The sequence below is a fragment of the Antedon mediterranea genome, chromosome 11 (genome assembly GCF_964355755.1).
Source record: "Antedon mediterranea chromosome 11, ecAntMedi1.1, whole genome shotgun sequence".
In the NCBI taxonomy this organism is placed as follows: Eukaryota; Metazoa; Echinodermata; class Crinoidea; order Comatulida; family Antedonidae; genus Antedon; species Antedon mediterranea.
In genome coordinates, this window is record NC_092680.1 from 15,113,585 (window position 1) to 15,582,235 (window position 468,651).

At 33.2% G+C, this 468,651-nt stretch overlaps 30 protein-coding genes, 1 long non-coding RNA gene and 50 other non-coding genes across 85 annotated transcripts; 15 read left to right on the top strand and 66 right to left on the bottom strand.

Moving 5' to 3' along the window:
* Positions 1-29,346: 29,346 nt before the first annotated feature.
* Positions 29,347-43,610, bottom strand: LOC140062007 (treslin-like). Its single transcript, XM_072108047.1, has 17 exons — positions 42,531-43,610; positions 41,913-42,234; positions 41,366-41,423; positions 40,697-40,967; positions 40,131-40,365; positions 39,459-39,591; positions 39,089-39,246; positions 37,854-38,048; positions 37,299-37,372; positions 36,172-36,555; positions 35,110-35,192; positions 34,839-35,012; positions 34,383-34,504; positions 33,865-33,988; positions 33,359-33,478; positions 32,581-32,666; positions 29,347-32,254 (listed from the first exon to the last, which is right to left on the bottom strand). The coding sequence occupies exons 1-17, from the start codon at positions 43,326-43,328 to the stop codon at positions 30,474-30,476; spliced, it is 5,118 nt and encodes a 1,705-aa protein (XP_071964148.1). The 5' UTR covers positions 43,329-43,610; the 3' UTR covers positions 29,347-30,473.
* A 62-nt stretch (positions 43,611-43,672) lies between these two features.
* LOC140062008 (decapping and exoribonuclease protein-like) lies at positions 43,673-49,105 on the bottom strand. Its single transcript, XM_072108048.1, has 6 exons — positions 48,961-49,105; positions 48,415-48,638; positions 47,826-48,045; positions 47,234-47,369; positions 46,643-46,734; positions 43,673-46,244 (listed from the first exon to the last, which is right to left on the bottom strand). Exons 1-6 carry the CDS (start codon positions 49,095-49,097, stop codon positions 46,133-46,135), a joined length of 921 nt encoding a protein of 306 aa, XP_071964149.1. The 5' UTR covers positions 49,098-49,105; the 3' UTR covers positions 43,673-46,132.
* A 3,550-nt stretch (positions 49,106-52,655) lies between these two features.
* On the top strand, positions 52,656-56,060 carry LOC140062922 (uncharacterized). Its single transcript, XR_011847552.1, has 3 exons — positions 52,656-52,676; positions 54,494-54,595; positions 54,879-56,060. It is a non-coding gene; the product is annotated as an uncharacterized lncRNA (long non-coding RNA).
* Positions 56,061-59,169: 3,109 nt separating this feature from the next.
* Positions 59,170-69,675, top strand: LOC140062849 (SURP and G-patch domain-containing protein 1-like). The gene is made up of 12 exons (XM_072109221.1): positions 59,170-59,252; positions 59,841-60,037; positions 60,752-60,996; positions 61,730-61,903; positions 62,478-62,601; positions 62,867-62,964; positions 63,351-63,583; positions 64,229-64,394; positions 67,019-67,186; positions 67,708-67,792; positions 68,452-68,587; positions 68,787-69,675. Exons 2-12 carry the CDS (start codon positions 59,859-59,861, stop codon positions 68,811-68,813), a joined length of 1,635 nt encoding a protein of 544 aa, XP_071965322.1. The 5' UTR covers positions 59,170-59,252; positions 59,841-59,858; the 3' UTR covers positions 68,814-69,675.
* A 397-nt stretch (positions 69,676-70,072) lies between these two features.
* On the bottom strand, positions 70,073-70,144 carry Trnai-aau (transfer RNA isoleucine (anticodon AAU)). Its single transcript has one exon. It is a non-coding gene; the product is annotated as a tRNA-Ile (tRNA).
* Positions 70,145-70,219: 75 nt separating this feature from the next.
* Trnam-cau (transfer RNA methionine (anticodon CAU)) lies at positions 70,220-70,291 on the bottom strand. Its single transcript has one exon. It is a non-coding gene; the product is annotated as a tRNA-Met (tRNA).
* A 1,410-nt stretch (positions 70,292-71,701) lies between these two features.
* On the bottom strand, positions 71,702-71,773 carry Trnam-cau (transfer RNA methionine (anticodon CAU)). Its single transcript has one exon. It is a non-coding gene; the product is annotated as a tRNA-Met (tRNA).
* Positions 71,774-71,848: 75 nt separating this feature from the next.
* Trnam-cau (transfer RNA methionine (anticodon CAU)) lies at positions 71,849-71,920 on the bottom strand. The gene has a single exon. It is a non-coding gene; the product is annotated as a tRNA-Met (tRNA).
* A 222-nt stretch (positions 71,921-72,142) lies between these two features.
* Trnam-cau (transfer RNA methionine (anticodon CAU)) lies at positions 72,143-72,214 on the bottom strand. The gene has a single exon. It is a non-coding gene; the product is annotated as a tRNA-Met (tRNA).
* A 447-nt stretch (positions 72,215-72,661) lies between these two features.
* Trnam-cau (transfer RNA methionine (anticodon CAU)) lies at positions 72,662-72,733 on the bottom strand. The gene has a single exon. It is a non-coding gene; the product is annotated as a tRNA-Met (tRNA).
* Positions 72,734-72,808: 75 nt separating this feature from the next.
* On the bottom strand, positions 72,809-72,880 carry Trnam-cau (transfer RNA methionine (anticodon CAU)). Its single transcript has one exon. It is a non-coding gene; the product is annotated as a tRNA-Met (tRNA).
* A 75-nt stretch (positions 72,881-72,955) lies between these two features.
* On the bottom strand, positions 72,956-73,027 carry Trnam-cau (transfer RNA methionine (anticodon CAU)). The gene has a single exon. It is a non-coding gene; the product is annotated as a tRNA-Met (tRNA).
* An 810-nt stretch (positions 73,028-73,837) lies between these two features.
* Trnam-cau (transfer RNA methionine (anticodon CAU)) lies at positions 73,838-73,909 on the bottom strand. Its single transcript has one exon. It is a non-coding gene; the product is annotated as a tRNA-Met (tRNA).
* A 224-nt stretch (positions 73,910-74,133) lies between these two features.
* Positions 74,134-74,205, bottom strand: Trnam-cau (transfer RNA methionine (anticodon CAU)). The gene has a single exon. It is a non-coding gene; the product is annotated as a tRNA-Met (tRNA).
* Positions 74,206-74,431: 226 nt separating this feature from the next.
* On the bottom strand, positions 74,432-74,503 carry Trnam-cau (transfer RNA methionine (anticodon CAU)). Its single transcript has one exon. It is a non-coding gene; the product is annotated as a tRNA-Met (tRNA).
* Positions 74,504-74,578: 75 nt separating this feature from the next.
* Trnam-cau (transfer RNA methionine (anticodon CAU)) lies at positions 74,579-74,650 on the bottom strand. The gene has a single exon. It is a non-coding gene; the product is annotated as a tRNA-Met (tRNA).
* A 75-nt stretch (positions 74,651-74,725) lies between these two features.
* Trnam-cau (transfer RNA methionine (anticodon CAU)) lies at positions 74,726-74,797 on the bottom strand. Its single transcript has one exon. It is a non-coding gene; the product is annotated as a tRNA-Met (tRNA).
* Positions 74,798-75,021: 224 nt separating this feature from the next.
* On the bottom strand, positions 75,022-75,093 carry Trnam-cau (transfer RNA methionine (anticodon CAU)). Its single transcript has one exon. It is a non-coding gene; the product is annotated as a tRNA-Met (tRNA).
* Positions 75,094-75,609: 516 nt separating this feature from the next.
* Trnam-cau (transfer RNA methionine (anticodon CAU)) lies at positions 75,610-75,681 on the bottom strand. The gene has a single exon. It is a non-coding gene; the product is annotated as a tRNA-Met (tRNA).
* A 373-nt stretch (positions 75,682-76,054) lies between these two features.
* On the bottom strand, positions 76,055-76,126 carry Trnam-cau (transfer RNA methionine (anticodon CAU)). The gene has a single exon. It is a non-coding gene; the product is annotated as a tRNA-Met (tRNA).
* A 224-nt stretch (positions 76,127-76,350) lies between these two features.
* Trnam-cau (transfer RNA methionine (anticodon CAU)) lies at positions 76,351-76,422 on the bottom strand. Its single transcript has one exon. It is a non-coding gene; the product is annotated as a tRNA-Met (tRNA).
* A 516-nt stretch (positions 76,423-76,938) lies between these two features.
* On the bottom strand, positions 76,939-77,010 carry Trnam-cau (transfer RNA methionine (anticodon CAU)). Its single transcript has one exon. It is a non-coding gene; the product is annotated as a tRNA-Met (tRNA).
* A 373-nt stretch (positions 77,011-77,383) lies between these two features.
* Positions 77,384-77,455, bottom strand: Trnam-cau (transfer RNA methionine (anticodon CAU)). The gene has a single exon. It is a non-coding gene; the product is annotated as a tRNA-Met (tRNA).
* Positions 77,456-77,679: 224 nt separating this feature from the next.
* On the bottom strand, positions 77,680-77,751 carry Trnam-cau (transfer RNA methionine (anticodon CAU)). Its single transcript has one exon. It is a non-coding gene; the product is annotated as a tRNA-Met (tRNA).
* A 512-nt stretch (positions 77,752-78,263) lies between these two features.
* Positions 78,264-78,335, bottom strand: Trnam-cau (transfer RNA methionine (anticodon CAU)). The gene has a single exon. It is a non-coding gene; the product is annotated as a tRNA-Met (tRNA).
* A 75-nt stretch (positions 78,336-78,410) lies between these two features.
* Positions 78,411-78,482, bottom strand: Trnam-cau (transfer RNA methionine (anticodon CAU)). The gene has a single exon. It is a non-coding gene; the product is annotated as a tRNA-Met (tRNA).
* A 218-nt stretch (positions 78,483-78,700) lies between these two features.
* Positions 78,701-78,772, bottom strand: Trnam-cau (transfer RNA methionine (anticodon CAU)). Its single transcript has one exon. It is a non-coding gene; the product is annotated as a tRNA-Met (tRNA).
* Positions 78,773-79,731: 959 nt separating this feature from the next.
* Positions 79,732-79,803, bottom strand: Trnam-cau (transfer RNA methionine (anticodon CAU)). The gene has a single exon. It is a non-coding gene; the product is annotated as a tRNA-Met (tRNA).
* A 673-nt stretch (positions 79,804-80,476) lies between these two features.
* On the bottom strand, positions 80,477-80,548 carry Trnai-aau (transfer RNA isoleucine (anticodon AAU)). Its single transcript has one exon. It is a non-coding gene; the product is annotated as a tRNA-Ile (tRNA).
* A 222-nt stretch (positions 80,549-80,770) lies between these two features.
* Trnai-aau (transfer RNA isoleucine (anticodon AAU)) lies at positions 80,771-80,842 on the bottom strand. The gene has a single exon. It is a non-coding gene; the product is annotated as a tRNA-Ile (tRNA).
* A 369-nt stretch (positions 80,843-81,211) lies between these two features.
* Positions 81,212-81,283, bottom strand: Trnam-cau (transfer RNA methionine (anticodon CAU)). Its single transcript has one exon. It is a non-coding gene; the product is annotated as a tRNA-Met (tRNA).
* Positions 81,284-81,801: 518 nt separating this feature from the next.
* Trnam-cau (transfer RNA methionine (anticodon CAU)) lies at positions 81,802-81,873 on the bottom strand. The gene has a single exon. It is a non-coding gene; the product is annotated as a tRNA-Met (tRNA).
* A 77-nt stretch (positions 81,874-81,950) lies between these two features.
* On the bottom strand, positions 81,951-82,022 carry Trnam-cau (transfer RNA methionine (anticodon CAU)). Its single transcript has one exon. It is a non-coding gene; the product is annotated as a tRNA-Met (tRNA).
* Positions 82,023-82,534: 512 nt separating this feature from the next.
* On the bottom strand, positions 82,535-82,606 carry Trnam-cau (transfer RNA methionine (anticodon CAU)). Its single transcript has one exon. It is a non-coding gene; the product is annotated as a tRNA-Met (tRNA).
* Positions 82,607-82,681: 75 nt separating this feature from the next.
* Trnai-aau (transfer RNA isoleucine (anticodon AAU)) lies at positions 82,682-82,753 on the bottom strand. The gene has a single exon. It is a non-coding gene; the product is annotated as a tRNA-Ile (tRNA).
* Positions 82,754-82,828: 75 nt separating this feature from the next.
* Trnam-cau (transfer RNA methionine (anticodon CAU)) lies at positions 82,829-82,900 on the bottom strand. The gene has a single exon. It is a non-coding gene; the product is annotated as a tRNA-Met (tRNA).
* Positions 82,901-83,122: 222 nt separating this feature from the next.
* On the bottom strand, positions 83,123-83,194 carry Trnam-cau (transfer RNA methionine (anticodon CAU)). The gene has a single exon. It is a non-coding gene; the product is annotated as a tRNA-Met (tRNA).
* Positions 83,195-83,419: 225 nt separating this feature from the next.
* On the bottom strand, positions 83,420-83,491 carry Trnam-cau (transfer RNA methionine (anticodon CAU)). The gene has a single exon. It is a non-coding gene; the product is annotated as a tRNA-Met (tRNA).
* Positions 83,492-83,824: 333 nt separating this feature from the next.
* Positions 83,825-83,896, bottom strand: Trnam-cau (transfer RNA methionine (anticodon CAU)). Its single transcript has one exon. It is a non-coding gene; the product is annotated as a tRNA-Met (tRNA).
* Positions 83,897-83,973: 77 nt separating this feature from the next.
* Positions 83,974-84,045, bottom strand: Trnam-cau (transfer RNA methionine (anticodon CAU)). Its single transcript has one exon. It is a non-coding gene; the product is annotated as a tRNA-Met (tRNA).
* Positions 84,046-84,575: 530 nt separating this feature from the next.
* Positions 84,576-84,647, bottom strand: Trnai-aau (transfer RNA isoleucine (anticodon AAU)). Its single transcript has one exon. It is a non-coding gene; the product is annotated as a tRNA-Ile (tRNA).
* A 75-nt stretch (positions 84,648-84,722) lies between these two features.
* Trnam-cau (transfer RNA methionine (anticodon CAU)) lies at positions 84,723-84,794 on the bottom strand. The gene has a single exon. It is a non-coding gene; the product is annotated as a tRNA-Met (tRNA).
* Positions 84,795-84,869: 75 nt separating this feature from the next.
* On the bottom strand, positions 84,870-84,941 carry Trnai-aau (transfer RNA isoleucine (anticodon AAU)). Its single transcript has one exon. It is a non-coding gene; the product is annotated as a tRNA-Ile (tRNA).
* A 224-nt stretch (positions 84,942-85,165) lies between these two features.
* On the bottom strand, positions 85,166-85,237 carry Trnam-cau (transfer RNA methionine (anticodon CAU)). Its single transcript has one exon. It is a non-coding gene; the product is annotated as a tRNA-Met (tRNA).
* Positions 85,238-85,459: 222 nt separating this feature from the next.
* Positions 85,460-85,531, bottom strand: Trnam-cau (transfer RNA methionine (anticodon CAU)). The gene has a single exon. It is a non-coding gene; the product is annotated as a tRNA-Met (tRNA).
* A 222-nt stretch (positions 85,532-85,753) lies between these two features.
* Trnam-cau (transfer RNA methionine (anticodon CAU)) lies at positions 85,754-85,825 on the bottom strand. Its single transcript has one exon. It is a non-coding gene; the product is annotated as a tRNA-Met (tRNA).
* Positions 85,826-86,050: 225 nt separating this feature from the next.
* Trnam-cau (transfer RNA methionine (anticodon CAU)) lies at positions 86,051-86,122 on the bottom strand. Its single transcript has one exon. It is a non-coding gene; the product is annotated as a tRNA-Met (tRNA).
* Positions 86,123-86,455: 333 nt separating this feature from the next.
* On the bottom strand, positions 86,456-86,527 carry Trnam-cau (transfer RNA methionine (anticodon CAU)). Its single transcript has one exon. It is a non-coding gene; the product is annotated as a tRNA-Met (tRNA).
* A 77-nt stretch (positions 86,528-86,604) lies between these two features.
* On the bottom strand, positions 86,605-86,676 carry Trnam-cau (transfer RNA methionine (anticodon CAU)). Its single transcript has one exon. It is a non-coding gene; the product is annotated as a tRNA-Met (tRNA).
* Positions 86,677-86,906: 230 nt separating this feature from the next.
* Trnam-cau (transfer RNA methionine (anticodon CAU)) lies at positions 86,907-86,978 on the bottom strand. The gene has a single exon. It is a non-coding gene; the product is annotated as a tRNA-Met (tRNA).
* Positions 86,979-89,604: 2,626 nt separating this feature from the next.
* On the bottom strand, positions 89,605-89,676 carry Trnai-aau (transfer RNA isoleucine (anticodon AAU)). The gene has a single exon. It is a non-coding gene; the product is annotated as a tRNA-Ile (tRNA).
* A 2,332-nt stretch (positions 89,677-92,008) lies between these two features.
* On the bottom strand, positions 92,009-92,080 carry Trnai-aau (transfer RNA isoleucine (anticodon AAU)). The gene has a single exon. It is a non-coding gene; the product is annotated as a tRNA-Ile (tRNA).
* Positions 92,081-96,676: 4,596 nt separating this feature from the next.
* On the bottom strand, positions 96,677-96,748 carry Trnai-aau (transfer RNA isoleucine (anticodon AAU)). The gene has a single exon. It is a non-coding gene; the product is annotated as a tRNA-Ile (tRNA).
* A 1,720-nt stretch (positions 96,749-98,468) lies between these two features.
* On the bottom strand, positions 98,469-98,540 carry Trnai-aau (transfer RNA isoleucine (anticodon AAU)). Its single transcript has one exon. It is a non-coding gene; the product is annotated as a tRNA-Ile (tRNA).
* A 5,524-nt stretch (positions 98,541-104,064) lies between these two features.
* On the top strand, positions 104,065-115,605 carry LOC140062940 (peptidyl-prolyl cis-trans isomerase 5-like). The gene is made up of 5 exons (XM_072109332.1): positions 104,065-104,271; positions 111,354-111,467; positions 111,974-112,067; positions 112,532-112,716; positions 113,718-115,605. Exons 1-5 carry the CDS (start codon positions 104,131-104,133, stop codon positions 113,847-113,849), a joined length of 666 nt encoding a protein of 221 aa, XP_071965433.1. The 5' UTR covers positions 104,065-104,130; the 3' UTR covers positions 113,850-115,605.
* On the top strand, positions 106,763-109,583 carry LOC140062990 (uncharacterized). The gene is made up of 4 exons (XM_072109418.1): positions 106,763-106,898; positions 108,271-108,416; positions 108,604-108,762; positions 109,119-109,583. Exons 1-4 carry the CDS (start codon positions 106,763-106,765, stop codon positions 109,572-109,574), a joined length of 897 nt encoding a protein of 298 aa, XP_071965519.1. The 3' UTR covers positions 109,575-109,583.
* Positions 115,606-115,692: 87 nt separating the features above from the next.
* LOC140062938 (ras GTPase-activating protein 1-like) lies at positions 115,693-145,959 on the bottom strand. The gene is made up of 23 exons (XM_072109330.1): positions 145,742-145,959; positions 140,935-141,084; positions 135,944-136,079; positions 135,150-135,220; positions 134,457-134,574; positions 132,041-132,072; positions 131,112-131,164; positions 130,048-130,195; positions 129,445-129,523; positions 128,777-128,912; positions 127,743-127,825; positions 127,005-127,163; positions 126,412-126,641; positions 125,680-125,929; positions 125,308-125,467; positions 124,500-124,642; positions 123,696-123,811; positions 123,281-123,367; positions 123,127-123,194; positions 122,330-122,424; positions 121,707-121,910; positions 120,585-121,155; positions 115,693-120,425 (listed from the first exon to the last, which is right to left on the bottom strand). Exons 1-22 carry the CDS (start codon positions 145,942-145,944, stop codon positions 121,039-121,041), a joined length of 2,838 nt encoding a protein of 945 aa, XP_071965431.1. The 5' UTR covers positions 145,945-145,959; the 3' UTR covers positions 115,693-120,425; positions 120,585-121,038.
* Positions 145,960-146,058: 99 nt separating this feature from the next.
* On the top strand, positions 146,059-153,616 carry LOC140062259 (uncharacterized). Its single transcript, XM_072108391.1, has 6 exons — positions 146,059-146,198; positions 148,617-148,850; positions 149,658-149,733; positions 149,927-150,383; positions 151,140-151,354; positions 152,487-153,616. Exons 1-6 carry the CDS (start codon positions 146,172-146,174, stop codon positions 152,699-152,701), a joined length of 1,224 nt encoding a protein of 407 aa, XP_071964492.1. The 5' UTR covers positions 146,059-146,171; the 3' UTR covers positions 152,702-153,616.
* Positions 153,617-155,764: 2,148 nt separating this feature from the next.
* On the bottom strand, positions 155,765-177,575 carry LOC140062258 (dual specificity mitogen-activated protein kinase kinase 5-like). The gene is made up of 20 exons (XM_072108390.1): positions 177,372-177,575; positions 176,816-176,864; positions 175,100-175,167; positions 174,553-174,622; positions 170,031-170,068; positions 169,415-169,482; positions 168,479-168,524; positions 167,571-167,635; positions 167,103-167,142; positions 166,361-166,432; positions 162,499-162,580; positions 162,120-162,181; positions 161,735-161,783; positions 161,321-161,445; positions 160,821-160,892; positions 159,809-159,835; positions 159,608-159,634; positions 159,224-159,256; positions 158,722-158,783; positions 155,765-157,390 (listed from the first exon to the last, which is right to left on the bottom strand). The coding sequence occupies exons 1-20, from the start codon at positions 177,468-177,470 to the stop codon at positions 157,231-157,233; spliced, it is 1,314 nt and encodes a 437-aa protein (XP_071964491.1). The 5' UTR covers positions 177,471-177,575; the 3' UTR covers positions 155,765-157,230.
* LOC140062881 (uncharacterized) lies at positions 163,619-165,887 on the top strand. The gene is made up of 3 exons (XM_072109265.1): positions 163,619-163,738; positions 164,308-164,520; positions 164,871-165,887. Exons 2-3 carry the CDS (start codon positions 164,310-164,312, stop codon positions 165,509-165,511), a joined length of 852 nt encoding a protein of 283 aa, XP_071965366.1. The 5' UTR covers positions 163,619-163,738; positions 164,308-164,309; the 3' UTR covers positions 165,512-165,887.
* Positions 177,576-177,689: 114 nt separating the features above from the next.
* Positions 177,690-194,492, top strand: LOC140062466 (uncharacterized). 2 transcript variants are annotated; one of them, XM_072108696.1, is made up of 8 exons: positions 177,690-177,742; positions 178,387-178,770; positions 178,873-180,435; positions 181,035-181,188; positions 183,662-183,761; positions 189,368-189,514; positions 191,703-191,758; positions 193,614-194,492. In XM_072108696.1, the coding sequence occupies exons 2-8, from the start codon at positions 178,401-178,403 to the stop codon at positions 193,690-193,692; spliced, it is 2,469 nt and encodes an 822-aa protein (XP_071964797.1). In that variant the 5' UTR covers positions 177,690-177,742; positions 178,387-178,400; the 3' UTR covers positions 193,693-194,492. The 2 variants fall into 2 exon arrangements, with proteins under 2 accessions (XP_071964797.1, XP_071964798.1); XM_072108697.1 differs by having other exon boundaries at positions 181,047-181,188.
* Positions 194,493-196,952: 2,460 nt separating this feature from the next.
* LOC140062745 (glutamate receptor 3-like) lies at positions 196,953-204,874 on the top strand. 2 transcript variants are annotated; one of them, XM_072109072.1, is made up of 10 exons: positions 196,953-197,217; positions 198,995-199,162; positions 199,444-199,701; positions 199,864-200,042; positions 200,419-200,472; positions 200,548-200,985; positions 201,132-201,263; positions 201,518-201,781; positions 202,072-203,142; positions 203,748-204,874. In XM_072109072.1, exons 1-10 carry the CDS (start codon positions 197,136-197,138, stop codon positions 203,754-203,756), a joined length of 2,655 nt encoding a protein of 884 aa, XP_071965173.1. In that variant the 5' UTR covers positions 196,953-197,135; the 3' UTR covers positions 203,757-204,874. The 2 variants fall into 2 exon arrangements, with proteins under 2 accessions (XP_071965173.1, XP_071965172.1); XM_072109071.1 differs by having other exon boundaries at positions 203,924-204,874.
* Positions 204,875-207,578: 2,704 nt separating this feature from the next.
* On the top strand, positions 207,579-216,747 carry LOC140062689 (glutamate receptor 2-like). Its single transcript, XM_072108993.1, has 10 exons — positions 207,579-207,887; positions 209,842-210,009; positions 210,579-210,836; positions 211,057-211,232; positions 211,620-211,673; positions 211,789-212,115; positions 212,367-212,474; positions 213,304-213,435; positions 213,906-214,121; positions 214,646-216,747. Exons 1-10 carry the CDS (start codon positions 207,797-207,799, stop codon positions 215,831-215,833), a joined length of 2,718 nt encoding a protein of 905 aa, XP_071965094.1. The 5' UTR covers positions 207,579-207,796; the 3' UTR covers positions 215,834-216,747.
* Positions 216,748-220,082: 3,335 nt separating this feature from the next.
* LOC140063187 (glutamate receptor 1-like) lies at positions 220,083-233,240 on the top strand. The gene is made up of 9 exons (XM_072109668.1): positions 220,083-220,204; positions 222,950-223,144; positions 223,627-223,884; positions 224,000-224,229; positions 225,583-225,912; positions 226,336-226,443; positions 227,060-227,191; positions 227,878-228,123; positions 229,416-233,240. Exons 1-9 carry the CDS (start codon positions 220,129-220,131, stop codon positions 230,601-230,603), a joined length of 2,763 nt encoding a protein of 920 aa, XP_071965769.1. The 5' UTR covers positions 220,083-220,128; the 3' UTR covers positions 230,604-233,240.
* On the top strand, positions 232,007-241,877 carry LOC140063188 (glutamate receptor 3-like). The gene is made up of 9 exons (XM_072109669.1): positions 232,007-232,125; positions 236,478-236,654; positions 237,021-237,269; positions 237,771-238,000; positions 238,161-238,493; positions 238,917-239,024; positions 239,257-239,388; positions 239,506-239,721; positions 239,860-241,877. The coding sequence occupies exons 1-9, from the start codon at positions 232,038-232,040 to the stop codon at positions 241,012-241,014; spliced, it is 2,688 nt and encodes an 895-aa protein (XP_071965770.1). The 5' UTR covers positions 232,007-232,037; the 3' UTR covers positions 241,015-241,877.
* Positions 241,878-245,121: 3,244 nt separating this feature from the next.
* On the bottom strand, positions 245,122-255,632 carry LOC140062166 (glutamate receptor 2-like). The gene is made up of 11 exons (XM_072108247.1): positions 255,260-255,632; positions 251,270-251,437; positions 250,660-250,911; positions 250,042-250,226; positions 249,454-249,507; positions 248,816-249,006; positions 248,535-248,658; positions 248,162-248,269; positions 247,918-248,058; positions 247,249-247,530; positions 245,122-247,136 (listed from the first exon to the last, which is right to left on the bottom strand). The coding sequence occupies exons 1-11, from the start codon at positions 255,336-255,338 to the stop codon at positions 245,973-245,975; spliced, it is 2,748 nt and encodes a 915-aa protein (XP_071964348.1). The 5' UTR covers positions 255,339-255,632; the 3' UTR covers positions 245,122-245,972.
* Positions 255,633-256,607: 975 nt separating this feature from the next.
* LOC140062009 (glutamate receptor 4-like) lies at positions 256,608-263,853 on the bottom strand. The gene is made up of 10 exons (XM_072108049.1): positions 263,832-263,853; positions 263,027-263,185; positions 262,593-262,841; positions 261,620-261,789; positions 260,970-261,217; positions 260,299-260,428; positions 259,913-260,020; positions 259,388-259,519; positions 258,722-258,934; positions 256,608-258,336 (listed from the first exon to the last, which is right to left on the bottom strand). The coding sequence occupies exons 1-10, from the start codon at positions 263,851-263,853 to the stop codon at positions 257,140-257,142; spliced, it is 2,628 nt and encodes an 875-aa protein (XP_071964150.1). The 3' UTR covers positions 256,608-257,139.
* Positions 263,854-273,359: 9,506 nt separating this feature from the next.
* On the bottom strand, positions 273,360-281,195 carry LOC140062438 (E3 ubiquitin-protein ligase Midline-1-like). Its single transcript, XM_072108658.1, has 7 exons — positions 280,400-281,195; positions 278,682-278,777; positions 278,041-278,274; positions 277,252-277,274; positions 276,488-276,615; positions 275,864-276,145; positions 273,360-274,975 (listed from the first exon to the last, which is right to left on the bottom strand). The coding sequence occupies exons 1-7, from the start codon at positions 281,033-281,035 to the stop codon at positions 274,398-274,400; spliced, it is 1,977 nt and encodes a 658-aa protein (XP_071964759.1). The 5' UTR covers positions 281,036-281,195; the 3' UTR covers positions 273,360-274,397.
* Positions 281,196-282,107: 912 nt separating this feature from the next.
* LOC140062886 (uncharacterized) lies at positions 282,108-284,448 on the bottom strand. The gene is made up of 5 exons (XM_072109273.1): positions 284,375-284,448; positions 284,149-284,271; positions 283,197-283,349; positions 282,958-283,041; positions 282,108-282,763 (listed from the first exon to the last, which is right to left on the bottom strand). Exons 1-5 carry the CDS (start codon positions 284,423-284,425, stop codon positions 282,494-282,496), a joined length of 681 nt encoding a protein of 226 aa, XP_071965374.1. The 5' UTR covers positions 284,426-284,448; the 3' UTR covers positions 282,108-282,493.
* A 4,675-nt stretch (positions 284,449-289,123) lies between these two features.
* LOC140062616 (angiopoietin-1 receptor-like) lies at positions 289,124-299,461 on the bottom strand. The gene is made up of 10 exons (XM_072108906.1): positions 299,420-299,461; positions 298,944-298,994; positions 295,184-295,465; positions 294,392-294,643; positions 294,075-294,209; positions 293,544-293,693; positions 293,038-293,178; positions 292,378-292,497; positions 291,344-291,454; positions 289,124-291,254 (listed from the first exon to the last, which is right to left on the bottom strand). Exons 2-10 carry the CDS (start codon positions 298,987-298,989, stop codon positions 291,217-291,219), a joined length of 1,275 nt encoding a protein of 424 aa, XP_071965007.1. The 5' UTR covers positions 298,990-298,994; positions 299,420-299,461; the 3' UTR covers positions 289,124-291,216.
* A 1,301-nt stretch (positions 299,462-300,762) lies between these two features.
* LOC140062782 (neurexin-4-like) lies at positions 300,763-305,105 on the bottom strand. Its single transcript, XM_072109107.1, has 5 exons — positions 304,972-305,105; positions 304,388-304,542; positions 302,398-302,515; positions 301,937-302,113; positions 300,763-301,701 (listed from the first exon to the last, which is right to left on the bottom strand). The coding sequence occupies exons 1-5, from the start codon at positions 305,057-305,059 to the stop codon at positions 301,439-301,441; spliced, it is 801 nt and encodes a 266-aa protein (XP_071965208.1). The 5' UTR covers positions 305,060-305,105; the 3' UTR covers positions 300,763-301,438.
* A 2,749-nt stretch (positions 305,106-307,854) lies between these two features.
* Positions 307,855-312,742, bottom strand: LOC140062410 (uncharacterized). The gene is made up of 5 exons (XM_072108621.1): positions 312,458-312,742; positions 311,702-311,812; positions 310,897-311,052; positions 310,656-310,739; positions 307,855-310,130 (listed from the first exon to the last, which is right to left on the bottom strand). The coding sequence occupies exons 1-5, from the start codon at positions 312,521-312,523 to the stop codon at positions 309,894-309,896; spliced, it is 654 nt and encodes a 217-aa protein (XP_071964722.1). The 5' UTR covers positions 312,524-312,742; the 3' UTR covers positions 307,855-309,893.
* A 13,487-nt stretch (positions 312,743-326,229) lies between these two features.
* Positions 326,230-331,021, bottom strand: LOC140062880 (uncharacterized). The gene is made up of 5 exons (XM_072109264.1): positions 330,893-331,021; positions 330,647-330,763; positions 330,270-330,416; positions 327,010-327,093; positions 326,230-326,666 (listed from the first exon to the last, which is right to left on the bottom strand). The coding sequence occupies exons 1-5, from the start codon at positions 330,956-330,958 to the stop codon at positions 326,430-326,432; spliced, it is 651 nt and encodes a 216-aa protein (XP_071965365.1). The 5' UTR covers positions 330,959-331,021; the 3' UTR covers positions 326,230-326,429.
* Positions 331,022-333,836: 2,815 nt separating this feature from the next.
* Positions 333,837-348,655, top strand: LOC140062340 (serine/threonine-protein kinase TBK1-like). 2 transcript variants are annotated; one of them, XM_072108514.1, is made up of 17 exons: positions 333,837-333,880; positions 334,302-334,407; positions 335,020-335,290; positions 336,761-336,945; positions 337,619-337,776; positions 338,172-338,285; positions 338,614-338,993; positions 339,756-339,814; positions 339,962-340,053; positions 340,828-341,053; positions 343,490-343,593; positions 344,120-344,236; positions 344,666-344,767; positions 344,919-345,015; positions 345,270-345,401; positions 346,006-346,097; positions 346,186-348,655. In XM_072108514.1, exons 2-17 carry the CDS (start codon positions 334,303-334,305, stop codon positions 346,301-346,303), a joined length of 2,352 nt encoding a protein of 783 aa, XP_071964615.1. In that variant the 5' UTR covers positions 333,837-333,880; position 334,302; the 3' UTR covers positions 346,304-348,655. The 2 variants fall into 2 exon arrangements, with proteins under 2 accessions (XP_071964615.1, XP_071964616.1); XM_072108515.1 differs by lacking the exon at positions 333,837-333,880 and having other exon boundaries at positions 334,255-334,407.
* Positions 348,656-365,971: 17,316 nt separating this feature from the next.
* On the bottom strand, positions 365,972-368,845 carry LOC140062703 (uncharacterized). The gene is made up of 5 exons (XM_072109013.1): positions 368,698-368,845; positions 368,088-368,222; positions 367,765-367,911; positions 367,539-367,622; positions 365,972-367,314 (listed from the first exon to the last, which is right to left on the bottom strand). The coding sequence occupies exons 1-5, from the start codon at positions 368,761-368,763 to the stop codon at positions 367,063-367,065; spliced, it is 684 nt and encodes a 227-aa protein (XP_071965114.1). The 5' UTR covers positions 368,764-368,845; the 3' UTR covers positions 365,972-367,062.
* Positions 368,846-375,067: 6,222 nt separating this feature from the next.
* LOC140062711 (uncharacterized) lies at positions 375,068-378,133 on the top strand. Of its 2 annotated transcripts, XM_072109022.1 has the most exons (6): positions 375,068-375,173; positions 375,938-375,998; positions 376,089-376,135; positions 376,379-376,448; positions 376,860-377,012; positions 377,276-378,133. In XM_072109022.1, exons 1-6 carry the CDS (start codon positions 375,079-375,081, stop codon positions 377,309-377,311), a joined length of 462 nt encoding a protein of 153 aa, XP_071965123.1. In that variant the 5' UTR covers positions 375,068-375,078; the 3' UTR covers positions 377,312-378,133. The 2 variants fall into 2 exon arrangements, with proteins under 2 accessions (XP_071965123.1, XP_071965124.1); XM_072109023.1 differs by lacking the exon at positions 376,860-377,012 and having other exon boundaries at positions 377,753-378,133.
* A 404-nt stretch (positions 378,134-378,537) lies between these two features.
* LOC140062401 (uncharacterized) lies at positions 378,538-383,954 on the bottom strand. The gene is made up of 6 exons (XM_072108606.1): positions 383,886-383,954; positions 380,393-380,561; positions 380,064-380,198; positions 379,737-379,883; positions 379,574-379,657; positions 378,538-379,223 (listed from the first exon to the last, which is right to left on the bottom strand). Exons 2-6 carry the CDS (start codon positions 380,456-380,458, stop codon positions 378,966-378,968), a joined length of 690 nt encoding a protein of 229 aa, XP_071964707.1. The 5' UTR covers positions 380,459-380,561; positions 383,886-383,954; the 3' UTR covers positions 378,538-378,965.
* Positions 382,986-387,702, top strand: LOC140062400 (ribonuclease Oy-like). Its single transcript, XM_072108605.1, has 8 exons — positions 382,986-383,119; positions 383,487-383,547; positions 383,638-383,684; positions 383,932-384,001; positions 385,301-385,368; positions 385,677-385,793; positions 386,785-386,893; positions 387,216-387,702. The coding sequence occupies exons 1-8, from the start codon at positions 383,025-383,027 to the stop codon at positions 387,378-387,380; spliced, it is 732 nt and encodes a 243-aa protein (XP_071964706.1). The 5' UTR covers positions 382,986-383,024; the 3' UTR covers positions 387,381-387,702.
* An 8,576-nt stretch (positions 387,703-396,278) lies between these two features.
* LOC140062227 (serine/threonine-protein kinase ULK3-like) lies at positions 396,279-439,022 on the top strand. Its single transcript, XM_072108338.1, has 14 exons — positions 396,279-396,404; positions 397,460-397,580; positions 398,223-398,327; positions 400,955-401,098; positions 402,413-402,495; positions 402,920-403,075; positions 403,675-403,780; positions 404,002-404,042; positions 404,286-404,391; positions 404,912-404,979; positions 405,587-405,662; positions 405,923-406,011; positions 407,645-407,720; positions 438,754-439,022. Exons 2-14 carry the CDS (start codon positions 397,487-397,489, stop codon positions 438,768-438,770), a joined length of 1,161 nt encoding a protein of 386 aa, XP_071964439.1. The 5' UTR covers positions 396,279-396,404; positions 397,460-397,486; the 3' UTR covers positions 438,771-439,022.
* A 12,453-nt stretch (positions 439,023-451,475) lies between these two features.
* Positions 451,476-454,324, bottom strand: LOC140062344 (uncharacterized). The gene is made up of 4 exons (XM_072108518.1): positions 454,141-454,324; positions 453,158-453,301; positions 452,457-452,637; positions 451,476-452,214 (listed from the first exon to the last, which is right to left on the bottom strand). Exons 1-3 carry the CDS (start codon positions 454,234-454,236, stop codon positions 452,461-452,463), a joined length of 417 nt encoding a protein of 138 aa, XP_071964619.1. The 5' UTR covers positions 454,237-454,324; the 3' UTR covers positions 451,476-452,214; positions 452,457-452,460.
* A 2,080-nt stretch (positions 454,325-456,404) lies between these two features.
* Positions 456,405-458,763, bottom strand: LOC140062893 (juvenile hormone acid O-methyltransferase-like). The gene is made up of 4 exons (XM_072109280.1): positions 458,548-458,763; positions 457,771-458,099; positions 457,358-457,499; positions 456,405-456,708 (listed from the first exon to the last, which is right to left on the bottom strand). The coding sequence occupies exons 1-4, from the start codon at positions 458,720-458,722 to the stop codon at positions 456,524-456,526; spliced, it is 831 nt and encodes a 276-aa protein (XP_071965381.1). The 5' UTR covers positions 458,723-458,763; the 3' UTR covers positions 456,405-456,523.
* Between the last annotated feature and the right edge of the window lie 9,888 nt (positions 458,764-468,651).

Below are 468,651 nucleotides of genomic sequence, written 5' to 3' on the forward strand. Positions count from 1 at the left end.
CCTTACAAAAATGTTCTATAGAACTCTATAGAATTCTATAGAAGTTTTAATAGAATTCTATGTTACTCTATAGAAACAGATAATTTCTATAGAAAATGTTTTATAGAATTTATAGATTCTATGTATCTCTATAGAGTTCTATAGAAGAATTCTATGTTACTCTATAGAAACAGATAAATGTTTTATAGAATTTATAGATTCTATGTATCTCTATAGAGTTCTATAGAAGAATTCTATGTTACTCTATAGAAACAGATAAATGTTTTATAGAATTTATAGATTCTATGAAACTACTTCTATAGAATTCTATATAACATTTAATATAGAATTATATTGAGTTCTATAGAAATTTATAACATTTTCTATAGAATTCTATATTGAGTTCTATAGAAATCTATAACATTTTCTATAGAATTCTATATTGAGTTCTATAGAAATCTATAACATTTTCTATAGAATTCTATATTGAGTTCTATAGAAATCTATAACATTTTCTATAGAATTCTATATTGAGTTCTATAGAAATCTATAACATTTTCTATAGAATTCTATATTGAGTTCTATAGAAATCTATAACATTTTCTATAGAATTCTATATTGAGTTCTATAGAAATCTATAACATTTTCTATAGAATTCTATATTGAGTTCTATAGAAATCTATAACATTTTCTATAGAATTCTATATTGAGTTCTATAGAATACTATAACATTCTATGGTAAAAGTATACCCATAAACTTTATTTTCTATAGAAAATATTTTAAATTTTATATAAGATTCTATAAAAAAATATTACATTTTTCTATAGAATTCTATGAATTTTTATAGAATATTGATAGAAAAGTGGCCCACTTTTCTATAGAAATTCTATGAAATCTCTATAGAATATTGATAGAGGTTTTATAGAATCGTTCTATAGAAATTCTATAAACCAATTCTATAGAATATCTTATAGAAATTCTATAAATTTTTTTTTATAGAATTCTATAGAACATTTTTGTAAGGGGTATTTATAGTAATATTATTATTATTATTATCAGAATGAACTATATGATGTATTATTTAAGATGTATAGCCCTAAGGCTTGGTTCCCACTAGGAAAAGGTAAAGGTATTTATACTGATCCTTAAGCTTACTGGAAACTGGGGAAATTCGGATTGGGCCCTCTACGAACCCACTGCAGTCAGCAGTGCAGCGCCTACCAGATCAGCACACCGGGAGACGATCCCCTACTTCTTTCGCGTGCAATATTATGTACACGGAACCAAGACCTTTACAGTTTGTGATTTATAATATATCAAAAGCCTACTTCTTAACTTAATAATTGAAAAACAAAAGTACAAAACTTATTAAATATACGAATTAATTAATTATCTATCTGATTAAAACCTGCGTCTAGTATTGTGCATAAAAGTGTACGAAATATTGCCATATTTCTCTTTTCGGTATAGCCTAAAACTAGACATTTAGTTTGTCATGAAATAACAACGATGGATATAGAGATTTTAGGATTTGCAAGTTTAAGTTGTCATTTTATTTGATAAGTATAAAGCTTTGAATCACTAATGAATGAACGAGATCAGCTAATCCAGTTAATACTCAACAAATCAAAAAGTAAATCTACAAAAATCTTTAAAATAATAGTAAACTCGGATATATGCATTAATGTGGGTGATATCACAGAAAATCTACACAATAATACAATTATGATTAATCATAGTCTGCTTTAGTACTTGTTTACATGACGTTATCTTCCTATATTTACTTCTTTTGAAATTTTAGACTAAATCGAATTTATGTCCAAATAAGGACTTTAAAACTACAATTCCAATAATATTAAGTAAAATGGTAACTGAAAATTGATAAAAAAGGAGATTAAAAATATCTTACTGAATGATTGTTGGAGACGCGAGAGCAGCGTGGTCCAAGAGGATTGTACCACGCCCTCTCAGTTCTCAAAATAGAATCGTGTTAAACTTTGTTTTCACATAATTCTTGCTTACGTATGTGTATGTGTTTTTGTGTATTTTATATAAATGATCAAGAAATAAATAGTGAAAAATGAAAACGATGTTAAGATTCTTATTTTATGTTAATATTATAAAAATGTTTTTATTGGCAATATCTAATATGTAAGCGAGTTAAGCGTGTCCTCAAATGCACCATCCTAAAATGTTTGCATTAACATGATAACTTGACAGGCATACTGTACTTCTCTGAGACTCTTGTATCCCTGAATAGTCTCTCCTGTCATAATGAAATATAAAAGTCTGCCCTTATCTAAAAAGAGTTAAAATACTTTTTTTTGACTTATTTTCTTCAACTTACTTTCTGTCCAACTATATTTACCAGAAAGTCTTTCTTTATGGAAACTCTAACTAAAAGTAACAGACCGCCCTTTCTTTGATTCAAACCGGACCAATGTTTTTGGTAGTTTACCTAGAATGCCATTATATTTGAGATATTTACTTTTTTGAATTTTGGTGAAATATGAATAGGCCCATGTCCATGACTTATGACTTGTGGGTATATGTTAATTATATTACAGTTGAACTTAATCATACTGAGGGAGAAGTTGTAAGACATCTGTTTTGAAAACCGTGAAACAAAAATTAAAGTTTATTATACTACTGCTTCCGTCAGCAAAAAAAAGGACAAAAATAGCGAATAGAAGAGATTCCCGCACTGGGCAAAAACTGGTTGAATTAACGTTAATTCAACGTTATCTGCAAACGTTGAAATGACGTCGTTAAAGTGTTGAAAATGAAAGTTTGCATCAACGAAAATGTCAACGTTGATTCACATAGAAATTATCAACGTCGAAACAACGTAAAAATAAGTAACGTTAAAATAACATCGGAAAATTGTTGAAAATGAAAGTTTGCATCAATATAAATGTCAACGTTAATTCAACGTTGAAATGATCAACATTGAAATGTTGAAATTATTAATTTTGAAACAACGTAATGATTTAGTTACCAACGCATTTACTGTTTGTGATTTATAATATATCAAAAGCCTACTTCTTAACTTAAATATTGAAAAACAAAAGTACAAACATTATTAAATATACGACTTAATTAATCTATCTGATTAAAAACCTGCGTCTAGTGTGTGCATAAAAGTGTACGAAATATTGCCATATCTCTTTATAAGAGTATAAACTCGGTATAAACTAGACATTTAGTTTGTCATGAAATAACAACGATGGATATAGAGATTTTAGGATTTGCAAGTTTAAGTTGTCATTTTATTTGATAAGTATAAAGCTTTGAATCACTAATGAATGAACGAGATCAGCTAATCCAGTTAATACTCAACAAATCAAAAAGTAAATCTACAAAAATCTTTAAGATAATAGTAAACTCGGATATATGCATTAATGTGGGTGATATCACAGAAAGATCTACACAATAATACAATTATGATTAATCATATTCTGCTGTAGTACTTGTTTACATGACGTTATCTTCCTATATTTACTTTTGTTGAAGTTTAGACTAAATCGAATTTATGTCCAAATAAGGACTTTAAAACTACAATTCCAATTATATTAGATAAAATGGTAACTGAGAATTGATAAAAAAGGAGATTAAAAATATCTTACTGAATGATTGTTGGAGACGCGAGAGCAGCGTGGTCCAAGAGGATTGTACCACGCCCTCTCAGTTCTCAAAATAGAATCGTGTTAAACTTTGTTTTCACATAATTCTTGCTTACGTATTGTAATATAATGTTGCGTTGTTGAGGTACTAAAGAAGGACTCTATTATAAACTAAATGGTCATTAAAACATCTGGACAAACTCTCCTTTGGACTTTCTGCGTCAAGTTTGTGAACCTATTTGAATTCCGATACAAAGGTCAATTTCTTAAATATAAAAGTATATCGTTATATCACATCCCTCTGTTTCCCTTTTTTTTTTCTTCTAATCTATTTAAAATATAAAAATGGTTATAATAGTGGCATGCAAAATTAAAGTTACTAGATGGCACGCTCGCTTCGCTCGCGTACCATCTAGGGGTGCTCACAGATGGTTCTCGAATACAGTAGAATCCACGGACGGGGACTTTTTTGGGACACTAAACAAAAACGGAAGTGTCCCCCTAATTGGGGTATTCAGAAATAGAGACAACAAAACCAATACTGGATTCCATAAAGGACAATTAATTTATGTGGATTAAAGAAATTAGGGAGAAATGGAAATGTATGTACGGGAATTGGGCGGCAGCACGTGGTGGTGGTGATGGAACCGCAGTAATAAAGTTGATTGTATTTATATATTATAAGAACCAAACTAAATAAATAGACCTAGACATTCTGCGAAATGGAAATCGGAAATTCAAGCTCCTATTCAGTGAAAAATTAAACTGTAGTCTACCTAAATATTTAGCGCAAATCATCGGTTGTGGTGTTGAACTTCCTGTAAACATTTGTGTGAACCAAACTGGGTCGAATTTCTGTCATGAGTACTGATTTGTTGGCCGGTGATTTATGACGCCTAAGGGATCTATCTAGACTTATTTTTTAGAATAATGTACGTACCTGTCAGATACAATTGTCTTGTGTCGTATAATAAATAAGTACTGTAATAGTTACTGAAGTTACTATTACAATCTCGTCAATGAAAACACGAAAATGTATATGCACTTACTTATGAAAACGTATACAGTATTATACTCAGTTATTGAAACAGTAGGTTTAAAAAAGTTTCGTTTGTCTGTAAAATGATGTAATCAAGCTGTTTACATGAGTCTTAATTTATAAGCACATCAATAATAAAATAGTTTATCTATCCTGTAATTGCCGAGATTATGGTCGCTGTTGAATGAAATAAAGCCAATCGGTATCATATTTGTACAGAAACGTTTTCGCGGCCGAAGGGTGTAACCTAAATTCGTTGTATTATTATTATCGTCAAGAACTAACTGTAACTACATAGAAAGTAGGGTATCATAAATTTGGCCTTAGCACTCGGGGGAGTGGCTAAGATGAAGTCCGTGGGACTACTAAATATAAATTGTAATGAACCTCGAGGGACATAAATAGGAATATTTCATGTTTCATTATCAATGTATAATAAATGGAAACTGTTTACCGATTCAAATAATAGAAATTGGTTTTTAACATTTTCCGAACCTATTGCAAGTTTATTCTCAAAGGGCCCATATATTTACCTACCGTATGTGTTAAACCAAGGGCTCATAAATTTACCTACAGTACTTGTGTTAAACCAAACTACTGGATGTTCCATTCATCGCAAATCAATACATTTGTATAATCGTATATTAAATCTATCAAAATAGTATTTTTTAAAGAAAATCGGCCTGTCTTCAACATTATGATGGTGTACTCTAGCAATCTATCAAAATAGTATTTTTTTAAAGAAAATCGGCCTGTCTTCAACATTATGATGGTGTACTCTAGCTGTTCAACCGGTTTTCAGCTATTAAAAACAATTATCGTAGGAGGAGATAGGAAAATGCGAAGCCTCCTCGCTATGTAACATTAGGGTTGAGGGATGGGAAAGCGGATAGGTACAAAGAGGAACAATTTTTAAATATATTCTTTATCCACTGAGTAACGAAATATTTTGTTCATGTTTTATAGGCCTATAAATAATATACCTCTAAATACAGTAGGCCTAAAACATTTGCGATTTAATACTTTGTTAAAATTGTCACTGTCATAATCGATTGAAATATTAAAGTACATGTCACGATACACCACTACGACGTTTATATTTTTGGTAATTATTAATTAATACAAACGTTGAGAAGGAACTGTCAGTATAAAGTTTATTTGTATATCTAACAGTAGAGCCTATCCACAGTCTCAGTAATAAAGTTTATTTGTATATATTTTTATATTACATCTAACAGTACGAACATTCACAGTAAGAAATGTTCGATTCAAATGAAAAATAGTTAATAGGTATTTACAGTATTGTCAAAGTATTGCAAGTTTATTCTCAAAGGGCCCATATATTTACCTACCGTATGTGTTAAACCAAGGGCTCATAAATTTACCTACAGTACTTGTGTTAAACCAAACTACTGGATGTTCCATTCATCGCAAATCAATACATTTGTATAATCGTATATTAAATCTATCAAAATAGTATTTTTTAAAGAAAATCGGCCTGTCTTCAACATTATGATGGTGTACTCTAGCAATCTATCAAAATAGTATTTTTTTAAAGAAAATCGGCCTGTCTTCAACATTATGATGGTGTACTCTAGCTGTTCAACCGGTTTTCAGCTATTAAAAACAATTATCGTAGGAGGAGATAGGAAAATGCGAAGCCTCCTCGCTATGTAACATTAGGGTTGAGGGATGGGAAAGCGGATAGGTACAAAGAGGAACAATTTTTAAATATATTCTTTATCCACTGAGTAACGAAATATTTTGTTCATGTTTTATAGGCCTATAAATAATATACCTCTAAATACAGTAGGCCTAAAACATTTGCGATTTAATACTTTGTTAAAATTGTCACTGTCATAATCGATTGAAATATTAAAGTACATGTCACGATACACCACTACGACGTTTATATTTTTGGTAATTATTAATTAATACAAACGTTGAGAAGGAACTGTCAGTATAAAGTTTATTTGTATATCTAACAGTAGAGCCTATCCACAGTCTCAGTAATAAAGTTTATTTGTATATATTTTTATATTACATCTAACAGTACGAACATTCACAGTAAGAAATGTTCGATTCAAATGAAAAATAGTTAATAGGTATTTACAGTATTGTCAAAGTATTGCAAGTTTATTCTCAAAGGGCCCATATATTTACCTACCGTATGTGTTAAACCAAGGGCTCATAAATTTACCTACAGTACTTGTGTTAAACCAACTCTGGCAGACTGAGAGATTGGGATGTTCCATTCATCGCAAATCAATACATTTGTATAATCGTATATTAAATCTATCAAAATAGTATTTTTTAAAGAAAATCGGCCTGTCTTCAACATTATGATGGTGTACTCTAGCTGTTCAACCGGTTTTCAGCTATTAAAAACAATTATCGTAGGAGGAGATAGAAAAATGCGAAGCCTCCTCGCATTTTTTTGGCGGGTATTTTTCAAGATGGACATCCATTAGACAGTGTATACCACGATCGGAAAACACCCCTATTTGGGGCAAATCTTTGAACCTAAATTCGTTTTAATCGTCAATAACTAATTATCTAACTCAATTTAATTAGTAAACAGGGTTACATCAGGCGGTTAAAATAAGTACCGAAAGTACGAACCAACTTTACATACCATCGAGTGAAAATTCTAGAAGTAAGGCGCGATTTACCGAATTTTGCCCTTACGTAAATTTATATATAGATATAAAAAAAAAAAACATTATTATACATATATGCAAAATTGAGTTAGCCAAAACCACTGACTCTGAAGTGTAACCTTATCACTTTCACTCTCTCTCTTCTCTCTCTTAAAAAAATGAAATTAAAAATGAATTTGGTATAAAATTCGCGTAAATCAAACATAAATCAGTTAAAAATAAAATTACAAAACTTAAAAATAGTATGTTACATTGAACATACGTCAAATTGTGCGACAACTCATCGCGTTCTAATGGTCTTCAAACATAAATCATCAAATTAAAACATAAAACTCAAGAAACTGTGGCTGATTAGCCTAAAATCAAAATATCAAACTCAATCACTTAAAACTTTAAAGAAACAAATGTGTGTGTCCCGTTGACACAAACTTATCCACAATATATCATTATCGTCACAACTTTATCGATTTAAGCATTTATATTCACAGGTAATTACGATTTCAATCAATCGACAAATTCGACTTTTGTACTCAATTTAAAAAATATTAAAATTAAAAGTACTAAGAAAATCTCCTGTTATTGTATATCAATTAATTAATGCTTGAGATTAACGACTCAAAGGTTAAACAAAATATTTGTTACAAAATGATTGTCGTTCTTTTCAATATCTCAATATATCGATCATCAAAATTCAAATTTAATCTTTATCAAAAAACTCGTTACAAAATCAATACTTAAACATAAATTCAATTCTCTTTTAACTGAAATCACATCATTACTAAACAAATCTCATCAAATACGTAGACTATGCTATCATTAATTTAGCAAATGTCGTAATTTAAAATAATCTTGCAAAAAAATTAAATCAGTAACTTGTTGCATTATACAAACGTTTTATGAATCGTTTTGGCGATCCACTTATCGGTATCTGTTTATCTTTAATGATCTCTTTAATCAATTTATCTGTATCGTTATATCTGTCAATATTCCACCAAAATTTGCGATCATTAGATTCGTGTTTTGTTTTATCGGTGTTGCGTTTGGCTGAAGTCGGTTTAGAATACGAAACAAAAACTTGGAAATGTCCTGCTTTAAATCTACCTCAGTTTAATGTCATACTTGAATCATTAGGTGCCGTCATAATTAGATTAGTTTGTTCCTTTATTTGTTCTTCTTTCATATGGAATGGGGCTGCTAATCCCATGTTATTCTCTACACAGTCAATGTAAGGTTGCAAGTTAAGGGGTTCTATCTTAGTTGGATGTGTAAGGGTATCTGATTGCAATTGGGCTGGTGTCCTATCATGTTCGTCTACAAATTCAACATTGATTTCGTCATTTACTACATTAATGGTGTTTTGGATTTTATCGTTATTATCATCAGTTGGTTCATTCAACAATTGTTTAAGTTTTTGTAGATGTGTAAAATTTTTGCGTTCTTTAGGCGTTCTCATAAAACAGGGTTTCAGTCTGTTATAATTGAATACGTCGCGAAGTATTTCTCCTTTAATCGTCGCTAGGATGTAGTGTGTTCTGTCTAGTACTTCATGAATCACTAATGGTCCGACCCATTCTGCGGCGATTTTCTTTGAATTTGCTGTTAGTGATGATGATGTTGGCTTGTATAAATATACGAGTTGTCCTACTGAGTAAATTGGACTTTTTTCTAAGCGTTGGGAAATCTTTGAGTTTTGGACGTTTTGTTGTGTTCGCTGTAATTGTAGCATTGTCTGTGAAATGTTTTGAAATTTCTTCTTGAGATGTTCAAAGTATTCTTCATAGGAATGAGACAATCCTGAAATAGGGTTAAATGCTAATGAGGTCAAACTTGGAGGTTGGCGGCCAAAAACTAATTCGTAAGGGGAGTGGTTTCCTAGATGTGGGGATGAAAACGAGTTATAAGCATAACATGTTGTTGATACAAATCTAACCCAATCTGTTCCGAATTGGTTAAGGTTGACCTTTAACAGGTCCGATACGGTGCGGATATGACGTTCAACTTGTAAACTACCGTGATTGTGGACGCTGATGATTTTCCTATCAATATTAAGGTTGTTACATAATAGTGTTAATAATTTTCCTGTAAGGGAGGTTGCTGCATCTGAAATAAGACGAGATGGGGGTCCAAAAATACTGATGACCTTTTGAATTAGTGCTTCGCAAATTGTTTCGGCATCAATGGATTTCAAAGGTACACAAATCAAAAATCTAGTTATCTCATCACATACTACCATAATATAGCTAATTGCAATACAAATTCTCCACCTTTATCTTGGAAAAATAAACGGAATAGTAAACCGTTGCACAATATGTACTGCTCTGACTTATTCTGAACTGCACGAGCTGCTTTCTTATCAGCTGGAAGGATATCATGAACTAAATAATCGTAAACTGGCTTAAAAAATGGTGAAGTTTCTTGTTCAACACGTAATTGTTTAACATCTACTGGGAGGTTATAATCTCTAATTATCTAAGTCTTGTTGTTTTGGGATGTGTGCTGACTTAAATTCAGTTATGTTTGGTACTAGTGGTTTGGGCGATGTATACAATTCAACTGGTACGTTTCGATGTGTAGTATCTTTGCTTTGCTTATTTTTGTCTACTAGTCGTTCCTCTAGAGGTTGTCGAATGTTTACATTACGTATTGGGGGTGGTGTTACGATAGGTGGCGTTATGATAGGCGGTGATCGATGTGCGTTTGTTTGTTGTCTCGTGATTATCTGTGGTGTAGTGGTAGGTTGAGGTGTAGGTCGCGTGTTTGTTGTCACTGGATTTTGATTAATGACGGGCGTTTGTACTGGTTTGGGTTTATGTAGGTCAGGTATATTTATTCCCATTTTCTTGGCGTATGACCTTGTTACTGGTCTGCTAGTAAATGTGTTTGTAATCGGGTTAAGAGATTCAGTCTCTGTAATATTAAATGCAATGGGTACAACTTGATCAATTTCGGAATCGTCATCACGAGGGGCTCGGGAGAGGAAATCTGCTAAAACTAATTCAGTTCCTTTCTTATAACCAATTTGGAAAATGTATCCGGACAATCGTAATATTAGTTTCTGTAAACGGGGTGTACATGGCTGATCTTTTGAATTCCAAATTTGTACAATTGCTGAGTGGTCTACGAATGCATCAAATTCGCAACCCTTTAGTAAATGTCGAAATGCTGAAACGTTAATGTAAAGTCCAAATAACTCTAATTCTGTGACGCTATATCGTTGACAGGCTTGTGGTAAGATTTTGGAATAATAACCTATTATGTGTTCTTTACCGTTTACTGTTTGTGTTAAATATGAACCTGTTGCGGTTCTTGAAGTGTCGCTATATAGCGTAAATCTACCTTCTTTTCTAGGCATTTGAAGAGTTGGTGGTTTAACCATTAATTGTTTAATTTCGTCAAATGCTTTCTGGTGGTCAGTAGACCAAACAAATTTTCGGCGTTTGCTTGCGAGTGTGTGTAACGGACGTAAAAATGGGATACATAATTTACTGCACCAATGAATCGTTTAGTTTCTTTATGGGTTCGTGGGACTGGCAAATTTCGGATAGCTGCACACCTGTCGCCTAATGGTGTGATACATGCGTGTCCTGAAGAATTAATCAGGATGGTGTGTCCCATATATTGCACTTTATTCTTGAATAACTTACATTTCTTTGGACAAATTCTAAAACCATTTAATTGTAGGGCTTGTAAAACGGAAACAAGGTGCTGCTTATGAGCAAATTTGTCTTGGCTAAATAAAATGATATCATCATGATGGGCGATACAGAATTCTCTAGAATTTGGGATTTCATTTAAAATTTCGTCAATCTTTGCTTGAAATATACCTGGCGAAACGTTTAGTCCTTGTGCTAATCTCTTATAATAATAATGCTTTCCACCATGATATGAAGCTATACCTGTGTATTGTTGGGCATGTTCGGCTAATGGTACACAGTGGAACGCTGATTTCAAATCAATTACGCTAAGAATCTGTGCATTAGCGTTACCTATTGTTTTCAAAGTTTCGGCCAATAATGGGAATGGGTGATTAATACGTTTTATCCTGGAATTGAGATAGCGGAAGTCTGTGACAACTCTTTTATCTTTTGAATTTTTCTTTGAAACAAGAAGGATAGGGGAAGTATACGATTGGTGTCCTACTGCTAAGATTCCTAATTTGACTAATTTGTTCAATTCGGCCTCAATAACATGTTTGTCTTTGTCTGTCGCGAAGTATGGGCGAATAAAAAATGGTTCATCGTTAGAGAGGTGTATGTCAGCTTTGAAGTTTGGGCAGCTAGATAGTTCACCATAAAGTGAAAATGCGTTTCTGTTTTGTTGTAAGGTTTTATACAAATCTTCTTTTTCTCTATGTGTTAAAACGCTGTCTGTTAAATCAACTTGTTTTCTAATTATTTCTTCCTCGGTTAAAGATAGCAATGGGTCTGTACGTTCTAAATGTGGGTACTTGTTTGCGTTGTCATTGGTCAACTTTATTCTATCAATTGGTAGGTCGTTAGTAACTGTTACAAGGTTGGTTAAGTGAAGGCTCGCGATAGGTTGATGTGTATTTAGAGATACGTTTCTGTTTGTGTTGTTAGTGATATCAATGTTGGTTTCTCCTCTATGTAATTTTACTAACATATCTGATGGACAAAGTTTTGAAATATGGGTGGTTGCATGTAGAACAACATCAGAATTGCGTACAAAGGCGGGAACCCTTCCTTTTAATTTAACTGTTTTAGTATCACCGGGTTTAAGAAAAATCTTGTGTACTGGACGAAAGCTAAAAATTTTTGGTCTAATGCGAAATGTGTTTTCCTTAAAATTTAAAGTACCGTCGAGTTCAGACAATGTTTCGGTTCCAAGTATCAGGTCAATACCTGTCAAATTTTTAACGATTAATGCTGAAATTTTAAATTTGTGTCCTTGGATAAATAATTCGAATTGCACTAAGTGGTTGGCATATAAGAAGTCACCGTTACCTAATCGAAATTTAGTTGTGTTCACTTTAACTGGCTTTAAACGCGATAAATAAAGTGAGGAATTAACGTACGATTGTGAGATTATAGTTCTAGTTGAACCACTGTCAAATAAAGTTAAAACATTTCTACCATCTGGTAAATTTCCTTTAACGTAATTTCTGTCGTTAAGTAACAAATCAATATTATCTGAATTCCCTAAGTATTTTGCCTTAAAATTGTCGTATTTAGTATGGGGGGCCAGATTATAGGCGGCATCTAGTCCCCTTTTTAAAAATCCTGCTGGTGGCTAGGGTAGTAATTGTTTGACTGTTGGTATGGGTATGGCGGGGGATAGTTTCCGTATGAACGGTTTTGTTGTCGGCAGTGCCTTGCTATGTGGCCTGGTTTCCCGCAGTAATAACAGGTTGGGGGAGGTGGGGTCTGGAATCGGGGTTTGTATGGGCTTGGGCTTTGGTTTCGTCTTGGGATATAATTTCGGGTGGGGGAACGTGAGCGTCGAGTATCATCATTAAGGGATCGTTTTGTTGTGGCCATGTCTAACTTGAGAGAATTTATCTCATGTTGGAGCGATTCGAGACTATTAGGCCTATCTGTTTCCTTATTGATATTGAATGAAACTTCCCGTGTGGCATCATCTACGGAAAGGTCAAGGTAATTTTGTGTGCTATTTACGATATTTTCAATAGTAGCATCGATTGGGGTGGACATGGCTACAGCTGCTCTACATTTTGGTGGAAGGGTCGAAATAAATTTATTCTTTATCTGCTGGTCAGCGTATCCAATTCTGTCTGCGGCTTGTTTGATTTTGGTTAAATGCTTTTCGGCGTTGTCGCCAGTGGTGTATGTAATTGAATCGTATTCTCTTATGTGCGCATAGATTGATTTGTTTTTACTAAACCTGTTGATGAATTGGGTTTTTAAGGATTCCAGTGAATCGAACTGCTTTCCCTCAATCCAGAGTCTAGCTTGGCCCTGAAGGCTACGTTTAAAAATACTTATTACATTAATTAATTGGGCATTGTTTACAGGGTTTTCTAACGTGTGGGCCTCAAGGTAGTCGGTAAACGATAAGTAATGTGCACTACATTGGTCGTGATCGGTTATGGAACCGTCATATCTTTTGGGAAGGAAATCGGTTTGTCTTAGGTGGGGCACGGGGTGAGGATTGACGGGCTCATTTAAAATTACTTCGTTATCAACAATGTCGACCATACTTTATAATATTAATTAATCAAAATATCAAAAACAATTTAGTGTATATGTAAACTCTCACTTTTTCAATCAAGGTTACAAATCAAAATCAAAATGGCTTTGACTTACCCCAAATGCTTCGGGTCCAATTAAAAATGAATTAAAGGAATGCAAAAAGTGTTCAAAAATGTTTAAATGTTCAAACAACGAATTAAAGAAATGTTAAAGGTGCTCATCAATGTTCAAATTTTCAAACAACGAATTAAAAAAATGCGAAAGGTGTTCATCAATGTTCAAAAAAGTAAATGTTAAAAAAAACGATCGAAAAAAAACGGCGTGAAGTTGAAAGTCTCTAAACGAAACAGTTCTTGTCCGCTTGCTTCTGTTTTGATTCTTCTTGGGTCTTCCTCGATTATCTTCTTTGTCCTTATCCAATGGTTATAATTTCATAAAATTTCTGCTTGTCTCGATTTCATTCAAATATAATTTCAGCTTGTCTTTTGTGTCTTCCTCGATTATCTTCTTTGTCTTCATCCAATGGTAATAATTTGATAAAATTTCTGCTTGTCTCGATCTCATTCAAATATAATTTCAGCTTGTCTTTTGAGTCAAAGTAAATTTCTCTCCTTTCAAACAAATATGGTTATTTTTGTCTTTGTCTTCGTCTTCGTGTCTTGTTAAGTGTTTATTTCTTGTTTTCTCACCCCGTTCCTTATGAAATTTGGGTCTTCCACCATGTAATATAATGTTGCGTTGTTGAGGTACTAAAGAAGGACTCTATTATAAACTAAATGGTCATTAAAACATCTGGACAAACTCTCCTTTGGACTTTCTGGGTCAAGTTTGTGAACCTATTTGAATTCCGATACAAAGGTCAATTTCTTAAATATAAAAGTATATCGTTATATCACAGTATGTGTATGTGTTTTTGTGTATTTTATATAAATGATCAAGAAATAAATAGTGAAAAATGAAAACGATGTTAAGATTCTTATTTTATGTTAATATTATAAAAATGTTTTTATTGGCAATATCTAATATGTAAGCGAGTTAAGCGTGTCCTCAAATGCACCATCCTAAAATGTTTGCATTAACATGATAACTTGACAGGCATACTGTACTTCTCTGAGACTCTTGTATCCCTGAATAGTCTCTCCTGTCATAATGAAATATAAAAGTCTGCCCTTATCTAAAAAGAGTTAAAATACTTTTTTTTTACTTATTTTCTTCAACTTACTTTCTGTCCAACTATATTTACCAGAAAGTCTTTCTTTATGGAAACTCTAACTAAAAGTAACAGACCGCCCTTTCTTTGATTCAAACCGGACCAATGTTTTTGGTAGTTTACCTAGAATGCCATTATATTTGAGATATTTACTTTTTTGAATTTTGGTGAAATATGAATAGGCCCATGTCCATGACTTATGACTTGTGGGTATATGTTAATTATATTACAGTTGAACTTAATCATACTGAGGGAGAAGTTGTAAGACATCTGTTTTGAAAACCGTGAAACAAAAATTAAAGTTTATTATACTACTGCTTCCGTCAGCAAAAAAAAGGACAAAAATAGCGAATAGAAGAGATTCCCGCACTGGGCAAAAACTGGTTGAATTAACGTTAATTCAACGTGTTCTGCAAACGTTGAAATGACGTCGTTAAAGTGTTGAAAATGAAAGTTTGCATCAACGAAAATGTCAACGTTGATTCACATAGAAATTATCAACGTCGAAACAACGTAAAAATAAGTAACGTTAAAATAACATCGGAAAATTGTTGAAAATGAAAGTTTGCATCAATATAAATGTCAACGTTAATTCAACGTTGAAATGATCAACATTGAAATGTTGAAATTATTAATTTTGAAACAACGTAATGATTTAGTTACCAACGCATTTACTGTTTGTGATTTATAATATATCAAAAGCCTACTTCTTAACTTAAATATTGAAAAACAAAAGTACAAACATTATTAAATATACGACTTAATTAATCTATCTGATTAAAAACCTGCGTCTAGTATGTGCATAAAAGTGTACGAAATATTGCCATATCTCTTTATAAGAGTATAAACTCGGTATAAACTAGACATTTAGTTTGTCATGAAATAACAACGATGGATATAGAGATTTTAGGATTTGCAAGTTTAAGTTGTCATATTATTTGGTAAGAATAAAGCTTTGAATTACTAATGAATGAACGAGATCAGCTAATCCAGTTAATACTCAACAAATCAAAAAGTAAATCTACAAAAATCTTTAAAATAATAGTGAACTCGGATATATGCATTAATGTGGGTGATATCACAGAAAGATCTACACAATAATACAATTATGATTAATCATATTCTGCTGTAGTACTTGTTTACATGACGTTATCTTCCTATATTTACTTTTGTTGAAGTTTAGACTAAATCGAATTTATGTCCAAATAAGGACTTTAAAACTACAATTCCAACTAGATTTAATTCGTCACTATGACGAATTATAGGTTATATGCATTGATTTTAATAAAGATAATTGATTTTTAAAAGATATTTTGATTCATTGATTTTCTCAGATTCTATAATTATTTATAATATATGATAGGACCTTGCTAACGCGAATACAATAGCCGGTATCACAATCCGATCAAAGATCCCTCTGCGTATAATGTCATAAACCACATTTGCTGTTACATAATAATAAAGACATAAGTTATTTTTTATCTAGATTTCATTATAAATCATGTGTATAATATATACACTAAGAAATAAATTTGAACAAACAATACGGATAATAAAAAAAAAAATCTTATTTCGTTTCCCAAGGTGAGACTCGATCTCGGTACCTTGAGTGCCATAGACACGAGCACACACCACCGAGCCATACACAACTGTCTAAAAATTGTAGAAAAATTCCTCCGTGTATTTACTATGCAGTAACCACTTTGGTGCAGATAGATTATTAAATACCGCAATGAATTATAATTTTTTACTATGATGACATCTCTAAAAATGTACAAAAATGATGCACTGTCAAACTATATACTTTTAACTTTAATATATGAACTTTTGGAGGAAGAAAGTTAATGTTAAGTTTGTTATTTTGGCCTAAGAAAATGTCATAATTTGTTTGATTGTCGAAATGAATTTTTTTTAATTTAATATGCAATCAATTATGGCTTAATCAACTTTTGTTCCCTTAGTTTAATAATAAATCATACATAAGATACATACACTTCAAGAAAATGAAATAAAAAATATGTGTTCCCGAGCATTTTGACGATCTATATTAATTTTAAAATTTAGCATATTTTCACCATTTTGTTAACTTACACGTGCGTAGCCTGTCACTTTTGACGTGCTCGTATAAGGCAATTACGCGTTGAAAAGTGAATAAAATATGATGATATTATTAAAGAAAGGTTGTACAACCGAAATCGGACAAAAAGAGTGCGCATTAACGTATAACGCGCAGTGCGCGTGCAAAAATCTGCGCACTCATGGCAATTTTTTAAACGCTTAAAATTGCCTGAAACGTACTCTAATTTCATCGAAAATAAATTTTGACAATTTTGAACATTTTAAGCGCGCGTACGCAAGCGTTATATGCGCTACGCACGTAATTGTATTGCCATATGATGAAATATGACCTGAAATTTATGAGTACCAAATTTTGTTTAATTGTGATTCATGCTTGTGAAGATATGATTACAAACGTGATTTCGTAAAATCGCGCGTAGACCGCGTAATTTTTGATTACGCATCGTGAAAATATAACCACATCGATTCCTGGCCATAAGGAATATACTCTGAAAAATTGACTTAGATAGATGAAACTGATATCAAGATAATTCACGGACAAAATAGTGCTAAGGAAAGAATAAATAAATAAATAAATAAATAAATAAAGATTTTGACAGAATCAAGAGGTTATATGCATATCATGCATATAACCTAATTATATTAGATAAAATGGTAACTGAGAATTGATAAAAAAGGAGATTAAAAATATCTTACTGAATGATTGTTGGAGACGCGAGAGCAGCGTGGTCCAAGAGGATTGCACCACGCCCTCTCAGTTCTCAAAATAGAATCGTGTTAAACTTTGTTTTCACATAATTCTTGCTTATTATCTGTATGTGTATGTGTTTTTGTGTATTTTATATAAATGATTAAGAAATAAATAGTGAAAAATGAAAACGATGTTAAGATTCTTATTTTATGTTAATATTATAAAAATGTTTTTATTGGCAATATCTAATATGTAAGCGAGTTAAGCGTGTCCTCAAATGCACCATCCTAAAATGTTTGCATTAACATGATAACTTGACAGGCATACTGTACTTCTCTGAGACTCTTGTATCCCTGAATAGTCTCTCCTGTCATAATGAAATATAAAAGTCTGCCCTTATCTAAAAAGAGTTAAAATACTTTTTTTTGACTTATTTTCTTCAACTTACTTTCTGTCCAACTATATTTACCAGAAAGTCTTTCTTTATGGAAACTCTAACTAAAAGTAACAGACCGCCCTTTCTTTGATTCAAACCGGACCAATGTTTTTGGTAGTTTACCTAGAATGCCATTATATTTGAGATATTTACTTTTTTGAATTTTGGTGAAATATGAATAGGCCCATGTCCATGACTTATGACTTGTGGGTATATGTTAATTATATTACAGTTGAACTTAATCATACTGAGGGAGAAGTTGTAAGACATCTGTTTTGAAAACCGTGAAACAAAAATTAAAGTTTATTATACTACTGCTTCCGTCAGCAAAAAAAAGGACAAAAATAGCGAATAGAAGAGATTCCCGCACTGGGCAAACACTGGTTGAATTAACGTTAATTCAACGTTATCTGCAAACGTTGAAATGACGTCGTTAAAGTGTTGAAAATGAAAGTTTGCAACAACGAAAATGTCAACGTTGATTCACATAGAAATTATCAACGTCGAAACAACGTAAAAATAAGTAACGTTAAAATAACATCGGAAAATTGTTGAAAATGAAAGTTTGCATCAACATAAATGTCACCGTTAATTCAACGTTGAAATGATCAACATTGAAATGTTGAAATTATTAACTTTGAAACAACGTAATGATTTAGTTACCAACGCATTTACAGTTTGTGATTTATAATATATCAAAAGCCTACTTCTTAACTTAAATATTGAAAAACAAAAGTACAAACATTATTAAATATACGACTTAATTAATCTATCTGATTAAAAACCTGCGTCTAGTATGTGCATAAAAGTGTACGAAATACTGCCATATCTCTTTATAAGAGTATATACTCGGTATAAACTAGACATTTAGTTTGTCATGAAATAACAACGATGGATATAGAGATTTTAGGATTTGCAAGTTTAAGTTGTCATTTTATTTATAAAGCTTTGAATCACTAATGGATGAACGAGATCAGCTAATCCAGTTAATACTCAACAAATCAAAAAGTAAAAATCTTTAAAATAATAGTAAACTCGAACATATGCATTAATGTGGGTGATATCACAGAAAGATCTACACAATAATACAATGAAGATTAATCATAGTCTGCTGTAGTAGGCCTACCTGTTTACATGACGTTATCTTCCTATATTTACTTTTGTTGAAGTTTTAGACTAAATCAAATTTATGTCTGTTATATACCTCCAGTACCTTTGTACAGTAGTAATGTATTGTAATGTATTGTAAAGCTGACTCAAAGAAACATGTATTCACTTCGACTACTTTTTAACAACTCTTTTATTCACAATTCTACTATTTATATGACTCATACAAATTGGTATAGGTACAGGTGGTATTTGTAAACCAACTGATAATAGAGGAAGCAGTGTACTGATGTATCATCTTGCCTACTGGCACCATAGCTAGACATAACAATGTCCAAATAAGGACTTTAAAACTACAATTCCAATAATATTAGGTAACTATAAAAATGAATATATTATTTTTTGAATGTTTGTGTTTTTTTTGTATTTTATATAAATGATTAAGAAATAAATCGGTAGTTTTAATAGTCACCTTCAATGATGAAAATTCAACACTCAGAAAGGTATTGTTTTATTCAGAGAGGTGGGGAGGAGGGGGAGGGGTGTGGTTGAAGGTGGGTAACTCTACCCGACGGGGGCCCTGGCTGGTGCCACCACTGTGCCGCGGTGGAATAATTAGATTAGATAGTAAACCTTTCTCACCCTGATTGTGACACAGTGAAACAACACTGCCTTTGATTCGAAACATGGTAGGAAATTCTAATTTGTGTCCTAAATAGCGAGAGAGAATTTCATAAATATGTTAGTATAAAACAAACACGTATCAAATGAATACATTTTTAATTCCTTTTATATACATATATATAGTTTTATAACATTTTATCGTACAAGTTGTTTCATATTTTAATGCAATTTTATATTGTAATATTTACTTGTGTTTTATCTTATTTATTTAAACAATGTTTACTTTGTTGCAATAAATGGATTTGATTTGATTTGAAAACAATATGATCTTTTACAACAACTTTCATTCGAAATTGACAAAAAATCATTTTCAAGAAAATTACATCATATTGAATAAATTCCTGTTCAAACAACTGGATGAAAAAAGTATGATGTTGTAACTATTTACTAACAATCACGATAATAGAATTGCACAAAAAATACAACATAGTTACTGTTTTAGGACCGGAACAGATTTTACTGTTTCACAATTTTTTTTCTTAAATACATTATACTATTGCTTCCGTTGGCAAGAAAAGACAAAAATAGCGAACAGAGGAGATTACCATAACAAATTGAAGCACTTCCTTCAATGACATATAAACTTGACCTGATGATATGCTATATAAAGGATCTGGTAGAGTGGAGTAAAATCAAACAGGATTCACTGTTGATCTGTCTCTCCGCAAAGATAATATAGGCCTCAGTGTGTGGTTTATGCTGAAACAAGTGTAAGTACTTTTACTAACAGTAGTACTGTATCTGACTTTATTACTGCAGTAATGCATTTCTTTGATTCAATATTGTATATTATGTTTGATTGTTATTGGTACCACAAGTGACTTCTACGGGAGTATCGTACTATTGTAGTACCACCCACAATGTGCGCGCAATTTTTGTGTGTGTGTGTTAACTGACGAAATATTTGGTTAAAGGGTAGGCCCTATTTTAAATTAGGTAGGCTTATTAGGCCTATTATAATTTATTCTGTTTATCAATGATTTGTTTACAAAAGCGTTTACCAATTGCAGCGCCCATGTGGCGGCTCTATATTGCTCTGTGCATAACAACTTCGTATCTGTTTGCAGATGGGTTTTTTCATCAAATAAGTTTTACTGGATGCTGGAATAGCAAATTGAGCACCATATATTCACAAATTTCTTATATGGAAATAATCGTATCTTGGAGTAAATCGCAGTTGTTTTTCTTGTTGTTTCCTGAAGTTCAGCTAGGCCCTGCTTGTGCCTTTATTGTTTTAATTCAAACTCATCACTGCCGAAGAACAATGGTCTACTAGCATCAGTGGGAAGCTAGCCCTGTACTTTCAATCTGACTGTGCATATTGTTATGTAAATGACCTTGTACACCTCATGCTTGAAGATCTGCTGTTGTCATGCTAATTAGCTATAGCTCTGAGTTTCTTCATGGTTTACAGGGCTGTGTAACCAACAACAATAACAGTTGTGAACTTCTTGAAGAATCTTGCTTAATTATACAATCTTTTAAGTTGAACTCCAGTAGCTGTAGTATCCACCTATTACCAAGGAGGCCAAAAAGAAAAACCAGGCGTGGTACAAGAGCTGGGCGTGACAAACACACTAAAAACAATCTATCATTTCTAGACTTATCATCAAACTCTCTCTTATCTAAAAACAATATTAAATTTTGCAGTATTAATACAAGATCCGTTCGGAACAAAACAACAGAATTTGTGGATTTCGTTATCGAACATAATCTGGATGTTGTTGCCCTTTCGGAAACGTGGCTTAAACCAGAAGACACATCAGTTATAGGAAATATTACACCCAACGGATACTCTCTCAAACATGCTCCCCGTGCTGGTACTAAAAGAGGTGGTGGAGTTGCACTTCTTTACAAGGAAAGCATAGCGGTTAAATGTTATGACACGGGATTATTACCAAAATCATTTGAACTGCTAAATGTGGAAATAGTCAGCAATGCATCCTCAGTTTTCCTCGTAGCAGTATATCGTCCTCAAAGCAAATCAACGGGTTGCAGTCTAAATGTTTTCACTGAAGAATTCTCAACTTTGGTTGATCACTATGTATTGAAGCCGGCTCCCATACTATTCGTTGGAGACTTTAACATCCATGTGGATATGCCAAATGATGCAGATGCAATTCATTTTCGGAATCTACTTGTAGCAAGCAGTCTTCAACAGCATGTGTCTACACCTACACACCGACATGGTCATACATTAGACTTGCTGATCACTCGTTCATCTGATCCTCCTGTTTTCTCAAACCTTAATGTCATTGATGGTATATCAGATCACTATGCAATCACGTGTAATCTCCTTATCAAGAAGCCACCCGTAATCACTAAATCCATCGAAACTCGTCATTGGAATGCTATAAATTTTGAGACATTAAGTAAAGATATCACACAGTCTGATCTCGGAACTTCGCTCTCAAATCTTGATTTATCAAGTAAAGTACGACTATATGTCACCACTTTGAGTGAACTTCTTGACAAACACGCACCACCGAAAAAGAGAACAGTAAAGGTCCGACCAAACACTAGTTGGTATAACAGTGACATCTATGCTGAGAAAAGAACAAAGCGTAAGCTTGAAAAGAAATGGAGAATCTCTCATCTGGAAATAGATCGTCAAGCTTACATTGCACAGAAGAGGAATGTAAATTCCATGGTAAGAAAGGCAAAGGCCAACTACTACATTGGCTTGTGTGAAGAACATGCAGCAGATCAGAAAGGACTTTTTAAAATTGTTAACCAACTCCTTCATCATCGCCAGGTATCACCTCTCCCAGATAGTCTTTCTGACTTAGATCTTGCGAACAGGTTCTGTCAGTTTTTCACAGACAAGATCAAGATCATCAGAGACGACTTCAAGATTGATGACATGTCATTTAATGAGCCTGTGACAGCTGTTCATCAGCATCTCACAACATTTACACCAGCATCTCAAGATGAGATCCGCAACATTCTGATGAAATCACCAACAAAATCATGCAGGTTAGATCCAGTTCCTACTTCTATACTGAAGAAGTGTATAGACGCAGTCGTTCCAATAATAACGGAAATCATTAACCATTCTCTTAATACCGGCATAGTGCCAGATGAACTGAAAATTGCTCACGTTCGTCCTTTAATAAAAAAGCAAAACTTGGATCATAACACGCTGAAAAATTACCGCCCGGTGTCGAATCTTTCTTTTCTTGGAAAGACTCTGGAGCGTGTAGTGACATCACGCATTACTCCATATCTTCAAAAGCATAATTTAAATGAGAATTACCAGTCGGCATATCGTGCATGTCATAGCACGGAGAGTTCCCTTTTAAAGGTACAGAATGATTTGTTACAAGGAATGAATGATGGGAAAATAACGCTATTGGTGTTGTTGGATTTGTCAGCAGCGTTTGATACAGTTGATCACCAAAGACTGATAACCCGTCTGAGAAATCGCATTGGCATAAATGGTGTTGCTCTTAACTGGTTCCAGTCATATCTTACAGGAAGACGTCAGCTAGTCTGTATCAATGATGCATTCTCAGATGAAGCTTGCCTGAAATATGGTGTACCACAGGGGTCAGTAATTGGGCCTGGCCAGTTTTCCATTTATACGCTTCCCCTTGGTGACATTATTCGCAAACACAGTCTACATTTCCATTTCTATGCAGATGATACACAGATTTATGTGTCAGTAAATCCAGTGCAAAGGGATGTTGCTGCAGCAATCAGTAAGATGGAAGCCTGTATAGAAGATGTTCGCAATTGGATGACAACAAATTACCTAAAGTTGAATGATGGAAAGACAGAGTTTATTATCGTCGGGTCTAAATGTAACATCTCCAAAATCAACATCACACATATCAGAATCGGAAACTCTAACATCGCTCCCTCATCGGTGGTCCGGAATCTGGGAATCATGCTGGATAGTAATCTCACTATGGAAGCACAAATAACAACTGTATCCAAAGCAGCATGCATATCGATTAGGAACCTTGGTCGTATTCGCGGTAATCTTAACAAGAAAACAGCTGAATTGATTGTACACTCATTTGTCACTTCTAAAATTGACATTGGTAATGCCTTGTTGTTTGGCATACCAAAATCTCAAATACAACGTTTGCAGCGCTTGCAAAATATGGCAGCTAGAATTGTTATACAAAATCAAACGCTCACATAACTCCTGTCCTGATGGATTTGCATTGGTTGCCTGTTCAACAACGTATTAAGTACAAACTTGCGTTGTTTGTATTCAAGATCCTAAATGACAGTGCTCCTGCTTATTTATCTGACCTTGTGGATCGTTACGAATCATCCCGCAGAGGCCTACGATCATTGTCACAAAACCTTCTTCAAGAGCGTAGAGCGAAAAATCAGTGGGGTCGGAGATCTTTTTACGTTGCGGCCGCAAGTGTATGGAACAGCTTACCAGCAACAGTTAAATGCTCAACTAGTCTAAACAGTTTCAAGACCAACCTAAAGACGTCGCTATTCGCTGATGTCCTCGCACGTTGTTAATGCACAAAGCGCCATGAGCGCCACATGGGTGGAGGATACCGGCGCTATATAAGTTTTCATTTATTATTATATTACAAGATGGTAGATGAATCCATGCATTTAAAAGTAGCCTACACAATCCAGTACATTTCCATGGCGTATTTTATACTATAGTGGATTTATTGATTTAGGTTCATGCAATTTTATTTATTATTTATATATTATTATTTTATTTACTTTGATTGTTTCATATTGTGAAACTATACGAAGATTATAACATTATAAATAACTATACTATGGTATAACATTTTAATAACAAAATTCCTATAATTTTAATTAATATTTGTCTAGTTTTTGTCTGTTTTTGTATATATTGTAAAATGTTCCTACAGTGTAGACTATTTAAATCGTTTCAGTGATGAGAGACCATATTAGACACACACGCACACATTTACAAAATAGTACAGTAAAATAGTGATTAAGATTAAGATAACAATAGAAATATAAAGATAAAGCTCTGTATACACTATTAAACTATAGTTTGACAAAAAAAGTGTGATATGCACACATATGGTAGTGATATGGTGAAATATGGTAGTGATATGACGTCATCATGTCCATATATGTACAGATACAGTATAGACAAAGCTTAACGAAGAAAACTCTGTCGTAGGGTAGGAGAAAATGTCGTAGGGGATAATGTTGGCGGAGAATGTGTCTGGGGAAAAAATGTCACGATGAAAATATGTTTCAAGTGGGAAACCCCGACAACGTATGAATAACGCTTACTTACGTGCATCATTTGTTCTATTTAAAAAGCAGGGCAATGTACGCTTATGTTATTATGTCTTGTGATTATCAAGGTAATAATTAATCTCTTACTAAGTACATTAAAAGATAAGGAATGTGAAGAACCTGTTTCAATGAACGGATAACAATACAATGAAAATATTAAATTTCAAGGTTAAAATAGATACAATGCTATAGACTGAATAATCTTAGATTGTGTGTTTACGTGTCATACGCTATAGGCTATCGAAAAATAAAACTGTGGCCGGTGAAGATTGTATTTAGACTTGTTTCTGTGATCTCTGTCAATTATATAATACAACCAAACCCCCAATTGTGCTTAATTATCAAGAACAATAATACATTGTCCTGTAAGTGATAATAGTTTTTTAGCAACAAAAGTTGATACCACTTTATACTTGAGTTTATTTCCTTTACTTTATTATCTTAGAAAAATTACGAATTTACTAAACCACTATTGAAATTAAACAGATATCATAAAACTTTCATACAGTAGTTTATATGAAACTTGTATCTTCTTCTTCTTCTTCTTCTTCTTCGTATTAGGAGCCAACTTCATATGTGAAGACTCTGCTCCTCCAACTCTGTTTTGCTAGCTCTACTGTATTTGGTTGTGTATTATTGTTCTATTTAGTCATTCTTTTACAGAGAGAAACTGACTCCCTTATTTATTTATAATTATTATTATTAATTATCATTATTATTATTATTATTATTTTTTTTTTTCCTCTTTTTTTCCCCTTACTTCTCCTTTCACTTTTCTTTCTCTCTTTTCTTCCCTTTCCCTTATCTCTTTTTTTAAAGTTTTACTTATATAAATATATATACATGTTAGTATGAATATATATAATTATTTGATCTATCCTATCTATTATATAATTGTATTGTATTCAGACACCTTGTAAAGAGTAAAATAGAGTAAACTGTACCCAACATTAAACACTATGGAAGTCTACCATCCGTGCCAACCGCTATCACTTTCCTGGGCCGCTACCTAGGAGGCAGAATAAAGTAGCTGGATACCCATTTACCCCGCCTCAGCCATCCAGTTGCCCAGCGAGCATTTTTGTATTTTACTATTCATTTTAACAAACAAAATGACTCAATCAAAGCAAAATTGTTTAATAATTAACGAGAGGAGGAGCTATTTGTTTACTTAAAAGTATCCTTTTATACCCTGTTTTTCTGTTTAGTTGTAATTTTACTCATTTTCTCTTGGGAATGGTTCCATGATGACTCCGAAACGTCGATCTTTTTGTCATTAAATTTGATTTTTTTAACGTTATATAGTAAATGTCTCTTAATTCATAATTTGATATTTTCACAACAAATTCTTATCCTTTTCATTGATCCATTTTGTAAGAATTGTTTATAGGATGCCATGTGTAGGCCTATCATTTCCATTTTAGTAGAAATTGGTAATAGAAATTAACACTCGTGTTACTATGAATATATAATGAGACCTTGCACCGAATGTTGAAAATTAATTAGGGTGACATTATACTGAAATATATCTAAATATTGCAAAATCACAAGAAGTTAGGGTCTAGCCCTATAGTGCGGAATTTAGCCATATAATCGACGGGAAATCAAATAATCATGTTTGTTAGGACCAATAAGGTTCGAACATGTGTATTCAGAATCCGGGTTTTGCTGATGACGGTCATTGAATTTAAAAGTACAAAAGCTTAACGCCAGACTGTTATCGTGTGAAGGAGAGGTCAGATAAATGGCCATTTTACAAATAACACAAAAACATTTTACTATTTGCACAAACCGTATAAGATTAAGTTAAGTTCCTAACATTAATTCCCTCTTTTCAAAATCTAAGAAATCTAAAGTTATAATTAACACTTTCAACTAAAAAAGCATTTAATAATAGGCCTAACTAACGATTATCTGCTATTCTGGACTCGTTTCAAGTTAAATCTTCGTATAATAACTATTCAATATTGTGGATTTTTGAGGAAATCAAACATATGTTGTCAAGCTGTCACGCGAGTATTTACTTATCACGAACACTTCCAGTTGTTTGTTTATTTATTGGTATTAATATTGGTCAACTTTACTTTGTTTATTTTTAGTCTACAGCTCACTATGTCGGTCGGTAGGTAAACACTAACTCAAATTTGCGCACGCGACTGCTGCAACCATGTATATGGCCTTGTTAATGTGAGTGTACATACAAAAACAACAGCGGATCATTTTACTTATACATTTATTTTTATGACAACTTACTAATCTCTAATACTGTCCATTTTCACAGATTACTTTCACATGATCCAATATTAAACTCGGACAACTTCTGATAGGTGTACAGTACTTCCAAGACACCCAACCTTATACGGAAGAAGAACGTCGTATTTTACAAACTCTAAAAATTAAATTCTCAAGCCTAATTATGCTCTACAAACAAATCATATCGCTGGTAGTTGGACTAGTAATGATGGTAAGGGCTGGAATTGGAATTCCTGTGTACAACCCACAAATAGACCATACACTATATCTGCCAAAAGGAAATCCGTCGTTTAGCTAGCTCCTCAATAATCGAACGTTTGTCATCACGCTATTGGGCAAAACCTACCCGAACCCCTAACTGCCCAAATCAAGATGGTCTGAAACAACAGCAAGATGGAATTCCATTGGAAAATTCTGATGAGCCGAGTACGCAATCAAAAACAGTGTTTGCTAGACATGATATTACCGGACTGCTGGAAAACACTGCGGAGGATCTCTCTGCTCAGCCAACAATTATGACACTCACTGAAGATCAAAAACTACAAGTTCTTAGCACTTATGGAAGTTACTTCAGAGCAAGTCCGGTGATTACAGAGATCGAATCAGATATTGTTCCAGAAATTCCAGACATTGGACATTTCATTCCACCAGATATAGGCCTACCTCAATCAGCTCCGAGTACTCGGGTCGAAGTTTGTCCCCGAGTTGAAAACTGGGAAACACTTTTCTTGGCGGAAAACAAAGAAGGAAAATTGGTCCAAATTGTACAGGTGAGTTCACTTTAAAATAAGAATAAGTATTCTACAGCAGTTGTCGATCCTATAATAGTGGAACGTATGATTTGTGACTACCTAGGGCTATAATGTACCTCCTACACGCGTCGTTGGTTGTTGTCACGTTTAGACCTAGTACGCCAAAACAGCGAGGAATCAAGGGGATGGATGCGTTGAAATGTATACACATGCGCCTAATGAATTGACATGTACCGTAGTGGTATAGGTCCTAGCAAAGAATATATATTCTTTGGTCCTTGCTAGGTCTAATCAGGATTATTGTATTTTACAGTGCAAGATGTTTACTTTATATAAAAGTATAAACTGTGAAATTTTTAAATGTTATCTCATGAATTCAACTATGATACCCAAACACAAAACCTACGTTATGCTAAAATTTAAAACAAATAAGGTTTCGTTTAATATGAAAGGTTATAATTTTAAACAGAAACTCACAAGGTAAAGTATATTTGTATACTATATAATTATATGTTTTTTCTCACGTAGTTTCCAGACGACGGAATGGAACAATGGTTTTTAAATGAAGAGTGTTCTTCGAGTGTTTCAAGAGTAGTCAACAACGTGAGCTGTGACGTCAGGAGCCGTTTAGTCAGAGCAATTGTTGTAGATCAAGCTAGTAGCCGTATAACTCAACAAGAGATACGAGTCAACAGCTGTTCTGCTCACACTTTCTTATAGGCCTAACACTATCTTTATTACTGATATAACATTATCATTACTATTTGGACTTTAAATAATGAAAACAATAAACGATAACAAACTGGTTTAGTTGAGAGACTACCGCTCTCGTTACTAAAGTATTTCTGAAATCTCAGCTTCAACTACTCCGCTTACTTTCTTAATGAAGGTTCTTCCAGTTGTCCACTTGCAATTTCTTTAGTTAAATCAGTTGCTAATTATTGCGATTTAGTTTAGTGACTCGTAGATAAATTCGACATAATCCACACAGCAGAAGCATCTTTAAATGTTACAAAGTTAGGCGTCAGTCGTAACGGTTAGTCAGGCCTAATAGTAGCCAGCGATGTAACGTACCTTGCCAAATACATGACTAACCCATACAAATAGAAAATGTACTGCAAGATTAAGTACCGTAGGCCAACACTAGGCCTAGGCCTACTGACATATTCATATATTTAGCAGCAATTGTATTGCAACCACGTTTAAGATAAATAATACAAATGTCATTATTGCGGTTACGACAAAACTGTGTTCAAAGAAACCGTTAATGAATGCGTATAATATTGTAGAACCTATTGTGGTGTCGTAAAAAAAAACTTTATAGAAAACGGTGTATTTATTAAAATGAGACAAGTTATTTATTATACCAAATGTACTTTAGAAAATAATTTATTTCGCAATCTACACAACACCTTAATTATAATACAGTGGTAACCATACCGCAATCGCGATACCATGGAAGTGGATTATATAATAGTGTTAGCCTGGTGGTATTGATGTGTTATGTATCTATACTAGATATTTTATTTAATCGTATGTGTCTACAAATGTATTTAGATTGCAAGATTATAATAAATGTAGTAGTGGGTAAACTGGTTTCTTTTCTGAATACAGAGAAGTTTCTCTTTGATTTATGACCGTCGTACCGATTGTTGAATCTAAATAATAGGAAAGTAGAAGATCCAACTTAAAGGTTGTGCGAAACAAAACATACTTTCAAAGAGGACGTAAAACTAAAATAAAAAAAAACCCCACAAAAACATACTATTAGGTTATATAATATAATGGGGTAGATCCATCATCGACAAGATTTGTGAATGTGCGGTTGGTCGGTCGCTTCGATCATCGAAGTTCAGTTCATATATACGAAAAACAATTAAATTAAGACAAGTGGTGGAATTACGATATATGGTAGTTTTATTTTATGCCGTCATTTATAGAAAATATATACATCGGCACACTATGATTCAGAAAGAAAAAAAAACAACCACTGGTTTAATTATCAATGATCAAAACTACACAAATTTGAAATATTTTGATAAACAATTGGGAAACACTAGTATTATTGCACAGTTAATCATTTACGAAAAATAAAAATTGAAATAAACAACATTGAATTCAAGTCAAGATTATGTTTCAGAATCTTAAAGTGAGCACCTGTGATTTTATTTGAAAAAACTTTTCTTTCCTTCAACTTTTTTGTATTACCCACTCCCAGGATGGAGAGTGTAATCATTGAGGATTATTAGTCTCTAAATATACATTGGCAATAATGACTCGCATTGGTATTCATAGTTAATTTTCCTAATGCTTGGTTCCCACTAGAACGTAACGCAAGCGAGTTGACCAATGACATTAGACAGTTCAAATAATTCATTGCTTGTGATTGGTCAAATTAGTGGAAATCAAGATTAAAGGAAACAACAACGGAACTGCCCAATTACAAACAATACTGTAGCTAGGCAGTAATTTCACTCTTCCCTGAGCTAGGCACTTATATATACGACTAAAATTGAACAAAACAGCTTTATTTTGAACTAAAATTAGAGTCCTTTCTTCTGGATAATCTGCGTTCACCAGCAAACGATTTCTTTTGCGATGGCGAAACTAAAGGAGAACTCAATAGCTGGCTCAGACCTCTGACAGACAATGGAGTATGTTTATGATTCGGAGTTCCTCTTGGACTTTTATAGCTTTTTGGAGTCTCATGGGAGAGGTGTTCTTCTGTAAAAACGTCATCCACATCGACGGAAGAAATGTTACTGATTTCAGAACAGCTCAAGTCAACACCGCAACTGGAGAATGCTGATCTGCCTGAGGATGTTGATGGCATGTTTTGTGTCTTTCTCCTTGAAGGCTTTCTGAAAGGTAATATATCATTGTGCTGCATTCCTGTGCCAGGAATTTGTAATGTATTAACAGGTATTCGTGATTCTTTGGTTTCCGGTTGTGACTGGTAAATGTCAAATGAACTACCCGCATTTCGAAAATCTGGAGTTTTCTTTCTTGAAATCTTCTGAGGCTTTTCTGAAGAATTCTCTTCCAGAGAACGCTTTCTTCTTAAGCTATAAGTGGGTGTTAACAATGACTGAGATTTTACTTTTTGTACTTCACAATTTTTTGGAAAATCAATCTCTGGGTCTGAATCTGAATCTAAACCTTCAGCAGATATCAAGGCAACCACATCAGGATTTTTTCTATCTACATCTGTAAATAAATCATCAACAAATGGGATCAAATCTTCCTCATCTTCTGCAGAACTGGAAAAACTACAATGAATATTCTCTGAATTATTTCTGGATATTGGTAATCTTCGTCTCGACTTTGGTGGTGTCTTATTCTTTTCCTGTACTTCATTGGCTTTCCGTTTTGAATTACTTCTAGTTAATCTTGTACTCTTTGAGCTACATTCTTTAACCTTGCTGGCGGAACCAGTAGATCTTGGTGTAACTCTCTCAAAGGTTGGAGATTGTTTATGCGTTTCTATCCAGACAGAACCTGTGTTGGTTGAAGGTTTAGCCTTACATGATGGAGATGGGGTTTTGTAATCAATTGGGGATGGTGTGCCTGATCGCACCTTTTTTCTTGGCCAATTATCAAAAGTTTCTAATTTCAATCTTGGTGATACTCCAACTTTCAATTCAGTAGAAGGAGAATCAAGTTTATTTAAAATTTCAGATGTATGTGATGATTCTTTTTTGTTTGCACATAGTTTATTTGTTTCTTCAGTGTTAATTTCATGTTTTACCGAATCAGACTGTTTTGCCTTTTCTGCTGAACCATGACTATGCAATGAATTTCTGGTTTTCCTGGGCGTTCTCAAGGGTGTTCCAATCGGGCTTTTAAATGGAGAAACTTCTGACTTGATATCACTTTGCACGCTTGTCAATAAGTCTTTTCTTGTTGGACTAAATGTGAGGCACTTTTTGAATTCGGTTGCGTCTTGTTTATTGGGCGTTAACGTAACTTTTTGTCTTGTGTTATTACTAGGTGAATCCAAGCCTTGTAGAGCAACTTTCCGAATACCTTGTAATTTTTCAGGGCTGAAGATTTCACTTAAAAGAAACTTGGATGGACTTTCTTGAACAATTTCAGAATCTTTAGGCTTATTAATATCCTTGAAGTTGGACACATTTTCTGAGAGCCTAGTAATATGAGGTGTAATTTTTGCTTCGTCTCCTCGAATACGAGCACCTAATGTTAAAGCCTTAGCCAAGTTGCGTGAGTCTTTCTTATTTGTCTTTGAATAAAATGACCTGGTGCGTTGTCGAGTGTTTGAGGCCTTAATACGAGGACTTGATCGAACACCTTTAAATAAAAATTACAATAAATTTTAAGTTTGGAAGCAATTGTTTTGTGAACAATACAAAATTATAGTTTTCCAACATTTTACTATGGGTGAGTCCACAACAAAAAAAAGTTTATCTTTGTTTTAAAAGAAAACAAAAGATGATGTTGAAAAATACTCTGGCAATATTTTTCTATATAAAAAATTGATTTTTATAGGAAAATGATTTACGGTTTTTCAAATCTAACTAGGCTTAGTTATGTTAACCTATATTTAAGACCTGCAAAATGTTGATTACATATGAGATTAAATGCTGATGGGATCTACAGCATTTTCTCTTCATTACCTTTGACATGCGTTTCTTGCATTGATTTCACAGGCGATTCTTCTATTACTTGAATGAGTGTGTCTGCTTTGTCTTTCTGTCTTTGTCTTAAAACATAACATTTTACATAGATGTTACACATTTACCATTTAAACATAAATTATTTAGAAAAAGGCAGAAGAGTTTTAGTATAATAATATTTCTAGAAAACAACAAAGTAAAAAAATGTTGGCTAGATGAACCTAGGCTCGCACAGTACATTACAGTACAAAGTTATAAATTCCTAAACCAAATATTGTCTTTATGTCACATAATATTATCAGAGGAATCATGTTAACCACTGTGATAAAAATCGTAGTAGTTTTTTTTTTCAATTTGCAGCTATTCAAGTACTGTGTAAATGCAGATTAGTGACACGGAAAATCGACGAAAACCATGAAACAATCTTTTTTCTCCAATGATTCCACTTGTATAGCGGTTTCACATAACGTGATAACAATTTTACAATAGATTTTTTGACATTAATTAGTAAATATTGCTCTCCAAAATTGTTAATTCAAATAGAGTAGGCCTACTGTTTTGAATGTTATTGTTTATAAAATGCAATGGCAAGCAAAACATAGGCGGTGCTACTGCATTTTCGCCAGAGGACGTAGGTACATTATAATCATTAGGTATCTCTTTTGTGTTAGGTAGAACTAATACTGAACGACATGTGATGAGTAATTAACCAATAAAATGGCAAGTATACACTCGGGGGTTATAATAAAAAATAGCTAATGACATAAAATAGAACCACCTTGCTCTTTCCATCTTCTCAAGCATAGCAGAGATAACCTGTCTTTTGCCAGGTGTTTCCTTTACTATCTTTGTTTTCAAGACAGCTCCTGCTCTAGAACAACCTCTTCTTGGGCTTTTCCTTAAGAAAGCACATAATAACATTTCAGATTTTTTAAACAAAGTGCAATTCCATAAACAGGATATTATTTGATAGTAATTTTCATTGCAAGAATTTATTTAAAAAATGTTATTTAAATAATTTTTATTTCATCTCGCATTTCACATTTTAATGAAGAATCCATCTTGAAAAGAAGCCCACTCAAAGAGTTTAAAAAAAGAAGCCCATGGGCTTCTTTTCAAGGTTTTACGGTATTTTATTATCTTAAAAGACAATCTTTAGCCTATTACAAGATCAATCTGAGGAAACCTATAGACTATGGGCTCAAACACGGACCCCCCCCCCCCTGGGGATTTTTCGGGACCAAATAATAATAATAAATGAAATAAATAATAGAGGACATTTACCAAGTTGTGGTCTGCATAACTGCTACTGATTTTCTGCGAGTAAGCCCAGGTTTATTTTCAACTTTGTGTTCTTGACTTTCACCTATAAATAAATTCCTCCGTACTTTCTTTGTTTCATCCACAACTATAAAAACAATTGTTTTGATTATTCTAGTTATTAAAAATGTTATGCCTCCCAAAAACATTAAATAAAGATTAATAAAATCACACTATAAATAGGCCATTTTGCAGTTTTAATTAACTTTATACATAAAACAAATGAAAAATATAATAATTTTAACTTATAAAAAGATAAAATAAACCGTTACATTTAATGAAAACCCCATAAGTTTTTTCTTGAATAACCGTTTTTTTCAGGTTAATAAGTCCAACTAAAATGGACATTCAGCAAAAAAAAGGAAGGCCCTCTTTATCTTTAATAAACAAATACATTATTACAAAAGATGTAAGAGTTTTCGTTAGAATGTTATGTGTGCGTATACAAAGTTTTCTGATAAAGTAACTTCTAACAAACATACCTGGTTTTTTCTTTCTCCTTTCTTTAGATTCCTTTGGCTTACTTTCATTTTTCTTTAAATCAACTGATATTGTCCTTGTAGGTATGTTGGCAATGCTTGGTAAGCGCTTCAGTCCTCTTGGCCTATTTTAGACATTTTTGAAAAAATAAAACGAGAAAATAAAATAAATGTGATATGCCCATATGGACACGATGTCATATCATCACTATACCATATTTTGGAACATTACACCTTTTTTGTCAAACTAGTTTGATAGTGTAGACAGAATTATAAAGCTCTCTCCACACTATCAAACTTTATGTGACATAAAAATGGGAGTCGAGTGCCCATATACAGACATAATGATGTCATATCACTATTTGAGCATATCACTACAGTATTTGACACATCACGCTAGTTTGATAATGTAGACAGAGCTTTAGATAACTTAACAATTATAATGAAACATAATTGTACCTGTTGGGCACAGAGCCAGTAGTTTCCAGGGAACTAACAGACCCATACGATGATGACGGTGGAGGTTGGATGCTCATCAGGTCTTCAATAGTTGGAGAACAGAGAACACTGGGAACAGGCTGCATCAATCCTTCATAGATTCCAACCAGCATGTATGGCACCGTATCTGTGTAACTAAGAAACAAAATATTACATTCAAAATGTTATGGCATCCTCTATAGTTTGGACATGCTTTCTCTAGACAAATGCATTGACATCTGTTTACACTTACTTTGGTAACATTTTTTCTTTTAAGAACACCGTCAATTTGTTGTGATCAGCAAGGAAAGGGATAGTTTGTAACATTGCAACCATCTAAAAATAAAGAAAGATTAAAAAGAAATAAATTATGAGTTGACAGTTTCAATTAGTAATTTCAATGGATCAACTATAAATGAAATGTGTATGTTGTCTAGTTAAAAGGCATCTTCACCCTGAATGAACACAAAATACACATTCTGGAAATTAACATCTCATGCTAAACCTAGTATTGAAAGCATATTCAACAAACTTCACAACATATCTCTTTTATTAATAGTCACATATATTTAAATTCACACTGTGTCTCGTCATATAACCACTGGTAAAATTTGAATAGGGGACCACTTGCCAATATTGGGTGTATGTATAAACCTTTCTTATGGTAATATAGAAATGCGAGGCACCTTTCTGTGTCATATTGATTGTATCCTTAGACAAGATACTTTCCTCATCTTACACGAGATGTAAAGTTATTGGTTGTATATTAAAGACACTAGACCTATGTTTTTTTGGACCTAATTTAAGGTAACACACTATATTTTATGTAAAAATAAATACTACTGTATGAACCTATTGCGATATTTTTTCGTCTTTAAACCGTTAAAAGTGTAGGTTAGGCCTGTATCTAGCGTACAATGTTCATACATTACCACTCTTTACCAGCTAGGACTACACGAAACTAAGCCTAACTAAGCTAGGCCTAAAAACTTCTACCAGAGAACTTTCGACTCGAGCTACTTAGGTAGTGCATCGTTTTTCTCTTTTTATCATAATTAACCTTAGAACGTAACTTTAAGACAAGAAATGACCTGGTTTCATGTTTTAGAGTCATATATATGCATTATTTTTACAAAATGTCAAAAATTGCAGGTCTAGTGTCTTTAAAAGAAGAATTAAAGTATACTTTTCGAAAAGATATAGGATCGTTACCCAGTATGCTAATCTGCCTATTTGGTGTGGGTCTGTAGAAGGCCTAATTCTCAGTTTCAAGTTTTACCTGATTACGATCATAATTATTTTTACTGTACGTTACCTCATCAACAACTTTCTGAAGCGCCTCTGGTAAATCACTTTCCTTTTCACTATCGCTAGACACATCATCTTCATTGGTGGTATTCAATCCTTTATTAATCAAACCATCTCTACCCATCCGGTTGAGAATGTCAGTAGGTGACAGAGCTTCCATTTCAAGCTGCAAGACAACCTGGAGAATAACCTCACAGATTCTCTCTTCTACAGACGCCTGTTTATGTTCATCTTTTTGATACTTTTCTCTTAGTTGTTTGCTGGACAACACTAGGGAATCTTTTATGAGTTTCTTTGTTTCTTCGATTGTATCTTTGTTACTTTGATTGACTTTCATGTAATGGTTTGAAATGGATACAATAGTCTGGGCAAACAAACATGGACAGGAATCCTGTAAAGAACAAAACCAAAAGTCTGTATTATTAGTATCCTATAGTTTTATTATACAGTAGCAACAATATAAATCTATGATCGCACATCACAGAATGGTTTTCGTACATCTAAAAGCTCTAGTTTGTTGAAGATTGTCTTGGCCTGTATGACAGACGAATTTGTGGTGATTTGATTGAAACATTCAAACTTAGAGGGTGTAGCCAAGGAGGACTTCTTCCATATAAATACATGAGGACATCAGCTTAAACTTTTCAAACCTACAGTTTAGTCCTTTGTGAAAAGAGATTCACTTTTTCACGGGTAATTACATATTGGAAGAGTTTGCCAACGAAGTCGTTATTTCTAAAACCACCAACAGATTTAAAAAGCGATTAGACAGATTCATTGTAGACATGCGTTTTAAAAGGCACAAACTGCATAAATTTACCAATTACATCTAAATTAAACTGACAAAAAAGTGTGACGTGCCTAAATAAGGTAGTGATATGACATCATCATGTTCATATATGGGTACATCAAATTTGTTTTGTTACATAAATGTTGATAGTGTAGACAGAGCTTTAAAGTCACCAGCTTTACAAAACTTAACTCAAAATTTTAAATAGCTAAACATACAATATAACCATTTGATAGAACAATTGAATAGAACGGTGCAAAAGAACAATCAGATATTAAAAATAAACTTAAAGAATTCATTATAATCCTAACATTGTCATCTTTCAATTTCACTTCTCTACTAACCTGTTGTAGCTGCTTTTCATAGCTGTCCTTCAAGTGTTTTACAAGATCATCTGAACTGGTAAACTCAGCTAATTCTAAGAAATAAAAAAAATAAACTGACTATAGTGATTTTCTGAGTTTTAATCACTGGTTTCACAAAAAAGGCACAAATTATAAGGCATAGTTTACAATTAGCAAATGTTAGTCAGGACAGATACAGATCCTATGGGACAAGCTACAGGGTTTTCCCGCTTTCCATTCAGTGTCAATTGGCCTTTAAGCTGGGAAAGTTTTTGACAAACTATATTCATGAGTTTCTGAGTTTCTAAAGCTCTTTCCACACTATCAAACTTTATGTGACAAAAAAATCATATCACTACCATATTTGGACACATTACACATTTTTTTTACTGTTTGACAGTGTAGACAAGAGCTTAACAGTCTTTAATCCTGCATATTACCATAGATTTAAGATTTACTCGTTTAAACCATGCATATACAATGATGAGAAAGGAACATGAGTTATATTGTGGAAGTTTGTTCATCACAAATAGGCTCAAAATAAAATTCACTAACCACTTAAATTAAGAGCAGGTTTGTCTTTTCGGCTGTTTTTATCTTTCCTTTCTTCTTCTTCTTTGTTTTCTAATTCATTACTTTTATTTTTCTGCATTTTTTTACTATTTTCTAGTATTTTGTCTGTCCTGCTAGTGTTTATTCCTCCAAAACTCTTTGCTCTAATAAATGTCTTTTTCTTATTTTGTACCTGATCTGTAAAAAACCGAAAATTAGGTTAAGTTTTGTTTTATTTTAAAGTAATTATTTATAAAAATTATACTATACAAAATATTTGTTAATTAATTAAAGGATGCTATTTTCTAAAAATCAAATAAATTAATAAATTACTGTAATCTTACAGGTTTAGTCATTTTATAATAACATCCACTTGGCGACTTGCAAAGAAAATTTATCTTGTCAAGTCGATATAAATATGAATGTCGACATAAAACCGGTCCATTATATTTTTGTTGTCATGACGATGGATATCCTGTGTTTGCTAGATTGTAAAATCATAAACAGTCGACATAGCATTTTGATTAGTTATGCACCCTTGCACGAAGACGATCGGCCAGAGAGACAACCATGCCTACTACTAGGCTATATTAGGTCTAGCCTAGGTAAGGTGGCCTACCTAGATACTAATGGCAGTACTTACGGCCTAGTTAGAACAATTTGAATTTGAACTGTTTATTTATGGTTATATGTAGATTATTTCTTATTTTTTCTCCGTAAATAACAAATAATGAGCAATCGAAATTGATACAATGGAAATGGAAATAATGGAATAGTCTTACTTTCAATACATGCCGAAAACTTCCTATATCCAGGTGAAGTCGGCAAGATAATCTATTTACATGTCGACACATATTTATTAGTAAGTCAACTCAGCAAAATAAACTACCTCGTCATGCAATTTTTGTGTAGTCAAGATGACATGTCGACATAATATTCATATTTATGTCGACTTGACAAGACAAATTATCTTGACAAGTCACCAAGTGGATGGCACTTAGACGCTTCAGTAGTTTTACATTTACGCTATAAATGGTTTGTTACAAAAAAGACCTTAACTCTACAAACCAAATATGTATGTAAGAAATAGGCATATGCAATTTTTACTTACAAAATAGAATTTAAAGTACTGTATTTATAATATTACTACTGTAGTTACTGCACTATGATGCGTTGTGCAAATTGAAATTTTTGTTCGCCACAAATATAAAATTAACTTATAAATCCCATTTACTTACTAGATACCACAGTCTTTGTTTTTTCCTGAGGGTTATTAAATGAAGCAGGAAGTGTGCTTTTACCCAGAACAGCAGGGTCTTTGCAGTAAGAATCTCTTAGGTTCATCATTACATCACTAAGTCCTGTTGCCATGCCATTACTGTTGTCTCCTTGAATGCTATAGTAATAAAAAAAAAAACAACTAATGCATTAATTACTTAAATTATAACACTTTCAGAGTCAACTTTTCACAACTTTTCTTGACTGCTAGGCCAAAAACATGTAACATTTGACAGTCAGATTCTAATCGGGAAAATGTATGAGTCTGAGAGCAATTGAGTTATACACAGTCATACACTTTATTATCAATTAGTTATCTGTTAACAGTACCTTGTAAGTTGAGTAATATACTGCGAGTTGACCCCAGAAGAAGGGGCAGACTTGTACCATGACTCCAACATGTAAGGCCGAAATGACCTGACATTTAACTGCTGTACACCAACTAAAGAGTCTGTTGTTTTCTCTAACATAAACATAAAACGGTAAGTAAATACATGTGCAACAATCAAGATTTCAATGCAAAATACAAGAAATTTAGAGTAATAAACTAATTTTAGGTAAAAATTTGAAGTACACAAGTAACAATGCATCTCGGTAGAAAACATACTTGTCTACGGATACCAGATTCTGGGTTCAATCTTTGTATAATACCAATTCTACTGGGCCCAAACAGTACAAGACAAGACTTAATTTTAGAATAAATTTGTTTTTTATCTTGTACAATTTGTCAAAATCGGATGAAGCTACTCTGTATAAGTAATTTAAGTTTTGTATCTAGGCATGGTCTACTGTGGGTGTAAATTAGTCTTCTTCTATCAGTAGTGCCATTGTTTTATGGTCGACTTTTGATGATAGAAAATTTTACAATACACCCTAGGCGCACATTCAACTGTGATGATAGAAAGTTATGAAACATCACATGGTTGACTGTTTCGATAGCAACCTCCAAATTCAAATCATTTTTTTATAAATAAAATATATTTTAACAAAACCAATTCCTACCAGTTGTTTGACTGGTCTTCACATTCTCCTCCATTGTTACACTACTTTCCACTAAGTGTGAAAGTGGGTTATATTGCGACCTAGTCTTTGTGAAAGTGATACCTGTACCAAGAATAGTTTGCTTGTTGAGGGCGTTATCTGGCCTGATAAGCCTTAGCGATGCCGACGATACTGTGAATGGTTCTAGTATACCTATGATACTAGATATCCATTCTGAGTGACAGACATCTACAACCTACAAGGAAAGAAAGAATTATGTAGATTAAGGAGGGGATATAGACGGATATATTTTAGGTTTTATTTTTATTTTTACATAGTAATTAATATAGGCAAGTAATTGTTTTCATCATTGTTTTCAAATTGATTTACATAGATGAAAATGAAGTGTGTACAGTACAATCATGTGAATATAAGAAGCATCTCAATTGATAAACAGACTAGAATACAGTTTACACTTTAGTATACAAATATTATACTATTGTACGTCATGTGACCCATAATTGTCTAATCAAATGACAGGAATTGATTTAGGCGTTATATAATAACCTTTAATACACTATACTTACCAGCACTTTTTTATTTGTTGCTAACTGCTTCATTAGAGCTGAGAATCTACTTGATAGTTGGACTTCATCTCCTTCATTCTTCGCTGGAATAGAATCTATCCCTAAACATGAATAGACGGATTTTGAACGTAGAAAACGTAATGGTATTCCATTCCGTACCAGTAATCCTTGGATATTTAAAACAATTCCATCTTTTAATCCTGTAAAAGATTCTTTCTTGTTTGATGTTCTAACTAGTCCACTTCTAGTTTCTCTGGGACTGTTTTGTTCACTAGAAAAAAAAAATTAACCAAAAAATACTATCATCATCCTTATGTGAAGTATCATTGTCATTTTAATTGGATAATTTCCCATCATGTGCCATTCAGTAATAGTAGTTCTATTGCATTTGAAAGTTCTGTTTAATGGTTCTATTGCACGGCAGAATTTCGAAACTATTGTTTGGATGTTGTGCCATGCACATTTGAGAATCAAACTGTAGTTGCACAAAATTGAAAATCTCCCTTTTTTAATGGTGTAGTAAACTAATATTATTGATTAAAGACTCAAGCAGCGGATCAATTGGATAAAGTTTATTTATTGAAATTGTAGACTATTTAAAAAAAAAGTTCTCCTTGATTAACAATACTGTCAGTGTCAATAATGTCTATGTTTATCTTGACACAATACCTTGAAAACTGATTTGCTGCCAATGGTGTGATCTTTAAACAGCAGAGAACATCACAACCTGAAAAGATTCAATGTGTTAAGCTTAGTACAGGTATTTGATTCTATACAAGTAAATAATAATTTTATTTTATATTGAATGAAGTAAAATTATGAATAAATGTTGAATCATGGATCATTTATAGGTTCATCCATGACATGAATAATCTTTCTTTTATTTGTATTTTTATTTTAATTGTTTAGTTTAACAATGCTTTACTGTACTGTGTTACACTGTATACAGTATGGTGTGTAAATTTCTGTAAAAAGTAAAAGTATAAAATTAATTACTGTATACATGTATAGATTTCTAGAGCAACAAACAAAAAAACAGGCCAAATTGTCTCAAGATACAACTGTGCATGGACATGATTCACAATATTCTGCAAAAACACTAAATATCTCAACTATTCTAACGTGTTGGATTCACAAACTGTACAGGAAATGTTTGTAATGCAAATCAATAGTTTATAGTTTAATAAACAAATTAATTATATTCCATGACCTTTACCTTTAGTTAAAAACAATTTTGCATTAATCAGAGATTCTTGAATAATGCTACGCTTCAACAAGTTTGCCTTACAACATGTATAATCCATTATAGATGATGCAATCATACAATTAGACACTGTCTTCAAGTGTTCAAATCTTTTTACATCATTGCTTTTCGGTATTTCTGTTGATAGCTTGTCCTTTGATTGGTTTAGGATACTTCTGATAGACGAGGTGACCTTTGAACCTGTGCTTAAGATGGCATTCAAGGGAATGAGGTGACCGTTGATAGCCGACATCATGCCTTGTACAATTTCAAAAACATGTTTGTTCCATTTGCACTAAAAGTAATACAAAATCATTAGCATAATTATACAGTACCTTTGAAGTGCTTTACATGGACCTGATCACTAGAATGTGTGTGTGTCATTTACTTCCGCCTAGAACAATTACATCCTTGATTATTTATCTTTTATTTTTTATTACAGCAAAATTTAAATTAAGTGCAATTATTTTGTTTGAAGAAGCACATTCAAAATGTTTAATATACAGTGTAAACAAAATGGGAAAGTGGATTTAAAAGAAATGCGGTAGGCTTCTATATACATTTTAATTTGATAACAATAATTAAACAAACCATTTTATAATTTGTGCTGATGACTCTGGTATCAAACCAGATTAACTTGACGTGATGCTTCTCAAGAAAATCTGTTCGCACATCTTCATGAACAACCACATCCAATAGATCATTAGTATTTATTTCGTTGGATCTCATTTTCACAAACTCTTTTAAGTCTTCGATATTCCAAGGGCAAGCCATGAATAAAAAAGTTAAATTGGTTTTTTCTATCATCGCAAAGCTTGAATTATTGGAATCTTTTTCCGACCGCCTGCGACTACTGCGGGACGGCGACATAATATCTGGTGCCTGCCATTGGAAGTCTTGGGCAACTTCACATAGAGCAACTGCTAGATGATCTGCCGGTGCATAATCTTGGCTCCAAATCTTTAAACCTGGCAGTGGCGTGTTGGGTTGATGTTTTTTAGTAGTTTGATCATTATTGGAAGAACTTTCATTTTGTTTATTAATAATATTAAAGTTTTTAAATTTGTTTTTTAACTCTTCTTCAAACTTCTCAAAGTTAGTTAAATTAAAATCATGAAAGTCTCTGAGACGGTATCCAGAACAAGGCTTCAGAGAGTCAAAGAATTTATAGCCCCAACGAATCGACTTCACTTGCCCTCCACTTGTTCCTGTCAACCCTCCTCCTTCGAGGCTAACGAGACTTTGTAACATTTTAAGCGCAGACAAACTTAACGTTTTACTTAGGTCAATTGCCTTATTATCGGGTACAAAGTTATTATCTTTGTTGTTATAGGTACGGGTATCAATGAGAAATACAACCTGAAGATGTTCCCCATCATTTCCGGGCATGTTTCTCAACTTGTATGTATCAATAACAGCAGGAGGAGCACAGGAACTTTAAATCAAAAAGACCACCTTCGCCATTGAACTCTTCCCGTCATGCATCAAACAAACTGTTTGTTGTGTACTGTCTGTCTCTCTCCTCCTCTGTTACACCGCGAGAAACAAAATTGATGGCGCTGTTCTAAATTCGCCCTCAGCGGTTTAACTCTCTAATTGTGCGACGGCGGCCAGTAAAATAAAATAATAAAATCGATAGCAAAATCTCATGTTTTAAACAAAATTAATCAAATCACATTCTAGAAGTATAATTCTCTTCAATATTCCACAGAACAAATTATCATTTTCTCCTGCCATTTATTACTGTATTATCAATATACAAAATAGACTATAACTGTAGGCCTACACAAAGCCTACTTTGCATGTTCCTACAAAAATCGCATTACAGCCTGTTATTCAATATACCCAGTTTATCATTAATTGATATTTGATTATTCACAGAGTAGTCAATTTTTAATGTTATCAGTTAAAAAAGAACAAATTAATTATAATAGTATTTGTAATTTACCATCTTAATAGTAAAACTATATCGACAACAAACCATTAAATATCTATCAGTATAATAAATAATAGTGCCCATGATGGGTCTAACATATTAATAAATATTCATGTTTTTTTCTTCTTGTCTGACCAATATAATAGCCTACATTGGGATTAAATCGGAGCACATTTTGCTCTTGCAACCAATGCAACAAAATGTATTAATGTGCACGTGATTTGTTACGCTTTACCAACAAAGAAACATGATTAATTTGTATTGATACACGTTATGGATATAAGAGAACATGTTTTTGCTTTTACAACCACTGCCAATACAAAGTAGTTTCAGATTGGTTCGCAAAAAAAACAACTAATAAATTCCCAAATATCAATTACCAATAAATACCGGAACGATAGATACTATTATATATTATAATTATATTTCTTTATTGCCATAAAGGATATGCATTGAAAAACACTACATGTTCGATGGTTGAACATTAGTAGTAAACAAATATGTTAATTTTTGATTAAGAAAAAATGTCTAGAACCATCCCGGAAGAGTAAAACAAAGTGTTAAACATAATAATTTTAACATAATTATAGAACGATTGGTCCATAACACGGAGTTTTGTCTTAATTAGTAAAACTAGATGCTACGCTCGCTTCGCTCGCGTACCATCTAGGTCGTGCCCATCGGATGGTTCTCGAATACACAGTAATTTCAGGGTAAAAAATCTGGCGATTTCAAATGCACGTACCGCAGGACTATAATACATTGTCGTTTACAGAAACGAATAAGTAGACACAATGATTTATGTAGTCAACCAAAATTAGCACCCTGGGTATTACTTCCGAAAGAGAAACTTACCACAAAATGAGTCCAAATTGTTTATTTAAAGAAACCCAATTAGGGTTGAGGGATGGGAAAGAGGATAGGTACAAAGAGGAACCATTTTTAAATATATTCTTTATCCACGTCAGTAACGAAATATTGTTTTCATTTTTTATAGGCCTATAAATAATATACCACTAACGGTGACTAAATATAGTAAAACATTTGCGATTTAATACTTTGTTAAAACTGTCACTGTCATAGTCGATTGAAATAGTAAAGTACATGTAACGATACACCACTACGACGTTTATATTTTTTGTAATTATTAATTAATGCAAACATTGAGAAGCAACTGTCAGTAATAAAGTTTATTTGTATATTACGTGTTTATATATCTAACAGTAGAGCCTACCCATAATCACAGTAATAAAGTTTATTTGTATATATTTTTTACATCTAACAGTATTCACAGTAAGAAATGTTTGTATATATTTTTTTTACATCTATTCACAGTAAGAAATGTTCGATTCAAATGACGACCAAAAATGGTTAATAGGTATTTGCAGTACTGTATTGTCAAAGTATTGCAAGTTTATTCTCCAAGGGCTCATAAATTTACCTACTTGTGTTAAACCAAACTGGCAGACTGAGAGATTGGAATGTTCCATTCATCGCAAATCAATACATTTGTAAAAACGTAAATTAAATCTATCAAAATAGTATTTTTTAAAGAAAATCGGCCTGTCTTCAACATTATGATGCTGTACTCGAGCAGTTCAACCGGTTTTCAGCTATTAAAAACAATTATCGTAGGAGGAGATAGGAAAATGCGAAGCGTCCTCGTATTATTGTGTGCGGGTATTTTTCAAGTTGGACATCCATTAGACAGTGTATACCACGATCGGAAAACACCCCTATTTGGGGCAAATCGTTGAACCTAAATTCGTTTTAATCGTCAATAACTAATTTTCTAACTCAATTTAATTAGTAAACAGGGTTACATCAGGTGGTTAAAATCAGTACCGAAAGTACGAACCAACTTTATATACCATCGAGTAAAAATTCTAGTAAGTAAGCCGCGATTTACCGAATTTTGCCCTTACGTAAATTTATATATAGAAGAAAAATATTTTTGCACATAATATAACGTTTCATACGTATGCTACCTGAGCTTAGATACTCCGTCTGGCCTCTGGCACACACGGACAATTAAGTCACGTGGTTTGACACCAAATGTAAACAAATGGACCTACGTGTTTACTGTCCCGTCTTTTTATAATAGATCTTACCTTAACCGCCTGCTATAATTTATATTTGTGTGAATCTGATTATATAAAATATAATATGTGTATACGTAAAATGATGTATAAATATACATATAGGTTACATAATAATGTTGTAAAAAACTGATATAATAATAATAATAATAATCAAATTAAACAAATTCCCTTGTATACCACTCTTGTACAAATTTATGAGATGAATTTTCCTCCAAGGTGCATGTTATCCCATTCTGATCATTAAGACGTTTAAATAAATAAACAACACTAAAAGAAAAAAAGAAAAAACCAAATAATATAACATAAAATTCAGAGGCTTTATTGATCATGTATCATCAGGGAGTTGTTAGAAACGGAGAGAGTTGGAAATAAGATATACTGTTAGTAAAACTTTAGTATAATAATATTGCTAAGCACTTGTCGCTTCAGGAAATCTGCAAATTGTATTATTTTAGGGTATTTCATGATTATTATATTTCTCGTATAGGTCTATTTTTACAGAACATGATACACACAACTAGACTACAAAGATAATATTGGTAAGTTATTTGGCAAACTCTGACATGGATTGATAAGTAGGCCTAATATACAGAAAACCGTAAAGTTTATTGCTGAAAAACTAAACCCACCAATCATAACTAAACATGGAGATTTACCGTACTAACCATGGATCGTCTTTTATCACTAACTTCTTTACATGCTTTAAAAAACTGTCGCAGAAATGCATACACACTTCCGGACACCAAATTTTGTTTTGCTATTTTATAAAATAAGACAGGCGTTTTTTAGTATTACAGTCAGTTGAGTTGCTTTGCGTCAGTGTGTTGAGTAATTGGTAATTAAGATGTTTGCCCTACTCTGCCATAATTTGTACTTTACTATATACATTGAGAATACTAAAACAATTTTCGGGTGGGACTCGAACTCACGACCTCCATCACTAGCCTGGCGGTCATAGTTGGGCTCGACTCTAATCTCTAGTCAACAGTGCGCAAGCTCGGTGGTTCAGATGTATGAACACCAGGCTGTACTTAGTATAAAGTATAAATTACGTCAGAGTAGGGCAAAACATCTGACTAATTAGTGTTATTATCATCATTGTCATCGTCATATCGTCGTCATCATCGTCATCACCCTCTTCATCGTCATCATCATCATTGAAATCATTGAAAACAATCATGTTAGGACAATGTAACAACTATAAGTAAACCAAAATAATATCCAATCTTTTTAATTATACCTCCTCCTTATCTTACCTTAGCTTTTTCAGGTAATTCTATAGTTGGGTATCTCTCCACATTTTGAACAATACCTTTTTCATTTCGAAACCCAACCATTATTGTGGGAATACCTAGGAGATAGGACTGCGCCCACCACCTCGATAATTTATACCTAAAAACACAAACAATTTGTGGGTAATTGTAATAATTTATCACAAATGTATGTTTGATGAAGTGAAGTTACAAAACTTTCAGCTACTCCTTCGGAGCACAACTTAACATTTATTAACTATTTCAGTGCAGTAACAACGACGATGGAGAAAAAAGAGAATAGAATACATACCAAAAGTAACGAGTAGAAATTAAATACAACCATTCATTCAATAGTCATGTAGCTCTCTCTTTTAAGACAACTTACATTATCTTAAAGCAAATTAATCAACAATTTTGTTAAATATCCTTAAATAAAAATATATAAATAAACATAACAAGTGATATAGTTTCAATTTTTAGATATTAGAAAAAAAGGACAAGAGCGGTTCCAGAATTTCAGAAACGGTGGGGAGCGCTAAATTGTCTGAAGCTAAAATTTAGAAATTGAATTATAGCTCCAGCTGGCCGACCTTACCTTTTAAATTTGTTATTTTCCTTTTCATCGGTTGGGTCAAAAACTTTGTACGTTTTTAATTCCACATAATTAGATGGAGGTTGAAGCTGAACATCGGTACAGCAATCGACCTCTCCACTATACATCAGTGAGTGATCATTTATGTCACTCTGAACAACGCTGAAGTAAGCTTCATTGTTATTTAAAGCTTCATTTGTATTCGGCGGCTCTTTACCATCAACTGTATAAATTATATATAAATAATTTTATATGAATTTATATTTAAAAACGTAAAATACATCTATATACTACTCAATTTTGGTTGCTTGTTTGACAGTGTTTGTCTTTCTTCATTTCTGCAAGAGAAAACTTTCTGAATTCTCTTCCTCGTTGACTCTAATTTCCAAATCTGTAAAGTTGTAAAACTGTTTCAAATAGTAGTCATTATTACGGTCACCAAGCAAGAATGTAGACGTGGAACGACTCAGCAAGAAGCTTAAAAAGACAGACGAAAATATGAAAACGAAACGAGAAGGTAGATCACTTTCATAGACAGATGGAATAGGAAATGATATTAAATATTACAGATATACATTTTAACAAAACATACCACTTGTCATATACTGCTCAAACTTATATCCCCAGTACGCAATTTCTTTTTCTTCACCCGACATTTTTTTCAGATAATCTTTCTTTTCCTCTGTTGCCACTTGATTTATGTAGTAAGTGCCACGGTATAACGTGACAGCCATAATCCATTCTTCTTTATTCAAATACGGTGTACACATGATTTTCGTGAAATGTCCTCGGCAACCAACAAAATCCTTATCTAAACTATTTTAAACAAGAATACAAACTAAAATCAAGAACGTGAATGAATGATCAAAAGGACAGCCTTCTTCGCTTGCCATTTGCAATGTATGTTATAATTGGCATCATCGTGTGCCATTGATGTACAGTGTAATGGTAGTGTACACCCACCGTACGAGAAATTGTAATTTAAAGTTAATATTTTTACATTGCATTTGGCAAAAGAATTATTGTTTTGAGCGATTTATAATTAAACAAAGATAAATAACTTTTGTAGTCTATATTCCTGCACATTTTAACATCAGCAGTACATAATATTGGATGGAACGTAGATCAATGTCCATACCTTTTTATTTTACTATTCGTCGGCTCTAACTTAAAAAGATCCCTCTTTTTTAAAATCCACTTCATGATGTTATCGAGTCCTTCGTTCAAATCATGTTCCTCAAACTGTTTGTACCCACGCCGCAAATCATAATTCATATCCTTAGTCTCGGGCGTATATAGATACATTAACATGGATTTATCATCTATCAAGAATTCACGTTTGCAATTCATTGAAAAATGTCCTATTTCTGTTGGTTTATAATCATCAATAGGGAATGGTTCATTGAACTGTGAAATTGGATGTATATTTAGTACGTCCGCACCTCCATCTGTAGATGAATCCCGGGCAGCAGTGGCCATTTTCTATGTTCCTAACAAAACAACAGCAGTTTTATCTGGTAGGTATACTGTAAAACCTTTTATTTTTTAAAACTCTTGTTTTCAAGATGGGCGACTTCTCGAAATGAATGCTGTAAATATTATGAATTGCTACTACAATATTAGGAGTTCGGGAGCCTCCCTGTCAATTTTTTAAATATTTTCCAATGAAGCAGACAAGAAGAAACAAGATGCAATCAACGTACCATTTGGAAATCAATAAACAGTAAATAAATGTATGGGGCTTGGTTGCTGATGATTGCAATGTCATTAATATATTGATAAATGATGATAAAGACGATCATATTATCATCAGTCAGTAACACGTATCTGGCATTAAATCACCCAATTAACCATGTATTTGTATTGTCTATTTCTATTTTTATTCCCATACTATCTTGTAACGTGTGCTTGATTTCGAGATGGATTTCTTTTTTTAGTTTTACGGAATTTATTTTTTTTATATTTATTTATTCAATTTCTGCCATAAACATAAGAAGACAAAACAATTATAAAAAGAGGCACGGAAAGACAGGTGCTAAACACCTATGCTAATTGGTCAACCCAGAACAGAGAAAAATAAATAAATTACGTTCTACAATAAAAGCATCGACAAGAAAGCGACAAACTACACACATTTTCAATATCAAAATTATTTGAAAAATAATATTGAGATAATTAAGTAATTTGGTTTTAAAAGAACTAACAGAAATATTTATGTTGCGGATTTCACTGGGTAAGTTATTCCAAATTCTGGTAACACGTGGGATATATGATTGAAAAGAAGATTCAGTTCTGAAGCGACGAATATCAAAAAGAGTACCAACAGAAGAAGAGCTACGAGTAACACGTTGTGGATTACGAATATTAAATAAATTGTCGGTATTAAATATATTAGAATTGACAATCTTAAAGAGAAAAACGATATCAGTAAAGTGACGCCTATAACATAATGGTAGTAAATTGCATGTTTGAAGTCTGCATTTGTAATCAGCTTCAAAATTATTTAAAATAAATTTAGTTGCTCTACGCTGAACTCCCTCAAGTTGTCTTATATAAGTTTTGTAATTGGGAGACCAGACAGTAGAGCAGTATTCAAGGTAACTACGAACAATACTTAAATAAAGAGACCGTTTTACATGTGAATTACAATGGAAACTAACACGTTTAACCAGGCCTACATCATTTCTCAAGCCCATACGTCGTTTTTACCCCTCTATTCAAATTGAGCTAGATAATTTTGTAAATAATTTTAAATGAGCTTATTTTAACAAACCTTTTAAGTTTTCTTCTTGACGAAGTAAATAGGCAAAATATAATGGTAGTACAGTAGGCCTAGTCCAAACAAAAAATGAATGCGGTTACCAATGATGATGCAAACAATTTATATTCGGTTTGTTAAAAGATGCATACATAATTGTACCTTTGGAAAATATTTTCGATTTAAAATAACAATCAAACGAGAAATATACCACACAGGAGAGGAGAAAAATCCTTGAACCTATAGGCATTTAATGATTTTTGATTAGCACACGGTTCGATATGTTTTTACAATAGTGTTATTATTAGATGTTATTGTAATCTGGTATTTATTGTCTATCTCCTGGTTCTTTCTCTGCAGTCTCTCCTGAGTGAGAGTCAAAGTGAGAGTGTTTAAAGTGGAGCTCCACCCAGAAAATTACTATTTTTCATACATTTCAACTATTATTTAAAAATATCATCCCTTATACTTCATATTTTTTTGAAATTTTTTTCAATGAGTACGATTTTCTTGAAAATCACGCCTTTTTGCGTTTTGGGGGGATACCTTGTAATTTCCTATTCTTTTACATGCAAAAGGGGGGTATATTTGAATAATCCTAAAAAATTCATTTCTTCACCAAAAAAAAAATGTAAAATGTATATTTATGTAATTTTTCCAGATCTTTCTATTTCTGGTATTTTTATCACGTATACATTGCGCAATTTTGCGTAAATAGACACTTTCCCCCGTTCGGGTCCAATTGGGTTTTTTATTTTGCTAGTACAATCACGTGACATTTTTCACAATCACACTAACTGCAGCTGGCGATCTGTTATTTTGTCGCGATGTTATTTTTGACGGGCGAAAAGTATATTAAAACATTCTGAATTGGACCCTATTATGTTTCACAGTGTAATAATGTGATTATGAGACTATTACTAAAATGTCAAATTTAACGAGATTTGAGAAAGACCTGGCTATATATTCAATAAAGCTAGGCCTAGGCCTACTAGAGTGTAGGTATGTACCGATGCTGCGTGGCCTCTAGCTAGGCTAGGCTGACAGCAGTGAAGTTTGTTTTGCTGGCACCCGACCTTGGCCTACCCATGGGCCATTATAGGGTTCCTGAATAGTTGCTTTTCAGTCAGGTCTAAGCTTGCACATCGCTTTACTACTCTTGTTCTGTATACTATAGGATTTTGTGTTTCACAATTCTTAATGTGCGAGAAAACCCAGGAACGATAAATGGGGCGAAACGACCATGCCTATGAATACATAGGCCTCCAGACAAAAATGTAAGGCTAGCTAGGCTGAGCAGACGGCTGAGCTAGGCCTAGCCCTAGCTTAAAGTTAAAAGCAATCTGATAAGATTATTATGCTGTTGTTGTACAGTGAAAATCATGAGGTTACATGTAAATTATACTGACATTCTTATCGGAAATATTACTTAGGCCTAAACAAATCGTATTAATTGTGTGTTGTGTGTATAAAATTTATTCCCCATTTTTCACATAATTTACCAAAACAAAGGGGAGACATTTCAAAAATGCGTTGACCGGCGACTAAAACGCGTCAGTCGCTAAATGTAACGCGTTTTGCGACGTATTGTAAACTAATAACCCCTAAGTTACTGAAAAACTGTAATGTGTTAAAAAACACTATTTTCTGACCGATTTTTTAGAAATGAGTTTTTGGAAAATATTTCCGTATTTTTCCTGGTTTTTTTTATGTAATCACTTTCAATTAAGCATACTTAAACATAATATAAGCTGAGAAAGTCTGAGTGTAGCTCCACTTTAACAATTATTATACTAGACTATTATAGTAACAAGCCACTGTCTGGGTCCCAACTATACGCGGGTAAACACCATCCAGGGCAGTCAGCCAGACAAGAATATGTCAAAACAAGTCATCCAGGGGTGTTGTTCAGACATGTATGTTACAGTATTATATTAGGTGTTTTCAATAACATGACAATATAGGGGTTGGTTCATTTCATGGGAAAGTGTGCCCTTATGGTGTCTTCTGTTCCAAACAAGAGGTTTAGGTGGACAATTATGTATCTGTTTTGTTTACTTTGTCCCGAATGATCATTATCAAAGGAGAAGATAATGGTAAACAACTAAATCTTTAATTTTCAGAAACTCATCAGAACCATGATTTATGTAGCAGGCCAAAAATGTCATTTTGAACATCTCTGTCAAGCATAACAAGTAGTAGTGGTTGGTGAATTCAGCAAAATTTGTTACACTTTTAAGTCTTATCTGCCGTTCTCTATATATGAAACCAGAACGCCTGATCGATATTCGATCACGTTTACCACTAAGCATATAGATTTCACCAATTGTATTATGTACACAAATTCAAACAAGAATGTTAAAGTGATTGACTGATGAAAATAGAACGGTTCATGTTTTTTTAATAGTTGGAGAGAGATTATTTAGAGGGCTAGGTTTAGTATTTTTTAGGAAGTAGATCAGCTATGCAATTCTTTATAATAGAAAATAATTAAGCTAATGAATTATACATAATTTCTGCCCGAACCTCATAAGACAAAAAATGCGACCCGGCAGCATTATTGATTATTGAATTTTAGCTATAAATCTATATAATCAGCCCATCAAACCTTTTGTGGCTTTGCACATGATTAAATTCTCTGGGCGCTCGGTCTATTATGGTAATGATATGCTTAAATGGTAGTGATATAACATCATCGTGTCCATGGGCACATCACATTTTTTTTTCACATCAAGTTTGATAGTGTAGGCTTAGATCTCTCAAATGGTTAAGGCCCGTAAAATAAAATTAAAAAAAATCGATACCAACATCTTATATTTAAAAAAAAATAATGCTATGGGATTCCACAGATAGTACAGAAATTATCATTTTGTAAAATGTTCTCCTGCCATTTACTGTATGTAATCCTACTCATAGTCTATTAGTATATCACAATAAATGTGATTTATGTTATTGGAAATGTAAATTACATTCACAAACGTGATTCTACAGTCATAAGATCAAGAAAAAAAATTAACAATGTAGGCCTACATATAGGCCTGCTACAAATAAGTACGGTATGTTAGTAAATGTCATCCATGTGGAGCTACGTAGGTGATTTAAAGATGTATCACCCCCGCTAAAAAAAAACATGAAAAAATGAAGATTAATAAAATCAGATTTTGAATATGCCATTTTGTAGGTTTAATAAATTTAATCACTTCTGCAGAAAAAAAAATGAAACAAAATAATGTTTTCCTTTATAAAAAGACAAATAAATGGTTAAATTAAACTAAAAACCCATTGGCTGGCAGCCAATTTGACTATTTAGGCCTATTTGCTTTAAAATACTGATTTTTTTCAGGTAAATAATTTGCTTTGTGATCCAATTTTTGGTCAAAGTGATAACTATTAATTATGGAACATTAAAAACAAAGTCAACAACCAAATTTGGAACAATTGCTTCTTTCAGGGGGACAATATTATTTGTTGGTATCTTAAATATATTAATATGATGCGTTAAGAGTTTAATTCGCATAGTTTCTTTCTAGACTCCATTATATTTACTATAACTATACAAAACATTTTTAAACTTTGTTTTCATTAGATACATAAACATTTATCAGTATAATATTATTTAGTCTCCATTTTTTAAATAATTTTTTTTTTCATATACGTTTTTTTTCTTTCACTATATCTTAGTTAAAACATGACAATATCACCTAACTATCACAAAAAGAACAGATTAATAGTATTGTTATTTAACATCTCAGTAGCAAAACTATACCAAGACAATTACATCTAATCAGAAATATCTATAATTAATAGTGCGATGATGGTTACAACATAACCATTTATTTTTTGTACTATTTTTCTTCTTCTGTTATTCTGTTTTCCTCTTTTTTCCTTCATTTTTTCCTTCGCTTTATAATAGGGACAGAACGTACCATTCTTTATGAGGACCCATCCATCCATCAGACAAGATAATATTTTTCTTTGAAAACAAAATTTTGTTAACGAGTTCAGTTTAAAAACGGTAATATTCGTTAATCAATCAATAATACATTAGTATCATATCAATTATTCCAAATATTTGTTTAATGGTGAATATAGCGTAATTACCGTGTATACATTAGATAAACCAATACATTGTTATGTTCTTTCTGAGGTTGTGCATGCATACATTTTGTTAATAAACACATAAGAGATCATTGTTTTAGTTACCGACCGACATTATTCTCATCGGTTTCATCCACGTGACAGATGTTATTAATAAACAAACGTGATGTTATAACATTTACTCTGCTTGTTTTAAATAGTCTCACTTTGGCACTGGAATGTTGTCGTTGTCGTCGTCGTCGTCGAATGTTATGGTGAAATGTCGTCGTCGTTGTTGCAGTGTTGTTCAAATGTGGATGCCGGCTCATTTACAAATCTTGACGTCAAACATAGCATACACTTAACGCAACACCACATTTTAAATAGATTATGTTTAAAATGTTCTCCAATGAATGTGTACAACACCGGATTTATTACACCATGAGAGATGAGCATGCCAACAGCCACTACAGTATTAACATCTGTAAAGGTTGTAATAATATAAAATGGCGAAAACAATATTACGAATGATAAAGTTATAGAAATAGCGAGAATGAGCGAATGCTTTGATGATCTTCTCGTTGGGTTGTTTTCGACCTGCTGTGTTGAAGCCATGGTACACACAATCATAAAATAACAGAAGACAATTGTAATCAACGGTATTGCATAGTTCATGACAAATATATAGAACTTAAATTTTTCGAAAAGTTGGATTTGACAGTAATTAATGCCGTTCAATCGTAAAATGTATGTAAGTATCCACAGTGGTATGGAAACTAATCCTGAAACTATGAAAGTTATAAAACAAACACATTTTGCGGCTTTTTGTGTACGGTAAGTGTTCGATGAAATGCAAGGTACGATGGCGAAACATCTATCAAGGCTTAACACAACAATGATATAAACAGTGTTCAAATTTTTCCAAAATTGTACGCCTTGATAAATCACACAAAATGTGTAAGAAGGGTTAAAAATACAAGCAAATAATCTCCACCAAAGTGTACTACCAAAAACAAATACACCACTTATAAAGTCCAGAACAGCCAGGTTGAAAATGAACACATTTTGAATATTTTGCAAATTTTTAAACATTAAAATTATTACAATGATTAGCAGGTTGAACGATATTCCAACAATAGATGCTGCATATTTGAAAATTGGAGTATCAACCTCAAAAGAAGAACAACTTTTCGAATTATTATCAGTCATTGTAATACTGGGGATACAGACAGCGCAATAACTTCGATTGATTCTGTTAACAAGCAATTCGTAATTATGATTATGGCTATATACAAACACACCTTAAACACGAGTTGTCATTGCCAATGCGAAATATTATAATTGTCTCAACCAATAAGAAATATCCATTTCTGAACTATAACCTAAAAAAAGAACAACAAAAAGCCCAAGCTTTGTTACAGTATAACAAATGAGTTAAGATAATTACATTATAAAAAAGTATCTTAAGATAAACACATGTTAAAATATCAATACATGTACTATTTCATTTGATAACATTAGGCTAAGTAGTTGACCAATGTAAATGTTCTTTAATTAAAAATTACTTCACTTTTTTATTTTATTTTTTTAAATTTTCATTATACATCTAACATCCAATGGCTAATTACGGAACACATAACATAAAATTCCCAAAGTACAGTAAAATAACGATTGGGTACGCCCACGTTAAAACTAGGGGAAACTGGGGAAATGCAAATTGTCTCGCTGGTCTGTTTTCTTCTCTGTCGTGTGCTATTATAATTTAGTTGCCTACCTATTTTTTAATTCTATCATCTTTGTGACGAACGATTTTTTTCGACACCGCGTTTTAAGCCATGCGAATCTAATATAAGTATAATTCAGTGTTATGATCAACATTCTTGGATATATTTTGCAATACTCCCGATGTGTGTTATTCCGACTCTACAGCTCACAATGTCCGTCGGTTGGTCGGTTGGTCCGGGTTGGTCGGTCGGTCGGTAAACACTCAAATTTGAGCACGCCTATAGGGCCTTGTTCTCCTTTAGTGCTCCGATAGCAGCTGCCATGTCAATATTTTTATTTGTAGATGACCTTTAGCTTGGGTGGTGAAGCTGTAGCTTGGTGGTTAAGTGGTGCTTGCCATCCAATCCCAAGGTCCAAGGTTCAATCCTAGTGCCACAGTTTAAATTCACGACTATTTAAACTCCATTCCCTAAGCCTAACATAAGTAGGAGTGGAGTTGTGGCCTGGTGGTTATGATGCTTGGCTGCCAATCCAAGGGTCCTGGGTTCAAGTCCTGTCATATGTCAGGATTTTTTCTAATGACAATTTACAACTCCACTCCCAAAGACTTGTAATATAGACTTTGTTGATGTAAAGCATTGTGTGTACATTGTGTTTGTCTCGTGAATGGATTGCCACCTTTAAGAAGGATAGTGATTGAATTTGCTTATGGTTATCCTTGGCAATTTGCCTAAATATATAAAATAAAAATAAATAAAAATAGTACGGTATTATAAAATAGTTTATCCATCCTGTAATTGTCGAATTACTCGCTGTTAGGTGCATATGAAATAAAACAAAACATTATAATAAACATAAACGCGTCGAGTTCGATATTATACACATAATATGATTTGAATGAACAGTATTTTTAAACGACGAGACCTTCCTAGAATTTGTCTTGTCAGCCATTTTGAATTTGAGTAAAACATATACGACATTACTATCCTGCATATCATGATTACTATGAATTAGTAATTAATGTTCTCCAAGGGCAGATGAGTCAGTCAATTTATATTCAGCTTATAAGCATTATGAGGAGACAATTTCTACTACGCACAGTATATATCCTTATTATCTAAGCCATATAGGCCTACCGTCCGTTTGCTTTTTCCCTTAAGAAGATTTGGCCAATTTTGACCAATAGGCCTATAAGATAGGCCTACAGTTACAGGCCTAATTGACATTGAGTATACCAATAACTAAATTTCAGGTACATTTGTAGAGGACGTAGGGGGATCAGAACTAAGCTATTATTATTATTATAAATATTAAATAAAAGTTAGAATAGTATATAGAAATATATCAAGAAGTAAAATAAACGGAAATAATAGTATAGACAATACGCAAAATAAATCATAAAACGTGTAAGCTGATTGGGACAGACAATGATTTTTCAAACAGATTTAAATGGTTGAGTGATTGTTTCACATGGTTGGACCGGAATTGACTTTGTGTACGTTTTACAAACGGGAAATGTTATTATATGAATGTAATACTAAAACAGCAATGATATTGATTTGGCAAATTGTTCATATATTGAAACATAATGTAAATGATTTAGTTAATGGAGGTTGGCAATTTTTAGATTGTTAGTTCTGGCAACTCTGAAATGTTAAGATGTTATAATTGGAACAGACCGTTTTGTAAAATAATTTTTTGTAGATTAGAGACACCGAAAGCCCAAACTTTGTTACAGTATAAGAACTGAGGTAAGATAAATACATTAAAAAAAAGTATTTTAAGGAAAACACATGTTAAAATATTTTCTATTTTATTTGATAACATTAAGTAGTTGACCAATATAAATGTTCTTAATTAAAAATTATTAATTCACTTTTTTATTTTATTTATTTTTATTTTATTTATACATCCAAAATCCAATGGCGAATTACAGAATACATAACAATAATGCAATTCACAAAGTACAGTAAAATAACGATTGGGTATGCCCACGTTACAACTATAACAACCACATAGGCCTACATACAGTATACAATAAAGATAAAAGTGTTTACAATATTAATAATTATGTGACTGAATGTTAGGGCGTTTGTTGAATGAGTGAATGTATCTAGTGGGTAAAAATCTGTGATAATACCATATATGACTCTGTTGATATATATATATATATATATTGCAATAGACCACGATGTCAAATGGAACGACAAAACTCGCAAAGACAAAGAAAACCACTGGGAATTACTACTTAAAACCACAAAACCTTTTGGACTTAACATTAGGAACATACTTCCAGATTGGTAAAATTATTCCATTGACTACCAAAATTTAAGTTTCAATATTAACCACCATTTAAGCTGTTTTTTAGTCTCATTCCAAAATTGTTTATATCTCTACCAAGCTACCTTCTTTGTTTTCTACTCTTATTCAGACTCCACCCTGGCTCCCTTTGTTATATTTCTTTTATTCCCTGTCCACCCAGGCAGCACTTGCCAGCTTTATACTATGACGTTATCCAAATTCCTTCACTTGCACTGATAAGGGCTAGTGTTGCACGAAAGCTCTGCTAACTTTTCTGGCTGTTTACTTTATCGATTTGATTTAGCTTTTCGCTTTTTATTTTTGTATCTCCATTGAGATCCAGCCACTGATACCCACAGCATTGTAATTTTTTTCAGTAATTTGCCTTTGGATTTTTAGTTGAGTATTGCTGCTGCAGCTGCTGAGCTCTGTCTGATAACAAAGGTGGCGCTATTTATTAATTTATTAACAAAATTATAAATAAACGAACGAGAGAGGAGAGAGTACAGAGAATAAAGTTCAACTACTACAATTCAAGGCCTAAATCTTGCTAGTTAGGATTTTAAACGGTGATAATTTGGCTTGTTAACGTTTATATCGTTATTTATTTATTTAAAACTACTAGGGCCTAGGCCTATTAGGGAAGGCCTCTAGCTACTAGGCTAGGCCTACACCTAGCTAGGCTAGGCTAGGCCTAGAGACTAGGCCTAGCCTAGGCCCCTAGGCCTAACTAGCTAGGCTATTTATAGAGTAGGAGCCGAAGAATAGCAGCAGCACGGATGATCACCGAAATGTCTATAATATGGCCTAGGCATAGGGCCTAGACGCGTATATTCCTCTAGCCTCTAATTTTAGTTACTAATTTTGATACCTGCATGGTCCATGGATGGCTACTTCTCTATTAGGCCTAGAACTTAGAAGCCTAGCCTAACCTAAGTATTATTATTTATTTTATTAAAGAAAAAGGGGCCTAGCCTAGGCCTACTAACTCTTGTCTAAGAGTCAAGAGGCCTAGCCTAGAGTAGGCTATATACGCTAGGCGAATATATACCTAGCCCTACTACATAGAGTAGGCCTACTGCTGGCTTCTAGATTGATTCGAGACATTAGTAGTAGTTTCATTAATAAACAATGTTTTTTATTTTATTTCTTCAAAGCTGAAAAAAATAAAAAAGATGGCATATCGTGCAAACAGAGGAAGAGGTGGTTTCCAAAGTAATAAATTGCAAACAATTAATCAGCAAGAAAAGATGCTTGCTGCAAAAAAGAAAGAAATTCTACTAAAACTGGAAGAGAAAAAGAAAAAAAAGTTGGCAGAAGAGGAGGCAAAACTTGCTTCACTGGCAACTTCAAGGTAGATATAGTTTTTTCGGCTGAACACGTAAAGGTGAACGATAGAGTGACGACAATAAAATAAACATACATTTTTCTTATGTCAGAAAACAAAAGAATAATAATTTGGAAAAATTTCATCCTGGAACTATAGGATAACCATTTATGTTGTCTAAATAATATTTTTTTAAATAGAATCAAATGATGTTATGTCAATAATCAATAATATGAATCGTCATTCGTCACAGCACTTATCGTCGATCGTTATCGTGCTAGTATAAATTGACCTAAGTATATTTAATGGATGAAGTTAACATTTTATTAATTTGCGTAACAGTAGAGGTTAACGATATCCGTTTGATGATGGAAATGGTATCCAAGAAAATCATTAAAGAACTAGATTTGTTTTGGCCTCTTACATTGCACTTGCTTGCATTTGTTTTTTATTGTTTCTCTTAAATAACTTTTAAAGTTACCATTTTGTTTTTTTATTATTCTGTGCAAATAATGATTTATTCCTTTAATGTAATACTCTTTCCAGTTAACATTTTGCGTTGCACGTTTGGAAATAACGATATGTAAATAAAGTTAATTATGGCCCAAAACATTTAACATGGTGAACCTGTATTTTGTGCATTCATAGGTACCTTAATTTACCTTTTTGAACTTAGTGTGAGATATCCCATTTTTTAATGAATTGACATTGATTACTTTTAGTTTTTATTTTTCTGAACAGCATCCCATTGCCAGTATTGCCAGCAGCACCAGCTCCATCACTCAAGAAAAATGAGACGCCATCTCCATCTAAGCCTCAAAGTCAGCCTCCAAGTCAGCCTCCAAGTGCTGGTCAGAATACATTCAGTAATGATGGCAGCTTCTTGGAGCAATTTCGAAAGATGCAAGAAGCAGCTGCTAATAAGGAAGAGAAATCTCTCATCTCAATTGCAAACACAAATCCGCCACCACCTCCTCCTCCATTAGGTAAGACTGTATTGATGAAATAATGACTGAGTTTATTCTTGCTCTCATGTATTTCCTTTTGATTCGGATAGGTCATCCATGTAACAATACATACAGAACTAAAGAAAAACAAATCAGACATCTTCCATAATCACATCTAAAAAATGAATTTGCACCAACGCTGGTGAAGGTTGGATTGTGGAAGTACATTGCATGTTTTTAATAATTAAACAATTACCACTGTCATTTAATTAATTCGCTTTTTGAATGAATGCAGTTCCTCCAGTATTCATAAAATAAGGGAATGTTTTCTGAGTATCAGTATACTAAGTATTTGTATGCAAAAGGTCCTAGCAATGTACCCATGTAAATACATATTTAATCATCATGAGTTCAAACGGACAAGCTCCTCCATAGCAGCCACAGTTCAGCGTCTACCATAGTAAACTATGATCAACACACCGGGAGACAATAACATACTCTTTTTTAATAGTGTTCTTTATTGTGCACATATTCATTGATGTAGAGTGTACAAACATCTTTACGTACCATCCAAAGGATGAGGCCATGGGAGTATATTGCCTATCAATAGATATATGACACAGATAGGCTACTCCGTATACACCATTACGTATCGTTCTCACCACGGTTGGTTAATACACCCTGGCTAAGTTATTGTTATACTGTGTTATTAACTAGGATTTTGTTTTATAAACTTACTACACTATTAATTAATTTGTTATTGTTGATACAGATTTACGGGTAGAGCCTCCAGCCCCCTTACCTGTCACTCACTACCCACCTCCTCCAATTCCAAATACATACATCAAATCAGCGGCACCAGTAGCGCCACCGTCTATGATGTTCTCAAAACCAGCAGTATTTCAGGATTCTGATAGTGACGAGGAACAAGACTCGTCAGGAAAAAGTAAGTATATCTATCAAGACAAACAAATCTCCATTTTTTTATGTTCAGAGAGATTGAAAATTTGTATTTAACTTTCCATGAATACCCTGGTTTGCCAGTGGCGTAACACAGAGGTTTAGGCTCTATCAAGTATTTTGGGGTTTAGCCAGTGGGTGCTCATAGTCGTTACACCACTGTGGTTTGTGTGTTCCCTTAAAGCTGGTTTACATTGTAGAAAAGTAGTCCACTTTTTGTAGTTTTACCTTGAAAACAATATGCATTCAAATCAAGTAATAATTATACATTACTACCATTCAAATCAGATTCTATAGATAATATTTTGTATAAATTCTCAGCAAATATTTCACCAATTTACATGAATATTATAATTTAAATATTGAGTGATTTAGTTGAAAGCGGGAAAAGAAAATACCAACTTATAATTAATATTAATGAAAAAACATTTTCAATTTAAAAACCTTTTATTTACAAATTCTACTAAAAATTAAAATTGAGAAAGCCTTGGGTAGCTTTTCTCTTCTCTGCTTTCACCCCCTCTGGGGTTCATGTGCTGATACTCATAGGAGGCTTTAAGTCTTACCGCCAGAGGATCCTGACTTGAGAAAACTTATTGAGACATTTGCAAAAAGTGTAGCAGAGGGAGGAACGGTGATTGAAGACATAGCAACCAAAAACCACAGAGGAAACCCAAAGTATCGGTAAGGCTTGATGAAATCTGTATTCACACTACCAATGGAAATTACGTTAATTTTCTTGATTAATACTCGTCTCGGTTGGGGCAACTTTTTCTCATTCTCACAGATTTCCTCATCTTTATCGTTTAAAATTAATTAATTAAATTTCAGTATATCACCGGGCAGTTTAGAATTAATGTTCTTTGCCTGATGTGTTTATATATCCAGTATTAATATAATAAATGGTTTTTGTGAAGATTATGTCTCTAAAAACAAGTTTTTTATTTAGTTTTCTTACGGATACAAGCTGTAAACTGCATGATTACTACCGGCAAAAAGTAGGTGAATACAGAATTAAGAAACAACAGGTGTTTGCAGACAAAACAGGTACATATAAATCAGCCTTGTAATAAGTGGCGTAACAGAGGGTACAAAGGTGCCTGGTTTAGCACTTCCAATGCTGGATAGTTGCATTGGGCTGCTCATGCTTTGGGGCCCCTGGGTTTAGCCAATGCGTGCTCATAGCCACCCAGTACGCCACTGCTTGTAATTAACAATTCAGAGGAATAATAAATAAAATTTGATGTGTTAATTAATATTAATTTTAACTAACCTGACAGTATTTGACTGAATTTTTATCAACACAATATCAAGCCAACACAATATAAGCTTTACAATTTTAATCATAAATCTTGGTTCACACTATGATGCAACAATGTTGGGAACCTGTATAAAAATATGATATTCATCTAAAAAACTGTTTTGGTTTTTAGTTGCATGGTTAGCTAATAAAGACAATCCATCATCTAGTCAACCTTCAAACGACGACTCATTCCAAGGAAAGAGGAAGCGCAAGAGCCGTTGGGGTGAAACTAATTCTGACATAACGCCCCCTAAAATAGCTGTTGGTACTTTAAGCGTTGCCTCAGTTATGAATCCTGTGGGAATGGTGGGCACGTCGGAACTTAGTGACGAACAGAAGAAGCAATTCATTGAACAAAAACAAGTTTGTGTCTTTAATACATGTTGCCATTTTAACAGTCCTAATAAATACCACACATAATACACACACGCCTAGGTTAGAATTAAGTCATTTATGCATGCTAGATCATTTTGGAGTATTGTTGATCTTTTCCGTTTCATATGATAATGGTAGTCTTGGCACCTACTACAATGTTTAATTCTAGCGCTTTACAAACAAAATGATCCATAAGATATCTTAAGATAACAAAAAAATAAAAGCAGGGAAACAATTTACACCGCTGCATTCTCCAGCACTTTGAAGCTCCCATATGAGAGAGCTCACCAAAACAGTATATTAGTGAAAAAGCTATATATCTATCCTATCCTATCCTACCAAAATAAGAAGAAAATAGATGCTTAATTAAGATTTTTTTTAAAACAACGACTGAAATTATTGCCTCTTTGTTTTAACAGGTAGCTTTTGTTCTTTGTAACTACAGTATTTTTAATTGTGTGTACATAACACAATGCATAGGTTATAGATTGAAAGCTGCTTGTGGTGAATCCATGGTAACTGTTCTTGATAGTCTTAATTCAAAATGCTACAGAATCCTATTAGATTTACTCTTGTGAAACTTTGCTCTATTTGTCTATTTGTGGATGATTAACATTATATGTATACATTCAGATGCAAGCAATGTATGATGCAGTGATATCAAGACAGAAAGAACTGATGCAGCAACAGCAACATCATGAAGAGTTGAAACGTCAATATGAATATGACAGCGATGAAGACACAGAGGGCGGTACATGGGAACACAAACTGAGATCGAAGGAGATGAAAAAAACTCAAGGTTCATTAATTATTTCATGTTAGAGTTCGTGTAAAAAAAAGAAAAAATTAAATAAAACAATATATTTATTCAAAGTTGGTTCCCACCCTGACGTATTATTTTTTTCTTATTATGTTAAGGCAGAAATCATGAATAATGCATGACCCTAATTTTTTTCTATGATAAGAATTACTTCCTAAATATAACCTCACCCTCTTGATAATCTATTTCCACTATTACAATATTAACACGAATGATGTTGACGAGCATTAAACCCAGGGCACCAGTAAAGCCTATACCTCTTGACCGGTTCTAGGACACCTACCCCCTAGACAGTTACCCCCCGGATGTTTACCACCCGGACAACTACCCCCTTAGGACATCTACCCCCCCGGACAACTACCCCCTTAGGATAACAAGCCCCCGGACAACTCTCCCCCGGACAACCACCCCTTTAGGACAACTACCCCCTTAGGATAACTACCTCCCGGTCAACTACCTCCCGGTCAACTACCCCCGGTCAACTAACCCCCCCCCCCCAATCCAAAAGTAGACATAAAAATGAAATCATCTGTTTTTAACGGGTGTTTCGAAACTAGAGACCCGAGACCAGAGACCTGACACGAGACCCAATACGAAAAGGGAGACCTATATTTGGGTCTCCCTTTTCGTATATTAGGGTCTCCCTTTTCGTATAGTGTGGTCTCTCTTTTCGTATAGTGGGGTCTCCCTTTTCTTATAGTGGGGTCTCCCTTTTCTTATAGTGGGTCTCCTTTTTCGTATATTTGGGTCTCCCATTTTGTATAATTGGGTCTCCCTTTTCGTATATTTAGGTCTCCCTTTTCGTATATTTAGGTCTCCCTTTTCGTATATTAGGGTCTCCCTTTTCGTCGTATAGTGGGGTCTCCCTTTTCGTATAGTAGGGTCTCCCTTTTCGTACGTGGGTCTCCCTTTTCGTATTGGGTCTCGGGTCTCTGGTCTCGGGTCTCTAGTTTGAAACACCCGTTTTTAACCGATTATTCTGTTTAACAGCACGCTAGAACCTAGATGTGCTAGATTTAAAGTACCGTATTTATTGAAAAAACGGCCTGGGCTGTTTATTGTTTAGATGGTTTTTAGGTAGACATTTATTGGAAGAAAGTTGTTTATTCAATGGGAGGGGGTATAATCTAATGAAAATAGACGCCGATTATTCCATATGATGTTTCATGGGAGTGACATGGTCACCGTTTATTTGAGGGGAATTTATTTAAAGATCGCCGTTTATTCGGTGAGTGAACATTGAGGTCAAATATCAAAAGTGATATTATTCTTCAAGTGTACAAAAATACATATATGACAAATTTGAGACAAAAATTAATTCTTTTAAGACCAGTGGTTATCGAAGCATTGTCCTGACGCAAAAATTATTATTATTATTCCCAGTCTTTACAGTAAATACAGGGAGTACTATATAATACGTTCGACTATCCTATGATCATGTGTGACAATCTTCAGTTTATACCAGGCTATATTTATGTTCAATCTTTTACTTTTGTTTACAATAATGAATAGTAATTCGTCAAAGTAACGAATTAAAATATAGTTATTAATTCCTATTATACACTGTTGCAGAGTCAGGTTGTTGAATGGTCTGGGTGGTAGTTGTCCGTCCGGGGGGTAGTTGTTCTAAAGGGATAGTTTTCTGGGTGGTAGTTGTCCAGGGGTTAGTTGTCCTACGGAGGTAGTTGTCCTAAAAGATTATTTGCCCTCGGAGTATTGTCCAGGTAGGAGGTAGTTGTCCTACGGGGAGTATTGTGTCAGAGGTAGTTGTCCGCGGGGTAATTACCCGGGGGGGGGGGGTGGTAATTCTCTGGGGGTAATTGTTCTTAGGGGGTAATTGTCCGGGGGATAGTTGTCCAGGGGTTAGTTGTCCAGGGGTTAGTTGTCCTACGGAGGTAGTTGTCCTAAAACCTAAAAGATTATTTGCCCTCGGAGTATTGTCCAGGAAGTAGTTGTCCTACTTATTATTATGTCAGAGGTAGTTGTCCACGGGGTAATTACCGGGGGGGGGGGGGGTAATTGTTCCCAGGGGGTAATTGTTCCCAGGGGGTAATTGTTCCCAAGGGGTAATTGTCCCCAGGGGTAATTGTCCGGGGGTAGTTTTCCAGGGGGTAGTTGTCCTAAGGGGGTTGTTGTCCTAAGGGGTATTTGTCCGGGGGTATTTGTCCGGGGGTAGTTGTCCGGGGGTAGTTGTCCTAAGGGGGTAGTTGTCCTAAGGGGGTAGTTGTCCTAAGGGGGTAGTTGTCCTAAGGGGGTAGTTGTCCTAAGGGGGTAGTGGTCCAGGTGGTGGTTGTCCGGGGGGGGTAGTTTTCCGGGGGATAGTTTTCCGGGGGTAGTTTTCCAGGGGGTAAATGTCCAGGGGGTGAATATCCAGATATGCTCTTGACCAACTGTTTACATGAGGTATTTGATCTCTGTCCATGCTTTACAGTATATAGCGATCCCTATAATTTCATAATTAATCTCATGAATTATTCATGATTTCTGCCTTAGTCTCATAGGAGAAACATTAATGCTACCTGGATGCCTATATTAGTGATATAGCTAGCATTGGACAAAAGGGGAAAAGGTTATAAAAAATAATTTTTTTTTTCGTTGTGCAGAGTATGCTGAGAAGTTAACAACCTTTGGCAGAGGCAAGCATCATCTTGGAGATTTTCTACCGCCAGAAGAACTTAACAAATTTATGGAAACACTGAATTCTTTGAAAGAAGGTCGAACACCTGACTACTCGGACTATAAGGAGTTTAAATTACAGGCTGATAACATAGGTAAAGAAATATTTTTGGTATAAAGGTGAGGATACCAAAAAAAAAACCCATCTCAAAAGGAATCCCCCTTCCCCCACCCTCTGTGGTTTGAGTAACCTCGAAAAGAAGTCTATCTCGTTAAGATAATTATATGGCCGGCTTCTTTTTAAGATATTATGTGGGCTTCTTTTTGAGGTAGACCGTATTTGAATGTCAAAGGAAATGTATGATCAATATTTTAATTACCTTAAACTCTTAATTATCTCAACAATCAAGCCTCATATATTTATTCTACAATTTCCTGTTTTCCAAATGGTAATTTTATTGCATCTCTTCTTGTCTGTTGCTTCTGCTGCTTGGCAAATATGTAAAATTTGCTGGGGATGTCTCAAAAGTCCTATTATTAGTAGCAATTATTAGTAATATTTAATGCATTCATTTCGATAAATAAAATGAAGTATATGGCAGAAATAAGCCAGGCCCACAGCTTTCTACTATTTGTTTGAAATTATACATTTTAAGTTTTTATTTTCTTTGTGTAGGTTTCCAAATGTTACAGAAGCTAGGCTGGAAAGATGGAGAAGGACTTGGGTCAGAGGCTCAGGGAATAACCGCTCCAGTTAACAGGTGCGTCCTATACTAAATATTTAATATTTATTAGTGGCAATATAGTGCATATTAATTAGTATCTGTATTCAAATAAAAACATCAATATATCAAAATTATGATAAACAATGATATTAAACAGACTAAAATCCAAGAACGTGATTAGTCAAAAGGGCATCACATGACTATGGTTAGTGAAGCAATTCATTGAGTAAAAACAAGTTTGTGTCTTTAATAAATATTTCTTTTTTAACATTCTCACTAAATACCACACAATGCTATAAATAATAGTACTACTAGTAGGTTTAGCGTTAATGCACTCATTGCAGTGAATTTCGCAACAAAAGACTCTCAGTTAACAACATTTGTTTTGAATTCATTTGTAATGTATTTAGTGAATATTGTAAGAACAAGGAATCATTTTGTAGTATTTTTTGCTAGAGCAAATCATGAATTGTAAGCCATATATTAAACAGGCAATGTCTGGCTATCTTGCCTGTGGTGGTCAAATGGTGTGACTTACTGTAGGCTAGAAATGTCATTCTCTGCACATGTTATACCCATCATTTATTGGTAAAGATGGAAGTGAAATTCACACACTTGTGTTTGATAGCAAAGTATAAATTAGCTAAAAAAAAAGTCTGGAATGGAGTTTTACAACTTTCACATTTGAAATATAGGGCAGCACAAAGGTCAGACAACCAAGGCTTGGGTATTGAGAGGCCAGCTGACTTAACCAAGGAGGATGCTGATAATGAGTATGATGCTTACCGTAAACGAATGATGTTAGCCTACAGGTTTAGGCCTAACCCTCTGGTGAGTATTTACATTTTGTTTAAAATTATAATACATTATATCATGGTTTGTTTTGTATAATAATAAATATATAATAATAAATGCCTTTAAATTTACTTATTTTTACAAAAATTAAAAAACATAATTATTTGTTTTAGCTTGTTTACACAGTTACTCCTGATAAAAATAATAAAATGACATTTCCATTTTTTTTTTTCAGAATAATCCAAGGCGTCCTTATTACTAGAAAGATTGACAAGAATTGAACAGTTTTTTTTATTAATGTAGATATTTAATGAAATCAAAGTGAACAAACATTTAAATAATAATAATACAGTACACATATGAACAGAGACTTTGATTAGCGTTATATTTATAACACACCTACAGTGTAAGTAGATTCTTGATTGGACAAGTGTGAGTCACATAATTTAAAGTAAATTTACTGTAGAATTCTCGCGAGTGCAGTATTGAGTACTGTAATTTTGTTTTGCGTATATAGCATACGGATGATATATGCATACTGGCATACAGCTTGTGTTTTAGCACACAATCATATACAATTTTGTTTAGATTGAATTTTACATGGATATAATCTAACCTAGTTTGTATTCAAAATAACTGTGGCATTAACTTTTCCAAAAACTAGACTAAATGGTTTTCACAATGTAATTTAAAGATGCATTTATGGGTTCATTGAAATTCTGATTTCGAGAAAGTTCTACTTCGAATTTTCTCCAATTGATCAATATATGGATATAGTTGTTGTTCTCACACAAACATTGTGAATTTACTATCCTTTAATATTGTAAATAATAGCGCTGTTTTATCAATGAAGGCCCTTCCTTTCCCTCTGAAAGATTACTGGAAATTAGTGACAATAGTCAACACTTCCAATCGATCGCTTACCATTAAACTGACCCCTTGCTTGTTTTACAACAAATTCTGGCCGCAGAATGAATTTTAAATAGTATAAAGAAATCTACAGATATCCAGGAATTTGGGATATTCCAGAAGTCTTTGTATTTGTTGGTTGTAATCTATGTTGATTTTGATATACTAATGTACAAGAACAAGTTTATTATTATGTTATTAATTAAATGAATGATGATGATTAAAATGTTTTTTGCGTTGTTGTTGAGTATTCGAAAGAGTTAAAGAGAAATAATTTATGGAAAATTCGAAGTATGTGTGAATTAAAAACACAAATTAGAAGAGCGAGGTTTCGATCCTCGGACCTCTGGGTTATGGGCCCAGCACGCTTCCGCTGCGCCACTATGCTGGATGATTAAAAGAAAGGGTTAAAGAGAAATAATTTACGGAAAATTCGAAATATACGTGTGAATTAAAAGCAAAACTTAGCAGAGCGAGGTTTCGATCCTCGGACCTTTGGGTTATGGGCCCAGCACGCTTTCGCTGCGCCACTCTGCTGGTTGAGTATTCGAAAGAGTTAAAGAGAAATAATTCATGGAAAATGCGAAATACGTGTGAATTAAAAACACAAATTAGCAGAGCGAGGTTTCGATCCTCGGACCTCTGGGTTATTGGCCCAGCACGCTTCCGCTGCGCCACTCTGCTGGATGAGTATAAGAAAGAGTTAAAGAGAAATAATTTATGGAAAATTCGAAGTATGTGTGAATTATAAACACAAATTAGCAGAGCGAGGTTTCGATCCTCGGACCTCTGGGTTATGGGCCCAGCACGCTTCCGCTGCGCCACTCTGCTGGTTGAGTATTAGAAAGAGTTAAAGAGAAATAATTTATGGAAAATTCGAAATACGTGTGAATTAAAAACACAAATTAGCAGAGCGAGGTTTCGATCCTCGGACCTCTGGGTTATGGGCCCAGCACGCTTCCGCTGGGCCACTCTGCTGGATGATTATAAGAAAGGGTTAAAGAGAAATAATTTATGGAAAATTCGAAATATACGTGTGAATTAAAAATAAAACTTAGCAGAGCGAGGTTTCGATCCTCAGACCTCTGGGTTATGGGCCCAGCACGCTTCCGCTGCGCCACTCTGCTGGCTGAGAGTATAAGAAAGAGTTGAAGAGAAATAATTTATGGAAAATTCGAAGTACGTGTGAATTAAAAACACAAATTAGCAGAGCGAGGTTTCGATCCTTGGACCTCTGGGTTATGGGCCCAGCACGCTTCCGCTGCGCCACTCTGCTGGCTGAGTATTCGAAAGAGTTAAAGAGAAATAATTTATGGAAAATTCGAAATACGTGTGAATTAAAAACACAAATTAGCAGAGCGAGGTTTCGATCCTCGGACCTCTGGTGGGTTATGGGCCCAGCACGCTTCCGCTGCGCCACTCTGCTAGTGAGTATTCGAAAGAGTTAAAGAGAAATAATTTATGGAAACTTCGAAATACGTGTGAATTAAAAACAAAATGTAGCAGAGAGCGAGGTTTCGATCCTCGGACCTCTGGGTTATGGGCCCAGCACGCTTCCGCTGCGCCACTCTGCTGGATGAGAGTATAAGAAAGAGTTAAAGAGAAATAATTTTTGGAAAATTCGAAGTACGTGTGAATTAAAAACACAAATTAGCAGAGCGAGGTTTCGATCCTCGGACCTCTGGGTTATGGGCCCAGCAGGCTTCCGCTGCGCCACTCTGCTGGATGAGTATAAGAAAGGGTTAAAGAGAAATAATTTATGGAAAATTCGAAATATACGCGTGAATTAAAAACAAAACTTAGCAGAGCGAGGTTTCGATCCTCGGACCTCTGGGTTGTGGGCCCAGCAAGCTTCCGCTGCGCCACTCTGCTGGTTGAGTATTCGAAAGAGTTAAAGAGAAATAATTTATGGAAAATTCGAAGTACGTGTGAATTAAAAACACAAATTAGCAGAGCGAGGTTTCGATCCTCGGACCTCTGGGTTATGGGCACAGCACGCTTCCGCTGCGCCACTCTGCTGGATGAGTATAAGAAAGAGTTAAAGAGAAATAATTTATGGAAAATTCGAAGTACGCGTGAATTAAAAACACAAATTAGCAGAGTGAGGTTTCGATCCTCGGACCTCTGGGTTATGGGCCAAGCACGCTTCCGCTGCGCCACTCTGCTGGATGAGTATAAGAAAGAGTTAAAGAGAAATAATTTATGGAAAATTCGAAGTACGTGTGAATTAAAAACAGAAATTAGCAGAGCGAGGTTTCGATCCTCGGACCTCTGGGTTATGGGCCCAGCACGCTTCCGCTGCGCCACTCTGCTGGATGAGTATAAGAAAGAGTTAAAGAGAAATAATTTATGGAAAATTCGAAGTACGTGTGAATTAAAAACACAAATTAGCAGAGCGAGGTTTCGATCCTCGGACCTCTGGGTTATGGGCCCAGCACGCTTCCGCTGCGCCACTCTGCTGGATGAGTATAAGAAAGAGTTAAAGAGAAATAATTTATGGAAAATTCGAAGTACGTGTGAATTAAAAACACAAATTAGCAGAGCGAGGTTTCGATCCTCGGACCTCTGGGTTGTGGGCCCAGCAAGCTTCCGCTGCGCCACTCTGCTGGTTCAGTATTCGAAAGAGTTAAAGAGAAATAATTTATGGAAAATTCGAAGTACGTGTGAATTAAAAACACAAATTAGCAGAGCGAGGTTTCGATCCTCGGACCTCTGGGTTATGGGCCCAGCACGCTTCCGCTGCGCCACTCTGCTGGATGAGTATAAGAAAGGATTAAAGAGAAATAATTTATGGAAAATTCGAAATATACGTGTGAATTAAAAGCAAAATTTAGCAGAGCGAGGTTTCGATCCACGGACCTCTGGGTTATGGGCCCAGCACGCTTCCGTTGCGCCACTTTGCTGGATGAGTATAAGAAAGGGTTAAGTTTATTCCATTCTGTAAGGGGCGGGTTTCCCGCTGTTGAATGAGTTTGAATAAAATAAATAAAATAAAATAAAATAAAGAGAATTTATGGAAAATTCGAAATATACGTGTGAATTAAAAACAAAACTTAGCAGAGCGAGGTTTCGATCCTCGGACCTCTGGGTTGTGGGCCCAGCAAGCTTCCGCTGCGCCACTCTGCTGGTTGAGTATTCGAAAGAGTTAAAGAGAAATAATTTATGGAAAATTCGAAGTACGTGTGAATTAAAAACACAAATTAGCAGAGCGAGGTTTCGATCCTCGGACCTCTGGGTTATGGGCCCAGCACGCTTCCGCTGCGCCACTCTGCTGGATGAGTATAAGAAAGAGTTAAAGAGAAATAATTTATGGAAAATTCGAAGTACGTGTGAATTAAAAACACAAATTAGCAGAGCGAGGTTTCGATCCTCGGACCTCTGGGTTATGGGCCCAGCACGCTTCCGCTGCGCCACTCTGCTGGATGAGTATAAGAAAGAGTTAAAGAGAAATAATTTATGGAAAATTCGAAGTACGTGTGAATTAAAAACACAAATTAGCAGAGCGAGGTTTCGATCCTCGGACCTCTGGGTTATGGGCCCAGCACGCTTCCGCTGCGCCACTCTGCTGGATGAGTATAAGAAAGAGTTAAAGAGAAATAATTTATTGAAAATTCGAAGTACGTGTGAATTAAAAACACAAATTAGCAGAGCGAGGTTTCGATTCTCGGACCTCTGGGTTATGGGCCCAGCACGCTTCCGCTGCGCCACTCTGCTGGATGAGTATTCGAAAGAGTTAAAGAGAAATAATTCATGGAAAATGCGAAATACGTGTGAATTAAAAATAAAATTTAGCAGAGGGCGAGGTTTCGATCCTCGGACCTCTGGGTTATGGGCCCAGCACGCTTTCAATGCTCCATTCTGCTGGTTGAGTATTAGAAAGAGTTAAAGAGAAATAATTTATGGAAAATTCGAAGTACGTGTGAATTAAAAACACAAATTAGCAGAGCGAGGTTTCGATCCTCGGACCTCTGGGTTATGGGCCCAGCACGTTTCCGCTGCGCCACTCTGCTGGATGAGTATAAGAAAGGATTAAAGAGAAATAATTTATGGAAAATTCGAAATATACGTGTGAATTAAAAATAAAATTTAGCAGAGGGCGAGGTTTCGATCCTCGGACCTCTGGGCCCACACGATTCCGCTGCGCCACTCTGCTGGATGAGAGTATAAGAAAGAGTTAAAGAGAAATAATTTTTGGAAAATTCGAAGTACGTGTGAATTAAAAACACAAATTATCAGAGCGAGGTTTCGATCCTCGGACCTCTGGGTTATGGGCCCAGCACGCTTCCGCTGCGCCACTCTGCTGGATGAGTATAAGAAAGGGTTAAAGAGAAATAATTTTTGGAAAATTCGAAGTACGTGTGAATTAAAAACACAAATTAGCAGAGCGAGGTTTCGATCCTCGGACCTCTGGGTTATGGGCCCAGCACGCTTCCGCTGCGCCACTCTGCTGGATGAGTATAAGAAAGGGTTAAAGAGAAATAATTTATGGAAAATTCGAAATATACGTGTGAATTAAAAACAAAACTTAGCAGAGCGAGGTTTCGATCCTCGGACCTCTGGGTTGTGGGCCCAGCAAGCTTCCGCTGCGCCACTCTGCTGGTTGAGTATTCGAAAGAGTTAAAGAGAAATAATTTATGGAAAATTCGAAGTACGTGTGAATTAAAAACACAAATTAGCAGAGCGAGGTTTCGATCCTCGGACCTCTGGGTTATGGGCCCAGCACGCTTCCGCTGCGCCACTCTGCTGGATGAGTATAAGAAAGGATTAAAGAGAAATAATTTATAGAAAATTCGAAATATACGTGTGAATTAAAAGCAAAATTTAGCAGAGCGAGGTTTAGATCCACGGACCTCTGGGTTATGGGCCCAGCCCGCTTCCGTTGCGCCACTTTGCTGGATGAGTATAAGAAAGGGTTAAAGAGAAATAATTTATGGAAAATTCGAAATATACGTGTGAATTAAAAACAAAACTTAGCAGAGCGAGGTTTCGATCCTCGGACCTCTGGGTTATGGGCCCAGCACGCTTCCGCTGCGCCACTCTGCTGGATGAGTATAAGAAAGAGTTAAAGAGAAATAATTTATGGAAAATTCGAAGTACGTGTGAATTAAAAACACAAATTAGCAGAGCGAGGTTTCGATCCTCGGACCTCTGGGTTATGGGCCCAGCACGCTTCCGCTGCGCCACTCTGCTGGATGAGTATAAGAAAGAGTTAAAGAGAAATAATTTATGGAAAATTCGAAGTACGTGTGAATTAAAAACACAAATTAGCAGAGCGAGGTTTCGATCCTCGGACCTCTGGGTTATGGGCCCAGCACGCTTCCGCTGCGCCACTCTGCTGGATGAGTATTCGAAAGAGTTAAAGAGAAATAATTCATGGAAAATGCGAAATACGTGTGAATTAAAAATAAAATTTAGCAGAGGGCGAGGTTTCGATCCTCGGACCTCTGGGTTATGGGCCCAGCACGCTTTCAATGCTCCATTCTGCTGGTTGAGTATTAGAAAGAGTTAAAGATAAATAATTTATGGAAAATTCGAAGTACGTGTGAATTAAAAACACAAATTAGCAGAGCGAGGTTTCGATCCTCGGACCTCTGGGTTATGGGCCCAGCACGCTTCCGCTGCGCCACTCTGCTGGATGAGTATAAGAAAGGATTAAAGAGAAATAATTTATGGAAAATTCGAAATATACGTGTGAATTAAAAATAAAATTTAGCAGAGGGCGAGGTTTCGATCCTCGGACCTCTGGGCCCACACGATTCCGCTGCGCCACTCTGCTGGATGAGAGTATAAGAAAGAGTTAAAGAGAAATAATTTTTGGAAAATTCGAAGTACGTGTGAATTAAAAACACAAATTATCAGAGCGAGGTTTCGATCCTCGGACCTCTGGGTTATGGGCCCAGCACGCTTCCGCTGCGCCACTCTGCTGGATGAGTATAAGAAAGGGTTAAAGAGAAATAATTTATGGAAAATTGGAAATATACGTGTGAATTAAAAACAAAACTTAGCAGAGCGAGGTTTCGATCCTCGGACCTCTGGGTTGTGGGCCCAGCAAGCTTCCGCTGCGCCACTCTGCTGGTTGAATATTCGAAAGAGTTAAAGAGAAATAATTTATGGAAAATTCGAAGTACGTGTGAATTAAAAACACAAATTAGCAGAGCGAGGTTTCGATCCTCGGACCTCTGGGTTATGGGCCCAGCACGCTTCCGCTGCGCCACTCTGCTGGATGAGTATAAGAAAGGATTAAAGAGAAATAATTTATGGAAAATTCGAAATATACGTGTGAATTAAAAGCAAAATTTAGCAGAGCGAGGTTTCGATCCACGGACCTCTGGGTTATGGGCCCAGCACGCTTCCGCTGCGCCACTTTGCTGGATGAGTATAAGAAAGGGTTAAAGAGAAATAATTTATGGAAAATTCAAAATATACGTGTGAATTAAAAACAAAACTTAGCAGAGCGAGGTTTCGATCCTCGGACCTCTGGGTTGTGGGCCCAGCAAGCTTCCGCTGCGCCACTCTGCTGGTTGAGTATTCGAAAGAGTTAAAGAGAAATAATTTATGGAAAATTCGAAATACGTGTGAATTAAAAACACAAATTAGCAGAGCGAGGTTTCGATCCTCGGACCTCTGGGTTATGGGCCCAGCACGCTTCCGCTGCGCCACTCTGCTAGATGATTATAAGAAAGGGTTAAAGAGAAATAATTCATGGAAAATGCGAAATACGTGTGAATTAAAAATAAAATTTAGCAGAGGGCGAGGTTTCGATCCTCGGACCTCTGGGTTATGGGCCCAGCACGCTTTCAATGCTCCATTCTGCTGGTTGAGTATTAGAAAAAGTTAAAGAGAAATAATTCATGGAAAATGCGAAATACGTGTGAATTAAAAACACAAATTAGCAGAGCGAGGTTTCGATCCTCGGACCTCTGGGTTATGGGCCCAGCACGCTTCCGCTGCGCCACTCTGCTGGATGAGTATAAGAAAGGATTAAAGAGAAATAATTTATGGAAAATTCGAAATATACGTGTGAATTAAAAATAAAATTTAGCAGAGGGCGAGGTTTCGATCCTCGGACCTCTGGGCCCACACGATTCCGCTGCGCCACTCTGCTGGATGAGAGTATAAGAAAGAGTTAAAGAGAAATAATTTTTGGAAAATTCGAAGTACGTGTGAATTAAAGACACAAATTATCAGAGCGAGGTTTCGATCCTCGGACCTCTGGGTTATGGGCCCAGCACGCTTCCGCTGCGCCACTCTGCTGGATGAGTATAAGAAAGGGTTAAAGAGAAATAATTTATGGAAAATTGGAAATATACGTGTGAATTAAAGACAAAACTTAGCAGAGCGAGGTTTCGATCCTCGGACCTCTGGGTTGTGGGCCCAGCAAGCTTCCGCTGCGCCACTCTGCTGGTTGAATATTCGAAAGAGTTAAAGAGAAATAATTTATGGAAAATTCGAAGTACGTGTGAATTAAAAACACAAATTAGCAGAGCGAGGTTTCGATCCTCGGACCTCTGGGTTATGGGCCCAGCACGCTTCCGCTGCGCCACTCTGCTGGATGAGTATAAGAAAGGATTAAAGAGAAATAATTTATGGAAAATTCGAAATATACGTGTGAATTAAAAGCAAAATTTAGCAGAGCGAGGTTTCGATCCACGGACCTCTGGGTTATGGGCCCAGCACGCTTCCGCTGCGCCACTTTGCTGGATGAGTATAAGAAAGGGTTAAAGAGAAATAATTTATGGAAAATTCAAAATATACGTGTGAATTAAAAACAAAACTTAGCAGAGCGAGGTTTCGATCCTCGGACCTCTGGGTTGTGGGCCCAGCAAGCTTCCGCTGCGCCACTCTGCTGGTTGAGTATTCGAAAGAGTTAAAGAGAAATAATTTATGGAAAATTCGAAATACGTGTGAATTAAAAACACAAATTAGCAGAGCGAGGTTTCGATCCTCGGACCTCTGGGTTATGGGCCCAGCACGCTTCCGCTGCGCCACTCTGCTAGATGATTATAAGAAAGGGTTAAAGAGAAATAATTCATGGAAAATGCGAAATACGTGTGAATTAAAAATAAAATTTAGCAGAGGGCGAGGTTTCGATCCTCGGACCTCTGGGTTATGGGCCCAGCACGCTTTCAATGCTCCATTCTGCTGGTTGAGTATTAGAAAAAGTTAAAGAGAAATAATTCATGGAAAATGCGAAATACGTGTGAATTAAAAACACAAATTAGCAGAGCGAGGTTTCGATCCTCGGACCTCTGGGTTATGGGCCCAGCACGCTTCCGCTGCGCCACTCTGCTGGTTGCTGAGTATTAGAAAGAGTTAAAGAGAAATAATTTATGGAAAATTCGAAATACGTGTGAATTAAAAACACAAATTAGGAGAGCGAGTTTTCGATCCTCGGACCTCTGGACCCATACGCTTCCGCTGCGCCACTCTGCTGGATGAGTATTAGAAAGAGTTGAAGAGAAATAATTTATGGAAAATTTGACATACGTGTGAATTAAAAAAAAAATTAGCAGAGCGAGGTTTCGATCCTCGGACGTCTGGGTTATGGGCCCAGCACGCTTCCGCTGCGCCACTATGCTGGATGAGAGTATAAGAAATAGTTAAAGAGAAATAATTTATGGAAAATTCGAAGTACGCGTGAATTAAAAACACAAATTAGCAGAGCGAGGTTTCGATCCTCGGACTTCTGGGTTATGGGCCCAGCACGCTTCCGCTGCGCCACTCTGCTGGCTGAGTATACGAAAGAGTTAAAGAGAAATAATTCATGTAAAATTCGAAATACGTGTGAATTAAAACCACAAGTTAGCAGAGCGAGGTTTCGATCCTCGGACCTCTGGGTTATGGGCCCAGCACGCTTCCGCTGCGCCACTCTGCTGGATGAGTATAAGAAAGAGTTAAAGAGAAATAATTTATGGAAAATTCGAAGTACGTGTGAATTAAAAACACAAATTAGCAGAGCGAGGTTTCGATCCTCGGACCTCTGGGTTATGGGCCCAGCACGCTTCCGCTGCGCCACTCTGCTGGATGAGTATTCGAAAGAGTTAAAGAGAAATAATTGATGGAAAATGCGAAATACGTGTGAATTAAAAATAAAATTTAGCAGAGAGCGAGGTTTCGATCCTCGGACCTCTGGACCCACACGCTTCCGCTGCGCCACTCTGCTGGATGAGAGTATAAGAAAGAGTTAAAGAGAAATAATTTTTGCAAAATTCGAAGTACGTGTGAATTAAAAACACAAATTAGCAGAGCGAGGTTTCGATCCTCGGACCTCTGGGTTATGGGCCCAGCACGCTTCCGCTGCGCCACTCTGCTGGATGAGTATAAGAAAGGGTTAAAGAGAAATAATATATGGAAAATTCGAAATATACGTATGTGTGAATTAAAAGCAAAACTTAGCAGAGCGAGGTTTCGATCCACGGACCTCTGGGTTATGGGCCCAGCACGCTTCCGCTGCGCCACTCTGCTGGTTGAGTATTCCAAAGAGTTAAAGAGAAATAATTTATGGAAAATGCGAAATACGTGTGAATTAAATAAAATTTGGCAGAGAGCGAGGTTTCGATCCTCGGACCTCTGGGCCCACACGCTTCCGCTGCGCCACTCTGCTGGATGAGTATAAGAAAGAGTTAAAGAGAAATAATTTACGGAAAATTCGAAGTATGTGTGAATTAAAAACACAAATTAGCAAAGCGAGGTTTCGATCCTCGGACCTCTGGGTTATGGGCCCAGCACGCTTCCGCTGCGCCACTCTGCTGGATGAGTATTAGAAAGAGTTAAAGATAAATAATTTATGGAAAATTCGAAGTACGTGTGAATTAAAAACACAAATTAGCAAAGCGAGGTTTCGATCCTCGGACCTCTGGGTTATGGGCCCAGCACGCTTCCGCTGCGCCACTCTGCTGGCTGAGTATTCGAAAGAGTTAAAGAGAAATAATTTATGGAAAATTCGAAATACGTGTGAATTAAAAACACAAATTAGCAGAGCGAGGTTTCGATCCTCGGACCTCTGGGTTATGGGCCCAGCACGCTTCCGTTGCGCCACTCTGCTGGGTGAGAGTATAAGAAAGAGTTAAAGAGAAATAATTTATGGAAAATTCGAAGTACGTGTGAAATAAAAACACAAATTAGCAAAGCGAGGTTTCGGTCCTCGGACCTCTGGGTTATGGGCCCAGCACGCTTCCGCTGCGCCACTCTGCCGGATGAGAGTATAAGAAAGAGTTAAAGAGAAATAATTTATGGAAAATTCGAAGTACGTGTGAATTAAAAACACAAATTAGCAGAGCGAGGTTTCGATCCTCGGACCTCTGGGTTATGGGCCCAGCACGCTTCCGCTGCGCCACTCTGCTGGCTGCGTATTAGAAAGAGTTAAAGAGAAATAATTTATGAAAAATTCAAAATACGTGTGAATTAAAAACAAAATTTAGCAGAGAGCGAGGTTTCGATCCTCGGACCTCTGGGGTATGGGCCCAGCACGCTTCCGCTGCGCCACTCTGCTGGATGAGTATAAGAAAGGGTTAAAGAGAAATAATTTATGGAAAATTCGAAATATACGTGTGAATTAAAAACAAAACTTAGCAGAGCGAGGTTTCGATCCTCGATCGGACCTCTGGGTTGTGGGCCCAGCACGCCTCCGCTGCGCCACTCTGCTGGTTGAGTATTCGAAAGAGTTAAAGAGAAATAATTTATGGAAAATTCGAAGTATGTGTGAATTAAAAACACAAATTAGAAGAGCGAGGTTTCGATCCTCGGACCTCTGGGTTATGGGCCCAGCACGCTTCCGCTGCGCCACTATGCTGGATGATTAAAAAAAAGGGTTAAAGAGAAATAATTTACGGAAAATTCGAAATATACGTGTGAATTAAAAGCAAAACTTAGCAGAGCGAGGTTTCGATCCTCGGACCTCTGGGTTATGGGCCCAGCACGCTTTCGCTGCGCCACTCTGCTGGTTGAGTATTCGAAAGAGTTAAAGAGAAATAATTCATGGAAAATGCGAAATACGTGTGAATTAAAAATACAAATTAGCAGAGCGAGGTTTCGATCCTCGGACCTCTGGGTTATTGGCCCAGCACGCTTCCGCTGCGCCACTCTGCTGGATGAGTATAAGAAAGAGTTAAAGAGAAATAATTTATGGAAAATTCGAAGTATGTGTGAATTATAAACACAAATTAGCAGAGCGAGGTTCCGATCCTCGGACCTCTGGGTTATGGGCCCAGCACGCTTCCGCTGCGCCACTCTGCTGGTTGAGTATTAGAAAGAGTTAAAGAGAAATAATTTATGGAAAATTCGAAATACGTGTGAATTAAAAACACAAATTAGCAGAGCGAGGTTTCGATCCTCGGACCTCTGGGTTATTGGCCCAGCACGCTTCCGCTGCGCCACTCTGCTGGTTGAGTATTCCAAAGAGTTAAAGAGAAATAATTGATGGAAAATTTGAAATACTTGTGAATTAAAAACACAAATTAGCAGAGCGAGCTTTCGATCCTCGGACCTCTGGGTTATGGGCCCAGCACGCTTCCGCTGCGCCACTCTGCTGGATGAGTATTAAAAAGAGTTAAAGAGAAATAATTTATGAAAAATTCGAAATACGTGTGAATTAAAAACACAAATTAACAGAGCGAGGTTTCGATCCTCGGACCTCTGGGTTATGGGACCAGCACGTTTCCGCTGCGCCACTCTGCTGGTTGAGTATTAGAAAGAGTTAAAGAGAAATAATTTATTGAAAATTCGAAATACGTGTGAATTAAAAACACAAATTAGCAGAGCGAGGTTTCGATCCTCGGACCTCTGGGTTATGGGCCCAGCACGCTTCCGCTGCGCCACTCTGCTGGTTGAGTATTAGAAAGAGTTAAAGAGAAATAATTTATGGAAAATTCGAAATACGTGTGAATTAAAAACACAAATTAGCAGAGCGAGGTTTCGATCCTCGGACCTCTGGGTTATGGGACCAGCACGCTTCCGCTGCGCCACTCTGCTGGATGAGTATTAGAAAGAGTTAAAGAGAAACAATTTATGGAAAATTCGAAATACGTGTGAATTAAAAACACAAATTAGGAGAGCGAGGTTTTGATCCTCGGACCTCTGGGTTATGGGCCCAGCACGCTTCCGCTGCGCCACTCTGCTGGATGAGTATTAGAAAGAGTTAAAGAGAAATTATGTATTGAAAATTCGAAATACGTGTGAATTAAAAACACAAATTAGCAGAGCGAGGTTTCGATCCTCGGACCTCTGGGTTATGGGCCCAGCACGCTTTCGCTGCGCCACTCTGCTGGATGAGTATTAGAAAGAGTTAAAGAGAAATAATTTATGGAAAATTCGAAATATACGTGTGAATTAAAAGTAAAACTTAGCAGAGCGAGGTTTCGATCCTCGGACCTCTGGGTTATGGGCCCAGCACGCTTCCGCTGCGCCACTCTGCTGGATGAGTATAAGAAAGGGTTAAAGAGAAATAATTTATGGAAAATTCGAAATATACGTGTGAATTAAAAGGAAAACTTAGCAGAGCGAGGTTTCGATCCTCGGACCTCTGGGTTATGGGCCCAGCACGCTTCCGCTGCGCCACTCTGCTGGTTGAGTATTAGAAAGAGTTAAAGAGAAATAATTCATGGAAAATTCGAAATACGTGTGAATTAAAAACAAAATTTAGCAGAGAGCGAGGTTTCGATCCTCGGACCTCTGGGCCCACACGCTTCCGCTGCGCCACTTTGCTGGATGAGTATTCGAAAGAGTTAAAAAGAAATAATGTATTGAAAATTCGAAATACGTGTGAATTAAAAACACAAATTAGCAGAGTGAGGTTTCGATCCTCGGACCTCTGGGTTATGGGCCCAGCACGCTTTCGCTGCGCCACTCTGCTGGATGAGTATTAGAAAGAGTTAAAGAGAAATAATTTATGGGAAATTCGAAATACGTGTGAATTAAAAACACAAATTAGCAGAGCGAGGTCTCGATCCTCGGACTTCTGGGTTATGGGTCCAGCACGCTTCCGCTGCGCCACTCTGCTGGATGAGTATCAGAAAGGGTTAAAGAGAAATAATTTATGGACAATTCGAAATATACGTGTGAATTAAAAGCAAAACTTAGCAGAGCGAGGTTTCGATCCTCGGACCTCTGGGTTATGGGCCCAGCACGCTTCCGCTGCGCCACTCTGCTGGTTGAGTATTCGAAAGAGTTAAAGAGAAATAATTCATGGAAAATGCGAAATACGTGTGAATTAAAAACACAAATTAGCAGAGCGAGGTTTCGATCCTCGGACCTCTGGGTTATTGGCCCAGCACGCTTCCGCTGCGCCACTCTGCTGGATGAGTATAAGAAAGAGTTAAAGAGAAATAATTTATGGAAAATTCGAAGTATGTGTGAATTATAAACACAAATTAGCAGAGCGAGGTTTCGATCCTCGGACCTCTGGGTTATGGGCCCAGCACGCTTCCGCTGCGCCACTCTGCTGGTTGAGTATTAGAAAGAGTTAAAGAGAAATAATTTATAGAAAATTCGAAATACGTGTGAATTAAAAACACAAATTAGCAGAGCGAGGTTTCGATCCTCGGACCTCTGGGTTATTGGCCCAGCACGCTTCCGCTGCGCCACTCTGCGGGTTGAGTATTCCAAAGAGTTAAAGAGAAATAATTTATGGAAAATTTGAAATACTTGTGAATTAAAAACACAAATTAGCAGAGCGAGGTTTCGATCCTCGGACCTCTGGGTTATGGGCCCAGCACGCTTCCGCTGCGCCACTCTGCTGGATGAGTATTAAAAAGAGTTAAAGAGAAATAATTTATGGAAAATTCGAAATACGTGTGAATTAAAAACACAAATTAACAGAGCGAGGTTTCGATCCTCGGACCTCTGGGTTATGGGAACAGCACGTTTCCGCTGCGCCACTCTGCTGGTTGAGTATTAGAAAGAGTTAAAGAGAAATAATTATTTATTGAAAATTCGAAATACGTGTGAATTAAAAACACAAATTAGCAGAGCGAGGTTTCGATCCTCGGACCTCTGGGTTATGGGCCCAGCACGCTTCCGCTGCGCCACTCTGCTGGTTGAGTATTAGAAAGAGTTAAAGAGAAATAATTTATGGAAAATTCGAAATACGTGTGAATTAAAAACACAAATTAGCAGAGCGAGGCTTCCGCTGCGCCACTCTGCTGGATGAGTATTAGAAAGAGTTAAAGAGAAATAATGTATTGAAAATTCGAAATACGTGTGAATTAAAAACACAAATTAGCAGAGCGAGGTTTCGATCCTCGGACCTCTGGGTTATGGGCCCAGCACGCTTTCGCTGCGCCACTCTGCTGGATGAGTATTAGAAAGAGTTAAAGAGAAATAATTTATGGAAAATTCGAAATATACGTGTGAATTAAAAGTAAAACTTAGCAGAGCGAGGTTTCGATCCTCGGACCTCTGGGTTATGGGCCCAGCACGCTTCCGCTGCGCCACTCTGCTGGATGAGTATAAGAAAGGGTTAAAGAGAAATAATTTATGGAAAATTCGAAATATATGTGTGAATTAAAAGGAAAACTTAGCAGAGCGAGGTTTCGATCCTCGGACCTCTGGGTTATGGGCCCAGCACGCTTCCGCTGCGCCACTCTGCTGGTTGAGTATTAGAAAGAGTTAAAGAGAAATAATTCATGGAAAATTCAAAATATACGTGTGAATTAAAAACAAAACTTAGCAGAGCGAGGTTTCGATCCTCGATCGGACCTCTGGGTTGTGGGCCCAGCACGCCTCCGCTGCGCCACTCTGCTGGTTGAGTATTCGAAAGAGTTAAAGAGAAATAATTTATGGAAAATTCGAAATATACGTGTGAATTAAAAACAAAACTTAGCAGAGCGAGGTTTCGATCCTCGATCGGACCTCTGGGTTATGGGCCCAGCACGCTTCCGCTGCGCCACTCTGCTGGATGATTAAAAGAAAGGGTTAAAGAGAAATAATTTACGGAAAATTTGAAATATACGTGTGAATTAAAAGCAAAACTTAGCAGAGCGAGGTTTCGATCCTCGGACCTCTGGGTTATGGGCCCAGCACGCTTCCGCTGCGCCACTCCGCTGGTTGAGTATTCGAAAGAGTTAAAGAGAAATAATTCATGGAAAATGCGAAATACGTGTGAATTAAAAACACAAATTAGCAGAGCGAGGTTTCGATCCTCGGACCTCTGGGTTATTGGCCCAGCACGCTTCCGCTGCGCCACTCTGCTGGATGAGTATAAGAAAGAGTTAAAGAGAAATAATTTATGGAAAATTCGAAGTATGTGTGAATTATAAACACAAATTAGCAGAGCGAGGTTTCGATCCTCGGACCTCTGGGTTATGGGCCCAGCACGCTTCCGCTGCGCCACTCTGCTGGTTGAGTATTAGAAAGAGTTAAAGAGAAATAATTTATGGAAAATTCGAAATACGTGTGAATTAAAAACACAAATTAGCAGAGCGAGGTTTCGATCCTCGGACCTCTGGGTTATTGGCCCAGCACGCTTCCGCTGCGCCACTCTGCTGGTTGAGTATTCTAAAGAGTTAAAGAGAAACAATTTATGGGAAATTCGAAATACGTGTGAATTAAAAACACAAATTAGCAGAGCGAGGTCTCGATCCTCGGACTTCTGGGTTATGGGTCCAGCACGCTTCCGCTGCGCCACTCTGCTGGATGAGTATCAGAAAGGGTTAAAGAGAAATAATTTATGGACAATTCGAAATATACGTGTGAATTAAAAGCAAAACTTAGCAGAGCGAGGTTTCGATCCTCGGACCTCTGGGTTATGGGCCCAGCACGCTTCCGCTGCGCCACTCTGCTGGTTGAGTATTCGAAAGAGTTAAAGAGAAATAATTCATGGAAAATGCGAAATACGTGTGAATTAAAAACACAAATTAGCAGAGCGAGGTTCCGATCCTCGGACCTCTGGGTTATTGGCCCAGCACGCTTCCGCTGCGCCACTCTGCTGGATGAGTATAAGAAAGAGTTAAAGAGAAATAATTTATGGAAAATTCGAAGTATGTGTGAATTATAAACACAAATTAGCAGAGCGAGGTTTCGATCCTCGGACCTCTGGGTTATGGGCCCAGCACGCTTCCGCTGCGCCACTCTGCTGGTTGAGTATTAGAAAGAGTTAAAGAGAAATAATTTATAGAAAATTCGAAATACGTGTGAATTAAAAACACAAATTAGCAGAGCGAGGTTTCGATCCTCGGACCTCTGGGTTATTGGCCCAGCACGCTTCCGCTGCGCCACTCTGCGGGTTGAGTAATCCAAAGAGTTAAAGAGAAATAATTTATGGAAAATTTGAAATACTTGTGAATTAAAAACACAAATTAGCAGAGCGAGGTTTCGATCCTCGGACCTCTGGGTTATGGGCCCAGCACGCTTCCGCTGCGCCACTCTGCTGGATGAGTATTAAAAAGAGTTAAAGAGAAATAATTTATGGAAAATTCGAAATACGTGTGAATTAAAAACACAAATTAACAGAGCGAGGTTTCGATCCTCGGACCTCTGGGTTATGGGACCAGCACGTTTCCGCTGCGCCACTCTGCTGGTTGAGTATTAGAAAGAGTTAAAGAGAAATAATTATTTATTGAAAATTCGAAATACGTGTGAATTAAAAACACAAATTAGCAGAGCGAGGTTTCGATCCTCGGACCTCTGGGTTATGGGCCCAGCACGCTTCCGCTGCGCCACTCTGCTGGTTGAGTATTAGAAAGAGTTAAAGAGAAATAATTTATGGAAAATTCGAAATACGTGTGAATTAAAAACACAAATTAGCAGAGCGAGGCTTCCGCTGCGCCACTCTGCTGGATGAGTATTAGAAAGAGTTAAAGAGAAATAATGTATTGAAAATTCGAAATACGTGTGAATTAAAAACACAAATTAGCAGAGCGAGGTTTCGATCCTCGGACCTCTGGGTTTTGGGCCCAGCACGCTTTCGCTGCGCCACTCTGCTGGATGAGTATTAGAAAGAGTTAAAGAGAAATAATTTATGGAAAATTCGAAATATACGTGTGAATTAAAAGTAAAACTTAGCAGAGCGAGGTTTCGATCCTCGGACCTCTGGGTTATGGGCCCAGCACGCTTCCGCTGCGCCACTCTGCTGGATGAGTATAAGAAAGGGTTAAAGAGAAATAATTTATGGAAAATTCGAAATATATGTGTGAATTAAAAGGAAAACTTAGCAGAGCGAGGTTTCGATCCTCGGACCTCTGGGTTATGGGCCCAGCACGCTTCCGCTGCGCCACTCTGCTGGTTGAGTATTCGAAAGAGTTAAAGAGAAATAATTTATGGAAAATTCGAAATATACGTGTGAATTAAAAACAAAACTTAGCAGAGCGAGGTTTCGATCCTCGATCGGACCTCTGGGTTATGGGCCCAGCACGCTTCCGCTGCGCCACTCTGCTGGATGATTAAAAGAAAGGGTTAAAGAGAAATAATTTACGGAAAATTCGAAATATACGTGTGAATTAAAAGCAAAACTTAGCAGAGCGAGGTTTCGATCCTCGGACCTCTGGGTTATGGGCCCAGCACGCTTCCGCTGCGCCACTCTGCTGGTTAAGTATTCGAAAGAGTTAAAGAGAAATAATTCATGGAAAATGCGAAATACGTGTGAATTAAAAACACAAATTAGCAGAGCGAGGTTCCGATCCTCGGACCTCTGGGTTATTGGCCCAGCACGCTTCCGCTGCGCCACTCTGCTGGATGAGTATAAGAAAGAGTTAAAGAGAAATAATTTATGGAAAATTCGAAGTATGTGTGAATTATAAAAACAAATTAGCAGAGTGAGGTTTCGATCCTCGGACCTCTGGGTTATGGGCCCAGCACGCTTCCGCTGCGCCACTCTGCTGGTTGAGTATTAGAAAGAGTTAAAGAGAAATAATTTATGGAAAATTCGAAATACGTGTGAATTAAAAACACAAATTAGCAGAGCGAGGTTTCGATCCTCGGACCTCTGGGTCATGGGCCCAGCACGCTTCCGCTGCGCCACTCTGCTGGTTGAGTATTAGAAAGAGTTAAAGAGAAATAATTTATGGAAAATTCGAAATACGTGTGAATTAAAAACACAAATTAGCAGAGAGCGAGGTTTCGATCCTCGGACCTCTGGGTTATGGGCCCAGCACGCTTCCGCTGCGCCACTCTGCTGGTTGAGTATTAGAAAGAGTTAAAGAGAAATAATTTATGGAAAATTCGAAATACGTGTGAATTAAAAACACAAATTAGCAGAGCGAGGTTTCGATCCTCGGACCTCTGGGTTATGGGCCCAGCACGCTTCCGCTGCGCCACTCTGCTGGATGAGTATTAGAAAGAGTTAAAGAGAAATAATTTATGGAAAATTCGAAATACGTGTGAATTAAAAACACAAATTAGCAGAGAGCGAGATTTCGATCCTCGGACCTCTGGGTTATGGGCCCAGCACGCTTCCGCTGCGTCACTCTGCTGGTTGAGTATTATAAGTAAGAGTTAAAGGGAAATAATTTATGGAAAATTCGAAATACGTGTGAATTAAAAACACGTGAATTAAAAACACAAATTAGCAGAGCGAGGTTTCGATCCTCGGACCTCTGGGTTATGGGTCCAGCACGCTTCCGCTGCGCCACTCTGCTGGTTGAGTATTAGAAAGAGTTAAAGAGAAATAATTTATGGAAAATTCGAAATACGTGTGAATTAAAAACACAAATTAGCAGAGCGAGGTTTCGATCCTCGGACCTCTGGGTTATGGGCCTAGCACGCTTCCGCTGCGCCACTCTGCTGGATGAGTATTAGAAAGAGTTAAAGAGAAATAATTTATGGAAAATGCGAAATACGTGTTAATTAAAAACAAAAATTAGCAGAGCGAGGTTTCGATCCTCGGACCTCTGGGTTATGGGCCCAGCACGCTTCCGCTGCGCCACTCTGCTGGATGAGTATTAGAAAGGGTTAAAGAGAAATAATTCATGGAAAATGCGAAATACGTGTGAATTAAAAACACAAATTAGCAGAGAGGGAGGTTTCGATCCTCGGACCTCTGGGTTATGGGCCCAGCACGCTTCCGCTGCGCCACTCTGCTGGTTGAGTATTTTAGAAAGAGTTAAAGAGAAATAATTTATGGAAAATTCGAAATACGTGTGAATTAAAAACACAAATTAGCAGAGAGCGAGGTTTCGATCCTCGGACCTCTAGGTTATGGGCCCAGCACGCTTCTGCTGCGCCACTCTGCTGGTTGAGTATTTTAGAAAGAGTTAAAGAGAAATAATTTATGGAATATTCGAAATACGTGTGAATTAAAAACACAAATTAGCAGAGCGAGGTTTCGATCCTCGGACCTCTGGGTTATGGGCCCAGCACGCTTCCGCTGCGCCACTCTGCTGGATGAGTATAAGAAAGAGTTAAAGAGAAATAATTTATGGAAAATTCGAAGTATGTGTGAATTATAAACACAAATTAGCAGAGCGAGGTTTCGATCCTCGGACCTCTGGGTTATGGGCCCAGCACGCTTCTGCTGCGCCACTCTGCTGGTTGAGTATTAGAAAGAGTTAAAGAGAAATAATTTATGGAAAATTCGAAATACGTGTGAATTAAAAACACAAATTAGCAGAGCGAGGTTTCGATCCTCGGACCTCTGGGTCATGGGCCCAGCACGCTTCCGCTGCGCCACTCTGCTGGTTGAGTATTAGAAAGAGTTAAAGAGAAATAATTTATGGAAAATTCGAAATACGTGTGAATTAAAAACACAAATTAGCAGAGAGCGAGGTTTCGATCCTCGGACCTCTGGGTTATGGGCCCAGCACGCTTCCGCTGCGCCACTCTGCTGGTTGAGTATTAGAAAGAGTTAAAGAGAAATAATTTATGGAAAATTCGAAATACGTGTGAATTAAAAACACAAATTAGCAGAGCGAGGTTTCGATCCTCGGACCTCTGGGTTATGGGCCCAGCACGCTTCCGCTGCGCCACTCTGCTGGATGAGTATTAGAAAGAGTTAAAGAGAAATAATTTATGGAAAATTCGAAATACGTGTGAATTAAAAACACAAATTAGCAGAGAGCGAGGTTTCGATCCTCGGACCTCTGGGTTATGGGCCCAGCACGCTTCCGCTGCGTCACTCTGCTGGTTGAGTATTATAAGAAAGAGTTAAAGAGAAATAATTTATGGAAAATTCGAAATACGTGTGAATTAAAAACACGTGAATTAAAAACACAAATTAGCAGAGCGAGGTTTCGATCCTCGGACCTCTGGGTTATTGGCCCAGCACGCTTCCGCTGCGCCACTCTGCTGGATGAGTATAAGAAAGAGTTAAAGAGAAATAATTTATGGAAAATTCGAAGTATGTGTGAATTATAAACACAAATTAGCAGAGCGAGGTTTCGATCCTCGGACCTCTGGGTTATGGGCCCAGCACGCTTCCGCTGCGCCACTCTGCTGGTTGAGTATTAGAAAGAGTTAAAGAGAAATAATTTATGGAAAATTCGAAATACGTGTGAATTAAAAACATAAATTAGCAGAGCGAGGTTTCGATCCTCGGACCTCTGGGTCATGGGCCCAGCACGCTTCCGCTGCGCCACTCTGCTGGTTGAGTATTAGAAAGAGTTAAAGAGAAATAATTTATGGAAAATTCGAAATACGTGTGAATTAAAAACACAAATTAGCAGAGAGCGAGGTTTCGATCCTCGGACCTCTGGGTTATGGGCCCAGCACGCTTCCGCTGCGCCACTCTGCTGGATGAGTATTAGAAAGAGTTAAAGAGAAATAATTTATGGAAAATTCGAAATACGTGTGAATTAAAAACACAAATTAGCAGAGAGCGAGGTTTCGATCCTCGGACCTCTGGGTTATGGGCCCAGCACACTTCCGCTGCGTCACTCTGCTGGTTGAGTATTATAAGTAAGAGTTAAAGGGAAATAATTTATGGAAAATTCGAAATACGTGTGAATTAAAAACACGTGAATTAAAAACACAAATTAGCAGAGCGAGGTTTCGATCCTCGGACCTCTGGGTTATGGGTCCAGCACGCTTCCGCTGCGCCACTCTGCTGGTTGAGTATTAGAAAGAGTTAAAGAGAAATAATTTATGGAAAATTCGAAATACGTGTGAATTAAAAACACAAATTAGCAGAGCGAGGTTTCGATCCTCGGACCTCTGGGTTATGGGCCTAGCACGCTTCCGCTGCGCCACTCTGCTGGATGAGTATTAGAAAGAGTTAAAGAGAAATAATTTATGGAAAATGCGAAATACGTGTTAATTAAAAACAAAAATTAGCAGAGCGAGGTTTCGATCCTCGGACCTCTGGGTTATGGGCCCAGCACGCTTCCGCTGCGCCACTCTGCTGGATGAGTATTAGAAAGGGTTAAAGAGAAATAATTCATGGAAAATGCGAAATACGTGTGAATTAAAAACACAAATTAGCAGAGAGGGAGGTTTTGATCCTCGGACCTCTGGGTTATGGGCCCAGCACGCTTCCGCTGCGCCACTCTGCTGGTTGAGTATTTTAGAAAGAGTTAAAGAGAAATAATTTATGGAAAATTCGAAATACGTGTGAATTAAAAACACAAATTAGCAGAGAGCGAGGTTTCGATCCTCGGACCTCTAGGTTATGGGCCCAGCACGCTTCTGCTGCGCCACTCTGCTGGTTGAGTATTTTAGAAAGAGTTAAAGAGAAATAATTTATGGAAAATTCGAAATACGTGTGAATTAAAAACACAAATTAGCAGAGCGAGGTTTCGATCCTCGGACCTCTGGGTTATGGGCCCAGCACGCTTCCGCTGCGCAACTCTGCTGGATGAGTATAAGAAAGAGTTAAAGAGAAATAATTTATGGAAAATTCGAAGTATGTGTGAATTATAAACACAAATTAGCAGAGCGAGGTTTCGATCCTCGGACCTCTGGGTTATGGGCCCAGCACGCTTCTGCTGCGCCACTCTGCTGGTTGAGTATTAGAAAGAGTTAAAGAGAAATAATTTATGGAAAATTCGAAATACGTGTGAATTAAAAACACAAATTAGCAGAGCGAGGTTTCGATCCTCGGACCTCTGGGTCATGGGCCCAGCACGCTTCCGCTGCGCCACTCTGCTGGTTGAGTATTAGAAAGAGTTAAAGAGAAATAATTTATGGAAAATTCGAAATACGTGTGAATTAAAAACACAAATTAGCAGAGAGCGAGGTTTCGATCCTCGGACCTCTGGGTTATGGGCCCAGCACGCTTCCGCTGCGCCACTCTGCTGGTTGAGTATTAGAAAGAGTTAAAGAGAAATAATTTATGGAAAATTCGAAATACGTGTGAATTAAAAACACAAATTAGCAGAGCGAGGTTTCGATCCTCGGACCTCTGGGTTATGGGCCCAGCACGCTTCCGCTGCGCCACTCTGCTGGATGAGTATTAGAAAGAGTTAAAGAGAAATAATTTATGGAAAATTCGAAATACGTATGAATTAAAAACACAAATTAGCAGAGAGCGAGGTTTCGATCCTCGGACCTCTGGGTTATGGGCCCAGCACGCTTCCGCTGCGTCACTCTGCTGGTTGAGTATTATAAGAAAGAGTTAAAGAGAAATAATTTATGGAAAATTCGAAATACGTGTGAATTAAAAACACGTGAATTAAAAACACAAATTAGCAGAGCGAGGTTTCGATCCTCGGACCTCTGGGTTATTGGCCCAGCACGCTTCCGCTGCGCCACTCTGCTGGATGAGTATAAGAAAGAGTTAAAGAGAAATAATTTATGGAAAATTCGAAGTATGTTTGAATTATAAACACAAATTAGCAGAGCGAGGTTTCGATCCTCGGACCTCTGGGTCATGGGCCCAGCACGCTTCCGCTGCGCCACTCTGCTGGTTGAGTATTAGAAAGAGTTAAAGAGAAATAATTTATGGAAAATTCGAAATACGTGTGAATTAAAAACACAAATTAGCAGAGCGAGGTTTCGATCCTCGGACCTCTGGGTCATGGGCCCAGCACGCTTCCGCTGCGCCACTCTGCATGCTGGTTGAGTATTAGAAAGAGTTAAAGAGAAATAATTTATGGAAAATTCGAAATACGTGTGAATTAAAAACACAAATTAGCAGAGAGCGAGGTTTCGATCCTCGGACCTCTGGGTTATGGGCCCAGCACGCTTACGCTGCGCCACTCTGCTGGATGAGTATTAGAAAGAGTTAAAGAGAAATAATTTATGGAAAATTCGAAATACGTGTGAATTAAAAACACAAATTAGCAGAGAGCGAGGTTTCGATCCTCGGACCTCTGGGTTATGGGCCCAGCACGCTTCCGCTGCGTCACTCTGCTGGTTGAGTATTATAAGTAAGAGTTAAAGGGAAATAATTTATGGAAAATTCGAAATACGTGTGAATTAAAAACACGTGAATTAAAAACACAAATTAGCAGAGCGAGGTTTCGATCCTCGGACCTCTGGGTTATGGGTCCAGCACGCTTCCGCTGCGCCACTCTGCTGGTTGAGTATTAGAAAGAGTTAAAGAGAAATAATTCATGGAAAATTCGAAATACGTGTGAATTAAAAACACAAATTAGCAGAGCGAGGTTTCGATCCTCGGACCTCTGGGTTATGGGCCTAGCACGCTTCCGCTGCGCCACTCTGCTGGATGAGTATTAGAAAGAGTTAAAGAGAAATAATTTATGGAAAATGCGAAATACGTGTTAATTAAAAACAAAAATTAGCAGAGCGAGGTTTCGATCCTCGGACCTCTGGGTTATGGGCCCAGCACGCTTCCGCTGCGCCACTCTGCTGGATGAGTATTAGAAAGGGTTAAAGAAAAATAATTCATGGAAAATGCGAAATACGTGTGAATTAAAAACACAAATTAGCAGAGAGGGAGGTTTCGATCCTCGGACCTCTGGGTTATGGGCCCAGCACGCTTCCGCTGCGCCACTCTGCTGGTTGAGTATTTTAGAAAGAGTTAAAGAGAAATAATTTATGGAAAATTCGAAATACGTGTGAATTAAAAACACAAATTAGCAGAGAGCGAGGTTTCGATCCTCGGACCTCTAGGTTATGGGCCCAGCACGCTTCTGCTGCGCCACTCTGCTGGTTGAGTATTATAAGTAAGAGTTAAAGGGAAATAATTTATGGAAAATTCGAAATACGTGTGAATTAAAAACACGTGAATTAAAAACACAAATTAGCAGAGCGAGGTTTCGATCCTCGGACCTCTGGGTTATGGGTCCAGCACGCTTCCGCTGCGCCACTCTGCTGGTTGAGTATTAGAAAGAGTTAAAGAGAAATAATTCATGGAAAATTCGAAATACGTGTGAATTAAAAACACAAATTAGCAGAGCGAGGTTTCGATCCTCGGACCTCTGGGTTATGGGCCTAGCACGCTTCCGCTGCGCCACTCTGCTGGATGAGTATTAGAAAGAGTTAAAGAGAAATAATTTATGGAAAATGCGAAATACGTGTTAATTAAAAACAAAAATTAGCAGAGCGAGGTTTCGATCCTCGGACCTCTGGGTTATGGGCCCAGCACGCTTCCGCTGCGCCACTCTGCTGGATGAGTATTAGAAAGGGTTAAAGAAAAATAATTCATGGAAAATGCAAAATACGTGTGAATTAAAAACACAAATTAGCAGAGAGGGAGGTTTCGATCCTCGGACCTCTGGGTTATGGGCCCAGCACGCTTCCGCTGCGCCACTCTGCTGGTTGAGTATTTTAGAAAGAGTTAAAGAGAAATAATTTATGGAAAATTCGAAATACGTGTGAATTAAAAACACAAATTAGCAGAGAGCGAGGTTTCGATCCTCGGACCTCTAGGTTATGGGCCCAGCACGCTTCTGCTGCGCCACTCTGCTGGTTGAGTATTTTAGAAAGAGTTAAAGAGAAATAATTTATGGAAAATTCGAAATACGTGTGAATTAAAAACACAAATTAGCAGAGCGAGGTTTCGATCCTCGGACCTCTGGGTTATGGGCCCAGCACGCTTCCGCTGCGCCACTCTGCTGGATGAGTATAAGAAAGAGTTAAAGAGAAATAATTTATGGAAAATTCGAAGTATGTGTGAATTATAAACACAAATTAGCAGAGCGAGGTTTCGATCCTCGGACCTCTGGGTTATGGGCCCAGCACGCTTCCGCTGCGCCACTCTGCTGGTTGAGTATTAGAAAGAGTTAAAGAGAAATAGTTTTATGGAAAATTCGAAATACGTGTGAATTAAAAACACAAATTAGCAGAGCGAGGTTTCGATCCTCGGACCTCTGGGTGATGAGCCCAGCACGCTTCCGCTGCGCCACTCTGCTGGTTGAGTATTAGAAAGAGTTAAAGAGAAATAATTTATGGAAAATTCGAAATACGTGTGAATTAAAACCACAAATTAGCAGAGAGCGAGGTTTCGATCCTCGGACCTCTGGGTTATGGGCCCAGCACGCTTCCGCTGCGCCACTCTGCTGGATGAGTATTAGAAAGAGTTAAAGAGAAATAATTTATGGAAAATTCGAAATACGTGTGAATTAAAAACACAAATTAGCAGAGAGCGAGGTTTCGATCCTCGGACCTCTGGGTTATGGGCCCAGCACGCTTCCGCTGCGTCACTCTGCTGGTTGAGTATTATAAGTAAGAGTTAAAGGGAAATAATTTATGGAAAATTCGAAATACGTGTGAATTAAAAACACGTGAATTAAAAACACAAATTAGCAGAGCGAGGTTTCGATCCTCGGACCTCTGGGTTATGGGTCCAGCACGCTTCCGCTGCGCCACTCTGCTGGTTGAGTATTAGAAAGAGTTAAAGAGAAATAATTTATGGAAAATTCGAAATACGTGTGAATTAAAAACACAAATTAGCAGAGCGAGGTTTCGATCCTCGGACCTCTGGGTTATGGGCCTAGCACGCTTCCGCTGCGCCACTCTGCTGGATGAGTATTAGAAAGAGTTAAAGAGAAATAATTTATGGAAAATGCGAAATACGTGTTAATTAAAAACAAAAATTAGCAGAGCGAGGTTTCGATCCTCGGACCTCTGGGTTATGGGCCCAGCACGCTTCCGCTGCGCCACTCTGCTGGATGAGTATTAGAAAGGGTTAAAGAGAAATAATTCATGGAAAATGCGAAATACGTGTGAATTAAAAACACAAATTAGCAGAGAGGGAGGTTTCGATCCTCGGACCTCTGGGTTATGGGCCCAGCACGCTTCCGCTGCGCCACTCTGCTGGTTGAGTATTTTAGAAAGAGTTAAAGAGAAATAATTTATGGAAAATTCGAAATACGTGTGAATTAAAAACACAAATTAGCAGAGAGCGAGGTTTCGATCCTCGGACCTCTAGGTTATGGGCCCAGCACGCTTCTGCTGCGCGACTCTGCTGGTTGAGTATTTTAGAAGGAGTTAAAGAGAAATAATTTATGGAAAATTCGAAATACGTGTGAATTAAAAACACAAATTAGCAGAGCGAGGTTTCGATCTTCGGACCTCTGGGTTATGGGCCCAGCACGCTTCCGCTGCGCCACTCTGCTGGATGAGTATAAGAAAGAGTTAAAGAGAAATAATTTATGGAAAATTCGAAGTATGTGTGAATTATAAACACAAATTAGCAGAGCGAGGTTTCGATCCTCGGACCTCTGGGTTATGGGCCCAGCACGCTTCCGCTGCGCCACTCTGCTGGTTGAGTATTAGAAAGAGTTAAAGAGAAATAATTTATGGAAAATTCGAAATACGTGTGAATTAAAAACACAAATTAGCAGAGCGAGGTTTCGATCCTCGGACCTCTGGGTCATGGGCCCAGCACGCTTCCGCTGCGCCACTCTGCTGGTTGAGTATTAGAAAGAGTTAAAGAGAAATAATTTATGGAAAATTCGAAATACGTGTGAATTAAAAACACAAATTAGCAGAGAGCGAGGTTTCGATCCTCGGACCTCTGGGTTATGGGCCCAGCACGCTTCCGCTGCGCCACTCTGCTGGTTGAGTATTAGAAAGAGTTAAAGAGAAATAATTTATGGAAAATTCGAAATACGTGTGAATTAAAAACACAAATTAGCAGAGCGAGGTTTCGATCCTCGGACCTCTGGGTTATGGGCCCAGCACGCTTCCGCTGCGCCACTCTGCTGGATGAGTATTAGAAAGAGTTAAAGAGAAATAATTTATGGAAAATTCGAAATACGTGTGAATTAAAAACACAAATTAGCAGAGAGCCAGGTTTCGATCCTCGGACCTCTGGGTTATGGGCCCAGCACGCTTCCGCTGCGTCACTCTGCTGGTTGAGTATTATAAGAAAGAGTTAAAGAGAAATAATTTATGGAAAATTCGAAATACGTGTGAATTAAAAACACGTGAATTAAAAACACAAATTAGCAGAGCGAGGTTTCGATCCTCGGACCTCTGGGTTATTGGCCCAGCACGCTTCCGCTGCGCCACTCTGCTGGATGAGTATAAGAAAGAGTTAAAGAGAAATAATTTATGGAAAATTCGAAGTATGTGTGAATTATAAACACAAATTAGCAGAGCGAGGTTTCGATCCTCGGACCTCTGGGTTATGGGCCCAGCACGCTTCCGCTGCGCCACTCTGCTGGTTGAGTATTAGAAAGAGTTAAAGAGAAATAATTTATGGAAAATTCAAAATACGTGTGAATTAAAAACACAAATTAGCAGAGCGAGGTTTCGATCCTCGGACCTCTGGGTCATGGGCCCAGCACGCTTCCGCTGCGCCACTCTGCTGGTTGAGTATTAGAAAGAGTTAAAGAGAAATAATTTATTGAAAATTCGAAATACGTGTGAATTAAAAACACAAATTAGCAGAGCGAGGTTTCGATCCTCGGACCTCTGGGTTATGGGCCCAGCACGCTTCCGCTGCGCCACTCTGCTGGTTGAGTATTAGAAAGAGTTAAAGAGAAATAATTTATGGAAAATTCGAAATACGTGTGAATTAAAAACACAAATTAGCAGAGCGAGGTTTCGATCCTCGGACCTCTGGGTTATGGGCCCAGCACGCTTCCGCTGCGCCACTCTGCTGGTTGAGTATTTTAGAAAGAGTTAAAGAGAAATAATTTATGGAAAATTCGAAATACGTGTGAATTAAAAACACAAATTAGCAGAGAGCGAGGTTTCGATCCTCGGACCTCTAGGTTATGGGCCCAGCACGCTTCTGCTGCGCGACTCTGCTGGTTGAGTATTTTAGAAGGAGTTAAAGAGAAATAATTTATGGAAAATTCGAAATACGTGTGAATTAAAAACACAAGTTAGCAGAGCGAGGTTTCGATTCTCGGACCTCTGGGTTATGGGCCCAGCACGCTTCCGCTGCGCCACTCTGCTGGATGAGTATAAGAAAGAGTTAAAGAGAAATAATTTATGGAAAATTCGAAGTATGTGTGAATTATAAACACAAATTAGCAGAGCGAGGTTTCGATCCTCGGACCTCTGGGTTATGGGCCCAGCACGCTTCCGCTGCGCCACTCTGCTGGTTGAGTATTAGAAAGAGTTAAAGAGAAATAATTTATGGAAAATTCGAAATACGTGTGAATTAAAAACACAAATTAGCAGAGCGAGGTTTCGATCCTCGGACCTCTGGGTCATGGGCCCAGCACGCTTCCGCTGCGCCACTCTGCTGGTTGAGTATTAGAAAGAGTTAAAGAGAAATAATTTATGGAAAATTCGAAATACGTGTGAATTAAAAACACAAATTAGCAGAGAGCGAGGTATCGATCCTCGGACCTCTGGGTTATGGGCCCAGCACGCTTCCGCTGCGCCACTCTGCTGGTTGAGTATTAGAAAGAGTTAAAGAGAAATAATTTATGGAAAATTCGAAATACGTGTGAATTAAAAACACAAATTAGCAGAGCGAGGTTTCGATCCTCGGACCTCTGGGTTATGGGCCCAGCACGCTTCCGCTGCGCCACTCTGCTGGATGAGTATTAGAAAGAGTTAAAGAGAAATAATTTATGGAAAATTCGAAATACGTGTGAATTAAAAACACAAATTAGCAGAGAGCGAGGTTTCGATCCTCGGACCTCTGGGTTATGGGCCCAGCACGCTTCCGCTGCGTCACTCTGCTGGTTGAGTATTATAAGAAAGAGTTAAAGAGAAATAATTTATGGAAAATTCGAAATACGTGTGAATTAAAAACACGTGAATTAAAAACACAAATTAGCAGAGCGAGGTTTCGATCCTCGGACCTCTGGGTTATTGGCCCAGCACGCTTCCGCTGCGCCACTCTGCTGGATGAGTATAAGAAAGAGTTAAAGAGAAATAATTTATGGAAAATTCGAAGTATGTGTGAATTATAAACACAAATTAGCAGAGCGAGGTTTCGATCCTCGGACCTCTGGGTTATGGGCCCAGCACGCTTCCGCTGCGCCACTCTGCTGGTTGAGTATTAGAAAGAGTTAAAGAGAAATAATTTATGGAAAATTCGAAATACGTGTGAATTAAAAACACAAATTAGCAGAGCGAGGTTTCGATCCTTGGACCTCTGGGTCATGGGCCCAGCACGCTTCCGCTGCGCCACTCTGCTGGTTGAGTATTAGAAAGAGTTAAAGAGAAATAATTTATTGAAAATTCGAAATACGTGTGAATTAAAAACACAAATTAGCAGAGCGAGGTTTCGATCCTCGGACCTCTGGGTTATGGGCCCAGCACGCTTCCGCTGCGCCACTCTGCTGGTTGAGTATTAGAAAGAGTTAAAGAGAAATAATTTATGGAAAATTCGAAATACGTGTGAATTAAAAACACAAATTAGCAGAGAGCGAGGTTTCGATCCTCGGACCTCTGGGTTATGGGCCCAGCACGTTTCCGCTGCGCCACTCTGCTGGTTGAGTATTATAAGAAAGAGTTAAAGAGAAATAATTTATGGAAAATTCGAAATACGTGTGAATTAAAAACACGTGAATTAAAAACACAAATTAGCAGAGCGAGGTTTCGATCCTCGGACCTCTTGGTTATGGGTCCAGTACGCTTCCGCTGCGCCACTCTGCTGGTTGAGTATTCCAAAGAGTTAAAGAGAAATAATTTATTGAATTTCGAAATACGTGTGAATTAAAAACACAAATTAGGAGAGCGAGGTTTCGGTCCTCGGACCTCTCGGTTATGGGCCCAGCACGCTTCCACTGCGCCACTCTGCTGGTTGAGTATTAGAAAGAGTTAACGACAAATAATTTATGGAAAATTCGAAATACGTGTGAATTAAAAACACAAATTAGCAGAGCGAGGTTTCGATCCTCGGACTTCTGGGTTATGGGCCCAGTACGCTTCCGCTGCGCCACTCTGCTGGTTGAGTATAAGAAAGAGTTAAAGAGGAATAATTTATGGAAAATTCGAAATATACATGTGAATTAAAAGCAAAACTTAGCAGAGCGAGGTTTCGATCCTCGGACTTCTGGGTTATGGGCCCAGCACGCTTCCGCTGCGCCACTCTGCTGGTTGAGTATTAGAAAGAGTTAAAGTGGAATAATTTATGAAAAATTCGAAATACGTGTGAATTAAAAACACAAATTAGGAGAGCGAGGTTTCGATCCTCGGACCTCTGGGTTATGGGCCCAGCACGCTTCCGCTGCGCCACTCTGCTGGATGAGTATTAGAAAGAGTTAAAGAGAAATAATTTTTTGAAAATGCGAAATACGTGTGAATTAAAAACACAAATTAGCAGAGCGAGTTCTCGATCCTCGGACCTGTGGGTTATGAGCCCAGCACGCTTCCGCTGCGCCACTCTGCTGGTTGAGTATTAGAAAGAGTTAAAGAGAAATAATTTATGGAAAATTCGAAATACGTGTGAATTAAAAACACAAATTAGCAGAGCGAGGTTTCGATCCTCGGACCTCTGGGTTATGGGCCCAGCACGCTTCCGCTGCGCCACTCTGCTGGATGAGTATTCCAAAGAGTTAAAGAGAAATAATTTATGGAAAATTCGAAACACGTGTGAATTAAAAACACAAATTAGGAGAGCGAGGTTTCGATCCTCGGACCTCTGGGTTATGGGCCCAGCACGCTTCCGCTGCGCCACTCTGCTGGTTGAGTATTAGAAAGAGTTAAAGTGGAATAATTTATGGAAAATTCGAAATACGTGTGAATTAAAAACACAAATTAGGAGAGCGAGGTTTCGATCCTCGGACCTCTGGGTTATGGGCCCATCACGCTTCCGCTGCGCCACTCTGCTGGATGAGTATTAGAAAGAGTTAAAGAGAAATAATTTATTGAAAATGCGAAATACGTGTGAATTAAAAACACAAATTAGCAGAGCGAGTTTTCGATCCTCGGACCTGTGGGTTATGAGCCCAGCACGCTTCCGCTGCGCCACTCTGCTGGTTGAGTATTAGAAAGAGTTAAAGAGAAATAATTTATGGAAAATTCGAAATACGTGTGAATTAAAAACACTAATTAGCAGAGCGAGGTTTCGATCCTCGGACCTCTGGGTTATGGGCCCAGCACGCTTCCGCTGCGCCACTCTGCTGGATGAGTATTCCAAAGAGTTAAAGAGAAATAATTCATGGAAAATTCGAAACACGTGTGAATTAGAAACACAAATTAGGAGAGCGAGGTTTCGATCCTCGGACCTCTGGGTTATGGGCCCAGCACGCTTCCGCTGCGCCACTCTGCTGGTTGAGTATTAGAAAGAGTTAAAGTGGAATAATTTATGGAAAATTCGAAATACGTGTGAATTAAAAACACACATTAGGAGAGCGAGGTTTCGATCCTCGGACCTCTGGGTTATGGGCCCAGCACGCTTCCGCTGCGCCACTCTGCTGGTTGAGTATAAGAAAGAGTTAAAGAGGAATAATTTATGGAAAATTCGAAATATACGTGTGAATTAAAAGCAAAACTTAGCAGAGCGAGGTTTCGATCCTCGGACCTGTGGGTTATGAGCCCAGCACGCTTCCGCTGCGCCACTCTGCTGGTTGAGTATAAGAAAGAGTTTTTTTTTCTCTTTTGTGATTAACCACCACCTTTATTCATTCAATATTTCATACATATTTCGTTGACATTTAATTTTCATACATTAAATTTCCGTTTTCTACTTTTTTCGTTATTTTCTTATTTTTACTCTTTTAACCTTTATACATATAGTGTTTTGATTATATGCATACACAAACCTTAAAAACCTACACTTCATTTTGTACATGATATAATACTGTACATTTTAAAATACAAATATGGATGCCACTTATAAGTTACAACATGCCTAGTGTATTCATATCTTTTATAATATATTTAAACTGAATCCAAGGATTCCGGCATACAGGTTTTTGAAGTTCAGTTTTAATTTTAATTATGTATATTACGTACACAGCTATTGAATACAATTGATTTTTTAAATTGACATTTACTTCCTAACAGGAGTTCTTTGAACGAGCTACTGCCGTTATCTAGCTTTTTAAATATATTGTCATTTTTTTCCACAGTACTGTATTTGATTACGTCTACAATAATAAAACATATGTTTTTCGTCTTCAATGACTCCACAATTGTTACATATGTTATTATTTTTCAGTTTCCAGTTATACAGTTTTAGATTTGTAGGTACAATTCTATTTAGTAATCTATAATTCAATTGGGCAAATTTCTTAATTTTTTCGTTTTTCACTTTTCTTTTCCAGACATCACACCAATTTGATATCTTCATTAAATATGTTATTCCATTTAAGTATGCTTTTCGGAGGAATAAAAACATTATTAACAAAGTTAGAATAAACATCTTTTGTTGTCATCTTAATTATATTGTTGATATTGTATTCTAGATTCACATTCATATATTGGTTCATATTTGGCATATTATGTTTAATTATACTTAACCACTCTTTTGGAATAGCTCTAGTTAAAGAAACATATTCAGCTATCCAGTTTTTCTTAGTACGAAGTTGTTTAATTATTTCTATAGGTTTCATTAGACGATTGAAAATAATTATATCTCCAATTTGATTAAAACCTGCATCTATCCAGTTCTTAAAGAATAGTGGTTTGTTTCTATATTTAATAAAATTATTACCCCATAGGTTTTGCTTTATCACTTCTTCATACTTGTTAATTGTACCTTCAGTATTCATATTATTAAATTCAACAACACTTTAGAACATTATAATAAAAAGATGATATATCATCTAAGCCCATGTTATTTTTAAAATTGATATTTGACATACTTAAAATTAGTTGTTTGGTTCCAAATTTGTTAAAATAGAATAGTGGTAAGATTTTCCATCTTACGTGTTTTCTACACAGTAATTTTCTTGCCCATATCATTTTCAGAGAGTTTATGTGTAATGCGAAATCAGGCATACATATGCCCCCTTTAATCATTTTACCGATTAAAGTTTTTTTCTTTATTTTTTCAGTTTTTCCATTCCATAAAAAGTTATATATCAATTTATTTATTTTAAAAATAACATCATCTGGTACATCAATTATACATGCATTGTATGTTAGTTTAGACAAAGCTAAACTTTTTAAAATGGTAACATTGCCAAAAAAGGTTAGGTTTCTTCCTTTCCATGTATTGAGTAGCATTTCTAAGTTTGCCACCTTACTATTCCAATTTAATTCACTGCATTTGTTCTCATTATATCCCACATAAATACCCAAAATCTTAATTGGTTCATTAACCCAATTTAGACTGCATGGTTTTTCAATTTTGTTTATATTTTTGCCAATCCATATAGCGTTGTTTTTTTTATTATTTAAATTCATACCAGACACTTTACCAAACTTATTAACAATGTTTAAACCAATCTCTATACTTTTTTCATTTCCAACAAAGAGTACAGTGTCATCTGCCAGATGCGCAATGCGAACTTCCTCACCATTATCATTGTTAGGTAAAGATATTCCTTTATAGCATTTATCTTTTCTTATATTACACGCCATAATTTCTACTACTAAAATAAAGAGTAACGCCGACAATGGGCAACCCTATCTTATTCCGCATTCCATTTCCAAACTTTCTGATATCCAACCATTATTAACAATAACACATTCAGTTTCACTATAAATTGTATTTACCCATTTTAAAAAGGAGTCTCCAAAATTAAATTTTTTTAGTACCTTAAACATAAAATCTCTATTTACAGAATCAAAGGCTTTTCTAAAATCAAGGGATAGAATAGCTCCTTCGATTTGTTCTTCTGTTGTATAATACAGAATATCATTAATTAGACGGACGTTTTCTCCAGCGAATCGTCCCTTTTGGTCGTTGTCAACTACATTTCCAATTACTTTATGAAGTCTCATACATAGAATTTGAGTTAAAATTGTGTAGTCTGTATTTAATAAAGTGATAGGACGCCAGTTTTCAAGCAATTTTTTATCACCTTTTTTTGTATAATAGGCTTATAATACCACGTTTCTGTGTTGAACTCATTTCATTGTTAAAATAACATGCATTTAGAGCGTCACAAACAATGTGTTTAATGTCATCCCAGAAATGTAAATAAAACTCAACGGTCAAGCCATCACATCCGGGAGTTTTATTTAATTTCATTTTTTTAATTGCATTGGTACATTCATTTAGTGTGACAATACCTTCACATATCCCCTTTTCTTCTTCAGTTAAACTCGTTACATTTGATTTATCTAAGTAAGTGTTTTTTTTTAACGGGATATACCCTTATTTGCATATAGATGCCTATAAAATCTAAAATCTTCATGGGCTCCCGGATTATATCTTTGGTTTTCATAAAGTTTTAGAAAACTCTACTCTCTTGGTGGCAGCATTTCCTGAATACCGCCCTCAATACTAACCACTGACTTTGTCACACAATCAATCGATCCAGAAAGAACAATAAGTTTGTACACCACCTATTCGCGACCCAGATACCATTTATTACATGTGGCACTTTCTAGCAAGAAACATGAAGGCTATCCTTGTTCTGTCTATCTTACTTGCTTCTCTGATATATCTGCTTCTGCCGACTGCAGCTGATAAGTCAAAGAAGGGATCGTCTGGTGGACCAAAAGTTACAGATGTAGTAAGTATATTGTCTATTGTTAAGGTTAAGCTCTGTTTTGCCACATCATGAACATGACTTTCTGCCTGCTGCTATCTATGCTGCAGCAGCACAGTTCAGTGTGCATGCCCTCTCTGCTGAGTTACTTCCGCTAGTTTGCAGCAGCGGCATTAACCAACCAGCATAAGCCACCTGCTTTGAATTGATTATAAACATATTAAAAATTAAATAGATTCTACAGTATTGCTGCTATAAATGTTGTGGATCAACTGCCGTTTTGGCTCCGGAGTTTTTTTTAGGGTTATTCCATTATTAAAGTGGGGGTGTGTGGTTATGTATATTGTGTGCAGGTACGTCAATAGAAATGACATTGAGAGCCCTCTTCTGTCAGTTGACTGGTTCCCGGTCTACCGCCTTGTGATTGACTTAATCATGATCGAATTCCAACAACTTAAGAATATACTAAATGTTTACATAATTATATAACAATGTAGACCTATCTAACAATGTTTTTATTTTTTTGCAGATAAAAAAGGATCATCAATAAAATAAAATGATAAAAATTCCAGGCATTTAATAATATACGGTTTACTGATAAAATATAATGTACCAATGAAATAAACCTGGTGTTCTGAAACATATTTTAATAACTTTTGCCGGCCTAGCGCCTATGTGTATCTAAATCTATCTAAATAACTAAGTTAGTACAGTATTAACAAATAAAGGGTTAGGGTTATGTATAATAAAATGATAGAAATGAGGCATTATCTAATAATGTTTTTATTAATTTTTTTTTCAAATTTTTGTAGTTTTAAAATTCAAGTACCATTTTTATAGCGTTATGTATCCTGTAAATGCTAACCTAAAAACGTTATCTGAATGTTTCTTTTGACGTTATAGAAATGTAATAAAATAACAGTTATTAGTGAACCTAAACATTAACCAAACACTAACATTAGAAAACCACTATGTGATTGCTGGACTGCCACAATGGAACAATAGACCTAGGTATGTTAAACAAAGAAATCACGTCAAAGCAGGGTGGAGACGGAATTTTAAGACAAAGGCGTTCTTTACAAATGCAAATCTAGTGGTGGAATACAACATGATCAATGCTGACAGAAATTCACGTAAACTCTGCAGTAAAAAAAATGTAGAAACATTATTTGCGTATTAAATCACTATATATAATATCTTTTTTAACCTGTTTTGAACGTCTTTTTTATCTACTACTTTTTTTTAGATATGTTATAAGTGAATGTTTTAAGGTTTTTTATTCATGTATGTTTTTAATTTTATGGTACGATATCTAATTTTAATAAGATGTTTCTATTTTTATAGCAATTTTAACTAATTTTTAGTCATTTGTAATAAAATTCATTTCAGTCCTTGACTGTCGTTTTGTAATATATTTCTATATACCGAATAAATAAATAAAATAAATTAAAAAAAAATAATTTCGCCAGTGTGGCATAGCAAAAAGCTATACAAAACAACCTTATTGCTACACATTTCGAAAATTGTGTAGCAAAAAATACAATACAAAACTATGTTTCTCGACTCAAAAATCAGTTTGATTAGCAATTTTGCTAAAATTTTGAAATGAAATTTTTCACTGTACTACAGACTCTCACTTGTAATTTTAATGCTAGTCGATATATGATTTTTATACTGTACTTACCGGTACTGTTCATTACAGCTCATACATAGTTGCTATTCTCTTGAGGCTCAAGACGACCAAATAGACAGTTTGATATCCAAGTACAACTTGTAATTATGAATATAAAATTCCTGATTCCAGACGACGTCACACTTGTGTTTATTCAGTCCTTAAAAAACCTACTATTCGATTTCCTTTACCAAAAGTATTATATATTGTACCGTTACTACTGTATTATTACAACACGTAATTGCTATTCTCTCTCTCTCTCTTTTATTTTTAGGCGTTTTTTAAAGATAAATCAGTCGTTAAAAACCTAGCTATTTCGATTTGAAGTAATCATAACCTATTGTACCGTTACGTTGATTTGTTAAACAGTACAGTACATAGCATTTCATTAAATTCAATCTTCAATTTGAATGAAAAAGCTAAACGGTAGTGTTTCAAATTTTGAGTTTAAAAAAAAATGGTTGGGAAGAAATAAATATTAATAAAATATGTAATCAGGTTAAGAAACAAAAATCGCCGCACAAAGGTGTCTCATTGATGTTCCGATTACATTGTTCATCAGAGAAATGCGCCGCATGCGCACACACAAACAGGCCGCCGGCCGGCCACGCGCCGCAAAAATGCGTTAAGCTTACAATAAATATATTACATAATAAAGCATATAACAATATCACTCATGCCGACATGGAGCTATGTATACAAACTAAAATATGGCACATGTATATAAACCAAGTTCAGTTGTCTTCAAATCACTCATTTTTCGAAAGACTTTCAACTATATTATACAACTCCGATATTTTACTGCGTCTCGATTTGATTTTACTGCGATTTAAACCAAGGACCATGCTGCCGAAGATAGGACCACATTTGTTTAATGGATTTGATGACTACCTGGACTTTTTCCAACGAAGGGGTCTTTATCCAACTGCCAAGGATTGCTCGTACTGTAATGTACCAATGTACATGTCTACTCGTAACCGTAAGTGTTCTCATCATTAATTATTATAATTAAATATTTATAACCTGTACCATTATATGTATACTTATGTCCTTATTATAACCTGCATTTTATGTGCAATTATTTAGTAATTTTAAGTACCATTTATTCAGTCACTTATAGATAGACCCTTTTCTCATCTAATGTATACTTATGTCCTTATTATAACTTGCATTTTATGTGCAATTATTTAGTAATTTTAAGTACCATTTATTCAGTCACTTATAGATAGACCCTTTTCTCATCTAATTTATACTTATGTCTTTATTATAACCTGCATTTTATGTGCAATTATTTAGTAATTTTAAGTACTATTTATTCAGTTACTTATAGATAGACCCTTTTCTCATCTAATGTATACTTATGTCCTTATTATAACCTGCATTTTATGTGCAATTATTTAGTAATTTTAAGTACCATTTATTCAGTCACTTATAGATAGACCCTTTTCTCATCTAATTTATACTTATGTCTTTATTATAACCTGCATTTTATGTGAAATTATTTAGTAATTTTAAGTACCATTTATTCAGTTACTTATAGATAGACCCTTTTCTCATCTAATGTATACTTATGTCCTTATTATAACCTGCATTTTATGTGCAATTATTTAGTAATTTTAAGTACCATTTATTCAGTCACTTATAGATAGACCCTTTTCTCATCTAATTTATACTTATGTCCTTATTATAACCTGCATTTTATGTGCAATTATTTAGTAATTTTAAGTACCATTTATTCAGTTACTTATAGATAGACCCTTTTCTCATCTAATGTATACTTATGTCTTTATTATAACCTGCATTTTATGTGCAATTATTTAGTAATTTTAAGTACTATTTATTCAGTTACTTATAGATAGACCCTTTTCTCATCTAATGTATACTTATGTCCTTATTATAACCTGCATTTTATGTGCAATTATTTAGTAATTTTAAGTACCATTTATTCAGTCACTTATAGATAGACCCTTTTCTCATCTAATTTATACTTATGTCTTTATTATAACCTGCATTTTATGTGAAATTATTTAGTAATTTTAAGTACCATTTATTCAGTTACTTATAGATAGACCCTTTTCTCATCTAATGTATACTTATGTCCTTATTATAACCTGCATTTTATGTGCAATTATTTAGTAATTTTAAGTACCATTTATTCAGTCACTTATAGATAGACCCTTTTCTCATCTAATTTATACTTATGTCCTTATTATAACCTGCATTTTATGTGCAATTATTTAGTAATTTTAAGTACCATTTATTCAGTTACTTATAGATAGACCCTTTTCTCATCTAATGTATACTCATGTCTTTATTATAACTTATTTGCATTTGTTTTCCATTCATATTAGGTTCTGATGGATTGGTTTGGCGCTGTCATCGTTGCCGTCGAACAATTGCTATGAGGACGGGTACCTTTCTTGCTGGACAGAAGATAGCTATGGATGATTGGTTAAACCTTGTATACTACTGGGCAACAGAAACGTCTGTCAAACATGTAAGTAAACGTCTTGTTTGCCCAATTAGCCTGCAATTAAGTTACTGGTTTAACGTTATCTTGTTGAATTATGTTTATGCTGCAATTGACACACATCTACCACAAAAAAATCCTGACGCAGTGAACAAATTAAATTCGTCTATTTCATTTCAATAACAATTACGTTTTTATTGTACTCTTTTTTCAGGCAATTGTGCACACTGGCCTTAAACCGAAGGTGGTTATCCAGCAGTATCGATTCTTGCGAGACATTTGCTCCCAGAAGCTCCTGCAAACCCCAACTTTACTTGGAGGTCCTGGTGTTGTGGTGCAGATTGACGAGAGCTGTTTTAGTCACAGTAGGAAGGTATAGATTCACTTATACTATTTTCTACCCTCATAAACGTAGTCGAAAAAACCCCTTACATTTTCTTTTCTTTCTTTCTCTCTTTCCCAGGGTACGTCTTCTCCCTTTTAAAAATCATCCACCCTCAGCATGCATAGTCTAAAAAACTACAGTAACTTTTTGTTCTCCTTTCCCGGGGTACGTCTTCTCCCTATTATGTTTATTTCGTCTTCTCCCTTTTAAAAATCATCCTCCCTCAGCATGCATAGTCTAAAAAACTACAGTAACTTTTTGTTCTCCTTTCCCGGGGTACAACCAGATCGTCTCCTCCTCCTCCTCCTCATTATAATGTTTTATTTCTTGTTTTTTCTTTATAGAATGGACGTGGACGTGCACCAGAACGCGAAATGTGGGTTTTTGGTCTAGTCGACACAACAACAAAACCAGCTCGAGGATACCTTCAGTTTGTAGAAGACAGATCAGCGGCAACGCTTCTTCCGATCATCGAAGATAAAACCAGACCAGGCACCATCATACATTCTGACATGTGGGCGGCCTACAGACAAGTCGTTGCTATTCCAGGAATCGCCGAACACCGCACAGTTAATCATTCGAGACACTTTGTGAATCCCATCGATGGAACACATACACAGAACGTGGAATCGTACTGGAACAAGGCAAAATCAAAACTCAAGGCCATGAAGGGGGTTAAGAGAGAGTGGCTGAGTGAATACTTGGATGAGTTTATGTGGAGGGAAGAGTTTGGCAAAGATTTACTTGTCGGATTTGAAAATATAATTGATCACATTGCTGAAATTTACCCACAAGCTTAGTAACTTAACTTTAGTGTAATAAATAGTTATTTAATAATAATAATAATAATGTAAGTTAAGTAATTAATTAATTGTAAGTAAATAATGATGTAATTTAATAAAAAATATTTATATTATTGAAATGAATTTCTAAATAAAAATACATTGTCAATTTAATTTTGGTTTGGTTTATTTTTTGCTATCCTATGTATTATGATAATTTTGCTATTCTATGTATTAGAATATTTACATATAACAGCACCATATCGAAATCTTTTAATAAAGAAACTAAACAAAATTTGCATTTGTATAGAACGCCTTTGTCTTAAAATTCCGTCTCCACCCTGCTTTGATGTGATTTCTTTGTTTAACATACCTAGGTCTTTTGTTCCATTGTGGCAGTCCAGCAAACACATAGTGGTTTTCTAACGTTAGTGTTTGGTTAATGTTTAGGTTTGCTAATAACCGTTATTTTATTACATTTCTATAACGTAAAAAGAAACATTCAGATAACGTTTTTAGGTTAGCATTTACAGGATACATAACGCTATAAAAATTTCACTTGAATTTTAAAACTATAAAAAACATTATTAGATAATGCCTCATTTCTATCATTTTATTATACATAACCCTAACCCTTTATTTGTTAATACTGTACTAACTTAATTATTCAGATAGATTTAGATATACAAAGGCGCTAGGCCGGCAAAAGTTATTAAAATATGTTTCAGAACACCAGGTTTATTTCATTGGTACATTATATTTTATCAGTAAACCGTATATTATTAAATGCCTGGAATTTTTATCATTTTATTTTATTGATGATCCTTTTTTATCTGCAAAAAAATAAAAACATTGTTAGATAGGTCTACATTGTTATATAATTATGTAAACATTTAGTATATTCTTAAGTTGTTGGAATTCGATCATGATTAAGTCAATCACAAGGCGGTAGACCGGGAACCAGTCAACTGACAGAAGAGGGCTCTCAATGTCATTTCTATTGACGTACCTGCACACAATATACATAACCACACACCCCCACTTTAATAATGGAATAACCCTAAAAAAAACTCCGGAGCCAAAACGGCAGTTGATCCAATGTTGTATTGTTGGAGTTTTGTCCCCAATATATAAAAATAAATTAAACCTTTTTATTCACTTTTCGAGGAAAAATAAAAAGATATATAGGCCTATAGTTACTTCAGACCAAGGGAACTTAGGCTAACTAGCTTAGGCCTAAAGTATAGGCGAATACTATACTAACTAGGGCCTAGACTAGATGAGTGCAGAGACTGAATAATAAGGTTTAATTACAAATAGCTTCCACAATGGATGATGGAAGGGTTTCGGAGCAAACGTCACAATTTGTTGTTTGTATGTACGCGTTGTAAAGTTTACTCCAAAATCCTTCCCACCATGCATCGTGCACGATATTTACGATGAACCTTATGATTCTTTGTTTCTTCTCTACTATCTATTCTTTGTGATCTATATTTTATAGACACATGATGACATACAGATAGGGCTGATGGTTGAAATATCAACAACCTTCTTTACCATAGGCCTATATCCTAGCCTAGTGGATTTAAAAAGAACAAAGAAATGCCTCCGCTTTGAATAAACTCAATCCCTCCCTTTGAATAAACACCCTCCTCGTAAATAAATTCCCCTCAAATAATAAATGCTTCGCCTCATAAAATAAAGAAAATATAGTCGTTCACTTCATGACATTATTTGTACCATTGCACTAAAAAACAAAACTATTCAATGTTCAATTTTATTGTTCCTATTTTACAGGTTTTCTTTGACATAGAAATAGGCGGTGAACTCCAAGGCAGAGTGGAGATTGGATTGTTTGGAAAAACAGTTCCAAAGACCGTAAAGAACTTCGTAGAACTGGCACAAAGAGAGGTGACTTGTATTTTATAATAGCAAGAGAGGGTGCTATAACAGGCATCTACATTTATAGTATTAAACCATGGAGTAAAGAATAATAATATTCTTTACTCCATGATTAAACAACATGTAGAAATGTAAACAAGTCCGTAGTGAGAGGTTAAAAACGGATGAGGCAAAAATGCTTTAAATATAATTAATATAAAATATGATGATCTCTGCTAGAGAATTGGGGTGGGTAGTGAAAATTGAAAATTTCAGACAAGGCGAGCAACTTGTCTGCCTGATGCTGGCCATGGCCCTGGTAAACATAGCAAAAGCAGAAAATGTAGCCTGGTAGAGCCTATAATGTTTACATATTGGGAACTACTAATAGGAAAGTTATAATAGCCCCAGCTTGTGCTGTCAATCATGTGCATATTTCCACCACAGGAACCATGTACTGTATCTATCCCTATAAGAAGCAATGAACTTAGTGTAATGTGTAGATAAAGCTTATTACATTTTAAACACTTGTTTAGGGTAAAGAAGGCTACAAAGGCAGTAAATTCCACAGGGTTATTAAGGACTTCATGATCCAAGGTGGTGACTTCACTAGAGGAGATGGTACCGGAGGTAAGACTATTCATTCACTGAAAAAAAAAATGCTAATGTGCTTGATTTAAATGGTGTAGTAATTAGTAATGACTAGCTACCAATCCAAGGATAAAAATTGTTATACATTTGAAATATAACATTTCTGACGTCACTCTCTATATTTTCCCCCGAAGAACTATCCCAAAAAAAAAAACAATATATTTCACCATTCTCTAGATGACGGAATATAAAATATTACTGTGAAATTAAAACTCGGCATCAGGGATATAGTAGTGACAAAATATTTGATGAGTGTCAAAAAGTTATGGGTGGATGTGAACAAATAAACCACCCAAAATTCTCTTGTGAGGGTTCTGTGTTAAAGTGTGCTGGCTAGAAGGCCTTGAATTAAGCTTTAAGCTGGGTGTACTTAAAAACCATTATACTATTATGTTCTGTTCTGTTGTTCTTAATATGCACATAATTAACATTGTTCTGCACAGGCAAAAGTATTTATGGAGAACGATTTAATGACGAAAACTTTAAACTGAAGCACTATGGCGCAGGATGGCTTAGTATGGCTAATGCTGGTAAAAATACAAATGGTTCCCAATTCTTTATCACTACTATAAAAACCACGTGGCTTGATGGAAAACATGTTGTATTTGGAAAAGTTGTCAAAGGAATGGTAAGCTATCTTTAATGAGAATATATAGGTATTTATTCATAAAAACACATAAATAGTACAAACAGAAGGCAGCCCAACGGCTGAAAAATTCTGCAAACAACGTACAAAGTAAAAATTTAAAAGACTCTAACAACAATATAATATATACAAGTATACAGAATAAAAACAGATAAAAACAAAACAAAAAAAACAATCATTTTGTATGGTACCACCAGGGATAGCCCTCTAAATTCCCAAATGGGATTTACATTGTTTACATTGCTAAGCTACAAATTATTAATGCACGTGAGGTGGTTTCCCGATTAATCGTACGATCAAAACGGTACTGGGTATGATCAACTAGCGTTCGTGTTCCCACCGAATCATCCATTCATAGAAGTACTGATGAAGATATCAATCTGTGGCGACAATAGAATGGACCCGAGACCTGGCTATCTTCGACTTTTAAATAATAGAAAGTTTAGAAAAATGTTTTTGTTAAAATAGAAATGTACGTTGTATGTATATAGAAAAAAATGGTTGTAGTTTTCAAAATTACGTTGTATAAGTTGCGATGTGAAAAAACTGTTATTTGATCGTTAGTTGTCGTGTACATAAAGCAAAAAATATAAATAGCCTATAATAAAATAAAATAAAAATCGTTAGTAAAACTTTTAAAAAGAGTAAAGATATAAGGAAGAAAAGCAAAGAGATCATGGAGCGGCTGTACCAGAATATACAACACTAAGTATTGTAAAGTTAAAAACTAAAAATTTAGGCGATCTTGTCAAAGGTCAAGCGCCTTCAGCCTGCCACGTTTCGATATTCAATATCAATATAGTAGAGATATAGAACTAGGAAAAAAATGCTTAGTAAAAACAAAAGTTGAAAATGGCCTACAGTAAATGCAATCCCCAATTACACATGAAATTCGTGCCTCTGAAGCAAAGAACATGCATTCTGACTGGCATTTTATTTAATTTAATAACCCCTTCAAATTTGATTTGATTTTTTTTTTTCAGGATATTGTAAGAAAAGTAGAGGATACAGCTGTGGATGGCTCTACACCAAAGCAAGCAGTTATCATTGCTGATAGTGGTATAGTCAAAATTGACAAACTATTTAATGTAGAAAAGGCTCCAGCTACAGAATAAATAATAGCATATTGTTGTTTTTTAGATGATGAATTTATTTTTCATAAATGATCGGTTGAGCTCAGAGTTCAACTCATAAGAATTTACTTTTGTTTGTTCATTTTCTGTGGTCGTCACCTGAGTTCTTTATAACATTTATACATCAAGCACATATTTTTAACTAAAGGACCGATTTATAGTGAAGAATAAGTTTATCATCTATTAATTAACAAGCTGTAATGAATTTGTTGTAATTGTTTTTTTTAATTTAAACTCTTTAATAACCTTTCCTTAGTCTTTTACATATGCATTTAATTTTACACTGAAATTAATGATTATTGAAAGTTTTATTTAATTTAGACTTCCAATATTTATTAAAATAAATGAGTTTTTGTATTTGATAATTGAATATCCTTAATCGATCTATATTGGACAGCCATACTTTTTTAAATACTTTATCTGTATGTCATACGTGTCATGTCTGCTGCCAACAAGCAATAACATCAGTGTTCAATGTTTAATTTGTGAAGAAGTGTGATCATGTGTAATCTCGATGGTTTCATAATTATATATTTTTTTTGCAGTTCTGCTAATGTATACTAGGTACTATTTAATATAATACCATATATATTTATATGGCCTGTCATTGGTAAAGTAAAGATGGGTGCAAACAACTATTTTTTTGCGGTATACAATCTTTTTAAGATGAGAATAGCATAATACCTAGTATTTACAATCTCAAATATCTTTATGCAAAGATCAATGTATTCAATATGGTCTTCTTCCCTAATGATAAGAATCTTACTGTTATAATGTATACATGTTACAGTTTAGCAGTATTGTAATCTTATGTTTCCTTCTGAAATAAACTGACTTCTTTCTGGTAAAAAGTTGTTTTTTGTTAGATTACTGTCTCAATAAAATTTTATTTTTTACAAAAGCTAATTGTGAAATTGCAGACTTGTAATAAGACCTGTTTCTGCTGAATAGTCCGTTTATTTCAAAATGAATTTAAAATATAATTTTTATATAGATAGTCGACGGAAACCTATGGGATATGGACGTGCCCAGTTAGTTAATTCAAATGTTATTGCAGTGTAGTTGACTCGAGGTCAGCGGCTGTTAATCACATGACCGTTATTTTGCATTGCAGCTAAAAGTTGCACAGTAATATCTGGCGTTCAGTTCTAACACTGAATCCATTGGATGTTTTTAACCATTATTGTTAGGCTGCCATTTAAGCGTTTACTTATAATTTGTCCTGTTTCTTCTCCCAGGAAATTGGAGTAATTTATTCAGAGTTATAATAACCAGTTATTTTTTGGCAGCAGAAACAGGACATAGTTGAAATGTGAAAAAATAATGCATGGCAGATAATACAAAATTAAGGATACACTTTTATGACTACCAATACATACCAATATATTGAGCCCAATCATGCTTAATTATTTACCAAGGTAACTTGGTTTCAATGGCATAGTTACTGCTAACGTTGGTCGGTAGTAACTTACCCAGGTAAATGACTGAGCATAAATGCCAATTTACACAGATGAGCAGTAATAGTAATAATAATGTAGAATCTACGTTATTCCTTATGACCATTTACACACACACACCACTCAGGATAGATACAGACTGTAGGTGGACAAGCTATGCGGTTTTCTGCTTACTGTTACAACTCGTCTGTGTAAATTGGCCTTAAGAGGTTCTTGTCTATTTACAGATCATAACCTTCTGATTGTCTAAAATACAGTATTCATGTTACTACAACCTATAAGAACGATTGTTTTTGCTATTTTAACTTGAAAAAAACACACAACAAATGTTTTTTCTACACTTTTATTTCTTCACTTCCTCTCGCTATATTTGGTATCTGATCTTTTCATACACACATCATTTTGAACCATATTAATTGTTCACTTTCTACATAAACACATCCGGTCTAACACCTGACCAGTGCAGTTATAAGTTGATAATTTTCAGTTCTCAAAAACCAAGACAGACTTCATAAATGTGTAACAATACAGAATTCACTACTACTTACTCACTATCAAGATTGTCTAGTGGAAAAGGGGGTACAGAGGAAAAAACATTTTTTACCTATCTTGCTCAAAATCCTGTCATTGAAGAAATGTAACATAGGATATACGCAATAAAGAGTAGTATTAATATAATGTAGTACGCGGTATATTTTCCCATGGTGCAGTCCACGTTTTACTGAGTCTGTATATTCACACGGTTAAAATAAACATTGCTTATCTTTTCAAAATTAATAATTAGCAGGATAAAACTAAATCTATAAAACCATATGTCAATTACAAGAGAACTTTGAAATATGGTTTGTTATATTTTATGTAAGCCTTTGAAATGAAATTATTAAAAATTCCATACACCAGATGGGGACAAAATGCTACACAATCCAATTCCAAATTGTACAAGCATTCTCATGTATTTGGTACATTTCATGACTGTTTGGGAACTATTTCTTACCAAGTAGACTTTCCCCAATCATGAATTTGAATCATTCATGAAATTTTTTTAACCAATATTGATGCTGTAACACTCTTATTAGGAACGACCTCCGCAAAGGATGACGGAATTCTAAATTGTAATTCTAAACAGGTAATTGCACATTCCCACGAATTTGTATCCCTCTTTTCATGGAATGGTCAAATCAATTGGCAAATATTTCAATATTAAACTAAATATCGTAAATGGGCAAACACAGGAATTACATATGATGTTGAACTAAATGATTTTATAATGAAATATAGTATAAAAACAGTACTGAAAACAACTAAATAAATGATCATACAGTCACTATTAAATCTAAACAGAATATAAAATAGCAAATCAATTCTGATATTTAAAGAATACAACAATTATTATATTGAATTCAATTTAAATAATAAAAAAAAAGATTATTGTATACAAAATTGTATTGTATTAATTAATTAATTGGGTAATGTTGTTTTCATTATTTACAACATATTTATACAAGTTTATTAATAATATATGGAGTCAAAATTACTATAAATTAACCATTTTGAAATAATTAATACCATCATTAAGTTATACCCAACATATAACATAGGCCTACATCTAATATTGTAAGTTCAAATATCAATGAACAGAATCTAAAAAGGATTGAATTTTATATTACCCATTGTTGTTTCACAAGAATGACCCTCTTAGTGTCTGCAATTGAGGAATTCTACTGCAGCACACCCTTTTTAGCCTACTAGTACTAATTGTACTTGGGTTTAATGAAACAGTATGTACCTTTGATTTCTTTCCTAGATTTTTATGCTAAATTATTTAATTTTCTATAGTATTTTATTATCAAAATGACCAAATTCTCTGACTATCCATGCAAGTAAAGGTCTTTTAAACTATACTGGGAATAAGTCTTAAAAAATGAAAATAGTAACACTGTTTTAAATAATTAAATATGCATATAAAATATAACTGATAACATGAACATTAGTTGATAAAGTATAACCAATCCAGTTTGTCATAACCCTTGTATCATTACCCACAAAGTTAAACCCGTTTCACATGGCCTAGAAAATGTGATTTTACACACACCAGGGGCGCACACATACATGTGTTTTGAACACCCTGCTGTATGGTAACACCCCATGTGGGTTGAAAACCAGAGTTTTGTTAGTCGATACGAAAGAGCCATCAGATTGTAATTTGTAGCACCTACAACCACAATTCAATTCAATAGATCATGCACATGTGTACAAAGCAACCAGAGTTGTGATAACTTCAACAATTAACCTCAATTTCTCCACAATTATGCCGATTGGTAGTAACATGTAGTATGAAAATGATTACGAGATTGGAAAATGTCTCAGTCAATCCAGATGATATTAATCATATAGATATCATAAACCACTAGAAACATAGGATCAAAATGTGTGTCAACATGGCAAGGAACCATCAAATATGTCTGCATCAATCGGCCAATCACATACCAGTTTTGAACCGTTTTTATTCTATAAAAGATTCTCAAAAATATGTAAACATTTATATTTTTGAAGACTTATGAACAAGAAATTATTATATTGCCATTAAACAATAGTTAATTTTAATTTAAAACATTTCACGATTGATGTGGTTCTTAGAAAATGTATATAATTATTATCTTTATGTTTTGACCAGATATGATGGCCATGTTTTAGTTTCGTTCTCCTAATCACCTTAACTCAATCACCTTCTAGTGGTTTATAATACCTGTTTGGTTCTAATTTTTTTTATTGTGTACTGCAATGAATGAAATTAAACAAGGCTGATTAGTTGCACAATTCAATGACTTAGCAAAATACTTTCTCTTAAAATTATTCACAATGACAACATCACGTCAAGTAATTACAAATTGTTTTTAAACTGTGTTTACTCTACGAAGAAAATTTCAAATTTAAAATACTGATATTTTTATACACACCAAACAATGTTGAAATCACATGATTATTACATACCTTATTAACAAATCAAAATTACTATCATTGGTATTGCTTGAAATGTTAAAAGGTGAAAGGTCAATAGGTTAAACTTAGTGCAGGTTCTGTGTGCTTTCTACTCATATGGTTTTATAACTATGCATAGAAAAGTGTGGATACAAGCAAAAATTTGAGAATCATTAGTGTTAAGCAGAATACAAGAGCCTGTTAACATGCAAACTATAGGCAATCAGACTCCTAACATGATTTCATAAATATAATACGCAGTCTGTAGCGATAATTACCAATTTACACAATTGCTTTGACTACTGTAGCTGATACACTATATGGACATCAGGAATGGGTTTGACATAGAGGCTAAAAGTTAAAAAGTGTTCACCCAGGCTATACAATGTTTTCACTAGATAAGTTCTACAAACATATCACCTTTTTCCAGTGGACATGGACCTAACTAGCCTAACAGGACCAAAGACAACAAACAATTCACAGGCATGTATTAGCATCGCTTTCTTCCAGAAGACATGGACATACATGGCCTAATACGGCCCAACTCTTTACAGGCCTGTTCTAGCATGATCATTTGCATTAGTCAACTTTATACACTTTTCAGAAGTCCATTGCATTTCAATTTCTTATCAACTGGAACCCAATCCCATTGGTATTGACACATGACAGTGGTGTACAAAAGGTCACCAATAAATAATTGATATTGCAACCACTACTTGTTATTTTTAATCTTTATTTCTAGAAAAAACCTGTTGGCACTTACACATGTGAACTGTCCCCCCATGGTGAAACAAAACTATAGTACAACATACTGTTATTGTCTTTTCCCTTGTCCTGATGGAAAACAGATGATAGAACAAATAATCAAATAACACACACTATTTGTAAACAAACACTATGCTGTTTGAATGGATATGGATATTCAAATTTAAAATTAAAGCTGTTTAAATATGATTACTAGACATTATTATTTCGTTAAATAAAACATGAAGCACCAAAGATAAATGGTAAAGCTTTCTGGTAGTATAGTAGTGGTACACGTATTTTACATAATTCTACTGACATGCATTACATTTTGAGCCTTACTACATTTTTAAAGTGTTAACTTAAAGATGTATTGTCCCTCTGAACAATAATTTTTGTTGTTGAATATGTCATTTTAATGTCACATAATAGTTATTGACTTCGAGCAAAATTTGGATTGAAAAACAATTTATTTACCTGAAAAAACTGGAATTTTAAGCAAAAAATGGCCAAATTGGCTGCCAACCAAAGGATTATTCGTTGAATTTAACCATTTATCATGTTATTTATTATTATCAAGTGAAACATTATTTTTTTCCGTTTTTTTTTCTACGGAAGTGATTCACTTTATTAAAACTACAAAATAACTTATCCAAATTTGATTTAATTAATCTTCATTTTTCATGTTTTTGGGGGACAATACATCTTTAAGCATAGAAATAAGTTAAAAATTGTACTACCCGATTGTATGTCTCTCTTGATATTAACATTTACAATTTTGTTTTACCAACAATTTTTATATGCTATTGAAAAAATTCTGATCTGATAATTATAGTGATATGCTATAGACTTTTAAAAATATTATTGAATCTATCAAAAATGTTATGTTTGTGCTTCCTTGTGTGTGCAAGACATTTTAAAAAGGCAAATCTTTATAAAAATTCCTGGACTTTTGCCAACGAAATATTTCATTAGATTTTGTTTTGGATCAGGTTGCTTATTACTTATTAATTATTATTAACAATAAAAACATTTTCTCTAATATGAGTATTACGTATTTATTATTTGCTATTGGTAACCTTTTGTTCTACAGACAGAAACAGATTGACAACAAAAGTTATACTCTGCAGACATCCAAATTGGAAAGATTAAAGTATGCGTGGATGTACAGTATGTCTCTCTATGTTGTTTAGGTTTTAAAGTATTACAATAGAAATAAATATATACAAAACTTGATGGTCTTCTCTGATACTTATACAATTCTGTATTTCATTCAGGACATATTTTATGCTTTTTTTATGGATTCAAAATGATATGTGAGTATCAATAACTTAGTGATATGATTCTGTTTGATGATATTCTTGATTCATCTTTAAGCCTGGTTCCCACTAGGACGTAGCGCAAGGACATAGACGCAATGCAAGCGAGTTGACCAATCACACACGACTGTTCAAATAATCCATCGCTTGAGATTGGTCAAATCACTTTGCTTTGCGTTACGTCCTTACGTTGCGTCCTAGTGGGAACCAAGCTTTACCTGTATATATACAATTATAAATGTAAATATGTATATGTTCGTATGATGTAGTATTGGCAGCAATAGAGAAATTGAATTGAATTGAATTGAATAACAATGTGAATTCTCTCCATCTTGGAAGCATTTATTTTTAAAAAGTAAACAAAAATCAGTTTATTTCAATATAACCATTCTAAAAAAATGTTGGTAGTTAAAATTGAATATTGATTGAACAATTAAAAACATATAATACACAAAAGCTGTATTGAATATTACCTTTCAAGAGACATAAATGCAAGCATACAAAAAACAAATATTTTATATAATTTGGTTCAATATATAACCACAAACTTATAAGAAAAGAAAAATAAATTAGCACTTAAAATAAAATTGCATCATTCCTACTGAGTTGTTCCTTGGTTGTTTTTTTGTCCACAATATTTTGGTTTCCATTTTGGTTATGATTGCACCCTGATCATGACACAGTATTGTACGTTTCTTTGCCAGCCTGCTTAGCTTGCGCTCTCCCCATGTACTGGTTCTTCTTATTTGTCAGCTGCTCTGTCACTGCTAGTAACTTCTTTAAACTTGGCTAAAAGAGTTAACAGACAGAAAATGTTTAAAATTTTTCGTTTTTTTTAAATTGCTCCAGTTTTTAAAACAGATATTAGATGATCGAGACCAGAATCAATGAGTTCTTAAAATCATATTTTAAAATAAGTTTATTTTTCTTTTAATTTGGATCCGTTTCTGCTAAATAACGTTCTTTTAAAATACAGTATTTTAAACCCCGTAGTCTATTGCTAATCAGAGACAGGCCCAACCTCTATTGAAGTTGTGAGTTACAATCATGGCACCATAAAAAATCAAGATCAAGTAGATGCTTTGACCAAAGCAGTCCTTTGATCTTATGTCTGGCTGTGACAAATACCAACAGTACTGTACTATGTACATATTCTCAGTATTTGTTAAGGAGCAGGGACTGATCATGTCGCAGCCACAGATAAACCCTTTGTTCTCCGGAGCTCGGCATTCTGTTAGATTGCCTTCTTTTTGACCAATAAACAACATACATGGTTGCAATGATCTCTGGCATACTATTACATATATTTTAATTATTTGACCAATGTTTAAGTACTATACCTGTGATTGACTTAATTTTTGTAAGTCTTTGATGTGGAATACACAGATCTGGTGAAGAGCAGCTAGCTGACGGGCTAAATCAATGGTGTTGTTATCGGGTGGTGCAGGACATTTCTTTACACTTTGTGCTAACTCGTTTAGAAAATGTACCATACGACCTTTGTTAAGGACTATGAAAGGATTTAATGCTTCCATATAAGGTTCCTGGAAATTAATCATTTATTAATTATTAATTAATATTATCTACATTGTGTTAACTTCAATTGTTCGTTATTTTCATGTTTAATTACATAAATGAATAATTCAGCAATATGGAGCTTTCGATTTGTAATGACCAACAACCAAACTACATTATGTTAATTCATTGTGCATATTCATTGATATTGGGATGTGATTCCTCCCCACCACGACACAGTTGTGATGGTTTTTAGGTCTAGACACATTTTTTTACTTGACCTATTAGTTGTCGGTCAACATAATTTGAAAGCTCCGTAATAATAAGAAAATATTACCAATAGTGACTAAAATGATAAGCATTGGAGTAAGGTTGTTTTGTTGCTATCAAGTTCTATATTAGTTGAAATAATAATTTAAGCATTTTAACAACAACTTTCTAAACTTACTTTGTAGTTTGCACCAAACTCCACCTGATTGGCCAAGTTTTGTATCGCCTTAGCAACTATTGTTAATGTTCGACTTGCCATTGGTGATGGAGCATCTATTGAACCAAAGCAAAAACATGCTTTAAAAAATACTTATATAACTCAACATTGTTAATGGCAAACCTCAACTAAATCTTGAATCAAAATTGCTATACAACATTCTCATAATGGACCACTCATTTATCAACATTCACTAAGTGAGTGGCCGAGCGGTTAAGACAGTGGAACCGTAATTACGTAGCCATAACACCGGCAAGGGTTCGAGGCTCACTTGCTCCATGGTGCTGGTGGTAGAACGAGTCTTCTCGGATAAGGACTATAAACCGTAGGTCCAGTGTAAACAAAGCTCATGCGCACTTTAAAGAACCTAGTACATCTTTCGAGACGAGTAGGGGGTTACCCCGGTGTACTAGTCCACACAAACACAGCCACTGTCACACACAGCCACTGTGCAAATTGGGACTGAACTATTTTAGAGGTGTTTACCACCTGTTGGTCCAGATCCTTTACTAACTGAGTTAGTGAGAAGTCGAATAAATAAAAAAAAAATAAAAAAAATAAATAAATAAAAAATAAACCGCAAAGAATAAAGTATAACTTTTGATTTAATTTATTTCGATACCATTCGAGTTAAAATACAGATAAAAAGAACAGCAAACGTAATCATGTATGGTACCAGGGATAGCCATCTAAATCCCCAAAAAGGATTTACAACATTAGTCTTGAAAGAAATACAACTGGAAATATGTTATACTTACCAGAAACAATGTTAAATAATTTTGGATTTAGGATTGCAGGACAAATTAACCTCAGGAAAATAAATCCACTGAAAAATAAAAGAAAATACTTATTTAGTGTTCCTGATACATGTGAATGAATTGGAATTGTTGCAAGTCATATAGTCTATCTCACCTTACAACCCTAGCATGTACTATTTCATCACTTGGCCATTTTGATTTGACATCGCGTTGCAAACAACCACACAAATACCTCAATGCTCTGAATAAAAAAAAAAATTAAGGCTGTTGATTTAAAAAAAAAAAAAAAAAAAAAAAACAGTGTGTATTACTAAAACATTCATAGTTATAAAAAAACTATTTCGAATTATTAAATCAACGTATATAATATGCAATTTTTTAAACTAATGATGATGAGATGGTAAAGAAAACAACCCTTAATAAGATTCTTGGCAGAACTGTTCAAGCGTGTCTTGACCTTTGATCTGTATTATTTTCTGTTTGCTTGTTTTTTGTTTTTTTTTGCTAAAAGGAATAAAATAAAAAATAAAATAAATAAGGAGGTAAGAACATAAGAAATTGATACTTACGGAGGACAGAAGTTTGTTGATTTAAAAATTGATTCTGTGATTTCCGTTAAAAACCCTACAAGATGTTCAAGATTCACAGATACATCTGCTCCTTTCTCCAACTTTGCTGGATTCAACTGAAATGGATAAAAATGAGAATAAATTTCACCTGAGTATGCTAAACTGTAGTTATAGTAATATATCTGTCTCTTCATTGTCAAAAAGTCTGCTAGAAAAATGAAATTATTTAGTGTATTATGGTATCATCATTTGAATTATTCAGGCTTCATTACAATGTACGGATGATCCTGATATGATTTGATACTGGTCAATATTGCATACTTTTGTCTTTTTTTAATATATACTTTTATTTTGTAATAAAAATAATAAATAAAATTGAATTGAATTACCAAGATAGTCCCATGGTTTAAAATGTTGTTAAAATTAAGGAATGGTATTATACTATACAAAAATGTTGTATCTGAATTTAGCCTAAGTTAGTGAGGTGGGATTACACAGTATTAAATTATACAGCTTCATTATTTATACATTTCTTTTTTTCATGTTTAAAAAAAAAAAATCCTTTAAAGGGCAATTAGTCAACCTTAGCTTAGTGTTTTTCAACATTAAAATGTTGTAAACATCGATTAGAATTCATCTGGATTAGTCAGCATGATCTTGATTTAGTTGCGGTTTTAGTTTAAAGCATTTATACAGGTTATAATAAAGTTTAAGACTAAAGTAGGTTTTAGGAAAATGGTCATAAAGTCTTTTAATTTTTGTATGTATTTGTGTAAAGCAAATTCATTATTGATGCTTTCTTACCTCACAGGACTGTTTGGCATCCATAATTTTCTTAACAACTTCTCTCAAAGCTCTGTGAATAAACGATTGGGCAGATGTTCGCATATACCTGTCCATTAATGTTGTCGCTAGTGTGTTGGCCCGAAACAGGGTTGTCTGGCCCTCTGAAAATACAAAAATAATACATGGCACAACATTATAGTAACATTACAATATAATGAAAAAGGATTTTAATATATACATATCATTATGTATAAGAAATCTATTCAAAGAAGGCTTCATTGGCAAAATTCATTCTTGAGATAAAATGTCACTACTTGTCATCAAATTTAAATTTCATCATGTAGTCGTCCAACTTTACAAGTTTTTCTTTTTATTTGATTGTAGAGACAGCAATTTGTATAAAAAAAATGGCCACTATTTTCATACAATAGTGCTGTATCTTCGTAAGAATATAATACAAAACACAATTTGAAACCCAATTTTCTGCAGTTTCTCCACTTTTTAAAATGTTATTCTCGATCAAATTCAATTTAATTTTCACTAGTAAATACAATAGATATTTGATCTCATCTCCCCTAAAGCCCTGTCAAACTTTTTTGACAAAAAAAGTGTGATGTGTCCAAATGTGGTAGTAATATGACATCATCATGTCCATGTATGGGCACATCACATAATTTTGTCACATATAGTTTGATAGTGTGGACAGAGCTGTACTTGCTTAATATGACATCATCTGACAATATATGACATAATTTTGTCACAAAAAGTTTGATGGTGTGGACAGAGCTTTACAAATACACTTGTTCATAGACAATCAATGAAATACCTTCATGTTCTATTTCCCTTCTATTTAGTGCTTCTAACAGTCCAATTTCTTGACCCTCTCGTCTAAAGATATCTAAAATTACCCCAGCCAGCTGTGGTCTGTCTTTAACACATGCCTCTTCTAGAGCATATATAATGTGATGATCTTCAGCTAAAATCAGCTATTTGAGAGAAAAGTAAAACTAAATTTAGTTTGCTGTTTTGTACAGTATATATACCTCCCATGCTAAATCACCAGATAATATTATTTATAAATTATTTCAGACACACAAAAGCATTTAACATTTAAGTTAACAAGGCCTACAGATAAAAATGGATTCATTTTAAATATTTATTTGATATAACTTTTACCATAAATTGTTTTAAAAATTACCTCTTTCAGTCCCTTATATTCTTCAAGTGGCATCAGTAGTTCCTGTACAAACTGAATCTTTGCTCTAATTGAGCCCATCTCTCCTTTGCTCTGCGATGCAACAGATATAAGTGGGTACCAATCGTCCACAGACTGACCACTTGGTAACTTCTCAAGCAGAACGGTTGTCCGACACACAGGAATGGCCTTTGCTTTCTTGCTACCATTACATACATCAATAGTAAATGAATCAATGTCATCTGGAAAATCACTGAGATAAAAACACATACTTTGTTAGGTACAGTGAAAGACTGAATAAAAATAGTAAACATTTTTATAAAATAAGTCTACTAAAATATGTTACATATACCGTATATCATCTGGTATAATTCCACCCGCCTAGAAAACAAAATTGAGCCGACTTTCGGGTGAGACTTTTTCATGAAAAAAATGATTGGTAAGCATTTTTTGTAAAAACTCATCTGAACTTCCTAGAGAAGGGCCTACATCCAGACAAAAGTCAACACTGGGACTATACCTGGGGATATGGTTGTTTGTGAAATCAGACATAAAGTAGGGGGTGGGATTAGACCTGAAGTGGGATTATAGCCGAGGATATACGGTATACATATGGTACATGATTATTTTGTGTTTTCTTGGGAGTGACTAGACTGATTTATGAATCCCTCAGAACATGAATTTTGCATTGAAAACAAAACTTACAATGCCCCCATATGGTAAATAATCACTTACTCATAAATGAATTCTTCATTCCATATAGGTCTATTGCCCTCTTGTACTTGAGTTCTAGCCACCTTAACATCATTCAGTGATATCACACAGTAGGGGTGTGGAAGTTGTTTGGCAGGCATTTTATGAGCTTCAAGGACTGTCAATGCAAGGCTCTTCAGCTGCTTTAGACCAGACTTGTTTGCCGGCCTAGCTACTCTAGAACAGTACGACCTGATAGCTTGTATCCAAGCCTAGAAAAACAATTTATAATGTACAACATATAATCATTAATAACAAGCAATAAACATCACTTGTACTCTGCATAATAGTTGCCTTCATTATGTGAAAATAACGCATACAATCAAATATTGTATTTAACAATAGACTACAACTTGGTATTACTAGATTACAACTAAACACATTAAAACTAAGTGCTTTGAAGTGGTGTTATTTTGGCTATGATAAAAATACTCATACTTGGCAGAGTAAAGGCTTTGAACCAGAACCATTGGATTAGTTGAAAATCATAACCCCTAGCCATACTGCCATTAAATTATTTATTGTTACATAGTATTATTACATAACTGTATAACTATGTTACTTTTTTTACATACCTGTGTAAGTTCTGTGGTTTCTGCATTCAAAAAGAAATTAGTTACGTCGTTCATAGCCCGTACAACAATCTGGAAGCAATTAGGGCGCCCAAACAGACTCTCATGTACAGTGTACACTGAACTGTAGCTCAGATCAATCAAGCCCTTTGGCCGTGTTTTCTAGAAAATGTATGCAAAACAGAATATTTTATATTTTTCTTTTTTATTACAAGCACATCAAACAGCAAGTAAATTCACAAGTTAATTAAGATTGTATTGTTCAGATTATTAAAATCCTCTGGATGGTATGATGTACATGATGGGTTTCATTGTTTAAAGTTGATTGGTGGTTTTTTTTTTTTTTACCATATTTAATGAGGGTGATCCATCCAGCAATTGCTGATCATTAGGGATCAGCAGAGGTTCACAAGACAAACATATACACAAGATGCTCTACATAAACAAAGTCTTATTACAAGTCTTTGGGAGTGGAGTTGTAATTTTGTCCTTAGTAAAAATCCTGACATGTGACGGGACTTGAACCCAGGACCCTTGAAGTGGTAGCCAAGCATCATAACCACCAAGCCACAACTCCACTCCAGTGGTTAGGTTGTAAATCATTTAAGCATATAGGGTACATCATTTGTTTTAACAGTACAGACTCAGACACCCACACAGAGACACTCACACAGCAGACTGTATGAATACAGGCGTGAAATAATACAGTTGAACACTGTACATTTATCTGAAATACTATACCTTATCATTCTCAAAGAAGAGTAGATGTTGTTCTTGTGCGTTGAGTATGAAGTAATACTCCTTCCATTTCTTGTGTTTACTGCCTAAAAAAGAAGATAATCTACAAATTAACAAATAGGTAATGTTATGTGGAGAGGTGTAGCTTAAGCCTTGATTTAAATACACATTAACAAATAGGTAATGTTATGTGTGGAGGTGTAGCTAAAGTCTTGATTTAAATACACATTAACAAATAGGTAATGTTATGTGTGGAGGTGTAGCTTGAGTCTTGATTTAAATACACATTAACAAATAGGTAATGTTATTTGTGGAGGTGTAGCTTTAGCCTTGATTTAAATACACATTAACAAATAGGTAATGTTATTTGTGGAGGTGTAGCTTTAGCCTTGATTTAAATACACATTAACAAATAGGTAATGTTATGTGTGGAGGTGTAGCTTGCCTTGGAACATTTTCGCCAGTGTAGCGTAGCAAAAAGCTATACAAAACAACCTTATTGCTACACATTTTGAAAATTGTGTAGCAAAAAATACAATACAAAACTATGTTTCTCGACTTAAAAATCAGTTTGATTAGCAATATTGCTAAACAAAATTTTTAAATGAAAATTTAAAATACACATTAACAAATAGGTAATGTTATGTGTGGAGGTGTAGCTTAAGTCTTGATTTAAATACACATTAACAAATAGGTAATGTTATGTGTGGAGGTGTAGCTTTAGCCTTGATTTAAATCCTGTATCATGAGACTAATGCTTGGTTCCCACTAAGCGGCAACTCGTAAATTCGACCAATCACAAGCGATGGATTATTCCATTTTATTACTGTTGTGTTCAAGTGAGATCCAAGCTTAAAGCTTGGATCTCACTTGGATGCAACGGATGTAGGTTTAACACGAGTAATTTGACCAGTCACAAGCGATGGATTATTTGAATTGGTTGGTTGGTCAACTCACTTGCGTTGCATGTACGTACTTGGATTGTATCCTAGTGGAAACCAAGCTTAGTGTGATGCAACTATTTTCATTTAACTTACTTTTCTTGCTGAGATGTCCCTGCATAACCGATTTATCCCCACTCATGAGATACAGACCGCTACTTCTGCGTTTGCGTATTTCCTCCATGTTTACATTTGGTCGGTCCTCAGCCTCTTGCATTAGCATTTCCGTCCTCTACAAAAATAAAAACATTTTGTTTAACTGTAAACAAGAGTAAATAACTATTCTCTGATATACAGCTCTTTTAAATGTAGTACAGCACAGCAAAACACATCTGCTGAAAAATGTATAGAACTGGTATATTTACACAAAAATAATAATTTAATCTGAATCAGAATATTATAGGAGTAAATTTTCTTTGTTGTTGATCCAATTCGGTACGATAGGTAAGTACAAAACGACAAGAGGGAAACAACAAAGGCAGTAAAACACAGCGCCCTCAACAACACTGAGGTGTCCAGGTTGTAACTAACAACAGCCTACTTGAACAAGTATTTTTTCATTTTGTACTATTGTACTCTATTGGATTAACGAAAATGTACTCTTATTTGTACTATCCTTCAGGTTTAGTAATATGGTTACTTTTAGTATATAGAGAGCATTTAATTCAGGTTCAGGCTACTTTAACTATTAATATATAATTAAAATTCTACCCTTCAGTTTGACTAAATTGCAGTACATTCTAGTAATAACAAATTTATCTCACCATTGGTCTTACAGGCTCTGTCAAAGTATGACCATCAACAATTTCTTCTTTCATATAATGCTCTACAATTTCATCAAGGCTAAAATATGTAACATAAACATTATGAAAAAAAAAAAATAAATACAAAAAAAAAATTAAGATTATCAATTTAAATTTGTAAACAGTAATTTGTAAACTGGAGCTTTATTACTATCAGAGTCCTTTTAAGGGCGCCATAGCCATAGTTGAAAATTTAATATGCAACTAATTTGCAGAATGGCTATGTAACATGTAATTGATGTATACTTGAAGGAAGGAAGGATAAAATTACTTGTTTATTTTATGTCTTTATTGTATGTATTGTCCAATCAGTAATACCCCTGATACAGGGGCTATTTTGTGAACCAGTTCATCAGGTTAACCCCCTACTGATAATTGGGTTCCTGTGCACATGGGTAAACTGTGTACACTGGACCAATGATTCATAGTCCTTATCCAAAGACTTGTTCCACTACCAGAACTAGAAGTGAATTGGTCTCAAACCCATGCCGATTATTATTGGTCTGCCTTGACCGCTTTGCTGGCCTAAATATAAACCATGCTTAATGTAATACTGTACAGTACCTGTTGTAGTACCGGCCACCCATCATGTACTGCTCCTGTAACTTCTGAATGCGAAATCTCTGTATAACATCTTGACCACGAAAAGACAGTGAATAATCACCAGGGTTCTTGTCACTATTACGAATAATGAAACTCCCAATATCTCCATCTACAGGGATAAAAAAGTACTATGGTTATGGCATGAACCTATATGTCCTTGGTTATTGTAAATCCCATACTTCAAAGAATGGAATATGTCATTAATTATAATGATAATAATTATCATGATCTTCCCAAAGATAATAATCTTGTATTTAACCTTAAAGAAAAACATGAAAAATGAAGATTAAAAAAATAAGATTTTAAATAGGCCATTTTGCAATTTTAACAAAGTTAATCACTTCTGTAGAAAAAAAACCCTGAAAAAATAATGTTTTCACTTATAAAATGACATTTAAATAAATGGTTAAATTCAACCAAAAACACAGTGGCTGGCAGCTTTTATATAAATATAATTTTTGGTAGAAGTGAATAACTATCTAGTATTATGTGACATTAAAATGGCATATTAAAAAATTGTTCTTTAGGACAATGTATATAAATCGAAAGAACAATCAATTTTACATAGCACCATTTCTATTACTAGTTAACAACTGTAGGTCATCGGAAATAAAGTGAAATCATAATCACAATAATTAAAAATAATAACTACTACAGTAGTAATGACTATAATGTTTATGTGTTTAAATTTTAAATGTAAATATGTATAATTATGTTTGTATGATGTAGTACTGTATGTTAAAGCAGATATTAGCCCTTGATGGCATTTGCAGCAATAAAGCAATTGAATTGAATTGAATTATTGTCAATGCTATTGCAATGGTCTCTATTCTATAATATACATTTTAAACCCAGAGTTACCCTTTAACTAGTTCTGCAGTGGAATAAGAAATGTAATGTAATATTTATTGCCATCCATAAAAAAAATTAAACAGATAATCCTTTAATTAAGCTCAAGAGCTTGTTTCAGAAGGGGTCAACATAAAAAAAAATTATACTACTTATTATTTTATTTTAAATATTACCTTTGAGAAGTAACTCAGCTGCTTCTTCCTTTGTAATTCCGCCATGAAACCACCTAGCAATATTAATACAAAATCAAAAACACATCACATCTCGTAAATTGCAAATGGTTTAAAACACACAGCAAATAGGAGGGTGGAACACTGGTGCAAAGAATGAAAATTAATAATTAAGGAGCACAATATAAAAAGGCATAAGAATACAAGCAAAAAACTTTGTTTTCTACTTTCTACTAAATTGTTTATTCGCATTTAAAAACTAGAATAATATAAATTCAATCTATCTTAGATTTTCTATGAACAATACAAATTAAACAATAAATAACACAAATGCAATCTCTTTTGATGGAACGTCCCAGTAGGAAAATCCCTTTTGAAAATTCCCTTTCAGCCAGCAGTTCAATCGGACGTCCCCGCCATCAGTTTAATCGGACGTCCCCGCCATCAGTTTAATCGGACGTCCCAGCCAGAATTAGATGGGACGTCCCAGCCAGAATTAGATGGGACGTCCCAGCCAGAATTAGATGGGACGTCCCAGCCAGAATTAGATGGGACGTCCCAGCCAGAATTAGATGGGACGTCCCAGCCAGAATTAGATGGGACGTCATAGCCAGAATTAGATGGGACGTCCCAGCCAGAATTAGATGGGACGTCCCAGCCAGAATTAGATGGGACGTCCCAGCCAGAATTAGATGGGACGTCCCAGCCAGAATTAGATGGGACGTCCCAGCCAGAATTAGATGGGACGTCCCAGCCAGAATTAGATGGGACGTCCCAGCCAGAACTAGTTGACAATGCAATGTGTCTTGGTCAAATTGTTACATTTCACATTTTTATGTTGATTATTTTAGAACACAGTAAGCATGCTTGACATGTGTGGGTGGAAAGCTTTTAGATTTAAAAAAAAAAAGAATAATAATACTACTACTTACTCTTTTCCTTCATGTGGATCTACATTGGCATCCTGGAAAACAAACAAAACAAATGTATTATTGCATCAATTATTACATATTTATTTAAAATAAATAGCGACCTAATAATCTAAAATTGAATAATGAAATACCACCACCAGGGATTAAAAATATTTAGTTATTTATTTTCATCTAATTTTATCTTAAAAAGAGGGGTTTATCAAATAAAAAGATGAAAAGGAAACCAGTTAGATGAATAATGCATTGTTATTCATATTAATTTAAAAAAAACCAAACAAACAAACTTGAATTGAACCTTGTGTTTGTTAATAATAATAAATTAGAAAAGTAAAATAAATGAAAGAGTACTAGTTAATGACCGGATTCTCAAAAATCTATTTTGTTTAATTCTTAAAATTTAAAAGTAAACTTTTATATGTAGTTAGGTAGTAAGGCACATCAATCAAAATAACCAATTCAAATAAAAAATTGAAATAAAAACAAACTTCAAAAGTCAAAGTAACATATTTTTTATAAAAATTACCAAAGTTTTCTTAAATTTTCTGGATATTGTCTGGCTTCTCCACTAAGGAATAAAGACACGTTATTGTACAGTACACAGTTATAGTTAGATTTACAGGTAACATTGATTTTCCCAATATTGGACTCTATGAAAACCGACACCTATTCTACAAACAGACCTTTCTTGTCGTTCAAAAGTACTTTTTTTTAAACCAATATACCTGAATTCTGGACAAACACACATCAAAACAGCCAAAGGGTCTCAAGTATTGGGAGAGCTAACTCTATCAGAGAAATGCCTTAAACAAATTCTACTACAAGTTCATGTTAGGATTAAGAAATCTAAAGTGATAGATACTAATGTAAAATTGTAATGTAATCACTGCCCACTCAAAGATTAGAATCCTACACACGCCCCATTCTTTCGCCTTCCCCTCGATAATCTTTTTGTTATCCTACAGTACCCCATAGTTTATTGAATTGACTGTCAAATGTTTTTTCATATAATTTGAACCATATGAAGGTCCAAATGGTCTAATGGTATGATTTCTGCATATCAAGCAGGTGATTCCAGGTGTGTATAATTGGGTGTCTATTTCTTATACTCACAGATTTCTCAGTTTGAAAATAGACCTTGGCCTTTAGCTACTGTTTGATGTTCATACCTTATTGCTAGGCCTACAAAACTAAGTCTATAGCTAGTGTAGGCCTAAAATCATCCACGAGAGGACAATCGAAACAAGTAACTTAGATAGTGCATTGTTTTTATCATAAAACGTACATTTAATATAAAGCATGACCTGGTTTAATAATTACTAAAAAAATATATATATGCAGTTTTACAAACTGTCAACAATTGCTGTGAAAGTGTATTTAATTTTCAGTACTGTATATCACTTTAGAGTTTCTCCTTGCGTATTATTAAATATACAAAATGTTTATACTTATATCCTCTCTCTTTAACCTAATTGACATTTCTAGATTCATTCCTGACATTATAAAAGTACATACACATTAACATCACATTTCAAGTAATGTATATGACTCATCAAAATCACAATTATTATCAAGAGTGGTATTGCAACTATTAAAAGATTCAGGTAATTTTTAATAAATTAAACATGAGAATAAAATGTTAGTAATTGTTGAATAACACACTCATATTGATTGTGAATTTATTATTATCCTCTTATGAATACAGCTAGTATATCTAACCATGGAGCTATAAAATTCTAATTTTATAGCTCCATGATCTAACCTATTCCAAACTAATGAACTACAGTACTGTATAGTCAAATATTCATCTCTAAAGCTCTGTCTATACTATCAAACTTGTTTTTACAAAAAATGTAATGTGCCCATATGGACATGATGATGTCATATCACTACAATATTTAGGTAAACATGTTTAGGCACATCACAGTTTGATGATAAGTTGATGATTTCGGGATGCGTTTACTTCAAATAAAATTATAGCCCAATATAATAAACATATAAAATTTGATTGGTTTAGTTTTCTTTTAATTCGGAGTGAAAACAATTAATAACAGCAATTAATAATAGCATTTAATAATAGCAATTAATAATAGCAAATTTAATCACTACAATAAAGATAAACTTACTTTACTATGAATAATCGGGTGAACAATAGTGTATTGTCACTTAAGACAAAAGAAGATTCTAACAAAACATCCATTGTATGTAAAACAGTACATGGCATGTTTCTGCGGCATATCACCAATATTATACTGTATAAATACCGTAATAATATACGCTGTATATCATTTTTGTGAAATCTGACATAAAGTGGGATTAGACCTGAAGTGGGATTATACCCGAGGATTATACGGTATTTGAATTTTTTATTATAAATAAGAATTTTTTACAGTACAGAATTGTTAGCCCTGATACTTACCAAGTATTTAACAAGGTCTTTAACAACTATACCACTCTCACTTGTTCTTTGTGAAGTGACCCATAGCCAACCACCTTCTAACTCATTGTGAACGACAAAGATTTCTCCTTCAAGAAAACTGTAAAAAAAAAGAAAATATTTTGAAACGAAAGTCAGACAATAATGAGGACAATAATAAACAATTTTATAATAAACAAAATGCTATTTTAATATAAAAAAAGTATCCACAATCGAATTAAATGGGAATGGAGCACTGGCTAACCACTGTATTCACATCCAGCAACACAGCCCCCGTGTAATATTATCTAAATTAAAAAATAGATTAGACTGCAGCATTTAAACTTTAAAAATGAGTTCAACTATAAAAATGTAAACACAAACAAATTATAATTTTAAAATCATCAGGTAAGTACTAGTAAATGAAAGATGAATGATATGGAATCAGAAGTGATGCAAAGACTTGAGATTATTGGTCTGTTTGTATTAGTCTTGCTTGTTTTAGGATGGGATGCTAAGCTGTTAGTCCTGTGTACATATAAAGTCATGATGAAGTACCACTCCGGGTATATTGATAATGGTAGGCACTACACCAGGGTTTCCATTGGTTCGTCCACAGAAGACATGATCTAGATTTCTAGTTAATAACTGAGGAATGTACACATTTATTACAATATTTTAACCATGAAATCCTACCTTAACTCGTCTGTGTCAGGAACTTTGGTGTAGGGGAGTATCGCCATTACCCGTTTCCGATCATCAACAGGCTAAATATGCATTAAAAAAAACCCTTATAAATTATATTACAGTAACAAATGCGATATCTCATAACATAATTGACTTGTTGCAAGGGCATATCCAGGACTCTTGAAATGAAGGTGTGCAATGATTGTTAAAAATGCTCACCATTGTGTACCGGTGAATAACCCGTTGTTTATATTCATCAGGGAATAATTTCGCCAGTGTAGCATAGCAAAAAGCTATACAAAACAACCTTCTTGTTTCACATTTCTACAATTGTGTAGCAAAAAATACGATAGAAAACTATGTTTCTTTACTCAAAAATCAGTTTGATTAGCAATATTGCTAAACAAAATTTTAAAATGAAATTTTTCCCTGTTCATACCTCGTTTTAACCCCCCAATTATTGAGAACATGCGGACACTTCTCTATTATTTGTATATGTGTATGTACTGTATCCTCCAGTACGTAATCTACGTAATCTATCTAAATGATAATATGAATAATAAACAATCGTGGTTTTACAATTCAATGTGTACCTGTAGGCCTAATAAACTTTTCTGTAAAAAAAATCAGGATTTGTCTCTGTGAATTAGTAACTTTAAATTAAAATTGTGTCAGATAATGATGATTATTAACTTTACATAACAATTTGTATTTTATGGTAATGTTGTCTCCCAATAGGAAATCCTTGTATAAAACAAGCTGAATTTTAGAAACATTTTTAAAGTCAATGTTCTTTTAATTACCTCAGGTGGAGCCACTGGATACTGTAGTCGTTCACTTTTCAGAATGTAGGAAATATTTGTGTAGTAACCAATAAGATCACTCATAGATTCGAACTGACGACCTCCAACATAGAAATCTCCACAAACTGCTGTGATTCTGTAAAACATAAAACATATTACTATAATACTGTAGTTTACTGTACACTTTAAATGTATGGAAAAGTATGGAAACATGGTATACTGTGCCATCTGTGAATTTGTGTATTTTGAAAGATGAAATGAAAGTATTGTAGTCTGGTAAGAAAACTGTGGAATCTGTACAGTATAGGAATAACAATATAACACACCTTTGACATATATTATATCAAAAAATAAAACAAAGATTTTTATATTAAAAAATAGAATCATTGAAAAATTAGATGGCGTTAACATTGAGACTTATCGCAGCACATGCATTCATGTGTGCAATTTAAAGTTTACTATAGGCACAGTGTAGCCCTATTATAGAAACTTAGTAATGATTAGGTTTGGCACCAGGCAGCCAAGGTTAGGGTTAGGTCTACTATGCCGATACAAAAGTTAACATGGTGGAATCTGTCAAGATAGTATTATAATTGACAATCCCTTTGCATACATGGCAACATATGAAGTTGAAAAAATGGGAGGTGTTTTTTTAGGTCAACAGCACCCTCTATCTGTTATTGAGAGGTAAGGGGTGCAGTGTGTGACGTCACAAGCGGTATTGCATGGTGGCTATGCGAGAGGAATCCTCTTTCTTTCCGTTGAGAAAAAAATCAAAACAATTACGATCGCAGACTGGTCGTACAATGGCTTAAATATTGTACATTTTTTTTACATTATTTTTTTTGATAATGCAAAAAACCATCAAAATTCAGAAAATGTGGAAAACTGAAAGCACCGGAAAACCGGCCAAAGTGTTGGCATGTACTGTATGACTTCAGCACGGTTGATAATCACATCTATTAACAGACATGTTTAATGTTACCGTCCTCTACACTGTATAACTAAATAAATAAAAAAAAACAACAAAATGCGACTAGATAATTAATATAGATTCACTCTTAATAGCACTACAGTACAGTACCAATCAAACATAATGGTTATTAATAAACTATCCCCCGCCGGACACCATTCCGGTATTTCTTAGTCGAGGTTTCGGGGATGTTATATGACCAAATAAGAATAAAATAAGCTACAGGCATGGAGGTATACCTCCATGCTACAGGTAGGCCTTTCATTTTTTATTTTAAAAAAGCAGTATAATGAATTGAAAATTCACCAACATGCTTTTTATGAATAGCATAGCCCAGTTACTCTCGACACTAGTGACATTGACAATGACAAATGAAAATTTGCGATAAGCAAATTATTCCAAACACATTGCTTGAACAGTCATTTAAAAACAAGCAAGTCTGGACAAGTCTCAAAATCACTGGACCATATTATTATAATTAAACTGTTTTGTTAGCTACTGTATAGTCAATATGAGACAAAACAGTCTTGAAAACAATAATATCTTTTAAACAGACAAAAATAAAAAAATTCCATTATGATTATCAATCACTCTAATTTTAAATTTACTATTTTTTTTACAATAGAATTTTGTGATTTAAAAAGTTAAAATCCACCATTTTTTATTTTCATAGAATTTTAGAAGAATTATTAAACAAAACGATAATTGTTATACTTAATGTTATACTATTAATGCTTATTAGGATAAAATGGTATTAAAGTCTAGACTAAATATAATTCATGTACATCCAAAGAAGAGATCAAAGGGCTAAAAACAGCTGAGTGCCCATACTGTACATCAAGGTCATTAATAAGCTAATGATTTTTATCAATATTTAACGCAGGGGTTGTTTAGGGCAAAAATGTGTTTTAAAACCATAATTATTCTCCTAGAGTGTTACATTATTCATTTCTTTATGATTAATGAGAGAATTCAAGAGGTGAATTTAAAATAAAGAGTAGTTGTCGAAAAATGTTAATAATATATTTTTAATACAACCATGTCATTGCCGACTGGAGGCATTTCAATAATTTTAGTATACCATATTATCACAAATAGGAATTATTTATGATACCATAAACGTCAATTGATATTGTCCCCTTGCTTTCAATAGAAGAATGTCAACCTTTAATGTGTCCACACTATAAATAATAACTAACTATTATATAATAATACAATAGTGCTTAAATTGTTGTTTATTAATTATTCGTTTATTGGTCACTGACAACTGACTAATAACCATTAAATCAGCTTCTGTGTGTGCATGAAGAATGTAATGATAAAATATGTTGTACACAGATGTGGGTTAGAAGTCAATACGGGTGTTAAAAAAGGGACTTTTTTATAGGATTTTTACTTCATCATAAGTTAAGTACAAAATAGATCAGAAAATAAAATTGTTTAAAGTATATTTTATTTCTTAAAGAAGTTTATTCTGAAATAGCATATAACCTCCACAGAGAGAGATGGGAAATTGAATTGTGTCAACGTCTTTTAGCTTGAGGCCTAATGGTTGGCGCCTGTGTGAAACATATTAGACTCCTAGATCAATACAACGGCTGTAATGCCTTCGATTATCACTGCTTTTCATTACGAATATCTGTCTATACAGTACAGTAGGCTGGTAAAATACTACTGAAGTTTACTACAGTATATGGTTCGTAACATTACAACTAAACATCATTATAAATAAACTGTGTTATCAATATTTTAAACAAAATTGTTTTAAAAAATCTTTGTAATTTGTATATCAATTTTATACAGTACACTGACTGGTTCTGGCTGTCTTATTTTTTATTTAGCCTCAAAATGCTCAGGTTATGTTAAATATGTTTGAATTTATAAGTTTGTCCATCGGGACAGCCCTTTTTAAGTCAAATACTGTACTTTTCCAGTGTGAATACTTGGTTGGCGTGGGACCTCAGGCAACTGATTATGCAAGCACTGCCTCCATAGAAGTAGCTCATCCAGGCTGGCAATTGGCTACAGAATCCCATCACTTGACATGGTGATTATGAGTATGAAACTACATAATTTATGGCATGTAATCATTAGGCTTCATTCCATACTAATGATGTAAACATTTAAACTACAGTATTTACTGCTCACTTTCTAGTGTAATTCATGAATGTCAGTGAGTGAATTAATATCATGTGAAAAACACCAATATATAATTGGATTCATTAAAATAATTATTTCAAGGACATTCATCATAGTACATTTAAGTTTAGTATGTTAATTTTTACCCAGACAATATTCTAAAGAAAAACCACAAATATCTGTTTTGTTATGAATTTTATCATTACACTACAGATATTATTTTATATAATTTTTAACTAGTATCTTGGACTAAACCAGCATAGCAACTACAAAGTGCAATAATAATTCAACATACTGTTACACTCCAACACACGGTGCTCCTTTACAGAATTAAATTACAACAGTATAAATTCATTTATTTTAAAGCTTAAAATATCAAAAAACAAAATTAATTAAAAGAAGATTTCATAATTATTCAATCATATTTTGTTGCATACACATCTTTAAAGGTTTTTTAAATTTGTCTAATTTTATGCAATTGTACAAAAGAAAACATAAATGTATTATATTTTTTACTATAATAAATTATTACAATATTAAAATTGATTTGCTTGTTTTATAAGAATGGTAAGCTAGTTATTTTGATTTTATCATGTCAGGAAACAGGTGGTTTAAACATGTAATGATGGGGTCACAATAGAGTGTACAGGGTATTTTATGAATTCTGAAAACACATAAATTTAACACTTGAAGCAACAAAAAAACAGATGCAAATGAAATTGATTCTCTTTCATATATCTTTTGCACTGAATTAATGATTTTAAAATATTGCCAGTACATAATTAAAATGTTGATATATCATTGTATCAAGTAGACAGTTTAAAGATTGAGTATCAGTTGTATAGTAATGAAGACAAATATCTCTTACACTTACAGTACACATTGCCATGTATGATCATGTGAAAAATAAGGATCATTGTTAATGTATGTTACCTGTTGTGATTGGGTACTACTGTACTGTACCATCATACTAATACAGAGTACAGGTACTGTACAGTATACTGTACTTTATCACCAAATCGGATTAATTAATTTGTTAAGCTTGGTTCCCACTAGAACGTAACGTAACGCACGGACGTAAACGCAACGCAAGCGTTTTAACCAATGACAAGGGAAGTTATAGACAGTTAGCAATCACAAGCGAATAAGCCATCGCTTGTGATTGGTCAATTCACTTGCGTTGCGTTACATCCTTGTGTTGCGTCGCTAGTGGGAACCACGCTTTAGTGATGCCATGATGCAACATAAACACTGTAGTGTTTTGCTAACAAAAAAAACCATTTAAAAAAAATATTTGTTTGCTACGTTTGAAAATTCAGCTTTTAAAATTACAATCTTATCAATAGAAATGGCAAAATACAAGAGAGTACTGGAAACAGATCTAGCGCGACATAGTTTTGATGACGCATGGCCCACCTATGACAATCTATCAAACGCAAGCCTTCTCATTGGATGACAAAAACCTCCCCCGGACTATGCAGTGTACAATCGCCTGTAAAAATGGTTTTCACCCACAGAGCGAAAGCTGTAAACTTTCTCTAGGTTGTCTCTGGCTAACATTTTGTAGACAAGTCATGACTTTTTGCGCCTAACAAGCAAAAAGCGTGACGAGAAATCAAATTGCTGTGCAGAATATGAATAGCTGCCAGTGCTAAGCAGCAATTAATCAGTATGTTAAGGTTAATCAGTATGTTAAGGTTAAACATTTAGTGATGGCCCTTCATGACAAAATATATTTCACATGTGTACACTAGTTACTGTTTTATTTCACTGACGTGAACTAATATGATTTGAATGTGTTTAAAAATCAATAAATAATCACAATCACCATGATGAAAGAAATGATAATTAAATTAGTAAACTTAGTATCCTAACTTACCTAAAATGATTAATTCCTTTCACTCCAAGGTAGGAGAGAACATAAGAACCGGGCTTCCTCTCACTCTCACGAACCAGATAAGCACCCATCTTGCCGCTATTCTGTAGCCGCATTTCAGCGGTAGCCCGATCAAGGCGTCCATGATACCATCTACAGAACAAAAATGTAAGTTTAGAAAAAATGATATCAAATTTTACTTTGTAAATCAGGAGAGTGCTAACTGCTACCCTTAATTGTGTCACTATGGAAAGAGGAAGTTGTAATGACTATTTATAGTAAAAAAGATCAAAATTAAATATACTTTGACAACAGTTATAAATTTGCTCCAAATAGAGGTATCTTGTCCTTAATAACTGTATATAATACTTCAGGGTATGTACACTTTAAATAATTAACCTTTCTGTGTGTCATCCTTTAGCTATTCTTCCGACATCAATGTGATAAATGCCATTAAAAACAAGCAAATTGTCAAAATGAATTACTGTTATTTTTTCTAGATTTTTAAAATGTACCGTTGGTTACCTATATGTAGGTAACTTAAAGCCCCATTCCCTACGTTTTTTAGATCTAATTTAAGATCACAAACTATATTTAATGTAAAAATAATACTATATGGTCCTATTGCGATAACTTTTTTCGTCTTTAAACGGTTAAAAATGTGAAAAATAAGTCGATTCTAATAATTATAGCGGCCCGCTATAAATCCCAAAATGCATTGCGCGCGGATGGATATTTTTGTTTTTCACCTGTAATTCGCCCACTTTTCGATCGATCGTGAGGCCAAAACAAATGGAAGACTCCTAACTTTTCAGCGAAAATACCGGGTTTTCCCCAATTTGTATCAACGGAGTCTGGCAAAAATAGAAAGACAATTAATGCAGCAACTATACAACGTCAGGCTAGGTATATAGGTAGCGTACGATGTTCGTACGTTACCGATGTTTACCAGCTAGGCCTACAAAACTAAGCCTAGCTAGGCTAGGCCTAAGACCGTCCACGAGAGGTCGATCGCCGCGAGCTACTTAGGTAGTGCATTGTTTCTCACTTTTTATCATAATTTACCATAAAACGTACATTTAAGACAAGGAATGACATGGTTTAATGTTTTTAAAGTGATATATATGTATTATTTTCCAAAAAACGTCCAAAATTGCAGGGAAGGGGTCTTTAAATAAAACTGGCTGTGGGCAAATCCACTATTAGCTAAACATCAATCAAACTATAATTTAATCATCACAATAAAAACATTGTTATTTTAGATCAATAAAACAGTAAGTCTAACTCCAGAAATGGCTCATTTTGGTTTATTCAGTGTACTATATATAGTATAACGCGCTAAGTGTATTGATTGGGTAAACTATATTTACAATTAGGCTAAAGGGAAACTCAACATTTCTCTGATCTAAAGTGAATCCTTAATATTGACTTAAGTGAAGCAGTATTTAATTTAAGTGAAAATCTTGATTAAAATCGTGATTGGTATAATCAGTTGTTACATTCCCACTTAATACAGTGGGGAAGGGAAAGAAAATGTAAAATCTTATCTACTAAGCAGAAAAAATCCTTAAATATTTATTTAAAAGGGAAATATATAATATTACAGATGCATTGTCCCCCAAAATCATGAAAAATAAAGATATAAAATCAGACTTTTACTTTTGTAAAAGATACCTAAAAAGAGCATGGAAATTTCGAAATGATTCACTGAATTCCATGACTCAATAACTATGTTATTACATTGCTCTACATTAAGTAAATTGAAAAGGGGTGGGGGAGGGGGTTGGTGTGTTTCGTAATAACCTGTGTTTAGTCAGGTGATTTTATTTTATACACTTTTACTATATTTTGTTTTGTTTTGTATTCATTTGTGTTATATTGTTATTGTGAAGGATGCAGCTTTGTACTAAGTTTGCCACCGATCTAAAGGTGTAATTCCAAATAAATAAATAAATAAAAGGTCATTTTGCAGTTCAGTTCACGTATATAAAGACAAAATAAACCATTAAATTTAATCAAAACCCCATTGTCTGACAGACAATTTGACTATTTTTGCTTTAAATTTCAGATTTGTCTGGTAAATAATTTTATGCCGATCCAATTTTTGGTCAAAGCGAATAACTATTATGTGACATAAAAATGGCATATTCAACAACAAAAATATTAAAAAAAATATTTTTTTCGGGGGGACAATTATATCTTTAATTTTAAATATGATTGGAAAATACAGCCACTACCTGTATTAATGAACATTTAAAGTATTTCAGAGACATGTTTATGACTAAGATTCCGATTGTATGACCTTAGCTAACACATTGGGCAGGGAAAAATTTCATTTTAAAATTTTGTTTAGCAATATTGCTAATCAAACTGATTTTTGAGTTGAGAAACATAGTTTTCTATCAAAATTTTTGCTACACAATTGTAGATATGTGTAGCAAGAAGGCTGTTTTGTATAGCTTTTTGCTATGCTACACTGGCGAAATTATTCCCTGTTGGGGTTTCTTTAAAAGACACAAACGACATATGAGTTCATCTTATTGAAAAACGATTAAAACAAATTACAGTTCTACAGTAGTTTCTTTCCACAAGAAATTGATTTAAAGAATATTCTGTGTGGATGAGTCAGCCAGAGACATACAGTAAAAAACAAAAACAACAAATTGACACAAAGCTGAGAAACCAATTTTAAATTAAATTTTGAATGGAATCTTTAATAGATGTTTTCAGTGTTATTGTCAATTGATTGACCTAATAAATTTAAATAATCTCTAATTAATAAACCATCTAATAATGATAAAATAAGACATTGGATTGATTTCCATAATTATTCGCAAACTCTCCTTTACTATACAATCGGAAAGGGAGCGTTTGATGGTCTACAACTGTACTGGGACATGCCAATTTATATACTTTTGTAATAATAAATAATAATAAACAGTATTTATATAGCGCCTAATGGATCACTGACCCCTCTAGGTGCTTTACATAGGACTTTAACTAATGGTAATAAACTATCCCCCGCCGGACACCATTCAAGTATTTCTTAGTCGAGGTTTCGGGGATGGAGACAATAATGTGAAAAAAAAAAAATGTAACTAAGCTTAACTATGCTTAACTAAGGTAAAACTATCCCCCGGCGGACACCATCCCGGTATTTCTGAGTCAAGGTTTCGGGGCAAGAATTAAGAATAGAGAGTAAATGTACAATATTTTTGTATCATACAATCTTGCTCTACAGGCCTTCAAGAACTTCAGGGCTTTTAATACAAACATTATCAGCAGTGAATACAGACTTAGTTTCTCTTTGGCACGAATAATAATGACTATTGATTTCAAGGCAAGAATGACCTCAAAATTAATCTTTAAGCTGCAATAGGCTGTAAGTGTAATAATTTAAAAAACAAAATCATAGTGTTTGTAAAAATCCCAACTAATGCATTAATTTAAATATGTTTTTTTGCTATTGTTGTTCAACATCAATGTCCACAAAGTTTGTAGTGTCATAGTGGTCAAAATCTAAACTTCTTTTTTCTCTTTTTATCATAATTAACCATCATAGAATATACAGTAAAACAACAAAAATAATATTTAAATGTATTATTTTTACATGATATGTTATTTTATTGGATGATAAATTAAAATAAATTATTTTATAAGAACACTTATTAATTAGTGTTTCTTAAACAACATTAAAATCATTATTTAAAGAAGTTTTATTTAAAAAGTTTTCAAATTTAAAATTTTGTAAAAAAAAATATTGTATTGTACTTTCTTTGTGTAAAATTGTGAATTACAAACAGGAAGAGGAATTCTATTCAATAAATATCCGCATTAATGACATGTTTTATCAAAACACAATAATTGACACTTCAATGGAATGTGTACAATACAGTAGTGTACTTTATAATGAAAAAAAAAAGATATCATATTATCCTCTTTTGTTAAAATTTATATTCAAAATTCATACTGTATAATTATAATAATATTTAAAAACTCGATGAGAAAAGATACCCTGTAATAATTACAGTAATTGTTGAAATATTAATATACTTGATAAACGACTGAGAATATCCAAGTCAGAAAAAAACACCCATGCCAAAAATATTATATTCTCATTATAAATTAGTTTACTGACTTTAAACTTTAATATTCAAAATCAGCCCATCGTGATTTTACTACATACATTTCTAACTGAAAATCATTTAAATGGTTAGGTTTAAAATTAAGTTCAGGTAACCTGTAAAGGCTTTAATAGTACAACCAAGGCAATCTAACAACAGGACACTGAGCTTGCCTTGCCTTGCCAAGATATGAACTTGTAACAGTCCTTTGATCATATATGGCTGCGACTACATATTCTCCATGGCGCGCAGTGTCTCGTTGACGTTAGGGGAATGGAACTGATCGTGTTGCAGCCACAGATAATAAACGCTTTGATCTCAGCATCATTGTTAGATTGCTGTAGTACAAATAGGGAAAAAAAGGCTTGCATGATTATAATAAGCACATCATTCAATATATTCTTGTTTAAAGTAAGTTCGTAGACATAAACACAGCAGCAGTCCAGACATGTGATGTTCTGGAGTTAATTGTTTTTATTAGCATGCATCATAATATATTGTAATTAGACATACACAACGCAATACAACTACAATTATAGCTAAACTGGGAATCTTTATTAGGCCTACACCACCAACAAAGATGTTGACTTGGGTATTATTATAACCTAGGCCCATGTGTGGTATTGTTTTGGAAGTTTACCCCCCGACAATATTGGAGCGTAGGAGGTGAAGATGATAATACTCACTCGTTCTCGGGAGGAGCTTGCAGATTCGCATCAACATATTCGTCCGGTTGATCATTGTTCCCATCAAATGGATCAAATTCTTCTTGTTGGATTCCTACTAGCTGGTCAATATCTTCAATACTGCTACCACTGGTGGCCAACAGCCGACTCCGCGCATCGTCATTGCTCTGCGGAGCTAGCGTCGCTGCCATCGTCGCAGCCATACTTTCTGAAATTAACTTCGCCCCACCTTCCTCCTCCTAGTAGTGTGAATGGATCATGGGAATAGCCTCTTGACCTGACCTGAGAGTTCACACGCTGTGTGTTTGTGACACATGTGTTGTGTTGTTGTGTCGGCGGCGCTCGTTGTAATCGAAAAATACATTAATTTCTGTAAACATTCTGTGCTATAAATTTACTACATTAGTGTTAAATTTCTCAAAACAAAACAATGCAAAGGGCTAAAGTAAAAAATGAGGTATTTTTATACTTTTATTATCCGTTTAATAATTAACAACAACGATACGAAATTGTTGTCTACTGTACTAGCCATTATGCCTAGGCCTAGCCTAGCTAGGCTAGGCTTAGTTAGGCTAGTTTAGGCTAGTACAGTCAGGGGCCAGCTAGGGGACTACTACTGTACTAACCTAGGCCTAGTACGCCTCCTAGGGGCTAGCTAGAGTAGGGCTAGGCCTAGGCATTTTTAAACTATTAGGCCTACCTACTCTGCTAGGGCTAGTATAGTAGGCTACCACGGCTATATTTACTTTACCACTTACGGTTTAAAGGGCGGTTTGTAGTAGTAGTAGGCTGAGCCTTTTAAACCCTTTATCATGCCAACGTTTATCATCAAGTCGTTTTTGAAAATTAATAATTCCTAATACTATTTTATTAACTTTCAAAAACGACTTTTAGTTGATGCGCTGACCACACTAGTTGGAAGAGCTTTCCAATAATTGATTGTTCTTTGATAAAAAAAGTCTATAAGCGGCATATACTTGATTTTGTTATTTCATATAGGCCTAGTAGTACCAAACGTCTTGCTCGCATTGTGCGGGGATGGTCCCGCATTTCAAAATGATTTTTCGTACACAAAAAAAAGTACTTTTACATGTGACCTACAATTGTCCAATCAAATGAAAGGATTTTATTTAGGTGTTATATAATCACGATTACAAAAAAAAGATAAAATTAAACTTAATCGAATAGGAAATAGAGCAATTAGACTAGTAGGAGAGCACTTACCTGATGTTGAATCCTTGTATAAAGAAAATGTGTTAAAAAAAGTAAAAAGTATCATTGATGATGAAACACATCCTCTTCACAAACAATTTGCTCTCATGAATTCTGGCATAAGACTACGTGCACTTAATACCAAAACAAAACGGTTTAGGTGCTCGTTTGTACCTAATGCTATACACTTATATAACTCGAGAGTACAAAGGTAAAATGTAACCGATAATTTTTATCTAATTTTAAATTTTTAGCCTCTTAACTTTTTGTGTGTGTTTTTGTGAATTGTATTTTATATTTTTGTATTTTGCCAGTTTTCAAATCACATTTCTGTTTTTTAAATGGACAATAAAGTATATATGACTATGACTATGACTATGAATTACTAAATGTCAAATTATACGGTGGACTCACACAATACAGTTGTTGTGTGTGTGCGTTTATACAGTAAAATGGGAAACCCTGGGGTGCACTGAATTTCCTTGCGTCAGTTCCAAAACAAGAATCAGCATGAAAATAATGTTGGATGATAATAACAGATTAACAAATAAAAGACTAAAAATACAATTATATTTCATAGTTTACCGTACTAGAATACCTTATTATCGGGGACTTCCCCGTTCACATTAAACGATCGTTTTGCTAATTCCTAGCGCACATAGGAGTGTCATTTCTGGCAAACACTAGAGGTGTCATTTATCATGACTTTTACGTGAGAGAGTACCATTTCCAGTGCCGGTGAACAAAATTTGCCTCGCCACAGGCCCACCCACAAATACTTTGTGTCCGAACCTTATTATTACTTATTTATATCTAAACTAAACACACAGTACTATACTTAAAGCCCCATTCCCTACGTTTTTTAGATCTAATTTAAGATCACAAACTATATTTAATGTAAAAATAATACTATATGGTCCTATTGCGATAACTTTTTTCGTCTTTAAACGGTTAAAAATGTGAAAAATAAATCGATTCTAATAATTATAGCGGCCCGCTATAAATCCCAAAATGCATTGCGCGCGGATTGATATTTTTGTTTTTCACCTGTAATTCGCCCACTTTTCGATCGATCGTGAAGCCAAAACAAATGGAAGACTCCTAACTTTTCAGCGAAAATACCGGGTTTTCCCAAATTTGTATCAACAGAGTCTGGCAAAAATAGAAAGACAATTAATGCAGCAACTACAACGTCAGGCTAGGTATATAGCTAGCGTACGATGTTCGTACGTTATCGATGTTTACCAGCTGGGCCTACAAAACGAAGCCTAACTAGGCTAGGCCTAAGACCGTCCACGAGAGGTCGATCGCCGCGAGCTACTTAGGTAGTGCATTGTTTCTCACTTTTTATCATAATTTACCATAAAACGTACATTTAAGACAAGGTTTAATGTTTTTAAAGTGATATATATGTATTATTTTCCAAAAAACGTCCAAAATTGCAGGGAAGGGGTCTTTAATATGCACACAGTATATACTGTAGATAAACATCAAACAGTGTAACATTAGTACGCCCCAAACAAATTAAATGTATAACCTAGTATAGTATTAATTAAAAGTATTCATTTTTAATAAAATTCATATACAGTAGGATAACTTAAATTATAATAACAATTATTAATAATAACATACATTATGCTTTCTTATTAATTTCATCTTTTAGATTGTTCTAATGAGAAAACTTGTGAAGAGGGTAAAAGTGCAGGTAATCAGACAGATGTCTCGTCAGGTCAAACAATTGCGAGGAAAGAAGGGTACAGAACAACAAATAGGGAAAAATTTGCGACGTGTAGAACGACTTCTTGAGGAACTTGAGTGTATAAAAGATTTAGTTGCAGATGATATCTCACGGCAAGCATTCTTTGGCAAGCTATCCTTTGATATTCAATCTCAGGAGGTAATTAATGAATAGTGTTGTGACATAGATCTTACTGTCCTATCACAGTAAACTAATATTGTTGTTTATATAACACCTAAATACATTTTAAATTGTACGATTGTGGGTCACATGGGGTTGAAATTGTCGTCTTGAAAGATGTACTAGGTTCCTTAAAGTGCACACGAGCTAGATGTGTACACTGGACCTACGGTTTATAGTCCTTATCCGAGAAGACTCGTTCTACCACCAGAACCATGGAGTGAGTGAGCCTCGAACCCCTGCCGATATTACTGTATGGCTACGTAATTACGGTTACATTGTCTTAACCGCTCGGCCACTCACTCACTTACAATAGTACTATTAGATTTAGATGTTATAAAAGGATTAATGTTTTTATATTAGTGCGATAGTACAATACAAATAATTTCATTCATAAATATATTTGTACCATCGCACTTATTATAAACATTCATTATTTGTACACTTTATTTATACTTTATCATGTTACAATTTTCACCTTCCTTCTTTTACTTTCAAACAAATACATAAATGGTGAAATTAGGCTAACTATTTATATTCTTAGCTAATCAAGTCTTTAAAACAACACATCAAAAGTTATTCAAGATTGTGTAGAGTTTAAACCTAAAGAACACAACAACACAACCATTCTTATGGCTCAATTAGTTTCGATACTATCAATCAATAAATAATGATTACAAAATGTTTAATAACATGCTCATATTTTGTAACAACTCAGACTTTAAGATTTAAATAATTTTGCCTTGTATCATTTTTTTTTATTATCAATATTTTTAATTATTAAAGGATGATGCATTGAAAAGAGCAACAACTAAAATCGTTCAACATAAAATTATACAAGAAAGAGTCAAATCACTCAGAGGTAAAGTAACATTGCTAAATGGTTATATTTCTGTAGCATATTTTAATTGTATTGTAACTTCTATGGAATAGATTGTGTCAGGGGTTAAGTCATATGTCAGAGGTTAAGTCATCGTTCATGGTTACAGTACGACTTAAGTACAACTCTGTTCAGTACATTACGTTACAGATGATTTTTGTCTTGTTTTTTTTAGAGCAAGGTATACTGACTAGTAATTTAAATTTAAAAGAACTTGACAGGAAAAAAAGAAGAAAAAAGAAACCAACACATTTGGATTTGGGAATTGAAAAATCTAATGTTGAATCTATGGATATTAAAGATGATACTAATGTAAAGGATGATAGCAAAGAAAGTGGCAGTGATGATAATAATGATGATGATCAGGGTGATCACAGTGATAGTAGTAATGATGATACAAATGATTCTGATGTCAGTGAAGATGCCACAAATGATCAAGCCATTCTAAGACAACAGAAAAGTCAGTTAAAACGGACATTAGACAAGTCGGTTGAAGGAAGTAAAGCATCAGATTTCTTTATAAGAGGCTCGTCAGATGATAACAGTGATATTGAAAAGGATGACTCCAAATCAGATGCAGTTTTACCTCAGCCAAGTTCATCCAAGATAAATAGAAAAACTGTAAAAAAAAAGTAAGAAATTATTACATTTTTTAAAGACAATGTAATTACCATTATAGTAAGTTACCTCTACAACACAGTAGGTTGTATAACAATGTGAAAAGCTACAACATTTCAGAATTTACAGTACTTCAGTACAGGGATGTATTTGGTCAAGCATATAAATACCTCATTAAAAACTTTAATAATGCATTTACTATGTTTTGATAACATGGAATAAAGGAACTCGGAGGAGTCATGATTAAATATAAATGTTATGTGATCATAATCAGGATTGCCAATAATGGCATAGGTAAATATTTTGATAACATGGAATAAAGGAACTCGGAGGAGTCATGATTAAATATAAATGTTATGTGATCATAATCAGGATTGCCAATAATGGCATAGGTAAACATTTATAACAAGAAATGTATGCAAATAACAATATGATGATAAACCAAAACAAAAGGCTGGTAAACAAAAGTTTGATGCTCACAAGCAAAGATTAAAGATTGTTTATTGTGGTGATTGGCTAGTCTAATTTCTAACAATGATTTAGCTTAATAATCATAAAGAAAAACATTTTGTCACATGATTTGACTGCAATATATCTGCTTGCAATTACCGCCACAAAGCAAAACGCACGCTGGTTGGCACCCAGTGATTGGTCAAAGTAGAAAATCTCCTTAATGCCAAATTTAATCTACCAATTATGGGAACTACCAATTATTTTTGTTATGGTAGATCATAAGAAAATGTTGTGTATGGTGTTTTTGTTATTTACAGTAGGCAAGGAGAGAACAGATTAAAGGGTATGCGAGGTAGGAGGGAACAACTTGAAGAAAACACAAGATCTGCATTTAAGAAAAGAGCAGCGGAAGCTAAAGCAGCGATTGTTGATAGACCCAATAGTACAACTACACCAATGAATACAGAGAAAAACATTCTTGGAATCTCAGAACTGCCACCGGACCTTGAGACAAAGGATTTTAGTATTAAAGGTACTGTATGAGAAATCATTAATTTCAATCATTTAGTATGCAAATGATATGTAGCATAATATATGAAATATTTTTAGGATATGAAGATGTTGACTGCCCATTCATCTTTCATCAGTAATTGTGCTGGAATGAAATACAACAGGAGGATGTGTCAGAACTGACACATCGCATGCTTTCTTTTGTGTTAATAAATTGATTGTAGAGGCTGTAACATTCTTAAGCCTGGTCTACTGGTAAAACTTTATGTGACAAAAAAATTGTATGTGCCCATATATGGAAATATCACTACCATATTTGGGCATATCACTACCATTATTTGGGCAATATCACACTTTTTTGGTCAAACTAGTTTGATAGTGTAGACAGAGCTTTAGAAGTAAAGCTTGGTTTCCACTTGGATGAAATGCAAGTTAGTTGACCAATCACACAAAGCAAATGTTTGGTTTGGGTGATCCATCGCAATGTGATTAGTCAAATGACGTGTAGTGAGCTTACGTCCTGCATCTGGAACCAAGCTTAAAGATGTATTGTCCCTTTGAGTAATCAAAAAAAAATAATTTTTTTTTAATATTTCGAAAAAAAGTGGGTCATTTTGAAGTATCATGATAGTTATTAACTTTCATCAAAAATTAGTAAAAAAAAAAAAATTAACCGAAATACGGATGTTTTTTTGTTAAAAAAATAACTTTGACTTCCAGTCAAAGTTTTCGATCAAAACATATTCATAATGCAACGGCTTGTTTGGCTACTCTGTATGCATAATCATTAAACTTCCTCGCGATCACCTTTTCAACTGCGACGAGTTGTAAACAATCCTAATTAGCATCATGCATAATGTATACTCGTGGTTTGAAATCTTTGTTTACTTTCGCTCATGACGATTTTAATCAAATTAATGTAATCAACAAACTTTTTGTTTTTGCCTTAAAGTGAACAACTTTAATATTACTTTGATTTAACCAATTTAAATTTAGAATTTTTTTGGGTCATTTTTTGTGTTTCAAGGGACAATACATCTTTAAGGCAACTTAAAATGATTTTTTTGTATAGTGTTCTTCAAGTAGAATTGAAAATGTTTATCTTTATTTTAAGTGTAAAATAAATAAACAGAAATCTTTCATTTTATTTACAGAGGGAATGAACAGATTTGTAAAGCAAAATTCCAGCTCATCACCCATGTCAGGTCAAAGGACCATGTCAGGTCAAAAGACCATGTCAAACAGGAAACCGCAAAAGAACCTCCCAGTTGAAAAATTACATCCATCATGGGAGGCAAAACGAAAACAAAAAGAACAGTCAGCCAAGATTTTGCCTTTTCAAGGAAAGAAAATTACATTTGATGATTAAAAATTGTATAGATAAAATGTTTTTTAACTATTGGGTGTAATACTGCTCACGTCGGAGTTGCATTAATACACAATCTGTTTTAGGTCTTGGCGATTCATTCATAAATTAATAAGTTAGTAAAATAAAGCTGACCTAATTTGTCACGTTTTGTTTCTAAACATGAAAAAGGTTGACCAGTTTAATACAGTTTTTATACAGTCTTACCGAGATACACGCAATTAACAAATGAAAATAAATTATATACTAGTACAAGTTGTTTGAAATAATATCTTTTATTTTGTTTACAGTTTAACATACTATTCTGTAGTAAATTTCCATTGCAACAACCTACACATAATATTGCATTACATCTAAAAATAAAAACAAATATATACTTTATTAGCCTACATTAAGTAATAAAAAAAGTGTTTCATTTTATCTCGGAGGTTAATCACTCCCATTATGTACCTGTGTTCATATAATATAGCATGATTATGCCTTGACTAAAACCTGTCTACACTATCAAACTTTATGTGACAACAAAATGGTAATGTGTTCATATATGGACATGATGATGTAATATCACTACCATATTTAGCATATCACCTTTTTGTCAAACTGGTTTGATAGTATAGACAAAGCTTAACACAAACATCCAGTAGGACCTGTATTTTGTTTTATAAACATTTTACCAACATTGGTATCAAACAGTGTAAATGTAATCATAGTCAATATTATGTTGTAATGGAAAAGCCGTAATCGGACAACTTGATCCAAGGTAGTACTAGGCAACCAGCAGATATGACTACAATAGGATCACTATGAGGTTAGTTACTGTTACGCGACTGTTATAATAAAGGCACATATGGCCACTCATATGAGGCCAAAGGTTGACCATGCTGTATGTAATAAAGGAGTGTTAATATTAAAATAGAATACATGAACGTCCTTGCTGTGCATCATTTCTATTAATGAGTGTCAATAAACATGATACAGTTATCCGTACTATCCATTTTAAACACTATTGAATAAACTAAAACTTATGAATTGAATTTGTTAACATTTTTTATAGAATATAGATTTAAGTGCGGAAATATTTTTTTATTATCACAAAGCCTTTGAAAAGTCGGTACAGTGAATATTATATGACAGTAATAAATAATATTAATTACTGTGTATCGTTCATTATGAACTTTATGCTGAGAATATTAAGACATTTTTATTTAGGAAAACCAATCAACTATATGATTCTTCAATATAAAAACATGCATTTTATGTACAAATCTAGCATCATAAATTTAGCTAATAAAAATATAAATTGTTTTTATATCAAAAACACCAATAACATGCAAACCACAGAAATAATAAATAATTATAATAAACTACTCACAGTATAATTGTACGCAATATAACTTGTTTATGATAGTGATGAGTTTACTTTAGCATGGGACCACAATTCTTTACTGCAATAACTACATTGTTGTACTCAAAACCAGTTTATGCAATTTATTTAAAGTTTGCGGTACACCATGTGTATATAGTTCTGAAAAGAACTGTTGAGTTTCTCGACATTTTGATCAATAATTTGATTGTCCTCAACAAATTCATTTAAACAATATCATACCATGGAGGTAACCATTACTGCAGTAAAACAAATTAGTTACTGCTGTAACTTAAGTAAAAAAATTACTCAGTTTAGAGAGGTTACATGGTGTAACTTATAAACCACTTTACGGCTACATTATAAAAACAATTAAACACAGTTTAAACTGTCAATATTTACACTTATCTATTTATTAGTGGGATTTATACTTTAAGAAAAGTACATTATATTACAATATAATACTAATAAAGTATTAAAATCATTTTTTAAACTCGGAATTTTATTTTAATCTAAGTAGACATTAGAGTATCAATTTTGAATAAATACTAAATCTATTATTGTTGAAATATTACAATACTTTGTACTTAATTTATTATTAACATATTTTAATGTAAATTAAAAATAATTTTATTTTATAGTTGTTTTTATAATTTTATTTAGCATTTACGTATATAAACTATAGGCTTAATATAATTAAGTTATTCTTTTAAGATATTAAATTTATCATCATCTATATTATATATATTATTTGTAATAATTAGTCACTGGTTGGAGGTACACACCTAATTGGTGACAGTGGCTTAGGCTGCTTTTGTGCTTTCCTGGCAGCTAGTGACTATGATTTTATACTTTCTTTTGCGTTGTGTTTGTTTAATTTGTTGATTTGTATTATATTTTGTAAAATGTATCTTTTGCCTGAATAAATAATAATAATAATAAATAATAATAATAATAAATATTAATAATAATAATAGAGTAGAACCCATATAGTGTTATAACATAGATTGAACATTACACATCCATTCTGTTCACAGGAAAGGGGCATCTTTTTAATAGTTCAAGTTCACAATTGTTCAAATGATGTCTCTGTATACAACAGGAGTGAAGTTGTGGCTTGGTGGTTATGATGCTTGGCTACCACTCTAAGGGTCCTGGGTTCAAGTCCTGTCACATGTCAGGATTTTTTCTAAGGACCAAATTACTCCACTCCCAAAGACTTGTAATAAGACTTTGTTTATGTAGAGCATCTTGTGTATATGTTTGTCTTGTGAACCTCTGAGGGTCCCTAATGATCAGCAATAGCTGGATGGATCACTCATTAAATATGGTTAAAAAAAAAAAAAAAAAAAAAAAAAACACAACTTGACTATTAAAATAATAAAGTTAATTGAAGATTAATTCATTTAATGTATAAGTATACACTAACCTCAATTTTAAGTATGATACCTGTTTTATATACTATTGTTACATCAAACTAACATTATTCATAATATGCAACTAAACTGTACACATATTATAACTTTCTTAAGCTCTGTCTGCACTATCAAACTAGTGTGATGTGCCCAAATATGGTAGTGATATGACATCACTGTGTCCATATATGGGCACATCACATTCTTTTGTCTCATAAAGTCAGAGCCTATCTTTTGATCTCATTATGCAAAATATTAAAATTTTTTAATATATTAGGAATTTGATATCATTGAAAAGGCAAAAAATGGTTACTTTTGAAGTCAGAAAATACCATTAAGTTAATGAAGATAGCACACATGATTCATTAAAATGTAATTAAAAATAAAGTGGTCAATTTTTTATTTTCCCTACCTAAAACTAACTACATGTACCTAAGAGTAAATATATTATGTTATTGTATTTAAAAAAATTCCAAGTAATAAATTTATTATCTCATCGACTTCTTGTAAACATTGAACATATGAAGTTTCAACAAGTGGACCATTTTAAGATTTAATAATTTGTAATTAGTACAGTTCATTTTAGTTTTCAAAAGTATGAAATTGAATGCAAAAAATGATCTATTATATTATATTTTTACACAATTAATAGCATTGTACATTCTGTGTGAACATGTGTTATAAACCCCTTGTTTGTCTTTACAGCTTCAACTGTTGCACATTGTGTGTGAACATGTGTTATAAACCCCTTGTTTGTCTTTACAGCTTTAACTGTTGCACATTGTGTGTGAACATGCGTTATAAACCCCTTGTTTGTCTTTACAGCTTCAACTGTTGCACATTCTGTGTGAACATGTGTTATAAACCCCTTGTTTGTCTTTACAGCTTTAACTGTTGCACATTGTGTGTGAACATGCGTTATAAACCCCTTGTTTGTCTTTACAGCTTTAACTGTTGCACATTGTGTGTGAACATGCGTTATAAACCCCTTGTTTGTCTTTACAGCTTTAACTGTTGCACATTGTGTGTGAACATGTGTTGTAAACCCTTGTTTGTCTTTACAGCTTTAACTGTTGCACATTCCGTGTGAACATGTGTTATAAACCCCTTGTTTGTCTTTACAGCTTTAACTGTTGCACATTGTGTGTGAACATGTGTTATAAACCCCTTGTTTGTCCCTGTAGCTTTAACTGTTGCACATTCTGTGTGAACATGTGTTATAAACCCCTTGTTTGTCCCTGTAGCTTTAACTGTTGCACATTCCATGTGAACATGTGTTGTAAACCCTTGTTTGTCTTTACAGCTTTAACTGTTGCACATTGTGTGTGAACATGTGTTATAAACCCCTTGTTTGTCCCTGTAGCTTTAACTGTTGCACATTCTGTGTGAACATGTGTTATAAACCCCTTGTTTGTCCCTGTAGCTTTAACTGTTGCACATTCCATGTGAACATGTGTTGTAAACCCTTGTTTGTCTTTGCAGCTTGAACTGTTGCACATTCCGTGTGAACATGTGTTATAAACCCCTTGTTTGTTCTTGTAGCTTTAACTGTTGCACATTGTGTGTGAACATGTGTTATAAACCCCTTGTTTGTCCTTGTAGCTTTAACTGTTGCACATTGTGTGTGAACATGTGTTATAAACCCCTTGTTTGTCTTTACAGCTTTAACTGTTGCACATTGTGTGTGAACATGTGTTATAAACCCTTGCTTGTCTTTGCAGCTTTAACTGTTGCACATTCCGTGTGAACATGTGTTATAAACCCCTTGTTTGTCCCTGTAGCTTTAACTGTTGCAATTTCATACATATAAATGTTGCAATTTCTTGTTGTCTTAGAGCACCGTCGTTCATGCGTAGAAAGGTATGCTGTAGTAAATCAATTAGTGGCGGCCTAGCATTTGGATCCTTTTGCATGCTGAAAAAAAAAGAAAAAGTATATACATATGTAAAAAATTTGTATTAACTGTTGCTAAATTAATTTGAAAATTGTTTGATGTTAATAAGTGATAAAGCAATTTTGGGGTATCCACATTGTCTGAATTTCATATCCTAGTCTGATGTTCCTTACTGTTGCGCCATATCGCTATCATTATGGTTATTTCCCCTCAGTAATAGAGAGGTTTCGCAATCTTACGAATACGATAACGGATACTTCACGCACACGTATTCGTTTTCGTAAGCCATAAAAAAATCTGTTTCGCATGGCAACGAAATATTGATGCGCGTCCAAAATATGACTGCGGTAAATTTGAGCGAAGCGCAGGTACGTGTTGCTTGGTGCTTGGCTGCCCAGGCCTAGCCATGGAGTAACATCAAAGCGAGTGAGGACTTTAAAAACTGTTATTTATCAAAATTGACTTGGCATTTTAGTAAATTACTTTCAATAAATCCATAATTATATTATAATCATGAATCATTCCCGATTCAAATGCAAAATGTACAAAATAGATCAAAAACTATACTCGTTTTGTAGTTACGAATATATGGTGATATTCGTCAACACGATTTACGAATATGAAATGGGGATCAGCTCAAAAGTTTCACAAATGTATGACTATTTATTTCCGTTATCGTATTTGTAAGGTTGCGAAACCTCCCTAATTGCTTATAAATTTTAAATGCAATGTGGTGAATGTATTGCGTGTACAGTATTACTTCTGATTATGCTGCCTCACCATTACATTATACAAATTAAAAATGGACTGTGCTAAAAGATTGTATTACTCATACCGCCTGAGGATTGCATTATAGAAATTAAAAAGAAAGTACTTATATGAGTATGCACCAGTTCATACAAATTAAAACAGAATTCATTTATAACAGTAGTGAAATAATAATAAGAATAATGAATGTTTATGAGTTGAAAAAAGAGAATATTTCATTGGTTGAAAGATTGAAATAAAAGCAGTTAATCTTTTAACTCATAAAATATTCTCACCTTTCAACGAATACAGAAAATTCATTATTGTTTTAGAACACAGCTACTGTACTGTTCTCAAATAATCTTTTATTCAATAAATCCATCTTGAATCATCCATCAAATTGCGGATCAGTACCTTGCATATGGCATGAAAAATGTACAAAATCTGGCTGATCGTATATATAGTGCAAAATAATGAACAGTATGTGATGCATAATTATTAAGCAATAAAACGGCAAGTGTACACTAAGGTGTGTTATAACTATGAACATGCATCAGTAATAGATTAAGAAGATCATTTTATTTCCAATGTTTTGTATACTTACCATTGTGAAACAAAATCGGAAAATGACTGTGAATATTTATCAAGTGAAAGAGTCGGTGGGTTCTGTAAAAAAACAAAAACTTGCATAAAAAATAACCAATGTTGAGTTAATTCATATAATTCTTTCTTTTTAAAATTGTCTATGAATTTCTAATACTAGCACACTTGTTTAAATGCATGTTTTTCATTTAAAAAATAATATATTGTACTTAAAACATTATGAAGTACTGTGGAATGTAGTATTGTGTTTTGATAATCTGTATAAATGATGGGCATATACAGACAATTATGTTTATAAAGGTTTAACCCTAGGCATTGTGATCTGTGTATAGCACTAGGCCCAGAAACAAGTAAGGTTGAAATTCTTCATGGTTTATACATTGTTTAATACTTATATCATTGTTTTGTAATTTCTCCCCAACGAAAAGAAGATACACTGCTTTCCAGTAGAACCCTAATTATTGCTTTTCTAAAATATACCTATAGCTTAGCTAAATGCTTACCTCATGTACTATACACTGTAGAAGATCTATTGGCTAAAACAAGAAAAAAAAAGTGGTTATCTAAAGCTATATTCACACTATCAAACTAGTTTGACAAACAAAGTGTGATGTGCCCAAATATGGTAGTGATATGACATCATCATGTCCATATATGAGCACATCACATTTTTTGTCACATAAAGTTTGATAGTATAAATAGGACTTTAATCTATTTATTAAAATCATTTTCGTTTGGATATTTCACACCAGATTAAGACGTCTACGTGTAGACAGAGCTTAACATGGTGTGTAACTACTTGTAACAAGTGCATGCCGGCCAAAATGTAGGTGTCAATGGGCATTTGTTGCCATTTTGTATGAAAAGAAATGTATTATTTGTCTTACTGATAATGCCTGTTGTCTTGGGGTAACCTAATAAAAAATAAAATATATAATCATTATAATATAAAAATGACTAGTTAATTTGAAAATAAACAAATGTAGCGATCAGTATTGATCAGTATTATTTGATACACATTGACCTCATACATGGATTATAAACGTTACTCTACTCTTTAAAGAACAAACAAAAACTGTAATACTTACAGGGTAAGGAAACCTTCCGGTTGCCATCTGAAATTAGTAAAAAAAATAGTTATTATTAATAATAAAGCTCATAGTACCGTATATTTCGGTGTATAAGTCGCACTTTTGACACGCAAATTTGACCTCTAAATTAAGGGTGCGTCTTATACACCGAACATAAATGCCTCACCACACAGATTGTACATATAGGCCTAGGCCTAGACCTCGATATCGTCACCTCGTTTGCTAGGCCTAGCCTAGCTACAGTAACTAACTAACGTAACAGCAACCTGCTTCTGCCTAGTTTTCAAGGCATTTTAGCATGATGTTATACTAAATATGATGAAAAGATTTGTTCATTATGGAGCTGTTTTAGGCGCTCCGATAAAATTTCATTAGTAAACGTTTACATACGATTGGAATAGTATTTATTTATACAGTAGTTATACGCACGATCGATCGCCGACCGCCGTACCCCCAGCGCAAGCCCTTCCCTTGGCGGCCACATGGTGTACGGTATTCGACTAGTATATTCTCCAGGTGATTATAGCATGGACCTAGCGTACACACTTCTCGGATACATAGATACTAATCGAATACGATTGTCCGTGAAAACGTGCGCCCTCTCGAAATGATCGAGCTAGCCCACACACGTACGTGTTACACACACGGTCATGCACTCGATGTTGCGGGTGCGAAACTCATGAATAACAAGTTAGAAAGAACTTGTTGAGGCTGGGCGCGGCTGAGCCTAGGTAAGGAAAAACCTAAATAAAGGACGCCGTTGTAGATTTAACAAAATATATTATTACAATAATATTGATTAAAATTTAAAAAAACATTGTTTTGATGAAATATAAGGTGCGTCTTATACATCGACGATATAAAAAATACCGATATTTTACTCTCAGTTAGGGGGTGCGTCTTATACACAGGTGCGACTTTAATACACCGAAATATACGGTAATCATATGTTAAGGATGATACTATCTCAAAATCTCGAATAAAATTAACCTACTCCTAAACAGCTTACCTCTAAAAGAAAGATTCCTAATGTCCATACTTCTGATGGTATTCCATATTCATGGCCTAAAACACGCTCAGGCTGGAAATAAATATGATTATTAAAGTATGAAATGACATTAAAATAGCAAGTTAGTTTTATTTACATTATAGTATGGTTAAATACCATTTGTTTAAACTTTAATTTAATAGTAGTAATTTAAATGTTTTTGAAACAAAGCAAAATACAGCATCACAGAAACTGCATGTACTACTGTAGTATGCTGTTTATATAATTCCAGGGACTTAGTCATGGATTAAAAAAAAATTTCATTTACTTGTTCGACAAAAATGTCTGGGACTAAAGAGCCACTGAACCTCGATGGCTTGCAAGCAAGTAGTCACCTTTCATATTTTATTATTCAATTTAATATTGTCAAGCTAATATGTCAAGAACAAACAACATCAAACATTTGTTGTTCAGTATGTTTAATGTTGAGGTGAGAAAACAGTATTAGTATTACAACTTACACTCATATATGCATTGGTTCCAATGTATGTCTCAGCAATTGATCGATCAAGTTGAGCACTCACCCCAAAATCACAGAGCTTAACTTCACCTTGCGTGTTCACCAGGATATTAGAAGGTTTTAAATCTGTATATTTAAAAAAAGATTTAAAATCAACATTAAAGATCAATTAATATCAATTGAAAATTTGAAGACAACTTAATATAAAATATCATTTTACAAGACACCACAAAAATAACATGTAAACTTAATAATTGACCTGGAACTGAAAGCAACACAACTCATCTCAAATGAAAGGAACTAGTTGCGCAAGAGTACTTATGTCAACTGAAAGGAAATAGTTTGGGAGAGCTTATGTCAGTTGAGTTGTGTTGAGTTTCATGTCTTTAGCTGTGACAAGCTATAACATACAAACCTCTATGTAATATCTTGAGGCTCCATAAATAGTTTAGTCCCTGAACAATCTGAAATGTAAACAAATCATTTATTCATTCATTTTGTAATATAGTAGGATCCCTATCAAAGAGACCCTGTCACCTTAATAAAAAGACCCTCCACACCCTATCCGGCATGGTTCCGAACATGCAAATCAAATAGAATATCAGTGTTTCGGTTTCACAGGGTCACATACTTTTAGATTGCCGCATGGCCATGTGGAACATCATAAAAAACTTTGTCCTCTAAATGGCAGTAAAATAATAAGTGTAAATAAACACTATTTAACATTATATCAATTTCTGCATTTCATTTAACCAGGATCACTGTACCTTTCACAAAAGTAATAAAATAAATAAACTTACTGAAATTGTCATTTTTCCTAGAATGGTCTCTGGTATACATTTATACATTTCTAATGATCCTCCTGAAAAAAAGGTAAAAAAAAAACATAACAGAGAGTTGTAACCTCCGCCAGGGGTAAAGAGAGAAAACGGACCAAGAATTAAAAAATCTAGTCTACATTTACATACCACGTGCACATACATGCGCACACACCTGGATGTATACAATGCTTAAAATAATCTGAACGCGCCCTAAGTTAGTACAAAATTGTATCATGTATACAAGTATTATACAGTATATGCACTAAAGATTTGTTTCAATTCATTCTTGTAAAACATATGGTCTATCTTTGGTGGAAATTTGGTAAAATCCTGCAGAGGTAGTAATTGCTGTACATACCATCCATAAATTCTGTACAAAAGGAGATCCTATCTTCATTAAAGAAAGCACTATAAAAACCAATTATTACTGGTGAATCACACTGCAGAAATAAAAAAAAATTATGTTGGATTAAAATACAATTTTGAAACAAATACATAATTCATAGAGAAACCAAAAAAAACCCCATTTAATATTCAGGTAAGTCCTGTATTCATTTCTAGAAAAAAAAAGAAGAGCTGTTAGGAACTAATTATGCATTATGTGCTAGGGTGGCCAGTTCCTTTCCATGCCACCTTATCCTCCCTAGTATTTTCAACCAGGTATTCATTTACAGCTGAGTAGACTGGGAGTGGTCAGAAATTGAACCCTCTCTGTATGACAGTCAAGTGTCCTAATCACTTGACTACACAACTCCATTAATATTACACAATCTCTATAAAAAGACAAGATGGAGACAAAAGTATTGAATTTAAAATACTCGTTTAAAAATATTGATGAGTGTTTGCATAGGAACGTATTATTAATAGTTGGTAATTATGTAAAATGGTGGTCATATAGATATATTATAGAGAAAAGAGAATGGTTTAGTTGTGTTTAATATGCAGTGTATACCGCTCATTGATTTTGGTTCACTTGGGAAATAAATACTTGTAAACAAGTATTGTATCCCAACCCACAATAATCAATGACACCATATCAAGCCCACTGGTTATTGTCAATTAATCGCTCAGTCTTAATTAATTAGCGGAAGACAAGAATAGTATGAAAGATGAGAACTTGGCATTTCAAACAATGATATTTTCATCTACTATTTCAGTTTTAATTAAAAAAGTAAAAGTTATAACTGTTATCTTTTTTAAAATTGTTAGTACAATAAAATATCGATGAGTTTAACATCCAGGAATGTACTATTTAGTTGTGTAATTTGTTGTTTAGACAATGGATCGTAATTGAAAACAATCAATGGGAATAAAATAAATTATTGATGATAATATCAACCCAGTGTATGTAAAACAAATGGTATATAACCTGATTGTGTTTTATCAGTCATTGAAACCAATTAGTATTATGTAGCACACTGTGATGATTGATTTCATACAAGGCTTGAAGTAGTTAAATTATATTTTAGCATCTTTGTTATTCGTGTGGTCTAACTGGTCTGTGAACACAACCATTCTCTGCTTAGTCTTAAGATCATAAAAGACAAATGAAGTATATCTGAAGTTTTAATAGCATTACCGAACACATTTGATATTTGGTAAGAGTTTATATTTAATTTTAATTTATTATTTTTTAATAGACTAAAAATGTTTAAAGTTTAAATGATTTTATCTTAGAAGTAAGCATGATTCTGTAAATTGTATGATCATATTTTAAATTTAAACAAACAATTTGATTTATTTTGATTAATAATAAAACTAATACATTCATACTGTATGTAACCAGTTTTCCTGTTGTTTGTTTGTTTTTTAAGGGGGGGGGGGGGGTGGTTGCCAAACAGAAGGTTTTGTTTTGTTGGTCATGGTTGGTCTTTTAAAAAGTTGATTGAATTTATCTTTATATCATTTTTTTTTCTATTATTAATTTTATCAAAGATACAGTAATTAACATTACACAATGAAATGTAAATTTATTGCCTTAATTTGGCCATATGATTGAGGTGTTTTTTCTCCACCTTGCTTTTTTTCCCCTAATTTTTGAGCTTTTTTTGTTTTATAAATGTATTATATGAAAATTATTATTATATTATGTATGAAAATTTTAATAGAATTCAATAATAATATTTATAGTTAATGAAAAAATAAATGATAATGTTCAAATTCATAGAAATGAATACAATCACAACGGTAATGTTGCTCTTCGCTGTCTTTGGAACGTTGTGCCAGAAAACGGATGAAAGCGAAAGCATCATTGGGAAAAAACGAGACAAGAAAAAAGATCGCCAGGAAGATTACTGCGGAAAATGTTGTGAACGAGGGCCACCTGGATTAAATGGAAACCCGGGAGCACCTGGAATGCCAGGAACTACTGGACTTCCAGGTACATAGTACTAAATATCCTTCATCTGCTCTCCTATTCAAACAACATTTTTTTAATATATTATGTTTTATTCTAAACGTTAATGTCCAGTCTTTCGTGCATTTTCTTATTTTTAAGTTGTAACATAATCATCCAATCTTGACAGCATCTTTTTAAATATGAATGAAATTAATAAATAATAATAATCAAATTTGAACTGTTAAATATACTATACTGTTTATATAATATTATAAATACTAATTTTAAATATGTTATCTGTAATTGATTCTAATTTTGGTTCCGGTTAATAGTTTTTTAGTTTTTAATGTTATAAGACAAAAAATACAAACAATCATTACAACCTTTTTCAGGACGTGATGGCCTTCCAGGTCTGCAAGGAGTACCCGGAATACAAGGCTTGAGGGGCCAAAGAGGTGATGCTGGCCCTCCTGGAGCACGGGGACCCACAGGTGTGGGCATACAAGGCCTACCAGGTCAACATGGCGAGCCTGGACCAGTAGGTGCAACTGGTCAACCAGGCACACCTGGTCCACCAGGCCCTCAAAGCGAACCAGTTTTAATGGAGATACCTTCTTTTGATAGCAGTGGTTTTATAAATCCTCAGATTTCTGCATTCACAGCTGTCCGTACTAGAGACATGGCTGGTAGTTCAGGTGTTGAGAAAGTTATATACTTTGATACCATTATAACCAACATTGGTAATGATTTCAACTCAACTCATTTCATTTGTACATTAAATGGAGTCTATTTCTTCACGTTTCACATAACACACAACCGGGATGCTAGAGTTGAACTAGTTATGAACAATCAGCGTATTGTGTCGATACACGGAGACTCGGCTAACCGTCATCAACAGTCGTATAGTAACAGCGTGGTCTTGGACTTAAGACGAGGGGATTCAATATGGCTTAGACTGGCAACTGATCATTCGATTTCTGGGGATTCTCTAAACCTCACCACATTCTCTGGCTACTTAATCAGTGCAACATAATTACCATCTTGTATTAGCAAACATATATCCTCCACATTAATTATGCTATTAGTTTTAATGTTTATGATATTGATAGTCATAGATAAATATACAAATATTTATTTTACTGTAATTAACAAATGTACACTTTACTTTATTACCAAGTTTTATGAGTATAATATGTTCCAAATGGAAATCTACCCTGCTGTGGACGGAGGGGAGAGCACCTTAATTGGCTGCAATGAAAGGGGTGAAGCATTTAGTTAAAAAGTGTATCATTTAAGTCCACAAGAATAAGTTCATGTAATAAATTTAATTCCATTTTGTATCCATGTACACTATATTGAATATAAAAAAAACAAGTTTGTTGAACTGTACTATTTGAACACCTTGATAAAATAAGACAAAAACAACTACAACTAAACACTACTAACACAATAAATAATTATTTAAAAAATTGTTATTATTAGATACTTTGTAGTGACTTTGTTTACAGATGGCTGTTGATAACACCTTTTTATTTTTCCATTAACCATATTGTACATACTGTCTGATATACATTTCTCAATATTTAAAAATTAAATCCTAGATGTTAGTTGACATCTTTTATTCAGATTTTCTCTTAGATCAAGATAAATAATTTGATTATTCTAAACAACTTAACAAATTATTTACGGGAATTAATGATTTATGTTGCAATCTTCATTACATATTTTATACCACTTTAAAAAGCTCATGCAGTACCGACAATAACACAATAAAATTGCAGGCCATTCATTACATATAATATTATATTGTACAATTTTTATTAGAGCATTTTTCACTTACCATTAAACAGTATGAATAATTAAATGAAGAAATAAATCTTACCTTATATAAAATTTGAAGTTCAGATGCAATTTGTTTTTGTACCCCTTCTTTTGATATATCTAAATGCATAACCTAAATTACAAGAAAATTATAATTTAATGAGAAAAAGAAACAGAAAATAAAATCAAATGTAGATAAATACAATATACAAATCAATTAATTACAATTTATTTTGATAGAATTAGTTACAGCAAGCTAGCTAGGCCTACAGCATGGAGAGATAATAGTACTCCACGGTTAATGGATGAAATAGTATGAACATTTATCTAAAAAATCAGAAGTTGCATATTTTAGGGAGATGAAGTAAACTAAGGCTCTATTGAAAATTGAATCAAGACTAGTTAACTAACATCCAATGTCAAATAGTGATGTCACAATTTGTGGATTACAGGTATTATTATTATTATTATTATTTATTTTTTATACTGGGTAGCCTAAAAAACTGTTTAAGCCCAGTTATGAAGAGTGGCTGTGAGTGACAGTGGCTTTGTGTGTACTAGTACCGTGGTAACATCCTTGTCTATAAAGATGTACTAGGTTCTTTAAAGTGAGCTAGATATGCACACTGGACCTACAGTTTATAGTCCATATCCGAGAAGACTCGTTCTACCACCAGATGCGGGTGAGGCTTGAATCATTGGCTATGTATTACAGGTCCACTGTTTTGATTTAATGCAATTCCTTATTGTATAATAAACATCAAATGATCTTACAATGCATACCAAGCATAGACCATCCTTACCTTAACAGCTATTACATTATTTGAAGGTTTGTGTAGAGCTCTGTGAAGCATAAAAAACAGATTGTCATCATTTACAATGTAAGAAATAAACAGTATACATTTTTATAAACAATGAAAGAACAATACACCATTGATAAATCTAATAACAGAGTAATACACAAATGCATTATTATGATTCATTGACCTTTAAAACACACTATTATTCATAATGGACTAAATTGCATGAGTATACAAAATATGTACCTATTATGTAAAGGTTTCCTAGGATAGTTAAGCCCATTTACCATCACTGCTGGTTTCTAGTTTGTTGGGCACAAACGGGAATGCTTCAAACATTTAAAACCCCTTTTGCATGATCAAGTTTGTATTGTCTGGACCACCTTTAGTTTGCTGTTTGGTACCAATTTGCATCTTATGGTTTCTTAATTAGTGCTGTGAGCAGTGTAAAGGAACAGCGAGACCACTTACTTATAAACTGTACCGCTATGGCCACACCCTAGCACTTCAAGGTATTGTATTTCAGCTTCTGCCATCTGAAACAAAAACATTAATTTTAAATGAATTATACTTGTATCAACAATGCTAATATAAAGACATTAAGATGGTGTATTTTTACTTATAATTTATTTATTTATTCAAATTCTCACAAAAATGTACATACAAAGCAAGAAAAAGACAAAACATATAAAAAGAACAGAGTACATTCAGTAAAGGATGGGACCAACAGGTGGTAAACACCTCTAGGACGGTCCAATCCCAAATTTCACAATGAGTAAAAAAGTTTATAACATTATAATAAATTTAAATATAATAGTAATTTATAAATTTGTATTATTTAAGATTAAACTAACATTCAAAGTCTTCTTTTTGTATGTATACTTTGTTAGACTATAGACAAAACATTATATTTTTTAGTTTGTATTTAGTGCTTTACTAGTTTCAACAGTTAGCAAGTTTACAGTACACCATGTGAAAAAAGTAAAGTAAGGTTGAGAAAGTTTCAACATTTCGGTTGTTGTGCTACAATTGTCTTAACAATATTGCATTTTTCATTTGTGATATAGAGTAAAGCTCTGTCTACACTATCAAACTTTATGTGGCAAAAAAATGTTATGCGCCCATACATGACATATCACAATGATATATCACTACCATTTTTGGCCATATCACTACATATTTGTGCACGTCACACTTTTTTTTTGTCGAATTAGTTTGATAGTGCAGACAGAGCTTAAGATGAAGATCTATAAAGATTACTGTACTAATATTAGGGGAAAATTCCTCAAACAACATTGTAAAGTAAGGGTGTACAAACTTAATTTAACTGGACTTTGCATTGTTTATTTAAATGTTTATTGATAAAAACTGAAACTTACTGTTCCATTTGCGAGTATTTCTCTAAGTTCAGCATCATGTCGATGTCTAAAAGAAATTAAAATTAAGGTTGAAACATTATAATAACAGTTTTGCATGATTTATAGTGGAGCATAGAAAGATGGTTTTGTTAAAATTATAATTACTATCTTTTTAGGGACCACATTGGAATTAAGTTGTTTTACTTTAAACGACTTTATGTGTTTTCCTGTGCATCGTCAGACTTCATTAATCCCGCCATTTTTATTTGCTTTTTTGATGTATTTCAATATTTAAGGTGATAATATATTTTATTGATGTATTTTTAATGTTATGTATTGAGATGCCAAATAAATGAAAAAAAGAAAGAAAGAAAAATTATTCTTGGAGACAAACATGACTTTTATAATCCTAACATAATTGTATATTAAAACAAATTTGGTATGTCTTTAGGCACATTTGGCCAAGTAATACCAATAGTAAATTAATCACTGTCCTATCAGATAGGTGATAATCCCCCTTATTATACAGGGGCTATTTCGTGAACCAGTTTATCCCCTACTCATCTTAAATGAAGAACTGGGTCCTTTAAAGTTCACACAGGTTGTACTGTGTACACTGGACCTACAGTTTATAGTCCTTATCTGAGAAGAACTAGGAGCGAGTTAGCCTCGAACCCATGCCGATTGTTAGCTCTTTAGGTATGGTAAGTGGCGCCCCATGCCTTAACCGCTCGACCATTTGACTCATATTGAACACTTTGCATTAAAAATATGCTTTAATTCCTCGACTATAAATAGAAACTACAACTTCCAGATCACAAACTTGGTACTCATAACTCTAGACCACCGGGTTTGCGTTAATGGCTAGGGTTTAGATTCAAGTAAGCAGGTACTACTACTACTACACAAACATAATTATTTTAATTACTACTAAGATTATGTAGTAATTGAGTTTACCCTGTTCCTAGAACAACGCCACTGTCCGCTTTTTGTACAAGAGATGATTCCACAGGCCTTGTGTTTATCTAAAAAAAAACCCAAAACATATGTAAATAAAATAACTTTAGCTCTGCAACACATGACTCTACAATCAAAATCATTTAATTTCAAAATCAAACAAGAAATCAAATGCATTAAGAGCCCAGAAACTCAGGGAATTACTTTGCAAAATGCAGAGACCAACAGAGGGTGCGTTATTGAATATTGCACCCCATATTGAAGATACAAATAACTTGTTAAATGTTTAAACTAGTGATTATCACCAGCTTCAATTTAAACTGAAGATGAACCAGCTGTTGAAAGGGATATGACAAGTAGAATGCAAGGAAGTATGAATAGTGCTGATAGTAAATAAACTATGTCACTATACACTAATTAGCATTAGTACTGCTTTTATAATTATTCGATGTCACTATACTCTAATTTGTAATAGTGATACCTTCATCTTCATCAGCAAGTTCACTTCCTGCTTTATAGGTAACGTTCTTTGTTGTCAAATTGAAACTAAAAATCTAAAAATAATTCTAAACTTTGTTTTATTTTAAACTGATAAATTGAGTTGTAATAATCTTACCGTTAAACCATGAAAATTTCTTTTTCCAGCATTGTTAACTAAAAATGAAAAAACGAAAAAAATCTTTAATTACCGTATTTATCAAGAAACGGGAGGCGATTATTTTTTTGGGTGTAATCAGGTAACATATATATTCAAATAAATACTTCCTAGACATGAAAAAAATACAACACAATTAATAGTAAATAGTGAAAGTGATAAAAATCAAAATGCTTGTAGATCATGTGAATCAATGAATTCTACTAAAAATAGAAATGTGTTGTAATATATTGTGTATGCATGTGGTTGGGCGTTTATTCAAGGAAATAAAAATAAGGCCTGGGGAACTTATTCAGAGGGAGGTGTTCAAAGCGGGTCATTTACTCAAATAAATATGGTAAATATATCCCTGCCTGCTGACTATTGGATGTTAGTAAAAGAATGATTAGTTAACATATATTGTAAGAAAATTTGATGTCGTTTCTGTGCATCTGGATTTAATTAAAGCCTGTTTTCCTGTCGATGTTAGTCGACGCTATCATCGTTGATCGTTAACAGTTCAACGACGATCGTTTGAAAACGATCAAGTTGAAATGATAAAGATAGCGAGTACCTTTTCCTGTAAATCGTTAACATTTCAATGTTTACGTAGAAGATCGCCGATTATTGTTAACGATAGCGTCGAATAACGTCAACAGGAAAACAGGCTTAAGACAAATTATTATAGTATTTTATTTTATTATATTTATTATCCATAACAAAAATCCACTATGAATATAAAAGGATAGTCAACAAACCATCCATGAGTAAGAATAAACTATATGACAGATTGGTCTTGTATAGATATTATATTGAACTATAATATCTCTATGGATAGATTCATTACTGTCAAGGTCATTCTCATTGTCCAGCTACTACTAAACAAAACTGATTACAAAGCAAAGTGGTTAAAAACAAAACAACTTATGTTGGCATAATCATCCTATAATATTATTCACTCTCATACCAACATTTGTTTTTTTAGCCAGGAAAAAGTGGAAGAATGTTTAGCTCAACTTTTTCAATATTCTATTTTATGTAAACTTTTCTTTTTGTAAGGATCTTAATAATTAATATGTATGCACTACATACAGTATTATGTCAGAGTCATCTTCCCATTTTATATGTTTTAAAAAATCTAATAAAATTGTTCTGTACACCTTAATTAAAGATGTATTGTCCCCTAAAACATGAAAAATAAAGATTATTTTGTAGTTTTAATCAAGTTAATCACCTCTGTAGAAAAAAAAACATGGAAAAAACGAAAAAATAAATGGTTTAAATTCAACCAAAAACCCATTGGCTGGCAGCCAATTTTATTATTTTTTTTTTTAAACTACAGTTTTTTAGGTAAATAAATAGTTTTTTGATCCAATTATTGGTCAAAGTGGATAACTATTAGGTGACATTAAAACGATGTATTCCAAAAAAAAATAATTAAGAAATATTTTTTCAGGGGGACAATATATCTTTAAGGAAGTACAGTATCATGAAATAAAAGTATATAATATTTACATAAAGATCTTGATAATTAATAAACTAGTATATCAGTGGCATTAAATAAAGTTATAACCTTTATGCTGTGAAAGATACAGCAGACAAACTCTATTAAGGGGACACCTTCAGGACACCTGTTTCTCTCTCTCTCTGATTTTATTTCTTTTTATCCTTCTTTCATTGTTGGCACACTGTATTTTTGTATATATATATATATGGGTCATTCCATGTCAAATCACCCAAAAAAAACCAAAATTTACACCTCACCATCTCAGATTTTGATCAAATTTAAAATATATGGTAATCACTATGAAAAATTCCAAAATTTCAAATTTTATTCAAATCGGACAAACCGTTAAAAAGTTACGGGCAATTTAAAATGGCCGAAAATCGGTAAAAAGAGCAAAATATCGCGAGACCGTCGATTTTAAAACGTGAATATTTTCAAAACTACTAGTCCGATTTTAATGAAACAAGTAACAAATTAATGGCCATTTAAGGAGGATTCCAAATCTGCAATCAGAATTAACTCTTATAAATTTCCCTTAAAATGTTCTATTGACCTATAATTTGACCTTTGCCATGACCCTGTGGAACAAAAATTATAATGTTAAAATATTAATTTTTATATTTTCACACTTCTTGCCTGTAAAATGTTAGATAAAGCTAAGATGTCTTTTGTACCAGTTCTATTTTATAGGCTTTCAAAATTGCACATCAAACAAATTCTATGTGAAAAGCAGTGTTTAACATGTTTAATCAGTTATATTTTACATTGCCTCTATAAATGTTTTATTGAAAGATATCATTCCTGTTGAAAGTAGTCAATATTGCATCTTCTTCTTGTTTTGATATACTGTAAATTCCTACTTGATGATGATGTTAGTGATGGTGCATCAATAAGACATAGGTCACTTGATTCTTCAATCCATCAGCTTTATCTGGCCAATGGACATTTTTTGAAGGACCAGGAGGATGCATAAATGATTTAAAGTACTGTTTAGTCACCAAATTCAGCTGACATGACATCCAGCACCATCCCAATCCACCACACACCATCATACAAACACGCCACAAAATGATTTTGAGAAATTGCATATTGTGGAACTTCTCGTGCAAATGTAGTAGATGTTGATGGGCAGCTTGTTACGTTTACTTTCCTTGGTTCATCTTGTTGTGCACTTGTATACCATAAGAGAACCATCTTGTTGCGGTACAAATCTGTGCAGTTGAAGGGTGCCTTTGATGGTTTTGGCTTCAGAAAATCGAGATTTCAGTCGAGCTACAGATTCTTTAATTTCTTCGGATGAAATTTCAATTTATTCCACATTTATTTAGTCATCAATTACAACATAATTGCAATACAACTGATAACAAGGATCCTGCATAAAAAAGCTGTAGCTTTGTTTTTTTGTAGGACCCTTTTACATAGAACAATATAAGTAAATAGAAAGGTAAAATAGTCATTTCCCATAAATGAAAAAAAATGATACCAGGAATGTTTTCAACACAGAAATTAAACATGTCTATTGATGTTAGTAGTTGATTATGATATGGACGTTTTAGACTCTTTTTGGTTACCAGTCGTTGTAATGTCCCCCCAATTCCATCGCATTCACTTTTCCCATGTGATGTGGCGAAAAAGTTCCACTCGGCATTGAAATCAAAATCATGTTTGTGATTGCATAGATTGATAAAATTGGACTTATTTTTATATTGACCTGCGCATCCATCGGTAAAGTAGTGAACCTTCTTTATTTCGTAAAATTTACCCTTCAAATGATTTAAAACAACTTTTTGGAAAATCCACACTGTTGTTGTTGAGTGTATTGCAATTAGATAAATTTCCATCCACCTCACATCTGTATATGCTACAAATGGATGCAGTGTTGCCTGTTTGTTTTTCCAGTGAAAGCTTTTTATTTCATCTTGGATGACAAAAGCGTAATTTTCAGCAAAATCATCTTTGAGTTACTATCTCCTGCAAAGGATAAATGACCCCTGAGCTTCAGCAACAGTAACTGGTGCCTTGTTAGCTTCATTTGGTCAGCTAGCTCATCACCGCATTCTTCAATACTTTTTCACTGTTATTAATGTTGTGCGGTCTGTTGTTACCCATTGCTTGTTGTACAGTATTCTACTTCATCAATATCCTCCTGGTATATCAATTAACACATAGATTGATACAAAACACAAACCCAGACAACATGATATAACTATATCTTCTAAATGAGGTAAAAGACATCTTAGAATTTTACATATGTTATAAATACCACTTTATAGTTTTAAAAAAAAGTAATGACATTAAAAAAATATACGTTCCACAAGGTCAAACCGGGGGTCATTTTATATATCAAAAGGTCAAATATATTTTAAGACATTCTACTACAATTCTGATAACAAATTTGGAATATTTGGGGCATTTCCTTTCCCATACTGTTTATTTTTTTTTAATTGGACTTGTAGTTCTTGTTTTATGGTCTTTTGAAAATTGGCGGCCGCACCCATTTTTACGTTTTTTTGCGTTTTTTCCACAATTTGTCCAGCCCGTAACTTTTAATCCGTTTTTCTGAATTACGTAAAATTTTATATTTAAGCTTTTTTTAGGCTAATAACCACCTGTACCAATTTTCATTAAAATCCGAGACAGTAGGGTGTTTACCATTGGGTGATCTGACATGGAATGACCCATATATATATATATATATATATTTTATATCTTTGTTAATTTTGTGTTTTTATAGTTTATTTTGTATTTACTGTTTGTATTGTTTGAGGGTCCCTAATGATCAGCTGATGCTGGATGGACCACCCTCATAAAATATTGTTGAAATAAAAATAAAATAAAAATATCCTTTTAATAGGGGTGTCGTCTGTATAAGGTTTGGCCATCATTCGGTCCACAAGAAAATGTCTCTGTAATAGGGGTCTCAGTTTTTTTAGTATTTAACACTAAACAGTGATACACACATGGCCTATGAATAAATACAAATTTACAATTACTTACCCCTTGGATAAAGCGTTAAAGGTGGTGCCATCTTGCCACTGTTTGAGCATTCTTCCATTATACTCATGTACTATTAAAAAAAATCACAACACTTGAAATCATACTTTTTGTATATTGGAGTATTAGTTTGCATTAAAGATCATTTAATAATTAAAGTACACTATTCCCATTTCATTTGACATTTATTTAGTAATTTATGTTTACAACTCAAGTATATTTTTCTGTTGTTATTGAGTATCACTAAACATATTAAAGATAATAAAAAACAAGAATAATCGACACTTTTTTGTATGTCTATGGATTTTGATATTTAATTGAAATATAAGTGATATATGTGTATACAGTATAAAAGGGTATTGTAGCATCTGCAAACATAAAGTCTACTGTTTAGAAATAAGGAATAGAGATGATGTCAATTTTGTTTGCTCTATTCCTAACATTATTTTGTGAAAATTGGCAAAATCAGAACTTTTTTTCTGCACACACTTTTATTTCAACAGTAAAACTTGACATATGAAAAAAATATATACAGTAGAAAAATACTCACAAATGACATCATGGCTTGCATCTCTGCTTCACTACTCACAATGATGCGATCACCATCATCATCCTCATCTAAATAAAACATTAAAATTAGTTAATAAAGCCAATTTTAAATAAAAAAATGTATTTCACTTATTAATTATTTTAGGAAATGAACTTTTCATCTTAAGCAGCTAATTATTGAGTATTGTTAATTCAAAGCAAAGTTCTTATAGTGCACATACCTGGCTATATTGTGATGTTAAAGACCCCTTCCCTGCAATTTTGGACGTTTTTTGGAAAATAATACATATATATCACTTTAAAAACATTAAACCATGTCATTCCTTGTCTTAAATGTACGTTTTATGGTAAATTATGATAAAAAGTGAGAAACAATGCACTACCTAAGTAGCTCGCGGCGATCGACCTCTCGTGGACGGTCTTAGGCCTAGCCTAGCTAGGCTTAGTTTTGTAGGCCTAGCTGGTAAACATCGGTAACGTACGAACATCGTACGCGAGCTATATACCTAGCCTGACGTTTTATAGTTGCTGCATTAATTGTCTTTCTATTTTTGCCAGACTCCGTTGATACAAATTGGGGAAAACCCGGTATTTTCGCTGAAAAGTTAGGAGTCTTCCATTTGTTTTGGCCTCACGATCGATCGAAAAGTGGGCGAATTACAGGTGAAAAACAAAAATATCAATCCGCGCGCAATGCATTTTGGGATTTATAGCGGGCCGCTATAATTATTAGAATCGACTTATTTTTCACATTTTTAACCGTTTAAAGACCAAAAAAGTTATCGCAATAGGACCATATAGTATTATTTTTACATTAAATATAGTTTGTGATCTTAAATTAGATCTAAAAAACGTAGGGAAGGGGGCTTTAAGTTATTGTACAAAGGAATGATGGGTTTTTACCTTAAAGCTCTGTCTACATTATCAAACTAGTTTGACAAAAAAAGTGTCATGTGATGTGCCCAAATATGGTAGTGATAATGCTTGCCCCAAATATAGTATTAACATATTAAAGTTTGATAGTGTAGACAGAGCTTTGGAGTGGATGTTCCAAACTTTCTATAGTTAACATTCTGGTAACAATAACATTTTATTTATTTTAAATATGTTTTGCTAACTTAAAAATAAGATGAAAGTTTTGCAATTGACCTACTGTACAATAAGCAGGTGAAATACATATTAGACAGTTTGGTTAGAATATTAAGTTGTTTTTGTGGAAGATGTTAATTTAGTGGTGAAACTTTGTCTGTTTTGTTTTGTATGCTTTGTATATGGATGAACTATGCGAAATAAAGAAAAATGAATGAACTGCAAGATTTACTAATGTGGTCTTTACATTAATTTTATATTTATTTCTTTCTACATGAGTACTGTACACCTTTATTGTACTTTATACACTTTTCAATTGTATGACCCAGTATACTACTATCCCCGAGAAGAGATACCGTGATGCACCACTGTGTCAAAAAAGTGAATTACCTTTTCATAACCACGACACACACATTCAGACGAACAATTACCATGCTGTTCATGACATGTGGGTGGTAAAGTGATGGATATTGACACACCATTGTTTATTGACGTTACGCACCATTTAGATTTTTTAACACATCCCTCCGTCAATAATTATTTGTAAATTTACGTAACCATGATGCACCTCTCCCGGGGATCGTATAGGGTGTCACAATTAACAAGTGCATTATAGCATACAACTTACATTCAAATGTATTGCTGACGTTATTCTGTAATGCCTGTGCTATAACTTCCTGCAATACAAATGTTAAATAACTACTTTAATACGCTACCTACTAAATTAAGCTACTGTACACACGTTCAGCCCTGATGTGATTACATATTCCACAAGGCAAGGTTGATGCATTGTGAATGGTTCTAATTGATATGCTGCCCCCTGAAAGCTAGATAGGCTTACAGTATATACAGTATGTGTAACAGATACTAAATACATTGTAGTGAGTTTGAACAAACAAAACCTTTTAAATTAAAAAAAATGTTGTTACTATTTTAATTAGGCCTAGGCTATGAACTTATTATGCACGTTGAAAAAAATAATTATCAGGAAATCTTTTCTTAATCTGCTAAACCTCTTCTCTGGACGTACAGCCATACTAGCATTTCTATCTTTGTAAAAACGGCTCAATTCTGAATGACACAATGACAGTGATTTAATCTAGGCCTAGGCATAGCAAAATTTTAGATATTGGAGAAGGGAAAAAATCAGTTTCTCCCCACGATCCATACTTCCGTAAACCTACCAGAACGTCACTGTATGTCAACCTTGGTGCTTGAACAGTCCAATCCACATCTTCCCCTTGCTGTGTTTTAATTCGTATAATAAAGGGCTGTAAAGACATTATTGCACTATGGTATATTTACAATAAAGATCAAATCTAACTTCATAGCTAGCTGTACTTTCAGTAACAATTCGATGGATAGACTTCGGATGACTTGCTCATGCTAGGCCCACTACTTTATTATTTTTGTGTGTGACTTCTGTCAATTGGTGGCGCTATGTCAACATGAACAGAGGGCGGTATATTTCAAAAAGAAAAGACTTTCTTGTAAAAAAAAGCGAAACTGATCAGTTTTATTAATTTAATACACAATTTACAATGCATAAGTAAAGGTACTAGGCCTATAATACGATAAGTGTATTACGTTTTAGTAATTTTCGTATTCTAAACTTTTTAAATAATCTAGGCCTAGCTAGCTAGGCCGGCCCTAGCTAGGGCATTGGCCTAGCCTAGCCTACTAGCTAGGTTAGGCCTACCTGGTACTAGTAACTAGTAGGCTAGCCTAGCCCTCCTCTCTCTCTCTAGTCTAGCCTCTGACTATCTAGGCCTATAACCTAGCCCTAGAGAGTCTATATAGCTAGACTAGTACTAGTAGTAGGGCCTGCCACTGGGCTTGGTTGATGGCTAGTACAGTAGGCCTAGAGTAGTAGTAGGCCTAGGCCTACTACGAATTGAGGAGGCCCTATCCTACTATATAGTATTACTATTAGTATTATGAAGTATCTAAATAAGCCTAGACTAGGCCCTATTATTATATTAATTATTACTATTTTTATAATATAAATAGGGCTGGCCTAGTCTACTCTAGGCTAGCCAGGTAATTTGACTAGCCTACGTACACGCAAAACGCAAATTATTTAATAAATGTACCGGTACTACTGTAAAATAATTGTATGCTAGGCTACAGTAGGCTTGTTTTTATTTTAAAATAATCTATCTAAATTCATCAATTCTATATTGCTTACATTTCTTCTAGTGATTTTACAAATAATGCATGATAATACAGAGGACTCTTTCCTGAGAAGAAATTTCAGTAAAACACTGAAAGATTCTCTACATAGCACACAAAGTATTTCTGGTCGGGCATCAATACTTACATATGCCAACAGACAGTATCCATCTGCCACCGATGCTCTACATGCCTACATCTCAGATTTTGATAATACGCAGTCATCCAGTCCATACAAACGTACTGTCGAAGATTTACTCTCTCCTAAGTCTGTACTGTTGCAGACTGTGGAACGAAGCCTAGCTACCGGGGTACGTGATACTCGAGCAGAAAGTCACAGACATGCAATTAAGAAACTCATTGACCAGTCTTATGAAGAATTATTGAGGGCAGATTTGGAACGAGAAAAAGGTAATTATGTTTATGGATCTTATATTCTTACAGTTGCATAACATTATTCAACAGTCATAGTATATTTTAATCAGGGATTCTAAAACATTTATATTTTCACAGCAAAACATCCGATACAGACAATCTCATCAAGTGACCTATCAAGCCTAACACCAGACAGGAGCCTTCAATATCCTAGTCTAACCAGCTTATCTACAGATGTCTTGCTTTCCCAAGCATCACAGAGTGTTCATAACCACAATGTTGGCTTCACAAGTGATGCCCAGAATTATTTAAATTTATCTCACTCCTCTAAAACATTATCACCATTGCAGGAGAGCTACAGAGCGAATGCTATCCAATTAAAATCATTACAGAGTAATGTCGGAAAGAGCTCAGGGATTCTAAAAAAGCGACCTAGTCCCGACAGAAAGAAGACTCATAGAGAAGTGAGTTTCACCAGAAGTACCAACTCTAGGTATCTTAGAGAATTACAAAATCAAGATGGTTTATTTAAAAGTACAATTAGGACTTCAACGACTTCACCTGAATATAAAGAAGCCATGATAAGTGTTCCAAACAGAAAAACTTCTTTTGATAGACATTTCAAGACTAGAAGAAAGGCAGATTCAGTTTTATCAGGTGGCAGAAAAGTACCAAGTTGGATAGAGGATGTGGATATGTCACTCACTCTCGATCCCCACATTAACAAATCTAACCAAAAGGCTAAAATTACTTCCAAAATAATTGATAGTAACACCAAGTCAAATGCATCAGAAATTTCAGGACAGAGAAATGTACCTAGCTGGATTGAAGACATTAGTATGTCAGAGGTCCAGAGTACTGGTGAGGGTAGGTCACAAATTGGCAGAGCTCCACCCAGCTGGATCAATGGTATGAATGGCTCTGAAGTAAGCTCTGTCATACCAGCAGCCAGACAGTTGCCATTTTATGACTTGAATGTTACAAAAGGTAGCAATGCTAACACTGATCGCCAGTCGACTAATAAATTATCACAACCAGGGTTAACCTACCAAGATCTAAGAAGCCCTGACAAGGAAAACCATCCAAATCCAACTAATCACAATACTGGTAGAGCTAAGATGAAAAGCAGTGCAGAAATTAATAGACAGGTCAGAAACTCAATGGCAAAACAAAGTGTAAGAAAAGTCCTGCCATCATCACCAGTATTAAAACAAAGAATCAGCTCAGATATGATGAGTATGACAACAGACGATCTCATCTTAGCGCCCTCTACGGGCAGAGGACTGCCAGAATCGAGGAGTATGGAAGACCTTAGAATAACTCTAAAACAAATGGACGCATCACCTACAAGAACGCTTGATAGAGGCACAACAAGAAGTAATAAAACAAGGTTACGGGACACTCAAAGAAGGGCATCAGAAGAAGTTTGGCAGAGGTCAGCAGCAAAGTCAGCAGTACAGATCAATGATCCTGATAGGAGCAGACTATATGTTTCTGACCTTTATTTAAGCCCAAGAAAATATGCTCCTCAAAGTAATTTTGCTGTTCATAAACAAGATTTGTATCCACCACACTTTAAAGGTGATTCTCCTAAAGCCAACTGGATGTCAAATGATAGACCACCTAGCTCACAAAGATATTCCAGGGTTCCAAATTGGCGAACAGATATGCATCATACTGGCAGATTCACAAAAACTAGAGGTATCATTGATTTGGGTTTGAAAATGTTTAGGTTTGAACTACACCATAACCTCATACACAAATATAATGGAAATTATTAATATGAATTCGTTTTAGAAAACATCACTACAGCCTTAATACTAGTACTACATAACTATATAATGATTTTATTGAAAAATTATTAGCAAGCACACTATTAAAAATCATGTTAATGTTTTGAAATAAATTGATTAATTATTGATAAACTGATTAATAGCCATTTAATAACCAATTTCTTTGCAGCAGTAACAGCACAAATTTTCAATGATTGATTAAATGGCAGCCTCAAATTAAAGATTTGCTGACTTTGAGTCAACTACTGTATCATCTTAAATTTTTGACCACCAGAGCCCATTGCATTTTGGGTTCACGTTTTTCTTCAAATCCCCTAATTTAAACGGTTATTTTGGAGCACAAATTTAACAAAAATCCAATACAAAAATTATTGTTTCTAAATAAATCGTTTATTTGGCGCTATTCGGCAGAAAAAGATCCTTATACCTAAACTTTATGTCAATTAAACTTCTCCAGTACAAGATTTTTTAATTTTTATTTAAAAAAATCATATTTCAATTGTAAAGGATCATCTGAAGAATTTGAGCAGAGAGTGATTGATAGAGCCGAGAAAATACTGGGCTCACCTTTGACACATCCTCTACGAAGTTTACAGACACAAAGCCCTAACACTGAAGATATTTTAGATGGTGACAGATCGTGGGAAAAGACCTTACCATAGTAAGTATTATATTTTGTGTGATCCTTGCATTATTATGACTTGCCATATTTATTTTAATAAACGCGCCATGCCTCAGTTTACAGTAGTATAAAATAGATAATGTGTTTTTTTTTAAATGGGTTAAATGAGTGAATATAACAATCAATCTTTCAAATCATGAAAATATTCTCCCATTCAATTCACACATTCATTATTGTACGAATACGAATAAAACTTTATTGAGATTATAACATATATATTAGGACATCTGCATATCAAGCAGGCGGTCCGAGTTCGAGTCTCGGTTGAGGCGACTTTTTCTCATTCTCACAGATTTCCTCATCTTAATCGTTTCAAATTAATTAATTAAATTTCAGTATATCACCGGGCGGTTTAGAATTAATGTTCTTTGCCTGATTTGTTTATATATATAAATATAAAAACATTTAAAGACATTTTACAGATCCGTATAAAAATATCCAAAAAGAAAATTAACAATAAAAAAACACACGTACATCAACAGTTTTATTGACATGTCTGTAAACTTAAAACATATTTAGATTGGTATAAAACAATATTCAATTGATCGATTTAAACATTGACATTTACAAAAGGTACAGAAGTTGCAAAAAGAGCAGAGACTACCATTTTTTGGAAAAGTCTGATTAATAACGAATAATTAAATTGAAAGATTAGTTTTAAACTCAAATAATACCGGAGTTAAAGTGTAATATAAGTGAGAATCTACATAGACGAATCCTATTTACTTGTTTTGATACCCATTTGGTTCATGACTGCATGACAAATTATTTAGTAATGTAGAGGGCAGTAGTACCTTTATGTCGCGATGGGTGTTTAAGCTTCACAACATAAATGCTGATAGAATCGTCAATACAGTTGATGACCCTGCATTAAATATCCAGTAGAGTTTAATGTCAATATTTTATGATTGATGCATTTCTTGGTTAAACAGTTTTAACAATAGAAATGCACAATCACTGTGCCTATATGTAAATGTGGTCCTGTTCTAAATTTAAGTTCGTTATTTTACAAAGCGCCATACTTTATTTATTGAGACAAGTGGTCTTTAAATGTCTATGTGTGTTTGGTTTAGAGATAATAAAAAAAATCTGAAGAAGATGATGGGATGTAATAAAAGGACAAACAAATGAAAATAATATTTGCACAAAAAAATTCTTTTTAATGTAATTTTTGTTTTTATGTTTGATCTTCTAGAAGAGAGGCATAACTATTTTGAAATCATGATGTAATGGGCCTATTTTTTGGTACAATGAAACAACCTGATAATTGTTTTTTAGACACACTAGATACTGTATATAAATAATAATGATAATAAAATAATGATTGAATGCACAATCCCGCTCGGACAATTGGAGAAATGTATCAAGATCAAGAATAGTTAGCGATTTTATATAGTCATATATACTTTATTGTCCATTTTAAAAAACAGAAATGTGATTTGAAAACTCGCAGAATACAAAAATATAAATATAAAATACTATTTACAAAAACACACACAAAAAGTTAAGAGGCTAAAAATTGTTAAAATTAGATAAATATTATTATTATTTAATTGTATTATATGATTTATTATTATATTGCACTAACGATGATTTAAAGTTTATATAAAAGCATATCCGATTCCTTAAGCCTGTTTTCTAGTTGCGGCGAGTTGAATTGACCAGATTCAAGGATTTTACAGAAACGGGGTAAAAATCAACGTTTAAAATCGTTAAAACTGACCAATCAAATGGTTCACAAATTACGTCATCATAGTTTTTGAAAAATATGTATGCGCTGACAATTCTTGAATTTTAACAACGCGACTATATTTTTCACCATTTTTGAACACTAAACTATATAAAAACAATTAAATTTAATCTTTGTCTTTAGCGTAAGCCTAGATAAAGAGACCTAGGCTGTGGGTTGAAGCATTAAAACCTGTAACTTTTTCAATGTTCACGCGAACCTGACTGCACATGGTCAGCCTTGGTTTTGCAATACTTCATGTCCTCATGTCCCAGCAATGCTCAAGAGAACCAAGAAACTATGAATGATCACGTAAAAATGTGCAAATATTAGCGATCCGACTTGATCATCGTTATCATTATTTATTATCGTTTGAAAATTCAACGCAACTCGCTGTAACGTTACGTCAACTGGGGAAAAGGTTTTAATAGCCAATCAACAAGGCAGCCGACTTATTGCAACATTATTAGGCCTGATATTATTAATATATTTTTTTGACAATGTATCTGTAACACTTTGTGATCAGCCTTCTTAATTCATTGTACCGCATCTGTATTTTTGTTTAATATTTTATTTTTGTTCTTTTGGGTTTGCCAATCATAAGCTTTTTGCATTTTTTTTCTTCTGCGCTCTTTTATTGTTGACCCACCTCCTTGATGTTGAAGTTACCTACAATTGCTATACACATGAGTTATTTACTGTATGTTGTATTACTTTGTATAGCAAGCCACTGAGACCTGTGTATACTGGAGATGAGGATGAGCACAGACGAACACAGATTATAGATAGATTCCTAGAGGACTGCCTCAACTCAAATAGCACAGTGAGTAATTTGAATTAACAATTGTTATGTTGTTTTATTAGCTGATTTTGTGTTTTAATCGTTAGGGAAATAAATAAGTACGGTATAAGTATTAGTCCTATTAGTACTAGAGCCAACGTGACTTCACGGTGGTACAAGTGAGAAAATTCTTCCCAGTCTGTTGATTCGCGTCAACCAATCAAAGGGCAAGAATCCAAAATCGTTTAACTGTGAGCCCTCATAGACTCTCTTTTCCCAGACATTTTGTGGGGTCCAGCAGCTGGGATCTATAAATTGTAGTCGAGTTTACAAAGTCGCAAAACAGTCGGCCTTAGATACTATAATAACTGCTGCTTGCTTTAGCTTCTGAATGAGTAGTCCTAGCTGGCTAGAGCAGCAGCGTGAAAACATAGTATCTTGGGCCAAAATGAGAATAAAACAAAATAGAGGGCATTATACTCATGCGTCTATATTTCTAGAAAATATTTAGGGCTTTCACTCTGTCTTGTCGACAAACAAATGTTTATTTGAGATTTTGATGTGGTGTCAAATTTTTACATGATTTTGTTTTTCAACATCATTCTTCATGGAATCAGGTTTTTACATACAATTTTGATGTCGATTGAGATCATAAGCCGATGTAAATGATTTTGTAATTGGTTATTTTCGTTTTGGTACTACAGTATACCAGATAATCGAGACTTTTTTCTTTTCATCCTCATATTTTTAGTCCAACCTACTCCATATTCAACATACAAATAGCCATTGTTACTACATATTTTGGGTGGTTTCATGCTATCTCCCTCCCAGCATGGTGTCTATTTGTAGAGTTGAACTTCATCTTCATACCATGTTTTTGGTTGGTACCAGATAAGTTTGAGCTGATCCCTTAGCATCTCCTTAGTGGGTAGTGTCCTAGTAATTAGAGGTTCTTATTGCCTGGAGGTGTGTCCTGCTGAGTGTAAACAGTTGCACAAGATAAATGAATTTGACCTGAGATGAGCAACATGTCAAACCAGCTCATTACCTCATCTATTGTATACTTTCTGGACAGTCTGTAATAAGGTACAGTAGTAACAGTCCAGTGTATTTTTCTATGGTACTAATTACTGTACAAACTTGTTGAATGAATGAATTTCCATAATCATAATTTTAAATGAATTCCTATAAAATTAGGATAATACTAACAACTACAAAGTTGCTGTGAATGAGTAATTGTTTTTCCCCTTCTTAACAAATACAAAAATAAGCCTTGTGTCGGCTTGAACCCATGACTTCCATAACACTAGCCTGTCACTCACCAAGCTTGCCCTGGTGAATAAAGGATGTGTATAAAAGGTACAATTGCAGGGTGAAATTTGAAAAAAAAATATTGTCAAATTACATTACCAAAACTTAACACTATACAGTAGTATTACAGTATTTTCAAAAACAAACAATTTTGACCTGTATCTGCTGAAAAAAATCAAAATTTTAAGAAATCAGTTTTATTAATTTGTTACAATAAAGATCACGCTGTAGCATATTTTTTACTCAATTTTTGTTTATTTTTGTACTCAATTTTTGGTTTTTTTGTTGCTTTTGAATGACATTGAATAAATCATTATTATCTACAAAATCAAGTGTTTTCGTGAGTGATGTCAAATTGAGACTGAAAATAAAAAATATTGCTCAACGAAAACCATTTTATAAACTGGTTTTTACGATTGATTTTTTACGAGACTGTAATCAATCAATTTGGTTTTTAAAGCCATTTTTTTTTAGTGCCACAGAAACAAAATATAAAGTTTGCGGTACACCACGTGTATTAGTTCTGAAAAGAACTGTTGAGTTTCTCAACGTTTCAATCAATATGTTTTGATCTTCCTCATGAGTGAGAATGGGAATGTTTTTTTTATCAGCACAAACAAGCCTTACTATATTGTACCGTAATAGATTCTTTTTAATGCTAATGTACTGTATACTTTAATCAATAATAAATCTTTTTTTTTTGGAATTGAAAGAATAACATGCTATTATCTTCCTTAACACCAAAACATTACATCATTGTTATTCAACAGTGAATGTCAAGTTTAAGAATGATGTCTCGTCAAGGCTTGCTAGGTTTTTTTTCATGCTTCAGTGTCTCCCCTGATCTTGAGCTAACTGAAGGATAAGCCCTAATTACTTTGGAATGTGGCATGAAGGCTTTTATCTTGTCACCACACTGTATGAAACAACAGCATTTTCCTTTTAATAATAGTTTTTCCTTTTTTGTTTATTTCAACTGATTACCTTTATTTTAATAACTTACATATTTCATCAATGCTGTACTATTTGGTTTTGTGTGCTTGACTTGATATAAAAATGTTTTATCTACGCGAAGTAGCTAATTGAACCATACCATTAAAAAGGCTACTATACTATTAATTAATTGTTTTGGAAAGTGCTGCAAAATTAATCTTTTTAGCTTACTGAGTTTTTAATTTCTCAAGTTAATGAAGATACACATTACACATAACTTTAAATGTAGGTCATTTTGTATTGATATTGTTTAATGTTGCATTCAAAGTTTCTATTACTGTAGTTATTAATATATGAAAAAAGTACAAACATGGGCCCTCTTCTGGTGGGTTAGAGACCCTCAATTAACACCCACTTGTATTGTTATGACTGCTGTTTAATGTACTTAAAGTAGCTAGTCAGTTACACTTCCCATAACCTTGCCATTGAATTGAAAGTTATTTAGCAGAAAGATAAAACCAAGAGTACAGAAAGGTCATTGACCTGATGTTGGCATTGCCATACACCTTGACATTTTCCACCTTGAATAAATGTTTGTCAAAATGTTGATACAATTGTATTTCAAGGTATTTCATTTCAACAACATTCTAAACATTTGGTCCAAAAATGATAACTTCATTCATCAAACTCTATCATAACTTTGCATACACTTTATCACTTCTTTTTACAATTTTTATCCCCCAATCCTAGATCTGTCATTGCAAACTAAAGTAATGATCACTGATAATAAATCTTACGCTTATGTTTGCTCTACATTTATTTATTTAAACACAATTTACACTATGTAATACCATAATATTTTTTTAATAATTGTGTCTAATGGGAATTTCTGAAATTAGGCCAACTGGGAAATCTTAAATTTCAGATCAAACATGAATTTGACCCTAATTTGTAACCCCATGGGCTTTCCATCCAGAATGCAGAAAATGGGTGGAGGTCAGGTTTAGGCCACTGGGCAATTTGACCTATTTACTGTAGTACAGTAGTACTGTACTCTAGTAAGGACAGATGAAAATTGCAAAATTTGAATTTTTTGAAAATTTTTAGAAATATCATAATTAAATGGAAGACTGCATGGTTGTGCAGTATGAGAATAAGTATATATTTTATTTTAAAAACCAAAAACAACAGCAGAAAACAATCCAGCAGTTATAGCTTGGTTTGAACAGAAACAAAGACAACAACTCAGAAACAGACAGAGGAAGATTGGAATTGAAAATGTCAATATGGGGATGGGCCTGGCAGTGGAACTATAAATTATTATAAAGATAAGCTTAATCTATAGTACTGTAGACATTTTTAATTAATATAACTCTACTAAAGGGAACACAGAGGAGATTGTTGATAAAGATGAGTAATAACGAGTTTATAAAAATTAATCAATAAAATATTAATCTAATATCTTATTTTATTGACATTAATATTCTGGTCTACTTTTTTTATCCTCATTACTTTAACGATCGACAATAAATAAATAAATAATGGGTATTTCAAAACTAGAGACCCAAGATCATAGACCTGAGACCTAATACAAAAAGCGAGACAATAGGAAACAGGAGACCCTGTTTACGGAAATGAATACCCTAAAATACGAAATGGGAAAGCCAAATAGTGTGCAGTAAGTAAAGTACAGTACATGATGCAACAGGTTTTTTTTAGGTTTGTTTTGAAGGATGATGACAACATAATGTGATAAGACATCTATACTGAAGAGAAAAAAAGAGACAGACTTTTTGTAATAAAAGGCGTATAAAATTAGTCTACTTTTTCTTGTTGTACAGTTATTTAATATTTCAGGTTCTTGTATTTCATTTTCTGGTTTTTGGTCTCTAGTTTTGACACACTCATGTAATCATCTTCAGCATGGCACCTCCATTGAATCCAATCTTGTGAATCGAAAAAATAAAAGTAAATATTCATATTTTAATATGGTGATCTTTTAAACAATTCTTGATTTTATACCTTAATATACACTACTGTACATCTTGTTAGCAAAGTGTATTATGTTTTTTCCACGCCACTTCTTTAGGCAGTTATATTCTAGAGAATGGAATCATAAGCAAACAATTACCATCAGGTAGCTTAGGTTTACTAGCAGCTGAAAAAATGAGTATTTGGAAACTTGAACTGGGCATTCTCAAGCCCCAAAACACATCCTGATAAGAGAGTTTGTAAGACCTGTCAATAAAAAATGTTTTCATTTGGCTGTCAATGTAGGCATTTATCATTGAATAATGGTCATTTTCCTTTTCTACATGGTAAATAGTTTTGGTGAATGGTGTATCCTGGTGTGTATAGATCAAGAATTGCTTGATTATTAATTAATACAATACAGTACATTTGTTTGCAGCTGTACTATATCCTACACTGTGTTTACTAGGCCTACTGATAAATCATTAAAAAAATTATTAAATAGAATGTTAAATTTTTTTTTTAATTTAATGACGAGTTCAACAATATGTTATGCCAACAAATCGTGCTCCATTTTTCAAGAAATATTTCTTGTTTAAATATTGAATCATATTACTAAACCCAATACCTGCATGTATCTGAATGTGTATATCATGTGTAGTGAGCACAATGGCAATACAATGCTAATGTCTCTTGATTGAGAGCTCTTCTCTTTGCACTTTCTGCTACTAGATATTTTTAAATACTAAAATTAGTGTCTGTCTTTTAATTTAATTAAGGAACTTTTAACAGCAATCATATTTTGTCAGAACATTAAGCAAAGGCCTTGAACTGTAACAACATAGACCATTTCAAAAGTGACTTTTAAATTTCCCTATATTCAATTTGAGAGGTTATTTTAAAAAAATGCGGTCACAGAAAAAGCTGAATTATTACAATTATATTCCATGACAGTGTGTTATGTTCATAAAATATTATCTGTTGAAGTACTGATAAGAAACATTAATAAATCAGTTTTATACAAATTAAGTGAATAGTTAGAAATAGATTCGTTATGAGAAAGCAATGTTTTCTCCTAATAATAGTAATATAGAAATCAAATACGGCAAATTAAGTGGAGTACTGAATTATTGTTATAAAAATATAATATATGACTATTAAATACAAACATAGTACAGTATGTACTTTATTCATCCAATTGACAAAATATAGTCTTCGATTGCTCATGGTCTATGTTGTTAATGGCTTTAAGCCTAACTACCACTACTAGATACAAGTTTATTTTATGTATAATTTTCTTGCACCATTTTTAATACTGGTTGGAGTCAATTTAATCCGGAAATCGAGAACACTGGTTAAAGAAATTATGGAACATTTATTTTTAACTGAAAAAAAAAATTGACCTTAAACTCAACTTATTATTTTCTTTACAGAGTCCCCGATTGACATTTGGTGATCAACCAGGTACTGTAGAAGCCCTCAAGAACATGCTCTTTACAATACAATCTGTTGCCGTGGCAAATGATTTAACAGAGGATGATGACACGAGAACAGTAGAAGATGAGGATTTCACACCAAGAGTGAGTTAACATATTTTCCTCCTAATATAGTTTAATATTTTACCCATTCTCAATTCTAACATGTTACGAATAAAACAGTGTGTTTGTATAATTAATCTGTATACAGAATGACAATTTTGGGAATTTCTTTTTTCTTCAATATTTTTTCGTCTGCCTATGATATGCAAGATTTTCAACAAAAGAATGTACATAAGAAAATAATGGTACTGGTAGAGTTCATTCTTTTCAAAATAAAAATGATTATTATGATATATCTAGGCAGAATTACTACTACTATTTATTTTATCCATTACACAGTAAAATAAAACCTTCAAATTTGTTTTGTGTACATTTTAATGCTCTTTCTATACTATCAAACTAGTTTGACAAAAAAGGGTGATGTATCAATTATTTTACCATTTCAAATTCATAAAGGATAGATAACAAATGCTAGTGTAGATGACCTTAAATTGATGGTAATGATATGATGTCATCGTGTCCATATATGGACATATCACATTTTTTTGGTAACATAACATATATTATTTTTTTGGTGGTTTTGTCTTCTAAAATTGTCTTGATTAATTGTACATTATTATATTTATTTGTAACTAAATGTTTGTTTCTCATACAGATAGTTTTGCTGTTTGATACAGTACATATTAAATTTTATTCAGATTAGATTTTAGCCATAGTGTTCTTATGTAAAGTTCAGCTAAATTCTAATATAAAACATACAGTAGACTAGGTTATCTGTTTGTTTTATTGATTTAACTTCTAAGTAAAGATGAAAACATGCTTTGGCCACCTGCTGGTAAAATGTGTTCACATCTTGACTGCATGTTCATGGGGGAATTAGCATAGACAGGAAGAATGTTGGTAATATTATCAACTTTGTTAAAGAAATTAAAAAAATATTAATTAATACATACAGTACTAAGTATAATATAAAGGCCCTTAACCTTGTTTAAAAATATTCTGTAAATATTCTGTAAATATTCTCCTTGTTTTAAAATATTCTGTAATAAAAAGTGCCGAGATGCTTTTTAGGCATGTTTATTTTGTTTGTTTGTGCATGTGTAACTTCTTTGAACTGGAACTATTATTTGAGTATTAACATATCAATGTGTAATTTTTCCAATATGTAACATTTTTCCACACATAGTTCCTTCTTGATACTAGTACAGATTTGAAAGAACAGTAAGAACAAGGCAATCTAATAACAGGACAGTGAGCTCGTCTTGCCAAGATAAGAACTTGTAATAGTCCTTTGATCTTATGTCTGGCTGCGACAAATACCAACAGTGCTGTACTAGTACATATTCTCCATGCAGCACAGTATCTGATAAGGGGCATGGAAATGATCATGTTGCAGCCACAGATAAACCCTTTAATCTCCGGAGCTCAGCATCCTGTTGTTAGATTGCCTTGGTAAAGAGTATGTTAGTACACACAACTTAATTAAAACATATAAATTGTAAAATCTGATAATTCCATCAATGTGAATAAAATTTGTAATGTAATACGTTAATTTTTTTTAAATGTTTGTTAATTACTTTCCATCAAACTTTATTTAAATACTTTACTTTTGTGTGAATTTGCTAGAGATTAATAACATCTTTACTTTTCTCTCTCAATTTCTCCATAATAATGTACTGTATTACCATGGAGAAATGTCCATAGTGGTTGGTTTTACATTTAAACAATATATTTTTTTTTTAATACATATTTCCTATATTAATAATATTCAGCATTTTGATTGTTGTTATACATAAGATGTTTTTCTTATCTTTCTAAATGCTAAAATAAATAAATAAATAAAATAAATGTACTTGTATAATAAATATTTTGGATAGTACATCCATATACAAAACATGCAGAATAAAATATTCACCAGGAAATTAACAATAGCATCTTCCACAAAAATATCCTAAAATATCATTTTCCACTAACGCTGATGCAGGTTGGATTGGGAAAGTATATTGACTATGGTTTTAATTAAACTATTACAACTGTCATGAAACTGTTCTCAAATCTATGAATGAAGTTCCTCCAATATTCATAATAAGAGAACGTTATTATATTAGATTATTTAATAATTACTTTGCATGTTTTATTAATATTAGTTTATTATTATATTATAGTAATACTTTTGTTTAGTGGATTTTATTAATTAATTACTGACATTAATTGACAATTCTCTCAACAGGCTGAATCAGAAGACACTATTGGAACTGAAGAGGAGGGAAGCAAATCATTAAAAAGGTACCACAGTAGCCATTTTCATGTTTTACAGGATATTTTGTCCTGTTTCTGCTGCAAACATATAACCGGTTACTAACCGTGTAAAGAAATTAACCTTCATTTCTTGAGACCAGAAACAGGGCAAATTTTCAATAACCAGTTAAATGGCAGCCTGAAAATAACGGTTAAAAACACACAATCGATTCGGTGTTATAACACCATTTAACAGGTTATTGCTATGTGTGTGACTTTTATCTTTGATTGATAGCTGGTGACCTTGACTCAACTACACTGCAGTAACATTTTAATTGACCGCCAGTGCCCATTGCATTTTCGGTACTGCTAACGAATTCCGTAGCAAAATAATAAAACAGTACCGTACGATCGAATAAACAAATTTTTTTGAACTCTAACTTTATTTTATAAACTCAAAAACACTCAATCCTCCCCACTCCCGAGATCAACATGCATTATCTCCTTATTTTCAAAATACGGCTGTCATAAACGACCAGTCTTCATAATGTCATTTTGTCAATAGTTTTTGTGACTCTAATAGTATAGATTGACTTATAAGGTGGGTTACTATTAGAATGGGGTTACTATTAGAGTGTAGGTTACTATTAGAAGATTTATGGTACGCATTATTTTAACAAAACATAACAAATTGCAGGTCTGGTGTCTTTAATAGCCACTTTGATCAAAAATTTGATTTAAAAAAAGTGCAATTACCTGAAAAAATATTTAATACTTTAACCCTTTATTTTGTCTTTTTGTTAGTGAAAACATTTTTTGGTTGTTTTTTATTAACTTTATTAAAACAAAATAGCCTATAGTATACAAAGTTTGATTTAATTAATCTTTATTTTTCTTTTTTGGGGGACAAAAAACATCTAGTATTAAAATTTCTGTGATAATATCATAACAGTAGTGAAATATTAAAAATACAGTTTTAAAAGTATTTTTTTCTCTAGTAGAAACATGTCTTATGATAACACACACCTGGTACACTGTGTTGGCAGCTGATCTATTTTGCACCAGTTTTATGCAAAGCAAAACACATATTTAACTGTTCTAAATTGATGTTAAAACTAGGCCACCTTCTTTCATCCTCTATAAAATATAATGTCAACACACTTTCTATAACTTGTCCCTATTAGCTTAGATGCTATAAACACCCTACACCTTTTAGCATCATTTAATTTGCACTTTATACAATTTGGTGAGTTGTATTGTAGAAGTACAACTTAAAAACATGTGTTTTTTAAAATAAAAATTTGGTTATGAGATGTGACATAACATATGATGACAACCTTCAAAATAAAATTTAAAGAATATTTTAATAATGAACAGCTTGGAATATCTGTTTAATTAAGTTATTTTTTAATATTGTTTTTTGATGTTATCTTGTCTTATATGTATTTTCTTGTTTTTCCATTTTTACTGCGTCCAACTTAATGATATATTGTACTAGGCCCAACCACTCACTTGTTCAGTTAATACGGATTAGACCCCATTGGATATAAGTTTACTTTTTATTCGTCAACTTAATGGGTTATCCTGTATTCTTTTTGTACATTGTATATTTTAACTTTTGTGTATGAATATCGAATAAAATCAATCAATCAATCGACATGGTCTTAAACCAGTTTCAAAGAAAAAAATACCAGTAAAAATACACTTGACTTTGAATTTAAACTTATACATAGACGAACCTTTTAGATCATTTAATTTGCACTTTATACACAATTTGATGAGTAGGTCTAGTAGAACAATTTAGTGAACTGATAACCCATACAATAGTATTGTGTATTTACTTTATTATATGTTACAATGTATTTACTTTATATGTATGTATATTGATTTTAATTTCTTCTAGAGCAATGGAACATCTATCAAGATTGAAGTATCTGGTACAGTCTGATAGTGAACACACTCTTCAGCAAGACACAGATTGAGATAAAATTGCAACTATAACTGCATTAAAATACCTGAAGCCAATGTTCTATAATTGTTTCATGTCTGTTTACACTATCAAACTAGTTTGACAGAAAAAGTGTGATGTGTCCAAATATGGTAATGATTTGAAGTCATCATGTCCATGAACACATCACACTTTTTTGTCACAGAAAGTTTGATAGTGTAGACAGAGCTTAAGAATTTATCTGAATGTGATTCAAAATGGTGTTCATTCATGACATGCAATCTTTTCACATAAAGCTATGAAATCACCTGGGTCACTCCATTTGAATTAAAATAATATTTCAGTTCAACTTCGGCTTGGAATTTATAGTGGGCATGTGCCAGGTCATAAACATTGGGGTAGGGAGTTATTTTTTAAGAAATGGGGACTAATATTATTATATCACATTTTCAACACCATTTTGTATGAAAGATAACATCTTTAAATTACAGTAATATCTGTATATAGTGAAACTTTATGTGGATGACACCTACAACCTATACTCAGTTTCCTTTGAAATAAAAGAATATTATTTTAGTGATTGTACATATGTTGCCCAAATATAGAAACTAATATTTCTATAGTATTTGATTGGAATTTCATTTAGTACTGTACTATAAAAGATTATTACTCGCCTTTAGTCGATTGCACTTTGGCACACATGAGATAGAGGTTAACAATATAGATGTTTGCTGAAGATGCATGCACAGTTACAGTTTGTTTGAATTGGTGAATTAGTATTGTTTATTGTGGTGCTATTTTGAAACATTGTACTATGCATACTATTATTTATACAGGGCAAACGAATAAATTATCAGATTTATATTTTTATTTGTATAGTGATAGTATTTTTATGATCTTTAGTTTTTAAGAAAGGTAATGTATAGTGATGAAATTAGAAGTAAAATACAGTGACAGGATCATCGACTTACACTGCAGTAGATATAATAATGTACAGGCATATATAATATATATTTAAGGATTGAAATTGCATCACTTACGTTCAGGTTTTATAATGAAGTTCATTTTGAACGAATTTTTAACCCATTCTTTAAAGGCCAGCGTTTATACTACCGACGATAAATAAATAAATGCCGTATTTATTCGAATAAACGCCCCGCTTTGAAAAATCAATAATAAATGCCCCGGAGCCTTTATTTATTTCCTCGAATAAACGCCCCTCCACATTCATGCATGTACATGAGTACATTATGTATTACAACACATTTCTATTTGTAATAGAATTCATTTATTGATATGACCTACAATTTACCAAGCATTTTGATACAATCTTTGTTGTATTTTATCACTTCTCGATATTATTTGTGTTGTATTTTTTTTTCAAATCTATAGGGTATTTATATGATTTATATGATTATAGGCATGTTACCATATTACATCCAAAAATAAAAATATAATACACGCCTACCTCCAAAAAACACCTTTGAAAAAAAACCTGAACAATAAACGGCCCCGGTATACATTTGTACTACAGAAAAAAGTGTGTGTCCTAGGATAACCATTCGTACTGTATTCGGTGAAAGTATTACACAAGTTTGATCAAATTACGTCATGATCAATCGTTTTCTTACTCTTCATGACGTCATTTGATTGGATTTTAGAAAATATTATTTTCACTGAATAATGTTTTTCACCCCTATGTAGTTCTAAGATTAATTTTTTGTAGAAAAAAAGGTGTATTTGTCCATGGTTTGGGCCTAGATTTATTAATACATTTATATTAAAGAACACATCGCCGAAATAGGTGGTCAGACATTTTGATTGAGATTCAAAAGTTGTTATAAATTGCCGCATTAGGCTTATAATTTGTTTTAATTAATGTGAACAAATATGTTGAAAAAATCACGAGTGAAAAAAATGTTTTCATAAAGTTTGTAAAATGTAGACACTATTAAAATAGTGCAGGCTACATTGTACAAATATGAACCTACAGATTATTTTATTTAAAAACTAAACTAGAAGTTGCTGCGTGTTGGTTCAATTACCACCTTTGTTCTCAATTAGGCCTATTGTTTCATTCACTTGGTAATTATTATTGTATTCTTGTGATCCGATTCCGTCGTGTTGTATTGTCTTGATTGCAATATTTCCTCCGTGATTGCGTCCAACCACAATCATCAATCTCTCATCTCTCTACTAGCTAACTCTGTCAACTTGTTTACTTGCCAATCAATACTTGATTTCGCTGATCGCTGAGTGTCACAAAACATACGCGATAAACGTCGCTGATAGTACGTATTTATTAATTACAGTATAAAGATATTAAACCATATGTTGTGAAAATGTAAAAACATAAACTTGGAATGTGTGCGAATCGGCCCACTTCATTTCAGTGTATTTTTTATATTTTCATTTCGTACAATTCAATTCCATACATATTTAACACTAAACCTAATTTTTTTCTCCATCAATTTCCCCCCTTTTTATATATTTTTTTCACTCATGCATATTTCACTCGATACATATGTTGTTACACTTTTACATATATGTTCACTCGTCAGTCCTAGGCTACAACCATGCATATACTCCGTACATACTTTTGACCAATCCTACATATTATTTAGTTCATTCCATACGTAACCCGTTTTTTTATATTGAGTCATCAAATCCGAATCAATCGATTTTTTTTAATTTGTAAAGTGTAAATTCAGTATTTAAAGTATATTTCTTCTTCTGTGATTTATTATTCCGACGATTAAAATAGGGCTACTCCGATTTTCTATTTTAAACAAAACAAAATCAAATCCACTTTAGAAATATTTTTTTTGTATTATATAAGTACCCAGTATGTAGGCCTATGCTGATTATATAAACCTCTCTATTTTGGAAAGTATATGATAAATGAGATGATGATGAGTAAATCTTCAGGAATGTTATATTCGAAATAAATGCCTTTTTTATATCGTAAAATACTGGTACCAATTGTACTAAGGACATAACGACTTCATTTGCTGGAAGAACAAACACGTTTACACTGCATCTTAATCCCCCACCGAATAAACAGACGCCTAGCACTCTAAACAATTGATTCAAACTATGTGTACTTAATTATTTGATTATTCAAACGAAACTCTAACACAAAATATGAACATCCGATGATTATAATTCAAAAGTTACAGTTACTCATTGATATGGACATCCCTACGGAAAAAGTATGATCGTCCAGTTTTGAAGAACCAAAATGAATATTCAAATCGCGAAACATCGCTTGGCTCGTTTACCGTTTGTATGATGTCGGCCTATTAACTGGTGCCATAGTAGAAAAGACCAGAAAAGTCGCATTTTGGCGTTTGGATAAACAGTTAATTAACTAAAATTGTGTTATTTGTAGATTGGGTCTAAAAGTATTGGTATTTATTATAGGAGTAACATAAATTGGATCGAACGTCGGTAGAAAGCCGGGAAAGGCGATAAATTATGACCGGGCGGTGGATATTTCTGGGCACCTTGTTTGTGGTGTTATGCATAAAACAGACTTTTGCCGCTCAAGTGAGCATTGGTGAGTACAGATTCATTTGATTAATTATTTTGCTTTATCTTTAGTTTCAAAAGTAGGCAAGCTATAATTAATGGTTACAGTTTTAGTTATTTGTGAATGAACCATTTATAGCTTTAAGTCAAACCACCATTAGACAATTAACTTCGATATATTAATACAGAAACTGTATCGAACTAATACTAATGGTTAATATTGAATTGTACAATTAAAATATGTATAGGCCTACAGATGATGTCCAACTTCGTATGTAAGAATAAACTAGGGTCTAGGTCTGACTTCTATCCCATTGGTGCCATCTTGAGACGGTGCCATCTTGAATGGTTTTTGGAATGTACATTAAGCAATGGTTCTACTATTCATTATATGCAAATTAGCAAACCATTATTAGAGAGAGTGTTATGGCGGTATCACAACAGATTGTAAGCCGATATATGACATCTACCAACTGTGATATTCTAAGATATTTGCCCACAAGCAGTCGTCAGTGGAGATTTTCAAATTCAAATTTCGTCTTCCCGCTGTGTTCTTCGTAAAAGTTGGCGTACCCTGAAGCGTGATGCTGAGCTCGCTAACATTAATAACATCTCATATTTTCGACAATGAACTCACATTATTTTATTCCTACACTCAAAATAAGTTGGCAACTATTCAGTTCAAGAATTTACAATAAACAACTTATATTTTTGTTTAGTTTAGGTTAATATTTATAATAACGTATTCAATTGTGATGAAATAAAATATTATCAAATATGAGCTATTAGGTCTACCAGAGATGTTCCGTGTTAAAATGTAATTATGTGATGTGTAAAAGAAGGAGGTCTATAAATCAAACCAATGCAAACTGAATGGTCTCAGATATTTAAAGTTCTAATGTAATAGATAAAATTTGTATTCATAATGATGCACCATTATTTCTTCATTGCGACATTTTTTTTTTTGGTTGCATTTATTTACAGGTATTTATCAAAATTGAAATATTCATATTATTTTCCGTTTTAAATTATCATTTAATATTCTCATACATACTGTACATTCTTTCGATTTATTTAGACATAGGTTCAAATTGATTATCGCTTTCACTTTAAGTAAGCCTTCGTACCTCTCTCATTGAGTGATTGAGATAAAATTCAGTGTAGAATCTGACCTACACACCTGGTAAATATTAGCACACTTTTTAGGATTCCCATCAAGTTACTGATCTACCGGAGATACAAATCTAATACAGTAGTAGAAATTCAAAGAGTTGACAACTTTTACCAATCTGAGCTGTGAATATTGCTAAAAAAGAATCAAAAGTACCAGTAGCATGTAATGTTAACTTTATTATTTTAAAGATGTATTGTCCCCCAAAAACATGAAAAATGAAGATTAATTAAATTAGACTTTTAATAGGTTATTTTGTAGCTTTAATCACTTCAGTAGAAAAAAATGGGAAAAACAATGTAATTTAACAAATATAAGTGGTTAAATCCAACTAAAAATCTATTTTTCTTTAAATTAGGCCTACAGTTTTTCAGATAAATAATTTTGTTTCCGATCCAATTTTTGGTAAAAATGGATAACTATTACCGGTATGTGACATTAAATTGGCATATTCAACCAAACATTTTTGAAAAAACATATTTTAAGGGGGACAAAACATCTTTAACAAATTTATTTAGTAACGAATTTATTTTAGCTGTAGGCCTATGTTTGTTTAAATAAATTCGCATTTATTTGGTAGTATTATTGATTTCGACTCTTGTGTATAAAAAGTGTTTTTGTATTTTAATTTTAGGAGCTATGTTTGGAGAAGAAACTGGTGACGGAGACCGATACAAAAACATTATTAGAGATGCTATTCAATCTATCAATCAGAATGTTAGCTATCTCTCGGATTTGCATCTTGCTACAATTAGTGAACTGAAACTGACAACAGAATATACGTATTCTGCCATTCAAGATAGTGAGTAATAATAATAACTTTATTGTTTCTCTTTTATAACTAGAGGTACAATTCTCAAGATATGTGCAACAAAATAAAATAAATATGGACTTATCTTAATACACAATCAAATAACATTAGACTCCAGTATTAGTTTATCATTTGCTCTTTATAAAGCGCCACATTTAACTCGTCAGACATCGTGCGACATGGCCAATCATCATTTACCTGCCATATGGTAACACCATCGGCATCACCATTTCACCGCTAATACAGTATTTTTCCTAAACTAATACTTCTAGTCTGCAATACTATGGTACGCGAGAGACGTCTTACTGCAATGATCGTTCCAGAGGATATTTGTAAAACTTGTCGAGATGTTGCTGGTGTTGCAAGTCACGCATCAATGCCTATATTTGGTCTCGATCAGGGTTCCCTAAACTCCGGCTCTGTGGCGTTTAAGATGTATCCATCCCCAGAAGACGTTGGCCAGTTTCTGATAGAGATTTTGGATTATTTTAAGTGGCGTGATTTTATCGTCATTTATGATTACGAAGAAAGTAAGTACGATTATTTTGTGACAAATCTAAACGTTGCTGTATTTCAGTATTCTGTCACGACAGTGATGGAAGATGGTAATTTTACTTTAAATGCTACTGCTATTAATTAGGAAAAAAAAGTAATTTGTGATATTCAAATTTTGTTGGAAAATTTCTTTGAAGTATTTCGAAATTTGGAACCAGTTATAAGTGCCGGTAATATGTATGATTGGAACATCACGTCACGTCAACTAACAAACGACAACTTTCCGTTCCTTGCTGAACAATTACGAGAAGGACGTGTAAAGAACATTCTTCTTTATACACAGGCAGAGTCGACCACATACAACATACTTCAACAGGTAAGGATGCCATTGTTTTGTCACATTATTAGAATTCTGTTCTCATCATCTTTTCATTAGTTATCTTTTTCACCATTGTCCCGCCTTACTTTATCTAAGGCGCAACGCAAGCACGCACGCAAACGCAAATAATTATGACAAATAGATCAACCAAACATCTCTCTCGCGATTGATCCAAAGCGTTACCCATCTCTGTTGAATGACTGTATATTCCTCTTTTATAATGGTCGCTTAATTTCATTAACGACTAGAAAGCTATAGAAAGCTTACAATAGTGTTCTACATCGTAAACGGTTTTTTTTTCTGTTTTATTTACTCTCGACTAAAAGATAGACAAAAATAAATAAAATGTGACTTTTGTTTATTTATCGTATAGGCCATGAAACTTGGTGTGATGAGTAGCGGTTATCATTGGGTTCTTGCAAATATTGTAAGTATTCTATATTCAAGAAAACATTGAAATTAAATGAAACACAGTTATTATGCTTTCATCTTTTTTTGGCAGGGCGTCTTCATCGATCGTACTTTTCTGGAGCGAATCAGCTTAAATCAGGTCTATCTGACCCGGTTTACACTTAACTATACCCAAGAGTTGAACTATGCAGTGCCAACGACCATTAACGTTCCTCTTCGAGATTGGCCTTTCAGAGAGCGGTTAGCATTTGATTCCGTTATTGCCATCGGTCATGGCGTCAGACGCTACAGAGAGCGAGTAATGCAGCAAGATCCTGGACTCCCAGAATTCACTATTCTTCCTGGTAATACTATCATGCGGGAGTGCCCTTCAGATAGATCAACTCCACCAGAAAGTCCTTTATCTAATGATCTCCAGTACTATAACTTTGAAGGTCTTTCTGGAAACGTTGCTTTCGGTGAAAATGGTAATCGTGTCAATTACTCAATTATGGTTGTCAGTGGTCAAGGAGAGACAATCGAACAAATTGTAAGAATTTCTTTTTTCATAAAACTTCCTGTAGTCGTGGTTGAACGTACAATAGGAAATCTAAGTTTTTAATACTGTAGCTAATACACAAAATATATATGTAGATTATTCCACTTACCCTATTGTTTTACTTTATTTACTCTTAGAGAGGTGAATGGGCTCAGAATATAGAATTTTGGGAAGACCGATGGAAAAGCCAATGGAGAAGTAATACTAGAATGAGTGTGGATGCCTACAGACAGGCATCTGAGAGAATCCTTAAGATCGTATCAATCGAGGTACTGTTAAGCCTATTCACAGGAGAATTTGTTGACGCGAATCGAAAGCTGAAGCTTATTCGCATGCGTATTCATGTTTCCATCTTTCAATTCCCTATCTACGCATGCGTATAAGGCTTTCGATTCGCGCGAACAAATTCGTCTAGTTGAGAATCGACTTAACACACGTCAATATTATTTTATTAAGACAATTATTATTTTGTTTGCTACTGATTATCGAACTGATGTGAATATGTATTTCTATTTAAATATAGCAACCTCCATTTCTTCGACTCACCCAGTATGACACAGATGATGACGACAGACCCGTTATTATCGATAATCCTGATCGAAACCGAAACCCAATTGGTAATGAGCGTTTCGAGGGTTATATTATGGATCTTCTGAAAGAAATACAAAACGTCATTCCTGCTGATAAGTTTGAATATGAAGTAGACTTGGTATCGGACAACAAGTATGGTTCAAGAAATCTCTTTAGTAATGAATGGACTGGAATGATTGGCGAAATTATTAGAGGGGTATGTACACATTTGCTTACTGTACTTTTAATAATAATAGTAATGGTAGTGCCTAATACAATGTTTCTAAGCGCTTTACAAACACAATTATTCATAAAATATCATTAGATGAAAAATGAAGAAGAAGCAGAGGAACCATTTACACTGCTCCGTTATCCAGCACTTTTAAGTTCCCATGAGAGCTCGCAGGAACAGAATTCATAGGAGCTCGAGTTGTACGTGTATACTGTAATAGCATGCGCCTAATTGTGAGTAAGTCTTCTGAAAAATGTTCCTTTTTTTTATTATAGAGAGCTGATATCGCAGCAGGACCATTGACAATTACAGAGGATCGTGACAGCTTTGTAGACTTCTCTATTCCTTTTATGCGTAGTGGGATACAGGTTCTTATCAAACATCCAAGTTTCGTACATGAATACCCATTCAGCATGATGTATCCATTTGGTGTGGAAGTTTGGTTCCTCAATGCGTTTGCAATGGCGATGTTCACCCTTATTTTATATTGTGTTAATAAAATGAATCCATCAGAATGGAGAGCACTAGCTGAAAATGGTGACGTCTATGAAGAAAATGCTGATAATTTTAACTTACGCAATTCTTCGTGGTTCTCTATGTCTACTATGTTCCTGCAAAGTTATGACGCTTCACCGAGATCACACGCAGGACGTGTCCTCACTGGTTTCTGGTGGGTCTTCTGTCTCATTATGGTTTTCCTGTACGGGTTGAATCTAAGTCCGTATATGACGGCAGCAAAGAAGGCCGCGTTTATCAGAACTGCTAAAGATCTTCTTGAACAGATCCAGGTTAACTATGGCTGCGTCAAAGAAGGTTCGACGTATGATTTCTTCAAAAACTCCACGGATCCAGATTACCAACGAGTTTGGGGATACATTTCTACAGCATATCCAGATCCACTGGTTGACTTTGTCAGTGATGGTGTCCGTCGTGTAAGGGAGAGCAACGGAGATTACGCGTTCCTTGCTGAATCTGCAATACTGAAGTACGAAGCTTATCGTAAACCATGTGATCTTCTGATTACTGATGGCTTTATCACCAGAAGCATGTATGGCTTCGCAGTTCAAGCTGGATCACCACTTCGCGATCAGTTATCCTACGCAATTGAGAAGCTCTACGAAGATGGAACAATGGATAAATTAGAACAGCGATGGTTTGATTATAACTCTGATTGTGAAAGGGAGACGTTATGGGAGAGACAAGGTCTTTATTCGTTAACAGCTGTAGATCTACAAGGCGTGTACTACTTGATGTTGATTGGTGTTGGGTGTGCTTTAATGGTTTATTTTATTGAATTGTTGGCATTCATGTTGATGCCACCATCTTCAACTAGACGTGGTAAACAGGTGAGTGACGTCAGAAGTAAAAACGTAACCCAATCTGAACCGATTTTAAAACCTCAAGCAAAATGGCTTTAAAATATGAATTTTGGGTTTATCAATACCGTAAACTATAATCAAGTAAATTCATGCTGATTATTATTATTTAATTCATATTCAAACATACAGTTAGTTTTATAGTTATTTGGCTTTCATATACCGTACCTCATTTATATATTGCATTTCATTTTAGTTGTTACTAATAATTTAACCTCTTTTGCTTGATATTATATTTGTTGGTTCATTAATTATTCATCAATCCATTCATTCTAATAATATTTATTCTTAATGAGTTTGAATAATTACTTTCTCTCTAACTACCTCATTTATGAAAATTCAATTCGTTAAATTCATGTGAAATGTTAAAAATTGCTCGGAAATCGATGTAAATGTTTTTTTCTTAGGTGAATTCCGTTGATAGAAATGTGTCTCGCAAACTTTTCGATGACTTCACCGATACTCATGTAGATCAGTTACGAATTGCTAACCCTCATGTTTCATCGCAAACACGAAAACAGCTCTCATAATTGAACTCATATTTGTACTACCGTCATTTTTCTTTATCTCTCTAGAATTTCTAAAAGCTTATCACTCATCTGTTCATCATCTAATGGATATCATATCATCATCATTGAATGTTTTCATCATGTGTATTTTACTTTTCATCATTCTGCTTCTCTGGGTGTGATTTAAAATGCAGCTTAAATTTTACCAGGTGCTGTGGTTATTTCCCATTTAACTGTTTCAGACTTCAAGAGAGAGATTTCCAGCAGACAAGAATGAGTACTACTTATATGGATCATCAGACGACGGTCAAACGTACGCCTAAACGTACGCCTAAACGTACGCCTAAACGTATGCCTAAACGTACGCCTAAACCATCCGTATCCAGACATTCCAGCCTTTAATCCGCTTTAAAACCAAAGATCCACCCAATAAAGTGCCAAACATCAGTTATTAGTACTCCTAGCTCATTGACCTAAATTGCTTTAATAATGAATGGTTCATTTTAATTTACTATTAAATCATACTGGTTTAACTAATGACATTATATATAATGATGACTCATGCATGAATAACATTGTTGTGTGCCTAATTGCATGGTTTATTACTACTATAGGTGTCCCCTAAACAGAGATCACCTCGGGGTTAATAAAGTTTGAGAGTTCAACAAAAATAATTTCAACTTGTATGCCTAGATTGTACACAAGGTGTAAATACATTGTTTAATCGCAGTAGGTTTAAATTTAAATGTCCCCCTCCCGTGATTCTCTTCTACGTATAAAACAAACAAACATGTAATAAATGTTATAGATTATATAGTTACTATGCACTAGATGTATATTTTAGTAATAAATAGTTTTATTGTGTGTTTCAAGTAATTTTAAGATCGTTGACAAAAAATCTAGATTCGCCATTTTACCCACAAACCATCAGATTGGGTTCATAATGCGATCTACTAGAGGCCTTCTAATACAACAGATGCCCAACAATAGGTTGGTTAGGCCTAGGCCTATCTTTAAAAATGTATCTCAAATAGACCTTGAAATAATGGTTTTATATGTTACACACAGTCTAACTGTTGTAGGCCTAGATAGTTAAAATGGTCAATATTTAACAATTACAGACCTACAATTTTGTACGGTCTGCTGTTGTAAATTTTAATCATATTTCTTAATAAATACTTTTGTAATATAAATATGATTGTCTGTTTCCTTTGTACAAACTACACGCTAACATCTCGAAGAATTCATGACCGTTGAATCTCGATATTTGCTCTATTTTTAACGGGAAAACAAAACTATATCTCTACCGTATATTTGCTGAATTCATACACTTTTATAGGCCAACAAGTCTTGCGTTATTATTAATCTTGTTGGAGAAATATATCCCATGAAGTCGAGTAGCAGTTACCATAGCTAACACAAAGAAATCCATATCTTTAAATCTGATAAAAAAGAAAATAGAAAGGTTAAAAAAAGATGTAAAATAAAATTAGTTTTTGCCGATTCATATTTATATATAGGGCTATTAATTCACACAATACAAAATAAATGTACAGCATTATTAAAGGAAAATTGTGAATTAAACATTATTCTGTCTGGGAGAATACAAACAAGCCACGTTTGCTAGGTTTTAATCCGCCAAAAACAAAAACCATAAAAGGAATTTTTGAAGCGCGTGTTTCTTTCGTCAAAGTTAATTTTGGTCGTTCAGTAATTACTAATTGTGAAAGCGTTTCTCATTTTTCATTCCGTGCAGGCCTACTGATGGGTTGTGACGGACAGCAAAGTAAACTCTACAACAGACAACAGAAAGGAGAGAGACAATACATCATTAAAAAAAATGAATGGTTTTGATTACGAATTGATATAATTTCCTGCCATCTATGTATAGGCTTTATTATTCATTTATTTATTTAAAAACTTATTTTATAAAGGATAAAAAACATACAGGTACATATGGTGCCGTTTTTTGTAGAGCAATTGATTAAAAAACATTGATAAAAAGACAAGAAGATTAATAAAACTGAAAAAAAACCCACAATACAGAGGGATATTTAGCCTACAGTGTTTTAAAAAAGGAGTGAATATATATATATATATATATATATATATATATATATATATATATATATATATATATATATACTGTACATTGTTAAACAAATGTCTACAAATAAAAGTAGTAATAAAATACGGTAGTCTAAAATAGAAAAATCCTAAAAATTAATACAATTTATAAAATAAAGCTGGATTTAATCAAAATGGTGAAATAGCGAGAAGGATTTACTTTTAAAAGATTTTGTTAATATATAATTTAATTTAAAATTAAAATAAATTGAAAATTGTTAGCCTACATTTATTTTTTTTTACATTTGGCTTAGTATTAAGTGTTTCAGATTGCCTGTATTATAACCATAATTGGCATTGTATTGATAATTTTTTGCTTAAACCTTAAATTTGAGCTGCAAAAATCGTGAAAATATCTGTTCATAAAAATAGCTCACCGAATGCATATACCGCCTAGATCAGCGTGAGCAAATAGACATTACTGAAGTGCCTACAATCAAATATTAACAATAAAGTGAAGGAGTGATGAGAGAGATCAGTAATGTTGATTCACACGTTTGTAGAATGAAAGTCAACAGGTTAAATACAAAGAGACGCTGGGTGGTGTTTGCACAGTATAAGACCCTGTAATATATTTATTTTAAAATGATAACACCATGCAGTAGGCTTAGCATATTAATTAATATTGCCTTATCAAAGTGAAAATCCATCATCTACCATTCTTGTAATTTTAAGAGTATTATTCACTTGATGTACGGATCCGACCGGTCATTTTTTTTATGACAATGGTTTTGGTCAGCAACACGTAGCCTATTGTATAAATACTTTTCCAGGATTCCTAAATTTCGTCTTGATGAAATCAAAACTTATATGTATAATTTACATAGGCTTTAGTTTCCATAAACGTAAGCCTACATCAAACATGTGACAGTATTTTTATTGAAGAAAGAATCCTTTCGTTTTGTCCCTGGAACTTGCAATATGATTATAATTGAGGTTAATTACCATCTTTGAAAAGGTTGGAGCAATACTGTAATAAAATGTAATAATTATATAATGCAATATAATGAACATTACTTACCAGTCCTAGTAGAATAAAATATAAAACAAAGCAGTGTTAATTGCTCACCTTGGAAGAAAAATCATAAACCGAAGAAACAGACTAAATAAACAATTGTTTACTTTAGCAAAATAAAAACATAAACGACAGAAAATCTACGGTACTATAAAATTTCAATTTTTAAATAATTATAACAAATTAATATTTGTGAATATGTCATTATGTATTGAACATTATTGTTCGATTTAATGACTAGTTGTCTGGCTGTCTTGACTACTGATTTTCATTACAGTAGGCCCGCTTGAAATATCCAGTAGGCCCACTTGAAAAATAATGTTGATATAAATGTACGGTGGTTTTTGTTTAAACGCTATCACTACAACATCGCCAACGAATAGCAAATATTATTATATTATTATATTAGAAAAAATCCAGATATGAAACAGTTTTGTTTTATTCGGACTCAATTCCTAACTATTAAAAGAAAAAATTATATTAACAATTATAGGCCTATTATTATTATTATTAAATTGAAAGTAATAATTTCGGTTATATTCAATGTATGCTTTAGTCTACAATATAATTTAGTAATGAATGTCTAAGCGATGCACACAGCCATTTTGTGACGCAAATGCCAGTTTTATGAGGTAAAGTTCAATAAATACGTGCAACATACACACCCCTATGTAAAATATGATGCAGTCCTGACCGTTTTAAATTAATGAATAATTCATAAGCTTCAGTCGTAGAAATTTATAGCCGATGTATTCGCGTACATACCGACTGGTGTGAGGGTGTAAAATTGTTTCAAATATCACTGGAAACGTTCACAACCGCCATTTTAACGGCATATATACTAACACCGAATTGTTTGGAGCATATTTAAAAGAAGAGTAGTCGTAATATATAACTATCCAGGAGAGGGAGTAAGTAAGAGATATAGACCGATTGCGGTTGAGGAAGTTGGTGTACAGGAAAAGCTAGAAAGATGAAGCTGTCTCAAACAGCGAAATTCGTTTGGATTTTCTTATTGGTTGAAGTCTACATTCACACATCAGAACAAAATATAGTTAATATAGGTAAGTAGACATTTCAAATAATCTGAAATAAATAACTGCCGGATGGTAGTTGTTGATTATAATTTGGCTTACACTTTCTTTGAATACATTCGCAGACAATCGGATCGGAATGTTGCCAGGTCACAGGTGGTAAACCCCAAACCCCCAAACTACCTCTCTCTGAAGAATGTTTATAAATTATTGGTTTAATATAATATAAAAAAATCTATAAATGAGTATATAATGATATGATAATTATTATCTGGTGTAAAGCCTAACCAAACTATTTAGGAAATTCTCAGAACTCTATTATATTCTTTAATATGAAGAAAAATATTCATACTGTTAATAAAATACGCTTTATCTGCTTGTAGGCGAAATTGTTATGTTATGGTATACAAATTTAGTACTAAAGTTAATTTATATTTTATCACTATAGTGTATAATGTATAAATTTGATGAATTTGAAACACAATTGATCTGCGTCTTTGTACAGCATGTTTTGCTTGATATGCTGAGAAAACTTGACCCCAATTTGTTTTCCTATAAATCAAGTCAAGTTGTAAAACAACTGAAGACAATCAATGTGACATGCTTGTAGAGTTTGTGTAATAAATCATTATAGGCAGTTACATGGTATACTGCCTGTACCCACTGCAGTTCAGCACTTTACAGAGAAGGGATAGAAAGATAGTACTTCTAAAACTTCTTGAATATTCAGTACCATACTAACTGTAAATAAGTGGGCCCCGCATCCGGCGCAAGTCCCACCAAGTAAAGTATGGAATTTGCCTACTATTCACATTCTATAATGATTCTGTATACAATAGTATCGATTGGTATTGTTTATATATATTTTATTTAAGCTCCCACATCCCCCTTACTGGGTGTATGCGACATTTGTATTGGATTCATTCATTGGTGTGACTGTATTGTCTTTTTTTGAACAATATTTCAGGACAAATTAATCAATAATGAGTTTGACTCATGATCGACTTATTATGTTTAATTAGTTTCAGAACATTTTTATTAAAAGTACCATTACTAGTTACAGGGAGACTTTCTGTTTACAGTTTCCACCTCGATTTATGTGCCCTTTATCGTATTATCGTTTAGATTTATTCTGATGACTAAATTTGTCAAATGGTCCAATTTAAATTTAAACATTATTTATTTATTAGCCAGATATTGTTCTTATTTTATTATTCATCAGTTCTAGTACTATTCAGTGAACTGTTTTATTTGAGTGGTTTAATTCGATTTAAAACAAATGTATGTGCTATATGTACATATGATTTTTTCCCCTAAAATTCATAGGAACAAATGTGGTGAAACGCTTTTTGTTTTTATAAAAATACGTTTGGTTTACTTACAAGTTCCCTTAGATTTTACTGTCGATAAAATATAAACAATCAAGAAGGTGCCAATTATCCTCTTTAATATATAAAAACATTAAAACAACAGACCATCTATCAAAATAAAACTAGGATATTCTGCAGTATTTACTATTTCTGGAAATGTTGACAATAATATTTGTGCTTTATGGAAATCATTGATCATGTTACCACTATGCTACGCTGGAGTTCAGTCAACAATGGCTGAAGTAAACAAACAACAAAACTACTGACTTTTCTCTTTCTTTTTTACTGTTAACAAGTCAGTAGAATTGTGCTGCTTGATATTATGTAATTGTGAACCATTATTAACTTTTTGTACCTGTATATATATATTGTAATAACTGTATGAATTTATTTTGTAAACATTTTGTATGGGTCGAACCTCTTGTTACGAGAGTGTTCCTCCGTTTTAAAGGAGAGTAACCAATAAATATTATTATATTATTAAGAGAGGGCGCTACTACATTTTACACCAGAATATTAAACTACTTATACCTTCACAAATGAATGCAGTAATAATAGCTACAATATAATGTAATAACTGAAAAGAATAATTTAAATAATTTGCTTATTTACAGGTGTGATATTAGGACACGAAACGGATGACAATGACTTGTACAAGAATATATTTAAGGACGCTGTAAACATTGTCAACAGGAATTCTACATTCCTTTCTGGCCAGCATCAAATGTTACTCATCGACCATGTTTTATATGCCAACTATGTTTATCCAGCATTACAAGCAGGTATGACATCATCCTATTTATTATCACTAACACTCATTTATTTGTCATGATACTTTAATTCTTTGTATTCGTCATTGATATTGTTTATATTTGCATTATTTATACGTGTCAGCCACGTGTCAGTCGCACACCATATTCACATATCTTCACTTGTCCTCATTCTTTTTTTATTTATCCTAATTTTCCATTTTCTTTCTTTATTCCCCTCTTTCTCTTCTTCGTTCCTCTCTTTCTCTTCTTCGTTCCTCTCTTTCTCTTCTTCGTTCCTCTCTTTCTCTTCTTCGTTCCTCTCTTTCTCTTCTTCCAATTCATCTTCTTCAGTGTTCATCTTAATTCTCCTCCTCTTTCTGTTTTCCGTACTCTTTTTATCCTTTCCGCTTCATTTCACACTCTTTATTTCATCCTCTTCCTCTAGCTTTTCATAACAATACCATTCTTTTTTCCCTCTTCCTCTTTTCTCTCTAATGCTATTCATCTTCTTACTTTTCCTCCCTTTTACCCTCTTCATTTTTCATCCTTATCTTTCTTCTATAATTTCTTATAAATATTGAAATTACATTTATCAACAGTTTGCAATACCATGGTGCAAACACAGCGAGTGTCGTCACTGATACTGCCAGAAGATATTTGTCCCATGTGTGGCGATGTCGCAGCTATGGCTAGCCATGCGACAAGTCCAGTGTTCAGTCTAGATCCGGGTAGTTTGAAGTCTGGTTCAGTGGCTTTCAAGATGCACCCTTCTCCAGAGGATATGAGCGAATTTTTTCTCGACATGCTCGTCTATTTCAACTGGAGAAATTTTATGATTATTTATGACACCGACCAAAGTAAGTTAGATAGATTTAAGATATCTAGTTTATACTAGGCATAAATTAAATACACACGGAACTGGCCTTAAGTACAACACTTAAAGTCAGCAAAAATACCAATATGGTATGCGAGCTCTTTCAATAATTTCTTTCAGAGTTATTAGATTAGTTAACTGAGCTGAATTCTACAGTTCAGAACGACAACTGTAACTATTATACTTGCAATACTTTTTCACAGTTTACGCTAATCTGGAGGACGTCATAAGTGCTGGAAACATTTATAAGTGGAACATAACTCTGCGAAAGTACGATAATAACTTCGATCGTATCGTAGAATTCATCAAGATTGAGGAAATTCGGAACATATTTCTGTATACGTCGACAGAAAAGACTACCCGGAGAATAATGGAAATGGTACGGTAATGTGACTATTATTTAAACAATAATCACAATAAACACGGTTGATGTTGTTGTTGCATGGTGTCCTTTAATGTATGTAGTATACAATTTCTTTTAAATGCTAAAGTGGGCGTCTACTGAATAAATATCTATGTGCATATAACCTGTAACTACTTGAACACTACCGTCATTCTCGCTTACAATAATAACATTAATTATTATTATGCCAGTTATCGGGTTTGTATATTACATAACGGTAACATTAGGCATACACATTTTCTGTAAAAAAAGAAGATGACATAACCAATGAACCAATCAACATTTAAACGGTATTAAGGGCTTAGTTTGAGAATCAGTGCGTTTAAGTATTATGCCTACATATTATTCATTTCATATTCGTAGGGGCTTGACGAAGGCGTGGTTAGTGACCAACACCATTGGATTGTGGGAAATCTGGTAAGTATTGTACTGTAAATGTAGAACTACGTATATTAATTGTCGATAATGATTATCTGATTAACTTTTTTCTTCTTTTTACTTGAAAATACATCCGTCTCTTGTTTTATTTTAGGACGTCTATTTAGATCGTAGTTTTATGGAAGAATTAGAAGTAAACCGTGCGTACATGACAAGATTTAAAATGAACTATACGACACAGTGGCAGTACTCTTATCCGAGCTCTCCCGATCGCCGTCTGATAGATTGGCCTTTACGTGAGCGTCTTAGCTTTGACGCAGTGCTTACAATTGCGCACGGAATGCGCAGATACAGAGAACGCGTGCGTGAAGAGGGTCGCATTGAAGACATCAATATATTACCAGGTGATACTATGATGAATTCATGTCCAATCAACAGTGATACTCCAACCCGTGCTCTTTGGAATGACGACTTGACTTACGTAAGTAATTGTTGTAGATGTTGTAAAATATCATGATTTTAACCAAATGAAATATGTAGGCATTTTTTCCGTAAATAAACGTAGGCCTACGGTATTATTCGTTTTTTATTGTTTAGGTAATGACTACAATTATAATACCTTTAATAAAATTAAACAACAAATAGTGCAAGGACAGCAGTTCCAGTTGCTGCTTTTGCATATTGACAGTAAATGAACTGTAAAGCAATTTCTTATGAATAACTTTTTTTCAGTACAATTTTGAGGGACTCACTGGTAACGTAGCGTTCAACCCAAATGGAGATCGTGTGAATTACACAATAATGATATACAGCGGACAGGGCGAAACCTTTGACACAGTTGTAAGTCAGTAACGTATTAGAACAAAATATGTATGCGGAGTGTAGAAACAAAATTGTTTTGTACATAATAGATTTTTATGTATCGTACTAAAGATTGGTTGCCACTGGAGATGAAACGCAAGGATGTAAAGGCAACGTAAGCGAGTTGACCAATCAGAAGCTTTGGATTATTCAAACTTTCGATTTACATTGGTCAACACGCTTGCGTTGCGTCATTGCGCCCTTGTCCAATGTAAACCAATCTTAATCCTAATAAACTAGTTTAAAGGTAAAGGTAAAGGTATTCATATTTGTCCTCAAGCTTAACTGGAAACTGAGGAAATTCGGATTAGGCCCTCCACGGACCCACGGCAGCCAGCAGTGCAGCGCCTACCAGATCAGCACACTGGGAGACGATCCCCTACTCTTTTCGAATAGTGTACCAAGTTCTTTAACGTGCACTGTTAAGTACACGGGACCAACGGCTTTACATCCCATCCGAAGGACGAGGCAATGAGAGTAAAGCGCCTTGCCTAAGGATGCAATTAGTATGGTAACCTCGAACCCATGTCTATCACATGCTAGTCCGATATTACCATTACACCATCACTCTCCAGTATATACAGCACCCGCCGCGATTTCTAGACGATCTCCCATCCAGAACGCAACCAGGCCCAACGTTGCTTAACTTCGGTGATCTGACGAGAACCGGTGTTTCAACGCAGTAAAAAATAGTCGTACTTCTAATTACCGTGTTTTTAACGTCATTTGTTTTAACTGATATTGTAAGGATGGTTATTACTCATGAAATAAATCTTTGTGTTTATGTATTTCAAAACACTTTTTTTAGCGTGGTGAGTGGTCGCAAAATCCACTACATTGGGAAAGCCGATACAACATCGAGTGGCGCAATGAGGGACGTTTAAACGTAACCAAGTACGTACTTGGGCTAGAGAGACGTCTTAAAGTGGTTTCAATTCTGGTAAGTCTAATAATAATTACTTTGTCTATCACAAGAAGCTCGCAGTGGAATCTGAGACAAGTCGCGATGTTGTTTGTACTGGCTTGTTCTATATCCTATATACTGCATATCAATATATTGTTTCGTGTTAATAGAATTTAGCATTTATGATGGTGATACTGTAACATGTACTCTAGTAATTGTGATGCCGAAGAAAACTTATTGAGATTTTCAGTATAGATATACATAGCGTATTTTTCAGCATCTTTACATGGATACACTGACTCACCCACTCGCTTTTTCATCAAATACTCAGGAACTGTACTAAAATAACAATTACTTTTGGAATATTGATCGTATAACATTTTATAAGACTATGGTAATTATATTGTCTCTAGAACAGACTCTAGTCAACTAGTTATTCTTGTTATTTTTAATAACATTGACAATGACGTATTAATATTGACGTATTAATATTGTCTATTTTTCAGCAAGCTCCGTTCTTGATGTACAGAGATAAAGTTGATCGTTATCGAGGTAATGCCCGATTTAGAGGCTACATCATGGATCTGCTGGAGGAGATTGCCCGTGTCGTAAAGGGTATCAATTTTGAGTACGAGGTTGAGTTGGTTGCAGATGGAAAATACGGTCGAAGAGATGAGTACAGCAATGAATGGGACGGACTGATTGGAGAGCTTGTTCGTAGAGTAAGTCAGAAATGGATTTCAAGTGATTCCCATTTACTTGTTTCATAGGCCTACTAAATATTTAATTAGTTGTGTCATAACTTAACATAACATAAGTTTGCGAAACTGTATATTATACAATAACAAATTGAATATAACGATCGATTCTTCATTTTGTAGTGGTAAAAGACAAATAAAAATAGGTTTTGTAAATATCAGAGACAGATACAAAAGTATTGTATCGTTCTATCTCAGAATTAAGTTTAATACAATGTAAAAAAGTGTGCACTCAATTTTATTGCCAGCATTGTTTGTAAAAAAAAAACTGTCTCGTTTGTAGGCGCGCCTAAATGTCGTGGCGTTATGTTTACTATTAATCACAGAAGATTTACTATTCTTGTAAATTTGATTTCATTTACTTTTGTATGACCCGTCGACAAGTTTACTAGTGAGGGACCTTCTTTTGCAATCATATTTATTGTTATATAGGCCTATTGTAATTTTTTTTGGGAAATATTTTATATAATATTTGATTGTTCTTGCAGAAGGCTGATATTGCAGCTGGACCGGTTTCAATAACGTCAGAACGTGACGCAGCCGTAGACTTCAGTTATCCATTCATGCATAGCGGTCTTCAGATTCTCATCAAACACCCGAATCATGTGCTGGATGACCCCTTTGCGTTCATGTATCCTTTTGGAATTGAAGTCTGGTTCTTGAATGCCATATGTTTCTTGATGGTAAGCGCTCTTTTATGGGTCATCAATTCGTTTAATCCATATGAATGGAAGGCATCAGTTGAACGACACGAAACCTTCGGCGAAAACATTGACAACTTCAGTTTCAAAAATTCTCTCTGGTTCTCTGCTTCTACGCTTGTGTTCCAAAGTTACGATGCATCACCAAGATCAACGGCTGGCAGAGTCATAGCAGGATTCTGGTGGGTGTTTGTGGTCATTATGGTGTTCTTGTATTTGACAAACCTGACATTTTGGCTGACAGCGTCTAAGCGTCTTGCAACGATTCGTTCTGCAGAAGATCTACTAGATCAATATGAAATTAAATATGGCGTCGTTGATGAAGGTTCTGTGTATTACTTCTTGAAGAACTCATCAAACCCTGATTTTCAACAAATGTACAGCACTGTTGAAAACACTATTCCGAAGCCAACCGTGGCTAACGTTAGTGAAGGTGTTAAAAAGGTTCGCGAATCAAATGGAGACTTTGCGTTCATTGACGAAACTGGAATTCTAAGATATCAAGCCGATCAGGCCGAACCTTGTGATTTATACGTTACAGGTGGGTTTATTTCAAGGAACAGTTACGGCCTAGCTGTTCAGAAAGACTCGCCTCTTCGTGACCAACTGTCGTTTGCTATTGAAACCCTGCGTGACACGCGTTCACTGGAGCATCTCGAACGTCAGTGGTGGCAGTGGGATAGTAAGTGTGGTAATTTGACAACGTGGGAGAAACAAGGTATTTACTCTCTTACTAGTGTTGATCTTATGGGAGTTTATATTCTCTTGATAATCGGATGTATTGCAGCAGGAGTAGTCTTCTTAATAGAATGTATATGTACCGGTAAGGATGTAGATCAAAGAAGGGAAAGAGCTCCTGCGCGTAGGGATGCGCGTAGGGATGATAACAGAGGACCGACTTCGACTACTGCTGTTGGCGGAGGAACCCCTATTCAGCCGCTTCCAGGTCAGACCCATCACCAACAGTGGATTTAGTAGGCTTACATGCAGAATCATTCCACCTTACTTTAATAATTGTAACTGATCAGATTTTGTTTTGCTCATAATAATATACATTCTCTGGGAATTTGGTTAAAACATAATGTAGTTTTCGTTTATTAAGGTATTTGAACAATCGCGTAGATATGCTAGTAGTCCTGATAATAAGTTGACTTGCTGAAAACTACGCCAAATCTTTTGATTAAGGAAATGATTATACGTAAGCAGATATTGTATACATAAGAAAAAACAGTTTCTTGGATTTTATCATTGCAACAGAATTGTGTGTTTGTTGTTTGTTTATTGCATAAAGTGATATTTTATATCTAGCTATATTTCAACACATCTTAGACATATTTCATTGTATTTAATCACGTTCTTACTTATGTTTTCCTGATTTAAACAATATGATTAATTTTTAAAAAGTATAGTCTAATCCAAGGTTGGTTTCAGACACGGAGAGAGTAACACATCGTAGGCCTATGCAGGGTAATAATGTTAAATATGCGAATAACCGTACCGCAGCATAATGTCGAGAACTCGTTCGAAAATACTAACCCTCGTAACACATTGTGGCTGAGCTTAACCTGCTGAGATAATTGTGATTCATATATGATGGTGTGAGGATTAACTTTTTTTGTCTTGTTGTACTTATTTGATGTTTATAATTGACACAGAACAGACGTCAGTAGTTTCGTCTTAAACTAATTGTAAATTACCATGTCAATATAATTTAGTTTTGATAATATTTAGGCCTGGGCTTAAATTTATTTTAGTATGATAAATTTAAATACAGATAATCTTCGTGGATCCTGGTAATATTGCTTTGAGTTATTACTTTTTTTATAAGTAAAATATGCAAACACAAAGTAACTGTAAGAGTTTAGACGTTGAGAAAAAATAAATACATTTTCTACAAAAGTGTGTGTCTTTCTTCATTTTATATTTTAAGTTATACAACACAACAATATTATATATTATAGCTATTGTTGTATTGAAGAAAAATATATTTTTCTAAACATTTTATTTTCAGATTGAGAATAACTCAAGTTTAATAGCTGATTTTATTATAATAATAATTATTGTAATATTCTCAATAAGTACAATATAATAGGCGTAGGCCTATAATCAAAATATAGAAAAGGCATCACTCGATACACTGATGTCAAAAATTTAAGATTTGATCAAGGAACATCTAAGTCTACTTCTATTTCACCATAATCGAAACTTACAATCAATTTTTTTTAAGTGTGTTTCGTTTTTATATTATAGTATATTTTAAAAAGGATTAGTATCAAGAGGTGAGTTTCTGTAAATCATACGGAACAGAATCAATGGGCAGAAAAGAAACTAAATTATGTTAAGGTTCGCAATACATCGTTGCACCTTCATGGTTCACGAAGTGTTTCCAAAAAGAACAAATATAGTAAAGTTTAGCATGTTTAAACGTTTCAATTGTTTCATAATAGACATATTCGCAACTTTAATTTATTTGATCTAGGTTACTGTTTATTTTTCATGCAATAGTATTTTTAACTTCATTGTAATAGTTTGCTACTGATTATCTTTCTTATTCATTGTTAAGCAGACTAGTGTTAGAATTAAAGACACAATTCAGGATACCAAACACTACAATACAAGCAATAGTGGTTATGGGGCACTAGCAATTATAATTCGCTTTCCAGGAGATTAGTGGGGGACTGGCTCTTTGTTAAGCTCCACCACCCTATTATAGGACTGCGTTCCTTTATACATGCCACGTTCTTCCCATATTTTGTTTCTTTTCTTCAGCACAGCCGGCCTTGAATGGTACATCAATGTTTCCATTCTGGATGACCACCTGGACGTTTAGTTTGGTGTAAGGAGCAACATTCGGCGGCAAAGTAACATTAAATTCTTCAGACTTGGTATTCTCCAAACCTTGATTTTCGCCAACAGAGAACGTGTTTTCAACGCTCATTGTGATTTCACCATTAGCAATAATCGGCACACCTGTCGAGTACGTAGATGATACAGTTTGTGAAAGGACATTGTCCCAATGCCACTCGTAGGTTTTAGGTTTGGATACAGAAAGAGATCGTTCGCCTGTAGGTGTCTGGACACTGGAGCTGATTGACTTGTTGATTACAACTTGGTCAAACATGCTTTCAGGGGTCGATTGTATAGTAAAGCAGCAGGTATGTCAAATTCCATGCTGATGATCTCTGTATGGAATTTCGGCTAAAAAAGAAGACAAGTAACATTTGCTGTAGGCAATACTGACAATTATGACAAATATATGAATTTTGAAATAAATAGAAGCTATAGTTATAACTTTAACATATAAATCCAAAGGCAAATTACTGAAAATGACAATGCTGCGGGTATCTGTGGCTGGATCTCAATGGAGATACAAGAAAAAGCGAAAAGCTAAATCAAAACGATAAAGTAAAAACAGCCTGAAGAGCTTCCGGGCAACAGTGGTCCTTCATCAGTGCAAGTTTTCAGATTTCAATTTATTTAATTGACGTGTTAAATACAAGGAACTAGACAAAACTCGATATAGGAAGTATAAATTGAGGTTTACGTATGAAACGCCATGTGTTTAAAAAAATGTACCATTTTACCAATATCAAGTCGAATCTCCGACACCAGAATCAGTTATGCTTACCTCCAACACTGGTCGTAGTGAACTAAATCGTTAGGGGTGGTCACTTTCGAGAGGTCATTTTGATGGCAGATGGTCGATTATGAGAAGCGGTCCTTTAATAGAGAGACAAGGGGGTTGTGGTCCCTTAAAAGAGGTGGTCACTTACGAGAGGTGTGGTCGTTAAGAGAAGTGGTCGCTTACGAGAGGTGATCGATTATGAGAAGCGGTCCCTTATGAGACGAGGTGATCCCTTACGAGAGGTGGTCGACTATGAGAAGCGGTCCCTTACAGAGATGGTTGCTTACGATGTGTGGTCGTTTTAGAAAGTTGGTTGCTTACGAGAGGTGGAAAGACTGATAGCTAAGTAAAGATCTATTTAGACATTTTTGTTAAAGTATACAACATTTTCTACAATAGCTGGCGATAGTAACTACATAAGCTAAGCTGGGAGGCAAATTTTGTTACTTACATAGGCTAGATCGTTTCTATATTAAATACCTGGTGTTTTAAGCTGACAAGTGGCCCACGTCAACATTTGACAGGCGTCAACTCTTAAAACGAGCGCGTGGAACTGTGACGTGACGTATCGAAAATGGCCAGTCAGGGAGTAATTAGTTGTAATTACTAGTCCCTGGGCCAGCCAGTCCCAGATCATGGACCGCGGTTTGGATTCGATTAGGCCCGGTTATTGTGATGTGACGTATGGTTAGGGTTACCGCACTAGCCAATTACTAGGCAATACAATATAAATACAATACATAGATAAATTAGACGTTTCTTGAAAAACCCGATGTCTAGCCATGTATTTAAAACAATATTATTGCACTGCACACCACTGTACATGGTACACATACATACTCAAGTGAATTATTTCATAATCTATATTAACTTAACTTCTAGACATTTCCAGAACAATTTATAATTCAAATATAAAAATTGCAGAATTTTACTAATATTATAAAATACTTTAAACTACGCTCGCAAGAAAATGAACTTGTCCGATGTTGATGTAATTAATCCTATCAGACTACGCATACGATTTATACATGGGTTGATCCTGATTTAAAATATTATCAGTTGATTCGCAACTTTCTATAGATGACCGTGGCAAGAGACACGGTGTTAAAAAAGGTGTCTTTAGCATTATGTAATCGTCTGATCACACCGTCTCTGAAAATTGTTGTTGTTGTTTTGTCCATAATTCGATGGATAACAGGGTTAAAATGATAAGTGCTTTAACCAAAATATGATCATTTGTGGTATAAACTTTTAAAATACGAAATTTACAAAACCTTCAGGCATGTTTTTCAAAAAGCAATGTTAAACAAGCAGTTTGTACATGATATTACAATAATATTGAGAACATTAAGTATTGTACCACATTGTAAAATTTACATATCACTGCAAAGTCGTTCTGGTCCACCTGTTTCGATTTGTGCATTGGTCCTTTCAACACTTATATAATATGATAGCTTTCAAGTTTCGCATAGTACGGTGGCGCTTTTGCAATCTTCTTGAGTTGATTAAACGATAAATTATTAAACATGTAGGCGTGTCGTATGTTGCAAGTATTTGCCAAGATTAACCCTCTTGACACAAGCTACGGAGACCAACAGGAACGACGTCCAGCGAAATATCGTCGACGAATTCAATTCTGTTGATAATGGCTTCATTTCGACTTTTTATTTTTATTATATCCATCCTGTTCACATTTTCAAATGCGAAGGACGTTTTGTTTGGTAAGTATGTTTTTAATCATAATACAATTGCTGTTTAAAAATTATACTTTGTTGGCCTACCAGCATTTTAAAGTTCAATTACTTTCGATAAGGACACATTGAAATGATGCAAAGTAAATTATTTTACTTTGAACGGTTAGTTTGTTTAGTATCGTTTTAATATATACATAAACTAAATTGCTACACTACAATTATACAGACGTAAACGATTAAATTTAACAAATGTTTAAAACTGCCTGATAAAATACTTCAGGAGTAGATTTTGTTTTTAAAACTAAATAAGTGCAATATTAAATATACATAACTTAAAATGAAGTATAAAGAAATCTTATATAAAATTTTCTCTACCAACAAGTGCTAATATGATTCCTCTCTTAAAGTAATTGAAAACAAATATTTCTGTTGTAGGTTTGCAATAAACACTAGTGAAGTTAGGTTTGCGTTACAAAATGTATTTCTAAATTGAAATAAAGAAAGATAGAGAATGTATCGACTTTATAAATATTGTCATGTTACAGCCGTCTCCTGGAGAAAGGCAATTTACACAGACGTGCGCAACGGTAAACGGAACACAGTGTAGCTTATCCTACACAGAATCTGTATCTAACCTGAGTCGAAAACGCCCGTCCGCTCCGTATTCTGTGTAAATTGTCATAAAAAATAACTTAATTCTATTTATTTATACACAACACCACATAAACACAGTAATACAATAGTTAACATTTATTATGTATTTGATACAACTGTCGTAATTACCTTACCCTCAATAATGAAATTCTTTAATTATTATTTGGCTTATTTATAGAAATTTGATACCACTACTGTGGTCCGTCTTACCTTAAATAATAACATTCTTAATTATTTCGAGGGCTACTCATTTCATACTAGTTCGCTGTGTTGGGGATATTTCGTGAGACCTGAGACCCAGGAGAATTCCACTGGGTGTCAGTAGGGTATATTTCCCAAATTTGCTTTACCATTATCGCTTGTGTGTGTAAATTGGTCTTATCGTTCTCTCTTTCCCTCAACATTTGTCAGCATTTTTCGTAATGTAGTTTATAATGTTGGGCCTTGACCGACTAATCTAATTCAGAAAATTATTTTTAAATATCCTTACGACACCATATAACTTGAGCACCGATGTAATTTTCAAAAATATTTTTTTTAAATGTCTTTAAAACTGTCTTATCTGAGCTTCAGGACCACTATATAAAAATAAAGGGGAATTGTTTTACTACGGAATAACATAGTGTTTAAATATTTTGTATGCTGAAAAATAAAACATTTTATATAAATAAAAACACGCTAAAAATTATTGATTGAATACAGCACATAGATGCTTACATGGCCCTCAACTGTATTCGTTTACCAATGCAGTGCTTCTCTGAATAGTGACAGTGTTAAACTTATAATAATTAGCGTTAAAAATTATTCTATTTTAAGGAATAGTCGAATTGGCAAAGGCAGATTAGATTCTTTCTTATCAAAGCTACAAAGGGTGTGTTTTAACGTTCTTGGTCAATTTAAGTAGACCACTTTTATTCCCCATGTGTATATTAATATTTATGTGAAAACTAGATTGAATTAGAGTAAAAAAAAGATAGGATCAGGATTGTTCTATTAACTCGAACGTTGCCACCCTAGGGGCAATCGGTTTCTGTAAGTTATTAAAATGTCTAAACAGTAAATTATTTTTTCTATAACGTTTATAAAACATGACGATGAAAAAGTATGGTGATGCTACTATTAGAATAGGATAAGAAAATGTTTAGGCCTAATGTAAAAAAAATAAGGTAAAATACGTGCGAATCACCTTTATTATTAGAAATACAGTAAGTCAAGTCTGATCCGCCACATCAAACTGCTTAGGCTATGTTATATTATACTTTACATCAAATTTGATACAGTATGACAATCTTCTATCAGTTTCAAAAACGGTTTTTAGTTGCTGTTCTGACAGATAACTTCAGTATTTACTGGTACTGTACTATTAAGGTTATGTCAAGGTTTAATGACCACTGTTCAATCAAGAATAATTCTTTAAAAATGTAATTGTTTCTATGGTTCAAGAATTGTTAATATTACTACATGTATACAGTACATTTGTATAGTATTTCAATTAAGTAGTTGTGTTAATTTTATCATACATTTCTTTACTTTAGGATTTTTTTATTTCCTGTTTTTTCTTTTAACACTATGCTTTGTTACTGTTCTTGTGGCCGTCTTCTCCCGAAGACACATGGCCGTCATTGACGGATTTCACTGCTGGTATACTCGAGATCTACGTTTATATACAATGCGTATGCCTACACTTTATTTCAATGTTTATGTTGTGTTGATATAACATTGCGATTACGTTATTTATTGAAATATTTATATGTTGATGTGCTGTTATTTTCTTCTTGTGCTTTTGTTATGGTCTGTGTTGCTGAAATAAATAATTAATATCAAAGACTTTTTATTACTTTTTTTCTAATCTATTTTTTTTCTAATCTTTTTCTTGTTTTTATTTTATATTCTATTTTTTAATGCAACCTTAAAATATGTAATTTTCCTTTCCTTTATTTAAAATTATTAAAATATTAAAAAAAAAACGATTTAAATCCATCTAATTTAATTTAGAATAAAAAAATATCCCTATTCTAAAACCAAAATCTAAGCCTATTAAAACATCAAGGGAAAAGACCACAATTGAATACTCAATCCAATCGTTCATTTTGAAGAACAACTTATGTTTATTATTAGGTGCTATTCTCGGAAAAGATAGTTCTTCGACGACGGCGTACAGCTTGCCGAGTGGTTTCATCAATCTAGAACAGGTCATTGAAGACGCTACAAGGGTGGTTACTAGTAACTACAGTTTCTTAACAAGTACTCATCAGCTGAAAGCCACGTTCGAAAGAGATTATAAAGATTCATTATTTGAAGTAATGCATTTAGGTAGGTCCATGAATAAATATTATGTGTTTAATAAGTAATCAAGTATTTCATTTTAACATAATGTTGAAGTTAATCAATTTGATTAATTAATATATTATGTTATCCTAGTTTGGTAATGTAGTTTGCAAATAAGTCAATAAATAATAAATATATAATGTATATAGAATAACGAATACTATGTTGATATAAAGTTTGCGGTAATTAGTTCTGAAAAGAACTTTTGAGTTTCTCGACATTTCGATGAATATACTTAGGGAAACTCAACAGTTTTTTTTAACTAAATAAACGTGATGTAAGCAAAATGTATGTCAACATATAATAAATCTTCATCAAAAAAAGTTTTTTCTCACTAATGTGTTTACTGTCGCATACACATCGATAGGCTAAATGTTAGGTCACGTCTAGTAATAAATAATGTTGTACACAGTATGACATGGTATAATATCATCCTTCCTTTTCTTCCATTTTTCCAAATTGTAAAGCTTGTGATACAATTCGGACAAACAGACCTACTTACCTCATCGTTCTGGAAGATGTATGTCCTGGTTGCAGTGATTTGGCATCGTACGTTAGTAAGACAACGGAGGGACCTATTATTTCTATAGATCCTGGTCAAGTAGGCACAGGTTCCCGGGCATTGAAGATGTACCCACCTCAAAGTGACATGATCAACTTTTACATGGATATTTTGAAATATTATAAATGGAGAAAATGGACTTTCGTTTACGATCACGGTGAAAGTGAGTAAATATGAGTTGTTTTAGTTGGCCTATCGGTTATATGTAATGTGAATTCTAAATTCGTTTTGCTATTTTTTAAGTTAATCAGAATTATTTTTGTAATTTTAATTTTCAGTGTTCAACAACTTTCTACCTATCAAAGCTTGGGCTGATACACAACAGTTTAACGTTACATTTGAGCCTTTTGAAGGTAACTTAGACATGTTGGCTCAACGAATTCGTAAACGCGATGATGCGAACATATTCTTGCTAACAGCAACGGAGAAGGCAAGCCTCGATATCATTCTTGGTGGAATTGATCGAGGAATAATATCCAGAAAGTATCATTGGATAGTTGGGCATCTTGTAAGTTTACCATTAGTGTTTACCGACCTATTGTATTATGATTTATTCTATTATGATTTAGGCCTAGTCTTTATTGACAAACGGGAGATAAGAGTCCAACAAAATATATTCAATGAAGCATAAAGTCTTAATATGTACCGTATCAAATTTAGATACTATTTTAAACTAATTTTAATTAAAACAAGGCCAACAGCCATAAGTCGCGTGCTAAAACGCTTAGTGATACCGGACCAACAGACAGACCGACAGACCGACAGACCGACCGACCGACATAGTGAACTATAGAGTCGCGTCCACGCGACTAAAAACAAAATTTAACAATAATAAATGTTCAATTAATAATCTGACACTGTACATTACGATTTTGACGTAGGCCTAAGTATCAGTAAAAGGAAAACATAAGGAAGGAAGACATAACGCGTACATTACGTTTCTCCTATGCAAATCAAATTCCATTACCTTACTACTGGACAGGCAATTAAGACAATTTCTTGTGTTGTTTTTGAGTGCTTTTGGTTTTTATCCCTTAAAAAGATTTTCTCTTTCCATTCTTTTGGAATTGCGTTTAATACAATTTGCCATTCAGCAATCCAGTTTGATTTATACCTAAGCATATCTAGTAATTCATTTGCGTTAATGAACCTTTTCTCAATTACAATATCCTTAATATTTCGCACACCTGACCTTATCCAGTTTCTAAAAAATATTGACATGTCATTGTATAAAATCATTTTGTTATACCAGAGTTGTTGATGCAATATATCATCATAACATAATTGACGTTTAGTCATACCACTATTAAGTTTGACTAAAATACATAGTATAGATTTATAGAAATCTGGTATGGCTTTAAAAATAGCATTTTTCTTATCAATATATGATATGTTTTCAATAATATCGTTTGGGCCTATTCTATTAAAATATGTGTTTGGCAGACATTTCCACTTTGAATCCTCATTGTTATACAATCTTTTAAGCCAAGATATTTTTAAAGATTTAACCTGTGACCTGAAATCAGGCGCTTTAACACCACCACTTTCATATTCGTTTATAAGAACTACTCTTTTAACCTTTTCTCTTTTTCCATCCCACAAAAAGTCAAAAATTATGTTATCACCACGTTTTAGAACACTTTCAGGCGTGTTTATAATACTTGCAACATAAACAAGTTTTGACAGGCCAAGCGTCTTTAAGATAATTATTATTGTCTGTGTATAGTTAGTGAGCATTTTACCAGTATTGTATAATAAAAAAGGTGTCCTTTTCTAACCCATTTATTTTTAATGAAATGCTTTATAGATAATTTTGCATTTAATTAAAATATATGTATATTTGTGTGTTTTATTTACTTAGGATGTAGTACTGCAAAGCAATGTTAGAGAACGACTGGAGAGTACAGGAGTATACATGACTCGTTTTAAGATGAATTATACAATGGAGTGGCAATATACTTTCCCCTCATTTTCCGATCACCAAGCAATTTTACACGAATGGCCGCTACAATACAGGCTAGCATTCGATGCCGTTCTGGCTAGCGGATACGGACTCATGAAATATCGTCTGGAGCAATTGCATGTAGATCCTAATAATTATTATACAGATGCTACAGTAATAGACAATTGTCCTACCGGTAGTTACAATCGCAAACCTACCATGAGCAAAATTTACAATTATACAAAATATGTAAGTTATACTTCTTTCATTTAGATTGTTTTACCATTAATCATTTCAGCGTCAACAAATATAATTTATTTTGTTTCATTCACAGGTATAAACAAAAATGTACAAAAATAGTCAAATGCTAAAAACATTGTCATTATTTACAAAGGTTAAAAAACAAAAAATGTGTTTTTACTACATCTCCTTATTTAATTATACATTTTCTGACGTTAGAAAAAACAAAGCTAATTACTGATAACTTATATCTAAGTATAAATTATCCCTTTATACGTTTGCAGTTAGTATAATTATGAAAATGATATTATTAATAATTTATCTACCTTTAAAATTGTTTTTGCAATCAATTTGTTCAAACTTAATTTATAAAAAAGTGACGCTATACGGTAGATTTTCTTTTATATATTACACTACAACATTACTTTTCAGTATAACTTTGAAGGGCTGACAGGAAATATTGCCTTTAATGACGTTGGTGATAGAGTAAACTATTCGATCATGGTGCACGCTGGTATCGGGCGGACGTTGGATCAACTGGCAAGTACTCTTTTTAAATTTATTTTTTAAACCTGTTTTCCACTAGGAAAATTTGTTTGCGCGAATCCAACGTTTTGCAGAGAAAAACAAATCGAGTCACAGGTCTGCTGAGCTTTTCTATTTGCAAGAGTGGTCATAAACGTGTTTCCAGCTCAGTTCCCGAGCTCACATTGGTTGCACAATGTTTCGCTTTGTTTCGCGTTTTAACTGGTATCGTAATTTCGCTGAAGCAACTAGAATTCGTCGTAGAGAGGGATTTGGAAGATGAAAACATAAATATGCATGCGTATAAAGCTGACGCTTTCGATTGGCGCGAATAGACTCAGCTAGTGAATAGGCTTTACGCATTTAATGTAGGTCGGAGCATTATTTGATTTTGTTATTGATTTTATTTTTTGCAATAAACTATTTAATTTCTTTATTAAACATTGTAACACTGTGACTTTCGCACATAGTTTAAAATGTCGGTTAATTAGACATTTAAAAAAATCATTGATGTAACTTAATGCCACGTAGTTGACCCTTGACCCTGTCGCTAGTGACCATAACGATCACCTTTGAATGATAAATTGATAATAAGCTAACTTGTCTTTAACTATGTATTTTTTTATATCAGGTTGGAGAATGGGCAGAAAATCCTAATCACTGGGAAGATAGGTATAAACTGAAATGGGAAAGCCATGGACGATTTAATACGACCCGGTATGAACAAGGTGGAAGACGAAAGTTGAAAGTTGTATCGATCAAAGTATGTTGATAATTATACCTTGTTACGTAATTCAGTCATGCTGTACCCATCCAGAGGCTACACTAAACTAAATATAAATTTCCTTTATGGTATGTTGCCACTTACGCTCGTCGTTATCTCCAGCTCAGTTGAATAACAATAAGTGGCCTCCGCCGGTGGTTTATATGTGTAAGACTTGTTACTTAGCATGTTATCCTTACTTACTATTGAGATTGCTCTGTTTTAAACAACTATTTATATAACACATAAATAAATTCTTGTCAATTGATTGGACGATTAATGATCACATGACGTGCAATAGTACGTCCTATTTAACACAATGGTCTAATAATAGTTTTTTATACTTTTTTTTTCGCCCCGTGAAAATAGAATTTCATCTATCACCTCATACATTATTTGTACTATCTCACTCATAAATATTCATTATTTTTTTATAATATATCAATTTTTTTAGTATAACAAGTAGGCCTATTTTATGTAAAAATAATATGATTATGCCTATGAATGAGCAGGCCTAGTTATCTATTTCAGATTTAACGTCACGAAATCAATGCAGTTTCTGATTACATACGCTGTGTTTACCACTTTCATCCTAATATTATATAATAACTAACAATGTTCCTGTTTTTGTAGGTCTTTCATGTTTTTAATTACGGCATTTAATATCTTTTCTTATATGTGTTAAGGTTCCACCGTTTTTAATGGACAAAGATGATGTACTTTACAGAACAAAACGAGACACTAATTACGTAGATGAATACGATCGTGATCGCTACAAAGGATTCATTGTTGACCTACTAGAAGAAATAAAAAATACGGCAAAAGGCATTGATTTTGATTACGATATCGAGCTGGTGCCGGACGGAAAATTCGGTACAAGAAAACCATTTAGTAAAACATGGAACGGAATGATTGGCGAAGTATACAGAGGAGTAAGACCTTTTGTTTTTTTAAAAACCAAAGATAGGTTTAGCTAGTTTTAAAGATATGTATTCATGAAAAATGAAGTTTAATAAAAACAGATTTTGAATTGGTAATTTTGCAGTTTGCAAGTTAATCACTTCCGTAGAAAAAAAACCAAAAAAAACCCCAATAATTTCACTTTTTCAAAAGATAAAAAAAATGTTAAATTCAACCATTTACTTCCAGCCAGTTTGACTATTTGTTTGCGTTAAATCACTGTTTCTTCAGGTAAATCATTTTTTTCCGATCCAATTTTTGGTCAAAGTGAATAACTATTACGTGACATTAAACTTATAATATATAACAATATATCTTTAAATGACAATATTTTGCTTCTTATGACTTACTGGTATACCTATTAACAAACATTCTATTCAGAATTTAAAACTATTTAAGACATAATTCGGAACATGATTATTTAATTATAGTTGAAGTAAAATAGCTCACTTATGCCACATAAAATATCAGTTTCTGCTAATGAAGGACGGCTATTCTGAATATTAACTAATGTATTAAATAAAGATACAATCCTTTTCAAAAATCAACAACCATATCGCTGGTATTCATAACGGAATACAACAGTAATTCAATTACTTTCCACACTGTAATATATTTATCGAATCATGGAATCATGTTTCTGTAAATATCTGAGCATTTTTTTGTTATCTCAAGAGATCGATAAAATAAGTTAAATTCAGTATAATTTACGTACCGAAAATTCGAGCACTTAAGTACCTCTGTGAGATTTGTAGGCTACTTTTGAAGATCTTCTGGTGAAATAAAAAACCATTTTGAAAAATCATATTCACAGGTGTTATTAAAATATGACATCGATTCATGTTACTGCAGAGTGCATGTATTTATTTTATATTACTTTAGTTCCTATTATAATAGAAGTTTCTGCCCTATGAATATTCATTTATTCTGTTACTTTCTTATTTGCATTCTCATTTACATATTATTTGCCAAGTGTGCACAGTGTGCTGTTTCTCCTTTGTTTTCCTTTGTCATAATTTTCTTTTGGAAGGAATCAGCAGCAGCTGACCTAATTGGTAGATCCAATTAAAATTCATGTTTTTCAGAAGTTTCTGATTTTTCAATTCAAAAGCCACAACATCTTTCAAGCGTCATTACTACGTGATATTGTTTTAAGCCTATAGTCTGTTTTGCACTTATCCTTTTAATATTATGTTATTATAAATGAGTAATGTAAGGCATATTGATCAGCAATGACTTATTTAATTATATTTTGTTTACGCAGAAAGCAGACATCGCAGCTGGCCCTTTGACTATTCGACCAGACAGAGTCCAGGATGTAGATTTTACCAGTGCATTTATGCAGGCTGATTTAGCTGCTCTTGTTCACCACCCTAGCTACACCACCGGGGACGTACTAAGCTTTTTGTACCCATTCTCTCTTTGGGTATGGCTTTTAAACATCGTTGTATTTGTGGTGGTTAGTCTTATCATCTACGGAATCAATTATTTTGACCCATACGAGTGGCGCTTGACTGCTTTGCGCGGGGACGCGTATGAGGAAAACATGGACAATTTCAATTTATCTAACACAATGTGGTTCCTTACATCTACCATGCTTTTTCAAAGTTTCGATACATCTCCAAGATCAAACGCAGGCCGTGTGATGGCGATATTTTGGTGGGCTTTTGTCGTCATCATGGTCTTCCTTTATATCTCGAACTTACCATTTTTTCTTCAGTCTACGAAACGACTAACAGGCATAAGATCAATGGATGAAATGCTTGACCGTTACGACGTACAACCGGGTATTGTAGCAAGTGGTTCCACATTCCACCTTTTGAAAAAATCGAAAGATCAAACACTGAACCGGTTTTTTAAATTTGTGGAATATGCCAATCCAAGTGTTTTAGTGTCAAGTACAGAACAAGGCATTGATCTGGTGCGTGATAAAAGCAGACGTTTTGCTTTAGTTGGCGAATCTCCAGTTTTAGCATTCCATGCCTCAAAGGATCCGTGTGATCTTCATGTGACTATTGGGAAGATTTACAGACAGAGTTACGGACTTGCTATTCGGAAAGACTCGCCGTTAAAGGAACCGTTGTCTCACGCCATAGAACTACTCATAAAAAATGAACAGCTACATCGTCTTGAGTTAAATTGGTGGCAGAGGAATAACAGATGTGGAAACATGACAACCTGGGAGAAACAAGGCATTTATTCATTTACGTCAGTCGATCTCTATGGTATATACATCTTACTCGCGCTAAGTATGATCGCCAGTATTGTGATCTTTATGGTGGAATTTCTTTGTTGTGATTCAAGTAAACATCAGAAAAAGAGCAAGAAAAGGAACAAGCCTAGCAGTAAAAGGAAGGAAAATGAGCAATTTACCCTCTCTGTTATAAATGGTGATCGCACACCAGAGCCACCTATGATACTATCTACAGAAAAAGAAAAACAATGGCTTTAACATTTATGAGTCAAACAATTTGTTGCTAAAATTGATGATTATTTCTTTCAGTTCATCGCGCCATAGTTGGACCCGGGAGCGTATTTTGCAAAAACTTTTCTAAAAGAGAGAGGGCGCCCGTACTTAAATATAGCTATCTGATAGGAAGCCAGTCGCCGAGAGAAGGTTAGGTTTAGGTATTTAGACAATTTCAGCTTTGTAACCCTCGAAAATTCAAAAAAGGCTTTGAAGAAACGGCTGAAATGATGAAAACTCACTTCCACAATGTATAGTTCAATTTTAACATTCCGCAGAGCAATAAATATAGACATTCCGTTCACGGATTTTAGAAAAGCACACATGTCGACACTGCCGGCCATTTTTGTGTCCAACTATTCCTATGTAGAGTATGAAGGTGTATATCGTTCACAAATCTTTAACTATAGAATTTAATATCAAAATAATCCATTTGTTTTGTATAATAACGAAATTATTAAGTTACCGAACATGATTTTAAACAACAAAGTGTAACAATAATGTCTCGTAGAAAATATATTGTTTGAATTTGCATGGCGAAATCAAATGGTGATATGAAGTTTGCGGTACACCACGTATATTAGTTCTGAAAAGAACTGTTTAGTTTTTCAACGTTTGTAGAGAATAACCATACAAACTAAACGCGCATGCGTAAGAGATATTCTTTGATAACACAACAAAATGACCTCTCCATTCAATGTTGTAACTCTTTCAATGGCTCTGACATTCTGTATTAGTGTACATGCACCCTCTACGACCACTTTTAAAAATACTAATAGACTCTCTATCCAGTGAGGTATAAATAATAACACCACCCTGCTTTATCGTTTCTGTAATACAGTATCACATGTGTCTAAGATTATTATGTTATTCCATGAATGAAGCAATGATGTAATTTAAATTACGTAAGGGTTTTTCCATAATTATTGTCATTATTGTCAATCATTATATAACGTGAAGGTCAATATTTGTGGGATTGATTTAATTGTGTATACTAATGTGTTTGTACAGTATTAGAAATGATGGATAATATTGCACAAGTTACTAAGCTTATTACAGTATATCTATTGTCTAACAATTTTTACCGTAAATTATTTAATTCTAATTCACATGCCAATCAATTAGTACTTATGGATTCGTTCCATATTTTACACACACCGTGATAGCTTTTCTATAATTAAAGTAATTACTTCACGGTGAGGGCGCTTGTGTACTGTAAAAGAACCGGCTTTACGGTCTGCGTCACTGATTGTAAACGAATAATGCATAATACCTATTTACCTCTAGAGCATCGCACAAAGCTGGTTCTTCTCCGGCAGCAATTTCAGCGGCCATTTTAGACGATAAATGATACATAGTCTGTATTCTTTATAAAGTGCACGTATAAAATATTCCTCGATTGTAATATCGACGGAAGAAATGGCTCACGCTGTGGTAAATGTTTTGGTTTGTGTTTTGCTTTTTCACGCAAATGTTCACATTGCTAATGGAGAAGGTGTTACATTTGGTAAGTTTTATACCTGTTGATTTTTTTAAATAAATGTAATTAAATTATGCACGATACAGTATTAATAACACGATTCCTATGCTTTTTTGTAAATATGTATGATTTTATCAGATCTATTAGAAAATAGGCTCAGTAAAAGCATTTTCGCATCAACTAAGCTGAAACCGACCATCATCTCATGTTATGTTGTTTACTTACTACCTGCCTATATAGAATAAAATAGAACTGAAAGCACCAATTAATATTGCCGGTATCCGGATGTTGGTTTCAGCATTTCTTTATAAAAATAACGGATTGTATTTTAATTTATTCATCATAAAACAATTCCTACCATCTTAAATTACAAGACTTGTATAATAATACTATTTTTATTTCCTTATAAATGTGATTTTTCAAGTAGCAGTCTACCTCCCTGTTTTTAATTCGTATCTGTATTTGTGTTTAAAAATACTTATTTTAAATGCTTGTGTCTTTGTCTAAATATATTTGTTCTAAAATTAAAAAGGGGTAAATACATAGTGAATATCCTGATCAATATAAATGCTTAAATATAATATTTAAATTATGAATTTAAATAATGGTGTGTCATCCGTGATGATCCACCTTTGACTTCCTTGCATTGGATGAAATGTAATGACTAATATTTTGAAATCCTACATTAACAATATTAATCAACGTTTTAAACACCGACTGTAAAACAAAGTAACATAGTCGGGCTGTAACCGAGAGTATGAATCAGAAAGGTGATTAACGCATTATTTTCCCTGGTGCCTACCTATGTTTTAGCTGGGTAACAACGCCCTAGTTTAGGTACCACATTATGATTGACATTTATTGACCAATCGCAATTGTATGGTGTTTTACCATATTCCATGAAAAGTTAATCAGAATGTGGTACCTTTACTCCCTTGTTAATATGAAAATCAAATCAAATTATGCAAACCTGTACAGTATCATTCAGTTCACACCTCTTTACCCATGCGCGTGTTACGTCACCTATCAAGTGAACAATATTGCTATAGTTCGCAGCACTTTCTTGTCAACCTAAACTATCAATCTTCTGACGCTGTAGTGTTAGGTAAACAATTCAATAAAAGAAGCACTTGATGAACTTTCACATTTTTTACGTGTTACGCATTTTATGACTTTCGAAATTGATGCTTCTACTCGAATATATTTATTCTAATATATCCTCAAAGATAAAATACGTTTTGTCCAGAATTTGTTACGCATTGTAGGTTTAATTTTACATTCTTTTTATTATTGACCAAGACAATGGCAGTATCATAATATAAATAGGTGGTGGAATCTGTGGGACTAGAACAATGACTAAAAACCGCATTACTATTTGTTATATTTCTCATGTGTGCGCTTTGCTGCTGAATTTTATTTTAAAAACCTAATAAAATACCTATCTGATTGAGGGAGATGTTGACAAAATAAACCGCAAGGTGCAATGCAATAAAGTATACCAATTTAGGAAACGTCATGGAGTTGGCCTTCACCCTAGTTGTTGAGGACGTTCGTATACATCCTAAATTGATCTTTTATTATTTATTGATTATTCAATAGCCAGCATAGCCCAACTATGCTTTTTGATGCACTGTAAAGGTAGATTTTCAACGTGTTATGTTTTACTTAGCTTTGCTATGACTTTTTTACAGACTTGGCCTACAATACACTGTAATAAAATTAATACAACCCGACCCGCATAATGTCAAACATTTCCCCATCCAATTTTCCGAGTTATCTACCCTCAATTGTGGCCTCTACCCAATAACAGTATAATTATGACTACTAGTAAGGTATTTGGGTAATTTTCCAGTCAAATTCTTTGACCCGTAATGATCATGGCTCAAGTAAAGTTTATATAGCAGGTTTCAAAATACATTTTCCACTTTGTTGTTCTAAATAGTTGATAGCAAGCTCCGCGGCAAAATAGAACCGTTAAATTTCTTTAGGGCCTTTGGCGCTAAAATTAAGTTCACAAGCAATTTAAGAGGTCACAATTAAAAGAGATCTAGTTGGATAGCAATCGTGTTGTTAACAAAACAATTGTTCGTTCTATTGTTTGCATCCATAAAAGCTTCTGAATTGACGCTTGATTACACTTCAGTTGCTTTCTAATTCCAATTTCTAAGGATGTTTTCAATACCGTGGCTTATAAATCCCTTTGTATAATTTTAAGTATGCTGACTAACCGATGATGAACAGTTTGTTATAATAGTTTCGTCATTGGTGAACAATTTACCCCTGGCAATACCGTTCTCTATTGTATTTTGTCTATTCTAAACGACACAATGAAGGCTTTTTTACTATTGAATTTAGCTTTGAGTTTAGGTAGTACCTTTTAAATGAAAAGTAAGACTTTACAAACAGCATTTAGAAAATTATTTACATTTCAATGTAAGTGATATCGGTCGGCAAGCAAACACATTTGGAACAACATCCAGACCTAATAATAATTTTAAGTATGTTGACTAAACCGATGATGAACAGTTTATATATAATAGTTTCGTCATTGGTGAACAATTCAACCCCTAGTTCCTATGGCATTGATAAACTAGAAACTTTAGTAAAACAAATTATAAAGTTATAATATACTAGGCCTCCAAGACCGAATTCGGGCTAAAAACCTTATTTTTGTTTTAATATTCAGTATAATTAATTATTCGTACATCCCCTTTAACAAAAAGGCCGACTGAACTATGCAGGTACTTATTTTATAGATAGTATAGATAGACACACAAAAATGATAGACGTCTTGTTTATCATGAAATCTAACTTTAAACGTGTTTCATCAACATCATCCTTCTAACCTACATTTCGTTGGCATGGTTTGTTTATATGAACTGTCAAGCTATTTACATATCGTAGCATGTAAATATGAATAAACGTTAGTAGGCTGAAACTTTATTAATCAGAAATCATAAGAAAAGATTATCTTAGCTCCCTCTGGAATCAAGGAAAATACTAAACACAGAATGGAAGCATCGATACCAGAGAATGGTTTTCAATTAAAGTTACCCTTTTTGCTTCAAATTTAAAAAAGAAATGTGGGATTCATTCTTTGAAGTAATATTGAACTAATTGCCTTTAGTTTTAAAATGAATAAATAATGATTGATAATATCACCAAAAACGAGTTCAGTAAAACAAACCATCCAAGCCACGAAATGTCAAGGAAAGTCAACAAAAACAGGTGTACTTTAAACAAAATTCGACTGGGACTCATAACAAGAGTAATTTCTACTTTCTATTTCGGGCACCCATCAAAACAGGTCATTCCTACTACCAGCTGATTGGAAGAGACCTGTCATGATGAAGTTATCAACATTATACTCTTCAAATCGATTAACATGCTTGGCGCGTGCAAAATGCAGTAGACATCGTAGTATCTGAATATAAAATGAAAGCTTGTCAGAGCCATAAAGGAAAATAAGTTTAGGGTTTTAAATGTCTTACCAATTATTACACTTTATATTTTCTTATACAGGTACTTTGTTAGAAACTTTCTCCAAACGAAAGCGGAAATGAATATTTTCCCAATTCTGATACATTTCACATATCATGTTCCGCAGGTTTTTTGGTATACAAATTCCTGACCTCACTAATTACTACGGTACTCGAGAATATTTTGTAGTGAATGTCGTTGCGTTTTATATTAATACCATTGAACTCTCTCATTTATCATTGTTAGCTGGTTTCAGTATAATTATTTTCCTGTTTTTTTATTCTGGCATTCTTATTTTTATACAATAGCAATTAAGCTAACAAAACCGTGAGTCATCGGGCGTATACTTCGTGGTAACAGTAAAATAATAATTATTGATTTACACTGGTAACAAGAGCGCGTCGTATATGCATATTGAAAGAACACGGATTTTGTATTTGTAGGCCTATACGTTATTTTGGTTTAGTATGCTTTAAACTACACACAGTTAACGTATACATGACTTCATAAACGTGTAGCTGTTTGTTTTTCTGAAAAATAAATTCCACTAATGTTTTCAAGTCAAAAATCATTATAATCAATTTTATTACCCTATAAACTACTATATATATTTAATATTTAAAATATTAAACTCCTGTGTTTGTATGCGTAAGCAATCTTCATTAATACATTCGTCGGTAAGATATATCAATAATTTTAAATAAATATTAATTAATATAGTAATGGATGTGTTATATGACCTTAAAATAGATTTTTTTTCACAGCAAAGGGAAAGTGCAAAATTCGTGAATAACAAATAATAACGAAAACATTTTGTTGTTGTGATATTTGTGTGATAGCAAGGCGAATATTATGTTTTTCTTTGACCGTGTTGTCAATATTATTTTATTTTAATACAGGTGCCATACTAGGAGAAGAAACTGGACGGGTCGGCAGCGTTTACTATGAAATACTTGACCACGCCATGGCTGTGATTCGATCAAATAGTACATTCTTAACACAATTTCACAAAGATGTATCAGAAGTTGTTGTCGTACAACAGAGCAATGACGACTTATATCCAGCATTAAAAGAAGGTAAGAAATATCATTTAAAACAAATTTAAAATAGGGTTTTTCTGTACCGTACATCAACAGCAATAGAACTAATCGTGGCGTAGGCCTATTGATATGTTTAAATTGAATAACTGTAGCATCATGAATTAATAAGGGAAATAAATACTTGCTTTTGACTGGACTTCAATAAAAAATAATGAGGTTAGGGTTATCCAAAATAAAAACTTAGAAATAATGTTTTTATGGTTACTTATATTATTTTTCCATTTCAATGATATATACTGTGTTATTGGTCTGTGATTTAGTTTAGTTTCTTATTTTGTATTATCATATTGAATATCGTAATACAATACGACGATACATTTATGAACAATCGTTCTTTTATAGTCTGCGATTTTATCCAACAAGAAGTACCATCCACATTAATTATCACAGAGGACGTATGTGGTGATGACGTAGGTACATTTATCAGTTATGGATTACCTGGACCAGTATTCACTGTCGACCCTGGTCAGTTTGGTTCCGGATCCAGAGCCATCAAGATGTACCCTATCCCGGAAGATATGAGCATATTTCTTCTTGACATGCTTGATTATTTTAAGTGGCGTAAATGGACGATAGTTTATGAAGATTCTCGTAAGTTGTATTAAAAATATCTATTTATTACAGTATTATTACAGTATTAATCAGTGATGGCACCGTATATAGGTTGAGGGCGGGGATGATGGTGAGGAGTTGTTATAGGGGAAGATGAGGTTTTAACCGACGGAATACTCGTCTGATTACTTTAATGGTAATGAACTTTAGGCTTGATTTTTAAACACTGTCTGTGTAAAGCTCCGCAATAGGCCATTTAAGCGTGGTTCCCACTAGAACGCGACGTATCGACGCAAAGTGCTGTATTGCGTAATCACAAGTGGGAACCGATGACGCAATAGTGCTGCAAACATCGCAGGTTTGATTTCAAGCAGGCGGGGGCAAACACAATTATTAGAAGGGCATTCTCCTACGTTGCGTAGATTGCGTTACGTTGCGTCCCTAGTGGGAACCAAGCTTTAGCTTTGAGATTATCTTTTTTTTTTTGTAAGAAGTGACTGTACTGTAAATACAACATTATGTTATTTTATATTATTACAGAATACAATACATTTTCGGACATATTAGTTGCTGCTTCTGCCAACAAGTTCAACGTCACATTACGTGAATACAACGGTGACGTCGCCGACTTAGCTGAACAAATAAAGGCTGACGGGAACCAGAACATTCTTCTGATGACGGAGAGTGAGGAAACGACAATAGACATTATAAACAAAGGGGTAGCACAGGGAATATTCTCAAGCACGTATCATTGGATGTTGGCTTATCTTGTAAGTCTTTTGTTTTGTTTTTCTGCTCTCCGTGTATTATTATTATTATTTGATACAATATACAGTAGTAATTTTGTTTTAAGAATCGACCGAGTTATTAAAAAAGTATGTTTATTCATTATATATTTATTGATAATTTACAATAATCATTTCTCTATAGGATGTATTTATCGATCGCAGTTTGGAAGAAGTTTTAGAGGAGGAAGGAGTGTACATGACCCGTTTTAAAATGAACTACACTACTGAATGGCAATACACATACCCATCCATACAGATCAATAATCGTGAGTCTCGCGAATGGAGTATGCGTGAAAAGCTGATTTTCGACGCTTTTGTCACTGCTGCGTACGGTCTTAGACGATATCATGAAAGACGAGGGGCTACTGGACAGAGTCTTACTAACGTGTTTCCTGGTGAAAGTATCATTAAACCGTGTGAGATGGAGAATCCAAATCCCCGTGAACTCGATCCTCTCTATTACGATATGCAATGGGTAAATATGATATATTTAATATGGTAATACAGATCTGTTAGTCTACGCCTAATTTAGAATAGATTATTTGTGTTGGACATTACATCAATGACGCCTTATCTACCATATTTTGGATTTGGGGTGATATTTTACTTCCATAAAAGAATGTAATTATTGACCGAATGCGGTTGGATCATGGACTGGACACCTACTAGATGATAGGCCTACTACCCTTTCCTAATGTTACTTCCATTATAATCACACATATTATTGTTATATACATATATATTATTATTAATAATAAATAAATAATAACGGGATTTTTATAGCGCACATACCACTCAAGAGTGACTAAAGTAAATTGATAAAATGTCCATCATATAATTGCAACTGCTATGAAAGATAAAAGCATCCACAATTTAATTATTATCTTTTGTTGTATAGTATAACTTTGAAGGACTAACAGGAAACATAGCGTTTGATGAGATGGGTAATCGTGTAAACTATTCCTTAATGGTGTACAGCGGACGTGGAAGAGCTTTCAATCAACTGGTAAGTTAAGATTACGAAGCAGTAAAGATGTCCCAATTTCCTTTTCGTCTTTCTTATTCTTTTACATTTCTGCTCATATTTCCACCTTTCAATCTTGAACTTCATTTCAGAACTGTACTTTATTACCATCTTATTGTTCTTGTTCATCTCTATTGTATATAGTCTGTATACAATGAAATATAATGGGTAAATGGTTAAGCATATAATTGTATTTATTATTATTTATTAACAGAGAGGTGAGTGGGTGCAAAATCCTGCGCACTGGGAGCAAAGATATTCAATACCATATGAAAGTGAATCCAGGTTTAATATCACACGATATTTGAAAGGTGAAGACAGGAAACTCCAAGTCGTTTCCATTGAGGTAAAACTGACATTAAGAAAATCATTATAATTATATTATGGTACCTGTTTTTAATCTACAAAAATCTCACCGGTAGTGAGAATGGTATTAAAAATTGAATTTATATGTTCAAAATAGGCTCCACCATTTCTGACTGTCAAAACTGACGGAGAAAAAGATGCCACGAATGGTCGATTTGAAGGTTTTATAATGGAGCTTCTGGAGGAAATCAAAAACTCCATCAAACGCATTGAGTTCAACTATGAAGTAGAATTGGTACCAGACGGTAAATATGGACGTCCAGGAAAATACAATCAAATCTGGAGTGGAATGGTTGGGGAAGTTTACCGAGGGGTGAGTTTAAAGCTATATTTACGACGACTAAATCATTTATTGTGGTTTTAATGGGCAGGTGTTTGGTGGTAATATACGTTACGTATACTAACATAAATATTCAATAACTTACTTTTAAGATGTTTTTATGTCTTACAGAAAGCTGACATTGCTGCTGGCCCGTTAACTATTCGACCAGATCGTGAGGCCGCGGTGTCTTTCACATATCCCTTTATGGATGCTGGAATTAAGGTAATGGTGCAGCATCCAAACCACGTGAAAGACGATGTTTTCAAAGTCTTCTACCCGTTCGCACTAGAGGTCTGGATTTTGAACGGTTTTCTTTTCTGCTTGGTCGGCTTAATTATGTATCTTTGTAACTACTTCAGTCCATACGAATGGAGAGCTGCTGCTGAAAGAGGAGATGTGTTTGAAGAGAATCGCGATAATTTCAATGCTAAGAACTCAATGTGGTTTTTGGCGTCGACGCTATTCCTTCAGAGTTTTGACGCATCTCCAAGATCAAATTCAGGCCGCGTCATCACAGTCTTCTGGTGGGCTTTTGTTATTATTATGGTGTTCCTACTTCTCAGCAATGCACCATGGCACTTGAACTTTTCAAAACGTCTTACACGAATTCGAACTATGCATGAGTTGGTGGACCAAATAGATGTTCAACCAGGGATGATAGATTCAGAATCAACGTTTTACTACTTCAAAAAATCAAGAGATAACACAGACAATCAGTTTTATAAGACGATACAGAATGCAAATCCAACTGGCAAGGTAAAAACAATGGACGAGGCCGTGAAGAGAATTCGAGATTCTGGTGGATCGTACGCGTTCTTAGGAGAATCACCAATTTTAGAATATGAGGCATCCAAAGAACCATGTGATCTTTTTGTAGGCAGTGGAACTCTTGTGCAGCAAAGTTATGGGTTGGCAGTACGCAAAGGTTCACCATTAGAAGAACCGCTTTCTCATGCCATTCAAAATCTTCGAGACAGTGGGGTCATTCACCGTCTGGAGCTTAACTACTGGGATAGACACAGTCGATGTGGTAACTTGACTACTTGGGAAAAACAGGGTATATACTCTTATACTTCATACGATTTAAGGGGTGTATATTGCCTGTTTGTTATTGGATGTGTAATAAGTTTAATTGCGTTTGCTGTCGAGTTCATGTGTTGCAATCCAAGACGCAAGCGAAAACCAACCAGACAATCTCAGCCTCAGCGAGAGACTTCAGCGGGCAACGGAACCAGTGTTGACTATGAACTAACCGGTCCAACCAAAGAGAAACAGTGGTTGTGATCAAACGTGTATATAATATGTTTGTTTTGGTTTAGTTATGTTATGTCTCTTTGTATTGAAATAAAATAAATAGTTTGAACTACATCACAGTAAAAGTAACTTAATTTAAAGTTTAAAAGAAACTCATTTTGTAATATAATACTAATCCAATATGTTATTAGAAGATCATTTTTATTTTTCAATTAATTGAAAATAGCGAGCTTTCATTTCGAATCGAAAGGAGACGTAGGCCTAATTTCTAATAAAGAGTAATATGCGCATGCGTATAAGCCAAATATAAACGGTTCCTGTCATGAAATGAAAGCTCGCTTGTATTGTATGGTTTGAGTACGGTTTTGTAGAAAGTCTGTACTGATAAGCATGCAAACATTGCATTGTCTCACTGGATTAAATAAATTGATCAGTGCTACACTTCGTTTTGTGAGGTCTTTACTCAGAAAATACAAAACAATAATTAGACTTATTGATAGATTAAATAGACAGTCAGTATCGTGTTTCTTTTTATATAAATTTGTAACAAAAATGTAACACTTTTTTTAGTTTATGTATGGTGTTAACCAATACATTTTATTGAGGATTTTTTTATGATGTGAATAATGTTTATCAGTAGTTACAAAAAAAAAAATGTGGCTTTCGAAAAAAAAAGAAGAAGAGAGGATCAAGGTTTGAAGAGGAGGAGACAGTCAGAAAGTGATGACCAGTTTCATTTGTCAGTCAAAAAGCATATAAAAATGTATAGAATTGTCTACTTTCCACTCCCTTTTCTCTCAGCTACTCCTATAATTAGTAATATTTATTTATGGATTTTTACATTTCATTATAAATCTAGTATAATATGTATATACATGCTTTCAGATAAGCTACAACAAAATTGATAATACCTTGAAAAGTGTTGTTACCCTCTAAGTACTTTTCTCGCTTAGGGCTTTCACGATTTAAAAAAAATATATTTTTAAAACTTTTCAGTGCATTGTAAATCGATAGATTGGAATAAAAAAAAGAAATATATTTGTTCGTTGTTGTTTTTTTTAATTTTAAATTTTTGTTATTATATACGGTAGTTTGCTTTGATTTGAAGATTAAAACGTACGATAAATCACGAAATAATAATGTTAATGAATTTCAAAATAATTGAGATATCAAAAAATATACATAGATATATTTATTTGATTTCTAATTTGTTCAAAAAAACTACTGTATACCTACATTTTACCGGTCAAAGTACATTAATTGAAAAATGATTGAAAATGTGTGTTTACTTGTAGGTCTAAACCAGGTACCTGATTATTCTATGGCGGAAAACATATTAATTTATCCCAAAATGCATACGAAAATTCGAAGTTGTCACCTTTTGACCCGATGTTGCAGCTTCCGGTGACTTGCGGAGGAATGTATAGTACGTGGTGCCTCTGTGGTCACTCTCAGACCTATTTAACGTATTACATAAGAACTGAAGGCCTTTTGCGGGGAGCAATATAATATAATTATTTATTAGAGTTTGTTTATGGTATATTTGTTTTTCAATCATAGAGTACAAACTTAGCCTTGGCCAGATTTTAACCGTGCATCAACCAAACTAATTAATATCAATATAAGTTAATAGTGCTGGAATTATTTATTTATTTTTTTCTAAATAATTCCTCAAACTACGAATGAATGTAGGTAGGCCTATACACTCAGAGTGTAGGCCTACATTCATTCGTAGTTTGAGGAATTATTGACTCACCATAGCATGCAACCTTTAGCGAAACAATTCTGCCGCTGTCATGCTTCTTTTGAATCGTTGGAAAATAATTCTACTGGTATCAACTCTTTCATCATTTCTAATTTTAAGACCAGGAATTACCATAACAATTAATCCTCGACGGTTTGATGAATATATATGTGTTGACTAAAGTAATGCACCAAAGAATTCTAAACCACAAAGAACGAATATTATAAAGTGGCATTCATTGTTAGGCCTACAGTACCGCTTTTTTACTATTGACAAACCAAACACTTTGTTGCATTAATAATTTTAAGCCAAAGAAGAAATATTCTTGTAGCCTGAGCTTTAAAGTTTAAATAATCTTCTCACGTACGAAAAACAGCAAGATCAGAACAATAGACCGCCAGCTCAGAGACATTTGGTTAGATGAACTAGGTACCATTATCTGACTATTTTTATTTGGGCTGTCTGTCTACAATGGTAATAGCAATGAGAATAATCTGCTTAGATGTTATACAGTATAAAACAATTATTAATCAATGTGTTTATATTGGTACAAATAATTTCTTGTTGTGAAATATGAAATTCTAATTTCACTCTGGCTTCAGTTTCAGTAGGCTACTAATGACCAATAGCCGTCAGCATTTACATTGTCTGATATTCTGTATAGTTAAATTTATACGTATCCGTATTTTGTACTGTATAAGTTCACATTCCACCAGAGGTCACGGTAGTTTTATTGGTATGATACAGGAAGTAGTTTGTTCAAATAACAATACCCAAATGAGGTATACGAAATCAATACTTGACCTTGTTGGTTTCCGCTCACAAAGCACCGATAAAAGGTTGTGTTTTGCTATAATATTTACCATTACATTACAGTATTTATAGTGATGTGGTTTAGACTTTTATTTTAGGGCCTGTTTCTGCTGAGCAGAAATAATCGATTATTAACCGTTTATTTTTTTAATCGATTATTTTTGGGCAGCAGAAACGGCGCAAAATAAAATAACCGATTAAAAATAACCGATTAAAAACACTCAATCCATTGCGTGTTTTAATCGATTATTTCTTGTTTTAACCGATTATTGCGGAGCAGTTTTGAGCTGCAACACAAATAGCGATTATTGACCTCACTTTGACCTCTAGAGTATGACAAACTTATTCACGTAACAAAGCATGCTGTTTTGCGCGATATCGACGACGATCAGCAAAACCACGATCGCGATGTATACCGAATAACAATCAAATGTTAAACATTTGATTTGTATTATTTAGTGGGGGAGAATTATACCGAGAGACTCCAGGATTCTGTGTTACAAGTACACCCGTTACATACCACCAGTCCAGGCTAACGATGTTTTACATGTCATTTTTTAGGCCTGTTGTCTGTTGACTTGTTTCGGTAGAAATATATAGCCTATAGGCCTAGCAGGCCGAAGGTAGAACCAACGAACGGCGAAACGAACTTTGTTCGCCGACGTGTCCTTATTAATATAACATCATTATTCTGTTGTATGTGGTACGGTAGTAGGCCTAGATGTTTATTTTACAAATAATATAGCTTTACGTAAGAGTAATTTTTAATCCTACATGTGAGAGTTTTAGGCAGCGATACGATGTTAAAACAAACCAACTCTCATCGGCCTTTCATAACTTGAACTCCGCTGTGGGGGAATGATGACGTGATTTTAAAAACCGATTACCTGAATAACCGATTAAAGTCGTAGCAATTTTCAATTGCAACGCGATTATTTTTGTGGTTTGCGGTGACTGGAAAAAATCGATTATTTTGATTTTTTCAGCAGAAACAGACCCTTAGACAAATACGATGAGATGAAATGTTTTTCGCCATTAGTTTAGTTGATATATGTATTTTTCTAATTTCTAGATAAACACACATGGCTTGCATAAATACTGTACTTCTACCGGTGTTTTATTTATAAAAATTACGTCATTCCAAATTAATTGTACTGTATATTAATTAGTCTATGGCGATTTGAATAGTGCATACACGATGATATATTATCATCCTCTGGTCGTGGAGGTGTTTTATACCTCCATGCTCTGGTTAATCAACGGTTTTACTGTAAACTATTTATTGTTTCAAAATCGTATTGGCAGCCGCATGTGGTACTGTATTACCATTTCACTTTATATCGTCATTAATTATTGATTATCTTCCAGATGATAATTATATCTTCACTTTCATAATTAACTACTACTATCGTCAGTCTGGGCGTAATAAGTAGGCCACTGTATGTTATAATAATCAACAGTACTACACATTTATTTTTGCGTGCACACGCGTTACATGTAATTTTATTATTTATTCTTATTTACTCCAGTACAGTTTTAATGGTCACAATTAATAACAAATAACATAGACAGTATCAATACCAACTTTTATCAAACGAAATATTTATTTGTAAAAAAAAACCGTATGGGATGCCAAAGTCACAGAAAAATGTACAGTTTACATCTAAAAAATGTCCAAGGTGAACTAAACTATCGATTATTCATTTAGTGAATCAAAATCAACTTTACTACCGTTTACAGTATATCTAATAAAAATAAATCGTTACTGTACCTTATCTGTGTAATAAAATAATAATTTTACAATAAAGTAAAATTAATAAAAGTAGGACATAGATGTTATTATTAGCCTACACATGACTGCAATAACTGCCTTATACCAAAAAAGAAAGTAGGCCTACAATAAATACGATTATATTTCTTACTCAACACACTAAAATAATAAACAGTTGTTTGATTATTATATTTTTGTTTCACTTTTCTATATAAAATTGGAATGCTTATTAAATATTAGCAATGATTACAAATATTGTACATCTCATAAATACAAGTTGAATTTTAACCGTATAGGCCTAACCATGGTATAACTAAACCAATAATTCAAAATATTGAGTCTATTGTTTGGGATAAATGAAGGGATGTTTGGAACGGTCCAGGAAGAACCGTTTTCTAGGTTGAACGACACCGTCAAAGTTGTTTGGGTACTTGACTAGTTACAGTATTTTAGGCCTTGTTAGTCTTACCCAAATACCAGTCACTATCACATTTAAATATTTACATTTAAAACAACCATCTGGAATAACATCCCGTATGTCTGATGTTATTATTCAAATATTACCTTATGGGTGTGTATTCTTAATTATACAAATTCATCTTTTCTAAATACCGAATTTTTTTCGTTTTGTACTTAAAACTATAATCTATCATGACGTTATTACAAATATTCCGAAGCTCCGTGACTAGTAGGTTGTCCTGAGTTCCTGTAGGGGTCGTATTGTGGAGCACCTTGAGGATCGTCATTTCGTTCTCTTAACGTCGTCTGAAACATAGTTGGGCATAGCAGATATGCTACAAGATCGATAAAAAGCATTGTCAATGTACAACCAATACCAATCAGAAGAAGATAATAAGCTCCCTGTAAGTCTACCAAAGTAAGCGACCAAAGTCCTTCTCTTTCCCAGAAAGACACACCACTGCATTTACCCTCTCTGTATAACCACTTACTTTCCAGATCGTCAATGGTACCGTTTGATTTTAACATATTGATAGCATACGAGAGTTGGTCCCTTACGGGTGAGCCACTTTTTGTAGCCATAGCAAAGGCGAACTTATCCAAGGTATGTTCACCAATATGAACATCACATGGCTTATTTCTTGTGAAAAATTTCAGTACATTGTGGTCTTCGACAAGGCTGTAATCACCATCTAACTGACGAACACGTTCAATACCATCTTGGATGTTTCGAACGATGGGACTAGGTTGAGTGGTTGCTACCATGTTGAAGAGTGCTCTGTTCGAAGATGCACCTGATGCCTTCAAGTAAGAATATACAGGCGCGTCTTGCACAAGACCTACATCAATCTCCACTTTCTGGTTAAGTTCATGAACGCTTCGGATGTGTGAAAACTGTTTGTTGAATACTAAAAACGATGAAAGATGCATGCCGTAGAGAAAAACTGTTATCAATGCTAACATCCACCAGAATGCTGCCAAAACGCGTCCGGCATGTGATCTTGGCGAGGCGTCATAACTCTGCAGGAATACTGTGCTGACTGCGAACCAGATTGAGTTACGAATGTTGAAGTTATCTGCGTTGATTTCATATGATTTACCATCTTGCTCAATAACCGTTCTCCATTCATTCGGATTGTAATGGTTGTAGAGGAAAAGTAGACCAGCAACAAAGAACATAGAAAAGAGAGTGATGAACCAAACTTCAACGCCAAGCGGGTACATAACATTGAAGGAGTAGTCATGAATATTATTAGGATGTTTTACTAGAAGGTGAATCTTTCCTTTCAAATAAACATTTGTGAAGTCAATATCAGCTTCTCTTTCGTTAGTCTTAACTAGTGGTCCGGCAGCCGCATCTGCTTCCTAACATGAAGAAAGAAAAAAATATATATAATTATATAAAAACAAAGCATTTTGAATTAATAATACATGGTCAAGTGAAGGATACTATCAGGACAATTGATAGCGAACTTACCCCTTCCAAAACCTCTTTCATCATTCCATTCCATTCCCCAGTTACAATGTCTTTTGTTCCGTAGTTTCGTTCAGCGTCGCCAAACACCTGTAGACGGTAGTCTATGTCAATGTTCAGAGAACGCTGCAGTACATCTTGGATGTATAACATGAGATCAGGGAGGAAGCCCTCATATCGATCGTTCCCGGTGTACTGTGAAACAAACGATTGCTGCTCGAAATTTTTCCTCTCTTCGTCAGTCATGTATTCTTCCTTGTTTTTAGTCATTACGTACGGAGCAACCTACATAAATCAAGGAAGATACATGTCAGCAACTAGTGTATTTGACTATCATATTAGTGATTATTATTATATAGATACATTTATGTATAATTATTGAGTGTTTATGTCCATAATCGAATAACAACGCATACAAAGTATACTATTGACATTTTAACAGCATCGTTAAAGTTCTGTTTATTTTATCAAACTTTTTGTGACAGAAAATGTGATGTGCCCAATAATGGACATGATGATGTCATATCACTACAACATTCACTACCATATTTGAACACATCACACTTTTTTGGTCAATTAGACAAAGCTCAGTTTACAAAGTACTGTTACCCAGTTACCCTACTCTGTATTTCAATGAAATGGAAAGAAAATTATTACTGAACGTTTCCTCACCTCAACCATTGAAATAACAAGGTGATCGTCTTCAGCTTGGAAATAGGGATTCATCCTAAGTCGCTGATTAGAAAACCTGTCCGTTGCCCGTTTGAAGCGATTGTATGGATCGTAGTCGGGATTTTGAAGCCACTCACCTCGCTAGAATAAAAACAAAATGTAATTGCATGAAGAATATCCACAATTGCTATTATCTTGATAAAATCCTATGTTAAAAAATCAAACTACATAAATGCATAATTACCCAAAAATGGAGAGTATCTCCTACGCCACTGGTGATGGATATCCTATAGTTTTTTCTACTTCCTTGCTCGTCGAATGCTACACGACCAGACATTCCTTTAAAATCAACCTGAAAATAATGTAATCGCTTAAGTTTTGTACTTTGTGTCCAGTACGGTGATAATATCTAATCGGACGATTTTGAAAACCACCATGAATTAAAAATCTCAAACATATAATTTAAAACCAAACCAGATAGAGCACAATGGAATCAGATGCTGATTTTAGGCGATTGTTGCCGACGCAAAGTCTTCTCCTAAACAAATTGGGAGACCTGTCTCCTCCATCACTCAAATTAACCGCGCAGTAGGTAGTTTACAAACCATCGTACATACCTTGCTAAAGTAATCCATCAGAACTGAACTTTCCTCTTCTGAATCACACCGTTTCATGTTCACACGTACGTTATTGCTCTCGTCTACAAATGGACTGCCATTATCGAATCCTCCATTGTCTTGTCTGCATAAGAAATCACGATATTAAAATGTATAGGACAATTACTGAAGACAATATAGATAAGCAAAACGTTCAAGAAATTAGCCAGAGAATTTAAATATTGATAACCGACTTAAATTAATGATTTGTATAACAGTTTGAATAGGGTGTATGAACGTACCCGAACATCTTCAAAGCATGACCCGTGGCAAGAGCGGAGTCAAAAGCCAATCGCTGTCGGAATTCGTATTTTGTACGCTGTTTGGTAGTGGTTGTTGAAAGACTACCGTCCGTCTCATTCATATTGAACCTTGTGATAAATGCATCTGTGTACCGTAGTTCTTCAATAAATCCACGCTCCAAAAACAAGTCCTATTTGAAAAAAAAATGTTTAATCACTTATCCGATTCTATTTTCAGTACTAAGCATGATAGTCCTTCATCTTTAAAATTGGCATTTCATACATAACTGGAAACATCAAGGTATAAGCTATTGTAGGTAAATACAGTAACATGCCAATGTATAACAATCTAATTAACATCATTCTCCCTTGATTAATATGAATACATGTAAAGTGTTGATATAAAGTTAAACGTACGTCGTATGTTTTAAATGAAGGAGCTGTTGAGTTTTCATAACTAAAATATACGTGGTGTAGACCTACCGCAAATTCTATATCAACATACTGATTTCGCCATGTAAACCTTCAAACAATATAATACATGGAATATACTCGTACGGTATTCTACAGCAGTACTACATATGTGTGTTTTGTCATTTACATTTTATTATGAAATATATACTATATACGGTACTTACAATATTTGCAAGAATCCAATGAAATCCTTTAGTGACAATTCCATATTCGATGCCCTGTGAAATTACAATAGAACTGTTAATATAATATATTAACCGTAAAGAATGGGATGTCAGCAGTGGTGGAATAGAGATAGAAAACTACTGCCGGGATGAGTGTTAAATAAAAACAAAATCTGTTATATAAATATTAGCACTTGTTTTAAAATTGTTAAGTAAAACATATGATTTGGAATAAAGTAAAAGAAATTCTAATTTAAAAAAAAATTCCATTTTCTTCGACATTAAAACATATTTTTGTATTGTGCATTGTATATTTTTATTTTATGTCTGGTTCCGACAAATACTAACACTACTTTACTATATAATATTGTCCGCGGCGCGTGGTGTCAAGGATCGTGGAGCTAATCTTGTCGCAGCCACAGATAAATCATTTTTTCTCCGAAGCCCACCATCCTGTTGTTAACTGTTGATGGTGGGTTGAATTAAGATAAGGACGTAAAAATAGAACGTAGATTGCCTTGATTGTATTATGAAGGTTTATACCTCTATGATTGTATCAAGTTATTTATTAGATGACATATTATTTACCTTTTCGATGACTTTCAAAGCGACTTCTTCTGTAAATGTGTATAGAATGATATTGTTTACGTCTTGTAAGCTATCAAGCTTGATGGCATCCGCAGTCTCCTGGAAGTCTTCTGAAAGTGGCAATAGACGAATGTTCCAGCCGTAGTCTCTTGCTCCAGCTAGCAATGGCGACAAATTTTCGACAACTAAAAGAAAATAATAATGTGTTACTCTATGATTTAATTATTTTCGACAAATAAATAACATAAGTGATGTGTTACTCCATGATAACATCATAGAGACAAATTTTCTCTATGGTCACACTGACACATCCCACTTTAGTTATTTTCTACAGATTAAAACCACATAGAACATAAAATAATGTTATACCTTTATGAGATAGAATTCATGAATTGTAAACCAGTAAAATAAATTACTGTACCTGGCAAAAACAGTTATTTTACTGGTGTACAATTTATGAACTCTGTCTCATTACTAAATCGAAACCAGATGAAAATGTTTTTAAATGTTATACCTTATAGGCCTAATGTTATATGGATTTTAAAATTTCTTCTTGAATATAATTCAAGAAATTTAAGTAAAATTATATCAGATATACTACTGTATAGGCCTACTTACTTTTACCGTTGTCGTAGAGTATTATAAAATCTACCCATTTAAAATATTGCAGCATGTCTACAAGCAAAGAATTGACATCTTCTGGTGATGGGTACATCTTTATAGCTTCCGATCCCAAACTACCTGGATCAAGGTTAATAATGGGCCCAGTTGCGTAAGTGATGGTGTTTGACAAGTCATCGCAATCTTCGCAGACATCTTCCGGAAGGACCAGAGAAGTTATTCCCCGGCCTACGACTGATCCAGAACAAACTGAAAAGGCAACAAATGAAACGGCATATTACAATTTGAAATTTGTGGTATACTAGTACACATATCATTGTATATTTACCCACATCCAACCTTAGTCCAGATTTAGGATTAATGCATGACGGTGATGTTTAGGCTAAAGTTTGACTAACGTAGGTTAGGTTAATTGTGGGTGAAAGGAGAATACAGATCACTAGTTACAGTATTATATTTTATTTAGGTTTACTCGAGACATTGTACATTCAAATATTACTGTAGGCCTACTGATTAGTACTGTTCTTTTATTGTCTGACAGTGATTTATTTTAAATATAACAATCTCAATCGGTCATCCTATAACGAGGATTTAAGAGATATCTTACCGTAAACAAGAGACTGCCAATAAGAGCCGTATGTTTGTCTTTGCAGATCTAATCTGATAGTATCACGCCCCAGAAAATCTTCATCGTCTTCAACATGCTCCAGAGCATCACGCAGAATTTGATCGTACTCGCCATCTGCGCTACCTGTTCGTTCTCCAAGAATAGCAGCTACAAAAACACGAAATTATAAAATGTTATAAGAATATCACACATGGCCTATATGTTATAATTGAAATGTTTAATTAACCAGTTTTTATTTGATTAAATTTATGATATCAATACTTATTGAGAAGCAAACAAATATTTCTCTAGACCGGCTCGATCATCCAACTTACCCCCGTTGGATATAATACACTAATGTCGAAGATTCCGTTTAAAACGTGTAATATTGTACGGTAGATAAAACTCATACCAGAATATTTTCATTTCATTTTTATGTTAAAAATATTCTCTATAATATTCAATATTCGTTATCAATAATTATATAATATTTTGTTTTAAATTACTATTATCATTATTAATTCTAGGCCTAATTTTGTTTTATTAATATTCAAATACAACGGTACCGGTATTTAACCTATTATTTTTATTATAATCTGTATAGGCGTATATGGGTTGAATATGGGTTTACCTAAATTAAATATGTATTACGAAATTAGACATGAAAAGTAGAACAATATCTGGAGTAAAATGTTACTCTTCCCTGCCCGCGATACGCTGTGTAATTAGTGGACCTGTTGGACCATTTAATCATTTGATTGCTGCTATTAAAATATTCTACACAAAACAATGGAACAATGGTATTGTGTTTTCGCGTAAACGCCCTTATTAATCATCATGTCTTCAAATTAACATATTTTTTTTTAATGGCAGTGTACAACAATAATGCAAATGAGCTGCATATAAGACGAAATCACTTACAATACAGTAGCCTACTGAACACATCCTTTGTTAAAACACAATAAAAACCTAACATGCGTTTACAATAGGAAATTTCAGTAACAGGTATTTGAATAGTTAGTCGTTGTTTGAAAATCGATATTTCTTATAGCTGAATATAACAGTAGAAGTTCTATGTAGCATATTTAAATATTCATGTACAGTACACTTAAATGTTCATAGCCTGAATTGGATGTAGTGTTTGGAATATTTGTAATGATAGGCCTGCATAGGCCTAAAAAACATGGTTATTGTGCTCAAATTGCAGAATACCGACAGTATTCTCTCTACTCTACGAAATATTCCACTTTTTTATACGGGACAAGAATTCTAAAACGAAGGAGACAAAGCTTCATTTAACCGTTGAATCATCTGCCTGACTGACTAAGTGAAAATAATATTTACAGTAAAGAAACCGAGGCTTACTGAGTAAATGGAGGGATACTGATAGGCATTGATCGCTGTTTCATTACAATCATTTACCAGAGAGTTGTTACAACCCTGCATTTACACGTTAACTTCCTCCTGCAGACTGTATTTTGAGAATAAGGTCATTGTCATTCACTCCCCAACGTCCAATCACCATAATTACCATTTGATTAATTACAATCATCGTGTAATTCAAGTACTTTTCACTTGTAAATATGGGACGCAAACCCACAAATTATTCCGAAATAATGTATATGTTTAACTTTAACCAGGTTTAACATGATATCTAAAATGACAGCTTGACGTTCCATTATGCGAGATGGTCGCAAAAACATGAACATTAAACTTTAGAATTTAAATTTCAAGTGGGCTGTTGGTTACTAAACATCGTACGATCGATGAAAGAATTTGTTTTTTCACATTTTTAAATCTCTGGGGCTATTTGATATATAACGCTAGTGCACCTGTGAATGATTTTATTTGAAAAGGTATTGTTCGAAGGCTGGGCCTCTGTTCCGACCCTTTGAATTCAAATCGGTTGATTTACGATCCTCAATGGTGGTGGAGCTTTTTCTTTGCAATATTATTAAGAGCCACAGAGGTACCTTTTTGTTTTCGAAACATGCCTGAGGATTACGAAATAATTGCTTTTATTTATTTTGAGCTAGAATTTCGAGAGACGACGGAGCTTGTATATTGTTAACGAGGTTTTTTATTTGCTGCAGTTATATATGTCTCATCATTGTAATCCAGGTACACAGTTTACTTATTGTACAGGTACACTGGCATGGCAATTTCAGTCAAAGTGTTGAAACTGAGAATTAATTAATTTAATTTAATTAATTAATTTATAAAGAGTAATAAAGCAATACTATGTGAGAAAGTCTATAGGAATTTGTTTGCAAACAAAAAATGAAAACAAAATGTAGATGAAAGGCACCAGTCCGTCTGAAAGCGTTTGATTTATTACCTCAGAACTTGACCCATGACCCACGATGTGTGTCTCAAGTAAATTAGGACATACGGGTATAAACTCCAAAATAACAAATGATATTTTCAGATTCACAACGGAACAAACAGAAATAATATTCATTAACAAGATCTGATCACCAGGGTTTTTGAAATTTTAATAGGTGTTCTGAAATTCTCACCGGGTGGAAGGAATTGACTTCCTTTGTGGATCAGGCAAACATTTCCTAATTGGCGTCAAAATGTCTATATTTAAAATAATATAAGTGACTTCAGAAAGCAGAAACGAGTTTGTACAATTGGTGATGAATCTCATTTTACACGGGGTTAATCACAATATTGTCAATGAATAATTCTATAGGTGGATTAGCCTCATCAACGGCCAACAAAAGACATTATTGTGTTGTGAAAGTATTAGGAATTTATGACTCATAAACCCGATACATTTCCAATCACCTACTGTGATAGTTTGGAGGGCGCCCTTATTTGTGATAATAACACATTATTAATTTAGATCTGAATTGATTAAAATATTAAAGTTTTAAAAATAAAACAATGTTTTTAGTTTTAGAGTTGGATAGTTAGATTTATTGAAATATCTGTCAAACTCAGCTCAATGCACGCACAAATGATTCAAAGCCCCTTCTTGTACCATATTTTTAAATACAGTGACATGCTGTTTTGAGGATCTATTCTCGTTTTTAATAAATTCTCATAATACCATTTAACTTCTTTTTCAGGAAATTATATCGTGAACCGCCAACCTTACTTGTGTTTCTTGACATGTTTAAATATGATTAATGTTGATCTATGAGGGTTAACTATACTGGTTGGTATTACTGTAGTTCAAAAATGTAATTTTATCTTTTGTGTAAATGGGCACTAAGGCCACTCGATTAGTTTCATTAGCATAATTAAACTTAAAGGTAGTGTAGTTAGTACCCATAGACGTGTCCCTGCATATATTAACGAATGATGCATGAGTTTGTTTCGATCTTTTGTTTTCGTTCTGAATATGTAGCGTTAATTGATTTGTTTTTAATTGTGGTAGATAATGAATAGTTGTGAGAAGTCCATTACGCCATCGACAAAGAATGTGTTTCCTTATATACAATACAGTATACTCTTTCAGCACGCCTTCTACACCTCAATGAGACTTCCATTAAAATGTATATACGTAGTGAATTACAGGCTAATAAATTAGAAATATGAGTACGGCGCCTAACGAAATGTGACGCTTTCCAGCCACAAAAAATGGAAAGTAAAAGTCGCGCGTTCTCCGGAAACTCCATGCCCGGGATCGGAGACATTTAATGTATAACGTACGGTATGATTACATTTGTTTTGTAAACATTTCAAATATACGCAAACATAATTAGTAATTATATTACTTATTTTATGAGCAAAAAAAGATTAATTGTTACAGAACAAGCTAACACACGCATAACATTGGATACACAACATTAACCTTAGTTAATTATATTTTAGTATCGACATATTATTCTGTAAGCGACTGGTATATCAAATGTATGTTACCATCCACCAACCATCAATACTTACTTGTAATGACAATGATAAAACCAATGAATTACATTTCATTAAAAAAAATTAATAATCTATTGGTACGTAAAAAAAATAGAAAATGAAACTTACCCATTTTCAACTCGAGAGCTAAAGCCACTTGTTGGACTCCGATGGAGAGAAGCAACACAAGCGCCACTTTCATCGCCATGATATTTCAGTTATATTGTAGCTATAAATTTCGATATATTTATTAGTTGCACCGCGGAAATATGGAGAATACAAGATGGCGTTCGACGCCAAACTGTTTTCTGTACTATATTGAAAGTAGAAATCGCTTGAATAGAGATGATTGTTATTCTGTTCTTGTGATCCGGGTCTACGACTAAGCCATCAATTCTACCTCGGAGGTCACAAAGAAAAGGAACAATAGCGAATTGGCTTTTGAAATGGAAAAGAATGATCGGCCTATGTCCTTCAATATGTAGAATTGTTGTTCAACCTTATAAGGGTCTATTGATTGTTTGAAAATGGTATTAATGATGAATTCCTGTGATGACGCTTAATCTGACAAAAACAGGTCAGAGCTTACCAGCTAAGGCTCCACCCACTAATGAGGTGATGCTTTTTTCTCGATATGCGCAGACGACAATTATTGAGTTGTTGATAGGTTTTTAACATAAATATACAGATATTATATGCCTAAAATAAACAATAATATCTATAATATATATATGGTAAGCCTTATATAGATAATTTAGCAGTAATTAACATATTTATTCTACTACGTTAAAAAATATATTTAAAAATGTAGTTACAGAAAAGCTATCAAAATACACTTTTAAAAAGGGGGCGCTACACACATTATTTCTTATGGTCTAATTATGGAACGTGTAATATACGAACCGGTATTAATGTCAAATCACATCGATTTAAGAATACAAATGTTTACATACAAAAATGAAATAGGAAATAATAATTGAATTCCAGACTTTCGAAATTAAACCTTACTAGGTACATGCATCAATCTGTTAGGTCTAGTATAATTATTTTCTTTAGTTAACAACGTTTATATCGAATCAAAGATCGAGTCAGACTATAATGTATATAGGCCTAATAAAATTATCACTATAAATACAATTGTATTATTTTGTTTACATTGTTTGACGTTAATATTAGTGCTAAAAACGCTATGAAGGATGTGATCTAGTATCTTGTACGTGTTGTTATTAACAGGCCAGGCTATTTATTGACTGAAAAGGTGTTCTTTTTCTTTTAGTTTTTTTTAAATTTAGTTTTAAGATAAATAATCCACATGCTATGAATAAGCATAGATTCGTTAAATAAATAATGTTTATCATCTTAGGGCCAGGCAGAGTTAAAAACTAATATATTTTATATAAATATCTTAATATATAATATCGACAGAATTGTCAAAAACAATAATTAAAATCGATTCTTCTGAAAATAAAATAGTCACAATTAAATTTAAGCTACAACGACTAAACAACACATAACTTGAAAACCGTCGATAGAAAATACCGTATTCGTCATTTCACTGTCCAACAGTTTAAGGCTGTTATTAATCATCAGACAACGTCTGTTTTACTAAGTCTAACGATACTTTTAGTTAGTTTACTAGCAGTAAAAACATAGAGGGCCTACTTTAAACATTCTTACTTAACTTGTTTTCATTGGTACAAAGCATTGTATATTATAAAAGCACATACTAAACATTTAAATTGCATTCTATATAAACACGCCTTCTTTATAAATAAGAGTGTTTATCAAGACATACATCATTTGTTGATACTAAGGTAATCTAACAACAGAACGTTGAGCTCGCCTTGCCTAGGAACTCGTAACAGTCCTAAATACTAACTGAATTGAAAATAAGTTTTCGTAGTGGAACTGATCGTGTCGCAGCCACAGATAAACTATTTGATTTCCGAAGCTCAGCATCCTGATGTTAGATTGTCATGTGGATACTAATACTGATCATGTAAAATTTACTATAACCATTCTTTTAGTTTTGTTGTTGTTGCTTCTGTTTGCTCGTACACATTTGTTTCGTTACTACGCCCATTTCCTACGGAGTGACCTCTGCCATTAAATGGCTGCCTTTCTCTTGATGGAATTATTGAAAAATGGCGTGGATAATGAAGCAACATATAACACATTAGTTCCAAGAAGAAAAACAGAAGAGAAAAAGCTATGCCAATAAACAAAATATAATAAACACCCTTCAGATCTACAATAGTTAATGAGTACAATCCCTGATTGTTCCAGATAATAAATTTGTCATCACACTCACTTTTGGGTTGAAGCCACTTCGCCTTTAATTCTTCTAATACATTCCTTTCTCTTAATAATCTTATTGCGTATGATAGCTGATCTCGAAGTGGCGATCCTGACTGTACAGCTAATCCATATCTTGATGTACCGATAGCCTGTGGTATAAGATAGACATTGCATGGTTCGTCTGTAATTGCGTTCAACATTAAAGCCGTGTCAGCTATAAATGCATACTTTCCATTGCTTTCACGAACCCTTTCGACACCACTTCCAACGTCACTGACGTAGGGATGCTCTATACTTGTGAACATGTACTCAAACATAGAATGGAGATCTCCAGTTTGAGAATTTTCTAGCATTGCATACGTAGATCCGTCCTCTACACAGCCATAAACAATATCTGTCTGTCTGAGAAGGTCTCGCGCTGTCTGATAAAACGCTTGCTGTTTATTAACGCGCATGTAGTCTGAAAGATTTGCAAAATACGATGTTAACATTATGAGCGAAAACAACCACCACACTGCTGCTCCAATGCGACCGGCATGCGAACGGGGAGATACGTCATAGCTTTGAAGAAATGCACTTGATGTTAAAAACCATATACAGTTCTTAAAATTAAAATTTTCCTCGTTTATTGGATGAACTTGCTCTTTTCTGGCTGCGTTACTCCACTCTAATGGGCTATTTCGGTTGATGATCCACAGTAAAGAAGCTACAAGAAATAATGCTACTAGGTTGGCACACCATACTTCAGTGCCAAGTGGGAAGGCAAAACTAAAGTCTCGAGTATTGTATACGTAACTGGGATGCTTTACTAGTATTTGAACTGGACTTTCGCCAAAAGGTATTGTAAAATCAATTACTTCTTCGCGTTTATCAGTAATAATTAACGGGCCAGCAGCAACGTCAATTTCCTGCACAAAAATATAAAATAGTAATATTACCTATGAAAACAATACATACCGGTAACAATAATGATAACAGAAATTTATATAACGCTGACCATATATTTTGTTTTTTTTTGCTCAAGAGATGGAACTTTCAATTAAGGTTGAAAAAAGCGGGCGTAGAGCGGCATAGTGTGCTATGAGATTACATAGATATATTGTATTGTGAAAATAAACTGACTAAATAGTCAGCAAAAGCCATTAATTGATATACACAGCGTTGTTTATTGTGAGCCAATGAAGATTCTTAAGGATAGGAGTGGTGCCGGTAATTATGATGACAACGTGTGAAGGAATATGAAAACAGTAATACTACTAGTATATGCTTAAAGAGAAATACTGTAATACTAACCCCGTTGACTACTACGCTAGCCCACTCATTACTGTCCTCGTCACCATAACCGCCATTGTATACATTAAGTTCATAGTCAAAGTCAATGCCCTCAGTTTGTAATACATTACGCATTTCTGCCATGAGATCTGGAATATATCCTTCATACCGTGCATTACCTTCCAGAAATTCGTTGTTTTCGTCATGTTCAATTTCCATCATAAATGGTGAAATCTAAGAAAAATCAAGAAACTAGAATTCTAGCAATTTCATAAAATATAGACAAGGAATATAACGCAAACCTTCATCCACATAAAACGCCAAAGAAAAAACCCGTTTTGACGAACTTGCAAGCACCCTACATACAGGCCCAATGTTACCAAGGTAATCTAATAACAGGACAGTAAGCTCGTCTTGCCAAGATAGAAACTCGTAACAGTTCTTTGATCTTATGTCTGGCTGCGAAAAATACCAACAGTACTGTACCATGTACATATTCTACGCGGTGCGCGGTGTCTGGAAAACTGATCGCGTCGCAGCCACATATAAACAGTTGCTGTTAGATTGCTTTGCTTTGACGAACTTGCAAACATCCTACATAAGGCTCAAATAAGTTACCAGCTAGTCCAGATGTTTAGTCAGAATGGGAAGACCGATAATTAGTGCAATTTTACAATAATGACTTACCATGACGCTACCGATGGAGACTTGGTCTCCAGCTGTCCACATAGAGTTAATGTTTAGGTGGACAACTTCAGCATCCAATTCATCGTTATACAATTTCTCCCATTGATGACGATTTTGAATCCATTCTCCACGCTATAAATTTAATGATTAACAATAACACATGAATGTAAATTTTCATATCACCATGTCATTATTTACTAACGAATGTCAAAAATAAGATATAGACCCCCAGATTACATCCCTAACGCAAGTGTTTGTTTCTTTGTTTTGATTGATTTTTTGATTTGAACAAACAAAATATCTTCTACTGACGATAAAATCGCAAGACAGTTTTATCCTTAAAATAGACTGAAAAAAGCATAGGCGCCCTCATACTTCTGCAAAATAATGCTACGGTTAAAGGTTAAGTTGAGCACTTTTTAATCTTAAGCCTGTCCGGTTCTCTAGCTCTGAATCCGCCACTGTTTAGGATAAACATTCAGGTTTTTGTATCAGACTAAACCAGAAAATAACAATCAATCTTACCTGAAAATCCATGCTACCTCCTTTGCCGCTGAAGATTGATATCGAATAATTTATACGTTTTCCCATCTCGTTGAAAGCAACGTTTCCCGTAAGGCCTTGCAGTTGCAACTATATAATAAAAGCATCATCCAAGTTAAGTCATGAATTTATTCAAATATTTACACTATATTTATTGTATTTACATAATGTCTTATGTAACGAAGTTAACCTCACCACTTTCAAATACGACATGAGAATAGAAAAACTATCAATAATTTGAAATTCAGTTGGTAAAATGAATGTTATCTAAAATCATATGTTATGGTTGTATACAAGTTGCAAAATAGGAAATGAATGTTTTTTTTAAAAATATAATAGTATGAATAATTATTTATGTTTATGCTTACGTCTTTCATAAGATGATCTGCGAGTGGATTTCTAGGCATTTTCCAGCCTTCTTCTTCTTCAGCACATTTTGGCATTATGGTATTTCCAGTTAGGCCTATTGACGAATGAGGAGAGCCTTTCATTTCATTACTGGAAAATAGTAAACCAACAAATATAAATGAAAGGGAGTGAAATTATTGGCATCATTACTGGAAAATAGTAAACCAATATAAATGAAACTGTACCGCATGCAATTATTTGCTTCAATAAGAAAATGCAATATAAAGAGCTTCGATATGCAACGAGCACCGACCTAACTATGTCAGGTCAATTGTCGGTCGTCGCCTGGACCTAGAAATCGGTGGAGGAGCGAGGATTCACGTGCCAATATCCCCGCATACGCAGAAATGAATGACGTAAATTGAAAATGGTGTTCATTATGTTCCAACATGTATGTTGTAGGCCTTTAATATACACATAATAAAGTAGGCCTACCGGTTTAAAGTTAGAAACAAGAAAAATACACTTTAAACTACTCTTTTGGTTTGAAAGCCGTACCACGCTACATACAAAGAACAAACCGGTGGTGAGTTTTTTATTTGGTCACGTTTTGGTGATCAATCTCGAGTCACCAAGTGAACTGACAACGAATTCGTTAAATATTTATGTTACAATGTTTTTTCTACATTACCTGTAACTCTCTACAGCTTTCGAAAGAGCAAACATTGTATCAAATACAAGCTTTTGTCGGAACTTCCATTCTCCATGAGACTCTAAATTGTACGTTGAATAAGCCACACTCGTATCAGCAGTCATTTTGAAACTAGTTACGTAGGCGTCGATTTCCAGAAGACTGTCAATATGTGTGCTATTGTAATAAACGTCTGGATTTCCAATGATCCAATGATAATCAGTTTCCATCAGTCCATAGTCAATTGACTAAGAAATAAAGATAAAAATTAGAATAGCCTTGAAATAAGAAAAACATAATAGTATATCTATAAATAAATAAAATAACAGCAGAAAACTTGGTTACTTCATTGTTTTAATCACTACACATTTGTTTCGTACGACCAGCATGTAGCTGGCCGCACTCTTCAGGTGAAATGTAAAACATAAGTATATCTATAGTATGTCTAAGTTTCCTAGTTATGAGGGGTTAGAGTGTGAGCAATGCGCACTCCGCGGCAATGGTTACACTCATCGGGAATTTGCGTGATGAGTACCCCGGTATAAATAATAATTTGATATGGAGAATTGAAATGTTCAAACATTTTATAATCAGCCGTTCATCAACGAATAATGTTGAGATTCTTAATTGAAATTTAGAGTAACACGTACGCTCATCAATGTGTTTATCAGTACTTCTTCTGTTCCGCAGTAAATCAGAATATTTCTAAAGTTTCCTTCAAGAACTATCTCCTCCCACGATTCCGTATCGACATCAACAAATTGTAAGTTCCAGTTATGTTCAGATGCCTTATTTTGAAACGGTTGCAGATTCCTATATACTAAATAAAGAGATAATAAAGATAATTATGTATAGTCTGGCATGGCATGATTAGATACTACAGCAATATTTCTTCTTACGGTGGTTCAACAAACACGGAATAGCCGCATTTTAAAACTTAAAGATATATTGTCCCCCTAAAAAAATTTTTTTTTAGAATTTTTTTGTTGAATATGTTATTTTAATGTCACATAATAGTTATTCACTCTCACAAAAAATTGGGTCTGAAAAAAATTTATTTACCTGAGAAAAATGTGATTTAAAGCAAAAAATTGTCAAATTGTCTGGAAGACAATGAGTTTTTTCGGTAATTTAACAGTTTATTTTGTCTTTTTATAGGTGAAATGATTTTTTTCCCCCGTTTTTTTTCTTATGGAAGTGAACAACTTCATTAATACTGCAAAATGGCCTATTCAAAGTCCGATTTTAAAAATCTTTATTTTTCATGATTTTGGGGGACAATACATCTTTAAGTTTTGTGCAATCATGTGTGTGATAATTCTATATATTAATTTTTGTTTATGTCTTATATTTATCTGGGTTTTTTTTTCGAGTAATATTTGCCAATCTTTAAGAAGAATTTATATTCTTATTTATTATGATATATGGACAAACAAGGCATATTTCAGTATAATTCATTAAATGCTATTAGTACACAATAGCATGCGATATACTGGACAGATAATGACATACCGGTAACGTCATTAACGAGAATTGTTGGTGTACGTATTGGTCGTGGGCCTTTACTCAAGATGTTACTGCTCTCTTGTGGACAGCCACGTCTGTGACCAGGCTACAACTTACCCATATGGGTGTCAAAAAGTACCAAAAGCTCTTTCCATTTGTAGTGAGAGATAACATCAAAGAACAGCTCATTCATGTCTTCAGGAGAAGGATGCATGTTGAATACGTGTGATCCAAGACTACCATGGTCCATACTGAAGATTGGAGTTGATCCCTCAACCAATGTAGCTGCTATGTCTAAACAATGTGTACATATGTCTTCACTTACAAGAAGCGCTGATGGTCTATTGTTTTTAATCCATTGACAAACTATAACAAAATAATATAGAATAAAACTGACTCATACATTGATGTTACAAACTGAAGGATCTTATAATGTCCGCAGTATTTTCATAAAAGAATGCATGTTTCCAGTTAACTTTAACTTTTACAAGTAGTAATTAAGTAGCATGTATCATATAATTTTGAATACATAACAAAAATTGTAAATTTACCAGAACTGGTTGCTTTCCAGTAATGTTCAAATTGAGCGATTTTGTAGTCTAATGTAAGTTTGTTTCCGTTAGCAGCAAGATCACGATCACTATGAGAGAGGGCGTTTGTCATGATAAAATAGTATTCGTCTTTGGTCGCCTCATCACCGAATATTTCACCTGTATATTAGAAATTAGTAATGTAAAAAAATATTTCATTACTTGTATTATGATACGTACACATGAAGTAATGTTAAGTAAGAAGCATTGGTCTGTAGATGTTTGTAGATATCTGCAATTTCCAAATTATGTAACGTAAACAATCACGACCAAACCACATTTTCCTGTGCAGTTTTGGTGGTCTATTCAAGCATCTGTGGTTATTAAGTGCTCGCTTTATAATTGCAATATTCAACCATTGCACCTCCGTGATTAAGTTGTTGAAAGACTGAGTTCAATCTTTTACATAAATAATGCTCATTTTATTGTATGTAACAACACTGGCCAAACCACAAGAACAGTGAATGAACGTTGTAAGTCAACGTGAACGTGGGATTGAATGTAGGAAAAATAAAGTCAGTACAAATAGGACTAAAACGAACAAATTATCAACAAAGAGAGGATTGAATGTGATTTTTTTTATTTAGGCCTATTCTTGCTTTGTTTCTGATTGACATAATCAGTCACATAAGTATAATGTACGTACATTTAAATTTCTAGGCCTACAGTCTGATTATATAGAATTAGGTCGGTCTACTAATTCACCCTTAATTAGTAGCATAGACTTGGAGTTGTTTCGAAAAGTAAAGATTTCATGCGGAATTACTTTTATCATCATCATCATTCATAACGATAATAACATAGCCATGATACTCTTCAATGGTTAGATAGGCCTACAAGACACCAGGACGAATTCCCTTGAGTACTACGACAGGATTATGTCCCTTGTGTCGAACATTAATTCTGCTCATAGTCGGCTATTCTGTTCACATTAAGATTAATACTTGGTTCAGTAGATGTAGGTCGTGCACATATAAATTTCACCTAGACCACAATGTTATCATTGCGCATGCGTAGATTTGGTTAAACTTCGCGTGCCTAAATGCAGTAAAGCTATAAACATTTTTTTTTGTGCAATTACAGCCTTGCGTGTATAGGTTCATAGTTAACAATAACATAGAAAAAGAGGACAATTAAAGATGGTGAATGATACATATACTGTTGTCCTTGTCTTTATCAAAAAAGAAGAAAATACATTTATTGGCCGATACTACCCGGGGTTTATGAAACCGTGGTACGCTAATGACCTGGGTAGAGGGTGCAAGGCAAGGCATATGCCGTCATTGGTTTATATAAACTACAATAGGCCTTAGTCCATCCGTTCCCATCGCAGACGTCTTGCAAATGAAATTTTGTTTGTTTTGTTTTCCTCTGTAGTTTCAGTATATTTTTAATTGTTAATAGGGAGGTTTCGCAACCTTACGAATACGATAACGAAAACGGATACGTCATACATTTGTAAAACTTTTGAGCTGATCCCCATTTCATATTCGTAAAGCGTATTCGTGTTGACGAATATCACCAGTCGTATTCGTAACTATAAACGAGTATAGTTTTTGATCTATTTTGCACATTTTGCATTTGAATTAGGAATGATTCATGATTATAATATAATTATAGATTTATTGAAAGTAATTTACTAAAGTAATTTACTAAAATGCCAGGTCAATTTAGATAAATAGCAGTTTTTAAAGTCCTCACTCGCTTTGATGTTACGCTAGGCCTAGGCAGCCAAGCATCAAGCAACACGTACCTGCGCTTCGCTCAAATTTACCGCAGTCATATTTTGGACGCGCCTCGATATTTCGTTGCCATGCGAAACAGATTTTTTATGGCTTACGAAAACGAATACGTGTGCGTGACGTATCCGTTCGTTATCGTATTCGTAAGATTGCGAAACCTCCCTAATAACCATGAGCCACAATGTATTTTACTATAGTGTAAATGTGACGTGTCGCAGGAGTAGTCTCTCCTCATCAATCGGCAATGATCCTTATTATCACAATAAGTAATGTACGGTGCTGTGCCATACTACAATTTTAACTGATTTAACCTTCGTGTATAATGATACTTTACAGTATTCTATTCCCGACACACAGCCTTATCATAGCATTTATCACAGAAAACATGACACACAATATTATTTATTTCACTTCTTTGTATTATTGAAATTCAATAATATATACGTTAAGTTTAGGATGCTCAGCGTAAGACTGAAATGTTCGAGGGCGATTTGTCAAATTACAATAATATATGCGTTAAGCGTACTTATACTTATTTCTAATGTTTGCAATCTACGACATATGCATAAAAACCGAGTCAAAGCATAGTAAATGCATAAATCCCAGGCCGCATGAGGTTCAAATATGGGCACCATCGATCTTGAATACTACTATTACTACCGGGCAATCGTCAAGTTCAACAAGTACTGCTATTTAATGTGCCAACAAGCCTTAAAACAAGTACGCAGCATCCTTATTTTGTTCTTAATTTTAGCGCAGGCCAACGAGTTGATATAACTCAATGTTGTAATTACGGGACCCATCTGAGAAGAAGTGGTGGACACCTGTTTAAAGGCTAGACGGAAGGAATTTCAAGAAAACCCAGTCCAACTTAACATCTACATAGTAATGTAATCTAGTTCAACAATTACAGTGTGATACAACCATAGGGAGCGGTCTCTGATACGAATTATCAAAGGAAATAATTTTATCATTAAGACATTTATATGATAACGTTTATGATCGTGGAATGCATGTAGAAATATAGCCGGATGCAAACCTGTTCATATCAAAAGTAGTTTCTCTACTGGGAAGGTTAAAGTTTACACTGTCCCAGTTACAATGACGTCACGTTGTGTCGTGCGTCCCCCATTAAGCTGGAACATGTGGGTGGGGACTGACCTGGAAAATTACTGTTCATGCGTGTTACCTTTCAAATGTCTCCCGTAGATAAAACCACCAGTTAAACGTTAATACTTACAATAATTATATTTTAGAATTTAGTTTCTGCGTTTTATTTTAAGAATTTATTTTTTCCGTTGTTCTTCTAAATTCACATATTCTTTTAAGTTTTGAACTTTGTTGGATACCTGTTTTATTCATTACCTTATATACCTAAACAATAGCAACTTTTTTTTAATGTGTTCCACTTTTAATTGTCCACTGTCTGTGTCTGAAGTTCAGAATTTCGTTTAAATTGTACGTATTTTTTCTCAAATAGTAACGATAGGAAATAGGCCTAGATGATTATTTTTTAAATTATAACATTGCATTCGTGACCTATATTCTTTCATTAGCAAAATACACGTCATGTCCGAAAACAGTCAGTCCATGATACAGTAAAAAGTGGTGTTTGCTTCATAAGTTCGTCCTAGTGTCCAGCACATGGGCATAATAATTAAGTCATTCTCAAACATGGATTTCGTTTTACAAATATACCGTAAAAGTTTTTTTTTAATCCCATGGGCTTCTTGTTAAGGATTTTCGGATGGGCTTTTCAAGATAGTCTTCTTTACGTGGTTTACTATTACTATCTCTTATTACTTATTAAGTAATTACTGCATGGCAAAATATACGAATATTAGTTAAAATATATAATACGCTAAATATACTAATTACTATTAACTAATATAATTTATAGGCTAAATATTCAAATGTTATTAGATTTATTAAAATTTATGATATGCTAAATTACTATTTTATTATTTAGGCCTACTAGTTAACTAATTAGTTTGGAATGGTTTACTTACCAATCATCACGTTGATTCCTCTAGTAGGCCTAATTAGTTTGCATAGGCTAGTAATACAAAAGACAAACAAGACATATCGAAACATGCTTGAAATTACACTTTAATGAATGAATTCTAGACGAAATATTTGAAGGTAACTCTCTAAAAGCCATCTTAATTGAGACGACGAAAAGTATTAGCCAATGAAAACGTCCATTATGGTGACGTTTTCTCTAAACATTGAATAATAATTGCGTACAAGTTGAACTTCAGTTTCCTAGTACTTCAAAACAATTGAACTGTATCAATATCGTACATGATAATCGGACTCATCAGGGAAGAGGCAGATTACACTCTTCACTGAATTCACCAACTTTTACATGTATTCTTCTAGTGATGAATATCGTCGTTTTACTTTAGGCAATTCTCTAAAACGCTCTCAAAGGAGATTAAATAAATGCACAAAATACCTTTTAAACCCTTTTGGAATGTAGCAATTTGTTCGGTCGGCCTAAAGCAGAAGATTATATATATATTTCACAGACCACCCGTATACATCTAATTAGGTATCTTTATTTTAAGAATCTAATATATCCATTAGAAAACTCCCATGGATGCAATTATTAAGACAACATCTATAGCCTAAATCAAACAACAATTAGTTTGTAAAATTAGGGTACAGCCTTTATATTATGGTGAAATTAGCTACAGTGGCTATACGTATTATATTGCTTATAGACATATATAGGGCCTAGGCTATATCCCCCCCCCCCCCACTGTTTTTTAAAGTCAGAAATTAGTGATAAGATAAACACAATTACTAAAACATTTTGTTGTTGGTCATTAGTAGATGGAATTTTACTTTAAATGTAAATTTACAACACTATCGTACTTTAAAGATATATTTAGTTATGACATTTCTATAAAATGTGCAAAAGTGAATACAGCATCTGCTGCATGTATGTATGTTATTATTATTACGGGAATTGCTTTACATCTTCCTCATGTTTGATAAAAAATCTATGAATGATTACTCTAAAATGTGCAAGTATATTATTGTTGGCATATTGGTGTAAAAAAGTCAGAGGTCAACGTGAACTCATCAGTTATGTCGTTGAAACTGATCATTAATTATCCACCAGTGACGTTGTCATCACTCTCGTTAATCTATACACAGAACACAAATCATAGCTCGTTTACACTTAGTAATATAAACAATACAACGAACTGATACAAGATGTAGATAAAAGTTTCAAATGAATGGAAATGAAACAAGAATTATTTTTCAATACTGGTTTAAAAAAATAGGCATTCTGGTCAACATTGCAAATTATAATTAAAGGTAGGTCATCGGTACATTGTCTCATTAATTGTGTATGCAGGATTCTTGTACGGTATCATGTCAAGCGATAACATACGGTGCAGTTTCGTGTCTGCATACGACAACGGACGAAACCATAGCATCTACCTCCAGATATACGGTAGTAGAAATCACCCGCCGCGTATGACCAACTACATTCTATTTAACAATTAGAATAAATGGTTGCTATCGCACAATATTACTACATCTTTTATGAAGAAAAGTAGGCCTAGTCTAATTATCAGTAATACGATTATAGCCCAGACTTTTCACCTTTTCTACCGAATCAAATAACCACGTGGGTATGGATAATAATGTGAAAGTTCCCACATTATCTGTTTTTTAAACTATGTGGGAATCGTCTATGAGGTTAATAAAATAGAGTTTTGTTAAAAAGGAAGTTTTTTTTTATTTGTAAAAAAAATAAAACCCCTTTAGAATTTTGGAATTTGAACCCTGGACTCACAGCATGTGTACCCTGACAGGTATTTACAGTCATACACCAATTCGAAGACGGATTGAGAAAAGGTAGAAACCACTAGAGCTTTGGTAAGCAGACGCGGATATAAAAATCTTCAAAAAGGCGATAAGGAAGAAAAAATACTAATATTACAATATATAACTTAGAGCTCTATCCGAATCTATGGGAAAAGTCAAGAGACCAAAAAGACGACGACCCAAAACCACCTGGATAAAAATTATAAAAAATTATACGAAAAGAAAAATCCACAATTTTACCAATAATCGCTCTGATTGGAGAAGTCTTGGCGCGCTATGTCGCAAGACGTTTAACGTTCGTGATGATGATGAGTTATATAACTTCAGATTTTATTTAATTATTTAAACGTATTAAGGTTTATTACAAAATAACTGAACTGAAGAACTTTAATATTAAATATAATCACCTACAATCATTTACAATCTAAATTTTCCTTTTGATTTTGGATAATTCAATAAAGCACACAGTTTAGTTCATCATTGATAGCAGCCGGATAATTAAAATTTCATCTAGCTAGTGAATATATCCAATTTTCAGCTTTGGAATAATATTATTCCTTTGTGTCGGACACCACTTTCTAAGAAGCATTACGTTTCATCTTCCACCGACCACGTCTTCATCTTCTCCATATTTCAAGACAGTTTCCTTCCCCCTTCCATATGCTCCTTTTCCGGACATATTTCGGCCTCATCACTCAACGAAATAATTAATATTTAGACAGATTTTTACAAACATAAACCATCCATTGATATACATATTGTGTACTTACCAATAGTGAAATGTCTTCCACCAGTAACAGAAATTAAATTCCAAATAGTGAATAAAACAATAATCCCAGAGTACTGCATTTTAAGATTATCTTTGTAAGTCTATAAAATTGATTGCATCTTCCTGTGTTTCTTCTGTGTTAGGTTCAATGAATTGATTTGGTTGTTACCATGCAGTGGATAGGGATCACACTATTTATACGAATAAACTGACATTGGAAACGAACGTGAAGGAGGGACTGGCAAATTGCGTTTTGTATGGAAGACTGACTTAAGATTGTTTATCTGATTACAAAATGATTTATTAGTTACCTTAAAGAATTGCGCATGCGCCATTTAAATTACCGAGAATAAAATTAAACAAAACCACTGTACCACACATAGTCCTTTAGGCGCAAGATTTATTTGTGAATTTATTTTGATTACTGAGATTTATTTGATAGATAGTTAGAGAATGAACAAGTTCAGAACAACTGAAATTATTACGTGATAAACCAAGTGTGAGCCCCAATAATATGCCATATCAAGATTTAGTTTTAAAAGTATTCTGATTGCACCTCTCCGTACGGTTTGTTATTTATAATACTTCCGTGCCCGGAAGATTTGGTGCTGGATTCTATCGTAAACGAGACGGAGGAACTGCCGGCCAATTTCTTTTTATCTGATTTACAACATGATTTATTAATATAAACTTGACGCATTGCACATTTTAAGTCACTGCGCATACACCGTTGATATTAAAGATATTTAACTATACCCCGTACAAAGTCGTTTTGGCATAAGATTTATTTGTAAATTTATTTTGATTACTGAGATTTATTTGATAGATAAGTAGAATGAACAAGCAAATGGAATATAACAAAATGTTGGAATATAGTAAGCGGTAGTAATACGTGCTGTATGCCCAGGGCGATCCCAGTTTTACAGAATACAACTACATTGATTAATGCACATCCACATGTGTGTTTGCGCGTCTGCGTATGGGACGCTTACGTCGTTTGTAAATAAGAATCGTAATTTTAAGTGGAATTCTACATTTTAACACTAATTCTATGGAACTTTATTCCCGTGGTTTGAACCTACTTTAACCACTAGCTGTAGCAAGAACCATGGATAAGCTCCATCATCTTTTTTGGTATATAGGCTATAATAAGAACATTGCAAGATTCGAAATTCGATGAGATGATTCAATATTCTTGTTTTTATATACTAAACAGTGATAATAATTTAAGTAGGCCTACATACGATGTTGTGGTTTGAGGCAGGAAATACACAGAGATACCCGTACTACTGTATTCAGTTATAGTTCAATAGCTAGTGTGAAAAAAAAACCGTTTTTAATGCTAGCAAATGTACAGTTGTAAATATTAGAAAATTAAACCTTTTTTTAGAACTAAACAATTTTGCAAAAGTGTTTGCTTACAAGTTTATTTCTCAATAATTTTGCTAATGGGAATTTATCACAACAAGTGAAGTTTCCTAGTGGATATCAAAGTAAATTGCTATTTCTGGATAAACATATCACAAGTTGCAAAGTTATGTTATGACGTGAGGACTAAACCATCAAAATGTATAAAGCGTGGTTCCCACTAGCGACGCAACACAAGGACGTAACGCAACGCAAGTGAATTGACCAATCACAATGGCTTATTCAACTGTCTATAACTTCGCTTGTCATTGGTTAAAACGCTTGCGTTGCGTTTACGTTCTTGCGTTACGTTCTAGTGGGAACCAAGCTTAAGGCACAATATCAATTAGTTCAACAACAATACATATAGGCTAATACAGATTAAAAGTGAATTAAAACACCCGATTCTGCTACTGTCAATAGGTATGTATCTGTATACACCAAACAGCTATTAATATGTTGCATCTTGTTAGAATGCCTTAAACTTTTAAATAGATATACTTTGTATATAATGTATCAAGATTGACATTTTTATCTATTATATACTGTCTTTCGTTTATAGAACCATCTCAGAAGCAACATAATTGACGTTTATTGTATATCCTGAACTTAATAATACATGTATTGTATGTAAACATTCACTTTACCATGTGATATAAATTTCTTAGATACGTATCAATAAATCAATCTTTTCATTCCACTTTCAACTGCAACACGCTTCATTGTTAATCACCCGACCTAGTACCAGCGAATCAATGTATCTTTTTATATAAACTAACTCTATTACATTAGAACACCTCCTATTCAGGGGACACTTTTTTTGTGAAACGAGGGGAAATATTTTAACCAAGACACCCCTGGGTTTCTATTGTAGGGTATGTTATAGTACAATCTTTGTGATGTTGTATAATGTAATCTTGACAATAACATTATTGTGCATCACGAAAAATACTGTTTAATAGGCCTATTACACGTGTTCGTTGAAACAATACACAATTTATGGTTTCAATCTGTAAGTAAAATAATAAATTCGTTTTACTATAATTTGAGAAGGAAAACGACTACAGAACCCAAATTATTATACTAATTACAACAGTTGCTTGTGATTGGCAAAACTATCATTTGCGTTGCGAGTCGCGCAAGGACGTAAGCGGACTGAAAGTAGACAGTTGACCAAATCTATCGCTTGTGATTGGCCAACACATTATCGTTGCCCCGTCGTTGTGTTGCGTTCCAAGTGAGAATCAAACTTTAATTTACGTCATAGTGGGAAGCAGCGAAGCATTTTTATTTTTTTTATTCGTACATTTTTATTCACTTTCTGTATTTAAGTTTCTAAAATACTGTTGTTAAATATTTTCTACTCCATCATCATTTAGGCCTATCATCATCTTAATCACGTTATTGACAGATAAGAAATTACCATTATCATTGTAGGCCTATAGTTTAGGTTAACACACAAGACATTTTCGAGTATTTCCTTATTATGGCTCATTGGTATGGCACGGATGAGTAGCAAATTTCGTCTGAATGAACCTAGAATAGTCCAATTACCTTCTCTGGAGGTTTAGTTTTACGAGATTGATAAATTAGCGTATTGCACGCTTGAAACACTCAGCAAAAGTACACTTAGTGTATAGAATGCAGTGTAAACATTTGAATACTTGTAGTTTGTGATTGAAAAAAGTTAGATGTACTTTTACCTTAATAATTTGTAACCCTTTTAGGCTTGATGGATACTTAATATTTCGCCCACGTGTTGGCTGGTGTACACTTATTTACTACCCTTGAACCCCTTTTTACTAACATCATAAAATTAATATATAACATAGAAAAAGAATTGGAAATTGGTAGAATTTGAATATATAAAAACAGGTTTAGGTAAAGTACATTAATTCCTGATCATACGTGCATAGCTTGAAATGAGCCTTTTCGACTTAATTCTGTGCGAGTGCACTCTTTCCCTGCCAATCATTTCATTATGTGTAATCTAAATCTGTAATTATTAGTTTTAAAATAAAGAATGATGCATTCCTATTCGCTCTCCCAGGTTCGTTTATAAAGTGGTTTGCCCCACCTTACTCGCTCTGGGGCATCAGCAAAATTATATAACAACACACGGGGTACCAAATATATTCTTATTTAGGTTGGATTAAAATTTGAAAATGTCTTTTGGCAATGGGTCACTCTTGTGAAGTTCTCTTAAACAAAGTTGCATTGTGTGTGCCATATTGATATATAATTGATAGACTGTATATTAGAATTGAAACAGAATAATATGTAGCATGTAGGCCTATTTAAAAAAGGTTAATATACTAATACCGTTTAAAACGATGTCAATTGAAGGATACAGCATGTAAAAGCATATTGTGGTATACGATATAATAATAACATGTTATACAGACTTTTTTGCTGATTAGATTTATTGAAGTTAAAATTGCGAATTTATTATTATAGTTCGATTAAGATAGACGTATTTGCATTATGAAATCTCTCTTATAACCATAGATGAAAGATAATATTCTGAAGATTGAAATTGAAATAATAATAATAGGCCTACTGAATAATACAGGTTTTTTAAAGAAACTAAAACATCATTATTGATTATTCATAACTGTTTTATTTAATAACTGTTAATATAGACTAATCTGCAAAATTTAGCAAAGTAAATCACCAACCATAAAAGAGAATTATTTTCTGAAAAATTATACAATAAACCTAAATTTTTGACCTAAATTAAGCTACACACATTTATTATGTGTCAATCGAAATAATATAAATATAAAATTGTAAGTTATGTTATCACGACCCTGCTGTTAAGTGGACATCAAGGTTCATGAACTTGTGTTTCGAAAATGCCCTTAAGTTTCCACAAATTAAAGGGTGGTCGGGTCACAGAAATAAATCGCGGTAAAATACATAAACATGTTGTAGTGGTGTGTAAAATAATAATAATCAATTTGTAACACTCATTTGGTCGTCTGTTGGGGCCTGGTAATTTTAGACGATTGTTGACCTTTCACCTCCTGTCTAAATGAACCGAAGCAAGGTGGGATTGGGAGGGGGTTCACGTGAATAACGTGTTGTTAATTATTAAGCAATCTAAATAGATACTTTGTTATCGTTATTCACCTAGATACTTTTTCACAGTTGTATGAACTCACTCTTTCTCTAGGCATGCTTGGACGCTTGTGATTTAATACCCGTCTTTCAACTTAGTTACATGCTTGAAAACTTTATTGTAAACGTGATAAATAAATATTTATTAAAAAAAAACACCCTGCAAACGTGTTGAGGCAACTAGTAAACATTCAAGGCTGGATCTATGATATTGTTTCAGGGTGAAGGCAAAACTATTGTGGGTGCAAATCTGGTATTTTTACTGAGGATTGAGGTCAACAATTGTGTACGATGTATTTTGGCAATTTCACAAAAGTATATGTAATTAAATCCATTAGGCCGTTTTATCGTCACTTTTTCCATGCCAATAATAATGCAATTCTAACAATATAGTATTATTAAATAAAAAATCCTTTAAATTTACATTAATAACGATTAAAATTTAGGCCTATATAGATATGTTTTCTGGTACTTTTAAGCCTGTGATTACCTTCATTTGCCAATGCGGGCTATAGACAGCAAAACCTGGAATAAGATGCACGTTTTTGTTCAGAGGAGACTTTAAAAGTGGAACCATGCTTTTATGATCGAAAAACATTAAACTTCCTTTCTGATAATTGACCATTATTCCAACATGTGAACTAGTGTGGCTAAGTTGTGTATGAGTTGCACGTGTAACGAACCATCGGAAAAGACCATCGTCTGTAGCTTCTAGAGCCCACGAAGTGTTATCCATTCCGAGCGCCGTCGATCGCGTGGATGATGACGCAACTACTCCAATAGACGCCACGATAGCGGGGGCGTTCGATGACAATCGTTCATTGACTTTACAGTTAGTACCCTGTCGTATTCGATTTATACTAGCCTCCCAATATTGAACACCATTCTCCAAAAAGATCTTCCCTACGGCGTAAGTTGCCCCGTGAGCTGTAGGTGATACTCTCTCAATTGTACTTAAAACTTTTCCGTCAGGGGAAATTCTCATGACACTAGGCAATAAGTTCACATCGATGTTGAACTTTAGTGCTGAAAATAAAAATGTAATGTGTGTATAAAGTTCATTTTAGAATAAAAAGGGTCGTTTAAAGAGCATTTTTTATTGGCATTTTACAGTTCATGGGCCTGCCTTCAATTATAGGCACTGTAGCATAACCACAATTATCATGTAATATATCAAAATTGATTCAGTTAATGGTAAAACAATTATATCTATAAAACGCATCGTTGCAAACCGGGTTTTGTTCGACGGTACCCTGCACCCTGCACCCAAAATAATAGTGTTGGGATTTTAGTCGAAGTCCATGATGCACAGCGCCAAGTATCCCTGCGAATATAGTGTGCTTACTTTAGTGGACTAGTATTATTTATATCTAAAATATTGTAAACCTATAAAAATCGTCGTTCCATAAAACATTTTCTTGAAAACCGACTCTTTATTACATTTTTAATGTATATTTACCGGTATTTCTTGTATTATTTAAAAAAAATCAATACAAAACTGTGAAGAAAGTATCGGTCTACATTGTCTCCTGGATTAATTTATCGTCTTATTTTCTTGTTACCCATAGTCATGAAAGATGGATATAAATGTCATGGTAAAATAAGGCGAATTGGACACAACTCTTTTAAAATTATCTACCCTTTTTTTAAAATCATAATATGAATGACTGAATTTTGCATAGTAAATGGACATTTGTAATAGGCCTAACCCCAAAAGTTAACGTACCGTATATAGTAGAACGATAGACAGGTATGGTAGATTAAAATTACAGACTGGCCATAGTGGCAATGCGAGTTTATTGCCAAATGGACCTGCACATATGATTTCAAATACACAATATAAATTAATAATAAACGGTACACGAACGAGGTTTAAAACGTTGTAGAAAAATGTGTAGGGCCTACACTGCATACCTTCGCTCTTCGTCTGCAAAGAAAAGATTGCAGTCTTCGATGATTGGCCAGCCTTGTTTCGCGCGGCCCCTACAAACTGGTAAACCGTAGAAGGCGCTAGTTTGGCAAATTCCACATCTACTTTGCCTTCGACGTACCCATGCTCCCATGACTGGCTCTCATTTGCGGGACGATACCAAATGTCGAACCCATCAATGAAATCGTCTGAAGGTTTAAATCGCAACACAACTTTGTCGGTGCTTGTAACGCATCGTACACCATCAAATTCTGGCGCTTTTGGCACTATTTATAGAAAAAAAGAAAAGACAGTTAAAGCGCTAAGGATATATATTACCTTATTATTTCGCCATTCATTAATCCTTCAGTGACGCGTCTTATTGACTCAAAAGTATTGAAATTAGTGGACAGTACCTGCTGCCACCTCTGATTTTATACCCGATTTTCCGGCATGTGCAAAATAAATTCACATGACATTGCGGATTAAGGATTGTTTAAACAGGGGAGCGCAAAGACTAACGTATAACAATAATAGTCTGTCAAAAATAAGATATCAAATGTAGTTTATAATTACATAATAATGTCATGCTAAATGTTATGTAATTACAAGTCTATACTTCATCTTACCTTTAATTTCCCTCACTATCATTGAGGAAATAACCTTTTTCTGATGTTGCACATTTATTTCAAGATTATTAAAATGATCCGTGACACCAGCTTGCATGGTTGGCCACGCCTCACGACAGCTTTTAACCCTGCATATTAATATGATTGGAGAAAACTGAGGTAACGTAGAAGATATTTTGAAAAAGAAACAGGCCTAAATTTGATTCAGCACTTATACATATTATTAAGGTTATTTACTTGAACCTTCTTAACTAACGAAACTACATTTTAAACAAAAATGATTTGTTTTCATAAAAAAAACCTTTTCGAGTGTTGATGCTGAAAGATGTATTGTCCCCCAAAAAACATGAAAAATTAAGATTAATATAAAAAAAACTTGCAAAGGCCATTTCACAGTTTAAAAAATTAATAGCTTACGTGGAAAAAAATGTTTTCAAATCAAACGGTTTAGTTTAACCAAACCCCATTGACTTTCAGTCAATTTGACTGTATTTTGCTTCAAATTATTTTTGTTTTCATCAGGTAAATATATTTTTTAGATCGAATATTTGGTCAAGTGAAAAACTATTCTGTGACATTAAAATGGCATATTCAATAACACAATTGAAATAATTTATATATTTTAAAATGTTGGACAAGAATATATTTGAGCCTTTATAATATTTATTTGATTTTTAAAGTTTTCAAATACTGTTATTATTTTTATACTTCCTCGTTTTCTGAAACGGAATGCAAATAGTGAATGCAAATTGTGTTTACAGTACCTGGTTTGCATATGCTCGGCAGTCTGCAAATAAAGAAAACAACATCAAAAGGCTTATTACATTATTATTGTAATAATTTACCATTCCTAACATGTTCAGTAACATAGTACAGTATCATGAATATTCTAGAATAAGAGTATGTTTAGATTTAAGAAACCATGTATAATTAATAAGAACAATCAGGAACATTCCAGAAGTACTATTAATAGAAACTATAAACCAATAGAATAAGAAGTATAAGGAATGATCTAGAAGGTTATGAACATATTGTATATAAGGGGAAGTATGACAATTGTAAGAAGGGAAAAGGATTTTTTGATTGAAGCAGGTTGGATATTAGTTGTTGGATATTAGAGGTTGGATATTAGATTGTAAAAGTTATTGTGAAGCTGTTGTTTAAAGTGCTTACTGGATTGTTGAAAGTTGAAGTTGATTGAAATTAAAGCTTTGTTTTGAGTTATTTTACAACTTTGTGGATTTTGTGTGTATATTTTTATGTCACAAGGGAGTTCCTAAAGTATTTTCAACCGCTCGGAAACATACGTAAGAGGAGTTCGTGACAATTATCGTAAAAATACATTGACTGTGACGTTTTCATTATATTGTTGAAATACACACAGGATTATTCTATACGTATATTTTTATTTTTCTACTCCTGTTAGTTCGAGGTGTAGTATGGAGGATCGATTCGACCTAGTGCATAGCACTTATGGCAACCCCCATTGTACTTCACCGTTGTCTTTTGTTGTTTATTGTTTAACTGAAAATGGAATAAAATGAATGTAATACCAATAAAAAGGAAGCAGGCTCTTCCTCCTTCAATGCCTCTGTGACGTAATCGGCTAGGCCAGTCGCTGATTCCAATTTATCCTGGCAAGTTCTTATTTGATGTTGTAGAACTTCTAATTTTGACGTCATTGAAGATGTCACGTGCTCAGCCATCAAATGTTGGCGCTCTAAAATTAGAGCTTCGAGTTGGGCACATTCATTTGCAATTTGGCGTTTTAGATCAGCAGCGTTGCTCTAAACAAAAGCATAAATTTATGAGGGAAAGTAATAATATAATTTTTTTTTAAACCATGTGGTTTAGTTATTAATTTACTTAAACATTAGGCCTAATTATAAAAACTGAGGAATTTGATTTGCATTTAATAATGACAGTTAACGAATTGGATTTAAAGTTGATATAAAGTAATGTATCTATTTAACCCATCAATATTATTTATTTCAAAAAGAATAGTAAATGCAACAAACCAAGATTATATAACAAAAAAATGTATTTAGGTCAAACTGTACTCATTTTGTGACTTTATTTTCGTAATTCTTTTTCTTTGTTTTGTGAACAGTTTGGTTGTCTTATTTTGTATACTTATTTCTACTTGGCCATCATAAATCTTAACGACTTTTGTGACGTGAATATGTATACTTACTTCAACGTTTGAGCATTTTCTTTTTAATGCTGAAATAAATAACTGTATTTCTTCGTTCTTTTTCTTGAGGCTGTCAAGTTCGTCGGAAAGAACGTCCTTATAGAAAAAAAAAGGAATTATGACTATTACAAAAAAAAAAGTATATTCTGTATAATGTTGTGCATGCATATGACAATCTATTCACAATACAAACACAGGAGGCGCTATTATAGTTTTACCAGAAAGTCGGAGGTGTGATATATGTTCTAAATCGTGATATATGACCGGATTTGAACAAAGGACTCGATGATCATGATTATGCTATAACTCCACTTAAAAAGTCAAACTGGACGCACATTTTGAAGGGCGTTTTTTCATCAACATCATACAAGATTTTTATATTGAACATGTGCATTTTACGACATATTGACTTTCGCTTCCCTTTGCCACGTGTATCATCGGAAAAATCGATATAAATCAATTAATTCACTTAGATAAATAAAGCAATATCCTATCGTATTTGTATGGTTACGGTGGTTTAACTATAACAATTTGACTACATGATTTGTTCGTTATATTGAATACTGTATAATTAATAATGATACCGATATTTGAATCAACTGTTCACCCATACTCGTGATACTCGTGATAATTCTGCCTATACTATCAAACTAGTTTTTGAAAAAAGTATCATAACGATTTATGTTTCTATCTATATTTTTTTTTCTGTCTATGTTTTCACTATGTTTCTATCAATGTTTTCACTATGTTTCTATCAATGTTTTCACATTGTTTCTATCTATGTTTTCATTATGTTTCTATCTATGTTTTCATTATGTTTCTATCTATGTTTTAACTATGTTTCTATCTATGTTTTAACTATGTTTCTATCAATGTTTTCACTATGTTTCTATCTATGTTTTAGTATGTTTCTATCTATGTTTTAACTATGTTTCTATCTATGTTTTCACTATGTTTCTATCTATGTTTTCATTATGTTTCTATCAATGTTTTCACTATGTTTCTATCTATGTTTTCACTATGTTTCTATCAATGTTTTCATTATGTTTCTATCTATGTTTTAACTATGTTTCTATCTATGTTTCACTATGTTTCTATCTATGTTTTCACTATGTTTCTATCTATGTTTTAGTATGTTTCTATCTATGTTTTCACTATGTTTCTATCTATGTTTTAGTATGTTTCTATCTATGTTTTCACTTTGTTTCTATCTATGTTTTCACTATGTTTCTATCTATGTTTTCACTATGTTTCTATCTATGTTTTCACTATGTTTCTATCTATGTTTTCACTATGTTTCTATCTATGTTTTCACTATGTTTCTATCTATGTTTTCACTATGTTTCTATCTATGTTTTCAATAGGTTTCTATCTATGTATTCGAGTTGTAAGATAAGAAAGAGCTTGAGTTTTAGGAATAGTTAAAGTTACAATATTTGTTACCCAAAAACAATAGGGTAAAATCCCCATTGCCCAGAAAATAAATTCACCAGCAGATATGCAAAACCAACTACTGAACAACTTGTGTTTTTGCAGATTTTGCCGAATGTTTTATTTTAATATTTTCAGTGAATTTATGATTTTGTTGTTGTGATTCTGTTACATATTGTACATTTTATATCTAACATTTTTGCCTGTACTTGACTTTAAAGTATCAAACATTATAACTTGTTAGATATTGTAATATAGGCCTATTTACATGTTATATTTTATCTTACCCTTTCTCGTCCAAACGTAGTTTTCAGTTCAGCAACCTGATGTCCTTTATGTGTTCCTATTCGGTCACATAAAAAGCAGATAGGAATCTTGCAATTCTCACAGTAAATTTTAATTTTTTCATCTTCATGATCAGGACATATAAGAGTGCGTTGTTGAGGCGAATACTTGGCTTCGACAAGACAGTGCTTAGCCAGAACACCACGAAGTGGGTGGCATAATGGTAGGCATGTATCGCAGTATGATACTCGGCATTCCATGCATGTTTTCGTGGCTGTGCTAGGCTCCCCATCGCATCCCTGACAAGGTACATTTTTTTCGTGTTCACCGCCTAACTGTCGTGATTCCCTGTACCTCTCAACAATATTCTCAAGTAGAAAGTTCTTCTGTAAGCCATTGAGACGTCGATAGTCAAGTGGTACTTCACTGCGACAAGTAGGGCATTGCAAATTCTTTGCCTTTCGTGGTTTAGCGATCGGAGCCACCAAACGGTCTTCATCTTCACCTCTGGATCGATTTTGAATTTCATCTAACTTTGAATCTTTTAGACACTTTCTACAAAAGCTATGGGCACATGGTAGTAACACGGGGTCGTCATACAAGTCCATGCAGACACCGCAAGACAATTCTCGTTCCATTGTTCAAGAGTGGTAAATTACTTATACGTATAGGCCTACGGTAAGGTTAAAAGAAGTGAGATTATCAAGCTATAGACAATTAAATTACTTGTAAAGACAAAACTCCACGTTTGCAGGATGGTAAAATATTGTTTGCAACAATTGAGAATTAGTTCAAATCACTGTGTTCATTAAATACAGTTATATGTACAGATGTTGTGGATTTTATTGATTGCGCATCGAATGGTTTTGTCCACGGTAGAGAGTTTCGTGGGAGCATGTCCATCTGCGATTCTGCTAATCATATTATGCATATTATACAGAGGCATATTTAGCTTTCTTTCGGAATTTGCGACAGGGCACAATTTGTTTTTCAAAATACGTTGCCGTCTATTTTTATAGCAAATATTTGTAGTCAATCTTATATTATTTATGCATTTTCTATATTATTGTTCTATAAAAAGGCTACGTAGTGTAGACTATATCCGTATAAATATTGGGACGTGATAGTGATAAAATTCGCTATTGAAAATCCTTGCACCGAAATACAATAAAAACATAAACACCTCTTTCATATACAATAAATGAAGATTATTATTATTATTATTATAAGGGAAAGATAATACATTTTGTTTAATGTTGTATAGAACTATAACCAAAATCGCGTACATTATTGATTGATAATTCAATTCGTCCTTTGTAACCAACTGATCACTGATTTTAACTTTAGTGGTTTGCCTTGAAAACTAGTTGATGACAAAAGTACATAAAAAATATGAACAACATACTATTGAGGTCTAGTCTGATGAAATGTATAATCTCATAATATAGTGAATTACATCTGCATTAACTGCTGTAGTTGTACAATAATATTGGATACGGCATCCGTATTTCTATTACAGTATTGATAAGTACATTCATTTCCAACAACATACAACAATTTCTTGAAGGATAATATAACCCGCAGGTTAATTTTAAAGTTTAAATGAGTACAATCTTACAATAATACACAATTCCTAAACACATAATTTGTTTCTTAAAAAAAACAAATTATGTGTTTAGGCATTGTGTATTATTGTAAGATTGTACTCATTTAAACTTTAAAATGATAGTTTTTCAGATACTGACAGTAGCAGGATCGGGTGGCTGTTTGGAAGGGTTATTCGATCCGCGAAATACTTTTGACGCGACGTATTTTTAGTCGACAATACTGCTGTTGTATGAAGTAAAAGAACATCTTGGGGAAAACTTTCAATATGTATAATAAATGTAAAATATAAAATAATCTAAATTAATACAATACTTATATATAATATACATGTTATTGTAAAAAAAAATGATAAAAACTGAATCAACATGTTAAATTATCTTTTCAAATCCTCGAAGTATAATGTAAAAATATTAATATATTTGTTATTTTTTTTAGTATAGTAAATTTAATATGTAGCTAATGATTCCTTAAAATACCATTGGTAGCATTCAGATTGCCGTGCAACCAAATCCTTCCCAATCAAACGAACAAGATACGTCCGGTATCCATGTGACATGGTCATCAGACATTTTACGTCTGTTTCTTAAAGACCTAGTTTCAGGTGCTTGTTTATTATGTTCCACCACTTTGGTTGACCAATACGTGGGTATATTGAAGCATTGATCAACGATTTCATCAACAACGACTGCTTTTAGGAACTCTGATGGAATCATGCCCTTTCTTTCGACATAAAACGATGGGGAGTTACCGTTGAAAAACTAGAGGTAGAGAAAATACGATGCATTAGCGTAGTTATTATTCACATTTACACTTCTTCAACCATCAATATGAAACTATATAAAATCGTCTATTATAATTTAGAACATTGATTATTTAAAGATGACGTTTATATGCATTGAATTCTTTAAAATAATCGTTTTTCTTAGTTAAAAAAATACCGGAAAATACATACCTTATTATGGTCGTGCCAAACCAAGTCATCATCTGCCCACAAATAACAGGCGCTGTTATTGACGCTGTAAGCTGCAACGAGTTTCTTTAAAAATAAAATAGAATCGGATTTATGAAACTAAAGTGATCAAATTTGGTAGAATAAAACTAGAAGTATTTATTGCAACAAAGGACAATTTTCGTCAAATTTTAATTATCGGCTATAAAATTTAAGGTTCGTCGACTGCTTTAGAATTTTACCTGGCTAAAATCAAATATAATTGTCCCTCCGTCAGTCACATTGGCAATTTGTTCAAATGTCAGAATTTCCACAAGATGGCTGGGGTACGTATATACACTAATTGAGTGTGCTATTCCATCATCAACATAGTTTACTGTTCTGCACCGCGTCATCTAAGTAAAATGAAACTGTTAATGATAACTTACATCATCGATAGGCTACATACGGTAGCTTACGTAATAAGATAAATAACTCACTAATACTATGTGATGCAATGTAGGCCTATCATGATGTGTACACTTCTAGCATGTATAATGAATACAATTCAACGTATAATAAAGAAAGCCCAGAATAACTTAGATTGGTTTGTAATACCGCATTTGCATTAAAGGTGAAACATTGTATACATTTAATAATAAGGTAGTAATAGTTGTATAGCGCCATTCCAACAATTATTACTCATATCGCTGTGGACGTAGATGTTACACTCTTCAACTTACATGCTTCTTCGCTAAGGGTCACGCCGTGACAGTTGTAGCGCTACCTTACCTGTTATTTGATAGTTGCCGTGTAAGCAAGTACACACCGGGGTAATCAATCCCCTACCGTCTCGAACGATGTACAGATTATTTACAGTGCACACGAGCATTTTTTGTACACTGGACCTACGGTTTATTGTTCTTGTACGAGTCCTTATATCAAACACTTTTCGTTTTTTTTTATACAATCATAGGACTAATTGTAGGCTTGAAAAGTAAACATTTACAGGGGCTGGGTAAATTATTGTATTGTTTTGATGTATATGTTAAATTGGATGCACCACTTCTGTTTGTGCCACCGATGCAAAGGTGTCATTTCCTAATAAATTATTATTATTTTTTTTTTATTTGTAAAATAGGCAATACTTAGAGGTATACATTATGCCACCAATTATATACCGTCAGCCTACAACAATAACAAGGTTTTACTTACGAAGTGTCTTGACATAAGTACAATTGCTGCGACTACTCCAACAACCAGAAACAACACAAATAGGCCTACAGTTATGACAATGTGTTGCCGTTTCAATGAAGCGTTTTTAGTTAAGATTGGTTCCTAAAATAATAATGAGTTCAAGTTATAGAGTACTGACGATATCGATAGATTTCAGCTATTATACATTTAATTAAAAATATAAAAAAAACTCCTTGATTTTTACCTGAGAATCTTCATTTGCCTTCTTTTCTGTTGAAATAGATGTTGGATACATGTTGACAGCCGGATACAGACGATACGTATCAACTATGCGAAGCACGAACTTTATATGAAGATTACACACTTATATTAGTCCGGTTAATTCCATTCAATATCCTCACAACAAATTTGAGAGTTTAGTTCACCGACCAAAAACCTGTCCGAAATCTTATTTTACTTAAGTGCCTAATTATCAGCAGATGTTTGCATAGACTCTCTTCACAGGCGTGCTTTGGGATGTGTGCGCATGCCAAATCCGACTTTAAAAATTCCCAACAAATCACCAACAATACAGTTATTGGCCATGTCACATGTCAAAGAAAGGAATGTGTGTGGGTGTAAAATAAGGGTAAAAGAAAACAAAAAGCAAAACAATTTTTAAAATCTTTTTAAACATAGTAGAAAAATAAATATTAAGATTAATTATATTTTATCTAATTGTGGTTGTGAATATTTATACGAAATAAATAACTTATTTAACTTTGATAAACTGCCCAAAAGGTAGCCATGAAATAAAGACCATCTCTCAACTTTTTCTACTGTTTGCAAACGGGTGTTATAAAAGCAAGAACACTTTTCAAAGCATCAATTTTTTTAATAAAAAGCAGGCTATGTATATTGTTGTTCGAATTTTCACATATCCAGGTCATTCACTTTGTTAACAACAAATGATAGATAGTCTAATATGACAGAATAAAATAATACAATCGCAGACAGTGACGCAATATGCATGTTTGCATGACTAACACTTTATAAAGAAATAAAAAAATATCAGAACAATAAAGTATATTTACAGATCACTGTGACCTGTCTTTAACTATTGGAATGTGTGTTCATAGAAACGAATGGTTGAAACACAAACGTTTTATCAGAAAAACAACTTCAAAAAATACCTATCTTTTAGAAACAAAGTAAATTACAACAAGCAATACTGATACGTAACAAATATGTGGTAGCATATTATATAGATGTAGGTCATCAACTTAAACAGTGTTGTAGATAATACAGATCGTCACTTTGGAGTTCTGTACTACACCAAATGCTATTGTGGTACGTAAGGGTGTGTGGCGCAGTGTGTTGGACGTTGGACTACTGATCGTGATATCGCGGTTCGAATCAAACTCTGCCGCATTGCTTGTATCCTTAAGGGCCTTTCACACCTGTTCCGGCACGGTTCCGGTCCGGCGAATCGAACACAAATGTTTCGTTTTTACGACGCTCCACGCGGCCAAGCACCAATCGATATGCGCGTAGCCACGTGAAAACGAAACATTGACGTTCGATTGGATTTGCCGTCGCCGGACCGGAACCGTGCCGGAGCAGGTGTGAAAGGCCCTTTAGGCAAGATACTTTACTTACGTTTACCTCTCTCTATACCCAGGTGTATAAAATTGGGTAACCGGTTAGATTAAGACACAACTTTGCGCTGATTACTAGCTGTAGGCCTATTATAGTAGTATTTTTCTATACGTGTTTGATACAAAAATGACGGGTAATAATGTTCACCGCTTAGAGGTTTCACAACATTAGGCGCTATATAACACTTTAAGCAATGAATAAATGTTATATATATATACGTTATGTTATTTACATTTTAACTTCGGGACAAATCTTCGCCTTGGATACCTATCTTATCTATCTCAGATTTCTATCTATCTTTCTATCTTAGGAAGATATTATAAAGAGTTTTAGGCTATAACAAAATGTATGATTTCATTGGTAGATTTTTAACTCTACGCGCGGTAGAAGTAATTTCCGGGTTCACGGTAAGGTGTATCAATCACCTTGCAACTAAGTTGGCCGTTGGTGGCTTTAGCTATTTTAGTTTTTTTTTTATTTTCGGACCGCGCGTTTGAAGATATATACATACACATCAAATTAAATATATTCATAAGACATATGAGTATATTGTGGGGAATAAGTATAAAAAATTACATCGAGAAAACTGATGATAAGAGCTTTTGTTTGAAATCGGAGGAAACCCCGATAGCCGAGTTTTTTAGTAAGCTGCCAGGACTTTATGTACTGTGCGCTATCTGTGTCCCGTTCGGCCCCTGGGATACTTCTGCCCATGATGCAAGCCGTCTAAAACGTCTTCCTTCTTAGGCCAAAACGGCTCACTGTATCGCAAAATAATGTATTAATTATACCAATTAGGATGGTATTTATTTGAATAAACGCCCGGAACATCATTTAATAATTACCCCCCCCCCCCGCCCCCTACCATCTAATAAACGTCCATCCACATTTATACACACACTATTGTACTATACTTATAACACAATTTATACTAATTTTAGTAGAACTGCTATCTACAATTTACCAATCATTTGTTATTCTTTTTTGCCACTTTTTATATCTACTAGAGGAATTTCTAAAACCTTTTTATCATTCCGAGAACCATCGTCTGCACTTCCTAGAGGAAGAACTTCGTCTACAAACTCTAGTAAATACGATGAATACTAAAAACGTATAAACATCTTTTGAGCTACTAACATTTTGGATTTTTTTATAAAATAAAATAATGTTTGATTTGGCTGTAAACTAGATCGAATTTATTATCATGCAGTCAACTTACTAAGAGTATTACATTGAAATACGATTGATAATAAGAAATAAAGCATAATAATTATTCGTTCTAGTCTGAGGTAGTTTATAAGTCTTTTATTTTGTAGTGAATTGTATCTGAATTGTTATTCAACAGTAATTTAGTTGTACATACATCCATTACCAATGTATATTATTGTAAAAGCGGTAGAAGCAGGACAACTGTTAACTATGATGATTTAACGAACTTTTATACCTACCTGATTAACAATGAATAACTCTAATTCAGGTCAAGTCATCACACAATATTATACAATGTTGACGTTTTAGTGAATTCAATAAAAGATCAATAGGATTTTCTCGACGTTATTGTGAAAATCGCAAACAGAATACTTTATTGCGCATATAAAAGGAAAATATTTTCTTAGAAAAGAATGGTTGCTAACCTAACGTGTGTGTTAAAAAGCAAAAACAAACTTTTCAAACAATATCAGCCATAATAATAAATTCTTCAAGGTTATTTTCTTGTTATATTATTGAAAGATACAACAGGTCATTTACTCCATTAAAAGTATAGTAGGCCTAATATATCCATTACTTTTACCAGAATAATTAACAATAGTATTTATTTATGATGATGCTGATTTAAACGTTACAATTGGTATTATTATAATTTTGTGAAATCACAAGACTTGAATTCGGTGAACTAAGGCTCTGTCTACTCTATTAAAACTAGTTTTACAAAACAAAAAGTGTGATGAGCCCAATTATTGTATAGTGATAATATGGCCAAATAGTGATATAACATCACTTTTTTTTCACATAAAGTTTGATAGTGTGGACAGAGCTTTAGAATTATTGTCACCCGGGTTGGTAAAAAGTACGCTAAGTAGTCATGTGTGAACTAAAAATACCTTCCAATAATTTTTCTATTTGTATACGATTATTTAGAAACGTTTGACTGTAATTTAAATTTCATCGCGTTAGTAAAGCAATACAATGACATGATACGTCGTGATTGAACTCTGCTACTCTTATCAATTTTTAGTCGCGTGGAAGCGACTCTATAGTTCACTATGTCGGTCGGTTGGTCGGTCTGTCTGTCTGTCTGTCGGTCTGTCTGTCGGTCCGGTATCACTATGCGTTTTATCGCTTTCTGACCTTATCTTGATATCAGTTTAATCTAGCTAGGTCAATTTTTCACAGTATATTCCTTATGGCCAGGAATCAATGTGGTTATGTTTTCACGGTGCGCAATAAAAAATTACGCGGTCTACGCACGATTTAACGAAATCACGTTTGTAATCATATCTTCACAACCATGAATCACAATTAAATAAAATTTGGTACTCATAAATTTCAGGGCATAAATCATCATATGGCAATACAATTACGTGCGAAGCGCATGTAACGCATGTGTACGCGCGCTTAAAATTTTCAAAATTTATTTTCGATGAAATAAGAGTACATTTCAGGCAATTTTAAGCGTTTACAAAATTGCCATGCGTGCGCATACTTTTGCGCGCGCACTGCGCGTTAAATGTTATTGCGCACTCTTTTTGCCCGATTTCTGTTTTCTTGACTTACTTTTCAACTCGAAATTACGTTATACGAGCACGTCGAAAGTGACACGAAAAAAATATAAATGTTTTTAAACATTTCAACATTTTTAAACATGTTCAGTAATTTCGGTCAGTATAGTTCACTATGTCGGTCGGTCGGTCTGTCTGTCTGTCGGTCTGTCTGTCGGTCTGTCTGTCGGTCCGGTATCACTATGCATTGTAGCACGCGACTTAATGGCTGTTGGCCTTGTTATTTTACACTGCCCTGTTGTGTCTATTCGTTTTCATACTACTCATATTTCCCGTTTTAAAAGAGTCGAAGATCGTTTTGTCAGTGTCCATTTGTCTTCCTTCTCTTGTTTTTGCTGTTCCGTTTTTTTTCGCGTGTGTGTTTATTTGTCTTTCTGTTTGTTTGTTAGAGGATTACTCAAGTTATTGTCAGGTCTTTACCAAACCACAGATAGATATGTGGTCAAGGACATACATTTTTTTAGGTAATCCAGAGCAGGATCCCAATTCTGGATCACTTTTTAGGCCTATTATTATTTTCAGACCTGCTAATGTTAAAAGATAGGAGAACATTTTTGGCCATCTGGTACTGAGCAATCTTTTTTTTTATCTTTTGTGGTTCACCACCACCTTTATTCATTCATTGTTTCAGTTACACATAATTTCTAAACATTTTCTACTTTTTTTTTCATTTTTTTCCTGCTTTTTCCCGTCAATAATATCAAGTATAATTTTAGAGCAGAGCAGGATTCCAATTCTGGACCACTTTTTATTATTATTTTCAGACCTGCTAATGTTAAAATATAGGATTACATTTTCAAAAGCCCTGTAGTATCATACCATTATTGAACAATACTTTTTTGTTAAATCTGTATAATTACTAAACATTACAAAGTGTTTATTATTATTATTCAATTTTTGTTAAATAATCTAAATATAGAATCAATTGTATATTATTCAAAATTACAAACTTGTTTACCCATTAACTGTGCCTTTACAGTCTACCTAACTACATACATTAAATACTTAGTATGATTTACACTGATATGATGATACTACTAGTATTGAAGTCCGTTTACAATTTGACAAAACTACCATTGTAATCATGACCACGGTTTTTGGAGAATGAATTATTGCAAAGCACTAGAACAAAATATAGCCTTTCTCAAATAAAAGAAATCAATACAAAACAACTGCTGCTGCTGCTACTACTGCCACTGCATCCATATAAGATCTGCTAATTTTACTATAAATTATCCATCAAAAGTCTTAAAGGTTCATTTTAGTTTTTTCGTTCTGCTTATAGTTCAATACTTCTGTACGGCAATTTATTTATTTTTCTTAATGTGAAACAAACGCGAATGAAAGTTTTTGCTTTAACGTCCATTTAAACAGGAAATAAACTTCTTCTTCTTCTTTCTTGGAAATCCAAGAAACATTTATTATATATGGCCTTTGGCCCAAATAATATACAATGTAATAGTTAAATAAATATCATTTGAGTGCGTTTAAAAATTCTGTTCTACGTTTAATTGAAAAAAAAACCCAATATTTTCCAAGTTTATCAATAAGATCAGTATTTGTGGTAGACATAAGATAAGTATAATTATTTTAACTTAGTTGGGTTGTTTGTATAAAAGGAAAGCATATATTTAGAATTGCTGTCGTTCAAAGCCTTTGTTTAAAATTTGAAATAAAAGTATATATATTATTGACCTGTTGTGAGTACCATATGTTACCAAATCCATTTATGAATAGTATTTGTTTTACGTCATTGGCCCAACATTGCTCATTTCTTTGAGCTTTTCGATATTGAAAATCACAACATTGTTTAATAAATTTGTCTAATAAATTTGTCTAATAAATTTGTTTAATACATTTGTCATTATCCATTTGGATTACTCTTATCCAGTAACGAATTATATTAATAATAATTTGAATTTGAACCTTCTCTAATACTGATATATCATTTAAACCCTATATTTCGCTACCATAAAGTAAGATTGGCATAATCTTAACATCAAATATATGGTTCCATATATTAACTTTGAGGTTACCAGAACGCCTATGGGTCAATCCCTTTAATGTAAACAAAGCCTTATTAGCTTATTGACAACTGTGTTCTTTGCCTTTATTCCAATTACCATTTGAGTTAAAAACAACTCCTAAATATTTAATTTTGGTATTATAATTGCAACCATAATAACGTGTATTTACAGTGATTTTGACAAAAAAAACAATGTAATAATATTAATTATAAAATATATACAGTGATTATTTACAGTAATGATAATAATAAAAATTAATTGTTTAAATTGACTATTATTGGAAACAGAAGTTGAATAATAAAATACTGAATAAATACAAAGTTTCATTAGAGGTTTACAATCAATGGAAAAGATGAATACATATAATATTTTAAGTATGACAAAGCAAACCCTTAACCCTAATTAGGCCTAACGTATTCAATTTATGGAAATAAGTTGTAACTTTTATTTTGAACATTCACATATATGATGTTGGATGCAACAATACCTTCTTAGCATAAATACATCATGGAGAAATGTATATGTGAATGCTTTCCCATGCTAAACTATGATGATACTAGTATTTAACCTATATTTAAAAAAGTCCGTGTATAATATATGACAAGACTATCAAAAGCCATAACCATGTTTATGAAAAACAATTATGGCAAAGCACAGGAGCAATATGCAACCACAGTCTCTGAAAAAAAAAAGATACAATTTTGTAAATACAAACCAAATTGAACAGTCTTATTGTGATACGCCTATATACTACTACTTTCAAATTACCTGTCTCACAGGTTGGACCCGAAAACCCTGGAGGGCATTTACAGATGTGTTTACTATCCTCAGCAGTACAAGTGCCACCATTCAAGCATCCAGTACCACATTCATCAATTTCTGAAGACGTTTAATAAAGAAAATGTTATACATTTGACACTAAAAATTTCTATACTAGTGTATTCGAATTCAATACACACTAAACACTTGGGAATGGATGATATTTTAAGTAAATCATTGGTAGCTAATAGCCCAGTCAACATTGAAATATTGATTTTTTTTTTCTATATTCCAAGACAAAACATTTGTTTTATAGATATTTGTTAATGTTTCGGGTGATATAAGATAAACTCACTGATGGACGGGGGATGTTTAATTTCAGAAAAGGTGGAAAAGTGGAAATTTGATGTCGTCTTGCACAAATTGCAACCGTTATGTGAGTTAACGCAAGAAGTTTCGTTGATTACATTGACTAAAGTAATATCCTGATATGTTAATTTTAATAAATATTACTCTTTGAAGAAAGGCTCGTTGAATGTCCAAATACAATACAGTGATAAATATTAGTTTCTGTTGATTGAGGGAATATTGGTTAAGTCGAGGTTATGCTATGATAAAACGTCAATTACTTCACTTATTCCATTTCATTAAAAAAAAGAAGAAAGAAATGCACTGTGAACCTCACATCCACTTCCTGCCTCTATACATGTTGTGCAATTTTTTAATATATAATTTATTTCGTGTATTTCAAAATTGACAAATATCATTTTGTCTTCGTTTGTTCAATTTTAAAACAACATTTTTCATAGGCACGATGACAGATTATTTATATTGCGGAGGGCAGTGTTCGGTCGTACCAATTAAAGTCTTTCAGAAATTTGACATGGTTAATAACTTACTTGGTGTATCATACAATAATTAAAGAAGTCATTTGTGTTTTTGTGTTGAAAGGATCTACTTATCGATATTAATATATATATACTAATAACTTGATTTGGTTAGCTTTAATTGTTTAAAAACATTATTGATAATGTTGTACTTACCGTCATCACAATTAAGCCCAAAGCATGTGCCTTCTATGCACTTGCCAGTCACTCGGTGACATTCACATTCCTTATTACATTCGATTTCACAGTTTTCCCTATAAAAGTTTTGTTGACATTCTACAATAAATGAAATCAATCATAGTATACACAAATAATACATTTTTATTTAGTTGGATGATGAGAATATTTCTTGAAATATAAAGCAGTCAATTTTTCATCGAATGAAATATTCTCTCCATCCATTCAAATACAAAGCATGCATTATGTTTTATAAAGCACTAGCTTTTATTCCATTTATCAATCGAAAATATTGAAAATGCTAGGAAGGGAAGCTAGGGACTACCATTAAAAAAACAGTGCCCCAACTTTAGACGCGGAGTAAAACAGTTATAGACAGCGCGCACAAATTGATGTCCAAATCATTCAACAACGTCGCGTGGCAAACATTTTCAAAACGTTGACAGAAAGCTGAACGTACATTAGATTCCGTTAATTATCACCATTATATATCACTTTTTCGTTAGATAGGGCTAATTAAAAATGAAACATGATGGTTGATGTAGTTCTAATCAATAAGCGCATATAAAGTTGCACATGTATCAATTGTAGATTTATAGCCGTATCAATTAATTTTCTAAAGATACATTTTTATGTTACTTTGACAATTGGTTCCTGTCCATGGGGGCGCACATGACGAGTCTTGGGTGTCAGTGCATCTTCCTTTATATCGATCACAACCACCTTGTTTACAATGACATGTTTGAGCACAGTCTGCACCAAATGTACCCGACGAACACTCTGTGTAAAATGAACGATTAGAAAAAACTATTAATAGGCTAAATAAAGACTACATACATCACACATTTGAATTTATGTTAAAATGGTACAGTTTGAATTAAGTAAAACTAACAACGAACTATTGATTATTAACAGATAATTATATTGTACACCTAAAAAAAACATCTTTTTTAAAATTAATTTTTGTCACATATTATTTTTTCACATTTACCAATATTTACCTAAAAATAACTGTAATTTAGAGGGGAAAAACGTTCTAAAAGAAAATATTTTTTATTGTGTTAAATTTAACTTAAATGTTGTCTTTTTAAAAACTAAATCATTTTTGCTTGTTTTTTTTTCTACGGAAGTTTATTACAATTTACCTGTATCGCATTTTAAACCTTTGTAGCCGGTAACACAGCTACATCCATATGGATCAGGTAAGCAGAACTGAAAGTTTCTACATGAAGTAAGTCTACTTTGGCTGCTACATCGATTTTCACAATTCCAACCATGTCTATTGCCGCCGCATTCTAAATAACGAACGAATTATGCAAATTAATTGATGAATATTAATTAACTTAGTGTATTATTATTGTTATAATAAGTTAAATTTAACTAAATTAATAATATAATATTTCCTAAACAACTGAATACTGCTATCATGCCTTCTTCTTTCAACAAGTGAAGGTTTTGCCACCGGATATGAAAAACTAATGGTGAACAACGATACGAAACTAAGATGAATATAAATTCGTTGAATTAATGTTTGAATACTTTTTAGAATCTAAATTCCTGATATATCTGTTTACACAATCAAGTATTATTAATTTTATTGTTTTTTAGATTTTAATTTGTATTATATTGTTGTTTATTAATAACAATGATGATGTTAGGTATGCTGCAGTTCTCACCAGTTTCACATGTAGATCCCAGAAATCCAGGTGCGCAGATACATAATCCTGTTTTATCATCACATACGCCTCCATTATAGCAGTATTCACAGTCACCAGTGCAGTTAGGTGGACCCCATCTGTGACGTGGGCACTCTGAATAAATTCAATACAAATTACTAATCGATACAAAAGAAAACAACAAAAGATGAAAGTTAAACAGTAACGCTTTGTTTACTTCCTATTTTCAAAAGATTTCACAATGCTGTTTGTCGTCGTTTAAAATGACAATCATAGCTTTATGTTACATCTTTTCCTTCCAAGGTTACATAATTTACCTCGTACAATTAACTTGATAAACGAGTGCCTACGATCTTCCCGGTTACCATCCTCATACATCTCGTAAACCCCAGCATCACTGGTCGCCACAGAGCCAAAGGTAACGCTTTTTTCTGCTCCAATCTTAAATACAGAAGAACCATCTTTCCTCCACGCTAGAGAACTGCTTAATAAAGTATTGAACGTAATTGTAACATTATCTCCTTCATTTACAGTTACTGTGTTTTTAGAATTTCCAGGCGTTATTAAGGCTGTTTATGCAAAAAAAGAGTTAAAGCAAATTTATATTTCATTTAAATTAATTAAAGTCAAATAGAATACAAGAACCAACAAGTATATGTAATAATGTACAAATAATGAATGTTTATGAGTGTAATGGTACAAATAATGGCACGAGGTGAATGATAAAAGGTTATATTTCAACGAGGCGATGAACCGAGTTGAAATATAACCTTTCATCATTCACCAAGTGCCATTAATTGTACCATTACACGAATACAAAACATTCATTATTTTTTTTATATAACATCTAAATAAATTCTTGTAATTTGAATCAAAGGTTATACATACTGTATATATAATGATCATCAATTTATTATTATTATTGTGTTTCTGTGAATTAAAAATTTGATTATAGAAGTCATCTTATTGTATATAATCGAGTAAACTTTGTTAGTGTAACATATGATGATGATACATGAAACCTCATTGTAAAATGTTGAGAGATTAATAATAATTCACAACAAAAACCCACAAAAAGGGGAAAAACACAGAAATGTGATAGGCCTTACCATCTTCTCTTATTTTTGTAGTTTGTACAGCAGTGGTGACGCCATTGTTCACTATCTTGCAATAGTATACTCCCATGCCAAAGACCTCTGTAACATACCACCTACGATCTGCTCCCGACACGTCCCATGCTATTTCACTAACAGCCTCACCATTTGCTACTGCAAATGATCTACCATAACTCAAAGTATAACCAGTAAATGCGGTAGGTATGTAGCATTGATAATTCGTATTAGAGTTACTTTGTGGTCCTAAATTCAATACTGTTATATAATCACCATTTCCTAGAAGAAAACATAATAACAACATACTGGGTAAAAAATCCAAATATACAAAAAATGTATTATTTAGTAAAAACTATTTCTGTAAGTAGTAACGTTGTTGGGTTTGGTTCATTTATTTTTTAGTAGAGGGTTATGTATCGATGAAATCATAAATCGTTGGCTATAGTATACACATTTGATTATATCCTTGCTACTTGAGTTGTTCCGTACATAACTCCAACATGATAGTAATGTCATGTTGAGATTTTTATTTAATAAAGTTCACCTTAAGTTCGTATGCTACTGTGTCTTGTAAAGCATTTAATTTATTTTTTGCATTCATTAAATAAAAATAATACTTTTATTTGTCGAGAAGAGATTTTGTTGTTTAAATAAACTTCGTCTTGTTGAATATCAATATTCAACTTAAACTCTCAGCATTATTGTAACTCATAAACATACACTGTTATCTGCTTATCTTTTGTTAAGTTCCCTCAACTTTATTTCATTTCAAAAGATAATCATTAATTGATTAATAAATAATCTTATTATATGTATGTATTATATATTTAAATTCATACATTTACATTACATGCAAATTGAAAGAACATTAATTCTAACTCGCCCGGTGATATACTGAAAATATATTATTTTGAAACGATAAGATGAGCAAATCTGTGAGAATGAGAAAAAGTATGATTTATATACAATTTACACAGTTTGCAACACAATTGCGACTATTGATTCGAACCCGGAACCTTCTGCTTAATATGCAGATGTCCTAACCATTAGACCACTGAGCCTTTCATGGTTTAGTTCAAACCCTGAATTGATCAGCACTATAGTCCCTCACCATCGCACACAAGAGATCAAATTGATACGCCCTCATATAGTTTTAATCATTTTATGATAAAAGCTTTTAATCTGTATTTTGCCAGTTTCAAATGTATTTCCATTTTATATTACTATGGACAATAAAATAATATCAGTATCAGTATTTTCAGTATTTTATTCACGAAGCGGAATCTCTGAAGAGATACGTTTATATATAAACATTAGGTCTACAGGCACAGAATAAATTCTAAACCACTCGGTGAAATATTGAAATTTAATTCATTAATTTGAAACGATATCAAAAATAAATAAAATAGAATAATAAAAAACTCAATAACTATTTGTTTGTAGAGTATAGCAATATCAATGCGTTCCGTTAACTCTTCTTTTTAGTGTTTTCCCCTTTTTTTTATTTCTGTTTATTTGCACTATTTGCATACATTGTTTGTATACTTTTAAAAAATAGTTCATAATACATCCTACGCTATTACATGGTACATGGACTAGTGTCAAAAGGAGAAGTTATATATAATTCTCTCGACTACAGACCTCTCAATTTGGAAAAATGAAATATCGTAAAGATTTTTAAAGCGTATCCAAACTCATGAGGGCGCTAATACACTTTTGAATATTACATCAGCCCATAGAGGGCGGTATTAAAATTAGAATTAGTGTCTATAATGTGGTGCCTTAGGGTCAGGATCGTGACATGGATGACAACGTTTTCAAATTGTGGACATTGTTTACTAGGGCATAAAGACTCGAAAAATCACTGTAGCAAAAACAAAATAAATATTTTCAAAATGGCGGCAAAAAAGGGTATATATCTTGGTAAACGGTAACCAGTTCATGTTAGTGTCAAAATGCTTGGAACATAGACTTTTCTATTCACTCTAATACACAATTTGGTTAGGATTATCTTTGTCTGTTAGAAGAGATAAATTTCTTATTATATTATATAGGTTCGGGTAGGGTTTCTGGACTGCAGCACAGTTCATAACTGTATTTTAATAAATACTCGTCACAATGATCGCTTGTGCTTCAGACATCAAGGACACAAGGTTTTTTTCCATTCTATAGCAATCAGGTTACCCCGTGTCTGGGACCAGCTTCCCAGACCGTTGACAGATGCTGCAGTCCTAGAAAGCCCATCAGCCTTCATTAGAAAAGTTCATATTCATTTTGATTCGCTGTAACGGTATTTTGTCTTTACGTCTTTTATGTGTAAACTGACTTTGGGGTTGGGTCAACCGGCTCAGCTACAGTGATTAAGTTCACCTTGGTCTCCCCAATTTCATTTTTTTTTTATATACTTAAATAGACCAAATAAATAATGAAATGAAATGAAATGAAACTATTTTATTAGACCAAATAGTAACATATATGTCGTTAGCAATCGCATTTCTCTACTACAAGTAGTTAAGATAATGAGCATATTAGGGTAAAAGATCACAATTCCGGAAATGGTGATTTCGGCTATTTTCTGACAAAATTGTATTAGAGTGAATAGAAACATATTATATATTCTGAGCATCTTGACATTAAAATGAACTTTCTACCTATACCAATTACCAAGATATAGACTTTATAGATTTTGAAAATGTACAAATGGTTATAGTATACAATTTTAAAATACATACATAGCACCCTTATGTTGTTATTCGCCCTCTATAGATGCGACGAAAAGCCTACCTTCTAGTAATATTATTATTAGTGTAGGATTATTGATGGAAATTCTTCTGTTCAATTACAAGGCCTATGCCTAAGTGAATATTGTATTGCCAAGGAATAAATTAATTAATAATTATCTGTACATTATTCTTCGCAATGTAAGCTGAACGCAACGCCTACCTAGGCATGCTTATTATCTACCGGATATTCTACTGGTTGTTGGCTATAATATAACATATATCGTTTTTTATATTGGTAAAATAGGCCTCTCGGGAATGATATTTTGCTCTCGTGAATATATATTTCCCTCAGCTTGCGCTCCGAGAAATATATATTCCCTCAAGAAAAATGTCATTCACTCGGGATGTCAAATCTTATATTTCCCCTCTAAGCAGGCAATATCTGTATAGTAAAACTCTTCTATTTGTATGTTTCTAAAATCGTATTAGTCGCTTGCAAACGTCCGACCAAAATGTCGGTCGTTTGGTCGGTTGGTTGGTCAGTCAGTCGGTTTGTCGGTCGTTAAACACTAACTTAAATTTGCGCACGCGATTGCAGTCATGTATATGGCCTTGTTTATATAGAGCCTAGAGGTAGTAGAAATTATAAAGTGTTGTATAATTTTTTTGTCTATCCAATTGGGAAAACATTTGTTTTAGTGGGAGAACCGGAGATGACACAACGTATTGGGAGACTCCCGCCATTATCGGGAGAGTGTTGGGAAATACAACTACTGTACAACATTATTTTACTTTTTAATTTCACTTTATGAAGTATCTTGTGTTAGAATAGATTGTTGTATTTTTTGAGAAAACTTTAATAAAATAACTAATGTTGTAATATCAATCAGATGCTATTCCACTAAGTTTTATAGTTCATTATATGACAGTAACAAGAGAATATAAGATACCATTCTGCAGGGGTCGGATTCTTCTTCTTCTCATAACATAAAAATGGATGTTTGCATCTTCCTCAAAAGAATGTTTAGACTTACCAAGACAAATAATGGCTTGAAGGAGGATTGCAACTGCAACAATCATACTTTCTGAAATAAATAAAAACAAAATATTAAAGACAGATTATTTATTTGTGTTTCTATGTGTTATTCTCATTCATATATTTCATTTTAACACAATAATTATCATAAGTATATACGTTTTAATCTATGATTACTTATTCTCATTTGCCATAAATAACCCTAGATCCCAGAAAGCACTTCTCATTTATAATTACCTAGTCACAGGTAGACATAAACGTACATTTACGACAACGAATGACACGGTGTAATGTCTTTAAAGTAGTATATGAAGGCATTGTCAAAAAGTGCCTTTAAGTTTCCTTATGCTTAAATTTAAACTTCCAAGTCAGTGGTATACTATTGAATACTTACGCTGTTTACCTTAAAAAAGCAAATCAAACAAGCCTGTGATCGTATATCAATTAACGAAAATGGAATAAGGAAGTACTTACAAATAATATTATTTTCAAAGTTGTTCTGACAACGAATAGGCCTACTACAGTGTTTTTGATATGTTTTTTGGAGTATAACAATGAAGGCAGCGAGCGGAAAAAGAAGATAAAGAAGACTTAATATAATATATATGACACGTTTAAACAGACAAAAGCACTAACACAAACAATAATAATATTTGTTAACGGCCCTACCTCAACCTATGTAGCAATTTTATTTTGCTTTACCAACCGATCATTCCCAATTTTACTTCAACTGTGCAAAACTAAAGTACTTTCTTTCCGATCTTGTTACTGTTTTGCAAAGAAATAATATATTTTTACAATTAAAAAAAAAGTATTAAAAGAGACAATATAAACAGAGAAGATGAAATCATTTAGGAGGCAAGCTTGTGGAAAAAGCCATATACATTATGTGCAATCAATACTTATAACAATTATAAACAAGATTTAAATAAATTGAAAATAAATTTGCAAATTTGTATATGGGTAAAGTTTGAATTTCAATATTATTATTCCAATAATAAAGCTTATTGAAGTGAATATAAAGAACTAAACTTTATAAATCTGAATGATTAAAAATTGGATCGATGAACAACTTGAGAAAGGAAGTTATGTATGGACAATATAAACGATTTAGATGAAAATCATAAGATAGTGAAAATAAGAACAAAGAAGAAGGGGAGAGGGGGTATAGACACCCACCCGATAGTTGTCTTTGACAGATCTTGTCTCTCCTCAGTTATCCCTTTTTACGTAACACTGAAAGGAATAAATAAAAATAAACAATTTTAGTCATTTTTCCTTCTTTATTTCATTTCACGAATTGTACACAATTGAAAGTATTCCTCAAACTAAGGAAACATCTTAACTAATTCAAGCATTTGCTCATAAAATAAATTCCGAAATTAAAAAATGCTGTATGTTGCAACAACTAAAAGAAAATTACCAATATATTAACTGTTATATATAACAACTGAGTTTAATGATTTTCCGGAACTTTTGTTATACCATAAAGTAAACAAATGAAATATGCTGATATTCATGCTATATTTTACATCTTTAAGAAAATGGGGATTTAATAGGTTTACATAATTATATACACTTTTAAATTTCCGTTTCTAAACATTCAACTCAGAATAAAGCTGGACTACACAATTTCATCATTTTTGTACCTAAATGTTAATGAAAAATCTACATCAACGAACTAACTAAAGTAGGCTATATTATAAATAAATATATTATACAATTCCTCGACAACCTGTCTCAGAAGCAATATAATTATTAGTCGCGTGTAAACGCGACTCTACAGCTCAGTATGTCTGTTGGTTAGTCGGTCGGTCGGTCGGTTGGTCGGTAAACACTAACTCAAATTTAAGCACGCGACTGCAGCCATGTACGTGGCCTTGTTTTGACATTATAAGAAAGAAACCACAATTTTACATCACAGTGAAAATTATTCTTTCAATTGTATTTGTCATACAGTGCTAATTTCTAAAAGAAAAGCTTCGTATTATAAAACTATATATTTAAATACTATCAATATACCAACAATAATGACCATCTGGTGGTAAAATATATGGTTATATGTTTCTCTACACTTGTTGATAAAACTGTTTACGACACATTCAATTTCAAATTGTTATACATTTTGTTTATAATAACATAACGGGTTATATAAATAAGTCACGGTGTCTAAATGCCATCTTGTTTTAAAGATTTAAATTTGTTATCTAAAGTAGTTTTTATGAAGATTTTCACCAGACTGTTAGTGGTGATGATTCGCTGTTGGTCTGGAATGAAATAAGGAAAGAAAGAATAAAGAACAGTGCATCCGCTTGTACTTACAACGGCTCTCTATACAATTTATTAATATTCGTACAAATAGCCCTGTGCCTACATAGGTCAAAAAGTTTACTTCCATCACCAAACAGATGTGTAGATTGAATTCCTCTCCTTTTCTTACCTCTAAAGTGCACGTTAGATTATATATTATGAGAGTAAACAACAACATATCTGTTAATTTGAATAATATTCAAAGTGTTTGTAATCGTCATCCCGGTTGATGTTGTTTTTAGAAATCTCTTTCGCTGATCGTTTATTTAGTGTACATGAAACCAAACCGCTGCCGTAGTTGCTAGGACTGATACTTAAAGATCGGCATTGTTCAGTCTGCTCACATAAGGTAAGACACGTGAGCAAAGACCTAACAGGCAATGCTGAATGGATATACTCAGACACGAAGCTTATGTTGTCAAAGAAATGCATCACTCCCTTTAAGCCTGCAAAAGAAGAAATTATTAGAAGATTATTGTAGTCGTCAACAGGTGTGTTAAAGGTGCCATGGTAGATGTATCAGCAGTGATCTCAACTTGTATTATAATAGTCAGTAATAGCCATGTATGGCAGTAATTACAATTGTTGAAGAGAAACACTAATACATGTTAATGGTCTTATTAATATGCTTATACAACAACCATAAAGTATCCTATGTAACCATTATACTAATAAACTTACCTGTACACTGTAGTGGTCCTATTGTACTGGTACCATTTTCCGAAAAATGGCCTGTGTCACCATGTCGTAACTGAATCACCGGTAGGGTAGACATATCTTCAATATATCCATCGTCATATCTCAAAACCTTATCATTTCTGTTACATTCACACATTTCACTTAAATCGCTACAGTCACCTTTTATAAGAATTAGTAAATAAAATAGTATCACAAAATTGTTATTGGCGTTTGGGCAAAATGCTTTATGTATTGCTTTAGACGTTCATCGGTAAATGCTGATCTGTGATAATCTTTTGTATAGTAGAATTACTTTGAATAATTTTCAATTTATGTGATTTTTAGGTAGCGGCTTATACATAGACAGGTGTAACATCAAACTAACTACAGGCCATCTGATAAGAACGGAAAATACAGACGAGTAAAATATTATGATGATAATTAATGTCAAACTATAGGTTTACCTCTATATCCACATGCGCAACCATAAAAGCCGATTGGACTTCCCCAGTTATACATTTTCGAACCATCACGTGAAATCCAAAAACTGACAGGTACACCGATTGAATTAAAGCACTCATACTGTTAGGAAAAAAATTTACGAATATTCTACATTCAAATAAAATAGCCCAATGATTATGATACAGTATAGCTGCTACTTAATTAATCGTGATGGAATTTCTGTCTACATTTATATCAAATTTGACGAGCCCATATGGACATGATAATGTCATAATTTGGCATATCACTGCCATATTTGAGTACATCACACTTATTTTGGTACATCATACTGTCAAACTAGTTTGTCATGAATACAATGACTATAGACAGAAATTGACAATACAGTTGTTAATCTATGTCTCTCTCTCTCTTGGTAGTTCCTCCATTTATCATCAGACGAATCCTAACCCAATTCATAAATACCCATACAAATAAAATAAATGTAATTGAGGTGGTGTTCATTCATGTTTTCCAATTTAGGATTTTTGATACAAATTTCTAGACATATCCGTTGTAGTAACTTTCTCTACATGGTGTGCATAGTACCAGCAGCAGAGAAAAATACAGCACAAAATTGTCACTTATAAATTTAGTTAACCATCTTCTACAACAATTTGATGATGGAAATAATTCTATTGGCATATTTATAGACTTTATGAAAGCATTCGACACGATTAATCATGAAATATTAATATCTAAACTACAACACTATGGAATAAGAGGTCAACCATTATATTGGTTAACCGACTATTTAAAAGGAGGATTTCAATACGTGGCTGCTGACCAAATTAGTTCTGATAAACTCCCAATCTCATGTGGAGTCCCACAAGGATCAGTATTGGGTCCAACCCTGTTTCTGATCTACAAAAATGATATTTCTCATTCTAAAAAATGTTTTTGAATTTAGGCTGTTTGCAGATGATACTAATTTATTTCATGATTTCTCTGGCAATAATATTGATCTCTCTATAATTAATTATAATTTTCAACATGTCATTGAATGGTGCAATGCAAACAAATTAACTATTAACGTTGGTAAAACAAAATTATATTGTATTCTGTAACAGGAATAAAAATGTTTCTACTAACGGTAATATATACGTAAAACATAAACAACTTAATGAAGCAGAAGAAGTAATGTTTGTTGGTGTTAAGATTGATAAACATTTAATCTGAAATATTCATATTAATGATGTTAAAAACAATATTAGAAAGAAGGCAGGCATTTTATTTAAACTAAGATATGTTGTACCCACAAATATATTAATCTTATTATATAAAATGTTTATTCAACCAAGTATCACTTATGGCATAGAAGTTTGGGGTAGCACGTATAAAACATATTTACAACCTATTTGTGTCATTCAAAAAATGTGTATGCGGTGTATAACCTTTTCTGATTTTAATGCTTCGTCATCTCCGATATTTAAGCAACTTAATATTTTAGATGTTCATAAACTATACGAATTATGTGTACTTAATTTTGTTTTTGATTTATATAATAGAAACTCTGCACATCAAATCAGTTATTATTTTAGTACAGTTGATCATTTACGAACTACTAGATTTAAACAAGGTAAAAACCTATCTATCCCAAAAGCCCGTACTATGGCAGGTCAATTTAGAATTTCGTTTACTGGCACAAAATTTTGGAATAATTTATCACTCGACATAAAAAATAATACATCAAAAATTAATTTCGTAAAAAATATAACTGAACTACTATTATCGAGATACTGATTAATGCTGGCCCACCTCTTTCTTTTTGTCATTATCGTGTGTTTTTTTTTTACATTATTGTATAATTATATTATCAAAATCGTTTGCACTGAACAGTATTATATTTGTTAATCAGGTGTAAACCATTGACTAGCGAAAGCTATTTGTTTATACCGTTTTGCCTTTGGTGAATAAAGAATTATGAGAAACCAATGAACACAATATTATTCATACTTTCATGTATTGCCGACATGAGGTAGACGACGTCATTAAAGTTACAATCTGCTGAATAGACATCTCATACGTAACGTTGTTTATAAACGAACCCTCAGATTCATATCCAGTTACGTACTCAATAAGGCTACTAGTCGGTGTTATGATAGTTGTACCTGTAAGAAAATGTATTTAGTAGGCCTGTATACACGTTTATTTATGAATCGACAGCATTATTGGTGATTGGTGACCGTTTTTTTCAAAATGCGCTCCTACCATGCCAGACTCCACGTATAAAAAAGATATAATGTTTATGATATGATCGATAGATATTCTAAAGTGCTTTGGTTAAAAAGGTCATTGTATTAACGCTTACCACTAGGACGTAAAGCAAGACGAAGCGCAACGCAAGCAATTTGACCGCCACAATCGATGGATTAATTAAGGCTGTCGCTTTCCATTGGTCAACTCTCTTTCGTTGTACTGACGTACTTGCGTTACGTCCAAACAAGCTGTGTACGCGTCTTAACTGTGACGTAAATGTAAATCAGTGTGCTTAACAGACCTATTTATTAGGTGATCGTTTAGAATAAATTTTATTTTACCTGTAAATATTCCATCTGAAATTTCACATTCTACATAGAAGGGGTCAACACCTGTATTAGTCACATCCGGGTCAATAAGTAATGGCATACTGTATCTTTCAGATTGTTCATTATAGAGAAGAAGATGTTGGCAATTTCTTGGAACATGTAGTGCCTTTGTCACGAAAGCAAATTGAAGGTGTACCAACACTGTTAGGAAAAGGTATATACTGTAAGCATGGTGTGAACATGCAACTTATAGGCCTATAGCGTATAGTTTCTGCTGGGATAGTTATAAAAGTAGTAGTTTTAAAATGAATGTTAGCTAGTGATTAATGTAATTTACTAACTATAGTTTTATTCATAAACAACATTTCAATATATGTATGTAACCCATGGCAAATTAATGAAAAAATCCATTGCTGTGGGTATCAGAAGAGAAGAGTGGATTAACTCTTTCCTGGTATCAGTGACTGGATCTCAATACAGATACAAATACAACAAGCAAACAGCCAGCAAGATTTTGCAAGCATTAGGCAACATATTTTGTAAAATGTTAATCGCGTACCAATTATAACAACTTCTTTTCTGGACATTTTCGAGCCTACAGAAATAGAAAAAAGACAGAATTATTCAACGTTAGACAGTTTTATTGTAGTAAGATTTCACATAATCATGCTATCTGTTGTATAGGGCCATACCTCAAACATCATCTAAATATTGAATTAATATGTTATGTTATTATAAATTTAATTAAATGTCGAGCATTATAATTAAATATTGCTTTAATGGTATCATTTGCGATTAAATTTAGCGCATTTCATTTACTAAATAGAATGGCAGATTCCCATTTTATCAACCGAGTGAGAATAAATTACAACTTACCTGAATTTGAGTTTTTGTTTTCCTTTTCCGTGTTTTCAATATCACTATATTGTTTTTGTATATATTGAATTCATAACGTATAAATAATCCAATTGATAGGAAATATTTTAATATTTAATAAGACCATGGAGTTGTATTGATATTTTAAAAATACCATAGACTTGAGTCTTTAATGATAACGTTATACCATTCCTATTATAGATACTAATCATTTACGTTACATTTTGTAATAATCAATTTGCTTTGATTTTTGCCTATTGTTGTATTCATTTGTTATGTTATGTTTTTTATAATGGAAAATAAAGATTGATTGATTGGTGATCAATTGTTTATTAAAATGATTACATTTCTCAGACCAGTTTCTGCTTGAAGGAATCGTTTACTCTAATTTTTGTTTCCAAGCTAACATACGGACGCTAACGACTAAAGATAAATTGAATGAATTCTACTTGGGCATATTACACTAAAATGAAACGGCATTTTATGATTATTGATTTTTCTTTTTTTTTAAATAGTTTTTATGTTCTAAAACAGTTACCATTATAGTGTAATAGCTGAATAAACAAACATTCTTAGGCCTATATTTATTTATATGATAAATGACAAAGTATATTCATAAATAAATTTAAAATTATATTGTGATGCCTAATTTTAAATATTTATTTCATATTCTGTAGTTCTGAATTTGACAATATAAAACTGAATTTATGATTATTGATTCCTGATATTTCATTTTTGTTCAAAAATATTTTACCAAAATGCAATAGCCGAATAATTAAATATTCTTGTAGTGATTTACGGTATAATTATGATAAATGAAAAATATTTCAAAAATAATATCACGGTGTTTTGTTTGTTGCCCTATATTTTAATTTTAAATATTTCTTATTTCATATTCTGTAGCCCTTTGACAAGAGAAAGAAACGATATTTCTAATTCAAAAATCTGTAATAGCTTGTTTTGAATATCATTCTATTTTAGACTACAGTAAATGAATAATGGTTTTTGGCTACACCAAAAAAGAATTTTATTTTGACAAATGGTGGATGCTTGCAAAGAAAAATATACATTTGATTATTTTTCTTAAAGGACAACTATACCGAGGACCATATTTTAACAACGTATTAGGAATGTACAAATATGATTTCAGAACCATCGCGAAATTAAGTATATCGTCGCACGCGCTCGCCGTACAGCCGTTGTTGTAAATTGCTGTGACATCACAGGTGCATCGCAATATCTACTTAATGAGTCCAGATAAGCAAAAGAGATCAATATTTTTATTTTTTACGTTTTATTTACAAAGTTAAAATTGACAAACTGCTGCTAAGTTAGTGTTTTCACTATGTTAATGTGAGTTTTAGTAATGGAATGTTTACTTTTTGTTAGTGGTGTTATTTTAGTGGTTGATGGTTTACATTTTATTTTCTATTATTTCGTTTTTATGATCATTAGTTATTTTTTATTTTACAGAAAAATAATTTAAAAAACAAAAATATTTTCAATATAATAATAATAACTACGCCCCAATAGGTAAATATGTATATCATTTATGCATTGTTTTTTTAAATAAAAAAAATGTTAAAACATCAGTCTAAAATGGTTCAAACAAAATATAATGTATTCTAGTAGTATTTTAGGATATATTGTCCAAAAAATTATGTTTTTTTTCATTCGAATGTAACATATTCAAGAAATGGATCGAAACAAAATAATGTACATGAACAACTGTAATTAAAATTAAAAGCAATTGTCAAATTGTCTGTCAGTCAAGGATTTGTTTTTGCCTTTTTAAATTTTATAAATTAAATCATTTTTTTTTTTAATTTTACATGTTTTTTGATGGACAATGACTCTTGAAGAATTCCAAAATGGGCAAAAAACTTAATAATTAAATACATAAATACACTAAATATGTGATTTAAATGGTGGTGACTATTGTAATAATACTAGACAGTGTCTTATATTCATGAAGGCGTTAATTAGCTCAATTTATTACTTTTATACAATACGTTACTCGTTACATCCTAATATACTGTACATAATTAAACAAAATGTTTATCAATTTACCTTAGGTGTACTTTCCTACCTACCTTCCATTTTATTTCGTAAAAAATGTCTTATCTCTAAATAGTGTTGAATGCCTTGAATCTATGTACTGTATGACAATGGTCTTACCTTCAGCTTGTCGACAAGCAATACTACGCTTAAATTATAGAGATGGGTGGATTGCTATAAAACAGTCTTAACTGATGGTCTTAACTCCCCGATTAAAGCCGGCTTTATCAGATAGACGGTCTTATTAAAGCCACTCCTGATAGACCATTGCTATAAAACAGTCTTAAATAAGACCACGTAAAGTAACAAATTGAGGGCGTACTTTGCGCGTAGAATACCAAATAAGGTAATGTTCGTCACGCTTGTTCAATTCACAAATCATAACAGTACGTACATTTATACACGAGAAAATCTATTCTAGGCCTATATAAGAATAAAATCACCGTTATTATTTGATTTAACACTTAAAACTCGTTCAATTGGTTATCTTTGACGATAAATAATACGTAAAAGCAACAAAAAGAGAGGTTTAAGACTGTTTTAAGACTCCTTCGAGTAGGCTTTAATTTTAAAGACCGTTTACAGGTTAGACCGCGGTATAGCAATGGTCTATAATATAAGACTACTTGCTACGTCACGAATTATAGCCGGCTAAGCGCTAAGACCGGTTATAGACCGCTTATAGCAATCCGCCCCTATAATGATTAATAATATTAATACTTGTTTTGGTTATATCGTGCAACACTGGAACTTTCTATGACGTAATAATATGCGAATGAGTCGAATAGATGCGCGCGGTTGTTAAGGATTATTATTAGATTTTTGAGATTTGTATTTTTTGTTTTGCCAATCGGCGGAACTCTGCATGTTGTAATGTGGTATTGTGGACAATGTATCTAATTCTTTATTTAAAATGGATCGTGCGATGGTGTCATACATTCGTCATTAAGTAGGCATACACTTCCGTTTGAGGAGATACTGTTTTCGGAATCCGTAAACAAAATTCACTTAAAATGTTTAGTAGATTCAATTTTATTCATCCTCATTGCTTTAATTTGTTTAGCTAAATACCCACATCACTGAGAACACCTGTGAGTTATAGTACTGGCTGGTCTATGCACCTTAAATTTCTGGTAAACGGAAGCAGTTATGTGGGTTCGATTGGTCTTGTTTTATTTCGGTTTTTGTCAAAATTATCAGTAGTATTTAGGTTTCAAGGTTTATATTTGTTTATGTTTTTTCATGGTTTTTCACAGGTGCCTTGAGAATTGTTGTGGATATGTGCGCTATATAAATCTTATTATTATTATTATTATTATTATTTACTACTTGAACTAACAACGCGGCGTTTATATTATAGTCGACTCAACATCGACACGCAAAGATAATAGGATAAACACACAATGTAATTTAACAAATTTATACACACAAAAATATTACCAATTATCTGAGTATTATTATGACATTATTCGCGTATCGCAATTTTAAGAAACTAGTGATTTTATCATTGGTTTTAAGAATCTTACAAATATTTGCCTAAAATTTGAACATAATGTAAGTACGGAAAAAAATAACTACAGTTGATTGAAATCAATAATGGCGTGCTTCACCCTCGAAGCAAAATGAATTGTAGTGGAGTGGAGTGGAGGATAATTTGGAGTGGAGTTGTGGCTTGGTGGTTATGATGCTTGGCTACCACTCCAAGGGTCCTGGGTTCAAGTCCCGTCACATGTCAGAAATGTACAACTCCACTCCCAAGGACTTGTAATAAGCCTTTGTGTATGTAGAGCATCTTGTGTATATATTTGTCTTGTGAACCTCTGGGGGTCCCAAATGATCAGCAATTGTTGGATGGATCACCCTCATTAAAAATTGTGAAAACAAAATTGTAGGCCTATTAAAATACTACCGTTTACCATTCTCTATTTGTGTTAAATAATGGTTATCATAAGCTTACATTTTAGTACAGTATATTTTCGTGTACGCCTACACGTTTTAATTTACTGGCATGTACATACTTTCCAATTAAACGAACAAACTACAGTCCCGTTATTTCGCGGATTTTCTGAAAACCGGATTCCAATGTTTCCATTAAGTTCTGTGGTTTTAATTGACCAGTATGTGGTCATACCGCAACATTGGTCAACGATTTCTTCACTAGCAAGCCCTGTCAGGTACTCTGGTGATATTATGTCCTGTCGTTCGACATTAAACGATGGAAAGTTACCATTGTACAACTGTAGGCAAATAAAATATTAAATAATTATAAATATGATTTTAATGACATAACCATAAAATGTAGGCCTATGCATACAATTAGGAAACAAATCTTGCTTAAACATAATGGTAAAAAAACGCAAAATGCCTAATATAATAGACTTATAGAAGGAAGTAGCTATATTTATTTGTAGATATATTTTAGCAAACTTAAAATGTTCATTATTTGTACTTCCACCTTTGAATATACACACTACAGGTAATTGTGCTAGTGACAAAAGCACGGCCATATTGTTTGGAAAGAAAACACCGTCACAATCAAATTGTACAGAACAAGCTATTGCACAGCATAATAGGTTTACATTACGATATTTATACACATAAATTGTCACTAATATGGTTTTAGGAATGACTTATATTTGCAGATATTTAGGTTTGCTAATCGCATGCACATTGTGACGTTAACATTATTGTATCTTATTTTGTATGTTTTGCTTTTTGTTATTTTTCTGGTTTTCACACTTGTAATTTTAACAAATACATACCCAGTCACGATTATGCCAATTCAAGTTCTCGTCTGCCCACAAATAACAAGCGCTGTTTTGGGCGCTGTAAGCCGCAATGATTTTCTAAATTAATAAACATAAAGAATAAAGATAAATAATAAAGAGTCTTAATACTTACAATATTATTGACATACATTATTGAACTAGTATTCTTCTTAATTTTTATTTTATGCTTTTAAACATATTTCAAAGATATAGTTTAATGTCTTAAGACTCTTACGTGGTAAAAATCAAATATAAGTGTTCCTCCGTCAGTCACATTTGCTATTTGTTCAAATATCACAATCTCTACATGGTGGCTGGGGTACGTATATACATCCATTGAGTGTGAGATCCCATCGTCTATATAATCTACGGTTCCACACCATCCAGTTCCCTAAATTTACAACAATTACCATTTGTACATTATAGGTATACAAGTAAAAATAAACAGGGGCATATGAATTGCTTATGTAATGCCAGACATGAGCACACCGTGGCTAAATAAAGCTATATTGTTAGTTTTAGTTCATTTACTATATAAAAATAATGGTACACATAATGTCATGAGGTGAAACATGAAATTATATTTCACGAGACGAAGCCTTAGTGAAAAATAATTTTATATTTACCGAAAAAAATTATTTTTACCACTGCATAAATATAAAACACTCAATTATATTGTTTTATATAAAAAATAAGTATATGGATTCTTTTCTTTGCCATTAAAATAAATAGTACGTACTATTGCACGCCATATGACTCACAATTGAAAATATATAATACTGTATATTACACACTATATCATGTCAATATTGGCAGAATAAAGCATTTACTCTGCACTCTTAAAATATTATTAAATAATAAACAAAATACAAGTTTCTGTCTTTAAGGTATAACCTATCTACTAAAGAGCAAACGAAAGATAAACGTTCTAGAGATGTGCTTTGACAATGATTTATAAGAGGATGACCTAATATAATGAATGAACACATTCAGCCTAATCCACGTCTTCTAACAAATTCTTTACATAATTATCTACTTACCATCGTAAGCATTATTGCTGTAACCACGCCACAAACTAGGAAAAACAGCACCAAAGAAATAACAATTACCTTCTTTTTCAAAGATGCTTTTTTCTTCACGATTGGTTTCTTCTATAAGTATATAATATAATAATGTATTATTTATTAACTTATTTTTTATGTCACCTTAAAAATGTTTAAAAGTGGTACTGATTTTTAATATGAGTAACCGGATAAATAATTAGTAATAAAAATAGTAATAGTATTTTCCTATACTATGAAGGTTTCGATTTTTATAATTTAAAACAAGAACAATGCTTCACATGTACATAAATGAGATTCAATTTTTATGAATTTCCTATTTATTTTTATGAATTTCCTATCTTATGACATTACAAGAGATTCTGTAGCATCATTTTTGTTATGCTTCACCGCTGTCAAATGTAAATATTTTATAATAACAATATACATTGTTTTCCCTGAAATTAACCTTAATATTTAGTCAACGATTTTTCTTTTATTTATCAAAAGCATGGATCTTACAGAAGAAAATAAATTCCAACCACACGGCACTTATTTGATCGTTTACAGCACTGTGAAACTACATTTTAATATACTATGGTACGTTCGCTTCGCTCGCGTACCATAGGTCGTGCTCACAGATGGTTCTCGAATACACAGTAATTTCAGCGTTTTTTTGTATATGTGTTAAACAATACGATTTCTGCAGCCTTCTTTTAAAGAGACAGTTTTAAATGAATACCTATAATCCTATACCTCAATATTTACTTGAGTTTCGTCTACATTTGTCTTCTTTTCTTTCGTAATTGTTTTTGGAAACATTTTGAAATGTAATACAGTCAACTACTGATACTATGGCGTCATTAAAAACATTATACCAACGGGATTAAGAATAAAACGAGTCAATGGAATTCAATGGGTCATGAGATTTTAGACAATAATTTAGTTTGAATACAATTTGAAAGTTTGATTGACTGAACACATTAGAAATCACCATAACAATCGATCGTATTCTCTCCACATTGTTGTGCAAACTGTAGATTAAACATCTGAAATGTAATGGAAATATGTCCTTTTAAGAGGTGTTAAAAAGCAAAAACTTTTCCTGCTACTGTAATTCTCTGTATCTGTATCCTGCTTAATGGTGGAGACTAATTCTTATTTCAAATTGAGATTGACTGGTATATATCTGATCGCGTTGGCCCCATGTGTATATAGTATGTTAAAGAACGTAGTACACTATTCGAAGAACACTATTCAAAGAGTTGGGAATCGTCTCCCCATGTGTACTAAACTTGTAGGCCTTGCAATGCTTTCTGATATGAGTTCGTAGAAGGCCTAGCCCAAATTTCTTCAGTTTTCAGTTAAGCTTACTTATTAGTAAGAAAATGTATAATAGGCCTACTGTAGTATTTCCGATTGTATTCATAATATAATAATACAGAGGATAAATTAATATGCAACGAAACAAACTGTGATAAAAAGACCTAGATCCGGTCCTATTAGGTATATTTTTTGACAACCATGAGTTGTTGCCGTTGTACAACTGTAAGGAAAATATTATATACAGTAGCTATAAAATTATAGTAAATATATGACATGAACATAACATTATTAAATGAAAGGGATACCTCTTGTTTAAATGTTGTTTAATGGTAAAAAAAGGTCTTTACGGAATCAATACACGACATACTTCCTCTACAGAGTGCACAATTGTTTACTTAATTCATATCGACTGTATTCATAATTTATATACAACAGAGAATTCATTGGTGTGTAACAAAATAATTTGTGGCAGAAAACTGAATATTCAAACTTTTATCATATTAATTTTAAAAGTTTGAGGTTATGTTTTCACTCCTTTAAGATTTTTTTTCAATAAAATCTCTCCTAACTTGTGAATCTACTTAATTTTATCAAAATGGTGCTTTAGTTTAAATTATGTTTAAAAATGGTCATGGTTTTGTCAACACCAATATTATCAAAATTGTGATTTGGGGCTGCATAAATCTAAATCTGAAAACGTAGCAATGATGCGAAGTTTGTGATGGCGGAGGAGGATTGTGCCGTGTGTTATGCCAATCTGAACTCTGGTGTTAGGTGGAGTTGTAGTCAATGCAGACTAATACTCCATTTAAAATGCATTGTGCGATGGTGTAGTACGTCAGATACATGTCCACAATGTAGGCTTGTAATAGCCAACCCATCGAGTATTGATGAGATACAGTTTGCAGAATCCGATAGAGGTTGGATCCGTACTTATGATTTCTACACTTGATAAATGGGTAAAACAAATTCACTTGGAATAAGTGAATTTTTTTTAAACAATTATTTATAATTGTTTTTATTATTTTCACTGTATGTCTTCAATCCTTAAGAATATTATTATACAGTTTTGGTATTATTTTATTATATCATGAGAAAGATATGTGTCAGGATTGATTTAAGTAGCTCACAAGCGTCGACGGATAACAAGATCTTCACTTACTATATTCAACAATCACCCTTATTGGTGGTAGACAACGTGTTATAACGCATGGCATATAGGCCTATTTGTTTATTGATACCATTATTTAATGGTTTGTATACGTCGAGATACCGTTGATATTTCATAATAACGTGTGATTATGACTATGAATGTTAAGAACAGTTAAAGAAGAAATACACCTAATGTGCTTTGTAATCATCATCACCATGCTTCAACATCAACAATACAAGCATCATCACAATCTTTAATTTAACCGTCATAATCATTCCAGATTCCAATTTAAAGAAATAACAATAATATACTGATAAACGCAATAATCTTTATCAAATATTTATTTCTTCATACAAAATCATTACGAATAATGTGAGCGTTGTTGTGACAGGATTAATTTATCTTAATGTCACAAGAAACTGACAATTTTAACATTCTTTTTACTTTTTTATTTGCCTCTGGGTAACAATGAAATACGTGGAAAAAAGTAAGTTAACTAGGTTGAAAACGATAGAATCAAAATAATGGTTTTATTAAATAAAAATGTTATGTTGTTTTTTTCTTTATTTATTTAATCACACTATTGTTTACAAGACCAGGCTTATGGATGAACAGATATATAAAATAACAATTGAAATATAACACTAAACCTCAACATCTTTTTATCCCGAGTAGAAGGGGAAAAGGAACATTGGCATGTAGTCCTGGGCCTATTAGTCAAAATCACCAAATTCTCTTAGCAAAATAAAGTTATCATAAGCCTACTTTTAGTACAGTATCTTTTCTTGTAGGCCTACGCGTTTTACTGTACTGGCTATGGCATGTTTAATTTAATTCAACGAACAAACTACGCTGTCTCGTTGTTTTTCTGATTTTTTGAAAGCCAGATCTCAATGTTTTAATTAAGTTTTATGGTTTTAATTGACCAGTATGCATGCAACATTGGTCAATTCTTCACCATCAAGTCATGTTAGGAATTACTATATACTATGTGCTTTCTTTCGAAAGTTTTTAAAAAAACTATTTTAATAAACTCTTAAAATATATTATCCTTTAATCATAATGGCAAAATATCGTATGCTATTGGTTCCGGACGACTATATGTTTAATACACAGGACAAGTATGTACTTGATAACTTTCGTCACTGGTGACCAATGGCAGACGGTATCTATTAATATGCTCGATAATAATAACAACTTTATTTAAAAACGGATGCAACACTTGAATCACCATATTGGTGTTTTTCACAAGGCCGTTACTTACTACAAAACTATTTATACTATTACACAAGTTATCATTTACAGTACAAAAACAACAACAACAACAACAACAACAACAAAAAAGATTTCATGTAAAAAATATAGAGTTTCAAGTATATTTTATCTTTGGTCATTTATCATTTTTTTAAATATATGTATATTAGGAGCTGTAATTGCATTTGAGTTTATAGCATTTAAACTATTCCATAGCAACGGTGAACCATATATATAGGCCTACATAGTAACGGTTACAGACTCGGGTGCGATATTAAACGATGTAAAACTGTAGGCAAAGTTAAATAATTAATTAAAAATATTATTAATATTATTATTATAATGATATGAACATAAGTTGAATAAATAAATTAAGGAATACATCTTTCCTAATAGTAAAAACACCCCAAGAGATCAATTTACGGTACACCATGTATTTCTATTATACTATAGACTTATAGAAGGAAGTAGCTAAAGTTATTTTAGCAAACCTTACATTTACGTATTATAATTGTCATCATTTGTACTTTAACCTATGAGTATATACATTACAGACTAATGTCCTAGTGACAAAAGCATTGCCAGGCCATTGTTTGGTAAGAAAGAAAGCACCGTCACAATCAAAAGAATTGTGCTGGGCCAGTTATTACACAGCAAAACTGTTTATAAAAGGTTTACAAAAGAATATTTTTAGACATTAAAATAAGTGTTTGGTTTCAGGGCTACTAACGTTTGCAAATATTTAGGTTTTCTATTTGCATGCGCATTGTGACGTCAACAGTTGTATCTTATATTGAATTTTGTATGTCTTTTTTTCTGAAATAACAAGCTTCTCAATTCAATTCATTCACATTATTTAGCATGGATCTTAAAGAAGAAATTAAATTCTAAACACACGGCACTTACTTAATCTTTTACGGCACGTGAAAATACTTTTTATTTCAATATATTATTCAAACTACATGGATTAGATACTATAATATATTAACATATATAGGCCACAAAAGAGAAAAAAAAATGATTATATATATATATGGTCTCAATTATGATCTGTAGGCCTAATATTCAATTTAATAGCAATGATTTATATACCAACTATCTAAGTGACATACATGGCATAACAATTAAACGTTTAACCATTAAACCTTATTATATGAAGAAAAACAAAATTATGTATAATTATTATACTACAAATTAAACTATTGAGCAAATTTTACATCCAAAATGATTTATTACAATAGGTTGCAAATCTAATACATAAAATATGTTTAAATATAATTTGAGGTACTGTGTAGCCAAATTAATTTTTTAACAGATATTATATGACGTCATTAGGGTCTAACATACTGATGAGCTTATATATCGCTTGATTTCCTGTTGAAAATTATTTTCTTCATGCATACTTATACAGGATAGATAAGTTATTGATTTCACCAACTGACCCAAATAATGTTACTGTTTGAAACAGATTTTTCTAAGCATTGACACTGACGGGACAAAACCTTATTTGGTATAACACAACAGAACATCTTTCGACTTTTAAAAACTGGCAGCTAGTTTTATTGTACTAATGACTGTAATACTAGTAAAACTTGATAGATCAAGTAAGTCTTAAAACATAACCTTAAACAATTCTCACTCTTGAGGACGATCAAAGTATATTGATCAAAACGTCGAGAAACTTAACAGTTCTTTCCAGAACTGATGTACGTGGTGTACCGCAAACTTTATTTCAACCTTCAAACAATATATAATGCCAATCACTTTAGAATCAGAGTTGTAACATGTTTCATTCTTCCAAGTCAGTGTGTACCGAAAGGCTTGTTCACATAAAAAAATAATACATTAAATGTTGATATTTTGAAGATTCGCAATCATTTCCTCTGTGGGTCAGGTGACAAACATCATTGGTTAAAAGTTATTTTCTTTTCGCTGCTGCTTCGGCCTCTTTTACACAATCGTGTATTTCCAATATAAGGGCGTACGTATTTGTTACAACGTCAAACCAACCGTCTGTTTTCTTGTGTGGATTTTTATTGCATCCATGACAAAGTGAAATGATATAGTAATACGTTGGTGATTTTCTTCCAATATAAACATGGGTTCCATCTTCGGCCTTTTTACGACAGTACATCTTGACGCATTTTTCTGGAAATGTTACATTTTTTCGTCGTGGAAATTCTTTTTTAACCGCTTTGATCCATTCTTGTTTCCAAGTAGGCCTACTCCATTGCTGTACATGACAACTGGTAAATTGTGCGTTTTTTATTTTTTCACCATCAGTTATTATTCGTATGCCATTTACAGATTGGCTAATATTAGCCCCACCAGTAGCCATACTCATTAGTTAGTAGTACACTATTAGAAGATGTAGCAAATGTTCAAACCAACTCACACATCCAAATGGCAAGCAGTACGTTTGTAATTAGAATCATCGTCGCGCACAGTTTTTGTATTGTATTGGTTTATACACAACACCATATAAGTACAGTAATACATCGGTTAACATTTATTATATATTTAATACCAGCCACTGCCGTGGTACCTTACTCTCAATAACAAAATACCTTAGTAATTATTGCTTATTTATGTATTATATATTTATGCTACTACTGTGATCTACACACCTTAAATAATTTAATTCTTAATTGTTATTTGGCTATTTCGGGGGCTACTCTTGTCATACTAGTTCGCTGTGTTACGGATATTTTATGAGACCTGAGTAGGACCCAGGTGAATTCCACTGAGTGTCGGTAAATTATTAGTACCGAGTAGGCCTACGTGGAATATAATATTTTATTGGGGGCGAGATAATTGTCAAGAATTATACCAGCCCAATTGAACGACTAGCTAAGTAGCACCATAATAGTAAGATGGGATGATGATGGGGATGGTTGGGTGGGAAAATAAAATCTGACTGATGCTAGCGAGTTGCTGTAACATCAATGATACATGTCCAGTTTGTTATACTATGTATAGTGAATCTGATCTATTTGATAGGGACACCTGTTTTTATAAATATGTCGCCTAGTCTTTTAAGTTTAATTTATTAGTACGGTACCTTGTGTAAAATACCAATTCTCCTTAAAAAGTAGACTTAAAGGAGGCAGTACCAAACCCATCCATCAACTGTCACTTGTTGAGGTCACTATAGTATAATTATCTATTGATATTCAATGTCCTTGTAGTGGAGTCCGGGTTACTCCAGATGGTATTGTGTATAAACTATAATTTAGTTTCCCAAATTTGCTTTTTAGCAAAGCAAATAAGGGTGTTCGATTCCCACTTGTTCTTACGACATTTTGCGTCAATACCGTCATTGCGTCATAGTGTGAACTATGCTTTACTGGTTTGTAATTGCTAAAACAACGTTCACCTTCACCTCCACACGCCGTCTCAAATAATCCACCACCAGATAAGTAAACAAATATATATCTTACCGTGTGTTCATGAAAAAGAAACTAAGAACAGAAATTCAAGAGACTGTATTCTACCTTTACCATTTTATTTCATTCAGCACAAAAAGCATAAAATAAGAAAGCAATGTGATTAAACAATAAACATTATTGACAAATGTTAAAGGAATAATATAATCACAATATATTAGGCGGCCAGTAATTATATGAAAACTATTGTCGGGACTCAAAAGAGTCGCCTGTCAGTGCTATCCCGATCGATGTCTCGACGAGAACCGGTGATTCAACGCCGTATGGCCGTAAGTAATTAATTATAAGTTCATAAAGGCTGATTACTGTTTTTAAAATCTGGATGAGGTGAGTTTAAATGATATTTTGAGTGGTGCTTGTAACTTTCTTACACTCGTTTCAAGATAGTAATTCAGTTTTAAGTTCGTGTTTGATATTTACCGTTCACTTGCATCTCAGGGTGAGGCGTCTCTGGCCGTGTTGAAATGTTAACAGTAAATTACTGACTAAACGAAATTGTATGAATGCAATCTAACATTGCAGATAAGTTGAACTGAGACTGAAGTGCATTTGAGCATCGTCAATTGTTAAATTGTGAATTAAAGGCTTCCTGGATTTAGGCAGTTTTTTACTGCAATTCTACTTTGAGGCTTTTTAACATTATTTTTCTTTGCCTCCTGGTGTTCTTCTTTTTACTTTGCTTCCTACTTCTTTGCTTCTTTCTCCTTCTTCTCTACACATGGATTTTTTGGCACTCTAACAGCTTTTGTCCCGTTGACAACTGGAAACCATTCTTCACGGCTAACATTGCATTCGTGACAAAGCGGTATGATGAAGTAAGTGCTTTCACCATAACCTTTAACGTAAACGTGAGCTCCATCAGTGGCGGGTTTTGTGCAACCAGACCTAGCGCAGTGGTTGGGAAAATCTTCTTTAGTGTATTTGCACCATGTGGCTTTCCAAGTACCTTTAGATGATTCATCACACGAGGAAAATTGTACGTTCCTCACTTCTTTATCATTAAGTATTTTTACTTCAAAATCGGCCATATTTAGTTACAACAGATTACCAGTTAGGTTTAGCAAGTGGTAGTTAAGTGTTCAGTAAAGCAACACACAAATCCAAATGGTATATAAGCAGTCTGCAGTTGGAATTTTACTCAATCACGCGTAAAATGTAAATATTCATGTATTTAGTAACATCCTAACAACACAATACTGCTTTTTGATTGGTTTACAGTAATAAACAAAATGATGTACACAGTACAATTGCTTCCGTGGTGATAATGCATTGTACATTATGCATTGTAGTAATTGAATGTTGGGTTTTTCCAACTTCTTAAACAAAGGATGTATCGAGTAGTCTACTCTAAATTGACGTAATGCATTTAAATTCACATTACATCATGACATAGTAAACTGTTGTATGTCCTACATTTCATTTTTATAACATTGAGTCAGGATTCATTTTGGCTATTGTCACGAAGGATGTTAACAAAGGAATACTCTAATCATCTAAGCAGCACGTTTGAAGTTGCAATATATATATATACCAATACCTTCACGAACAAAATTAGGCCTCATGTGTGAAGGTATTGTTTTTTCCTTCTAGATTTCAATAGAAATACAATCAATATTCACATTTAAAAACATTACAATCAATTATACTTCTTCTTGATTGAATACAATAAGTACAATTGGGTACTGTATGGTGATGATACATAACACCTACTACTGATATAACTGACACCATTTTTAGAAAAAATGATTTTTTATCTAAATTTCAATATGAGTACAATCAATATGCTTTTCATCATATCCAACAAAATAATTCTAAAAAATAATAATTATAATATTCTTGATTGGTTGACAATAATAATAATGTGTACCGTATGGTATGGAGATGACACTTTCATTTGAAGATTTTCCGAATAATGGTTTTCAATAGGTATGAGATATGATAGTTGATTTTTCCCAACTTTTCCAACAGATTGTTGTCCTGTTTTTATTCCCATGGCTTACCAGATGCCTAGCCTATATGCCACGTGGAATAATCTATAGTATTTTGATCAAATCACACATCTGTGTTAAGAAATGTGACATTCTCCTTTAACTGTTAATGTCTGTTATGAATACTAGGACTCGAAATCATTATCGATCTGACTAACCCAACAACGTTTACAATTACCTCTTAAACATGAGCGTTCTATTGAAAACAGTACATTTATACATAACATTCTGCTAACGTTAAAACATCGCACACGAGGAAATGTAATTAGCTCAAAAGATTTAAAAGAATAGAATACATACAACATAGTGTATAATAAAATATCAGACAGATCAATAATTGTAAGCTCAGAGAGAATATAATTTTATCAGGTAGACCGATACAAAGGCCATGATAGAAAACATACCAAAGGGTGGAAAAGAATAGTAGACTGGACTCAACCAAGCTGCACTTCGTGTTGGTACTTTCACATACGGTATACAAAAACCGCTGCCGCCAAATGTTATTGTGTTTACCAAGCGTTCGATTTTACGAACGTAGCGTTTATCAAAAAGAAACCAAGAACAGATATTCAAAAGACTGTATCTATACCTTCACAACTTTATTTTATTCTACATAAAAAGCAAAAATGAGAATTAATACAAATTGACATAAATTTAATAATGCTAATACAAAATATGAAGAGGTCATACCTGGGAAATTTGAATATTAAGTTTAGAGCTTAATAGAAAGTATAGGCCCCTAGCCACAATTACAAAACGCATAATATTGTAAAAAATTCTTTAAAAGATCATCTGAAGAAGATATCTGTATTATAAAATACTAAAAATTAATATTAGTTATTATATATAACAATAACAATAATATTAATAATAATAATAATAATAATAATAAACAATATTTATATAGCGCCTAATGGATCATTGACCCCTCTAGGTGCTTTACATTAGACCCTAACTAATGGTAATAAACTATCCCCCGCCGGACACCATTCCGGTATTTCTTAGTCGAGGTTTCGGGGATGGAAACGATCAATAATGTGAAAGAATGTAACTATGCTTAACTAAGGTAAAACAATCCCTCGCAAGACAACATCCCGGTATTTCTGAGTCAAGGTTTCGGGGCCAGAATAAAGAATAGAGAGTAAATGAAGCATGCACTAACTTAAACTAGGGTTAAACTATCCCCTGCCGGACACCATCCTGGTATTTCTGAGTCAAGGTTTCGGGGAAGGAATGAATAAATGAATGAATAAGTTAATTAATACCAGATGAGAACAGATGGGTTTATCAGTCGTGATTTAAAAATACTGACTGAAGGAGCAAGTTTCACAATGTGTGGAAGTTTGTTCCATAATGAAGGTGCTATTGCTGCAAAAGACCTTCTACCATAAGCAGTGAATGATTTTGGAAATGCAATTAAATATGTCCCTTTAAGAAGCAAAACAAACATTTTCAATTTTTTTTTATCTGTATCTTGCCTAATACCTCTAGACCACCGAACTTGCTCTACAATTAGATTCGAGCCCAATTATGAGTGCCAGGCTAGTGAGTCCCACCCGAGAATTATTTGCGATTTTTTCTCGAGTATTCTCAATGTACTTAGCATAAAGTACTAATTACGTCCGAGTAGAGCAGGGCTTAGTACTTCTAACCACTAAAATGATAAATTAGTCATTAACAGAAATTTTGAAACGGTAATTCTTCATACATTCTTGTGACTTGAAGATTTTCGGACTTTTTTTATACTTGTCATAAGTCAATATGTTAATTGTAGTGTTATTTGCTACAGCAACCATACATGGGTTAATAATACATAACTGATTTGGCACAGTAATTCTATCTTCTTTATTATCAAATCGGTTGATAAAATGTCCATCACTTTTGAATAATTGTAGTTTGTGGTTACTTGCTATGATAATGTTATCATCTTCATCAACTGCAATTGCATGTGGCCACCTCACCATACCATCTTCATGCCCGTTTTCAACGAGTGCTTTCAGTTCTTTGTTCGTTTTATCATACATTAATACTTGGTGGTTTCCTTCATCTGTCACAAGTACTTTCCCAGTTTTCGTAAGTGAAACATCCGAGTATCCAGAATAATGGGAACATTTCGTCTGTGTTCCTATTATCTCAAGGTGCGCACCACTATCAATATCAAACATATACACACATGACATGCTCAACTCTGCTACATATATAACATTAGCAGATTCGTCTAAGTGAATACCACATGGTTTTGTTAAAACACCTCTGCCAATTGATTTGATCACATAACCATTCATATTACATACTTGAATACATGCATTTCCACAATCACTGAGTGCTATGTTGCCATTTTTCATTGTATACATCCTGTTTACTTCCATACCTTTTGATAGTGCAATTTTGCCAATACATTTTCCTGAATATTTGTACTTGTAAATTTCATGTGTTTTGAATGATACCAGCAAGCAATCATCATTATACTTAACTATACCAGTAGGAATGCTCCTTAGTTTGATAGTAAGAGGTTTGAATGTAATATTTGCAACTCCTCTACGAATACCTCCTTCTTTTCCAATGTTCAGTTTCTCATCTATGTCTCCAAGAAGATATAAATTGTGGCTATCCATAATCCTGTAATAGTAACACATTATGTTACACAGCAGAAAAGTATTTGAATATTCATTTGTGATACAGTAGTAGGTTTTAAGCCATACCGAAAGCAGAAATACTAACTGAAATGAACGTTTCATATTGTTGATATTCATTTCAAATTGGAAAATCATCAATAAATAATAATATTGTTGATAAATAAATTTAGTTTTAACTATTACATTGGAATAGAATCCACTTTAAATAAGCTACACTGTCAGATACTAATACTCAACCATAAGTTACCTTGATTTGTTGTACCAATTGGAGATTTAATAATACATGCTGATCAATTGTTGTAACAACGCAAACAGTAAGGGAGTTTTCAAATTGTCTGTGGTATTTACCAATGGACTCACGGAATGTAGACAGCACTCTAAATGAATTGTATTAAAATGCAAAACAGCCTTCAAGGAAGATCACCTGATTCCGCAGCTATCACCAGATATATTCTAACAGACTATTGCAAGGAAGTCACGAGTTTAACAAATAACTTTATGTAATATCTGCCAGTAGATAATGGTATAACGTTAATATGTGTATTTAAATGCACCAGGAAAAAGACAAGCAGGTTTATCGTTTGTTTTACTGTATAGACTAGTCTATAGGTTCTACACTTAAATCGACATAATATCAGAAAAAAGATAGATATATGCATACATTGTTTACAGATGATTTATAGATAATATTGTCAAGTCTTGTTAAGTGTTAAGAAGGTTATGCACATTAAAACTTTAATTGTTTGTCTTCTAATTTTTGTAATTTCAAAGTTTATTTATTGTAATTGTGATTATCTTATACTGTCATTATTGTCAACACTATTTTCTTATTTTTAATTTACTGGCATTACATAATTTCCAATGAAACGTGGACTGTAGAGTGCCCTCATAAATGATTTTTCTTTATTAGATTATGAACTATGATTATGACGAGGTCTTCGTGTACTCTGGCGTACCAGAAATCTTCTGTTTGGTGGTCGATTAAATGTCACTAATAGATTAATTAAGCACCTGTGCGATTCCTCAATACGTGATATTGATATTGTCTTTGATCGACTGTAATATTGTTAAATCTAAAAAACGTTTAAAGCTATTTTGTCATATTTATATATTTATATTGTTTATCAGAACTTAAATTGATTTGAGAAAAAACCCCAAATATTCTATAAGTCTTGGTTTTCGCGGATTTGCAAAGACAAGTCAAATCCCAATGTTACAATTACGTTCCATTGTTTTAATTGACCAGTTATGTGACGAACGATTTCTTCACTAGCAAGTTATGTTATGTATTCTGGCGATATTATGTGTTTTCTTTCGACATTAAACGATGGAAAGATACCGTTGAACACAGAAAATTTCAAAAACATTAATAAATAAAGAAAATTGTTTAATGATCAAGAAAAATACAAAGATAAGGTTTGCGGTAGACCGTGGATTATAGACTATAAATGAAAGGCCTAGGCCTAATGCTAAGCTTACATTTTAAGGGTAATGTGTACTGTATTTTCTTCAAGATTAAAATCGTAGAGGCCGCGCTACTACAAATTACAATATTAGTAATAAAACTGTATGACAGGCCTACTTTAGTATTTCAAATAACCTAGCCTAAGATTTGATGATCCGATGATCTGAGTTTTCTATTTCCATTCTAGATCATATCTAGATCTAGAAAACTGAGATATATCTGAGATCTAAATTTTCTAGACACCTAGAAAGAATTAATCCTAACATGTTTAGATGTGGCAATGTAATTGAATGTGGCAATGTAATTGAAATGATATTGGAGACAAATATCATTATTCGTCTGCCATACAGTACTCACTGCTATGCCTAAACCATAATATATTCTATCCGTCCCCATTACATCGAATTAAAATACACCAATTATTAAATACGGGATCAACTAAAATATTGTCGAATGTTGCTAATGTATTCATACAATATTGTATTTTGTTTGTTGAAGCTAACTGATAATTTAAATATGAATTATAGATTTTTGTTATTTCTTTAAGATACGTTAGCTATACGAACTATAATTTATGTCTGGAAGTTGATATGTCTTGTTTCTTTCTTTGTTCTTTCAAACCCTTAAAATTGTCGTTATAGAATCTTTAAAAATGTCATAATAAATATCAGCCAATCTTTGAACTACCGAAATATTCTCTACCATCAACCTCAACGCATAAACATCCATTATTACTGGTTACTCATTTGAGTCTTCTTCAGTACAAGAAAATGGTTGAAGAGCCAATTTAAACACAAATTAGGGAACTTAAACTAATATTTTAGGATAAAAGTTAAATTAATAACAACTGAGCCTGTATTGCAAATCAGTTTGTTAGTTCGAATGCCTGTAATGTTTGGATTTTGATTCATCGGATCTTTAACATCAATACCGATTGTATTCATAATATAACACCAGAGAGGATTCATTAATGTGCAACGGAACAACTGTGATAAAAAAAAAGACCTAGGTCCGGTCCTATTTGGTACTCTGGTGGTATTATATAAATAGACCCAATGTGCTTGGTAATCATCATAACCAACACCATCATCATCATCATCATCACAGTCATCATCACAATATTTAATTCAACACTCATAATCATTCCAGATTCCATAATCTTTATTAAATCAATACGAATACCGTGTGTTGTGATTATTTTGATCTTAATGTAAAGAAATCGACAATTTTAACATAAATTTTCAGAATTTTAATGTATCACTTTATTATTTGCCTCTGGGTAACAATTCAATTTTAATTAGGTTGAAAACTGTAACGATAGAACCACAATAATTATGTAGTCCTTGGCCTATTAAAATTAATACAATTCACCACATTATCTATTTTCTTGAGTAAAATATAACTATCATAAGCCTACATTTTAGTACAGTATATCTTCTTGTACGCCTACATATTTTAATTTACTGGCATGTACATACTTTCCAATTAAATGAGCAAACTACAGTCCCGTTGTCTCGCGTATTTTCTGAAAACCGGATTCCAATGTTTCCATTAAGTTCTGTGGTTTTAATTGACCAGTATGTAGTCATACCGCAACATTGGTCAACAATTTCTTCACTAGCAAGCCCTGTCAGGTACTCTGGTGATATTATGTCCTGTCGTTCGACATTAAACGATGGAAAGTTACCATTGTACAACTGTAGGCAAATAAAATATTAAATAATTATAAATATGATTGTAATGAATGAAATAAAAATTAAATACAATTCTTGGTTATTGGTAAAAAAAATATCAAAACTTGGAAACAGGTTTTTCGCCACACCGGGTATACCTAATATGCCACTTATAGAAGGAAGTAGTTAAGGTTGACATATTTTAGCAAACCTTACATTTAATTATAATGTTCATTATTCGTACTTCCACCTTTGAATATACACACCACAGTCAATTGTGCTAGTGACAAAAGCACGGCCATATTGTTTGGAAAGAAAACACCGTCACAATCAAATTGTACAGGTCCTGTTGTAAACAAATACATACCCAGTCATGGTTATACCAATCCAAGTCCTCGTCTGCCCACAAATAACAAGCGCTGTTATTGGCACTGTAAGCCGCAATGATTTTCTAAATGAATAAAAATACTAAAAATAATCTGAATACTTGCAATAATACGGTGGTAATTTAATGAACCATTGTAATTAATTTTTATTTTAGGCCTTTAAAAATAGTTCAAATTGATGTATACTAGATGGCACGCTCGCTTCGCTCGCGTACCATCTAGGTCGTGCCCACAGATGGTTCTCGAATACACAGTATTTCCAGCGAGAAAAAAATGGAGATTTCAAATGTATACGTACCGCAGGACTATAATACATTGTCGTTTACAGAAACGAATAAATATACACAATGATTTATGTAGTCAACCAAAATTAGCACCCTGGGAATTACTTCCGAGAGAGAAACAAAATGAGTCAAATTTTTTTATTTGGACTCATTTAAACAAACCCAATTTGTGTTTTGTATGTAACATTAAGGGTTGAGGGATGGGGGAAGAAGATAGGTACAAAGAGGAAACATTTTAAAATATATTCTTATCCACTCAGTAACGAAATATTGTTTTTAATGTTTTATAGGCCTATAAATAATATACCACTAAATACAGTAAAACATTTACGATTTAATACGGTACTTTGTTAAAACTCTCACTGTCATAGTCGATTGAAATAGTAAAGTACATGTAACGATACACCACTACGACGTTTATATATTTTTAAATTATTAATTAATACAAACGTTGAGAAGCAACTGTCAGTAATAACGTTTATTTATTTGTATATTATATGTTTATAATCTAACAGTAGGGCCTACCCACACTCACAGTAATAAAGTTTATTTGTATATATTTTTATATTACATCTAACAGTACCAACACTCACAGTAAGAAATTTGCGATTAAAATTGGGATCAAAAGTGGTTAATACCTTAACAGTATTGTACAGCATTGCAATACTATTTATGTTTATTCTCCAAGGGGGCCCATAAATCTAAATCTATACCTCTATGGTTAAACCAAATAATGTGGAATGTTTATTTGTATATTATATGTTTATAATCTAACAGTAGGGCCTACCCACACTCACAGTAATAAAGTTTATTTGTATATATTTTTATATTACATCTAACAGTACCAACACTCACAGTAAGAAATTTGCGATTCAAATTGCGATCAAAAGTGGTTAATACCTTAACAGTATTGTACAGCATTGCAATACTATTTATGTTCATTCTCCAAGGGGGCCCATAAATCTAAATCTATACCTGTATGGTTAAACCAAATAATTTGGAATGTTCCATTCATCACAAATCAATACATTTGTAAAAACGTATATTAAATGTATCAAAATAGTATTTTTTAAAGAAAATCGGCCTGTCTTCAACATTATGATGGTGTACTCTAGCTGTTCAACCGGTTTTCAGCCATTAAAAACAATTATCGTAGGAGGAGATAGGAAAATGCGAAGCCTCCTCGCATTTTTGTGGCGGGTATTTTTCAAGACGGACATCCATTATACAGTGTATACCACGGTTGGAAAACACCCCTATTTGGGGCAAATCTTGGAACCTAAATTCGTTTTAACCGTCAATAACTTATTATCTAACTTAATTTAATTAGTAAACAGGGTTACATCAGGTGGTTAAAATCAGTACCGAAAGTACGAACCAACTTTATATACCATCGAGTAAAAATTATAGAAGTAAGGCGCGATTTACCGAATTTTGCCCTTACGTAAATTTATATATAGACTAGATGGTACGCTCGCTTCGCTCGCGTACCATCTAGGTCGTGCCCACAGATGGTTCTCGAATACATAATAATTTCAGCGTTAAAAAACTGGCGATTTCAAATGTACGTACCGCAGGACAATAATACATGTCGTTTACAGGAACGAATAAATAGACACTGTGATTTATGTACTGAACTAAAATTACCACCCTGGGAATTACTTCCGAAAGAGAAACTTGTCACAAAATGAGACCAATTGTTTAAGTCAAATTTAAACAAACTTAATTTGTGTTTTGTATGTAACGTTAGGGTTGAGGGATGGGAAAGAGGATGGGTGCAAAGAAGAACAATTTTTAAATATATTCTTTATCCATGTAGTAACGAAATATTAATTGTTTACATGTTTTACAAATAATATACCACTAAACACAGTAAAACATTGCGATGTAATACTTTGTTGAAACTATCACCGTCCTAGTCGATTGAAATAGTATAGTACATGTAACGATACATCACTACGACGTGTATAATATGTTTATATAATGTAAAACAATTTGTGAAAACCACCCCTATTCGTGGCAAATCATAAATTCGATTTAATCGTCAATAAATATTAAATTATCTAACTCAACTTAATTAGTAGGCCTAATGGTTTTCAATTGTTTCTTAGAGCCAATTCATACTTAAGTTGGTTCCTAACCCTACCCACCAAAGTTGTTCTGCGTTTAGAGCATGTGATGCACCGTAGGCCTATCCTCTACTGGCTTTACAACGCTACTCATGCCAGTGAGGGAAGGGTGATGATGTCACGTGGGTGGTTTAACTGCAATAATAAAGATTTGTACATAATATACGGCGACTGAAAACGCTAGCTCATTATCCGTTAAAAAAAAACTATATCCAACCTCCGCAGGACAGATTGAAAAAAAAATGGATCGAATTTCTGTTATGAGTATACACATGGACCTCCATGGTATACAGTACTTGCCTTTACGACGCCTGAGGGAATAGACACTTGTGGAACAGAGATTGGAATGTTCCATTCATTTCAAATCAATACATTTGCATAAACGTATATTAAATCTATCAAAATAGTATTTTTTAAAGAAAATCGGCCTGTCTTCAACATTATGATACTGTACTCGAGCTGTTCAACCGGTTTTCAGCTATTAAAAACAATTATCGTAGGAGGAGATAGGAAAATGCGAAGCCTCCTCGAATTTTTGTGGCGGGTATTTTTCAAGATGGACATCCATTAGACAGTGTATACCACGATCGGAAAACACCCCTATTTGGGGCAAATCGTTGAACCTAAATTCGTTTTAATCGTCAATAACTAATTATCGAACTCAATTTAATTAGTAAACAGGGTTACATCAGGCGGTTAAAATCAGTACCGAAAGTACCAACCAACTTTATATACCATCGAGTAAACATTCTAGAAATAACGCGCGATTTACCGAATTTTGCCCTTACGTAAATTTATATATAGATTATACTCATATTATAGTCTTACGTTGTAAAAATCAAATATAAGTGTTCCTCCGTCAGTCACATTTTCTATTTGTTCAAATATCACAATCTGTACATGGTGGCTGGGGTACGAATATACATCCATTGAGTGCCTTATCCCATCATCTACGACTCCGCACCTAAAGACCCTCTAAATAAAATGATAGTTGCTAATTAATTAGCTTGGATAATAAAACGAAATAAAATAAAATATTATTTTTGTTGTTGTTTAGTTCTGTTTAGCTTTTAAAAAACCCTACAGTACATATAGAATTTTACTTAATGTACTAAGGTAAGGTTGTGTGTCTTTTTTTCACGGTCTACAAACAATTTATTTGTGATATAGGCCTACCATTGTTATACCTCTATGTATATACTTACACGTTCTCGGGTAAGAACGATTGCTGCAACCACACCGCATATTATGATCAACACCAACGGAATACAGATACCAATTATTTTATTCTTTCGAGAAGTTCGTTTGGTCACGATTAGTTTCTGAAATGACAATCAAATTCTTAGCCTATCGTTTGCAATACCAACCTAAACTTTACCTACTTGCAGGAAACATACAAACTTCAGATTTCGATTTTAAAACTACGTGGTTAAGTTAATTAGTAAACGTACCTCAATGTTAACTTGAGTTTCGCTTTCATTTTTCTTCTTTTCGTTCACAATCGTTTTCGGAAACATATTGACAGCAACACTACTACCATATTACAACATTAATACTATTTAGAGTGAGATAACTCCGGATCAATGGAACTAGTGATTCATGGAATTTCAGACAATCAACCATTTGAATAAGTTGAACATTTGTTGACTAACTACGAAAATTACCATAACAATCATTTTCTTTGTTGATATTGTTCTTCAAAACTAAAAAAGGAAATGTTCTAAGACATTAAAACATACTTTTAAAAATAGGGCTGATTTGCATCTGTCTGTCTGTTTTCCAATGAAATATTATATTTTTTTCTTATTTATAATTATTTATTTATTATTATCAAAGTAAAAATGCCAGAGGCTATGATGTTTTTTTATTTTAAAAGCGTATTAGAAGATTTATGTGGTTTACAATCAAAACATTAAATAAGATACACATATAATAGAATGACAGAATATACATAATCTATAGGCTTGATAGGCCTATATTCAAGCATTATACTCAAACATTACCAATATGTAACGGCTTAAAAAATTAACATATGTTCGAATCTATATCAAATTTGAATCTATATCAAAGTAGCTAGTTTTCTATCTTTTCTTTTCTATCTGCATGATGGCTAAATATATATTCTGATAAGTTTACGCACGCCACGTGATCTGGCGGAGAAGGGATAAAGCGATCGGCAGAGAGCAGCTGAGGTTGTGATATGAGGATCTGATGAGGCTGGCGCGCAGTAGCAGAATTAACGTGGCATGTTTGGGATAACATTTACCTAGGCTTAGCCTGGGCATTTTATGGCCCACTTTGCAGCCGAAATGAACGGCATCCAATGTGCACAAGAATTTGTTTTTGCTATGTCGACATTTCGACACAGCAACGAATAAATTACAAAGTAAAAATGCCGACATATTTTTTAATTTAATTTGATTTTTGTTTAGTTTTGTCGAAATTTCGACACGCTATACTTATATTAATGTGGCATTAGGCTTTCGTATTATTGCATGTAGCCACCTCACATACCATCTTCATAAAATGAGATATATTTTCAATTTATTTACTAAATTCGATAGATAAGATATTTAAAAATACTATAATGGAAAACATTAATCCTTTAAATGACTTCATGACAAGGTCATATATTAGGAAAACCTAATGCTATATCACCAACTTGTATTTCTTAGATAAAAAATACCACATATTTGTATTAAACATAATTAATAATACACTAGTGTATAATTAAAATGGTTTAGGATTACATTTCTACATTTATCAGTGTATATTTAATACAGATATTTATAACATTTGCTTTTACCAACTATTGTTTTCTTATATGATATTCTTTATTTATAAATACTATGATATGATGTATAGTTAAATAATAATTGATTACTCTATTATATACCAGGATTAACATTTTGGCAAATTTAAGCCTAATTTAAGCCTAATACAGGTTAAATAAGCAATTGAAGTGACGGTATCTATTATATATATTATATATATATATATATTATATTGTATCTATTGTATGGTAACAACAGCGACAAAGCTCATGACGTAAATTTCGCGATGCTCCTCTGACGTCACAGCAATTTACGGCGGCGACGGCTGTACGGCGAGCGCGTGCGGCGATATCCTCAATCTCGCGATGGTTCTGAAATCATATGTACACCCCTAATACGGTCAAATATGGTCCTCGGAACAATTGTCCTTTAAAGGTTTTCTTCTGGGTTGTAGCGTAGTCTCTCTAGACTTTTAAATAGGATGTTGTTAGGATTAAAATTCCACTGGAAAAACCATTGACAGAAATAAAAGCCGAGTCATGACTATAAAAATACGCCGTGGCTAAAGACGCGGTAAACTTGCATTACGTCATAATCAGCCAATGGGGTGCTGGCACGTGTGCGACGTCATCGTATAAGGACTTTGGATATATTTGTTTTCATATTGCGTCAGAGAATGCCTATCGGCGGCGCCAGGCTGCATAGATGTGTGCGCTGATTCGGTGACTCAGCCCCGGGGCTAGACCTAGCAATGTTGAATCCAGAAGTTTAATAATGGGCGACAACATCTTTGCTGTAGTAATAGAGCAAGTTCATGTGGTTATTATTTGGTGAACGTTACATACAGCGTTTAAAACATGCAATATCTCAAATAATTATTATTTCATTATAGGCCTACAACATACAGTAGTAGTATTATAATCCGATATGTTGATAGCCAAATTAGAAGTAAAGGAATTATATAATCAATGTTGGAAATTGTGTTGCGTCTAGTTCATTCGTCCATTATAGTTACTATATATGAGGGTTTTATTTTTATTCCAAATGGCCAATTTAGGCCTTATATTTTTTAAAATTAAACTTTGTTTTCAGATGGTGGTCATAAACAACAAGCAAATGCGGAAAATAAAGGGGCCATCAAATACTATGATTTAGACAGTAGCCGGCCCCCAGGGCTGAGTCACAGAAACCAGCGCACACATACAGCTGGCCCCAGCCTGGCACCGCTTTCCCTACACAAACAAACTCATATATGAGGCTATAGGTTATAGTACGTAGTAGGCCTCTTTTGAAACAGTTTTCTGTATTTTAGAATTAAAATCAACATTTTTTTGGCTTTTCAATAATAACAGACGTAGGCTACATTTAGTTTTTGTCACACACGACGGCGATAATAGCGACAAATGAAGCATAAAGAAAATGTTAAACGGTTAATCACTGTTTTCGCGATAAAACACGATGAAGTCACACACGTACCACCACCCCATTGGCTGATTATGACGTAATGTATTTTTACCGTATCTTTAGAAAACGGAAGGTTTTATTGGAAATAAATATTCTAGAATTTCCAATGTGTGCATATAAATAGTCCTACGTTGAATTACGTGTGAGTCATTGTTGTGAGGCAGATCACTACAGGTACCGCTACTACCGGTATCTATAAAGGTAAGTTTATTTTGTGTAAATTGATTTTCTTGTCTTGTATCCACTCTTATTTACGGGGGTGTTCATAACTTTGGGTCAAATGTCACATATGTGTAAGTAAGGTAATTTAAATAATGAATGAAAGACTACTCACAAATGACGTGTGTTTGTGTGACGTGTGATCAAGATAATTAAAATGTCTTTTTAAAATATTGTATTTTTTAAAATTATATTTTTTCTGAGAAAAATTCAGGTAGTTAAATTTAAATAATGAATGAAAGACTACTCACAAATGACATGTGTTTGTGTGACGTGTGATCAAGATAATTAAAATGTCTTTTTAAAATATTGTATTTTTTAAAATTATATTTTTTCTGAGAAAAATTCAGGTAGTTAAACCCCTATAGTACAAATAATATGTTGTAATTTGTTTATTTGTAAGAATGTTATCGCGTGTAGAATTAAGAGGTACTAACTCATTTATATGGTGTACACAACATGCGATCGGAAAGGGAGCGACTGCTACTGTCTACATTGGTCGAAATAAAGTAAGTAAGCCAAATTTTTCCACTTGTTTATATAAAGTATACATTTCATGACACATAATATTCTAAAACTGTTAGGTAAATTCCCGAATCCCGAGAATAATGAAATGACTAATGGGAATTCCCCTTATTAGTCACGCTAATAGAGGGCGCTATATATAAAAATAACTAAACACTATCTCATACAGGCTAGGTTTAGTGCTTATTTAGTGCGGATAAAAAGTGACAAATTTCATTTTAATTTATTGAATTATTTGCATATAATAGACATAGTTAATCGTGGTACTTTAAGGCTGTACACAATACAAAACAGTGCAAAATCACGACAAAAAAGGTCGCATCATTCTCTTATATTCAGTACAATATTTAAATAGTATGCAACATGTGATTGATTGGGTCTTGCAAAATTGAATTTGTTTTTTTAGTATCTTATAAAATATAAATCAAATGTTCTCAATTCCAACAAGACGTGGAACATAATTAAAAATAGAATACGTTTTTTCCAACTTATCTTTACCCGGCCCGGAAAATCATATAATACTTACGGTACTGAAAGTGAGAATACTTTCAAACAAAATACTGTATCACTATTATTATTGTTTTTGTTTTCTATAGAAAACTGGCGAGAAAGTAGCAATGAAAGTATTCAACAACTTACCACATGTTCGAACACGTGATACACAGATGAGGGAATTAGAAGTCGTTAGAAAACTGAAACATAAAAACATCGTAGACGTGATTGCCATTGAAGAAGATCACGTGTCTAAACAACCAGTCATGGTGATGGAACTGTGTCTCGGCGGCTCGTTATTACAGTATCTTGACAAACCGGCAAACAATTACGGCCTGACAGAGGACGAGTTTATACGAGCTTTAAAAGATATAAGTAAGTATGAATAGGCCTAATCATTAAAGATGTATTGTTCCCAAAATCAACAAATTAATTAAAAAAAGACTTTGAATAGGCAATTTCGCAGTTTTATTAAAGTTACTCACTTTCGTAGAAAAAAATATATAAATAAATGTTTTCACTTGTAAAAAGAAAAAAAAACGGTTCAATTTAATCAAAAACCCATTTGTATATTTGACTATTTTTTGCTTTAAATTACAATGTTTTAAGGTACATATTTTTGTTTCAATCCAATTTTGTTAATAATTATTATGAAACATTATAATAGAAATTTAACAATTAAACAAGCAATATTTTTTTCAGAGGGACAATATCTTTACCGGCGTTGGGTTATAAAGTCAGTAACCATGTAAAATTAGAGTTTAGTTATTAAACTGAAACATATATAAATTATTGTCCCCTTAAAAAGAACATCTTTAAGTATGCCATTTTAATGTCACGTCACTTTGACAAAAAATTGGATCAGCAAAAAAATTATTTAGTTGAAAAAAAATGTAATTTAAAGCAAACAATAATCTAATTGTGTATTTTCTCTTTTTATAAGTGAAATCATTATTTTTTTTTATGGAAGTGAATAACGTCATTCAAATTGCAAAAATGACCAATTTAAAGTTTGATTTATAATCTTTATGTCTTAATCAATATGCAACAGTGCGCCTCTCTCCTCAATGATCTATACACGTCGATCTTAACCAATTTTAAAAACTTTTACCCGTACTCGGCATTGACTGTGAAATCTTATACACAGCGATTTAAGACGAAACTACAATAGCGCCACTATACTGTAAGTATTAAAAAAGAACGGTTAATGTACGTACGTGGCCTGGAAACATAGGCATTTTGAATAAAAATGACTGCAAACAAAGTATATTTGGCTGCTTTAAAACTGATACTGAGTATCTGATGTTGTCAACTAGATTAGTTTGCATATGTGTCTGATGATACCATTAATAGAGAAGACATGGCCACTGTATGATTCCTAGTTCTCCTCTCTTTTTCCAACCAACTCTATCAAAGGATCGAAGATTTAATGAAGTCATCAGTTCAGTGTAAAGTCAAAGAGATATTTTTGTATTTTTATATAAAATTACGTTTTATGTCAAATTAAAAAATTAATGATTACACAGTGTGTTTCGTAATCGTAATCGTCCAATCAAGTGATCATGAACGTTCAAGTGCTCATCGATATCTGATTGCTTGCGGCACCGATCACTCCGGCAATTACTCAATCCGACTGCCACTTCATTTTCCATTCTTGTATGGAGGAGAACAGCACCTCCATTTGCCCAGTCTTCCCTCTCTATGTTCTTTCTATTGTTTCAACCATGATTGGGGTACATCTTAGTTGTGGCATCGGCGGCAGCCCAGTGATCTGTATCCGCAGCATCAATTCTTCTCCAAACTCAAACCTTACTGTGTACTTACATTAACATTATTTCTCTCAAGCGGATGCGATGAAATACCTACGAAGTATTGGTGTCGTACATCGAGATATTAAGCCTGGGAACATAATGATTGCAAAGGGAGATGACAGTACTCATACGTACAAACTAGCAGATTTTGGCGTTGCACGGCAAGTCGAGTACGAAGAGGAGATGCTCCAATCGCTATGTGGAACAGAAGAATATTTGGTAATGACGATGAGCGTAATTTCTATCTATTTACGCAATTTGAACTGGAATAGTCATTTTACGCTGCGTGCACGATCTGGTAACTGCACATTCATTAAAAAAAACAACAGGATGATGTAATTATAATTAGTAACATGAAACCGGCCTGGCAAAAGTTAAGATTGTAGGCTACAAATCTCCCGGCCTCCATTTATTTCTTGCAAAGATGTATTCAAACCCCTTTTTTAGCAGAGTTTTGTACTATTAAAGTATTCCTAGCCAGGTGAACTATCATCAACCTTGCTACATATGCAGTGGTCTCCAATTATGTTCCTACACCAGTTCAAAGTAGTATAAACCCAAATAATTAAGCCTAATGGTCAAATTATTAGATGGTAATGGATCATGTCACAATTATTCTACTGCAGTTACATTTTTGTTTACTCTTTAACCTGTGTATGCATTTATTTAGGAAAATGTTGTTCTCTTCTATTCAGAGACACTACGGTATTTATTGGAGCGAATGGGTCATAAACATCTACATTGAAACGAAAATAAATCGGAACAAAAAGTCAATATAATCCTGTTTTATTTAAAATAAAAATATGACCAAAATATATCTAGTAGGGCCTAGTTATTTTTAGCATTGTTTGTTTAAAAATGTATTATATATATTTTTAAATATTAATTTTAGCGTCCTGATGTTTATGGAAGAGCTGTGCTTCATGTAGGAGGTCAAACTAACTATACAAAAAGCATTGACCTTTGGTCACTTGGAGTGACCTTCTTTCAGACTGCAACTGGTCAATTACCATTTCGACCTTTCGGCGGAAGACGAAATAGAGAAATGATGTATGTAATATTCAAAAGTGTCTTTGCCTGTGTGTGGAGATATTATTAAAACGGAGTTCCACTATAGCGACGCAACGCAACGTCGTATTGACCCAAATTGCTGTATTGGGTAATCACAAGTGGGCACCGACGACGCAACAGTGCTGCAAACATCGTAGGTTTGTTTTCACACAGTCGTGGGCAAACACGATTATTGGAAAGGCATTTTCTTACGCATATTGCGTTACGTTGCATCGCTAGTGAGAACCAAGCTTTAGTCACCGCACATAGAGTTACTATACTAAAGTTTTCACCCTGTTGATTTGGAGAGCTTATTCCATTTAACCGATTGCAAAACCAAGAAGCTTTCAGCTATCTGGAACCAACAATTGTTCATATTCTATTTGTTTTTACAGGCACTACCTTACAACAAAAAAAGAATTTGGGGTTATAAGTGGTGTACAGCATGATTCCACCACAGGCAGTGTTGAATGGTTTAGAGAACTTCCTGAAACGTGTCTCCTTTCCAGGTACAAACATGACACTTTCCAAATTACCTCTTCAGCAACTATGCACAATCCATAAATAAAATTTGTATTTATTTCAACATATCAAACAGGTATCACAGGTTACAAGATGAATAAACTATATCATACTTTATTAAGTGTCATTGAAGACTAATTCTTACAGAAAAATTATAAATAGTTGTGAGTTACAACTTTGGATAGTAAGGTCAGGATTGAACCCTAGATCTTAAGATTGGAAGAAAAGTTAACCACCATTATAACAATGCTGTCTTTTGTATGTTAAAAAAAACACAAAACTAATTTGCTAGATTTATTTTTTTTTTTTTTTTAGAGGATTTAAACCAATCATTACTCATTTACTTGCAAACCTTTTAGAAAGTTCTCCAACAAAAGTATGGACATTTGACAAACTGTTTGAATGTACTGATCGCATTCTATCTATGAAACGTTTTGACGTTTTTAATACACAAACGGCAGAAATGCTAAGCGTGTACATTGCTCCAACTGAGACTTCTGTTGGAATAATGAAGAACATTGAAGATCAAACTGGTATATCCGCAATGAACCAAGTGTTACGCTGGCAAAATGCAGTGTTTGATATAAACAAGACAATTACATTTACTGATTTACCCAAAACACAACCAGAAACACCATTACTGCTTTATAGTGCTGTTGATAATGAATCGAATGTCACTGTTATTTCACAAACACGTAAGTTAATCTTTTTATTTGATAATTTCTTTGATTCTTTGGCATTATTAATAAATGATCAAGGTTGAAAAAAATTACAGGACTGCCAAATTCGTTTTCTAAGACACACAATAATAAGTATACCTTTCTGAGATAACAAGTAGAGTATATTATTTAAATAATAATAAAGTGTTTTATCTCTGCCATTAAACAAATAGCTGCGACCAGATCTTTGTGTATCAGAGCCAACTCATTGGTCAGAAAATTTAGCATGTATTCTGTCGATGTGAAATGTGTTTTATTTAGAACATATTGTGTAAATATGTATTGTGCTATATTATGGTGCAAATATAATCAGGGTACCTTGCGATCTCTCAGTTATGCAACAATAATGGGTTAAGAATGTTGTTGCAAAGGCCTCGGCATTGTAGTGCCAGCCTCATGCATACGGAATGTGAATTCCTTCATTTTATGAATTTTTAAGAAAATCAATATATAATATGGCCCGATGTGTAGATTCAATTCAAGTGAAAATATCTAAGTCTCAACGAATATCGACAACGTCTAATAAGTCAAAGATGCTCTCCAGATGGAATGCCATCCTAAGATGATTAGTAGGCCTGGTAGTGATTAGTACAGTCTTGTTTATTTTTAATTCATTTATATGTAATTTTACTCTCTATGGACCAGAGATTCCAAAATAAAAGATTGAATGAAAAAGAATAAAATACACAGATAAAGGGCTTAATTAATTAATTGCTTTAACTTTTTTTTTATAAATAGCCAAGGATCCAAATATCCCCTCAGTGTATAATTTGGAAAGTGATGCCCTAAATGCTAAGGTACAGTTTAAATACTTCATTATTATGTTATTGCTTTTACAATGTAGTTAGTAATCTCTTAAATCAATTCTATTTTTTATGATAACTTTATATTCATTCTGAATCTGTGTATTTACAATATTACTTTTTTTTCCAATTTATTTTCAGTTGTGCTATGCTAATTTAATCTCCTTTAGTAGAGTTGTTGCAAAAGTCAGTCGAACTCAACATCATATCTGCTTCGCTGCCAACAACCTAGTGTAAGCATGTCATTTTTAGGATATTGTAAATGTAAATAGACTGCAACCCACCAAGTTTTCTGACAGTTTATAGTAGAGAGCAAATGCAACTTTCACTACCATCTGTGTAACGTTTTCAATCGCCAAGTCAGAGCTTTGTTCATCATCTAAACATCTATTGACAGTTCTTTCCCTACACTGCTACATATATTCTTTGAATGTGATCTAGTAAAAAAAATATGGGAAAATGTAAAACAATATAATTATGTATCGAAATATCAACAATAACTTAATTATCACCAAAGAAAGTATATGTTTTGGTTTTGGAAAAACACACAGTGATGCAAATATTCTAATTTTAATTACAAAGTGGTACATATTTAGTTGCAAAATCAAAGAACAATTACTTGATTTTAATCACTTAATGCACATTTACCAAAAATACAAAGCAACCATATTATTATTTACAAAATGATTTTTATAAAGTGTATTTTTGCGATACATTATTATTTTTTTTTTCTTTTAATTCATTACTCTCGTATTTTTTAGAGAGAATTATCGTGTTTCTTCTTATTTGTTTAATAGTTGCGTTATTTTTTACTGATAGATTATTTGAAACACATTGCCATTTTCTGTTCGCTTCAACAAGATTTGATTTGATACATTTTTGAAATGGTGCTATATACATTTCTGTCATTATTTTGATTTATTATCATTTAAAGATAATTATACATCAACGATATAGGCATAATGTCTTTAATTTATAACAATCAATATAAAAATATTTGTATACAGAAAAATGTACGAGGATCGAGTACGCAGGGTTGATTATAAAAAGAGAGAATTGCATATCCTTATGAAGGAGATTGACTGGAAGAGCGGCATGCTATCAAATAGATTGAATAAGAGTCTAATATTTGAGATAGCGGAAAATGTTGATCCAAGTATTGGGGAATCTAAAAGACGACTGGGTTTAATACACAAACAATTTAGAATAAAAATGTCTGTGTATGAAGAAGAGGTAAGAATATTGAATCAGACAATCACTTAAATTTTTATAGCACACCTGAGTGTATTCTTGTCATTTGATTGGTTATTTACGCATCACATGTGTTCATTATTTTGCACAAATGAAGGATGAGTAGTCACGTTTGAACATATTGTTATCCTACTCATCCAATAACGATCTTGAATGCTAACGTGTAGCGATTTAACCTCTCTCTCTTTAAAATGTGTAATCAAGATCCCAGTTTGTTTTTCTCCCGTTTTACGTGACTTACACTGGTTGCCAGTAGATCAGCACATTCGTTTTAAAATCCTGTTGCTGACATATAAGGCCATCAACGGATGTGCTCCAGCCTACATATGTGACATCATTACTCCGTCAACCAACTCTTCGCTTCGTTCATCCAGCAGACTTCTTCTTAAACCTGGACCCCGTTCCAGAACTCGGTTTTACGGTGATCGTGCTTTCGCTGTCGCAGCCCCCAAACTCTGGAACACTCTACCCCTCGAAATACGCTCATCAAAATCTGTTATCACATTTAAAACTAAACTCAAAACTCATCTCTTCAGAGAAGTATAATCGCACGCTACTACTTGCACAGATCTTGGAAACACAGCGCTTTGAAACCTTTGTCTCTTGCGCTTTATAAATGTTATTTATTATTATTATTATTATTGTTTCGATGGGAAATAAGAATTTATGTAAAATGTTACTTTGCTTGTTTAGATTGAGCTTATTGTGAGCAGGTAACTTACATCGCTGAATTAATAGTTAAATTATAATTTACTGAAAGTTATATTAGTCTGATTATCAGATTATTACTACATGGATCCATTACAGATCTTGATTGGCTGAGCTGAGCTGAGTTACCACTCATCCTTCATAATGAACAGCATGACTGTGATGAATAATTTACTGACATGACAAATTGCAATAACTAGATGGTACGCTCGCTTCGCTCGCGTACCATCTAGGTCGTGCCCACAGATGGTTCTCGAATACATAATAATTTCAGCGTTAAAAAACTGCCGATTTCAAATGTACGTACCGCAGGACAATAATACATGTCGTTTACAGGAACGAATAAATAGACACTGTGATTTATGTACTGAACTAAAATTAGCACCCTGGGAATTACTTCCGAAAGAGAAACTTGTCACAAAATGAGACCAATTGTTTAAGTCAAATTTAAACAAACTTAATTTGTGTTTTGTATGTAACAGGGTTGAGGGATAGGAAAGAGGATGGGTGTAAAGAGGAACACTTTTTAAATATATTCTTTATCCATGTAGTAACGAAATATTAATTGTTTTCATGTTTTACAAATAATATACCACTAAACACAGTAAAACATTGCAATGTAATACTTTGTTGAAACTATCACCGTCCTAGTCGATTGAAATAGTACAGTACATTTAACGATACATCACTACGACGTGTATATGTTTATTCGTGGTAAATCATAAATTTGATTTAATTTTCAATAAATATTAAATTATCTAACTCAACTTAATTAGTAGGCCTAATGGTTTTCAATTGTTTCTTAGAGCCAATTCATACTTAAGTTGGTTCCTACCCTACCCACCAAAGTTGTTCTGCGTTTAGGGCATGTGATGCACCGTAGGCCTATCCTCTACTGGCTTTACAACACTACTCATGCCAGTGTAGTGAGGGAAGGGTGATGATGTCACGTGGGTGGTTTAACTGCAATAATAAAGATTTGTACATAATATACGGCGACTGAAAACGCTAGCTCATTATCCGTTTAAAAAAATCTATATCCAACCTCTGCAGCACAGATTGAAAAAAAAATGGATCGAATTTCTGTTATGAGTATACAGTACTTGCCTTTACGACACCTGAAGGAATAGACACTTGTGGAACAGAGATTGGAATGTTCCATTCATTTCAAATCAATACATTTGTATAAACGTATATTAAATCTATCAAAATAGTATTTTTTAAAGAAAATCGGCCTGTCTTCAACATTATGATGTTGTACTCAAGCTGTTCAACCGGTTTTCAGCCATTAAAAACAATTATCGTAGGAAGAGATAGGAAAATGCGAAGCATCCTCGTATTATTGTCTGCGGGTATTTTTCAAGATGGACATACATTAGACAGTGTATACCACGATCGGAAAACGCCCCTATTTGGGGCAAATCGTTGAACCTAAATTCGTTTTAATCGTCAATAACTAATTATCGAACTCAAATTAATTAGTAAACAGGGTTACACCAGGTGGTTAAAATCAGTACCGAAAGTACGAACCAACTTAATATACCATCGAGTAAAAATTATAGAAGTAAGGCGTGATTTACCGAATTTTGCCTTTACGTAAATTTATATATAGATACGTTCAGATGTGTTATATATTAAGTTCATTATTATGATGCTTTTTGGATTTAACAATACTTTTGGCAATAACACATATTTTATTAATTCTTTCAGTTGAAACCATGTATTACAGAAAGGTTTGACAAACTGAAATTATTAGCAACAAAAACATTTCCACATAAATTGGGTGAAGATATATGTAACGAAGACGATAATTGGTAAGACAAATTAAGTGTTAAATAAAACATTTGTTGTCAGTTGTGATAATAAAAATAATATGAAAATAATATCGATAAAATTGTAAACTTTACTTTCAAAGAATCTTATACATGTTTACAGTTAAGGTAGCCTAATAATAAGTATGGAAAGTGTCATGCAGGACCAAGTTATGTTGTCTAAAGAAATGTTGTAGTATATCTATGTTTGTGCTTTTTTTTATCGATTACTTCATAAATGTTACATTTTATCTATTTCAAAAATCTGTCAGAAGACTTAAATTGCTTTCATTTATAAATCTTTTCAGAATGTACACCTCCATATCATATATATATGGAGACACAAGTGCTATCCTTGTTACCATGCCAATAATTGCGTTTTTTTTGTTTATGTCTGCGCTTGGAAAGTCTGGTATCAAAATGAAATAAAATCATTTACATTACACATTTTCCTATAAAATGGGTTATAAAATGACCTAATTATGATATGACTTATTATTAAATTAATTCAATTCGATCTTGTTTTTAGTGTAAATAGATTAGAAGTAATAGTAGAAAATGTTCACGAGATTTATGACCAATTTAGTGAGGATAGAAAACAGAAAAGACTACAATATAACGAAGAACAAATTCACAAGATGGATAAGTAAGTGCTGTACCTTTTATAGTTAATAGTGAGATTCACCTTTCATTTTTAAAGATATATTGCCTCAAAACATGAACAATAAAGCTGAATAAAACAATTTGTATTAGGTTATTTTTTGTTTTACTCAAGTTAATTTACTTTTTGCAAAAAGGAAAAAAAAATGGTGTTGTTTATGAAAACTGTTACTTTACCAGATTCCCATTTTCAATTAAATTACAGTAAATCGGGTGAATAATTTGTTTTAATCCAATTTGGTCAAAGAAATAATAATTATTAGGCCTATGTGACATTGAAATATCCCATAATGAATAATACAAGTAGGTGTAAGAATATTTTCAGAAAATGTTTCATTGTGAAATAATAAGAATAAACCCTTTTTTGTTCAAGAAATGATGATATGAATAATAATAATAGTGTTATTCCTTACAGACAGAAGTTAAAATTTAAATATATTCAGGGTACAAGCCTTCTTCGAGATCATTGTGAACCTAAACTTAAGAAATTACACAGTCATTTTAATAATTGGTACAGGTATGTATTGTTTTTATTGTTATCGTCTATAGTTTTTAAACACAATTATGAGTGAAATATAAGAGGGTGAAAAAAGAGCATAATATTTGCGCATATAACACTCATTTTGATTAAATTTATACACTAGTAAAATGTTATGTTTTTTTTTCAGAGTTGTAAATAATTGTATGAAATCACTTCAGTGTGTAGAGAGAGATATTGAACAATTATCTTCAGAATGTGCTGGTGTTATACGGAAGTTAAACCAGGTGAACATTTTTTTGCTCTCTGTACTGTCTTTGTTTTTATAATAATTTAACCAACATAGTCAACAGAAATACTATTTTAACAAAACAAACATTAATTAATAAATCAATAATTTATACTATTAGCCAGTTTTGAAAACATAATATTCGGGTGACATACTGACACGCATCCTCTTCTCGCCTTTAAAACGTATTTAATATTTCTCATACTTCTAATGACTCTAGTTAATTAAAGTAATGTTGTTATATCCTTTTAGGTGGAACTTGAGGTAAACAGTGCCATCGTGTCGACTAACGCAACTGTTAGTTCACTGTTAAATGCATTAGCGAATGAATTAAATCGATCACAACATCAGATTGAAATGCTGACCAAGAATTTGGCCGATGCTGTAAGTATTATTGAAGTTATTAAGTATACTAATGGTAATACGATATATAATTTAATAATATATAATTCACAAAATTGTTAAATTTGTAGTTAACCTCGAGCTATATGAGTAGGCTCATAGAAAAGATTTATTGAAATATAAGATGATCAATGTTTTATTTGTAAAAAAAAAATTAATTAATAATTAATTCACATAAACACGCTTTATTATAACATTTAATCTTTATCATTTGATTAGAGGAGTGTAAGTCACATGATATTTAGTAATACTACAATGAACCCATGTGACACGATTGTGCATTTTTGTTACATGTGCTAATGTGTGACGTGCGCGCGTTCATTTATGCAATCGCGACTCGACCTTTGACATCTATATTAGGTTATATTATTATGTAAAATATTAGTGCAATAAAACAAATATTTTCGGTGAAAGATGAAATGTTGTATTTTCACCCCATGAAAATATTTGTAAGTCTACCATTGCACTAATAAACATTTATTATTTATCATAGTTGTATAGTATCAAAAATTACCACAAAGGTCTTGTAAACTAATTGTATCTTTTGTCATTTGACTAAAAACTTTATTCTTTATAATTTATTTAGGACGTATCAAGACTTAGTGTAAAAAAGCAATCGGAATGTGAACCAGTGTTTGTCACTCGCCAGATACGTGTGCCTAAACACATCAAAGAACAGTAAGATTGAACAAATTTTTCCTGCATCCATTCTTTTAATCCCTCATCTCAATCATCAGTGTTACCACTGCCTTTTTATTTTTTTTAGGTTTTTGTCAATGAGAAGTGATTTGAAGAAGACAAAGCAGGATATATCAGAAAGTGCTACTATACTAGAAGAACTGAGATATGAAGAAGATAAACTGAAACTAGTGACAGTAAATTGATAGTGGTTGTTTAAGCAATAGTTTTCTCAATGTCGCCCAACACTTTTGCTTAAGATAAGGTATAACGTGGGCTATGGCAGATCTATAAATTACAGGGAAATTAGGGAATGGATAGGAAGTGGGAAGGCGGTGATGTAGGTAGGCAAAAAAGTAGATATAAAATTAGAATTAACGTTTAGCATTGTACACATATTTTGTTTGTGTATTTTATTGGACAGTATGAAATGACAGGTTTTGGTAAAAAGTGTGCCACAGTTACGAAAACTGATGATGACAAAAAAATGGCCTGTGATCTTAATGCAATTTATTTACGTTTCGATGCTCAAGGTTTTAAACGATAGATGTCAAATTAAAAATAATATTAAAAAAACTATGTCAGTTGAAAACGTTACAATAGGGAAAGAAGATCTTAAATGTGTTTTTATAAAAGTAAATCCATGAAAAGAAGAAGGTCCAGATGGCGTCAGTGGTAACGTAATTAAGGAATTTAATGTGCAATTATCGCATGTTTTTTCTATTTATATAAATGGCCACTTAGATTACATAAGATACCTACTATTTGGAAACGCTCACTCATACGTCCACTGGCAAAAAGTATTAATCCTAAGACGCTAAATGACTATATACCTATTGCGCTCAAAACTGTGCCTATGAAATGTCTTGATTGTTAAAAGTGAAATCGTTGATGATGTTGGTAGTTTTTTAGATTCTTACCAATTTGCATATCGTTCACATATGGCTGTAGCTGATGATGCCGTTACTACATTAATACATAACTTGCTTGCTCGTTTCGATTGTGCTAAAACTTATGCTAGAGTTTTATTTCTTGATTTTTCGTCCACTTTTAATACTATACAACCAAATATTTTAATGAAGAGAATGAATATTTTAGGTGTTAACTAGTCTACCATTTCATGGATGAGAAACTCGTTTCTTCCTACTGCAATGAGGCAATTCAATGAAACTTGAAAACATTGATAATTTTATGCTATCCCTTACACACACCAATCTTGCTTGTATTTTGTATTTTAAAGGATGTGTTTTATCGGCATTTCAAACGATGTGTTTTATTTTGTATTTTACCAAATTTTAACCTTCACCTTTAACCTGAATTTTTAACTTAAATAATTTCAAACTACGTACATATTTTACTATGTTTGACCATGAATAAATTAATACTGAATATTGTACACAATGCTGTTTTAGGTATTTTTTGTTGAAATTCATTAGTATAGTATACGATTTTGTATACACCAATGGTACCATTGAAATTTCATAATTTTTACGTAGTTGAATTTGACGACCAGTTTTAGGAGAAATGGGTCAAATGTGGTTTGTAGTTAATTATTTTCATTTATTTCAACAATTTACAAAATTAAGATTAATGTTCGACGTCGTCACCATCGCCATATTCGTCATGGTCATCATCATTATGATTATCTAACCCTTTTCTTTATGTGAAATCCTCAGAAACACAGTAGTTGGATTGCAAATAAGCGACTTGTGGAGTGAACTGTTGAAATATGAAATAAAAAGCGACCCTCAGATTTAACCAAATAACTTAAAAAACAATAATACAATTATCCAATCAATATCGACAATAAAAAGATAAACACAAATACTTATTATTTATATTATTTATTTTTCACACAAAAACAGTAACAATGCTCTGAGTATAATGTGACAGCAGTTAGTTTATCTTGTTTTAAAAACCAACAATTAATTACTCCCTCTTAATGAAAATTAATGAAATTATAGAAAATCGGACACGTGGAAGCGAGATTCACGATCATTTGAATTATGATGAACTTTATTCTGTAAGTTGCCCCAGAGTAGCCCAAAAAGAGAGTCACACGGCAAATTCCTTTACATTGTAACTTACCCTTTGGGATTTGAGAGTATCCTGTAAGTTGCCTCAGACACTAGTAGCCCAACAATTTCCAATTCCGACCCCTACAACATTTAATAACTCGAAAACTAGATTAAATACAAATATCTATGATCTTGGCCTATATATCATATAATATCGAACGCTTTATTAGAAATATCAGTGAGATCAATAGAAGATAATATTGAGCCTCTTCTTTCAGTGTTAGTAATGAAACAATTGTAAATATCTATCAAAATGATTGTCATTATTTTTTTGCTGATAAAAGGCTCGATTTAAATTTTTTCAGCAATTGTAGGTAAAGAAACAAGTCTAAAGGCCTAGTGGACCACCATTGGTATGTAATCCAAAAATAATAATTAATTGTTAATATTAACAAACAATAATTGTTCAGTTTTGTTTTGGGTTTTTGTGTTACAATTTCTTATCAGTCACATCTTTAAATAACATTTTGAAATATAATACGGAGTGGTACCATATTTATCAGATGACTAAATATAGATAACATAAATTATAACTTTAATTGTGGTGTTTCTATTCAACTTCTGCTTTTTATTTCCGTGACATATCAACATTATCCACCATATACTCACTGATCTTTATATGGAAAGACAGGTTGAACTACTTACTACTGAATGGCAAAAGCAATGATTTAACATACAGAATTTTGCAAAATGTTAAGAAGTTCATCTTGTTCCCTTGGGATTTCTGCTACACGTTAATTTAACCAAATATTACTCTTCGTCGTCAATTTGAAAGACCATTATTTGGCCCATGCAAAACATTCTTGGTAAAAAAAAACTATAACCTTGTTCCAAACAAAAAGAACAATGAACAAAGAAATTAGGATATAATAAACAAAAGTAACCTTTGCAATGGACAAACCGTCAAAATAATAACAATATCACTCCTCAAACAAAGAACTACCATCACTATTTTTTTTAAATACAAATTCTCTACTAATTATGTATAACACAGGCCAAAACGAAAACCCCGCCAAAATAACAATAACAAACCCCTTCCCTAACAAAGAATGACCTTTCACTAATTAAAATGGGTATTTAAAAATAAATGTTAACTTCTGAAAATAGCCGAAACCTAGCAAGTAAGTACGACAACTGGTTTAAAAAAAAGATAAATGACATTCTTTTTGGGTTTGGAATACTCCTGCCCTGGGGGTATAACATTCCTTTCGGGTCTGAAGTACCCCATCTTCTACTCCCATTTCTTTTGTCTGAAATAAATATTTTTATTGGTTTTTTTCTATAGAAGTGAATAAATTTATTGCAATTGCAAAATGGCCTATTTAAAGTCTGATTTTAGTGGTCCTATTTTTTTCTTGTTTTTGATTATTTTTTAAGATAAGAATAAATAACGATGATAATGATCGAGCAGAACCGCTAATATTTACACATCTATATCTAAATCAGGGTTTTTACAAACACGGTTGCTATAAACAGACGACATTCTACAAAAAAAAGACCATTCTTACAGATATTTACACGTGAAAATTGTTCATTCTTCATCGTCATCGTCGTTATGTTTATTGGTTATCCGCAACGAAGTTGCAGGATAACCTCTTGTGATTGTACGAAATCATCATCATCATTGGTTATCCGCAACGAAGTTGCAGGATAACCTCTTGTGATTGTACGAAATCATCATCATTGGTTATCCGCAACGAAGTTGCAGGATAACCTCTTGTGATTGTACGAAATCATTCTGTATGATTTTTGTGTAACGCTTTTCTCTAAAACTCGCAAACATAACATTTCGGTAACTATCTTAACATATTGACATTTACGTAACGTCGTCAAGCGAAGCTTTTCATGACGTTTACAATTGCGCAACGTGACTTACGCGCGATTTAATGATTTTGTCGTATTTAACATAGCTCGACAACCAAATAACATTTCAACTTTAAACTTTGCAAAAGTTTAATTTATATCATGCGCTAACTTTCTGTTGAAAAAAAATTCCGTGTTTTACACAAAGTTACGCGCGCACGCGCATTTAAAATTTCAAAATGCGCAAAATTAATTTCTAATCAACTTTCTACGTGTTTCATGTCGTTTTAAGCATGTCAAAAATTCCCACGCGTGCGCACATTTTTACGTGTGCGGTGCGCACGTAGCATTGAAAACGTATTTTTTTCGCGTGATTGATGTTTTTCCAGCCTTTTCTAGTAATTTTACCAAATTTTAAACTATTTCGACTTAAAGATACGTCATACGAGCACGTCGAATTGGACAATTTGCGCGCGTTTTTTATGAAAAGGTTAAAAAATTCGTTTAAAATATGCCTATTTTTAAACAGTTGTAATTTCTAAACTAGACGGTCAAATTTTTGTGGATGACATATTCTAGAAGTAGATGAGTTGTAGATATCGGATCAGGTATTAATATGGCTAACCGAACATTGTGACGTCATCGTATGGCCACGCGAATATAAAATTTAGGATTTTTGTATCTTTCGTCATAGCTCATCACATTGAATAGAGCGCATCTCCACTTATCCGTTTTCCATTTTCACCCCGATTTTGATATTGTCTAGGTCAATCAACTATCTTTCGCATGAGTTAAAAATATTTTAATTTTTTTGACGTCATCATGCCTAAAAATTTAAATCACGTGTGGCATCAATTTCATCTTTACAGTAAATTTTAATCTGTTATAGCTCGTAAAAATAAAATGTGATAATCACGATTAAAACTTTTTCTGGAAGCTATTGGATTGTAGGTACGAAATTATGTAAAAATGTTGCCAATCGGATGTTGTGACGTCATCATATGGCCAGTTAAATAAAAAAGGTCGTATTTTCATCTTTTGCGTCATAATTCATTACATTTAAAAGAGCGCGCATCAATATTTCACGTATTCAAATTTCTCCTACACGCTAATACGTTGTTGCTGAGATAATTTCCTTTCGGAATTGCTACCTTCGCGTTTCATTTTAAAACCGTCAACATGTTAAAAATTGCAATAAATAGCGGGTCCCGTAATTTCACCTATTCTACACTGTATGTGATATGGATACAGATTATACTGTGTATACTATATATGAATTTAAATAATAAAATTCAGCAATAACAACATATCATATTCTTCAGTTCAGGTCATAATGCCAACGTGAACACTTCCTTTTGTCCTCAACCTATCCCCTTAATGTTAATGTTGCACCACTTGCGCGGCGGATAACCAAACTCGTCAAAGTGACGAGTTACATGTCTAGTTGGTTATCCGCAACGAAGTTGCAGGATAACCTCTTGTGATTGTACGAAATCAACCTGTATGATTTTTGTGTAACGCTTTTCTCTAAAACTCGCAAACGTAACATTTCGGTAACTATCTTAACATATTGACATTTACGTAACGTCGTCAAGCGAAGCTTTTCATGACGTTTACAATTGCGCAACGTGACTTACGCGCGATTTAACGATTTTGTCGTATTTAACATAGCTCAACAACCAAATAACATTTCAACTTGAAACTTTGCAAAAGTTTAATTTATATCATGCGCTAACTTTCTGTTGAAAAAAAATTGCGTGTTTTACACAAAGTTACGCGCGCACGCGCATTTAAAATTTCAAAATGCGCAAAATTAATTTATAATCAACTTTCTACGCGTTTCATGTCGTTTTAAGCATGTCAAAAATTCCCACGCGTGCGCACATTTTTAAGTGTGCGGTGCGCACGTAGCATTGAAAACGTATTTTTTTCGCGTGATTTATGTTTTTCCAGCCTTTTCTAGTAATTTTACCAAATTTTAAACAATTTCGACTTAAAGATACGTCATACGAGCACGTCGAATTGGACAATTTGCGCGCGTTTTTTAAGAAAAGGTTAAAAAATTCGTTTAAAATATGCCTTTTTTTAAACAGTCGTAATTTCTAAACTAGACGGTCAACTTTTTGTGGATGACATATTCTGGAAGTAGATGAGTTGTAGATATCGGATCAGGTATTAATATGGCTAACCGGACATTGTGACGTCATCGTATGGCCACGCGAATATAAAATTTAGGATTTTTGTATCTTTCGTCATAGCTCATCACATTTAATAGAGCGCATCTCCACTTATCCGTTTTCTATTTTCACCCCGATTTTGATATTGTGTAAGGTCAATCAACTATCTTTCGCATGAGTTAAAAATATTTTAATTTTTTTGACGTCATCATGCCTAAAAATTTAAATCACGTGTGGAATCAATTTTATCTTTACAGTAAATTTTAATCTGTTATAGCTCGTAAGAATAAAATGTGATAATCACGATTAAAACTTTTTCTGGAAGCTATTGGATTGTAGATACGAAATTATGTAAAAATGTTGCCAATCGGATGTTGTGACGTCATCATATGGCCAGTTAAATGAAAATGGTCGTATTTTCATCTTTTGCGTCATAATTCATTACATTTAAACGAGCGCGCATCAATATTTCACGTATTCAAATTTCTTTTACACGCTAATACGTTGTTGCTGAGATAATTTCCTTTCGGAATTGCTACCTTCGCGTTTCATTTTAAAACCGTCAAGATGTTAAAAATTGCAATAAATAGCGGGTCCCGTAATTTCACCTATTCTATGTATGTCACTGTATGTGATATGGATACAGATTATACTGTGTATACTATATATGAATTTAAATAATAAAATTCAGCAATAACAACATATCATATTCTTCAGTTCAGGTCATAATGCCAACGTGAACACTTCCTTTTGTCCTCAACCTATCCCCTTAATGTTAATGTTGCACCACTTGCGCGGCGGATAACCAAACTCGTCAAAGTGACGAGTTACATGTCTAGTCTTTTTCTTAATCTTCTTTCTTTCTGTATGATTTTTGTGTAACGCTTTTCTCTAAAACTTGCAAACATAACATTTTGTTAACCATGTTAACATTTTGACATTTATGTAACGTCGTCAAGCGAAGCTTTTCATGATGTTTACAATTGCGCAACGTGACGTACGCGCGACTTAACGATTTTCTCGTATTTAACATATGTCGAAAACCAAATAACATTTTAAAGTGAAACTTTGCAAAAGTTTAATTTATATCATGCGCTAACTTTCTGTTGAAAAAAAATTGCGTGTTTTACACAAAGTTACGCGCGCACGCGCATTTAAATTTTCAAAATGCGCAAAATTAATTTATAATCAACTTTCTACGCGTTTCATGTCGTTTTAAGCATGTCAACAATTCCCACGTGTGCGCACATTTTTACGTGTGCGGTGTGCACGTAGCATTGAAAACATATTTTTTTCTCGTGATTTATGTTTTTACAGCCTTTTCTAGTAATTTTACCAAATTTTAAACAATTTCGACTTAAAGATACGTCATACGAGTACGTCGAATTGGACAATTTGCGCGCGTTTTTTATGAAAAGGTTAAAAAATTCGTTTAAAATATGCCTTTTTTTAAACAGTCGTAATTTCTAAACTAGACGGTCAACTTTTTGTGGACGACATATTCTGTAAGTAGATGAGTTGTAGATATCGGATCAGGTATTAATATGGCTAACCGGACATTGTGACGTCATCGTATGGTCACGCGAATATAAAATTTAGGATTTTTGTATCTTTCGTCATAGCTCATCACATTGAATAGAGCGCATCTCCACTTATTCGTTTTCCATTTTCACCCCGATTTTGATATTGTCTAGGTCAATCAACTATCTTTCGCATGAGTTAAAAATATTTTAATTTTTTTGACGTCATCATGCCTAAAAATTTAAATCACGTGTGGCATCAATTTCATCTTTACAGTAAATTTTAATCTGTTATAGCTCGTAAGAATAAAATGTGATAATCACGATTAAAACTTTTTCTGGAAGCTATTGGATTGTAGATATGAAATTATGTAAAAATGTTGCCAATCGGATGTTGTGACGTCATCATATGGCCAGTTAAATAAAAAAGGTCGTATTTTCATCTTTTTCGTCATAATTCATTACATTTAAAAGAGCGCGCATCAATATTTAACGTATTCAAATTTCTTCTACACGCTAATACGTTGTTGCTGAGATAATTTGCTTTCGGAATTGCTAACTTCGCTTTTCATTTTAAAACCATCAACATGTTAAAAATTGCAATAAATAGTGGGTCCCGTAATTTCACCTATTCTACACTGTATGTGATATGGATACAGATTATACTGTGTATACTATATATGAATTTAAATAATAAAATTCAGCAATAACAACAGATCATATTCTTCAGTTCAGGTCATAATGCCAACGTGAACACTTCCTTTTGTCCTCAACCTATCCCCTTAATGTTAATGTTGCACCACTTGCGCGGCGGATAACCAAACTCGTCAAAGTGACGAGTTACATGTCTAGTTGGTTATCCGCAACGAAGTTGCAGGATAACCTCTTGTGATTGTACGAAATCATCATCTTTTTATTTTTGGTTATATTTTTGGTTATCCGCAACGAAGTTGCAGGATAACCTCTTGTGATTGTACGAAATCATTCTGTATGATTTTTGTGTAACGCTTTTCTCTAAAACTCGCAAACATAACATTTCGGTAACTATCTTAACATATTGACATTTACGTAACGTCGTCAAGCGAAGCTTTTCATGACGTTTACAATTGCGCAACGTGACTTACGCGCGATTTAACGATTTTGTCGTATTTAACATAGCTCGACAACCAAATAAAATTTCAACTTGAAACTTTGCAAAAGTTTAATTTATATCATGCGCTAACTTTCTGTTGAAAAAAAATTCCGTGTTTTACACAAAGTTACGCGCGCACGCGCATTTAAAATTTCAAAATGCGCAAAATTAATTTCTAATCAACTTTCTACGCGTTTCATGTCGTTTTAAGCATGTCAAAAATTCCCAAGCGTGCGCACATTTTTACGTGTGCGGTGCGCACGTAGCATTGAAAACGTATTTTTTCGCGTGATTTATGTTTTTCCAGCCTTTTCTAGTAATTTTACCAAATTTTAAACAATTTCGACTTAAAGATACGTCATACGAGCACGTCGAATTGGACAATTTACGCGCGTTTTTTATGAAAAGGTTAAAAAATTCGTTTAAAATATGCCTTTTTTTAAACAGTCGTAATTTCTAAACTAGACGGTCAAATTTTTGTGGATGACATATTCTAGAAGTAGATGAGTTGTAGATATCGGATCAGGTATTAATATGGCTAACCGGACATTGTGACGTCATCGTATGGCCACGCGAATATATAATTTAGGATTTTTGTATCTTTCGTCATAGCTCATCACATTGAATAGAGCGCATCTCCACTTATCCGTTTTCCATTTTCACCCCGATTTTGATATTATCTAGGTCAATCAACTATCTTTCGCATGAGTTAAAAATATTTTAATTTTTTTGACGTCATCATGCCTAAAAATTTAAATCACGTGTGGCATCAATTTCATCTTTACAGTAAATTTTAATCTGTTATAGCTCGTAAAAATAAAATGTGATAATCACGATTAAAACTTTTTCTGGAAGCTATTGGATTGTAGATACGAAATTATGTAAAAATGTTGCCAATCGGATGTTGTGATTTCATCATATGGCCAGTTAAATAAAAAAGGTCGTATTTTCATCTTTTGCGTCATAATTGATTACATTTAAAAGAGCGCGCATCAATATTTCACGTATTCAAATTTCTCCTACACGCTAATACGTTGTTGCTGAGATAATTTCCTTTCGGAATTGCTACCTTCGCGTTTCATTTTAAAACCGTCAACATGTTAAAAATTGCAATAAATAGCGGGTCCCGTAATTTCACCTATTCTACACTGTATGTGATATGGATACCGATTATACTGTGTATACTATATATGAATTTAAATAATAAAATTCAGCAATAACAACATATCATATTCTTCAGTTCAGGTCATAATGCCGACGTGAACACTTCCTTTTGTCCTCAACCTATCCCCTTAATATCCCACTTGCGCGGCGGATAACCAAACTCGTCAAAGTGACGAGTTACATGTCTAGTTGGTTATCCGCAACGAAGTTGCAGGATAACCTCTTGTGATTGTACGAAATCATCATCATCATCATCATCATCAACTTTTTATTAGTTATCCGCACTCAGCGGATAACTCCTTGTAACTGTCCTGTTTCATCATCTTTTTTTTTTTTCTGTATTATTCTTTCTTTCTGTCATTTTTGTGCAGAGCATATCTCAAAAACGTGTAAAGTTAACATTTCATAACTTTGTCAACATATGGGTATTCACCTGAAGTTGTGCTTTTCTATTTTTGAATGACGTCAGAATTGCACAACATGACTTACGCGCGTTTTAACGAATTTCGCGTATTTAACATATATCGAAAACCATATAACAATTTAAATTGAAACTTAACAAAAGTTTAAGTTATATCTTGCGCTAATTGACTGTGTAAAAAAAATGGCATGTTTCACACGAAGTTACGCGCGCACGCGCGTTTTAAATTTCAAAACGCGAAAAATCAATTTCTAATCCACTTTCTACGCGTTTCATGTCATTTTGAGCAGGTAAAAAATTCCCAAGCGCGCGCATTTTTTTACGCGCGCCGTGCGCACGTAGCGTTGAAAACAATTTTTTTCACGTAATTTATGTTTTTCCAGCCTTTTGTAGTAATTTTACCAACTTTTAAACGATTTTGACTTAAAATTACGTCATACGTGCACGTCGAATTGGATAATTTACGTGGGTTTTTGATGAAAAAGTTAAAAAATTCGTTAAAATTTGTCAAATATATGCCTTTTTTTAAACAGTCGTAATTTCTAAACTGGACGGTCAACTTTTTGTGGATGACATATTCTTGAAGTTGATGAGGTGTAGATATCGGATCATGTAATAATATGGCTAAACGGACATTGTGACGTCATCGTATGGCCACGCGAATATAAAATATAGGATTTTTGTATCTTTCGTCATAGCTCATCACAGTTAATAGAGCGCATCTCTACTTATCCGTTTTCAATTTTCACCCCGATTTTGACATTGTCTAGGTCAATCACCTATCTTTCGCATGAGTTAAAAATATTTTAATTTTTATGACGCCATCATGTCTAAAAATGTAAATAACGTGGGTCACTTATTTTCATCTTTACAGTAAATTTCAATCTGTTATAGCTCGTCAGAATAAAAAGTGATAATCATGATCAAAACGTTTTATGGAAGCTATTGGATTGTAGATACGAATTCATGTAAACATTTTGCCAATCAGATGTTGTGACGTCATCATATGGCCAGTTGAATATAAAAAGTCGTATTTTCATAATTTGCGTCATAGTTCATCACATTTAAAAGACCGCGTATCTATATTTGACGTATTCAAATTTCTTATACACGGTAATATGTTGTTGATGAGATCATTTGCTTTCAAAATTGCTATCTTAGTGTTTCATTTTGATACCGCCGCCATGTTAAAAATAGGAATAAATGGGGGGTCCCGTAATTTCACCTATTCTACACTGTATGTAATACGCATACAGATTATACTGTTCATACTGTATATGACACAAAATTGACAGAATTCAGCACTAACAGCATATGACATTCTTCAGTTCAGGTCATAATGCCATAATCTTTTTTCGTGCGCAAACTTTCAACGTATGACGTGCGCGGGGCGTTTTTCATGCGGATAACTAACTCGTCAAAGTGACGAGTTACATGTCTAGTTCTTCTTCTTTCTTTCTGTATGATTTTTGTGTAACGCTTTTCTCTGAAACTTGCAAACATAACATTTTGTTAACTATGTTAACATTTTGACATTTATGTAACGTCGTCAAGCGAAGCTTTTCATGATGTTTACAATTGCGCAACGTGACGTACGCGCGATTTAACGATTTTCTCGTATTTAACATATGTCGAAAACCAAATAACATTTTAAAGTGAAACTTTGCAAAAGTTTAATTTATATCATGCGCTAACTTTCTGTTGAAAAAAAATTGCGTGTTTTACACAAAGTTACGCGCGCACGCGCATTTAAAATTTCAAAATGCGCGAAACTAATTTATAATCAACTTTCTACGCGTTTCATGTCGTTTTAAGCATGTCAAAAATTCCCACGCGTGCGCACATTTTTACGTGTGCGGTGCGCACGTAGCATTGAAAAGGTATTTTTTTCGAGTGATTTATGTTTTTCCAGCCTTTTCATGTAATTTTACCAAATTTTAAACAATTTCGACTTAAAGATACGTCATACGAGCACGTCGAATTGGACAATTTGCGCGCGTTTTTTATGAAAAGGTTAACAAATTCGTTTAAAATATGCCTTTTTTTAAACAGTCGTAATTTCTAAACTAGACGGTCAAATTTTTGTGGATGGCATATTCTGGAAGTAGATGAGTTGTAGATATCGGATCAGGTATTAATATGGCTAACCGGACATTGTGACGTCATCGTATGGCCACGCGAATATAAAATTTAGGATTTTTGTATCTTTCGTCATAGCTCATCACATTGAATAGAGCGCATCTCCACTTATCCGTTTTCCATTTTCACCCGGATTTTGATATTGTCTAGGTCAATCAACTATCTTTCGCATGAGTTAAAATATTTTAATTTTTTTGACGTCATCATGCCTAAAAATTTAAATCACGTGTGGCATCAATTTCATCTTTACAGTAAATTTTAATCTGTTATAGCTCGTAAGAATAAAATGTGATAATCACGATTAAAACTTTTTCTGGAAGCTATTGGATTGTAGATACGAAATTATGTAAAAATGTTGCCAATCGGATGTTGTGACGTCATCATATGGCCAGTTAAATAAAAAAGGTCGTATTTCCATCTTTTGCGTCATAATTCATTACATTTAAAAGAGCGCGCATCAATATTTCACGTATTCAAATTTCTTCTACACGCTAATACGTTGTTGCTGAGATAATTTCCTTTCGGAATTGCTACCTTCCCGTTTCATTTTAAAACCGTCAACATGTTAAAAATTGCAATAAATAGCGGGTCCCGTAATTTCACCTATTCTACACTGTATGTGATATGGATACAGATTATACTGTGTATACTATATATGAATTTAAACAATAAAATTCAGCAATAACAACATATCATATTCTTCAGTTCAGGTCATAATGCCAACGTGAACACTTCCTTTTGTCCTCAACCTATCCCCTTAATGTTAATGTTGCACCACTTGCGCGGCGGATAACCAAACTCGTCAAAGTGACGAGTTACATGTCTAGTTAGTTATCCGCACTCAGCGGATAACTCCTTGTAACTGTCCTGTTTCATCATCTTTTTTTTTTTTCTGTATTATTCTTTCTTTCTGTCATTTTTGTGCAGAGCATATCTCAAAAACGTGTAAAGTTAACATTTCATAACTTTGTCAACATATGGGTATTCACCTGAAGTTGTGCTTTTCTATTTTTGAATGACGTCAGAATTGCACAACATGACTTACGCGCGTTTTAACGAATTTCGCGTATTTAACATACATCGAAAACCATATAACAATTTAAATTGAAACTTAACGAAAGTTTAAGTTATATCTTGCGCTAACTGACTGTGTAAAAAAAATGGCATGTTTTACACGAAGTTACGCGTGCACGCGCGTTTAAAATTTCAAAATGCGAAAAATCAATTTCTAATCTACTTTCTACGCGTTTCATGTCATTTTGAGCAGGTAAAAAATTCCCACGCGCGCGCATTTTTTTACGCGCGCCGTGCGCACGTAGCGTTGAAAACAATTTTTTTCACGTGATTTATGTTTTTCCAGCCTTTTGTAGTAATTTTACCAACTTTTAAACGATTTTGACTTAAAATTACGTCATACTTGCACGTCGAATTGGATAATTTACGTGGGTTTTTGATGAAAAAGTTAAAAAATTCGTTAAAATTTGTCAAAATTATGCCTTTTTTTAAACAGTTGTAATTTCTAAACTGGACGGTCAAATTTTTGTGGATGACATATTCTTGAAGTTAATGAGGTGTAGATATCGGATCATGTAATAATATGGCTAACCGGACATTGTGACGTCATCGTATGGCCACGCGAATATAAAATATAGGATTTTTGTATCTTTCGTCATAGCTCATCACATTTAATAGAGCGCATCTCTACTTATCCGTTTTCAATTTTCACCCCGATTTTGACATTGTCTAGGTCAATCACCTTTCTTTCGCATGAGTTAAAAATATTTTAATTTTTATGACGCCATCATGTCTAAAAATGTAAATAACGTGGGTCACTTATTTTCATCTTTACAGTAAATTTCAATCTGTTATAGCTCGTCAGAATAAAAAGTGATAATCATGATCAAAACGTTTTATGGAAGCTATTGGATTGTAGATACAAATTCATGTGAACATTTTGCCAATCAGATGTTATGACGTCATCATATGGCCAGTTGAATATAAAAAGTCGTATTTTCATAATTTGCGTCATAGTTCATCACATTTAAAAGAGCGCGTATCTATATTTGACGTATTCAAATTTCTTCTACACGGTAATATGTTGTTGATGAGATCATTTGCTTCCAAAATTGCTATCTTAGTGTTTCATTTTGATACCGCCGCCATGTTAAAAATAGGAATAAATGGGGGGTCCCGTAATTTCACCTATTCTACACTGTATGTAATACGCATACAGATTATACTGTTTATACTGTATATACTATATGACACAAAATTGACAGAATTCAGCACTAACAGCATATGACATTCTTCAGTTCAGGTCATAATGCCATAATCTTTTTTTGTGCGCAAAATTTCAACGTATGACGTGCGCGTGGCGTTTTTCGTGCGGATAACTAACTCGTCAAAGTGACGAGTTACATGTCTAGTTCTTCTTTCTTTCTGTATGATTTTTGTGTAACGCTTTTCTCCAAAACTCGCAAACATAACATTTTGGTAACTATCTTAACATATTGACATTTACGTAACGTCGTCAAGCGAAGCTTTTCATGACGTTTACAATTGCGCAACGTGACTTACGCGCGATTTAACGATTTTGTCGTATTTAACATAGCTCAACAACCAAATAACATTTCAACTTGAAACTTTGCAAAAGTTTAATTTATATCATGCGCTAACTTTCTGTTGAAAAAAAATTGCGTGTTATACACAAAGTTACGCGTGCACGCGCATTTAAAATTTCAAAATGCGCAAAATTAATTTATAATCAACTTTCTACGCGTTTCATGTCGTTTTAAGCATGTCAAAAATTCCCACGCGTGCGCACATTTTTACGTGTGCGGTGCGCACGTAGAATTGAAAACGTAATTTTTTCGCGTGATTTATGTTTTTTCAGCCTTTTCTAGTAATTTTACCAAATTTTAAACAATTTTGACTTAAAGATACGTCATACGAGCACGTCGAATTGGCCAATTTGCGCGCGTTTTTTATGAAAAGGTTAAAAAATTCGTTTAAAATATGACTTTTTTTAAACAGTCGTAATTTCTAAACTAGACGGTCAAATTTTTGTGGATGACATTTTCTAGAAGTAGATGAGTTGTAGATATCGGATCAGGTATTAATATGGCTAACCGGACATTGTGACGTCATCGTATGGCCACGCGAATATAAAATTTAGGATTTTTGTATCTTTCGTCATAGCTCATCACATTGAATAGAGCGCATCTCCACTTATCCGTTTTCCATTTTCACCCCGATTTTGATATTGTCTAGGTCAATCAACTATCTTTCGCATGAGTTAAAAATATTTTAATTTTTTTGACGTCATCATGCCTAAAAATTTAAATCACGTGTGGCATCAATTTCATCTTTACAGTAAATTTTAATCTGTTATAGCTCGTAAGAATAAAATTTGATAATCACGATTAAAACTTTTTCTGGAAGCTATTGGATTGTAGATACGAAATTATGTAAAAATGTTGCCAATCGGATGTTGTGACGTCATCATATGGCCAGTTAAATAAAAAAGGTCGTATTTTCATCTTTTGCGTCATAATTCATTACATTTAAAAGAGCGCGCATCAATATTTCACGTATTCAAATTTCTTCTACACGCTAATACGTTGTTGCTGAGATAATTTCCTTTCGGAATTGCTACCTTCCCGTTTCATTTTAAAACCGTCAACATGTTAAAAATTGCAATAAATAGCGGGTCCCGTAAGTTCACATATTCTACACTGTATGTGATATGGATACAGATTATACTGTGTATACTATATATGAATTTATATATAGATAAAATTCAGCAATAACAACATATCATATTCTTCAGTTCAGGTCATAATGCCAACGTGAACACTTCCTTTTGTCCTCAACCTATCCCCTTAATGTTAATGTTGCACCACTTGCGCGGCGGATAACCAAACTCGTCAAAGTGACGAGTTACATGTCTAGTCATCTTTTTATTGGTTATCCGCAACGAAGTTGCAGGATAACCTCTTGTGATTGTACGAAATCATCAACATCAACTTTTTATTTTTCTTCTTTCTTTCTGTATGATTTTTGTGTAACGCTTTTCTCTGAAACTTGCAAACATAACATTTTGTTAACTATGTTAACATTTTGACATTTATGTAACGTCGTCAAGCGAAGCTTTTCATGATGTTTACAATTGCGCAATGTGACGTACGCGCGATTTAACGATTTTCTCGTATTTAACATATGTCGAAAACCAAATAACATTTTAAAGTGAAACTTTGCAAAAGTTTAATTTATATCATGCGCTAACTTTCTGTTGAAAAAAAATTGCGTGTTTTACACAAAGTTACGCGCGCACGCGCATTTAAAATTTCAAAATGCGCAAAATTAATTTATAATCAACTTTCTACGTGTTTCATGTCGTTTTAAGCATGTCAAAAATTCCCACGCGTGCGCACATTTTTACGTGTGCGGTGCGCACGTAGCATTGAAAACGTATTTTTTTCGCGTGATTTATGTTTTTCCAGCCTTTTCATGTAATTTTACCAAATTTCTAACAATTTCGACTTAAAGATACGTCATACGAGCACGTCGAATTGGACAATTTGCGCGCGTTTTTTATGAAAAGGTTAAAAAATTCGTTTAAAATATGCCTTTTTTTAAACAGTCGTAATTTCTAAACTAGAAGGTCAACTTTTTGTGGATGGCATATTCTGGAAGTAGATGAGTTGTAGATATCGGATCAGGTATTAATATGGCTAACCGGACATTGTGACGTCATCGTATGGCCACGCGAATATAAAATTTAGGATTTTTGTATCTTTCGTCATAGCTCATCACATTGAATAGAGCGCATCTCCTTTTATCCGTTTTCCATTTTCACCCCGATTTTGATATTGTCTAGGTCAATCAACTATCTTTCGCATGAGTGAAAAATATTTTAATTTTTATGACGTCATCATGCCTAAAAATTGAAATCACGTGTGGCATCAATTTCATCTTTACAGTAAATTTTAATCTGTTATAGCTCGTAAGAATAAAATGTGATAATCACGATTAAAACTTTTTCTGGAAGCTATTGGATTGTAGATACGAAATTATGTTAAAATGTTGCCAATCGGATGTTGTGACGTCATCATATGGCCAGTTAAATAAAAAAGGTCGTATTTTCATCTTTTGCGTCATAATTCATTACATTTAAAAGAGCGCACATCAATATTTCACGTATTCAAATTTCTTCTACACGCTAATACGTTGTTGCTGAGATAATTTCCTTTCGGAATTGCTACCTTCGCGTTTCATTTTAAAACCGTCAACATGTTAAAAATTGCAATAAATAGCGGGTCCCGTAATTTCACCTATTCTACACTGTATGTGATATGGATACAGATTATACTGTGTATACTATATATGAATTTAAATAATAAAATTCAGCAATAACAACATATCATATTCTTCAGTTCAGGTCATAATGCCAACGTGAACACTTCCTTTTGTCCTCAACCTATCCCCTTAATGTTAATGTTGCACCACTTGCGCTGCGGATAACCAAACTCGTCAAAGTGACGAGTTACATGTCTAGTTCTTCTTCTTTCTTTCTGTATGATTTTTGTGTAACGCTTTTCTCTGAAACTTGCAAACATAACATTTTGTTAACTATGTTAACATTTTGACATTTATGTAACGTCGTCAAGCGAAGCTTTTCATGATGTTTACAATTGCGCAACGTGACGTACGCGCGATTTAACGATTTTCTCGTATTTAACATATGTCGAAAACCAAATAACATTTCAACTTGAAACTTTGCAAAAGTTTAATTTATATCATGCGCTAACTTTCTGTTGAAAAAAAATTGCGTGTTTTACACAAAGTTACGCGCGCACGCGCATTTAAAATTTCAAAATGCGCGAAATTAATTTATAATCAACTTTCTACGCGTTTCATGTCGTTTTAAGCATGTCAAAAATTCCCACGCGTGCGCACCTTTTTACGTGTGCGGTGCGCACGTAGCATTGAAAACGTATTTTTTTCGCGTGATTTATGTTTTTCCAGCCTTTTCATGTAATTTTACCAAATTTTTAACAATTTCGACTTAAAGATACGTCATACGAGCACGTCGAATTGGACAATTTGCGCGCGTTTTTTATGAAAAGGTTAAAAAATTCGTTTAAAATATGCCTTTTTTTAAACAGTCGTAATTTCTAAACTAGACGGTCAAATTTTTGTGGATGACATATTCTGGAAGTAGATGAGTTGTAGATATCGGATCAGGTATTAATATGGCTAACCGGACATTGTGACGTCATCGTATGGCCACGCGAATATAAAATTTAGGATTTTTGTATCTTTCGTCATAGCTCATCACATTGAATAGAGCGCATCTCCACTTATCCGTTTTCCATTTTCATCCCGATTTTGATATTGTCTAGATCAATCAACTATCTTTCGCATGAGTTAAAAATATTTTAATTTTTTTGACGTCATCATGCCTAAAAATTTAAATCACGTATGGCATCAATTTCATCTTTACAGTAAATTTTAATCTGTTATAGCTCGTAAGAATAAAATGTGATAATCACGATTACAACTTTTTCTGGAAGCTATTGGATTGCAGATATGAAATTATGTAAAAATGTTGCCAATCGGATGTTGTGACGTCATCATATGGCCAGTTAAATAAAAAAGGTCGTATTTTCATCTTTTGCGTCATAATTCATTACATTTAAAAGAGCGCGCATCAATATTTAACGTATTCAAATTTCTTCTACACGCTAATACGTTGTTGCTGAGATAATTTCCTTTCGGAATTGCTACCTTCGCGTTTCATTTTAAAACCGTCAACATGTTAAAAATTGCAATAAATAGCGGGTCCCGTAATTTCACCTATTCTACACTGTATGTGATATGGATACAGATTATACTGTGTATACTGTATATGAATTTAAATAATAAAATTCAGCAATAACAACAGATCATATTCTTCAGTTCAGGTCATAATGCCAACGTGAACACTTCCTTTTGTCCTCAACCTATCCCCTTAATGTTAATGTTGCACCACTTGCGCGGCGGATAACCAAACTCGTCAAAGTGACGAGTTACATGTCTAGTCTAACCTTTTCTTTGTGAAATCCTCAGAACACAGGAGTTGGTTGGCACATAAGGGAGACTTGTGGTAGGAACTTGTGAAATATGCAATTACAAAGCGACCACACCCAGTCACAGGACCAGTAACATTAACGTCTTCATTCCTTCAAATTTAACCAAGTAACTGATTATAAAAAGAATAAATTGGCCAAATCAATATCGACAAATAAAGATAAACACAAATATTTATTTATTTATAATACTGTATTTATTTCTGCACCTAAACACATTAACAATGTTCTGAGTATAAGGTGACAGTAGTAGTTCATCTTGTTTTAAGAAACCAAGAATTCATTGTTTGCTTTATGAATATAATTTTAATATATAGGCTATTATTATTATTATTATTATTATTATTATTACAATATTTAAAATAAGGATTATAAATTTGAACTCGTCGCCGTGACCACTTCGCTTATCAACGATAATACGCACATACATATCCTATGAACTGAAGAAAACATATTATTTATACGCTACTGAATTGTGTTTTTAGTATTGACTTAACTAGGGTCAATACCAATCTATATTCTAATTTTCAAACAGGATGACCACATCAAAATAAAACATCAAGATATTAATATAAATATAATTACACGAGCAAGAATTTAGAGAAGAAAACGTAGAAGTGAGATTCACGCTCATTGAATAATGATGAATTGTAGAAATATACCTGCTCACCATCTAGTAAAATTACTATAGCAATGTTCCCTGCAATGCCAGACGGGCAATCTGTGAGAACGAAAGCCGCTATATCCCCATGTCTGTTCTGACTTCTTGTGCAGTCAAGAAAATGTATCCAATGTTTTTCTCTCTGCGAATTGTTTTCAGAGAACGTGCGAAAAAATTTGCGAATTGGTTGGACTAATTCGATACGAGAACATTTTTAAAAATAATTGTGAAAAAATGCATTCTATCTATACTGGCATCAGCCAACAGTGACGCCTATGAGAAAAGGACTTATGAGGAAAGAGATGAAAAACCCACTTTTTAATACAGCTGACCATATGATAATATTATTTCCAAAACTCACATTACTTACATAATTTAAGGATGTCGATTTAAAATGGGTAAAATGTAATAATTTAGAGGATTTAAACCTTAAAATCATAAATAAATTGATTAATTTAATTGATTGATAAATTCATTATAGCATAGACTATTTTTCGAAGCTGATATTCTGGAATAATATGCTGTGAAAAAAATTTGTTTTCTGCAATCAAATTTAAACAATCTATAGTCAAAATGTTTACATGAATTTGTATCTACAATTCAACAGATTCCACTATAAGTTAAAAACATGAGGGTCACCTTTTATAAATGCTATAACATAAGAAAAAAATATGAAACAAGACGATGGTTATCTGCATTAAATACGGATAAGCAATTAATATTAAACCATTGAAGTTTTTCTACGCTTCAAAGATTACGCAGTCGCATGTTCTATAGGAACACACGCATAGAATGTAGATGTCTCGTTTGTTTCTGGATAATTTACCACTTTCGACAGTACGAGATTGATCTTCTGACAAAAGGGTTGCCCAATAAGACTTCACACCAAAACACTTATCCGCAATTTCATTGACAGCAACACGTCTTAAAAATGCTGATGGAATTTCTTCCTCTCTCTTAAAAGTAACTGAAGGAAATTCTCCATTATGCAGCTAAAAATAAATAGTATTATAGACACAGTTATAACAATTTAGTCATCGTCCTAGTATTGATTTTATTCAGAAAGGATTTGAGTGTTTCAAAAAATAATTGTAATCTACTATGCAACATAAGACGTACAGTAGTTAATATTTAAATAATTCAGAAATTAAACTGATTGAAAAGTTTAGCGTAGACCTATTTATTAGGCTATTTTATAATTATATATAATACTTACCCAACCACGGTCGTTCCAATCCAAACTGTCATCCTCCCACAAGTAACATGCATTGTCCTTGTCACTGTACGCCGCAACAAGTTTCTGTAACAAAAAAAAGAACAGCGTATTATTTATTATAATTGATAATAGTATAACTTCACTAAAAAATGGTTTAGAACGAGATTATAATATACTGATCTAATGCCTATATATAATATGATTTATCTGGCAGCATTTAATTTACCTGTCGAAAGTCATAAATAAGCGTTCCTCCCTCAGTTACATTGTGAATCTTTTCAAAGACTACAGTTTCAACACGGTCAGAGTTCTTAGTAGTAATTTCAATCGAGTGCTTCAGTCCATCGTCATCTGATGTTCTATAGACAATCTCCTAATAAAGCAATACATGTTTTATTCTTTAATAACAATCAATTGTTTGACTGCTGAATCTCTTTACTGTACGTAAGTTTCTCTTTTGACCTGAATTATGATGCACTAACTAAATTCAAATTTTGGTCAACTTAGACCTAATATTTAATTTAGTTTCAAACAAAAATGTGTACTTACTGTATCGTCTACCATATCTGCATACCTGTAGTAAAGAACAACTGAACCAACTACACTGATAACCAGGACGGTAGTAACAAAACTAAGTGCAATTTGATTTCTGTTGAGTTTTGACAACTTTCTAGCAAAACTTGCCTGAAATTAAGTACAGTTCATCATTGTATATCATATGATAGGACCTTACTGTAATTGCAAATAAAGACCAGTATAATTCACTTTTACCGATATTCATTTTAGTTAACATGATGCTATTCAATTATTTCTAAAACAACAAATGTGTATGTGTAGTTCTTTGACAATTCAATTCAAAGTTTTTTCCCACAAAAGTAGGATATTTGTTGGATTTTAGAGTATTTTAAGATTTTATTAATAAGACCTTAATGATTAAATTAGATATAATAAATTAAATACATGTAAAAAATAAATAAATTACAGCCAAAATAAACAAGACAAGACAACCTATTTGCATCTTGCTGCAGTCGGTACGATTATTTACAATTGCAATTAAATCGTATTCCAATTACGGTAAACAATAATATTAAAAGCGTTTTAAACAATTCATTCAAACTATCATACTATTTAAACCAGACAGTTTAAATTAAAAACGTACCTCAATGTTTATTTGAGTATCGACTTCGTTTGTCTTCTTTTCTTCCGCAATCATTTTTGGAAACATCTTGACAGTTGAATGTAGACAACACTAACTGCTAACTATGACGATTTTACGAACTTTTATACCAACGGGAAGAACAATAAATCCGGCCCACAGTAGAACTTTGCTTTTCTAAAATGAACAATGGAGTCAACATAACAACTTTTATCGAGCATTATTATAAAACCAGGAACTATTTTCTCATTTTCTATAAAAAAAATAAGTATTAATTAATCTATTGAACATAATGATTATGAAGACGCTATATTTACAACAACAAATATTACTGACTGTTTTTTTTTAATCTTATGTGGGTTCATCCCACTTTTATTTCCATACAACTGTTCTCTTTGCATATATTTTTCACTATACACTATACATATCATTATATTTACAATGTTTGTTTAATCATCTGCTTACATATACTTATTGAAAGAGTTTTATTCATTTGTTACAAATAACATATTATCTGTAACACATTTTCATTAACAAGCTTATTTTTTTCTTACATAGTTGTTTTTGTTTTTTTCATCTACCACATTTTCATTTAACAATGCATATTCTCTGTTATACTCCTTACTTACTAAATGTTTACTGTTAACATAATATTGTTCTCATCCTTTAACATTAATATTAATATTTTTGTTCTTTAATGTTTACAAAACTTTTATTTCCAGCAGATTATCCTTCTAAAACTTCTTAAATTGTCATTTAACTTTTTTACTTTCTTCTCTTATGTGGATTCATTCCACTTTTTTTTTTACTTATTTTCTTTAAAAAAACTATTTCCATATATTATTTTGTTTATACATACATTATCATTTAACCACATTGATTACATAGTTTCCTCTTTTTATACATATTATCTATAACACATTTTCATTAATTTATTTTTTCTTACATAGTTGTTTTTGTTTTTTTTTTTCATCTACATGCATATTTATATCATACAATTATAATACGTTTATGTTTAATAAATCCATCCCATGGGTTTGTCCCATTTTATTTTTCTTTGGATTTATCTATGCAAACATATTTTCATTTAAACAATGCATATTCTCTGTTATACTAAATTACTTACTAACTTTTTACTGTTAACATTATATTTTCCTCATCCTTTAAGATTGATTTTTTTGATCTTTAAATGTTTACAAAATTTATTTCCAACAGATTATCCTTTTTTGCATTATTACTGACTGTTTATTGACACTTTAATGCATACAGTTTCTTAAACTCACTAAATGTTATTAGATTGTTCTATTATTTTTTGACACAGCGCAGCATTTCAAATGTATAATAGCCATTAGTATTGTCAAGAAACATGATATAGCTTACGTACTAATTAAATTGAACAACACTGAAGTTTATTCAACTTAACTGCATTATTATGGAACAAATTAAACACAACTTATTATTTTGTTTAACTAAATACAAATGTCAACATAACAGAAAATAAGAAAACTATTGTTTAATGATGCTTTACTCTTAGTATTTATTTACGCACATATTCAAGAAGTACCAAAATGTATCCAGTAGCAACGGATTTACTTGAAAACAAAGCATACCAGAGTATATATGAAGTGTATGCAAACTCACATGATTATCATGGCACAATGAACATCAATAATAATTGAACGAAACAAAATTATTATTATTATTATTATTAGTGTTATTATTATTAGGCCTATTAAATTAAATAATTACAAATTCTATAAATTGCAAAAACATCTGGGCCTACATATAAACGTAGTAGAAAGCATTACTGCTTGAAGAAATAAAGATACACTTCACAAAACACTGCTTCAATACGATTGAACTCTTATCCGTATTAGATCGGGCGCTCAGAGAATTTATTCATGGGAAAAGTCATCAAAAGGTGTGTTTGATGGGCTGATTATGTAGATATATGACAAAGATTTAATAATAAATATTGCTGACGGGTCATATCCTGTAATTTACTGGGGAAACCAAATAAAAGGGGTAAACATTGATTTACTTATGTGAAAAGCTACACATATAAAAGTTTTTGGACATTGTTCCCATATTATGTGTATGCAATGTTAAAACAGCAATGACAGCAATTTTATCCTGTAAGTTGCCCAAGACAGTAGCCTCAAGTGACCACTCAACAATTGTTCATGTCAAGAGCCACGCGGCTAATTTCTTTTGCATTGTAATTGGGTGCACAAAAATACCATTGACACAGCACAAAAATACCATTGACAGCAACTTTATCCTGTAAGTGGCCCCAGACAGTAGCCCAAAAATTCCCGCCAAAGCAGATTTAATTAGGCGATGAACCACATGGCAAGTTCCTTTTACACTATTACGCTTTGGAATATACAAGAATACAGTAACTTTATCCTGTAAAGGCTGTTTTCCTGTCGACGTTATTCGACGCTATCGTTAACAATAAAGCGTGGTTCCCACTAGCGACGCAACACAAGGACGTAACGCAACGCAATTGAATTGACCAATCACAAGCGATGGCTTATTCGCTTGTGATTGCTAACTGTCTATAACTTCGCTTGTCATTGGTTAAAACGCTTGCGTTGCGTTTACTTCATTGCGTTACGTTCTAGTGGGAACCAAGCTTAATCGGCGATCTTCTACGGGAAAAGGTACTTGCTATCGTTATTATTTTAACTTGATCGGTTTCAAACGATCGTCGTTGAACTGTTGGCGATCAACGACGATAGCGTCGAATAACGTCGACAGGAACACAGGCTTAAGTTGCCTCAGACACTAAGTAGCCCAACATTTTCCGATTCCAACCCCTACAAGATTTATCACTCTAAAACTAGATTCAATAGGCTATCAAAACAATTTCTATGATTTATAGATCATAAATAATATCAAACTCTTTATTAGAAATATCAGTGAGATCAAGAGAAGATATTGAGCCTCTTCTTTCAGTGTTAGTAATGAAACAATTGTAAATATCTATCAAAATCATTTTCATTATTTTTTTTTTGCTGATAAAGGGCTTAATTTCAACTTTACACTTTTTTCAGTCTAAATTCCCAGTGGACCACCATTGGTAAGTAATCTAAAAATAAGAACAAACAAATAATTAATAACTAACAATAATTGTTTGTTTTGGGATTTTGTGTTACAGTTTCTTATCAGTCACATCTTTAAATAACACATTTTGAAATAATAATACGGAGTCAGATAGCATAAATTATAACTTTAATTATGGTGTTTCAATTCAACTTCTGCTTTTTATTTCCGTGACACATCAACATTATCCACCATATACTCACTGATCTTGATATGGTAAAAACAGTTTGAACTACTTACTACTAAATGGCAAAAGCAATGATTTAATATACAGAATTTTGCAAAAAGTTAAGAAGTACATCTTGTTGTTTTATTTGATTTCTGCTACACGTCAATTTAACCAAATAATACTATTCGTCGTCAATTTGAAAAGCCATTATTTGGCCCATGCAACACATTCATAGTAATTTTCAAATATACGTAATTTTCTTCTACTTTTTTTTTTTATAGAAAAATCGTAGGATAACGATTTCCTGTTAGAAGAATATTCATCTAAAACAAAACATATTATTCACCCCATCCATATAGCAGTGACAAGCGTTTTAACATTAAAATGTCCCTCCTAACATTCTTTTTCTTTAATGTTAACTCTGTATAGTGTAACGGTAAATAATTTCTTGTATAGGAAAAATCTCATCAAATAAACAGAAAACAAAAGCAACAAAACAAAAGAAATAAGGGCCTTGAGCATTTTGGTGGATGTGTGGTGCGCTTAACAAATATTATTATAAGGAAGTATTGGCGTAGAATAAAACAGATAATTATAGACCGAAGAAATTCAATACAAATAGCACTTGAACAAATCCGTCAGTGAAGCTGTAAATACGCCAATCGAAACAAGGAAATAACATTTTAATATTGTCACTCAAATATATTATTATTACTGTAGCTTGTGTTTCTCACATTCATCAAGAGAAGATTTTATTGAGCGTCTTCTTTCAGTGTTAGTAAATATCAATCAATATGATTGTCATATTATTGTTGCTGATAAAGGACTTAATTTTAACTTTACACTTGTTCAGCAATTTTAGCTAAAGAAACAAGTCTCAAGCCGAGTGGACCACCATTGGTGTGTAATCCAAAAAAAAAAAAAGAACAAACAATTATTAATTAAAAAAACCAATAATAATAGCTCTACAGCTCACTATGTCGGTCGGTTGGTCGGTCGGTAAACACTAACTCAAATTTGAGCGCGACTGCAGCCATGTATATGGCCTTGTTCAGTTTGTTTTGGGTTTTTGTGTTACACTTATTCTCATCAGTCACATCTTGAAATAAAATTATGAAATATAATACGGAGTTGTAAAATATTTTATCAGATGACTATAGATAACATAAATTATAACTTTAATTGTGGTGTTTCTATTCAACTTCTGTTTTTTATTTCCGCGACATATCAACATTATCCACCGTATACTCACTGATCTTTATATGGAAAGACAGGTTGACCTACTTACTATACTGAATGGCAAAAGCAATGATTGAATATACAGAATGTTGCAAAAAGTTAAGAAGTTCATCTTGTTCCCTTGGGATTTCTGCTACACGTTAATTTAACAAAATATTACTCTTCGTCGTCAATTTGAAAGGTTATTATTTAACGGCCCACGCAACACACTCACAGTAATTTTCAAAATTACGTAATTTTCTTCTACGGTGTTTTTTTTATAGAAAAATCGCAGGATAACGAGTGTTAGAAGAATATTCATCTAAAACAAAACATATTATTCACCTCATTCATATAGCAGTGACAGTTTTAACATTAAATGTTCCCTCCTAACATTCTTTTTCTTTAATGTTAACTCTATATAGTGTAACGGTAAATAATTTCTTGTATAGGAAAAATCTCATCAAATAAACAGAAAACAAAAGCAACAAAACAAAAGAAATAAGCGCCTTGAGCATTTTGGTGGATATGTGGTGCGCTTAACAAATATTATTATAAGGAAGTATTAGCGTAGAATAAAACAGATAATTATAGACCGAAGAAATTCAATACAAATAGAACTTGAACAAATCCGTCAGTGAAGCTGTAAATACACCAATCAAAACAAGGAAATAACATTTTAATATTGTCACTCAAATATATTATTATTACTGTAGCTTGTGTTTCTCGCATTCATCAAGAGAAGATTTTATTGAGCGTCTTCTTTCAGTGTTAGTAAATATCAATCAATATGATTGTCATATTATTGTTGCTGATAAAGAACTTAATTTTAACTTTACACTTGTTCAGCAATTTTAGCTAAAGAAACAAGTCTCAAGCCGAGTGGACCACCATTGGTCTGTAATCCAAAAAAAAAAAGAACAAACAATTATTAATAAAAAAAAAACCCAATAATAATAGCTCTACAGCTCACTATGTCGGTCGGTTGGTCGGTCGGTAAGCACTAACTCAAATTTGAGCGCGACTGCAGCCTTGTATATGGCCTTGTTCAGTTTGTTTTGGGTTTTTGTGTTACACTTATTCTTATGTTTGTTTGTTTGTTTTTATTTTTTGCTCATATAAAAATCAACAAGGTACAGTCAGTCACATCTTGAAATAAAATTATGAAATATAATACGGAGTTGTAAAATATTTTATCAGATGACTAAATAGATAACATAAATTATAACTTTAATTATGGTGTTTCTACTGTATTCAACTTCTGCTTTTATTTCCGTGACATATCAACATTATCCACCGTATACTCACTGATCTTGATATGGTAAAAACAGTTTGAACTACTTACTACTGAATGGCAACAGCAATGATTTAATATACAGAATGTTGCAAAAAGTTAAGAAGTTCATCTTTCTGCTACACGTTAATTTAACAAAATATTACTCTTCGTCGTAAAAAATCAGTTAATTGAGGGCACTATGCTTTGCCAAAATACGCAAATCATGCCAAAATACGCAAATTGAGGGCGCTATGCTTTGCCAAAATACGAAAATCATGCCAAAACAAAATACGCAAATTGAGGGCGCTATGGTTTGCCAAAATACGCAAATAATGTCAAAATACGCAAATTGAGGGCGCTATGCTTTGCCAAAATACGAAAATCATGCCAAAATACGCAAATTGAGGGCGCTATGCTTTGCCAAAATACGAAAATCATGCCAAAATACGCAAATTTAGGGCGCTATGCTTTGCCAAAATACAGAGCCATATATATATAAAGAGTTACGACATTAAATACGCGAATCGAAACAAGGAAATAACATTTTAATATTGTCACTCAAATATATTATTACTTTAGCTTGTGTTTCTCGCATTCATCAACATAACTAAAGATGTCTGCTAAATACTTTATTGGCCTGCTAATATTTGTTGTTGTTAGTCCGAGTAACGCTTGGGTGTATCAATGTAAAGCTTACCCAACAACAAAGTAAGTGTTATTTTTATCGTTACTTAATCTAATCACGAATTGGTCGAATTTGATGATTCGGCACATTTAAGAAGTTTACCAAGGAGGTATAGTTATATTTGTATCATTATAATATGGTTAAATGAACTGAACTTAAATAGGAAGAACAAATTAAATTCGATTTTTAAGCAAGCGGTTAAGATTATACAGTAGGCACCGATGTTAAATTGTTAGAACACTTATGTAATGAAATGATGGCTAAAAAACTTAATTGTATTATGTCTGATGTTACTCACCCTGTCTTTGATACCCTTGTTACCTGATTCAATCAGTTATCAGGTTGTATAATAGAGATTTCAAACGCTAGTCCGCTAATTATTACTCATGTTTCTGTTACATTTCTCTGTTTATTATTTATTTTAATCTGGTAATTTATGTTATATTCATACTAACTCGAGTGTACCTAAGAAACCATATCTCATAACTGTATATTTTTGCCGTATCGTATCGTATCGTATTTAGAAAATAGGTCAGCCATCTTGAGATTCTTTATCATAACAACTAATCTCGTTGAGACCGAACCAAATCGGTATCCATTTCAGAAATATTTTATAATTCCTAATATTTTGTATTTGAAGTTGTAATTTGTAGGCCTAAATAACTTCTTATTGTAAGATGATGTAATCCATCTTCTTCTTTTGTGCATTGCCCAATGAGGGATGAATACAGATATAATTATACTGATACTGATAATATAATTAATATATACAATTGATGGTTTTCAGGAAGTGTGATCATTTCATGTTTTCTCAACTATGGCCTCCGACATTTTGTAAAATTGAAAAAGTAAGTACCGGGAGTAAAGTAGCCTAACTAACGTTTTTGTTACTACTAATATGAAGAAAAACAAAAGTGAATGTTCTTTCTATTTAACAGTGTAGCATTCCGACTGGTGTGAACACGTGGACTATTTATGGACTCTGGTAATGTAAATTATTCATCTATACATACTAATTTATTAATTTGTTTGGGTAGTATACATTAACAGGGGGAATTACCACCTATCTGATAGGACAGTGATTAATTCACTATTGGTAATCCTTTGCCACATTGCCTAAAGACATAAAATAAAAATAAATAAAAACAGATAATTATAAAGAAAGTGATGGATTCTTCATTTCTTACCTTAATTCAGTACCGTACCTTACATTATATTTTTCCGGCAGGCCCGATGCTGCTAACTATTACCTTTCGTTCTGTTATCCAAAACAAGTGTTCGATCCCAATTCAATCACGGTAAGAAACTATATTATAATTATTTAGACTATTTGCATATGATGCACAATCGTCCAATCACATAACCTGAATCTATGTACGTAGTGTAACGGATATGGATAAATGTAATAATTTTAACGTTTAACCCGAAGGACAATTTTTTGCGTTAGTAGGATTGGTCACTTGGTGTTGCAGTAATGATTGTTTATTAATTGTCTGATTGTTTAAAAACAAATTAATCAATCCTACTATTATACCCATCATAGAGTTTAGCGCCGGAACTGGTTAATAATGCCTACATCATGCCATGATCTTTTAACAAATCACAGAACCTCACAAACATCACTCACTATCTAAAAGCATCACAACAAAATCAGTCATACTATAAACTCATTTATTTATATTATATTATAACTTTCAAAATGCGATCAGAGGATCCATCACATTGTGATCGAACAATTGCGGCGCAGTTTACGTCATCTAAGTGAAACCAAACTTTACCCCGAAGAAAGTATTGCAGTGTCCTTACGTCTGGAGAACCAGAGTTTACGGTTGTTACGTAACAATGCTCATTTTTGCTGTCAAGTAAGCATAGCTTAGGATGGCAAATAATATATCAAAGTATTTAATTAACAATAGGCAGCACATCCGCAAATAATATACCTTTAAAAAACATAAAAACAATAACTTCCTGGTCATTCATTAACTGTAGTCTTGTGGACAAATTGCGTCACTCATGTTTTGTAATTCACCTGAAGAGTGTGACCAGTGGCCATACGAAACAAGCGTGTAGTGAATAAATATGAAGTCACCTTAGTTCATCTCGTATCGTTTTTTTTTTTATTTAGCTCTACCTCAGTGTATCAAGCACTCTATCCAGGTGATCTGAATTATTTATATATACCATGTCCCGCATACCTGGCTCAGCCTATATATTGTGCCAGTTCTGCGGTACATTTTATTTCGAAACCTGAGCTGCACTGACGAGATCTAATAAGATCGAAACAGTACTCTGCAGATTGGATATAGATATATATATATATACATATATGGTCTAATGGTTAGGACATCTGCATATCAAGCAGGCGGTCCGAGTTCGAGTCTCGGTTGGGGAGACATTCTCACAGATTTCCTCATCTTTATCGTTTAAAATTAATTAATTAAATGTCATTATATCACCGGGCGGTTTAGAATTACTGTTCTTTGCCTGATTTGTTTTTATATATATAATACTGTATATATGAAATGTTGTAATTTAGTCGTGTAACTTTTAAATTAACTTTGAAGCTAAAACAGATTTTTATGTTTTCAATTGGGTGTGCTAGGACATCACGGATAAGTTGCAACTCGTATGGCCATCGTTAAAATACAACGAAGAAAATATGTATTTCTGGTAAAGACATACTTTTAATTGTGCTTAATATTTGTTTTATTTATGGATAATTCATAATATTCATGTTTTAATATTACAATGTGTATAGAGTTGTTATGTGTGTTTTTCATTTACGTGGTCTGTTTTAATTGTAAATGAACAAGTAAATTAAAATGAAAAAATAAACAAAATAAAAATAAACAAATAGGGCCTATACTGTGAATTAGTCAAAACAAATTGTGTGTCGTCCGAACCTGTGAGCAATTCCACCCAGATATACTTATTCTATTTGTTGGTATACGCCATGGTATCATTGACATTCTATAATTTATTCTTGAATGTGACGACCAGTTAGAGAAGAAATAAATAAATATTTATTGTCTTATATTTCAACGATATACAAAATAAAACAAATGAAACTTGTTAGTCTCTAATATTGTCAAGGGTCACTTCTGGTCATCATCCTCGTCACAATAATCATCATCTAGCCCTTTTCTTCGTGGGAATTCCTTCTAGGAAACACAGTTGTTGGCACTTAAGCATTATACTTGTAGAGGGAACGGTGAATAATTCAATTACGGAGCGACCCAACGACCACATTCGGTAAAGAACCAAAATACAGAAACTTCTTAACTTAAACCAAAACTTTAAAATAAAAAAGTGAATACATTGGTCAACTCAATTTCGACAAGATACAAACTCACAATAAAATATCAACAACATTATTTATTTCTGCCAACAAAAACACGATGCTCTGATAATGAGTATAATATATAATAATGCATGTTGTTTAGTAGAGTACTCTTCATTTCGAAACGGTGCATTTTTGTTGTGAATACTATTAGCATTTTGCAAAGCACGCTCGTTGAGCTTGTGCACTCTTTGTGTTCATAATCAGTGTACCATGTCCTGCATACCTGGCTCAGCCTATATATTGTGCCAGTTCTGCGGTACATTTCATTTCGAAACATGGGCTGCACTGACGAGATCTAATAAGATCGAAACAGTGCTGTCTGCAGATTGGATAATAATGTATGTATAATGTTTTTGTATTCATCTGTGTAATTTAAGTATAGAATTAACCGAATGAAATAAGCAAAAGTTCTTTTATGAACATGAGCAGTTATTACGAAAAAAAATAGTTGAATCATCAAGTTTATACTGTACTACTTAATATGGATGATTACAACAACTACGCATTCGCGATAGTAACACACGCAGACATAGATAACGTCTCGTTTGTTTCGAGATAATTCATCACTTTCGGCAGTAGGGGACTGATCTTCTGACAAACGGGTTGCCCAGTAAGTCTTCACACCAGAACAATTATCGGCAATTTTATCGACAACAACACGTCTCAGAAGCGATGATGGAATTTCTTCCTCTCTCTCAAACGTAACTGATGGAAATTCTCCATTATTTAGCTAAAACGATATTATAAAAATGTTAACAATTTCATGCCGAGTGGTCGCCATTCTGAATTGAAAGGAGTGAATTGGAATCCATCGTATCATATTTGAATTGGGTCATTGTTTCTCAAATAAAAAACATGTTTACATTTGGACTACAAAATTTGGAATGTTGACGTTTTATCTTAGGGGCTTCATTTGTGTACCAAATTTAAACCAAATACATGACGTGACGATGTACTGTAATTCATTTCGTTCAATTGAGGTGGAATGAGTAGTTGATGGCTTTAATAATTAAAAAAGGTGTGTTTTATACCTATTTAATACTAAATAAATGACTCCTCAAAACTAGGGCCTATACTTACCCAACCACGGTCGTTCCAATCCAAACTGTCATCCTCCCACACATAACACGCATTATCACTGTCACTGTACGCCGCAACAAGTTTCTATAAAAAAAGAGCGTATTATTATTAAATGATTATACAAAGTAGAATGAGTTTATGATCCTTATCTCTATTAATTTACCTGCCGAAAGTCATAAATAAGCGTTCCTCCCTCAGTTACATTGTGAATCTTTTCAAAGAATACAGTTTCAACACGGTCAGATATTTTAGTAGTAATTTCAATCGAGTGCTTCAGTCCATTGTCTTCTGATGTTCTATAGATAATCTCCTAATAAATAAATAATTCATGTTCTATTATTTAATAACAATCAATTGTTTGACTGAATCGCTATACTGTACGTGGCTGACCGTACTGACCTGAATTATGATGCACTTACTAATTTTGTTTACTTCAAATTTTGTTAAACTTAATATTTAATTTTGCTTCAAATAAAATATTCGTACTTACTGTATCGTCTACCATATCTGCATACCTGTAGTAAAGAACAACTGAACCAACTACACTGATAACCAGGACGGTAGTAACCAAAATAAGTGCAATTTGATTTCTGTTGAGTTTCGACATCTTTCTAGGAAGACTTTCCTGAAATTAAGTATACAGTTCTCTTGTATTTTATGATAGTACAACCTTCTGTAACTGCAGTCGGTATGATTATTTACAAATGCAATTAAATTGTATTCCAATTACGGTAAACAATAATATTGCAAGCGTTTCTAACGATTCATTCAAACTATCATACTTGTATTTAAACCAGACAGTTTAAATTGAGAACGTACCTTAATGTTTATTTGAGTATCGTCTTCGTTTGTCTTCTTTTCTTTCGTAATCGTTTTTGGAAACATCTTGACAGTTGAATATAGACAACACTAACTGCTAACTATGACGATTTCACGAACTTTTATACCAACGGGAAGCACAATAAATCCGGTTTACCATAGAACTTTGCTTTTCAGAAATTAACAATGGATTCAACATTATTATATAACGAGGAACTATATTATCATTGTTCTGTAAAGAAATAAGTAATATCTTATTGAACATAATATATGAAGATGCTATATTTACAACAACAAACATTATTGATTGTTTATTGACGCTTTAATGCATCATCCATACAGTTTCTTAAACTCACTAAATTGTATTAGATTTAATTGTTCTATTTGTTTTGGCACAGCGCAGCATTTCAAATGTTATAATAGGTTATTATAGTAGTGTGAAGAAACATGATACGTACGGTACTAGTTAAATTGAACAACACTGAAGTTTGTCCAACCTAACGGCATTATTATGGAACAAATTAAACACAACTTATTTTTTTAACTAAATACAAATATTAACATAACAGAAAATAAGAAGAGCACTATTATTTAATAATGCTTTATTCTTAGTATTTATTTAGGCACATATTCAAGATGTACCAACATGTATCTAATAGCAACGGCTTTAATTGAAAACAAAGCATAACAGAGTATAATTATGAAGTGTATGCAAACTCACATGATTATTATGGCACAAAAATGAATATCAATAATAATTTAACAAAACAAAATTATTATTATTATTAGATTATAATTTATAAATAATTACAAATTCTATACATTACAAAAACATTTACATATAAGCGTAGTAGAAAGCATTATTGCTGGAAGAAATAGATACACTTCACAAAACACTGTTACCAATACGATTGAACCCTTATTCGTAATAGACCGGGCGCCCATAGAATGTATTCATGGGAAAAGCCAGAAGGTTTGATGGGCTGATTATTGAGATATATGACCAAGATTCGGGTCCTATCCTGTAAATTTACTCCGGGGACACCAAATAAGAGGGGTAAAAAATGGATTTAATTATTTGAAAAGTCACACGGATAAACGTTGTTGGACATATGTGTATACAATGTTAAAACAGAAATGGCAGCAACTTTATCCTATAAGTTGCCCGAGAGGCAGTACCCCAAGTGACCACTCAAACATTGTGTTTTTCATGTCAAGAGCCACGCACCTGATTTCTTTTGTATTGTAACTGTTACACATTGGGATGCACAAAAATACCATTGACAACAATTTTATCCTGTAAGTTGCCCCAGACTGTAGCCCTAAAATGCCCGCCATAACAGATTTAACCATGCAAATATAAACACGGCAAATTCCTGTTACATTGTAACTATTACCCTTTGGGATATACGAGAATACCATTGGCAGCAACTTTATCCTGTAAGTTGCCTCAGACACTAAGTAGCCCAACAATTTCCGATTCCGACCCCTACAAGATTTAATAACTCGAAAACTAGATTAAATTGGCTATCAAAACAATATCTATGATCTATAGATCATATATTATATCGAACGCTTTATTAGAAATATCAGTGAGATCAAGAGAAGATATTGAGCCTCTTCTTTGAGTGCTAGTAATGAAACAATTGTAAATATCTATAAAAATGATTGTCATTATTTTTTGGCTGATAAGGGGCTTAATTTCAACTTTAAACTTTTTTTCAGCAATTTCAGGTAAAGAAACAAGTCTAGGCCTAGTGGACTACCATTGGTGTCTAATCCAAAAATAAGAACAAACAATTATTAGTAACAAACAATAATTGTTCAGTTTGTTTTGGGTTTTTGTGTTACAAGTTTTTATCAGTCACATTTTTAAATAAAATTATGAAATATAATACGGAATGGTAAAATATTTTATCCGCTGACCAAATATAGATAACATATTAAAACTTTACTTGTGGTGTTTCTATTCAACTTCTACTTTTTATTTCCGCGACATATCAACATTATCCACTATACTCACTGACCTTGATATGGTAAAAACAATTTGAACTACTTACTACTGTGGCGAAAGGAATGGTTTAATATACAGAATTTTATTTTGGAAAATGTTAAGAAGTTCATCTTGTTTCCTTGTGATTTCTGCTACACATTGATTTAACCAAATTTACTCTTCGTCGTCAATTTGAAAGGCCATTTTTTGGCCCATGCAAACACATTCATGGTAACTTTCAAATATAGGCTACGTTATTTTCCTCTACGGTGTTTTTTTTTAAATAGAATTATTCCCTCCTATCATTGTTCTACTTTATGTTAACGCTATATTGTGTAACGGTAAACAATGTGAACATATTATGAACAATCTCATAAAATAAAAAGAAAACGACTACAAACAAAAGAAATAAGCGCCTTTGAGCATTTTGGTGAACATGTGATGCGCTTAACAAATATTATTATAAGCCTGGAGGTATGGAAGTATTGGCGCAGAATAACATAATATAGATCTGAAAAAATCCGCCTATGAGTGAAACTGAAATACGCCATTCGAAACAAGGAAATAACATTTTAATATTGTCACTCATTAATATACTACTGTAGCTTGTGTTTCTCGCATTCATCAACGTAACTAAAGATGCCTGCTACATACTTTATTGGCCTGCTAATATTTGTTGTTGTTATTCCGAGTAACGCTTGGGTGTATCAATGTAAAGCTTACCCAACAACAAAGTAAGTGTTATTTTTATCGTTACTTAATCATCATCATCATCTTGGTCGAATGTGATGATTCGGCACATTTAGGAAGTTTACCAAGGAGGTATAGTCATATTTATAATATAGTTCAGCTATCTTGAGATTCTTTATCATAACAAATAATTAATCTCGATGACCGATCCCAATCGATATCAATTCAGGAATATTTAATAATTCCTAAGAGTTTTATATTTAATATTATTTGAAATTTTAATTTGTAGGCCTACTTCTTATTGTAAGATGATGTAATCCATCTCCTTCTTTTGCCCCATGAGGGATGAATAACGATATAATTATACTGATACTGATAATATAATTAATATATACAATTGATGGTTTTCAGGAAGTGTGATCATTTCACGTTTTCTCAACTATGGCCTCCGACATTTTGTAAAATTGAAAAAGTAAGTACCGGGAGTAAAGTAGCCTAACTAACGTTTTTGTTACTACTAATATGAAGAAAAACAAAAGTGAATGTTCTTTCTATTTAACAGTGTAGCATTCCGACTGGTGTGAACACGTGGACTATCCATGGACTCTGGTAATGTAAATTATTCATCTATACATACTAATTTGTTAATTTGTTTGGGTAGTATACATTAACAGGGGGATTACCACCTATCTGATAGGACAGTGATTAATTCACTATTGGTAATCCTTTGCCACATTGCCTAAAGACATAAAATAAAAATAAATAAAAACAGATAATTATAAAGAAAATGATGGATTCTTCATTTCTTACCTTAATTTAGTACCGTACGTACTTTACATTATATTTCTTCCGGCAGGCCCGATGCTCCTAACTATTACCTTTCGTTCTGTTATCCAAAACAAGTGTTCGATCCCAATTCAATCACGGTAAGAAACTATATTATAATTATTTAGACTATTTGCATATGATGCACAATCGTCCAATCACATAACCTGAATCTATGAACGTAGTGTAACGGATATGGATAAATGTAATAATTTTAACGTTTAACCCGAAGGACAATTTTTTGCGTTAGTAGGATTGGTCACTTGGTGTTGCAGTAATGATTGTTTATTAATTGTCTTTAAAAACAAATTAATCAATCCTACTATTATATCCATCATAGAGTTTAGCGCCGAAACTGGTTAATAATGCCTACATCATGCCATAGTCTTTTAACAAATCACAGAACCTCACAAACATCACTCACTATCTAAAAGCATCACACCAAAATCAGTCCTACTATAAACTCATTTATTTATATTATATTATAACTTTCAAAATGCGATCGGATGATCCATCACATTCTGATTGAACAATTGCGGCGCAGTTTACGTCATCTAAGTGAAACCAAACTTTACCCCGAAGAAAGTATTGCAGTGTCCTTACGTCTGGAGAACCAGAGTTTACGGTTGTTACGTAACAATGCTCATTTTTGCTGTCAAGTAAGCATAGCTTAAGATGGCAAATAATATATATAAGTATTTAATTAACAATAGGCAGCACATCCGTAAATAATATACCTTTAAAAAACATAAAAACAATAACTTCCTGGTCATTCATTAACTGTAGTCTTGTGGACAATTTGCGTCACTCATGGTTTGTAATTCACCTGAAGAGTGTGACCACTGGCCATACGAAACAAGCGTGTAGTGAATAAATATGAAGTCACCTTAGTTCATCTCGTATCGTTTTTTTTTATTATTTAGCTCTACCTCAGTGTATCAAGCACTCTATCCAGGTGATCTGAATTATTTATATATACCATGTCCCGCATACCTGGCTCAGCCTATATATTGTGCCAGTTCTGCGGTACATTTTATTTCGAAACCTGAGCTGCACTGACGAGATCTAATAAGATCGAAACAGTACTCTGAAGATTGGATATAGATATATATATATATACATATATGGTCTAATGGTTAGGACATCTGCATATCAAGCAGGCGGTCCGAGTTCGAGTCTCGGTTGGGGCGACATTCTCACAGATTTCCTCATCTTTATCGTTTAAAATTAATTAATTAAATGTCATTATATCACCGGGCGGTTTAGAATTACTGTTCTTTGCCTGATTGGTTTTTATATATATAATACTGTATATATGAAATGTTGTAATTTAGTCGTGTAACTTTTAAATTAACTTTGAAGCTAAAACAGATTTTTATGTTTTCAATTGGGTGTGCTAGGACATCACGGATAAGTTGCAACTCGTATGGCCATCGTTAAAATACAACGAAGAAAATATGTATTTCTGGTAAAGACATACTTTTAATTGTGCTTAATATTTGTTTTATTTATGGATAATTCATAATATTCATGTTTTAATATTACAATGTGTATAGAGTTGTTATGTGTGTTTTTCATTTACGTGGTCTGTTTTAATTGTAAATGAACAAGTAAATTAAAATGAAAAAATAAACAAAATAAAAATAAACAAATAAGGCCTATACTATGAATAAAATAAAACAACTAGAGCATTCTCAAACTGAGTGACGTTGTTGATGAAATGTTACTGATTTTTAAAGGATTTACTGTTTATTTTTATAATTTTTTTTCCTTTAGGCAAAACGAATGGTGCAAACACGGAAGTTGTGCGCTTAACTGCACGACTGAAACAGATTCAGAGAGAAATTATTTCAACAAGACGGTTGATTTAAATAAAAAGTTTAGTATTGATAAGTAAGTTCTATTACAGGAAATTCTTATACTATAAACTTTGGTATTGAATCATTACAGAGCCAAACATATCTTATATATTATGATCATTTTAGACAAATGGCAAATCTTAATTACTTCTGACAAAATATCGTCATCGTAGACTAGATTACATGTAGAGTGCATGTTTTTCTGCCTAGAAGCTTGTTCCGCAACAACGCAAGTGATTTGACCCATCACCGGCGATGGATTTAATTGTCATTAATCAACACGCTTTTGTTGTTTACATCCTTTCGTTGTGCCTAGTAGGTGTCTTAAACTTCGTTTCCATTCGGACGCAACGCGACGACGACATAGGCACAGTGCAAGTGTTCGGATGATTCATCACATTGTGATTGAACAACTTACTTGCGGCGCAGGTTAGTCATCTAAAAGCTTGGCAAACGTGTTGACCAATGACAAGCGACCGTTCGAATAATCCATTGGTTGTGATTGGTCAACACACTTACGTTGCGTTACGTCCTTGTCTTGCGTCTCAAGTGGGAACCAAGCATTAGTGAAACCAAACTTTACCCCGAAAACAATATTTCAGTGCCCTTACGTCCGGAGAACCAGAGTTTACGGTTGTTACGTAACAATGCTTTATTTCTGTGTCGGCACGTGGACAAAAGTTCTGGGTAGATCAATTTATCTCTGGTGAAGTGTTGAATAGTCACCATTCAATCGTATTTAAACAATATCATGAAAGACCCAGTGATCTACTGGCGAGAAGGCCTACATTTACATATCAAGCAGATGGTTCTGGGTTAGAATCTCTCGGTGGGGCAACTTTGTTTCATTCTCACAGATTTCCTCATTTTTATCTTTTCAATTAATTAATTCATTTTCAGTATATAACCGGGCGATTTAAAGTGTATTATGTGCCCGTGATGTTTAGTTTTCAGTTAAACAAATTCCATATAATATATAAATAATGTATAATGTATGATATATCTATATAAATGTTTATCTGAAGGGCATTATCCGAAAACGGTATTGTTCCAGGGAAGAGTTACAATTTGACTACAATAACCGACGCTCTCCACGATGCCTTCAACGCTACATCTATTGTTTGTTGTTCAGTTGTAAGTACCGTATATGATTACATTAAATAAAAAGAAAGGAACGAGCGAAAAAAATACATATTCATGACCAGCGTTTTTCTTTTTTAAGTAAACCTCTGATGCATTATGGTACATATTAACTTTGTTAAGTTGCGTAAAGCAGAGTTTAGTTTCAAATCTATGTCTAACGCAGCAATACCTTCCACCATTAAATCACTCCATGGTATAGGCCTAGACCTACTGTTAGAACTCCACTCTATCACCTAGATTGATGATTATTGTATTATTGTATGTATATTTAGTAATTTATCTCTCTATGATATGAGCCTTCTTTTATGTGCAGGTTGGTGGACAGAATTACTTACACGAAATCCATTTGTGCATGACAACAGACTTTACCTTGAAGGACTGTGATGTGAGCATGACAGGATGCAAAAAATATGAACCCATAAGCTATCCAAGTTTCAAATCTTCATTTATTTCTGAGTTAAGCTTAGAATTACCTTAATAGGCCTATATTGTTTTTCAACAGTAAAAATAAATAAATAGTTAAAGTTATATAGATATCATTTTTCTTTCAACTTTCAGTTTTTTTTTACTTCTTGTTTACACGGAAAAAAAGAAGGTTGATCAAGAATATAAAGTATTCGTTGTTTTCTTAATCTATCTCATGATAAGTATGCATAGGCCTAATAAAAGTTAAACAATTATGACAAATTATGGAGAATGTTTTTTTTTTCACTATGAAAATGAAAATATCAGATTTAAATAGAGTCAAAACAGGCAAAATGTTTCAAGCAATTATGATTATTGGAATAAATGTGTTTAAGCAGCATAGAAACATTGTCTTTTCTTTAATATTATTATATGTACCGCCATCCATTTTGCACGGTTTATATAATACCTATTAACTTATTGATAATATTAATAATTACTTCCATATCGATAATGCAACGTATAATTAACCTTATTCAGATAATATGTAGGAATTATTTTCTATTTTCATCTATCAGGATTTAAAATTCGTTTACACCAACCATATTTTAGTTCCAAAGTCGGGAATTTTGATTCCATCTTTTAAAAGGTTACCTATCAGTGTATTTCTTTTAATGGTTTATTTTTCCCACTCTACAGGAAGTTAACTTTTGATACATTCTCTGATTTTATTTGTAATAGAAGCATGTCAACTTTGAAAGTACCAGTGACTGTTACTTTACCAAAGTTTCGATTATTCAATACATTGCATTTCTTTTTCTGTTACGCCCAAACCAAATTGCAGGTTTGAAATTTTACAAAAAGTAATAACAATTTCTAAACCTTTATATACATTATGACCATTGTCTGCAAAAATTACCGTATCGTCAGCAAGCTGCGATATCCTTACATGCGAGTGAGTGGCCAAGAGTGTAACCGTTATACTTAGCCATAACATCGGCAAGGGTTCGATGCTCACTCCCTTCATGGTTTTGGTTGTAGAACGAGTCTTCTCGGACTATAAACCGTAGGTCCAGTGTACAAATCTGGCTCATGTGCAAGAACGTAGTACATCTTTCGAGAAGAGTAGGGCGTTCCCCCGATGTACTAGTTCACACACAGCCACTGCCACAAACTCATCATAGTATACATACACTGAGCACTCTGTGTGGCTACCCAGTATAAAGATTTACTGTTAATAATAACATACATCTTCAATATTGTTATTTACAGAAGGTAGTAAAATACCAGAGTGGTATTGCAAGGATTTTTAACAACAACAGAACAGAACAATAATCTGTTAAGATATGCCTACACGGCCACAATGTCATTTTACTTTTCATTATGTAATTTTCCCATGCTGCTCTCCTTCTTATTTCGCTGAAGTTATGATTTTCTGTTAATTGCTTGCCACGAATATTATGTCAATAAACAGATTAGGTAGCACAATCATAACATTCTTCATCTCCTGTGATTGTGATCAAATAAAATATCAATTAAAATAAATATGAATATTTAGTGATTTAATAAAATGATGTTTGTGAACTGTGTTATGTAAATAGGCCTACACCGAGCTCACAACATTAGAGATCAAATTCCAAAAGATTACATAGACAGATATAAATATAGTGTAGACATAGCTTAACGCAATGTATTTGCATAACACAGTTCACAAACATCGTTTATTAAATCACTAAATATTCATATTTATTTTGACAATTATATTTTACTATTCTATTAATTACTGTGTTGTAATTTGTAAATTTTGCTCGTTTCCTTTCTCTATATCATATTGATATGCTTTACACAGTAAATAATTGGAAACGTATAGGCCTAAGGAAATGTTAACATTAATTTTAACACCAAACTTTCTTGGAAAGAATTAATATGTAGCATAAATATAAATGGTAACACAATGTATGTTAAGGCACGAGATAAAATGGCAAACGAAAATTGTTTAGTTTGTTACGATCAGCTTCTGACTGATCGATGGAAATGTGACCAATGTACGTTAGAAGCTCATATGACCTGCATTGTGCGATGGTGTAACACCTCGCAAACGTGCCCTCAATGTAGGTTATCAATCACTACTACTCCTTCTACCCCTACCACTCCTTCTACCCCTACCACTCCTTCTACCCCTACCACTCCTTCACGCTCATGGGGAGACGAAGAGATCTTGTTTGCAGAATCTAACAGAAGTTGGATCCGAACATTTGATTTCTATGTTTAAGCGCTATGAAAATAATACAACCCCGTATTCTTTTTTCAAATTTTCTTATAGGCCTAAGTTGTTGTTATTCTTTTCAAATAACATTCCCGTCTATTACTACAACTACATACTCTCATCAGGTTAGCTATATAGTTGTTTTAGGATTATACGGTGAGCCTCTCTGCTGAACGATTTCATGGATATGGAATATGCCTAGGCCAAATGCTTTTTGATTTGGTAGAGCGAAAGTATTGTGAAATAATTCAAAGATTCTGTATTACAAAAAGGATTATACAAAAACTTTCCGGAATACCGCTTGTGCTACTCTTTATTTTGAACTTACTGATTTGCAATGGCTTACAATAACGTTAATCGGGTATCTAAGGCCTATGTCTACTAATATAATAGTATTTTTGTGTGTAAAATTGATTGTTTTTAAAAGAAAATAACTCAAAAAATATAATTGTGAATTTCCTATATAAATAGTATAATTCGTATAATACCTGTTAGCACCAATTAAAAAAAAATGCTTATCTCATGACAGACGGTCGTTTTGTGCTGACGAAAAATAAGTGTGTTTATTATTGTTGGTTGCCAAATAAAAGGTTTATGCTTAGCCTACATTGTATTGTATGGCTACACTGTATTTTTTTCGCGCCGCGGCTCTAGCCAGCTATGTCCCAGGAGGACACATTAATTAATAAGCTGTTTCATAGCGGTAGCTTTAGTATCTAAGGCTGACAGGTTTGGGAATTTGGAAACTCGACTATAATTTATAGGTAGCTGCTGGACCCAAAAAACGTCTATGGGGGAAGAGAGTCTATATGAAAGCCTTTGCTGATAATACAGTATTATTGAGATGTAGACGGAAATCTGTAAAATCTTGTTCAATAAATAATAACTTCGTTTTTGCTGTCAACCAGGCCGGTATTATAATAAGTCACTGTCAAATAATCATTCGATAATGGTCAAAACTTTATTTTGGCTCTGTCAACATAAAGGGAGGTATTTACAATAACTTTCTTTTGACTGTCAATCTAGGCCAATGTTATAATAATACGCCGTCAGATATTAAATCATTGAAACAGTCCTGGTAAATTGTTTGTTGGTTATCAGATGCCGTGGGGGGTCCAATCAATTATCGTCAGAAGGTGAACAATCAGTCTAGGTAGCAGCAGCAGATTATTAGGAACGCCTGCTCCATTAATTAATCCAGAAAAAGGTTTGTACATTATCTATTTGTTTATTAGCCTTCTCCTAACACAATTATATTTTCTTTAAAAAAAGGTTTTATAAGTGGTTTCAACATTTATGATAGTAATGTCACAGTTCTGTGTCTGGACGCAACTTCATAGACCTACTAGTTATATTATTCATATTAACTGATACTTACTCTTCATTTACCGTAAAGTTCAGTTTTAATGAAATAGGCCTATATAATATAAATTGGCTTCGTAACAATTAGTGTTGAAAAGGTTAGTTTTTTGGTGATAGGTGAAAATGACATGTAACTTCGTAATCAATTTATTTTTTTTTGTATAAAGGCCCAATTACCCTATGACGATAACGACGGATGATAAATATATAGCATGCATTTTTTTTACATAAACCAAAAGAAATTAGAAAGGTTTTCGTTCTAGACCTATAGGATAATCATTTATGCTGCCTTTGATAAAAATAATGTTTTTCAAATTCCAATCAAATGATGTCATGATAAATAAAAACAATAAAATCGCTGTATTGTCACGATATTATTGGTCTTACTAATCATGACGTCATTTGATTGGACGTGTGAAAATATAATTTTCATCAAAGGAATTGTTTATATTTCTTTTGGTTTATGTATTAAAAATGCACATTTGTCTATTTATCGTCGATCGTTATCGTCCTAGTGTATGGGCCTTATGCTGTAAATGTTCAATTAATTGATCATTCCGTTTTCATTTTATTAGTTGGACTCTTGCACAGTTGCTGCCTAATCGTTGTTGTGTAATATCATTTCGAACCATATTAAAATCATAAAGAGATTCATATTCCTTAACATGTGGCTGTTATTATACAATTGAAAGCAAAACCCGTTGAATCTCAAATCATTAGGACTAGAAATTTGGCTTATCAATCAAATAAATACTTTCGTTCAAAATGAAACTCCAACCTCTCTAAAAGATTGAACTCGAAAACGGACCGTTTTTTTTAATTGGGTATGTTGAAACATTTCAATATTCATTTAAAAAAGTACATTAATTGTGGTATTGATCAGTGGCTATAGAGGCGTAAAAACCCTCGGTCAATATCATGTAAAATGCACTGTGGAAGGGTTATTATTAAGACTGCAAAATTGGGCTTATCAACAAATAAATACTTTCATTCAAAATGTAAAATCAAGGCTGAAAAATTGGGCTTATCAACAAAATATTTTATTATTAGACGCGATAACATCAAGGATAATCAGTATAATTATTAATATAGCCACTGTTACTAGTTTTATTCTACATGCTAAAGTAAATAAAAATCCACTAGAAAACAAACAAGTCTGAATGTTATGCTTATTAGCCATGTTATGTTTGTTACTGTAGGCCTATGATTGTTTGCAATGTCCACATATTATTTCCGTGGGCATATCCATAGTGTATCACTCACAAAAAAGACGTGTGAGGTTCTTTTTCTTTAGATTTTGAAGAATGATTTGTGTTACAGGTTGACACATGAGTCAAATGCTCAAGATATCAGCTAACGCCATGGAACCCTTGGCTTATCAATGAATAATAAATACAGTACTACTTTCGTTCAATTGAAATCGGAATCTGACCGTTTCATTAAATTGGGTGTGATTAGGCCTAAACATATAATAATTTATTAAAAAGGTACAATAAAAACAAATGCATCAGAGGCGTAAAGAACCCACGGTCAATATCATGTAAAATATATATGGTATAAGCACTGTGGAAGGGGTCATTATTATTAAACTGGAAATTCGGCTTATCAACAAATAAATACTTTCGTTTAAAATGTAAAATAAGACTGCAAAATTGGGCTTATCAACAAATAAATACTTTTGTTCAAAATGTAAAATAAGACTGCATAATTGGGCTTATCAACAAATAAAATATTTTTTTTCAAAATGTAAAATTAAGACTGGAAAATTGGGCTTATAAACAAATAAATACTTTTTTTCAAAATGTAAGAAAACATTTTTTAAATATAATCCTTAAGCTCTGTCTATACTATCAAACTAAATATGATGTGCCCATATTATATAGACATGACGATGTCCACTACGATATTCGGGCATATCACTTACCATATTTGGGCACATCACACTTTTTTTTTAAAACTAGTTGGGACAGTGTAGACACAGAACTATGTGATCGAAACATAAGTCGGAATTGGACTGACGCGATTGATTTAATTGGGTATTTTTATTAATGTAATGATTCATTAAAAACTATAATACCGATACGCGTTTGGTATTGATCAATGGTGCAAAAAACCCTGAGAAATAATGGTATAACGCGATTTGGTGATAGCTTATCAATAATACAACCCATGATACTATTATTATAAATACCTATTACAAATCCATTCATATAACTTTTCATCGCGAACCGAAAATGTATAAATGTTATTCTACAGACAGTAATTATATATTCAAAAGCCATATTATTATTATTATCAATACCTAAATGCGATAGTAATAACCACATAAACATAAATTATACCCAATACAAGTTTGTGCGTTTAATTCTAGAAAGAAACGACTGTGCTGACAGGCCAATGACATAAATCACAAGTAAAGTCCCAATTGTTCACTTGCGTTTTGATTGGCCGACCTATTATATTAGATTAATGAAGACTGTCCAGTCAAAAAGTTACGCGGCGTTTTTTGTAAGAAATATTTCTTGTTTTATCAAAGAATCCAATCATATTTAGCGCCATCACACGCCAAAATCGTATTACTGGTATTTCCATTTGTGAATTTGCGAAACATGGCGCTGGCTGCAGGAGGTCTGTTGACAGTTCCTACGTTAAAAGGGTTTGTTTTAACTGACAAGTTGGGAAGTGGCACATATGCAACGGTTTATAAAGGTTTTAGAAAGGTGATTCATTATAAATTATTGTTTTCATGCATATTCATTGCAGATTGTAGGTATATGCCTTGGATATATGTACAGTCATTGCCAGTGGCACTTCACAGGCCCACCAGCCAGAGTGCACATTTTCACTCATTATTTCCATCAGCTCGCTCGGCTCCGCCAGACAGATTTCATAGCTGGGCCAAGGCAAGCTAGCCAAAAAATGTAAAGCTGCCATAGCCTTTCTTTGTCCTTGTGATGATACTGGATAGAAACATAAAACATATAGGCCTAGGCCTACTACTAGGCTAGGGCCTAAAATGTAGGCCAAGCAAGGGCCTACTACTATACTATAAAGTGAGGGGTCCTACTAAACACCACCAGATACCTACTAGGGGCCTAGGCCTAGAGCGATAAATCCTACCACCAGAGAGCAACCACCTGTTTGGAATTGATTATTAAGGGTATATTGCAAATTTCAAAGCTTAAGTCTTTCAGAAACTGATAAAATTGAAGTTTAAAGTTGAATTTCTCGCCGTCGTATTCCAGAACCGAATGCGTTTGATAAACATTATAGCAACGAAACGAACGCATTCATCCGTGTCTCTTGTGACGTGTATTGTATTCAACGGTCAACTATGAGGCGCTACCGATGAATTTATTTGGTCAATTAAAATCAGAAATTCGTTTCTGTACACTATAACATTTATTAAAAATAAATAAAACTTAATGCCAACTACATTTTGTCAGTGATGGTAATGCACTTGTCAATTGTATGACCCACTATACGACCCCCGGGAGAGGTGCGTCATTTGTCCGATGTGCGTCATACTTTTGAATACCATGACGCACCCGTGCATCAAAAAGGTGACTTACCTTTAGGTGACCATGACGCACCCATTTTGACGCACTGTGACCATGTTGTTTATGATATGGTGGGTGGTAAAGTGACGGACATTGACACACCTTGTTTATTGATGTGACGTACCATCTAGGTTTTTTGACGCACCCCTGTGTCAGTAATTATTTGTAAATGACGCACCTCTCCCGGGGGTCGTATAGTGGGTCATACAATTGACAAGTGCATAATCGTATGTTAAAATAGAGTAAACTCATTATAGAATAGGAATGTGGAAAGAGAAAATAAAACAGAAGTTTTAACTTGATATTACCGTGTATTTTATGTCTAAAGAAATATCTGGCCACTGCACTATATGTCAGAGTGGTGAAATAGAAAATATACAACATTTTTTATTTAATTGCCAAGCTCTTAATGCCATAAGAGAGATTGAATTTATAATAATATAATAACCATTCCTACAGCACCCAGAGTATACGAAAATGATGACAAAGGGAAATAATTAAAATTAATGTGCAAAAAAAATGTTATCGTATGGTATGCTATTTGTTATGTTATCGTTACCGATTTTGACATACAAAACATGATAAAAACATAATGATAAAAACATAATGTCAAAAGAAAGACTAATCGCGCAATCGATTGGTGTAATTTATGTGACTGACTAAAGTAACAAAAAAGCATCGGTAGCGCCTCATAGTTGACTGTTGAATACAATACACAAGAGACACGGATGAATGCGTTCGTTTCGTTGCTATAATGTTTATCAAACGCATTCGGTTCTGGAATACGACGGCGAGAAATTCAACTTTAAACTTCAATTTTATCAGTTTCTGAAAGAATTAAGCTTTGAAATTTGCAATATACCCTTAATAATAAATTCCAAACAGGTGGCTGCTCTCTGGTGGTAGGATTTATTGCTCTAGTTGGTATCTGGTGGTGTTTAGTAGGACCGTAAAGTGAGTCCTCCTGGTGTCGAACCTACGTCATTATGACAGGTTTGGCCACCGCGCACCGACAAGTTGAACCGCCGGTCAAACAATCGTTTTCGGCGGTTGTTTAGACCATATATTTTGGAAACTATGAGTCAGATTTTTTAAATTTATTTCTTTAATTGCAATATTTATAATATTAATAGACTAAAAAAACCGTGATATTAACTTTTAAATATATAGGTACATCGATATATCCTATGAATAGAATTTTCTATTAAAAAGAAACTAGCCTAGCATCGGCGAAAGATAGCAGTTGGCATTTCATAGAAAGTAATGTTTTCCTGGGCGACGGCTCAACTTGGCCTAATCCGAACCCACTACCACCCAATCCCTGAACCATGACGTACCAATATCTATGCCAACCAGCCAATCAACCTAGCCTGCTCTGCTGGTAATACCTATGCACTTTTCAATTGCATGACCAAATACAACCCCCGGGAGAGGTGCCTCATTAGTCCGATGTGCGTCATACCTTTGAATGCCATGACGCAACTGTGTATGAAAATGTGACCTACCTTTAGGTGACCATGACACACCCATTTTGACGCACTGTGACCATGTTTTTAATGATATTTTTAGTGGTAAAGTGACGCACCATCAATTATTGATGTGACATACTTTCTACTAGGTTTTATTACATCAGGAATTTTTTTTTAAAGGGAACACCCATGACGCAGTTCTTCCGGGAGTCGTATAGTGGGTCATACAATTGACAAGGTTACTAAAATAGATTATAAATTACATAATCATTAATATAGGCCTATATTTACTTTTCCAGGTGGCACACAGAGAAGTCGTAGCAGTAAAATGTGTCCTAAAAAAGAGCCTGTCCAAGTCCTCTACAGAAAACTTGTTAACAGAGATTGAAATATTAAAGAAAGTAAAGCATGACCACATTGTAAACTTAATTGACTTTCAGGTGAGAATTAAACATATCATTTTATATATTTCTACAAAAAAATAATTTTTACTAGAGGCACACTATATTCCAGAGGCAACATTAACAACCACCATTTTCGGTCATAAATCTACTGTGTGTGGTATTGCCCAGTATTGTTTTATGATATAAAATGATATCAAGCACATGTAATTAACATGCTCTATAGTAATAATTTTAACTTACAGTATCATTATATTTTTCCAGAGGCAAGTTAAACTATTGTTTATTTATTTATTTAAAAACATATTTATACATAGGATTTAAACCTACCGGGTGCAGATATGCACCTGTTACATATGGTCCTGTTTTTAAGGAGCAAAAATGTTGTTTTCATTCTCCATAACAGTTTCAAAATAAACCTGATCAGTATTTTGACTTAATTTTTTGATTTAAAAATTCACAAAACGACATACAATTAAATATTTAGAAAATAACATTTAATGTGATGTTAGGATGTACTTGATAACATTTTATAAAACCCTACCCGTCCGGTCCCCGACATGCGATACTGGGCGTAGATTAGTATACAAATGAATAAGTTATATGGCGGAGAAATTAAGGCAGGGGCCGCTGTTTACTGTACCTAAAAAGCTCATAATATTAGCTGATTTCGACACTGCCTCACTCCTAGTTTTGGTTGTGGAACAAGTATTCCCTGATAAGGACTATAAACCGTAGGTCCGGTGTACACAGTTAAACATGTGTGCACTTTAAAGAACCCAGTTCATCATTCGGGATGAGTAGGGGCTTAGTTCACAAAATAGCCCTTGTATCAGGGGGATTACCACACTATCTGATAAGAATTCACTATTGATAACCCTTGCCTACATTTGCTTTAAGTCATAAATTTAATAAAACAAATAAAATTAAATTAATAAAAATAAATACTTTTTTTATCAGGGATTGTAATTAGTAAATTTAATTCGACCTCTTAATAATAAAACATTACTATACTTCACTGGACTTACAACATACTAAAACATATTGCAACCATTGGGAACTTGTTGTCTTTATAAGCTTACTTTTCTTTCCAGTGGGATGGGCATTACATCTACCTGATAATGGATTACTGCAGTGGGGGAGATTTATCAAAGTTTTTAGCAACGAAAAGAGCACTTCCTGAACGAGTTGTTCGACGATTTTTGCAACAATTAGGTAAAAGTTAGATTGAGAATGAATCATTTAGAGTTTATGCACATTGAAAATTAGTCTACAATATTATCTATGTAGCCTAATTTAATTTTAAATCAATAAAAACTATAGCAACATTAAAAATAATTTGTACTAATTATATAAAGAAGTATTTAGGTAGATTCTAATGGTTGCTTAATTTGCAGACACCATCTTTATAATCCATCATATAGCATTACCTAGCTATATTTTCTGGATTTTCCTAATCATGAATTATTTACAAAGAAATAATTGGTCATGTTATGTTGACCAAACACTTATCCATATGTTAAATTACTAGGCATACATTCTGTAACTATACTTAATAGTGGTACACACATTGTTTAAAACACAATGTTTATGTCGAGTCAATTGGCCCAGAGGTTAAGGCACAGGCGCTTTTGGTGGTCGAACTAGTCTTAGATAAGGAATTAACCGTTGTGGACAGACGAACAACAGCGCCGTTTGGTGGCATCACTTGACACAAAGTGTCCAGACCTCTGTACAATATAATATAGCTCAGTTAGGCTGCAAGCCACAGGCTAACTCATGAAATATTTTTAAAGATTTATTAATGGTTGGTGTGACAAATTATTTTAATACATTTTTTTTTTCTTTTTACATCAGCTAGTGCTTTGCAGTTTTTACATTCACAAAATATATCTCATATGGATTTGAAACCTCAAAATCTGCTACTTTCCAACTCATATGATCCGGTGTTAAAGGTTGCAGGTAAGCTGTATGGATGATTCGGCCCACATGGGCTGAGAGACAATTTCGCCCAAACCATGGTTGTTAATATGCATTTTTGTTGCTATTTATCAAGTTTTTTAAAGTTGATTGAACTAGACAATCATATTAAATGATAATATAAATAAACACAACAGCCACAGAATATGCATTCTAAACCACCCGATGATATAATGAAATTAATTAATTCGAAACGATAAAGATGAGGAAATCTGTGAGAATGAGAAAAAGTCCTAACATTTTGTGTAAGTAGCCATGTTCTAGCCTGCTAGACTAGACCAATTGCATCGATAGCTGGAGGGGTTTAATGCATTGAAACAAAATCAAAATTAATCATTATTAAATACACTAGAAATATATATGTATCGCTATTTATAAATCTATAAACACAACAGGCATAGAAATAAATTCCAAACCGCCCGGTGATACACTGAAAATTATTTAATTAATTTTTGAAACGATAAAGATGAGGAAATCTGTGAGAATGAGAAAAAGTCGCCCCAACCGAGACTCGAACTCGGACCGTCTGCTTGATATGCAGTTGCCCTAACCATTAGACCACTGGGGCTTTCATGGTATTGTTCTTTAACTCGATCGGATAACGACCCTTTAACATTCTCGGCGTGGTACGGTTGGAACACAACTAGTCCTCAGTTGTACGCACGCGCACCAGAGATCAAATTGATACGCCCTCATCTATAATTCAGTTTAAACTATTTATAAATCTATAAATGTGTATATCATTGGAAAGGTTACATCTTCGGCCGAATCTCTGCAGCTATTTGACACACCATATTTTTCTTTTACTCTTACCCTAATTACGAAATTCTATTCTGGTACAATATAATAATAATAATATATAAATACTTTATTTTAACACGGAAAAGCTTGTGTCACCATAAAGGTGTTCTTCTACAAGGCCGTGATCAACTAACAGTAGTACATTACACATTTAAAAATAACAAATTTAAGAAATAACAAATTTTCAAAATTTTGTCTTTTTTTAAACAGTCATAGTTTCTAAAGTAAACCGTGAACCGTTTATTTTTATTACAAAATCTAGAAGTTGATGAGTTGTAGATAACGGATCATGCATCGATAAGGCTAATAATAATAATAATAAATACTTTATTTTAACACGGAAAAGCTTGTGTCACCATAAAGGTGTTCTTCTACAAGGCCGTGAACAACTAACAGTAGTACATTACACAATTTAAAATAACAAATTTAAAAAACTAGATGGTACGCTCGCTTCGCTCGCGTACCATCTAGGTCGTACCCACAGATGGTTCTCGAATACACAGTAATTTCAGCGTTAAAAAACTGGCGATTTCAAATGTACAATAATGCAGGACAATAATATATGTCGTTTACAGGAACGATTAAATAGACACTGTGATTTATGTACTCAACTAAAATTAGCACACTGGGAATTACTTCCGAAAGAGAAAGTTGTCACAAAATGAGACCAATTGTTTAAGTCAAATTTAAACAAACTTAATTTGTGTTTTGTATGTAACATTATGGTTGAGAGATGGGGAAGAGGATGGGTGCAAAGAGGAACAATTTTTAAATATATTCTTTATTTTGTAACGAAATATTAATTAACATGTTTTACAAATAATATACCACTAAACACAGTAAAACATTGCGATGTAATACTTTGTTGAAACTATCACCGTCGTAGTCGATTGAAATAGTACAGTACATGTAACGATACACTACGACGTATGTTTATATATAATGTTAAACAGTTTGTGAAAACCACCTCTATTCGGGGCAAATCATAAATTCGATTTAATCGGTAATAAATATTAAATTACGGCGACTGAAAACGCTAGCTCATTATCCGTTTAAAAAAAATTATATCCAACCTCTGCAGCACAGATTGAAAAAAATAATGGATCGAATTTCTGTTATGAGTACAGTACTTTCCTTTACGACGCCTGAGGGAATAGACACTTGTGGAACGACACAGAGATTGGAATGTTCCATTCATCGCAAATCAATACATTTGTATAAACGTATATTAAATCTATCAAAATAGTATTTTTTTAAGAAAATCGGCCTGTCTTCAACATTATGATACTGTACTCGAGCTGTTCAACCGGTTTTCAGCTATTAAAAACAATTATCGTAGGAGGAGATAGGAAAATGCGAAGCCTCCTCGCATTTTTGTGGCGGGTATTTTTCAAGATGGACATCCATTAGACAGTGTATACCACGATCGGAAAACACCCCTATCTGGGGCAAATCGTTGAACCTAAATTCGTTTTAATCGTCAATAACTAATTATCTAACTCAATTTAATTAGTAAACAGGGTTACATCAGGTGGTTAAAATCAGTACCGAAAGTACGAACCAACTTTACATACCATCGAGTAAAAATTCTAAAAGTAAGGCGTGATTTACCGAATTTTGCCCTTACGTAAATTTATATATAGATAACACATTTTCAAAATTTTGTCTTTTTTTAAACAGTCATAGTTTCTAAAGTAAACCGTGAACCGTTTATTTTTATTACAAAATCTAGAAGTTGATGAGTTGTAGATAACGGATCAATGAAAAAACTAATGAAATAATTCAAAGCTGTTATTTTTGTATTGAAGATTTTGGTTTTGCACAGTATGTTGAAATACAGATAAACAGTGAAAGTCTCAGGGGATCTCCACTTTACATGGCACCAGAAATTATTATAAATGCTACATATGATGCTAAGGTTGACTTATGGTCAGTTGGTGTCATTCTTTTTGGTAAGTATTTGTTGTCTGTAAACGGATGTGAGGTGCTGGAAAAACAGCTTTTCAGGGATGAGATTCCTCCTTGAATCGACGGATTTCATTTTTGTAACCTCTCAATATTATTCAAAATCTGAATCCAAAATTTTGTTTGGAGTGTAGGTGGTACCGTCAATCAATCATTATAACAATTCATTTCGCGCCCTTGATTTTTTTTAATTTGTTAATCTAACTATATTTAGATTTTTGGTGGCGCTATTTACTATATTGACACCGTTCTCTGTTATTGTAGATGTTCACAAAGTTTTTGTTATATTAAAATTACGGTAAAATACAAATCTAAATTTATTTAAATGATTTATTTGTAATTTTATTACAAAATGAACTACATTGAACCTGGGTTCACGAAGTGGAAACAGTCGTTTTTGATGTGACTGATTAGATCACGAAGTAGATGTTGAAATTTGTGCGAGTCCATGAACGCATGAAGCTGGGTAATTACATAAAAAAGCCCACAATGATTATCAGAATTCAGCATAAATCTAACATGTAATTAAATTAATTTGTAATACTGTATAAAATAATAATAGATCCATATTTTTGTATAATTTTTGTAATATTATTTTATTATGTTGGGGACCCCTTTGGAAACAAGCCTCTGGGCTTAAAGGGCCATCCCCTGCTTTCCATGCTTATTTTCTTGTCTAGTCTTGTATTTTTATATTTAATTGTTTCTCTTTTTATTTCATTTACATTATACTGTTTTATTTATTTGTACTGTATTTGGAAAGCAATAAATATTACTTACTTACTTACTAACACCGCTGGGAATGCCTACTGACCGTTGTGCAACGTCAACGCCTTTGTTGTAATTGTTTTGTAACTACTGTGGAGTAGCTTTGCGTCAGGGTGTTGAGTAATTGGTCAGATGTTTTGTAAGTACATTGAGAATACTTGGCTAGTGATCTGGAGGTCGTGGGTTTGAGTCCCACCCGAGAATCACTTGCAAATTTTTTAAAATTCTCAATGTACTTAGTATGAAGTACAAATTACATCAGAGTAGGGCAAAATATCTGACCAACAACTATGTTGTTTTGTTATAATCAATTAATTGTCAAGATTATTAAAGAAAAAAACATTTATTATTCTTAAATAAAACATTTGATTATTCTAAATGCAATTTATGAAATTTGCTATTTTTAATTGCTTCATTGTGAGTTGAATACCTTGAATAGAGGGCAACATAGACTCCCCTTAATCCCACTATTGTGTACTATTAGTATTTTATTTATTGATATTTTCAGTATTTTTGATTGTGTTCCTTTTTAGAATGTCTATTTGGTAAAGCACCATTTGCATCCAAGACGTTTTCAGAATTAGCTGACAAGATAAAAAGTAATGAACCTATTAAGGTAAGGTAACAATACTGTAACAATGTGTTTCTATGAACTGAATTTCAACCTTCGAGCTGCATGTTTTTTACTATATAAACCTGAATAAATTAAAAAAAATAAATAGATATTGTCTTTCTACTATTGGATGTATTGCTATATGAATAAATTCATTGGTACAGAAGTGTAATGTTTATTCTATAGTCGCTGAACACATAGACTACTACATCATTACATCTATGAATGGATGGCTAGTTGGTGACAAGAACGCTAGTTCATCATACCCTGTACCGTTTTGATTTTACAATCGTTCGGGAAAACATCTGACATGGAATACTACTTTGTTGAAGATTGAACAATTTAAAAGTAAATTCAATAAAAGACACATTTAATACAGTACTGCATACAAACAAATCAAATAATACCTTTTCTATTTTTCTGATAGATCCCGTCCTCAATTAGAATATCCGATCAGTGCCATGATTTGATGTTTAGACTTCTACAGAGAGATCCGAAGCAGAGGATAAGTTTTGAGGAATTCTTTGATCATAAATTTGTTGACATAGAACACATGCCATCTCCACAATGTATTGAACGTGCTGTGAGTAAAATGTGTAGGCTATTATATCAATAGAAAGAAGGGCCAATGTACAAATTATAAATTGTTTTGTATAAATTTTTGTATTTTTTTTAATGTTTCTGTTTCCATATATTTATATATATATTTTTGTAAATCAACAATTTCAGCCTTCGGGCTGCATGTTTTTTATTGTATAAACCTGAATAAATAAAAAAAAAAATAATAATTTTTTATTAAAGCCAGTAGACCTACATTCTTTTTACCTAATTTAAGGTCATACACTACATTTGCCTGCTATAAATACCAGAATGCATCGCGTATGATGTTCTTTACCGCTCTTTACCAGCTAGGCCTACACAACTAAGTCTAGCTAAGCAATGGTAGTGCATTGTTTCTCTTTTTTTTAATAATTAACCCTAAATAGTACCTTTAAATGACCCAATTTAATGTTTTTACAGTAATATATATGCATTATTTGTATTTTATTATATTCATTTTTATTATAGTTTTAATAATTGCTCCAAACTTTGTACTAAAGGGGAGCATTGTAAGTTTTTCCCAATTTGGACAGTATCTCGTCGAACTCTGAAATTAATATTTGTAGTTAACCTTTTTTCTAGAAAAAAATTGTAACAGAAGCAGCACAGAAAGATATAGAAGGTGATTACAAGTCTGCTGCCAGCCTATATTGCCAAGCTCTTGAATACTTTCTTCCTGCAATACACTGTAGGTATTATAGTAGTATGGTTATTGTATAATGGCTGTATTATTATGGTAACACATAAATTTAAGTATGTTGACGATGGATATTACTTTTACACATGCTTTAGAAGGTATCATTCGGTACACTTACATATCTTCATTAACAAGTCACCCTTCTAAAAAGACATTAAAACATTGCAAAATATTTAAGACAAATATAAATTGCCAATTTATTTCTTTGATAGATGAAAAAAATCGTACCAAAAAAGAAGCCCTGAGATCAAAGGTTAGGATTTATGTAGTTTTATTATTACAATTTGGCCATTTCATCTCAAGTCTTACTAAAAATGTAATGGTTTTTACTACTCTCAAACAATAGAGGGCACTTTATAACATATACCATGTAATTATTAGTTCTTCAAAGCAAGTATATGTCTCCTTGGCTGAATGGGTCAACACTCTGTCAGAAGATTTGTTAAAAAAGGCTTTGCCTGTTTTTAAATTTAATAATTGCAAATTATTTTTTTAGGTACGAGAATATATGCAAAGAGCTGAAGAGTTAAAACAGTCTTTCAAGCCGTCAGCTGCACATCCTCCGTCCACCCCAGAAGCGCCTTCAACCACATTTATTTTGGGTACGATCACACTTTTTAAAGTGTTAAATAATTAATGTTTCAGTACAGTAGTAATGAAGATTAATGGTATTATCTTCAAGCTTACTGTACTTGGAAACTAAGGACATTTTGATTAGGCCTCATACGAAAACATGGCAGCCAGCAGTGCAGCCCCTACCCAGATCAGCACACTGGAAGATCCCGTTTCTTTTCAAATAGTATACCAAGTTCTTGAACGTGCACTATATGTACACAACTTTACACTCAAAGGATGAGGCAACAAAAGTAAAGCATTTTGCCTAAAGATACAATCAGTATGGTGCAGATAGACTCGACCCCAGCCTATCACATGATAGTCCGATTTCCCTATCATTATTTGATGTCTATACAGCACTGTACCTGACAATATTCCCAAACAGTCTCAAAAACGCAAATGGGCCCAACTATCATAATTGTTAATTGAAAAAAACTTAGATGTAGAAATCCTAATATTATTGTACTGTTTCTTACTTACTTACACAATTTGATTTTCCTTTTTTAGATGGGTTAGCTAATGGATATCCTGAATTAAAAGCAGCATTGCATACAACATGCCAAGCTGAAACATTTGTAAGAATTTTACAATTGATTTCATCGTGTACATAGTAATAGTAAAATTGTCAGAAAGCTCAAATGAGGATGTAGGGATACTGAATTCTGCTAGATTTTCACTAGTTGCAGGTACTATCACAACTCCCATGTTCAGATATGTACAGATGTTTTTAAATGCTGTATTGTAATAGAAGTCTCAGCAAACCATTGTTGAGAAAATCATGATGGTCAAACATCAAAAGGTGCCTTACCAATTGAAACTTTTCCTTACAATGCCTTCCGGAATTTGGTTAGATATGACAGGTTTAAAGCCCTTTCTTTTCTTAGCCATGCACAACATACTGTATTAAGAAAACAAAAGTATACTCCATATGCAAAATTTAAGAATATTCAAAGTTGTAGTGTGTTGAAAAATTGTTGGTCTTAAGGGATTCTCACAACATATTATGTTATGACACTTTTTTTAACCTTGTCTACTAGTTCACACATCCACTGTCATACACATCCAGCTGCAAAAACCTTCAGGTTGTTGAAGGCGGCAACTTAGTACAAGATGAGTTTATGATGGTGTTTATATGTTATTTACTGTACAATAAACACTATTATATATATATGTTTTTTACAGGATGAACAAGAAAGGTACCAGGAAGCATTTAGTAAATATGAAGAAGCACTAGGCCAACTATTACCAATATTACAAAGTGAGAATCTAAATGTAAAAGATATAAAGATTTAATATTTTTATGATTCTTTTATTGCTATAGTCTTTTATACTACAACTTTATAGTGGATTTTATATTTCTTAAAATTTAATATAACCGCTATTTTTGCCATAACATGAAAATGTAATATGCTCAGCTATTTCCCTGTCACATAAGACAGAACCAGAAGAATAGCTCTGGCAATGAACTTGAATTAAACATTATGGAATTGTTTAATGTATAATCTCTTTTGTCTATAGGCGAACCAAAAAGCCATAGAAGGGAACTGTTGCAAACAGAAGTTTTGAGATTTATGTCAAGAGCAGAGGAGATCAAAAACTATTTAGAAGTAAGTAAAAGAGTGCCTATTTAACACTTTGACTGCCAGAGGTTTTTCCAGTTAGAAACTGCCACCGCCAGCGTTTTTAACCCAATTTGATGTAGACTAAAATAATCATAAAGATTTTAGCTTTACAATGGTACCAAGAACGATTTTCAAATCACAATATGTAAATCGTAATAGTAGAATAAAAGTAACCTCTTCGAGTTTTTCGTAGTTTAGAGCAAGAAAGTCGAGATATTCGCGATTTTGTGCAAGACATCACAATATAAAAATATTGCCCGGTGAGATTAACAAATAACGTAAAAGTTGCTTACACTGCACCGATAGGCCTATAAAACACGTTATCACTATATCTAAAAATGTATTACATTTTATAAATCATGAATCTTACCTCAAAGTTTTGCCAAAATCCACATAGTGAAGACACCAGGCCTAGTAAACGAGGCCTAAAGTTGGTCCGGAACTGTTTTACGACTAGGCCTAGGCTAGCCTAGTACTAGCCTAGTAAACTGATGATAATATCCATACCATTTCACATGAATTCGTATCTACAATACTAGAGCTTCCAGAAAACGTTTTAATCATGATTATCAATTTTTATACTGACGAGATTAAAATTTACTGTAAAGATGAAAATAGGTGACCCATGTTATTTATATTTTTAGACATGATGACGTCACTAAAATTAAAATATTTTTAACTCATGCGAAAGATAGTTGATTTACCTAGACAGTATTAAAATATCGGGGGAAATGGAATACGTATAAGCGAGATGCGCTCTATTTAATGTGATGAGCAATAACAAAAGAGTAAAAAATCCTATAATTTACATTCGTGTGGCCAAACGATGACGTCATGACATCCGAGGGGTAAAGATTCTGCATGAATTCATATCTACAACATATCTGCTACATATTAAATTTAAAAAAAATTGGGGGTCATGGATGATTCTGAGGAGCTATAATAGATTCAAACTAGGCATAATTTATAGGTAATAATAGGTCTAAATCAATGTGTTCGTATGAAATCATTTTAATTTGAAATGACGTCAATCTTTTTTTTTAAATGACTAGGAAAGGCTGTAAAATCATAATTCAAGAGAAAAACACATGATTTTCATGCTCGTGGGGCACCTTACGCGTAAAATTTTTCGCGCTCGTGGGAATTTTTGACATCCTTAAAATGTCATGATCAGGGTAGAAAGTTAATTAGAAATTAATTTTGCGCATTTAGAAATTTTAAATGTGCGTGCGTGCGTAACTTCTTGTGAAACATGCCATTTTCAATCCATAGAAAGTTTGCTCTTGATATGACTTAAATTTTCACCAAGTGTCAATACAAAATTAATTTTGGTTTATAATCTATGATCAATCATTGAAATTAATAAAATCGCGCGTAACTTGCGCTGCGCGACTCTAACGTCATATAACGAAATTTCTTGCACAGCTACAGCTACAGGTCAATCTTATGACAAAGTTTTGTAAGAAGAATAACATAGAAAAAAAAAAAAGATCGTGACAATAACAAGGGGTTATCCGCCAAGTGCGGATAACCAATTACTAGAAATAATGTATGCTAGGTGCCCATCATTTAGTAACCTGGTAAATTCTGTTCTTAACTGTATATGTATATTTTGCAGATGAATCGTCTTCCATCACGACAAGATTCACTCAACCAAAGTGTAATGGTAACAAATGATTCAGAAGATGCAACATGTAAGTTTTTAACATTTATAGCTGCAAGGTTGAATCATCTCATCTTAAATTATGAGTTTATACCACTGGTGCTCTTTCCCAAAGTAGTAGCATATTTTTGGACGGTGTGTTTTTCACATATTTTCCATATACCACACTTGTGATGAACCTATATTTACTCTCTTCTTCTTATACCACACCTGGAATGAACCTACATTTACTCTCTTTTTCTTATACCACGTCCACCTGTGATAAACCTAAGTTTACTCTCTTCTTCTTATACCACACTTGGAATGAACCTAAGTTTACTCTCTTCTTCTTATACCACACCTGGAATGAACCTAAGTTTACTGTCTTCTTCTTATACCACACCTGGAATGAACCTAAGTTTACTGTCTTCTTTTTATACCACACCTGGAATGAACCTAAGTTTACTGTCTTCTTCTTATACCACACCTGGAATGAACCTAAGTTTACTGTCTTCTTCTTATACCACACTTGTAATGAACCTAAGTTTACTGTCTTCTTCTTATACCACACCTGGAATGAACCTAAGTTTACTGTCTTCTTCTTATACCACACCTGGAATGAACCTAAGTTTACTCTCTTCTTCTTATACCACACCTGGAATGAACCTAAGTTTACTGTCTTCTTCTTATACCACACCTGGAATGAACCTAAGTTTACTGTCTTCTTCTTATACCACACCTGGAATGAACCTAAGTTTACTGTCTTCTTTTTATACCACACCTGGAATGAACCTAAGTTTACTGTCTTCTTCTTATACCACACCTGGAATGAACCTAAGTTTACTCTCTTCTTTTTATACCACACCTGGAATGAACCTAAGTTTACTGTCTTCTTCTTATACCACACCTGGAATGAACCTAAGTTTACTGTCTTCTTCTTATACCACACCTGGAATGAACCTATTTTTTTTTCTACACCACAATTACTACATGCTTAATATTATTCTAGCATTTAAACTTTTGACTGAAATGTTTAGTTCGTTTTATATACACATGTTTGAGACCAGTATATCCATTTACACACCGTTTATTTCAACTTACCTTTAAAAATGTATAAGTTGGGCATTTAATTTGTATATATTTTCGGAGACTTTGTATATTCATAAATATGATACGGATATGATATAAATTTGATCTTTATTGAAATGTGTTTACAATCAACACAGATTTTAATATTTCATTGATTGATACACCAGTGGCATTCTGTACAGTGGTATCATATCCAGAGTCTCTTTAGTGGAAATTGTTTTTCCTATAGATTTTTACAAATTTTACCACTACACTATATAATTCCCATTATTGTTTAAATACACATAAATTATAGAGATATATGTACATTACAGAATAAATAGATACATACAGAATATTGACCTACCGTATACCAGAAATAATAAGTACTTATGGCACATTTTGATATGCGACATTAAGTACACTCTGTAAAAATTAAGTACACTGAACTTAGCACTGTACTATGAATTGCTCTAGTTACATTAGCAAACTTAATCTTTAAATGTTATTCGGTCATGGTTAGTTCTTATCCTTGCTTTTGTTAGTGTCATGATTCTAAATGGATTGTTTTCTGTAAAGCAAAAATATACTAGCAAGTTTAATTGCATCTTAATGCTTGCTGGCATTTGTCTTTAGTCCAGTTATGATTGAGTGTGCTTTTTCTTAATGCCCCTCGGGCTAATTTGAATCATTCAGGTGGCAGATGGCGTGATAGGATATATTCGAAAACTACAACAGATTATGCCTAATGATAAAATATTTATTTATACAAATATTTGTATTCGTAGGCTTTGCCTTTTTTACTTGTTCTTACTTTTACTTTTATCCATGTGTAAAAAAAATAGTGTGCGCAACTAAGCTAGAGTTTTATTTCATGCAGATGCGGGCATGCAGATGTTATGTTGCGTTGGTTACATTGCATTGCATTGCCAGTGGGAACCACGCTTTATAGGAGGCGCTCTGATTGAATTTTAATATTGTTGTCTTTCATTTATCTACTTTAGGTATTTTTTTAGAATTGTTTATTAAAATTGGAGACCAATTTTGTCACAATATCAATAACTTTATTTATCATTTAAGGTAATTAAAAAAAAATTTTTAAATGCATAGATCCTACATACATCCTATTAAATATCATTTGGATAATATTTCATTTACAAAAATACACAACTAGCAAACTTCTGAAGACAATAAATATTAGACTGAAATTTGATGTATATGAGAAGAGAGATGGCAATTTATTTTAAATGGAATACAATTTAGTTAGCAACAATTTCTGTCTAGATGCTGCATAATTTCTTGTTCATTCTGTCATTATTGCACATGTTTACTTCATTATTGTGCTTGGGTTATGACAAAATGCAATATGAATATAATATTTTAATTAAAAATGCTATTTAATATTGTTACTATGGTAATGTCAAATAAAATTATCTATTTGACAGGTATTTTATGCTGAGCTGTAAAATTCCACAATAACCTTAAATTTAATCTCCCACCTTTATATTTAAAATCAGATTCTACAGTCTGCCCAGCCTTTTAAGTATGAAAAAATAAAAATTTAAATAGCTAATCTTATACCAGATTCACAAATGCAACAAATTTTAATTTATTGTTCATTTTGTTTATCTGCTAAATTGTAACAGATTAGTTTTAAGTAAATAATTTTTTTGCATGGCATCCAATATTTGATATGTTTTAATTTGTTGTTTAATGAGTATTTACTAGTATTAGATTGGGACGGAAACGAACATGATAACTGTATAGTATAAAATTCACTGTTGTTTACTGACACACCTAAGGCATCACTTTTACCAAATGATATGTACAGTATAGCATATGTTATGACAACATTTGGTTTTCAATCCAAGAAAGGAAATCTATGGAAAAGTATTTCAACAAAATTTCCCAGCGGGCATATCAACATTGATCAACCATTATTTTAACATTGATAAAACGTTGAAATCAGGTTGAAGTGTGAACATTCATGGTCGATCTACTGTACCTTGTCCATACAACGTCCCTATTCAACGTTGTATTAATTATGTTGAAATCAAGTTGGTTTCCGACAACTTAAGGTTGATCTACCTTTGCTGTACGATCTGTCATCGCTGAAACAACATCACTATGTTGAAATCCGGTTGAAGTCTGACCATTTAAGGTTGATTACCGTCGTCAATACAACGAACGTCACTATTTAACATTGAAATCGGGTACAAAATCAGACATCTGTCGATACAGTGTCACTATTTAACGTTGATACAACACGTTAAAATCCGGTTGAAGCCTAACCATTTATTGTCGATTACCATTGTTGATACGTCACTATTTAACGTTGATACAACATTGAAATCAGGTAAAAAGTCTGACAATTTAAGATCGATCTACCATCGTCAAAACAACATCACTATTTAAGGTTGATACAATGTTCACAATCTGACAATTTAAACTTAATCTACCGACATCAATACAATGTCACTATAGTATTAATGTTGATACAATGTTGAAATCAGGGTGAAATCTGAAAATGATTGTTTTTCTCCGGCCTCATAAGTACCGATCCAACGTCAATCCAACATATTTTGCCCACTGGGTTAATCTTATAGGCACAAGTATAACAACATAATATAAAGTTTTTTTAATACACAGTTGCCAGGGTTTTGGTGTCTTCTACAAATTCACTCTGATTTTAATGTCAAAATCTAAATTATCTTAAAGACTGACCTGCATTTTTTGACGTTTTCCTAAAAATATTGCTTATAATAACTTAAAAATCATTAAACCAGGTCATTTCTTGTGTGCGCTCTGAGGTTAATTATGATAAAACAATGCACTACTTAAGTAGCTCACGTCAAAAGTTCTCTTGTAGAAGCCTAGCTTAGTTAGGCTTAGTTTTGTAGGCCTAGCTGGTAAAGAGCAGTAATGTACAAACATTGTACGCTAGCTATAATAGACCTAGCCTGACGTTTGACTTTTTTGACAGAATCCGTTAATACAAACTGAAAAGTTACGGTTATTGTATGATGGCGTTTACCCTTTCATGCATCACATCACGATACTAAAATATCAATCGGCACGCAAGGCATGTTGGAATTTATAGTGGGCCGCTAAAATCGACTTAATTTTTAACATTTTTCAATGTTTAAAGACAAAAAAAAATATCGCAATAAGTCCATATAGTATTTATTTTTACATAAAATTAGGTCAAAACATGTAGGTCTAGTGTCTTTAAGCATACTATTATTTGCATGGTAACTCTGACTACAAAATTATTGGGTACAAAAGTCAATTTCAGAAAAGGTTTTGATAGAATAGTTATGGTAATTAAAGCTTGTCAGCTATAATACTGCCAAATCTTGTTTAGATTGACACGACTGTAATTAAGAATCTGAGGTATGCAGTATATTTATCGATTAAAGAAGAAGAAATTTAAAGGCTACTGTAGCTTTGTTTACAAACATCAAACTGAATCGGTAGCTTATCAAGCTACAGTGCTCACTCAGCAGTACAGAAGTTTGAATTTATTGCTAGGAAGGATCCTGGATGCTTAATTAAAGGACAACCATATTATCCTCTGGCTGTAAATGTTCTATTTCTGAACTAATAATATTTAGTGCAGTACACCCTCTATAGACACAATTTGATTTTGATGTTTTCACAGATTTACAGCTTTTCACTATTAACAAAACTTGTTATCACACAACAAATGTTAAATCTGTAGGCCCACAAGTATATAAACTAATTTGGCGAAGTATGCCCCATTCGATGTTTTATTCTACTGCTGCCCTCTATGGTGATAGAAATGATTGCATTTTTTCTTCTCTACTAAAATCATTGAGGTAATTTTACCTCCATGCTAAAATGATATATCATCTCTTTTTAAAATCGTTAAAAATGTTGAATGTGTTGTTAAATTAGCCCCTGGACATGTGTAGTTTATTTTCTACTTTAAGAAAATGTGCATTTTGTAGACATACAAGCAGTTAATGTTTATGTTTTATTTTTATTGATAATAAGAACAACTTATAATGTTATGCATTTCCCAAAATAAACATACAATTTTATTTTAGCATCCATCATACAGTATTCCTTTAACCTCTTGAAGACACCAGGTTTCTACCCCAAGTGACTGAGGCTAAATAAGGTATTTTTAAAAGGTTTAGGAGAAATGCAAAATACATTTTTATGATTTATTGATTTCTTTACAATTACAACAGAATACGTAAAAATACAAAATGAAACAAAAAGCCAGGATTGTCAAAAGCGAACCTAATCACTGTTTAAAGACTTTCCTTTAACAGAAATAAAATATAATATAATATAATATAAATGACGAAAAAAATTTAAAATTAATTAATTAAAATCTAAGACGTTATAAAAAAAATACAGCAGGGACCAGGTAAAATTAAAAGAAAAAGTGTTGGCGAAGACTAGTCTCAAATTTTTGAAATGTATGCAATTGTTGGTTTTATTATTATGTGAAATATTTTGGCTTTCCGAAAAATTGCTATTTTTTAACCTAGGTCAAAGGTCCTCGACGTAGAGTAAATTACGTATGAGATACGGACCACGTCTTCAAAGGGTTAATGTCCTGAACCATACATAAAACTTTCCAAATTGTATTTTTTCTGATTGTATAAATTATGTGCTGTAGTTATATATTTATTATTATATTATAAAAAATGAATTTTGTGGTTTTCAGTATGATGTTATGTTGTTTTTACCTCACCAAGGCTTCTGAACAAACTAATTTCATTGGATGTTAAACATTAAAGGAGCCATAAATTTAGATTACCGTAGATAGCAGAAAAGTTGACATTTGGTAATATTAACCCTTTTTAGTAAAACCAAAAATAAAGAAGATCTTGTGAGGCTATTGCAAAAGACACAAAGAAAAACACAATTGCCAAAAAAACAGAATTCATGTATTTATAAAAAAAATTGTTTTGTTTTTAAATATTGTCTTACAAATTATAATTTACGAGTAAAGTTTGGTTCAACAAATAAGCTCTACAATATGGAATTCTCATATAATAAATGGCAAAATTCATGGATTGTACACATAGCAAAAATAAAACACGCTTTATAGGATAAACAACCAGTAGGCGGCTAATTGCCGACAATATTCTGTACTTAAATAGCATTTTCCAGGGCAGGATTAAAAGTTGAAAACGTTACTGTTGGAATGATAATACATATAATACCCATCCATCTGTTCATGATTTTTTTTAACGTTTCATTTTAAGTAGGTCTGCGTCCACCTGTATTAATACAGAACACAAAGAAGTGTAGATTATCATTATTTGTCTTCAACCATGTATTATGTAGTGGATGTCTTTCAATCATCTTCATTATAATATTTCATAAAATCACTGTAGTGTGATAAACAGTAGGCGACTAGTGTAAAATTAGCATTGATGTTTGAAAATGTTGTTGTTTATAAATACAAATATTAAAGATCTATTTTCCCCGATAAAATCATAAATACAAAAAAAACAAAAATAGCTTTTGATTTTGAACAAAGGATAACATTTTACCTGTACTCCAAAACGAATGAATATAAATATTAACTGTTCAAGACGTTCCAACTTGTAAAGTAATGTTGCATACGCATATGTATGTTGTAGCTTCTAAAGCCTTCTTCGCACTGGACTTGAATAAATTTAAACCATGGTAGCTTTACCCAATGTTTTATCGAAAAATTTTACCATCATTCGTACTTTTCATGCAGTTAGTTTTACCGCAATTTTACCAAAATTGACTCGCATGTGTTAACATAAGTCACACTTTCGGATTGAACTTTTAGCTGCATGCTTAGTTTTACCGAGACCATGTTAAGTTTTACTGGGCAGGCAGTGGTCAGTAAAAGTAACTATTGGACTTGGTTATGATTAGCCAGTGTTCGGATTAGACTTTTCCTGGTCACTTTAGCCGATTATTCAGTTAATTTGACCAAATTTAGTCCAGTGCGATCAAGGCTTTTATCTGTGCTGCATATTTTAATACTGTATGCGCTAGTGCAATATGCTAAACATTCATACAAATGTATATCTAGGTCGTTCACTATGCATTCATTCGTACGTTATAATTAAAGCAACATCTACTTCATATATAGACATAGTGGGGTTATATTTCAGACTAGTATTTGCAGGCTGTGATGTTTCATACCTACTTCAAAATTAAAATAAAATTTAGCGCTGTTTAACGATAAAGTTAAATATAAAGATTTATAATGTTTAATACAAAATAGTTTTATTGATCCGTTAGCTGTGATTTTTATGTATGGAAGGAGTGACAAAATATCTTAAAATGCAACATATTTTTACATAAATTCAGCATATGTATTCATCAAACTATGTACATTCAATGTTAATTTTATTTCAACCACACTAGCTGTATTGCATTGCAAATACTGTAACAAGATGGTTTTCAAAATGGCCACGTGAATAAAAAATGCGTATTGTTTTGGTTTTTAGAATCATTACCTACAGTACTGAGGACACTGTGATTAAGCAGGTAGATTATCACTAAACTACGATAGTCTACAGTTAATGAATGGTTAAAGATGAATACAATATCTATTTATTTGAGCCATTTCACATCAGTCAACCAAAATGTAACAAAGTAGTATATAGCATGCCATTTATTAATATTAATGTCACATGCAGTATATTAACAATTATTTAGTTCATGACAATAAAAATTGACAAAAGCATTCAATCTATAAAACAACTTTAATTATTTCCATAATTTCAAAACAATAAATATGTTGAATAAACAATGTGTTTATACTGACTCAAACATTCCGTGTTTGCTTGGTATCGCTTAAGAGCATTTTTTTAATCATGATTTTTTTTGCCATCATAAATCGTGTGATTACTCCCTGGATACTAAGTGATACTTACTATTCTCCGATTTAATATTACTTGCCCAGTTAGACACCACAATTACTTTACTGTACGCGGTCTAATCAGACTTAAACTACGCTTGTTGACTTCGTTAGCTAACAGACTGTAAGTATAGTTACCAAGGTCTGGCTAAGTACTGTAGCATGATATGACCAGTATGGGTTTTTTTTTTCTGTTACTGATAAGCAATCTTGACCCATGTCATAATATTAAGTGTATTAAAACAAGAGTGACACTCTTGTGTACAAGAGGAATGAATATCAAACAAAAACTATCATAAAGGAAAGGATTTTTTATTTTATTTATTTTATTTCAACAATATTTTATGAGGGTGGTCCATCCAGCATCAGCTGATCATTAGGGACCCTCAAACAAAACAAACAGTAAATACAAAATAAACTATAAAAACACAAAATTAACAAAGATATAAAAAATAAATATATATATATATATATATACAAAATATACTATATCATTTTGTTCCATATGGGCCTGTTTTTGTTGCCAAATAGATACCGTATTCTAGAAAACTGCAAAGAGCAAGTGAGTGGTGCGAGCAGATCTAGCATAAAAAACATATTTTTGATGACGCAGGGCCTTCCCTTAAAGACAAACAAAATGTCTATATTTACAACACTTCTTATTGAATAAAAAAAAACCCCATTAATTTCATGTTTTAGTTTTATTACAGTATATGAATGACGAATTAAAATATGATTGTTAATGTTATTTAAAAAGGATCTACTGTACAAAATGCTACTGTTATCATAGCATGGGTATTTTAAACACACTTTTGATCCATTTATGTGACCTTTTGATGACATCAGATTTCAATTCACATCATTATCTATGTAACTGATGATGTAATTTATCAACCTGAATGACTTATAAAATATTTATTAATTAGTATGCTACATTCTATGATAATATATTGTACAACCTTTTAACAAGTTGGTCATGTGATTTTGGTAATACTGTGATAAGACAAATTGTATAGTAGAAATATATATTTTTAAATTAAAAAAATGTAAAACCTTCACAAAAAAATCAAGCTAATTTACTAATTTGTAAAAAAAGTCCTAAGCTATAACAGAGCCCTCACAAATCAATGATGAGTCTAATATTGTGTTGTCCCTGCAGCATATACTCTGTCTTATCTTGATGTGCTTGGTGCCCAACCATGGGACAATAAAAAGTTACAGGAAAATCTCCAGCCGATTGCTCATTCTTTTGATATATATTCTTTGGTTTATTTTGAATTCAAATTTTGTAAATTTTCATAAATAAATACATGATGAATGTTCATTTTATTGAGTCTTTCGTCGAAATCCGTGACAGTTAGTAATAAATTACATTAAAAGGTTTCACCAAAACATGTCTAAATTTTTTTTAATACGAGGATCAGATTATATGGAAGAATGTGCACCAATTTATTCTTGTAATCAACTTACCTTGATTTTGACAAAAGTACTCAAAGACGTGCGACAACGTGACATATATTTCATTTAAATCTCGGAAAATGTTAATAACATAAAGTGTTGCTTGTAAATTTTCAATCAATTAAAGATCTGAAGGTGAAAGTCTTTAGTAACATGGTTATAGGTAAAAGTAATCACAGTGAGTGGTCTGTATGTTTATTGTTAACGTTGTTATGCGGATCTTTTGACATAACATTATAAACTTGTTAAAGTGTTTGCATGGCACATAGTAAAGCTTTCCTTTACTTACTCAAAAATAAGTTGTAAACATAAATAAAACATAATACTGTATATCATGAGAAGGGCAAAAAAAAGTCAATCAAGTTCAGCCCCTAAACATTTAAAAATAAATATTTAAATAAATCTGGACTCAGTACTTTTCTAAACTTTAATATACATAAAACATGTTTTGGCCCTAATGTGGATGAGCTCACTATATAACAATACATACATTCACAAAACAAAAACAAAATAAAAATAAATGTTATTGTTTTTTTTTTTTTTTTTTTTTTTTTTTTTTTTTAAACCAGAAACAACAGCAGAAACAAATCCGCCACTTACAGCTTGGTTTAACAGATACAATACAGTTACAACAACTCAGAAACACTTAAATTACGACGAAACAGATAAAGATTGGAATAAAAAATGTCAATATGGGGATGAGCCTGGACTAAACTATTATAATATAAACTTAATCTACTGATGTAACCATTTTTGAGAACATTGACTCTACAAAAAGGAACACAAAGGATAAAAATAAAATAAAATAAGTGTTTAAGTGTTTACATTGCACATAGTAAAGCTTTCTTTTATTTACCCAAAAATAAGTTGCAAACATAAAATATCATGGGAAGGGCAAAACAAAATAGTCAAAACTAATCAAGTTCAGCCCCTAAACATTGAAAAATAAATATTTAAACTTAATATACAGTATACAAAATTTTTGGACTAAATGTAGATTTTCACAAAAAAGTAATGTTCACCAATGTTCTTGTAAAGTGTGTGATAGCTATGGAGCAGGAAGCATTCAAGACATGACTGATGCTCACCAGTGTTCAACTTAGATCAAATCCTGGTTGCTGACGAGGGAGTATCCCTATAATTTGGTTTTGGTTTAGCTTCTTTTTTTCTGAGTTTGTATGTTTGGTTGGAGGTTTCAAAACATTTACATAATAAATCATAGATATTAATTAATTCATCTTATCTCATCTCATAGCCTATTTCACCCACTGCTGTGTGAAGGCCTCCTCCAGCTGTTTCCATTTAGTTCTGTTTCTTGCCGATCTTTCCCATGTTGCCGTTTCCATGTAAGTTGTTATGTCGTCACGCCATCTTCTTTTTTGCCGTCGTCTTCTTCTTCTTCCTGTCCTCGGCTGCCATTCATTCAATCTCTTCGTCCGCCATTCATTCAATCTCTTCGTCCGCCATTCATTCAATCTCTTCGTCCATCTATTGTCGTCTCTGGCTATTAATATTAATTATTATTACACAAATTATTGTTTGTTAAAGAACGATGAAAAGATCTTGATTGACTACAAAAAGCAAGTGACATGAGCTGTCAATTAATTAATACAACTTATTGTTGAAATAATTCCAAAATTATAATATTATTTTTATTATTTTAAAATCATGTTAACAACTGCCAAAACTTATTGTTAAAATGATTTTAAAATAATACTAATATTTTAAAATCATTTTAACAATAAGTTGCTGCTGTTATAGTTATTATTTTTGTATTAATTATAACATGACAGCTGGCACTTGCTTTTTGTAGTCAATCAAGATCTTTTCATCCTTCTTAATAGCAAACAATAATTTGTGTTTAATAATTAAAGAATCAGCCTTGGCAATTGATAGAGCAGCCAGAGGGTGCGATTGCTTTAGGACTTGCTACTTTTACAAACGATCCCAAACAATAGCACTTTACGCCTACACATCTATAGAATAATCAAGAACAATATAACAAGTGTAATACTGATACTGGCATGTTGTAGATCCCTAGGGACGTTTTAAGGTACAGAACATCAAAGAATGAAGGCAATAAAGAATTGCAAGGGAAGATAAAAATGCAGATATCTTCTGTCCTGTGTGTTTATTATTACAGTATTTAAGTCACAGTACTGTATATGTATTTTAAACCAACCTCAAAGTGCAAAGATAATCCTAAACAAAATTAATATATAATAACAGAATTAGAGTCAATTCATATTTTGCTTTAATTTTTGTAAAGAATTCTTTATTGCCAAAAAAAAGGCTGCATACAAAGACAATCAGGTACAACACAGGTCAAAGGGAACTGAATGCGAAGAGCCTATGTTTCCCTCATATCCCAGTGATACACCAACACCTAAAGAAAATAAAATATATAATTCAAATTTAAAAAAATCATAAAATAAAATGTCAATAATATAAAATTATAAATACTGTATATACACATTTTTATTTTTTATAATATTTGAGGGAGTATTTCTTTACAACAATGATATGTTTATATACGGTATATAAACTGTATATAAACTATATAAACAAATTTGTAGCTAATTTTTGTGAAAGAAATCAAGTTATATGTATTGTATAATATATTTTTTTATAGTTTTTTTCATACAACTTAGAGTTGAAAATAAATTTATTCGGTTTGTAGTGAATATTTGCCTAGTTTAGAAATAGAAATAAAAATTTGTGCTAAATGAATTATAAAAACAATTGTTATTGGTTTTTAAATAGAGACTAATGGAGTTTAGATTATTGGACAAAAAAATGTATGTCAATTTTCAGTAAATAGGCCGATATATAATCATTAGACCTCTCAACAATTAACTTTGTTTATTAACATCCCTATCAAAGTTGGAGTTTTGCTTCTAATGAAGATTGAAATTCATTCAAAACATTGTTTATTATTCTGCTGATGAACAAGAGTAAGCGTTGACGGCACAGCATTCCGCTGGTTGCCAGTTTATCACTCTCTCCAGGCCTCTTCACTGATTTGTTTAAATAATTTCACCAGTCAACAGCTAGGCCTCTTATTAATTAAAATAGTGAGCATGGTCAGTTAATTAGCTGCTAGCCTGGAAGAAAGACTAATAAACGAAGAATCAATTAACGTGTAGCTAGCTTAGGTATGACAGACCTCCTGGACCTGGTATACGAGAAAAATAAATTGAATTTGAATTAATTTCAAAAGAAATGGATCTGTATTGTGACAATACAACTCAAATATTTAAATTAAAATGAAATTTGTCTGAAATTGGAACACAATAAACTAAATTGCAATGCTACCAAGAATGAATACAATAAATGATTTTACTTTATTGTATACGTTTTAGCAAACTCATAGATATGTTAGTTCACCATAGTTTCAGTTGCTTTTGATTTTGTGTATAGATTATACTGTAGTAAATAGTACACTCTGCGTTTGTTTATGTCGGCATCTACAGTTTCTATGAAATGTTGAAAATCGGAGAAATTCAAGCATATGTTTAAACATATAGCATGCTTCTTAAAGCTAGGCAATATACCTCATAATTTATAATCAGTTATTTCTCAAATATGTAATGGCTTAATTGTTCTGTGTTTTTTAATGTTTTTCTTGTAGGACATATTGCATGGAATGCATCTACCACGTTATTGGATACAGCCCCCATTATTGTTGAAAAAACATACATTTTATGCTCATTATTTTATATTTTTTAATTCTTGATTGTGTTTTTCACCTTTGGATATCAACTATCAGGCTGTGGGTGGGTGTGTGGGTTTCTGTAAGGTGGATGCGTGGGTCTGATTTGTATAACAGGTTGGAATTGAAATTAAAGGACTTGAAAACTAATTTGCAGTTGTTTTGCATTTGTAATATCATTTTTAATCTTACGATTTATTGTACCATATTAACAAAATATATTCCATGGAGAAATATTAAAAACTTAAATTTATATATTGTAAATTTCAAGTCTAACTCTAATGTTTACTTGGCTTAAAATTTAAAATGTTGTTGTTGTTGTTTTAACGTTTTCCGTCTTCCGACATTACGCTTTCCACAATTTGTTTCCATTTGTTTCTGTTTATGGCAGGATGGTTTGTTATTGTGTTAGTGTCTACTTGTCCTTGTACAGTAGGTCTTTCTTTATTTGATTATTTGGAAACAAATAAAGTGTGGAAAAAGACTATTTGATGTTATTTTCCCGGATGTTATGTAGTGCGGCGTCACCCAGCACTTCCGGAATCAATTTAATTTATAATAAAAACCTTAAATTTAAAAAAATGTTAAACCAACACATGAATGCATTGTCAGGATTGAGTGAAGTTTTCAACAAAAGACCAACAAAAATCAAACTATCTGAATACTTAATGTGTAATAATGATTTCTTCATACAGTAGAACGCTTCTTTTGGACTCTTTATTTAGGAAACGCCATAAAACACCTTGCCGTGAATAAACGTCAATACAGTACATGTTTTAACACAACGGCCAAACCTATTCATGTAACATCCTAGAGGACAATTGAAACAAACATGCAACAATATGTTTTTACTACAGCCAACCCTATTTAGGATCGAGACACCACTATTAAAGGACACCAAATGGTTTACTGTATGTAAGGATGAACCTGAAGATTTATATCATTTTATGTTAAATTGTAAAGTACTACAAGAAGTGCGAATTTCAGAATTTGAATGCTTGGAACAAAACCTTAATGATTCTGGTCTTTCAGATCTATGGAATTCACTCCAGTTAAATAATTCAGAGGTTATCTTAATGATTATACTTGGTGGTGATTGTTCTGTTCTCATTCCAACAATGTCGATTAATATGGTAAACAAAGCCCATGACATTCTTGATAAATTCTGCAAATCATACCTTAAGAAAGCATGGGCCTTTAGACAACGTATCAAGTCTAACATTATCGAATGATTTTTTTATATTTTTTATTGTATGTAATTTGGTTTGGTTATCTTACTTTGTTCTTTTTCTTTTTTTATAACAATTCTGTTTACAGTCATCAAATAATTCACCACAGCTGAAATAATTTAATCTATGCTTTCCTGTTTATTGATGTCCCTAATTTGGGTTCCTAATTGTTCCTTATTATTTTTGCTGGTAGACACTGTGTATCAAGAATGTGTATATCTTAACATAGATTCTAAGTACTGTATATTCCTTTGTTCATATACTAATTGATATGCTAATTTAGTGTCCAAGCTTATGTATGTGGGTTGCATTTAATTGGTTTTAGTATTACAGTTTATTTTTAATTTGGTTTTATCGAACTTCCGTTTTATCTGAGTATTATCTGTTTTAATCTAGTCTATCTTTATTTTTATACTCATATATTTTTATATTGTATGTTTAATTGTTTTAAGGATGCACCATTATTATGTGTGCCGCTGTTCAAAAAGCGTTTTCCAAAATAAATTATTATTATTATTATTATTATTATTATACCTTACATAATCATATTAAGTAAGTTTAATTAACATTAATAATTCTCTTTTTAATTTATCTTGATTACAAATTAGACCAATCATTCTTTAACTTTATCTTACATTTGTATAACAATGAAATTCCACAAACAAATAATTAAACCGCAATGTATTCATTGCATTATTTATTTAGCTCCAATCAATTGTTATTATTCATCATGATAGATGCCAATTAGCGTTAATTATTATTTGTAATTAAACATTCCAAACACATTGTTCAATAGGTCTTTTAAATTCTTGATTTGCCTGCTTTGTTCAGCTATTCTTAATTAGGTTTGGATGAAGTTGGTTCAGTTCTTCACGGTTGGCTGAACTGAATGTGTTTTGATCAGCATTGCCATATGCCATTATAGTTATATTCATATGATAAAATGTGGTGTTCCAAGGTTAGAAAGTGACAAATTTTGATGCTCATTTGATGACCATCTTATGCTTAAGTGCTGAATATTTAAACCCTACATAATGGGTTTTATTTCAAACAGAGCGCAACTATCAATATGCAAATCTTGTTTTTGTTTCCTCTCATTTGCATATTTAAAAAACAAATTTGATGGATGCAACGGTTTATTTTCAAGACTTTATTTGCATATTGTTTAAAGTAATGATTTCACAGATACAAACTTCCGCATTATACTTCAAATAATGGCCTATGATTGGTCAATTGAATACCAGGGTAATAATTACAAAGTATCACTTGTGTGTTCTTCTAATGAAGAAAATAATGTCTCCTGTTATTGGTGGTTTCATCGATGTTGGTTGTGAACTGAATAAAAAAATGTTAAAAAAATACAACAAATTGCATTCACACTGCTTGAATTGAACATGCAGTACTATTTGAAAGTAACTAATCTGGATACTTTTAGATGTCTAAATTCAAGCCACATCACACAGCACGGTTGCAATGGCTGGGTGCATCATGTTTGACTGCCCTGCTAACTCGTTCGCGATGAAGTATTTAAACTAGTTTAAAATTATTTTACAACTTTTTTTAGCAGTGTACAATGCGACTCTACAGCTCACTATGTCTGTCGGTTGGTCGGTCGGTTGGTTGGTCAGGTGGTTGGTATTAACACTAACTCATTTGAGCATGTGACTGCAGCCATGTATATGGCCTTGTTTGCTAAATTCTTACAGCTAACGATGTATTTTATTAGGCTTTTCATTCATTATTAATATTATTAGTACAGTAATAACATATGCTTTTTTTTCTTTAGTAATTAGCATTCTGTACAGTCACAGGTCATTAACATCCAACTTTAATTACTATTATACAACAAAAATAGTAGAAAAAGTATTGCAAATTAAGCCCACTTTTGTTAAAAATCCTTTTAGCAATACTCTGTTGGCTCATCAAACATATTAAAAGATATTATGCTATTATTGACAGTTATTAACTGTTATTATACAATAAGCCAACAGATGTAATATAATTTTAAATCAACATTATAATTGCCACGACTCAAAACTGGTTTTGAGGGCACTAATTTGTAAGGCGCCATAGCTAGCTTAGTATGAGACGTGTGTCAACCATAACTACAAATACTACAAATAATAATAAAGAACAAAATATTAATTAATTGTTGTTGATTAACATCCATGGGTCAAATTGGAAATACCATTTTTTGTTAAAGTTGATTATTTCTGTACTATTGTTAATGTAAGAAAGTGAGCTGTTCTAAGCTTTAATAGGCATTTTATATTGGTAAGGTGGTCAGTTCCTTTTTCTGCGTGGTATGTATGATCTGAGAAGACCGTCTTAAATCACCTTAATTTTTTTATTATGAATTTGATTTGATACTGTTTTTGTTTTCCTTGTACTTTACACAAAATCTGTTTATAGTCATTGTTCATATTGCTTGTTCAAGGGTCTCTTTTTTCATTAAAATGAACTTTTTTTTGCAACCATAAGAAACCTAGAAAGGAGGCAAATGATGTTGGCTGTACTCTCCAGTCACCCTTTTACATCATGCATTTTTATCGATAGATGTATTCGTATTGCGTTAAATTAGACTAAGATCATGTGCGACTCTCAATGGTAATTCTAATGCTACCTCCATTAACAACTGTTTTCTACTACCATTTAACTTTATCTTATGTATTTAGTACGGATTTAAAAACATCTATTTTGCTTTTATAAATTCAAGCTATTAAGAGACTTTAAATCCAGTGCACTTGAATAGGACGCCAAAGTTAAGCCAGTCACTAAATAGATACGTCTTCAACAGTGATGGCAGGAATTGTTTATTTATTTAAACTAAAGAAAAAAATGTTTTCCGAAATAAAAGAAGTTGAAAATGAAATTGAAAGATGATTTTATCTATTTTAATCTATTTTAATTTATAGATTATTGGTCCTTTAAATCTTTACAACCATGGAAATTGACTATAAACAATCCATTATTAGTTCCACCGTCAAATACTGATATTTATTTAAACTAAAGACAAAAATGTTTTCCGAAATAAAAGAAATTGAAAATGAAATTGAAAGAAGATTTTATCTATTTTAATCTATTTTATAGATTATTGGTCCTTTATATCTTTACAACCATGGAAATTGACTATAAACAATCCGTTATTATTTCCACCGTCAAATACTGATATTGGTATAAAGATATTGTAATTGCTAAAAATTGCCACAGCTTTAATGTCCCTTCACAATTTTTTTATAAACTTAAGAACGGTAAAGTATAAAGATTTTGTTTGTGCATATTTTTAAAAATATCTGTAAAACTGAGAAAATCTCCTTTAATCTGTCATAACCTGATGTATCTTAATATTCTTTTCATTTGATTGGCTTATACAATAATCTTTATTTTATCTTGATTTACATATTTCTGCTTCAATCAGTTCTAAATAAATTCACTGAGTGAGAGTTGATTGTATAGGCTACTTATTATACCTTCTGCTTCCATTTAGTAAATTAGTTATTTATCTTGACTCAGATAATTATAGTAGAACTCATATTAAGCGAACACCTTTAATAGGAGTGCCCCTTATAACAAGAATTTAGGAATTGTCAGTAGCTGAAGTAAAGCATATTTCCTCTAATTTATTAACTAAAAAATGTCCCTTTTATAAAGGAGAAGTTCTGTAGATTGTTGTTGTACAGTATTGTAGTGTAAAATAGCAAACGTAACAATGTCACTATTTTCATACAATCTCTCGCTCACCCCCCCCCCCCCCTAAAATGAAATACTGTAGTGCTTTTCAATGTAAAGAACTGGCATAATAGAGAGTCCATATTAATAGTAATGTTATGTGTCTGTTATCATTTACATTTTGTTTGTATAGAGTGTTAGGTAGCTAGAATGAACATTAACTCTGTGGTCTATTACATTATTGCATACATAATCAGATAGATTTATCTTTATACTGTAGGCATATTCTCTCTTTATTTTTAATATTACTATAATTAACTTTATATTTTCTTTATTTTTTATTAATTATTAATATTACATTACAAAATTATTCTCGGAATCATTTACTAGTATTATTTTAACTTATGTACATCTAATAATTATTACAGCTACATTCATTCAAATGCACGTTATAACAGAACAGATTTTCAAATTACCGAAAAAATCTAAATATTTATGTGCTGTGCCTTTAGCAGTATTACTCAGTTTGTTGACCTTTGATCTGTTGTAAAGTCAATGTACGCTATATTTTATGAGGAGAATCAAAAGGAAACCAATTAGACAAAAACACGTACTGTATCTCCTTTGTTTAAAAAATTAGGATTTCTAGTATACTGTACCTCAACTGATAATTGCATGAATTTCACACTTACAGAAAAATCTAGCATTCAATTATATGCATCTGTATATGAGCATTAAAATCTTAAAGCTATACATTTTAAATTTAATTAAGTGGACTGCAATGGATGACTTTAGTTGGTCAACACAAATGATTTGCTAACATGAACCAACCAACTACATTACATACATTTGCCTCTCTCCATCCATGGGATTTGCCTTCGTCCATTTTCTTGTATTATCACTTGCCATTTTGTTTTTGTTACTTTTGTCTTCTGGACGTGAATAAATGTTCTTTGAATTGAATTGAATTGAATTGAATTGAATTGAATTGAATGGTCTACAAATTGGTAACTGGTATTGATGAAAACTAAACTGCGCTGATTACGGCTGCAACATTATGGGAGTCATATTATTATTCCTGAAATAATTTTTTTTTTATGATTTGAAATGAGAGCGCCCTCTCAACAGAAGTGACACAATGTTACATCATTTAAAATATGTAAAATAGATTGGTGAAAACCATAAATCAATTATTTAAAATTCCTACAAATACAGTATCGATCAATATATATTATATAAATTATAATATAAGCAACATTTTTGTGTCTCATTACAATTTAAAGTAATGATCATCATGGTATCAACACTTTCTTTATTTCTGTGTGCCATGTGCTATAGTATTATAAATTCACAAGCATAACAAAATTCTAAACTGCCTATAAATGAAATACTGAAAATTAATTAATTTATCAACCATAGAGCTAGATAAAGGAAAGTTGTAAGAATAAAAAAGGCTGCTTCAACTGAGATTCGTACCCAGAGTCTTTTGCTTTACTCATACAGACATCCTATGGACCACTGAGGCTTTCATTGTACCATTCAAATTCGATTAGATCGCGACTCTCACGAACACTTTGTTCTCAATTGTCACACAGGATCAATTTGGTTTACCCTCATCTTTGTACGATGTGTGTCTATATAATACTGTATTTCATTTAGTATTTTTGATTTAGCTTGTTGCTTATTCTATTTGTATCTTCATTGAGATTCAGCTGCTGATACCCACAGCATTGTCATTTTTTCAGTAATTTTACCTTTGGATTTTCAAATAGTGTTTTGATATTAATTGATGCTCATATTGAGTAAAAATCAAATCATTTTATTATTGATATATCATTTCATTGAAGCAAAAGAACTTTGTTCGAGATTTATTGGCAAGTAAACCAGACAAAATGTATGATCAGAAGGTGATTAAGGACCGTTATACAAAAAAAGTTATCATTGACATAAAAAAATGTTGTAATGATTATTAGAACAGTATGTTAGAATACAACGATCAACAATATAATTCAAATGTGTTTTTTTTTTCTTTTTTTTTTTGACACTGAATATAAATAAAAGATTTGATTAAAATGCATTCTAATTACACGTTTTACATTAAAGCTCTTGGCTATATTACTATAATGTTGTATAAATTGACGCAATTAACTATATATAGAACAATGTACTATGATATTATAGTCAATAAATCGATAAATTCTGACCTTTTTAGAATTTGCCTATTCATTCATCTTGGTTTATTTCCAATGTATTTTGTTACATAGTTCTGATAATAAAGCAAAACATTTTGCATTTTACATAAAGTTGCCATAATTATTAAAATAATACACAGAGGCTGTACAAGATAAAACTTAGTTTAAAAGGTGCTTTAGAGAAAATTCTTACTATCAAACAATAATTATGTATTTTGTAGAAGATTAGATTATATCCAACAATACAAAGTTTAACTTCTGGTTTAATAGTGATTTGATTTTTTCTTTATTTCAGCATCATAAAATCAATTTACATAAAATACAATGAATATACAGAAAACAAAAGATCAAAACATCAACAATATACAAACAGCGATTCCAAGTGCAAAAGGATTTTTTTTTTAACATTATAAGAATCATTTCTGTGATAGTTGTCATTTTGCAGAATTCAGTTACTGCTGTTTCTCCAAGCAGGCGCCTAACCAAAAAACAGTTATTTCAGCATTTAAGGTGTTCGGTCATGCATGAAATATTGCTGGTATTACATGTTTACTTGCATTAATCAATGTTTCGCCACCATCATGTAGCGAGCTAGATTAGTATGATGGTTTACTTGTTAACACTTCTAATCCGGTTACATTTAATTTATTCAATTTAAAGACTTGTCTCTCTTCAGGTTTTCTTCACCACTCAAAGTGTCAAAATAATAATGTTGTCAATAATTTGTCAATTGTTTGACGGCTAAGGTAGTGGTTTCTTGCCAGAATTTTAAATAAAGGGTTAAAATCATGGCATACAGTGCCAAGGGTTCAAATCCCAGCTTAGTACCATTAAGGGTTCAATTCCTGGCATATAGTGCCAATGGTTCAAATCCCAGCTTAGTACCATGAAGGGTTCAATTCCTGGCATACAGTACCAAGGGTTCAATTCCTGGCATACAGTGCCAAGGGTTCAAATCCCAGCTTAGTACCAAGGGTTCAATTCCTGGCATACAGTGCCAAGGGTTCAAATCCCAGCTTAGTACCATGAAGGGTTCAATTCCTGGCATACAGTGCCAAGGGTTCAAATCCCAGCTTAATACCATGAAGGGTTCAATTCCTGGCATACAGTGCCAATGGTTCAAATCCCAGCTTAGTACCATGAAGGTTCAATTCCTGGCATACAGTGCCAAGGGTTCAAATCCCAGCTTAGTACCATGAAGGGTTCCATTCCTGGTATACAGTGCCAAGGGTTCAAATCCCAGCTTAGTACCATGAAGGGTTCAATTTCTGCATACAGTGCCAAGGGTTTAAATCCCAGCTTAGTACCATGAAGGGTTCAATTCCTGGCATACAGTGCCAAGGGTTCAAATCCCAGCTTAGTACCATGAAGGGTTCAATTCCTGGCATACAGTGCCAAGGGTTCAAATCCCAGCTTAGTACCATGAAGGGTTCAATTCCTGGCATACAGTGCCAAGGGTTCAAATCCCAGCTTAGTACCATGAAGGGTTCAATTCCTGGCATACAGTGCCAATGGTTCAAATCCCAGCTTAGTACCATGAAGGGTTCAATTCCTGGCATACAGTGCCAAGTGTTCAAATCCCAGCTTAGTACCATAAAGGGTTCAATTCCTGGCATAGAGTGCCAAGGGTTCAAATCCCAACTTAGTACCATGAAGGGTTCAATTCCTGGCATACAACGTGCCAAGGGTTCAAATCCCAGCTTAGTACCATGAAGGGTTCAATTCCTGGCATACAGTGCCAAGGGTTCAAATCCCAGCTTAGTACCAAGGGTTCAATTCCTGGCATAGAGTGCCAAGGGTTAAAATCCCAGCTTAGTACCATGAAGGGTTCAATTCCTGGCATACAGTGCCAAGGGTTCAAATCCCAGCTTAGTACCATGAAGGGTTCACTTCCTGGCATACAGTACCAATGGTTCAATTCCTGGCATACAGTGCCAAGGGTTCAAATCTCAGCTTAGTACCATGAAGGGTTCAATTCCTGGCATAACAGTGCCAAGGGTTCAAATCCCAGCTTAGTACCATGAAGGGTTCAATTCTTGGCATACAGTGCCAAGGGTTCAAATCCCAGCTTGGTACCATGAAGGGTTCAATTCCTGGCATACAGTGCCAAGGGTTCAAATCCCAGCTTATAGTACCATGAAGGGTTCAATTCCTGGCATACAGTGCCAAGGGTTCAAATCCCAGCTTAGTACCATGAAGGGTTTAATTCCTGGCATACAGTGCCAAGGGTTCAAATCCCAGCTTAGTACCATGAAGGGTTCAATTCCTGGCATACAGTGCCAAGGATTCAAATCCCAGCTTAGTACCAAGGGTTCAATTCCTGGTATCAGATGCACCAAGGCTTCATATCCTAGCATACAGTATCAAGGGTTCGAATCCCAGCTTAGTCCCAAGTGTTCAATTCCTGGTATCAGATGCACCAACACTTCATATCCTAGCTTAGTCCTGGTATCAGATTTAGTTGTACAGTATCAAGGCTTCGTATCCTAGCATACAGTATCGAGGGTTCAATCCCAGCTTAGTATACTAAGGGTTCAAATCCAAGCTTAGTACTAAGGGTCAAATTCAAGATTAGTACAGACGTTTCTGATAACAGTGCTTGTTCATCATCAGCTAATATATATTATTTCTAATAAAATATTATCATTGTTTATTAATTAATAAAACAGTTATTATTTCTAAGTTATGCATTTATGAAATGTAAAGTTTTGATGTTGTTAGATAATTACTGCAACTAGACAATTTAGTTTGACAACATGTGTGTGACAGTGTGGTTGCTTTGTTTGTGTATTGTTCAAGATTGGTATTGTTCTTTTTTTATTGAGTGTTTTTATTCCTGCCATCTCTATTACAATATATATTTCACGACGGTTTTATTTTACAAGACAGATGGTCAAAACTAACTCTATTTCATATTCAGTAACTGACCAATATTTCTTCCTAAAGAAACCAGGACTTAAATGCCTCAGGTCATAGAAAATGTGTTGTAGTCAACAGCTTCTCTGTGAATGGGATAAAATTAAGTGAATCCCTGAACAAAGAGGAAAAGAACAAAGGCCTCGTCGCCTAATAGGTGGCTGACACACAGGGTTGTATTAGCTTTTGTTTATTTCCATAGAATTCATATCTTTTATAAATTTGTGTTTTTTTAAAAGTTATTTTCTATAAAGATGACATAGTGGACATTTACAAGAGAAAAATACTCCCACTTTTGCTAAAAATGTTATAAAAACATCTTAAATCCGATTTTGATTTTGTAATTTTTGTAAGAAAGTTTATTGTTATTAATATTAATAATAATAATAATATTGTTGTCATAGAGAACTTTAAACATTATAATTAAAAATGAGATTAATTTAATATTATTGTTATTTTCAATCTCATTTTCAAGAAAATGTTTATCTTTTTGATTCAGAGTAGGAGTTGTATGTACCTAAAAAGGTAAACACTTCCACATGTGTTATAACAACATCTAAAATCCGATTTTGATTTTGGTAATTTTTTTAAGAAATGTTATTGTTAATAATAATAATAATAATATTTTTGTCATAGATAACTTTAAAGCCCCCTTCCCTACGTTTTTTAGATCTAATTTAAGATCACAAACTATATTTAATGTAAAAATAATACTATATGGTCCTATTGCGATAACTTTTTTCGTCTTTAAACGGTTAAAAATGTGAAAAATAAGTTGATCCTAATAATTATAGCGGCCCGCTATAAATCCCAAAATACATTGCGCGCGGATTGATATTTTTGTTTTTCACCTGTAATTCGCCCACTCTTCGATCAATCGTGAGGCCAAAACAAATGGAAGACTCCCTAACTTTTCAGCAAAAATACCGGGTTTTCCCCAATTTGTATCAAAAATAGAAAGACAATTAATGCAGCAACTATACAACGTCAGGCTAGGTATATATGTTTACCAGCTAGGCCTACAAAACTAAGCCTAGCTAGGCTAGGCCTAAGACTGTCCACGAGAGGTCGATCGCCGCGAGCTACTTAGGTAGTGCATTGTTTCTCACTTTTTATCATAATTTACCATAAAACGTACATTTAAGACAAGGAATGACATGGTTTAATGTTTTTAAAGTGATATATGTATTATTTTCCAAAAAAACGTCCAAAATTGCAGGGAAGGGGTGTTTAAACTTTATAATTAAAAAATGAGAATAATTTAATATTATTATTTTAATTCAATCTCATTGTCAAAAAATGTTTATGAAATATATATTGTAATGGAGATGGCAAGAATAAAAACACTCAATAAAAAAAGAACAATACCAATCTAGAACAATACACATATAAAGCAACCACACTGTCACACACACATTGTCAAACTGAATCAAAATGTATCTTTTTGATTCAGAGTAGGAGTTTTGTATGTACCTACCTTTATTAACCCCAGGGGAATGCTCAAAATAAGACTTCTGCTTACTACTATAAATTCTGTGGTCCTTAAGGTTCAAATCTTCCCTACTATTTAAATTGCATTTTAAAAACTTGACTTTGTGAATAACAAACTATGATTTAAAAAAAAGGCTTTTATATGATTGTATAAAGGTCAATTTACACAGACGAGCGGTAACAGAGGCGGAAAACTGTTTGCTTGTCCCACGTAGATTGTGTACCTATCCTGAGTGGGTTTCCACTCAACCGCCAGTCCACCCCGCATTTTGTTGTTGAGTCGCTTACCGTTTACCGCTCGTCAGTGTAAATTGACACCTGGTTCATAAGAGAAGTTAAAAGGTTAATAAGAAATAAAGTATTCAGTTTTTTGGGTGGATGTTTTATGCTTGTGGAATATGTTGAATGTGGCTGTTAAATAACACATGATAATACAAATACAAATAAACATAACAAAACCCATGATGGTGACAGGATTAAACAAAGACAAACTTATTGCTGTACAAATTGTCTCAGCCGTCAAAAAAGGCCCATTTATATCCATCCCAGTATCAAGACTGTGTATATTTAAACCTTATAAACAGATGGCAATTTCAGTCATTTTTATGGTTAGCTTTGTGTGGGGAAAAGAAACATTATCCACCATAAGTAGCATATTAACTTAATATCTGTCCACCTTGCTAGCTAATCATGCTCAATGGTAAATTATGTATGTCTTTTGCCAATTGGTCTTAATTATCTCATAATCCTCTAAGGAATAACTGCACTTTAATATTACATTTAAATTATAAACTATATTACACTTTTACATATATCTAGGATGAAGAATATGTAAAATATTTTATTTTGTTTCCTTTTTGGCGAAGTTCTTTTAAAATCATTAATCTTTTCTTCAAATTAAATGTTGTTCAACATAATTCATGTTCATTTATTTTATTTGTTTATTTAATTTTTGTTTATATGCATCTTGCGATTCAAGTAATTTGTCCACATCACAAAAAAACGCCACCGCTTGTGATTGATTGCATCCACATTGGAACTAAATAATAAAGAAGCTCAACCACAACAACAGGCTCATCCACCACAACAACAGGCTCATCCACCACAACAACAGGCTCATCCACCACAACAAGAAGCTCACCCACAACAACCAGAAACTCACCCACAACAACCAGAAGCTCAACCACCACAACAAGAAGCTAACCCACAACAACAAGAAGCTAACCCACAGTAACAAGCTAACCCAAAACAAGAAGCTCATCCAAAACAAGAAGCTCACCCACCACAATAAGAAGCTCACCCACCACAACAAGAAGCTAACCCACAACAACAAGCTAACCCACAACAACAAGAAGTTAACCCACAACAACAAGGAGCTCACGAACAACAACAAGAAGCTCAACCACAACAACCCAACAAGAAGAAGCTCATTCACCACAACAAGAAGCTCACCCACAACAACAAGAAGCTAACCCACAACAAGAAGCTCAACCACAACAACCCAACAAGAAGAAGCTCATTCACCACAACAACAAGCTAACCCACAACAAGAAGCTCATCCAAAACAAGAAGCTCACCCACCACAATAAGAAGCTCACCCACCACAACAAGAAGCTAACCCAACAAGACGCTAACCCACAACAACAAGAAGCTAACCCACAACAACAAGAAGCTAACCCAAAACAACAAGAAGCTAACCCACAACAACAAGAAGCTCAACCACAACAACCCAACAAGAAGAAGCTCATTCACCACAACAAGAAGCTCACCCACAACAACAAGAAGCTAACCCACAACAACCAGAAGCTCAACCACCACAAGAAGCTCATCCAAAACAAGAAGCTCACCCACCACAATAAGAAGCTCACCCACCACAACAAGAAGCTAACCCACAACAAAAAGCTCAACCACCACAACAAGAAGCTCATCCACCACAACAAGAAGCTCACCCAACAAGAAGCTAACCCACAACAACAAGAAGCTCATCCACAACTCACCCAACAAGAAGCTAACCCTTGACAACCAGAAGCTCAACCACAACAACAAGAAGCTCACCCACAACAACAAGAAGCTCAACCAACAAGAAGCTAACCCACAACAACAAGAAGCTAACCCACAACAAGGAGCTCACTAACAACAACAAGAAGCTAACCCACAACAAGAAGTTCAACCACAACAACCCAACAACAAGAAGCTCACACGCAACAACCAGAAGCTCAACCACCACAACAAGAAGCTAACCCACAACAACAAGAAGTCAACCCACAACAAGAAGCTCATCCAAAACAAGTGATTTTGGCTCAGACTGTAGAAATATTATATGAAAAAAGTGATCCCAAACAGCAGTTTTAGATTCTTAATTTCCATTTGGAATTAATATCTCAATAATAATTATTATAATGTCTTTAATGTTTTACTTGTGCATGTTATCATCATCATCATCCCACAGTACAAGGTTCAATGATTCACTAGGTTCACATTATTAAACATTCATGTATCTTAACATCACATCTCTTTGTGAGTTATTTTTCCTGTTCATTGCCTTTGTGGTGTGTTAATGAACCAACACATAATATTGTGTCTCAACCAGAGACTAAATATCTAGCCAACATCTGTCTGCTATGTTTACTGTTTTGTCATTAGTCTAGTCATTAAAAAAGTGATATTGAATGTCAGTAAATGTACATTTATGTATGGTGGTAATAATAGATGGAAACTTGAAATTGAATGTGATAATAATTCACAATCTTTCAAAATAAATGTTGTGAAAAACATAGTTAATGCAGTTTTTTTTCTATTAAATATACATTAATTACATTACTGCACCTATATGATCATCCTTCTATAGTAATATTCTTCCAAATTTAACAATCTTGTGATAGAAATATTCTCAGATTTTTTTTTTTCAGTAAAATAAATAAATAACAAATAAAGCAGTTTCTATCTCTTTCACAATATTAGTATTATCTATTATCTACCCACATAAAAATATATATATCCAAAAGGCAAATTACTGAAAAAATGACAATGCTGTGGGTATCAGTGGCTGGATCTCAATGGAGATACAAAAAAAAGGCGAAAAGCTAAATCAAAACGATAAAGTAAAACACCCAGAAAAGTTAGCAGAGCTTTCGGGCAACACTAGCCCTTCATCAGTGCAATATGTATATATATAAATAATAAATAAATAAATATATATCTCGGTTGGGGCGACTTTTTCTCATTCTCCCAGATTTCCTCATCTTTATCGTTTCAAAAATTAATTAAATAATTTTCAGTGTATCACCGGGCGGTTTGGAATTTATTTCTATGCCTGTTGTGTTTATATAAATATTATTATTATTTTCAAAATAAAAAACCATTTTTAAACAAAAACTACAGTATAGAAAAAAACACCTACAGTGTTTCATATAAAACAAGCAAACATAAGTGTGAAAATCAAAAAATGTTTACAGTTATTTTAATAGTAATATAAATATTCATATTATTATTAATATTGTTTTAGTTGTAATGATTGTGTATACCTTGCAAGTTGGACAGTTGTAATTAAATTGTGGTACAATATTCATTCCATGCAAAGTTCATGCATACTTTTAAGATAGCAAAATTATAAATGTGTTGATTGATCAACCTCTAATTACTAAACATTGCATCCACTAGCCTAGGTAGAATTTAAAGGGAGCACCCTGATTTATGTTTAAATATATATAAAATATAACTAAAATATATATAATATAAAATCATAACCATTCATATGAAATATTATTAGTGAATTTTAATATTTTACTATATGTCATGTTCATTTTTTTTTTATTTATTGAAGAAAAAAATTCAGTGTTTTACTTATTTAATAGTATTTCCCAGCTTTTAACTTGTCCATGGTCCAAATGGTCACATTTGCTTGTTGGTAAATGTTGTGTAGTTATACTGTAGTGTTTCCCAGGGACCTGCTTTTAATTTTACCAGGGTCCTAATGGTCACACATGCTTGTTAGTAAATGTTGCACTGTAGTTATTGTGTTTCCCAGGGACCTATACTATAAACTATAAACTTGTTAAATGATGTACAGTAGTTGTAGTGTTTCCCAGGGACCTGTATACAATTTATCCAGGGTCCTAAATGGTCACACATGCTTGTTGTTGCTAAATACTGCATGTGTAGTTGTTGCTGCAGGTTAACTTTATAAGTCCTTTGTGATGTATGATAAATGAAGATTGATATCGTGTTGATGGGTATTGTCAATGATAAATACGATATCTAGTTTTCCGTTACCATGACGAATTTAGCATTTTGTCATGTATATAAGCCATGATTATTTTGCATAAATTTTTGAAAATTATGTTAAAGATTTAATTTTTGTCTTTCATAAACATATTTGTCATCAGTGGCGGCCCGAGAATCAAATAAGCAATCTCATGAATCTTACTATAACTCACCAAATATATGTCTGTTTGTCCTGTTTTATTCAGAATCAGATTAGGGGTCGCACGGTCCCCCGGTCAGGGGAGTGGGGTTTACAGCTCGGTATAAGAAAGAATGAGTGTGAGTTTTTTAGGATTGAACAGTCAAAGTCAAATCTCAAAATGCTGATATTTTAAATGGGTATGCTTGTAGTAATAAGAATTATAATTTTTTTTTTCAAGATTAAAAGCATCAGACGTCATAAAGATAGTCCCAGTCCTTTTCTTTATTAGACCATTTTCTCTTCCAAGCAAATAGTAATGTATCAATGAATTACCTCTATTTTCTTGACACCAAAATAGGAAACTAATGATTTGTTTGATAACACATGATTTCAATCAAGAATCTTTTATAAAACAAATTTCCTGATTCTTGACATATGTTGAAAATTGAAATAATGTTGAACATGAAAGGTTCAATGAAAGTTTACTGTCATCTTTATATAATATATCTGTGAATTTGATGAAAATCCTGTTTCAGCTTTCCATACATCATGATTTGCATGTCATCATTCTAACAATCCCATATTTATGAGAATTATGAATTATTAAATTAATTATTCAATTCAATAATTGTAAATCATATTGGTTTATTCAACATACAGTACTTGCATTTCTTCAATTAAAACTACACATTATTCAGTTTTGAGTATAAGAAATTTGATGTATGTATGATGCTTTTATGTTTCTCTAAAATATATTTGTTATATTTTAAATAAGATGTTTGTACAGGTATAGGAAGAATAATAATAATAATAATAAATATCATTTATAAAGCGCAAGAGACAAAGGTTTCAAAGCGCTGTGTTTTCCAAGATCTGTGCAAAGTAGTAGCGTGTGATTATGCGTCTCTGAAGAGATGAGTTTTGAGTTTAGTTTTAAATGTGATTACAGATTTTGATGAGCGTATTTCGAGGGGTAGAGTGTTCCAGAGTTTTGGGGCTGCGACAGCGAAAGCACGATCACCGTAAAACCGAGTTCTGGACTGAAATACATATAAAGAAAGGGAAGGAGGGACTATTTTATATTTTGCCCCATGATTTTAATATCTTAAAAGGTATTTTCTTGAGAAAAGGATGTTGCAAGTAGAGTAGAATAAAAATAAATAGTGGCACATAGGAAAAGGAATGGAGCAAGGAGAGTGAAAAAAAGAGGTTAGGTTAGTTAGCATGTAGTAAATGAATAAACTGAGTTGAGTGTGACGGGGTGTTGAGCTTGTGGTGCCCAGCTTACCACTTAAACATTTCTATTTTTTAGTATATAATTGTCTCAACTACTTATGTTTACTTTGTCAACATTGTATTTTGTTTCCAATGTTACCACCACCATTAACGCTGTTCAGCCAAATAGTCTTCTGCCTTTTCCCCCTCTGCTTATTTCTGCTGTGAAGTTTCTCCAAAGTATTCTGTCAGATGCTGCTATGTTCTTTAATTTCTGTAGGTCCATTGTAATTTTGAATTGTGTTGGTAGTGTGGTAGTTGGATCTGATAATATTAGTGCTTTTAAGTCCCTTTTCAATGTTATTGGTAAAGTGCACACTGGTCTCCCTCTGAAGTAACAGTCAACTGCTGTATTTGTTTCTTTAGCCTTAACAATATATGTTCAAATAGTCCCAACTAATTTGCATCTTTGTGATCGTTTTGGTTTGAGATGTTTTAAATATGTGGAAGAATTGCATCGTTGGAATTACCCACGTAATGAAATCAACAAAATAAATTCTTTAAAAAAATCATTCTGGAAATATAAGATAACCATATGCTGTGTTTGATAACAATAATATTATTTATTATTCCATAATAGAAACTTTGTAGATTTCCTTTGTTTTATGTAGGAAAAATGCATGTTGATATATTTATTGTCAATCATTATCGTCATAGTGTAAATGGGCCTCTATGCCCATCACCAAAGTACACACACATACTGTGTACATTGCACTTGGCATTTCCAAATAGATTGTGTTAAAACATGTTATAATAATGAATTTGGTATTATATTTTTCAGGGTGTGTTATACAGTAGTGCAGTTTTGCAACACCTGCAATGAAAGTTTGAACCCATAATATTCCACAAATATCAATACAACTTCATTCCTATTGGTTTGTACATTGCAATATGTAAATTATGAAATGTTTTAATGCTATTATTAATGTATACTAAAATTGTATTTATTTTTTTGCATTAAATATGCAGTTTTGCATAAATGTTCAAAGTTTAATTTTGTGATTTATTACATTCTGAAATAATTAAGATGTATGTAAATATCATAATAATATTTTAGGGATATGTAGACACAATTTACACTCGGACTGTAATATAATTTAAAGGTATGTGAAACTGTATAATATAGAGTATATTCATGTAAAATATACCATTTTACTAATTATATTACTTTAAACAAGTTTGTTTGCTATTAGGCCTATATATACCAACCAACCATACTTATATATTGGTGATCTCACAAAAGCTTATTAAAGTCATGAGTTGTCGTCTGTATCTTCAGTATGGGACGAAATATTAAATGGTCTCTGTCGCTCTTGGCAATTTGTCTGGTATGTCTCACAGTTTCTGATTCTGATTTATTTATTTTTCTTATCAGTTCGATTATGTAAGGAATTACTTATTTTATAGAAATATGTTGGGAGAATGTTACATATATATACAATATCACTGATATAGACCACCTATAGTATTAGTATTAAAAATTTTTAAATCGGTTATTAATTGTGTTATCTGTTCATATTCTAGTTACCAATGATTTCATTCATTTGGTATGATTGTCATATTTTTTTCTGAACTTCTATTTTTATGTTTGAAAGAAACATTTATCAACTCAATTTCATATCATGACAATTATCTTTCTCATTAGTCACCACAATTTTCATTTTGATTACATCTACACCATGTATTTGAATATTGGATATTGTGACGTCATCATATGGCCAGTTGAATCGCGTTTGTCCAATTATCTTTCAACTTTTAATATATTGTTGCTCAGACAATTACCTGTCGAAATGTTCGTCTTTATGTCTAATGTTGATGATTTCATCATACCAATTTCACCTATGCTATTACAGTTGACCCTCTGTGAGCGGCCACCTCCCTTAAAACCGCAATTTGAAAAGCCTGTTTGTTCTTCCTATCTAATCATTTGGTATCTCCCGTAAGCGGCCACCTCCCGTAAACGGCCGCGGCCACTTTTTATTTTACTGAAAACTAGAATTTTTTTATGATAAATTACCTCCCGTAAGCGGCTACACGAAACATTCATAATGACTTTTGACATATATCTGTAACTGTGTCCGTTTGATACTTGTATATTCTAGAAATAAGCCTCTACTCCACAATATACAGTACTACCGCAGGGAAAATTTTCATTAAAAAATTTTGTTTAGCAATATTGCTAATCAAACTGATTTTTAAGTCGAGAAACATAGTTTTGTATTGTATTTTTTGCTACACAATTTTCAAAATGTGTAGCAATAAGGTTGTTTTGTATAGCTTTTTGCTACGCTACACTGGCGAAAATGTTCCCTGTACCGTATAGTAACGTTTAGACTTTTAGGACTTTGTTCATTTCAGACTATATTTACGTTACAAAAAAATGTTTACTACTGATTGTAGTATAATAGTAATATAATATAATAAATTATTTCTTAAATTATTAAATAGAATATAAAAAAAACATTAATTCAGAAAGAACAATAATTAAAATTGTTGCGTCAAAAAGTTGAGCGGCGTTTTTTTTTCAGTCTTGTTTATAAATTAAATGTTGGTAACATTATCACATGTATCACCTATAATTCGTCAAAATGACGAATTAAATTCTGGTTATATTATAGTTTTTTATTTAATATATAATTATTTTAAATAAAAAATACAGTGCTTATTCCATTGTCTAGGCGATATATTAACAAACTTTAAAGATGTATTGTCCCCTAAAAACTGAAATATAAAGATAGGCACAATGGACCATTCAAAACAAAATAGGTACAGTAAAGGGTTGGTTTTTTAGCAGTGATGTAATTTGGACGGCCATGTTACCGTCGCTCGACATAAGCTTTAGAGAGAATCGATTTATAACGTGCTTAATAGCAACAAACGAAAAACATCTTAACTTTGTTTACAGTTATTGGCTAATATTGTTTTTCTTAAAACGTATGATACTTTATAGAAAGATATGTTTGATGAATAATGCCAAAGTTTTCACTTAAGCAATTTTCTTAAACTTAAGCAACAGGATTAATAAATGCCATCGGGATAAACCTCAAATGTAGAAAACGTCTTAGGCCTATCATAATGGCTATCTTGATATTTTTTTTCTTGGTTTAGTATTTCAAGATTTTCAGTAGGCCTACTTATTTAGGCTTATTTTGGGGCACTATGAATCAGTTAAACACTTTTGATAGATTATCTTAATATTATCTTACTCCCGGTATTTTTAAAAATTATAATCCTAAACAAATACGTTTTTTCTTAAAATTTGGATGACGTACTTCATAAATGCTTTAATCGGTTTTTTAATAGTAAATTTTGTCCGAAACAGAAGTTAAGCAAAAATATTTTTACATTTTTTTCTTAGTTCTTGGAAAACGTACCGTACTCCATAAATACTCATTTTTTCACTTAAGCACTTTATGATTATCTTCACAAAAATAATAAATAGAAGCCAGCCTATAGCAATGTAGATCTAGAATGTTTAAATTTTTCTCTACACTAGGCCTTGATGATAGATTCTCAAATGTTTTTGAACTAACATAAAGCACACAAATATTAACGTATTTATTCCCTTGAATTGTAGATGACAATAAGTTCATTTCCATAAGATAAAAATGATATAACTGTAGAGACAATAAAACTTTTGATCTCAACACAATAATGTAAAACATTATAATATGTTCATGTTAATAAACAAAAAAGAAATGCCTGCAAGGCCTTTGATTTTCCACGTAACCACATAATTATTTTGATATATAAATTATGCATTTTTATCTCAACTCGATGAATATCTTAACAATATTTCGAGTAAATCCTATGGGTTTTTTTGTAATATATTCCTATGTTATTCGTGTTTTTCTTTATTGTCAATAATTAATTAACTTTTGGTGTATAATATAATAATAATAATATACACATCGGTATATGTATTTAGGCCTAATATTATCTCTATGTTATTATGCATTGTCGTAACGCTATAAATATTGAAAATAGAGAAGTGTAAACATCATAAAAATAAGGAAAAAAGGGTAGAAAACGGAAATTTAACGTTATGAAAATGAAATTTGAATATACAAATACTGTAATAATATGAATGATTAAATGAATAAATGTGTTGGTTAACCACAAAAGGTAAAAACAAAAATAAACATTTCAATATCGCACAGTGCTCATTATGGATCTCATGTATTGAATATACCTTTATATCTATCAAAAGTCATCCTAACTCATCTCGTTTTGTTTTTATTTTATTGAGCTCTGCCTCCACGTATCGGAACACTCTGCCTAGATGAGCTGAAACAGTTACCTTTTATGCCTAAATATTGAAACAGGCCTTTAACCATATTTATTAAAACAACGTATAATATCCCCTGTTATGAATGGTAAAACCTTTCTGGGTTCTCTTCCTCGGAATTGATGCATTTCAAGTAAGCCGTGATCATCTTGAAATTGTAATTTTTACGCTGGCCTGGCAGGTCACTTTAATCTTGGTCAACGAATCAAGTCTAATCCGATTAGAAAGCCTATAGTCATGATATGTATTATCATCGTAATAAATGTGTATGCTTAATTTGTTCAAATCATTTCAGGTTTAATTTCGTTTATCTAATTATTCAAGTGGTTCTAACACTACCAAAACGAGAATGATTCTAATACTTAATCAATATACACATTCTTATTAATTTAATCTAAAAATCTGTTTTAACCAAATTGACTGCGACACTAATTGAACTGTATTCCATCTTGGAAACAGTCGTCTTTTTCTATAACAATACATTCTGATGCATTATAAATAACTAAAGTGTTTGTGGGAGAGTGGGAGGTACTCCGCTCATTCCTCGCAAACAAGTTTGAATTACTTCCCAATACCTCTTACGAATGCCTACATATTTCTTTTACCTGAGTGGGGAGGAACATATAGATAAAACGCAACACTATTTGTGTTACATGTGTGGTTAGGAACAAGGAAATCTAGGAATAAGGTAGATAGAGGACCCAAGGCTGCGGTGACCGAATCGAAGACTTCAACCGACAACTTCCAGATTACAAGCGCAATACATACCGCACAAAATGCTTAGTACAGTAATTGCATTTGTCTCCCGGTTGTTATATTTATTTTGAAATGTTTCTTTTCTACAAGTATTTTCTAATTGATTTTGTTTTATGGATTTCCGCATTTGTTACATTTTTTTTCTCGTAAGTGTTTTGTGACATGATGTGAAAATCGAAGACATTACATGAAGCCATAATAAATCATAGGTGTGTCAAACTGTGGTAAAGTGTTCTGAAATTCTTCGAATTTACCGACATCACTCAGTTTATGATACTTATACGTGCTCATTCCTGGGTTAACGTTTTTGTCTAAAGCGTGGTTCCCACTAAAGACGCAACGCGAGTTGACCATTGACGGAAGCGACAGTTCGAATAATTCATCACCTGTGATTGGTCAGATCACTTTTACCTTGCGCTTGAGCTTGATTCCCACTCCTACGATGGAACGCAATGGACGTAACTGCCGTACGAGCCTTCGCTTAAGCTAAGCTAAATTGTACAAAGCATTTATGCTTTAAATTATTTTAAATGCTTGATATATAAATTTTACAAAGAAGGAGAGTTCGATCATTTCATTGATTGATTCGATTGTATTGTTTCTGCTGTGTGGTGAATAATCATGTAATGCAAATATATATATATCTTATATATTTCAATGCACATGCCCCTCCCACCGGACGAATTCCAGTTTCAAGTCATGGAATTGATTCTTACCTTTGTGTAATTCCACTTTATGAATTCAATATTCCAAAAACCTTATGTCGAATTTAGCTGTTTTGTTTTAAGGTTTTTAGGCCCATACACTGCTATAGTATCATTTCAATGTCTTCAGTGACGGATGAGGATTGTGCGAAGAGTATTATAAATAACCCGGTTTAAACAAACTATTTATTACAGTCTAATAATATAATAATAATGCTAAGAAAATATTCAACCTTTCGAAATTTATAAAAGTGTAGGTAAGTTAATCGAATCTTTAAACCAACATGGGGTCAATGTGTTCTACAACCATTACAGTCAAAACCATTCAGGGGACACCCTAGAGGCCAATTTACACAGACAAGCGCGTAGCTTGTTTTCCACGTAAAATATGTATCTATCTTGAGCGTAAACTCCTCCTCTCCGGCGTTGTGTGTAAATTGTTCTTTAGGGGAACATGTTTACCTCTCGAAGGTTTCCCCTTAATAGAGTGTTACTGTAATAACAATGTATGTTTGCATGTGATCAATTAGATTTTAGAGAACATAGGCCTACCTTTTAATTGAAACCCTGTGTTATTATTCTTTGATTGTTTTTTTAGGGTGGGTTACTATTAGAAGGGAGTTACTATTAGATTAGTGGGTTACTGTTACTAATCTTAAATTCAGCACCTGAAAATAGTAACCCACCCCCAACTTTTTCGGTCAGCAACAGCATAAGCCTTTCTAGCCAGGGGACTCGCATTCAACGCCGCGCAAAATGTATTGCTTTTAAGCCATTTAAACTCAATAAAAATGTTATTTCGTTAAACAAAATTAGAAGTTCAAAAAGCGGCCTATTAATTAGAGTTTTAAAAATTTCACTTTTAGGTGTAATTTGAACTGTATATTGTTATACGTACATTATTTCTAGTTCTCGTTCGTTCTCGGTAAACGGGAAAATGGCAACTTTATCGTCCTCAAAAAGATAAGACGACGGAACTTCCCGCTAAGCTCCGCCCACATCGTTAAAGATCATGCATAAATTATTCACGAGCACCGTCCTGTGGCATCCCATCCTGTTTCGTAAAGTCCCTATTGTCTAGTGTGAACGAAACATTAACCATGAGTAGATTACAACTGTACATTACAATAAACGTACGCTATGTATCGATGATATGCTGAATATTAAAATTAATTAAAACGAACTGGATAGTACACTGAGCATATTGCCACTGCGCATCTAGGAAACGTTTATTTTATGAAACATGTTCTTAGGTGAGTGAGTGAATTGACTCACGTTTGATAGCATCATATATAATAATAAAAAAATCTATTGTAAATTACGAATTGTAGCATTACATGTATTTTTCTCAGCAGAAGAGTTGTTGAAATATTGCATTAGAAAATGTAGTAGGCCGGTTAAATCAAAATTCATTCTTTATTAGAAAATGTACACTGATATTGCGAATAGCTGTTCATTTCCACAGAATTCTCAGAACATTGCTTTACAAATTGTAGTATTAAGGGCTACATGCTTTCTCCGAACTGCGCTGAAGAAATTATTGCACTAACATTTATTGCATTATATATAAGGATTATGGCTATGGCATCAATAGACAATGCATTTTGATGATGACGACGACGATGATAAATGATGATGATGAAAATGATGATGATGAAATTGATGATGATGAAAACGATAATGAAAATGATGATGACATTTATGATATTGATGATGATAAAAATGAGGATGATGATGAAAATGATGATGATAAAATTGATGAGGATGATGATGATGAAATTGATTATGATGAATTTGATGATAATGATGAAAATGATAATGATGATAAAATATGTGATGGTGATGATGAAATTGATGATGATGATGATGATCGAATTGATGATGATACAATTGATGATGATGATTGATGACTATTAGTCATATCTTAAAATGTTTGATTTAAGATGATGATGATGATGTACCGTAGACGATAACGTTGATGATGAAGAGTGATCCGACTCTGACTATGGGTATAATAATGATAATGAAAAAAAGCCTAAATATGTTCCTTTCATGTTATGTCAAACACTCGATGAATTGTGTGAAAACCAAGGTATTTGACTACTGTACATTACCTAAATAGGAAACGCATGCATTGTATGGTAACGATATTTCTGTAAATCAATAAACATTAGCAATTCTCTAAATATGTTGACCTCATCTATTCAAATCACCGGCAATCAACATCTAATTAAGCACAACAACACAATCAATTCGTATCACAACAAAACTGTTTCTAATTGAGGAATTCATTATAAGAACACGATGCACTTCGCGTATAATATAATAATTGCAGGTTCCGTTCAGTAGTATAATAATTGCAGGTTCCGTTCAGTAGTGAGTATTATTTACATGCATTACCCAGGCTCGCCAAGTGGTTATGCCTTTGTTGCTCTCTGTTCCATTAAGATGTCTTGAATAGTAGTGGTAGTTACAATTTCGTACCGTTTTAAGTTGATATGTTTTACTTCTTGAAGATGATTTTTGTTTTAAAGAATACAGTTATTGTAGGAGCGTGTAACAAAAAGTCATAGGCCATGATAGTAGAATGCGCAGGTGATGCGGGAACTTTACAGGTCCACCCCTGGAATCGGTCTATCTATCTAATGTTGGATAGGCCTACTTCACTTATAATAGGTAAATTAAATGTAATTTAAAAAGCTACAAACACAGTCAAAATACAATATCAATATTAGCCCAAATATTTTCTTCTTAACGTCGGAATGAACGAAATTGCGATATTCGTAAGCTTTTATTTAACAATATTCGAACATTCTGTTGTGGGATTTGGACGAACCTATTTAAATTTATGCTTAATCTTTGTCTTATTTCCGTTTTATAAATTTAGATCACCGTGCTTCTTGACCATAATAGTAATAACAAAATGGCTCCTAAATATTCGCACTTTAGTCCAAGAAATTCTAATAGAAAAGTAACTGTGTCATACGTCACGTATTTCGATAATTAATTTTCCGCCTGTCGAGTTATCGAAACCATTGTTATAAAGACCCTTACGTCACGTGATTACATTTGTTTTGAAAATTATACGAAAGCGTATTTATATCATTATTATATGCCTCGCCAACAGAAAAAACGAACACAGAACGTTATACGTTGATTTTTGTTTTATTCATCAAACCGCACACAAATAACAAATAAGTCATCTACATTATAAAAAGGAGCGTTGCTACATAAATTCGGCAGTGATTAAAACAACCATGGAAAAGATATTTAACGCTCATAAATTTAGTACTATTTTCTACACAATTTCAAGTGGATATTAAACCCCACTGTGTCGGTGTAGCATAATCGATAAAAATACAATATTTTTAAATTCACATAATTGTTAACAAAAGTTTCATTATAATTAATAATAATGCTCATTTGAATTTGATGAATTAACTTTAAATTTGCATACGGTAAAGTTTAACTCAAATCTTACTTATATATTATTATTAATGTATATGACTTGAGTTCTTTTTAATGATCAAATTTAAATGATATTTTAAAAGTGGTAATTATACGGTATACGTAATTTTAAACCATAAACATTGAGCGCTTACTAAAGAAAGCATTAACATGAAAGCATAATATAATAAATCCATTAACATACAAATAAGGTGAACTATGAATTTCCTTACGATTCTAAAAAATCATAATTATCATAGCATGCACGCCTTTTTCGTTTATCTTTGTTTATATATCAGAGAATGCAAAATCAAATCAAATGTTTTACGTTTGCTTGCTGGGCAACATAACAAAACCTATTTATTCAGTCCGTGACGTCATCAAACAAAAATAAATCGCATTCTTTTTTTATCAGTAAAATACAATTTAAAATATTTATAATATTGCATTCATTTTTTAAAAACAACTATAGCCATTAGCTTGTATACTGAAACAATTCTCATTAAATGAAAAAAATATATATATTGTTTTTTTTTTTTATCTAAGCATTATATAAACCAATATTTTCTTTTGAATTGAATGTGTACGTCAAGAACATATTAAAAGTTATATATACAGAAACTATGCCCAAATTATAAAGGAACTTGCATAAACCAAATGTAGTATTACAAATGTATTTCGTAACATTAAAACACTCAAACATAATGATCTGCATAAATTAAGGCAATCGAAATATGTTCGCGAAAATATTTCTGCAACTGCAGCTATGCGCCTCATTAATACTAGACTATCACGTGATCAGCCTAGATAATGTTATGTGTACACTGTGGCTCATATTTACTTAGTTTTCTGCATCATAAGCGTCACAAATCGGAAACAGTAAATGTTTTGCAAATCTCGTATTTATCTTTAAAGCTTCAATAAATTAGAACTAAAAAAGATGGTCTTGCTTTAACGTCTTGATTGACATGTATTTAGTTAGTTGTTGTCTCGTCTCAAAATACAACGAACCAAAGAATCAAAGTCGAAGAGGTAGCATAGATGTAAAAGACTTCTTTCCTTACATCACAAAACTGCTTTCGTAAACAAAATATTTGAATTTCTGAATTTTCTCATTAAACAAAGTCTCATTTTTCTATATACTAACAGAAAAAGATACTCAAATCATACGTAATCAAATTAACATTTGACGTTCCAAACGTTTGTAATATGAACCTACTGTAATAAAAAGAACGAAATATTTCATTAGCGAGCCGGCAGATAATCGATGACCCGTAGAAGGCATTAATACTTCACAGATATCATCATTCTGGAAACTTGAGCATAATTTATCATGTTTGTCGCAACGACACTGTTTCAGTTGAACACCGTCTGTGCTGTTGGAAAGTCTGTCCAGTGACAATCTACAGTCGAGGGTGCATTGGACGTCATTTGTATCTTTGGAGAACATGTCGTAGCTGCAGTTTGCTAGAAAATTAGACAGTGTAGTACTACAGCTTGAAGAGCCATTTAGACAAGGCAACACTTCTGAGCAGGATGGATCAGGGACAGACTGCAGGCAGTATTCATACCTTTCAGCGTCCCTGTTACAGATATCTGTGTGGTATGTTGGTAAAGAATCCTGGCAATCGCACTCGTACAAAAACTGATACCTTTCTTTCATTTGAGTCACTTTTATGGCACATTCACTAGAGCAGTTATACATTCCTTCACCATTAGTTTGATCACATTCAACCAATTCCAATAAATTTCCTCCCATAACATTTTGACAACGTAAATCACCATTGCAAAACTGTTTCATTTTTTCTGTGCACATGGGTAGCATGGGTTCTGGATTTACCACGACAGATGTAGTATCTGAATAACTATATTCTGACATTGAATAATCAGGACGTTGGCACTCTGTCTTGTTAATAAACTTGTGGCACCAGCCTTGTGATCTTTCATCACAAGTACAATCCCACAGTCCATCCGCGTCAGGGTTGAGTTTAAGTTCATTAAAATCAAACATACAGACGGTAGCACAACCTATCTCATATGTATCAAATTCATCGTTGCAACTGCTTAAATAATCGTTTAAGTTTGTTCTACACGTAGAGCTATCATTGCAAACTTTGTACATTTTTGAGCAGCTATTCTCTGGTTCAAAACATATGGGTAGTCGTTGTCTATCTGCAAGACATTCGGTGGTAGAGTACAGCCCTACAACGTCCTGTTCACAATCGCAATCAACGAACCATGGATATTTCACTTTCATAAAGTTTACACGATCTTTACACTTATTCGAGCAAACGTCTGTTCGGCCATTTCGGAGGTCTCCACAGTCTTCAGTTAATATTACAAAATTTGGAATCATTTGATTTGTAAATGCCATATCACTATTTTCTCGTGACGATTGCTGACAATTAGAAATAACACTTGGTATAAATACTGCAAACGATAGCAGTATTTCTATATAAACCATCTTGTCTACTTGATTAAGGGGAATTTGATGAAGGAAAATTTATGGAATGTTTCACTCAATTTGAAAACCGTTCTAAATATAAAATTAGAATAATTCTTCAGTAAAACAAAATAAACAATGTTTTTTTATTAGCCAAAACAGTTTTACCTCTCCATCTTGTTGGTATATTTTCTCCTCGCTTTAACAGCACATATTACACTCACATAAATGGGATTCACCGTCCATTGATTAGTAAAATACGCTACTGATAGTAAAATAGCTTATGAATATTCTACTCGAGCCCTTAGGAAAATCCGAATAATCGACATGAAATTGCAAATATCTAGCCGTGTATCTGCACCGTTATTCTGATCGTAGCTTGGACAATACACAGATATTAGACGCACTATGCAATTCCACACAAAGTCGAAGTAAAATACATTGTAACAATCCTGTTGAGAAATCACCCGGAAAAACTGGGTCTTGGCGATCGTCTGAATGCAATCGTCTGCTCGTGTCAGTCCCGTGTAAGCGTGGCTAACATATCAAGCGTTAAATACCATAACGCGAAGAATGATAAGCGTGTGTACTGTAGCCTATACAGTCCTGGCGAGTAATGAAGCGATGCTTGGTAAAAGGACTGATTATCAGATGGCAATTTTATTATTGTAATGTGGCCAGTAACTGCATTTGGGAGAACTCAGTGCAGCTGCGACTGCGTAAATACTTGGCGCGCATTATGTTTACTTTCTGTATGACTCGTAATTTATCGTAAACAAATTGTTATTTAACTTGAATACACGCATTTATTTGTAAAGGTTTAAATTACAAAACACATTATAACAATTGAAAATAAATAAAATAATGAGGTATAATTTTTTTTTATATGCTGAATAAATATGCTGAACATAATTTAGAATTAAAAATTAAAAATAAATATTAAAATAATAGAGCGAAAAAAAAACCAAAACAAAAACTAATTGTTTGCCTGAAATTTATTTATGGAGATCATAATTATATATTAATATTGTTTTGTTACATAGGCCTAAGCTATATTAAATACTGTTGTAATTAGGCTAATTAGTAAGTTTATAATTAATGTTTTAACATAAATATTAGTAGGCACTATAGTATAGGATTTGGAAACAATTCAGGTTACGCTGTAAACGATAACAGTGATTCGTTTTCCACATTTTAAGAGGAACGCAACGCAAGTATGGGTGTGTGGGATGAGGGGGTGTGGAGGAGGTGTATTTTAAAATGATAAATACATTTAAAATAAATACGTGTATTTGAGTATCACTGAGGTAACTTATAATATGCAGATTTTATATAGTGCACTTGTACTTTATGGTTGGCTTAATTTCACGCTATGTTGATATACTAATAACTGAAAACCCCAACTTGTTTTCACTGCCTGCACGGCACGAAAGTTTAATGAGAATAAATACACTGAGGGCGCTCATTACGTTTTTCAGTCTATGGAAGAATGCAAAAACGTTTTTTCAGTCTATGGAAGAATGCAAAAACGTTGACAGTCTAAGTTTATACAAATTCTCCGTCAGAAATCCACACCTTGTGATCTGCGCAGCTCGATCAAGAGGTATTTGTCATTATTCGTGTGTTATTGGTATTTTGGCGACGTTTTCGTCCCATAAGTTATCTAAAAAGAAACTGAGAAAAGTTTTTTTCATCTTCTTCATTTGGCTCAAAACGGTTTTTTAAAATTAATTTTAAAGTCGTCATTTTAGAAACTTTATGCATTGAGAGCATAATTTGATTAATTCATTAGCAATTATGCAATTGATTTTGAGTTAATAGGATTGACATCATGTCTTTCTTTCATATTGTATAAATACCTACAGTTCTGCTATATTTTTTATTTAATTCATACAGAAGACAATATATTTACAATATTATTTTTATTAATAAAACTAAGATATGGTAATTTATACAACTCTTTTCCTCTCCTTACCTTCTATACCCATACACAACAATTTATAATCGTTTTTCTCTCAATAATAATATATTCTTTATAAAAAGGTAAACTTGTTCTTACAATATAAGATTCTATTTTACCAAGTTGACCTCCTATTATTAGTTTTCTGATCCAAGAACTATATACTATACTGTAGTTAAAATGTGTTACATAGCGAAGTAGTTTTAACAAAGTTAATCTTAATCACTTCTGTAGAAAAAGAAAACCCGAAATAATGTTTTCAGTTATAAAATGACAAAATAAACAATTAAAATTCAACCAAAAACTCATTGGCTGGCAGCCAATTTCACTATTTTTTGCTTTAAATTACAGTTATTTAAAGTAAATTGTTTTTTTTTTTTGTCTATTTTTTGTCAAAGTGAATAACTATTAGGCCTATGTGACATAAAAATGATATATTCAACAGCAAAAAAATATTTTTTTAGGGGGACAATACATCTTTAACTACCGTATCTTATACACAAAAACATAGGATTTGTTTTTTCAAGTTGAACTGGGCCTAGGCCTATAGACTACAATTTTCTGATTAAGTAAAATATAATGATAATATCCTGCAGTTGAATGGTCTTCTGGGTCTGGTCATTACGATGAGGATTATTTGTAATCTAAAAAAAAAAATGTATACTATTATATATAAAACAAAATTGATTAAATAATGTAAGTTAATGTATATTAGTCTATTTCTATCTAATGCTTTTTGAGAAATTGATTTCTGAATTTTTCTCTATGCCGTTAGTGAATGGCATAAGCTTCGGAATCTGGACAAAACGGATCTGTTGGCCAGGCGGACGACAATTACATAGAGGTAATAATGACAGCAGAAACAATACACTAAAAGAATGCTAACCTGATCAGTCACGTCTCCATGGGCGTTCCCTACTATCACCATCATCATCACCCTTGTCGTCTTTGTCGTCGCCATCTCTATCACTGTCGCCATCTCCTTGACCAGGACGTTTAAGTGTCCATTCGATATAAATACCATCTTTACCATCATCGCCATGTTTATCCATCTCATGGCTATCCTCCTGTATGAGAACATTTAATTATTATTATTAAAGACGCATACAGGAACATCAAATAATGGTATTATGATTTTTTTTCAGATTACAAAAAAACGTTGTGAAATTATTTAAAAAAAACATATACCGTATTCGAATAATCCCCCCCCCCCCCCACCCTTTCCATAACTTGAATAAACTCCCCTCCTCCTAGAACATAAATTATTTCATAAAAAACGCCCCGTCACACATCCATATATACACAATTTTGTATTATACTACAGGTTCAATTGTTAATAGAATTCATTGACTGCCATGATCAACAATAAATTTACCAAGCATTTTGATACAATTTTATATTCATTATATTAATTAAATATAATTATATATTAATTGTGTTGTACTTATTATATTATACAAGTTACCACATTACATCCAAACGCCCCGGGACGTTTATTCGTATAAATAAAGTAAAAATGTGATCGCTTGCCGTCAAATAATTATATATTTCAAAACATATAGGCCTAGTAATACACCCTTTACTCACCTCGTCATGATCTTCGTTAGCGTATCTACATCTAATGGCAAACATACCCATGAGGACAAGAAGCAATATCACAGCTATAGCAAGAAAGCCGAGAATCTTGAAACCTTTTGTTTTTTTCACTTTAGTTGGAGGGCCGGTTGTTATCTGCAATAATTCAATGTGTATAATAATAAATAATAATGTTTATAATCTATATATAAATTTACGTAAGGGCAAAATTCGAAGCAAGCGTACCGTACCATCTAGTAACAAAATGACCACAAATAGGCATACTACCTGATTGCCCCTCTATAGCGGTTTTTAATATAATCATTATAATATTTTAGTTATAGGCTAAACGTATCAATATCAATAACAGCATCACACACTGCACCGTGTTAAACAAAATGCGTCATAAATTCCTCGTTTATGCTTTGTCATTTTGCATTGTATAGGCCTACACCTTTTATTCCTATCGCCATTGTAGTGTAATCGTGGCATTGTGGTATAAAACGAATCACTGAACCAGTTATAGTGACTAAGGGGCGCGCTGAGGGTCTAAATCCTAAATCCTTCCGACGAACATTATGACATTATGCCTATGCCTACATGGTATGACAGAATGTATTACAGAAGAAATGTCATGTCATGCTATCAACAAGCGCTGTTTATATTGGTCATCTATTTAGAAAAGAATAACACTTTACATCATCAAATGATCATTTATGTAAAATTAACACTGGGTCATAACTGACAGAATCCGTTAGATGCCATTCTATTATCCAATTCTCAGTGCTGTACATCTCCAAATACAACACTATTGGACAAGTATCATGCATGTAATGCTGTATTACCGAATATTTCTATGATACTGGACAAATATAGAGATAGGCTATAGGCCTACTGTACGTATAGAGAATCGGGTGCATTCTATCCGGAAATACCCGTGATATCAAGACCTGATTTTGATATTGATATATTCCTTGAAAATATACAATACATACCACAACAACAGATTCTTCTTTATTGAGATCCTCCTTGGCTTTGGTAACGGAGTCCTTACCGTGATCCTCGCTTGTTTTAGTTGTAGGTTTCACCATTTTCAGTTACGTTTGGTATTCTGGTTTTTATAATTATGTTTAGTTAGTGCGCTTTCATTTCGTTGTGGAGCTATAGTCGAATTTTCTGAGTAATCATCATAACTAATTATAATAACAAAGTAATTACTGAACCATTGGATATTTTAAAATACAGTGATCTCTCTGACGTGAGCTTATTGATTTGAATTGTTGTATTTTACGGTGGTACTATCTTAATGAATAAATTATTATACCAAGGCAATCTAACAACAGCACACTGAGTTCGCCTCCTTTTCAACTCGTAACAGTGCTTTAACCTTATGTCTGGCTGCGACAAATACCAACAGTACTATAGTACATTCTCAACGGTGTATGTGAGGTGAGGTGTAGAACTGACCGGGTCGCAGCCACATAAACCATTTGATCTCCGAGGCTCAGCATCATGTTGTTAGATTGTCTTGATTATAGTATTACCATTCATAATAGAAGGAAACAATATGATTCGGTAGGCCCTATAACTTTTTTATTGGCAGCACCTGCGTGTGTTTCCATCAGAATGATATATTAAATTATATTTAGGCCTAAACTAAATTGTTAATGTTAATTTATGTTAAATTAATGATAATTTGAATTTCTACCTTAAGTTGCTTTTGGTTCAAAAAATGATTTCTTGGCGAATGTAATTAGCGTGTAACTAAAATGTCTAGAGCTTTAGAATTATCTATCATAAAAGACAAACTCAAGTGGTAACGGGACGATTCGGCCCTGAGACGATTCGGCCCAGGGACGATTCGGCCCGGGACTATTTGGCCCGGGACGATTCGGCCCTGGGATGATTCGGCCCTGAGACGATTCGGCCCACTCAAATTTATTGACTTTGACAAGAATTTTAATTAATGTTGAAATAATGCCCTATCTTTGTAGACGTTTTCATAAGACTCCTTTTCACCGCAGTAGACTCACGCCGCCGTCCGAAATCTAATCCGAGTAAAGCAAGTAAAACATGCCTCATGATACGGAGAGAGTTAATTTAAACCTTTCATAATATAAGATCTGAATAATCAAATAAACTGAATCACTTACAATACACAAACATGGTTTGGTGAAAATGATATCAATAATTTTTTTTTCTGTTTTTGCAAGACCCATTTATAAAACACAACTAAATCATACATACAAGCATAAATAGAATAAAGCTAAAGTAGAAACGTTATTATTTCCTGCTATATAATTTATTGTTATCCATCGGGATAAATCGATAGAGTATTAAATATTATCACCCTTTGTTTCTTTTAATATTCTGTTCTGTTAGGCCTATACCAGTACAATATAGTTCTTTCCACAACTTTGGTCCATAAAATGTATAAATCTCGTCTGTTACAAGGTCCTATATTGTCACAATAAGCCTAACTATAAACATAATAAAGCGCAATGGTGATGCATTTGATCTTACATTTTCCATAAATCCTATGTCATTTAATTTGTGAATATTTTATCAGTTTTAAAATAGACAGAACAAGGGAGCTTTTACCCGTTGATATGTTAGTTCTGAAAAGAACTGTTGAGTTACTCGACGTTTCTCACTCCTGAAGAAGATCAAAGCATATTGATCGAAATGTCGAGAAACTCAAGAGTTCTTTTCAGAACTAACATACGTGGTGTACCGCAAACTTATATCAACATTTGATTTCGCCATGCAAACCTTCATACCTTTTACCTCATATAGTATTATAAATAGTGGTCGTGCACATTTAAAAGTGGTCTTAACGTGTATGTTTCTATTTATTTTTGAAAACATCGATTTTGACAATGAATGACATTAAGAGGTCATTTTAAAATCTAACCTTGTCAAATAAATATACAGAAAAACATACATATTTAATTTTTCATTATTATTATTATTAGATTTATCATTAATGAAAAATAATTAAAATGAAAAAAAAAACCTCTAAATTAGATAGGCCTAATTTGTTGCTTCCCGTAATAGGCAATGAAACCTAGCTAAGTATATGTAAATTCCAGATGCTGGAAAATTGAAATAGATTCCATTTTAAAATAAGTATCCACTAAAATATACAATCTAAATGCTTATTATAAAAAAATTAATCACTTGATGTAATACATAACGGCAACAATTTAGAAAAACAGTATCATACTGTTTTTCTAAATTGTTGATGATAAAACTATTCAATTCATTTGTTAAAATGGAAATTACAATGTTCCACATTCTAAATATAAGTGGGAATCTAAACTATAGCACAATTTATTATATGCTGCATATGACAAATAATGCCCAGCAATTTTAACTTCACCCGGATTGGGTTTTTTTGGTCTTTGTAGCTCGGAGTACAATTATATCGAGGGTATAATATTTATTCCCTCGTTGGTTGACAGGAAAATGCTGGTAGCACCACTCGGTGGCATCGTGCACAATCTCAGACCGATATTGCTCTGGTACATAATTCACATGACCAACAAGTGTACAGACATAGCCTGAACGAAATTTTAAAGTAAAATCATTAATGATATAAGAAAAATGGAAAATGTATTTAAAGAACAGCGTTTTAATTCAAAGATTTTATCTATTTGAAAAAAAAAACTTCTATCAACGCCAAAGTTTACAACTAAATTGTGTACAGTATTATTTTTAAATGTAAAACAATATGTATTTATATAAATTAAAAATGTAGGTGGATCTCAATGTAGAAACATGTACAAAATGAAATAAGCAAAAAGCTAAATAAAAACGTAAAACAGCCAGAAATGTAACAGTTCTTCTGGGCCAGACTAACCAATCATTATACCAGGGACACTGAATTGAAATTTATATTTATACTGGGTAACCTCTTCAGTCAAAGACTGGTCTCCCAGAGGGCCCAGTTGGTGATCAGTGGCTGTGATGTACTAATACACCGGGGTAACCCCCTACTCGTCTCGAAAGATGTACTAGGTTCTTTAAAGCGCACACGAGCTAGATGTGTACACTGGACCTACAGTTTATAGTCCTTATCCGAGAAGACTCGTTCTACCACCAGAACCATGGAGTGAGTGAGCCTCGAACCCCTGCCGATGTTATGGCACTTTATACTTAATGAATTTGTGTAATTGTGTAGGTTAGTATGTATTATTTTATTTGATTTACTTTTTAACTGCTCTTTGCTAAAGATCTCAAGTTCATCACATGGTGTGTTCAAGTCTCCATGGACCTCTTCAAACCCAACGGATTTCAACAGCTCAGTGTTTTCTTCTAGTGTCAACTGGTTATGTATTTTGTGTTCGTAGCCCTTGATATTAAAAGTAAAATTAAGCCGTTAATTATTAGATGTGAAATTGGTTGCATAGGCGTCTAAAAGCTGAAATATAATTAGATTTTTATTGTATTCACTATCTTGAATATATTTATTGAAATGTTAGCAGACGTCTAATTTTGAAAACGTTTTGACACAAACACAAAAAACATGTTTCACCACCAGATTTATAATTGACACGAGATTAGATTATCTAACATGTGGGAGTAACACTGTAGTAGGCCTATTCTAAGAGTGTTAGACTTACTTTTAGGTGTTGCTTCCATTTTTCATGATTCTCTAAAAAATATGGAAGTTCTGTTTTGCCGGAACCTAAAAGCTGGTGGCGTGGACCAGCAAACAAAAGAAAACACGTTCCATTTTCGCTTAGACATTCATACATACTCTGGAATGCTTTTCTTTTTTCTTCCACCCAATGCAGTACAAGTACAGACAAAATCTTATTGAATGCACCTCTCCAGTTTGGAAATATTTGCAGGCAGTTGGTGATGTCTGCAATTTCGTATGACAAGTTTGTACGTAATGGTTGGTACTTCTGCCTTGCAACATGAATCATATCTCTTGATTTGTCAAAACCTAAAGAAATGTTTCTCAATTCATTTTTAACCGAATTTTGACATTGTCATTCTTGTCTTATTCTGGAATGATTTTAATTACATCGTTTTGTGTCCAGTCCTAAAATCCTTAACCCTTGTTACTAGACTTTATAATTTAAATAATTTGCAAAGTCAAAATGTTTTTTAAAATGTTACCAACTTTTTTTGTCTTTGGAGTTAACCACCTTTATTCATTCAATGTTTCATTAACAATAATTAAATACTATCTATACATTTTTTCGTTATTTTCTGATCTTTTTTATCCTCTTTATTATCTATATTTTAATATTTTGGCCTATACATATACTTTAGATTATTACTATCTGTCCAATATTGTCCTAATTTATACATTGTTCTTTCTATTACACTATCTTAAAAATATAGGTGGTCATTTGATAGTCAATCATTCGTAGAATTTAACCACTCACCTGTTGCTGAGTTTGCGCTGCCTGCCATATCATACACAATATCACCGCTTCCGCAACCAACATCAAGTATGTTGTCATAGTCATTGACTGACAAATAGGGTTCCAAATAAAGTTTAAACGCAACCTGTTGCCTTGCTATAGTTTTCGAATACAGAGTAGCTTCGTCTACGTTCATTTTGGAATTTAGCTCAACGCACGATAGTAGACTACGATAGAACTACGGCAGTATACTTCTTTGAAAGCGTGAGATCTTTTTATATGATTCACAATATCATATAAAATAATATGATGGTAGACCATACTATTATACGGTACATTAAATGGTATATGTAATTAACCTTTGCTATGAATAAGATATTATGAGAATGTTTATGGCATTTCGAAATAAAAAAGAAAAGAATGATGAATGGATGAATAAATGATATCGGTTAGTAGGTAATCTTTAAATATATCAACTGCAGTTGATTCTATAGTTTAAATTAGACATTTAAAAATAAGAATATCTTGTCACTCTGAAAAGGTCTACGAAAATGCTAGCAGCATGCGCCCTTTTCAGTAGAACAGAGGGAGGAACGTGTGTCCTTCTTAATGTGACCAATAACTAGGTGTTAGCACTGCACACACAATTTCGCTAGAATTTGGAAGTTAACATGGTAATGTAGCTACAAAGGTAATTATAAATAACTTCTTCCATATTATGACACAATTATGCCATCATACTCTATTACTTTAATTTTATCTGAACTATTTATAGGCCTACTATAATTATTAAAAAGGCTCTACATTAATTAATTTGTTTTAGTGAAGAAATACAATAACCATGCTGTTGCTCTGGACACAATACCAGAATCCATATTAAATGGACGCATCTAGGATTTTAAAAAAATGAGGTGGTTTCCCGTTGCTTTCCTCACCTATTTTAGGAAGCTGTCAATCAAGTTATATTCCCCCTACTAAATTACTCATTAATATTTAGCTTTCTTTCTAATATAATTTGATAGACTTCGATCGCACCATAGTACTATAAAGCATGTGTATTCACCATATGTTTAAAAATTATGATGGTAGTTTAAGTATAAAGTGTAACTAAAGCCTTTAATTGTCTATAGCTTCAATTTCCATTTCCAATTTATGTCCACAAAATACATCATCAGCAACATTGTGTGCAACTATTATATAATTAATGAATGTTTATGAGTGTAATGGTACAAATAATGGCATGGTGTGAATGATGCAACAAACGACTAAACTCTGGGCCTAGCAAGGCTAAACGCCTAGGCCTAATACTAACAGGCCTAGGCCTACTATCTAGGCAACTTGAACTAATCTAAGCTAATTATGTTTTTTCCAACGATTCCGCGTCTTGTAGACGCTCCCATTAATTAATCAAAATCTTACAAACGATCTAAAGCTAATTTAAATGCCCTTTTTATCTAAAGGGCAATTTCCAAACGCGTAAAGATTTGTTTTTCGTACACGAAAAAAGTACTATTAAACGATCGTTTAATAGCGCGTACTATTGCACAATATATGACCCATAATCGTCCAATCAAATGACAGGAATTTATTTAGGTGTTATATAATATTAAATAAAAAAAAGGCAAACACAAACAGTTTGTCCTCTTTGCACGCCGCGGTAAAATCTATGATTGGTGTGAATTTTGCACTCAATATCAATCTTGCAACGGAGATGGTCATGGTCATAAAACGTTTGTAAACCAAATATTTATTAAATTATAACTTATTAAACATTTACAAAATTACCTCTGGATCAAAAGCGGGATAAAAGGCTATGAATGTGGAATTTCCAGAGGGCGTCATTAAGACTATTAAAGCAGAAACCGAGAAAAAGGCAGCATTGTAACAGTTCAGAGAGGTGATGATAGAGTAGGCACAACTTTTAAGTAAAAGCAAAGCCACGTGGTCGTGGATTAGCCTACTTCAGTTCACTTCCATTTGTAATAATAAACATTTATAGGATGATTTATAGGCTATATATCTATTTTTGTTATATCTTTCTAAAAGGCTCTACGTTTATTCGTTTTCTTTCATTCTTAGCGTGCAAGATGTTCACTGTCTCCAGCCCATGGCCGGTGACTTTGATCTTGGTTGAGATTGACCTTTCGCGGTTCGTCATGGCCTTTTTTTTAATTCAGAACTGATTCCTATGCCAAAACTGGAGGATGTTACTGCCTAGGTTCATCGACGGGGCAAGTTCCTCTTCACTGCCGTCTAATCCCATCGATGATAACGGAACTGACATTTCCTCCGAACTGAATGTACCCTGGTGTTTTGCAAGTGTCATTCATGTTGCATTCGAAGAAGATATTAAAGAGTTTATGCGAAAAGAGACAGCCTTGGGATAAACTGTGTATGTATAAAACAGCTGACATTCAACTGAACCAGTACTGTATTGCTGACCAGCTGCTTGATGTTGTATTTGTTGATTGTTGCCCATAGTGCCTCATGACAAACTGAAGGTTCTTTCATTTACTACAAAAGACCAATCAAAACAAAGAAGGAGCTGTTTTGGCTTATTTATAGTGTCAACGCATTAATTCCTTTAACAAAGATGTTATGAGTCATAATCTTTTGATATACCTAAATACTTTATACATAAATGGTATGATACCGGTATAGTAATAAGGTTTCAATGATATGCAAGTTTTTTTTCTTCTAATAAATCAGGTTTAGGAACTATACATCTTTCTCAACCTTTTCCATTTGAGAAAAAAGACAGCAATTTTCCCATTTTTGGTATGTTGTTCAGATGGGTCTTAGAAAGTACCTACAGCAAAAATAGATTCTTTTGTAGCATTTGTATGCTAAGTTTTAACTCGGGGTACCCGAGTCTAGGACTCTCTCATCTTCTCTTCCATCTGGACAGTATTGAGCCACTATTGAGCCAACTTTCAAGTCCTACTAGTTCTTTACGCGTCGTCGGACGGCTCTGGCATTGCATGCGTAGTATACTAGGGTAATAGGTAAACAAAGCTATAGAGAGAAAATGTTCGTACTTCAACCGGATGCAGAATTACGACGTCATAAACATGGTACCAATCGAAAAAAGTTGATTTACAAAGTACTACTCCATCCTTATTCGTTGTAGTATTGAGCTAGGATTCGGCATGGGTATACTACAGGGACATGTCCTCTTTCAAACCGGATGCAGCAATATGACGTCTCGATGGTGGCAAGCGATTTTCGTCGTAATATAGCCGTGTCATTTCAAAGGTCTTGACTTGGAGAGTAAGAATATCAAACAGTAAAACCTACTTATGATATTGTGACGTCATTTCTGCTCCCGAAAATAGCAAATCGGAACAATTTGGCAAAACAACATAATTTCAGGAATTATTTGTATACTTTGCATATAATCAATTTCGATATAAATGAGAAATCATTACATTACACATGTAACCCGAGTATCGCACATTCGTGCTTGTTATTATAGACACATTCTAGCTCTGACCGTTCCTACACATATACCTATACCTGAGGTTTTAACGTATCCCCCGAATAATTACCCGCTTACAGAACCTTAATTATAATTACGGCTACCTTTTGACGCCTACCATAATTTGTTTACTCTTGATTTCCTAATTTGTACTTTATCGCAATGGAATTTATTTTTACTTTGAATGTAGTTTGTGTCATTAAATTAGCTATAAAAACGTAGGAAAAGGGGCTTTAAAGAGATCAAGTAGGCTGCGATAGATTCTTACTAATGCTCAATACAGTAGTATCAAACGCGCTTTGGAAAGGTAAATGACAAATCCAGCAGCATGCGCCTTTCGTTCAATACAATCAGAGGACCTTGAGTCCTGATTGTGACTACTAACCCGTCAACGACTAGACTAGATTTAGGCCCACTCTGTTGGACTTTTTCAGTTGAAACATTATAATGCAATCGTCAGCATAAAAAACAACACATAGGCCTACATGAGAAGCTGCCTCTTTTTATATAACACAATGCCAATGACAATAATGTGAGCAAAAATGACAACATAAAGTTAGAACAATGTGATCATCTATGTTCGTGCCATAAAATCAACCAAAGTGCTTACAAGCACAATTTGGATGGATAATGTTATTACTACTTGATATTATTTAATTAATTGTTGTATTTTTTCTTCAGCTTGGGGGCATTTTTTAATTATAGCTGGCCTACATGATACCATTACATACACCCAAAAAATAAATAAAAGATTTCCTCATCTTAAAAAACTAATTTATTCAAATTTATTATTGGATATACTACTATAATATAAAACATGTAATGATGGAGTTTCTCGTGAAACAGCAGACTATTCTTATAGTGTTCCGTTTCCTCAGTGAAACTCCACGTACTGTTTCAGCCTTGTCCATGTTTAAAAACATTATGACCTCGATTGTCCAATGGATATTTTTACGCAATGAGAGGCACCAAATGAAAAAAAAAACGAGAAGGCAAGTTATAATTGTTGGTAGTATTTTATTAAGCGAAAGATGAACTGAACAAAAATAATAGATGGAATGATAATTATACCAGTCTGAACAAACCAAGATGTTGCTCTGGAAGGCGGGCGGGGAAAAGATTAGTATATGTTTACTTGACAAGATTGCGGCTAGGTGAAACTGGGAGATCCGCCTCCCTAAAAAGGTACAACAAGATTGAGCCCTCAATTGTTCATATTTTAGAAATAATTAATACGAGGCAAGACTACGGTAAATTCATTATCAGTAGAAAATCCACAGCTTTTCTCTTCTTTTAAATTTAGACTTTTGTTTAAAGATTTCATGTTTTTTTTACTTTTACTAAATGATTAGGACCTAAAGAAAAATTAATAGTCAGTGAAAATGTTTAAAAGAATTCGCTTTTTGGTTCTTGATGCCAGAATCATAAGCTGAAAGATAAATAAAACTAAAATTAAATCTACGCACGTTATTGAGAAACACTAGGTTGACGCAAGCGCACAACACACGTACCATAATATAAGGTCGAGTTTAAACGAGTGGATAAGTAATTTGTTTTTGCTTCCATCATACAATTTAAAAAGTATAATTACTATCACGAAACCCACAATCAACAAGTCCATCGCAACTTATTGCAAAAAGAAATGCGATTTTGTATGGAATGATGCTGGTGAAATGAATACGTTGTGACTTTGAGATGTTACTAAAAATAAGTAAATCAATTAAGTTTAAAACAATGTGATTTTATAGGCGTGATTTTAAGAGTTCTCTATATATCTATATGCTCATTTATTTTTTAAATCATTTTAGTTTCAATTAGTATTAGAGAAAAAACGGCCTGTAAAAACATATTTTGGGAAACGTTTCCCATCACCAGTGTGAAGCTAAACTGATCCAATTATTATTATCAAATATGGTACGCAGGTCATGGTAACATTGTTAACTATGTTCATATATTTTGAACTAGATCTGCCCGAAGTCTGTAGTTATTGTCTTTTTTTCAGTTAGTCCACTAGTCGGCGTTTAGATTTTTGTCTGAATAGTACATTATACGTGTGAAACGCCACATGTGCCAAAATAGTTATCCTTTTACTAATTTCGGTCTAGAACCTAGTCTAATTTTGAACATACAAACTTGCCTTTTTACACTTTGATAGATCATCTTTCAGTTTGAATTTGCTTTCGGCTCTCAATTTGAACCTGCTCGAGCCGACTCTAAAAAGTAAGGTTAAATAAATTCATTCATTCATTCATTCATTCTGCTTTTATTCAATATTTCTCTTTGCAGTAGGCCTATATATAAAATAAAACTGAATTGCGAGAGATTTACATATAAAATTGGTACAAGCTTTCAAACATCAAAATTTACAACATTAAAAAGTTAAAAAGTTAAAAAAAATAAATTTTTAAAAAGGAGATATTACACAGTCATGGAAGAAACTTATGAAAGTACTTATTACTTATTATATAACACCTATATAAATTCCTGTCATTTGATTGGACGAATGTGGGTCACATGGCGTGCAATAGTACGCACTATTCAACGATCGTTAAATAGTACTTTTTGAAACATTTTTGTTTGTTATTTAGATGTTATATAAAACAAATAATGAATGTTTTGTATTCGTGTAATGGTACAAATAATGGCACTTGGTGAATGATGAAAGGTTATATCAACTCGGCTTTGCCTCGTTGATATAACCTTTCATCATTCACCTCGTGCCATTATTTGTACCATTGCACTCATAAATATTCATTATTTGTATATTATTATTATTATAATTATTCCCCCTTTGGATGTTTGTTCATCTATATATAAATTGTCATGCAAACAATTTTAGTGAGGGTTCTACTACTGTATTCGAGAACCATCTGTGAGTAGGCCTATATGTAAATCATTGCTATGGCACGCATCCATACATGGTGTATCAAAATTCCCCCGCAATTGGGAGAAGCGGGGTATCAAAAAGACCAGAGCAAGCTAAAACAACAATCTGGATCTTTATGACATTAAATCATTCTGCTACATTATACTTGATTTGTATACTAGTCATTGCAGTGATATAATGCTACGCCCGATCCAGCAGCTTTCTCTAGCAACCATGGCAAGTAGGTCTACAATCCAATCCCCGAGGGTGTAGATTGTAGGACAGTATAAAAATACTGCCAAGTATCGCAGGCAAAATTTAGTACACACACACGTTATACTTTGTCCGCAGATTAGAACCTGACTTAAGTAATATGTATTAAAACTATTTAATACAGCTAGACTCGTATTTAGATGACTTGCGATAGTTGCTGTAAGCTGCAGAATCGAATGTGTTTCACTTCACTAAAAAGAAAACAAAACTATACCTGGACACTCTCTGAAATCGACCGCTTTTTTCTACAAAAATTGGCTTAAATGAATAAAAAGAAATCGAAATGAATACAGTTATTTATATGTGAATGATGGTAATAACGGAAATCAACTTTTCCCTCGCATTTGCACAATATTATTCCATAAAGGTCTGGTGCTGCTTTTTGACATTTTTTCGAGCGTGACAATTAAACATTTGCGCATGTGTAGTTTTGTGGTAATAGCTGCATGATTAACCCGACTTCAGTAATTTAGTGTCGACTGGTGTGTACACATGCGCACTATATTGTTCCGCTTTTTTGGCGAAGTACAATTGTTACAATGTCATAGAATGGTTTACATTTACAGTAAATAAAACATGATTGATATAATGTTGTTAATATTATTCTCTCTGAAGAGATGTGATATTCCTCGAATTTGATACTGTATGTCACCAGGGAGATGTATCTTCCCGATGTCACTAATAATATAGTGTACACTTACGTAACGATGTTGGGTCTAAGCTCGCAATTCTGTTCAAACACCTGCAAACACAAGCTCTCGAATTACAACGAGAACAGGCCAATTGCATCGCATATGCTAAAGAAAGCAAACAACATACCCTTTTCCATAAGTATAATGTTCAGAACTTTAGCAAAAAAATTATTTAAAATTAAGTTATACCGTTATGCCCACCCCCTCTCTCTCTCTCTCCCTCTCCCTGTAAAAAACTGCCACTTTTATTTAATCATCTTAATATAACAAGGCCAACAGCCATTAAGTCGCGTGCTACAATGCATAGTGATACCGGACCGACAGACAGACCGACAGACAGACCGACAGACAGACCGACTGACATAGTGAACTATAGAGTCGCGTCCACGCGACTGAAAAGGCATAATTTTGACGAATTTTTGAACTTTTTCATCAAAAACGTGCGCAAATTATCCAATTCAACGTGCTCGTATGACGTAATTTTAAGTCGAAATTGTTTAAAAGTTGGTAAAATTATTAGAAAAGGCTGTAAAAACATAAATCACGCGAAAAAAGTATATATTTAACGCTACGTACGCACCGCGCGCGTAAATATTTGCGCGCGTATGTGAATTTTTGACATGCTCAAAATGACAAGAAACTATTTTACTATAATTAAAAATTAATTTTGTGTAAAACACATTTTTTTTTTCAACAGAAAGTTAGCGCCTGATATAAATTAAACTTTTGCAAAGTTTCAATTTAAAATGTTATTTGATTTTTGACCTATGTTAAATACGAGAAAATCGTTCAAACGCGCGTAAATCACTTTGCGCAACTCTAACGTCATTCACAATAGGAGGTGCACAATTTCACGTAAATGCTCACATGTTGACATCAAAACAGTTCAAAAAGTACCGAAAAGCGATAAAACGCATAGTGATACCGGACCGACAGACATACCGACAGACAGACCGACAGACAGACCGACCGACCAACCGACATAGTGAACTATAGAGTCGCGTCCACGCGACTAAAAAGATGTCATCATAGTAAATTCTTAATCTAATCAAAATTAAACATTTTGTGATACGTGTTAAATATTATGAGTTAAACTTACTTAATAATATAAAATAATATCGTTTGAAGAAATATTAATAACAAAACTTACCATGTGTTAGCAGCAAACTTAAAACCAAAACAAGTCCTAATTTGGTTGAAATCATCATTCATTATTAAAAAACACTATACACAGAACCTTAATCAAAAACTGTATTATCTGCTGTTATCAAAATGCACAGTTCTATCCTCTAACTCTGCTTTAAATATAAAAGTTTTGGCACAGAGGAGGGGCGTGCTTTAGTTATTACGACTGAAATACTACGAACCAATTATCGCCTTGTTGCATAAGGAGTGTGTTTACTTGGTTATAACAGGGAGTGGCTCCCTGGTTATAATATAAGGATGTGGGTATAGAAAAAGAGTAGGCCGAGCAAAAACAGCTGGAGTAAGGAGAAATAGTGAGAAAGGGTTGTTGACCGAGTCGCACAATATCACATAAGGAAGTAAGAAGTACAATATTAATATAATATGTATAGCTTACGCGCGCCCAACTTTCTTTACTCTTACAATAATAAGGACGTTGATGTATTTAATCATACCGCATATCATTATACGGAAGTTCTAAGAACAAACATATTAATTGTATTTCTTACAACTTCTAATCACGTTGTTAATAGCTACATAATAATCTTTATTGTCTTTCTTTCTTGTTTGTTTTTTTTCAGATACATAAAATCAAAACTAAAGACAAAAGACCAAAAAAAAAGCTTTCGCTTATCGAGTTTTGGCCTTTTAAAATAAATAAAACTTAAACTACAACGTATATAATTTCTGAGAAAGAAAAATCTGAAGAAAATTAATTACATAAATGAAAATTAATAACTCACTGGCATTATCAATATGAATATGAAATAAGTAATAGAAGAGTATTATACACTAAAAACTAAGCATCATATAAGGTTATTAAATGTTCTTTGACTTTGATGGCAAATTGTGTTCTAAATGAAATTGACTTAATATTTATTGGGAGTTTATTTCAGAGTTTGGGACCTTGATATGTTATATTGGTTTGAGATAGAGTCGTACGGCAAAAGGGGATCGAGAGATTAAACGGGTCATTAAATCGGGTGTTAAATGGATGGTTTACATAGTTAAAGTATAGTATAATATGATGAGGTCATCTAGAATAAAATAAATCAGAAATAAATTTAAGCACATGCTACTCATACAATTTAAAAACATCTAAAATCAACAATTGCTTAAACAAAGGTATAGAATGTGCTCTAAAATCTGAAAACGTAACACAGCGAACGAACATCTTTCGAATAAGTAGAATGTACAGTATGATTGTCAAATTTTATCTATAAACTGTTCTTGTTATCAACCATGTTGCTTGTAAAAGTATACAAAACTGCCTTTAAAAGCATGTATAGCATGTCGACAGCCTCATAACAAAAGTGTCTAAGTCATAATTTTTATTTATTTTTTGTTTTTCTGTCTAACTCACTGCTTATATCATTATACTACCCTCTGTACATTATCTGAGTGCTTTTATATACATTTGCACATGCTCAGGTCGTTTTTTTGTGATTCTGCCTAATAAGTCAGCTGTGTGACTTAGGCAATTTTCATTTGTAAAACTGCCTAAGTCACACTATATTCAAAATATTTTAGCCTAAGTCATTTTATTACGTTGCGCAATAATTATATTGCGTTTTCTTACCTATATTACATTTAGCTTCTATTGATATATATTTATAGAAAAAATATGAATA

Excerpts from the sequence above, each read along its gene's own strand:
- LOC140062438 (XM_072108658.1), bottom strand. The coding sequence starts at position 281,035 with ATGGAACGAGAATTGTCTTGCGGTGTCTGCATGGACTTGTATGACGAC. Across the intron at positions 278,275-278,681 it reads GAAAATGCTCAAACGTTGAA|AGCAACGCTGCTGATCTAAA; the intron begins GTAAGTATACAT and ends GCTTTTGTTTAG. Across the intron at positions 276,146-276,487 it reads GATAGTGAGGGAAATTAAAG|TGCCAAAAGCGCCAGAATTT; the intron begins GTAAGATGAAGT and ends TTCTATAAATAG.
- LOC140062990 (XM_072109418.1), top strand. The coding sequence starts at position 106,763 with ATGCTGCCGAAGATAGGACCACATTTGTTTAATGGATTTGATGACTAC. Across the intron at positions 106,899-108,270 it reads GTACATGTCTACTCGTAACC|GTTCTGATGGATTGGTTTGG; the intron begins GTAAGTGTTCTC and ends CATTCATATTAG. Across the intron at positions 108,763-109,118 it reads GTTTTAGTCACAGTAGGAAG|AATGGACGTGGACGTGCACC; the intron begins GTATAGATTCAC and ends TTTTCTTTATAG.
- LOC140062938 (XM_072109330.1), bottom strand. The coding sequence starts at position 145,944 with ATGGCTGCGACGATGGCAGCGACGCTAGCTCCGCAGAGCAATGACGAT. Across the intron at positions 135,221-135,943 it reads ATCCAGTGGCTCCACCTGAG|CCTGTTGATGATCGGAAACG; the intron begins GTAATTAAAAGA and ends ATGCATATTTAG. Across the intron at positions 125,468-125,679 it reads AATATAAGGGACTGAAAGAG|CTGATTTTAGCTGAAGATCA; the intron begins GTAATTTTTAAA and ends TCTCTCAAATAG.
- LOC140062745 (XM_072109071.1), top strand. The coding sequence starts at position 197,136 with ATGACCGGGCGGTGGATATTTCTGGGCACCTTGTTTGTGGTGTTATGC. Across the intron at positions 200,043-200,418 it reads CATACAACATACTTCAACAG|GCCATGAAACTTGGTGTGAT; the intron begins GTAAGGATGCCA and ends TTTATCGTATAG. Across the intron at positions 200,986-201,131 it reads GAGAGACAATCGAACAAATT|AGAGGTGAATGGGCTCAGAA; the intron begins GTAAGAATTTCT and ends ATTTACTCTTAG.
- LOC140062466 (XM_072108696.1), top strand. The coding sequence starts at position 178,401 with ATGCATGATAATACAGAGGACTCTTTCCTGAGAAGAAATTTCAGTAAA. Across the intron at positions 178,771-178,872 it reads AGATTTGGAACGAGAAAAAG|CAAAACATCCGATACAGACA; the intron begins GTAATTATGTTT and ends ATATTTTCACAG. Across the intron at positions 181,189-183,661 it reads TGGGAAAAGACCTTACCATA|CAAGCCACTGAGACCTGTGT; the intron begins GTAAGTATTATA and ends TACTTTGTATAG.
- LOC140062009 (XM_072108049.1), bottom strand. The coding sequence starts at position 263,853 with ATGAATGATGATGATGATAAAA. Across the intron at positions 263,186-263,831 it reads GAATGATGATGATGATAAAA|GTGAAATATTCGGTGATGAG; the intron begins GTAATTCCGCAT and ends TCTAATATACAG. Across the intron at positions 260,021-260,298 it reads CAGATCATCTTATGAAAGAC|TTGCAACTGCAAGGCCTTAC; the intron begins GTAAGCATAAAC and ends TTTATTATATAG.
- LOC140062886 (XM_072109273.1), bottom strand. The coding sequence starts at position 284,425 with ATGTATCCAACATCTATTTCAACAGAAAAGAAGGCAAATGAAGATTCT. Across the intron at positions 283,350-284,148 it reads TACTTATGTCAAGACACTTC|ATGACGCGGTGCAGAACAGT; the intron begins GTAAGTAAAACC and ends CATTTTACTTAG. Across the intron at positions 282,764-282,957 it reads TTTGGCACGACCATAATAAG|TTTTTCAACGGTAACTCCCC; the intron begins GTATGTATTTTC and ends CTCTACCTCTAG.
- LOC140062940 (XM_072109332.1), top strand. The coding sequence starts at position 104,131 with ATGTGGCACTTTCTAGCAAGAAACATGAAGGCTATCCTTGTTCTGTCT. Across the intron at positions 104,272-111,353 it reads GACCAAAAGTTACAGATGTA|GTTTTCTTTGACATAGAAAT; the intron begins GTAAGTATATTG and ends CCTATTTTACAG. Across the intron at positions 111,468-111,973 it reads TAGAACTGGCACAAAGAGAG|GGTAAAGAAGGCTACAAAGG; the intron begins GTGACTTGTATT and ends ACACTTGTTTAG.
- LOC140062340 (XM_072108514.1), top strand. The coding sequence starts at position 334,303 with ATGTTATCGCGTGTAGAATTAAGAGGTACTAACTCATTTATATGGTGT. Across the intron at positions 336,946-337,618 it reads GTGGAACAGAAGAATATTTG|CGTCCTGATGTTTATGGAAG; the intron begins GTAATGACGATG and ends TATTAATTTTAG. Across the intron at positions 343,594-344,119 it reads TGTAACGAAGACGATAATTG|TGTAAATAGATTAGAAGTAA; the intron begins GTAAGACAAATT and ends TCTTGTTTTTAG.
- LOC140062703 (XM_072109013.1), bottom strand. The coding sequence starts at position 368,763 with ATGTTTCCAAAAATGATTGCGGAAGAAAAGAAGACAAACGAAGTCGAT. Across the intron at positions 368,223-368,697 it reads ATACTCAAATAAACATTGAG|GCAAGTTTTGCTAGAAAGTT; the intron begins GTACGTTTTTAA and ends ACTTAATTTCAG. Across the intron at positions 367,623-367,764 it reads TTATTTATGACTTTCGACAG|AAACTTGTTGCGGCGTACAG; the intron begins GTAAATTAAATG and ends TTTTTGTTACAG.
- LOC140062849 (XM_072109221.1), top strand. The coding sequence starts at position 59,859 with ATGGCATATCGTGCAAACAGAGGAAGAGGTGGTTTCCAAAGTAATAAA. Across the intron at positions 61,904-62,477 it reads ACAAGACTCGTCAGGAAAAA|TCTTACCGCCAGAGGATCCT; the intron begins GTAAGTATATCT and ends GGAGGCTTTAAG. Across the intron at positions 67,187-67,707 it reads ATTACAGGCTGATAACATAG|GTTTCCAAATGTTACAGAAG; the intron begins GTAAAGAAATAT and ends TTCTTTGTGTAG.
- LOC140062711 (XM_072109022.1), top strand. The coding sequence starts at position 375,079 with ATGTCTGCTAAATACTTTATTGGCCTGCTAATATTTGTTGTTGTTAGT. Across the intron at positions 375,999-376,088 it reads CATTTTGTAAAATTGAAAAA|TGTAGCATTCCGACTGGTGT; the intron begins GTAAGTACCGGG and ends TCTATTTAACAG. Across the intron at positions 376,136-376,378 it reads TGGACTATTTATGGACTCTG|GCCCGATGCTGCTAACTATT; the intron begins GTAATGTAAATT and ends TTTTTCCGGCAG.
- LOC140062616 (XM_072108906.1), bottom strand. The coding sequence starts at position 298,989 with ATGATTGTTGCAGTTGCAATCCTCCTTCAAGCCATTATTTGTCTTG. Across the intron at positions 293,694-294,074 it reads GGGATCTACATGTGAAACTG|AATGCGGCGGCAATAGACAT; the intron begins GTGAGAACTGCA and ends TTCGTTATTTAG. Across the intron at positions 293,179-293,543 it reads AGGTTTAAAATGCGATACAG|AGTGTTCGTCGGGTACATTT; the intron begins GTAAATTGTAAT and ends CATTTTACACAG.
- LOC140063187 (XM_072109668.1), top strand. The coding sequence starts at position 220,129 with ATGGCTTCATTTCGACTTTTTATTTTTATTATATCCATCCTGTTCACA. Across the intron at positions 223,885-223,999 it reads CGTTTACGATCACGGTGAAA|TGTTCAACAACTTTCTACCT; the intron begins GTGAGTAAATAT and ends TTTAATTTTCAG. Across the intron at positions 227,192-227,877 it reads TGAAAGTTGTATCGATCAAA|GTTCCACCGTTTTTAATGGA; the intron begins GTATGTTGATAA and ends ATATGTGTTAAG.
- LOC140062227 (XM_072108338.1), top strand. The coding sequence starts at position 397,487 with ATGGATTACTGCAGTGGGGGAGATTTATCAAAGTTTTTAGCAACGAAA. Across the intron at positions 397,581-398,222 it reads ACGATTTTTGCAACAATTAG|CTAGTGCTTTGCAGTTTTTA; the intron begins GTAAAAGTTAGA and ends TTTTTACATCAG. Across the intron at positions 401,099-402,412 it reads AGTTGGTGTCATTCTTTTTG|AATGTCTATTTGGTAAAGCA; the intron begins GTAAGTATTTGT and ends GTTCCTTTTTAG.
- LOC140062259 (XM_072108391.1), top strand. The coding sequence starts at position 146,172 with ATGCAAAGGGCTAAAGTAAAAAATGAG. Across the intron at positions 146,199-148,616 it reads GGGCTAAAGTAAAAAATGAG|ATTGTTCTAATGAGAAAACT; the intron begins GTATTTTTATAC and ends TTCATCTTTTAG. Across the intron at positions 150,384-151,139 it reads AGAAAAACTGTAAAAAAAAA|TAGGCAAGGAGAGAACAGAT; the intron begins GTAAGAAATTAT and ends TGTTATTTACAG.
- LOC140062008 (XM_072108048.1), bottom strand. The coding sequence starts at position 49,097 with ATGAATTATGATTTGCGGCGTGGGTACAAACAGTTTGAGGAACATGAT. Across the intron at positions 48,639-48,960 it reads ACGAATAGTAAAATAAAAAG|TTTAGATAAGGATTTTGTTG; the intron begins GTATGGACATTG and ends TGTTTAAAATAG. Across the intron at positions 46,735-47,233 it reads AATTACCTGAAAAAGCTAAG|CAAAACAAAATTTGGTGTCC; the intron begins GTAAGATAAGGA and ends TTTATAAAATAG.
- LOC140062344 (XM_072108518.1), bottom strand. The coding sequence starts at position 454,236 with ATGGTGAAACCTACAACTAAAACAAGCGAGGATCACGGTAAGGACTCC. Across the intron at positions 453,302-454,140 it reads AAGAAGAATCTGTTGTTGTG|ATAACAACCGGCCCTCCAAC; the intron begins GTATGTATTGTA and ends GAATTATTGCAG. Across the intron at positions 452,638-453,157 it reads CTAACGAAGATCATGACGAG|GAGGATAGCCATGAGATGGA; the intron begins GTGAGTAAAGGG and ends GTTCTCATACAG.
- LOC140062166 (XM_072108247.1), bottom strand. The coding sequence starts at position 255,338 with ATGGCGATGAAAGTGGCGCTTGTGTTGCTTCTCTCCATCGGAGTCCAA. Across the intron at positions 250,912-251,269 it reads TTGGCAGTCTCTTGTTTACG|TTTGTTCTGGATCAGTCGTA; the intron begins GTAAGATATCTC and ends TTGCCTTTTCAG. Across the intron at positions 249,007-249,453 it reads ATTGGATTCTTGCAAATATT|GACTTGTTTTTGGAGCGTGG; the intron begins GTAAGTACCGTA and ends TTTTTCAAATAG.
- LOC140062689 (XM_072108993.1), top strand. The coding sequence starts at position 207,797 with ATGAAGCTGTCTCAAACAGCGAAATTCGTTTGGATTTTCTTATTGGTT. Across the intron at positions 210,010-210,578 it reads TTATCCAGCATTACAAGCAG|TTTGCAATACCATGGTGCAA; the intron begins GTATGACATCAT and ends ATTTATCAACAG. Across the intron at positions 212,116-212,366 it reads GGAATGACGACTTGACTTAC|TACAATTTTGAGGGACTCAC; the intron begins GTAAGTAATTGT and ends ACTTTTTTTCAG.
- LOC140062881 (XM_072109265.1), top strand. The coding sequence starts at position 164,310 with ATGAATACAATCACAACGGTAATGTTGCTCTTCGCTGTCTTTGGAACG. Across the intron at positions 164,521-164,870 it reads AGGAACTACTGGACTTCCAG|GACGTGATGGCCTTCCAGGT; the intron begins GTACATAGTACT and ends AACCTTTTTCAG.
- LOC140062782 (XM_072109107.1), bottom strand. The coding sequence starts at position 305,059 with ATGCCATTACTTATTGACCCGGATGTGACTAATACAGGTGTTGACCCC. Across the intron at positions 302,516-304,387 it reads CATGTCGGCAATACATGAAA|TATGAGTGCTTTAATTCAAT; the intron begins GTATGAATAATA and ends TTTTCCTAACAG. Across the intron at positions 302,114-302,397 it reads TTGCGCATGTGGATATAGAG|GTGACTGTAGCGATTTAAGT; the intron begins GTAAACCTATAG and ends TTCTTATAAAAG.
- LOC140062401 (XM_072108606.1), bottom strand. The coding sequence starts at position 380,458 with ATGTTTCCAAAAACGATTACGAAAGAAAAGAAGACAAACGAAGACGAT. Across the intron at positions 379,884-380,063 it reads CAGATATGGTAGACGATACA|GAGATTATCTATAGAACATC; the intron begins GTAAGTACGAAT and ends TTTATTTATTAG. Across the intron at positions 379,658-379,736 it reads TTATTTATGACTTTCGGCAG|AAACTTGTTGCGGCGTACAG; the intron begins GTAAATTAATAG and ends CTTTTTTTATAG.
- LOC140063188 (XM_072109669.1), top strand. The coding sequence starts at position 232,038 with ATGGCTCACGCTGTGGTAAATGTTTTGGTTTGTGTTTTGCTTTTTCAC. Across the intron at positions 232,126-236,477 it reads TGGAGAAGGTGTTACATTTG|GTGCCATACTAGGAGAAGAA; the intron begins GTAAGTTTTATA and ends ATTTTAATACAG. Across the intron at positions 239,722-239,859 it reads TTGGGGAAGTTTACCGAGGG|AAAGCTGACATTGCTGCTGG; the intron begins GTGAGTTTAAAG and ends TATGTCTTACAG.
- LOC140062893 (XM_072109280.1), bottom strand. The coding sequence starts at position 458,722 with ATGAACGTAGACGAAGCTACTCTGTATTCGAAAACTATAGCAAGGCAA. Across the intron at positions 458,100-458,547 it reads CAGCGCAAACTCAGCAACAG|GTTTTGACAAATCAAGAGAT; the intron begins GTGAGTGGTTAA and ends ACATTTCTTTAG. Across the intron at positions 457,500-457,770 it reads AATGGAAGCAACACCTAAAA|GGCTACGAACACAAAATACA; the intron begins GTAAGTCTAACA and ends TTTAATATCAAG.
- LOC140062400 (XM_072108605.1), top strand. The coding sequence starts at position 383,025 with ATGCCTGCTACATACTTTATTGGCCTGCTAATATTTGTTGTTGTTATT. Across the intron at positions 383,685-383,931 it reads TGGACTATCCATGGACTCTG|GCCCGATGCTCCTAACTATT; the intron begins GTAATGTAAATT and ends TTCTTCCGGCAG. Across the intron at positions 385,369-385,676 it reads GAAGAAAATATGTATTTCTG|GCAAAACGAATGGTGCAAAC; the intron begins GTAAAGACATAC and ends TTTTTCCTTTAG.
- LOC140062880 (XM_072109264.1), bottom strand. The coding sequence starts at position 330,958 with ATGTTTCCGAAAACGATTGTGAACGAAAAGAAGAAAAATGAAAGCGAA. Across the intron at positions 330,417-330,646 it reads TCGTTCTTACCCGAGAACGT|AGGGTCTTTAGGTGCGGAGT; the intron begins GTAAGTATATAC and ends CATTTTATTTAG. Across the intron at positions 326,667-327,009 it reads ATTGGTATAACCATGACTGG|TTGTACAATGGTAACTTTCC; the intron begins GTATGTATTTGT and ends ATTTGCCTACAG.
- LOC140062410 (XM_072108621.1), bottom strand. The coding sequence starts at position 312,523 with ATGTTTCCAAAAACAATTACGAAAGAAAAGAAGACAAATGTAGACGAA. Across the intron at positions 311,813-312,457 it reads AAACTCAAGTAAATATTGAG|AAGAAACCAATCGTGAAGAA; the intron begins GTATAGGATTAT and ends ATATACTTATAG. Across the intron at positions 310,740-310,896 it reads TTATATTTGATTTTTACCAC|AAAATCATTGCGGCTTACAG; the intron begins GTAAGAGTCTTA and ends TTATTAATTTAG.
- LOC140062258 (XM_072108390.1), bottom strand. The coding sequence starts at position 177,470 with ATGTCTTTACAGCCCTTTATTATACGAATTAAAACACAGCAAGGGGAA. Across the intron at positions 175,168-176,815 it reads CGTCAGCAATACATTTGAAT|ATGAGGATGATGATGGTGAT; the intron begins GTAAGTTGTATG and ends TGTTTTATTTAG. Across the intron at positions 159,635-159,808 it reads CCGGAAGGTTTCCTTACCCT|GTTACCCCAAGACAACAGGC; the intron begins GTAAGTATTACA and ends ATTTTTTATTAG.
- LOC140062007 (XM_072108047.1), bottom strand. The coding sequence starts at position 43,328 with ATGCCCGGAAATGATGGGGAACATCTTCAGGTTGTATTTCTCATTGAT. Across the intron at positions 42,235-42,530 it reads TCAGCACAAATTATAAAATG|TGCAAATGGAACAAACATGT; the intron begins GTTTGTTTAATT and ends TATTACTTTTAG. Across the intron at positions 37,373-37,853 it reads ACCTGCTCTTAATTTAAGTG|AATTAGCTGAGTTTACCAGT; the intron begins GTTAGTGAATTT and ends TTTATTTCTTAG.